The 576,716-nt window shown below is 30.3% G+C and overlaps 12 protein-coding genes and 2 non-coding genes across 28 annotated transcripts; 6 read left to right on the plus strand and 8 right to left on the minus strand.

The window, feature by feature from the left end:
* The first annotated feature begins 13,634 nt into the window (after positions 1–13,634).
* On the plus strand, positions 13,635–17,426 carry LOC135265278 (uncharacterized). The gene is made up of 4 exons (XM_064359744.1): positions 13,635–13,881; positions 13,915–14,369; positions 14,429–14,521; positions 16,339–17,426. The coding sequence occupies exons 1-4, from the start codon at positions 13,635–13,637 to the stop codon at positions 17,338–17,340; spliced, it is 1,797 nt and encodes a 598-aa protein (XP_064215814.1). The 3' UTR covers positions 17,341–17,426.
* Positions 17,427–35,156: 17,730 nt separating this feature from the next.
* On the plus strand, positions 35,157–284,105 carry Mp (Multiplexin). 11 transcript variants are annotated; one of them, XM_064355813.1, is made up of 21 exons: positions 35,157–35,464; positions 58,627–58,667; positions 102,120–102,149; positions 112,081–112,187; positions 181,001–181,545; positions 226,624–226,695; positions 226,812–226,856; positions 227,379–227,573; positions 227,622–227,699; positions 231,743–232,039; positions 232,120–232,149; positions 232,293–232,871; positions 235,265–235,381; positions 237,144–237,221; positions 237,557–237,809; positions 238,065–238,133; positions 248,313–248,512; positions 255,576–255,698; positions 264,272–264,286; positions 277,223–277,767; positions 283,506–284,105. In XM_064355813.1, the coding sequence occupies exons 2-21, from the start codon at positions 58,660–58,662 to the stop codon at positions 283,561–283,563; spliced, it is 3,444 nt and encodes a 1,147-aa protein (XP_064211883.1). In that variant the 5' UTR covers positions 35,157–35,464; positions 58,627–58,659; the 3' UTR covers positions 283,564–284,105. The 11 variants fall into 11 exon arrangements, with proteins under 11 accessions (XP_064211883.1, XP_064211902.1, XP_064211895.1 ...); XM_064355832.1 differs by lacking the exon at positions 58,627–58,667 and having other exon boundaries at positions 227,379–227,469; positions 227,530–227,573; XM_064355825.1 differs by lacking the exon at positions 102,120–102,149.
* Positions 284,106–290,666: 6,561 nt separating this feature from the next.
* LOC659307 (uncharacterized protein) lies at positions 290,667–315,277 on the plus strand. Its single transcript, XM_008193035.3, has 4 exons — positions 290,667–290,902; positions 307,345–307,435; positions 307,484–308,106; positions 312,794–315,277. Exons 1-4 carry the CDS (start codon positions 290,799–290,801, stop codon positions 312,996–312,998), a joined length of 1,023 nt encoding a protein of 340 aa, XP_008191257.1. The 5' UTR covers positions 290,667–290,798; the 3' UTR covers positions 312,999–315,277.
* Positions 302,410–303,616, minus strand: LOC135267925 (uncharacterized). Its single transcript, XM_064359873.1, has one exon. The coding sequence runs from the start codon at positions 303,596–303,598 to the stop codon at positions 302,423–302,425; it is 1,176 nt and encodes a 391-aa protein (XP_064215943.1). The 5' UTR covers positions 303,599–303,616; the 3' UTR covers positions 302,410–302,422.
* Positions 315,278–317,504: 2,227 nt separating the features above from the next.
* Positions 317,505–318,036, minus strand: Polr2L (RNA polymerase II, I and III subunit L). Of its 2 annotated transcripts, XM_015978222.2 has the most exons (2): positions 317,874–318,036; positions 317,505–317,815 (listed from the first exon to the last, which is right to left on the minus strand). In XM_015978222.2, the coding sequence occupies exon 2, from the start codon at positions 317,797–317,799 to the stop codon at positions 317,596–317,598; it is 204 nt and encodes a 67-aa protein (XP_015833708.1). In that variant the 5' UTR covers positions 317,800–317,815; positions 317,874–318,036; the 3' UTR covers positions 317,505–317,595.
* A 235-nt stretch (positions 318,037–318,271) lies between these two features.
* On the plus strand, positions 318,272–326,573 carry Sumo (Small ubiquitin like modifier). Its single transcript, XM_965688.4, has 3 exons — positions 318,272–318,477; positions 318,564–318,683; positions 326,159–326,573. The coding sequence occupies exons 1-3, from the start codon at positions 318,460–318,462 to the stop codon at positions 326,291–326,293; spliced, it is 273 nt and encodes a 90-aa protein (XP_970781.1). The 5' UTR covers positions 318,272–318,459; the 3' UTR covers positions 326,294–326,573.
* On the minus strand, positions 326,558–331,761 carry LOC659449 (uncharacterized). Its single transcript, XM_965753.4, has 6 exons — positions 331,605–331,761; positions 330,709–330,823; positions 330,385–330,552; positions 327,358–327,658; positions 326,926–327,307; positions 326,558–326,878 (listed from the first exon to the last, which is right to left on the minus strand). The coding sequence occupies exons 1-6, from the start codon at positions 331,662–331,664 to the stop codon at positions 326,591–326,593; spliced, it is 1,314 nt and encodes a 437-aa protein (XP_970846.2). The 5' UTR covers positions 331,665–331,761; the 3' UTR covers positions 326,558–326,590.
* A 2,358-nt stretch (positions 331,762–334,119) lies between these two features.
* Positions 334,120–342,318, minus strand: LOC659509 (uncharacterized protein). The gene is made up of 10 exons (XM_008193036.3): positions 342,177–342,318; positions 341,793–342,125; positions 341,606–341,745; positions 341,158–341,473; positions 340,766–341,028; positions 340,276–340,506; positions 337,272–337,403; positions 337,000–337,211; positions 336,687–336,943; positions 334,120–335,060 (listed from the first exon to the last, which is right to left on the minus strand). Exons 2-10 carry the CDS (start codon positions 341,995–341,997, stop codon positions 334,267–334,269), a joined length of 2,550 nt encoding a protein of 849 aa, XP_008191258.2. The 5' UTR covers positions 341,998–342,125; positions 342,177–342,318; the 3' UTR covers positions 334,120–334,266.
* A 1,358-nt stretch (positions 342,319–343,676) lies between these two features.
* LOC103312430 (transmembrane protein 258) lies at positions 343,677–344,176 on the plus strand. Its single transcript, XM_008193037.3, has 2 exons — positions 343,677–343,836; positions 343,882–344,176. The coding sequence occupies exons 1-2, from the start codon at positions 343,834–343,836 to the stop codon at positions 344,119–344,121; spliced, it is 243 nt and encodes an 80-aa protein (XP_008191259.1). The 5' UTR covers positions 343,677–343,833; the 3' UTR covers positions 344,122–344,176.
* Positions 344,177–360,408: 16,232 nt separating this feature from the next.
* On the plus strand, positions 360,409–387,572 carry LOC103312414 (transcription factor Sox-10). Its single transcript, XM_015978327.2, has 3 exons — positions 360,409–360,790; positions 371,824–371,970; positions 386,455–387,572. The coding sequence occupies exons 1-3, from the start codon at positions 360,576–360,578 to the stop codon at positions 387,248–387,250; spliced, it is 1,158 nt and encodes a 385-aa protein (XP_015833813.1). The 5' UTR covers positions 360,409–360,575; the 3' UTR covers positions 387,251–387,572.
* Positions 387,573–415,409: 27,837 nt separating this feature from the next.
* Positions 415,410–415,490, minus strand: bantam (microRNA bantam). Its single transcript, NR_036317.1, has one exon. It is a non-coding gene; the product is annotated as a microRNA bantam (primary transcript).
* A 26,170-nt stretch (positions 415,491–441,660) lies between these two features.
* Positions 441,661–490,094, minus strand: LOC103312431 (hypothetical protein). 2 transcript variants are annotated; one of them, XM_008193040.3, is made up of 3 exons: positions 476,804–477,025; positions 442,792–442,996; positions 441,667–442,717 (listed from the first exon to the last, which is right to left on the minus strand). In XM_008193040.3, exons 1-3 carry the CDS (start codon positions 476,860–476,862, stop codon positions 442,712–442,714), a joined length of 270 nt encoding a protein of 89 aa, XP_008191262.1. In that variant the 5' UTR covers positions 476,863–477,025; the 3' UTR covers positions 441,667–442,711. The 2 variants fall into 2 exon arrangements, 1 of the variants encoding a protein (XP_008191262.1); XR_010335508.1 differs by lacking the exon at positions 476,804–477,025 and adding an exon at positions 489,771–490,094 and having other exon boundaries at positions 441,661–442,996.
* Positions 490,095–513,720: 23,626 nt separating this feature from the next.
* On the minus strand, positions 513,721–572,102 carry Zip48C (Zinc/iron regulated transporter-related protein 48C). Of its 3 annotated transcripts, none has more exons than XM_965924.5 (7): positions 571,714–572,102; positions 571,426–571,660; positions 565,906–566,037; positions 565,631–565,847; positions 528,119–528,217; positions 516,255–516,413; positions 513,721–514,320 (listed from the first exon to the last, which is right to left on the minus strand). In XM_965924.5, the coding sequence occupies exons 1-7, from the start codon at positions 571,819–571,821 to the stop codon at positions 514,242–514,244; spliced, it is 1,029 nt and encodes a 342-aa protein (XP_971017.2). In that variant the 5' UTR covers positions 571,822–572,102; the 3' UTR covers positions 513,721–514,241. The 3 variants fall into 3 exon arrangements, with proteins under 3 accessions (XP_971017.2, XP_008191264.1, XP_008191263.1); XM_008193042.3 differs by having other exon boundaries at positions 565,631–565,797; positions 565,907–566,037; positions 571,714–572,101; XM_008193041.3 differs by having other exon boundaries at positions 565,631–565,850; positions 571,714–572,101.
* Mir3890 (microRNA mir-3890) lies at positions 535,666–535,803 on the minus strand. The gene has a single exon (NR_038747.1). It is a non-coding gene; the product is annotated as a microRNA mir-3890 (primary transcript).
* Positions 572,103–576,716: the final 4,614 nt, after the last annotated feature.

Genomic DNA, 576,716 nt, shown 5'->3' on the forward strand with positions numbered 1-576,716 from the left:
CGTTAAAGTTATTATTAGCTTAAAATTTAAATTTTTGACTACTAAAACATTAGTATTCAATTGTTATTGATTTTATTAATGTTTAAAGTTAAATATCTTTTGAGTAATCAGCAACAGACACTTAGCTGTTATTGTTTTTAGATAAACAATATGAAAGTCTTTTAGATGCAAAAATAAAAAATAGGGTGTTCCATTTAAAAATTTTAAGTTAATCAACTTTTAACAGACCTCTTAATTTTTTTTATTTTCTTGATTGCAGTGGCCAAAAAAATTTAAGCATTCTTATTTAAAGTGGTAAAAATTTCACTTTTCTAGGAATCTTAGTTTTTGAACGATAATTTTTTATAAAAAGAGCATGTTTTTATTAGCAAAATTAAAATATTTCAAAAACTAAGCAAAATCGACAAATAAAAAATTAGGTCAAAATCATTAGTTTTAAAAGCTACATTCAAAAATGCAAAATATATAGGGTGTTCATTAAAAAAAACATAAGTTTGTATTGTAACTCATTTTAGAAATATTCTGTATATTTGAAAATAATTTTAGGTGAGGCAGAAGTTTAGTATCTACGGCTTAGGAATTTTTTTTTACTTTTCTAATATTTAAAGGTGAATAATGGACTTTACCAACTCGCTGCGACACTCTGTATAACTTAAATTCTTTTCTGTAAATACGTTTAGTTTTTCCTGTAGTATTTGATACAATATAATTTGTTGATCAAATTTTGTCAATCTGTCTTCTACTCTTTTGACCTAGTTTAGATTTCTCTTTTATATTCCATTTCAGTTCATAGTAGAATTGCAGCAGCGCATTTGAATTTTTCAGAAAATGAAAAATAAAGCACAAATTGAGAGTTTCTGTAAGAGAAAAAAATTCTGTGGTAAAGTAAATCCCAGCGACACGTTTTGAGCTGAGAAAACCTACCAGAAATCCTCATTTTGTGCTCCATTTCACTAAAAAAAATTTAAATGCGCTGAGCAAAATTCTACTGTGAACTGATTTCTACTGTCTAGATGGGTTGTTTGTTTTACAATGCTACAACATTCAAAAGTAGACTATGGTCGACTTAGAAAGCTGTATTAAAATTTAATTCGTTGTTAAAAAAATGCAAAAAATTTGCTCCAAGTTGGTCACGTGATCAGTTAATCACGCATTTAATTGCGGATTAAATTAATAACGCTTCTGTAAACCGATTCTGAAAGGTCTTTAGCTTTAAATAAAAATTGACCTGCCACCAGATTACGCTGATTTTTTGTAGTTTGTTTTTAAAAAACAGCCCTGTATATCTCTTTTTAGATAAAAATATTTCAAATATTTACAATAACATTCGGTCAACAAAAATCTCCAATATTGTGAAAATTAAAGCAGCTGCCTTTTTAAAGGAACAACTACCTATAAGTACAGGGTGCTGCATTTTAGATATTCGAATACAGGACCTCCTAAATTAAGAGGTTTAGAGAAAAACCAGTGACCAGCGATGTTTTCAACCATTCGTTTAACTATAATAACATAAAGTAGTGTTTTTTTTTAATAGGAATCATAGTTGGCTGTGACATTTTCGAAAAGCTTATTTTTTCTGATCTGATATGTCTATTTGTGTAATACACTAATTTTAAATCTTAAAAAAAACAAAACATTTTGCTTTTTTTGTAGTAGGCCATGAAAAAATTTTGTATTTTTTATTAAAACTATGAAAATTGTCCTACCCAACAAGTATTTATAACTTAATGATTTTTAAACCCTAATTAATTCAAAAACAGCATAATAAATTTTTATTAGATCAAATTTTTGCAATTAATAATAGTTATTTATTTAATGAGTTTGAGTGTAAATCGGACGCTTTATTTCATGAGTGGATTTTTAAACCACGAGTGAAAACGAGTGGTTTATCATCCACGAGGCGAAATAAATAACCGATTTACACAAAAACGAGTTGAATACAACATTTTATTCTTCGAAATAGACTCAGCAAGGCTTAAAATTGCTTTAAATTTGTTAAAAATAATCTGACGTTTCGTACTGAGATGCCAAACAGTTGTCAAAACTTCCTTACACAGGAGAAAAACCGTAAATTTTGACAGTGTCGAAGAATAAAAATTATTTGTTTTTATATTTAAAATGGCAAGCTCACGTTGTCATTCTAATTGCCAATTTTAAACAAGAAATGTCGGAAAAGAAAAATCTTAATAATTGTATGATTGCGTGTCAATAAAATTTTATTTTACTAAAAAATATCAATCCAAACACTAAAATCAAATTCCATCTGCGGTAAAAAAATACACAACATTATCAACATCACCTCCATTGCACTTTACTAAATCATAAAAAAGTGGCATCAAATGGTAGTGACACATCGTTTGCAATTTTCTGCACATTTTTTATGTAATTAAAATCTGCGACGCTCGTATATTTGTTAATTTGAAAATAACTTTAACATAGCTTATTTTTATAATTTCACATTTTTTTTACTGTAACAACCGTTCACGAAATTTCTAGATGCGGTTTTGACCAAAATTATTTTCTCAATAAACGGACCCGAGAATGTGTCACTCGTTTTTCTCTAACCTCTTAGTTTTGGAGATTGCCTATTCGGACATCCCAAATGCCGCACCCTGTATATGTATTTATTATTGTTGTTGATAAATATTACATAACAAAATTCCAGTTGTCGTGATTAAATTTAACCATTATCAGTAACTCACAATATTTTTTTTTCATTAAATCACGTTTTCTCATAATAACCGCCGCAATAAAAATTAATCTGTTTAGCTGTTACTAATAAAAAGAACTTTATTGTAATTTCTTCAGCAAATCAGATGTTCAAGGAACTTTAAGACCTATACAAGAAAACTTTGAACACAAAGACAATGTCATAGTTCCTCGTTTTGGATTTACTTTAGCTTGCAAGAATTTTGCTTTTTTAATAACTACGTATTTCGTTTTCTCTTCCTCGTTTCAATTTTACTGGGTCGTGAATTAAATAAGTCTTTTAAGTTCAAGTAAGGCATTTTTGCTACAAAGTTTACGTAGTTCTGTGACAAAAATAGAAGATTGATTCTTGTTAATTATTTTAAGTCGGAATGTTTACATAAAATTTTGATGAAAAATATTGCTATAAACACATGGTATTTATATAAATAGCTAGACATTAATGCAGACTGTAGGACGTCGAACTTCAGCTTATGACTCTGGTTTAATTATAACCCGCCAGATTACAAATATTTCAGCGGCAGTGGGTTAGCAATGGACTGCAACCGTAAGTAGATTAGTAGTGCCAAATGTGGCTAATTTTGGCTTCAATTAAGCCTCGCAATCAAACTTTTAATAGACATGATACACCGGCACTAAAAATCTTTATTTGAAATGATGTTACGACCGGTAGAAATCAATAACAACGCCACTGTTTTTAACCCAGTTATTTGTTGTGTCAAAGATAAATTAAATTCAAAAATGTATTTGCGGCCAATTCATTTATTTGATTCGACTGTCAGTACTAATTAGCCACTAAAAATAACCATCCCACGCTCAATTTGAACCTATTACCACTGTTTATTTTTGAATTGTGACTCAAGTTACTCGGATTGTTTCTTTTATCCTCAACAATTAATAAGAAAGATCTACATAAAAATATAAACATCTGCTGCATTTGTCACTTATGACGGCTAACACAATTACTCAGCATTCCCTGCTTATTAGTCTTATGCTAACGAGTAGATTAAATTATCGCATCTTCTTCAAAGAGCAGCATTTCTTTTAATTTGTTGGTCAAGGTTTTAGATTGGAGATAAAGGCGGCCGAAGACGATCGCATTCACGAGATTCCAATCTCAAGAAGCCGTTCCTCAAAATGTTTTGCGCCCAAATTTTGGAAATTAAACAACTTACTTATACTTAAAAAATAAATAAATAAATAATTTAAATTTACATACATTTTATGGGCTAAAAGTGAAATTAAAATTTTGCATTAATACATTCTAATACAGAGTGGTTGAAGTACAGTGAAAGCTCTCGTAACGGACAGCTCTAATAAGCGGCCATGTATTTTATACTTCAATTTAATATACAGAGTCGCTAAAAAGTATGGATACAGTTAAAAGTGTTTAAATTCTATCATCTGAAAGCTTTTTCAAATTTTTATCGTCATTTATTTTGAAAATTCAAGGCTAACGTGTTTTTTTTAATGTCACGATTTAATTTAATTATTTTTAAAAGAGCATTTTTTTCTGAATTCAATGATGTAACGTGATACCCACCTTTACTTTCATTAAAATGTAAAAAAAATAAAATTCAAAATTTTTCTGGAATAGTAAAACTAAGTTAGCTTCGAAAATACTGTTATTAGCGATTTCCGTCACTTGTATATTAGCCAAAAATTAAACTTGGGTGCAATAATTAGTTACATAATAGTACATTTAAGTATAACTGAGCGAAAACAATTCTCATCTTGGTTCATTATGGGAACAGAAAGCTAAAAAATTAGTGGAAATCAGTTTGGACATTGTTTGTAGCATAAAAATCAAGTGTTCCCTGTTTAAAATCTCTTACTTAAAACGTGTTCTTTTTCAGTTAAAAGCGTTATTCACAATTATTTTTAACTTTTACTTATTTTTTAGTTAATAATGTAACGATAGATAAAGACAACGTTTCCAAGGCTAATAAAATTTTACATTTTTCAAAATTTTCGTTTTTTTTTTTTAAGTTTCGATGAAATTAAGGTATGCATGTGTTATACCATAGAACTCTTCTCAAAAACATTAAATTTGACTCTTGTTGCTATTAAAAAAAATCAAGTTAGCTTTGTATCCGAAGAACAAATGGAGATAGAAATTTAATAAACATCTGAAACGATACAATTTATATACTCTTAAGCATATACCAAATTTTAATAAGTTTTGATAAATAGTTTTTTATAATATTTGACTGTATCCATACTTTTAGCGACTCTGTATAGGGAAAAAATGGTTTCAAGAAATTTGGCCGTTTAAAGAAATGTCCGCTTATTAGAGCCCAATCTTGTAAGCGTTTGCTTTCGTAAACTGACACAGACACTATATTTCTACATATTATTATTTTAATCTCTCATAAGCGGACACTAAGCTTCAATAAATAGACTTGAAAATGAAATCATTCAATCGGCTATTCTCGCCGAACGAGTAATATGCTGTAAAAATGTGTATTTGTGAAAAAAATGGACCCCTCAAAAAAATGGAGATTGTAAAAACAGGTGTCTCAAAAAAAAGTTTTCTTAAAATCAAAAGTTCCAGCCTTGATAGATTGTGTTTTGAATAGTTTTGAATAGCTAAGAGTCAAAATATGCTTATGTCGGGGCCGTTAGTTAATGCAAAATTACGTCAAACTAGTATTTTGGACCTTTTTCAAGTGTCGAATAAATAATTATAATTGTATTAAATATGAAAATGTGTACAAATAGTATACATACATACTACCGTACATTAAGATTTTATTTTACATATTATACATTTTATTTTGCACTATAGGCAAGTATGTACATACGTCTGTACCAACTACATACACATACTTACACCAAATTCATCAGTTTCGTAATTTGAGCTTTTTTTAATATCAATCTAATGAACGGATATCTCCCATAAGTGGACAAAAATTTTGGTCGCGTAACTGTCCGCTTGTGGGAGCTCTTACTGTAATAGCATTTCATTAAACATTAAACACTCTGTATAATCAAAATATTTGCCTAAAATACGTCTTAGAGTATAAATAACGTCTACAGAATATCAATATCAATAAGGAATAGCTGAGCTACAGAAGACGGGAGCTGAACTGGACCATCCTGTATATGGTGCAAATAAAGCGAAAAAATATTGGAAGAATTACATTGTTATTATTTATTAAACAGTCTTTAGGCTCGGTATATAGAAAGCTTTATTAAATTTAATTTATTGTTAAAAGTTAACAACGCGAATAAACCAATGAAATTGGCTCAACTTGATCACGTGATCAGGTAATCACACATTTAATTGCACAATAAATAAATAAATTATCAATTATTAATTAATTAAAAATTATTAATTGTAATATTAATTATTTAATAATTAATTTCTTACGACTGGTTTATACAGGCTGTTCCGTTTTTATTGTTACAAATTTAAACAGGTAATAGAACATTCAATTCTAAGACAAAAGTTTTCTATAAACATGTATCGAAAAATATTTTCTAAGGGAGCTATACCCTCTGAAAGGGGTATGTCTTGTACAGGGTGCTCAAAAATTGGCGCACCAACTCAGTGGTACGTTGTTGAGAAGCATGTGTAGATCACGGGAAAAATCATGAAAAAATTCCTATAGTCATATTTTAAAAAATCTGGAGCTACAAACTTATTTTCTTAACTTCTTCAGTTTTCATTATTTTTTAATGTTTTTATGTTTCACACTAAGTAATCGTTCCCTAACACAACGATGAATAACTATTTTTAAATTTCCCATCAGACTTTAGCAGTTCTTTTAATTTAAAAAAATTAAAATTTATCAAAAAAATCACAGTTTGTAGATGTGCCAACGCTGGGAATTATTTCCTAGGAAACCGTTTCAAAAATAATTTATTTTTATTGTTGATCAAATTCTATCGCGATCACGACTGTTAGACAACGTTGCCACATATCATTTATTTAAAATTCGTTATTTATCAATAACTTTAATGCAAAGAATTTTTTTACTATTTTTACCGTTATATGTAAGCAATTCTTTACCACACTCCATTGAGTTGGTGCGCCGGTTTTTGAGCACCCGGTATAGTAGATTTTCTCTAATATTTCAGAAACCATGGTAGCTATATAAAATTACAAAATTTGGTACAGGTAATAATCTTTGAACGCCTAATCGAATTCGAAGACCAAATGTAAAATTTTTAACCAGGGTCGTCCCAAACTGGTGGGGGTGGAGGGTAAAAAATACCTCAACTATTTCGACTTCTGTTTTTTGACAAACTCAGCAACGAAACCTTAAATTTCATAGTTTTTTACATAAAAATGGTCTCCGTTCTTGAGTAAAATCGATTTAAAAAAAACAAAAACAAAATACTCTATATTTTTTAACCTACGCCCTCCTAGTTTGGGACGCTTCTGATTAAAAGTTACTACATTTGATCCTCGAATTTGATTAGGCGTATAAAGGTTATCAACTGTACCAAAATTTATAATTTTATATGAAATGGTTTCAAAATTATTGAGGAAAACCTTCTAAAAGAAGCACTCTTTTGAGAGGGTGTAGCTCACTTACGAAGTATTTTTCGATAAAAATTCATAGGAAACTTTGGTCTTAAAATTGAATGTTCTATCACCTGCTTAAATTTGTAACAATAAAAACCGAACAGCCTGTATAAACCGGTCATAAAGAATTAATTATATTATTAATTATTATTATAATTATTATTAGAATTAATAATTATAAATTAATAATTAATTAATTTAATCCGCTATTAAATGTGTGTTTAACTGATCACGTGACCAAGTTGTATCAATTTCATTGGTTTATTCGTGTTGTAAACTTTTAACAGTGAATTAATTTTAATTAATTTTAAGCTTTCTATAAACCTAAATGCTGTTTAATGACAATGTGATTCATCCAATATTTTTTTGGTTTATTTGCACTTTATACGGGATGGTCCAGCTGAGCTTACGTCTTCTGTAGCCCAGCTATTACTTATTAGTAAAGTTAAACTTTTGATATTTTGTAGACGTTATTTATACTCAAGGACGTATTTTAGGAAAATATATTTGATTATACAGTGTTTAATGTTTAATGAAATGCTATTACAGGGAAAGCTCCCACAAAGAGACAGTTACTCGACTAACATTTTTGTCCACTTATGGGAGATGTCCGTTCATTAGATTAATGTTAAAAAAAACTCAAATTACGAAACTGTTTGATTTGGAGTAAGTATGTGTATGTAGTTGGTACATGTATGTAGAAGCGTTATGCGTTATTAACTGATCACGTGATCAAATTCAATTAATTTGGTTGGTCTATTCGCGTTGTTATCTTTTAACAACGAATTAAATTTTAACGAAACTTGCTATAAACCGGATAACATTACGGTTGTTTTCAGCATTAAATATTAATAATTTGACCTAGTGGTCAAAAACAAGTATGTGGCTTGTGTTTTGAATGGGATACAAGGTGTGTGCTAATGATTTGATTAATTAGGCTCGTATTACTACCTTCATTCATAATAAACCTGTTGCGGTGGGTTAATAAGCAATTCATCCTTCTGCTCCGCGGTCTAGACAGACAATGATTATATGCTGAGAGTTAACACAAATGCATTGTTTCTGTGTGGTCGATATCAAGAGTCATCACCTCATTAAAATATAATCCGTCTCAAATAGCCTCCGCCACAACTTCGATAAATCACAAGTTTTGTACTCTACCAAGTAAGTATGGTTTTATCGGAATCATTATTCAAAGAAAGGGTTTAAAAGGACGTAAATATCTAGGAATGACATACAACTTGTCTAAATTAAAAGTCATTAAGTATTATCACAAATTATTTATTAAGTGTTAATCCGAGCATAATTTATGGAACGCTGTAAAATCTTCGGATGAGAAACTTTGTAACTGATATTTTACGACTGGGTGACAAAGAAGAGGAAGTTATGTTGATGTAACTTGGTGGGAGTTTTGATTTGTAGGGATTATGGGGGATTATGGACATATTTCGAATTTTATTTCTTCTCCATATATGCAACTACTTGAGTGCATGTTGTGATTATGCTACAGTGTAGTGCGAATTTTTATTTGGAACTTTATTGTACCCGGTCTGGATTTGCTGTTAATGAAAAAAGGACAAAAATTCTCAAATATTTGCTCTTATTGATTATTTGTGAAGCAAAATGTTACTGATATTTTATGTAAACGGTGGAAAATGTACGACAAAGTAGAGTATGTATTTGTTTACCAGAATTATTGCCCCGTAAAAGCAAAATGTTGTTTTTTATGCCCATTGCTTCGTAAACATTTTAATACATCAGAGCGTTTTATATTTATCACTGTTCCTATATTCTTTTTTAAGACATTTAAATTAAATTGTTATTTGAATTAAATTTTATTGTTATTTGCACATTATGTTTGAGGGAAAACATTAATACATGCAACCAAAATTATTATTATCTGAAATGTACGCATACGCTGAATTAGACCTGAGATTTTAAAGTGGGCTTTAACACTTTCTTTGTTTTACATTGTTTTGGTTTTTTTTTTTTATTTTATACAAATCGAAAGTAAAGAAATCCTCCTTTAATTTTTAAATACTTTTTAAGTGCAGCTACTGATCTCAGATAAACACATATTTTTGAATCGAGAAGAGTCTGGTCAACAGTTGTTTGAAAAGATTCACCGTCGCACGACCATCAGAATGCCCAAGGGTCTTATTCGAGCACGCTATAAAGAACGCCCACAAAGACTGCAACTGCCTGGTCTGGCATTACTTCAAACGCGTGGGGAGCTCATCATCCACCATAAAACACCTTGTTCTGTAAAAATCGATCGCTTTTTTACACATCTTGACACTTCACAGAAATGCCAACAGTTAAATAATTGTTTAATTTTTTTATTGATAAATTAATATCAAAAAGATGAATTAAGTTATTTTTGGTTTTATTTCCTATACCTACTACCTACACCTTTTCCAATTGTTGTACCAAGCGATTTTTAAAAATTTTGATCTAGTTGTCCATGATAGTTACGTCAGCAGTGAAACGTATTACGTAAATAACTTCAGCATGCATCGCTTTATCTGTCAATATGTCCAAAATTTTCACCGAAGAAAAAATTTATGTTGGAATCTTATTTCCTTAATGCACATCGGTTTAACGTAACTGTCATGGATAACTAGATCAAAATTTTAAAACATCGCACGGTATTTCAGAAAACGCCAGTTGTTTTTCAAAAACTATCATTTGTAATTCTGTTTATAAAAAACACTTACATATACAGAGTGTTTTTTAACGAGAAGATATCTTACACATCTCAGAAAACAAAGAAAAAATTTGAAAATTCTGAGACAGGCCAATTTTTTAGTATATTTTGTAATTGTAGCATTTAACTATTTTGCAATTTGCGGCTAGAGGTTTAAATGCAAAAAATGTCTGCCTTGATGATCACTATAAGGCCCTCAAGTTTGGTAACATCTTTTTGAAACACTCTGTATTTGTTAAACAAGTAAATAGCCAGTAGCTTTCTCAGTTTCAGTTAGAATTAAGTTTTATTTCGGTTTGGAGTTTTGACAATAATATTTTATAAAATAAAATAAAAAAATATAAAAATTTATGTTATATATATGTATGCAGGTTGGTCCGTAAGTCAAATAATATGCTGTAAATTGTACTTTTAAATAAGTTTTTATTTTCACGTGATACTAAATTAATTGAATATATCACTTTCAACCGTAAAAAAATTCACAGCACTTTGTACATGCTCATTTAACAATAACTAACTTGAAACTTTTTAGAAAAATACGAATATGTTAAGCATGTTTCAAATTGTTTAAATTAGCAAAAAAAAATTAAAAAAAAAATGATACATCCACGAACCACTAACTCTTTCAATTATTATTTTTTAATTTAATATCAATCCTTAACAAATTTTTGAATTAAAAAAATTAAAATTTATCAAAAAAACTAAATTTGTAAAGGTGTCAACACTGAGTATTATTTCGAAGGAAACTGTGGAAACCATTTTAAAAATAAGTATTTTTTATTGTTACTACCACATATCATTTATTTAAAATTTGTTACTATTTTATCAATAAGTTTAACACATATTTTTTTACTATTTTAACATTCATTTTTGAGAATGAATGTTAAATCTGCCATATTCCACTAAGTTGGTGTGCCAGTTTTTTAATATCTTGTGTGTTTTTAGCAAAATTTAAATCAAAATAATGAAAGCAAACCCTTTCATTTGGCAAATGCTATCATTTCCTCAGTTTATGCCATAAATTATAAGTTAAAATTCAGCCTGTATTTAAATCTCCAAATTAATCGGTTTGCTTGAACTAGGGAAGAGCGGGTACATTTGTAACAATTTTTGTTGACGATTTTTTATTCGAAGTATGTGTAATGAATTAATTACAAAAAAATACCCCGATGTAGACCAATTATTCAGCTTCAAAGAGAAATAATATTATTAGATGAATACAAGAAACAAGATTAGTGATGCACATTATATACAAAACCTAATACATATGTACTCGTTTAAATATTTGGATGAAAAAAAATATAAATACAGAATATGTATTTTATATTGTTACAAAAATATTTAAACAAAATATCTTTTTTTATAAGAAAAAAATATTCTAATTAAGAATTTAAGTTTAACTGCTTACAATAAAATCTTTGGTAATAAATGAAACACTAAGCACTTTCATTATTGTCGACCCTATATTTTAAACATGTTTCAATTGTACCCACCAGTCATCAGACATTTATACCCTAGCGTTACTTTTAAAATTTAGTTTTTTAAAAACAAAAAATAACATCAAAATACCAATAGGAGTTTATAAAGTCGTAGTTGCGCTGCGCATCAACTATAAATATCTATTAGCTGTTTCAAAATTATAAAATCGCAAACGTCGCATTTTCTCTCAAAATTAGCTGTTATAAATTATTCATGCACTTCAAAAAAGTAATAGTTAATGTAATTCACAGTTTCAATGAAAGATCTAATAACTATTTTACAATTTTATTTAAAAAAGTTATACGGTAAAATGCGACGTTGGCGTTTTTTATAGTTTTGAAACAGCTACTACTTTGCGATAAATGTAAACAAGAAAGCGCTATACCAAAAAGTCTAAAATAATTGAAATTTTACTCACGTGCTTATAAAATATTTAATTCTAAAATTTTTTGCACTCGCAGTTTTTAGATAAACAGACTTTTCCGCACTGGGGTGTTTTTTACTTTGCGACAATGGCTAGGGATATTTAATGGCTTGGTATCGTTGAAATGGAAACGATTATTTTTTTACGATACATGACAGTTCTTGTCAATTGTTTGATTGTATGACCTGCTACCAACCATTAACGAAAATAACGAAATTATAAAAAATATTAATTTTTAATTTTTTAGAAGAGATTTATTACAAAAAATATTGTACCCAACTTTGTTTGGAAATCAATTTCTCACATTTGCACAAACAAAGTGCTTTCCAAACTTGTTAGGTAATAGTTATTTACCACCCCAAACTAAAAAACGCATCGAACAATATTTTTTTTTTGACAGATGTTAGATACGCACTTATTTTCCCTTTCAAAAATTTTTCAAAAAGTAGTAAGTAAATTGCACTTTCCAAACTCGTTAGGTAAATAACTATTTTATCATAAAAGTTTTTAAAGCAATTGTTACATTTGTACCGCGTACCAATTGTAACCGCTCTCCCCTACTTAACTTTTTCAGAAAAATTGTAACTCAGTAGTGAATATAAAATCGACGACAAGCAGAAATCAAAAGACCGCAATGAAGCCATCATCAAAAATAGAAAAATCTTCGACCATTTATCCGATAGATGCCAAAACAATAGGTTACTAAATCAAAACAAAACATGTCATTTACTTATTTATAAAGCTTTCATAACTTGTATCGGTATAAAAATAAAATGCATCACATCACATAAATTTATTATTTCCACTCCTATTGAATTATACAGCGTGTTTTTGTTATTAGCATTGAGTTAGTTTATCTACTAAAATGCATAATTTGAAAGACGTAGGTATAAGCTGGAAATTACTTTCCAACATCTACAAAGTTCTAATTTATGTCACCAGGTCTGAATTATTTTTAACGTGACAAATCATTACAATCCAAATTATTTTAAATTAAGAAATGACATTTTTTCTCAAAATCAACTGAGAAGAATTATTTCAGTTACTTAACAATCCTCACTTTTTTGGTCGGAAAAATATTTTAAGCAAATGTTTTGAAAATCTAAAAATTTGTTTTTACGTAACCATTGTTTAATTTTTGGCGGCCGGTAAAACTTTTGCTATTAGATAACATGGTGAAACACTTGAATGAAAAAGAAGCCTAATTAAACTTCGCCCCGAAATAGCATTTACACACAAAAATGATGAAAGAAAATGATGAGTCTAAGATAAATTTATCTGTTTTGAGCTTTAATTGAGGCACAGTTGGCTACACATTGTAATTGTGCTACGGCTCCTCATCCTCTAATCACTGATTAGAACACTTGTAGTAACGCTTCCGCGGCTACATCACGCACGAATTTTTTAAAGAGAACCAAAAAGCGCGCCCTCTTTCTAGTTATCTCTCAGCCCTACAGTTGGTACCTTTGAATTCGCCATTACGTTTTTCGTGCGCTGCGATCACGCTTGTTACGGACCAAGTTTCTCGTAGAAATTTGGAAAATTCACGTTTGTATTAATTAATTTGTAACCTTTTTACCTCCTTTATAGGCTAGGTAATGGGGAAACATAAACGAAGCCATTCCCGTTCCTCGTCGCCACGGGACAAACACGTTTCTCGACGGGAGCTGATGAAGCGTCTGGAAACGTTGGAACGTTTGATGAGCCGGCGGTATTCAAGGTCGCGCTCAGGTTTTTCTGATAACAGATCTCGGTCGCCGCGTAGTCCTCAGGATACGCGAATGACGACTCCCTCAGGGAGTATTTTTCATGCTACTGATCGAGGCAGCCCGGCAAGGAGTGCTCTCGTTTCTCCTAGTAGCCCTAGTGCTCTTGTGATTCATAACGATGAGGAATTACCCGAGGAAATACTGGAGTGTTTGGGCGAAGACCCGTCAAAATTACCAGTAACTCATATCACAGTTCCTTCTAGTGTTGTAACACGCTGGACGCACGTGATGTTTAATGGTTTGCCAAAAGAGGACAAAGGTCAGTTATTAAAATTATATCAGCCTCCCGCAGACGGCGGTTTTAAGCCTCCACTTCTTAATACGGAAGTTGAAGCAATTTTACCAACAACCTCGGTTAAAAAAGACAGAGACCAAGTTGCTTCGCAAACACAGATGTTAGCGAGCTTAGGAGCCCACTCAGAGGCCTTAAAATTAATAGCTTCGTGTACCACTGAGTTACCCGAACCATTTAAAAAACAACTGGGTAAATTACTTTCCGATTCGGCAAATCTTATTTCGGACCTCGTTTTTACGACGTCTCAAACAAGGAGACATCTTTTGTTTCCTCTTCTTTCAAAACAGGTCAAGGAATTAACACTTAAAGTTCCGCCCAGGGAATTTCTCTTTGGAGCAAATATGGCAGACGAATTACGTACGGCAAAATCAGCAGAAAGGTTAGCAAAAGACCTGAAAGCTCCTTGCTCCACATCGCAAAACCAGCATAGGTTTTCAAAAAGTGAGGGGGGGGTAAAACAATCCCAACCCCAACGCACACAAGGATATCATAATAAAAACACAAGTCGTAGTGCTTTAAACCGAAGGAGCCCGACTCGTCCACAGAGAGTAGGACAGAAGTCAACAGGGCGCTACTCTCAGAAAACGTACAAAAAGTAGTCCAGGTAAGTTCTACAACGCAAGCAGGCAGACTTAAACATTTTGCTTCAAAATGGTGTGAAATCACAAATAATCAAGTTATCTTGAACTGGATTAAGGGATACACAATACCTTTTCAACATCAGCCACGACAAGCAAAACGCTTAGTCAACCAAAAATTTAGTAATACGGAATCAAAAACGATTACTGAATGTTTACAAGCTTTGATGACACAGGGAGCAGTCAAAAAATGCATCCCAACATCAAACCAATTTATTTCTCCATTTTTTCTGGTAAAGAAACCAAATGGGTCAGAACGCTTCATACTAAATCTAAAACACTTAAACAGGTTTTTAAAGCCTCCTCATTTCAAAATGGAGGATTCAAGAACTGTAACAAAGTTAATTGAAGAAAATATTTTTATGGCAACTATAGATTTAAAGGATGCATACTTTCTGTTGCCAATACGAAAGTCGGATAGGAAATTTATTCGTTTTAAATTCAGGGAACAGTTATACGAGTTCACTTGTATGCCGTTTGGATTATCAACGGCCCCTTATGCATTCACAAAGCTCATGAAACCAGTTACTAGTTTTCTACGAATCCACAATATAGTTTGCGTTGTTTATCTTGACGATTTCTTGATTTTTGGGAAATCAGAACAAAGTTGTCAAAATAATGTAAAGACCGTAATTACATTATTACAAAACCTCGGTTTTATTATAAATTTTGAAAAATCCAACTGTCAACCATCACAAAGATGTAAATTTTTGGGCTTTGTTTTTGATAGTGTTAAAATGAGAATATCATTACCCAGAGAAAAAGTAACGGATATTTTAAGATATATTTCTTATTTTAAAAGTAATAAAACATGCAAAATAAGATTTTTTGCTCAATTCATCGGAAAACTAGTTTCTATTTGTCCAGCGGTACAGTATGGCTGGTTATACACAAAACATTTTGAAACAGAAAAGTTTATTGCTCTACAAAACTCAGGTCTTAATTATAACGCGAAGATGACAATTTCAGAATCATTATTTAAAGATTTCCTCTGGTGGGAGGCCAACATAGGCAATGCTTACTGCCCGATCCGAAAAGACAATTACATCATGGAAATTTTTACGGATGCTTCAGCTTCTGGTTGGGGTGCCTATTCCAAGGGTCAGGGCACCCATGGGTTTTGGGACTCCTTAGATAAAAAAGAACATATTAATTTTCTCGAATTAAAGGCCGTCTTTTTTGGCCTCAGGTGTTTTGCAGCTGAAGCTGCTAGTTGCAATATACTTCTCCGAATTGATAATACGACAGCTGTAGCATACATAAATAGAATGGGGAGCATAAAATACCCCAAACTGGCCTCCTTATCACGAAAGATCTGGCAGTGGTGCGAGTCAAAAAATATTTGGGTATTTGCAAGTTACATTAACTCTAAAGACAATTTCTTAGCCGACAGGGAATCGCGAACCCAGTCAACTGAAACAGAATGGGAACTAAATAATCAGGACTACAATACAGTTGTGTATAATTTTGGTCAACCAGAGGTTGACTTATTTGCTTCAAAAATTAACGCCAAATGTAGGGATTATATTTCGTGGCATGGAGACCCTGATTCCATGGCAGTTGATGCATTCACAGTTTCATGGAGTTGTTTTTTCTTTTATGCTTTCCCACCATTCTCGTTAATATTACGAACAATTAACAAAATTATAACTGATGAAGCTAGGGGTATTCTTATTGTCCCAAAATGGACCTCTCAACCCTGGTATCCACTACTGTCTAAGATACTAGTGGATAGAGTAATTCAACTCGGACCCAATTATAACTTATTGTCATGCCCTTTCAGACAAACCCATCCACTGGCAGATTCCCTTACGTTGATGGCAGGGATTGTCTCCGGAAAGCGTATCAACAAAGAGGTCTCCCAGAAGAAGCAATAGATACGATGATTAGGTCGATATCTCACACAACACTCAGACAGTATCAAACCACATATAAACTTTGGTGGGACTACTGTACACAAACCAACACAGACTATTTCAATGCAACACCACATCAAGTTATCCAATTTTTACAACAGCTTTTAGTTACAAAGTCCCATAACTACGGAACTTTTAATTCGCATAGATCTGCCTTATCTTTATTGTTATCAGGAAACATAGGCAACGATAGTGATCTAAAACGATATCTTAAGGGAATAATGAGGTTAAGACCAACGAAGCCAAAATATTCAACAACCTGGGATCCTGCTCCAGTAGTAAAATATCTGCAGGCCTTATTTCCTTATGATAGATTGAGTTTAGAAACTCTTACATCCAAAGTAGTCACACTTTTAGCTCTCATTTCAGCCCATAGGGTCCAGACCTTAAGTCTCATTCAATTGTCCAATATACAAATATCAGAATCAGGCATCACTATCAAAATTACAGAACCCACAAAAACAAGTTTACGAACAGGAATTTATCCAGTTATGAAATATAAATACTTTACAGCTCAGCCCGAATCATGCATTGTTTTGGCGATCCAAGCCTATATCAATAGGACCGAAGAGTTACGCAACTCGGAGGATTTCCTATTTATTACAACGAAGAAGCCGTTTAAGAAAGCAAGCACAAACACTATTAGCAGATGGATAAAGAACACCCTGCATGAAGCGGGCGTTGACACTTCTGTTTTTAGTGGACACTCTACTCGTCATGCTGCAACCTCTGCAGCTGTCCGCAAGGGCATTTCAGTAGAGATCATTCGTCAAAATGTTGGTTGGACAGCAACGTCTCGTGTTTTTGAAACTTTCTACAATCGCCCCTTATCAACAGGGGACAACATTTGTAATGCTATCCTGTCCTGAGACATTCAGGCCAATAGCATCTTTTTCGATTTAATCGAATTTGTTCTTTACAATAATAAGCAATAAACAGCTTTAAACATCTACAAGTGTTCTAATCAGTGATTAGAGGATGAGGAGCCGTAGCACAATTGAAAGATCAAACTAACCTGTGAAGTTCGATCTTAATTGTGCGAGGCTCCTCATCCGAAGAATCACTCCCACCACACCCTGATATAAAACAATTCCCGGTACCGTTTATTTTGCTTATTATTGTTATAGGTAAGTCTTTAAACGTAATGGCGAATTCAAAGGTACCAACTGTAGGGCTGAGAGATAACTAGAAAGAGGGCGCGCTTTTTGGTTCTCTTTAAAAAATTCGTGCGTGATGTAGCCGCGGAAGCGTTACTACAAGTGTTCTAATCAGTGATTCTTCGGATGAGGAGCCTCGCACAATTAAGATCGAACTTCACAGGTTAGTTTGATCTTTCAATTTTAGCCTCAATGTGAAAACACATTTCAATTTTTACAAACAGTTTGCAAAAAATGCGACACAGGCCATGCCAGTTTACTAATTCAATACCCGCTAGATAGGTTTTATAAATACGTAACAATTAAATTCTGACGGGAAATATTATCGGAAACGTTTAACTAAATAATGGAGCGAAAACTACATAACGTACTTTGAATAAATTCAATGAAATTCTCTTTTATCGTCACCAGCGGTGCAATTATCACTTCATTATCAGACTTTTGTTAACTCCAATGACCAAACCACAGAATTTCACCACTGGGATATTTACACTGCAAACAGATGTTCGGAAAACTCCACTAATAAAGAAAAGACTCGGTTCCAAATTTAGCCAAACCAATAAGACTCACTGTGGTGTTATCACACCCCTATAGTAATAATAAGTTAATGGTTACAAGTAATTTATCATTTTATGTAAATTCGTCATGCTACCCATATATCATATACAAGTATTATTGTCTTTTTTTTCTGTCATAGGAATATAAAGGGTGTTCTATCTAAACCCCACATTAGAAGTATTGGGAGTTCTAATAATGATAGTCATCTGAAAATTTGTGTACAACCATATTCTTTTAGATCCTGCGCAATAAAAATATTTTCAAGATAGCAGCACTTCCGGTTATACCGGAAGTCGCTAACAACTTTCTTATTTTAACTTATTTTTTTAATGCGTTTTTAAATTATTAGAGTTATTTTAAGGTAGTTTTCATAAGCAGTCGCTATACCTAAATTTAGCCATTTACGAAATATTCATGATTTTTAATTTTTTTTTTGAATTTGCACCTTCCAGTTCAAAAATCGATAACTCTGCCATTTCTAAAAGTTTGGAAATATTTTTTAACTTACTTGAAAGAGGAAGCCTAGATCTTTCTTTTGTAGTTTTCAAATTTTTAAAAAAGAATAACAAACCCCAAATTTTTAAAGTTAAGTTTGCAGAACTTTAAGCACCCATAACTCATTTTTTTAAAATAAAATGCCAATAGTTGTATTTCACTAAATGGTAGAGAATTAAATTCTGCATCGATCTGTATTAACATTTCCTATACTTACGTTTAATAGTTTTCAAATTAAAATAACTTTTTGATGAAATTGAGAAATTCATTAGGCTTAGGTCTATTTTATACTTTGCCATAGAAACAAATGAAAAAATGTGAAAAATTAAAGTTTTTTTAAACCAACATTCAATAAATTTATTTACAATTTTGAACAGAGTTTATTGTTTAAGTTTAATCAGAGATATTTTTATGACAATCTATGCAAAAATAGTTATGGTTAGTAAGAATCTTCCTACAATGACAAAAAAACAACATAACTTAAAAATTATTACAGATAAGTATAGGGAATACTAATACAGTTCGATGCAGAACAAAATTCGCTTCCATCTAGTAAAATAAAAATTTGGCCATCCCATTTGAAAAAAATAAGTTATGGATACTTAAAATTGTCTAAACTTAACCTTAACATTTTTGGGTTTGTTAACTTCATTTTTAATTTCGAACACACTGAAAAACAGATATAAGCCTTCTTATTTAATTCTCTAAATATAATTACGAAATCTCTAAAACTAAGCGAGTTGTCGATTTTTTAAGTAACAAATGCAAATTAAAAAATATTCAAAAAATCTTAAATATCTCAAAAACGGTTAAGCTTAGGTATAGAGATAGCTGATAAAAACTCTCTTAAAACAACTCAACTAGTCCGGTATAACCGGAAGTGCTGCCATCTTGAAAATATTTTCATTGAGCAGAACTAAACGGATTTTGACTGAATACCAACTTTCAGATAAATATCTTTATAAGAACTTTTAATACTTCTAATGTGCACTGATAGAAAAAGTACTGTAGATTCTACACTAAATAACAGTGGTACCGAGTGACCACTCTTACATAGTGTAAATTGACACTTCTGCAGTTATGCTTGATTTGTTATGTAATTTTACAGTTTCCATCATTACTTTCACAATGTAAAATTGCATTACAATATGATTTCATAAAAAGTTAATTTACAGAATTAAAAGAGCAAGTTTACAATGTATACTTACTAATTGTATTGTATTATTGCAGTATACAAAGTAAATTTGCACTATGCAAATTGTGATAAATTTACACTTTGAATTGTAGGTAAGCAAAAAAATTAAATACAAATTTCATCTAGAAATTATATATTTAGAAAACTTCAAGAACAAAATACAAAAATATAACAAAACAAAAATAAAGTAATTTCTAAAAAAATTAATAATACGCAATACTACTGACGTTAAAATACTACTTAGTTTTGTAATACTATCAGGTTAATAACTTTTTTTTCGAGGAGATAAGCTTTTTTGACCTGGTGCCCCGATCAGGTTGAATTTTCAGATAATAGAACTGCAACTAACACCTTGTCTAACATGGTTATACATATGAACACAAAAAAATTGTATTGTTGAAAGTTAGCTAACAATTCTTTTCTTGACAATAAAAATTCTTTTTTTCGTCAAGCTGTGCCTTATGTACATGGTGATTTCTTTGCAAGTGTTTAAAAAACTACAATATGATCTGGAAAATATTATGTAGCATTAAAAACGTTACGATGATGTCTCATATGTAATTTATATCTTCGCAACGTGTTAAAACTGATTTTGCATATTTGACAACAAAACATTTTAGCATAGAGGCCTATCTAATAACAATTACCTATTCGTCAAAATATCTACTTACCTTATTAAATAGATTTTTTTCATGAACAGGCACTTGCTGCACGTTTTGAGTAACGAAGTGTTATTATGGCGCTGGTGTAGGGTGGTGTAATCACGTGATCAGATATCGCTTTTTCATTGGTTGGAGTTGTAATTTTACATTTTTTTATAATATTCACATAAATGTTGTAACGTTATATTTTTATAGGGTAATTTACTAATGCATACTTACATTTACATTGTACTTATCCTTTTATGATGTAAATGGTTACATTTCAGCCTGTAAAATTATAATATATAATGTACAAGCTACATTTATAACGTATATTTCATGGAAAACTATAATATATGTATTTTTGCCAAAATTTTTACGCTAATATTGCAGCGTCTTTTAGGGTAAATAGTATGTAAATAATTGTGAAATTACTGTTATTTTTTTCAGTGTAGGGTATAGACAGAACAACCTGTATATACAGGATGAGCCATTGATATAGGCGTACTCGACTGGACCTACTCTGTCAAAGATGTTGAATTAAAGAACCAAATGGCACTGCAAATGGGAAATCAAAGTGCACGTTCTAATATTATTTTGCCCTATTTGGTGTTTCATTTTTACAGTGCAGTTTTTAACATTGTATTCATAAATGGCATCTCCTGTATATTTGTAAATATTTAAATTTGCACTTTTTGAGGCTTTATAAACCATTTTAGTTTTTGCAATTTACTTTAACCGTTCACAAGTTGTTAATTTTCTTCTACGATTTAGTGCGTCTGCAGGTAATGATAAGAAAGTATTAAATAAAAATGGTAGAAATTTACAATGGAGAAATAACAAATCAACAGCGATAACATATTACTTGCAATTACAAAATTGTTTAAAATGACAGCTTTCTTAACCAATAAAGTATATTCGGTGCACTTCCATAAAAACCATTGTGGTGCAAATAGCGTACCCTTGGCATTAAATTTAATATGAGTTGTCATGGTAACAGCTTAGTCATTTGCACCACAGTGGTTTTTATCAAAGTGAACCGAAAATATTACTTTAGTCATTTCTTTTTAACAATTCAACTTTTCTAATGTAGCATGATCAATTCTACGAAGAGCTTTTATAAGTTTTTCTTGCACATTTTCTCTGGTAGTGCTGTTGTTTTTTTTTTTCATTTTTATATAATGATTACTTTTCAAAATTAAAGTTTATATCTCGATGAGATTTGTATGCATTTTACATGAAAAATTTATTTTCACAACAAAATCAAAACGTGACGTACAAAAAACAACAGTCTTGTTATGTCAAAAATTATTGTTTTCCATGGCACACTACGTTCGAATCCAAGAGATTTTATGTGCATTTTCAGAAAAACCAAGTTATCTCCTAAACTAGCAACTTTAGAAAAAAAATTAAGAGGTAAAAAAGATGTAAAATAAGATGCTAAAAAAGACTTAGCGATAAAATACAGAGGGTGCTATTTGAAAAAACAAAGTTATAGTCCGTCTAAGTTTACCAAAATGAATGTGTCACAGCATGGTAATGCTGCAATGCAAATAGACAGTTTTGTCGCCGAACGATACCCCCGACAGTTGTTTACACATAGATAAAATCCGAACTCAATATCTCAAAAAAAAGCGCACTGCGATTTTTTAATAATGTGCCTGCAGACGCACAAAATTGTAGAAAAAATTTAATAATTTCTAAACGGTTAAAGCAAATTGCAAAAATTAAACTGATTTATAAAGCCTAAAAAGTGCACATTTAACTGTGTATAAATATACTGAGAATGCCTGTTAAAAAAACTACGTTAAAAGCTGCACTGTAAAAATGGAACTCCCTGTATAGAACAAAATAAATTAGGAACTTGCACTTCCCTTTTGCAGTGCCATTTCATTTATTTCGATATCTTTAACGAGCACGCCAGTATCAATGACTCACCCTGTATATACCATATCATTACAAAATAGTCGAACAAATGTGTGTTCCTCAAACGATTCGTTTATTTTATCACTCTGCAATTATCTAATTTGAGCGACAGATCGAAACAGTGGAACCGAATTAAAAGTGTTCTTTTGTCGCTTAATTTAATTGGTGATTAGGCCACGCATAGGCCTTTTAATTGAGTTAGGACTGATTTTACATTCAATTGAATCAAAAAATTTGCCGAGCCATCGAAATGCATCAATTTTTCGATCGAAGAACGTGCCGTCTGAGTTGCCACGTGCTGTTACCTACCACAGGTGTTCTCAAAATTCGCTATCACCAAATTAAAAAATTGCAGAAATTCAAATACTCCTTACGCTTTTTTGTGTACCAATTATCACTCAAATCAGCTTCATAAAATTAAAACAGAATCTCTATTGACTAAAACAAAACAATACATACGTTTCGGGATAAAATACAGTGTCACAAATAATTTACATTATTATGCGTCCAACAGATTTTACTGCATTTGTGGTAATTTTATTATGAATCGGCATTAAAAACAATTAAAGCCGGTAACTAATTGCAACATGTCACAATATACAATTTTAATTTATAATTTAGTTTTGCCAATTTATTGTTTTGTTGAACTGTAATGTTATCTAAATTTATTGTCTTCCGTTTGGACAATAATAATGGATCATTGTCATTAGGTCGGTCAAGAGTTCAGAGATAAAATGTAAGAACGTTGGACCATTTATTGCCCGTTCTGATGTTTTCAATTTAGTGTAATGCAGGAAATTCGACGTCTGAGTAAACTTTGGCAATTGCATGAAAAACGTATTGGCTTTTTGAAGCAACATTATTTTCCGAAATTACGTCGCGGCGAAAAAAGTAATGTAATATGCTCGAATGGATAATGAGTATTTCTGCTTTAAATTACAGAATTAAATAACTGAAGCAGAACCTTTAAATTTTCCCCCTAGTCTCTTCCACCATTGTGATTAATTGTTAATTGGGATAAAAACCGAGCTGTTGCATTTTAAGTCAGGAAGCGGCAAATAAAATAGTTTAATTTGTAAATAAATTCATTCGACCCCTCTTGGTTAATTAAAATAATCAATAGAAAGGCTGAAAAACTGTTTCTTTTAATACATTTGACCAGAAGCTTCAGTGGCGTATCAGCCCATTTTGCCGCTAAAAAGCCCTAAATAAATTTTGCTCCGCTTGTTATTTTTTTTTCTATTCGGGGTGAGCCTGAAGAAATTATATTTACGATAGCAAAAAACTTACAGTCGCACCGAATTTTGCTATTAAATAACAAGTATTCAATAATTGTTCTGGTCGTGGTTTGCTGTGGTTTTCTCTTTCTAGCATGAACGCAGGTCGCATGATAAGTTCATATGGTTTGCTGTCAGCTGTTTAAATGTTGTCTTATTTTTGCATTTAGGATTTTTTGATAAAAATCACATTGCAAATCATGATAATTGTATGCAGACGTTCAAGAATTTACTCTGCAAGCTCAGTTGAACGTGTGAATTTTTGGCTGCATTTTTGGTCTGACACTGACAGCACTGACAGCTGTCATCTGTCATTGTTTTGTAATGTTAACCGAGACATATTATGTTTGCCACACATAGGCGATCTGACCAGAACAATTATTGAACACTTGTTACTTTAATATACATGCTGTTCCGTCTAAAGCCCACATTAGAAGTATAGTAGTTCTAATAATGATAGTTAGCTAAAAATTTGTATATAGCCATAATCTCTTAGGTCCTGCGCAATGAACTTCCTTATTTTAAATGGAAAACTGTATTTTTTATGCGTTTCTGGATTACCAGTGTTATTTTAAGGTAGTGTTTATAAGCTTTCACTATACCTAAATTTACCCGTAACTTTACCCATAACTCATTTTTTTAAAATAAAATGTTACAAGTTTTTTTTCATTAAATAGAAAATTTAATTCCACATTTCCTATACTAATGTTTAATAGTTTTCAAGATACATGAACTTTTTCTTGGAACTGAGAAATTTACTAACTGTAGGCCTTGTCTAAGGATATCTAAAATTAAGGACGTTTAAATAAAACGTCTCCGTCTTCGATAGTTCCGTTAATGTCGCTAGAGGCGCAGTTGTTCCATTACCGTCCAAGTTTTCAGAGCAATAAGTTTATAAAAATAGTTGTAATTAAATAATGGTTAGCACAAGGCAAATAAAAAAAATACAGGCAGGTAGAGCATCACATTCTCAATAACAAGCGATAAAAATAATGCAAAAATTTATATATATATATATATATATATATATATATATATATATATATATATATATATATATATATATATATATATAATATATATTATATAATATATAATATATATATATATATATATATATATATATATATCATCCTTCATATCCTTCATAAAAACTATATTTAAAAAATTTCAAACTTATCAATTTTTCAAAATGCTGCGAATACGGTTATAGATAGAAGAAAAAGTTAGGAAGAAAGTTGTGGAGAATTAAAATTCCGTTAAAAAAGTTTGCAACACCATATTCCTATCTTCAACCATTTGGGCCCCAAAATCATTCAAAGACGCTCAAGCGATGGACTTCCTTCATTTTGCCGGTGGCTGTCTGTCCATAAGTAATTTTTTTTAATCACCTAATGGTAATAACTTAACTAATATCAAATGATTTATTTGAATCTTTTATATATTTTTTTATAACTTTTATATTTTCAAGTGAGTTCTTCTATTTTCGACGTTTTGATTTCTGAGAACCCTAGGTGTGATTGATATGAAGGATGAGGCTATTAGAAATATATTTTTACGGTGTTTCTAACACTAACAATTGCACATAAGTCAGCATTTTCTATTAAAGAGAGGTATTCTTTTTCTCTCTATGCCTGATTTTTTTTCAGATTTTTTCTACAATTGCATAGAATTAATTTTTAATTTAAAAATATTTAATAAAAAATAAAATGAAATAAACGAGATTTTGGTGTTAACAAAAAAAAATGATTAGAATGATAGAAAAATTCTGAAAAAAATTCAAATACATAAAGAAAAACTTATGAATGTATTAAAAAATATATATACACCCGGTGTACCAGAAATAGCAAATCCAGTTTCAACAAGTTTTCAAAAAATGCAAGATATTTCTGAAAATTAAATTAAAAAACCTGAAAAAGTTCTTTATAGTGTCACCAAACGTGCACTAGAGTTTTAAGTATGTCCTCTACTTTTTAAATAATATTAAAAATATTGTTAAAAAATCAGCCTATATTTATTTAAAAAGTTTTTGCTTTTTCTATAATATTACATTGTTGTTGACTTTTTTCAAAGACATTTTACTGTATTGTTTACTTAGTAAGGCTTTCTCTACCATTACCATTATCCTGAATTTTCTATAATATGAATTGAAACTATTAAAAGTTTCTTAAAACTCATTAATCAAATAATTAAGAACTTAAGAAGTAAAAAATACGACAAAAACTAAATGTCGAAATAATTAATTTAAAAAAATGCAACTCGTCTATTTACTAAGTATCCTTTTTAAATCAAAATAAAGATAGTAATTCATCTGCAAATATGACACTGTTTTTTTTGCAAAATCATTTGCAACATAAGAACGTTTGAAACTGCCAGACTTGCGTCTGGCAACACTAAATATCTGACCAAAACATTTTTAGATTTTAGTGTTTGATATATCATTTGCTGCTTTTCATTTTTTTGGTAATTGTGATAATAGTAATAGTATCACAATGATTGTAAAATTATCCCTTAATAAACGCTTATTGTTTATTTATAGTAATTAGTAATAATACTACATACATAATAAAAAAAAATATAAGATGAACAAAAAAACTGTTGATGATCAAGATTTTTTCTGGCTTCTAAAATAATACTAAAATAAAATACGTGAATAATTTTGTCTAAACTGAGAGCATTAAACAATTTATTTTTGATGTACAAAATTTTTGTCATAGCACGTTTATTTAAAACGATTTTTTACCTATAAACCTAAATGTTTGCTGTATTAATATTTTTCAAGCTTCAATTTTTTTAGTAAGTCCAAGTGTCCATTAGGTGAAAGACCTATATACTTGATTTGAAGTAATTCGCCTTCCAACTTATGATCAAAATCTTTGTAAATTTGACCTGCGACCATAATTGTTAAGGAGCTTAAAAATTCCAATTCTTTATTAATTTCTAAATACAATAATGATCGTGAATTTTATTTGCTCCGACTAATACATTTCTTTAAAGAAAAAAACGTTTTTTTCTAAAATGTTGCGCCCCAAGCCCGGGCTTTTTAGGCTTCTGTTATAATACGCCACTGAAAAGCTTAGTTTTCCTTCTACCACAATGAAAAAGAGCTGAAAACAAATAGGTTATCACTTAAATAAAGCATGCATGCAAAGTGGTGTCATTAAATTTTTGTTGATTTTTTCTCCTCTTTGTGTGACCCCAATATTAATCTTTTAATGGATGATAATGCTGCTGCAGTCGCCTAATGTATAATTTAGATCTAAATTTGAAATCCGAATATACACCACAGTCGTATCTAAAATCTCAAATGGCTAGGAATTCCAGATTCACATTTAAAACCGGAATATTTGCTTCTTACGGTTATAAAAGCTTGTTAATGCTACTCTAAATATTTTTTCAAGATTCACTCAAACTAATAAATATTGATTTATTGCGTACTTTAGCGCAGGTATTTGGCTTAATGTACCGCAATCTAATCTATGCCGTAAAATAGAAATTTTTAAAATAATATCACTGCAATTAAAAGATTTTTTTATTTGAACTGGGAAGAGTCAATACTTACCACACCAAAGTTAATAATTCATGTCAGGCATTTTTAAATGAAGATATCATATCATTATGTTGAAAAAATGTATAACAAGATCCGCATCTACAGGGTTATAAATTATAACACGAAACCTGGTAGCTTCGTATAAAATATTATTTAATTACAATCAAGTTCCATTAATCTTTTAGACACAATCGTTAGAATAATTATTTTGAGAGCATTTCCATATACAGGTTGTACCAAAAATATCTGACCTCAAAAATTTATATAATAATGAATATAAAAACAAGAAAATTTTCAAGTTTTCAAGTTCTATTAATCTTTTAGACACAATCGTTAGAATAATTATTTTAAGAGCATTTCTATATACAAGCTGTACCGAAAATACCTGTCTTAAAGAATTCACATAATAATGAATATAGAAACAAAAAAGTTTCAAGTTTTTAAGTTCCGTTAATCTTTTAGACACAATCGTTAGAATAATTATTTTAAGAGCATTTCTATATACAAACTGTACCGAAAATACCTGTTTTAAAGAATTCACATAATAATGAATATAAAAACAAAAAAGTTTCAAGTTTTTAAGTTCCGTTAATCATTTAGACACAATCGTTAGAATAATTATCTTAAGAGCATTTCTATATACAAACTGTACCGAAAATACCTGTCTTCAAGAATTGACATAATAATGAATATAAAAACAAAAACGTTTCAAGTTTTTAAGTTCCATTAATCTTTTAGACACAATCGTTAGAATAATTATTTTGAGAGCATTTCCATATATAGGCTGTACCGAAAATACCTAATTTCAAGAATTCATATAATAGTGAATGTAAAAACAGAAAAGTTTTAAGTTCCATTAATCTTTTAGACACAGTCTTTAGAATAATTATATTGAGAGCATTTTCATATACAGGCTGTACTAAAAATACCTGACCCCAAGAATTGAAATAATAATGACAATAAAAACAGAAAAGTTTTCAAGTTCTCAAGTTAGTCACTATTAGTCTTTTAGACCCAATCGTTAGAATAATTATTTTGAGAGTATTTCCATATACAGGCTGTACCGAAAATACCCGACCTCAAGAACTGACGCAATAATGAATATAAAAACAAAAAAAATTAAGTTTTCAAGTTCTATTAATCTTTTAAATAGATACAACGGTTAGAATAATTATTTTGAGAGCATTTCCACATACAGGTGGTACCGAAAATACCTGACCCCAAAAATTAAAATAATAATGAATATAAAAACAGAAAAGTTTTCAAGATTTAAAGTTCCATTAATCTTTTAGATAATCGTTAGAATAATTATTTTGAGAGCATCTTCACATACAAGAGGGACCAAAAATACTTAACCCCAAAAATTGACATAATAATGAATATAAAAACAAAAAAGTTTTAAAGTTTTTAAGTTCCATTAATCTTTTAGAGACAATCTTTAGAATAATTATTTTGAGAGCATTTTCATATACAGGCTATATTGAAAATACCTGACCTCAAGAATTGACATAATAATGAATATAAAAACAGAAAACGTAAACATCATCTCTAGAAAATGAAATGATGAGAGATGAGGTGATATTTTTAATTTGATGACAAGTTTATGTTAATAAAAATACATTTCAAATAAAATTATAGTTTTTATGGTAAAATATTTGCATAATGCGATTATTTGTTTGATTTATGAACTTCTGGACCAGATACTGAACTGTTAACTGAATTAGACAAATACTAAATACTGGAACCACCACAAAGAGCAACAAAATCGTGTCATAAATTCTCGTCTAAGGTTCATTCCTCGAATATCTCCGGTGACTTTTATTGTTCAGGATGCATTAAAAGCAAATAAAACCAACATCTCTTGAAAATTAAGATAATAAATTTGAATTCATTGATTAGACCGCAATAAAACAGCGAAAAAGTGTATTAAGTATGTGATAGTGCTTTGTTCTCACCCCTGACTTTAAACAAGACTATTTAATCACCAAACCATGAATCAAGGTTTTAATAGTGCCAGAGTTCAACGTTATTTCGATAAATGAACTGACTCGAAAAATTCGTCGCTTGAATTTCCTGTAAATAAATGGAGCGCAATTTATATGTTAAGTAAATTCTTCTTGTGGCAAATTGCAAGTTGATAACTTACTTAGAGCTACCACATGTGAAGAAATCAAATAACTTCTCTCAAGTTGTGAGTAAAAAACATGTTAATCTATTTTTTACAATGACGTGTTGAGTCTATCTCAGGAATAATAAATGCATGTTTCTGCTGATGTTCACATCTCGACTTGTGTAATACGTCTATCTATACAATGTGACGAGTTGTATGCAGATCTGTGCCATTGTATATTGTATTTCCAGTCTTTGCGAAAAAATCCTTCAGATTCAAAGTAAAGCTGACAGAGAAGGCGCTTTGGCAGTGTCTCTTGCAAAACAAGAGTGATCATAGGCGTAGTCAAATGACTAAGTACAGGGTGCTGCATTTTAGATGTCCGAATTAGGAGATCTCCGAAACTAAAAGGTTTAGAAAAAAACTAGTGACACATTTTGGGCAAAACCGCATCCTGCTATCGTCTTTTGTTTTCGACTTATAAACAAAAGTTGACATTTTAGCCAAATCTGAAAAAAATTATATCTTTTTTTTATAAAGATACACATTTGAAACAAAGACATTATAATATAGGCACTTTCGTACAGAGAATTTAATAATGTTATCAACGATTTTTTTAACCATTCGTTTAGCTGTAATAACATAAAGTATAATTTTTTACATACGAATCATAGGCGGCTGTGATATTGTTTAAAAGCTTATTTTTTCTGATTTGGTATGTCTTTTTGTGTAATACATTATTTTTAAACATTTAAAAAAGCATAACTTTTCGCTTTTTATTTATAGTAGGCCATGAAAAAAATTGGATTTTAAAATAAAAATTTTAAAAATATATTGCCTAAGAAATATTTATAATTTATAGATTTTTTAAATACTAATGAATTAAAAAACTGCATAATAAGTTATTATTAGATTACATTTTTGCGATTAATTTTAGTATATTATTATAAGACGTTCTATTGTGGCACGAATAGTTTTGGAGCACGACGAATAAGGATTTGTTTTAGTCTCCTGAAACAAATCCTAAAAGCACGGGCGTCAATTTTGAGACATTCTGTAGACCTTAATACTAACAAGTGTTCAATAATTGTTCTGGTCAGATCGCCTATGTGTAGCAACTGTCACAAAAAACGTATGTCTGGGTTAACATTTCAAAACAATGACAGATGACAGCTGTCACTGCTGTCAGTGTCAGACCAAAAATGCGGACAAAAATTCACACGTTCAACTGAGCTTGCAGAGTAAATTCTTGAACGTCTGCATACAATTATAATGATTTGCAATGTGATTTTTATCAAAAACCCTTAAGTTCAAAAATAAGACAACATTTAAACAGTTGACTGCAAACCATATGAACTTATCACGCAACCTACGTTCATGCTAGAAAGAGAAACCACGACCAGAACAATTATTGAACACTTGTTATTTGTTTACACACTTCTGTCTTAATTTTTAGTCATCATAGAATGAATAAGCTCATCCCCACCCGCAATAATTTTGAAATACAAGCTGTTCGCGAAGTTGAGGCGTCTTTTAACACTTTAATTCGTCTTAATAAAATGTTTTTAATAATTTTTTTTAATAAAAATTTTTGACGGAAGAAATTGTTTTTGGTTGATTAGGACAGGGAGTAATAAAACTTTTTATTTTTAGCGACGTTTCTCTTTGTAGCCTGATGATGATTTAATTAAAATCGAAACGTCGCGAAAAATACAAAATTTAATTACTCCCTGCCCTAAACCATCAAAAACAATTTCTATCGTTTTTAATAACGGAGATAATTTTTATTTTAATTTTTGAATCTGGTCTTTTCTAACCGCCGTTTTAAGCGCTTCAAAATAACTTACTTCTTTATTTTTATACTCTAAGTACTCTCTGAACGCCGCAGCCGCATTCTAATGGCATTGCTCATACAATTGCATTAAATCTGTAAGATTGTTATCGTTACCATTGGAATAGTGAGCCTCACCGACTAAATAGATGACAATTGTAACAGTTTTTGTAAATTACCCAATGGTTCTTTGATTTTTTTGATCTGAACAGGGTCGGATTCCAGAATTAAAAAAAATAGTAATTGAAAACATCCCGGCGCTACAATGTTTAATTTGTTTAAGAAAACCATTAACTGATAAACTAGAATAAGCCACATAGTGGTTCTAAACAGGTGGGTAAATACATGGTATTGGGGAATTGTTTAACAATATTTCGCATGTGAATTTGTCATGATCAGACGAGTTAAATACCCTTATATTATTTTTTCAAAAAGTGCATATTTTTTCAAAAAAGTTGTTAACCCATCTGTTGAGAGCCATTGTGTGGTTTATGGTAGTTTATTATCCCATTATTTTTTTCTTTAAACAAAGTGAACATAGTTAAACATAGTTAACACAGTTAAATATAGACGTTTTGAAAATTTTTCAAAATTCTGTAGGAGGTTGGACCCCAGTTCTGGCATTAACTCCTTTTTGTTTTTTTTTGAAAAAATTGATAACAAAACATAAATTGAAATAACACAATTACGGCATAAACCAAGAAGTTAATTTAGCTCAGCGATTTCTAGATCAGCGGTTCTCAAAATTTGGGAATTTAATTTCAGATCGATTTTTGTTGGAAAACTATGCATTTTCGATTTACATATCTTTTACTTAATCGGTTTTTTTTGGAAAATTTGATAACAAAACATAAATTCAAATAGAGGAATTACGGCATAAACCAAGAAGTTAATTTAGCTCTGCGATTTCTAGTTCAGCGGTTCTCAAAATTTGGGACTTTAATTGCAGATTAATTTTTTGGACTATGCATTTTTGATTTTCATAACTTTTACTTAGTCGGTTCGTTTTGCTATTGTCTATATACGTTTAAATTGTTACTAAACCATTCTCTAATACGCTGTAAACATTTTTGAAAAAATTATGCACTTTTTGGAAAAATGATAAAAGGGTTTTTAACTCGTTTGGTCACGACATGATCTCATGACACATAAAAAATATGGTGAGCAGAAATAAGCTTACACGAAAAATGCGCACTGGGACAAAAGCCCACAAACATAAATGCTCACAAGAAAAAACATAGAATAAAACTCGTCAAAAAAACTAACTCGGAAAAAACTCATAAGGAAAGAATCCCACACCGAAAAGAGCCCACACCGGTAAGAACTCACATGGTGAAAAGCTCACATAGAAAAATACCCATTTAGCAAAAAACGCACATACAGAGAAAGAAACCCAGTATAAGCTGTGTTGATGTAGTAGTTATTTACCTAACGAGTTTGTAAATTGTTTAACAAACAAGTTAGGTACAATATTTTTTTAACGAATGTTAAAGAAAATATTTTTTTTGATAATTTTGTTCTTGTTGTTGATGGATTGATAACAGGTCAAACAATGATCAAATTGAGATGAACTGTCACCTATCATAAAAAAAGTATCGTTTCCATCTCAACGGTAGCAATAAATGACCCTAGCCATTGCTGCAAAGTAAACACACCGCAGTGCGAAAAGGTCCGTTTCCCACACGCTGGTGAGTGTGGGGAATAGCTATTAGTCCAGTCAAAATAGACATTTCAATTTGCAAAAATTCGCATAGAGCTGAAAATTGGTAGAGATCTTTAGGACACGATTACAAATAAAATACAAAGTCCCAATCGATCTCATGTGTGCAAAAAAATTCAAGGTTAAAGGATAAATATATCGGTTATTGCAATTTTTCTCGTAAACGGTAAATGTTACCATTAAAATAGGTCAGACAAAAGTTGTAGATTATGTAATTGTCTACAAAAAATGTTCTTATACTTTTTTCTCTACAACTCACTGTAACTGAGACATCGCGATTTTAAAAGTTAAATATGCACGTCTACGCTACCCATATTTGGGACTGTTGCTATTAGCTGTTTCAAAACTGTAATAACGCCAACTTCGCATTTTCTCTCAAAATTAGCTGTTATAAATTATTCATGCATTTCAAAAAAATATTAGCTAATGCAATTTATATTTTCAATGAGAGATCTAAATATTAATAACTATTTTACAATTTTATCAATCTTATTTAAAAAAATAATTTGGTAAAATGCGATGTTGCGTTTTTATAGTTTTGAACCAGCTAATAAATACACTATTTTAAACTATTTTAAACAATTTTTATAAAATTATGGTAGATGCAAAGTAGAATTTTGGAATATTATTTTCTTATAGACCGTAATGCTATGAGATTATTTGAATTTATAATTAAAGTAGGCGGTTTTGTGTCTTTGTGATTGAAAAACTTGTATTATGTAGAATTCCACTTCTTTAACTTTTAAAATAGCGATATGTCGGTAATGGTGACTCGTAGAAAAAAAAGTATAAAACCATTTTTTGTAGACAATTGTATTGCCTACAACTTTTGTCTAACCTATTTTATTGGTAACATTTACCGTTTACGAGAAAAATTGCAAAAACCGAAACTTTTGACCTTTAACCTTGAATATTTTTTTTGCACACATGGGATCGGTTAGGACTTTGATATGTTATTTGTAATGGTGTCTTAAAGACCTGTACAAATTGTCAGCTCTATGCGAAATTTTGCAAGCTTACCACAGTTTTGATGTCTATTTTGCATTACGTTTTTTCTCTAGTTTTTATTCGTTAGTAAACCATTTTTTTTTGTTTTTCTTTACCTCAAAGACATTATTTCCTGACAATTTACAGTTTACCAAAATCAATACCAATCTTCTAGCTTTTAAGTCAGTTCATAAAATTTAAAATGTAATTAACTTGTAAAATATGATGTAGGTCACTTTTTAACCTTTTTATTACCTATTGCTGTGGATGGTTTAATTAATTAAACCGAAACTAAACTAGTCCACATTTAAATTTTTACCGCGGTTGAATCGATTTATAAATAAAACAAAACTGACATTGTCTTAAAATTTTTTGCCACAAACCAAAAATTTTCGAAATATTTAACAGATCAGGGTGCATGGCGACTTGGAGGTGACAAGTTATAAGAATTTAACAAAAAAAAACAGTAGTTCTGTCTTTCAACTATTTTAAACCGCTTTTTATGTTTGGTATACTTTGTGAGATATTTAGGTAATCAGTTTTTTTCAATAAAGTGGATATTTACTTTCGGTTTATTCTTATGTATTTACATTATTACATAAAAAGGTCTCACCAAATTAAACTCATCCACGACCTTGCGGTTATTTTTTTGCCTATGAGTTAATTTTCTGCGAGCTTTTTTCCGGGGGCTTTTTCACGGTTGGGCTTTTATTAATGCGAGTTTTTTCTGAGTGGGCTATTTTCTAAATGGATTTTTTTTTAGTGTTTTTTTTCCTATGTGGACTTATTTCTGTGTGGGTATTCTTCCGTGTGAGTTTTTTTTCGGTGTGAGCTTTTTCTCGTGTGCGCATTTTTTGTGTGGGCTTATTTCATGTAATCAAAAAATATTGCTGTCATTCTCTGTTACCCTGTATTTTGTTTCTGAATTTTTTGTTTTAGTTGTTTCAATAGGTTGTATGGTAAATTATGTTTAGAAGAAAGAGCCGATCCCCTTTGTCCGCTGTTGAGCTCCGCCAATGTCCGCGTATGTGCTATCATCCATTGCGGCAATTTATTAAAAAAAGAAAGCAGGCCTGTTATTTATGTCTGAGATTAAAGACATTCGGTGCAGAGAAGAGATAAGAATCTAGTCCTATAATGCTTTGGCTAACAAGATCAGAGGAGGCGACGCAGGCGGCGGAAGCTGCAGTTAATTTGGATCAGTTCACGCACCCCGTTGTCGCAGGCGGCGGCGAGCCGCCCTCGCCTACCCTGACCACAACAATTAACTCGCAAACAATGGGGTAACAATGGGAATAAATCGTGTAGATCCCCTCCAGAAGAAGAAGAAGCAGCAGCGTCTTTTGTTTCCGAAGATGACCGATTGTAGACGCGAAGAGTGAGTTGAGATCTCGCGGCAGTTGTGTTTCATCCATCGGGCGGGGAGTCTGTTGCAGTTGGCGTCGCGAGCTTTTTACCACGTGTGCCGGGACCACGTGTTCTGTGGAGAGCATGTCGAGTGCGCATGAAAATGCCCTTTGATTGAATGCGACAAAATGATTTATAGGTGAGTTGTGGGGCGAGACACGGGCTCGCTTTTCCGATTCCGGAATGGTTTTCCTTATAATAAATCAAAACTTAACAACATCCCCGAAAAGCATTTTTTTCAACGATTTGTCACGGGGTAATGTGACACCTACATGTCTTATAAATATATATTTATCCAGGTTGACATCTTATTAAAGCGAAAGTCGGGGGTGTAGAAGCAGAGTAAGCCTTGTTAAACTCACAGTGAAACCGTTTTTTATTTTATTAAAATTAGTCAACGTATCACAAGGTACAATCTATAAAAGGTTATGGCTTGAGGGCACTGGAAAGTATTCAAATGCGCGAGGGATGTATACGAGGGTGGGTCCATAAATTCTTGTCTTTAGATAGGAAAGAAAGAAACAATACTAAACATTATTTTTGCGTTTCAACATTAATCTCCTTGTAATTCTACATTGTCTACACCCTTAGTCCTTAGTCCTTAAGCGTGGATGTTTTCGGATTTCTTCTTTTAAGACTTAATAGAGCATTTCTAAAATTGACTTACCTTTTATTTCAAATCTGTTTGCTGTATATACTAGAAGTCTGAAGTTGTCAAATAGCCAATAAATTGCGAATGATTTTTGATTAATTTTTGCTTTCAAAAATATGATTGGGTTAATTAGGAAAGAAACATAAGCACTACAGGGTGATTCAAAAGTATCGGACAATCTCTCGGGTGCCGATAAAGGATATCAAACTGAATTAAAAATTCCTATGACAAAAAATTGTTTGAGCCTTTTTTCACGAGATACTAGGTGGGCAATCTTATCGTGCACCTAAGAAAATCGCGATTTCTAAATAAATATAAGAAAATTGCATTTTACACGCCTGACTGTACGTTTGAAAGGGAACTTTCCTAATTTCTTGGTAATTTTTCACTTACTGATAAAGATAAGAATTAAAAAAAAAGTAATTTTCAACCAAATAGTCAAATTCTGAATTTCATACTAAACCACGCGTATTCACTTCAGATAATTGTCTACGAAATTAGCGAAGAAAATTACCAATCTAATCAGATTTTGAATTAAACGCACTTTTACATTTTAACTTAAAAAATTATTTTTATTTATGAGTTGCTACTTGTGGCGTCGTAAATTTAGGTGACAATGTGAACTGTAATCAGGGTAAGATTGTAAAAGATTTCGTTGGGATATTTCAATGCAGACATCAGTTTTATTGCAAGACTGTACATAAGGGACTTCAAAAAGGTCGGCTACTGGTAACTGATCCCTTTGTTGGCAAATTATACCATCTTCTAACAAATCACGCGTCTGGTTTGCGTCGAAATAAAAAAGACCGATTATTTCACCAACCAAGTAAAAATTTATAAATCTGATACCAGAGTTCGATGGGCTAGCAGGTAAGAATTCATTTAGTCCAAAAACTTTGTAGTTAAATTAACAGTTAGTGCCCAAGAACTCATAAAACTACTACGACTTTATTTATTAAAAAAAAATTTAATAAAAATCGAGATTGGTCCTTATCAATGTACAGGGTGGTGTGTAAAATTTCAGGATTTTTATTTCATTAGAAGTAGCGATTTTCTTGGGTGTCCGATAAGGTTGCCCCACCCAGTATAACTGTTTTTGGTGCTTCAGATCAATTTTTTTTACCTTTAGTTAGCGGAAACGACAGCTCTTGCAACATCAATCAGATACCTGTTGAAAAATAAACATTATTTAATGTTTTATGATTTACAAAACATTAAAAAACTTGCAAATTTGACAATAAATTAAATTCGACATCATAGGAACCGAAGAACAAAAATCGATACCGTTACTAAGGAAAACAAATTAAAAAATATGTCAAAGTTGCTTGAAAAAAATCTGACTTTTTGTGCTTAACTGTCTTTTATCTCTATACGAAAATTTGTCCGTCACTTTTGAATCACCCTGTATAAGGTACCCTCACACCAGGTGAGACACGATAGTGCCATTGAGGGAAAGTGTCCGTTTATGAGAAATGTATTACAAAATTGTTCAAAATATCTTATTAGGAAAAAAACGGTACACAAAGCTAACCTTCTACCGTGTGTGTGGGGGGAGGGAGGGGTCAGGGAGACACTTAGATTGAGGGCAGGTGTCCGTTTAAGAGAAATATAATAGAAAATAGCTTAAAATATTTTATCAGGAAAAAAAGTATATGATAATTAATGAAAGAAGAACAAAATAGAATACCTATTGTATACAAGGTATACAAGGTGTTTTACGTGATTCTACGAGGCCTGCGCCTGTAACTAAATTCAATGCATATTCCGATACAAACTCGATTACAACTTTTGAAAAATTATATAGTCTTGTCTAGTTTGTTCACCTCTTCAAAAAATTGCAACGTTTTTGTTAGTTGTTATTTAAGATAGATTAGGATCATATTCGTTTTCTATCCAGATAGAACACATGATAATTATTTCTGAAAAAAAAGTTTATGACTATTCAATTACGGAATTAAATGTATAGCTAGTGTCTTGTGGCTTTTATTTAGTTGGGTGTGTTACATTAGGCGCAGGTCTAGTAGAGTTGTGTGAAACACTCTGTATTATACAGGCTGATACAAAAGGGTCGGACAATCACTCAGGTGGTGATAAATAATATTACTAAATTAAAAGTTTCTATGGCAAAAAATTGTATAAGTCTTTTTTCACTAGATCAGATCTTATTTTTTTGTCTTTAGCGAGCGGAAATGACAACTTTTGCAAGATTAAGCAAATACCCGTTGAAAAATAAACATTATTTAATGTTTTATGATTTACAAAACATTTAAAAACTTGCAAATTCAACATGAAAATAATCTTGACATCATAGGAAACAAAAGAGCAACATTTGATACCATTGCTAAGGAAAACAAAATAAAAAATATATATCGGGTGGTTCAAAAAATGTGGCATAATTTTAACCACGAATACTTTTCTTCAAATGAGAATAGATGGCACATTATTTACTACTTTTGGATCCACGTCAAAATATAGAAACATAACAACTTTTCAAAAATTGGAAATATTTTTGTTTTCGTTTATGCGATTATTATGGAACTTGACATGTCAAGGTACAAAAGGGCACTCTTTGATATGGTGTAAACTAAAGTTTTGTAAACGCTAAACATTTCCGGTGACGATTGGACCCTTCCAGCTTTTGGGTCATAACTCTGTTTTTTACAATTGTATAGTAAGTGTAGAATAATTTGGAATAATAAAAAATATGCTGATACAAAAGAGCCTATTTGACAGTTATCAAATAAAACTGTTCTCTTCTGGCATTCTTCTTCTGGCAATAACGAACTCGTTGACGCCTCCACATTTTGGGTTTCTTCTCTTTCTTCAACTTCTGACGGCTCTGGAAAGCATATCCTATGCGTGTTCAATGGGCTTTATGTTTAGAAAAAAAGCAGATCAGGTCGGGTGATGCTAAAAGGTGCAATAAAAATAAAGGTCTCAAGAAAGATATTTACTCATTCTCATTTTTGCTCTTGAATATTATTTTATATTATTCAAAAATTAGGGGAATCTGGGGCGTAAGGGTACTTAATATTGGAGAGCGCTTATTTATTTATTAATTATAACAAGTGTTCAATAAATGTTTTGGTCAGATCGCCTGTGTGTGGCAATTGTCACAAAAAACGTATGTTTCGGTTAACATTACAAAACAATGACAGATGACAGCTGTCAGTGTCAGGCCAAAAATTTACCGTTCAACTGTGCTTGTAGAGTAAATTCTTGAATGTCTGCATACAATTATCATGATTTGCAATGTGATTTTTATCAAAAACTCCTAAATGCAAGAATAAGATAACATTTAAACAGTTGACAGCAAACCATATGAACTTATCACGCAACCTACGTTCATGCTAGAAAGAGAGGAAACTGAGGAATTTTCCGTTCCGTCTCACACGCCGGAGCAGAGTGTGATATTCAGACTATTCAAAAATGATTGTTCATTAGGTCAAGTATGGTATTTAAATTCAATGTGCCGCTTGGTCCAAATGACTATTGTAGTACTAAGTACTGTCATCTTTGTCAAATCTTTTGATTAGCTTTTTACACATTTTCTGCATTTTTCATTTAAGTTGTTTCAAGTTTGGTCTTGATTTGTGTCTTATATTTTCATGATATCTGTTTTGTATTTTGTCATTTTTTAGGTTCAAAACCTTTTTACATTAGAAGTCACTTACGACAGGATTCACAATTTAAATTAAGCGGGATATCACGTTTATTAATCTCATTGGTAATTTGATGAACAACTATTTCTGAACAGTGTGTATTTGTGTAACCAGTGGCGTATTTAGTCCACTACCGCCCCGGGCTAGTTAATTTTGGCTGCTCCTGCCTATGACATTTTTTTCAAAAAAAAAAAAACAAAAAACATTTTAGGTTTACAGAACAACTTTACATTTGACAATGCATTTTAAATGACAACTTAATTCGAATTAGTTTAATTTTGAATTACGTCTTAATTTCGCTTTCTGTAATCTTTATGTTTAATTTAAATAAATTTAAATAAAGAAAAATTTACAAACCTAGAAAAAAGGCAATTTCTGTTGACAGAGGGACATTTTTTGTCGAACTTTTTTTGTACACTTAACTCGTTTGTAATACAAATCACCCTTAAAAATTTTAAATGATACTTCTCCTGTGACACTTTAAACGAACCGGTAAACTGCATAAACTGCTCAAAAATGTTAGAGATACCGATGATTTAATATACACTGCTTTACAACAGTTATAGAATTCTAATTCTTCTAACATCAAAGAAATTCCATCAATTTTTGAGCATTGGAATCTGATAAAAACAAATCAGTAAATGTGTAACTGTAATATACCTAACTTTTGTTAATCAAAGTGAATTGAAGATCCATCATCCATGTGCAAGATATATTTTGAAAATCATAATGAAAATGTCTACTTGCACGTCTAAATCATATATTAAAATTCATCAAATATGTTTCGAGGACACATTTCTCGTCATCAATCTACAGAGAAGTACTAAAAAACTTACCAAATTATAATTGAACATTTGCAAAATGTTTTGTTAATCAGTTTATATGAATGAAATTAAACGGATTGTTCAAATAGCACCAAACATGCACTAGTTTTTTAAATATATCCTTTATTTTAGACATTTATTAAAAATTACCATGTATTTATATAAAGTTTTTCTTTTTTTCTGTACTACTCAGATTTTTTCTACCATTACTACCATTACTGTGAATTTTCTAAAGCATGAACTGAAACTACTAAAAATTATTAACCAAATAATTCCGAACTTAAGAAGTAAAAAATAACAAGTGTTCAATAATTGTTCTGGTCGTGGTTTGCTGTGGTTTCCTCTTTCTAGCATGAACGTAGGTTGCGTGATAAGTTCATATGGTTTGCTGTCAACTGTTTAAATGTCTTATTTTTGCATTTATAAGTTTTTGATAAAAATCACATTGAAAATTATGATAATTGTATGCAAACGTTCAAGAATTTACTCTGCAAGCTCAGTTGAACGTGTGAATTTTTGGCCTGACACTGACAGCTGTCATCTGTCATTGTTTTGTAATGTTAACCGAGACATACGTTTTTTGTGACAATTGCCACACATAGGCCATCTGACCAGAACAATTATTGAACACTTGTTATTTTTGTATTTTGTATGTATACATGCCACTGTGTTTAGTAATATTTTTTCAATTATTTAGTCTGTACTTTTTTATTGCTATACACTTTTTTGAGTAGAAGATGGTACGTTAGAAATCTTGAAACTTTTACATATTCCATTTCTCCTACATGATTCGTTGGAGTTTTTACAGTCTTTACCATATTTTACAGTAACTAACTTTACCAGTTAGTTTTCCATCTTTATTAATGCAATAACCCAACGAAACACCAAATAAATATTGTTCTTCCTTAAAACTTATATCTTGCGTTCTATAATAATGGGATTTATGGGATGGAATGGGATAGCATCCCATTTTTTTCCAACCTGTTCCCTTTCAAACTTAAGCTGACAAAACATTATTACATCTAATTTTTACTCAATTGAATTCTGATCAAAAAGTTCTAAATAACTGAAAAAAGAATTCTATACAGGGTGATTTTTTTAAAAACGAGCCACCCTAAATATCTCAGAAAATAAATAAAACATTAGAAAATCCTAAGAAAGGCTAATTTTTATTTTCAGGGGGACACATTTTATAGTGTACTTTTGATATTTGTAACACCAACCATTTTTCTAATACAAACAATCATTTAAAAATTTAAATGTCTTTTATGATCAAATCAAATCAAAGGTATTTTACCCGAAATTCAGCTGTTTATTTTTTTGAGTTTCAATATTTTTTTATAAAGTTACATGGTGCTCAGTTACCTAATAGTGTTATGTGATGTTCAGTAAAATAAAAACCTCAGTGTATACTGACTTAACTTAATCAAAGGTATTTTTTAAAACAAAAATACTAGCGCTTTGGGCAGATATAATGCCTGTAATACTAATAATTTATATACAACAGAATGTGAAAAATGTAAAAAAATGAAGAAAATGTCAATGGATTATTGCCATTTGTCGACTACAGTTTTTCCTGAGTTTTTCTTCGAGTATGTATTTTTGTGGACCTCCCTGGTACGTGTACAACGAGCCACTTGTAATACTGGAAACGAAAGCATTATTCAAGAGACTTCAACTCCATTTTTTTCAAACTGTCATCAGCTCCTCATGTCACCAGCTACACTAATCAATACCGTAAATTGTTAATTAAATTAAATCTATTGACCGTAGTACATGTATAGCTAGGTGTATTAATAATTGATATAACCAAATCGGTGCTGGTTTCTACTGTAGTGCAATTTATGCACGATTTCAATTCAGCCGTTGTGTAATTAAATCATAAATCCATAATGCATTATTTATGGACTTGTGTTTATTGAATTTTTTACTAACGTTTTCGCGCCATATAGGGACTTGTCGGGACGATAAAATTTCGGTTCAACTCTTTAATAAAAAACAGTTTCTAGAAACAGTTGCTGCGACTGTACTAACTGAAAGAAACGATACATTTTGTATGCTCCTGTGCTTTTACTACGAGATGCTATGAATAAAATACATGTAATCTGACGTTCGAGTGCTAATCTTTTCGTCTAAACACTGGTTATTTTTGATGTTGTGTGCTGTGATCTTGTAATCTCCCTTTCTATAAAAATTTGAAGGCCTCTTAAATCGCAATTTTGATTGATATTGGTTCAGCTGCCAGGACCGGACTGGCTAGCAGAAAATACAGTGAAACCTTCCTTAGTGGACACCTCCGAATAACGGACATCTTTTCACAACGGACATTTTTGTAGGAACGTATACCTATGCAGTGTGAAATTTTTAACTGAAATAAAATTTATAACTTGGAAATGGGCAATTTTTGTAAAAATTCCAGAAACAGGGCGCGGGCGCTTTTTGTTTTTTCTTGCCCATCATTTGGTGGATATGATTTTTGATTATCTGCTGTCAAAACTGCACAGCCAGCTCCAACTTTTTTTTCCAAATGTAACGGTGGTGTGACACTTCTTGTGAAAAAGCACTTTGAAAACAATACAACGCACTATTTGTTTGCTAAATATTGTCAACGCCTAAGGGATAAATATATTAAAGCAGTGTGGAATTATTGACTAAAATCAAATTTCTATATAAGCTGCATATAAGCGATTTTTGTAAAAAAAATCCTGAAACAGATTGTTTTTCTTTGCACATCATTCGGTGCATGCGTTTTTTGTTTATTTGTTTTTAAAAATGCACAGCCACCTCTAATTTTTTGTTTGAAATGTGACGGTATGTCAAGTGTCACCTTATATGAAAGAGCACTTTGCAAGGAATACAGCGCATTCTTTGTTTTCTAAATATTTTCAAAGCCTATGCGATAAAAAAATAAAAATCAATTTTTATAAGTTGAAATTAGGCAAATCACACTAGAAATGTTACAAAATCTTAGAAATTCATGCTAATATTGTTATGTTATTTTTCAGGAAAGGAACGGTGCCTATTTTGAACAATTGTTGTATTAAATATTGTTTAACGTATAAAATTGGTTTTTATTTTTTTTATCACGTAAGCTTTGAAGAAATTCAAAAACCAAATAGTGCGTTGTATTGCTTGCGAAGTGGGTTTTCATACAAGGTGTTACCTCACATACTATTACGTTTGAAAAAAAAGTTTAGAGGTGGCTGTGCATTTCTGATAACAGATAAATAAAAACCATGTGCACCAAATAGTAGACAAGGAAAAATAAAAATTGAACTGTTTCAGGAATTTTCAGCAAAATCCAGTTAAAAATTCCACGCTGTATAATAAATTTCCACCTCCCAATAGTGGACTCCTCTCCACAACGGACAATTTAAGATTCCCCATCGGTGTCCGTTGCTGAGAGGTTTTACTGTACATACAAAAATCAAAATGACCGTCTTCATAATTTAACTTTTTTAGATTCTTCATCTTTTTCGACTTTTGTCTTCATTTATCAAAAAACTTAAACCGCAATTAGTTGACTGGCTGTGTTCCCCTAATTGGTTTTTGACTTAATAATAGTCAGTTTATAGCAGTAATCAATAAAAATAGACGTGTGTGTAGTTTTATGACTAGAGATATGAATCTAACTGAAGAACTTAGGCATGTTTCGAATTAAGAGATGTGATTCCATGATGTTGGTAATAATAAAGTGTCATAAATTATACAATTATTGAAATCAACCGTTTCTCGGTAGGATTTACTGTAGGAGTCACGTCCTGCTCTCAAATTAGAAGTTTATTTTAATGAAATTGATGAAAGTATCAGATTTCGTTTGTATCTTTTTTTGTTATCACAGTTGTTCGAAATATTTGTATTAGTTTTTTATGATAGAAAATACGGATGTTTCTACTTTAAATAAAATAAAAATATTAAAGTCAAGTAGGTTGAAAAGTAGAGATACGTTCTTAAAACTGTAGTAAAAATAAAACGCAGCATCAACGGTAAAACAATTCTCGATAAAATCATTTTAAAGGTAAGAAGCAATTTTTTACGAGCGTGTTACGAGTTCTTTCGTTGATTTATTTTTGAGACACTGTATACATAATACAAGCAGTTCTGAATTTGAAAACAGAATAAAATATCTACTAAACTAAAAAGAAAACAGAAAAACAAATGAGATGTGGAACTTTACAATTACACTCGTTTTTGCAGTTGGGATGTTAAGGTAAAACATGTATACTGCTAGTTTTGTTGTCGGAGTGCCTCTAAATTCTTTTTGTTTTTTTTGTAATAAAATACCTTTTGTCTGTCTACCTTTGTAAGTTCAAGCATAGAATTTTTTCTTTTGTGAACCTTTTTGGTATGTAATTTAATCTATGATTTAATTACAAATGGCATCCGGAAGTCAGGTTTCATACGACAGTTTAAGAAAAGTTTTTTTTTATAAAATTTCAGATGAATACAAATAAAAGAATTGAAAATACTGGGTGTTCCATCTAAACCCTACACTAGAAGTATTGGTAGTTCTAATATCGATAGTCATCTGAAAATTTGTATACAACTATAATCTCTTAAGTCCTTCTTAATGAAAATATTTTCAAGATGGTTATACTGGAAGTTGCTATCAACTTCCTTATTTTAAATAGAAAGCTATATATTAAATGCGTTTTGAGATTACTAGGGTTATTTTAAGGTAGTTTTTATAAGCTTTATACGGCTAAAATTAGGTTTAGGAAAAGCTTATCCAAAACCTAATTTTAGCCGTTTACGAAATATTTAGGGGTTTTATTTATTTTTTTTTGATTTTTGTGTTAGCATTTCCTGTACTTATGTTTAATAGTTTTCAAGTAACAATAACTTTTTGTTGCGATTGAGAAATTCATTAGTCATAGGCCTTTTCTCATTGGTTGCCATAGAAACAAGAGAAAAAATGTGAGAAAGTAAAGTTTTTTAAACGAACATTCAATGAGTTTATTTTGTTTTCACAACACAGTTCTGAACAGAGTTTGTCGTTTGTTTAATCAAAAATGTTTTCATGGCAAACTATGCAAAAATAGCTGTGGTTAGTAAGAAATTTTCTATGTCAAAAAAACAACAACTTGGAAAGTATCACAGATAGGTATGTAGAGAATGCTAATACAGATAATGCAGAAAAAAATTCTCCTCCATTTAGTAAAATAAACATAGGGACATCTTATTGAAAAAAAAAGTTATGGGTACTTGAAGTTGTTCAAACTTAACCTTAAAATTTTTGGGTTTATTAACTTTTTCCAATTTTTAACACACCGGAGAACAGATATAGGATTTCTCTTTTAATTCTTCAAATATGATTTCGCAATCTCTAAAACTATGACAGTTACCGATTTTTTAACTGACAAGTGCGAATCCAAAAATTTTCAAAAAATCTTAAATATTTTGAAAACGTTTAAACTTAGGTAAAGGGATAAAGGGAAAGCTGGTAAAAAGGGCTGTAAAATAACTAATTCAAATACTCAATACAGCTTTTTTTTAATAAGATAAAGTTGATAGCGACTTCCGGTATAACTGGAAGTGTCGCCATCTTGATAATATTTTTATTGAGCAGAATTAAATGGATTATTATGACTGAGTACCAACTTCTAGATAAATATGTTTATTATTTTTATTATTTTAATACTTCTAATGTGGGATTTAGACGGAACAGGTTGTATTCTGGAATTTAAAAACTAGTGATAGACAGAGTTTAATTGACATTGTAAATTTCTGATAATCGAAACAGAGTTTAAATTTTTTTTAAATTTAGTTTTGTGTGAGTTTAAGTTCTTAAACGTAATAAGCACACAATTAGGAAATAAATAAATTAAAGAAATTCGTTAGTACGTAAGTATGAAAAATACAAGTCAAGAGGACATTTACTGGTTCCAGTTCCATAATTGATCAATATTTAATCAATAAATTATAGTAGATTATTCAACAAGTTTAAGTGTAAATCGGACGCTTTATTGCCGAGCGGATTTTTAAACGTCGAGTGATAACGAGTGGTTTATCATCCACGAGGTGAAGTAAATGAACCGATTTACACAAAAACGAGGTGAATACAACTTTTTACTCTTCGAATTAGACACATTTTGTTGAAGAATAAAGAATAATTTATTAAATTAAACTGGGTACTTATTATATCACTACAGAACAGAATTTGAAATAATTTTTTATTAAAAAGTACGAGTGGTTGTTTAGCGATAAAAAGGAACATTGTTTCAAGTCTCATTTGTTTTCTTCTCTTTACATACAATTTACAACAAGAACTGCCCTCTTTAAGACCTTTGTGTTTGATAAAATTCTATAGTGTTTACAAGACACAAAGGATGATTCAGCAACTTGGTTTATTCGTTTCGCCTCAGTTTGATTGATGTTTTAGGCGCCTACAGATTAAACAATTAAACTTTTTTGGTCAGTAAAATTTTATCGATTTATTATGCAGCATATTAAATTAGCAATCCTCATTATAAAAAATTACTTAAGTATTTACTACAAGTAGGAACCTATTTTTTATTTTCTTTGTTGTTATGATGATGCAGTGATTATATTTGACTGTTGAAATGTTTCCCCAATAATTTTTAATGAATTATGATTTCTAATTGGCGTCTTTGGATATTTTATTCAAGTTTTTACAGCCGTTCATTAGACGTCCACCATCGGTTTTATTCTTTAGTGAATGTTAATGAACTTTGAGTCAACAAATTGCACAATTGCCGGTTACTAAAGAAATGCCTCTATGCTAATTCCAGAGATGGGATTCTCTTAAAAATTAAACCAGTACTACATGAATCAATCAGTTTTCGCTCTCTAGTACTGTTATTAAAGTTCCAACAAGAAATTACATTTGTTCGAGTTCAAACGACCTGACACAAAATTATCATTAATTTTGTCAAAAAAATGAACCGTCACGGTTAAATTAAGATGATGCATTAAGTGTCTGGACGATGTTAGATCTTTGTTTAGAGATAATCACTCAAAAAGGTTATGCTTTTTCATTAAATTAGTTCTAGTCGCTTGATGTGGTTAAGTCTGTAAAACAATCTGGTATCTACTTGAGCAATGTAAATAAATACAGGGTGTCTCAGCTAAGACTTTCGAGCCTGATATCTCAGATATTTGTCAACGGATTTTTATGTTTAAAATGCAGATATTTAAGAAAATAAAGATTAAAATCCAGTTAATGTAACAACTCAAGTCTTAAAAATGTAATCTTTAGATGCTTTTTTAATATGTTAAGCCTTTTAAGACTTATAGTAAAAAAATTATTGTCAGTGAAAAATGCTGTCAGAAAAAAATCGTTCGTGGACATCTGTTTTGCGAGAAAAATGAAAAACAAACTGTTAAACGTGGGTGCAGATGCAAAAGCGTAGATCTCTATGAGACAAATGAGCAGTACCATTGAATTTTGGTCAACCCTACTCGCAGAAACGTAACTGTCGCGCAAGGGACATTTCACAATTATCTCTCAACCATACAAAGTTAAAAAACAATATTTTTGACTTACTTTTGGTACTGGATACTTTAATTTTTTCAAAAAGGATTAAAAGACTGAAAAACAACTGAAAAATTCTAGACACTTGAACATTCAGGACTTTGGAAATGTTTCGTACACTGCTGATTGGATTCTCTTCAAAAGCTTGAATTACAGCCCCAACTATTGCTTCGTTTCCAGTGACGTGTTTTGTCCTCACTCGATTTAGTTCAGGTACACTTCCTGTGTCTTCAAATTATTGACGATTCTTTGAACTTTAAATTTGATAAATAACATTTTACAAAAAGTCAAACGACACTTTCCATAGGCGAATATTGATTCCTTTTTCTACAACACAGAAATTTCAGCCACTGTTGTTGGTTTTTATAGTAATTTCACTAAATTAAAACAATTTTACTTTTCTGACAGCGCACACACTTTTGACAGTTTTTTTCAGTGGTGCACAAAATGCCGTATAGAAATCCTTCATCAATTGTTTCAAAAGGTGACTGCCAAATTACTATTAAAATTCGAATTAAGTTTTTAGCAACAACATTTAATTTTTTTCTTGGATCAGCCACACGATTTGGTTAATTTTTTGTGCGGCCATTTATTTTTCGGGGTTTAATGATCCAACGGTAATTTGGCTTAATTTTAAATAAAAGAAATGTGTTTTAAAATTTCATTTTTTTGCTCCTAATTGAAAGACTACCTCCTAAAATATGTGCATTGAAAATTTCATAACAATCCGTTGATAAATAACTGAGACATTAAGCTCGAAAGTCTTAGCTGAGACATCCTGTATTTTATCTTTTGGAAAATATAGCGTATTGTTATAAAACCAAATAAAATATGTAAATTATGGATGTTGCAATCATGCATTTAGTACTAAAGGTTCTGTTATCTGACCATTGGACTCCTGGGTCACCATACTTAAGAACATGTTAAACGTTCAAGAAGAGTTCAAATGGCAGGAAAGAATTATGCATCCTGCTGGTATATTTTATTTTTATATTCGCTTAATGTTGTAATAGTGTGTTAGCTTTAAACGAAATGGACGTGGAATGAAAGTTTAATTAATTTTTTATACGTTTACATAATTTCGAAAATTTAGTATCTAACTGTGCTAACAGGCATTTTCGTGCTTTACGTATCTATAGGTATATTTTGTTAAAGAAAATTTTGTTAAAAAAAATGAGTTCTATATTTTTCAGGAAAGTATAGCATAGATGTACTGTTGAATGCACTGTTTGTTTTTAATTAGTTCGTTAAAAAATAAAGGTTCAACTTCAAAACTTTTTAGAAAATGTATGAGCAGAAATATACAATTTCGTACGCGTTGTGCATGCTACTAAAGAAAATATAATCAAACGGTAAACACAGTGTACCAACGAAGTAAGGTGACTCATAAGTAAATATGTTTATTTTTAATTGGTTGGTTACAGAAACTGTAATGAAATTGCATAAAAATAAATGGACTTGGAATATGAAAGGAAATCAAAGAACTAAAATTTTTGGTTTTGGGTTCAAGTTCAAGATTGTCTAAGAAAATTTAGTACTAAAAATACAGGGTGTCCCGGCGATTGCAAAAGTCTATTATTGACATATAAATGACTCCCCCTGACTCACCTAAAATTATTTTCAAGTATACAGGCTGTTTCTGAAATTAGCTACAACACAAATTTCTGTTTTTTAAATGGATACACCTTTGTTTTTTTGCATATTTTGATGTGTTTTTTAATAGTGATGTTTTTAAGCTAAACTAATATTGGTCGATTTTGCTTTGTTTTTAAAATAATCATTTTCTACATTAAAACTAAGAGTCTCAGACAAGTAGAACTTTTACTACTTAAAGAGAAAAGTTTAAACTTATTGTTGTTATAGGATATATTATTTTTTCAGCTTACTGCAATTAAGAAGATAAAAAAGTAAGAGTTTCGTTGCAACTTGAATAACTTCAAAATACCAAATGGAACACTTAATGTTTTTTGCATCTAAAAGATCATTATATTCTTTTTCTAAAAAAAATAACAGTTAAGTGTCTTCTGTTGACTACTCAAATGATGTTAAACTTTAAACATTAAAAAAATTATTATTTATTATGTATTTCAATGAAGTTTTCAGCTAATAATAACTTTAATGTTACTTTAGGCCATTATTCGTCATTTATTACAGTTAACTAAGGACCTGTTTGTAGAAGCGTCATTAATTTAATCCGCAATTAAGTGTATAGTTAACTAATTTCGGGACCAAATTGAACTATTTGGTTGGTTTATTTGCGTTGTTAACTTTTAACAACGAATTAAATTTTAACTGAGCTTTCTAGAAACCGACCCTTTAATTTTAATATTTATGGTAAAGTTTTAAATTTCTTCCAACTCCAATAAATTAATGGTTTGTGGTGGAGTTGCTTTGGTTATGGTATGGTTTATTATGGTAACAATGCTTATGAATAGTGTGCATTGTTGCTGAAATTAACATTCAGTGTTTAGTGCTATCTTTTTAGTTATTATCTTTAGACATTTGACACTTTGTTTTAAGATAGACACTTTTATAATCTTTGAAAAGCAAAAACAAAAAATACGGTCTTATATTTTACTTTTTCAAGTTATTCAACTTTTAGCAAACTTCTTAATTTTTCTACATTTCTAATTGCAATGCACTAAACAATTTATTGGTACAGATTTAAGTTTGCAATTTGAAAATGGTGAATGTCTTAATTTTCTAGGATTCCTTATTTTTGTGTAGTAAATTTTTAAATAAAACGTGCTTTTTTCTAGAAAATTAAATTATTTTAGATTAAAGTTTAGATATTAAAGGCTACGTCTAAAAATGCAATAAAATGTTGGGTGTTTCATTTAAAAAAACAACTTTAGTGCTTTTTTAAATATTGGGACACCTTGTATATATACCGCAATATTTTAGATATACTTACGCAGCAGAAAATAACCTATAATCTAAAAAAAGAAAAAGTCAATATCTCTAATAATAAACAAGTTATGGAGTTTTTTCGGATCTTTGGGACAGTCTGTATATTGTCCTACTACTTGAGCTTACTTTTACTTATATTTACAGTTTAAATTCAAGTTTAAAAAAAATTAGTTGCATAGGGACCGGTTTATAGAAGCGTCATTAATTTAATTTGCAATTAAGTGCATGATTAACTGATTACGTGACCAAATTGAACCAATTTGATTGGTCTATTTGCGTTGTTAACTTTTAACAGCAAAATTGACTTTAATTAGCCGACTTTGTATCGTGGGAGGTGTTGTGTTTATTTTTAGAACTTTTTTAATGAAAATGTGGACCTAGTTCCAGTTCAAGATTTTTCAGGAAAATTTAGTACTTAACAGAAATATATATTGTTGTACACGATGTGCTAAGTTTTTAATTACACATTTTTATTAAAAAAAATCATCAAACTGTCAAACAAGCAAATAAGCAAAGTCTGAAAACTCAAATTTTTGGAATTCATTTCAAGATTTTACAGAATTTTTTTATGCTGTTTTCGAAAATTTTTGTATACTCGTACATAGATGAACAAGCTAAAGCTATGCTTTCTCTTGAGTTCTACGAGTGTTTACAATAATTAATGTACTTATTCCTATCTACAACTCCTTGATCAGTTGTAAATACAGCTGAAAAAATCAATTTAGTAAATTTGTGTCATACTCGATCATTTCAAATATTTATTACTTAGGAAGACAAGACATTGCAGTTTACAAACAGTAAATACTCGGTGACCTTTAGTTCCACCAGGATGCATCAAGAGTGTCAATATTTAAACAACGCTTTTCCAGGCAAGTGGATTAGCATACCTCTCGAAGAAATTCATTGATCATAAGTGCGCCGAATTTAACGCTCTTATTTTTTCTATTGACTTAACTAAAGCAAAGATTTTGTAATTGATTAGATCGTCGTAGTCTGTTTTTTTTAAATATGAATATCGAGTATTTTTTAAAAGAAAGTTTCTTATTTTTTATTTTACTGAAAAATCTCAAAGCAAAATTTTCAAACACTTTAGGTTTTCTGAGACTTTTTTCTAACGAAATCATAGGCAAAGTCTTTCAAATTGAAAAGTTGTTAATTATAATTTGTTTTCAAGTGAAGAAAAATATCGGAGGATTTAAAGTTTTGACTTGAAAAATTAAAAATCACAATAAAAAAAGACAAATTAGTAGTCACGTTTGAGTACATTTTTTAAGAAATTTCAGAACCAGTACCAGTTTTGTACCATTTTATTCCCATTATGCATTTCCACATGTTCTTAGATTGATAATTTCCTCACCGATTAAGTATAAATGATTTTTGTGTTTTTCTGATTTGAAAAAATTGACTTTAAAAGGATTTAAAAACCTTGTCAGTTTAAGGCAAACATTATTTAACCTAATTTTGCACAAAAACCGCCTCTTAATAAATAATTGACAAATAGGTAGCAGAATGACCTCAGTATTTACAAATCATTAACTAAGAGTTATTAGCACGTAATATGTATGTTCATAGCAAATTATTAAATGCCGCTTAATACAAAATTTATCGAGGTTGTCATAAAAATGAAGGATAATACATATATGGACATAGATATGTTGTTTGTAACTTTTTGCATTATCCTGCCTTTGAATCATTATTTTTATTTATTTCCAAATAAATTACAAACAAATAGTTTGGGCAGTTGCGTTAACGAATCAATGTATATTTCAAATTTAAAACAAATAATTTGTAATAAAATATTTGTTTGTTTTAAGAAGAGTACACAAATTTTAAAACTGGTTAATTATATGTAAACATGGAAATTTAAATTGTTGCACATATGCCATATTTTTAATTATTGTATTGTTTCTGCCTTTGCGGCTTTATCGTAGCTTGTTCACAGCTGAATAATAATTTAATCGATATCCTTATCTTGAACATCATCAATTGAACGCATTGTGCATTTACTTGCACAAGTGTCGATATTATTAAACTTTCTACAGTTTCAGGAACGCTAAATTGTTACTTATGAACATAGTTTCATGTAATATTAAAGTTTAATAACCAAAACAACCTGTAGAGACGTCAGTTATTAAGTTTAACACAGTTTGGAACCTTAGGATGCTTTTAAACAAATGGTAATAAGTAAAATAAATTTAAATTTGTGTTTAAAAATTTTTCTCAGTCAAATTATGCAGCTTTATACTTGAGGCAATGTAATAATAATTGCAGGTGATTTTCTTGATTGGCCCAACCTTTTTGTTTCGTAATACCGCTATTACAAGCAATATACATTCAAATTAATGAGATTAATCTGAGTCAATGTTTTTTCTTAATGCAGAAGACTTGTACATAATGCTGCAAAGATAGCATAAAACTGTTGTTATTTTTATAGACTTTGTCATCATTATTTTCTTTGATAAATTGGGAAAATATTCATTCATGCTTTAACAATTTCCAAACAGAGCAAATTGCTTGTACTTTGAAACGTTTCCTCGTTACAGACGAACATTTCCGTTTCTTCGTAATAATGGTCGTGTTAAGCTGATAAAGTAATGACAAGAAATACAAAGTCAATATATTTTTTCTAAATTGGATAGTGGCATCATCTTTCCACTAAAAAGGAAATCGTGGCTGTATCTGAGCGTTCCTATTAAATTTTATAACTTAATAAAGGTTTACGTGGATTACGGAACATTAATTGAGGCTAATGATGCTAATGGTGTACTTCTGGTTCGTTCAGAAGATAAGAGTAACTTGAAGTCGTCGAAAAACGCCGATTTAACCTAATGAAGTATTTTTATCAAAATGTTTGAAATAGTCAAAAATAGAAAACTAGTTCAGAGGAGTAAACGTAATACATTTTTATTGTTGATATTGGAGAAACTAGAAAATGATAATGTCGCTTCAAACACTGACTTCTGGAAATATCTTCTTGAGTAATTTGTGCAGATATCAGAACAGATTTTATTGCTTTCACATATGACCTTATACTGCTGATAAAGAAGGATGTTTTGAAAAAGATTAATTGTTGTAAAAAACATTATTTTACGCGAGATTGTTTTAATTGGCTGTCAATGCTGTGCCAATTTTTAGGTTCAAAAAAATCTTTAGAACTTTTAGAACTTTACAAGAGGAAAACGTCAAATCTATTGAGAGGCCGAAGTGACAATTTTTGGACTAATTTTGCTTAAAAATGAGGAAAAGTGAATAAAGAAGCCTTGTTTAGGCAAGATTTTTGAAATGATAAGTTTGTCAGTGAAAGATGTTCAAAATCTATTGAAACCTGCAAAATAACGCATTTTAGACTTATTGAAGCTTTCCGCTTATGTTTTGACGAAATTGGTGAGTTTCTTTAAATTTAGAAAAACTCGAAGATCTTTGATGTTCTACTTTGTTTTGAAGAAATTTCTTGTATTTTTTGAATTCTAAGCACCAATAATTAAGCAAAACAGATCAATCTAAACTGTTTTGTAGTACTAGATATACCATGTTTGGAGGAATCTTTCGAAATTAGTGTGGTTCTGAGTGAACATTTTTCTAATTTGCGTGAAATAGGCAAAATCTAAAAAGTGTTTATACTTAAATTTATGTTTTTCTGTTTTGTTTGTGTGAAATCTTTCAAATATTTAATGAGTTTTTCACTGAAAAATGTTCTAAATGGAGCCGAACATGCGAACATATGCGATTTTTTGTTTGGTTTTTGGCGAATTTTTTTTTTAAATAATAATACTTATAAATCAACTAAAACAATCCAAAACAGGCGTGTTATACAGACTGTTTCGCCAAAACAGCACATTAGAAATATTGAAAGTTTTGATAGTTAGTGATTTTTATCTGAAAATTGGTGATGCATAGCCATATCCCGTTAGGTTCTATTCATGAAGTCTTTTTTAAGTGGAAAAATATATTTTTTCTTGGATTGTTTGAGTTATTTCACAGAAATTTTCATTATAACTTTTCCTATGTTTTTTTGGATTGTTTGAGTGATTTTACAGAGATTTTCATTATAACTTTTCCTAAACCTAAATTTAGCCGTTTTCGAAATATTTCGAATTTTTTGAAATTTTGTAATTTTGAACTTTTTACTTTTAAAATCGATAATTCTGCCGGAAGAGAAAGCCCATATCTTTTTTTCAATCTGTTTAAAATTGGAAAGGAAGTTAATAAACTCAAAATTTTTAAGGTTAAGTTTGGACAATTTCAGTAGAAGTAGCCAGTAAGCAAGTCAATATTTTAAAATGGGATATCCCAATTTTTATTCTGCAACGATTTCTATTAGCATTCCCTATTATACCTATCTGTGATATTTTCAAGTTATGTTGTTATTTTTGTTTTCTAATACTGTTGGTATTCCTTGCTAGTTACAATTATTTCTGCAGAGTTATTTTTGTGACTAAGAAACATTTCTCACGGAAGTTCAGCTCAAAATGTTGCTATGCTCTTTATTAATAAAAATAAATTCATTGAATTTAGATTTAAATATTTTACTTAAGTTTTTACCTAAAATTTTGCGAAAAGTGCTATGGCTAATAAATTACTTAGTGGCAACAAAAAGTTTGTATAACTTGAGAACTACTAAACATAAGTCTTGGGACTTTTAGTAGAAATCGGTGCACAGTTAAATTCTTTACCATTTAGTAAAAAAAATTGTGCTATTTTAATTAATAATTTTGAATTTACTTGAATTTGTATTTGGAGTTTTACAAACTTAATATTACAAATTTTGGGTGTGGTAACTTTTTTTAGAAATATGAGAACACCATAGAAAAGATCTAAATATTTTCTTTTAAATAAGCTAAAAATAATCAATTCGTTATTTAAAATGGCCGAGTTGTCGAGGTTTAAAGTGAAAGATGCAAATCCAAAAAAATTCAAAAAAAGTCTAAATATTTCGAAAACGGCTAATTTAGGTGTAGAGAAAGCTGACAGAAACTCTTTTAAAGTAACTCAGTTAATCCAAAAAACATAGCTTTTCTGTATAAAAGAAGCACAACATCATTTCTTAGCTTCCATATCTTTTCTATTTAAAATTAGAAAGTTGATAGCGACTTTCTGTATAAGCGGAAATGTCCCCTTGCTGAAAATATATGAATTATTTATTCCAGAAAGGAACCAAGCAACATTTGTGGTCACTACTTGAGGTGACTACTTTTGTGTGCTCTAATTGCCGACCTATCGACCAATCACATTTTTCGACTCGTAATTGATTTTGCTCAGATTTCGTTTATTATAGAAAGGGACCAAGTAACATTAGATAGTTCCTTCCCGTTCTCTACCACATACAAATGTTTGTATATAATATCGTATGTAATTTCACTGATTTCTACTCTTAAATATTACTTCAAAAACCAATTAGTTTATTCAGATATATCTTTTGTTGTATCGTCAAAAATGAGGCGACTGGTCTTTTATAACTTCTGGATTTCATAAAAGGGAGTTTTTTTGGAATATTGTAATTTATAAGTTACTAGAGTGAAAAAACATACTTAAAACACATAAATCTCGTCTGTTTTTTTTCATAGAGAGTTCTAAACACATGAAAGAGCAGGTACGATATCGGGTACAAATAATCATATGGTAAATAAAAATTTGAACTTCCCTTTATAGAAACCTCGTTAAAATTCGAACATTGGTCGAGGAATTACTCTACACTTCGAGTTCACAGGACGGACAGTTATTAAAACAATAAAGAGTTAATCAAATCATTTTTGATTTGCGTTCCAGTGTTTATTTGGCATATGAGAACAAAAAAAAAATAAATCACTAGCCAAAATTCAATTTATTGCAGAATGTTTCTTTATAGAATTTCTAACAGACCGAAATTAAGTCATGATAACATATATTGGCACTTAGACATTTAGTTTATAATGAATAATGTCGTCAGTTACCTTTAAATTGGAAAATAAAATGATTTCCTCGGTTTACACAAAAACGTTTTTTTTTCACTGAACAGAATCTAACGGATTATAGTTGCATACAAATTTTCAGTCTAACATCATTATTAGAACTCCCAATACTTCTAATGCGGTGTTTATTCGGAACAGCCTGTATACCGGGTGCTCAAAAACTGGCGCACCAACTTAATGGTGTGTGGTAGAGAAGTGGTTACATAAAAAGGTAAAAATAGTAAAAAAATTCTTTGTATTAAAGTTACTGATAAATAACGGATTTTAGATAAATGATATGTGGCAACGTTGTGAACAGTCATGATCGCAATAGAATTTGAGCAACAATAAAAATAAATTATTTTTGAAACGGTTTCCTAGGAAATAATTCATCTACACATTGTGATTTTTTGATGAATTTTAATTTTTTTAAATTAAAAAAACTGCTAAAATCTAAAAATTTAAAAATAATTATTCATCGATTTGTTACGAAACGATTACCTGGAATGAAACATAAAAACATAAAAAAATAATGAAAACTAAAGAAGTTAACACAATAAGTTTGTAGCTTCAGATTTTTAATAATATAACTTTAGGAACTTTTTCAACATTTTTCACGTAATCTGCACTTGCTTCTCAATAACGTACCACTGAGTTGGTGCGCCAGTTTTTGAGCACCCTGTATAAGGTACATATAAAGGTAATAAGTTCCAGTGTTGGCTCATCTACAAACTGTGATTTTTTTGATGAATTTCAATGTTTTTGAAATTAAAAACTGATAAAATCTCATAAGAAATTTAAGAATAATTATTTATCGTTTAGTTGTGGAATGATTACTTAGTGCAAAACATAAAAACATTAAAAAATAATGAAAACTGAAGAAGTTAGCAAAATAAGTTTGTAGCTCCAGATTTTTTAAAATATGAATTTAGGAGTTTTTTCAAGAGTTTTCCAGTGGTCTACACATGCTTCTTAACAACGTATTTCTGATTTTTTTTGAGTATCCTGTACTTATTTTTGCGATGTTCTGCTTTGCTTTGGCGAAATAAAGGAACATAACTGATTTGTGATTTCAGACCTAGTTTTTGTACCTTTATATGACCAAATTTTTTAATATTTGTTTATAATTTTCTGTCTTGTTTTAGTGAAACTTTTGGGACTTTTAGTAAGTTTGTGTTTTTTTCGGCTAGGACCCAGTTTCTGTGCGATTAAACTTCAATTAAATATTACCTTTCTGCTAAATATGTCTCCAGAAACTGGGCCTTAAACACACAAAACTTAGGGTTTTCAAACCCTGTCTTATTTTTGTGAGATCTCTGAAATTTTGTGAGTTTTGTGAGTTTAAAAATCTTTCGAATTTTTTGAATTACTTGCTAAATCTAATAAAACAGGGGAAAATAAATTTGTTTTTGGCTGTTAGTTTTAGATGTTAGTGAGTTTTTTGATTAAAAAAGGCCAGAATAGCACATTTAGTATATAGGAAACGTTTTTTCTCTTGGATTCAAGGGAATTTTTAAAAATTAAACGGACTTTTGTTAAAAAATAAAAAGCTAAAACTGAGATTCCGTGCATTTATTATATAAACTGCAAATTATAGATTTAATTAGATTTAGTTTTTTTTTCGTTTGTGATCTCACAACTTACACCTTTATACTTTATAACTTTACTTTTTGAATGTCATTTTGTTCATTATTTGGTATGTAATATGCTGATTAAGATGGACCTGAAAGTAAAAGAGTGCTGCGCTAATGATTTAAATGTCTGGGGAAAACATTTTTAAAATACTTGAATAGTCCAGAATAATGTATTTAAATTTAAAACATTGTTCCAGCTATTTCAGTCCAGAGCCAGAGGAACACTAGGAATGGCAGGGTAAGAATTTCATTTCATTAAAATAGTCATTTCGTTGTTATTTTAACTAATTTTCACTTAATAATTACGATCTAAAAAGGAATGGTATAGAAACAATGAGATAAAACCCATTTAAAAAAAAAATTAAGTGAAACTCGTCTAATTAGTTCAGCCCTCAAAATACACATTAATCTCCATCGCACAAATTAATCATGAATGAAAAAGTTATTATTAGACGGCACAACAAATTTCCTATCTTATCGTCTGGTGTTTACCAAAGTTCCATTCATGTTCATACGCTACGTTGCACCAATTTTATTTAAGTAAGTGCCGTAATTTAATTTGAAATGAAAGACACTTGAAACTTTGGCCTCAAAATGTTGTGATAGTCTGGAAACTTTCTGTTAGGAAAGAATTCTAATACATTTCGTGACCTAGGAGCACACTCGTAATAGTTACCTATAAATTTATCGAACTTGAGAAGAGACGACTTTTATTTCTTTTTAAAAGTAATCAGTTATAGGTACTGCATTGTGGAGAACGTGAAGCCATCCGATACTTTTATCTGGCGGCTTGTTTCAAACAAAACCTTATACACTGATGAACTTGTCGCAAAATATGATAAGAGTATTTTGGGTACAAGATTGTTGTCCCGCTAATTAAAGATTGTGCAAACAGTAATTTTTAGAAAATAAACCCAGTTACAATTTTTCTACTAAGTATAACTTTTTACTTAGAAGTTTAAAAGTTTTCTAACACATAAAAAAATTATACAGTGGAGTCCGATTATAACGAACTCATTTCTGTTCGTTATATCACTTATATCTGAAGTTCGCTATAAGGGGGAAAATAAAAACAGTGTTTTTTAACAATTTTTTTAATTTACATATCGAAAGACGAAATAAATAAAAACACATTAATCTTTTGGGAAACAGTAATTTGTATACTGGGTGAATTTTATAGTTGTGTAAAGGTTGATAGTAGAGCTCAAAAGAAGTGAATATATCTCAACTTGCATTATTTGCAATTTCTGAAACACAGACTGGTCTAGCCCAGCTCTAGGGCGCATTTCAGGAAAATATTTCTGTCTCAAAAATTGCATGATGTCATAGTAATGATTTTTTTAATGGCATCTTATTATTTTTTTGTGCTTATTATGAAACCTTTTTAGCTTCTTACATGTTCCTAAAGTTATTTTTATTAATCGGATTAGGGATTACTGTTACAAAAGATAAAAACCAAAAATTGGTTTTACACCTTGAGTTTTAAAAATTAATAAAAAATATAAATAGTGTTTTTTGAAAAAATTATTACTACGTAAGTGTTAAACAATGTCTAACAGATATACTAAGTGACTTTAATTGATTTGAATTACTAGAGGGTGTTTACAATTTATTTTCGAATTTTTTTATTTTTAAAGCCTTTTAATGTGCTTATCTTATATGGCAGTGTTTTTATTTTTTATTAATTTTTAAAACTAAAGGTATTATAATGAGCACAAAAATAAGAGCTTGCCATTAAAAAGAGTTATGATTATGACACTTTTTTATGACACTCTGTATAGCAAAAAATATTTTCCTGAAATGTGTTCCAGAGTATAAATACCATCTACAAAATATCAAAACTCCAACTTTAATAAAATAATAAATAAATAATTAATAAAAAAAAATCACAATAAAAAATATTCTTCAAATAGTATATACTGTTTAAACGTCTTCTTCTTGAATTCAAAATATTTATAATAAATATAAATATGAATATAGTACAGTCACCGTACCAATAACACTTGAACTACTTGTATTAGTAATACTATTGCTAGTTGTAGTTAAAGATCTACTAGTTGTTGACTTCATATTATCTTGGAATAAAATCAAGCAGATGTGTACAATGTTTTCTGATTTACGTTTTTCAGCCATATTTCTAAATAAGAAAATATTTTTTAGAGCATCTTATCTTATAAAATGAAAAAATTGCTTTATATAATAAAACTCACATATAACAGTAAACTTTACAGGCTCAAGAATTTTTTACTCGAAAACATCACTTAAGTATCGTTGTTTTAGAATATAACACTCAAAATCATAAAATTTCGATTAATTAATACAGGGTGTATCAGAAATACGTGCCTTAATTTTAACAAAAACAACAAAAAACCAAATAAATCATTTATTCTATTTGTAATTTTTCAATCAAAAATTCGCAAATGTACTTAAAATTTGGAAAAGATAACATACTGGAACGTGTATATGGGTACAAAAATAAGAGAGCTGAACTATTTTCGGTGTGGTAGAAACGGACAATTTAAACCAACAATGAAAATTGTTGCTTTGAATACTAACTAATTATTAAACACTGACCGGCTCGTTTGCACAAAAGAAAGGAGTGAAAAAAGAAAAAAAGAAAAAAGAAAACAGTGAAAATTATAAATAAGAATTTTGCAAAGTGTTACATAAAAAAGTTGTTAAAATTAATACACGTATTTCTGATAAACTCTGTATACAGGATGTCTCAGCTAAGACTTTCGAGCCTGATATGTCAGATATTTGTCAACGGATTTTTATGAAATTGCAAACAGTGCCAACTGTTTTTTGCAAAATTCGCTAATGAGAAGGTTATCAAAACTTCGAGTCGATTGGATATTTTGTATTCCTGCTGAGGTGAAAAAAGAAGCGTCATAAATACACTATTTTGCATTTTTCATTCTTCTTATGACATAACGGAAGTTACTTATCTGTTCCAGCTATACTTCACATTATGCGACAAGTGTTAACAGACATTTATGAAGTGCTAAAAAGAAATATAAATACAAGTCATGTCCCCATGTTTCATAATGCATTCAATGTTCGCATTCCCTCATCTCATCGATCTGATTTTAAATCCTCTTCTGTGTACTAGTTTAAAATGAATATTTTCCACAAAACAATCCAACAAAATCGTGGTTTTTAGTGCTCCTACCGTGTAATAAAATTCTTTATTAAAAATTAAAGACTTTATCTACAACTTTTATCTTGCCTACATGGCCACATATTAGGTGCTCAAATATTTATTTCGTAACGCCCTTTACGGCGTCTTTTCAATTTAATTGCAACTAAGTTTGTACAAGTTATTCTCTAAGTATTGACACGAAGTATAACGGCCTTCATTTGCGTAATTTAAGTACGTGAAGAAGATTAGGTAGTAAGAATTTTCCTCATAGAGTGACAACGACACCCCAGGTGCGTGTTTTAGGTCAATGTACTGTGAAATAATCTTTCCTCATTACACGGCACCTCTCTCTTGGAGATATTTATTTACTTCTTCAGTACTGGTTACTTCCTGCACTTCCGACTCTTCGTGATGTTTGCACAGTTGCGGTCTTGCTATATCTATGTGTGTTTGAATTTCAAAGTATAATTTCTTCGAAGTGGACAATAAAATATCTATACAGCGTCTTAGCACTGCGTTTTCGCTTATAAATTGCTTTATTAACTATGCTAATGTCTCTTCTTATGTTCCTCACATAGAGGAGTCCGGATTTTCGGTATCCTCTGTTTAATTAAATTCGGCGAAAACTGGACTCATACAGGGTGACCCAGGGTTGTGTAATCGATCTATAACATTTGTATTATTTAAAATATGGCCATGCCGTTTTTACTATCCGATAGGTCGACTTAGGGCCGGTTTATAGAAAGGTCAATTAAAGTTAATTGCGATGTTAAAAGTTAACAACGCGAATGGACCAACCAAATTACTTCAATTTGATCACGTGATCACTTAATCACGCATTTAATGGCGAATTAAATTAATGACGCTTCTATAAACCGGTCCTTAAAGTCCACAAAATAAAAATATTTTTATTGTACACATGGTGTTGTACACAGGGTGGTGAACAAAGTAACATTTTTTTTAAATGGAACACCTTATATTTTTTTGCATAATTGGATTCTACGCAAAAAAATTATGTGACTTTACATAATCTATTACGTGCCTATCTCTTTTCGTTTCGGAATTATTCAACCTTTCGTTATAAAAAAGACCAATTTTTAAAAAATCACTGCGAAGTCGCCTATGAATATTTTCCGAAAAATTTACAACAAAAAACTCAGAATACCCTGAAGTTTTAGCAATAGTCGACTGTTACTTGAAACGTGCAAGATAATGTACAGGGTGTGCCAAAACGCAAAAAGTTGATTAACTCATTTTTTTCAAATGGAACACCATGGTTTATCTTTACTTGTATTGATAGCATTTTTCATAAGCTTTTTGTATAGCAAATTTTAAATATTTCTTAAAGCGTTCAACTTTTTTTTCTTTTTTTTATTTATTATATTGGTAATTCTTGATGCGCACAATTCCTTTACGTATCAAGTAATAATTAAATTACTAATGTAAATAGTCACATTAGTATATATCAAAAAAAAATTGACTCATCAAATTCTAGGATAACAAATTTTTTTGTAATATTTTTTTTTTAAATCTCAAAAAATATTTTAAATTTGTTATGCAAACCCCATACCGTTATTAAGCTTATCAAAAATACTATCGACACATGAAAAAAAATACAGGATGTTTCATTTGAAAAAAACTTTTTTCGTTTTGGCACACTCTGTATATTGTCTCCGTGCTTTAACTAAAAGTCGTCTATTTGCTAAAACTGCAAGGTATTCTGAATTTTGTTGTTGTAAATGCATCGGAAAATATTCATAGGCGACTTTGCAGTGATTTTCCAAAAATTGGTCTTTTTATAACGAAAAGTTGAATAATTCCAAAACGAAAAAAGATAGACCCATAATAGTTTATATAAAGTTACATTATTTTTTTGTGTGGATTCCAATTATGCAAAATTATATAAGGTGTTCCATTTAAAAAAATGTAACTTTGGTTCACCACCCTGTATACAACAGCCTGTGCATAATAAAAAAAAATTTTGTTTGTGGATTTTAAGTCGATCTATCGGATAATAAAAACAGCATAGAAATAATTCATTTACCAAAAAAGTTATAGACCGATTACTCATTCCTGGGTCACGCTGTATATGTAATGATTTTTTAACCTTCTCTGTTATAAGATTTGTTTACTTTTCTTTTTCCATTATTATAAATGATTCAGGTGGTAATGCTCAATTATTGATTTTAGATTTATGCCTGAAATGAATGGGCACTTGTGGCACTTGTAAATTTATTAGATCTAATAACAGTGATTTTTAAATAGGTGGATGCAACCGAAGAATTATTTCAGTAGTTTGAAACTTGTCTCGAAATTGCTACTTACATTATTACTGGCAAGTTGAATTGGAGTTGAAATCATCTATCAGACATATGAATTAGAGTTGTTTTAAAGAAATAATGACATGGTTGTTTATTTTGAAAATGTTTGTTTCTAGTTTTACTGAAGTTGTTGAATCATGTTTTTAATGTACGACCGAGTGCTTCCAATGTAAATGAGGTTTTAGTTTGTTAATTCTACCATTTTCGTTTACATTTATGGTGTGTCAAACACTTGTTGAATTTTGCATTTGAAAACTGCCAGGACGTGTTTAACGGAATGAAAAACATTGGCCACTTAGTATGGAATAGTTTAGAGTTTGCTTTAATTACCTACATTTGACAGCAAGCGAGTTTTTAAGCCAAATACACTGCTCAACAAGTGTCTCAAGGAGGTATACAGGGTTAGTCTATTAAGGGTATCTTTCACTATATTTCCAAAATTGACAATCTCATCGAATTCAGCGTTTGCTATTAAATACTTTTTTAAAGCTACATTTAATTAATTAAAGATATTAATATTAATTAATCAAAATTTTATGATTTCTAGTGTATTCTAAAACAGTGATTCTTAAATGATGGTTTCTAGCAATTTTTTTTATAAAAATAAGTAATAGTTATTTATTTAACGAGTTTGAGTGTAAATCGGACGTTTTATTTCACGAGTGGATTATCAAACCACGAGATGAAATAAATGAACCGATTTACACGAAAACGAGGCGAATACAACATTTTTTTCTGCGAATTAGATTCAACAAGGCTTAAAATTACTTTAAATCTGTTAAAAATAATCTAACGTTTTGTATTGGGAAATGACAAACAGTTGTCAAAAATATCTTACACAGGAGAAAAACAGAAAATTTTGACAGTGTCGAAGAATAAAAAAAGTTTCCAACACCAGAATACGTTTATCTGAATTTTTTAGGATTAATTATCTTTTGGGGCTAGCAACATTTTTTTACGGATTTTTATCACAAAACAACATTTAAGCAACGCTTGTTCTCAGATGACACAAAAAGAATAAAAGAATAATTTTTGCGGTTTCCTAATATTAATTAGTTAACCAGTTTTCTACCATCACTTATTTTGAAAATACAAGGCTAACTTAATTTTTTTAATAGCACGAAGGGTCAGATTTAATCATTTTTAAAATAGTATTTTTTTCTGAATTTCGTGATGTATTAGCTGTTTTAGAACTATAAAAACGCCAACGTTGCATTTTACGGAATTATTTTTTTAAAAAAGATTGATCTTTTCCTGAACGTGAAATGAATAATTGCATGAATAATTTATAACAGCTAATTTTGAGAGAAAATGCGACGTTGGCAATAGCATATACCAACCTTTATTTTTATTAAAAGGTAAAAAAAAATATTTTTTTATGGATTTCAGGATAAGTAATTCTATGTTAGCTTTAAAAGTACTGTTATACTTATAAGTGATCTGTCACTTGTGTACAGGGTGTTCTTTTATCTTTAACTAATTTTTTGGTTAAAGTTTAAGCGACAAAGTGTTAATGATATACATATAAAGAGAACATTTCCAAAGATATTAAAATTTTACATCTTTTAAAAATTTTTAGGTCGATATTTTTTCTATTTTCTTTAACTAAACATTTGTTTGATCTTAACCAAATTAAAATTTCAATAACGGAAAACGCCTTGAGTTTTTTACTAGCTCGGTATCGGAATTCTCATTTAAAAATAGAAGGAATTTTACTATAAGAAAACGATTACCATAATTTGAAAAGAAAAAAATAAAGTTTTTTTTTCATTTCACGCCCATACCATGAAAATTTGGGATAACATTTGGGATAACTCTATTGCTTGCAATATCTTTTTCCCTTTGGGCAACTGGAAGTATTTATTTTTTCACTGGAACTAAAACTTGAAACACCCTGTATAGAAGCAAAATATTCTGTATTTCGCGAGGGAGCCTTTTGATTAGATGCTTTCAAACGTTCCTATCTTCCAAACGCAGAAAGTTTAGAATTGTTTATACTATTGTGCAGCTTTTTGATGGGGAGCGGGTTACGGACCAGACTGTATAAGTAAAGGAAAACGATGTCTTATACTCGTAGTTTAAAATGATGTTTAATTGTTCTTATTTTATTTCAGTGTGTACCTATGTTTAATTTATGTTAATTTTTAATGCATCATAGTAATTATGTTAAATCTAATTAGTAATAATTGATTTATTTAAATCTTCTATATATTTTTTGAAACATTTTTTATAAGGATTTGTAAATAAATTCTGAAAAAATTTGCAGGTAGACAAAAATGCAAAGCATTTAATACATACAACACCCCCAATTCTGTGCGATTTGATTTTTTGAGATATATTAAAAATACACGTTTAGTTGACTCACCCTGTATAAGAGCGTCTGCAAAAGAGAACAAAGTAAAGCATGTTTAAACTTTTAAATATGTGTTAGCAACAAAGTTTAAGTTTAATACGATGCACCTCGTAGGTGGGTTTTTTTAATCTGAATATTGTTTTCCAAGCAAACATTAACTTGTTATCTAAAAGTATATTTTGTGTATTCTTGGAAATCAAATAAGTCTCAAAGCAGCGCATTTATTATGTGCCTCTTCACTTCTGAAGTTGATGTGGATTTATTTAACATCAAACAAGGATTTTACGGTTGTGTGTTCGGTATTTCTACACTGTTTTATATATATACAGTGGGTTTCAGAAATTACTGATCAGGTTGTTGTTACTTAACATTTAACCTTGGGCAGTGATAGAAAAGTTTAGTTTCTGGTTAAACTACAAGTGCATAAAGTTAATAAAAGATCTCCCAACACAATGTGATTTTTTTAATACATACTTATTTTTTATAGCAAATGTTGAACTATTTCTTAATCAATTGTTTTGGGTAGATAAAATAGCACTTTAACTGTAAGGGTAGATAAAATGTTTCACATTTATTTTATTAAATTAAATTTACATAATGCAGCATATTAATTTGAAGGATTCACAATAACTTTTTTCCTGCTATAGAAAAAAAATCTATATTATACAGGCCGATAAAAATTGTTGATCGACTCGTAAAATAAGTCCACTCGTGACCTCGTCACTTTTGAATTTAACAATCTATTTATTGTCTTGTATAATAAATAACTTCTATGTATTAAATTAAGTAAGCAAAATTTTTCTAAAGTAAAATTGTCTTTTTGAAGAAATGTATTTTTATATCTAAGTGGTTTATTTATAAATGGATTTGTTCACCCTGTATATTGTATAAACATGGTGGATATACTCAAAGTTTAGTTTGAGTTGCCTAATTTAATTTAATTAGTAATGAAGTAATGATTGTGATAAATCACTTACAATCAGGGTTGCAATTAGTTGGAGTTTTAACATTCATGATTGGAATCGGTAATAGTGTATTATTTTATTTGTTCGTCCGTTGGATGACTTTTACAAGTTGACAGCAAGCCGGAACGAACGGGAAATTGACTCGTGTAGTCAATTAAGTATTTAAAAAATTACGAAAAACAAATAGAAAGCAATGTGAATTGATTTCAATTCATTGATCCGTGTATTTTTTACTTTCAGTTCAAATAAAAATTTAATTACACGAACGTGAACATTTTTTAATTTTTTTACAGATTACTGTTTGATTTATTGCGATGGAATATAATCTCGTACCTTCAATAAGTTACAGTGTCGGATTGTTTATTTATTTCTTTCAGGAAATTAATTTATTGGATTTGGTCTTGACAGTGTTCAAACTTTTAATTATTAGTAGGAGCTAGGTCTCGTGGTCGGATATATCTTTACTATGCCTTTTTAAATGAGGCATTTGAAAATTAATTTTTCGTGCTGGTGGTCCACGGTCTCAAATGTAGAATTTCGCCGCAGGCTTAAATTAACACCGTCATTGAGACGATTGTGGTCGGCGGAGACTTTCCCTTCAGATTAACGGTGAATTAAATAGGTGGAAAACTTGTCGTCGGTCTAATGAATGATTTTACAGCCTGTTGAAATTTCAGGAGTGGAAAATTTGTAAACAATTAGCAAGATTCCTAAGACTTGCCAATTAGATACTTGTCTAGACAATTTAGGTGAATGGGTAAACTGGTAAACAATGTTACAGTTAGAAGATAGAATTATGCCGCTTGGATTATTGTATAATAATTAGTTTGTTTGCAGAAAAATTGTGTTACAATGATTGTAAAATAGTATACTAAAGTATAAGTGGATATTGAGGTCTTTAAAACACGCGCGATTTTTCGAGCACGATGGCGTAGCCGGAGTGCTCGAAATAGGGCAAGTGTTTTAAAGACCAGTTATTTACGAATTTTTTACGTAATTTTTTAATGAAGTCATAAATACTGATATTAATATTACAAAAATTGGAAATAATGTAATGTGAGGTCAGTATACCTTTTGTTGTTATGGAATTGATTGTAATAATAAAATATCATTAAAGTTGTCATTTATTTTCACGTTTCTTAGCATATTGATGTCATCATGGACACTTTAAAAAACGCGCGTTTTTGAAAGTTGGATTAATACACGTTGCTGCGTGCTCTAAATAAGCAATATAGATCACTAATAAAAAAATTATTTGTTTGTTTTTTTTGTCGACATTTTATTTAAAATTTGTTATCAACAAATAACGTCAAATCAATTTAGTTACTGACACTTTTAAAAATCTCAAAAAAAAATCTCAAACAGTCATCTTTTTTTTAAACTTTTTTGTGATTTTCTACAAATGTAAGATAGGAAGTGTTGAATATAATCTTACCAAAAATTTGGTTTTTATTATCATGCAAATTTTTTACTTGTCTTTATTTTATTCTATTTTTTAAAAGCTCTTTCAATTAGGTATTATAGAAACTTAGAAAATTTATAAATTTATACTATAGAGGGGGTTCCAGCAAAAATTGAAAAACAAAGCATATCCTTAATTCAAAATGTAATTATGTATAATATGGGCCGGTTTATAGAAGCGTTGTTAATTTAATTTGCAATTAAATGTAAACTTTAACTTAAATTTTAACATCGCAATTACCTTTAATTGAGCTTTCTATAAACTGATCCTAAGGGCCGGTTTATAAAAGCTTTGTTAAAATTTAACTCGTTGTTTAGTTGACAATGTGAATGGACCAATCACATTTGTTCAATTTGGTCACGTGATTAGTTAATCACGCATTTAATTGCGAATTAAATTAATGACGCTTCTGTAAGCCAATCCTTAGGACCGGTTTATAGAAGCGTCATTAATTTAATTCGCAATTAAAACCATGATTAACTGATCACGTGACTGAATTGAAACAATTTGATTGGTCTATTTGCGTTGTTAATTTTTAATAGCGAATTTAACTTTAATTGAGCTTTCTATAAACCGACCCTCAGAGTTCTGGCATTTTTGTACTAATTTTACGTAGGTACAGTTCCTCGTTCTGTGACATTAATTCCAAAAATAGAAAATTGATTTCTGTTAAAAAATGTCTTTGTACATTTAGGGCTAAAATAATAATAATTAATAATTATTACCTATGTTCCATTTCAAAAAAAAATATATCAATGCATTGTATAAATATTTTCATATGGTGACAATAATCTCAAGCTGTCAATTAAATCATGCAAGATTATTTATGATCTAATGAAAAATAAATTTTTATGAAATTTTTAATCATCTGGTAACAGATCTAGGCCAGGAATAATAATATTGATAACTGATAAATTATAAATATTTGAAATGACTTTAAATTGTCGCTTATTATTGGGAATTCAAATTAGATCAATGCTTTGATAGGTGTTTACGAATTGAACATAATGATTATGTTCAGAGTTAAAAAAATGTCTCTGTATAAAATTTTGATGAATGATATCTTTATAAACACATGGTATGTGCATACAGACAGCCTGAACCAATATAGAAACCCACAAAATTAACATTTTTATTATTGGTGATTTTTCAAAAAAGGCTTAATTTTTAAATAGGTGAATTTGTTTTTGTTAATAGTTTACGTCATGAGTTTTAGATAATGTGATTTTATTTTTTTTATGACAACCAACAATTTTGTTTCCTGGTTTTGATCGTACACGCCTTTATCTCTGATTAAAAAAAAATTAAAAAAATTAAGTAAAAGATAAAAAAAGTTATTAGTAATTATACACAAAAGACTACATCTTTCTGTTCTTATTTTTTGTTTGTTTTTTTGCATTTAAATTTCATATTATTTTCATCTATTCTGTTTTTATTTTATAGTTTTTTGTTTATTTTTTTGCATTTAGATTTTATATTAGGTAACCGTTTTAGTGATATTGTTAGATATAATAATTATATTATACGTAGATTATAAATAAAAAGAGCTTTTTATTTTATTTCTTTAATCTTTTACAAATTTTGTCACCTGTGATCTGTCAAATAGTAATCAGGTTTAAATTAAGACATTTTATCAAACTGGCAAAAATAGTAACCGGTTCCTCAAAATGAGCTTGTCATTCACAAATTTTGTTTTTTTTTAGATATGTTCACTTCTATTTGCATAATATTTTAGATGATCTCATTATAATTAACTGTGTTTTTGTTTTAACCACACTTAAGGGAAGTGGGAAGTATTTTTATCATTTTATTACTTAGAAAAAAAAATTAGATGATCGTTTTTTATCTAGTGGTTAGTTTTATCGCCCACTTCGTTGAAATTATTCAGATAAACCGCGTGTTTGTAAATTCTAAAAATTATAAGATTTGTCAACAGCCGAATTCAACCAGAAGAAGATTTTAATCATCAAATAACAAAAATTGTAATGGTTATGAATGAACATGTAATGCTGGTCCAAAAATATGTATGTAATGTAATTTTAGCTTTAGCTTATTATATTCATGGTTGGTTAATTTGAAAAAAAATTAGGGCGAATATAGATTTTTCAAATGGAAAGCTATTGTTTTTTCCTAAACAAGAAATTAATTATAAAAATGTTTTTCGTAAAACTTGCAGGAAAATCTAACGTTCTATGTTGGTACCTAATTGAATACAAGAGACAAAATGCTAATAGATAATACCAGATCATATATTAAAATGTGTAGGTATTGTATTAAAAAATAAAAATATGTATAATGTATGTATGTATGTAATGTATGTATGTATCTTTATATGAATGTTTTCTGACTTGTTGCAACTGCACGTGGATGCGTGTTTTATGTTTGAACAAGATAGTGAGAGTAGGTTTAATAGTCAAAATAATAAAACTTTATGAGGATACGGAGGAAGTACATTTAGTGGCTAATTACCCGCATGTGAAATAAAAATTGAGGAATTGTTAAAAATTGGTAAATGAATGCGAGAAAAATTTCAACATTACACAACATTGATAATACTGCTCCATTTCATACCTGACAATCAATCACAATAATAAAAATTAGTCTGAAGTATAAGATTACATGCTTGGAATAAGATCAAATAGGTTTGTTAAGTGGCCCCATCTGGAGACTGATAAATGATTTCAATTAGTATACGAGATCACAACTGCCAAGATAGCTAATAAAATATTAAAAGTTTGGCTTACTTTTATTTGTATTACACGGTTTACATTGGGAAGTTACATTATTTACATAAGACGGCTTTTTATGACGGGCTAAAATATTCAACGGATTTCTAAAAAAAATATTTGTTTTGATGGAGAAATATTTCTGGTAGTGCGCGAAGGAGGTTTCAAGAGAAATGCTAATACACTTTATACAGAAAATCATCGATTTAATTTATGTACTTGGTTTGTAATGAGCAATTAGTGTTAATGTTACGTAGTTATGAATGCATATTACCTGACATTTAACTCCAATGAATCGCTTTATTACTATTAATAAAAGCCATGTATTTTACATCTTTAACAAATTATCAACTATGTATGTTGCCATTTTGGTGTCGTCAAGAAATGAAAATATAAACTTTGCTTTTAATTACTCAAATAATAAAATAATAATAAAAATAATAATAAAAGATTTAAAATACCTACGATTTTTTTCAAAGAAATCAAAAAAAGACTGACGTTGTAGAGAAAAGCAGACATACATTATGAAAATGAAGTATATAAGAATAGCTGACGCTATTAGTTATTTCATTCGTTCTATTTCTATACAAAAAATGGTTACACCATATACAGAGTGTCCCAGCGAGTTGGAAGTCCATTATTTACCTTAAAAATTAATATTTTCTTACAAAACCTGTAGATACTGACCTCCTACATCACCTAAAATTATTTTCTACTATACAGGTTGTTTCCAAAATTAGTTATTAAAAAAAATGTAACGCTTTAATTTTTATTGCATTTTTAACACTAATGATTTTAATACAAACTTGTATTGGTCGATCCTGCTTATTTTTTTAAATAATTTGATATTTTTGACGAAAAAAATCTTTAACATATTATTAACATATTTATCTTTAACATATTATTTTGGAAAATAATTGTCTAAGGGGTAGTTTATGGAAAGCTCCATTACATTTTAATTTGTTGTTAACAGTTAACAACACAAATGGACCAATCAACACTTTCAATTGGGTCACGTGATCAGTTAATCACGCATTTAATTGCTGATTAAATTAATGAAGCTTCTATAAACCGGTTCTTATAAGGAGGGTAAATGGTTATTTTTGAAGTTATATGTATGAAAATTAGTACTTGGCCTTTTGTTAGAAAATGAAGAAATTCGTGTTAGGGTGTTGGGAAATTTTACCCCAAAGAGGGTTATAAATATAAAAGTCCATCATTTTTTAAGTTAACTTATTCATAAAAATTGGTATTTGAGCTTTAGGTTAAAAAATGTAAAGAAAGTTAACGTCGATTCTTTATTAATTCTCTTGGAGGTGGAATTTCCAAAAGTTCTTCCAAAAATATATAATATATTTTCAAAAATGACGAATTTTTATATTCAACCACCCTGGAGTACAATTTTTAAAATGCATGAATCACGTGTTTTATCATTTTTTACTGAAACTCTAAATATTATTTTTCATGAATATAACTTAAAAAAATTACAGATTTTTATTCAAATTTAAACCCTTTTTTAATCTCCTTGGGAATGGAATTTTAAAAAAACCTAAAACACGTATTTCTTCTTGTTTCATTGAAACCTCAAAAACCAATTTGGATAGTATAACTTTAAAGATGACAGATATTCATATTTACTAACATACAAGCACATGTAATTAAATACAAAGTAATCAGAATACATTGTAATTAAATAGTTAATTGTAATTATTAACTATTAACCGGATTACGTATTCTTCTACACTACCCTTAACTGTTAATGTTTTAATTAAAAGACTTTAAGGTGTTAAAATAAAAAAAATTGGTGTTCCATTTAAAATTTTTAAGTAATTAACTTGCAACAAACTTTTTAATTTTTTTAACTTCTTTAAAAATATATCTTTGAAGTTCTGTAAAGTGGTATAAAAGCTACTTTTCTAGGATTCTGAGTTATGTGTAATAAATTAAAAAACTAAGCAAAATTCTAACACATCAGTGTTAGATGTTACGTCAAAAAATGCAGAAAACTAAGGTGTTTCATTTTAAAAAACATAAATTTATTTATTGTAGCTAATTACGGAAACCTCCTGTATATTTAAAAGTATAGGCTGTTTTTTTGGGCCTACATTAAAAACTTTTAAACTTCTAGTACAGCTAGACCTTTAAAATTTTGTATAAGGTCTAAATCGACCATTCTGAGATCAAGTAAATTATTTTCAAAATGGTTCAGCTTCCAGAACTACAAAAAATTGGCGCCAAGTTTGAAATTTCAGATAGTAACCACACATTTTTATTGCATATTTAAATTCACCTTTTTAAGATAAGTAAAATTAATTGAAAGAATATTCTATCTCTTACAGTTTTTGAAAACAATCACAAAAAATTTTCGTTTGTAATTTTTATAGTTTATCAAGTAGACCTTGTAAAATAGTCAACAATAAATTTTCAAAATTTAATATTCTATTTAGTTTTTAGCTTATTATTTAGTTTGTTATCAAATAAGCAATAAAACAATAATATTTAGTTATGTTATATTATAACTTAGTGAATAATGAAAAGTAACTCAGTCAGTCTGGCATCGAATTTTGAACTTCTTGAATGAAAATGGTGAACAAATCGAATACTTCTTTTAATTAATAGGACAATTTTATCTCTTTTTTCGAAAGTTTATTTGATTAAGAATGAAAATAATGAGCTAAAATTCGTTTTTTTGCGATTATTTCAAAAACCGTAAGAGATAGATATAGATGATGTTAATAATAGACTGCATAAAAATTGATGTTTTTTGAATGACATTAAAAAAACAGGGTCATTCTATTTTAAATAACTGTTCTATAATCAATTTTTAATTGTCATTTTTAAAAAATCATAGTAGCCTTGCAATTTGACAGTTGAAAATCCTAAAGATTTGAGAAGACTCTTTGAACCTTTCGCTATCAAGTGCTAAAAGAATGATTCACTTATTGTAATGGGATCACGAGCTGTAACATTTTAAATAAACCTTTGCAAATGAAAATTGTATAAAAATTGACATACATCAAAAACTATGACAGATAAGTAAATGTACGAAAGAACATTTTATAGTTCTTTTTTTTAAACAATCAACTATCAGTGTCAAAATTGTGATAAAGACCAGACTCTATCACCCTAAAAGTTTATGTACAACCACTTTTTAAACGCCAGATTTGACATTAGAAAACATTAGAAAATTAGACGTTAGTGTTAATCGTTAATAATTCGTTAGTCTAAAGGTAATCTTAAACAACTAAATGTGTTGTTGTGCGTTTTTTAAATTGGAGACAACTTGAAAAATTTGGAAATTGAATTTGCCAGGTAAAAAATTACACCAACCTCAATTGAAAAAAATTACTATTTGTGATAATACCAACTTGACGGCTCTTAGACAGTTGATTATAAAAAAATCGACTATACTCAGTTTCAAGATGCAAACTCAAAACATAAATAAAAACGGGTGGTTACAATTTAAAATTTCAAAGTTGGTTCAAATTCCTTGTAGTTCCGGAAATTCAGCCATTTTGAAAATAATTTAGTTGAACTTAGAATGGTCGATTTAGATTATACAGGGTGTATCAGAAATACGTGTCTTAATTTTAACAGGTAGCAGAGCTCAACAAATAAAACATTTTTTCCATTTGTGATTTTTTTTTAAATTTTTGCAAATTTACTTAAAATTTGGAAAAGGATAACTTACTGTAACGTGTACCAGCCTATGAGTTTACAAATAAGAGAGCCGAAATATTTTTGTTGTGATAGAAAGGGACTATTTAAACAATTTAAAACAATAATGAAAATTGTTGCCATGAAATCAAACTAATTATTAAACACTGACCGGCTCGTTTGCACAAAGGATGAGTTTTATTACGTGGTAAAATTAACACACGTATTTCTGATACACTCTGTATACAAAATCTTAAAGCTCTAGCTATCGGAGAAGTCAAAAAGTTTCTAATGTAGGTCCTAGAAAAATCTGCCTATATTGTCAGTAAAAATCGAGTAAACAATGTTATTAATTTTATTATTATTAACTGTAACAGTATAAGGTTTCCATTTTTTACGAAAAAATTTAGATTTTCAAATTCTTAAAAAAAAAGAACTATGATAACTTACTTACCATACATTTTATGAAACTTTACTGTGAAAATATTGCTGGTTCTACGAAATAACATTCTTCTTCTCTGGTTTAATATGACTGCATCATCCGCGATGAGCCATAAATCAAAACTGTATTTAAAAAACATGTTGCTCAGCTAATGTCCCTAATGGCAAATCAAGTCATTTCATTTATTATTTCGTTTTATGAATATGTAAACTGGACACCTGGGACGCAATTTTTATCACTACATTTCATTTTAAAAACGACGCGATATTTACCAAATGGCGGGAAATAAAAGACCACATCCTGTATATCCAGTTATGTGTATCCACTGAATGTTTCATTTGTCAACGTTGTCGCTGTTTGGGTTAGAGGATATATTTGCAGAAGTGGGCATTTGTTCAAATATGCAGGACCTCTCGTTTTGTCACGTAAAGATCAGCGGCAGGCGTCCACCAAAATTAATAATAAAGTGGGCGGGGAGGAAATTTTTAATTAAGCATTTTATTGGATAAAATAATGTGGGTGTACTTGAAATTTATTTTATGAAATATGCATCGCTGGAGGTTGAGTGTGCAACTTATTAGCGTGAAAGGTTTTTTTGAGTCCGGCTACCATTGTTTGTAAAGAATGCAGTATTCATCAGCTAGAATATGTGAAATCAAAGGGGTAAGATAAAAAGCCACGTTCTTAACCGTTCAACCATGGTTATATTTTCAAATTAATTCAAGCGTACACTCGAGCTCTCGGCACGCTTTGAAAGAGACAAGTCCGTCACTTAACAACAAGGAATTGCATGAGATTCCTTACTTATTGTAAATCGAGAATCTACTCTCAGTCGAATGAGAAATTCTGAAACTTGTTATTAATAGAAATTATTTTTATAGCTTGGTTTGTAAGAAGTTTAATCCGTTGTCGCAGAGGGATTTTGATTTTTAACATGTGGAACCACCAATAAATCACTAGAAACACGAAGTTACCATCACTGGTTTTATAAATTTGAAACTGTTTTGTTAATATCATCTCAGAAAATAGTTTTTATTTGGTTTTTCCTCAACTTGAACTTGCTTTTGTTCTGCCATTCTTTCAGTTTTTTATGTTTTTTTTAACATTTCTCTGTTTGATAAATGAACATTTTATGTCTTGTTTTCAACTCTTTGTAAATATAAAATTGGCGTCTAAAAATTCTGAATAATCATAATTGGCGTTAAGTATTGTTTTTAACTTACTTTCTTGTTAATGTTGTGCAAAAGCACTGTTAACCAAAGCTTTATCAAATCCATTCAGGTAATTTTAGAAATGTATTTAATGTGAAAAATACATCTGTAAATGCTACATGTAGTTATAAAATAGATACCTACTCATAGAGACTGAATTTTTGGTTAAAAAAGTTTAACCTTAAATCTTAAAAACTGTAGGTGTCAGGAAAGATTACATACATATTGCACAAAAAAGCTATATAGAAGTTAATTAATCATTGAATTTAATATTGTTCTAAATTTGTTGCTTTAAAATTACTTCGTTTTTCTGTAAGAATGTATCGCAACCTAGAAAACGAACTCACTGTGTGGAAATACACACCTAGTGCTAAAATTTGGCACCTCTGTATTACCAATAATTTAAAATATAAATATAAATAATATAAAACCAGTACACTAATTATAGTCTGAAAAGCTAAGAAACTTAGAAACTGAAAAACTGAAAAAAAATTAGTGAGACTGAAATTATGTAGAACTAAGTGGGTGAGAAATGAAAAAACTATAGAACTATAAAACAAGACCATTAAGAAATTGGAAAATTGAAATATGAGATAAAGAAATCACGAAAAATTAAACAAAAAGTTGAACCAAAAAGCTGAAATATTGTTGCAACGTTTTATTTGTGCACCATAATGTTTTACAAAGATAATTGTGTTAAACATTAGAACTTATTTTTAGAGCAAAATCTTGCAGCAAAAAAATCGCCGTAGTAGAGTGCTATTTGGGATAAAAAAATTTTGAAAAGATATTTCTAAAAACATATTCTTAAAAAATGATTATATTTTTAAAACAATTGATGTACTAATTAGTTTTTTGTAACCTTACAAAACCTTACATATACCTATATGTATAGTTACGGCACAAAACGCTTGGTTTCATACTTTTGCTCAACGCTGTATATGAGAATGAGAGACTGAAAGCCTGTGTGAAAGAAAAGATCTCTAGATGTAAAATTAAAGAACTATTAAATTGAAAAATTTTGTGTATTGTTTTTTAAAACTAAATACTAACAGTATTTAGAACAGTAAAAGTCACTTTAGAAAATTAGAAAAAACAAAAATTTTATCAAAATTTACATTTTAAACAAAACAGATTTATATTAAGTTCCAAAAAAAGTTCTCAAAAATTGTGTCTTAGAGAAATTTTCTAAGATCCGGTCTCTACTCATAAGTAACTAAATTAACCTCACAAAACCAAATAACAAACTGTATTGTAAGATAGTATTTTTCAAACGAGCGTAGCGAGTAATACAAGAAAAACTAAAAAACATTACCTACTTCATAATTAAATCAAAATTCGAAAAAAATCTTTTCATTATTTAATAAATGCATTTTGTAAGTACATAGTAGGTATTTAGCATTCTGGTGAGTGGAAGAGAATCCAGCTTTTGGAATTTGCTTGGGCTCCTAATTTTACACTTAAAACGTTCAGTAAAACTTTAAGGTAGGTATTATTCAGAAAACGGATTTTATAATATTTTATATTTTTATATCCGGATTGACTGATCCCGACTGTTACCTACTTTATATTTTCGGTTACATGAAAATACCCAATTTTTTTTGGTATTTTTTTCTCGTTTTAGGTATTCTATATTTTAAAAAAATTACAAAAAAATTGAATTATTCTTCTTCTTGTTTTTTTAAAAGTGTTAGCATTGCAAGAGCCTAAAAATTACTTAAAAATTTTAGCGGGGTTCAAGATCTTAAAAAGTGATATACAGGGTGCCCGGAAAGTCTGCATAACCAGAAAAATGTAAAAAAAATCTAAGTCTTTGATTGATGAAGATATGATGAAGTAAAAATTAAAAATTCTTTGCCAAAAATGAAGGTGTTTGCACTACTTTCTCGAATCCAAATTCATTTGTGGTATAAATGACATTGCATAAAAAGACTTTTTGTTTTGTCTGTCAGAGGTAAATTTTTCAATTTCAAAATGTTTCAGTGAAGGATTAAAATGTTTTTCTACTATATGACTTGTGACTTGTGTTTGCTGTTTGCTGTTTGAATCATTCTTCCTCTTATTAAGGTCCGGTTTATAGAAAGCTTCATCAAATTTTAATTCGTTGCTAAAAGTTAACAACGCGAATAGACCAATCAAAATGGCTCAATTTCGTCACGTGAACAGTTAATCGCGCATTTAGAGCCGGTTTACAGAACATTTTAATTGCAATTAAATTTTAATCTCGATTAACTTGACATTTGTCAATGCATTTTAAATGGCAACTTAATTGGAATTAATTTAATTTTGAATTAAATCATAATTTCGCTTACTGTAAACCGACCCTTAATTGCGAATTAAATTACTGACGCTTCTATAAACCGGTCCTTAGTATTGTTAGTATTGCGAGAGCCTAAAAATTTCTAAAAATTCTACTGTGGCTTAAAATATTGCTCAGTTTTTTTACTTTTCTTTCAACTCATTTTGTATAAGATATTTGGTATAGATAACTCTGATTACCCACTTCAAGACGTTTTCCGATTTCTATTACATTAACATTTTACTTTGTTAGCCATAAATCCCGCTTTAAGGTGGCAGTTAGATGGATACTGGGCATTCGTTTTTTCTCGACTTTGTACAAAACAGCGAAGTTGGTCTTTCAACAATATTAAAAAAAAGATACACACTTTTCTGTACTTTATGAATGTCTAAACCTAGTTCACTTACTAGGTGAATTATAATCATTACAATTTTTTATTTTAACACAAACAGACATGTTCGCATAAAATTTCATTTTTGTTCGACTTTTCCATCCCACACATTTTTATTTTGCCACAAATGTAGTCAATCACAAAAAAGCGTTCCTTTCATAATATGATAATTACATTGTTACTTGTCATAATTGCTAGACGTGGTAATTATTGTTCATAACGTGTCATTTAATCAAAAGCCGCAAAGATGAAATTATTCAATAGACAAAGTGAGTTTCCGAGAATGCATGAGGTCGTAGGGCGACCCATGTAGACACTCCTCAGGGTCATTACATATGCATGCACTTTATAGTACCATGCTGGTTTACGATTTATACGTTCTTCCTACACACTTTTTAAGAAATTATCACTGAGTGTTAGATTATCGATTTATAATGTTTACACACCATTAGCACATTTAAATAATGCAAAAGGGGTGAAAAGCGAAAGTCTCTGTTCAAAACCGTTATTCTAACAAAGAATGAGTGATGGTTTGAAGAATGAAGACGCTTGAAGACTGCATAAGATAGCAATCTACGACTTAATGTCTGTTGTTACAGAGTGAATGTCTATCACATAATGATCAATTTTCTGAATCACAACAATTACTAATGATTCAATTGTTCCACTGTTATGGCCGTTTTTACCGATGTGGATGTTAGTAGTTTGTGACTCAAAAATGAATGACTAAATTACATAGTTGGGGCAATCATCTCACAATATTGTTTGTTTGGTATGCATGGGAAAAAGTCGGTTTAATTTAAATGCACCTAAAATGTGCAATCATTTCCTGTGCCGGCAAAACATTTAGAAAATCGGTTAATTCATCGATTAAAAACTTCCGGTCAATGCTTACGAATAAGTTATTCAAGTAGGTGTGAATGTGTGAATTGAAGGGGGTAGCATAATGGCTGCATTATCATCTATTCAATCATGGTAATTTTTCGATTTAATTCAAAAGTCTTTCATTCATATCCAAGTTTTCGACACGCTTTGAAAGACATGTTCATCGGTTCATTACATAAGCACGAACTTTGACAATAGATTTTCTTTTTGCTTTTAACAAACACCACATATTGATTGATGTCACCATATTGTATTTATTGTGTTTTCATATTAGACGGGCGTTTGTTCTCACGATATCAACAAAATCCAAAGTGTTAATTAAAGTCACACAACAAAAATAATTAAATTTTTGAAAAAATAATTTAATTAAACACTTAGGTAAGTTGTAAACAATTTCTAATTTGGGCGATTGCCCTGTGAATTTAACATACCTAATATGATATGTCAGTTATGGGTTAGTTCATGTAATGTTAGACAGTTTGAAAATTAGTCCACGAACATGCTTTGTTCTAAGAATTGACAACTGCCTTTTGAAAATTTATTAATATTTATTATTATTATTTATTATCATTATTACTTATTTTAAAAGAAAAAACCAATTTCAATTGATCATTAAAATAAAAAATCAAACGCTGTTTTTAAATGGTAAATGTAATAAGTAGATATTTTTGGTTGCACCTGAAAAAATTTTAGAAATACCTTACTATATAATTACCTCACTTACAGGGTGCTTAAAAATCAACAGAATAAGTTAATGGTATGTACGTACAGTCACGATCAAAAAGAATGACACTCCTAAAACCGCACCTACAAAACTTTTCGATGTGGTATGGTTAATGCGTATGTTTGGCTAATTTACAAACTAGCTGGGTATTGTGTAAACAAACTGCACAGTTTGTAAACTAACTTGTTTGTTGAAATTTATTACCTTAAATATTTTAGTCGGACTTTCGCTATTTCTACGCCGCCCGGTTGGTAGGGGTGTCATTCTTTTTGATTGTGACTGTACGTGATAACGAACTGCTTACTGCATAAAGTTATTATTATAAAGTTATTAAAGTTATTATTTCTAGGAAATAATTTCCAATGTAAGAATAATTACAAATTGTGATTTTTTTGATGAATTGTATTTTTTTTTTTTTAATTTAAAAATTGCTAAGGTCTGATAGTAAATTTAGAAATAATTATTTATGATTGCGTTAGGGAATGATTAGTTAGTGTGAAACATAAAATCATTAAAAATAATGAGAACTGAAGAAGTTAGCAACATAAGTTCGTAGGTCTAGATTTTTTAAAATATCATTTTAGGAACTTTTTTAAGATTTTTTCCGTAATCTACAAATACTTTTCAACAACGTACCACTGAGTTGGTGTGCTAGTTTTTGAGCTCCCTGTAGGTACCTAAGCATTTTGAAAGATTAACGGAATAAGAATTTTGAAGGAATCATCTACTAACTATAATACCTGTAGGATTTCAAAATTTTTAATGTGGCTGAGTTCAAATTTAATTTTTTTTAAAACTATAAATTTTTTAAAATTGGCAAAATCAGTTTGTATAGGGAAACTGGGTAAAACTCATTTAGAATAACTTGGGTATTATTAGAATATTAGAACTCCTAGTACTTTTAATCTTATGTTTATATTGAACTCTCTCTGTAGTTGTTCTATTTCTTTTTATTTTCTTTGCTCAGAAATCAGAGGGGGCTATAATATGTTCTACATAAGACTGTCAGTGGTTCTTGTCTTGACGAAACTTGAGATAGTGTTAGGTCAGGCTTCCAGTAATGAAAGATAAAAATGTAAGATTTATTTGATCTGAATTAAGAGAAGATCGATTTTTTCTGTTTTGGAGGTGCCGCTGATTCATTATGATTATAATATTTTTCCAAAAAGTGCGTACTTTTTTCAAAAATGTTTATTAATCTACCTATTGAGAGCCACTGTGTTGGCTTATGGCAGTTTATTAGCACTTAATTTTTTCATTAAACAAAATGGAGATGTGGCGAATAGGCGTTTTGAAAATTTTTCAAAATTGTGGCTAACGTGTTCATTTGTGTGGGAGGTCCTGGCAAAAAATTGTTTTTTGTAAAATTTACTAACACAACATAAGTTGAAATAAAAAAATTACGTAGTGGACCAAGAAGTTATTTTACCTCTGCTGTTTTGTCAATAATATAAAAAATTTACGCTAATTTTTATAATTCTAGTTCAGCGGTTCTCAAAATTTGGGAAAACTATACATTTTTGATTTCTATAAATTTGGCTTAATCGATTTGTTTTGTCATTCTCGATCTACCTTTAAATTTTTGCTAAGCCATTTCCTAACATGCTGCATACAGGCTGTTCCATCTAAAAACCACATTAGAAGTATTGGGAAGGTGTACTAATGACAGTCATCTGTAAATTTGTATGTATCCATAATCCGTTAAGTCCTGATTAATTAAAATATTTTTAACATATTATTTTAAATGTAAATTTGAGTGTAAATCTATCTTTTTTTTCATTTTTTGATTACTCGAGTTATTTTAAGGAAGTTTTTAATAGCTTTTTCTACACCGAAATTTAGTTGTTTTTGAAATAGTAAGGTTTTTTTTTTAATTTTTAATTTGCATCTTTGAATTCAAAAATCGATAACTTTGCCGTTTTTAAAAATGTTTAAATTTTTTTTGGCTTATTTGAAAGAGAATGTTTAAGTCTTTTCAACTTTCTACAAAAAGTTAGCATATCCCAAATTTTTGAAATTAAGTTTGCAGAACTTCAAACACCCATAACTCAAAATTTTCAAATGAAATGCCACCATTTTGGTTTTACTAAATGGTAGAGAATTTAATTCTACATCGTTCAGTATTCTCTATATTTATGTTTAACAATTCATAAGTTATACGAACTTTTGTTGGTATTGAAAAATTTATTAGCCATAGCTCTTTTCGCATAGGTTGCCATGGAAACGTAAGTAAAATATAAAAAAATCAAAGTTTTTCAAATCTACATTCTAAATTCAAATCTAATCTAAATGAATTTATTTTGTTTTAACCGAAAAAAGTAAAATTTTGAACAGAACTTACCGTTTACTCAATGAGATGTTTCTTTGTCAAACTGTGCAAAAATATCTGTGGCTAGTAAGGAATTTCCGTCATTGTCACAGAAAACCAACATAACTTGAAAATTATTACAGAGAAGTACAGGGATGGTAATATAGGACGATTTAAAATTAAATTTCGTTTTACTTAGTGAAATAAAAATTGGGAATTTCATTTGAAAAAAATGACTTATGAGTTGTAGAAGTTGTCCAAAAATAACGTTAAGATTTTGGAGTTCCTAAGCTTTTTTTAGAATTCAGAACACACTGAAGGAAAAATAGAGGCTTTTCTATTTTGTTTTCCATATATGATTTCTAAAACTCTAAAAATGGCAGAAATATCGGTTTTTGAAGTGAAAGGTGCAATTCCACAAATTTTAAAAAAATTCTGAATATTTCGAAAACGGCTAAATTTAGGTACAGGGGAAACTGATGAATATCCCCTTAAAATAAATCAAGAAAACCAAAAACGCAGTGAAAAACGTATCTTGTTATTTAAAATAAGAAAATTGACAGCGACTTCCGGTATAATCGTTATTTTCGTTCAACAGGGCCCAACGGTTTGGTGTACACAAATTTACAGATAAATATTATTAACAGAACTTTCAATACCTATTTCTTATGTTGGGTTTAGACGGAACAGCCTATATTAGGTAAGCCACAAAAGAACTAACACTTGGAATTTACAATCAACATGTAATAAATTTCTTCGGATTAACGCAAAATCTTAAAAATCTACTTCGAAAACTATTAATTCACTTTTGACGCTATGATTAATGATTATATGTTTAATAAAATAATTTCGTCCATACAAAAATGGGAACTTTATTTTCTATTGTCTGAAAATATACAATATTCACTTAAATGCACCTTTTATCTGCTTTGGTTCATACGAATAGAATAAGATTTTGTAGGTACATAATAGCTCGGGTCGGGTCGTGATTATGTATTTAAGATAGATTTGACTATGTAAACTTTTCGTGCGGCACATTTTAGAATTTTAAATCAAACAATAACATATCTGATCTTAGCTTTTATAGTATGAGGCAAAAACATCTTCGGGCTTGGATGAGATAGTCTTCAAGAAAATTTAATGCACTAATAATGTGTTATAATAACAAATGGTTGCCTCCAGCCGTGTACTTATAGTCTAACCACGACTTTACAAAACGTTACGTTGTCTATGATTACTCATGAAACATCCTTCACGTAATTGAATTATCTATTTCAAGAACTTAATTTGCGCGTCTGGAGTCTGGCCGAGGTGTGGTGGCATTATGCAAATAAATAGCAATTTTGTAGTCACTTTCGATTCTTTACATCCAGCTTTCATAAAAGGCGATTTAAAATGAGTATCATCGCATTTCTATTGCAACAAAATTAACTCAAACACTACCGCCGGTCAACTTGAATCCGCTCGAATTGGTTTCGTCACCTCATAATCTTGGAAAATCATTTTTCCTTGACCCTGAGGGTGGGGGGGAAGTTTTGACAGCCATAAATAATCTGAGCAACTCTGGAACCTGCGACATATTTGGCATTAATGCTAAAGTTATAAAATTAAGCAAAGACTTTTTAACATCTACAGGCAGTCCCAAAATTGGCGGAACAGATTAGCGGGCAGGTGTGGCCTATGGTCCAGAAACATCAAAAAAAATATTTAAAAAAATCCATCTTTCTTAGTTTTTAAGATATTCGCTCATTTTTAATAGAAAATTTGGCAATATTGCAGTTTTACCTTGATGATCTCGATAGGCATAAAGGTGACCTCTTAAGTTCGGGACGAGTCGAATTGGTTCCCAAATTCTGTAATCCTCTCTAATTATAGTCGAATTGGTTCCCGGAGATGGTCGAATTGATTCCCGTCGGTCAGGTAGGTCAGATAAACAGATTAAAGTATTATGATAACAGAAATGGCGTTTGCAAGTGTTTGAACAAATTTACAAGTTCCAAAACGTTCGAAAACAAATCGTATTTTAACAATTTAAAGGCTGTGGATAAATATTTCTTCGAGTATTCAAGTACTTCCAAAACGATGGAGAAGGCGCATAGTACTTAATGGGTACTATGTCGAAAAATGTTAAAATTATATTTGTAATTTGTCTCCATTTTGATGCTTTAATAGTATTAATAGACATATTAACGAACGCAACGTCATCATGTGAGATGTCTTAATAGTCATTACTTGACGAAACATTTTACGAAATTTACAGGAGAGCATTGGACTTAAAAAATTACATTCTCCTTTTTTTTAAATAACCAGTTAGCCATGAATAAATGAAATTTGTTGTTGGATTTTGTGCCAAGAAAATAATTATTTGAACATTTCTACCAGCTTTAAAACTAAAATATTAACATATATTTGGCTTAGTCCTTTTTACCTACCTGCTCATGCGGGAGCCAATTCGACCATCACCCGGGAACCAATTCGACCATCACCTTTTACAGAATTATACTTATAGAGATTATTGGGAACCAATTCGACCACGACCTTAAGTTCATGGAAACAAGATTTACGTGCCCCAACAATAATGCAATAATAAAAACTATGGAAACCATATAATAGCGACAATTCAGAAATAAAATTAACTAGACGCCCTCTGGTGATGACTTTTGAACTATGTCGAAAACAGTAAAGAAATTTTCGTAATTCCACATTTAAGTGACATTTAATGAATTGTTCAACAATTTTGAGTGTATAGTGTTAATTACTTACAATAGAAAGAATCACTTTAAAAGTACGTGGTGGTAAATACTAGCGTTGACTTTGGTTCTGTAGTTTTTCGTGGTATAAAGTGTTTATTGTTGGAACTTGAAAGTGGATAAAAAGTGAAAAATATTTAAATTTTGATTACAAAATGTTTTCAAACAGTTGTCTAATTAAAGATTAGGTAATTTTTTACTTTAACTACTTCTGGATTTTCAAGCTGAAACTTACGCCAAACGATTCCTCTAAGTGCCCTGATAACCGTACACTATGAATTTTCTTGTGCAAATTAAAAATAACATTAGAAAAATAATTTTTATTTTCACTCACTTTTCACTTGAATCGCCATTTTTGTTGATTTTAAGGGATACAACGTTTGCCACCAGGGTGTGCATGCGTTGCGTGTGCTTATTTCTGATTGGTTGTTATTGTTTAGCTTCAACAGGTAAGAATCGCACCTGCGTGTTTGTTATGATTATAACACCTTCGGGTATTCCCAGAATGAATTTAAATGACGTATTATATCTTTTTCATTAAAAAGTAGGTGTATTTTTTCATATTTTGCAATTTGAATTTATGTCTCTGTGCTCTGATTGGCTGATTGACGGAAGTGGGGATGCGTTGTTGCATTCCGGCATTTCCCTTCATGCAATTTACCAACAACACCACTCCATTTCTCCATTTTACTTACTAGTGGTGAACAAGGTATTTTTTTGTGAGTGCTACGTTCTCGAGGTTAATTTACCAATCGTGGTGTATATTTCCTTTTAGTTAGCTGGGGCGCAGCCCCAGCCTCCGACCACGAACTGTACGGCGCCCTAGCTCCATAAAAACACTATTCCACGTGTCGAGTTCCACGTTTTCGTGTTTAATTGGTCGTGGGGTATGTTTCCTGTTAGTTAACTGGGGCGAAGCCCCAGCCACGCGCAACATAGTTCCATAAAAACCACTATTCCACGTTTCGAGTTCAACATTTTCGAGTTTAATCGTCCGTGGGGTATGTTTATTTTTAGGTCGCTGGGGCGAAGCCCCAGCCTGCGGGCTATCATCTGTAGGCGCCTTGCCTCATTTATAGTTACATTTACGGTTAATATCATTTATTAGAATGTTAATAAAATTTAAAAAGTCTAGGTCAAGGTCATTCAAAGTCGAATTTTTCGAAAACGGGGCATTTGCACAAACTTTCATGGTCATATCTTTGATCTAGAGGCTTTTTAAAGCAAAATGCAAAAAAAAATTTTCAAAAATCCCGAAGTAGCTAAAGTAAAAATTTACCAAAGATTATAAGTAATAGATCACTGCAAACACAAAGTTTGGCTCAAGAAACCAATAAATTAGTGAAGTGTGTGAATTTTAGGTTAGAATTTTCCACTGAAAAAAATCATGAAATGCTGCGGTAAATCTACAAAACTACAATAAAGATTAACAACTGCTGATACATTTAAACGTAAATTATGCCAAAAGGTAGGCTTTTCAATGTCTTTGTAATAATTTTCCAATAAAGAAAGTGAACCAAACAGTCATTCGTTATTCGTGTTTTCCTCGTCATCTTTCATATGTCAACATAAGTTTCTTGCATCAAAGATACACTAATCATTTCGCATAGGCAATGCAATAATTGTGAAGCCCCAAAATTCGTACAACGCTCAAAATATCCGAATAAACATTTTCCCGTCATTTATGGTTACTGTTTTTGACCTAGCTCAGTGGCGCCCCCAACGGTAATTTTACTTCCGAATAAAAACTAGACTTCACAAGTCACAAAATCGTTTCAAAACGTCAATGTAAATATGACAGTTTAATGGTAAAACGAAAATCCGTCTTAATACAGCTCTGCCACAGTCCCACGACGCTTTTTGTTCTTGCAAATCATGCAACTTTGGCCTGGTACGGTAAGACCAGAGCAGACGGTTTTAAAAAGTGGTTTCTACATCCGGTTTGAATCTTTGGGTATTTATGCTGACAAAATAAAAAAAATAGCAAACATTTATGTTTACAGGCATCAACGCATTAACCGACTACAAACAAAAAGGTAAGGCACAACTCAAAACTCGGAATTTATTACTTAATTTTTGTGGAAAAGTTATTGGGAATAAGTTCATTGTCATAAGCATTGTTAGTGGCAATGGTAAAATGGTCAAAAAATAAATAGCTGTAAAAGCTACAGACAATACCGTAAAAAGCTGTAACTTGGAATATAACTTTTTTATTTATTTCTTTAACAAACCGCATTTAAAAAATACATGAAATTTTTGTAGGTACTGAACTAAGTGAGGTCAAATGTTCCAACTTGAAACCTCCATTACAACTTAAATAAAAGAGATAGAATTTTTTTAACATTTTTTCTATGATCTCTAAACAGTACCTATTAGTGTACCACATATCTGTTCCGCCAATTTTGGGACAGCCTGTATACTTACTTCACTGATTAATAACTGTTTCTCAACTGGCATTTTCCCTGAAATTTTTAAACGTACTAAAGTTATACCTATTTTTACAAAAGACAACACTGATAACCCACATAACTATCGACCAATCTCCATTGTTCCCATTTTTGGTAAGATAATTGAAATTGTCTTTAAGAACAAATTAGTGTATTACTTTGACTCGTTAAATGTGCTACATAAAGCTCACTTTGGATTCAGAAAAGACTGCTTCACCATCCAAGCAGTCAGCAACGTTGTTAATGAGATAATTCAGGTTATTGAGGAAGGTACACTCATGGCTGCAACATTGTTAGACCTTAGTACTACTGTTAATAGTGTGAATCACGACCTGCTTATCCAAAAACTAGAGATTTACGGAATTAGAGGCAAACCAAACAATTTTATTAAATCATATCTAAGTAACAGAAAACAGATGGTTACCATAGGTGTCAATAAATCAGATATGTGTATAAACCCTCACGGAGTACCTCAGGGTTCCGTACTTGGGCCTGTTTTATTTATAATATATTTAAATGACTTTTGTAATTATTTACTTCCTTTTAAAAGTCTTCTTTATGCTGATGACACAACCTTTATAGTATCAGGTAAAGATAAAACTTCCCTTCAACTAAGCAGGCAAACTTTGACAGACAAAGCAACGTCGTGGTTCGCATCGAACTTCTTGGTGGTAAATTCAGATAAGACACAGCACACTGACTTTTCTTTTAACAATAATAATATAACTGGCAACCATGTTACTTCTGGGTGTGGTTGTGGATGAAGCTCTAAAATGGAGTTCTCACATTGAAAGCCTATGCCAAAAACTATCTGGTCAAGTTTATCTCATCAGACAATTAAAGAAAGTTTTTCTACGTCCGTTATAAACTTTAGAATTTGTTTCATTCATATCTGTTCAAAAAGTATATCCTTCTTGAATAAATCAAAAGCTTGAAAAAAAGTGCCGTAACGTGTCATTTTTTAACGCGTAAATATTAATATAGTAGGGTGCTTTGGACGCGGCGCTGTCAGTAGACGCTGTCTTAGAGCTGTCACATAGAAAACATTTTCAAAGTTATTTGCTTGGTTTTCTCTACGAATCAATAACGCTCAAAGTTGCACTTTCCATATTTCAATTAATAAAGACATTTGAATTAATACTATTACTTTTTTATATTTTCATATTATGACGGACGTAGAAAAATATGTTGTATGCAATTCGTGTTGTATGCAACTCGTAGGAATTGCCAGGTCAACTGTTCCTGCTCGTTAAAAAAAGTGTTACTTTACTCACTTGTTACATAAATAACTATTTAAGTTTAGAATGCTTATTAACTGCATACCATTCAATTTTTCACTCGCATTTAACCTATGGAGTGACTTTTTGGGGTAATGCCTCTCACGGTAATAAAATCTTTAAAATTCAGAAAAGAGCAATTTGGGTCTTAGCTAACATTAGCCGCTATGATTCTTGTAGACCGTGGTTCATAAAATTTAACATAATGACACTTGGACACTTGCTTTCAAGCAAAAAGAATATATATATATATATATATATATATATATATATATATATATATATATATTCTTTTTGCTTGAAAGCAAGTGTCCAAGTATATATATATATATATATATATATATATATATATATATATATATATATATATATATATATATATATATATATATATATACTATATAATATATATATATATATTCTTTTTGCTTGAAATCCACCAATCATTCCATAATTTCAATAAACATGCAGACTTTCATAATCATTACACACGATCTGCACAACTACTTCTGCTACCCCGTTTCAAGAGTAGCAGTGCCGTTAGAAATACATTAAACCTCAATCTTTATAATAAGCTTAGTCAAAACACAAAGTCTCTTAAATTAAATGCTCTTAAAACCGTTATTAAAAGGTACCTTATAAGTGAATATTATTATAGTATAAATGAATTTTTATCTAGTTCTCCGCGATCTAGCTGTCTCTCTATTCGTAATTTATACCTTTTTTTATGTAATTTTTCTCCTTTTTGTTATCTGTTTAACTTGATATGTTTATATTTATATTTATTATTTTTAATTATATTATAATATCCTAATTAGTATCCATACTTGACGTGTTCAATTTCTGTGTATTCAGATAAGATGAACGAATGAATTATTATTATTATTGTTATTTGTTGGATTTTTGTAGTAAAAGCATCAACGTTGGGAAATATGGGCGCATTTATTTTTGACCAGAGGTTGGGCATTATGTATGCAATATCTCACTGCATAGGTGTTAAGCGGCAAAGCGGAACATCCCACAGCATCTGTTTCTGAAAAAGAACAATCACTCAACCGCTAAATCGAAAAGGTGGTCCTTATAAATTACCCAGCTTTTCTTTTTTGAATTCCTTTATTAGGCTTCGATATTTCGCGAGCGCATGCAGTTATTTATTCGGCAATATTTCAGCGAGGGGCCATTACGGGGTATAAAGTTAATTCAACGTGAAATTAATTATCTTGCATGAAAAATACAATTACAGGGACCTGTCGTGTTAGAGCACTTGCTTCATGTAATCATTAAATGAAAAAATAATTAATTTTATCTCACGCTTAATCTCTTTTTCAATGGGGACTTATCAAGACATCACTGTTGCCGGCTTGTTAATATTTTAAAAGAATTGCATTATTAATTGCCCTCGTAGGCGAGAATCGTGATTCCAGTTCTGGGTTTCTATTATTGAGCTGTAGGACATGCAAATATTGCGTAGGTATGATGGGGCAGAAGCTTTTATTTGCTTTGTTTCGCTTTATTGAAGAAGTTGGAAAATTACGAAACGCAATGAAATATCGATAATTCATCTACATATAAATTGCAATTTGTAGGAAGTTACATGCAGTTTAATGCTTTTCTTGCAAAAGCTGTAAATTAGCTCCTATATCTAGGTGCTGTCCTATACAGGGTGTGCCGTCTAAACCCCACATTAATAATGATAGTTATCTGAACATCTGTATACAACCATAATCTCTTAGGTCCTGCTCAGTGAAAATATTTCCAAGCTGGTGACACTTTCGGTTATATCACAAATCGCTATCAATTTCCTTATTTTAAATGGAAAGCTATACTTTTTAATGCATTTTTGAATTACTATAGTTATTTTGAAGTAGTTCGCACTTTTTTATATAAAAAATCGATAACTCTGCCATTTTTTAGAATTTGAAAATATTTTTGGCTCATTTGAAAAATGCAGCGTAGATCTTTCCTTTAGTGTTTTCAGATTTCTAAAAAAGAATAACAAGCCCCCAAATGTATAAAGTTAAGTTTTCAGAACTTTAAGCACTCATAACTCAATTTTTTCAAATGAAATGCCACAAGTTTTATTTCATTAAATCGTAGAGAATTTAATTCTCTATGCTTATGTTTAATAGTTTTCAAGTTACAATATTATAATTGTTGGGATTGAGAAATTTGTTACCTATACGCTCTTTCTACGGATATCTAAAACTAAAGATATGAAACGACGTACAAATAAAACGTCCCCGTCATTGAGAGGCGCAGTCGTTCCATTAGCGTCCAAGTCTTCAGAGCAATGAATTTATAAAAATAGTTGTAATTAAATAACGGTTAGCACAAGGCGAATAAAAAAATACAGACAAATAGAGCAGTAAATTCTCAATTGTAGGAGTTAAAAATAATGCAAAAACTATATCCTAAACTATATTTAAAAAATTTCAATCGTTTACCAATTTGCACTCTGTCCCATATTTTTCAAAACGCTGCGAATACGGTTATAGATACAAGAAAAATATTAAGAAGGAAGTTGTAGAGAATTAAATTTCCTTTAAAAAAGTCCGCGAGACAAATAACACAAATAACACGTAACTTGAAAATTATCACAGATAAGGTATAGGGAATACAGATAGATGAGTAAAATAAGAATTGAAGCATCTTATGTGACAAAAAATAAGTTATGGGTACTTGAAGTTGTACCCAACTTAATCTTAAAAGTTTTTTGTTTATTAACTTCTGTTCTAATTTTGAACACACTGGGGAACAGACATAGGCTTTCTCATTTAATTTTTCAAATATGATTTTGAAATCTTTAAAATTAAGAGAGTTATCGATTTTTTAAGTAAGAGGTGCAAATCCAAAAATTTTCGAAAAATCTTAAATATCTCGAAAACGGTTATACTTAGGTGTAGGAAACGCTGATAAAAACGGTCTTAAAATAACTCAACTCATCTAAAAACGTCGTGAAAAATATAGCTTTCTATTTAAAATAAGAAAGGTGATACTGACTTCCGGTGTAACCGGAAGTGCCGCCATCTGAAAATATTTTCATTGAGCAGAACACAACGGATTCTGGCTGAGTACCAACTTTCAAATATATATCCTTACTAGAACTTTCAATACTTCTAATGTGGGGTTTAGACGGAACAGACTGTATGAAGTGAAAATTTGATTTTTCTCCAGTATTGGAAGCCTTGAGCTAACACACTACCTACACTTCTGTTTACGCGTGGATATTTTTTATTATTACTTTACTACTGGTCATAATTTTAACGTTAAAGCAATGGAAAGGTGCAGAACGTGTTGTGACAATCGCACGTTACCAGTTTTAAAAATCCAATCCTTGCCATCAATTTCAGGAGCACATTTTTCGTAAGTTATGCGTTCGCCTGTTTGCATAGGGAATACCGTTTTACGCTTCTTCAATTTTCCGTGCATGTAAGCACAATTTACTCGAATATATGATAAGGAATTTCTCACAAAAATTTCCCTACAATAAATAAATGGTGCAATATGTGACTATAAGATTTTGAATAACGTAAGTCTGGCTGCAAGCGCATGAAAATCGTTTATTTTGAAACAGAAAATGTGCGCCTGTATTTCAATTTTCAATTTGTTTTTCTGTTTTGGGGTTTAGGAAATCGTAATCAAAATGTATTTTAGATTTAACTAGTCGTGGAAAAGTTATAACACTTTTTATTGCTCGGATGGAAACTGCTACTGTCTGTCTTAGTAGATAATAATACAGGGTGTATCAGAAATATTTCTCTTAATTTTAACAGGTAACAGAGCTCAACAAATAAAACATCTGTTCTAATTGTAATTTTTCAATAATAAAATCGCATATTTACTTAAAATGTGGAACATACTGAAACATGTACCCGCCCATGGGTACAAAAATAAAAGAACTGAACTATTTTCGTTGTGATAGAAAAAGACAATTTAAAACAACAATGAAAATTGTTGCTATGAATACAAACTAATTATTAAATACTGACCGACTCGTTTGCACATAAGACAGGAGGAAAACAGTAAAAATTATAAATAAAAATTTGGCAAAATGTTATATAGAAAAGTTGTTGTATTTGATGAGTTTTATTTATTATGCAGTAAAATTCTTGTTCTTTTGTTTTCGATGTTCGGCTTCATTTGTTGGTAAATTTGTTGTTTTGTTAAATAATTTTGTTTTAATGTAGCAAGATCTGCAGTTTTTCTTCCCTAACTAAATTAAAAAATAAATGATTACATCATGTCTGAAAATTGCAAAATGAAGTCTGAAATGTGTTGTTATCGTCTATTTAGCTTGATTGATTTAGACCATTTTTCACCAAGAAAACTGAAAAACACGTTTTTTGTGCCGGTTGTTTATACTTAGGTAAGAGGTTTTTTTTTACAAAATTGCAAAAATTAGGTCTGAATGTGTTAATTCTTTCTATTTTCATAGATTTACAACATTTTTCAAAATTTTTTTAAATGTCTAAATTTGAGAGGAAAAAAATAAATCATAAAATCATGTGAAACACATAATTTTTATCTGTTTGGATGCATTTGTATTATGTTATGTTCCATCGAACGCACTGAGTTCTGGAGCTTTCATTACAATAAAACTAACAATTGTAAAATTTTTACTGAAATTTAAAGGTTTTTCCTCTTGGGCTACACTCTAGAGCCTAAAATAAAGCAAATACGCGGTATATTATATCTGTTTTGATCGATTTACCTCCGGTTTCTAAATCACTTTATTTGTAAATAACACAAATCAAAGAAAAACACATCAAAGAGATAATAAAAAACTAGGACCATAAGTTATTTTGCTGTTTTGCAAAATAATAAGAGGGGTTTTATCAAAGGTTTTTGCTAAAACAAGGCAGCAGATTCAGACAATTAAGAATGGAATACTATTTTTGTCCATTTTTTAGATACTCGTATACATAAGTTTTTGCCAAAAATTTGAGAAATTTTGTCAAAACATGGAAGAAAAAATCTTTGTGTCCATTTTGATGCACTTGGGGCATGTTTCATCGCCGAACCACACCAAATGCGAGAGCATTTTGTTTTTGATAAACAAAGCGAGGCATAACATTATTGCAAAATTAGGACTGTTATTGTGTTATTTTCGCCTGTTTTGCTCGATTAAATTATTTTCACCTATGTTCTGTAGAGAATTGTAAAACTCATATATTCTAAGATTAAATTTTTTTATCAAGAAACTGCTAAATGAATTTAAAGAGCTTTCTGTTCACTTTTTTAAGATGGATAAACTTCAGGGTGTCTTAAAATTGGCGAATTCCGAGTTCAGAGCACTGCATGTGCTCTGTATCAGAAATACGTGTGTTAATTTTAACAGGTAACAGAGCTAATCAAATAAAACATTTTTCCTATTTGTAATTTTTCAATACAACTTAAAACTTAACTCGCCTATCGGTAGAATAAAAAAGCCGAACTATTTTCGTTGTAATAGAAACGGATAATTTAAACAATTTAAAACAACAATGAAAATAGTTGTTATGATTACAATCTGATTATTAAACATTGAGCGGCTCGTTTGAACAAAAGAAAGGAGGAAAACCGTGAAAATAATAATAATTAAGAATTTTGCAAAATGTTTTAAAGAAAAGTTGTACTTGATGAGTTTTATTACGTGGTAAAATTAACACACGTATTGATAGATGATTGTGAAAAATACAAATGTAAAACAATTTTTCAAAAAATTAGCTTTATCTTGAAATAAAAAAATCTTAAATTTTTGTAATTTGCCGTTTTATTTTTGAGATTTTTTTACTCCTAAATAAAGCAATTTTTTCGAAAAATTGTTTTACATTATTATTTTCCACAATTATCTACACTATAAATAACAATAACCATAAAAAAATATCTTTGTGGGGACGCTCTAATTTATTTTTTTCTATATTTGCACTACTGAAGTGATTTTGTATATATATATATGTTCTGAACTCGGAATTCGCCAGTTTTGAGGCACCTTGTATAAATAGGTTTTTTTTTATTGAGAAACTCACTAAATAAAAAAAAGATTGGATTTACAAGGTAACTATCGAAAAATGTTTGTTCATATTTCGTTATTTTTGACTGAGTTACATTGAAATAACGTTTGTAACCTGACACATCTTCGGTCAACTTTTGACGAAGGTTAAACTATGAAATAAATGTTTAACCTGAATTATATTGGTTTTACCGACAACTTAAATATGTGGCGTTAGAGCGTTTTTTACCTGCTTGTTCTGCGCAACTGAAATTAATTTACAGTATTTTTTATTACGAAAATAAATTTCTTCAAATCAAAGCAAAAATAAGGACTGAAACACACAGTTTTTAGAGCATGTTCTACAGGGAACCACACCGAATTTCTGAGTTATAATGTCTAAAATAGTTATTAAAATTAGTGGCCTTTTGGCAAATTTTTTGCAAAATTGTTTTTTTGTCCAAAAAACCTGGCGAGACTTCAAAAATGCATGATTTAAAAAAAAACATTTTTTATTTCAGGCCAGTATAGAAACAGTAAAAAAGGAAAAATTACAATGACTTTAACATGCACCTTTTGGTGAAAATCAAGCCAAAAGAGGAAAAGTAATGATATTTGACTTGATTTGTTTTTCTTTTAGCAGTTTAACAAAATCTGGGTCATACTTGTCCATATTTTTGCAAAATAATCGCTGTTCTGACCGAAAAAACCTCGCTAAAACCTTACCTAACCCAGTTTAGTGAAACCTGAGTCATTTTCATGAAAGATTACTGAAATTACATCATTGTTAATGGAAAACTATTATGTCCAAAATATCTTGATTTTTTTTGTATAATTACATTTGAAAGTAATAAAATAATAAAGTTAAGATTTGAGAACAACTCTCGGTATTAGTTGCATTTGATTACTTTAATCCTACACAGTATTACAGCATCTAAATCTAAAACTAACATAAAAACTTCAGTCAAACTTGTACGACTTACATCAATGGTTTGGTGTAAATTGAATAATCCCGAAAACGTTAAAAAGTCGTTTGATTCAAGTTTCATTCAACTAAGAATATCAAACAAGGAAAGTGAATTTTAAATGAACGGCTTATCTTTAATTTCAGATATTTATCTTCCAGAAAATCGTTTTCTTATGCAATTCGTATAAATTGTTTTCCGTTCGATCTATTAAAATGTTTAACAAACTGCTTAACTGTAAATTTTAGCAATTCTAATAAGAATCTAGAAAAAATATCTATTGGGTGTTGGAATGTTCATAAATTTACGACAGTTTCACACATGATGTGTACATAAGCTAATTCTGTTGTTATTCACACAAGCAAATGCAACTAAATGGAATGAAGTCAAAATACGTGTTTGCAGCATGATATAATTTATCTGACACTGCGTTCAGCATTAGGTTGGTAGACGTAATTATCATGTGACATAAATATGCAAGTACAATTTTTAGCATTTTCGTGATACGATTTATCATTTTGTACTAAACTTACAAGTGCGTGTAAATCGAATTTTTCGAAATGTGAAGCTTGCATAATTAGTTTAGCCCAGGGAGTTTCCCACTACACGGCACATAATAGAAAATAAATTTTTGTAATTAGCTAAACCAATTTACGAAGCTGGTTGGAATTCTCCTTTGAGTTTACAGAGTGCGTGTTTCTTTCATTAATTTGCACGCGAGAGTATTTCCTAGCACTTCTATCTATTCAACATAACTTTACAATTTTTTATTTCTTCTGCAATACTCAACACTTGGCAGTCACTGCACTTTATGCACGTGACAAACCATAAATTTCCAGTGAATGTCACCACAATAAATTTTATTTAATTAAAATATCTAAAGGTATGACTAACTCACCTGTAATAGGTATGTTTGAATTATGTGTTGGTCTTGATCAGTTGCCAAATTAGATAAAACTGCCTTCATTTGATTAAATATTTTTAACCAAATTTTAACAATTCACTACAATCTAACGATAGAATTTTTTGCTAGTATTCTATCTTGAGAAAAATGTGAAAAGGTGTCAATAATGGATATCAGATATAAATTTGTAATTTTTGTCATGGTTTAGTAAAATCTGTTAATAATTAGTTTCTATTAGGTGTTTCAAAACTAAGACTAAACTAAGAAAAAATGTAAAATAACTTATTAATGATTTAATCTCACATTGAAACTATAAATTACATTAACTATTAATTTTTTGAAGTGCATGAATAATACAATGTGTTTTTAAATGATTCTCATTGAGTCGTCTGTGAATTTCTCATGTAAAATCAGAAAATGCCGCTTCATAGGACTAGTGATAAGCATTTAGACATCGAATTTTACATCCTCCATTCATTAAGTCTCGAATCTGGAAATAATCTTCGATAGTAAAAATGTTTTCTTGTACAGTGTAATAATTTAGTTGCATTTTAACGAAAATTTTTAAAGAAATTTTGAATTTTTTAATTGACAGATTTGACATTTATTGACAGTAGATTCAACTGAACAGAGCTGCACAATTTTTTTATATACAGGGTGCTCAAAAACTGGCGCACCAACTCAGTGGTACGTTATTGAGAAGCAAATGCAAATTACGAGAAAAATGTTGAAAAAATTCCTAAAGTCATATTTTAAAAAATCTGGAGCTACAAACTTATTGTGTTAACTTCTTTAGTTTTCATTATTTTTTTATGTTTTTATGTTTCATACCAGGTAATCGTTTCGTAACAAAACGATGAATAATTATTTTTAAATTTACTATCAGATTTTAGCAGTTTTTTTAATTAAAAAAAATTAAAATTTATTCAAAAAATCACTATTTGTAGATGTGTCAACACTGGGAATTATTTCCTAGGAAACCTTTTCAAAAATAATTTATTTTTATTGTTGCTCAAAATCTAAAAAGTTAATGAAAGTACAGTTACTTTTATTAATTAGTTACTTTCATTAGTCAGTATATTAGGCGTAGTTTTGTCATTTCCTGTTTTCTTTTGATAAAATCTTTTCAATTATTCACGGAAAAAGGCATATTCCTAATAAGAGAAAGAATTCTGTCCTAATTTTGCGCTTTTTTGCATTGTTTTTCAAAACTCTTTTGAATTTAGTGTTTTTTTTTTGTTATTTTCTTGTTTTTTTTTGCTTTTTTTTAAGCTTGTTTCTAGAACGATTTATCGTTAAATAAATTTTATCGATTGGGTAGTTGCTAAGGTAGAAATGACCTAATTGGTGTTTTTAAAGAAATTATGGAACCGATAACATTTATCTAACAATAACTAATTCTAGAAACTAAGGGTAAATTGGACAGAAGATTTTTCGGCATTTCAGCTCGTTTTTTATCGTAAACGCAAAAATGTTTTTATTTTTGGTTTTTTAATTGTTGTATAGGCATGTTCAAAAAGAATCACACTCCTAGACTCCTACTAACCGAGTCGGATAGTAAAAGTCCGACTAATATTTTTAAGGCCATCAATTTCAACAAAGAAGGTAGTTTACTAACTGTCCATCCAGTGCGGTTTTAAGGGTGGCATTCTTTTTGATTATGACTGTACATACAGGGTGAATTATGTATGGGTTATTTCTGCTTTGTTCAGAGATCTAAAACGCAACCAAAAATACTTTATTTATTACCATTTGAATACTTCGTTTGATTTTTTAAACATTAACTTTACCAACATTGGTTTTTTATCTTTTAAACAATTTTAGTCCATAATGAAATTTTGGCAAAACTAGCAAGATAAACTCAGCAAGACAATACTCAGAACTGTGCAATCGTGGATGAATTTTGAAACTGGAATCAGCATTATTCTAGTATTATTGGCTGCATCTTGAAAAAAAAACAAAACTACAAATAACCCATAAATGACTCACTCTGTATTACTTACACAGGTAAGTCTGCTTCTTTCAAGAAATTATAATCACACACAAAATACGCGTTAAGGATTCAATACTTTGTGTTTTTCTCTGTTTCTTTGTACTTTTCAGAATATTTTAAAATTTCGCTTAATTAAAATTATTTATTAATTATTGATAATTAATTTGATAATTAGTGTTAAGTCACTACACAAAAACAATTATTATTTCTTATGTTATTCCAAAACAAAGGATGCTTTATGTTGTTTTTTGCGAATAAAACGAAGAAAATTTGTTGCTTACAGTCTTTTGGGGTTTGTGACAGTTTTGTTTACGTATTTGTGGCAGAAAACATGATTCAAAGCGCAGTTTACAGAAGAAATAAAGATAAAATCTAAAATTTTATTAATAATACTAATATTTTTAATTTATTAATATTTGTAAAAATTTTCATGCATAGACAAAACAATGAGGTATCTAATAGCAAAAACTAAATCTGTGTGTGATAATTAGTTTCTGAGATTTAGCAAAAAACACTTTTAGCAAACTTAAATTGAGAAGTACTTCTTACAAAATAATATAGTTTGGAATAAATTATAATTTCATAGGTTGAGGGTGACATGGCACGAACACGAACACTGAAAAAAAAAATAGAAAAAAGCAAGTGTTCATGCTATGTCACCTTAAAGCAAGACCTATAAATATTGCAGCTTGATGATGATTTAATTAAAATCGAAACGTCGCTAAAATATGAAGTTTATTTACATCTCTGCCCTTAACAACCAACAACAATTTCTTCCGTAAAATTTTTCAAGGGCAAAAATGTTATTTCAAAATTATAATTTAATATATTCTTTTTATGATATAACTTTTTTAAACTTGGTTTTCCCGGATCTGTTTATGGGCTTTTATAAAAATGTAGTTCAATGAAAAGTTTGATTAATAAATTTTGCGAAGCATTTTTTAAATAAAGAAGTGTTGTTTCATTATTTCTGATATTTAATGAGTAATTAATAACTTGTTCGAATTTTATGAAATTTGACGCGTGGATGTTACGAGTTACGAGTATGCCAGACATGCGGAATTAGAACTACTGTCCGTATATGCAATTTGTCATTTATGATAATAATAATAATTTATTGACAAACTTGAATGGTAGTTATTTGCTAATAGTTCAATGTAGGAAGAGTAAATTAATCCGTATCATTAACTACGTGATTAAAATAATTAATTCTGATTATACAGGTGCTCAGAAGCTAGCGCACTAATTCAGTGTACGTTGTTGAGAAACATGTATAGGTTAGGGGAAAAATATCGACATATTTAAAAAAAATTAGTTGCAAATTTATTTTTCCTAAAACCAAAGAGAACTTTTATGCAACTACTTTTGGTAAATTTTTAGAAGTTGTATTGGCAGTGCTGGGCTGGGTTTTATCAGTCATCCCTATACTTTAGTGTCGTCGGTTATTGATAAAGCCTGAATAATTAACAAAATTAAAAGGAAATGGTTTGAACAGATTTTGATAAAGTAAACTAATTAAACTAAACAACAAAAATAGAAAGTAGAAAAAATAGTATATTACACTCGTTTTATAAGAATCCATTGTGGCACTCGTTTTGTTGGAGCACTCCTTCGTCGTGCTCCAAAACCATTCGTGCCACACTAGAACGTCTTATAAAACTCGTATACTATTGTTTACTTCTTCAGTTTTTATTGGTTTTTAATTCTTTTATGTTTCACACTAAATAATCGTTCCTTAGCACAATGATGAATAATTATTTTAAAATATACTATCAGTCTTTAGCAGTTTGTTGAATAAAAAAAATAAAATTTACCAAAAAAAAATCTAAATTTGTAGATGTGCAAACACTGGGTATTATTTCCTAAAAACTGTTTTAAAAATTATTCATTTTTATTACTGAAAATATGTGTCTAGTTTTCAATAATTCTTCCCCAGTTTGATTAATTTTTAATGAACTTTGAATACTTTAACAAAAACGTTTGTGGTCATGGTCATTGGAAATTTATGAAAGTATTTGAAGAAGTATATAATATTTTTATGGGATTTTTCGGCAGCTTAATTGAATTTGTTCGTAAGCGTATGTACAAAGAAATCGGACTTAAGCCATCCCGAATGAATCAGTGTATAAAAATGGTGTATTCGGCGTTAGGTCCATAAATCATCATTTTAAACAACATGTGGGATCTACTCGTACTTTAAAATAAATCACAGAAAAATGAGTTTCATGTTGTGTGATTCTTTTTATTTGAATTATTGTGCTTTTAAACGGATATAATTTGACAAATTGACTGGAAAATCACGGGAAAAGTCCAATTTTTTATGAAACATTGGTGCACTTAGCGATGCGCTCCATCACATGGTCCGTCCATCTATAAATTTTATTTTTCACGTCAAAGTGCCATAAACACTGTAAATCAGCGTTGTTCTGTCAAGTATTATTCATATGCGTTATCTACTTATAACACGAACAAATCTCTTATATAATTTTTGTTTCAGAGATAGGGCGGCCCTAGCACTTCGTCTAAGGTAATAACAGTTAACAAATTACATTATTTCTAAGATTTTATTAGCAATAAATAGACGTAATAGTTCGCTTTCAGATATAAAAATTTATATTAACTCAAATTAAAAGTAAAGTATGTTGAGTATAACCTGCTGGTATGCCAGACGTCTGAATGGGAGTTAATTTTAATAAAATGCACTTGGCTGAAATACTTGTCAGCAGATAGACAGTAATTTGCTCAATTGCTGATCTTTGTAAAATATAAATTGTGAGCATGCAAAACAATTATTTGCATCAAAGGATGCATTTCAAAGTAATAAGTGTCACAGTTTAAATTAAAATGAGTTTTTTATTAAAAACAATACCAATCAATTATTATTAATTAATTGAATTATTTGTTAAATTTAATTGATTTTGTAAACAATTTTTAAATTAATATTTTGTCTGTTTTTACTAATTTTTTTTTAAATCAGGATTTACGCAAAAGGAAAGAATAGTTAGCAATAATACGAATAATAAGTTCGATGGCTCTCGTTATGCAACGAGCGAATGCGAGTTGCATACCAAGACACCCGAGAATTTTAGGCGTTTTCACATAAGTGTCATTAAATTATTTTTTGTTGAAACATTTTAATCTAAAACACGTTGCTATGGGAAGCGTGTTTTAAAATAGCGAAAACATTAACTTAAAACACGTTGCTACGGGAAGCGTGTTTTAAAATAGTGAAAACGCGTTGCTATCGGAAACGTGTTTTAAATTACTGTTTATAATATAGGATTTAGATTTAAAAAAAAGGCTGAAAATAAAAATGTTTGCACTAAACTGAGTTTTAATAATCCCAGTTTTTCTTTTAATAAAATTAAAATTTCAGACGATTTAGCTAATTGTAAGTAATGAAGTTTTAAAAATATAATATTTGAAACAAAATAAGTGCAAGTAAGATGATTTAAACTGTTCCCAGGAAAATTAATTGGTTTGTTTAGCTAATAAATAATAATCTATATAAGTCAACACTTTTTAACGAAACAAACGCCAATATAAGCTACTCGTAAGTAATTTATTTTTTTTTGTACGGGGAATCGGATAAAAATAACCTACTTAGGCGATTAGGCAAGTCTCTAAACAAGAAATCGCTGTAAATCAACCTATTTAAACTACTATTCAAATCTATAATGAGTCGAGTTTGGTTTCCAGACAACAGTACACTGTACAGGGTTATTCACTTACGACTCCGCGCCTAACCAGGTAAAAATGCAACATAAAATACAGTTTACAAAGCATCTGTTTAATTTTTATATTTAACAATCAAATCACAAATACAAGTATTAATGATGACATGTTTAGGCCAGTCAGGCGCGGAGTATTAGATGAATAACCCTGTATTATTAGAATCAAAAATTAGGTTTTATGAGCTATAGATTTCATCGAAACACATTTATCTATTTTTTTTCTCCGAATAATAAATAAATACTTGTGTGATTTTACATAAAGTACAGAAAGTGCATTTAAAGTATAAATTACATTAGCTATTATTTCCTTGAAGTGCAGGAATAATTTATAACAGCTAATTTTGAGAGAAACAAGCGTTTTTATAGTTTTGAAACAGCTAATAGTTATACTTTTATACATACATGATGACCTAGGGGTGCATAACTTTTTTAAGATGCAAGCTATCGATTTAATTTTTTTAAACGATAGGTTTTATAATAACGTACGAAAAATTCTAAATTTTGAAGGTTACGTTTAAAGTATTCTAATTATCCATAACAATTTTACAAGTTACTATTACAAGTTACTATTTTCCACTTTTTTATTGCTGGAAATGTATTACTAACCAGAGCTATTTTTGCTCATTAAGATATTTCAATTTGTTAAGCGACAAGTTCTATTCAAAATTTTTTTATGCTTTCGGCAGGTTTTCTTGTTTTCATTCTATAGGAATAAAAAGTTGGGATTTATTAAACATGGGTACAGATTACAGAAAATGTTAATGCAGATCGATGGAAAATTACATTCTTTTCTCATAATTATAATGAAATAAAAATTGTGACATTTTATTTGCAGATTTGCGTTATGAGAGATCTGCAATTTCTGCAAATGTATTCTTAAAAATTTTGGATTTAGTACTCTTATTCGAAATATGATAATATTTAATAATTTAATAATTTACATAATTACACGTTGAGGCATTTTCTCTTCCAAATGACCAAATCTGATGTGTTCAAAATGTTTAAAAATGAGCAACTTATCGATTCCTGAAGGGAAGAGTGCATACAGGCTGACTCAGGGGTGTGTAAATCGGTCTATAACTTTTTTGCTATTTTTTTTTGTTATTTAAAATATCGCCATGTATCATCATTATCCGATAGATTGACTTAAAGAACACAAACTAAAAATATTTTTATTACGCACAGGCTGTTCTATTTAGGGTGATGAACCAAAGCTACAGTTTTTTAAATGGAACAGCCTATATATTCTTGCACAACTAGATTTTACACAAAAAATAATGTAACTTTGTATAAATTGTTATACGTCTATCTCTTTTCGTTTCAGAATTTTATTCAACTTTTCGTAATAAAAAAGATCAATTTTTGAAAAGTCACCAATGAATATTTTTCGACAAATTTGCCACAGAAAAACTCATAATTTTTAGCAAATAGTCGTGTTTTACTTTAAACACGCAGATAATGTACAGGGTGTGTCAACCGCAAAAATTTGAATAATTCATTTTTTACAAATGGAACACAATGTTTTTTTTACACATACCGATAACATTTTGCATAAGCTTTTTAATGGTATAGGGTTTGCATATAAATTTAAAACATTTTTCGAGATTTTTCAAAAAAATATTTTATCTTGCAGGTGCAGTTTTTTAGGTATATTATACCATTGTTTTTGATGAGAGAAATCAAATTTTTCTCACAAAAGCGATAAAGCTGTCAGTTCTACTCACAAGTGAGTAATGCTGGTGAAAATTGGGGAAAACAATGACACTGTTTATTTCATAACTATAGCAACACAGGTCACTACGAAAACTGATACATAGAACTATGCTAATTTTACAGGTGGCTATTTACTTGAATTTTATTTTTTTTACAATGCACCTGTAAGATAAAATGTCGTATATCACACGTGATCGAAATGCCATTATAAAGCTCGTGCGCACTCGTCGGCCTAAATTCTTACTGGCATATAATGATGCATTCTATCACACCCTGTACACATTACCTGCGTGTTTCAAGTAATGTTAAAATTTCAAGATATTCTGAGTTTTTCTGTTGCAAATTTATTGGAAAATATTCATACGCGAATTCGTTGTGATTTTTCAAAAATTAGTCTTTTTTATAAGGAAAAATTGAATAATTCCGAAACGAAAAGAGATAATCCATAATAGTTTGAATAAAGATGCATTATTTTTTTGCCTAGAATCTAATTATGCAAAAATATATAGGGTGTTACATTAAAAAACATATCTTTGGTTCACCACCCTGTACACAACACCCTGTGTATGATAAAAATATTTGTGGTTTGTGGATTTTAAGTCGCTCCATCGTATAATAGCAAAGACATGGCAATATTTCAAGTATCGAAAAAGTTATAAAACCGTCATCCCTAGGTCACCCTGCAGAATTTTTTTAGAAAGTGCAAATATTTTGAAAACGGTTACAGAGTTGATCGACAACACTTTAAAATGATAATAATCGTAGAAAACTTAAGCATTAAAGGTTTTTACGATGATTTTTGTTCAAGTTTTGTTAAACAGTCAGAACATCCCTTAAGGAATAGCTGAGAAAAACTTGTTTAGAATAATTTGAGTAATTAAAAAATACAATAAAAAGCATTGCTTTCAATTTGACTTACAAGTTAATTGACACCTATTCTTTGTATAACCCAAAGTGCTATTTATTTTATGGCTGTGTACAAAATTTCCGGTAAATATTTTTATTAGACATCCAAATCACAAGTAGGAAATCTCTGAAAAAAGAAGCCAATTTGTCGATAACATAATATTACAAACTGGCAAATTTAAAACTAGTTGTTGTTCCTATTTCGTCGACATTGCACAAGCTGATAAAATAATGCATTTATAAAATAACAAGTGGAGGAGATAGATAAGTCAAGTGCAAACTATCACAACATTATGTTGTAAACAGATTAGATGACAATTACTTCTTGTGCATAATAATTTAATGGAGAATTTACCTAAGTTCGTGTATAATCTCTTGGAAGTTAATGTTGATCCGGTAACCGGATTGTTTCTAGGAAATTTAGCGTCCATACTAAACTATAACAATACGATCACCTCAGACCTTGATACATTTTCGCATAATTACGGTAGTAGTCTTTAATAAGATCCTAATTGTTGGTTATAAAGCAATAAATAAAACCGCAGTGTCATAAACATATTTCACATTGCAACAATTTCCAAGGAATTTCCTGATTTGGTCAAAAAATTTACAACCTTACAATATTTATTGTGATCAGAAATATGTACAAATGAGTCAAGTAACTTTGTTAATGTCTATTTCCAGCAATATCTGAAAGGAAATATTGGAGTAAAATGTAGAAAGCTCATAAAAAGATCTAACAGTGTTATCATGACCCGATACGGAACTTATCAAATAAAACTTTCTTAAACCGGTTGTTGAAGTTTCAAACTTTTATAAAAAATAACTTTTACAGAAAACATCTTGTTGGAATATTGACGTGCTTTAGACAAGAAACTGTCTCATTTTACTTTTTGTTAGTGCAATTATAACAAAACATCACATTCTGTCTACTTTTGCGAACTAATAAGGACTTAAATTAATACAAAATTAAAATTAAAAATTGACTTAAAAAACAAGTCAGGTTCAGCTATATTACATTTTAATGATGTCGCTTATTTGCAATTTACGGTTGGAATGCAATTGTGAATTTGAATGCAACTAAAGTTTCTAATAAATTAATTTGAACAGTTTTTTAATTTAAATTCTGCTTTTCAAGTGGACAACGAAAATACAGTAGGGCTAGTTATTGGAGCCGCAACTACCGAAGAGCATAATACTACATTAAGCTGTGGGTGGGCTAATTCTTATTCAGTCACAGATACGTAAGAATACTAAATTTCTGTCATGGTTTACAGATCGATTATAACAATAATAGCAGCATTAGGTATACACAACAAGTACAAGAATTGGTGTCACACACGTGCATTCTGATTCCAGGCCGTATCATCATCATGAATAGCTGCTTTAACGACGTATATTTTTGAAGAAGACACCTATCTGACAACTGTTGTTGTTCAAACTTCAAAAAGCGTTCGCCAGATGATAGTTTTCAGTATGAGTTTGAATTTTTTCCAAGTTTTAACTTTTAAGTGTGTTGGAAGGAAATACACAGTGAATTTTATAGTTCTGCAGAAATTTTAAGTGGTGGTAGGAGTTGAGGTTAATTGATGTCAAAGCAAATTAACTTGCTTTTGTCTTGGTTATTTTAGTTTGATGACATGAAATTTATAAATTTTATATCCGTTCGTTCGTTCAAAAGATTTTGTTTCAAATTATTGTGAAACATAAAAATATTAAAAAATAATGAAAACTAAAGAAGTTAACACAATAAGTTTGTAGCTCCAGATTTTTTAAAATATGACTTTAGGGATTTTTTCAACATTTTTCCCGTAATCTGCACTTGCTTCTCAATAACGTACCACTGAGTTGGTGCGCCAGTTTTTCAGCACCCTGTATATATTATCATATACAGGGTGATTTTTTCAGGCCAACATTAAAAAAAGTTGAAACAACTACCAAGCGATTATTAATTATCATAATCACCGCTTTTATCGAAATTAAAAAACTGACAAAGCCTACTTTAATTATAAATTTAAATGATTGCATGGTATTATTCTCTAAGAAAAAACTGAATTATAGTTTTTTTGATCATTATTTTCGAAAAATCATACTAGCTTTTACATTTGAGAGTTTAATCTTTAAAATTATTGCAGTTATTGAAAAATATTGACTGATGTCAAAAACTATGACAGATAACTATCAACAACTTGGCGAAATAAAAATTGGCGTCTACTTTTTAGAATTTTTAACTTAGCGCGAATTTCTAGCAGTTCCGAAAGCTCATCCATTTCGAAAATAATGGAGATGAATAAGAAGGTTGATTTTGATTTTGCATAAAGTCCTACAGACGTAGTTATTTTGGAAATTAAAAAGTTTCTAATGTAGGTCCGAAAAAAGTCATCCTGTTTACAGTACTTCTTTTGACAGAAATATTTATTACGACACTGAACGTGTGATTCATTATTTTAATACAATGTGTTTAAAAATGGTTGTTCATCGAATTAACTATAGAATTCAAATCAATGAGCCGCTTCGTCCAAATGACTAATGTTGTTTTTCTGTAAAATCTTTGAATTAGTTTTTTACCTCCTTTTTTTTGAATTTTTCGCCAAAGTTGTTGTTAAGTGTAGGGTTTGTTTTGATTTGTGTTTTTGATTTTCGCGTTTTTCGTTGTAAATTGTTTCTTTTTTGATTTCCGAAGTCTTTTTGCATTATTTTGACGGATCTGTCACTTTGACGGCATTCACAATTTAAATTAGGAGGCACATTATCAAATTTCATAAGTGACTTGATGAATAACTATTTTTAAACACATTGTATAATACCATAATTATTTTTGGAAATGATTTATAATATCTCTATCTGAGTTTACTTAGTTTTCCAAAAGAAAAAAATTATGTCGCAAACGATCATTTTTAATCTGATAAGTAATAAGTAACGGCAGTACAAATTTTTGTGAATCCAGCAATTACACGAGCTGTTTTCTTAATGGTTTTCTCAAACATTTATCTGATTTTAACCACATTAAAATTTCGCTTGTGCATATTATAGTAGTAGAAAAAAAATTATTAAGAAAAAACGATTGCAATAATTAAAAAAAATAATAAGTATGTAGTTTTTTGCATTTGACACTTGTACTATGATGATTTGGGATTATGTTAAGGGATCAAATTGAGTATGTTAGAAACACTATCGTCTGCAATATATTTTTTTCTTTTGGGCAATTAGAAGTATTTATTTTTTGACTCCACTAAAACTTGAAACACTCTATACAATAAAAGTTTAAATGATGTCAAGACATTTCAGCTTGTTTAGGTTTTTTCAAAATTTTTGAAAATCCTGGACTTGAACTTAAGACTAAATATTAATGAATTAATTAGATTCTTTAGTTGTTGAAAAGTGAAGCAAGTAGATCTATTTTTCCCTACACTCTCACATATGCATAACCTCCTAAATTGCTCAGAATAGGTTAAACACAATTATGTTCTAAAGCGACAAAGTTATTTTGGGATTCATAAGGAAGGAGACCTTTACTCAAGCAAAACAAATGATTTATTGTGTAACCGGTTTCGCTACTGAAACATTTTCAGATGGGGGTAATTTTTAAAAACATTACTTTATATCTTTTTTTCACTTTTTTATCGTTCTGGTAAATACAAGAAATTCAATAAAAAGACTACAAAAAATAAAAAAGCAGAAAACATAAAATAAGAAAAGTTAGAAAGTTGTTGATAATTTTATGTCATATGATTCGAAAGGAAATTGATAAGGGGAGTCCATGAATGATGAAACCATTAAAAACGTATGTCGCAGCTCTAGGCCATTTATCGCATCATTTTTGATTTTTTTATGAACAATTTTAATCAAAAAAACTTATCGGATCCCTTTCTTATAAAAAAGCTTTTATTTGTTTTCAATTTTTTATTGTTACCAGAAAGATAGATAAAGAAATATATTATAGTGTCAAAATTTTGCATTTACAAAAATAAAATCATCCTGCTCGAGGATTTTTTGAAAAATGACTTTCATATCTTTATTATACAATCTGTCTACAAATGAATGTAGGATTGTAGTAGGTATTAAAAGTTTGCCACTTCTTTCAACAAACAACGATGAATGTTAATTTATGAAAAAATTGGTTTTACTGATTGCCTGGATAGATAAAAATTGGTACTTTTCAGAAATTTCATAGAAATAAAATAATCAAATGGGGCAAATTTCAGTTCCAGAACCACCTGAGATCCTACACTCTTTTATAAACAGTCTGTATTATCGGTATTTTTATAAACAGTCTGTATTATCGGTATGCAAAAAAGTGTGGTTATCATTTAAAATAACAAAGGTGACGCCAAGTTTCGGAAGTTCAGCCATTTAGAAAATAATTTATTTGAACTCAGTTTGGGTTGAAAACAAAATTTCTAAGGTCTAGATACATTAGAAGTTAAAAAGTTTCTAATGTAGATTCTACAATGTGTTTGTAAATGATTCTCATCTATTTGTCTGAGAATTTCCCATGTAAATCAGAAAATTAATGACATTCATTTAGACACCGAATATTATCATTCCCCATTGATTAAGTCTCTCTCCATTTCAGAAATAAGCTTTGACAATAAAAGTGGTTTTTTGGATAGTGTAACAATTTTGTTGCATGTTAACGAAATTTTTAAAATTAATTAATTGACAATTTGTAAATTTTACAACTGACAATTTTGACATTTATTGACATTTACGTGTAAATCAATTTCAAAGTTAACTAGATGAAAATCATTCAAAAACACATTATATAAGATCAACCTGTATATTTGTCCAAAAATTCTGAAAGACAGTAAAGGAGGTCAATACACCTGGATCTTAATATTTTTAAAATTTTAAAAAGTTATTGATTGTTTAGGGGGGAATAATGTTTTTTAATTTGTTTCTTCAGATTTTACATAGATTTTCGAATTTGAATCCACTTAAAAATTTGCCCAAAACTTACTAATACAAAACAGAAAAATGCAGATTTTTTCTTTTTTCTTCTTTTGTCGTTCTGCTCGTTCATATTTCAAACTTCAAAAACTTCGTTCGTAAAACAGTCAGGATTGGCTCGTGTATTATAGACATAACTATGACTTATGTCAAATTCTAGGCTCCAAAGGGTATTATTACACCTCTGGAAAGTGGATGCAGTTATTTTATTTTGACCAAACAATTTATCTCAAAATGTGTGTCGATATTGCATCAAAACGGTTATAGTTTTTTTTGCATAAATTCAATTAAACTTCAGAATGCTGAAAAAAAAGAAAAGAAATACACATTTGTCCAGAAATTTCAGAGGTGATAGTTGAAGTTAAACACCTCAACTTGCCTTGGTCTATTCAAAATTCTAAAACATTATACAGGGTGCTCAAAAACTGGCGCACCAACTCAGTGGTGCCTTGTTGAGAAAAATTATTCCGAAGTCAAATTTAAAAAAATGGAGCTACAAACTTATTTTCTTAACTTCTTCAGTTTTCATTATCTTTTAATGTTTTTATGTTTCACACTAAGTAATGGTGAATTATAATTTTTAAATTTACTATCACTCCCTAGCAGTTTTCTTGAATTTAAAAAAATAAAAATTTATCAAATTCAAATTAAAATTTGTACATGTGCCAACACTGGGTATTATTATTTTTTTTACTATTTGTGCCTTTATAAGTAAGCATTTCTCTACCACACAAGTTGGTGCGCCGGTTTTTGAGCACCCTATATTTGGGATTTTGATTTTTTTATGCAAAAACTGACATTTTATAGCAGTTCATATTAAACTTCGACGAAAACTTAATTATGACTTAAAACTATAATTCTCGTAGTCATTTCACCAAAATTTTGCGATTTTTCGAAATTCTAATAAAAATTAGTTATAAATTATCTCATACTCTTAATGTTATGACTGTTATGAGTTATGATTTTTTTAAATTCCTTTATTCTCAGATTTACATCGGTATAATCATTCGAATTTTTAAATGAAGATTGATTGTTCTCATTTGTTCTCATTTAAAATGCTGTTTCTTTTGCAAAAGATTTCCATAAACAAACATTTTTAAGGCCAGTTTTATTGAAAAATTGTCACTGATGTTTTGTTCCTGTTTGCTGTTCCAGATTAACAACGTTTGCAGCAGTTTACGTCTATTCATTATTATCAACAGTATTCGGCGAGGATTCATTTGCTTTGCCCCCATCTTTTGCGCTTGGGAGTAATTTAGAAGGTGAGTTACAAGTAACGTTATAATTGCATAAAAACTTACATGCGGTACAACAAAGTTATACAAATGACCAATAAAATAGTTTTTCTTTTAAATAATAAAATTGTGAGTGAGAGAAATGCGAGTGGTGAATACATGATACAATATTATTACAGTGTCATCAAGACCATATAATATTAGTAGGGACGGTCGTTGAATATTATTATAGATAAAAGTGGGTAGTTTCTGCATTTCATTGCAAATGTGGATGACAGACTCGTACAAAACCATTTTCCATAATTTTAGTTTACTAATATAGTCACGTTATGATAAATGAAGTCAAATGTCATATGAATTATACATTTTCGCCAAAATAGTAAAACAGCGGTTACACCCTTCTTGATACGTCGTATGAAATAACTCTTGTGCATTAAATTAGGTGTGGTTTCACTATGACCATTTATCGTCGTCACTGGTGCATATTACCTATGCATAATAGAAGACAGGTAATCGCTTTGAAATTGTCGCTCACTTACCAAGATCATTATCTGTTTATTTCAATTATTGCATTTACATTAATGACTGGAAATTTTTTGCACGGTAATAACTTAATGTGGGCTTTGTGTCTGCGTTAAAGCACAGAATGTGCTATTAACACGTTTTTCACAAAGCAAGCGGACGGCTTTATTTCGTGTGTTGGGAGCTGACGTTTCGGTAGCCAACCTGCTGCCTTCCTCAGGCAACATTCTTCATATTAAAAAATAAAATAATACAAAGTGTCATAAAGATTGATACCTAAAAATATCGTAACTTAACATTACAAAATAAGATAGTATTTCTAGTATTCCATATACAGGTGTTCTGTCTAAACCCCACATTAACAGTATTGTAAGGTCTAATAATGATAGTCATATGAAAATCTGTCTACAACCATAATCTCTTAGGTCCCTGCTTAATAAAAATATTTTCCAGATGTTGATACTTTCGGTTATACCGGAAGTCACTATCAACTTCCTTATTTTAAAGGGAAAGTTATATTTTTTAATGCGTTTTTGGATTACTTGAGTTATTTTAAGGTAGTTTTCATAAGCTTTTCCTATACCTAAATTTAGCCGTTTACGAAATATTTAGTGTTTTTATTTTATTTAATTTTTTTGAATTTGCACCTTCCAGTTCATTCTTAAAAATTTGGAAATATTTTTTAGTTCACTTGAAAGTAAGCCTAGACCTTTCCTTTGGTGTTTTGAAATTTTTAAAAAAGAATAACAAACCCCAAATCTTTAAAGTTAAGTTTTCAGAACTTTAAACACCCATAACTCAATTTTTTCCATAGGTTGCCATGGAAACGAGAGAAAAAATGAGAATTTTAAGTTTTTTAAACTAACATTTAATGCATTTATTTTGTTTTCGGACTGACAACACTGTTCAATTTTGAACTGAGTTTGTCGTTTGTTTAACCGGAAATGTTTTTATGGCAAACTATGCAAAAATCTCGGCAAAAATAGAAATTTTTACAATGTCAAAAAGACCATCATAGCTTGAAAATTATCACATTGGGAAAGCTAATACAGACCGATGGAGACAAAAAATCTCCTCCATTTAGTAAAATAAAAATTGGAACATCCCATTTGAAAAAATTAAGTTACGGGTACTTAAAGTTGTTCAAACTTAACCTTAAAATTTTTTGGTTTATTTTCTTCTTTTTCAATTTTGAACACACTGGAGAACAGACATAGGCTTTTTCTTTTAATTTTTTAAATATGATTTCGAAATTTCTAAAACTAAGACTCGGTTTACAGAAAGCGAAATTAAGATTTAATTTAGAATTAAAATAATTCGAATTAAGTTGCCATTTAAAATGTATTGACAAATGTCCAGTTAATCGCGATTAAAATTTAATTGCAATTAAAATGTTCTGTAAACCGGCAATAAGAGAGTTACCGATTTTTTAAGTGACAGGTGCGAATCCAAAAAATTTTAAAAAATTATAAATATTGTAAAAACGCTTATACTTATAGGGAAAGTTGATAAAAACGACCTCAAAACAACTCAACTAATCCAAAAACGCAGTGAGAAACATAGCTTTCTATTTAAAACAAGAAACTTGGTAACGACTTCTGGTATAACCGGAAGTGCTGCCATTTTGAAAATATTTTTAATGTGCAGAATCTAAGAGAATATGGTTGTATACAAATTTTCAGAATTATTCAAACTTGTTTTATCCTAATGTTTATTATTTCTGAGATATAATATAGAGGGTGAAACCTTCACTTTAACGTCAAAATAGTGGGTGATATTTGAAAGAATTAAATTCGGTTGTATCGTTAACAAAACAAATTCATGCCAAATTTTAACATTTTTTATAATTTTTTTAATGTGAAGAGAGTTTTTTCGGTGACTGGTTTTGCAAATGTTAACACAATTTTTTTAAATGAATGTAATAATCATAATCTCAATGATCATATTTTTTACAATTTTGTTGGGAAAGTGTAAGGCTGCCTCGTAAATTAAAATTTATTCGCTGAATAAAAACCCTCCATATCTCTAAAACCAGCATTCGGATAATTTGACTTATTTTGACCTCAACCATTCTTTTAAAATACAATGTGTTCAATAATGGTTGTTCATCAAGTCGACTATGGAATTCAAATTCAATATGCCACTACGTTGAAGTGAGTATTGTAATTTTTGAGTACTCTCATGTCTGATTTAGCTTTTTATTTACTTCTTTTGCATTTTTCGGCAAAGTTGTTTCAAGTGTAGGGTGTGTTTAATTTGAGTTTTATATTTTCATAGTTCTTTTGTTTTTAAATTCAAAGCCTTTCTGCATTATTTTGATGGTTCTGTCACTTTGACGGCTTCCACAATTAAATTAAGTGGCACATTGCGTTCAAATTTAATATTTCATATGTGACTTGATGACCAATCATTTCTGAACAATGTGTATATGGAATACCACCAAATACACAGAACAATGTTTTTTTTTTGAAAAGTTATAAACATGCTACAATTATCAAATAATAAAAAGGACCTCTCTTAGTGTTTTCAGATTTTATTAAGTGACGATTGAAAGGTCTGAAACTACTGAAATTATTACTGCTACTCGTATTTTACCATAACATCACAGAGCCCTTTGTTTATCAGTTAACTATGAAAAGCCTTTTTCTTTCTTATTTGAAAAAAAATTAAGATGTAGTTTCTTAGCTTCGCGGAATATTTTTAGGTTTTAAGGAAAACTGAAAAATTTTAAGCGGAATTTGTGAGAGTTGCGATTGTCACCATGATGTTGCGGGCCTCGACCTTTATTGTCCAATACATTACAATAAAACCTATATAATTTCATTTTTAATTGTCCGTTGTTGAGAGGTGTCCACTAATGGGAGGTGGGAAATTTTAGTATAGGTTTTGTTACGTTCATACAAAAATGTCCGTTATGAAGAGGTGTCCATTATTAAGGCAGGTTTTAGTATTAGAATTTTTTGTGTTCCAACAAAATTTAAAAAACTAAGAGTTTGTAATTTTTTTTGAGGTATTGTTTGCAGAATATTTAATGTTTTTGAGGAAACTGAAACGAAACAGGATCTGAAAATAACTTTATTTTTTAAGACGACGTAACGTATTTATAATAGTGTTGTTTTTTTTTAGCAAGTTGTCAATGGCCTTTTTCATTGATATACAGACTGAACCAAAAGTAGGTAACGCAGAAAATTCATATCTTAGTTTAGGCTACTTTTTACAACAACCTTTGAATTGCTAAATTTCAAATTTCAAATTTCATCTGCTTCAAAAGTGTTTAAGCTATCCTTATACGCATTATTCTTTCACTAAAAAAATAAATCAGTTCGTTGTCAAGCCCTGGCTTTGTTTACCTTGTTGCTTAGAAGGGGTCCTAGTAGGACGTCTACAGGGTGTAGTGAAAAGATAAGGAGGAAAAAGATTCACTAGGGATTATCTAATACATTCATTTTTCTTTAATAACTTCTTAATGGATAACCGATTTTTTTAAACTTCCTACATGCAGTTTGTTTAGTTTGTAAACCAAATATGTTTTGTGGGGATATTTTCTATGTTTTTTTTGTAATTATAAAGTACTGTTTTTTTACATTACGAGTTTAGTAATGTAACTATTGCAATGCATTTTTTATAATTAAACATAAGGTTTATTATAATTATTACTAGTATTATATGTGCTATGTGGAATGTTCAGCGAAATAAAATTTTTACCACATAGAAAATGCCGGCTGTTTCAGTTTGGTAATCGCCTCCATGTCACTTTTTATTTTTCTAGTATAAGTATAAGTATAAGAAGTCATATAAATATTATTAAATGAATTGACAAAATGTTTTGGATAAAATTATCAATTTACATTTACGATAACGTACACTATGTTAAAATGGTAAGTGTCAACTTTTTTTTCAAATGGTACCCCGTATATTTTTTTGCACCATTTGACGGGTATTTAATTTCTAATTCAAAATATGTATTATACTTCGGGTTATCTTAACCATAATAATTTAGAAAATTTAAATGTGATTTTAATTTACGGAGAGTGCCAAAAAATAGTATTTTTGCTTAAATTTGGGGGTAAATAAAAGTGTAAATTATCTAATTGTTTTCGTTGTAACCCATTTTAATTTTTTGGTATTGTTTACTATTAGTGTCAAATTGTGACACATGTTGAATATTAGAAGTACCGAAATCTACCAAATGGTGCAAAAAATTATACAGAGTACGATTAAAAGTGAAACTTTTAATTGAAAAATTAAATTTAATTGAAAAAAATTATTAAAAACTGAAAGTTGATACACATAGATAGCCTCCGTTCTGACAAATGAATGTCTTCATAAATGCAAATTGATGATATTATCTAATACAGGGTGTATCAGAAATACGTGTGTTAATTTTAACACGTAATAAAAACCATCAAATACAACAACTTTTCTATATAACATTGTGCAAAATTCTTATTTATACCTTTCACTGTTTTCCTCCTATTTTTTTTGTTACAAACGAGCTGGTCAGTATTTAATAATTAGTTTGTATTCATAACAACAATTTTCATATTTGTTTTAAATTGTTTAAATTGTTCATTTCTGTCACAACGAAAGTAGTTCGGCTCTTTTATTTTTGTACCCATAGGCCTGTATCCTGTATATTTTGTCATTTCTTTCCGAAATACCTATATGGTTCTTATAGTAGTTTTTTTATAAAAGAAAGTTCCATGGGTACAAATACCAAACTGAAATGCCTGGTATAAGAACTCTGATAATGGACTGATATGTTTTTCTTTAAATTGAGCATAGTGTTAGATGTCAGTATTATTGTATTTTATTTTTTTTGTTGGTAACATTTTGAGCCTTTTTTTTAATATCTGAATCGTAGATTATAAACACTACTTTAAAACACACTTTCCACAGCACTTTTTATTTTTAAATTAAAATGTTCCCAACAAAAAATAGTATATTAAAGTTATAAGTAGATATTGAGGCCTTTGAAACAGGTGCGATTTTTCGGGCACGACTGCGCTGCCGGAGTGCTCGAAATAAAGCAAGTGCTTTAAAGACCAGTTATCTACGAATACTTTACGTAATTTTTGTTATTGGTACACTTTGAAACAGAAGTACTGATATCAAAATTAAAAAAACATTCGAAATAATACAATGTGAGATCAGTATACCTTTAGTTGTCATGGAATTGATTGTCATTATAACAAAAAATCATTAAAAAATGCCATTTATACTTCACGTTTCTTGGGTTATTAATGTTGCCATGAATACTTTAAAAAACGCGCGTTTTTGAAAGTTGGATTTAAAAACAACAGAAACAATAAAAAAATTGAATAAAACTGATACAAAAACCTTTAAAGTTCTCGCTGTCTAGGTATGCAACTCGCATACGCTCGTTGCGTAACCACAACCCTCGAATTTTAAGCTTGTGTTTTCGCACGTATTATTAATAACTATAAGTTTATCAACATTAAATTTGCGAATGATTACTCCATCGTCTACTTACGAGTATTTTCTATCACATGGCACCGTATTTACTTTAATAATTAGTGGTAAAACCGTAATGGTAGACAGTGTTCACAAGGAAGGAAGGAATTGGTAAGTCAGCATTCAGTATACAAATGCAACAGTCTTTGTACCAAGCGCATCGTAATTAATTAATGTTGCCATCTATTTTGCCAGATCTTTCGTATTACAATAAAATAGGGAAATGTACTCTGCTATTATAAGGATTCTATTTACTCCTATGTGGGAGCCAACACTGTCAGAATAACATAGTATCAAAGCTTGAGCTTGTTGCACTTAGCAAATTCACAAACTGTAATCGTGTTAATAAATTAAGTTTGTTTTGTATGCAGTTGTGAAACAAATTAGTTGACTACGAAAAAATAGAAAAGTCAGTCATTAAAGCGTGTATTTTAATTACTTTGCAGTCTTTGATTAAAAACACATTTGAGATTTTGTTTTTAGTATTGTAACAGCAGTAATAAGTTAGTTCACCTTCTGTTTGAAGGAACTCGCTGTGTTTCCGGGAGTTCCGTTCTCCTTTTACGATTTTAATTTTCTTTGAAACATCTACCCTTTCAACCAGAGTTAAATTATTCCGTTTGTAGCGCGTGCTAAGATTTTAAAGCTTGATTTATATAAGAAGCAACTATTCACTGTTTTAATTTACAGCAACTAAAATTTAGATAATTGAAATAAACTGGAAGGTAAATTGTTGAGAGCAGTGAAATGACTTTATGGGGCGCAGACATATAGGATGTAAAGGCCCAATTTGACGCTCCTAAGCTAAGCAGCATATTTAAGAAGTAATTCAGAACCGTCGAGTCTAAAAGATAAGTAGGGGTATGAATACCGCGGTAAGATTACAGCATCGTCGTCAAGGGAGCAGTTGCAGTCGTCTTGAATAGTATTACCACCGTTCCACGTTGCTCTCCTGCCAAAGATAAACACAAATTATGCGCCGAGGATAGATCTTTCAGGTTGCTGCGTTTAAACGGCGGGCAAAAAGTGTGATCGTCGCGCGAAAAAATGGAAATTTAACGGCCTTTCACGCAAATTGGGCGCGTTTTACCTTGCAGTTGAGAATAATTGAAATTAAGGAGACAAGCGTTGTGATCAACGCACAATACGCCAAGGATTTGCATTTATTGATTTGTTTACTGGTGCAGCAGAAGCATATCAAACACAAATGTTGTTTTTCGCGGATTTGTAATTGTGTGTGAAGGAAACAAACTGTGTTACTGACGGTTTTGTAGATTGAATGTAACAAATTACGGGTTTTAATCTGTAATAAATTAAAATTAAAATTAAAACGTGCTGGAATATGACGAAAATATTTTACTTGGGAGTGATACCTTCAGGAACTTCCACATTTTAAGCAAATTTATTGAAGCAGAACCTAAATACTAAATCTAGTGAGGTCGAATTTACACACATATCTTGTCTAATTCATTGAGGCTATAGATCGTAACCATTAGAACAAAAAATAATAATAGCCCTCGGAATAACCATCGAGTTATACAGGGTGTTTCGTCTAAACCCCACATTAGAAGTATTAGGAGTTCCAGTAATGATAGTCACCTGAAAATGTGTATACAACTATGTATAATCTCTTAGGTTCTGCTCAATGAAAATATTTTCAAGATGGAAGTCACTATTTCCTTAATTTGGATAGAATTTTTCGTTTTTTTTTTGCTGATCAAATATGTTTCTTTGGCAAACTATGTAAAAATAACTGAGATTAGCAAGGAATTTCTTATACAATATCGAAAAACCAACAACTTGAAAATTATGACAGATGGGTATAGGGAATCCTTATACAGATAAATGTAGATAAAAATCCTCCCCCACCTAGTAAAATAAAAATGAGGACATCTCATTTGAAAACATTAAGTTACTTGAAGGGTACTTGAAGTTGTCTAATTTTAACCTTAAAATTTTTGAGCTTATTAACTTTTTTGCAATGTTGAACACACTAGGGAACAGACATGGGCTTTCTCTTTTAATTCTCCAAATATGATTTCGGAATCTTTACAACTAAGCGAGTTACCGATTTTTTAGGTGACAGGTGCAAATCCAAAAATTTTTAAAAAATCCTAAATATTTCGAAAACGGATAAACTTAGGTGATAAGAACTCAATAACTCTACTAATCCAAAAATGCAGATAAAAATATAGCTTTCCATTAAGATAAGAAAGTTGCGGCTTTACTTTAATACTCCTAATGTGGGGTTTAAACGGAAAAGCCTGTATAAACAAAAGCTTTAAAATAAAAAAACAGCTATTTTTTCTCACTTAACCAAAACGAAAAATACCTAATGACATGAAATAATAGGATTACATAATGCACGGGTTATTAAATTAATAATAAACGGGTAAATGGTTTCTTAATTTGATTCTCCAGATTTTCTGTGAGATTTTTTAATCTTTTTTTGTTCTCAAAAATACAATACTTTATACCGGGTGTTCCAGCAAGTTCAAAAAAAACAGTAAAACCTCTCAACAACGGACACCGATGGGGAATCTTAAATTGTCCGTAGTGGAGAGGTGTTCGCTAATAGGAGGTGGAAATTTTAATATAGGTTTTGTTACGTTCTTACAAAAATGTCCGTTGTGAAAAGGTGTCCGTTATTCGGAGGTGTCCATTAAGGGAGGTCTCACTGTAAAAGATTATTAATAGTGTAAATGGGACGCTTTATTGCCGAAATGTCGAGTGATAACGAGAGGTTTATCATCCACGAGGTAAAATATATGAAACGATTTACTCAAAAACGAGGTGAATACAAAATTTTATTCATCGAATTAGACTCAACAAGGCTTAAAATTGCTTTAAATTTGTTAAAAATAATCTGACGTTTCGTATTGAAAAATGCCAAACAGTTGTCAAAACTTTCTTGCACCGGAAAAAAATCGTAAACTTTGACAGTGTTGAAAAATAAAATCAATTACTGGCTTTTTAATAATTGAAAAATTATTATTGTTTTACATAAGCCGTTGATACTATTTCCTGTATCATCTAAAATTATTTCCATATTTACAAGGTGTTTCAGAAATGAGCTACAATACAAACTTTTAAAAAAGCATTAAAATTTAAGGTTTTTTCATTTGGAAAAACATCACTTCTATATTTTTTTAATATATTTTTTAATAAGTGTTTTAGAAATAAGTTACAATACAAACTTATTATAAATATATTAAAAAAAACACTTAAGCCATGTTTTTCCAAATGAAACACCCTAAATTTTAATTTTTGGAAGTTGCTTTTAGTTCATATCGTTAGTTTAGGTCTTACTTGTATTGGTCGATTCTGCTTAGTTTTTGAAATAATTTGATTCTTTTGACGAAAACACGCTTTTCAAAAAAATCTTTACACAAAAACTAGAACACTAGAAAAGTAGGTATTTCACCACTTTAAAGGGAAAAGTTCTCACTCAGAAACAAGATAAGTCTAAAGCTAAACGTCAAAATACTTTAATTTCCAACCTTCATCTGTGATTTTCTGTACCTGGTTTTAGCCTTTCTTATGGAAGTTTTGCAGAAGATACAGTATTATTCAAAAGTGTGGGACAATTTTTCGAGTGGTGATAAAGGACACCAAACTGACAAAAAAATGAAGTAAGGAGATTAAAATTTATATGATTTTCACCTGTTTGAACGGATTTTTTTTAAACATAATTCGTGATTTTGACCTTAATACTGTTTTGTTTTGGGGAATTTTCGTCTACTACGGCGACAGATTTTTAATGAAGGACGAAAATGAGGTTATTTTAGTGTCCACACCATTAAATACAGGATGATTCAAAAGTGTTGGACCTACTTTTGAAAGATGATTAAAAACGATTATTTAAACATAAAAATGAATTCAAATTTATTTCTAAGCAATTGAATTTGCAATATTTTTCCAACAGGTATCCGTTAATGTTGCTTACTAAATTCAAGAAAAAATTACATGAAATTCCAAAAATGTAACCTTTGAAGAACAATTCGTATTTCTGGTGAAACAAGCTTCGAACAATTTTTTGTTTTAACAACTTTTACTCAGTTGGATGTTGGATCACCATGAGATTGTCCGAAACTTTTTAATCGCCCTGTATAAAGAGTAAAATTTAATTCGCAAATTCGAAAATAAATTAAATGCGATAAAATTGTAAACAAAGGTATAACAATTAACAATACGGTAGCTCAGGAAAAAAAAATACGTAGCAAGTTATGCTTAATACCTAAATGAATGTTTTTTATCATTAAATGGACAGAAACGTTAACACTGAAGATCAAAAGTAACATTACTTTTATTCAAAAAAATCACTAAAAAAATTAGGTGAACAGAGCGTTAGTATTAGATTTTCTTTGGTTCTGAGTAAGAAACTTAAGTATTTTGCGAAATTGTACTATAAGTAGTACCAAAATGTGCCGAAACAACTTTCTTTTGGTCTGTTTAAAGCTCAGGTTGAAATGAACGAGGAACACAATTTTTGTATTATTTTGTTAAAACATGTCAAGATATCACTTATTATACGTTAACAAATTTGTTATATTGTGTTCAAACTTACTAATTTTAGAGGATTTTGTCAAAAAATTGTCGGTAATTACAACGAAGAATTAATTAATTAATTAATTAATCATAGTAATATTTTTAGCACACCTGTGGTTCATTTGCTTTTTAATAAACCTTCACACAATTTAGGTTGTACGTACTTATGTACTCGTAAGATAAAAACAAAAACACGAAATTGATATGAACTTCCACTTGCTTGAGTAAATTTATTCTAAAAGTTAGTTTGGTCAAAAGTAGCTAAAATATTTATAAATTAGCATCAGGAAGTTTGCTCAAAATTGCGGTCAGTTCAACTTATATTACTGCAATTTCTAAATTTATATTATAAATGAAATAAATCTAATTTTAAAATAGAATCAAATTATTTGTTCAGGTACGTGTTTAAAACCACATTAATTTACTTTAACAATATTTGCTGTTTTCTATTTTTCATAAAAATGTTATGTCAAAATTTCAGTACCAAGTGCAACAAAGCAACGTTTCCACTATTCATGAATTATATTTTCTTGCATCTGTTAAATCATTGTGAAAGCGCGAATAGATTTATTGTGTTTAAAAAACCGACATGAAAGAGTTATTCATTGAAAATGATAACATTAAAAAAACCATTGATGAATTTTAATTAAATGTTCAAGACTGACGAATTAATTTCCGGTGTTTTAAAAAAAAAGCCAAAAATGTATTAACGTGAGAGTTCAGGAAGTGCTTCAGTTTCATTTAACAATGGAGATGAAACACACGTGGAGCCTGAGGTTTGTAAGCTTTACTTGATATATCAGAGTCAGCTTTTAATAAATTCATGGAACAACACATGTTGGAACAGAAACTCGGAAAACCCTCTGATTTGTAACTACATCCACGTGGCTACTGTCACACTATTCGACTCGTGAGCTTGCATAGTAATTGTTATTATCATTAAACGGATTCAGTTTTCGTGTATGCATCGTCTAGACAGACCTCAGACACTCATTTATTTATTACTAACAGGAGTAGAGAAACTGTGTTCTCCAGTCAACTTCAATAGATGTCAGTAGAGATCGTAGGTGGCTTCCAAAGTATTTACATGCTTCATGGTGCGCTTTAAATCTTAAATATTGTGTCAGATGTCAATTATTAAATATGTACACACTTTTATTTTCTGTCGTAAATTAATTTTGACACCACTGTTGTTCTAAGTTTAAAATACAAGAATGATTTATTAATGTACAGGGTTATTCTTATTTATGAGACAATAAATGAACCTCAAAATGGACTTATAAAATGATGTCAATTGAGATTATAACTCGTGTCCTATCGAAACTAATAAAAATTTTAAAGCCCTGGTAAGTAGGGGTATGGAAAGACGTTTTTGTGCCATAACTTTAGAACCATTTGACTAAATATTACGAAACTTGGTAGACTTACTAAAGAGAATATGCCTTTTATTCTAGTAATTATGAAAACCAGATACATCCACCCAGTTTCCGGTTGCAGCATTTCCGGGTCACAATTTTTGTTTTTTTCTAATTTTTTGCCCTCTTAACACTACTTTTTTATTGCTTAAATCGATAGAGTAATAATTGCGAATAAAAAAGGTATAACCTTCTACACCGCTAAAATTCACCATTTAATACTTATTTTAATATAAACAGAGGCTTGCACTTGATCAGTCTACATATAAGAAACTTTTTAACTTCTAATATAGCTAGAGCTTTAACATTTAGTATACAATCTAAATCGACCATTCTGAGTTCAACTAAATTATTTCCAAGATGGCTGATTAGAGAAATTGGCGCTAACTTTGAAATTTTAAATAGTAACAACCTATTTTTATTTGCAGGGGTTTATTTAAAATATTACAGCTTATGAACCCTTTACAATAAGTAAATAGTTCTTTTTGTGTTTGATAGCCAAAGGTTTATAGCCGAAGAGTCTTATCGAGTCTTTAGAGTTGTCAACTGTTAAATTGCATTTTTTTGAAAATAATAATTAAAAAATGATTATAAAACAGTTTTTTCAAATGGATTGACTCTCTTTTTTCGATGGCAATCCTTTTTATGCAAACTTTTATTAATATCTATTTCTATCTCTTATAGTTTTTGAATTAATCGCAAAAAAACTGAATTTTGTTTCATTATTTTCATTTTTAATCAAATAAACTTTTCAAAAATACGATAAAATTGTGTTATTAATTGAAAGAAATGTCTTATTTGTTCACCATTTTTATTCCAGAAGTTCAAAATTCGATGGCTGATTGACAGAATGATTTTACATAATTCACTATTATTCATAATTAAATATTATTCTTTTATTGCTTGTTCGATAATGTACCAACAAAAAACTAAATAAAATATTAAAGCTTGATAATTGTTATAAGGTCTACTTGATTAACTATAAAGATTACGGAGTAAAATCCGTTTTTTGTGTTTTTTTTTAAAACTGTAAGAGGTACAGGACGTATTGACAAAAATCACTATACATATCGATATTCTTTCGATTGCCGTTAAGAAAATAGGGTCGTTCTATTTGAAAAAAATGAGTTATGGCAGTGTTTTTAAAACCATTTTGAAAAAATCATACTAGCCATGAATTTTGACAGTTGACAATTTCGAAAATCCTAGAAAACTTTTCAAACCTTCGGTTATCGAATGCAAAAAAAATTACTCACTTATTGCAAAGAGTTCAGGGGCTGTGATATCTTAGATAAATCCTTGCAAATAAAAATTTTAACAAAAAATTGACATTTGTCAAAAACTATGACAGATAAGTACTAACAACTTGAGTAAATTTTACTTAGCTTGAGAAGGTGAATTTAGGTATACAATAAAAATGTCTGGTTGCTATTTAAGATTTCAAATTTGGCGCCAATTTTTTGTAGTGTCGGGAGCTCAGCTACAGGAGAAAATCAGCGAAGTGGCTGACATCTGGCGGGCATTATCTGAAATAATGAACTAGGGAAAACAAATTTATTTACATTTGAAACTGTACGCGGTTACAAGTCGAATTTGGTCGAATTATTGTTAAAAATAAACTAATGACAAGTACTTCTAAGCGTTATTGTTCCGTGCCACAGTGTAATACGTATGTGAGCAAAGATATTTCTTTGATTGTGTGTAAGAAATGGTCAGAAGTTTTGAAGATTGGAAAGTCAGTATCGAAGCATATGAATATCTGCAGTAAACACGTGTTTATTCCTTTTAAACTAATTCACATCGAGCAATGTTTTCCCGATTTCACTCTTATTTGACAGATTTTTGACAGTAAATAGCGCCATCTAGTGACCGCTGATTTTCTCCTATATAGAAAATAATTTAGTTGAACTCAGAGTGGTAGATTTGGATAGTATACAAAATTTTAAAGCTCTAGTAATACTAGAAGTTAAAAAGTTTCTAATATAGGTCATAAAAGAATCATTCTGTATAGTTGTACATATGTATAACTACTACATACTAAGTAGAACTCGTTTCAGTTTGCAACGATTTTGTTGCTTATTTGCTACAATTTATATTGTGGAGGGTAAATATCGAAGCCATTGTGACTAATATATAAATAAATGTGAAGTGAATGTGGCGAATTTGTCAAATTTATCGTCAGCACAACAAACAAAAAACCTAAATTACTTCCTTTCAGGTAAGAGGATCACTGAATATGGTCAGCTCGAGAACATTTGCCAGAGATCGTATTCTCACAGTGTGGGCTCATTTATTAGATTTCCTATTTTCTCTTATGTGTTTCTTGTAGAAAGGTTATCAGCGAAATAAGACTCTGATGAAACACCAAAAAGGAAAGATTTTTGTGTAAATTCAGTTTCTACTTGTAATAAAATGTAGAAAACATGTATGGGTTTACGTTCTTCTGTAAAAACTCTTATTTTATTTCGTAAAATACAACTTTATTGACATATTCGTACAGAACTGCAATGGTCTTTTATTTTTTACTATATTTTTTTTTATTATTTTATAATTTATTTAATAAGGTCGAGTGCTTGTCTAGAGCGAGCATTTCATTGGTAAGGATAGTGCATGCAGTATTCATTTTTATTTATTGTGTCCATTTTTAAGATAATAAAGTGTATTTGGTTTCAAAGGTAAAGTCCAGTTATATTTAAAGACATTTTGTACTTTTAAAGCTAAGTTTAACTCTTTTTCTCGTACTTCTGTACCATTTGTTCATTTTTTTATCTAAAAAATTTTGTTTTTATTTAAGAATATTCTGAAACATTCTGAATATTCGTGATTTTTTTACTCCTTATTATTTGGAAGTTTTTCATAGTAGCATGTATGTACGGTTGTCTTTTCTAAAGCTTTGCTTGAGGGCTTTCTTTAGAAATGCAAATGCAAATTCATAGAACGTACTGACTACAAAGAACAATTTAGGTCTTTAGAAACTTGGTATCGGTGATTTTTTAGTAAAAACAAATGCTTTTGCAAACACATTTTTGAAAACTGTAAAAAGAACCTAACTGGTTGTTCTTTCCCAGTCTATAAATACTAAGTTAACACAAAAAGATCTCAACATCTTTTAACTGACAATTTTCAGAAGTTTAGAACCAAATTTTAAAATAGTGATAAAATGTTCGGTTAAATTAAGATTTTTTCCAAGCATCTTAATTTTTAATTAATAGTTTCCTGTTTAATGTTAAAAATTCGAGAAAAAAATTACCTAAAGTGACAAAAATTTAACTGTTGGCTATAGGCTATTGGTATCTCGTAAAAAAATGCTCAAACAATTTTTTGTTATTATAGGAACTTTTAACTCTATGAATGAATGACTTCTGAATCAATCTGTACACTCATGGTACTCGTTCGTACATGATATAGAGTAAATTAAGTTTTATTTATAAAACTGTTGGCTGTCGAATGAAAATGGTCCTAAAATGTATGTTCAGAAAATATTATTCATGAGTAGCATTTTTTTTAGGTATTGGGTTTTTGGCTACTTATTTTTTTAATATTCAAACAATAATTCTTTTATGTAGATTACTCACAAAAGTTAATTAAAATAACGACAATTTGAGTGGGAAACGCTCAATCCTACATCAAAAACTACTATATTTGGGGCACGATTTTGTGATCTAAACAGAACATTTTTTTGAACCCAAATACGAATTCCGAAAACTGGATTTTTAGAAATAAAATTATTTGAAAAAAAAATTGTGCCGTTTCCAACTATTCGTATTTCAGATTTTTCGAAATAATTATTTATTGAAACACCTAAAACAAATAGACCTCTGATAAGATGGCTGCTCATTTTTTACTAAGAGTAGATCAAAATCTCGTCGTTTGAAAAGTTTCAATTTTTTTAAATAAAAATAAACAAACAGCGAATATGTCACTAAAGAAAGATGTTGATATTTCACCGGTTATGCAAAGCATTTTCTGTTTAATCCAGGACCAATAAGTGTTTGAGTTATACAGTGGTATTTAATAGACTCGGACTGGGACCTTTTTTTTTGGGTAATGCTAACTAACAAAAGACATCCAAATGAGTTCAAATTTCTTATGACAAAAAATAATTTGAGCCTTTTTTCTCAAGATACAATTCTACAAAAGATATTTAGTTTATTTTTTTGTCGTTTTACATCATGTGTTCTTGAATGTAATTAGCAGAAGTGGTAGATCTTAGCAACAGAAAAAGAATTTTTTTCTTCCTCTTTATTTCTACTTTTTTTAACTCTTCTAAATTGGGAGTCACCAACTTTTTCTTAAAAGTTGGAAAAAGTGTACATTACATAAGAATATCTTTACGACTAGATTTTGTGCAGTGGACGAATGGGGAAGATCGTTAAATGAAACACACGTATGAATGAATAGAGAAATTTATTTAGTAACAATAACTACTATAATAATGGTAACGACACAAAAGGTAATACAAACAAATTTTACAAACAATCCTAACTTGGATCTAGTAAACCCAAACCGAGAAAGGTCCTGGTCGAAAGAGGTCCGGAAGGAGAGGCCCTGGTGGAAAGTCCACATTTCCATGGAGACAAACACATTAGGGACTGTTTTTTTAGTAACTTTTTAGAGCGCACATTCCACTAGTCATATTTGGCCTGTTTTTTTTTAATATAACACAGGCACTTTTTCATTTATGCAAATAATACATACATGATAATTCTTTGCATTGCTTGAAAAATATGCTACACATACTTTTAATAACATACTCGAAAATTCGACAGTAAATTAAATCTGACAACATTGGAAACAAAAGAGCAACTAAGACCGAGCTAAGTTAGAAAAGGTTAAATTAAAAGTAGTTATTTTTAAAAATAATATATTATTGCTTAACTGAAAGTATTTTATCACCTAAAAATTGGTCCGACACTTTTCAGTTAATTTGTTTTTAAAGTTTTTTAGATTCTTTCAAAATTTTATTCCTAGGAAAAACGTGATTTTATATCTTTTTATGAATGCGAATAGACAAAACCAGCGGCATGCCTGAAGGAAGAGGATTCACATTTTTCATGAGTCTTTACTGTTTCTTATACAGACTGTCCCAACGATCCGAAACTCCATAACTTGTTTATTATTAGAGATGTAGACTTTTTTTGTAAATTTCAGAAGCGTTTTTGCTGCTTATTTCTCAATAATGTTTTTTTTTAGCTGTTTCAAAACTATAAAAACGCCAACATCGCATTTTTTCTCAAAATTAGCTGTTATAAATTCATCATGCACTTCAAAAAAATAACAGCTAATGTAATTTATAGTTTCAATGAGAGATCTAATTATTAATAACTATTTTAGAGTTTTTTTCAATTTTGTGTAAAAAAATAATTTGTTAAACGTGATTGGCATTTTTACAGTTTTAAAACACATAATATATACAGAGTGTCCCGTAGTAAAATTACCATAGTAAACCGTACCAAAGACCATTTGTTGGAGTTTATACGGGTATTTAAAAATTCGCTATAAATATTGAAATTTTAGTAATTCTACTTTAATAAATTACGAATAATGGCCTAAGAGTAACATTAAAACTGTTATAAGCTGATAATTTCACTTTGCGACTACTGAAACAATAGTTGTTAATTTGTTTTAATGTTTAAAGTTAAATATCTTTTGAGTAATCACTAATCAGCGAAAGACACTTAACTGTGAATGTTTTTTGGGAGACAATATAAAAGTTTTTTAGATGCAAAATAAAAAAAAGGGTTTTCCATTTAAAATTTTGAAGTCATTCAACTTACAACACTCTTTTTAATTTTTTATCTGTTTGATTGCAATAAGCTGAAAAAAGCATATTCATTAAGTTTAAACATTCTTCTTTAAAGTGGTGGAAGTGCTACTTTTCTGAGATTCCTAGTTTTTATGTAATGATTTTTTTAAAAGCGTGTTTTCGACTTACAATTAAATTATTTCAAAAGCAAAGCAAAACCCACAGAAACATCAGTGTCAAAAGCTACATTCAGAAATACAAAAAATATAGGTTGCTTTAGTTACAAAAGATATAACTTTGTGTTGCAACTGATTTCGGAAACACTCTGTACACTGGAAAATAATTATGAGACAGGGAGTAATACGGCTTTCGTAAAAAAAGATTAATTTTCTAATATTTAAAGGTCAATAATGGACTTTTTCACATCACTGGGGCACCTTGTATATTATATTTTTGCCTGTATTTTTATGTTTCATTTACATAGTTTACGTTTACATAGTTCGTTATAAAAAGATTTTGTAAATTGTGCGAGTCAAACAGATTAAACTGGATTTTTTTCTGTGATACGTAGTTTCCTCTAAATCTTATTAGATAAAAGACGTAATTCCATTTTTTAAATTAACTTCCAGATTAATGCCTTTGGTTTCCTGATATTCGAAAATGTAAATTACGTAGCAATTTTTTCCAGAGTAATTAAAAAAACTACCTCCTACTTATGGGTACTAAAATATTTGTAATATTGTTTTTCAGTTTTCTTCAGTTATAAAAAAGATCAATAGAAACAGTAGATGAAGATGAAGATGATGAAAGGTTCTCCATCAAAAAATTGATATAACAGTAAAAATTGCTTGTACAGCTTATACAGGATGTCTCAAAATTGACGCCCGTGCTTTAGGGTTTGCTTCAGAAGACTAAAACAAATCGAAGGTTAAGAGTGGAAAATTGTCCGGTTGTCCTTCGTTATCGAGTTATTGATAAGAAACTAAAATTTAAAATTTAAACATTAAATTTTATTAAAAGCGAATTTACCAAATCTGTGTTAAAAAAATACGTTACAATGCGATTTAGAAGCTTTTCCGCATATGCCCTAGCCTCTGTAGCAGCATTGCCATCGTACAGGCCAGTAACTTATAACCGAGCTTTTCACAATCGACAAAGTCTTGAATGTAATAATGTATTATTTTAAACATACAAAACCGAAGGAAATTAATAATACTTCTCACTAGACAGAGTGATTCAATGAATTTTAACATCGCTAGCATGAACTAATGAATTATGTTCCACAAATAATTGGAAAGACAGCATAAAGCTTATTATTTACATTTTTATCAATAACTCGAAAACTAAAGACAATTGGAAATTTTTCTACTCTTAACTTTCGATTTGTATTAACCTCCGGAGTCAAATTCCTAACGCACGGGCGTCAATTTTGAGACACCATGTATATAAGCAAGCACTCTGTATCGTCTAAAACGTGGAAAAAGGGGAGAATTTGTTAAAACATCAATGTTTGACAGGGAACAATTAAATTTTCTGCCGTGAAATAAACAGTTTGGTTGCAATTACATGGAATGTCGACAATGACGTAGACCCTCCCCGTTGCAATAAAAATTTGAAACAGTGAAGGAAACATCAATCATTTAGTAACGAGTTCTCGTGACAATACCTACATCGTATTGTATCCACGCATATAAGGGTACACGTCGTTTGAGATATCTTAATGAGCAACGTACGTGAATGAAATTCTGTAAAGTTGACATATTCATCAAAGCAATCCCAACAATTAGAGCTTTAGCAGTGAAAATCTGCTGGTGCGTATTTTGTTATAATCGTCTAGAAGCGGCACAATATTTTTCGGAGTTGTATCTCGCTCTAGCATTACGCCCGATTTAAAACTTTTTGTTTGTGTATCATCCGGTTATCTATATAAATTTAAACAACGGCTGGAGATGATAACTTATAGCCATCTAGACACGTTTGTTTATGTTAACAGATTATCCGCTGAGAGATGACCGCAGAATACATAATTCAGGCGGCTCATATGCTTTAGTAACTGAATTAAAAGTTCGCCCATTGCATACCTAAGTACGTGCACCAAAGCAAATTCATTGTGCTTTCGTATCCTCACGGCCGGATCTTCTAATCAAAACTTTCTCATTAATAACTTTGAATCTACCACATTTTTGCGATAACTGTTACTATAAGTTACTGAGGTCGGATAGAAATGATAGTGATGTAATTTTCCGCCTGATGCCTCTCAGTGCTTATTTCGAGTGACTTCAATAACACGGTTGGAAAACAAGGGTGCCAAATTTTAGCATTATCTGCTTAACAATAGGTAATTTATCTACTTTACTCGTTCGCTTCTGACGAAAACCTCTCAACGACGTGGATTTTTTTGCGACAAAATGAAATTTCGCCTCGTAAAGGAGTAAGTAAGTAAGTTATAATTACCTGTTTCCGAAATGATTTTTTTAATTTGCGTGCTGATTTCTGTTGCGTGAACATGTTATAAGACGATAAATGGCCGTGTTGTTTGCTCCGTATGCAGTTTAGTAACTTGTATGTGAGTTAAATACTAAATAGGGACACACTTAAAGCATCCCAGAGCGGACACTGAGCAGGGAATAAAGCTACCTAACTTAACAGAAACTTTGTAATCTTAAGTAAATTCATAAAGCGCGAATTTCCCTCGGGTCGGCTAACGATAACTTTCTTTAAATGGAATAAAAAATTGACTTACCTGGGACGGCAACTAATTCATTATTCGATTTTTCAATTAGTTGCGTATTTTATTATGAAAATTTTTGCGTAAGTCGGGGAACCAACTGTGAAAAATTCATATCCCTTAAAAATTGTGCACACCTACTTCGATTATGATTGAGTGTGAGGAAGATAACTAATCAACAATCAAGAAACAAATCTACAGTGTGTAGTAGAGAATTGCTTATATATAAAGGGAAAGATAGTAAAAAAATCTTTTTATTACAGTTATTCATAAATAACAATTTTTTAAATAAATGATATATGGCAATAGAATCTGATCAACAATAAAAATAAATTATTCTTGAAATGGTTTCCTAGGAAATAACTCCCAGTGTTGGCACATCTACAAACCGTGATTTTTCTGATGGATTTAAATTTTTTTATTTCAAAAAACTGCTAAAGTCTGATAGTAAATTTCCAAATAATTATTAATCATTGTGTTAGGGAACTATTACTTAGTGTGAAATATAAAAACATTAGAAAATAATGAAAACTAAAGAAGTTAATATAATAAGTTGTTAGCTCCATTTTTTTTAAATATGACTTTAATATTTTTTTAAGATTTCTTTCGTAATCTGCACATGCTTCTCAACAACGTACCAGTGAGTTGGTGAGCCAATTTTTGAGCACCCTGTAGAAAGCTTCATTAAATTTTAATTCGTTGTTAAAAGTTAACAACGCGTATGGACCAATGAAATTGGGTTAATTTGGTCACGTGATCAGTTAATCACGCATTTAATTGCTGATTAATTTAATGACGCTTCTATAAATCGGTCGTTAGTGTGTTATTGGATTATGTACGTTTGATTTATTTTGAGTAAAGTTTTTGACATTTTTGAATAATTGATTTGAATAAAATTTAACGTCTATAGGACCAACCTCCACAAAGATTTTAAATAAAACGACGAATTGCAACGTTTTGTTTATGTAACAATCATTATCAGGCTAATAATATACATACATAAAAATACAAAATTCACAATTAACTGAGTAAACTTATGGCTGCATGATTATTGATTAAACAAGATTATTTTGGTTCCAACTTAAGAATACAGGGTGTTTCCGTTTACAAACTAAGTCTGTCAAATAGTGACTGAATTAAAAGTACAGGACAAAATTCACATCTGTATCTCTGTTATTTTAAAATCTTATAAAAATCTTACAGCAAATCGATTTTATTATTTATATTTTTTTTTAATGACAATTAGCTTTTTTCTATCTTTCTGGTAAATATAAGCAAATTAAGATTAGTTGTAGAATTTTTTTTACGTCCCAATTTCAAAAATTAAAAATTTTTACCTGGTATTGATTTTTTTTTCTTTTAATGTAGGTATAGTAGGTATTTTTGGGCTATTTTGTATTTTAAATTGGGACCCACATTTTTTTCATAGTTTGGGACAAATGTAGGTATTAGTTTTTTTGGTACAAACATGTGTACTATGTTCAACGTTTTAAAAAAATATATTCAAAAAAATTAATTTAGTTGGAAAAAAATTAATAGTAAAATTTAATTTAAGTTACATGTAACTTTAAAATGGTGATTTTTATTATCTAAACGATATTTGGAAAGCATTTCTTTTTAATACCTGAATCGTAGATCATATTTTAAAACACGTTTCCTATAGTAACGTGTTTTCACAATTTTAAAACACGCTTCCCAGAGCAATGTGTTTTAAATTAATATGTTCCAACAAAAAAAAATGTGGTGATTGATTTTGTTTAGTTTTTGAAATAATTTGTTTTTTTTGCCAAAAAGACGCTCTTTTTAATTTATTAAGCTAAGAATTTTAGAAAGTATGATTTCCGCCATTTTAAAGGGAAAAGTTCAAACTTAAAATTGAATCAATTAGCTTGCTTGCTTATTGGGAACAAAAACAAATTAAGAAGTTTGTTAAAACTTAAAAAACTTAAATGGGAACACCCCATTTTTGTTATTGCTTATCAAAAATTATTAAATTATTTATCTAAAAACATAAGTTTGAAATGCCCAGAGTTAATAACTAAAATTTGACATTTGACCTTGAAAGTTAATTTTAGCACATTATTATTCATGCACTACATCATAATCATAATAACTTCACAAAAAATCATTTGTTGGAGTTTACTTGTACAATTAAATATTTGCTAAATTTCAAAATTCTAGTTATTTTACTGTAATAAATAACAAATAATGGCCTAAGAGTAACATTAACCTTATTATTAACTGAAAATTTTACTTTTCATCTACTGAGACAATAGTTAATAATTTTTTCATTGTTTAAATTTAAATATCATTAGTGTAATCAGAAGAGATACATAACTGTTAATGTTTTTAGAGAGTTTTAGTTCCATTTATTATTTTTATTTCTTCGACACTGTCAAAATTTCCAGTTTTTCTCCTCTGTGAGGCAGTTTTGACAATTGTTTGGCATTTCTCGATACGAAATGTCAGATTATTTTTAACAGATTTGAAGCAATTTTAAGCCTTGTTAAGTTAATTTAAGGAATAAAATATTGTATTCAACTCATTTTTGTGTAAATTAGTTCATTTATTTCACTTCGTGGATGATAAACCACTAATCCACTCGTGAAATAAAACGTCTGATTTACACTCATACTCTTTCTTAAATATGTGTGTCTCAAAATTGACGCCCGTGCGTAAGGAATTTGACTCAGGAGGTTAATACAAATCGAAAGTTAAAAGTAAAAAAAATTCCAATTGTCTTTACTTTTCGAGTTATTGATAAAAATGTAAATAATAAGCTTTATGCTGTCTTTCCAATTATTTGTAGAACATAATTCATTAGTTGATGTTAGCGATGTTAAAATTCTTTGGATCACTCTGTCTAGTAAGGAGTATTATTAATTTCCTTCAGTTTTGTATGTTTAATATGATACGATATTACTCTCTAATTACATTAGAGATTTTGTCGATTGTTAAAAGCTCGGTTATAAGTTAGAGGTGTTTATGATGGCAAAGCCGCTACAAAGGCTAGGCCATATGCGGAAAAGTTTCTAAATCGCATTGTAGCGTATTCGGTGAAAACAAATTTGGTAAAATCGCTTTTAATAAAATTTAATGTTTAAATTTTAAATTTTAGTTTGTTATCAATAACTCGATAACGAAGGACAATCTGTCAATTTTCCTCTCTTAACTTTCGATTTGTTTTAGTCTTCTGAAGCAAACCCTAAAAGCACGGGCGTCAATTTTGAGACACCCTATAACTATTAATTTATACAGCTTACAACAAACTTTTTAATTTTTTATCTTCTTGACTGCATTGAGCCAACAAAAATTATATCTTTAAAATTTGAATTTTTTTTTTAGATTGGTAAAAGTCCTACTTTTTAACTATTTTACAATTTTATCAATCTTATTTAAGAAAATAATTTGGTAAAATACGACGTTGGAGTTTTTATAGTTTTGAGATAGCTAAAGATTCAAAAATGGAAATAATTGGGTATTTTATTTAAAAAACATAAGTTTCTATTGTAGCTCATTTCTGAAACAGCCTGTACATTTGAAAGTAATTTTAGGAGATGCTCAGTTTGGCTGAAATCAAAAATAAAAAATGGCAACGCCCGTACAAGTACACCTATTTTATACGTTTAGAAAAATATCAACCAAAAGTGTTATCATGGTAACATTACTAAATGTTGCCAAATGTATATGCACTTTTAAACTGGTGTTTATTTTAAAAACCAAAGGAATTGATTTCCGACTTTTTTTTTTTGAATAATCAGATAATAAATCAAGTAAACATTAAAATGAATCATTAAAAAAGTCTGCTTTTTCTACAATTCCACCTTAAAGTATGCATTTTTACGAGCTGCTGGATCTTAAATAAAGAGCAATGATTTTTTTATTATTTTTTTAGTGGTCAATGGGCCCACTAGTATTCACTCTCAAGAACCTATTCGTGACTTTTGACACACCTGATATAAAATAGAACCAAAACAATTTGTTTAAATTGTATGTACGTAGAAAATCATTAGTGCAATTTGAAAGTCGATGAATATCTTTTTGAATCATACAAAAAATGGGTTTTGTTTTTATCAGCTCGTAGTCCGGAGCTATCACCACAAGAATTAATTGAGTTAAAGCCAAGACCAACCGTAGAATAGAGTCCTAATTCAAGTGCCTTCTAATTGCATGATTTATTAGTATTTTAGTAATCGTTAGACACCACATTTATTCAGACCATGAAAACACAACAAAGCGCCAGCTAAAAAAATCTTTTGATTACATAATCCATTAAATCGCTGTTCTGAGATGAAAGCGTACTCGTAGTTGCTCATCGAATGTAATCTGAAATAGAGTCGAATGATCGTAAAACTTTTCGGAACAATCATGTTCCGATAAATACGAAGTTGGTGATAGCTTTAACAATACGTGAAGCTCTATTTACTCCCTTGACGCTGGTCGATATCATTCACATATTATGAAAGTTCCGTATTCATTTTAGGAATTTAAGCCACAATCTCGTTACGGATTGTCTAAAGGCCAAACTTTGCAAACCAATAATAGTTTTTGCATTTATTTGAGGTTTACTAATAAAATGAAAGCGCCCTTTGTCCACTCAAATCCCATGTTAAAGGTCTTGTTGTTGGTGTTGCGTCGACAGATAATGTATATTTAATTAGACTTGGCGGTGAAAATGTCGGACAGGGATACGTTTATAGTTGAGCTAAATTAAGTTTTAATAATTTGTAAATGCACACTCGAAAAACGTAAAATTAGCGCCGCTCTAATTAATGCCCTTACAAATGTAACGTTCCATATTAGAAAGTTTAAACAGTTGAATCGCGTAATTTAATTGTCACTTCCAAATCAACACAAATTAACGAAATTTTTAATTAAAACACCCTTTGCTTTAGATTTGACATTTTTCACCATGGTATTTTATTTTTATTACAATAACAGGAGTGCCAGCATGACTTGTGTCCGTTGCGATGCACTTCCAAACCTGAAAAGTCTTTAAATAAGTTATAAGTTGTCTAGCTTTACCTTGTTGAGCGTTTCAATGCTATCGAAACTTTTTGTTTTATCTTCACTATATTTCTACAATGACTTATTATTATTAATGATAAAGTAGATGAAGAAAAGTAAACATTTTTTAATGTACATTTGAGTACACATCAATCTGACCCCAAAGCTACAGAAGCAACAATCAATCGGCGAAGTGTAGAAAGTAAACAAAATAAAATAAACAGAGGAAAAGATTCCAGTAATTTAAATCCAATATTGATTCTAGTAAAAAGTATTTGGTATTTGAAAATTTTGATTTATACATAAAGTAATATTATGCAAACAATTGGATACTTTGTGGTTTATTTTTTGGTTTAAATATTGAATGATCTTCAAGTGAGATTTATAGATAGTTAGTTATAACTTGGAACAAACTATACAGGGTGATTCTTTTAGTGCCTACATTAAAAAAATTCAACTTTTATAGCTAGAGCTTTAAGATTTCGTACACGATCTAAAAATGGCTGAATTGCGGGAACTACGAGAAATAAGCCCCCACTTTTACCAGATCTTAGTACTTACCTCTTACAGTTTTTGACGTATGTCATTTTTTTGTACAAATCTTTATTTGCAGGGGTTCATTTAAAATATTACAGCTCGTGAACCCTTTACAATAAGTGAAAAATTTTTGCAATTTATAGCCAAAGGCTCAGGGGGTCTTCTCAAGTGTTCAGGATTGTCAAGTGTCAAATGGCAAGGCTGCTATGATTTTTTTTAAATGATGATTACAAAATGAATACAAAACAGTTTTTTTTATAGAAAGACCATGTTTTTTTAATGGCAATCAAAAGAACAGCAATTTTTATGCAGACTTTTATTACATCTTCTGTATCTATCTTTTACAGTGTTTGAAATAATCGCAAAAAACTGAATTTTAGGTCATTATTTTAATCAAGTAAACTTTCAAAAAATATGATAAAATTGTGCTATTAATTTAAAAAAATGTCCTATTTGTTCATTATTGTCATTAAAGAAGTTCAAAATTCGTTGGCAGACTGACTGAGTTACTTTAAATAATTCACTAAGTTATAATAAACCATAATTAAATATTATTGTTTTGCTGCTTATTTGATAATGAGCCAGCTAAAAACTAAATAAAATATTGAAGTTTGACAATTGTTGACCATTTTGCAAGGTCTACTTGATTACCTATGAAAAGTAAAAAGTAAAATCAGTTTTTTGTGATTTTTTTCAAAAACTGTACGAGATAGGTATAGGACGTATTGATAAAAGACACCATAAATATCGATGTTCTCTCGATTGCCGTTAAGAAAAAACTGAGTTGTAGCAGTTTTTTGATAACCAGTTTGAAAGAAATCATGATAGCCATGAACTTTGACAGCTGACACTTTTGAAAATTCTGTAAGATTTTTTAAACTTTCGGTTATCGAATGCAAAAAAAATATTTACTTATTACAAAGGGTTCAAGGGCTGCGATATCTTAGATAAACTCTTGCAAATGAAAATTTTAACAAAAAAATTGACATATATGTTAGAAACTATAACAGATAAGTACTAACAATATGGATAAATTTACTATTCAAAATTTTAAACTTGGCACCAATTTTTTATAGGTCCGGAAGCTCAGCAATTTTGAAAAGAATTTAGTTGAACTCAGAATGGTCGGTTAGATCGTATACAAAATTTTAATGCTCTAGCTATATCAGAAGTTAAAAAGTTTCTAATTTAGGCTTTAAAAGAATCAGCCTATATGAATTAATTGTTGATTAGTTGTTTCAAAACTATAAAAACGCCAACGTCGCATTTTGCCGAATAATTTTTTAAATAACATTGATAAAATTGTGAAATAGTTATTTATGATTAGATCTCTTATTGAAAGTAACAAGTGTTCAATAATGGTTCTGGTCGTGGTTTGCTGTGGTTTTCTCTTTTTAGCATGAACGTAGGTTGCGTGATAAGTTTATATGGTATACATTGAAAATCATGATAATTGTATGCAGACGTTCAAAAATTTACTCTGCAAGCTCAGTTGAACGTGTGAATTTTTGGCCTGACACTAACAGCACTGACAGCTGTCATCTTTCATTGTTTTGTAATATTAACCGAGACATACGTTTTTTGTGACAATTGACACACATAGGCGATCTGACCAGAAAAATTATTGAACACTTGTTATAAATTACATCAGGGGTTATTTTTTTGAAGTGCATTAATAATTTGCAGCAGTTAATTTTGAGAGAAAATGCAACGTTGGTGTTTGTATAGTTTTGAAACAGCAAATAATGTAATTTCACCTCTAATATGGCATTTAATGTACAGTGATAATAAAAAAGAATGACACCCCTAACAACCGTGCCGTATAGCAAAAGTCCGACTAAACGTTTTCAGGTCATAAATTTTAACAATCTGGTTAGTCTACAAACTGTCCAGCTGGTTTACAAAATATCTAGCTGGTTTATAAATTAGTTAAACATACACATTAACCTTATCAAGGAAAAGATTAGTGGCTGTGATTTTAAGAGTGTCATTCTTTTTGATCGTGACTGTACTCTTAAGTACCTTTACGTCATCTTACATAAATCCTGTAACTGTCTACACAAATTGTTTTTAAATTAGTTAAACAAGTTTTTTTTATTCAATTAAATAATCTCGCATAAGAGTAAAAAATGGAACAAAATATAAATCAGTTGGTTTTAATAATTCTTTCTGTGAATACTTATTTTCCCGTCATTATGATGTTGACAATGGGAATAACTTTTAAAATTCAAAACCGAATAGCCAAATAATTTTGCGCTCGGTGTTACATATTTATAAAAGCAACCTATAATTTGAGTGGTTGTAATTTGTAAACAATTAAATTATAGGTAATTTAATAACGAACTGTTTGTAGTGACTTTATGTAATTCGATTTTGTGCTTACAGTAAAACTATTCTGTCATTTCTAATTTTAACAATCAATAACTTATTGGTGTATTGTGAAACATCTTAAATTAAATATAAAGGAAGCCATTTAATTACTTATTAAATTATCTTTTTATTGAATAAAAGCATAATTTGTTTCATCCATAAATTGTGTTTGTTTTTTAGTATTTTTGCTCATTACATGATTGTGTATCCACTACACCAGTTACTAAATAATTAGTCCAAATTTTGGTTAAATTTTTCATTTTTTATTAATACAGCGCCAGTGTTGCGACAAAAACCCATTTGTGCCAGTGATCTGAGTAAAAGATGGTGAATTGTGGTGAATAGATGGTGTCCAAATTTCTATCTGCATAGAAAGTGTTCTTAAAATCGATATCACTGAGTAGAAAAACGTGTTTAGTTCAAATTTTCATTTTTATAGGGATTAAATGTAGAAATGGGATTCCGCATTACTCTAAAAGCTCACATTTGTGTCACATCTTGTGTATTAATTTTACGATTACCCACCCACCTTATGACGTCCGTTTAATTCGAATTTAGCTCATTAGGTCGAAGTTTCCTTAAAGAGGGATAAGTTAAACGTGCTAATTTCCAAATGAGCCTGAGGCCTAGCCTCTTCTGCGTTTGGTCTAGGCGTAATTTATAACACATACAGTGTGTTCTAAAATATAACATGGCTTGTGTTTTCAAGATTATGTTGGCAACATTGAGTAATGTAAAGACAGATATATACTCCGTGATAATTACTGTTTTTAGGGTTTCTATGGTAAATTAGAGACCCCATACAGGGTGTCTTAGCGAATTGGAAACGTCCAATATTGACATTTAAATATTAGAAAATTAACTATTTGTTTCCAAAACCTGTAGATACTAACTCCTTGACCGAGTTACAAGTATTTTCAAGTATACAGGCTGTTTCCGAAATTAACTACAATACTGAAGTTTTAAACCACATCGTTATACCTTTTTTTATAAAATTTTAAAATTTTTATAAAAATTTATTATATTAAAACTAAGAATCTGTGTAAAGTAGAACTTCCACCACTTTAAAGAAGAAAGTTTAAACTTTAAGAGCCGGTTTACAGAACTTGACATTTGTCAATGCATTTTAAATGGCAACTTATTCGAATTAGTTTAATTTTGAATTAAAAGTCTTAAATTCGCTTTTTGTAAACCGACCGTAAGAATATTTTCTTTAGTTCTCTATAATGAAGAAGATAAAAAGTGTGTTGCCTGTTCAAAAACTTAAAAAAATTAAATGCAAATTTTGCATCTAAAAGGTTTTTAAATTGTTTTTCTAAAAACGTTGTTTAACATTATATAGGGTGTCCGTTTTTCGAGCCCTACTATGAGGATCACAGTTATTATAAGAGATACGAGGTCGGTTAAATTAGAGCAGAGTTGCGCATTTTTATGCTGAACAATTATCTGAATGAAAATTTAATGTCATTTTGAATTATTGGAATAAAATTGGAAATTTGTAACTTTTGTTTTTATTTTTCTAATCGAAAACAAAAAGAACTACAATTTTTTAAGTAGAATATTCATCAGGCGCTTTTTTACAGGGAATCTAAATTTGCCATTGTATTTTCCAAGGCGTTCTTGATGTTAGAGTTACAACACTCAACTTTGGTTTTTTCTTATGGAAGTCATATTCCTTTTTTGTATTCTTGAAAACTGTTTTTATTCCTAATTACAACGATGTGTCACATGATATGATCGAACATTACATGCTGATCAAAATGGAGAAAAAAGCATTTTTGCGAAGAGTCCTTTGGAAAAAACGCCAACAACAACTTTGTTTTTAAACAAACTAGATTTTAGAGGTTTAATTGAATTTGGATCTGAAAGATTCACATTTCCGCCCAGCTTACTTATTTAACCACTAATCGACATGATAAGCTACAATTTCATTCTTCGCAAAACAAAACAAGACAAAGTTATAAAAACTCTGCTCACATATTTAGTAGAACTGTCAAAATTTAGTTTGTTAAAGAACATTTTTGTCATTTTTTCCAAAGCACTCTTTGCATAAACGCTTTTTTCTTAATTTGAATCAGCATGTAAGATTCGATCCTATAATGTGATACAATATTGTTGTCAGGAACAAAAAGACTTTTCAAAAATACAAATGCCACACATGGCGTCCATAAGAAATAACAAAGTTGAGTGTTGTAACTTTGATATCAAGAACGCATTGGAAAAGGCAATGACAGATTTAGATTTTTTGTAAAAAAGTGTTTGAAGAATGTCCTACTTAAAAACATCTAGTTGTTTTGGTTTTCACATAAAAAAATAAAAACGAAAATTACAAAAATTTTATTTTTCTCAATAAATCAAAAACTAAAAATGACACATCAAATTTACTTTCAGATAATTGTTTAGCTTAAAAATGCGCAATTTTGCCCTAATTTAACCAACCTCGTATATAATAACTGAGATCTCCATGGTCGAGCTCCAAAAACAGCCACTCTGTATGTCTTTTCTAATTACTCTAAAGGTATTTAACTTTAAACATTAAAAGAACTATTAATTACTAATATTTCGACATACATACAGTGTTCCAACGATTTAAAAAAGTTCGTTATTGACCTTGAAAATCTTTTTTTTTACAAGAGCTGTAGAGATTAATCTCTTGACTCACCTAAAATTATTACAAATTGGCTACATTATACAAACTTGTGTGTTTTTAATAGAGCACCCTACATTGTTTGCAAAGCTAAATTCTTATTATTTATTTTGCTTAGTTTTTGAAATAATCATTTTTTGAGGAAAACACACTTTTAAAAAAATTATTACGTAAAAACTAAGAATTCTATGATTCTTACAGAAAGTGATTTTTTTAGCTTACTGAAATTAAGAAGATAAAAATAATTGCAAAAACATGAAAATTTTAAATGGAATTCCTATTTTTTATTTTTGCATCTAAAAGACCATTAAATTGTTTTTTCAAAAACACTACCATGTAAGTATCTCTTCTGGTTACTGAAAAGATGTTTTTTCAGTAAGTAGTTGAAAAAAATTTTGCAGCTAATAAGAAGTTTTTGTGTTTGTGACATTTTAAGCGTTTTTTTTTGATATTTTTATCCTAGATTATAGACACTATTTTGAAACACGCTTCCAATAGCAATGTGTTCTCACTATTTTAAAACACACGTGTTTCAATTAAAATTTTCCAACAAAAAAATTAATAACACTTTTGCGAAAACGCTTAAAGTGCTCGGGTGTCTAGGTATGCAACTCGCATACGCTCGTTGCATAACGACATCCTTCGAACTTTAAGCTTGTGTTTTCGCACTCGTATTATTAATAACTATTATGGAATTAAAATGTAAATTTTAATAATTGTGTAATAATTTTATAAAAAAGCTTGTTTTCTTCAAAGAAATCAAACTAGTATTTCAAAAACTAAGCAGAATCGATCAACGCTAGTTTAGATCAAATTTAATTAAAAGCTACGTCCAAAATTTAATCATATTAAGAGTTTTCTATTTAAAAAACAATGCGTTTGTATTCTAGCTTATTTTTGAAATACGTTGCATATTTCAAAATAATTATAGCTGATAAAGTTTTTAAACAAAATTGATTATTTTTCAATTATTTAATTTGTTTATTTGGAATCAAATTTAGGCAATAAACTATAAAATAAAATAAAATAAAATATTTTTTTAAATTCAGTCTTTTCTTAAGCGCTACTTTGCATTTTACTTATTTGCTGACATACCTATTGCAAAAAATAAGATGATTTAACAACCGTTTTGTATTTTCAAACGTTTGCAACTTTTAGGATAATTTTACGAAATGAAATTCTATTTGCAGTGAAATTCAAATATTAAACTAACATCCGAATACGTACACGCTTTGTCACCCTCAATTATTTATATTTGAAAAGATAAGGGTAACGTTCTTGAATTCCCCTTTGTCTTTTAGAACATTATTAAGTTAAAGTTAATCACTTTTAAACTTCACTTTTTTGAATTTTGAACATAAGACATTGCAGGCAGATTGAGCAACAGTTAACACTGATGTGACCAATAATATTTGCATTATCGATAAGTTAATTGCTCAGAACGTATGAATTCCGTAGGGTCTGAAAACCGTAATTGACCTTAATTAATTAGATTTCAGCATGCACCTTCAATCTCAGTTCCAAATGTCATTGGGTTACTTTGAAGTCAACATGGAATATCATTCTGGCAAGGATTCACATTAATGAACACTAATGTCCAGATGTCTATAGAAACAAGTTTGTTCGAAGTCTGGACTACGAAGGACTATAACTAGGAGACGAAACGAGATACAAAATCGCACGATATTCGGAAATAAAATTAACTAGACGCCCTCTGGTGATGACTTTTGAACTATGTCGAAAACAGTAAAGAAATTTTCGTAATGCCACATTTAGCTGACATTTAATGAATTGTTCAACAATTTTGCGTGTATAGTGTTAATTACTTACAATAGAAAGAATTACTTTAAAAGTACGTGGTGGTAAATACTAGCGTTGACTTTGGTTCTGTAGTTTTTCGTGGTATAAAGTGTTTATTGTTGGAACTTGAAAGTGGATAAAAAGTGAAAAATATTTAAATTTTGATTACAAAGTGTTATCAAACAGTTGTCTAATTAAAGATTATAAGTAATGGATCACAGCGAACACAAAGTTTGGCTCAAGAAATCAATAAATTAGTGAAGTGTTATGAATTTTAGGTTAAAATTTTACACTGAAAAAATCATGAAATGCTGCGGTAAATCTACAAAACTACAATAAAGATTAACAACTGCTGATACATTTAAACGTAAATTATGCCAAAAGGTAGGCTTTTCAATGTCTTTGTAATAATTTTCCAATAAAGAAAGTGAACCAAACAGTCATTCGTTATTCGTGTTTTCCTCGTCATCTCTCATTTGTCAACATAAGTTTCTTGCATCAAAGATGCAATAGTCATTCCGCATAGGCAATGTAATAATTGTGAAGCCCCAAAATTCGTACAACGCTCAAAATATCCGAATAAACATTTTCCCGCCATTTATGGTTACTGTTTTCGACCTAGCTCAGTGGCGCCCCCAACGGTAATTTTACTTCCGAATTCTGTACCCAAAAAAAATAGTACGGCAGAGTAAAATGAGGGCGCTTCGAACGTTATAACGTCTCGGTGACAAATCGTTTTAAATTAATTTAAATTCAACCAATTCACTATTTACTTCGAAAAAAATGCAGAAATGTTGAGCTTTGTATTTTCAACAAACTGAGAAAAGCAGACGATTAAAATTTTCATGAGAAACATGAGAAAAAATCTATTTAAAATTTAAAATTTGCGCTTCGTCCCGTATTTTTCAAAACGCTGCGATTACGGTTAAGAATACAAGAAAAATGTTCAGAAAAAAGTTGTAGAGAATTAAATTGCCTTTAAAAAAGTCAGCGAGACCATATCTTTATCTTTAATGGTTTAGGCCCTAAAAACGCTCATAGACGTTCAAGCGACGGATTTCCTTCAATTTGCCGGTGGTTAAGTATTGTGAAGTGAATTTATATCTAAACCGTTGAAAATAGAAATATGGTGTCGCCGACTTTTTTGTAGAGCATTTAATTCTCTATATCCTGATTCCTTACACTGTTTTATATCTTCAGCCGTATTCGCAGCGTTTTGATAAATAGGCGATAGTGCGCAAAAAATTATCACTTAAAATTATTAATTTGTGTTCCACCTGATATTTTTGCAAGCGCAGCAACTACGGTTAAAGATACAAAAAAGTGTAAGGAACGAGGTTGTAGAGAATTAAATTTTCTACAAAAAAGTCAGCGACACCATATTTCTATCTTTAGCGGTTTAGGTGTAAATTCAGTTTCCGATACTTGACCACCGGCAAAATGAAGGAAATCTGTCGCTTGAGCGTCTTTGAATGACTTTGGGGCCTAAATGGTTGAAGATGGGGATATGGTCTCGCGGACTTTTTTAAAGGAAATTTAATTCTCTACAACTTTCTTCTGAACATTTTTCTTGTATCAGTAACCGTATTCGCAGCGTTTTGAAAAACAGGGGCCAGAGTGCAAATTGGTAAACGTTTGAAATTTTTTAAAATATAGTTTAGGATATAATTTTTGCATTATTTTTATCTCTTACTATTGAAAATTTACTGCTCTATCTACCTGTATTTGTTTTATTTGTCGTGTGCTAACCGTTATTTAATTAGAACTATTTTACAAAGCGTTTGACAAATTCCATCATGGCATTTTAGTCAGTAAATTAAGAGACATTGGTTTTTCTGATGCTTTGATAAAACTTTTAGGACCGGTTTATAGAAGCGTCATTAATTTAATTCGCAATTAAATGCGTGATTAACTGATCACGTGACCAAATTGAAACAGTTTGGTTGGTCCATTCGCGTTGTTAACTTTTAACAACGCAATTAACTTTAACTTAGCTTTCTATAAACCGGCCCTTAGAGCCAGTTTACAGAAAATTTTAATTGCAATTAAATTTTAATCGCGATTAACTTGACATTTGTCAATGTATTTTAAATGGCAACCTAATTCGAATTAGTTTAATGTTGAATTAAATTTTAATTTCGCTTTCTGTAAACCGGCCCTTAGAGCCGATTTGCAGAACATTTTAATAGCAATTAAATTTTAATCGCGATTAACTTGACATTTATCAATGCATTTTAAATGGCAACTTAATTCGAATTAGTTTAATGTTGAATTAAATTTTAATTTCGCTTTCTGTAAACCGGCCCTTAGAGCCGATTTGCAGAACATTTTAATAGCAATTAAATTTTAATCGCGATTAATTTGACATTTATCAATGCATTTTAAATGGCAACTTAATTCGAATTAGCTTAATTTTTAAATTAAATCTTAATTTCACTTTTTGTAAACCGATCCTAAAAGTCATATTTACATAACTGACAATTTTTTGTGTCATACAATGGCTTCGCGTCTAAGAAGTGTAGTGTCCCGTCTGGTGTACCACAAGGGTCTAACTTGGGACCACTTCTTTTTTTTTTGTTTTTAAATGACCTACCGGAAAGTCTTATGCTGATGATGTTAAATTGTATTCTGAAATTAAAACACTACAGGAATGTCTCACTTTACAATCCAATATTTCAAAATTAGTTAACTGGTGTCATTTAAACAAACTTAAACTTAATATCTCTAAATGCAAAATTGTTACTTATTCTAAGAAAAAACATCCACTTAAGTATGACTATAGAGTAGATCAATCAGTTTTGGTGCAATCAGATACGGTAGTTGACCTTGGTAGCTTATTTGACACAGAGCTTGCTTTTATAAATAATATAAATTCGTTATCCTTTTCTTCTGCCAAAATCTTAGGTTTCGTATTACCAATTTAATAATATTGTAACTTTAAAAATCTGTCTATTTTACATTAATATGATCAAAACTTGAATATTGCGCTCTCATATGGAATCCTTTTTATGAATCCCATAAATTACATTTGGAAAATTTACAAAAAAAGTTTCTTAAATATCTATATATAAAACCAAGGGGAATTACCCTTATAGGGATTTTCCATATGAGACGCTTTTGCTAATGTTTAACTTGCTAGATATGCGAAGAAAACAACTTGCTTTAACTTTTTTATTTAAACTTATACACAATCAGATCAGATTGACTTCTATTCTAGGTAAATTAATTTTCTACACTCCAATACTGCATTTCATTTGCCAAATTCAAAATTAAACCTTTTAGCAAAATCTCCTGTGTCTGCCATGTATATGTGTTATAATCAAATTTGCTCAGAGTGTGATATTTTGTGTTGTTCTTTGTCTAACTTGCTGCGTCTTTGCTCTTAATATAATGTATTTTTTATAACTTTTTTTTCTTAGTATATAATATGTTTGTATTTTTCTTTCTTATAGTTTATATTTAATATTTTGTTTATACAGTTTTGTAATTATTTGGTAATTTCTATTATTGCGTTGTGTTATTTTTCTTATTGTAATTGTCCGTTATTGGAATTTTGTAACTCTGTTGGACAATAAAGCATATATTTATTTATTTATAAATTATTGCTCTGAAAACTTGAACGGGAACAACTGCGCCTCTGGTGTCAATAACGGAACTATCAAGGACGGGGACGTTTTATTTGTACGTCGTTTCACATCCCTAGTTTTAGATATCCGTAGTCTGGACCATAAATTCGGTGTGATCTAAGTGGTGTTTTTAATCGTAATCCCTGGCTCCCTCAGTTAATAAAAGTGAATAAATAATACGTTACACACGTTGATAAAACAAACTGTCGCTGTCTACTTCAGAATTTAAGTTTAACCAAACATAAATCGGAGAATCCTCTACGGATGTAATCTGATGGCACACGATTGCCATAAATAAATATTGTCTCAACTCGATTATAAGTTTGCTTTTTGTTTGTGGATTGAGTACACTCAATCAAGAATCTCATTTGACTTTTTTCTTGGGTTTTTTCCACCACACAAATGTACAATACTCGATTTATATTTCATAACATTACCTTTGCAATGCAACCGTCTTGGAGTTTACAAGTTTGTCATTGCATTTAGTGCCAAGAATAAAACTTTTCCGGAAGTGTTCCGCACCTCCAATGTTACTCTCGAGAGTAGTTGTACAGGAAAGTTAAAGGATCAGAGAAATCTAGAGGATGCGAGGTTTCCACAAAAACGTTATAACGTGCTGCTTATAACACCTTTATTAGACTTGAGACATTTAAATATGGATGCTCAGAGGAAGAAACACCGATTAATTTATATTTTATTGATATATCTTTCAACAATTATAGATTAAAAACGAACTGCTCCAACAAAGAGATTATGAAATACAAAACATACTGGTACGAGTACATGATTGGAAACCTACAATACTTTTGTATCGTTTTATGGTTTTTCGCTTTTATCTCAGAAATAGTAGGTACAGTCATTCACAATAAAAATGACGCGTCCATAAACGAACGCTTCGATTCCTTTACCAAAAGCACTCCCTGTCACAAATCTGACTGTTAACTAATTGTTAACTAACTGTTAACTAATTTTGAGAGAAGTTTGACATTTCAATCATCCTATATGACTCTACTGAGGCCTTTTGTTGAAAATATTTTTTATGACAAATCGACAAATAAATTTGTTAGTTTATTTGCAAATAATTATTTGGTTGATGCAAAATAGTTTTAATGTGCGATTAAAACTAAAACAAAAAAGCCATTTCGTGTTATTCAATTAAATTTTTCGACAATTTTTTGGATTATTCCAATTTGTACGAAATAATTACGTCTCTCCATTAAACACGTGTTAAATAAAAATTTAGGTAGATATTTAGGTAAGTATTGAAACAACAAAATTATTTAGGTGGTTTTTGAACTCGATTTATTTTTGATAAGAAACTCAAAAAACGGGTCTTAGATCTAAAAAACAGGAATAACTTTTTTGCGACCAAATTTTTTCATTTTTTAGTCTATTCTTATCGAAATTTTGGAGAAAAACAAAGTTTAGTGAAACAAGCACAGTAACAGTATTTTTTTTAATTTTGTAATTTTGGGGCATATTTCATAAGATGCAGGTTCAAAAATGAACCAAATTGACTGAATTCAGACAAAATTAATATCAATTTCGTTCAATTTTTTTTAGCTAGTTCTATGGAAAAATACATAGTGTGTTAACTAAAAAAAATACAAATTATGTCGGCTTAGTTGTGTGGATTGGCTTGAATAAAATTTTGCGAAGCTTTTTGTTTTTGTCGGAATAACATTCAAAAGCCAAAATTTATGTAATTTTTGACATAATTTTGTGGTTTTCCGGTTTGTTTTAGCAACCGTTTAAATTTTAAAGTTTTAACGCAAAAGCAGAATATGATTTTTCGACTTTTTTTGACGAAATGTTTCTCAAAAATGAATTACATCGAAAAAACTAACACTAGTTTCTAACACTATTTCTATACTATTTATTATACAATGTGTTTTTCAATGATTTCAATGAATGCATTTAGACAACACCAAATATTACCATTCTTCATTTATTAAGTCTATAATTTAGAAATAAGCTTCTACAGGATGCTCAAAAACTGGCGAACCAACTCAGTGGTACGTTATTGAGAAGCAAGTGCAGATTACGGGAAAAATGTAGAAAAAATTCCTAAAGTCATATTTTAAAAAATCTGGAGCTACAAGCTTATTGTGTTAACTTCTTTAGTTTTCATTATTTTTTATGTTTTTATGTTTCATACCAGGTAATCGTTCCGTAACAAAACGATGAATAATTATTTTTAAATTTACTTTCAGACTTTAACAGTTTTTTTAATTTAAAAAAATTAAAATTTATCCAAAAAATCACAATGTGTAGATGTGCCAACACTGGGAATTATTTCCTAGGAAACCATTTCAAAAATAATTTATTTTTATTGATCAAATTCTATTGCGATCATGACTGTTAGACAACGTTGCCACATATCATTAATCTAAAATCCGTTATTTATCAATAACGTTAATACAAAGAATTTTTTTACTATTATTACCTTTATATGTAACCAGTTCTCTACCACACACCATTGAGTTAGTGCGCCAGTTTTTTGAGCACGCTGTATAAAAGTGTTTTTTTGCACAGTGTAAATTGTTAAAATTAGTTAATTGACAATTTATGCATTTTAAAACTGACAGTTTTGACATTTATTGACAAAGATTTCAATTGAGCAGAACGGCTCAAATTTTTTTATATGTGAACCAGTTTCAAAGTTAATTAGATGAGAATCATTTGAAAACACCTTGTATTTTTATGTAATTTTTAGGTATGTTTTGACGACTTCGTGCATAATAAATTAGTTTTGACTAAAATAGATAAGATCAATTTTGATCTAAATGGGTGATTTTTCATCCAATTTTAATAAAACTTTTCGAAAAACTTTGTTTTTACATTAACAAGACTTAATGGAGTCGAAAATTAAACCTACTATATTATAATTGAGTTACTTTTCAGTCTGTTTTTAACGGCATTTTGCGAAATAGTGTCGTTTGTGACTGAAAAACAATAAAGGCTTCAAAAAAGGCAAAAATAAGATAATTTTATATTCAAATTTGATGATCTTTCGGGCATTTATAGCGACATCTTAAGAAAAAACTGAGGTTTTATTTCGAAAACGGTTTAATAAAATGCATAACGAAGGCAGAAATAACTTAATTTTGACCAAAATTTCTTGTTCTTGTCGAATAAAAAAATATCTGGTTAAAAGCTTGCTCGATATAATCTAGTTTTTATTTACTTTTAGCAATATTAAAAAAAACTGTCTATCTCAACAACGTGTTTGAGAATTCTAAAAAAATTGGGTTTGCATTTACAATATTTTGACAAATAATTTACGTGCAAACCTCGTCTTATCTTTTGGAAATGGAAAAACAGTGTGTTATTCGACTAACTTTAGTAATTGTTCAGTCTGTTTTTTACAAGAAACTGAGAGTATAGAAATAAAATAATACATTTTTCGACCACTCTTTATAGTTTTTTGACTTTTTTTCAGTTAACAATCTTTTGGTTTAAAAGCTGTGTTTTTAGATTTTTCGAGTTATTTTAAGGGGAATTATGGAAGCTTTCCCAATGTATCCGATTTCGAAATTTTTGGGGTGTTTTTTGAAAATTTTTGGATTTGCACCTTCCACTTCAAAAATCGATAATTTTCATTCAATTTTACATATGTATTTTGAAATGATATTTAGAATGTGAAAGAGAAACCTTAGTTCTTTCTTCGTTTCTTTCTAAGAATACGAAGAACGAAGAAGTATTTTCAAATTTCTAAAAATTTTTAGCAAACTTTAAATTGTTTGAAGGTTATGTTTGTGGAACCTCAAATGCTTATGTCTCTATTTTTATTTTTTTCAAGTCAAATTGATCTGCTCCATGTATTTACATACCAGCTGTTTCAAAACTATAAAAAAGCCAACGTCGTATTTTCTTTTAAAATTAGCTGTTATAAATTATTCATCCACTTCAAAAAAATAATAGCTAATGTAAATTGTACTTTCAATGAAAGATCTAATCATTAATAGCTGTGTTAATAGCTATTTTATAATTCAGTCAATCTTATTTAAAAAATAAATCGAGAAAATGCAACATTGGCGTTTCTATAGATTTGAAACAGCTAATAAGTATGTATTAAAGCAAAGTAGTAGTAATGTGTGTATTAAACATAAGTTTAATAGCACAGTTAATAGTTTTCAACTTAAAGTAATTTTTTGTTGACAATGAGAAATTCATAAATTTAATAGAGATAAAAAAAATCATGGAAAATGATCTCGTAAACTGATTGTTTATATTTTCACTCAAACTTTCCAAATTCGAATAGTCATCATCAATATTTGTCTAAAATCTTGTCTATTTTGTCATTTTAAAAAAAGTCGCTACAAAATGTTGACAGCTAGTTAGTTAGAAATGCTTTGTTATGTCTTAACAAACCCATTTTTTATTTCGCCATAATGAAGAAGCTTTTTACAGTTATTGTTTATTAGTTTATGAGAATGCATAAATACAAAACAATACATAAATCCGTGTTTTTCTGGATAAAAAGCGGACCATTCTCGTCCATCTCCCGCACAAAATGTGATCGTGCAACTTTCAACCGCAATTGGTTTATCTATGGTGATTTGTTTTAAAGGGCGCCCCTTAACATTCGTCTATAAATTTCACGGCAAGATTGAAACTTTCCCACGTATAAACAATTTGTACGTGAAGGAAGGAGGACACCAGAAAGGGAAGAATAAGCAAAACAAGCAATTGATATTCTTTCGTTCGAATGTTGGTAAAGGATGGCGGATAAAGCCCAGGATCATGCGATTTGCAAGCAAATGTAGATATATTTTATTGGACAGTTCGATCAGATTTGCCGGCATAAAACCGGGAATAATTTTTTCAATTAAATTTTGTATTAAACAAAACCGATGTAGGTCTGAGATCTGATCGAGTCGGTAGACTTGAGTGCTATTTAAACTAAATAAATCGGCGAATTTCCACGTAGGAAATTATAGGAATATCCTGGTAAGTTGAGCATTGCGGAAGTTCATCTCGGTTCCGGCGGAAGTGAGATTTTCAGATGGCATCAATAATTACAACACGGTCCCCAAGGACACGCTGTTTTATATACCTACCTACAATCTGCAATGATGAATTGTTGATAGAGAAACTGGAGTGGATGACGGGCGCCCAATCATACAATTCGTACTCCGTGAAATAACTTTATTTGGATTACATACGCAACTCTCCGGTGCTCTTGTCCAGACTGGAATTTTTATTAAAAAAAAAAACTGGCACATTCCTAATAAGTTTTGAACAGTAAACGTTCTCTCTTCTATCTACAGGCTGTCTCAGCTAAGACTTTTGGGATTAATACCTTAGTTATTTGTCAACCGATTGTTATGAAATTTAAAATGCACATATTTTAGGAGGTGGTCTTTCAATCAGGAACTCGCGTTAAAAAATGACATTTTGAAACACATTTCTTTTATTTAAAATTAAGCCAAATTACCGTTGGATCAATAAACCCCGAAAAATAAATGGCCACACAAAAAATTAACCTAATCGCTTGGCTGATCCAAGAAAAAAATTAAATTTTGTTAAAAATTTAATCCAAATTTTGATAGTAATTTGGACAGTTTTGAAACAATTGATGAAGCATTTCTATGCGGCATTTTGTGTACCACTGAAAAAACTGTCAAAAGTGTGCGCACTGTCAGAAAAGTAAAATTGTTTTAATTTAGTGAAATTACGTTAAAAACTAAAAAAGTGGCTGAAATTTCTGTGTTGTTGAAAAAGGAATCAATATTCGCCTATGGAAAGTGCGTTGGACTTTTTGTGAAATGTTATTTATGAAATTTAAAGTTCAAAGAATCGTCAATAATTTGAAGACACAGGAAGCGTACCTGAACTATACGTGTAAAAGTATTAACAATCCGGCGTACCATAGAAAATTTTTAGAACTTAGGCAAATTTATTTTAAGTCTTTAAAGTGTAGAAAGTACACATATATAGTTCGGGACATTTCTATATGAGATACGTCATAGCGCATACGTTGACGCGAGACTATATAGAGCACAAAAACTAGATAAGAGCTCAAATTTAGGGAACTTGGTTGTTTGATGTGTTTGACAGGTGACAAATGTAAACAATAATAAAAATTTAAATATTTCTTTGTAGTAAAGTACAGCAAAACGTATCAACTAGAACACTTAAAAACAAATGAAGAAACTTTCAAATGCTTTGAAGTACCGTTGGTGGATTACTGTTGAGGTTATGTTTGACCTTGGTATGACTGTCAGGTTTAAAGTTGAAATTTGCATTAAAAAGACCATAAAAGCCTCGAAGTGCCTTTTAGGGTAGTCATCGTCATGTTCCAATTGCATGCCCCCTCTCTGCCACATCAGTAAAATATGCCACAAAAGTTTTAAAAAACGACTTTAAACAACAAAAAGGCCCTATTTTCATTAACAATGAGACATATCTCGCTGCATGTGGCACGACATAGGCCTCATAGATCAATCTCATTGTGAATGGTTTTCGCTGAGATCACTTTGAGAGGGCTTCACTGAGACTGACGTTGGCGGAAGGCTGAAACCTGCCTCGCGACAAGTCTTTGCACCAACATTCGAAAACGCTGTCAATAGCTTAAAATGATAAACTGTGTCAGTTTTTTTGTGTCTTTTGGGATTAGTCTTTGAGTCCTGTCGCGCCGCATGTAGCGAAGCAGATCTCATTGTGAATGGGTTCTTTAAGAAACAGTTTCAATGTACACCACAAGACATACACTGAGACGGCCTCATGCCTCATATCATGGCTTGTAATTGACAGCGTTTTATAGAATGATTTGGAATCATAATGCAGAGATTGTTGCGAGACAGGCAGGCAGGTCTCAAGCCTACTGCAGAAGTCGCTCTCAGTGAGTCCATGCCTTAGAGATGCAAGACCAATTTAGACCATTTACAGTGAGCTTGGTGCCCGAGACCTATGTCATGCAGGAAGCCAAACTTCATCGTGAATGGACCCTTTTCAATGGGGCTGTGCTTTTTGAATAAATTTGAAATGGCCTTTTTGAAAAAAGCAGTTGTCTCTCTTTTATTCATCTATTCAACACGTTTGTATTCGATGCACTTACACCAATTTCATTATCAGTGTCTTGATTATCAGGCAAGGGCAAAGTGGAATTGGGGGCAACCCAGAAATAAAAACACTTTAATTTCCTTTATTAGTAGGCTATATTTTTTATACTTACTCTCAGACAGAGACGTACAAAAATGTACACAAGAGTAAAAGTTGGTTTTTCGCAATATTTCACACTATTCTTCCACACGTCCACAGTAAAATCAGAAAACGCTTCTTGTTATAAAGCCCTTATTATGTTTTTCGACGATGGCTGAGACTTTGTGACGTATTTGTTAAACGTAAGTTTTCAAATACATGCCATGCCAGTGCAAAGGAGTTATATTAACAATTTTATGGGATTATTTTTAACTTTACACCCATTCTGCTTGAAACAAGAGTGGCTACCAGGAAATAACAACGAAAAAAGTGGACCCAAAAGGCTTCAGCTGCAAATTATAAACACTATCTGTGATTTTTTAAATAAATTTTTTAATAATTAATAAAAAACATGACAAAATTAAGCTTTTCGATTTCGTTTAGTTTGAATTTTATATGAAAATAGAAAAGTTAACCCTCTACACCAGAAAAAACAAAAAGATAAAGAAAGTATCTGCAAATGTCGTGAACTTACTTTGAAGTAAACAGTGGGCTCCATCTACAACTCATAATTATTTGAACCGCAATTCCCATCATCAAAATGAGCAAAACTGCGATAAGTGAGGTTATGCAGTGATGCACTTTGTTTTCCAGTTTTTCACACAAAATATATCACAAATTGCACAAATCGTACAACCAGCGATAGTCAGTACTGTCAGTACGTCACAGCAGCTTTCTCCATCACAATCACTGACTGCAGTTCTGTGTTGTGCCATTCCCGTCTCATCATATAATCTAAGTAGTTGTTATATGACAAGTAATGTTTCTACCTTCAAAAATACTTGCGTAAATATGTTATTATCCCGTTAGTACACACTTTTAAAGCAGCCACTGGTTATATAGATTAAAATTATAACATTTCCTTTGTTATTGTGTTATTGTTTACATCAGTCAGCTGTTTACTGTCATTTTCTAATGCTACCAATTTAAAAAATGTCCCTGTTATTAAAGCTCAAGGACCATAGAATGAGAGAGAGAACAATTTTTTGTTCACATAGACGCTGAATACACGTATAAATATCAGAAAATTCAAATTTTTTATGTCCAAATAGAAATGTCCCGGACTGTAATGACAACCGATTGGCTAATTCAGATAACCTTGTGCGTGAAAGCTTGAATATAATTAACAGCCATCGAAAAAATTTTAAAACCAACAACATTGAATTAGTCGATAAAAACAATAAAGTGATCAGTGAACCGTTGGATGTCTGTAACTTCTTTAAAGATTATTTTGCTGATAGTGTCCAATATACCCAAAAAAGTGAGTCAGTTTTATCACAAAATTACTCCAAATCTACTTCAACTGTTGTAAAAAGTTTCTATTTGGCACCTTCATCACCGGAGGAAGTGATTACAATCATAAATAAAACATGTAACAAAAAACACCTGGCATTGATGAAATACCTGGGACCTTACTAATTGCTGTCAGAGATCTAATATCTTCCCCATTATCCCATTTAATCAATGAGTCCCTTTCAAAACGTGTTTTTCCTGAAGCTTTAAAAACTTCAAAAGTTGTCCCAATATATAAAAATAAAGGTTCCAAAAGTGAAGTCTCATGCTATAGACCAATTGCAGTCCAAAATCAATTTCATAAAAGCTTTGAAAGAATATTCTCTGATCGCTTGGTAAGGTTTTTGCAATGTACAAATTTGATCTCTTCTAGTCAGCATGGTTTTAGAAAAGGCAAATCTACAATAACTGCTATAAACGAAACAGTTTCTGCGTTATATGATTCATTAAATAATAAGCAACAAACAGTTGGGCTTTTTTATGATCTGATGAAAGCTTTTGACTCTGTGAATCACGGTATTTTGTTGGAAAAGCTGCACCATTGTGGTATTCGTGGAATTTCAAATAATTGGATTAAAACTTATTTACATAAAAGAAGACAAGTTCTTGCTCTGAATGATCATATGTCCGAACCAGCGTATGTTGAATTGGGTGTGCCGCAGGGATCGGTTTTGGGTCCCATTCTTTTTTAAATTTTTATTAATGATTTACCACCTTTGTTAGTTACAAATCCAAAATCTAATAAATTAATTATTTATGCAGATGACACAAATGCAATATTAACTAACAAGAATCATGAAGACTTGGTTGAATGTGGAAATTACGTGTCTACAACTATAAATAACTGGTGTTTGAAAAATGGGCTGGTATTAAATCTGAAGAAAACCCATTTGGTTAAATTTTTGCCTAAAAATGTGACGCTTGATTACAGTGTTCTAATTAAACTATGTGGAATGTCAATAAAAAATGTAAATGAAATTAATTTTCTTGGGATAACGTTGGACTCTAAATTAACATGGGAAAGTCATATAAATAAATTGTGTAATAAATTAATTTAAAGCCCACTGTGTCTGGTGACATTCTTAAAATGTTATATTTTGGGCTTGTCCAGTCTGTACTTACTTATGGAATTATTTTTTGGGGGTCCAGCAGCTTTTTGAATAATCTATTTGTAGTACAAAAACGTATTCTAAGATGTATGGATAGTTCGAAGGCAGTAGCTCACTGTCGTCCTATCTTTACGAAAACTTGGTATTATGACCCTCCCATCTTTATATATATTTCACTTACTTTTGTTTATTCGACAACATGTAAGCACTCTTAATAAACGAAGCGATATTCACGCGTACGATACAAGGACAAGAAACCACATTGAGCTGCCACATTCTAGGTTGGCTATTGGTCAACATGATCCTACATATGCTGGAATCAAATTGTACAACAACTTGGAACAAAAAATTAAGGAATCTAAGTCTTTTAATATATTTCGCAGTCGCCTGTCATTCTTCCTACAAGACAAAGCTTTCTATAGTATTGAGGAATACCTCAATTATTCCAAATTCCCTACAAATTTGTAGAATTTCATATATTGATGAGTCCGATAAGACGGTGCATGGCATGCTCCATGACTGACGACTTAGTGTTTTACGGGAAAAAGAAATCCTATTGGCGGATTTAAAATTTCAGATTATTGAAGAAAAACGTGGTACCGATGCGCGGCTGACAAGTAAAAATTTCACAAACGTCAGTAAAATTTGAGTTTATTTTTTATAATATCACGTTAATTTTCAAAGTTTTATTAAGATAGTGGTTCAAGGTGTCGTGGTTGGGTTAGACTATTGCCTACTATCGGTTAGAAACAACATGATCTCCAAAAATATAACGTAGTAATGAGCTCCACAAGGTTTTCGTAGATAGGTGCGTTTTTCCCAAAAGTGAGTTTTTTGAGACCAAACCGCAAGTGAGTCACACTGCGAGGAGACTCCCATAGACAAAAGTTGCAAACATAAGGTGCCAGTTTGGCTGATTGCAAGTATGTCTTTATCATCGATTCGGTGACGACTATTAGTTTTGTAAACTTTATGGATTTAATAAATATCTTTAATATTAAATGTGATCGTGTCATGTTGGGTAAAATTCTTCCATCTGTGCTGTCTGTGCATCCACCTTTTCAAATACAATTAGAAAATTTTCATAATAATTGTATTTGATAAGGTTTTTTAAAAAATACAAAGTCATCGGGATTATTTTAAATTCGCGCAATTTTTAGTACATGATGATGGGGCTAGATGGCTCCAGCTAGGAATTCAATGCCACCCATTATGTTCCGCTTCTATAAAAGTGTTATTCTAGGGATGCATCCCATCACATTAAAACATGAACGCTTTAAACATAAAAACTACAGCACATACAACTAAAAAATCACGAAAATAAACCACAAATCAAGAATTTTGATACAAAATTGCTAAAAATGCAAAAAGTGTGAAAATAACTAACCATAAAATTTACCAGAGATTCAATAGTCATTTGAACAAAGCGGTAGAATTTGAATTTTATAATCGCTTTATTGTTGAAGGCCCTTTGTTGTGGATCATCAAGTAACTGAGCACCATGTAACTTTACCTATAAAAATTATTTAAACTTAAGTTCCCCCATTGTAATTTTTTTTGTTTTAGGTTTTTTTTCTAAAAATGAATAGTTATTTATTTACCGAGTTTGAGTGTAAATCGGACGCTTTAGTGCCAAGTGGAGTCGAGTAATAACGGGAGGTTTATCATCCACGAGGTGGAATAAATGAACCAATTTACACGAAAACGAGGTAAATACAACATTTTAATCTTTGAATTAGACTTAATAAGGCTTGAAATTGCTTTAAATTTGTTAAAAATAATCTGACGTTTCTTAATGAGAAATGACAGTTGTCAAAACTTTCTTATATAGGAGAAAAACCGTAAATTTTGATAGTGTTAAAGAATAAAGTTTATTATATTTCGTCTATTTCGATGAGATTTGTAGGTAATACATTTTACGCAAAACAATCATTTTCTCAAAAAAAAACGTCACGTCCTATAGACGCCATTTTGACATTGTTATGTCAGACTTTCTTGTGTTTCATGGCACGCTTCGTTTGTATTTTGTGTGCCTTTTTCAGAAAAACAGATTTATCTTTTAAAAATATCATATTAATGGCTGCACTGTAAAAACGGAACAGTCTTCGGACGTTTGTTGTTCTATTAAAAAATAAACGTAAGTTCAAAATGCTTGAAAAGAATATGGTGACTTTGTGAGGACCTTAGCAACAATATACATAAATTTGAAAAAAATTGTTAGTGCCATTTAACAATAAAATGAAAAAACCTCAATTTTTAGCCATTTTATTTTTTCATTAAAAAATGGTACTGTGTTTTTTAATAATTATTTATAAAGATCTAGTATATGACATACTATATTTTTCATGGCATTTGAATTCTAGGTTTTTCCATAAAAACATTAAGATTATTACGCTGTTTACCCCGTTATAACTTGGTTACAAATATTTAAATCGAGATAAGAACTGATCTGTGAGGTAATAAGTGAACCTAGGAACATCATCCAATTGTAAAAAACGGTTTTGTTTATTATTTTTATTAAAAATTTGGGTTTCAAATTAGTGCATTCGTCGCACGCCCGCATGGACGGTGAGCCCAGTGTAGTTCAACCTTAAAACTGGTCTTATGAAACTTGTTTTTGAATATACTTCTTTTAATACTGTAAGCAAAATTATTCTCCCGTGATAGAAAATAGTTATTTATTTAACGAGTTTGAGTATAAATCGGACGCTTTATTGCTTAATGGATTTTTAAACGTCGAGTGAAAACTAGTGGTTTATCATCCACGAGGTAAAATAAATGAACCGATTTACGCGAAGCCGAGTTGAATACATCATTTTGTTCTTCGAATCAGACTCAACAAGGCTTAAAATTGCCTTGCAAAATTTTACTACGAACTAAAATGGGATATAACACCGTTTTTGATGACTTTTCTAATGTCATATTTTAACCATATCAAAATATTTTCATTCAAACTTTAACCTAAAATTCCAGCACTCTGTTTAACTCCGTTAGGGGATAATTAACTAAATAGAATGCATTGTCACGGATATTATGTGTGTATGCAAAATACCAGTTCGTTCGGATAACAGGAACCTTTTCAAGTTTGGCTCGGAAAATATGAAACAGACAGACAGTCAACAAAGTAAGTTAAAACACAGTTTTTAGTAGGCGATACAAATGCTAAATATTATAAGCAGTTATCAATTTGTGTTCCATGTTATACAGGCTGGTTCCCAAATAACCTGCCAAAAAAAAAATAAAACTTTTGGTTTTTGAAATAAGAAATCATTGAAAATTAGATCACATTTTGCTGTGTGCTATTGAATAAAAAGGTAAGTATGGTTGCTTAGATACTGTCATTCTTAGAAGCACTAACAATTAATTTCTGACTATGATTGTGATCACTGATCAGTGATCACTGATCAATTGCGTCAAATGTATGTAGATAGGGTTTAATTTATGTTCATTATTTTTTACCTAACTGTAAAAGTTGTTTCAGATTTGTTGAATCCTTCTAATGATCCAGAATTTTTTTGGCTAGTTATATCAGAACCACGGTTCATTTTTGAGTAGGTAGAGAATACGGTTGAAAATACAAAAAAAGTGTAAGAAACAAAGTTGTAGAGAATCAAATTTTCTACAAAAATTTCCGACACCATATTTTTATCTTTAACGTTTTAACTACCCATAAAATGAATCCGTTGCTTGAATGACTTTGAGACCTAAACGGTTAAAGATAGGATAGGCTGAAGATAAATTTGTTCTTAATGATTTTTTTCTAGAAAATTTGATTCTCTACGCTCCTAACATTTTTTAAAAATAGTTTTTTCTAATATGAGAAAGTGTGCAAATTGGTGAAAGTTTGAATTTTTTTTTAATACAGGGTGTATCAGAAATACGTGTGTTAATTTTAACACGTAATAAAACTCATCAAATACAACAACTTTTCTATACCTCAAAAATGTGCTCAAAAATCGGCGCACCAACTCAGTAGAGTGTGGTAGAGAATTGCTTACACATAAAGGTAAAAATAGTTGAAAAAATCTTCGTATTAAAATTATTGATAAATAACGAATTTTAAATAAATGATATGTGACAACGTTGTCTAACAGTCGTGATCTCAATAGAATTTGATCAACAATTCGGAAGTAAAGTTACCGTTGGGGGCGCCACTGAGCTAGGTCGAAAACAGTAACCATAAATGGCGGGAATATGTTTATTCGGATATTTTGAGCGTTTTACGAATTTTAAGGCTTCACAATTCAGTGGAAAAATTCTATCCTAAAATTCACAAACTTCACTAATTTATTGGTTTCTTGAGCCCAACTTTGTGTTCGCTGTGATCCATTACTTATATTCTTTAATTAGACAACTGTTTAATAACACTTTGTAATCAAAATTTAAATCGTTTTCACTTTTTATCCACTTTCAAATCCCAACAACAAACACTTTATACCACGAAAAACCGCAGAACCAAAATCGGAGCTAGTATTTACCACCACGTACTTTTAAACTGATTTTCTCCAATGTAAGCAATTAACACTATACACGCAAAATTGTTGAACAATTCAATAAATGTTGATGAAAAGTGGAATTACGAAAATTTCGTTACTGTTTTCGACATAGTTCAAAAGTCATCACCAGAGGGCGTCTAGTTAATTTTATTTTCGAATAAAAATAAATTATTCTTGAAACGGTTTCCTAGGAAATAATTCCCAGTGTTTGCACATCTACACATTGTGAATTTTTGGATGAAGTTTAATTTTTTTTTTCAAAAAACTGCTAAAGTTTGATAGTAAATTTCTAAATAATTATTCATCATTGTGTTAGGGAACTATTACTTAGTGTGAAATATAAAAACATTAAAAAATAATGAAAACTAAAGAAGTTAACAAAATAAGTTTATAGCACTATATTTTTTAAAATATGACTTTAGTATTTTTTTAAACATTTTTCTCGTAATCTACACATGCTTCTCAACAACGTACCAGTGAGTTGGTGCGTCAGTTTTTGAGCATAACATTTTGCAAAATTCTGATTTATAGTTTTCACTGTTTTCCTCATTTCTTTTGCAAACTAGCCACTCAGTGTTTAATAATTAATTTGTATTCATAGCAACAATTTTCATTGTTGTTTCAATTGTCCGTTTTTATCACAACAAAAATAGTTTGGCTCTCTTATTTTTGTACCCATAAGCCAGTACACGTTTCAGTATGTTATCTTTTAAAGTAAATTTGCGAATTTTTTATTAAAAAATTACAAATAGAAAAGATGTTTTATTTGTTGAGCTCTGGTACCTGTTAAAGTTAAGACACTTATTTCTGATACACCCTGCATACTACTTTACGATATAGGTAATTTTTGCATTATTTGTATCTTTTACTATTTAATGCTTTATCCACCTGTACTGTCTTGTACTAACCGTTATTTAAATACAAAGATAAGTGGTAATAAAACAATTGCGCCCTCTGGCGACATTATGTGCCATTTTTGGGCCACGCTGTATGTTCTTCATACTACCAGAAGCCTGTGACTACACGAACTGCAAATAAAGACCCCCACATATCATGTTCAAACAGATTGTGCCTGAAGAGGAGACTTTTTTCTTTGATTTGTCGCTATGGAATAAAATAAATTCCGCCATATTTTCAATTACAGGATAATGTTTATCTTTTCGTTCGTATTTACATAATCAAAGCAAGCATAAATAATTCCCATTTTAATAAAATTGTATTGACACAGACTAATATTAAAACAAAACTCGGTGTTGTTTCAGAGGTTTTAATTTCTTTAAGCTTTATGCCGGCTTTGCCTCTCGCATCATATTAAAACAAAAATCTATTCTTGTACTTGGGGCAATGTAACAAAGTTATATTTTATGCGAAAAAGCTGCTCGAAACCAATTTCACCGTTTTGTTAAATTAAAGAGACAACCGGTGGATTTTTTATATGCTGCATTCGTCGCTGAAGCAATTATCTTTTCTAAAGCCATCCATGCAAATTCCGGAATTTTATTACACGTTTCATATTTTGTGTTTTTAGCTGCGTTATTTACAGTGCGCGTTTACAGAAGTGATTATTTATTAATACCAACTTGCAATATTTATTTTAGTTTTATAAAAATGGATAAATAGCGGGTGTTTGCTCAATTCATTAAACTTGCAATTTTTGTTTGAACTGTTGCAACACATTTAAATTTAAACATGTGGGTGAGGTGAACAGTCCTAATAGAGACAATCAATTGCTAATGCGTATATTGGAGATTAAAGTTGAAACTTTGCTATCACAACGGAGGCACGTTCCATTATTATGTCGAACTTTTATCCTTTAATGCCGCATGTAATTTTCCTCCAAAGGATGGAACTTGTAAGACCTCTTATAACTGTAAATTATTTAATCGCTTTATCGAATAATCTTAATTTTACAAACTGTGCCACGGCATTTAATTTATTATTAATTTTAATAATCCTCTGTGATACTACACTTTTTTTTAAATGGAGATAAATTAATTTGAAACATAAGAAAACTTTAAGTGCATTATTAACTGTGATTTAGAAATTATGACAAGAAAATGTCTGAAAAATTGGAACAACAAGAGTGACGCATATTCGAAAGATTTACAAAGCTTGACACGTAAATAACTGTTACCTTCTGGCTACAGTACAGTAACTTGGTAACTTAGTTTTAGTGACACCTCGTTGGTAAATTTAAAGTTTCTTTCGTCTTGGTTGAAATAAATAATAAATCTGTGTGCATGGTTCTCCGTTTCAGTTTACTTAATAAATAACTAAAGAGAGTTTTTACTCCCATAAACGAATCACATACGCTTACCGTAAAGTCTTAAAGCTCCAACTCTTTTCAAATTCAAAATTCTCCAACTTCTTGACTTAAAGTTTCCATTAATGTAAAAGGAATTTCAAGTTTTCAGGTGAAAATTAGTGCATCAAAGAGATTTTTATTAGATTGGCTACATAATAATTTTTGTAATATCGAAGTCTATAATTTATAAACACTTCAATTTTCAAAACAAATTAGGAATTAAAGGTGTTTACAAAACAAGCTCTTGGGTTATAATTCTTATCGTACTTAATTACAAATAAGTGTAAAAAAGCAAAAATATTTCTGCAAAATCTACTAAATAGTTATTGTGGAATATTTTTAAAATAACTGGTACTTTTTATAATGAGCTCACCAGATATTTAACGAATTACCAGTTTCTCAAGAAAATTTTTCCATAATTATTACACAACTCAAGATTTTGTATCTCCCAACACTTCCAATTTAATAAAAAGTAAATAAATCACTGCAACGTAGTTAAGGAAAACACTGAGAACGCATTTTTTCATATTTTATCTTCTGAGATATTTTGCTACTAAAACTATAAAACTGGCAGCAGATATTAGTATCTGTAGATATTTTTTAGATATTAGTATTTTAGAATACTATAGCTTGAAAATGCTAGAGGGTAGTCGATATGCGTAATTCAATTTCAGCTTGTGGACTTATGGAAGAAATAAATCAGTGAATTGCATTTTGAATAATTTCGAATGAAGTTTTCTACAAAAATATTGTGCAAACATTTACAGTTATTTTGAGGTTTATTTTTTGTTTTTTTAAATAAAGGTTTTTATCGATTTATATGTGCGCCGGTATACAGGCTGATTTTTTCAGGGCTTACATTGGAAACTTTTTAACTTCTAATATAACTACAGTTTTAGGGTTTTGTATACAATCTAAATCGACCATTCTGAGTTCAACCGAATTATTTTCTAAATGGTTAAATTTCCGGAACTACGAGAAATTGGCGCGAACTTTGAAATTTTAAGTAGTAATTATTAATTTTTATTGCGTTTTTGAATGTAAAATGTTTTCTTGTTTCTTGTCATAGTTTATACGTATGTCAATTTTTTTATACACATTTTCATTTGGAGGGGTTCATTTAAAATATTACAGCTCGTGAACCCTTTATAATAAGTGAATCATTCTTTTTGCATTTGATAGCCAAAGATTCAATGGGTCTTCTCGAGTCTTTGGGATTGTCAACTGTTATATTGCAAGGCCACTATGATTTTTTGAAAATGATGATTAAAAAATGTTTATAAAACAGTATTTTCAAATGGAATGACCCTGTTTTTTTAATGGCAATCAAAAGAACATCAATATCTATGCAGAAATTAATTAATATCTCTTACGTCTATCTCTTATAGTTTTTGAAATAATCACAAAAACAGAATTTTAGCTCATTAATTGAATTTTTAATCAAGTAATCAAAAAGTACAATAAAACAGTCCTATTAATTGAAAAAATGTCTTACTGTTTACCATTTTCATTCAAGAAGTTCAAAATTCGATGGCAGACTGACTGAGTTACTTTACATAATTCAGTAGTTATAATTATAATTATAATTATAAATAAATATTATTGTTTTACTGCTTAGTCGGTAATAAACCAGCTAAAAACTAAATAAAATATTGAAGTTTGAGAATTGTTGACCGTTTTGCAAGGTCTACTTGATGAACTATGAAAATTACGAAGTAAAATCCGTTTTTTGTGATTTTTTCAAAAACTGTTAAAGATAGGTATAGCATGTATTGATAAAAGTCACCATAAATATCATTATTCTCTCGATTGCCGTTAAGAAAATACGGTCGTTCTATTTTCAAAAAATCATAATAGCCATAAATTTTGACAGTTGACAATTTCGAAAGTTCTAGAAAACTTTTCAAACTTTCGGTTGTCAAATGCAAAAAAAATATTCACTTATCACAAAAGGCTCAAAGGTTGCGATATTTTAGATTTTAACCAAAAAATTGACATATGTCAAAAACTATGACAGGTAAATACCAACAACTTGGGTAATTTTATTCAGCTTCAGGAGGTGAATTCAAATATGCAATTCAAACGTGTGGTTACTATTTAAAATTTTAAACTTAGCTTCAATTTCTCGTAGTTCCGAAAGCCTAACCATTTTAAAAATAATTCAATTGAACTCAGAATGGTCGATTTGGATCGTATACAAAATTTTAAAGCTCTAGCTACATTAGAAGTTAAAAAGTTTGTAATGTAGGCCTTAAATGAATCGCCCTGTTTTATCAATCATGTCATTTGTATTGTACGTTAACTTTTATTAAATTCGTAATACGAAGAAAAAAATTATGTATTATTAACACGACAATTATGCTGTTACTTTTGCCCACTTTGTTGCTAAATTAAAAAGAGTGAAACTTAAAACGAAGTTAACTGCGAAATGTTTAATGTGTTGTCTTCTCAAAAATTTTCAGGCGGGAACAGATAAAATGGGCGCCCTGTATATTATTAATTAAACAGTAAAGCAATTTGTAAAACGAAAAAGTACCCATTTCCTAGAAATACAAATAAAAAATGTTAATTAATTAATTAAATCAGTTAAATAAAATTTCTTTTTACAAAAGCCACAAAAATGACGAAGTTGATAAACAGAAGTCTGCAAAATATTACATTTCATTGCCATTTCTTGCATCACTTACGTGAAATGTCAAATTTAAATAAATAAACCAAAAAATTACTTTCTCATTTTGTAATGTATTATAATTTTTAGAACTAATAAATTTATAATGAAATACAAAAAAAGATCCATCAGCCAACCAAAAATTTAAGTACATATCCTTTTATAAACAAACACGTTGTAGGTATTCCGCAAAAGCAACTTACGGAAATAGAATGACCATAACTTTCATAACATTGCAAGTACCTTGTGAGAATTTGAATTTATAATTAAAGTAGGCTTTAATATTTTTTAACTTTTATGAAAGCGATGATCAAATAATAAAATTTTTAACGGTAATTTCTCCCTTAGTTTGCACTAGTTTAACAATTACAAAAAAAAACTTCTATTCTAATCACAATCATAATTTCAAATGATCGTTGGTTTTTGTGAAAAAAATTACGTGTGGTTTTTTAACACACAAAGAAATTTAAAAAGAGTGATAGAATTAGCAAAATTTCAGCTGTATTGAAAAAAAACGTACGAAATTTACCGAAGTAAGAGTAGAAAAAAATCTAAATAATTAGTTATCATTTTTTATCTAAATTTTCTTAGTATAAATAGTGAAGTAAATCAAGAACTGAAAGCATTAAAAATTAAGTATTTCCAGCACGGAATTTTACCTGCATGTATTCGCTTCTTTGCTTTCTTTCTTTGTCCTGGGCCATCTAAAATGTCACCGTTCAACTTGGTCGTGTATGTGGTTGAGTGACAAGCAGCGCGTGAGATTTGGTTAGGTTCGTTACCGCTCCTTAGTATCTTCCACTGATGTCTGAGTAAATATAAGACCCTATTCTACGTGTGGTAGGTACACATACGTTATACCTGCATGCCTGTGAGCAACATACATGATGCTGGGGCTTTCAACCCTTCGCGAGACGTGATTATTCACCCAATCTCGCCAACATAAAAATACAGAAGCTTCCTACCAAGAAATATACCGCCTAACAATGAAATTGCAACATCAACAAAAAATTGAAAAAGTGACATTATTGTGTATCAAGGACCAAAAATAAAGCTATTTGTCATTTGAGATACATACAAGATTTTTTCTCTTAAAAGTGTGTAATGATAATAAAAAATAAAATGTAAAAAATTGCGTCAAAAAAGAATAAATAATACAGTCTGTTCTGTCTAAACCCCACATTAGGAGTATTGAAAGTTCTAATAAAGATATTTATTCGAGAGTTCGTACTCAGCTACAATCCGTTGCTCAATGAAAATATTTTCAAGATGGCAGCACTTCCGGTTTTACCGGAAGTCGCTACCAACTTTCTTATCTTAAATGGAATGCTGTTTTTTACTGCGTTTTTGGATTATTTGAGTTATTTTAAGGGAGTTTTTATCAGCTTTCCCTATACCTAAGTTTAACCGTTTTCGAAATATTTAAAAAAATTTAAATTAAACGAGAAAGCCTATATTTGTTCTCCAATATGTTCAAAAGTGGAAAAGAAGTTAATAAATCCAAAAATTTTAAGGTTAAGTGTGAACAACTTTGTCCCAATTTTTAGTTTACTAGATGTAGGAGAATTTTTTTCTGCCACGATTTATATTAGCATTCCCTATACCTCTATGTGATAATTTTTAAGTTTTTTTGTTGACATTGTAGAAAATTCCTTACTAACCACAGATATTTTTGCATAGTTTGTCTTAAAAGCAACAAAGTCTGTTCAAAAGGTGCAAACCCAAAAAAAAATTAAAAACACTAAATATTTCGTGAACGGCTAAGTTTAGAGTAGCTTATGAGAACTACTTTAAAATAACTCTAGTAATACAAAAACGCAAAAAAATATAGGTTTCCATTTAAAATAAGGAAGTTGATAATGACTTCCGGTACAACCGGAAGTATCACCATGTTGAAAAAATTTTCATTGAGCAGGACCTGAAAGATTATAGTTGTATACAAATTTTCAGATGACTATTATTACTAGAACTATCAACACTTCTAATGTAAGGTTTAAACGGAACAGCCTGTATAGTGTTCAACATACCATGAACACTGACCTCTTTTAACCTAAAATTTTAAAATTTTATTAATTAACCGCCTTAGGGCGTAATTAACTACATTAAATTGCATTTTCTCGCAGACTACGTAAGTATGTAAAATTTCAATTAATTCGGATAACTGGAACCTTCTCAAATATGGCTCAGAAAATATGAAACAGACAAGAAAGCAAGTTAAATAAAAGTTAAAAAAAATATATCCCAACGTACGCCAAACATTTAGTTTCAAAGAGAAATAACATTATTTAGCTTAATCATTCCATAACCGTGAAAAAAATTATAGTGTGACAAGTTGGAATGTTACAAACAAACGTACTGAGGCATTTGTAATGAAGTTAAATGAAATTAAAAAAATTTTTTTTTCTAAAAACAAAATCAATAATGCATATTAGGTACAGAACATAATCATATGTACAAATATTTTGATGAAAATGAAGTAATACATAAGGAATAGCCATTTTTTGAATGTTACAAGAAATATCGAAACAAAATTTCTTTTCTTCTTTATTGGAATTCAGCATATCTTTGGTTTATTTAATTAAGAATTAAGGTCCATTAAATTTAGAAAAAGCAGTATTTTGATTTTTTAACTTAAAGTTACTAATAACACATAATTTAACAAATTCAATCTCTACTTATAATTTTTATATTAATAAACAAATGTCTTTAGAATTAAGTTTTTTATTTCATTTATCACTTGAATTATTTAATTAAGGAGTTAAACGAACTTTTAATTAAAAAATCAAAAATTTCTTTCTCCTTGCTGTTGCAATTTCAGTGATAGGCGGTATATATAATTTCGAAACGAATGCAAATTTGTATCTTCGGCAAACAAGGACAAAAAACTGCTTATACAGACTAGGTTAAATAATATTATCTATAGCTTGCGTTCTTAAAGTTTACCACCAGGTAATTAATTTAAATATCCAAACAATGTCTGGGTTTGCGAAACTTAGCCAGAAGGAATTTATGCTAGTAGTAATTTGAAATTGAGATTTTCTGCAAGTGAGGATATAGTTTTAAGAAGCACCTTATTTAGTTAAAAGCTTCTGTAATTGTAACACACAAGAAACGTTAATATTTCTGTCGCAACCCTTGAACGAGATGTTTAATGTTTCAAGCCCGAAGGTAGTTGCACAAAAGTCGCTTTCTCACTTTTTCCAAACAATGCTTTTCCAGTGCATAGGCGTCGACTAATCAGATAACAGTGACGATAAAAACGCTGCCGTGGATTTTCACAAACAAGTTACGTTCCCGGATATACAGGTGTTGTTTTTAGCAATGAAATAACACTAGTCCAAGTGCACATTCAATATTGTTCAGAAAGCATGAGTGGCTGGAGCGGTTTTCATATTGGGAAGTGTGACTGTCATTGGCAGCTGGCGATTCTCATAGAATTAAAAATGAAAGACAACATTCGAATTGCGGGGCAGTTTTACAAACATTTTTTCTTCCCAGTCCAATAAAATACTCACTTAACCTAATTTTTGAAATATCTCACGTCAGTCACCAGAAAATGGTTCTGTTTCATCTATAGGGTGATTCAAAAGTGTAGGACAAACTCTTGAGGTGATAAAAGACGTTAAGCACAAAAATAAAGTCAGATTTTTGTAAGCAAAAAAATTTTTATTTATTAATATACAGGGTGGCTTAGCAACATTTCGTATGGGAATTTGTCATGATCAGACAAGTTAAAAACCCTGACATCTTCTTTCCAAAAAGTGTGTACTTTCTTCAGAAATGTTTATTAACCCACCTATTGAGAACCACTGTGTGGCTTTTGGTAGTTTATTAGCAGTTAATTTTTTCATTAAACAAAATGGAGATAGAAGGGCATGGGCGTTTTGAAAATTTTTCAAAATTGTGGCTAACATGATCATTTGTGTGGGAGGTTCGAATCCCGGTCCTGGCAAAAAAAATGTTTTTTTTTTTTCGTGAAATTTAATAACAAAACACAAATTTGAAATAGAAGGATAACGTAGTGGACCAAGAAGTTAAATTACTTCTGCTGTTTTGTCATTGTATTAAAATTTACGCTAATTTTTATAATTCTAGTTTAGTGGTTCTCAAAATTTGGGACGATTTTTTGGGAAAACTATGCATTTTTGATTTACATAATTTTGCTCAATCGATTTGCCTTGCTGTTCTCTATCTACCTTTAAATTTTTGCTAAACCATTTCCTAAAAAGCTGTATTTTTGTAATTTATTTAACTAATTATTTAACTTGTTTTGTTGTCTGCCTGTCTGTTTCATATTTTTCGAGTCAAGTTTGAAAGGGTTCCTGTTGTCGGAATTAGCTGGAATTTTGCATACATACGTAATTTACTTAACATTGCAATCCCACTTAGCTAAAAGGGGGATAAATAAGATATTAGGGTTTTAGGTTAAAAAGGGATTTTTGCTTTGTACATACATACACCACATTTTTTACCAACATACACGGTATGTGTGCAAAAAGTGTACTGTTCACTCACTTATAAAAATATATTACTAAAACCTAATCATTTTCATTATATCTTATTACAAACAAATACACAGAATAGTGACTAAGATGTGCTGTCAAATGTTAACAGCTGTTTTCTACCACATACCGTTAAACAAGTTTGCAAAAATCAGCAAAATAATGGCGCTACAACGTAGAGAAAAATAAAATTTTTCTATTAGAAGAGAATATTTTTGCTTACAGGTTAGAATTCTAATAGTATATTATTATACGAGTTTTATAAAACCTGTTATTGTGGCACGAATGGTTTTGGAGCACGATGAAGGAGTGCCACAATGAAGTCTTATAAAACGAGTGTAATATACTATTTTTTCTACTTTCTATTTTTGTTGTTTGTCTTTGTTTAATTAACTTATCAAAATCTGTTCAAGTAATTTCCTCTTAATTTTGTCAATTATTCAGGCTTTATCATTAAACGATTTGACCCTGTTGACAGATTACACACAAAATTATAATGATAACTGATAACATCTAACCTAGCACTGCCAATACAACTCCTAAAATTTTAATAAAAGTAGTTGGCTAAAAGGGTTCTCTTTGTGAAACTACTTTCGGTTTCACAATGAACACTGTGTGAAACCAAAGTAGAAAAAAAATATGAAAGCCTGGAATAGATAATATAATATATAATATATAATATATAATATATAATATATAATATATAATATATAATATATAATATATAATATATAATATATAATATATAATATATAATATATAATATATAATATATAATATATAATATATAATATGTAATATATAATATATAATATATAATATACAGGGTGCTCAAAAACTGGCGCACCAACTCAGTGGTACGTTATTGAGAAGCAAGTGCAGATTACGGGAAAAATGGTGAAAAAAATCCTAAAGTCATATTTCAAAAAATCTGGAGCTACAAACTTATTGTGTTAACTTCTTTAGTTTTCATTAATTTTTTATGTTTTTATGCTTCACGCTAGGTAATCGTTCCGTAACAAAACGATGAATAATTATTTTTAAATTTACTATCAGATTTTAGCAGTTTTTTTAATTTAAAAAAATTACAATTCATCCAAAAAATCACAATGTGTAGATGTGCCAACACTGGGAATTATTTCCTAGGAAACCGTTTCAAAAATAATTTATTTTTATTGTTACTCAAATTCTATTGCGATCATGACTGTTAGACAACGTTGCCACATATCATTTATCTAAAATCCATTATTTATCAATAACTTTAATACATAGAATTTTTTTACTATTTTTACCTTCTTATGTAACCAGTTCTCTGCCACACACAGTTGAGTTGGTGCGCCAGTTTTTGAGCACGCTGTATAATATATAATATATAATATATAATATATAATATATAATATATAATATATAATATATAATATATAATATATAATATATAATATATAATATATAATATATAATATATAATATATAATATATAATATATAATATATAATATATAATATATAATATATAATATATGGCATTACAGAATTACTTTCTTTAATTAATCACTCCTAAAGCTTTCATGATTTGTAAACAATAATATTCTTTTCTAATAGAAAAATATGAATTTTTACTTTTTAGTGTATCTTTTAATAATTTTTTTAAACATTTTTTATATACTGTTTGTCGTTCCTATGATGACAAATTTGGTTAATTGTCGAAATTTTTTTTCGACAGATATCTGTTTAATGGTGCAAGAGTTGTTGTTTCCGCTAACTAAAATAAAAAAATATGGTCTGAAGCAGCAAAAACTTAACTTACAATTTTAACTTTGAAGAGCCATATCTCGTGAAAAATGGCTTAAACAATTTTTTGTCATAGAATCGTTTAATTCAGTTTGATATTATTTATCATCACCCGAGAGAATGTGCGACATTTGTGAATCACTCTGTATTTTGAATTAATCAATGGCGCTACAACCACTGAACATGTGTCAATTTGGTCGAGTCAGATGCAGAATTTAATTCACAATTTTTCAGATTATTATCATAAGTACTTAATTGTAGAATTTAAAAGTTGTTTAAAAATGAATTGCTAACTTACGTTGGCAGCAGCGTTCAGTTACCACCAAAAGCTTATAATCAAAGCAAGTAATCTGAACTAAATTGTGTTTTCTATTTAAATTAGCCTAAACTTGGGCCAATAATTGTTACCAACAACAACAATAACTACAACCAACTACGAATAATTAATTTTATCGGCGAAATGGCTATATTAGTTATTTCACTAAACTCTTTTGATGTTATTTTCTCATATTTTTACATTGAAAATATAACTTACTAATTATAATGTTTTGACTTGCAAATACGTATTTGCAGCTGCGTTAAAACTGCTGATAAATATTTATTATAATCATCCAGAAAACGAGCACAATTTTGTCGAGACGATGCAGCGAAAAAAGCTAATTAATTGCGAGATTCTATTACCCGAGTTTATAGTGACTAAGTAACTCAGGTTGTTGCAGCATTAATTAATTTAATAACTAACTGATTTACTGAGGCAGTGCAGTTCATAATAATTATAATATTTTACACGTTACAATAACTCAAGTAACACTAGCTTGTTGGGCTCGTATTTTTATAATCCGAATTAAAGAATATAATAATTATGATAATTTAAAAATTACTTTATTCAAGATAACTTTTGTAATAAATAAATGACAAATGTATGTAAATGTATAGAAAATATAATCGTGTCTATGATTTTTTCAAGAACATTCATAGTGAAACATTTGAAAAAAACATTTAAGATTCGGCTTTTTACTTTTTTAAAACTTCAACTGGGTATCAGAAAAACTGAAAAAAATACATGAAACTAAAGTTTGTGAGCGTGTACTGAGTGAGGGCATAGGAACAGCTAATTTGAAAATTGTATTGATTAATTATTATCGGGTACCTGAAGCTGAAACCAGAAAGTGCACTAATTGGAATTAAATTTTTACTTGACTGCAGAACTGTCGCCGGGTGGGTATTTCAATCATTTTTCGGCTGTGTTTAAATTAATGTCATGACTCACATTTTACAGCATATTTAATATGAATGTAAAAAGAATTATACCATTACTATCCTAATAAGTTAATCAAATACTTATGTTTAGAGTATTTTGTTATTTCTAGTACTTTGCTTAGCTCAGCAAAAAAATTTTTGATTATTTAGATTATTTAAGTTTTACGACAAAATGTATCTATATCACTATTTTGTATTGTATTATTTTTAAACTTAGAACAAAAATGGTGGATGCGCCGGGATAATTTATTATTTCATGAGTAGATGTGTATGTTTTTATTTTTAACATCTAAAAAAGTGAGGTGCTAGGTTACGAGAAGACAAAAAACTTTTTTAGACACAATTTAAAATTTAAAAATTTTGTATCACTAAAGTACTAATCGTCCTTTAGCAATCGTGAAGTCCATTAATTTTTTAAACAGATAATTGTCATTGCAAAATTTTCTTAAAGACTCTACCAACCTAAAACACTTGGTCTTGGAACACTTGTATCGAAAAATTCAAATTTATGGTTATGTTAAATATTAGAAAAATTAAAGATTGAGTTACATACGAGAATGGAAATTTTTTTATTCATTTTACATTGCCTACCGAATAATAATCATAGAACTAGTGGGTAATAGTGACTTATACTAACATGTCAACAACTTGACAATTGTTTTAAAGGGTAATCAGATAATTGTGACTAGAAGTCTATAAATAATAGTATATTAAATATCAAGAACGCTAAGGAGATTTTACCGATTAAAGGCAATTGTTATTGTCTGAGAACAGTACTTTTTAACGTTCGTGATGCTTATGGCGTTTTTTGCACAATCCTTACATGTTTTTTAAAGATTTATTTAGTAATGTAAAAATAATTGTCAAGACAGCAGGTTATGTTTACCTTGCTACGTACTGTCTTGGAAACAGGCGATAAACAATCAAATAGAGCTTAATCGTGTAAAAAAATATCTACTTTGCTTTAATTATTTTTTCGTTTTATAGAATATTTATTAAAAAAATGAGAATAATTTTATATAGATTTTATAACGTTTGTTCCCGAGCAAATTCATCCGGTGTTTTATTCTTTTAAATGATTAATTGAATATCAGAAAAACTAGAAATTATTAATTAAGTGAACAAATAAAACGTATATGCGCTTACTGTTAATAACTGTTGTCTACCTGAAGCAAATACCGGAAAGTAGACTAATTGGAATTACATATTTGTTAGATTGCACAACAATCGTCGAGGACAGAATTCGTTTAGTGATTTCAAACATTTTTCAATGGTCAGTTCGGTAGAATTTACAAAAAAATGCCTTTTTGACACAAAATAAATTATTTAGTATATCGAAAACGGTTCATTTATTGAAACGTTAATTTACACAATTTTTCAAATGGCTGAAATTTGAAATTATTTATTTTTTGAGTTTTTAAGCTTTACTGGAATGGCGCTTTCTAGTGATGGTTATAAGTTTTTTAACGTGTCCTTCTCAATAGAAATTTTCGGATTCATCCATTTTACAAGGCTCAATTTTTACCACACTTAGCTAACGCTTTGTGTGTCACATTACTCGTAAGTTACCACACCGCATAATTTAAATTTCAGTTTGACTGACAAAAATGGTGGATGCGCCGGGAGAATTATTTTATTTTTTTTATAATTCTATGAAATGATAGCATTTGAATAATCTTCGTGAAGAAAAAAGGTATATTTTCTTTTTTATTAAACAATGTTAATTGTTTCCAAATTGAGGAACTAGGTACATGTTTACCCAGGCGACGTTGGTTAACAAAACATTGATACTCTTGGAGTTATTTAAAACTTATTATTTAGTTTTAATAGTAATTTATTAGTTAATACCTCGATAACTACAACAATTTTACTATCATTTTTTTTCACTATTAGTTATTTAGAAAAAAATTACATTCCGTACGTTTAAGGCTGTTAGTTTAATATTTACTCTGCAATTGAGACTGTGGTAAAAACAAATAATTAGAATGCAGTTTCGGATGTTGTAACTTCATAAATACAAAAGCACCTGGCACTTTTTATTGAATTTGTGGTAAAAATGGTGGATGCGCCGGTATATTTCATATTTTTTTGTACCTACCTGTAATGTGTTTTATAGTTACACCATATTTTTTAATGAAGTCTTATGTCATTATATGATATATATGATATGTCATTCTTAAAAAGGACCGATTTGAAAAAAGTAACTTATGTCGAAATTGTTGTTTATGAAAAAAAAAATTCCGTGGCGGAACGTTTTAATATTTAAGTCAATTATTAATTGGTAAACCATACAAAAATAAAGCATATTTTTTATATAGGCTGATTCAAAAGAGTCGAAGCAGTTCTCCAATTGTGAAAATTGACGTTCAATTAAGCACTAAAATGAAGTAAGGCTTTTTTCGAAGCAACTTTATTTTTAGTCTTTAATATTTTTAAAATTGTTTTCGTTAGCAACCAGTTTAATTGTTATTCTTTTGTTTCCACTGATTTCAAATGTAATTTGTTGTCGAATTTGCGAGTTTACTCGCATTAAATGTAGGGTACACAATGTCACTCAATGGTGATCAATTTTCAAGAGGTATCTGTTTATTGTTTTAAGAAATGTGGTTTTCGCTAACTAAGTTTTAAACAAGTATGATCGAATGTAACAAACACTTAACCTAAAAACTTTATACATGTATCTCGCAAAAAAAGGCTCAAACAATTTTTTCTCATAGAAACTTTTAACCCAGTTGGATATCTTTTATCACGACCGAGACATGATCCGAGACTTTTTTTTAAATCATTATATTTTGGTAAATTAAGATGACACAAAAATCTGAATTCCACATTATTACTGTTAATTTTTTTTTGTTCTATCTGCCCTCTTAAATAATAATTTTTGCAAAATAATTAAACAGAAAAATTTAAACAAGACGTTTGCTTTTGAAGTACACAACATTTCTTGTTAGTATTCAGTTGTTTTGACACATTTTTATACTCGAACTTTTTACAGGGTGATTCTTAAATAGACCGACAAAATTTTATCACAGCTTTCTAGGGATATTTTTTTATTTCGTGGAACTCTTTTAATCCGTGTCACTTACGGCGCTTACGAATTTAACTTAATTTTATTAGAAAAATTATGCTCATTTTTGTCTTGAATAATACACAGCGATCATTGTTGCTGTGATCAAATACATTGTCATCAAATGAATGTAAAGATTGTTCTATATCTAGTGGCAATCTGACGGTGACATAAAAGACTCTGGAAATGCACCCATTTGCATTTTTTTCTCTAATTTATTTAGTTGTTGCTGTAACATCAAAATATATTGAGGACAAAGGTACATTGAAATATTACTATTATTAGTGTTATTAATCATTTGTTTATTATTGTTCATCTTAAATATCTTATAATATTTTTTAAGACTAACAGTGGATTTGGTTATTACGTCGCCTTGAGCATTTTTTTTTAATAGTAAACATATGTTTAGTGCCAAAATTCAGTCATTTTGACAATGTCATTTCGTCAGTTTTGGAATAAGCTCAATCATGCTGTGCTAACTCTACTTACGAACACACATCAGTGACGTACGCTTTATCTAGAACATAACATTTATTCAGAAAGTTTTTTTACTATTTTTCCCAACATGTACAGGGTGCTGCATTTTGAATGTCCGAATAGGAGATCTCCAAAACTAAGAGGTTTAGAGAAAAACGAGTGACACATTCTCGGGTCCGTTTTTTGAGAAAATAATTTTGGTAAAAACCGCATCCCGCTATCGTCTTTTGTTTTCGACTTATAAACAAAAATGGAATTTTAACGAAATATTAGAAAAACCATATCTTCCTTATTATAAGAGATACACATTTGAAACAAAAACATTATACAGGCAATTTTTTACAGATAATTTAATAATGTTATCAGCGATTTTTTTAACCTTTCGTTTAGCTGTAATAACATAAAATTTTATTTTTCTAAATATGAATCATAGGAGGTTGTGATATTTTGGAAAAAAATATTTTTTTCTGATTTGATATGTCTATTTGTATAATACATTCTTTTTAAATATTTTAAAAAATATAACATTTCGCTTTTTCTTTATAGTAGGCTATGAAAAAATTTTGGACTTTCAATTAAAACTATAAAAAATGTATTACTCAACAAGTATTTATAATTTAATGATTTTGTAAACAATAATTAATTCAAAAACAGCATAATAAATTATTATTACATTGTAAATTTTTGCGATTAATAAAAATTATTTGTTTTTTAAATTTAAAATGGCAAGTTTACATTGTCATTCCATTTTTTTTAATTAAACATGAAATGTCGGAAAAGAAAAATCTTCTAAATTGTATGATTGCCTGTCAATAAAATTTTAGTTTACAAAAAAATTCAATCCAAACACTAAAAGCAAATCCCATCTGCGGTAAAAAAAATACATAACATTATGAACGTCACCTCCATTGCACTTCATAAACCATAAAAAGTGTCATCAAATGCTAGTGACACATCGTTTTCAATTTTCTGCACATTTTTTAAGTCTGCGACGATCGTATTATTTGTTCAGTTGAAAATAACTTTAACAGCTTATTTTGATAATTTCACATTTTTTACTTTAATAACCGTTCACAAAATTTCTAAAATATTCACACCTTTTCTGTGAAATAATTTTCCCATTGCCAACTACTTTCAAATATTTTAAATATGTATATTTTTTATCATGTATTTATATTGTTTTCAGTTCAGAAAAAAATAAGCTTTTCGAAAATGTCATAGCCAACTATGATTCCTATTTCAAAAAAATCAACTTTATGTTATTATACCTAAACGAATGATTAGAAATAAACGCTGGTAACATTATTAAATTCTCTGTGAAAAAGTGCCTACATAATGTTTATTTAAAATTTTTATCTTTTATAATTAGGAAGATATTGAATTTGATGAAATTTCGCTAAAATGACAATTTTTGTTTATAAGTCGAAAACAAAAGACGATAGCGGGATGCGGTTTTGACCAAAATTATTCTCTCAAAAAACGTACCCGAGAATGTGTCACTCGTTGTTTCGGAGATGATCCCCTATTCGGACATCCAAAGTGTAGCACCCTGTACTCATTTGGTATTACCGTGGTTAAAATTTTGTCGACCTATTTAAGAATTACGCTGCATACTTTATTACATATCGATAAGGTTAGGATGACTTGTTTAAAAAAATACTCAGATTACAAAGTGTTACCGCAATTTGTTCAAATAATATTAGTAATTTTTATTCATAAACCATTTGTAAGATATTGCAACGAATACCAAGTATTTTTATCCATTTATATTATTAACACTATAGAGTGTCACTAAAAGTTAATTGTCATTTTTATATCTTCCTGTGCAATAAAATCATTTTATAACATGTACATTTTATGCATATTCATGACTTCTCATTGATTTATAGCATCATGAAGAGAATTTTTATTATTTACTTGTTCTGGTATTTTATAATTTACGCATCTTTTGGAATTAGTTTATTATTGTATAGACTTACACGTAATTTTATGTTTGCAGTTAAACTGTAAGTCTTCTATAATAAATAAATAAAACTGATGGATAGTAAAGATTGTTATAAATAAAGTACGGATTTTAGGTGTTTTTCCTTTTTTAAGTTTATGTGACCTAAAATCCGGACTTTAGTTACGAAGAAAATTTAGAGAATCCCTATGGAAAAGGAGAATTCTATTCGTTGTTAAGTTATGTAGGTATACATATTTTCAGCGGAAGGAAATGTGTCCAATACATTTTTGTTTTATTGCAGTATCAGAATACGATCTGCTTGCGGCTGTGAAAATTCCGTTCCAAGATCCGAAGACTCAGTACATCGACGAGGACGGCCATGACGGATTTCCCGCTCTCGGCTTCAAAGCCGGATCCGACGTGAAAATAGCTCACCGCCAGATATTGCCGGAAAAACTGCCGGCGGAATTTTCGATTTTAATTAGTGCGAAACCGCGATCCAGAAAGGGCGGATTTATATTTGCCGTAGTCAACCCATACGATACTGTTGTGGGATTGGGAGTAAGAATTGCTCCAGAGGGAACGAGTAATACCGTCATATCTTTATTTTACACGGACACTTCTCATATTGCCTCCCAGATTATCGCAAATTTTACTGTTAATAGATTCAACGGAAAATGGACGCGCTTCGCTTTCCGCTTATCCGTCGACAATGTCACATTATTTTTTAACTGTAACGAGACGGAAACCGTTCCCGTCAAGCGGGAACCATTAGAGTTAATTTTCGATTCCGCTTCCACGCTATATATTGCACAAGCCGGACCTGTCATCGGGGAGCCCTACGAGGTGAGTCTTCACTTTCTGATTTAATAATGAATGCATTGATTTATTCGACATTAATAAAACAGAGGCACCATCATCCATACGCGGCTCAATAAAATGCTGTGCTATTACCCATGAATATTCAAAGGCGTCTTAATAGCTTAAAGAAACTTTGCATCTTATTGAATATTTCATTTCCAAGTATTACACAATTTTTAATACGAAATCTCACAGTTATTAGTTTCTTAATGTCAGCAATGGTTTTGCTGTTTTATTAATTCTTGCCCTTTTCAACAGTCTTCGCTTACTAATGGAACATTCAAAAGCTGTTTTGAATTTATTGCAGGCCATTGTGGAATATTTTAGTAATGGCTACTTACCCTGATAAGATGCTAGAACCAAGGTGCTTACCCACATATCAGAAATAATGAACATATTTTTAAGTATTATTGTGCTTATTAGAGCAACACAAAAATGAATTTAGCGTCTTATAATTTATATTTCAGTTCTATAATTAGCCGTTTTTCAGTTTTCACCTTCCATTTTTTCTGGTTCTTAAACTTGTTTCATTATCTATTTTTAAAAACTTTTATTTAACTTGCTTTGTTGTCTGTCTGTCTGTTTGATATTTTTTGAGGCAAATTTCAAAGGGTTCCCGTTGTCCTAATGAATTGAAATTTTGCATACTTACTTAATCTGCGTGACAATGCAATCCTATGTAGTTAAATACCCCCTTAAAAGGGTTAAATGGGGTTTTGAAGTTTTAGGTTATGTTTACAAATGAGTTTTCGATGTGTACATACCGTAACTTATACCAACATTAACGGTATGTTGGTCACTGGGAAATATATTAATACCTAATCATTTTCATTACGTTTCGTTACAAACAAATGGTGCTATTTTTTTTAATTCATTAATCTTGGACGATAGTGTATAGATACAGAACAGAAGTTAGGACTAAGAGCTGTTTTCTACCACATACCACCAAACAAGTTTGCACAAATCAGGTGTTACAATGATACGGTGAAACTAAATTTTGGAGAAAAAGATGTTTAGAATAAGTAAAGACTAAAAAGCAATAAATAAAAAAATAAAAAGTTGTTTTTTTAGAAAAAAGCTTTTATTTAAAAGATGCACTAAAAAGTAAAAAATAATGTTTTTATATCAGAGGAGAATATTTTTGCTTACAAATTAGGCATTATAGACTTACTTTCTTAAATTCAACACTGTTCCCAAACCTTTTATAAATTTTAAAATCCTAATTTGTAAGCAAAAATATTCTTCTCTGATAGAAAAACATTATTCTTTACTTTTTAGTGCATCTTTTAAATAAAAGCTTTTTTCTAAAAAAAACATTTTTATAATTTGTTCAGTTTACTCTCTTTCATAATCATAACTTATAAACGACTTTTTTCTTGGTTACATTTTGTAATTGTGCACTGTTTTACCAAAATCAAAATCTTTTATATTTATCTTCAGTATTTAAAAAAAAGGAAAAACATACCTTTAATTTTCTCTAACGCAATAACGCATGTAAATATTTACTCTTTCTCACTAAACGTTTGGTTTCTTGTTTTCCTTGCATCTCAGTTTTTGCAATAATTTGCAATAATCACAATATTTTTGTTACAATTTGTCAGTGGTTTCTTCTTTTACGATAGGTTCAAATGTTTTTCTCTTTATTGGATTTTCTTTTTTTTTTAAATTCTGACAGTTTCATACAAGCTGTCTATTATAAGGTACCTTTCAGTTTTTCTAAATTTCAGATTCTAATATTTGCAGTTAAACACTACGCTTTGTACAATGTGTTAAAAAATGGTTGCTCATCAAGTTGGCAATGAAATTCAAACGCCATGTGTCGCTTTACCTAAACGACTCTTGTAGTAAGTACTGTCATGTTTGTCAAATCATTGAATTCCTTTTTTTTTCCCGTTAATTTTTTATTATTATTTTTTTTGCATTTTTTGCCACGGTTGTTTTAAGTGAAGGGATTGTCTTGATTTGTTTTTCTTATTTCCATGATTTTTGTTGTTATGTATTTTTTTCGTTTTTAGATACAAAACCTTTTGCCACCTATCACTTTGATGGTATTCGTAATATGAATACACTATGTTTTTTATAGGTGATTTTATAGGTGACTATATGAACAATCATTCTTGAACACATTGTGCAAAACTACAAGGTGTATTAAAATGATTTGCATCTAGTTAATTTTAAAATTGATTTTACATGTAACAAATTGGTGCAACTCTATTCAAATGAATCCGTTGCCAATAAATGTTAAAACTATCAATTGTAAAATTCTCAAATTGTCAAATAATTACCACTGGCAAATTTCGGTCGGTTAGTAGCAAAAAACTGATATACTGTCCAAGAAAACACGTTTATTCTTTGACACTGTCAAAATTTCCGACTTTTCTCCTGTGTAAGACAGTTTTCACAAATGTTTGGCCGTCCTCAGAACGAAACGTCATGTTATTTTTAAGCCTTGTTGAGTCTAATTCGAAGAACAAAATGTTGTATTCAACTTGTTTTCGTGTAAATCGGTTCATTTATTTCACCTCGTGGATGATAAACCAGTTTTTACCCGTGGTTTGATAATCCACGCGTGAAATAAAACACTCAAACTCGTTAAATAAATAACTATTATTATTTTATTATGGAAGTTTTTTTTCATATTCGAGACTTAATAAATGGATAATGAGAGTATTCGATGTCTATATGCCTGTCAGTATTTCTAAAAAGCGGCATTTCTAATTTTTCATGAGAAATTCACACGCGACGAATTGAGAATCATTTTAGCACACCTTGTATGTAATAAAAAGTGGTATCAAAAATAAACTGGAAAAAATATAAGTGTTATTTGCTCCTAAGCAAAATTTATAATTAAAATTAAAAAAAATTTAGTCAGACTTTTGCTATCCGGCCCGGTTTGTAAGGGTGACATTCTTTTTGATCGTGACTGTACTTACACGTACATGTAAAATATTTATTCAATTTACTCTTTATCATAAATTTGTAAAGTAGAAAACATAAATCGCGTGGTTAATTTACTTTCAATGAATACTTTTTTCAACTTCCACTGTCGTATTTTTTACCTTTCAATTCAGTCTGCTGAAAAAATACCAATTAATTTCTTATAATGAACATAATGCACTAAGTATTTAGCAGATTTACAAATTTAACAGTAATCGTAAATTAAATTCGACACATTGAAAACAAAAGGGTAGCAATTATCACCGTTGCTGTGGAGAACAAATTTAAAAAAAATATACAAAAAATAGAAAATTAAATTGCTTGGAATAAACTCGGACTTAATTTTTATACTTAATTAAATGTCTTTTGTTTTCATTTGAGAGTTTGCTCGAAACTTTTATTTCATCCTGTATATGCAAAGAATATTTGGCAAATATGCATATAGACAAGAGTAATTATTATTAATAAAAACTGTAAACTCAAGTATAATAATTTAAAGGTGCGCTTGTTAGTGTTTTTACTGTTTCTCAAACGGAGATGTCCATATTTTCTCATTTTAGTCTCTCATAACTGTAGAAACAATTTTTGTAGACTTACCAATAAACAGAATTTTTTTGTTAGAATTTACTTTCAACTCTTTTCACTCTTTTCTTGTCTTTTTATTTTCCACTTTCTTAAGTTTAATAACTAGCTAATTTTCTAATACCTTTCTTTTTTTTTATTGTTTCACGAAAAACTATAAATGTTTTTCTTCTTGTCTTGGTATTATGACGGATCGAAAGAAGATCAACACAAGAAACAGTGATCAAGAATCAAGATTTCTCGGTAAGAAAACTTAATATTTTTAGTCTTACTAGAAATCGTGAGCTGTGGTTAATCATCTCGTTTTTCGCTAACAAGGCTATTTTACAGAAAATACACTTTAACTCTCGTGGTATCAACTTGTCAGTTTCTTTTCTCCAAATATTCCCATCAGTAGCTCTACTTTTCTTATAGAAAGCATTTAGCTTTAAACTATCTTCATCTTCTTTATCGTCATCATTCTTAAATTTTTCTGTTTTTACATAAATTTAAAATAAACATTTTTATAGATTTTTACAAAATAACTAACTGCCATTTTCTTCATAGTTTTGACTCACTCAATTTATTAGCTTAAACGTTAGAGATTTATGCCAATAATTAACGAGACACAGTTAATCTTTTTAAAATTTCATCTCTTGCTGATTGTCGTTCATTCTTTTTTTCACGAAAACGAATCTGTCATTTTCTACATATTGTCTAAAAAAAATTGACTAAAACTAAATAGGTAGACAAAGTAAATACAGAAAAAAATACGCAAGACAAGGGAAAATCTTTTTTTGTCTTGGATTTCAAGGTAAGGCAAGAAACATTGGTCTTTCTTGACTTCCTTTATTTACAAATGTAATAAACAAAATATTGTGACCTGAACAAGTCAAAATGAAGGGTCGAAACGTCGCGACGTATTCAAAAAAATTGCATTATTTTGTGCTAACCCTCCGATTTCAAACACAAATCAACTATCATGTTGTCGAAATACTCCCTCAGTTTTTTTAGTTTTCACGTTCCAAAAGTTAACAATTTTTCACTCGTTTTTCCAGTATCAAATTTTTTTTCTTTTTCTCAAGAAAATTTTATTTGCTTCTAGAAAATAACACATATTTACAACGAATGCAGATATAAATAATTAAAATTTATGTGTGGTTGATGCAATCTTCAAATGCATTCTTGTCTCACAAAGAGCCAAAGCACTGTCATTATTATCATGCAAGAATCTGCATTAGAAACAACAGCGAGCTTTTTAATGCATAATCCTTAGATGCAATCGCGAACATTTTATTTGCTCTCCAAGTTAAAAGGCAAACATTTCTCACTCGATCGCTTTTTTGTCTTTATTTTTCGCAGACTGTTTTTCCAATCTAATTATAATAAATATTTCTACCTCCATGTTTACGTTCCATTTACCTCTAAATACGCAAAATATGTCAGCAGTAGAAGCACATCAGTTCGTAATGCTCTATAATTTAAATTTGTGTCCATTTGGAAACCAAATTTATTAACCGGTGAAAATTGAGTTTGGCCATAATGCAATTTTTCCCTCAAGGGGAGTTTTTAAAGACTCAACTGCACTTTCACGCCACTAATAAATTTAACTAGGTATTAAACGTAAAGTTCTGTATGATCTAATGAAACTTTATTTCAAGTTATAGTCTTGAAAGATCGTTAAGATTTTAATGAACAACCGAAAAAACTAATCACAAGTTTTGTGAAATGCAGTAACTGGATAAGTTTCGTTATGGAATCTATTTCACATACAAACGTAAGTACTAAACACAGCCAGAGTGGATTTATTGAAATTGGAAATCTGATTTGTTTATGTAACAGCTTATCTATACGACAGTTTGATGTTGTGGTTTGCCAAAGTGAAAAAGCAGACGGTAGTTTTTTAAAATTTAAATTTATTGGTAGATACATACGAAGCTTCTATTTTGATAGTGGATATTTTTATTTTCAAAGACAAGAAGTAATACTGTGCAAATACTTGTTATTCCCTCTGAAATTTAAACTAAAAATAATTATTAGTGACTTGTTGAAGAATGAACAAAAATTAAGAATTACGAAAATTAAGTCAACTTTTGCTGTTCTAAATATAGTGCTATAAGAGATATCCTTAATTACACAAGAATATTTTTTATGTTTGATTTTTTTTTTAATTTTGTTTGCTTTATTATTTTTTGATAAACTGTTTTATTTTACATTTGTCTGTGATGCACCTGCTTTATTTTATAATTTTTTAAATTTCTTTAGACTGAAATTTCCACTTTTTATTCTTCTTTTTTTCCATTTATTTCTTACATTTTTATGTAAAATATACAGGCTGCTCTAAAACCGGCGCACCAACTCAATGGTACGTTATTGAGAAGCAAGTGCAGATTACGTGAAAAATGTTGAAAAAATCCCTAAAGTCATATTTTAAAAAATCTGAAGCTACAAACTTATTGTGTTAACTTCTTTAGTTTTCATTATTTTTTTATGTTTTTATGTTTCTTACCAGGTAATCGTTCCGTAACAAAACGATGAATAATTATTTTTAAATTTATTATCAGATATTAGCAGTTTTTTTAATTTAAAAAAATTAAAATTCATCCAAAAAATCACAATGTGTTGATGTGCCAACACTGGAAATTATTTCCTAGGAAACCGTTTCAAAAATAATTTATTTTTATTGTTGCTCAAATTCTATTGCGATCATGACTGTTAGACAACGTTGCCACATATCATTTATTTAAAATCCATTTTTTATCAATAACTTTAATACAAAGAATTTTTTTACTATTTTTACCTTTATATGTAACCAGTTCTCTACCCCACACCATTGAGTTGGTGCGCCAGTTTTTGAGCACGCTGTACAGGTGTTCCGTCTAAACTCCGCATTAGAATTATTGAAAGTTCTACAATGTGTTCAAAAATGGTTGCTTATCAAGTTGGCTTTGGAATTCAAATTCAATGTGCCGCTTCGTCCAAATGACTGTTGTAGTTTCTCTGTCAAATCTTTGAATTAGCTTTTTACTCACTTTTTTGCATTTTTCGGTAAACTTGTTTCAAATGTATGGTTTGTCTTGATTTGTGTTTTATATTTCCATGATTTTTGTTCGTTTTTGAATTCGAAACTTTTTTGCATCATTATGACGGATCTGTCACTTTGACAGCAATCACAATTTAAATTAAGCGGCACATTACGTTCAAATTTCATAGGTGACTTGATGGACAAACATTTTTGAACACATTGTAATAAAGATGTTTATCTGAAAATTGGTACTCAGCCATAATCCGTTAAGTTCTGCTCAATGGAAATATTTTCAAGATGGCGATACTTCCAGTTATGCCGGAAGTCGCTATCAACTTTCTTATTTAAAATGAAAAGTAATGTTTTTCAGTGCGTTTTTGGTTTAGTTGAATTATTTTAAAGTTGTTTTTTTGCCTTTCTTATATCTAAGTTTAACCATTTTCGAAATATTTAAGATTTTTTTGAAAATTTTTGAATTTGCACCTGTCACTTAAAACATCGGTAATTCTTTTAGTTTTAGAGATTTCGAAATCATATTTCAAGAGTTAAAAGAAAAAACCCATATCTGTTTTCCAGTGTCTTCAAAATTGGAAAAGAAGTTAGTAAATCCAAAAATTTCAAGGTTATGTTTGGACAACTTCAAGTACCCATAACTTAATTTTTTCAAATGGAATGTCCCAATTTTTATTTTAGTAGATGGAGGAGAATTTTTTCCTGCATCGATCTATACTAACATTCTCTATAACTATCTGTGATAATTTTCAAGTTATGTTGGCTTTGTAATAGTTGACATTGTAGAAAATTTTGTTTTAACCACAGCTATTTTTGCATAGTTTGCCAAAAGAACATTTCTGATTAAACAAACGACAAACTCTGTTCAAAATTGTGTTTGTAAAAACAAAATAAATTCAATGAATGTCGATTTGAAAAAGTTTAATTACTCATTTTTTCTCTGGTTTCCATGACAACTATGGCTAATGAAATTCTCAATCTCAACAACAAGTTATTATAACTTGAGAACTATTAAACATAAGTATAGGAAATGTTCATACAGATCGATGCAGAATTGAATTCTCTACCATTTAGTGAAATAAAACTTGTTATGGGTGCTTAAAGTTCTGAAAACTTAACTTTAAACATTTGAAGTTTGTTATTTAGAAATTTGAAAACAATTAAAGATTTAGGCTTCGTTTTACAAATCAGCTAAAAATATTTCCAAATTTTAAAAAATGGCAGAGTTATCGATTTTTGAACTGGAAGGTGCAAATCTAAAAAAAAATTAAAAACCCTAAATATTTCGTAAACGGGTAAGTTTAGGTATAGGGACAGCTTATGAAAACTACCTTAAAATATATATAACATGTATATAATATATATAATATACATAACATATATAACCGGAAGTGTCACCATCTTGAAAATATTTTCATTGATTAGGACCTTAGAGATTATGATTGTATACAAATTTTCAGATGAAAATCATTATTAAAACTACCAATATTTCTAATGTGGAGTTGAAACAGAACACCCTGTATGAGTGTGTTCGCAACACTTAAGAAAAAATGTTTTTCCCAAACAATTTACTTGATTAAATTACGTCACGTCTTTCATTGTCCTCAGCTCGAGATTTGAGGTAACACATGTAACGTTCTCGAAATCACAAATTTCAGCTGCAAGTGGAAATGTGCATTACATATTTGACATTTTAAACTTTACTTTAAATTCAACAGCTAGCGGCACAAAATGCTTTTTATTATTCATTTATTCAAAAGCTTTTAAAAGTTACGAAATTATATTTCTAGTTTTTCAGATTTTGGGTATGGCTTCTAATTGATACAATTAGTGCTGAAAACTTGTTTTGTGAATTGATATTTCCACAATAAGAGCAGAAAAATTGTATTATTTGGCTGAAAAATCATTTGACCCATTTTTTGTCAATTATGTAACGATTGCTGGTATAATAGTAATAAAATATGAAGTGTTTTAAATTGTTTACGAGAATTAAAATTTAATTCCTTCCACATATTTCAACTTGAGTAAAATCAATAAAAACATAAATTTTGTGTTTACGTTTGAAGTCAAGTCACAAATCGAGCCGAAGCCATATACTATAACCCCAATAAATTATTGATTTGTAATTACCAATAAAAGGCAAATTTTTTTTTTTTGCTCATTTAGGTGTAAATAACATCTGGTAAACAAAATAAAACATGGAGCAATACTTGAAACTGACTGAACTTTTTTTAGTTCCCTCCTGACAATCACATTTCTGGTGAAACGTTTGTTGCCATCTAAAAGCTTTATCTCGAGTCATATTTTTTCAAGTTTACCTAATACATATTTTAAAGTGAAGCTTTTAATGTCTGTTCAAACCGTCGCCTCGCATCGACATTGTCTTTATTCTTTTTCCCCTAATTTTTTCTTTTGTGTGGCATTACCACATAATATGCCATGATGCGATCTCGTGTTTCTATTAAGAACTAGAAGCCAAGTGGAAATTATTATCGTTAACCTTAATAACTCGTTTTGTCTAATATTTATCTAAATTAAAATCAGCTCGAAGTTTAGTGTCCATTTCTTTTATTGCTAGTTGAAGTGCACATACCTATCAGGAGACAGTGGCGTAACTAGTGTTAGGTATACGGAAGGGAGACTCGTTCAGAGTCAAAACTAAAACTACAAACAAAAAAACTACTTTTAATCTGTTCTTTAAACTTAGAAACCGGAAACTGACAAAATAAATTAAATTTTAAACTAAAATTTAAATTTCTTTCCGTATAGTTGTGTTTAACAATTTTTGAATAAAATCGAATTATAGTTTGTAACCATTAAAATAGCAATTTTTATAAGCTATGCTTCACTATACACACAATAATGATTATTGCTAAATTACCACATACCGAAGATTTTGCTGTCAATACCTCCTCTGTTAGGTGTATTTATTGATCGAAATAATTCGTATTTAGAGCTCATGTGGGAGTGAATTAAACACAAAATCTATTTGAATGAAAAATTAATTTTAGCACGTCTGTCTTTTATGCTAAATTAATTGAACTAAGTATGACAATAAGGGTTTTCGTAAAAAGTAATTATTGTGAAAAATACAGCTTTGTTTTCAATGTCCTCAAAGTTAAAATTTCTTAATCCCAACTAATCTCATTATAATTTGGCATTTTAGAAAGCGAACAAAATCTATACTTACGTAAGGTACGAAGCAGTTTTTTTTAAACACATACTTTTAGTTTTAAAAAACAAATACCTGCTGTGCTAACCCTCTAGGTAATTTCGAAAAAAAACGCCAATTTTTTACAAAGTTGAAGGGTTTATGAAACAGAAGGTACATTAGTTAACTGTTATAGAAGTATTAATTATTAATAATAAATGCAAACTTTAAACGTTTTAATTTGGTGCTTGCGGTGTTTGTTTATCTGGTTTCAAAAATGCCCAGCCACCTCTAACTTTCTTTTTTCAAATGTAACGGTATGTCAAGTGTCATCTCACATGAAAGAGCACTTTGCAAGTAATACAACGCACTCTTATTTTCTGAATGTTTTCAAATCCTCCGCCATAAAAAAATGAAAACTAATTTTTATAAGTTGAAATTAGGAAAATCACCTTAGAAATGTTGCAAAATGTTAAAAATTTATGCTACTATCTTTACGTTATTTCCCAGGAGATGAACGGTGAACGGAACAACTGTTGCATTAAATAATTTTCAATTATAAAATTGGTTTTTATTTTTTATCACGTAGGCTTTGAAAAAAATCGAAAAATAAACAGTGTGTTGCAATATTTGCCAAAAAGGGCTTTCATACGAGGTGTCACTTGAAACACTATTACATTTGAAAAAAAAAGTTAGAGGTGGCTGTGTATTTCTGACAACAGGTTAACAAAAATTATATACATCAAGTAGTAGGCAAGGAAAAATAAAAATGAACTGTTTCGAGAATTTTCATTAAAATCACTTAACTCAAAAATTTCACGCTGTATAATGTCATCTTTTCTTTACGTGTATAATTCAACGTTTTCTCTTATATTAGATACATTAATCATTTTGGGATTAATTTTTTACCAGTAGAATAAAAAAATCACTAAATGACTATTTTCTTACATCGTGAAAGATAAAAAAACACTAAGGACCGGTTTATAGAAGCTTCATTAATTTAATTCGCAATTAAATGTGTGATTAACGGATCACGTGACGAAATTGAGCCAGTTTGATTGGTCTATTTGCGTTGTTAACTTTTAACAACGAATTAAAATCTGATGAAGCTTTCTATAAACCGGACCTAAGAGCCGGTTTATAGAAAGCTTTGTTAAAATTTAATTCGTTATTAAAAGTTAACAACGCCAATGGACCAATCACATTTATTCAATTTGGTCACGTGATCAGTTAATTACGCATTTAATTGCGAATTAAATTAATGACGCTTCTATAAACCGGTCCTAAGGGCCGATTTATAGAAAGCTAAATTAAGATTTAATTTAAAATTAAACTAACTCTAATTAAGATGCCATTTAAAATGCATTGACAAATGTCAAGTTAATCGCGATTAAAATGTAATTGCAATTAAAATGTCCTTAAACCGGCTCTAAAGGCCGGTTTATCGAAAGCTCAATTAAAGTTAATTGCGATATTGAAAGTTAACAACGCAAATGGACCAACCAAATTGCTTCATTTCGGTCACATGATCACTTAATGAAGCATTTATTTAATTGCAAATTAAATTAAAGACGCTTCTATAAACCGGTCCTAGATCCAATAATTATATTAAAATTCCTGAATTTGACTTTTGATTTCGATAAGATGTACATCTTCAGTGATTTAATAATATTAATTACAAATTAAAAAATACATATTATGGTAATTAAATTGTGAAAGAATGAAGAAAAATCTGCGGTGAACATCTAATAGGTATTTAATTGACGGGAAATAATTTTGAAAAATTAAGGAAAATCTTGAGGAAATCTGGGGAAATCAAAGGAAATCATGGGAAATTTTGGTGAAATTAGGGGGAATTCTGGGAAATTAAGAGAAATCAAAGTTAAAAGAGAAATCTGGTGTACAAAATTTGGGTTGCGGTTTACTAACGAAAAAAATAAGGAAAACTACTTAATGATACCTAATTGTTACAATATTAAACGACTTGAGCTTTCTGTGTACCAGAAACAACACTTTGAGTTGATGTATGTACCTTTGACAACCACATAAAAAACTAGAAATAATACCAAGTTTTGGGAAAATCTGTGGTCGGTTAAAATTTGCAGTATTTTTTAGGATTCAGTGGTTCCGCCACTGCTATTAGTTTATTTCTTTTTTTATATCGTCGGTGTGCAATAAACCAGCTCGGCTTGAATGTTCGTTCCATTTAGTAGTTTGAGGACGATACAAACATTCTGCAGCAAAGTGCAATCTAAATTTGGGAGTAAGCCATCATCATCAGTAAAGGGGCCGGTCGATCTTTCCGTAAAGATGAGTCTACATGCGGTTATCCAGATTCGGCCAAACTTTGATTAGAGATAAACGTAACCGTTTGTCGATCCTTCGACCGATATCTCGTCGGCCTTCTGCCTGGAAATGAGATCCTATAAAGCTCACGATAAGAGGACGCTCTCTGAACTTTTTACCGTCCGAACAATGTCTGAATCTTTTATTTTATTAGCAAACTTCGACGATGTAATTCTTTTTATCTGCATCTGGCCGAGTTGGGCACGCGTTGGCTCATTAAGCCCTATAATAACAGTGCAGTTTTTCCCCGGAATATAATTACTTAATTTATTTCGACGGTAAGCGTGTATCATTGCAGTGCGCAGACGGCGGAGCGTCTGGCGGCGGGCGTCCGGTGCGTCTTTGATACAGTAGCGGCGCGACGCTTAACGTCGTTAGTTCGGCCGGCGGTCACTGCGGCGCTGGCGGCTCTTTTCAAAGTTCGCCAACTTCTTCGTCCGATATGAAACTTCCGCTGCTGGAAGCACGCGTTGCCTCGAAAAGACACACTTGTGCGTTGGCCGATTTTCGGATATTTCGGCGGCCGAGTTGTGCGATGTGACTGTTGAACGATGGCGATGGTACTTTCGAGCCAGAGCCGACTCCTGGTGGCTCTGTGCTTCACGCTGCTGGTGCTTGCGGGCGCGCTCGCCGTGGGCTCGCTCACCGGATGGTTCCATCCTCCAGGTTCATCCGAACCCGTGCCAGCCAAGCTTCGACAGGTACAAGCTGCTCCACTTGAGACATTAAGTTAAAAATTGTTCATTTGCTCGCTGGAAGAATTACACGTTCGGGAGCTTTTCTCCTTTTACAATCTGGAGAAATCCAGAGAAATTTTTAAATAGTTTCATACTTTCGTTTGCTTGCAAAACCCCAGAGAGTGGATAAAAGCGGATACACATCTCATATCCTAATGTTCATTTTTAAAATTGAATGGAAACTAGGATTATTAAACCGAATGAATAAAAAATCTACTAAATTCGTTTTAAAATATTTGTGAGTTAGAACTTAAGTATTCTTGTGTGCTACGAGTTTAGATTCGCTACCTTAAGAATGCATTATAAAAAACGGGGCTTAAAGTACGCGCTTCAGAATACTTGCAGGCAAATAAACCAGAAACTTATCTAGCTTAACTATATTTTACACTGGAAAATGCATGCTCCTTGTTTCAGGCTTGATTTTTGCACTTTGTAAATTTGTTTAAAGGGATTTTTGTACAAAAAATTAAAGAAAAAGAGCACTTTAAAATTAGTGAGTAATTTGTTTTTGAAACATTTATTAGTTTATTACACATAATATACTTTGACAACGTGAACAATTTGTGTTAAACAATTTAAATATACAGGGTGTCCGATTTTCGAGCTCCACCATGGAGATTTCCGTTTTTATGAAAAATACGAGGTCGGTTAAATAAAAGCAAAGTTGCGCATTTTTAGACTGAACAATTATTTAAAAGAAAATTTGATGTGTTATTTTTAGTTTTTGAATTATTGTAAAAAAACGAAAATTTTTTTTGATTTTATTTTTTTAAACGAAAATCATAAGAACTACACGTTTTTAACTAGAACATTCTTGAGTTACTTTTTTACAAGGAATCTAAATCTGTCATCGTATTTTTCCAAGGCGTACTTGATAACAGAGTTACTACATTCAACTTTGATTTTTCTTATGGAAGCCATATATTCGCTTTTTGTATGTTAAAAAAGTGTTTTTATTCCTGATTACAACGATGTATCACATGATATGATCGAATCTTACATACTCGTCAAAATGAAGAAAAAAGTATTTTTGCGAAGAGTGCTTTGGAAAAAACGCCAACAATTGTGTTTTTATTTTGGAGGTTTATTTGATTTTTGATCTAAATAGAAGGTTCACATTTCTGCAAAGCCTATTTGTTTTATTTAAAGCCTAAACGACGTGAAAAGCTAGAAGTTTATTCTTCGTATCTCTTACAACAACTGAGATCCCCATGGTGGAGCTCGAAAATGTATTAGAAAAGAAAAAAACAAATAATTTTCTGCTTGTTTGCTTTTTTCACTGAGATACTGTATTCACACAGTATATGGTCTGCTAAAACTATTTTTGTGGTGTGACTCAAAAACTAACAATCATACAGAAATTACCGTTTACTACTAAGGACTTTATACAGCTGAACCAAAAGTAATGCACATAAATTATAAATATTTTTGTTGTGGGCTTTTTTCCAAAAAATACTTGAACAGGTCGATTTTGTATTTTAAACGCGACATTTTGACATCATTCATTTTTGAGATTTGATGTCATTTTTTATTTTTTTAAATGACAACCGGTATTTTTATTTCATGTTTTTGATAATACGTACACATCTTTATTTTATTGATTTTATTGACATTATTTATCTACGAGTGAAAAGGAACTTGTTTCACGAATAGATACATAATAGATAGATAATTTATCGTCACGTATAACAACATTTTTTCTGTACCAGCTAGGACTTTAAGATTAAAAAAAAGTTATTGTTAACCCTTCAAATGAATATATAAATTTAATTATATAAAATAAATGCAAAACATTTTATCTAGCGCTTAGAATGCTGATTTATCTACTTACCAGATTTGATAAAGAAATAGTTCAATATTCGCTATAGGAAAAAAAGCGAAATCATTTTTTTTAAATAAATAAAATAATATACAAAATTATTAACAATGATACAACAAAGGTATTAGCTTTTTGTTCTTGCCCTATTTTATAAAAGAGAACTGATTCCTATACCTATATTTGTTTTACTTTCATCCTTTAATTGATTCTTTAAATTTAAAGTTAGACTTATTGAAACTCATTAAGATAAAGATTTTATTATTAAGATATAGGCTCGTGACCAATGGGGATGCAGTGTCGCGACCACGAGAACAACTTCTGACCAATGAGAATATAATATGGCAGCTATTAGATTACCTACGGCGCTTGACAGTATTCTGACATTTAAAATAAAATATGATATTTTGAAAAAACAAATTATTTTAACTGATCGAATCGTAGAAAAACTGTCTATGCAGCTTGCTTTTTATGACTATTAAGACACGAGTTCGTAAATTATGACATGGGCCTTAACGAGTTGCATAAAATACTCTTAAACAATGGGTCGAAATACACTTAATATAAAACATAAACACAAAGAAAATAACTGTCACCCTAAAATAAAGCAAGAACAGAAAAATAAAGCTCGTTTGTATAACATTTACGACAATTTTTGAAACTTTTTGTAGTAAGAGTAAGTTAACAATCAAAATCAGCAAACAAAAAGTCGTTTTTTATTTAGAAAAATGAGAATGACATTAAAACTAAAAAATGAATGATGTTATAAATTTCGTAATGTTACAAGGTTGCATTTAAAAAAATTAAATCAATCCGTTCGAAGAATTTTTTTACTAATGAGTAATGACCCATAACAGAGATATGCATTTGTGCCTGACTTTTGGTTCAGCCTGTATATCTCAAAATCAAAAATTATACAAAAAACGCTTGGTTTCATAATTTTGCCCAACCCGGTAGGTATGTAAAAATAAAGCCCCGAATTTTTATTTATTTTCTATAATTTGAGTACTGAAGTGATTCTGAACAATGGTCTGAACGCGGAATTCGCCAATTTTGTGACACCCTGTATAAATACAGTAGAGTCTCGATTATCGGGGACGAGGCATGTTTCGGATGATCGAAATTTCGGTTAAACCGAAGGTAAAAACAAGAACAGTAAAAATGTTCTAAACGGAAAAAATGGTATGTAAATAAGTGAAAACATAACATACATATTCGGATAATCGGGAGTCTACTGGATGGTGTCTTTTGTAGGAAATTTCATTTTCTACAATTTTGTTTCTTGTACCAACTTTTTTGATAGTTTGATAGTTTATCCAATAACCTTACCACATTAATAATAAGTAATAACTTCTACGTTAAGATACATTTAACACCACTACCAGCTCAACTGTCAAGTAATGCCAAGCATCAGTTTGATCAGTTTTTATGGATTAGGGATAAAATAATTATCAGGTGTTACATTACTTGGAAATTTTAAAGATGTAAAATGTAAAAACCCTTATTACATTACTTATTTTATTGCTTACTTAAACACAATACAGCGTGGAATTTTTAACTGATTACGGCGATTTTGGTGAAAATTCCCGAAACAGGTCAATTTTTATTTTTCCTTGCCTACTATTTGGTGCATATGGTTTTTGTTTATCGCTTGTCAGAAATGCATAGCCGTCTCTAATTTCTTCTTTTTTAATGTAATGGTATGTCAAGTGACACCTCGTATGAAAGATTTTTTCGCAAGCAATACAACTCATTATTTGTTTTTTGAATTTTTTTAAAGCCTACGTGATAAAAAAATCAAAATCAATTTTATAAGTTCAACGTTATTTAATGCAACAATTGTTCAAAATGAGCACCGTTCTTCTCCTGGGAAATAACATAACGAGAGTGAGATGAATTTCTAACATCTTGCAACATTTCTAGTATGATTTGCCTAATTTCAACTTATCAAAAACTGATTTTAATTTTTTTTTCGGGTATGCTTTGAAAATATTCAGACAATTCGGAAATAAAATTAACTAGACGCCCTCTGGTGATGACTTTTGAACTATGTCGAAAACAGTAACGAAATTTTCGTTAATTCCACATTTAACTGACATTTAATGAATTGTTCAACAATTTTGCGTGTATAGTGTTAATTACTTACAATAGAAAGAATTACTTTAAAAGTACGTGGTGGTAAATACTAGCGTTTACTTTGGTTCTGTAGTTTTTCGTGGTATAAAGTGTTTATTGTTGGAACTTGAAAGTGGATAAAAAGTGAAAAATATTTAAATTTTGATTACAAAGTGTTATCAAACAGTTGTCTAATTAATGATTATAAGTAATGGATCACAGCGAACACAAAGTTTGGCTCAAGAAACCAATAAATTAGTGAAGTTTGTAAATTTTAGGTTAGAATTTTTCCACTGATAAAATCATGAAATACTTCGATAAATCAACAAAGCTACAATTAAGATTAACAACTGCTAATACACTTAAACGTAAATTATGCCAAAAGGTAGGCTTTTCAATGTCTTTGTAATAATTTTCCAATAAAGAAAGTGAACCAAACAGTCACTCGTTATTCGTGTTTTCCTCGTCATCTCTCATTTGTCAACATAAGTTTCTTGCATCAAAGATGCAATAATCATTCCGCATAGGCAATGTAATAATTGTGAAGCCCCAAACTTCGTACGACGCAATAAACATTTGAATAAACATTTTCCCGCCATTTATGGTTACTGTTTTCGACCTAGTTCAGTGGCGCCCCCAACGGTAATTTTACTTCCGAATAAATAGTGCGTTATATTCCTTGCAAAGTGGTCTTTCGCATGAGGTGACATTTGACAAACCGTTACATTTGAAAAAAAAAGTTCAAGGTGGCTGTACATTTTTGAAAACATATAAACAAACACCGCGTGCACCAAATGATGTGCAAAGAAAATAAAAATTCGACCTGTTTCAGGATTTTTTACAAAAATCGCTTCTATCCAAGTTACAAATTTATTTTAGTCAATAATTCCACACTGCTTTAATTTATCACTTGGGCGTGATAAAAATTGTTTATGTCCAAGTTGTGAATTTTATTCCAGTTTTAAAAATTCCACACTGTATGACAAAGCTTCCGAAATTTATTTGTATTAATGTTAGAAAATATATGTTTCCTTTTAGGGAAGCTTTTATAAATATTTGTATTGACTGGCAAACGCAATTTTAGATCTACTATAATAGGATATTTTGTATATTCTTATTGAGTGGGGATTGACTTGGTAGGTGTCTGAGAACCAAAGATAACGTGCTGCCGAACATCGTAACGTATTTAGATGCATTTTGAGGCAACATTATCCAATTATAAGTTTGCAAGAAGCGCAATACGATAAAAAAGTTTTTAATTCATTAATGACAAACATAGCTCGAAAATGTGCGGGTTGGCACATCCTGCTGTACCTACGTTATTTCTTGAAATGCATTAAATTTTAACAAAACATAAGCACGAATTTATTACGAAGTCTCAAGAAAACTTAGATGTACATCTCTCATGTTTTTATTTATTTACAACATGATCGAACTATTTGATCACGAATTTATTATTAATATTTATTTTGATGTTTTAAAATACAAACTTGACTGATAGTTCAAACCGGATGCAAGGTATTAGTCCATTAACAAAAACAATAACATTTCAGTAATGGATACTCACAAAAAATATCGATGCATATTTTGCATTTTAACCGATCATCAGTCCATTTTAATGCAAAATTATTATACGAGAAAATTTCACTAATTAGCACATATTTTTCCACCAGTTTGAATAAACAATTTTTGGTGTTTAATTATGAGTGATAAACATGTATGGATTTATACTGTTGATCCAAAAATATATCATCAAAGCACTTGTTCCTCCAACTGACTACAATTTGGTAATCGTGTGTTTATTTGTAAGGGGAACGTTTGAATTAAAAAGCCAACGGGTATTTGAATTTAATTTAAAACTTTTTCGTTTTTAAAAACTTAACGAAACTAAGCAAGAACCACCATAATTTTCGCGACAAAAAACGTAACTCGCTTTAGGGAATTAAAGAAAACTTGGTAGGGGAGTAGGTTTAAAAATTATATTTCTTCTTTTTAAAACTAAATTACGGGAGATAAAGATTGGAATTCTGCGTCACCACATACAGGGCGTTTAATATTCAAAAATTTGGCAGATTATCTTAAAACCGTCGATTAGTTGTTCAGATTATTGAATGCATTGTTATTAGAGACCACTGGAATTGAAAACTAATAAATTATGTGGTTGCTTGGGACCTAGATACAAGTTACAAACACAAATGGTATAAAATTAAACAGAGCTGGAACCATATTCGATTTTTATTCATTAAAATAGTTGACAAAACAAGTTAAAATATTTGTTTTCCAATTTACCATCGAATCATATACAAATACACAGGGGTTGCCATGTAAAATAAGCAAAATAAGAGTCTCTGAAGTTTGTAAATAAACTGTAAACACCCTGAAGTAATTCAAATAAAAGCACAAAAAATAGTAACATGCAATAAAAAAAAATTATTATGACGTCATACTTTTTTGGAAACTGTATAATCAAAAATATTTTCCTAAAATGTGTATTGAGTATAAGTAACATCTATAAAATATCAATACATCAACTTTAATAAAAACTAAGCTCTAAAAGATGGAAGCTGGACTGGACCACCCTGTAGAATCCTTTTGGAAAACAATAAAAAATATGAGTCAATTTAATTTTAATGCTCAATTCATGGTTAAAGTATTTGCACTACTTTGAGAGACATCCTGTATACTACATTTTGACAGCATATTGACATTTAAGAAGCCATTCGTTTTTGAGTTGTGACGTAATTTTTAATGTTTTTAATGACAACCGACGTAAATTAAAATAAAAAAAAATAATTACAATTAAACATAAAATGCTTTATCTTTTTGTTCTTGTCTTACGAGTATTTTATAAGCGCCAAGTGTTTTTTTATATATTTTTTATATAGGTAATTAACATGAAAATACTTAATGTGGCACCTAAACACAAAAAAATTAAAAAAAAATGTTTTTTTAGAAAAAAGCTTTAATTTAAAAAGATGCACTAAAAAGTAAAAATAATGTTTTTCTATCAAAGGGGAATATTTTTGCTTACAAATTAGGATTATAAAATTTATAAAAGTTTTGGGAACAGTGCTCAATTTAAGAAAGTGATTCTTTAATGCTGTATTATTATGACCGTTCCCAAAGCTTTTATAAATTTTAGAATCTTAATTTGTAAGCAAACATATTCTCTTCTGATAGAAAAACATTATTTTTTACTTTTTAGTGCATCTTTTAAATAAAAGCTTTTTTCTAAAAGCATTTTTTTATTTTTTTTATTTATTGCTTTTTAGTCATTACTAAATGACTAATACTATGTCTTTTTTCTTGAGATTTAGTTTCGCCGTATTATTGTAACACCATTATTTTGCTGATTTGTGCAAACTTGTTTAGTGGTACGTGATAGAAAAAAGCTGTTAGCATTAAAAGAACATCCTAACCTCTGTTCTATGTCTATTACTCTATCGTTCAAGATAAATGAATTTAAAAAAAATAGCGACATTTGTTTGTAACGAAACGTAATAAAAATGATTAGGTATAAATACAGCGTGCTCAAAAACTGGCGCACCAACTCAATGATGTGTGGTAGAAAACTGGTTACATATAAAGGTAAAAATAGTAAAAAAATTCTTTGGATTAAAGTTATTGATAAATAACGGATTTTAGATAAATGATATGTGGCAACTTTGTCTAACTGTCATGATCGTAATAGAATTTGATCAACAATAAAAATAAATTATTTTTGAAACGGTTTCCTAGCAAATAATTCCCAGTGTTGGCACATCTACACATTGTAATTTTTTGGATGAATTTTAATTTTTTTAAATTAAAAAAACTGATAAAAACTGATAATAAATTTAAAAATAATTATTCATCGTTTTGTTACGGAACGATTACCTTGTATGAAACACAAAAACATAAAAAAATAATGAAAACTAAAGAAGTTAACACAATAAGTTTGTGGCTCCAGATTTTTGTAAATATGATTTTAGGAATTTTTTCAACATTTTTCCTGTAATCTGCACTTGCTTCTCAATAACGTACCACTGAGTTGGTGCGCCAGTTTTTGAGGATCCCCTGTATATGTATTTCTCAATGACCAACATACCGTTAATGTTACGATATGTACACATCGAAAACTCATTTGTAAACATAACCTAAAACTTCAAAATTCTATTGTAGGGGGTATTTAATCACATAGGATTGCATTGTCACGAAGATAAAGTAAGTTTGCACAATTTCAATTCAAAATTTTTTAGGTCGTAAATTTCAGCTCCAGCTAGTTTACATAATATCCATATAGTTTATAAACTAGCCAAATATACTCATTAACCGTATAACGAAGAAATTTGTGCCTCCAGTTTTTGGGGTGTTATTTATTTTGATTGTGACTATACATGTATTTTAAGGGGTGATTGTACAGCTCAAAAGAAGTCAAAGTAAGTTAACATGCCTGTTAATATGTATGTTAATGGTTTCTATTTTTTCATTCTTTGTGCGTTTTTTTTTAATTTTGTATACTTACCAGAAATAAAAATGTGTAATAACTAAAACACCAATTAAATATGTCAGTTGTCATTTAAAAAATTTAAACCATGTCATTACTCAAAAACTTCATGTCACTATGGTGTCAAAGTGTCGCATTTAAAGAAAGCAAATCGAACCTTTTCGAGAATTTTTTTGAGAAATGAAAAATTTTGTGCGTTACTTTTTGATCGTGACTGTACATGTATTTTATGGGGTGATTGTACAGCTCAACAGAAGTCAAAATCAGTTAACGTGCCTGTTAATATGTTAATAGTTTCTATTTTTTTATTCTTTTTGCGTTTTTTTTTTAATTTTGTATACTTACCAGAAACAAAATGTATAATAACTAAAACACTAATTAAATATGTCAGTTGTCACTTAAAAAATTAAAAACCATGTCATTACTCAAAAACTTCATGTCACTATGGTACTAAAATGACGCATTTAAAAAAGCAAATCGACCTGTTCGAGAATTTTTTTGAGAAATGAAAAATTTTGTGCGTTACTTTTTGATCGTGATCGATTTTGATCGTATTTTAAGGGGTGATTGTATTCTATTTTTTGATTCTTTTTACTTTTTTTTTATTTTGTATACTTACTATAAACAAAAATGAGTAATAACTAAAACACCAAATAAAAATTAAAAAATTAAAAACCATGTCATTACTCAAAAACTTCAAATGTTAAAATGTCGCATTTAAAGAAAGCAAATCGACCTGTTCGAGGATTTTTTTGAGAAATGAGAAATTTTGTGCGTTACTTTTAGTTCAGTCTGTATAAAAACTTCTAGTTAATCATTGCCTGAAAAATTATCTTTAAAATACCAAAAATAAACACAAAAAAATTAATTATTCATTCTACGTTGTAGGAATCAAGGAAGACAACAATTTCTTCCTCTTTATGTAGATAGTTTTGCAAAATGAAGATTTTTATGTTACTAATATAATAACAAGTGTTCAATAATTGTTCTGGTCATGGTTTGCTGTGGTTTTCTCTTTCTGGCATGAACGTAGGTTGCATAAGTTTATATGGTTTGCTGTCAACTGTTTAAATATTGTCTTATTTTTATTTTAGAAGTTTTTGATAAAAATCACATTGCAAATCATGATAATTGTATGCAGACGTTCAAGAATTTACTCTGCAAGCTGAGTTGAACGTGTGAATTTTTGGCCTGACAGAACACTGACAGCTGTCATCTGTCATTGTTTTGTAATGTTAACCGAGACATACGTTTTTTGTGACAATTGCCACACATAGGCGATCTGACCAGAACAATTATTGAACACTTGTTATTTATTTGTACAAACAATTATGTGGATCGAAAAATTAGGCATAGATAATATAAATGTTTTTATACATCTGCTATAAAGAGTCTTAACATCATTGTTCAGAAATTTTAAGAGATTACAATATAGCTCAAAAGAAGCTAAAACAACTCAACTTACAATATCCAAATATTGATCGTTTTCTAGATATTAAGGGTTCAAGTCATCTCTTTAAAATTAGTTACATTGTTATTTTCAGACACAGTTTTGAAGCCATCTACAGTAAAAAGTTCTTTTGTAAAAAATGTGGGACAAAAAACTGACACACTTTTCATTTTGTATGGAAAATTAGCTTTATTAATGTAAAGCTCAAGCAAAAAATTGTTTCATAATACTCACCTACAGACTACACAAATATGTATACCAAAATACGTGCGCCATGCTTTCGGAGAATTAATTAATAATCTTGCGAAAAATAGTTGTTTCTCAAACTTTCTTCATTTTTATAGAATATGTATGTGGTATTTAGGAAACTACCTCAGTACCAAACATACGATAAAAACAGGGAAATGTAATGAGACATCTTGTTACGTGCAGTCTTCCGCAGCTAAGGACCATTCAGAGATATTTTTATACTTCTGTGTAATAATAAAATTTTAAGAAATAAATTTAATCGTGATTTAGGTCAACAGAAAAATTGATTTTAACACATTGCCAAAATTTACGCCACCTCCCCACGTTATACATTTTTTCCTGCGGGAAATGTTATCAACGGTGGTTTGTGTATAAACCAGAAATTCGCCGAGTGAGGCGGTCGCCCTGAGTTATGTTGATTAAAATATTTGAGTTACTTCACCTACAGAAACACTTTTCTGCTGCGTAAATTTAACAGTAGGCATAAAAGTTTCAGCTTATTCAGGAGGTTGATCGACACCACTGAACTCTATGTAAATTTGACTAATAAACTGGAAGGGAACTAATTTGTGTTTAGCAAAAGCAAAAAAAAACGGTAGTGACGAACGCAGAAGAGCACAAGTTCGCTTGTTACTCACTACTTAAAATATTTGCTCTGTCTTAATGAGCACTTGCGATGGAATTGTCGACTCCTAACGAAATTAATTGCTCAGCTGATTTGTAAAATAATTTATTAACAACGAATTTTGAAACAAATAGCTAATGAAACGCTATTTTGCTCCAGAAAGCTAGTCTTACACGAAATAATGAGTGGCACTATCAGATTAATTCACGTATCATGGCTGCGAGAGATCAGTCAACGGTGCTTTAATTTGATATTAGGAACAAGATCGAAAGCACTTCAAAGAAATAATTATCTCTATTATGAAACAAATAATACACTTATTTGCTATTTAGGCGATTTTACGTAAGATTAATTGAACTTATGTAATTAGGCGGTAATTAAGTTTTAATTACATTTTCGGTAAGAAGTTTAAAACCGACAAAAGGAAAAAATTGTTATTGTAAACACTGAAGGTGTTTCAGTACGCTGTGTTTTGCTCGCAAAATAAAAAAGGAAAAATTCTCTGCGGTAATTTTATTTAGGTAAAAAGACCGTACTATGGTTTTAGTTTATTTACTTCATTATGCTCTAATTATTATTCCAAACAAATTGTAATTCAATACCGTAGCAGGATGCAAATTAATTTAATCAATTATGTTGCATAAATCAAGCATAAAAATTACCTAACAGCTTGTTTTCACTTTTAATTATTTATTTTCTTTGAATGAGGATATGATGCAGAAAATAATCGTCGTTTATGATGTTAATTAGGGAAAAGAAAAACAATATTTTTTTTGCAGCAAAATGATAATGAAAATTGTGGTATTTATACTATTACCTACGGAAGTAAGGCAACAATCTGAATTTGAAAAATCATTACCACCTTCAGAATGAAGTCAATGTAGATATAGATAATTGCGCGATTCCAGACTAAAGATTGAGATACATACAAGATCCTTATTATTATACAATGTTATAAACTATTTTTTAATATTTTTATTTATTTAAGTACAAAAAATTGCAAGAAAAAAAAGTTATTGGACGCTTCGAAAAGCTTCGAAAAACATGTAAACCAGAATATATCATTACAAAGAAATACAACAGAAGGGACTAGTTTGCGCTTTAGATCAACATATGGGTTTAAAAGAGATTATTTATAAACTTCTAATGCCCCCTGTCACTGGCTAATTGTGCACTTTGCCCTAATTGAAATAATTAAAACTACCTATATTATTATACGAGTTTTATAAGACGTTCTATAGAGGCACAAATGTTTTTGAAGCACGACGAAGGAGTGTTCCAATAGAATAATTGCCACCATTAAGTCCACGAGTGTTTTTTCTACTTTCTATTTTTGTTGTTTATTTTAACTTTTCAAAATCTGTTCAAGCTATTTCCTCTTAATTTTGTTAATTATTCTTTATCAATAAACGACTTGAGGCTGTTGAGAGCTCACACACTAAATTGCAGTGATGCAGTTAAAAATTTACTAAAAAGAGTTGCACAAAAGTTCTCTTTGTGAAACTACAATGTGTTCAAAAATGGCTGTTCATCAAGTCACCTGTGAATATTTGAACGTAGTGTGCCGCTTAGTTTAAATTGTGAGTTGTGAATGCAAAAAGGCTCTAAATTTAAAAACGAAAGAATACACAACAAATGTCACAGAAATATAAAACACAAATCAAGACAAAGCCTACACTTGAAACAACTTTGCCGAAAAATGTAAAAAAAGTGAGTAGAAGGTTAATTCAAAAATTTGCTAGAGATGACGGTACTTAGAAAGTACAATTAGTATTATTTGTGTGTGGACAAAGCGGCACATTGAATTTGAATTCCATAGTCGACTTGATAAACAACCATTTTTGAACACATTGTAGTTTCGGTTTCACAATGAAAAATTTATGAAACCAAAGTAGAAAAAAATATTAAATTTTTTGAAAACCGGTATCCACGGTATATTAATAAAGAATGGATGCAGAATTAAATTCTCTTTTACTTAGTAATGAAAAAAAAATGGCAGTTTATTTGAAGGAACTAAGTTATAAGTCCCTGAAGTTTACAAAACGTAATATTAGAATTTTGGGGTTCGTTTTTTTTTTAAAATGCATACACAAATAACATTTCAAAATATCTAAACATTATTAAATGATCGATTTTTGAAGCGGAGAGTGCAAAAAAACTAAATATTAGGTACAGTACACAAAAATCACAGATTATCGAATGGGCTCGTCCCGCAAATCGTGGATTTTGTTTTTATACCTAATGAAACTTCAGAGGAAAACAACACTATTTCTACGAGATCTATGCCCAAAAATTTACAAGAATGCCTAAAATTTCAAGTTATCGTGACGTCACAGGTCGAGAACCGCCTACTAGCTTTTTGGTTGGTTCACTAACCTGACGTAACACAATAACCGCAAAAACAAGTGCAGATCAAAAGTTAGGTTATGTTCATCTTTATATAACGTTTAGCGTGCTTTTAGTGGTGTGTGTAAGCAGTTATGTGATGACAATAAGCACACAGCATAAACAACATAAAAAATATAAAAATTAACCTAAATCGGTTTGTACAAATCATGAAAACCAGCGCCCAAGCCTTCTTTAATCATTCAATTGTTGAAAAAGGTGGAAATTCGTTTAAATAGTCGTATGCGTTTACAGTCAATGCACATGCGCGCTATGAAGTGGGATAGCTCGGCCTACTACGTCAGGCGATCACAAATTGTTTTTTTGGCCTTAATACTGAAAATCTATTCAAATAAAAAAATAAGAGTAATCTAATTCTGAATTTTCTAAAAATGCAGTTAAAAAAAGGCATTTACTACAAGATACAAGCTAACTTTAGGTCAACATAGCCTAAATTATACAGGACGAGTCTGCTCTAAGTATATTTTTTATATATTTTTTTTCTATACGTATGTTAATTTTTCAGGAACTAATTAATTATTATTAATTTTATAAAACTCTCTTTTTTTACATAAATTATTAAAGTTGCATTCCAAGCTCATTACGAAGATTTTTCGAACTTGGCCGAAGTGATTGTATCCATGGATATTTATAATTGCAAAGACTTTGACAAAACAAATTACGAGTAATGGATTAAAAACATTCATAGATACAACCACTTCGGCCAAATTCGAAAAATCTTCGTACTGAGTTCGGACCGCAGTTTTATAATTTATTTTAACAAAACCACTGAATTAAAAAACAATATTATTGACTTCAATGTTATTCTTAGGGTATAATCTTTTCCCAAAAAAATCGCCATAGTAGGGTGCCATTTGAAAGAAATTTTTTTTTAATAACTCGAAAACTAAAAGGAATTTTGAAAAGAAATATTCTTGAAAAGTGATCACATTTTTAAAGTAGTTGACGTACTAATCAGTTTTTTTTGTAAGGTATATAGTTTAGGCACAAAACGCTTGGATCCATACTTAAGCGTTTTAGTCCCAAAACAAAAATTACCAACTTCAATGAAGTTACCATTTATTTACCTACCTGGAAAAGGTCAAATTAGTCATGAATGAGTATTTGATAAATTAAATATGATAACCACAAGAAATTATTTTTTTGAAAGAAAAATAAAAAACAAAACAAAAAAACGATAAATTTTAGAAAACTTAAAAATTATCTCCGTTATTAAAAACATTTCACTAAGACGATTTAGGCTAAAACTCTTAAAAAGAATACATAGTACCTCGTATTAAAAGTATCCTCATCTTTGCGAACAACCAGTATTTGTACAAAAATCATGATCATTGATGTATTTTTATTTATAGTATCTTTACCTGTAATATTTTCAGAGGTTTAAATTTTTAATTACTTCCCGACACCGTTTTTTAATTAATGAGAACTGTTCACGTCGAAATAATTATTTCGGTTCTCTTTTTACATGCATGTATACAAATAGATAACATAATAAAAACATATATGTACCCAGTTAAAAATAAAAAATGTTTGGACATGTTGTGTAAACATACACCACAAAAGAGAACATTTGATTACGATTATTAAATGAAACATTAATTACATTATTCTGATTAGTAGGTAAAGCAATCAATCGATCTTTCTGTCTTATTATTATTAGTAGTCATTTCAGAGTTTTAATAAGACTTAAACGAAAAAACTGCAAATAGATCTACTTATAGCTCCATAGCTACACACCTATAACTTTTTTATATTTTTTGATTACATTTTGAGTAAAAATTCCAATTATTTGGTTATTAATATTTGAGACATAACATTTAACCAACTAAACTGAAGGAATTTTCTTAGATCATTTAATAAATTACCGAAATCTCGACATGTAAAAATGAATGAGAATTTTTTCGCAAGTGGAATTTTTTACACAGTTTAGATAAATTGCATTTTTTAAATAAATATCCAGTGACCACAGTCGACAGAAATATCAACAAATGAAAATTGAGTTCTGCCACTGACGGTATAAATTGGACGATTTCAGAATTTGAAAGTTTTGTTTTAAATAATTATATTTGCTGCCAACATACAAATCCCATTGTGAGCGCCGATTCATTTGAAGTTGAAATAAATTTCGCATAATTAATGAATAAACGGTGATAATTAATTCACTTTTAAATCTGTGAAAGGAAATGTTTTAAACAAATTTCCACTGAAGTACTCTTCAGTGGTCTGAAATGGCTTTTTTACCGCTAAGCGATTTTATTAATTTTAATTAATTTCTGCTCACCATTACAACAGTATAACAACTTGACGAGGAATCTTTTTTTTGTTGGCGACATTTAAACAACTGATGCTTTAAAGCAATATTTATATTTCGTGTCGAACAGGAGTAGAAATATCGCTCCTGAAAAAATTCAATTAATACGACGAAATATTGAAAAAATAAATTAGGAAAGAGCTACGAGTTCTTTTTCGTGTCGGAAGTTAAAATAAAATGACGTTATTAAACTTTTTGAATTAATTTAACTTTTATTAAATCCTGAAGTACATTTTATGGGACCGTTGTAATTAAATTGTTACAAAGCGATTTAGGAGTGTTTTATTGAGTTTCTTTATTTAATATGAAATTTTCTTATACTCGTAGCTATCGAAACGTTTCACTCAAGCGAAACTAAATATTTTTTATGTTTCTAATCAGTCACTCGTTCTGACAACGCAATGTTGATTTAGTTGAATAAAAATAAATCTCACAGGATCTCACCACCTTGCTTTTTTATTAAACTGATGACAAATGTGTGATAAATTGATGGAAATTTGTCTTCAGTTTTGTTTAGTTTTTCAATTGGGATGTAAAAAGAAACCTCGGCTTTATTTAATAGCTTTACCTATTTTAGGACTTTAATGAGGGGGAAGGGGCATTAAAGTCATTCATAAAAACAAACGTTTTTACTCGAACAAACATCATTTTCCAAATAAATCTACTACGAATTTATAAAACCATAAAAAGCTGATTGGATTAGTTTAGAGTTCTGCAAATAGAACAAATAGTCCGTAACAGAAATGGTTAATACTATTTAAACAAACTTGGGTTTGTAACAAAATACCTAATATTTAAACATCAAACATAAGGTGAACTCTAATGCATATTTCAAAGGCCATTATTCGCAACTTCGCATTCACGTTTAACGTAGGTTTTCATGTAGTTCCAAAATAAAACGCGCTTTAACCAAAAGTTCTCCATAACATGAACAATTTTGTTCGGGTGAAGTGCAACAGAATTATGTTGAAAATTGGTTTATTATTTACCTTTTAATAAGAACTGTAAAGCTGAAATTTTGTCATGTCGTAAGCTAGCAAATACAATACCAAAAAGGACGCAATTATTGCTTTTTTGGCCGTTTTGTGTTGTAAAACGAAATAACACATTCTTCCATTAAATAAGACCCGGGCCGCAGTTGTATGTCCGCTTCGCAATTAATCACTAGGATGGAAGATTAAAAATGAAAGATAAAATGACTAGTAACTTGGACGTAATGAGCACAAAAATTAAAATTCTTTCCAAGCTGTTAGCCCTCGAAAATATTTGTTTTGTGTTACAATTTATATAACTGAGCTTTTAAATTTTGTATTTCTCTTGAAATCTAAATTTCTAAATTGCAGTTATCGACTCTAAAGTGTGCATACACCATGTATTATAAACACGGTCAAACACAATTAGGTTTATTAAACGTATTACAAACAACTTGTGGATTCGAATGTTTTAAGTGGTTTATACTGGGTGGAGCGAAAAAATTCAAACACAGCAAAAATATCACTCGAGAGTGATTTTTCATATATCTAATCCAATCACACAAGATAAAATGTTAATACAGGGTGTATCAGAAATACGTATTTTAATTTTAACACGTAATAAAACTCATCAAATACAATATAACATTTTGCAAAATTTTTATTTATAAATTTTCACTGTTTTCCTCCTTTCTTTTGTGCAAACAAGCCGATCAATGTTTAGTAATTAGTTTGTATTCATAGTAACAATTTTCATTCTTGTTTTAAATTGTTTAAATTGTTCGTTTCTATTAAACGACAATAGTTCGACTCTTTTATTTTTGTACCCATAGGCGGGTACATGTTTTAGTATGTTACCTTTTTCCAAATTTTAAGTAAATTTTCGAATTTTTTATTGAAAAATTACAAATAGAAAAAATGTTTTATTTGTTGAGCTGTTACCTGTTAAAATTAAGACACGTATTTCTGATTCATCCTGTATATATATACCTTATAGACACAACAGACGAATCTTGTTTGTATACAGGGTAAGTTTATTAATTATATCTTAAAATCTTAAAATCTAATAATCGCAAAGAATTCACCATTTTCTATTAAATACGTTATCTTATATTTTTCTTTATGTCTATGAATTTTTTCAGAATTTTTCTAGTAATTTTTATAACTAATATTAAATAATTAATGAATTTATTAATTACTACATTAATTAGCTGCAAAAAATTGTGGTTTTGTGATACAAATCCGAAAAAAATTTTTCACTGAAAGCAATTTTTTAAGCATCTTTGTTCTAAAATAATATAAGAAATAGTAAAATTTTGATAAATTAATATTATTATATTTAATTATTAGCCATGCAGTTTCTTAGTGTCCATTGTGGTGCAACTCTTGGCATTAACTTTTAAATAAGTTGTCACGGAAACGGCTTAGTCTTTTATACTACAGTGGTTTTTTAAATACAGGGTCGCTAAAAAGTATGGGTACAGTTAAATACTATAAAAACTGTTTATCAAAACTTATTGAAATTTAGTATATGTTTAAGAATAGATAATTTCTATCGTTTTAGATGTTTATCAAATTTCCATCTTCATTTGTTCTTAGGATACAAGGCTAGCTTGACTTTTTTTAAAAATGGCAACAAGGGTCGAATTTAATATTTTTAAGAAGAGAATTTGATCTGAGTTCTTTGGTGTAACACATGCATACCTTAATTTAATCGAAACTTGAAACAAAAAATTTTGGACTAATAAAATTTTGAAAAATGTAAAATTTTGTTAGCTTTGAAAATGTTGTCTTTATCTATCGTTAGCTTTTTGCTGCTTAAACATTGACCAAAAAATAAGTAAAAGTTAAATTCAATTGTTAAAATAACATTTTTAACGGAAAAAACACGTTTTAATTAAAAAAAAATTAAACGGGAAAACCATGATTTTTATGCTACAAGAGATGTTTAAAATGATTTCTACTATCTTCTTGGCTTTCGGTCGCCATGAGCAACCAACATGAGAATTTTTTTTGCTCAGTTTTATTTGAACGTACTGTTGTTAAACTAATTATCGCACCCAAGTTGATTTTTTGGCTAATATACAAGTGATAGATCGCTAATAACAGTATTTTCAAAACTAACTTATAAATTTTTGAATTGTTATTTTTTACCTCTTTATAAAAATATAGTAAAGTATTATGTTACATTACTGAATTCAGAAAAAATGCTCTTTTAAAATTAATTAAATTTGACCTGTCATGTCATTTAAAAAATCAAGTTAGCCTTGTTATCATCCTCACAACAAATGGAAATAGAAATTTGTCAGATGATAGAATTGAAACCCTTTTATCTGTTTTCTAAATTTCAAAGTTCTTTGTAAAACCGTTCTGAGAATATTTAACTGTATCTATACTTTTCAACGACCTGTATAAAAACAGGTATAATAAATTTTAATTACAACAAAGAGTTGAAAAATTCTGAAAAAATTCATAAATATAGCGAAAAATATCAGTTATTTTACAACAAACGCTGAATTCGGTGCGACTATTAGTTTTTGAGTTATACCTACTTTTAGGAGACTCACCCGGTATAGGTATAGTTACCCACGCATGTGTAATCAGACTATAACTTTTCTGGTATTTGCGATATTACCTTGCCGTTTTTATTTACTACCTAGATTTACTTCTAGCTCAAAAATTTAAAATAATTTTATTATACACAGGGTGTTGTATACAGGGTGGTGAACCAAAGTTCTTTGTGTTTTAATAAATTTTTATATAATTAGATTTTACGTAAAGAAGCAATAGAACTTTGTGTAAACTATTATAGGTTTATCAGTTTCCTTTTGGGAATTTTTCAACTTTTTGTTATGAAAAAACAACTTTTGAAAAATTATTGCAAAGCAAAAAATGCAAAATATTTTCCGACAAATTAGCTAAAGAAAAAGTTATAATACCGCAATTAGCATGCAGATAGTGTACTGTAGGCTGTGCCAAAACGCAAAAAGGTGAATAACTTATTTTTTTCAAATGGGACAAAAGTCGACTATTTGCCAAAGTATTCTAAGTTTTTAAGATAAGAGATAGACTATAACAGATTATACCATGAGATTGAAATTGTTTTTTATTACAGCAAGCTACGTTTGCGGAACTTTGGTCACAAATTAGCCATTTATTTACGGCTGCACTTTTGAGGTTATGTTGTCTTGTGCTGGATTTACACAGCACAAAAAGTGGCTAAAGTTACATTTCACTTTCAAGGCTTGCTCCAATTGAGTACATTTTCGATCTCATGGTACAGAGTCCCATTATTTTTTTCACATAGAATCTAATTACGCTAAAATGTATAACGTATTCCATTTTAAAAATGTTTTAGATGACAATGGGTTTACAACTGTGATTGCAACTCCAATAAACTTCTACCAGAATTCATTTTCTTTTTCAATTACTTAATAAATATTTCAAATTGGTTTTCATATAGGGGAGCATTCCATATTTTATAGAAAAAGGGAAATATGTAATGAGTATGTGATGCACCTGTTTAATCTAAACATTTAATAAATTAATGAACATTTTAAAAGTCTCACAATGCTTGTTTAAAATATTTTTTACTGTTTTAATGTCAGAACAGATTTTTCATTACAAATTAATCAAGATTGATTTATCAAATAACTACCTTAAAGAGTATCGAATCGTCATTAAATTTTAATACTTTAGGTTAAAAATAACCTCAGTTATCCAAATCTTATAGAAGTAGGTCTTTTTTTACATCCGTAAAAGCAATGACAAGTATAAGTGAAAGTTATACCAGACCATCATAGTAATAAGAATTTTTTGCTTATTCTTATGTGTATTAGCTTATGTGTATTTTATACAATTGTCTGAAGTTTAAGTTTAATTTGTAAAAAAATTGTACATTATTCTATTTTATTGCAATAGTAATACAATGTACATTGTACTACCTGTTGCTTTACATAAAAGACCAAACAATTCTAAATTAATTTTCCTACTCAAAAATACTATTTTTTTTTGGGTTGCAAGCTTGTATATGTATTACAGTTCGAAATTGTACTGAATTGGGACAATATAATTCATCATAATGTGACTAATTTTCCTTTAATACTTGTAGTATGGATATTAGCCAACTAAACTTCAGGCAATACAAACACTACACCTTCATTTCTTTGCCTTCTATTTAAATATTGATGCACCAACATTTATTATTTATGTTCTCAAATAATAGCTGTAATGATGATAATAACTCATTCTACTCTAGTTTTTAATAATTAATGCAGTTCACATCGCTTACATTTTATTAATCTCTCCTTGAATTTTGTCGTTGTTTCAAATCCATCACTTTAATCAACCCAAATAAAAAAACGACGGTTCTATGTAGGTGGCGTCGTTTTGTTCCCATTTGTCCACGTAATCTCGGCCAACTTCCTAGCTATTCAGCAATGCTAAACTTGTCTAATTTCATTATGCGGTCAGCGAAACTCAGGTTTGTTCAAATTCCGACGATCCAAGTCATAAAATTAATAACGATTAAACATTTCGATATAAACAACAGTATTCTGCATAATACTATATTTTATTACACTTGCAGTAGAAATAGTAATTAGCACATTTAATAAGCAAGTACGTAAAGTTATTAAAATAAAATTGTCATCTTACAAAGGTAAAGAGTCAGTTCAAAAACAAAATTAGACGAAAAGAACGTAACCTAAAGAATGTCTATATTGCGCTGCATTTTAGTAGACTGAGGAGGAAAACAAATTACTGTAATTAAATTAGTGTACACAGTAGGAGATATGAAGTTGTTGTAAATACCGAAAGCGAAGAGATGAATCCTGTCTTTAACTACGTATATTTATTGGCACTTAAATGTTTTAAACCTTTTTCTTTGCGTAATAATAATAATTTTAAAATTTATTTGTCACCTGACGATAAATAAAATGTTAAATTTTTAGTAATTAACTTTTTTTTACAATTGTTATGTTAAACACGTCTAGCTTACTGTACAATGTGTTTAAAAATGATTGTTCATCAAGTCACCTATAAAATTTGAACGTAATGTATCGCTTAATTTAAATTGTGATTGACGTCAAAGTGACAGATCCGACAAAATAAAGCAACAAACGAAAAATACACAAGAAAAAAACTCACGGAAATATAAAACACAATTAAGACAAACCTTACACCTGAAACAACTTAGCCGAAAAATGCAAAAGTGAGTAAAAAACTAATTCAAAGATTTCACAGTACAACTACAACAGTCATTTAGACGAAGCGGCACATTGAATTTGAATTTCATAGTCAACTTGATGAACAACCATTTTTGAACACATTGTACATGATTCTCATCTAGTTAACTTTGAAATTGGTTTACATGGAAAAAAATTTGTGCCGCTCTGCTCAGTTGAATCACCTGTCAATAAATGTCAGATCTGTCAGTTGAGAAATTCAATTAATTTCTTTTGAAATTTTCGTTAAAATGCAACTAAATTGTTACCGTGCAAGAAAACACTTTTATTATCGAATCTTATTTCCGGATTGGAGCTTTAATAAATGGAGAATGGTAATATTATATGTCTAAATGCCCATCATTAGGTGTATGAAGCGGCATTTTCTGATTTTACATGAGAAATTCAAAAACGACAAGATGAAAATCAATAAAAAACATATTGTATCTATGGTAAAAAGCATGGAACGTGTCTCACACTTTTTAAATTAGATTTGTTGATTTTTCTTTATTTCTTTATAAATTTCAGGTATTCTTTGAATAAAATCTTTAACAAAGATTTATTACATTCATGCAAATTGCTGCTATGTCATCAGATGTTTGAATGCATTTTTGCTTAAATACATTTATTTTCAAACATTTATCGTTTAAAGTTTTTGGATTTTTTAATTTGATTCCCTAAAATACATTGATTTTTGGCGATTTCTAGCTTTAAAACAAGGAAAAGAGCTTAGGGATACCGCAAATTGTCTTTGTGGTAAAATTAATAATAAGTTAATTTTTGACCAATTCCACCTGAAAAACCAGCAAATTACTGAAAAATTTGCTCAATTGGCGTTATTTTCGAAAACGACAATTTTCGTACTTTTTTTGCTGAAATAAGGTTGAGCGTCAACGATTTCTGGCTGAAAAACCAGCTTATCGCCTGGAAAATAGCTCAAATCGCCTTTTGTGACTTACAATGACGATTTTAGCACTTGCTTTGCTGAAATGCATTTATGTTCAACAATTTCTCACTTAAAAACCACCAAATCACTTGGGAATTGCTGAAATCGTCTTATTTCTCGCTTCAAACTACCAACTTATTAGTTTGGAGTAAGTCAAATCGACTTAGGTATTTTGACTGAAATTGACGATCTTCGCATTTGTTTCGCTCAAAATATGTTTATATTTAACAATTTCTAATTTACAAGCCATCAAATCACCTGGAAATGATTGAAATTGTTTAGTTTTGACTAAAAACAATGATTTTATCATTATAGATCACCAAATTAGCTGCGAATAGATAAAAAATTTTCTTTAAGCTGAAAACGATAATTTTCGCACTTGTTCTGCTGAAATACATTGATTTTCAACGAATTCTTGTTTATAAACATCCTAGACATCCAAGAACTTTAAGCGTTTTTGTATGAGTGTTATTCCATTTTTTTTTGTTGGAACATGTTAACTTAAAATACGTTGCTATGGGAAACGTGTTTTAAAATTGTGAAAACACGTTGCTATGAGAAAATAGGAGTGTGTTTACAAAATAGGATTCAGATATTAAATATTAAATATTTCTTTTCTTGTTTTGATTTGTTTTTGTTTATCACATTAATTTATTTTTTGTTGTTAAACATGATTATAATTATTTTATTTGCATGTATTTTCTTTTGTTTGGGTTAAGTTGGAGTAATTTCAGTTAGACTTCGCCCATAATAAAGACTATTATTATCTACTATATCTCGAAAACTAATAATCGTACAGAATTCAGCGTTTGCTCTAAGTACTTTACATTTATATACTTTATATTTGCTATATATTTTAAGTACTTTACTTATTATATGTTATTGTGTGATAAAAATTCGTCACTCGCTCCAAAAAAATAATTAAATAAGTAAGAATTAAAAATTCAAATTATAGTATATGTATTATGTACAATGTATAAAGTTTTATAAATAATGTCATTTTAGTAAGGAATTTTATTAATCACAACCGTATCATGTAAATAAAATGTGTGTTTATAAAACAAGTTTTCTAATATATACTTTTTCTACGACAAAAACAAATTGGAAATTAATTTATTTTTTGCCATTAAAAAAATTGATGAGCTCGGAACGTTATTTTAATAATTCATTTAAAAAACACTGGTTTAAAAACAATACTATTAGAAGTCAATTTTAGAGCAGATAATCTTTTACCAAAAGTGGGTTGCCATTAAAAAACTTGTTATTTTTATACTAAGTGTGCAAAACGAGAATTTTTTGAGCTTGAGAATGTTAGGTTTCTTATCGAAACTTTTAAGTAGAGATAAAGATTACTTTCGAAAGCACTAAAATTAGTATGAGTATAAATAGAATGAGTGCCACAATTAAGTCGTGTAAAACAAGTGTAACTTACTATTTTTTCCACTTTCTATTTTCGTTGTTTGTTTTTATTTGCTTAACTTATCAAAATCTGTTCAAACTATTTCCTTTTAATTTTTTCAATTATTCTGGCTTTATCAATAAACGACTTAGCACCTAGCCTAGCACTGCCAATACAACTCCTAAAAATGTACTAAAAGGAGTTGCACAAAAATGAGCTTTGTGAAACTACTTTAAGTTTCACAATGAACAATTTGTGAAACCAAAGCAGCAAAAATATTTTTTTAATAATTTAAAAACTAAAAGGAATTTAATATTTTTTTTTGAAAAAAGATCACATTTTCAAAGTACTTGATGATATCCTAATTGTTTTTTTTGTACAACACATAATTTTAAGCACAAAATCCAAACTTTTGCCTAAATCTGTATATGTAACACAGAATATTAGTTTTCACAAAAATCAAATATTGCAACCTACTTCAGTCTAAAAAATGCACTTACTCAAAAAACAATATGAAGGAAATAGGTAGCGAGTTGCATATTTTCAATGCAAACATTTAATAAATTACTGAACCTTGAAAGCTTGTTTACGAAACTTTTTTACGAATAAATGCACTTTTCTGTTATAATGTGAAAACAGATATCTTGCAAAAAAATCCAGTAAAGGGTAATGCTCTTCTTTTGAACGAATTAAAGTGTTTTTCTTTAGGTTTTTCTCTTTCCTATTTCATGTTTACTTCGCACTCTGTTTACTTGAGATAGGAAATACATAGTTTTGAGAAATTGTGAAATATAATTGACAAAAGTCGAAAACCAAAACAAAAACACTGTTTTCTCCTTGTTAATAAAACTAACGAAAACGTTTAATATACAGGCTGGTCCAACCCAGCTCCCGTCTTCTGTAGCTTAGTTATTATTAAAGTTGGAGTTTTGATATTTTGTAAATCTTATTTATACTCCAGGGCACATTTCAGGAAATTATTTTTGATTATACAGAGTGTCCAAGAAATGGTATCACGTCATAATGAATTTTTTAACGGCATGCTATTATTTTTTTGTGCTCATTATTATACCTTTTCAGCTTTTTACAGGTCCCTAAAGTTTTTTTAATCGCTTTAGGGATTACTGTTAAAAAATTTAAACCAAAAAAAAAATTGTTTTACACTTTTAGTCTTAAAAATTTATAAAAAATAAAAACAGTGCTCTTTTGAAGACATTATTACTACGTAAGTACTACAGGGTGTTTACAATTTATTTTCTTTTTTTATTTTTAAAGCCTCCTGTGTTCGATGCAGAATTAATAAACGAACACCTTATTTTATTACAATCTTAACATAAATCTTAACACATTCAGTTATTGGCCAACAACTTGTTTTGACAGCTATTTTATTGACAAGTTTAATGAATATGAATTATTTTTAATCATCCGATGCGGAATTAAAAAAACAATTTTTTTTAATTAAAGGTGTAAAATCGAATTTTTTTGGTTTTTATTTTTTAACAGTAATCCCTGAACCGATTTGAAAAAAAATAGGAACATGTAGGAAGCTAAAAATATATCATAATAATATATAAAAAATTATAGCTTGTCTTTAAAAAATATGATTATGAATTCATACATTTTAGGGACACTCTGTATAGTCAAAAATATTTTCCTGGAATGTGTCCTAGAATATAAATACCACCTACAAAAAACAAAACTCTAACTTTAAATAATAACTGAGCTACAGAAAACGGGAGCTGAGCTGGACCACTCTGTATTACTGTTGACTATTGTGTTGATTTATTAAACCAGAACTGGAAAAAAGTGTTTGCTAGAGTAACTCTAACCTTGCACACATTTTTTTAAGAAAGTTTGCGAGATATAAAGGATGCTAAACCACTCATTCTTTCATCAAGAATATCGCTGACCACGACCGAAGATAGAAGCACCAAGAGTTACAATTTATTACCCAGTTAAATCATTCAGTTCGGAACGTTTATATCTCACAGCTCTACAAGTCGACAAATCAATGACACTTAACGTTACTTTCCCCCTTCCCTTTTCCATTTTAATATTTGTTTCTCCCCCAGTAACAAGAAGCTAGATTTGGTTCAGTACAGATTATAGTAAAAGCCAACAATAAATCGTTTTTATTGACACATAAAAAAGATAGCAGTTTTATTTGCGAGAGTTCTTTTCTTTTAGTCGTTTCGGAATGACACCCATGTTGCTAATCGTAGCGAACTGCTCAGTCCCTAAACTTTCATAATATTGACGATAATAAACTCCTGAATTTTAAGCAGGGCCTGATGGCATTGCCACTTTACACAACAATGGCAGAGCATCTCTGTTATCTTAAAATAAATGTGAAATATTTGCACAAATATGAGGTGAAAAAGTTTATTGCACGAATTAAATTAGCTGTCAACGATGGCCACCGCAGTTCGAAATTACCATGCAAATTCACTTATTCGGCCACTGGAAGCCAAAGCATTTCATTTCCAATAGAGGAAATGTGCGTTATGCGTTTGCAGCAGCACTTTTGCCCAACACATGATGAAACAGAATAAAATTGCATTAACTTTCTTCTGTGAGAGCACTAGGCCACATTTATTAACAAGCTCACACCCTTTTTACGTTTAAAACATGCATATTGTGTACGATATTATTTAAAGTTTGGAAATTAATAATTTTCGAGTGTTAAATTACACTCAGCACGTTAGGAATGCGTTAATAAAATTATACGACATCATAAAAAAGTCGGCGTGTCTAGACTCACAAGTATTTTTATGAAATATTAAGAAGAAAGGTGCTGAATTATTAGGGATGGGGTATTAAAAATGTAATAAATTAGGGGCATAAAAGTGTAAAGACACTTACAATTTGATAATAACTAACCGTATTTTCGTGCAGTTTTTGCTACGTTTGCCAGTTCCGGATAATTAAATAAGTGGTTGTGCTATTAGAGGTAGCAAAAATTATGAACATGAAACATTAATTTTCGAATACTTTAGCTCTGCAAGCTTTAATTATAACCTGCTTATCATTTAATTACAAATTTGCGTTTTGTGCATGAATGTTCTAGCCCGGCGCATCCACCAAAACTGATTGCTCGAATAATAATTATAATTATTAAAATACGGGGTGCTCAAAAACTGGCGCACCAACTCAGTGGTACGTTATTGAGAAGCAAGTGCAGATTACGGGAAAAATGTTGAAAAAATCCATAAAGTCATATTTTAAAAAATCTGGAGCTACAAACTTATTGTGTTAACTTCTTTAGTTTTCATTATTTTTTAATGTTTTTATGTTTCACACTAGGTAATCGTTCCCTAACAAAACGATGAATAATTATTTTTAAATTTTCTATCAGACTTTAACAGTTTCTTTAATTTAAAAAATTAAAATTCATCAAAAAAATCACAGTGTGTAGATGAGCCAACACTGGGAATTATTTCCTAGGAAACCGTTTCAAAAATAATTTATTTTTATTGTTGATCAAATTCTATTACGATCGTGACAGTTAGACAACGTTGCCACATATCATTTATTTAAAATCCGTTATTTATCAATAACTTTAATACAAAGAATTTTTTTACTATTTTTACCTTTAAATGTAACCAGTTCTCTACCACACACCATTGAGTTGGTGCGTCAGTTTTTGAGCACGCTGCACTTGTTGGATGGCTTATTACGAAATTTTTATTGAGTGTTTTTATAGCAGCAAATGTAATAATAATAACACTAGTTTACAAAAAAATGTATTCTTTTACCAAAAGATAATTTATACTGATTTTGTTTTCTATCTATTCGCAGATAAAATAGTTATTTTAGTCACATTTGTCTATCACGTCTAGGTTTTTGATACATTTACTAAAAGCTCAAACAAGTTTTGTTTTGTTTGTGGTAATATTTTTGTAATAAAAGCTGGGAAACTTAGGCAAATGCTAAACGTTTTTTCATAAAGATTTAAAGACTTATAAAAGGAGGTAACCAACATTTTTGGAATAAAAATATGTTATTTGTTTAAAGATAAACTAACCTTGATAGTACATTTTTGATGTTGCAAAAATTGACAAATATTCAGACTTTATAATGAATATTTAAAAAACTTGACGACCTAATTTTTTCGACTTCTGTATCAGATCTAGGATTAATTATTCTACCGATTAACATTGGTTTTATCTGTTGAGTAAAAAACACTGTTAACTAGTGTAATAATAAACCGTTTTTATTTGACTTATGATAAGTACAACGTGGAAGGCGAAATAGCAATTGCTAGTGCTATTCAAAGTAAATAAATAAATAAATAATAAAATCAAAGAATTGTACGAAAATTGCACCCAACTAAAACTAAAAATAAGAAAAAACTATTTAAGAAAAAGAACGGAAAATAATACAACAATAAAATAACAAAAATCAAAAACAATGGTGCGAAAAATTATGAACTAGAAAAATATGACTATAGTTTATTGGCAAAATTGTTTATCGAAAATTTTTCTGTCAAGCGTTGTATAACTTTATTGTAATCACAGAAACTTAATGGCAACTTTTTCTTAAATAAAATAATTCACAAAGATAGGTTCTATTGAGTCGAAATGTTTAAAATACAAAATATTGTAATTGGAATATAGAATTTTTAATGCAATGAAAACCGCTTTACATTCAAATGACGTGTTAAATGTTAGAGGTAGTTATTTTTATATTACCAATTTTGAGATTCATTTTCGAGTTTTTTTTGTGGAAGTACAAACATTTGCTCGCATGTAAATTCAATCCAATGCGATTAGACAATGCAAAGGCATGATTATTTACATAATATACAGATATAATAACATGAGATCGAAAATACACTGAATTTGAGCAAACTGTGCCTGCGAAACTTTAGTCACATTTTAGACGCTTATTTATGGCCGCACTTCTGAGATTATGTTGGCTTATGCTGGTTTTCCACAGCATAAGATGTGGCTAAAACTACACTCACTTTCAAGGCTTGCCCTAATTGCATATATTTTCGATCTCATGTTATTTCTGCGCAAAAAAATAAAAATATAAGTGGTCCCAAAATTGTACCTTGTGGAACACCAATTGTAATATTACCTGTTCTTCATTGGGAAGGATCTTTAGTAACAATTTGTCAGATACGAATGAAAAAAAAAGTTACATTTGCGTGGAACCCATAAGAAGATAAGAATTATGCCCGTAGAAGTGACAAATGTACACAAATGTAACATTTATCTAGTGGCTGTTTAATCAAAAAAGTTCAAGTTAGCACCTAACTAAAATTTTCGACAAATTATACCATTTAAAATTGGAGTATGCTATTTCTGTTTCTACCTAATGTTTAAATAATTTTTAAATTAAAATTAATTTGACAAAAAAAGGTGTACGCTTCAATTTAAAGAAATGTATATTATTGTTGTCGTCTATATTCTTTCATAATTTTAAACCATTGTGGTGCAAATAGCGTACTCTTGGCATTAACTATTATATGAGTTGTCATGGTAACAGGTTAGTCATTTGCACAACAATGGTTTTTATGAAAGTGAACCGAAAGTAGAGAAATGAAGAAAAATATTGCCTTTTTGATTTATGGCTTTGGTATTGATTATTGTTTATAACATGAGATCGAAAATAAACTGAATTAGAGCAGGTCGTGCCTGTGGAATTGTAGCCAAATGTCAAAAATTGACAGATCAGGATTTTTCAAAAACTCATACCATAATACAGACTGATCCAGAAATACTGAGTCTGTTGGCAACACATTTGAAAGTATTTGTGCTCGTAATTTGCAACACTGTAACCGAATTCTATTTCTCTTGACAATTATTTAACGTACAACCCCACAAGAATGTTAAATTGTTGTTAACTGGATGAGTGCTCCATTGGTATCCTTAAAAATTTAAGTCCAGTGTTGCCAACAGACTCAGTATTTCTGGATCAGTCTGTATAATAATCATAAATTATTTCGAAATGGTGTTAACCACTCTACATTGCAAAATGCTAATCTAACAAGTGAAAAAAATGGGGAGTGGAAATATTCAATTATGTCTATCAGAATTTTAGGAGAAATTTCACTGAGAATCTTCTAAACGATTATTTGCTATCATAAAAACAGTATTTCTGGACATCTTCTTAGTCTTCTCTACTGTTTTTTTCAACACGATGTTTTGAAAAAAAAATGTGGCTTGCTTCAATTCAGTGCATTGTCGATCTCATGATAGTTACTTTAACAAACGGACACAGGGCTAATAAAAAAATATGTATTACGGGATTTTAAAAGGGGTCATTAACAAAATTACAGAGCGGATTTGTTTAAAAAAAAATCTTTAGGCTTAGTGTTCTAAGAGCCTACTTGTGATTTTTATAATAAAAGCAACTTCGTGATCTGACGAGTTCTCATTTGTAGTCCTATCTTATAAGTCTTTTTTCTCTTTGATATTTGGATTGTATGAAAGTTGAAAAGCATATACAGGGACGCTAAAAAGTATGGATACAGTTAAATATTACAAAAACTATTCATCAAAACTTATTGAAATTTGGTATATGCTTAAGAGTATATAAATTCTATTGTTTCAGATGTTTATTAAACTTCTATCTCCATTTGTTCTTCGGATACAAGGCTAACTTGATTTTTTTTAAATAGCAACAGGGTCAAATTTAATATATTTAATATAAAATTCTATGGTATAACACATGCATGCCTTAATTTAATTGAAACTTAAAAAAAATTTGAAAATTTCGAAAAATGTATTTTTTTTAGTTTTGGAAATGTTGTCTTTATCTATTGTGTGCTCTTTGTTGTTTAAACGTTGACCAAAAATAAGTAAATGTTAAAAATAATTGTTAAAATAACACTTTAACTGAAAAAGAACTCGTTTTAATAAAAAAAAATTAATCAAACACAAAATTCTTGCTACAAAAAATGTTCAAAATGATTTCCACTAGTTTTTTAGCTTTCTGTCCCCATGATAAAACAACTTTAGATTTTTTTTCGCTCAGTTTTACTTAAATGAACCATTATTAAACTTATTGTTGCACCCAAAATTAATTTTGGCTAATATACAAGTGACAGATATCGCTAATAACAGTATTTTCAAAGCTAACTTAGTTTTATTATTCCTGAAAATTTTTGAGTTTTAATTTTTCTACTTTTTAATATAAGTAAAGGTGGGTATTATTTTATATCATTGAATGCAGAAAAAAATTATTTTTTGAAAATGATTAAATTTGATCCGTCGTGCCATTAAAAAAAAATTAAGTTAGCCTTGTATTTTCAAAACAATTGACGATAAAAATTTGAAAAAGTTCTCAGATGATAGAATTTAAACACTTTTAACTGTTTCCCAAATTTTAAAGTTTTCTATTAATCCATCTTAAAAATATTTAACTGTATCCATACTTTTTAACGACCCTGTGTAAATAAAAGGTTGGTTCATATCTGGTAGCAAACTGACAGTGACATAAAAAGCTCTTGAAACGCACCCACTTGATTAAGATAATGAAATATTACATGAGCGTGCATTTTTTTTCGAAAATATACTTTGTTGTTATCGTGGTATTAATAATTTTTGAGAACAAAGATTCATAGAAATGTTAGTGTACTGTTAAAAATTATTTTTAAACGTTAATAAATTTCATCTTACGCATCTTATTATAATTATCAAAGCTAACTAACAGTGTTGAAAAATATTTTATTGCGACACCTATGAGCATTTTTTTTAAATAGTAAACATATGTTTAATGTCAAAATCCAGTCATTTTTGACAATGTCAGTTCGCCACCAGGTTTGAAACAATCTCTACCTATTATTATTTAGTTATTTAAACAATCTCAAAAAGGAAAAAAAATAAATTATTATTCCTCCATAATTATGTCGCCTACAAAGATCTAGAAATTAGAAATCTGCATTATGTTTAATTGTCAGTATTTTTTTATTTTATTGAAGTTTTTTTTTATTTTTTCTTCTTACCACAAAGATAAAGTTGTGTACTATTTAAACCAATAAACAAAAATGTCGGTTGTCATTTAAAAAAATTTAGAATGACGTCACAACTTGAAAACGAATGACGTCGTAAATGTCACTGTGATGTCAAAATAAAGCTTTAAAAAATAAAACCGACCTGTAGACTGTATAAACTAGGTTCTTAAACTCTGTTTAATAGAATAGAAGATACGTTTTTACTAAAAAATTATGATTTTTCATTCTTTCTGTAAAAAACTTAACAGCCAATTGTATAGATCGAACAATTACAGAGGATGATGGTTGCTTCTTAAAACTATGAACCCTTGCACTGATTAATTTTATTTAAGGGCGCCCTGGACCAAGTGAAAATATTCCGCGACCCTAACATGGCTGCAGATCAATGTAAAACAGATTTTCAGGTTTGTGTTTTAATTTCTATTAAAAGAATTAAATAGTATTCGGACTATGTGCTAGATTTCTTTTGAAACCTCATTATGTAGTTTTTAGTTCTTAATTTCTTTATTTTTTTAACCAGGGTTTTCAAAAGCTCAATCCCGAAAACGAAAACGAAATAGATGAAGTAAGTAATAGTGCGAAGTAACTCACTAACTGCATGCTGGAAACAAAACTAATTACTAACAATCTTATCATTAAGAGGAATAAGAAGATACGTAATTATTTACTGTCATAGTTATGGAATGATTAATTTTTTAATTACTTTGTGCGGAATATGTAGGAGTTGATTTAATTTAAAATGTAAGTCATTTCTACATTTAATTTAATCACAACTTTCAGGTAAATTAAAAGGCAGATCTACCTACCTGAAACGATATTTTTACCATTTGAAATTATTCTACTCGCAGTTAGATTTATTCCAGATCATTATACTTTATAAACTTGAATAAAAATAAACATATTTTGCAAACAAGCTCCAAGTTCGAGTCGAACTCCAGTTTCGTTAGAAGATTTCAGAGCTTTCATTTGTTGTTTTAGTATCGTAAATTATTCGTTGTGTTAATTAACCAATACACAGCGAATAAAACAACTGCTAAATATTTAAGTTTCTGCTTGAATATGCATAAAAAACTGACCTTTTCTTTAGGTCGAACGCAGCGACTACGACGGAACATTCAGAGAAGGAAGTGGATCCGAAGACTACGGTTTCATTCCACCTCCACCCCCACCCCCAAATGGTAAGCCTTGCATTTGTGATAACGACCATTGTTGCAACTATCTTTTCAATGACATCAAAGCTAGCCTAGGAAATAAGGGCGATAAAGGCGACAGAGGGCCAAGGGTAACACTGCGAGCAAAAAAAATTTTAAATTTTAAATTATTATTTTAGGGCCCTCCTGGCGAATCAATAAGGGGACCTCCGGGTCCTCCAGGCCCCCCTGGCTTGCCGGGACCTTCAGCTCCCGAGGTAAATTTACAATTTTTTTGTGAAAAAAGTGATTTTCTCTTATAGGTATTAAGAATGTTGTTGCTGATCTCTTAAATACTAGTAGAAGTAGTACATCTTTTTTCTACAAATGATATTATTTGATTTAGTTGTTTTTTCGTTGACCGTTTATTAATTTCGATATTAATAAATTATTTTATTAAAAAAAGATATATTAATAGACGCCATTAATACTGTCTTTTTCATTAAGTAACTGTTTTTGTAATTTTGCTGTTATGTGAATATTTTGATATAAGTAGCCCGTTATACTCATAAAAATAAAAACAATGACGACTAATATACGGAACAGGTTTAAAACATTTTGGATGTTTTCTAAATTGTGCGATGGAAAAGATGAAATTGGTTTTAATTTGCAATTAATTTCTAATTTTGTCACAAAAAATGCGTTCAAGGTCAACAAAAAAATATTGTAATAAACTCGTTTGTTAATGGGCGATTAATAAACTCAACTGTTAACTCGCTATCACTCGTTCGTGCTTTAAACAGTTTCGTTTATTAATCTCCTTTATTAACAAACTAATTTATTAAATAACTATTTTTATCTTACTCGACATAATTATGGTTATTTTCTGTTTTTTTTATTCTCTTGGTGAAAAAATTTGGAAAAAAAATATCAGTGCGCCTATAAGAGAAAATGTTGTATTATACACGTAAAGAAAAGTTGCCACTTTCGGGATTGCTTTCACACATCACTCAAAAATAATGAATAACTTTTCTTTACTTATTGCTACAGGGTGATTCTTTAAGGGCCTACAATAGTCTCTTCAACTTCTAGTGTAGCTAGAATTTTGAAATTTTGTCCATATCGACCATTCCTGTTTCAACTGAATTATTTTTAAAATGGTTGAACTTCCGAGAAATTGGCGGTAGCTTTGAAATTTTAAATGGTAACCACCTATTTTTATTGCATTTTTTAATTTGTCGTTTCAAACTAAGTCAAATGTATCATAGTGGTTAGTACTTCTTACCTGTCATAATTTTGTGATGTTTTGAATGCAAATAAAAATTTTTGGCAAAAAATTGACATATAGAATCTGTCCCGTTTAAACTGGACATTAGAAGTGTTGAAAGTTCTGTTACTATTATTTATCTGAAAAGTGGTGTACAGACATAGCCCGTTATTGGGACCTGTTGAATGAAAATATGTTCAACTTTTCGGAATTTTCGGTTAAACCGGAAGTTGTTATCAATTTTTGGATTACTCGAGTTATTCTAAGGGGTTTTATATCAGTTTACTCTTTCCTTAAATTTAGCTGTTTTTTTGGATTTTAAAATATTTAAAAACGGCAGAGTTATCGATGATATCGATGACAAAATTGCAAATCTAAAAGTTATCAAAAAACAAAAAAAAACTGATAAAAACTTCTTAAAATAACTGGATCAATCCAAAAATTCAGTACCAAACATAGCTTTTTAGTTAAAATAAAAAAGTTGATAACGACCTCTGGTGCCGCCATGTTGATTATATTATACATTACGGTTGTTTAGGGGTTTAGAGGGAACATCGGTTAAATTTAACTTTTTGCGAATAAGGTTATAAAAATTGTGACAAATACAAATGACATGTCAAAAATATTAAGTTAACGTTTTTGTTCAAAAAACTCCAACGGTTATCGTTACAATTCTGAGAATTTGTGACTTCAATGACAATTCAAACGTTTGATGCATAATGAGCAAATTTTGGATGTACCAATTTTTTATGTCCAACGATGGTACAAAACTAAACGCAGTTAGTCAACGTGGAAAGAAAATATTTTTTGACAAACTTATTTGACTTTTCTTAAATTTGAGCTGTACCTAAAACATGGTAACATCTCAATTATTGCTCCTTATTTAATATGCAGCAGCTTGTAAAAGTTGCAAAAAATGCTTACTTCAATGTGTAATTGTTGGAAAAGCTGACCTGCTTACTATGTTTTTAATGATTTATTTCAATGTTAATTTAATTTATTATCTAATTTTTTTAAAAAGCATTGTAGGAAAACATTTTCTCTGGTTTTTGAAATTTTTTGAGTCGAAACACCAGTTTAAAAGTGCAGCAACATTTAGTAATGTTACCATAGTAATACTTTTGGTTAATATTTTTCTATTAGCTGTTTCAAAACTATGAAGACGCCAACGTCGCATTTTCTCTCAAAATTAGCTGTTAAAAATTATTCTTGCACTTCAAAAAAATAACGACTAATGAAATACTTTCATTAAAAGATCTAGTCACTAATAACTGTTTTACAATTTTATCGATCTTATTACAAAAAATAATTCGGTAAAATGAATAAACGTACAAAAGTAGGTGTACTTATGTACGGCGTTGCCATTTTTTGCTTTGGATTTAGTCTTGTTTACAAAACAAATGGTTCCGTGAATTTTTTTATCGAAAATAAGTAGTAGTATTTTGTATAACTCTGTCTAGCTACTCTTAAAAGAACTTCGATGCAACTTTTGACACGCCCGATAGAAACACTTAGTACTATCAACTGGGGTACATTTTACTCAGTTTGAAGAGGCGAATTCAAAAATGCAATAAAAATACAGGATGTTTTACATAGTTTTACGCGGCCTGTGCCTGTAAAATGTCACCAACAATCATATTCCAATACAAACACGATTACAAAATTTGAAAAATTGGATAGTCTGCTCTAGTTTGTTCACCCCTTTGAAAAATTACAACGTTTTTAGTTAGTTAGTGACTAAGATAAATAGCTTACTTAGAATCATATTCATACCGTCTCTTAATTGAACACAAGATAATTGTTTGTAAAAAACATATATTTATAACTATGGTAGCGCTCAGCTCCGTTTGCGTGTGCGTCATCTGACATTTCTGTCACTACGTTTACATAGCATGGGCATAGCGGTGACAAACTATCAAATATTTTTTGAGGTTACGAAGTGTTTAAATTATGAGTTGTTACAAAAAATACATATTCACAAAACAAGAACTAACAAACGCAGAATCAAAAACCTAACGAAACACAAATCACAAAACACAATAAACGAACGGAAAATACTTGCGATTAACACCGATAACACTTTCGACAACCATGCGACGACGTCTATAATTTACTGACAATGTCAGGTTGACAAATTCGTGACACTTGACGGTGTTGTCGAAGTGCACATGTAAATTAATGTTCAAGGATACCACCCTTAGATACCCCTTAGTTGTTTAAATTTGCATTGTTTTTGATAATTTTTTTACAGCTTTGTGTTGGTAATGAAAAAATGAAATTGATGACGCACACGCAAATCGAGCTGACCGCCACTATATCAATGAAATAGTCATTAGTATGACAACTTCTCTCATGGGTTTCCAAAAATTAAATAATTAAATATGTATTTTTTGTATGTAGAATTTTGTGACTTTTGTATACAGGGTGTATCAGAACTCAGTCCCTACCGGAGAGGTGCTAGTGGTAACAGCAATAGAGATAGCAAAAATGCAAAAAAATGTAGGTCTTTTATTCTTAGTTTGCGAGATAAAGAGGTCTCAAAATGACCAATCCCAGAAGCTCTCTCCCAGGTGTACTGCATACAGTAGATGCGTTACTAAGAAATAAAAAATAATTCAAGTGCCCATTTTTATTGTCCGTTCTACCTATTTTTGTTTTCCTAGCAACGTGTTTTGTTCCCCTAATCCTCCCCAGAGCAAGGCCTTTTGTGATTAAGTATTTTCAAACATTCCTAACTCCCAAACGCAAAGAGTTAGAATTTTTAGAACTTTAGCTTCAGAATTGCCTAAACTATACGCACATTTCCGGTGGGGAGTGAGTTCTGATACGAGCTGTATTTGGGTGCGAACATTAGGTGCAAGCCTCGTAAAATTTTGTGAAACACCATTTAAAATCTTAAAGTTTTTCGTAGTCCAGCCATTTTGAATGGTCGATTTGAGTTGTGGACAAATTTCAAAATCTTACCTGCAGAATTTTAGAAGTTGAGAAGTTTCTAATACAGGCCCTAAAAGAATCACGCTCGGTAACAATTTAATAAACTACTATTGTTTTCAGGGGGTCTGCTCTTGTAACTTTACTAGTTTAATAAGTTCCTTGTCATCATCAAACTCATTGGGAGTCAGTGAGGGCAAACCTGGCCCTCCTGGTATGCCAGGCCAGCCAGGGCTTCCTGGCGATAAAGGTATCCCTGGTATTCCGGGTGATAAAGGTGAGAGGGGTGAGCGTGGTCCTCAAGGACCGATCGGATTGCAAGGACCTAAGGGTGAACCTGGCAAGGATGGACTACCTGGAAAACCAGGCGCTCCTGGCCCTCCGGGACCCCCTGGTCCAGTCGAATTCGAAAATGTTGACGTGAGTACCTCCACTTAATTAACTACATAACAAAAAATTAATTTGCTAATTTGCTACCACACTTTCACTTTCACAAGCAGCCGAGTTGGAAACCTAGAGGTCCGTTTAAGGTACAACACTTAGAACTTCTCCTTAAATGTAAACTTTTACTTAAAAGGGGAATCAACGTTGCCCTTTTTTCCAGCAAGTCTCCATTAGCACATTTCATCGAACCCTTTTATTTTTAGTGATTTATTTTGTTATTTCTCCTTAGGAAACAGTCCTTGGGGGCCCTCTGGTTCGTCCTGGCGTCCCGGGGCCTAAGGGCGAGCCCGGGAAACCCGGCCCTTCCGGCCCTCGAGGCGAAAAGGGTCCCACAGGAACAAAGGGATTGCGCGGTGATCCTGGCCCTAAAGGCGAACGCGGCGATCGAGGATTTCCTGGAGAACGAGGTCCCCCAGGAGTTAAGGGAGACACCGGAAGTCCGGGTTTGGACGGAATACCCGGAAATCCCGGAAAGCATGGCGATAAGGGCGAAAAGGGGGCTGTAGGACCGCCAGGCCCTCCCGGGATTGCGTATAATAGTGACATGACTGGGATTGTACCGGGATTGCCAGGCCCGAAGGGCGAACCGGGCGAGAAAGGGCCGAAGGGGGATAAGGGCGAAGAGGGGGAGGGTGGAATACCGGGTGTTCCGGGAATGAAAGGGGAACCTGGTGGGCCTGGACAGAAGGGGGAGCAGGGGGAAAGTGGGGCTATTGGGCCGGTGGGACCGCCAGGGTCCAAGGGGGAAAGGGGGCCGCCTGGGAGTATTATTATGCCGAATGGAAATGGAGAAATTGTAACAGTGAAGGTAAGTTTTTTTAATCTTATTTGAAATTATAAAACAGGATTTTTGTCGCGATTTGTTGTAGCATGTAGGTTTTATTTTTTATGTGAGTCACAACTTGTCGATAAAAATTCTTGAATTTATGGTTCGTAGAAGCCCTTTCAAAGATTTATGATTTTCATGATGCGTCAACAAATAAATTTACGAGTAGGACCACAACAAAACATTACGTTGTAGAAGGAAAATTAGTTTAAGCGTTTATCGAAAGCACCAATAATTACATGAAAAAAGTTTAAATGTTTGTGATTACTACTCATTACGACTTAATTTAATAAAAAATTAATCAACGTAATGAGAGTCTAGGCTCTAATTAGGAGTCTCCAGTAAAAAAAAAATATTTTGTACCTAAGCAATACACTGCAGTTAACAGAATTGTTGATTCTTAGTTAAAAAATAATGATTTTTTGGTGTTATTTTAACAGAAGAAATATAAATATACCCGTATAGGCAGCAGATATTTATACAGGTTTTTCGAGCTCCACCATGCACATTTTGCACATTTTTATGCTGAACAATTGTGGAAGAAAATGATGTGTCATTTTTAGTTTTTGAATTATTGGAAAAATACGAAAATTTGTTATTTTCGTTTTTACTTTTCCAAGCGAAAATTAAAAGAACTAGATGTTTTTATCTAGGACGTTCTTCAGGCACTTTTTTACAAGGAATCTAAATCTATCATCCTATTTTCCAAAGCGTCCTTGATGTCAGAGTTGCAACACTCCACTTTGGTTTTTCTTATGGAAGCCAAATTTGCTTTTTGGATTTTTGAAAAGTGTTTTTATTCCTGATCACAAAGATGTATTACATAATATGATTGAATCTTATATGCTGATCAAAATGGTGAAAAAAAGCATTTTTGTGAAGAGTGCTTTGAAAAAAACACCAACAATTTTGTTTTTAAACAAACTAAATTTTGGAGGTTTAATTGAATTTGACATACATGATTTGTCATTTTACTTTATAGGAAATGATATTTTTCTTCCAAATTTGAAGGTGCAAAGTAGGTATGTCTTTCCCTCTCATGGGAAGGGGAAGTAAAGTAGGTGCAAAGTATTTTTTTTCCTCCCACGGGAGATAAAATTAATTTACAAAAATTTACTAGGGAACGCTTATTTCAAAACTGCAAAACAGATTTTTTTGTGATATAGGTTACCCAAGTAAGTTTTTTTTTTTTTAAGATACAACATTTTGTCATTTACTGTTAATTTACTGCTGCCTCAGATTTTTTTGCTGTTGTTGGGTAACTGTTGGAGGCAGATGTTAAAACAGCCAACAGATTTTTCCAATCAGCTTTAGTTTTTAAGATATTGGTAACTCATGTTAGCATTTACCGCACTTTTCATAAGCTCTAAAATAGAAACTCGAGCTGATAGTCAAATTTCGACGTCAGATTTTAAATCTACAGTCTAAAAGAATATGAAGCAACTGTTAAATTTCCAGCAACAGACAAAAAGTAAAATTTTGTAAACCAGTCATGCTATTTGTCTGCAAAAGACATTTTTTTGACTTTCCAAACATACATTAAAAATGCAAAAATAGAACTTTTATTCTTTTAAGGAATGATTTCGTTAAAAAACTTTAATTCTTCATTTAAATTTTATGTGGTCTTTAACTTAAAGCTCTAATTCATAATCACTTTAAGGGTCAATTTACAAAAAGCAATCAAATTTAATTCAAAATTAAACTACGGACACAGTATTAGAGAATATAGACCTGTTCCATCCTCTGATATTACGGAACGGTAAGAATTGGGATATTCTGGTATTTAAGGGCTAAAAATTCTTCATATAATTCCTATATAAAATAAAATAAAGAGAATAGTTTGAGTTTTTGAGTTAGGTTGGGTTTATCGTGAATTCATGAAGCACCAAGAGTAGAAAGTCTTTATTTTCCTAGTTTCTCTTCTCCGACAAAGAGAATTTTTTAAAATAAAAGCGAAATTTCGGAATTTATTTTTCTGTAATAAACATTTTTTATTCTGTCTCAAAAAAAGACAAATACGTGATTTTCTAGGTTGTACTGTGGCAGCTTTTATTATCCAAATACCGGGTGACTATTAATGATTGTGATTTTTGTGGTCAAGTTGGTAACAAATTTGAAAACCAGATTTGGCCACCTTCACTATCAAATTTATTTGTCAAAACTTTATAATCAATTGTCATTCACTTCCGACCTACGATTGCTGACATGGCCGTCAGATCAAACAGCTCCAGACAACAAGTTAGCAGGGATGCTAAATAACTCAATTTTGCCAATAGATTTTTTGCCACAATCATTAAAGTCACCCGGTATAAAAAAAATTACAATATTTAGCGTTTATATGATAATACATTAAAATGAAAAATTTTGTTATCAAGGGCGATAAAGGGGATATGGGAAGACGAGGAAGAAGGGGCAAGCCCGGCCCACCAGGACCAGCAGGACCTCCCGGAAAATCAGGCCCTATGGGAGAAATTGGACTACCTGGATGGATGGTACGTCTTCTTTTAATTTTCATATAATGAAAACTATATCTTTTAAATTTTTTTGCCAACGTAGAATGGAAAGGTAAGAAAAACTGTTTTTTGATAAAAAAATTTTGAAAATTATAATTAAATTAATTTAAATAATTAGTAAGGGCAAGTTTTTTTTTCATACAAAATGGGTAATAAGGAGTTTTTTAATGATCTTCTCTTTTGGTATCTAGTATAAATAAATTATCCATTCAAAACTTATTTACAAGGTGACTCAGCTAAAACTTTCGAGCTTAATATCTCAGTTATTTGTGAACGAATTGCTATGAAATTTAGAATGCACATATTTTAGGAGGTGATCTTTCAATTAGGGGCAAAAATGACCTCAAGTTCAAAAATTAAATTTTAAAACACATTTCTTTTATTTTAAATAAAGCCAAATTACCGTTGGATCATTGAAGCTCGAAAAATAGATGGCCACACAAAAAATTCACCAAATCGCTCGGCTGATCCAAGAAAAAAATTAAATTTCGTTGTTAAAACTCAAACTAAATTTTGATAGTAATTTGGGCAGTCACCTTTTGAAACAATTGATGAAGCGTTTCTATACGGCCTTTTGTGTACCACTGAAAAAAACTGTCAAAAGTGTGCGCGCTGTCAGAAAAGTAAAATTGTTTTAATTTGGTGAAATTACTTTAAAAACCAACAACACTGGCTGAAATTTCTGTGTTGTTGAAAAAGGAATCAATATTCGCTAATGGAAAGTGTCGTTGGACTTTTTGTGAAATGTTATTTATGAAACTTAAAGTTCAAAGAATCGTCAATAATTTGAAGACACAGGAAGCGTACCTTAACTAAATCGAGTGAGGACAAAACACGTCACTGGAAACGAAGCAATAGTTGGAGCTGTAATTCAAGCTTTTGAAGAGAATCCAATCAGCAGTGTACGAAACATTTCCAAAGTCCTCAATGTTCAAGTGTCTAGAATTTTTCAGTTGTTGTTCAGTCTTTTAGTCCTTTTTGAAAGAATTAAAGCATCCAGTACCAAAAGTAAGTCAAAAATATTGATTTCCAACTTTGTATGGGTGAGAGATAATTGTGAAATGTCCCTTGCGTGACAGTTACGTTTCTGCGAGTAGGGATGACCAAAATTCAATGGTAGTGCTCATTTTTCTCATAGAGATCTACGCTTTTGCATCTGTACCCACGTTTAACAGTTTGTTTCTCATTTTTCTCGCGAAACAGACGTCTTCCACGAACGAGTTTTTTCTGACAGCTTTTTTCACTGACGATCAATTTTTTAATATAAGTCTTAAAAGGCTTAATATTTTAAAAAGGCATGTAAAAATTACGTTTTTAAGACTTGAGTTGTTGCATTAATTGGATTGTAATCTGTATCTTCTAAAATATCTGCATTTTAAATTTCATAAAAAAAACGTTGACAAATATCTGAGATATCAGGCTCGAAAGTCTTAGCTGAGACACCCTGTATAAATGAATGCGTAACAAATTGTAATAAACCCTGGAAGTTAAATAAGTTTCCCACGCATTTTTCCAAACTGGACTCAAACAAATCTTCCCGCCCCTACAGCCTAATGTAGTTTTTATCTCTGTTACACAAAAAGTTTGCTTTTGGTAGAAGCATTTAAAAATAATCCATTTTCAAGATTTGTGTTGCTTCGAATAAATTCCCTTTTAGATGTAGAAAATTGTTTCGGGGATGCTTTTTACGTAATCTAAACTGTTAGTGTGATACCGATCTTGCAGTTTATTTTTATATTAGGGTCGACCGGGAGCTTCAGGATTACCGGGAATTTCGGGGCCAAAGGGTGAAAAAGGCGACCCAGGCGCTTACGGAGGGGTGAGTTGTTTCACACTTAATTTTAATCCAATTAAAAAAATGACATGAAAGGATGAAGCAAAATTGTTCGGTTTTGTGTGCCATTTGGTTATCAGCAAGAAACGCTTTATTTCGGCAAATCTATTATCCAAAAGAGACAATTTGATAAATGAGGACATTATTTAATGATGAATTTGCGTGCGTTTAATAAAGCACTATTATTACTGTTGTTGCCGATTTGCTACATTAATAATGGAGCTGATAATCTAACCAAATATTTCGTATAGACATTTTCATTATTAAAAGTAGCTATTATCTGGATGAAACGACACAATATAACGGATGTTATCAAACAGCCTAAAGGTGATAAGGGCGACAAAGGTGATAGAGGCCAAGATGGAATTCCTGGAAGAGATGGGAGAGACGGCAGTCCGGGTCCTCCGGGTTTACCTGGAGCGGCTTCTTCAGACGAAACAATCAGATATGTGCCAGTGCCGGGCCCGCCGGGGCCACCTGGACCGCCCGGAATTCCCGGAGTTTCGGTAACAGGACCAAAAGGAGAACCTGGCGGTCCGCCGTATGGAGAACCGACATACAACTTACGACCAGGTAACGTGTTACACTTTACCTCAATAGTAACTCAATTTCGTCAATAATTTAACTACAAGGCAAAATTGGTGAAGGCTATATATAAACTATCGATTATCGATAAATGAATAACGAAAACAAATATAATGATTATTTAAAGATACTAACTTAGTTCAATACAGTAATAAGTATCACAACTCACACATGTTTGCACATATTTTTTCCATGCTGCAACAATGTCTTATTATGGAATTTTTTTTCTGCTTGCACATCAAGGAACAAGAAGTAGTCTGGAAGAATTGAAGGCTCTCAGAGAACTGAAGGATTTGAAATCAGGTAGTGATGGTAATTAAATAATATTTAATAAATTGTTACTTTTTTTATCCAAAATGTGATTTTAATTTTTTTTTATTAAAATATTATTTTGATTAATGTGCAATACTGTCGTGGTTTACGTGCAATAATTATTTTTTATATAGGTTGTTCCGTCTAAACCGCACATTAAAATTATTGAAAGTTCATATTATGATAATTATTTGAAAATTGGTTCACAGCCGTAATCCACTAAGTCCTGTTTATTGAAAATATTTTCTACAAGACAGCACTTACGGTTATATTTCAAGGGGATTTTCGTCAGCTTTCCTTATACCTATCCAATTAAAGTCGGTTGAATTTTTTGTTTAAATTTTCGATTTGTATCTTTCACTTCAAAAGATGATAATTCTGCCATTTTTAGATTATAAGTGTGTTCAAAATTGGAAAAAAGTTTAGAAATTCCAAAATCTTAAGGTTAAGTTTGGATAAATTCCCCAAGCTATAAGTAATTTTTTTCAAATGGAATGCCCCAATTTTTATTTAACTAAATAGAATAAAAAACAGGTTTCATGAGACCAGCACGAATTTGATTTCAAATAACACTTTATTACCACGAAAAATCGCATAAACAAAGCCAAAGCTATTTACCACCACATACTTTTAAAAAGATTTTCTTTATCTAATGTAAGAACTTAACACGCAAAATATTTAAATACAAGTTACATAAAAATGTTTTTTTTTCAAGCTTTTGTGTGCAACTGTTAAAAAACGGCACTTTTTTTCTTGATTTTGAGTCGTGAGATAGCACATTTGTTTATAGTAAAATAAAGACTTGACAACGTTAAAGACTTTTTTACCGGCCGACTTTGATCTTGAATGAAATTAGCTTTGATAGATGATTCGAACGTTATTTATTAATATGTGATAATGATAACAAATATTAGAGAATTTGCGCACTTTCACTTCTCATTTTCCTTAAAAATCACAAAAAACAGCACTACTTTCAATTAAATGGGAATGACAATCCTAGATGACAATAATATACAGCAACTGCGCAAGCCCTAGTTACACCGATTTTATGTAAAGATTCGATCGAAACTTTAATTTTGGTAATTTTTCAGTTGCATACAAAATTTTGTATGCCACATGGCCGTGAACTAACTTTTCTTATTCGAATGATTATTTAATATTGTTATTTAATTTTTAATTAATTTTTAATTTTTATTTAATTATTATTTAATAATATTTATTCTCATAAAAAAGTCTTAGTTCACGGCCTTGTAACATAAATAAATGTTATTTAAAAGATGCAGTAAAAGGTAAAAAATAATTTATTTTTTTGTAACATTAAACACTATTTTAAAACACGTTTCCGATAGCAATGTGTTTTCACTATTTTAAAACACACTTCCTGTAGCAACGTATTTTAAATAAAAATATTCCAACAAAAAAAATTTGAATAACACTTATGCGAAAACGCTTAAAGTTCTCGGGTGTCTAGGTATGCAACTCGCGTACGCTCGTTGCATATAACGACAGCCCTCGAACTATAAACTTGCGTTTTCGCACTCGCATTATTAATAACTATTTTCTATCAGAGAAGATTTTTGCTTACAAATTACGATTCTAAAATTTATAAAAGCTTTGGAAAAGATCATAAATCATAACAATACGGCATTACAGAATATTTGTTTTGAATTGAGCACTGTTTCCAAAGCTTTTATAAAGTTTAGAATCCTAACTTGTAAGCAAAAATTCTCCTGCTAAAAAAACATTATTTTTTTCGTCTTAGTGCATCTTTTAAATATGGTAGCGCTCAGCTACGTTTGCGTGTGCGTCATCTGACATTTCTGTCACTACGTTTACATAGAGGGTCATAGCGGTGACAAACTATCAAATATTTTTTGAGGTTACGAAGTGTTTAAATTATGAGTTGTTACAAAAAATACAGATTCACAAAACAAGAACTAATAAACGCAGAATCAAAAACCTAACGAAACGCAAATCACAAAACACAATAAACGAACGGAAAATACTTGCGATTAACACCGATAACACTTTCATCAACCATGCGACGACGTCTATAATTTACTGTCAATGTCAGGTTGACAAATTCGTGACACTTGACGGTGTTGTCGAAGTGCACATGTAAATTAATGTTCAAGGATACCACCCTTAGATACCCCTTAGTTGTTTAGATTTGCATTGTTTTTGATAATTTTTTTACAGCTTTGTGTTGGTAATGAAAAAATGAAATTGATGACGCACACGCAAATCGAGCTGACCGCCACTATAATAGTGTTTTATTTAGCGAGTTTACGTGTAAAATCGGACGCTTTATTTCAGGAGGGGAATATCAAACGAGTGAAAACGAGTGGTTTATCATCCACGAGGTGAAATAAATGATCTGATTTATTTACACAAAAACGAATTGAATACAACATTTTATTTTTATATAACGAGGCTTAAAATTGCTTTAAATCTGTTGAAAATAATCTGACGTTTCGCATTGAAAAATGCCAATTTCTTTTTTTTTTAATATTCTATTATTTCTCTTATTAAATAAGCGACAAGTTATGTTCAAAATTTGGCTAAGCTTTCCGCTAAATCAAAATAAATTCATCAAACTTGGGTTTGAAAAGCTTTAATTTGTTATATTTTACTCACGTTCTTAATGCCAACAGAAAGTAGTATAACTAAAAAACTATTAAAGATAGGTACAGGGAATGTTAACACAGATCGGTGCAGAATTATATTCTCTACCATTTAGAGCCGGTTTATAGAACATTTTAATTGCAATTAAATTTTAATCGCAATTAACTTGACATTTGTCAATGCATTTTAAATAGCAACTTAATTCAAATTAGTTTAATTTTGAATTAAACTTTAATTTCGATTTCTGTAAAAAATTGTGCCTTTTATTTTGAAAATATTGAGTTATGGACGTTTGAAGTTCTGCAAACTTAACCTTAAAAATGATGGGTTTGCAATCTTTTTTTTAAATTTGAAAACATCAAGGAAAACACCAAATTTTTTTCTTTCTAGTAAGCGAAAACGATTTCAAAATTTTTAAAAATTGCAAACTTTCGGATTTTTAAAGTGTAAGGTTCAAATGTAAAAATCTTCAAATATTTGTAAATCATTTTTTTAAGTATGGGGAAAACTGATAAAAATTCTCTTAAAATAACTCGAGTAATTGAAAAATGCAACTTCCTAATACCTAAATCTAATGTGGAGTTTAGCTGGAACAACTTTATTTTTCTATCAATAAATGAGCATTTGTTCGGTTATTGGTATTAATATTTCGATAATAATAGATAACGTTCAAGCTTGCGGTTTACTTGATTTTACTAAAAATAACGTAGGTAGGTTCGAACATGTGAATTTGAAGTTACGAATATGCAAACATATCATTAGGAGAAAAGTAAATGTCAAATCAACAGTTACATTTCGGTATTGATTTTATAGTAAAAATGTTATAATTAATTCATCAAATTTGAATAATTACTGTTTCCCTAGTTTGGGTGTTAAATGTTCGTCAAACTTAACAAATACAGGTTGTATCTACCAGCGAGTTGGAAAAGTTGGAAAAGTCGATTGTTGATCTTCAAATGCTGGAAAATTAATTATTTTTGTTCCAAAATCCGTTGATCCTGCTTCATCTAAAATTATTTTTAAATATACAGGGTGATTCGGAAACAAGTTACCATACAAACATGTTTTTTTAATGGGAGACCCCATATTTTTTTGCATTTTTGTATGTAGCTTTTAAAGTTGATGCTTTTGACCTAAACTTTTATTGGTCGATTTTGCTTAGTTTTTAAATTATCTTAATTTTTTTTAACAAAAACATGTTCTTTTTAAAAATTTATTACTCAAAAACTAAGACCTGTAGAACAGACAGATTTTTACCACATTAAAGGGAACAACCTGTATAGTACAAATATTTTTTAAGATTTTGCAGAAAAACTACAACTACTTTTGAAAAAAAAATACAAAATAAGATTTAAAAAAATGATTTTTTAGAAAAAAGCTTTTATTTAAAAGATGCACTAAAAAGTAAAAAGTACTGTTTCTCTATCAGAGGAGAATATTTTTGCGTTCAAATTAGGATTTTAAAATTTATAAAAGCTTTGGGAACATTGCCCAATTTATGAAAGTAATTCTGTAATGTTATGAATTATGACCGTTCCCAAAGCTTTTATAATTAAATTTTAAAATCCGAATTTGTAAGCAAAAATATTTTCCTCTGATAGAAAAATATTATTTTTTACTTTTTAGTGCATCTTTTAAATAAAAGCTTTTTTCCGAGTTTTTTTTCTAAAAAAAAACATTTTTTTATTTATTGCTATTTAGTCTTTTTTTATTCTAAACGTTTTTTTTCTCTGAGATTTAGTTTCGCCTTATTATTGTAACACCATTATTTTGCTGATTTGTGCAAACTTGTTATGTGGCATGTGATGTGAAAACATCTGTTAGCATTGAAAGCACATCCTGTGTTCTGTATCTATACTCTATCGTCTAAGATGAATGAATTTAAAAAAATAGCGACATTTGTTTGTAACGAAATGTAATGAAAATGATTAGATATTAATATATTTCCCAATGACCAACATACCGTTAACGTTGGTATAAGTTACGGTATGTACACATCGAAAACCCATTTGTAAACATAACCTAAAACTTCAAAACCCCATTTAACCCCTTTAGGGGGTATGTAACCACGTAGGATTGCACTGTCACGCAGATTACGTATGTATGCAAAATTTCATACATTGGGACAACGGAAACCCTTTCAAATTTGGCTCCAAAAATATGAAACAGACACACAGACAACAAAGCAAGTTAAATAAAAGCTTTTAAAAATACTTTTTAAGATTTTGCAGAATAAACTTGAATACAAAAATAGCATTAGAGAACGATTTAAGAAAACTATATTGTAGAAAAGTATTGTGAAAAATAGCAGGCTGCAGGGTTTCAACTTTTGTAGAATAAAAATAAAAACTCATTGTAAGGCATCCTTAAATATAGACTGCCTCAAAAACGCTCGATTATTTTTAATTTCTTTATTTTCACTTGATATTTTTCTCGTCTTTTTATTTACTGCATCGGATTTATAAAGAAATGATTACTTTTATTCCGTGGGTTACCCTAGATTTAATCCCCGGAAGGGATCGCCCACTCAAAGTCGGGTCGTTTTATGATTTGCGTGGGATTGTAAATTTATTTCTGGATATGTACTCATCTTTTTTTAAAAAACTATACGAGTAGGTGGACACACTTCAAGTGTATTTATTGAATATTTTTCACTACTGTTAGCATCAATTTTCGGAAACAAAATACACCTGCTTCATTTCAGAATTTCTCTCAACTTATCTTTCACAATTTTTCCAATGTGTTGCAAGCAGGTTACCTCCCGTTTATTTGGTTTACCAACGAGTTGGTTATTAGTTATCTGCGCCAAATAAACAAGACGGCGGTTTGGAAACTTGGATTCTGTTTTAAATATTGAATTTGACCAGTGCTTGTTTATTCTGTTTTAAATTGTACAGAAACGACCAATATTTATCTGTCTCTTGCAGTGTCGATCCGAATATGATATAAATTATGTTACTGTTGCCAGATCAATGCAATTCATGCAGCTTTTGATGTGAAATAGTCACATAATTATTAGTAGACACATTTAATGCTTCTCTTTTATTTCTCATATAATGTTTATTACCACTAATAATTCCACAAATATGGGAATACGTACAAATAGTGAAGCTAATTAGCCTCCTAATTAGTAGACATACAAGATGTTTCAATAAAGCGAGTGCTGTTTTTCGAAAAAGTTTGCACATCTTATGAAACTTTTATTAAAAAGTTATAAAGTGGTATAAAAACTGTAAGCGCTGTCACAAAGCGTTTCAGATATGCTACCCGCTAATATTTAATTTTATTTATTTGTAGAACATAAAATTAACACTTGTTTACAACGTTTTTTACCAATAGATGACACCAATGCGTATCTGTAGAATAATTTAGAAGTCGAAAAACATTAGGACGTCTAGTTTTTTAAATATTCATTATAAACTATGAGCATTTGACAATTTTTGCAACATCAAAAATATTGCAGACTGCTTATTCTTTTATACTATCAGGGTCAGTTTATCTTAATGTAGACTAGTAGTTAAGGAATAACATATTTATCCCCAAAAGGTTAATACTTCTCTTCATAAAACTTTAAATTTTGATGGAAACATTCACCATGTTCATCGCTTAAGCTTCCCAGGTTTTCTTAGAATAATTTAAACACAAACATAGAAAAAGTTGTTTGGGCTTAATTTACAATCACCTGATGATATTTTAAAGCAAATAAATTATTTAGCAATTTGTTAATCACGTCAATAACGAATGTTAAAGCCGTCACAAAAAGATTGATACAAAACTTTTGAAAAATCAAAAATAGCACAGATTGTTTTTTTTTGCACGGATTAGTATCAGTTACTTTTATTGTAACCAGCAGTAATCGGCTAAGGTATTTTTATCCCAAAACCTTGCTATACCTTTTTTAATAAGACTTTAAATCCTTAATGAAAAGTTTCCCAGGTTTTTATTAGGATGATTTTACCACAAACAAAATAAAAGTTATTTGGGCTTAATCTACATTCAGTTGATAATATTTTAACACAAATAAGATGTTTAACAATTATTTTATCACAGAAACAACGAATGCTAAACTAAATACCAGAAACAAATTTTCAAAACTTTTAGTGAACATACAGGGTGACCCAGGGGTGTGTAATAATATCGGTCTATAACTTTTTGCAATTTAAAATATTGCTATGCCGTTTTCATTAAACGATATATCGAAGTCCTCAAACTAAACATATTTTTATTATACACAGGGTGGTGAACCAAAGTTATATTTTTTAAATGGAACACCTTATACAGGCTGTCTCAGCTAAGACTTTCGAGCCTGATATCTCAGATATTTGTCAACGGATTTTTATGAAATTTAAAATGCAGATATTTTAGAACATAAAGATTAAAATCCAATTAATGCAACAACTCATGTCTTAAAATCGTAATTTTTACATGCTTTTTTAAAATGTTAAGCCTTTTAAGACTTATATTAAAACATTGATCGTCAGTGAAAAATGGTGTCAGAAAAAACTCGTTCGTGGAAGACATCTGTTTCGCGAGAAAAGTGCGAAACAAACTGTTAAACGTGGGTACAGATGCAAAAGCGTATATCTCTATGAGACAAATGAGCACTACCATTGAATTTTGGTCAACCCTACTCGCAGAAACGTAGCTGTCACGCAAGGGACATTTCACAATTATCTCTCAGCCATACAAAGTTAAAAAACAATATTTTTGACTTACTTTTGGTACTGGATGCTTTAATTCTTTCAAAAAGGACTAAAAGACAGAACAACAACTGAAAAATTCTAGACACTTGAACATTCAGGACTTTGGAAATGTTTCGTACACTGCTGATTGGATTCTCTTCAAAAGCTTGAATTACAGCTCCAACTATTGCTTCGTCTCTAGTGACGGGTTTTGCCCTCACTCAATTTAGTTCAGGCACGCTTCCTGTGTCTTCAAATTATTGACGATTCTTTAAACTTTAAATTTCATAAATAACATTTCACAAAAAGTCCAACGCCACTTTCCATAGGCGAATATTGATTCCTTTTTCAACAACACAAAAATTTCAGTCACTGTTGTTGGTTTTTAAAGTAATTTCACCAAATTAAAACAATTTGACTTTTCTGACAGCGCGCACACTTTTGACAGTTTTTTTAGTGGTACACAAAATGCCGCATAGAAATGCTTTATCAATTGTTTCAAAAGGTAACTGCCTAAATTACTATCAAAATTTTGATTAGGTTTTTAACAACAAAATTTAATTTTTTTCTTGGATCTGCCGAGGGATTTGGTAGATTTTTTTTTGTGGTTGTTTATTTTTCGGGGTTTAATGATCCAACGGTAATTTGGCTTAATTTTAAATAAAAGAAATGTGTTTTAAAATTTCATTTTTTAACTTGAGGTTATTTTTTGCCCCTAATTGAAAGACCACCTTCTAAAATATGTGCATTCTAAATTTCAGAACAATCCGTTGACAAATAACGGAGATATTAAGCTCAAAAGTCTTAGCTAAGACACCTTGTATATTTTTCCATAATTCTGCATAAAAAATAATGTAACCCCATATAAACTATTGTGGGTCTATCTCTTTTCGTTTCGGAATTATTCAACTTTTCGTTAAAAAAGACCAATTTTTGAAAACTTCTGCGAAGTCGCCAATGAATATTTTCCGACAAATTAGCAACAAGAAAATTTAAAACACGATGTAGTTCTAGTAAATAGCCGACTTTTAGTTGAAACACAGAAATAATGTACAGAGTGTGTCAAAACACAAAAAGTTGAGAACAATTTTTTTAATGAAACACCATGTAATTTTTTATAGAATTTCTAATGATATGCGGTTCGTATAGCAAAAAAATAATTTTTTATTTATTTTATTAATAATTCTTGGTGAGTGAAATTACTAATGTAATTAGTCACATTATTACATATAAAAAAACTAATTACCATGTGACTATCAGATTCTAGGCAAGCAAATTTTCTTGTAATAAAAAATATTTTTATTGAAAAATCTCAAACCCCATATCATTAGAAAATTTATCAAAAATGCTATCGGTATATAAAAAAAATCATGGTGTTCCATTTGAAAAAAAATGGGTTTTTTATTTTTTTGCGTTTTGGCACTCCCTGTATATTATCTGCGTGCTTTAACTAAAAATCGACTATTTGCTAAAACTCCAAGGTATTCTAAGTTTTTCTGTTGCAAATTTATCGAAAAACATTTATAAACGACTTTGCAGTGATTTTTCAAATGTTGTTTTTTTATAACAAAAAGTTGAATATTTCCGAGACAAAAAGAGATAAACCCATTATAGTTTATATAAAAGTTACATTATTTTTTGCGTAAAATCTAATTATGCAAAAATATATCGGGTGTTATATTTAAAAATACACAGGATGTCTCAAAATTGATGCCCGTGCTTTTAGGGTTTGCTTCAGAAGTCTAAAACAAATCGAAAGTTAAGAGTGGAAAATTGTCCGATTGCCCTTCATTATCGAGTTATTGATACGAAACTAAAATTTAAAATTTAAACATTAAATTTTATTAAAAGCGAATTTATCAAATTTGTCATCACAAAATACGCTACAATGCGATTTAGAAACTTCTCCGCATATGCCCTAGCCTCTGTAGCGGCATTGCCATCATCCACACATCTAACTTATTACCGAGCTTTTAACAATCGACAAAATCTCGATGTAATTATGTAGTAATATCGTATCATTTTAAACATACAAAAAGGAAAGGTCACTAGACCGAGTGATTCAAAGAATTTTAACATCGCTAGCATGAACTAATGAATTATGTTCCACAAATAATTGGAAAGACGGCATAAAGCTTATTATTTACATTTTTATCAACAACTCGAAAACTAAAGACAATTGGAAAATTTTTTACTCTTAACTTTCGATTTGTATTAACCTACGGAGTCACATTCTTTACGCACGGGCGTCAATTTTGAGACACCCTGTATAACTTTGGTATAATAAAAATATTTTTAGTTTGTGGACTTTAAGTCAATCTATCGGATAATGAAAACGTAATGGTACTATTTTAATTAACAAAAATGTTGTAGATCGATTTCGCACCCCTGGGTTACCTGTATTAAAAAAACTAGACATGGTAAACAAATGTGGTATACCTATATTTAAGTTGTCAACGAGTAAAGCAGAAAACAAAATTAGTATAAATTATCTTTTTGTAAAAGCAATTTTTTTGTAAACTAGTGATATTTGAGTTTTTGTTCCTTCATTCAGGCCTCCCTGAAACTTTATGACATGATCTATTCATATGAATTTGTTTCGCTAAGTTAATTTATGTTCTCTTAGATATTTCGATTTTTTTCTTGCTTTAAGGATGAAACCGCCTTGAAAGTTACATTATATTCCAAATAGTTTTGGTTCACACTCTCGACTTAACCCAATGCCTTTCAATGGCCACATTCTTGGGCCAGTCCACCGTATCTGAGCGCAACCCAGACGCTTATTATTAAGTTACTAGTGATTAAAGTTTGATTGTATAACATGTGTGGCAGACTGTTGAAAATAGTGTTCATTATTTGCAATCCCTTTTAGGCAGATCCACAGCAAGTCCACCTATATTCACGGTTTCTGAGCAAGAAGTTGCGGCTCGCATTGTGCCCGGAGCTGTAACTTTCCAGGACCATGACGCCATGATAAAGATGTCGTCCGTCAGTCCCGTGGGAACTTTGGCCTATGTTATTGAAGAAGAAGCGCTTCTTGTGCGAGTTAATAACGGCTGGCAATACATTGCGGTAAGTTCAATAATAATTTACAAAGCTGTCCTTGACTCTGCAGGGTGAATAAAAAGTGTGCCAAATGGCCCAAATTAGACTTTCTCAAATAATGCTAATTTGAATTTTGGATTTAATAACGACTGGAAAGACGAGGAGTTTTATGAACTGAAAAGGACAGTAACATTTTTAGCAGAAATATGTTCTATTAATCCAAATTGTCGAAATCAATACAAACATTACAAACAATTGTATTCACAAATGATACTTGAAAAAAAAGAAGTACTATGACAATCTAATAAAAAAATCTGAAATAAAACAAAAACCAGTTGGAAAATCGTTAATTCACACAGCAAAAATTTAAATCATGACAATATTAAGAAAATTTAGTCGTCCAATAACATAATAGAAAGTCCTAAAGCAATAGCAACAGAATTTAATAAATATTTTAATTCTGTAAGTGATGAAATACATAGTAATACTAATAGCAGCAAAACTAGCAGATCACACAACAACAACACGGTTCTAAATTCTATTCTAATTCTACAAGTTACAGAGCAAGAAGTGGTATCCATAATTCTTAACTTAAAAAGTAAATATACAGTTGGTGCTGACAACATATCAAATGTATTGGTAAAGAAAATATATCCGTTTATAATAACTCCACTTACATATTTGATAAATGAGGCTTTAATGAAAGGGATCTTCCCATTTAAATTAAAAATGTCATTGATTAAACCCGTTTTTAAAAAAGGTGACTCCCTAATAATGACTATGGACCAATTAGTATATTATCAAGTTTTTCAAAAGTTATTGAAAAGGTTTTCTATAAAAAAGTAATTTCTTTTCTAGATGCAAATAAGTTTTTTTCAAAACAGCAGCATGGTTTCAGAGCAAGGCACTCTACATCTACTGCTGTTTTTAAGTATGTTTCCGAAATATATGATAACATTGCCAAAGGAAACATTCAGAAAGTCATCATTATAAAGGACCATATAAAATTTGTTTCATCTGGTCTACAAATTAAATCAGGTGTTCCACAGGGCAGCATACTTGGATCACTCTTATTCCTTATTTACATTAACGACATGTTGCACATGTTTGATAATCGCTTTGTCAATATTATTAATTATGTCGATGATACGAGTTTACTGATTACAGGCAATAATCTTACTGATATTCTTACAGAGCAATTTTATAGACATTCAATCATGGAGTCAAAACAACTCACTAAAATTAAATTTGGAAAAAACTAACTGTATATTATTTCAACATCCTCTCAATAAAAATAATTATCCTGAAATATAGCTGTCCCCTTAATACCTGATACCGCCTTCCTAGGATTATTAATTGACAGAAACCTAAATTGGAAAACCCACATAAATAAAATTAGTGCGAAATTAGCTTCTTGTTGTTACTTATTAAAAGAGCTAAAAAAACTTTTAAATCAAGAGACATTGCTGGATGTTAACCTACTTTTATTCAATTATTAAATATGGAATCATTTTTTGGGGTAAAGCAAAAACAGAAGATATTTTCATTTTACAAAAAAGGGCTGTTAGGGCGATAACAAGTAAAAGATCAAGAGAAACGTGCCGGAATGTTTTTAATCAACTTGGTATTCTTACTGTACCAAGTCTTTATATATATGAATGTCTTTGTTTTATCCATAAATACCAGTCATACTTTAATACTCATTTAATAGACCATCCACATGATATTAGACGAAATAAAATTTTTAATTATTCTTATCACAAAGCTGTGTTTTTGAAGCGAAGCTGTACTTACCAATGTTTGAAATTTTACAATAGCATTCCCAGTCATATTAAACAACTAAATTTTTTCAAAAAAATAGTTAAACAAAAATTAGTCAATGCGGAACTATATTTGACTTTGGTATCAATATATTTTTGTAATTCAAATTTGTATACTTTTTGACTTGTATCACACATTAATGCACATATGTCACTGATATAAAAATAAATTATTATTATTATTAAAAAAACATAATTTCACATTTTTCTAGCGAATGTTTATCGAAATTGCGTTAAAAAGTAACCAATTTTTTTCTTAGACTGTTTAAGCACGTTTTAAGAAAGAAAAAAAAATAACTCCTTTCGCCAAACGGAGTTGAAAAATTACAAAATGTGGTCTCTAACGAAATTATTTTCATGATAGTAATATTTTTCGTTTCTCGAGCGTTCATACACATTTTTTAGCTTTTATAAGAATCCCAAACCTTTCGGAAAATTTCGTCAAAAAATCGCTGATTTGAACCGAAAATGAGATGAGTTTTGTCTTTTTTGAGCGTTTTTTACGTTTTTTGAATTAAAAACTCTGTCCTTTTACGAAGTGTTACAAAATCAAGCTACACATTTTCTAAATTTGATCCAAAACAAAATTATTTTACCGGTTTTGAGACTAATTGTATTTTTGCATTTATACATACAATTAATCCGCTCAATTTCGTCAAAAATATGCCAAAAAAAATCACCAAATTAGATATAAGATCGTGTTTTCAGTGCATTGTACGAGCATTTATTTTGCAAAAATTGACCAAAAACCGCTGACTTAGATCATGCTTTTTTCGATAACTTACGCACGTTTTTAAATAGAAACTCATTTTTTTCAAAAACAAACGGAAAATTCACTAAATTCAAATTCAAATTAAGTAGTTGACAAAATCGAATCAGAAGATTATTTAGTATGTTATTTTTGAGTTTTTTAAGCTTTTATGCATCTTTTTGATGTAGAAACCTAATAATTTCCGCACAATTGCGTAGAACATTGTCAAATGGTGCAAATGATACTTAACTTTATCAAATAATGCTGATTTGAACAAAATCCCTATAAATTGTTTATTGAAATTTCGTAAAAAAAAGTAATCAATTTTTGCATTTTCAACCGTTCGAGCACGTTTTTGAGATAAAAATTCACTCCATTCGCTAAAGGTTTATAAACGCACTTTTTATATTCATTTAGAAAAGCAACTATTTACGAAAATTTGTCAAAAATAAGTTAAAACTTGCCAAACTTTATTCTAAGTGGTGTAATTTTTTATTTCTCGAGCGTTTATTGACTCTTTTGATCTAGAAACCCAAATTTTCGTCAGAAATTCTGCAAAAGTCGCTAAATCGCATTGAAGATGGGATGATTATTTCTTTATTTAAGCGCAAATGCACTTTTTTGAGGAAAAAAACTCGTTTTTTTTTGCGAAAATTTGCAAACTTGTGCTAAAAATTCACTATAAAGAAATTATTTTACTGCGTCTAATTGACAAATTTTGAACTTAAAAGTCACCGAACTGAATTTTTCAGTTCGAAAACCCAAATTTTTCCTAAACTTTGGTTAAAAGTAAGCCATATAAGACCCGTTGATTTAGATGGAAAATTATTTTTACATTTTTTTTACATTAAGCACGTTTTTTGAAAAAACAACTCAGTTCCTTTACGAAATAATGTTTTAAAACCAAGCTAAACATTTACTAAATTTGATCCAAATTGTAATTATTTTGCCGCTTTTGTGTTTTTTTTTTTCAGACACGCAATTAATTTGCACAATTTCGTCAAAAATAAACCAAAACTTCGATTTATTGAACATAGATTCGTGTTTTCTGTGCGTTTTTGGAGTTTATGTTTTAAAAACTTTTGTCTAAAATGTCTAAAAATTGTTGACTTAATCGAAAATGGACTCTTTTCTTTTTCGAACCCTTTAAAAAAAACTGTTCTTTCGTGTAAAGTTGCTAAATCCATCTCAAAATTTACTAAATTTCTTACCTAAAAATCAGCGAACTGGGTTTCCAAAGTTTAATTTTTGCCTTGCCAGTGCGTTTATAAGTATATATTGTTCAAATTCAAATATTTTTAATATGTAGTCAAAAATGGTCCAAAAAAATTGTTGATTTGGATCGAAAGTGGGGTAAGTTTTACTTTTTTTGAACGCTGAAGCACGTTTTTGAGATAAAAATTCAGTTTTTTTCGAAATGTTGCAAAACCAAAAACTAAATTCAATAAATCGATCCAAAACGAAATTATTGTGTCATTATAGCGACTATTTAATTTTTTTATTTAGACACACACAATTTCGTCATAAATAAACCAAGAACATCTTCAAATTTAGTCTAAAATCTTGTTTTTGTGCATTTTTCAAACGTATATTTTGTGAAGATTTATCACAAATTGCTCAAAGATCATTGACTTGGATAAAAAAAACGTAAAAATTTTTTGCCTTTTTCGAACGCTTAGGGACGTTTTTGAGATAAAAAGTCTGTTATTTTTGCAAAATGTTACTAAATCAAGCTGAAAATTCACTAAACCCAAAACTAAATTATTTTTCCGTTGTATTTTTTCATGCAGAAACGCGAAAGTTCCTCACAAATAAGTGCTTTAAAAATTGCAGGAAAGAGTTTAAATTTGTTACTTTCGCGTTTTTAAGTGTTTATGTGTATTTTTGATTTAGAAACCCAATAATTTGGGACGATTTAGTAAATAACTGTCCAAACATAGCTGATTTAAATTTGGAATGTGTCTTTTTCGAGCGCTTAAGAACGTTGCTGAAATGAAAACTTAGTCCTTTTGCAAAATGTTCTTAAATCATATTAAAAATTTTCTAAATTTAATTCAAAATAAATTTTACGTTTAATTATATCTTTTTTTATAAACGCTATTGTTTCGCAAAAGTGTGTCGCAAATTGCCCTAAAAATTGTTGACGTTAATCGAAAATGGGATGGTTTCAGTCTTTAACAAGCGCCTAAGCATGTTTTGAAAAAAAGCTTTGTTTTTTGCAAAGTGTTACGGAGCCAAGCTGAAAATTATTTTGAAGCTTACAATTAATTAATTTTTTCCATACAGAAATACGAGTATTTTGCGAAAATTCGCCAAAAAAAGATACAAAACACCGAACTGAGTCTAGATGTGTAATTTTTGCGTTTTTTTTTAACGTTTATGCTTATATTTGAGCTACAAATCCAGTTATTTCGCAAAATTTTGTCATAAAAAGGCCAAAAAATCTCAGGTTTGGATCGGAAACGGGTGTCTTTTGAGTTTTTCGAGCACTTATATATTTATATACAGCGTGCTCGAAAGCTGGCGCATCAACTCAATGGTGTGTGGTAGAGAACTGGTTACATATAAAGGTAAAAATAGTAAAAAAATTCTTTGTATTAAAGTTATTGATAAATAACGGATTTTAGTTAAATGATATGTGGCAACGTTGTCTAACAGTCGTGATCGCAATTCGGAAGTAAAATTACCGTTGGGGGCGCCACTGAGCTAGGTCGAAAACAGTAACCATAAATGGCGGGAAAATGTTTATTCGGATATTTTGAGCGTTGTACGAATTTTGGGGCTTCACAATTATTACATTGCCTATGCGGAATGATTATTGCATCTTTGATGCAAGAAACTTATGTTGACAAATGAGAGATGACGAGGAAAACACGAATAACGAATGACTATTTGGTTCACTTTCTTTATTGGGAAATTTTTACAAAGACATTGAAAAACCTACCTTTTGGCATAATTTACGTTTAAATGTATCAGCAGTTGTTAATCTTTATTGTAGTTTTGCAGATTTACCGCAGCATTTCATGATTTTTTCAGTGGAAAATTCTAACCTAAAATTCATAACACTTCACTAATTTATTGGTTTCTTGAGCCAAACTTTGTGTTCGCTGTGATCCATTACTTATAATCTTTAATTAGACAACTGTTTGATAACACTTTGTAATCAAAATTTAAATATTTTTCACTTTTTATCCACTTTCAAGTTCCAACAATAAACACATTATACCATGAAAAACTACAGAACCAAAGTCAACGCTAGTATTTACCACCACGTACTTTTAAAGTAATTCTTTCTATTGTAAGTAATTAACACTATACACGCAAAATTGTTGAACAATTCATTAAATGTCAGTTAAATGTGGCACAATGTGGCATTACGAAAATTTCTTCACTGTTTTCGACATAGTTCAAAAGTCATCACCAGAGGGCGTCTAGTTAATTTTATTTCCGAATAGAACTTGAACAACAACAAAAATAAATTATTTTTGAAACGGTTTCCTAGGAAATAATTCCCAGTGTTGGCACATCTACACATTGTGATTTGTTGGATGAATTTTAATTTTTTTAAATTAAAAAAACTGCTAAAATCTGATAGTAAATTTAAAAATAATTATTCATCGTTTTGTTACGGAACGATTACCTGGTATGAAACATAAAAACATAAAAAAATAATGAAAACTAAAGAAGTTAACACAACAAGTTTGTAGCTTCAGATTTTTTAAAATATGACTTTTGGAACTTTTTCAACATTTTTCCGTAATCTGCACTTGCTTCTCAATAACGTACCATTGAGTTGGTGCGCCAGTTTTTGAGCAGCCTGTATAAGCACTTATATTGAGATAAAAACTTATATTGAGATTAAAATAAAACTTATATGGTATATAATTTTGCATTCATTCAAAAACGCAAATTCGCAAAATATTTTCAAAAATAACGCTAAAAATTGCCGAACCAAGTTCAAAATACTGATATTTTTTTCTTGGGCAAGTTTTTAATCTACAATCTAATTATTTCGAAAGTTTTCATTAAAAAGTGACCAAAAAATGAAGAATTGTAACAAAAATGAAGGGATTTTCAAATTTTTTGAGCGGTTAAGCAGACTGTTGAGATGAAAACTCTGTCTTCGCGCGAATTATGTTGCACAACCGAGCTGAAAATTCACGATATTCGATTCAAAAGTATTAAAATTTTCTGACTTTTGCGCTAGTGTTTGTCAGAAACGCAATTATTTCACAAATATCGTAAAAAGTCGCCGAACTTGAACCTAAAATGAAATTATTTTTGCTTTTCGTTAAAATTCGTAAAGAGGTACCCAAAAAATCGCTGGTGTTTAGACTGAGAACTCAATTTTTGGGAGAATCTGAATTTCGTCAAAAACTCAACAATATTTGGAAAAAATTTATTCTGGAAAAACTTTATTTTTACATTAGATTATAATGCACTAATTAATTTTTTTAAATAGTAGAAAGTTTACATGAAAATTATTAAATTTGGTTCCAATTTTAATTTTTATTTTCAGCTGGGATCTGTTCTGCCTGTGACCACCCCCTCGCCACCCACCACAACCAGCCCACAACTGAGGCCGCCTTTCGAAGCCAGTAATCTCATTAATCACATATCGAAACCAGCTGATGTTCCCAATGTGAGTATTCTTGGTGTTTTCTTTGCAATCTGACTTCGACACAGACTTGCATTCAACATTTATCTGGCCGTAACACGGATTTATTCTCTTTGTAAATTCTTAAAAAATCATAAATTTGGTCGTAACTATGTATTTAAAAATTTATTCACCACAAATGCATAATTTAAGCCAAAATCCTATTAATAATCAATGATTTGATGTACGACTAATTGCTTTAAACATGGAGAATCCATTTAGGAGTATCATACAAGGCTCAACTAGCTTGAGATGCTAAAGTGTCGTCGAAATAAAAAGCGACAGTGATCGAAGAATCACCGACGGATTTGTCTTGAAACGAAATCAATCGCAATCCTGAAATTGTAACTCATAGAAATTGCTTTCTGCAAATCTCTCGATTGCTTGTAAGCTCTTAATTTTTAAATCAAATTGAACTAGAAAAACTTCTAACCAAAGTAATTTTTAAATTAAGTTGGCAACTTTAATAACATAAGATTTAAAAGATTTTTATTTTTCTGTTCAGGTTAGCAACAAATTTGAAACCATGATTGAGCACCTATGACCTACAAATACAGAACCGGATTTAGATGTAATTTTGCATGATATGCCGATTTGACCTTTAATTGTTTTAATTTAAATAAAATGTTTAAAAATAGTTGTTTGACAAACAATTTTTCATTTCTTGGCAGGGAACTATAGTGCCATTTTTTAAGTCATTACTTCATCAGTGATAAATGCCAGAAATTAGTGTTTTTTTCTCAAACAAAATCAGTTTGAGCTAACATATCACAATTTTGCTGAAAATTTTTAATATTACTGAATTGGTGAATCAAAACTGACATCAGTTTTATTTAATTTTTATTTTATTTAGGGGTCTTTTTTACCTTTTTAAAAAGCAATAGAAACTTTGCAAAATTTGCCGAAAATTCAGGCATTTAGGTTCAAAATAGCGAATTTTTTTTCTTTTTTAAGTGTTTAGGCATATAATAAATTTCCCAAAAATTGACCAAAAAATTATTAAATTAGGTCAAAAATGCCAAATGTTTTTGCACCTTCTGGGGATTTTCCCACGTTATTCACCCAAAAACGCAATTATTAGAATTATTAGATTTCACAAAAATATGTCGAAAAATAAGTAAATTTGTTATTTTTAGCACAATTTTCAATTTATCTAGACACAAGTTCGGTAAACATGCTTTTTTGGCTAAAAAAGTGTTAAAAAGTACTGAAAAGGCAAAAAAAAATCTCTCCAATTATGTAATTTTTCGATTGGCTTTAGAAAGGCTTGGCGAAACACCTGTAGGTAAAACCTGGTTTTACTTCTAGGAAATAACAAATTTACTTATTTTTTGACGTATTTTTTAATTTAGCAAAATAATAGCGTTTCTGGGAAAATAGCTTAGGAAAATCACCAAGAAAGGCAAAAATAACACCATTTTCGACCTAATTAAGTCATTTTTTGGTCCATTTTACAGAAATAATTATCTAAAAAAAACTCAAAATTCTCCAAAATAGATCAAAAAAATCTAATCTGAGAGAAACTTTTGGTCAATTATTTTATAAAAGTTCGTTAACATACCTCAAAAAACTATTACACTAAGTCGAAAAGTGCGTTATTTTTGTCATTTTCAAGCGTTTAACTTTTTTCTTTTTCTTATTTAATATTTTCTTTCAATTGCTCTGATCACTTTAGACATGTGTCTCTCTCACTTTATTCTTGATCTGACTTTATACAAATATCACATTTTTATATACAAAAACATATATAACTCATTGGCAAACCTATTGCCAATAAGAAAATACCACAATGATTTACCGACACCCAATACGTGGTTGTATTTTCTTATTAATAGTCTTTCGACAAATTAACCTGTGTAGATAAGTGGTTGTTCTAGAAAAAGCAGGGTATTCCAAGTAAAAATTTTTTCTCCACCCAAAAACGCAATTGTTAGAATTAAAATTATTAGAATTATTAGATTTGTCAAAAGTGTGTCGAAAAATAAGTAAATTTGTTATTTTTAACACAATTTTCGATTTATCTTTACAAAACTTCACAAAACATGTTTTTGACTGAAAATGTGTTAAAAAGTACTGAAACGGAAAAATAAAATTCTATCCAATTAAATGATTTTTCGATAAGTTTTAGAGAAGCTTGGCGTAAAACCTGAGTTGTACACTTAAAAATATGTTTTTAATTCTTAGAAGTCATAAATTTATCTATTTTTTGACGTATTTTTGACAAATCTAGCAATATAATAGCGTTTCTGGGCAAATAACTTGGAAAAATTACCAAGAAAGGTCAAAATAACATCATTCCGACCTAATTTGGTCATTTTTCGGACCATTTTAGAGAAATAGTTATCTCAAGAAACTCAATAATACCTAATGAAAAAAGCTGTAAGACAATTATTTCGTCAAAATTTTCCAAAATAGATTAAAAAATACTAAATTGAGAGCACTTTTCAGTCAATTATTTTGCAAAAGTTCTCTAACATAGGTCAAAAAACTGTTAAATTAAGTCGAAAATTGCGTTATTTTAGTCATTTTCAAGCGTTTAATTTTTTCTTTTTTTTTAATATCTTCTATCAATTGGGTGCCTTTTTGCTCTGATCACCTTAGGCATGTGTCTTTCTTAATTAATTTTTCATCTGGCTTTATAGAAATGTCGCACATTTATATACAAAAACAAATATCATTATTCACCGACACCTTAATCGTAGTTGTATTTTTTTATTAATAGTCTTTCTACAAATTAATCTGAGTAGATAAATCGTTGTTCGTTCTAGAGAAAACAGGTTATTCCAAGTAAATTTTTTTTATTTACCCAGAAACGCAATTATTTTAATTAAAATTATTAGAATTATTAGATTTATCAAAAAATTTGTCAAAAAATAAGCAAATTTGTCATTTTTAACTCAATTTTCGATTTATTTTGACAAAATTTCCGTAAACATGCTTTTTTGGCTGAAAAAGTGTTAAAAAGCACTGAAAAGACACAAAAAATCTATTCATTTTTGTAATTTTGCGATACCCTTTAGAGAGGCCTGGCGTAAACCTGAATTTTACGCTTAAAAATATGTTTTTACTTTCAGAAATGACAAATTTACTTATTTTTTGATGTATTTTTGACAAATTTTAGCGAAATAATAGCGTTTCTGGGCAAATAACTTGGGAAAATCAGCAAGAGAGGCAAAAACAACACCATTTTCGATCTAATATAGTCATTTTTCGGCCCATTTTAAAGAAATAGTTATCTCAAAAAACTCAAAAATACCTAATGAAAAAACCTGTAAAACAATTATTTCGTCAAAATTCTCCAAAATAGATTTAAAAAATACCAAATTGAGAGAACTTCTCAGTCAATTATTTTAGAAAAGTTCTTTAACATAGGTCAAAAAATTATTAAATTAAGTCGAAAATTCCGTTATGTTTGTCATTTTCAAGCGTTTAACTTTTTTCTTTTTCTTTTTAAATATTGTATATCAATTGGGGGCCCTTTGCTCTGGTCACCTCACGCATGTGTCTCTTTAACTCCATTTTTGATCTGGCTTTATAGAAATATTTACAAAAACAAAGATCATTCATTTGCAAACCTATTGACAATAAAAAAAAATACCACAATAATTATTCACCGACACCCAATACGTGGTTGTATTTTCTTATTAATAGTCTTTCGACAAATTAACCTGTGTAGATAAGTGGTTGTTCTAGAAAAAGCAGGGTATTCCAAGTAAAAATTTTTTCTCCACCCAAAAACGCAATTGTTAGAATTAAAATTATTACAATTATTAGATTTGTCAAAAGTATGTCGAAAAATAAGTAAATTTGTTATTTTTGACACAATTTTCGATTTATCTTTACAAAACTTCACAAAACATGTTTTTGACTGAAAATGTGTTAAAAAGTACTGAAACGGAAAAATAAAATTCTATCCAATTAAATAATTTTTCGATAAGTTTTAGAGAAGCCTGGCGTAAAATCTGAGTTTTACACTTAAAAATATGTTTTTAATTCTTAGAAGTCATAAATTTATCTATTTTTTGACGTATTTTTGACAAATCTAGCAATATAATAGCGTTTCTGGGCAAATAACTTGGAAAAATTACCAAGAAAGGTCAAAATAACATCATTCCGACCTAATTTGGTCATTTTTCGGACCATTTTAGAGAAATAGTTATCTCAAGAAACTCAAATATACCTAATGAAAAAAGCTGTAAGACAATTATTTCGTCAAAATTTTCCAAAATAGATTAAAAAATACTAAATTGAGAGCACTTTTCAGTCAATTATTTTGCAAAAGTTCTCTAACATAGGTCAAAAAACTGTTAAATTAAGTCGAAAATTGCGTTATTTTAGTCATTTTCAAGCGTTTAATTTTTTCTTTTTTTTTTAATATCTTCTATCAATTGGGTGCCTTTTTGCTCTGATCACCTTAGGCATGTGTCTCTCTTAATTAATTTTTCATCTGGCTTTATAGAAATGTCGCACATTTATATACAAAAACAAATATCATTATTCACCGACACCTTAATCGTAGTTGTATTTTTTTATTAATAGTCTTTCTACAAATTAATCTGAGTAGATAAATCGTTGTTCGTTCTAGAGAAAACAGGTTATTCCAAGTAAATTTTTTTTATTTACCCAGAAACGCAATTATTTTAATTAAAATTATTAGAATTATTAGATTTATCAAAAAAATTGTCAAAAAATAAGCAAATTTGTCATTTTTAACTCAATTTTCGATTTATTTTGACAAAATTTCCGTAAACATGCTTTTTTGTCTGAAAAAGTGTTAAAAAGCACTGAAAAGACACAAAAAATCTATTCATTTTTGTAATTTTGCGATACCCTTTAGAGAGGCCTGGCGTAAACCTGAATTTTACGCTTAAAAATATGTTTTTACTTTCAGAAATGACAAATTTACTTATTTTTTGATGTATTTTTGACAAATTTTAGCGAAATAATAGCGTTTCTGGGCAAATAACTTGGGAAAATCAGCAAGAGAGGCAAAATAACACCATTTTCGATCTAATATAGTCATTTTTCGGCCCATTTTAAAGAAATAGTTATCTCAAAAAACTCAAAAATACCTAATGAAAAAACCTGTAAAACAATTATTTCGTCAAAATTCTCCAAAATAGATTTAAAAAATACCAAATTGAGAGAACTTCTCAGTCAATTATTTTACAAAAGTTCTTTAACATAGGTCAAAAAATTATTAAATTAAGTCGAAAATTCCGTTATGTTTGTCATTTTCAAGCGTTTAACTTTTTTCTTTTTCTTTTTAAATATTGTATATCAATTGGGGGCCCTTTGCTCTGATCACCTCACGCATGTGTCTCTTTAACTCCATTTTTGATCTGGCTTTATAGAAATATTTACAAAAACAAATATCATTCATTTGCAAACCTATTGACAATAAAAAAAATACCACAATAATTATTCACCGACACCCAATACGTAGTTGTATTTTTTTATTAACAAGCTTTCTACAAACTAACCTGTGTAGATAAGTGGTTGTTCTAGAGAAAACAGGATATTCCAAGTAATATTTTTTATTCACCCAGAAACGCAATTATTAGAATTAAAATTATTAGAATTATTAGATTTGTTAAAAAATATGTCGAAAAATAAGCAAATTTGTCATTTTTAACTCAATTTTCGATTTATCTTGACAAAATTTCGGTAAACATTCTTTTTTGGCTGAAAAAGTGTTAAAAAGTACAGAAAAGACAAAAAAATTCTGTCCAATTATGTAATTTTTTTTATATGCTTTAGAGAGGCTTGGCGTAAAGCTAAGTTTTACGCTTGAAATGACAAATTTACTTATTTTTTAATGTATTTTTTACTTTAGCAAAATATTAGCGTTTCTGGACAAATAACTTGGGAAAATCACCAAGAAAGGCAAAAGTAACACCATTTTCCACTTAATTTAATCATTTTTTGACCCATTTTAAAGAAATAGTTATTTCAAAAAACTCAAAAATGAAAAAACTTGTAAGTCAATTCTCCAAAATAGATTTCAAAAAATACTAAATTGAACTTCTCAGTGAATTATTTTATAAAAGTTCTTTAACATGGGTCAAAAAACTATTAAATTAAGTCGAAAATTGCGTTATTTGTGTCATTTTCAAGCGTTTAACTTTTTTCTTTTTTTTATTATTTCCTAACAATTGGGTACCCTTTTGTTCTGTCACCTTAGTCATTTTCATTTTTGATCTGACTTTATATAAATGTTACATTTTTATATACAAAAACAAATATCATTTATTGGCAAACCTATTGCCAAAAAAATATCACAATTATTTACAGACACCCAGTACAAATAGTTGTATTTTTAATAGTCTTTCAGTCTTTCTACACATTAATCTATGTAGATAAGTGGTTGTTCTAGAGCAACCAACCGGTGGTTCGCGGACCCCCGGGGATTCGCAATGTGTGTGAAAAGGGTTCGCAAAAAAAAGTATTGTAATGGCGGAATTTTTTAAAATGGCTGACGTAAAAATACAAAATTATTAATTTATATAAATTTAGCAGACAAAATTGGCAGCAGGTTATTGTCTCTGTGGGCCATAAATTGTTTTTGTTTAGTACTTTTGTCCCAAAAAATTTTTTTTTAAAAATTAATTATGTTTTCATGTTCAAGATTCATCACAATCAGCTTTTCGTACAAAAATGTTAATGAAAAAGGACGCTTCTACCGAAAAAAGACTTATTTGTCAAAGGAAACAATAATTATATGAAGATTGGCTGTTAGTTTTCTGAAATGGGCTTGAAGTTAAAACAAGTTCTAAATTCGCCTTCAGACTTAGTTTAAAAATAAAATTGGCACTTTTTTTCTTGTTTCCTGTCTGTTCTCTATTTTGCATTTTCGTTACTTTCTTGTTAAAATTTAGAATTTGCAGTATTAATTAAGCACTTTTTGTCTTCACATTTACATCTAAAATTATTATCTAATACAGAATTTGACCCTGTTTGTTAGTTTTCGTATCTACATTTTCATCTAGGATTTTTTTACATTTTTTCAAAATAAATAAACACTGGACCTAATTTCTTTTACCAAAATTCTTCCGAATGAATTGACAATGGTGCCACGTTAAAACTATTTATTTAACATGTTTGTTTAATGAACATGCCTAACAAAAGTATTTAATGTAATATAAAAAATAGGTATTAAATTATTCGTTTTTTTTTAATTCGTATTAATTAACATTCATTCAGTTCAAAATGTACAACAAACAAAATAAATGTCCTATCAAATTTTATTGTGTTTTTTTAAACTGTACAAGGGGTTCGCCAATTTCTGTTGGATGTTAGAAGATCATTTTCGTATGTATTTTTTAAATGTAGGAATGTCTTGTTAAACACACATGTAGATTAAAATGTGTAGACTATTTTCTAGGTTATAAAATTTTTGTGTTAATTTGTGTTAATCAATTAGTCGCCACATTAATTACAAGAAATCTCAATTATTTACAATCATTTGATATCATATTTATTATACTAAGGATCGGTTTATAGAAGCGTCATTAAGTTAATCTGCAATTAAATGCGTAATTAACTGATCACATGACCAAATTGGACAAATTCGATTGGTCCATTCGTGTTGTTAACTTTTAACAACGAATTAAATTTTAACAAAGCTTTCTATAAACCGGACCTAAATGTTGTATTTAATTATTGTATTGAATTTTGCCACGACTATTCTTTTTACATCCGTTGAAAAAAATTATACCTGGTTGTCAACAGAATTAAGACCTTCGCCGGTTCGGTTGGTTGCAACACTCCTGCAATTGGATAAATTTTTGCTCTAACTGTATTTCAATCACAATCCTTGTTTTCGCTTAAATCGCATTCGTGAAATTGCACTTTTAATCCCTCTCGACGTACAAAATTATCCACATTGCAACAAAAAGAACGAGTGGATTCATTTAAAGGTCTGAGATAAACAACGAATTACCCCTATATTTTACGCCAGGAATATTAATCTTATCAAACCCTGTATTTTTTAAACATTAAGCTCCGACTGGTTGAAATACATTTTTAGCCTTTCTAAATTTCTACACATACACAACGTTATAATTATAATCGTAATATATCAAAACATTTTCATCTTGTTTTTATCGTTAGGTACACGAAACAGGCACATAAAAAATTAATATAAAGCCATATGAGAAAAATATGCGATTTATGACCCCCACAGTTGTTTTCCTCATTTCTGTTTCCTTTGCTTGCACTTTACTTAATACTTTTAGAGGCAAAAACGGCTAGTTGTTATTTATTTTACATTTATATGGATGGGATTTTATTTTAGTAAAGCACTCCACATTTGTTTACTTAGTAGATTTCTTTATACAAATTGTTATCGATTCTACTCCCAAGTGACTCGTTCACCTGATGGAATTTTTAACAAATTTTACTTTTTACAAAGTCAACTTTTTAACGCTAAAGATTACATCACACCGAAGGGCGGGCGAATGCGACGAAGTTTGGAGATTAACAAATTAAAAAAGTTTAAATCTGTTCTACTTGTTTATTGTTTTGTATCTAATTAAATTACTGTCTTTTTGTTTCAGTGGTATCCGAAAATGGTAAGTTGTTTTTATTTTCTATTTAGGATTTAAGTACGTGCTGAGTGTCAGAATTAAAGCTCTGAGAAATGATGACCAAGGACTCATTACGAAATAAATCCTTATAATACACCAACAAATTTCGAGGTATAATGAGCTAAGGCATTGTGTGGACTGAAACGTCCTTCAAACGGCTTCTTTTCATTTCTTTTGAGAGAATGTAACGTTTTCCTGCATGACAACAGTTTTCACCTCTGGATTGGACCAAACACGTCCAACTTATTTTTTAACTTTTCAATTTTTTTTCAAATGGTATTCGACAAATAATTTCCAGTTTCTTGTTCAATAAAACCAAGCCAATTTTTCTAACTTACTTTTATTAATCAAGACAGAATTTAAGCTATTTTATCGTTGGAAACCTTTCATTAATATTAATACGGGGTGACCCTGGGGTGCATAACTTTTTAGTTACTTGAAATATTGCCATGCCAGTTTCATTATCCGATAAATCGACTTAAATAAGTCCACAAACTAAAGCTATTTTTATTATACACAGGGTGGTGAACCAAAGTTATATTTTTTAAATGGAACACCTTATATATTTTTGCATAATTGGATTCTACGTAAAAAAATAATGTAACTTTTTATAAGCTATTATGAGTCTATCTCTTTTCTTTTCGGAATTATTCTACATTTCGTTATAAAAATGACCATTTTTTGAAAAATCGCTGCGAAATGGTCTATGAATATTTTCCGAAAAATTTGCAATAGAAAAACTCAGAATATCCTATAGTTCTAGCAATAGTCGACTTTTATTTAGTTGAAACATGCAAATAATGTACAGGGTGTGTCAAAACGCAAAAAGTTGAATAACTTATTTTTTTCAAATGTAATACCATGTATTTGTTAAGCGTGTCGATAACATTTTTTATAAGCTTTCTAACAATATGCGGTCTGCATAGCAAATTAGAAATATTTTTTAAAATTATCTTTTTTTATTTATTTTATTATTAATTCTTGATGAGTATCATTCATTTATGTATAAAGTAATAATTCAATTACTAATGTAATTAGTCACATTAGTACATACCAAAAAATAAATTACCCTTTGACTTATCATATACTAGGATAACAAATTTTATTGTAGTAATAATTTTTTTTTTTTGAAAAATCTCGAAAGACGTTTTAAATTTCTTATGCAAGCCCTATACTATTAGAAACCTTATGCAAATTCTGCTATCGATACGTGCAAAAAAATACATGGTGTTCCATTTGAAAAAAATGAGTTATTCAACCTTTCGCGTTTTGACACATCCTGTACAGGGTGCTGCATTTGGATGTCCGAATAGGGCATCTCAAAAACTATGAGGTTTAGAGAAAAACGAGTGACACATTCTTTGGTCCGTTTTTTGAGGAAATAATTTTGGTCAAAACCGCGTTTCGCTATCGTCTTTTGTTTTCGACTGATAAACAAAAGTTGACATTTTAGCAAAATCTTAAAAAGTTCATAACTTCCTTATTATAAAAGATACACATCTAAAACAAAGACATTATAGACACTTTTCTACAGAGAATCTAATAATGTTATCAGCGATTTTTTTTCGAACATTCGTTTAACTGTAATAATATAAAGTTGTATTTTTTAAATAGGAATCATGGTTGACTATGACATTTTCGAAAAGCTTATTTTTTTCTAAAAGAAAAACAATATAAATACAATTTGAATATACTTTTGATAAAAAAATATATTGAAAGTGTTTGAAAGAATTTGTACATTCAAAATTATTTCACATAAAAGGTGTGAATAATCTAGAAATTTTGTGAACGGTACTGAAGTAAAAAATGTGAAATTATAAAAATAAGCTATGTTAAAGTTATTTTCAATTGAACAAATATACGAGCGTTGCAGATTTTAATTACATCAAAAATGTGCAGAAAATTGAAAACGATGTGTCACTACCATATCATAACACTTTTTTATGATCTAGTAAAGAAGAGGTGACGTTGATAATGTTTTTTTTTTGGATTGAGATTTTTTTACAAAATTAAATTTATTTATTGACAAGCAATCATACAATTAATAAGATTTTTCTTTTTCCGACATTTCATTTTTAATTAGAAAATAGAATGGCAATGTAAGCTTGACATTTTAAATCTAAAAACAAATAATTTTTATTAATCGAAAAAATTTGATTTAATAATAATTTATTATTCTGTTATTGAAGTGTTTAAAAAATCAATAAATTATAATTAATATAATAACATTTTTTCATAGCCTACTATAATGAAAAACAAAATATTAGTTTTTTTTTTAATTATTTAAAAATAATGTATTACACAAAGCTCTTCAAAAATATCACAGCCGCCTATGATTCCTATTTAAAAAAAAAAAAATTATGTTATTACAGTTAAACGAATAGTTGAAAACAATCGCTGATAATATTGTTAAATTCTCTGTAAAAAAAAACGTTATAATGTCTCAAATGTGTATCTTTTATAATAAAAAAGATATGATTTTTTAAGCTTTCACTTAAATGTGAACTTTTGCTTATAAGTCGAAAACAAAAGACGATAGCAGGATGCGATTTTGACCAAAATTATTTTCTCAAATAACGGACCCGAGAGTGTCACTCGTTTTTCTCTAAACCTCTTAGTTTCGGAGATCCTCTATTTGCACATCCAAAATGCAGCACTCTGTACATTATCTGCGTGTTTCCAGTAAAATAGTCGACAATTTGCTAAATCAGCAAGGTAATCTGTGGTTTTTCTGTGGCAGATTTGTCGGAAAATATTCAATGGCGACTTCGTAGAGATTTTTCAAAAATTGTTTTGTTTATAACGGAAAGTTGAATAATCCTGAAAAGAGATAGACCCATCATAGTTTATATAAAGTTATTAATTTTTTGCGTAGAATCTAATTATGCAAAAATATATGTGGTGCTTTATTAAAAAAATACAACTTTGGTTCACCACCCTGTATACAACACTCTGTGTATAATAAGAATACTTTTAGTTTGTGTTCGATGTATCGTATAATGAAAACGGCATGACAATATTTTAAATAGCAAAAAAATATAGACCGATTACACATCCCTGGGTCACGCTATATATCTGAAACAACAATACCAGCGATAAATTTGCAAAATAACAATATTTACTATTATTCTTTAATCTACTGCGAAAGGGTTAAAGTTGAAATATCGCCACCGTAAACAGAGTGAACAAAACAAACCTGTTAACAACCTTTTGTTCTATTTGTATTTCAACTCAAGTCATTTAATTAATAATACAAATACACAATTAGGTAATTTACGTTTTTACCATAATTTCGCTACATTTCCCAAGGTACTTCCGTAAATTCCGGAACAATACATGTTTTCATTGTTGGATACACAGCAAAACTCCTCATTTGTTTCTCTCAAATAAATTCGCTCAGATCGTGAGATTTTTCCTATCACCTGCCGAACTGTAAACAAAACGAAACCCATTTTGTTTAAAACTTTCCCTTGTCTCATAATATTATTTCTCTAAAAGCTCGAAAATGAGAATAATAAAGCTGGAGTTCAGATAATGAGTCGATAAAAGAAAACAACTTTCTCGGATGAAATCCCACTTTGGCCCGTTTAATTTTGCTAGTTGGTGGCTGTTCCTTTTTTCGGCGGAAAGCTTTGTTTATTTAATCGAGGTCTGTCATTTCTCCAGCTATCTGAGATTACCTTTCACTTAGGATCAGTCTCGGCATCTAATTACGGTGATAAAAAGCATTCGCTTAAAGTGTTGTTCCACGTAACATCGATCAACAGTTTTACTTATTTTTAAATGTGTTTTTTCTTTCAAAGTAAGGATTATGTCTTTCAACGCACATTTTAAGCAGCTATCATTAAAAATGTGTTTAATTCCGTACTTTCCAAACTTTCATAAGATTTATATACTGGGTGCTCAAAAACTGTGTAGATCACGGGATAAATCTTGGAAACATTTCTAAAGTCATACTATTTTTAAAAATCTGGAGATACAAACTCATTTTGTTAACTTCTTCAGTTTTCATTATTTTTTAATGTTTTTATGTTTCACACTAAGTAATCGTGCCCTAATACAATAACTAATAAATATTTTTAAATTTAGTATCAGACTTTAGCAGTTTTTTTATTAAAAAAAAATAAATTTCATCAAAAAAATCACAGTTTGTAGATGTGCCAGAATTGCAAATTATTTCCTAGGAAATCGTTTCACAAATAATTTATTTTTATTGTTGATCAAATTCTATTGCGATCACGACTGTTAGACAACGTTGTAACATATCATTTATTTAAAATTCGTTATTTATCAAGAATTTTAATACAAAGAATTTTTTTACTAATTTTACTTTTATATGTAAGCAATTCTCTACCACACTCGATTGAGTTGGAGCGCCTGTTTTTGAGCACCCGGTAAAAGTGCAAATATGTGATTTATTTATAAAAAATAAGTAGAGGAGTGTAAAAAACCAAAGTCGAACCCACAAGTTTTTAATGTAATGCCAAAATTACATATACAGGGTGAGTCATTGATGTGGGCTTGCTCGATTGCACATACACTGTCAAAGATATTGAAATAAATCAAATGGCACTGCAAATGGGAAGTCACAGTGGACATCTTAATATTATTTTGCTCTATACAGGGTGTTTTATTTTTACAGTGCAGCCTTTAAAATATTTTTTTAAATGGCACCCCCTGCATATTAGTTTATATTTAAATTTGCACTTTTTTAGGCTTTATAGATCAGTTTAGTTTTTGCAATTTAATTTAACCTTTAACCTTAGTGCGTCTGCAGGCACATTATTAAAAAATCGCAGAGCGGTTGGTTTTTGGGATATCAAATTGAGGCTGCACACAAAATCTCTTGGGCACTAATGTAGCGTGTTAGCTATGTAAAACAAAACATTCTGACATACTAATGTTAAAATGACATTTATAATACGTCACGTTTTGATTTTCTTGTAAAAATGAATTTTTCGCGTAAAATGCATACCTACAAATCTCATCAAGATATAAATTTTAATAAAATTTGGAAATGAATTGTTAAATAAAAATAATAAAAATTTACAATGGCGAAATAAAGAAATAATAAGACCTGCGGTATAACAAATCAACGATAACATTTGACTTGAAATTACAAAACTGTTTAAAATGACGGCTTTCTTAAGTAATAAAGTAATATATTAGTCAATTCTTTTTCAAAATGCACCGCTTCTAATGTGGCATGATTCTTTCCTCCACATTTTCTTTGGTAGTGCCGTAGTTTTTTATTTTTATTTAATGATTTCTTATCAAAATTAAAGTTTACATATCGATGAGATTTGTATGCATGTTGCATGAAAAATTCATTTTCACAACAAAATCAAAACGTGGCGTACAAAAAACGCCAGTCCTGTGTTGTTATGTCAGAATTTATTGTTTTACATGGCACATTACGTTGGTATCCAAGAGATTTTATGTGCATTTTTCAGAATGACCGAGTTATCTCCTAAACTATCAACTTTTGGAAAAAAAAATTAAGAGGTTAAAATGATGTAAAATGAGGTGCTGAGTAATACTCAATAATAAAATACAGAGTGTGCTATTTGAAAAAATTAAGTTATGGTCCCACAAAATTTAGCAACATGAACATCACAGCATGGTAATGCTACAATGCAAATGGACCAAAAGATACCCCCGACAGTTGTTTACACAGACAAAATCCCAACCCAATATCTCGAAAACCAAGCGCTCTGTGATTTTTTAATAATGTGCCTGCAGACGCACGAAATTGTAGGAAAAATTAAATAACTTCTGAACGGTTAAAGCAAATTACAAAAACTAAACAGATTTATAAAACCTAAAAAAGTGTACATTTAAATATGTTCAAAGATACAGGCGGTGCCATTTAAAAAATCTATGTTAAAGGCTGCACTGTAAAAAAGGAACAACCTGTATAGGGCAAAATGATTTTGGAACGTACACTTTGACTTTGACACATTTGCAGTGTCATTTGATTTACTTCGATATCTTTGACAATGTAGGTGCAATCGAGCACGCCCATATCAATGACTCACCCTGTATGAAGGAGCAGAAAGTTTTCGAGACTGCGTGTGTCTCATCATCAGTCCCTGTTAACAAGAGTTTAAAAAGACAATCAGCTTCAGAGATGTAAAATGGAAAAATCTTACCTAGTCTTTTGTCAGCGAAGAAGAAATTAAATTTAGAAGATTTGTAAAACTATAATCTGTGCCGAAACTAGGTACTAATTGACTATAGAGTTTTGAGTTTGCCGCCCTTATTTTCTTAATACTAGGTTGCTACTATTTTAATTTCTGTTGGAGACATCTCTTAGAGAGATATAAAAAAACAAAAAATATTAGACTAATAAAACCTGAAAAAAAAAGAAAATGGTCCCGGTCCCAATTAATTAAAGGCATACTTAAAATTATTTAAACAATAGGTACACATTTAATTTCCTATTTGAGATTTAGTCAAAGTGCATATAGCTGAATATAAAGACATAAATAATAGAAAAAATAAGTTTCTATGTAACAATTCAATAATAATAATGTAGGAATCCGCTAAATTTAATCCAAATATTGAAATTTTTAAAGAAACCTTCCTCACATTCACCTGGCAAACTTATTTATTGTTTTTCATCATAATTTTAATTTAACTTTTGTTTATAATGCTTAAACCTGACAGACGTCTTCGTGCCATTCTTATTTTAATTTTTAAGCATCAGTTTTATAAATGGTGAAATTTTTTTTTCGCAAGATGCACTTAAGTACCGAAACAAAAATAAAACTCACCTATATAGTCTTTTTCACACTCGTCTTGAACAAAATTTTGTAAAAACCTGGCACCGCTAGTTCGCTCTAATTGTCTGCTTTCAGGAATTTTTTTTGGAAAACGGCCCTGACGGTTTTTTATTTAGTCTCTTTGACATTTTTAAGCCAATTTTTCTGATTCATTGGAAACTCAAATTTAACACAAACACTAAAGTCTCAGTGACACGACTCACGAGACCGAAAACTATTTTGCCGATGAAATGCAAACTGAACTAATTCTTGTAGTATACCAGTAGCTTAACCAGCAAAAACTACTTAATCTCTTATGGAATAATTATCAGAACTGAAAATAATTAAGAACTAAACAAAGAAAGTCACGTACGTTTACAAGATATGACTTTACAAAATGAGTTTTCCAAAACAAACGCTTCTGCAAAATCATTATTTATAAGGTTGCACAAATTTTTGTTTAATTGGAATTTGGAAAACAAAACTATACTTACTTTGGAGCCACTTGAGGCTGCATCCCTAGGCAAGTGCCTACTCCGCCTATACCTAGTTTCGGTACTGACTATAATACTAAAACTATTGAATACTATAAAGCATTATTCAGTAGAAGTTTTGTGCACAAAATGGTAGTTAATTGACAAAAACGGTTAAATTTAAAAAAACGACCTCTTTTCATCCGTTTTTATTTATTTATTTTTTGTCAATTATCGACCATTTTGAGCAGAATAATGCTTTATACTGGATGGGCAACCTTATCGCGCACCCAAGAAAATCGCGACTTCTAATGAAGTAAAAATCCTGAAATTTTACACACCAGCCTATACATTGATAAGGACCATTCTCGATTTTTATTAATTTTTTTTGTTAATAAATAAAGTCGTAACAGTTTTGTTAATTTTTGGACACTAACTATTAATTTGACTACAAAGTTTTTAGACCAAATGAATCCTTACCTGCTAGCCTGGTATCAGAATTATAGATTTTTACTTGGTTGGTGAAATAATCGGTCTTTTTTATTTAGACGCGTGATTTATGAGAAGATGGTATAATTTGCCAACAAGGGTTCAGTTACCAGAAGCCGACCTTTTCGAAGCGCCTTCTTTACAGTCTTGCAATAAAACTGATGCGTGCATTCAAATATCGCAAGGAAATTTTTTACAATCTTACCCCAATTACAGTTCACATTGTCACCTAAATTTACAACGCAATTTAGCAACTCATAAATAAAAATAATTTTTTAAGTTAAAATGTAAAAGAGCGTTTCATTCAGAATCTGATTGGTATTTTTCTTCGCTAATTTCCTAAACAATTATCTCAAGTGAATACGCGTCGTTTAGTATGAAATTTAGAATTTGACTTTTTAGTCGAAAATTACTTTTTTTTTAATTATTATTTTTATCTGCAAGTGAAAAATTACCAAAAAATTAGGGAAGATACCTTTCGAACGAACAGTCAGGCGTGTAAAATGCAGTTTTTTTTTTCATTTAATTAGAAATTGCGATTTTCTTAGGTGCATGATAAGGTTCCCACCTGGTATTATTCAATAGTTTTAATATTAGTTTTCCAAATTTTCTAAACTTAATTTCTACTTCTCTATTGTACTGACAAAAGACTAGGTAAGATTTTTCCATTTTACATTTCTGTAGCTCATTTCCTTTTTAAACTCTTGTAACAGACACTGATGATGAGACACACTAAGTCTCAAAGAGCGCTCTGTCCCTTCATGTATGTTATTTTGGATTTACATTAAAAATTTGTGGGTTCGACTTCGATTTTTTACACTTCTACACTTATTAAAGAAATTAGCCCACTTTGTGGTAAAAGGATGCTTCCTCCAAATTATTTATACAAGTTGCACTTCTTTTGTAACATAAATCTGAAGTATTTTATTTAAAATACCGATGAGAAAGAATGCGACTTTGTCTAGTTATCCCACACCGGATTATCTCTTACAAGCATAAAAGTTAAACTCTCTACAATCCTGAAAGCTAGTGGCCAGTGCTACAAAGAAATTTTGTTAGTTTGTTACTTTAGTCAGACGAACCGGAAGTCAATTTGAAGTTTTTTTTTAACAAAGATTTTTCTTTTTTTACAATTTTTACAAATACAAATTGCTACATCTATCGATCCTTTCCTATTTTTCCTCCAATTCCATTTGATAAATTGTGGCGTTAATAATAAAAAATCTCTCTGAACTCTTCGGATTCCAATGAAATTATTAATGACCCATTTAGTCGAGTCAAATTGCACCAAGCTCTCAAAAAGTCGATGACAAGATAATAGCCTGTTAATTATTGCGTTTAGCTACTTTTGCACTAAAACGGTTAAAAGTAAATTATAGAAGAAGATTATTTTTACTGTGAACTAACTGTTAGTTATTTCGCTAACAATGTAAAGCCACTTCAATAATTTTAAATCATTTCAATATAATAGGTAGCTGTAGATAATCTTTTGTATTCCACCGAATTATTGTAACTCTTGCCGTTTTGAAAGATATTATTGATCACAATCTATAATTAACCGCTGGATAATTCAAGAACTAATCACAAGAATTTCATAAGTTATAATGTAAGGACATAATAATTAATTCATTGAACATTTTTAGAAAAAACTTTACTTTTTTTACACTATATTGCAGTAAATGTAATAATATTTAAGTTAAAAATGTGCACGATTTTTCATTTATTAAATGAACGTCTACTAGTTCTTTATTTCGTCTAAAATTTAATATTGAATTTTGCACATTTATACAGGTTTCGGTATCGTTGTATAAGTAATGCAGAATACATTCAGAAAGATTTTATTAAATTATGTTTTCATAAATCATAAATTTTCATATACCGGGTGCTCAAAAACTGACACACCAACTCAATGGTGTGTGGTAGAGAATTACTTACATATAAAGGTAAAAATAATAAAAAAATTCTTTGTATTAAAGTTATTGATAAATAACGAATTGTAAAAAAATATTTGGCAACGTTGTCTAACAGTCGTGATCGAAATAGAATTTGATCAACAATAAAAATAAATTATTTTTGTAACAATTTCCTAGGAAATAATTCCCAGTGTTGGCACATCTACAAACTGTGATTTTTGTGATGAATTTTAATTTTTTTAAATTAAAAAAACTATTCATCGTTTTGTTAGGGTACGATTACTCAGTGTGAAACATAAAAACACTAAAAAATAATGAAAACTGAAGAAGTTAACAAAATAAGTTTTTTCAAGATTTTTCCCGTAATCCACACATGCTTTTCAACAACATACCACTGAGTTGGTGCGCCAGTTTTTAAGCACTCTGTAGAAATAAGAACCTAATTTTTTTAAAAGATGGAGGAGGATTGTTTTTTGCATCTATCTGTATTAGCATTCCCTATACCTATCTGTGATCATTTTCAAGTTATCTTTTTTTTGACATTATATAAGAAATTCCTTACTAACCACAATTATTCTTGCATAGTTTACCAAAGAAACAATTGACCAACTCTGTTCAAAATTGTGTTGTCCGTACTGTGAAAACAATAGTATATTATATTATAAGTGATAGAAATCCAATATTACATGCGAGTGAGAATTTTGACCCAAGAATGCGCTTGCGCACGAGTGGGACACTTCTCACGAGCTTTATAATGGTATTTCGATCGCGTGTGATATACGACGTTTTATCTTACAGGTGCATTGTAAAAAAAAACGAGAAATTCAAGTAAATATCCGCCTGTAACATTAGCATAGTTCTATGTATCAGTTTTCGTAGTGACCTGTGTTACTTTAGTTATGAAATAAACAATCTCATTGTTTTCCCCAATTTTCCTCAAATTTACTCACTTGTGAGTAGAACTGACAGTTTTATCTCTTATGAAAGAAATTCGATTTTTTCGATTTTTTCTCACCGAAAACAATGGTATAATGTACCTAAAAAACTGCACCTGTAAGATAAAATAAATTCATTAAATGAATGTTGGTTTGAAAAACTTTAATTTGTCACTTTTTTTTAGTCGTTTCCATAGCAACGAATGAGATAGACCTATGGCTAATATTTTTCTATCCCAACAAAAAGTTATTATCACTTGAAAACTATTAAACATAAGAATAGAAAATACAGACCGATGCAGAATTAAATTCTCTACCATTTAGTGAAATAAAACTTGTAGCATTTCATTTGAAGAAACGAGTTATGAATGGTTAAAGTACTACAAACTTAACTTTAAAAATTTGGGGTACGTAATCTTTTTTTAGAAATTTGAAAGCATCAAAGAAAGATCTAGGCTTCCTCTTCTAAATGAGCTGAAAAATATTTTTAATTTTTTTATAAATGGCAGAATTATCGATTTTGAACTAGAAAGTGCAGATCCAAAAAAAAATTCAAACCCTAAATATTTCGTAAACGGCTAAATTTAGGTATAGGAAAGCTTATGAAGACTACCTTAAAATAACTGTAGTAATACAAAAACGCTTAAAAAACATAGCTTTTCATTTAAAATAAGGAAGGTGATAGCGACTACCGACATAACAGGAAGTGTCGTCATCTTGAAAATATTTTCATTGAGCAGGACCTAAGAGATTATAGTCGTGCACAAATTTTCAGATGACTATCTTAATTAGAACTACCAATATTTCTAATGTAGGGTTTAGACGAAACAGCCTGTATTTTCACCCCCCTTTGTCATAGTCAGCCAACTCATTTGAAATACCAGGTAATGGTCAAAATTAGGAAAAACATCCAGTCGTAAAGAAACCCTTTTGTTTACAAATTTTTAATATAATTTTAAATTTTTTTATTTGAACCCTCGTTTGACACCCTCTATAGTTCAGCTACAAGAAAGTACGAGGTTGGGATGATTAATTCCTGGCTTCACATAGAAAATAATAGTTTAGCCAAACAATTTTTGTTTTACTTTTCACTGTAACCTCCTTCTAGTTATATGCACTTGATCAATCAGAGTTCCGATGTTTTTATCCCATCCTTGTGGGTCGATTGTACGAGTAGTAACTCTTCAAAAAAGCTGTATTTTTTTCTTGAATTGGAGAATAGGCTAAAGCCCAGCAGTTGTTCTAAATTGACGCATAAAAACCGTTGGATTGCGCTAAAACAACTCTAAACATTGCTCAGATCTCGTTTTTCTGGTGAGCTTTTGTCGTACGACACCCATTTTTTCAACTTTTTCTTATACCCAAAAGTTGATTAAAGATATGATGTGTTTACTTTTTTAAAATTCTGAATGTTTGAGCTATGTCAGACAACTTTCATTTGTAATCTTCCAATATCGTCCCCTGACTTGGCCATTTCTGCAAGAGCAGCATTTTTCGCCTTTTCTGGACGTGGTGCACCTTTAGGCCCCATTAATTAATGTACCAAAATACAGTTTTATTCATACTAGGCGATGAAGGACATGTACCTAATGTAGAATCTGACCAAAGTACGCCAAAATAGCTCCAAACATTGCTTCAGTAAAAATTTAACGTTACACTACGAAAGGATGAAAACATAAAAAATAATGAAAAAAACAATACCTTCTATACAGGGTGAGTCATTGATTTGGGCGAACTCGATTACACTTAAAGATATATAGTTCATGTTTTTTAAATAAACAAATGTCAGTGTCAAAATTCTGTTAAAGACCAGACTGTATCACCCTAAAAGTTCATCTCCAACTACTTTTGAAACTGGCTGTATTCTGTATTTGACATTTTGACCACCAAATTTGACATTTTTGAAAATTGGACGTTTGGTCTACAATAACTAGATGTGTTGTTGTACGTGTTTTAAACTGGAGACAACTTGAAAAATTTGGAAATTGAATTTTCCAGGTAAAGAATTACACCAACCTTAATTCAAAAAAATTACTATTTATGATAATGCCAACGTGACGGCTCTTAGACAGTTGATTATAAAAAAAATCGACTATACATGCGATGATTTCATATTTTTTGATCATTATAATTTTTCTCGTTTCGTGAATTCTAACGATCCACATTTAAAAAATAATGAAAAGAGTGTGTTTGCAAGGACGCTTAGCACGTTTCTCCATATAATACGTGAGTCTCGATTTGAAGGCATAAATAAATGTCGTCCCGACCTTAGCTGTGAATGAGTAGTTGACATAGTCGAGATTATATCCTTGGCATCAAGTCTCATATGTGTTGACATAATTTTCAGTTGCGTATGGCGGCACTGAACGAAGCATACACCGGAGACGTTCACGGCGTTCGCGGCGCAGATTACTCCTGTTATCGCGAAGCTCGACGTGCGGGCTTGCGAGGAACTTTCCGAGCTTTTCTATCCTCTCGCGTTCAAAACGTCGATTCCATTGTGCGACTAGCGGATCGCAAGCTGCCTGTATCTAATCTCCGAGGTGAAGTACTTTTCAACTCCTGGTCGGAGATGTTCAAAGGGGACGGCGCGCCATTCCCGCATCCGCCGCGCATTTACTCTTTTAATGGCAAGAACGTATTAACTGATCTTTCGTGGCCGCACAAAGCCGTATGGCATGGGGCGCTGGTGAATGGCGAAAGGGCTCTGGACACGTCATGTGACGCCTGGCACTCGGCCTCCAGAGACAAAGTGGGCCTTGCTGGATCGCTCAAAGGGCCCACACTTCTAGAGCAAACGCCCTACACTTGCGACAAGAAACTCATCTTGCTTTGCATTGAGGCCACCAGTGAACTGTTCGTCCAAAGGAAACGGAGGGATTTAGATAGCAGGTAAGAGATCTGGAGTGGACTCAAATTAACCCATTTCTAATTTCTATTAAATGATAAGCATCTAAAAACAATCAGCTAGAAGCATTCAACATATTTTTAGTGCAAAGTGGCTGGAAACTAGGTCAAGTTTCAACTAAATTTTGTTGCAGTTTTATGACGAAACGAAAAAAATACGGGGTGAATTTGTTAATGTCGTAGGCTAATAGTAAAATCAAGCGTAGTCATATTGTAAAATACCTATGTTCATTTACAATACGACTGAAACGAACCCAAGGGCGGATCCAGGAGGAAAGGTGTCCGGAGACCTGACTCCCCCTCCTCAACTACAATTTTAATTTTTTAATAAGTAATATAAAATCCCAATGAACAAAAGTTTTTTAAATAATAACCTTTCTAATGCACATTTGTTAATAAACTAGCAGTTGCCCACGGCTTCGCACGCATGTTCACAACCAGTTTGAAACACAAAAAACTTATGGTGCTATTCTCTAACTTCTGTTACTATGTTATTACTCTATTACTGTAAAAATTACAGCTGTTATTTAAATTAGAGTTCCTTTTTTGGGATAGATGGGACACTGAACGTCAAACGGAGCCAATTTTGTATTATGTGTGTATTATAAAGTATATGTTTCTATCCTTTTTCATTAAAATTTTTGTTAGTAACTTATGTCAGAGGTTTATGTCGAATATAATTTCAAAGTTATAATTTTTGTCAAATGCATAAAATGACATAATTTTACGGCAAATTTAACCAGGAACGTAGAAAATGTAGGAATTTTGGGATTACTATTTTAAAAAAATAATTGAATACCTACAAATATTAATGTTCACATTTCTAAAAATTTTTGATATTTATTTGAATATTAAATACATAACTTAAAACACTTCAACGGTAAAAATGCATTTCTTTTAGTCACAATTTTTAGTTAAACATCTTGTCCCAAAAATTGGTCATCAAAAACCCTTCTCATTTGCCCAGTCGTCTTTTTAAATTTTCCAAAAAATTATACTGAAGGTCTATTCGTGTGAAAAACGTAACAAAATCGTGAATTCCACTAACTTTATAATTTGAAACAGATTCTAAAGTTCACATAGAATCTAAAGGCGGCCAAGCAGCGACAGGTTCAACTTTCCTAAAAATTAGACCCAATATTGAGTTCAAGTACCTACGTATTTTGTAAATGGATAGACAAATTCCCAAAATCTCATAGATTTTGTACATAACATTATTTAGACAATCCACTTTTCCAAATGCCTGTTAATAATAATAAACGTAAAACTTGACAGAAAAGGTTCAATTTCTCTTTCTTTCATCGATGATTACCATTTCTTAAAGTTAAGGGAAAAATGTTTATGATAAAGAGTTTAGACGTAAAATTATTGTACTTAGAAAGAAATCTTTTTTAAAATTTGGAATTCATATCAAGAAAAACAGTGAATCGACGACGACTGTCAGTCTAATCCATTTGTAAACGCAGTTAGTCGACGAAAAATGGAAACATTTTTTGACAAATTTATTTGACTTTTCGCCAAATTTGAAGTGTAACACCACTGATTTCTGTCCTAATTTGTCTTTTTACACATTCCAACGGACGTATATGAAACAAAATTTCGAAAATTGACATTCATTGTCCTAACTCTCCCATTATTCGGAGGTAAAGTTACCGTTGGGGGCGCCACTGAGCTAGGTCGAAAACAGTAAACATAAATGGCGGGAAAATGTTTATTCGGATATTTTGAGCGTTGTACGAATTTTGAGCCTTCACAATTATTGTATTGCCTATGCGGAATGACTATTGTATCTTTGATGGAAGAAACGAATGTTGACAAATTAGAGATGACGAGGAAAACACGAATAACGAGTGACTGTTTGGTTCATTTTCTTTATTGGAAAATTATTACAAAGACCTTTTGGAATAATTTATGCTTAAATGTTTCAGCAGTTAATTTCAATTGTAGTTTTGTAGATTTACCAATGTATTTCATGATTTTATCAGTGGAAAAATTCTAACCTAAAATCCACAAACTTCACTAATTTATTGGTTTCTTGAGCCCAAGTTTATGTTCGCTGTGATCCATTACTTATAGTCTTTAATCAGACAACTGTTTGATAACACTTTGTAATGAAAATTTTAACTTTTTATCCACTTTCAAATTCCAACAATAAACACTTTATACCACTTAAAACCACAGAACCAAAGTCAACGCTAGTATTTACCACCACGTACCTTTAAAGTAATTCTTTCTATTGTAAGTAATTAACACTATACACGCAAAATTGTTGAACAATTCATTAAATGTCAGTTAAATGTGGCATTACGAAAATTTCTTTACTGTTTTCGACATAGTTCAAAAGTCATCACCAGAGGGCGTCTAGTTAATTTTATTTCCGAATAGGAACTCTAATTTAAATCCGTATTCCGTAAACTATGTTACCCTCTGTTAGCAACATTTCTACAGTAACATTCTCTGTTAAATAACATCGGCAAAAATCTCGCCATAAACTAACAATGACAGGTTTTGGTTTTTGAAGTAGTGGAAAACGAAGAAAAAGGATAAGATTGATCTTAGAAAAAACTCAACTGATATAATTATCCATAATGTTGCAAACGTAATCTTTGGCAATGAACACAACTTCAAATTCGTCAGGAACCAAAATTTGTATAAATAAAAACTTTAACGCTATGTACTCTTCAGTTTGGAAACATTATACGGTGAAAATAAAACATTGATTTTTTAATTTGTATTATTTATTTCAATTTACACTTTTTGTCTTTCAATAGTTATTTCGTTTCTTTCAAATTCTGTTTCTCCTTTTTATTTTGAGTATAAGTTTTATAAGGCACAGAATAAAATAATTTGATGTCAATTTTTTTTTCTACCTAATCCCACACGAGATCCCACAGAAATTATCTCAAAACAAAAAATGTGATTTTTTTAGTAAACAAGGGTATTCTTTGCCTTGATCTGCACTCGTCTTTTGCATTTATTTTTTTTAACATATTAGTGGAACTTTTTGCAATACCAAATTCGAAATGATAATTTTATGAAAACTTCTTAACATTTTTGAATAAAATATTTGAATCAAAAAGTAGGCCATACGCCAAAATCGACTTCCATTATCTCTAAAATTACATTTTCGAACAAATGGGAACTCTATTACCCTTATTTTACCAGAGACAGGTAGAGAATCGCAAATTTGACAGCTCTGTTAGGCTAGAGTTCCTATATCCTATATCTAATTCACTGTTTTCGATATGAAGTCCAAATTTTAAGAGTATTCTTTGTAAGTGCAAGAATTTTATGTCTAAACTCTTCATCATAACATCTTTTCCCTTAACTTTAAGAAATGGTAATGATCGATGAAAGGGTGAGAAATATTGAACCTTTCCTGCCAAGTTTTACGTTTATTAATGGTGGATTGTTTAAATAATGTTATTTTAAAATTTCAAACGGCACCCCCTACTTTTTCAAACATTTTTAGAAAGGGAAAAAATTTACGTATCTAACTGTCAAAGAAATAAAATTTTTTACCGATTCGTTTTTTAGTTAAGGGTGGTTATATTTTTGAAATTTTTAATCGTAGTGAGCCATGATTTGAAGCCTATTTAATTTAATTTTTTTTATTGCTTATTTTAAAAAATTACAATATCAATAATATGAACTTTATGCGTTTGTTTAAACTTACTCTGTATGTCCAAAGATGCACAAAATATAGGGTGTTTTACTTAAAAAATATATAAATTTGCATTGTAGCATTAGTTGGAGATTTTTTTTTACACATTTATTGAAAACAAACGATTAAATGCTTTGTAAAAAAATATGTAAAAAATGTCGCTAGCCCTAAAATTACGTTATGCTAGAATTTTTAATTTTTATTTCAATAATTATTTTTTAAGCTAAGGCCAATTTTTTCATACAACGTGGAATAAAATTCATAACTTTGATTTAGGCGATTTTGGTGAAAATTCCCGAATCAGATCAATTTTTATTTTTCCTTGCCTACTATTTGTTGCATATGGTTTTTGTTTATCTGTTGTCAGAAATGCACAGCCACCTCCAACTTTGTTTTTTCAAATGTAATGGTATTCAAGTGACACCTCGTATGAAAGCCCTTTTCGGAAACATTTCAACGCAATATTTGTTTCTTGAATTTTTTCAAAGCCTACGTGATAAAAAAATAAAAACCAATTTTCTAAGTTGAACATTATTTAATGCAACAATTGTTCAAAGTGGACACCGTTCCTCTCCTGGGAAATAACATAACTATAGTAGCATGAATTTCTAACATTTTGCAACATTTCTAGTGTGATTTGCTGAATTTCATCTTATAAAAATTTGTTTTAATTTTTTTATCATCTAGGCTTTGAAAATATTCAGAAAACAAAGAGTGCGTTGTATTCCTTGCAAAGTGCTCTTTAACATGAGGTGACACTTGACATACTGTTACATTTGAAAAAAAAGTTAAGAGGTGGCTGGGCATTTTTGAAAACAGATAAACAAAAACCGCATGCACCAAATGATGTGCAAAGGAAATCAAAAATCGACTGTTTCAGATTTTTTTACAAAAATCGCTTATATCCAAGTTACAAATTTTATTTTAGTCAATATTTCCACACTGCTTTAATTTTTTCATCACTTGTGCATTGACAATATTTAGAAAACAAGTACTGTTTTCGAAGTGCTTTTTTACATGAAGTGTCACACGACATAACGTTATATTTGAAAAAAAAGATGGAGGTGGCTCTACAGTTTTGACAGCAGATAAATAAAAACTACATCCACCACTGTATATTTTTTGCACAAAACAACTTTCAACATCGTCTGTTTTACAATTACAAAAGAAATTACATTTTTTGGGCAGCGACTTAATACTAATTGATTAGTCCTAATTAATTAATTAATATTAAAGGCATTACCACCATACGCATATTTATATTTTTTTAATTAATATTGACTATAAGGGATTGTAAATAAATTTTGAAAAAAATATACAGGAAAAAATGTAAAGTATGCTTCTACAAACAAACTATGATTTCTTTCTACTTAATTATAATTATGTATGAGTTTTTGAGATACAGAAAAAAGTCACTGAATGATATAATGTTCAAATATTCTTAAAAAATGTTGTTTCAAAAACTAACTTTAGATTCAAAAAAAAAAGTTGTGTAGCTCACATTAGTTTTATTTAAATTCTATTCTAAATGGCGATTAATTTGACCGTTGCCAATTAAATTAAATTTAATTCGAACTAGCAATTAATTAATTTTTTGTCTCCAATTAAATGTAGTTAGCATTTATTTGCAAAAGTCAAATTAATCGCGAATTACAATTTGATTATAATTAAATGTGTGTTTAAGAAATTGGGCTACACAACGCATAAATTTTTGCGCTAGTGACATTTTTATACAAAGTATCATTTAAATTTCATTTAAATTGTAGAAAAATTTTAAAAAACTCTATCAGTTTATGGGGTTATATTTAGCTACCTCATCCTAAAAATGTCAGAAACTAATACAATAAACGTTCGGATAATGCAAGTTGAGTTATTTTGACTTCTTTTGAGTTTCACTGTCATCCCTTAAAATATTTGAACTATTAAATTCACCCTGTATATACAGTTCTTTCCTACCAAGTAACAAATCACAATGTTTCCTCTTCGATGGCTATTTGGGATCATTAAACTAACAATAAATCGAATACTTGCGCCAATTAAAATCGGAATTTTGTTTCAGTAACGACGAAATACTGAACGAGGACGATTATCACACTCTACTAAGTCTCATCAATTGAAGAAAAATTTTGTGATTGGTCAACGACCGTTCCATCCATAGTCAGACATCGATAATTCCGTCATCTCTAGTACACATGTCCAACAATTTAACTTTAAGCTTAAATACATAATTATCTATAAGATACGAAACCTACGTAATAATACAAAATTAATGTACCCAAATAGTTGTATTCCGTTGTCTTTAGAGAATTTATATAGTTTTTATAATCATTTCATTGTTTAAAGCAAACACAAGGAAATTAAAAGGAAACAACGTTAAATAAATTCCTTTTAAGTTCCGAAACTCGTAAATGTACTTATCGTTTTCGCGCGTATGCCGTTCTTTAGCTTTCTCTAAATGTATAAATATTGTTTTTATATCTGACTACATATCAGATTTAAATTAAGTTATGTTATGACAATGTGTGTATGTTAAAGTTGTGTTCAATGGACTGATTGTAAATACTTGTGAGTTGCAAAATGTTTTGGTGTAAATGTTACTAAATAGTATTGAATGCCATGTATTTGTAATAAATTATTTATAAATGTCCTACATATCAAACTAGTGTGTTTTTTTTTAAATTAGGTGCATGATCCATTTTATTAGCTTACTCGGCCAAACTAATTTCCTGAACATTCGTTTCAGTCTTCTGTGGGAGAAATGGAAAAATCCGGTTCCGTTTCTATTAAATCGTGCCAGTTACGGTGAAGTGTTCAAAGAAGGGTCATCTGACCCTTTATTATGAAAATGCTAAGTAGGCTCAAACATATGTTTATTTGCCAGTTATATTTCACGGGTAGAAAACAGCATTCATGCATCTTTGATTACGGATGAGATAATATATGCTAATTTAAAACCTAGTGTAAGCTGTTCGGTTCAGAAAACAATAATTTCAACACGATGCGAACAATCCTTTGGCGTAATGACGATTTTTGTTTATTTTGCGTCCGTCTATTTAATTAATAGTTATTTAATAAACTAGTTTCTTAATGGTAACAAAACTGTTTACAGCACGAACGAGCGATAGCGAGTGAGTGCCTTTAATAGTTGAGTTTATTAATCGCACATTAACAAACGAGTTTATTATAATAGTTTTTCGTTAACCGTAAACTCTTTTTTTATGACAAAATTAGAAATTAATGATGAGATTTTATAAAATACCTTCATTTTTTATTTGTCCTCGAGGTAGATCATTTTTAATTTTCTCAACACTTTCCATTCTCTTTTCCACAAAGACTATCAAAAGAAAATAACGTCAACTCCATACATTTTCAATTTTACGTAAAAATCACGTTTGCGACAAATAAATAACATAGTTACCATTGAAATGTATGATGTTTTTTATTTGTGTGAGTATTTGGAAGTAAAACTACCGTTGGGGGCGCCCCTGAGCTAGGTCGTAAACAGTAACTATAAATGGCGGGAAAATGTTTATTCGAATATTTTGAGCGTTGTACAAATTTTGAAACTTCACAATTATTTCATTGTCTATGCGGGATGACTATTGTATTTTTGGTGCAAGAACCAAATGTTGACAAGTTAAGAGATGACGAGAAAAACACGAATAACGAGTGACTGTTTGGTTCATTTTCTTTATTGGAAAATTATTACAAAGACCTTTTGGAATAATTTATGCTTAAATGTTTCAGCAGTTGTTAATTTCAATTGTAGTTTTGTAGATTTACCAATGTATTTCATGATTTTTTCAGTGGAAAAATTCTAACTTAAAATTCAGACACTTCACTAATTTATTGGTTTCTTGAGCCCAACAGTGTTTGCTGTGATCCAATACTTATAGTCTTTAATTACACAACTGTTTAATAACACTTTGTAATCAAAATTTAAATCTTTTTCACTTTTTATCCACTTTCAAATTCCAGCTGTAAACACTTTATACCACGAAAAATCGTAGAACCAAAGTCAAAGCTAGTATTTACCATCACATAAATACTTTTAAAGTGATTGTCTTTACTGTAAGTAATTAACATTACAAAATAAAATATACACGCAAAATTGTTGAACAATTCATTAAATATCAATTAAATATGGAATTAACGAAAATTTCGTTACTGTTTTCGACATAGTTCAAGAGTCATCACCAGAGGGCGTCTAGTTAATTTTATTTTCGACTAACTGGTTGTTAATATCAAAATATCATCAAAACGTCAAAATCCCAAAAGCAGTTACTTATGAAAAAGAATGTATTAATGACGTCTACTAATACATCCTTTTTTAAATAAAATAATTCATTAACATCGAAATTAATAAACGGTCAACGAAAAACTAATTAGAACACAGCTACTACAAGTATAAAGTTTAATGAAGGTCACAAAGTATACGTTGGCAATGACTATATCTGGATTTGAAACTCAAGTCATAATCAAGAAAATGACAAAATACATCATTGTCAGATGTAATAATGTCTTTATTTATTTACCATATTTAGTTTTCTTAGAAGTATTCTTTGTTTAAAGGAACAAAAAATCAGTCTCTAAGAGCTCCTGTCTTATCACGTAATAGTGAAATGCAAACGACTATGATTTTAATTTACCGATAAGGGAAAATGAGGAGCTTAATCAAGTGGGGCTAAAATCTTTCAATCTATTGGCTTCCGGTAGATTGTGATTCGAAATATAGTTCCGTACATTCGTAAATGTTGTAGTGACATATAATTGTCATAAACCACTAGCGATATTCAACAATCTTTTATTTAAGTTCTTGTTCAAACGAGTGATTTTTGAATAAGATAAAGAGCTGGCAATTTTCTTGAATGTGTTTTCACGAGTGATTTTTAGGCGATACCTTTTTGTTGCTAACGATTGTTAGGAGGTTTAGCAAAATCTTGCAAAAAAAACAGTTTAAATTTAAAAACATGCCAAACTTAGAAAGGCAAAAATTACACTGTAATGTTTAGTGATTCTTATCTTAAAAAAATCGAAAAATAACACCATTTTCAACCAAAAACAGTAAAATAATATGATCTTCGACCCAATTTTTGCATTTTATTCTTCATTTTTTATTCATTTTTGTTAAAAATTCCTTAAATAATTGCGTTCCTGAATCTAAAACATTCAAAACATTCTTTAACCCAACTTAATGTTTTACGTAATTTTTCTGAGGATTTTGTGGTCCTTATCAACGGTACCTTGTGACAAACGACGTTTTTACGTTTAAACATACGTACTATTGTATATACTCAAGAATGCAAAATTTATTCCATTTGGTGGAATTTGGTGATTTTATGTATAATTAAAAAAAATGCAATTCACAAAATAATTAGGGGTTTGTGGTTTCAAAAACGTTCGAGAATGACTAAAGGAGATCAAGGAGATAGCGCCCTTGCTAATTCTCGATCCAATTTAGTGATGACTTTTTGGTGCAGTTTAGTAAAATCTCGCAAAACGTTATTAAACTGTCAAAGTTAGACTTTTTCATCAAATTTAATTTAATTTTCAGCTTATTTTTATATTTAGTGAAATTATAGTTACAATGTTTTTAAATTTTTAGCTTAAAACAAATTTCCGATAAGAGCAAAACTAAAACTTGTTTTTTGGCACAATTCGGCAATTTTTTGGGTAGTTTTTAACAAAACTTCGTGATTGATAACCTGGCTGAAGAACGTGTTTCAATGTTCTAACGAAAAAGACAAAACATGTCACCGTTTTTGACCTAATTCGGCGATTTCTTGGCGTTCCTGGATAAAAATCGATAATAAAATGTAGGATCGACCAAATAAATACTCAAAACTAATTTCTCAGCCAAAATTTACGAAAATAATTGGATTTTTACAAGTGAAACGTTGGAAAAAAGCAGCTTTCTGAGTTTTTCGACCAAATTTAGTAATTTTTTTCAGGACTTTCAGTCCGGTTTAGCGGAATCTCGCAAAAATATTAGTAAATTTATAAACTGTCTAAAAGACACATTATACCTACCGTTATTACTGAGAAATTTTGCGTTTCTGATGCCGTTTTCTAAATGAAAAGTTATTATCACGCCAAAATAATATCATTTTCGAAAACATTTTCTAGTTCTTCAGTTTATTTTTTAAAAGACTTTCGTGCAATCATCAGCCACAGCGGTCACCGATGTCCGCCAAATACTTTGCCTTTTTATACCAAGTATACACATATTCTTTCCTAATATTACACACTAATGTCGGCTGTGAATCACATCTTAACTATAGTTTGGCGCTGCAGCTCTTCTTTGCTTGTAAAATCAAGTGACCGCTTGGATTGTTCGCTTTGGCGTGTTAATATGTCAATGCATAATTGATATAATGTACTTTTTTACTTCGCCAAGCGGTCACAATATTACATACACAAAAAACACATGTGTCCGCTGCATTAGATGTGTCCGTTTTGGCATCTTTACAAAGAAAAAGTGACCGCTGTGAGTGACTGCCATGGCGTGATATATTAAAAAAACAGTGCCATCCATGCTACAGAGGACACCAGTGACCGCTTGAGTTTTTTGGCTCTAGAAAATTCAAAATGTCCTAAAAGATACTTAAACTTATATCCACCATCGAAAAATAGTTATACAAAAGTAAAATAAGCATTGGCGTGAAAAAATGTGTTAAAACTTTTTTTTAACACCATTTTCGAGGTGCTAATAAAATGTAAAAACAGGAAAATATTCTCATTAAAGTTTCGACTCAATTTGTAGTGATTTTTAATTTTTTAGAAACATTTCGCAAAAAATACATTTTTGTCTTAACTTTTTTGGCAAAACTTGGCACAACAGACAATGTTAATTTAAATACAGTTAAGTAATAGAAATTTCTCGGCGTAAAAACAACTTCTAAGCAACTTTGATGTTTTACTTTTCGAGAATCTTCCTACGGGTGTCTCAGCTAAGACTTTCGAACCTGATAGTGATATCTCAGATATTTGTCAACGAATTTTTATGAAATTTAAAATGTAGATATTTTAGAAGGTAAAGATTAAAATCCAAGTAATGCAACAACTCAAATCTTAAAAACGTAATTTTTACATGCCTTTTTAAAATGTTAAGCCTTTTAAAACTTATATTAAGAAATTTATCGTCAGTGAAAAATGCTGACAGAAGAAACTCGTTCGTGGAAGACGTCTGTTTCGCGAGAAAAATGAGAAACAAACTGTTAAACGTGGGTACAGATGCAAAAGCGTAGATCTCTCGCCCATACAAAGTTAAAAAACAATATTTTTGACTTAGTTTTGGTACTAGATGCTTTAATTCTTTCAAAAAGGACTAAAAGTCTGAACAACAACTGAAAAATTCTAGACACTTGAATATTCAGGACTTTGGAAATGTTTCGTACGTAGGATAGGATTCTCTTCAAAAGCTTGAATTACAGCCCCAACTATTGCTTCGTTTCCAGTGACGTGTTTTGTCCTCACTCGATTTAGTTCAGGTACTTTTTCTGTGTCTTCAAATTATTGACGATTCTTTGAACTTTAAATTTCATAAATAACATTTCACAAAAAGTCCAACAACACTTTCTATAGGCGAATATTGATTCCTTTTTCAACAACACAGAAATTTCAGCCACTGTTGTTGGTTTTTAAAGTAATTTCACCAAATTAAAATAATTTTACTTTTCTGACAGCGCGCACACTTTTGACAGTTTTTTTCAGTGGTACACAAAATGCCGCATAGAAATGCTTCATCAATAGCTTTAAAAGGTGACTGCCCAAATACTATCAAAATTTAGATTAAGTTTTTAACAACAAAATTTAATTTTTTTCTTGGATCAGCCGAGCGATTTGGTTAATTTTTGTGTGACCATTTATTTTTCGGGGTTCAATGATCCAACGATATTTTGGCCTAATTTTAAATAAAAGAAATGTGTTTTAAAATTTAATTTTTTAACTTGAGGTAATTTTTTGCCCCTAATTGAAAGACCACCTCCTAAAATATGTGCATTCTAAATTTCATAACAATCCGTTGACAAATAACTGAGATATTAAGCTCGAAAGTCATAGCTGAAACACCCTGTATATTTTATTAAATGACAATAATTTATTTTCATTATAAAGAAACGTATGTCGTTTTTTTTGGACTATGACACAAAAGAACACTATTTTCTGGAAACGTTTCGATTTTAATGTAAACTTCTTCAAGCCGTCAATTGTTTTTTATGAAAGGGTTGAACAATATTCAATTAAAATTAAAACGTTGCCAAAAAATTGTATTCTTTTTTAGAAACTAAACAAAAAGAGCAGAAACACAATAGAAATAAATAATTTATTTATTGACTTATTTATAAATGTGCATTAAAAAAAGTCTTTTATTCGTCAACATTCTCAAAATTTAGAGTTTTTCTCCTGATTAAGGCAGTTTTGACAACTTTTTGGCATTTGTTACGTCTTAAATGGCTTAATACTTATGCTTTTTTCCAAGTATTAAGTAAATTGTTTTAAATTAATTTAAATCCAAACAATGGCGCCGAAACGGTATAACACTCGAAGCGCCCTCATTTTTACTTAGCCTAACTATTTTTTTGCATCCAAAAAATCCTGTAATTTTTTATCTCATTTTGTCTCCTAAGTTATAGTCCTCCGTAATAATGCCATTCTTTGTTTGTTGAAAACTTAAATAATTTCATTTCAAAATACTCCTAATTGAAGTAACAAGCATGCGCTCTTTTATTACGCGATAATAAAGCGGATTACTCAGGTTAAATCATTTTTACTTTCTACTCGTTATGTCAAAGAGCTAATTACTCAATAAAAGTGAAAACTGAATCTGGGCGCTGTAAAGATTCTCTCTTCTGTTATAATTACAATAGTTTTTGCATTAAGCAGGAAACATCAAATAACTAGAAACTTTACAAATACCATCTTGTTTCAGTTCACTGCCTTCATAACCACGTTATTAAATTTAGGGTAAAACACTCCAAAGTCGTTTATGTAAGTGTTTAGCATATCCTAGGTTATTATTAAATTTGAAGACGCAGTGAGTGTTCCTTCCACCTACTTCACTTGAAGAGAAAGGTGAACGAACTACGCTAAAAGTAAATGTTTAATGACTAAAACCATGATTCGTCCAATCAACTCAGCTCGCCATCACAAAAACACATGGTTCAATTTGGAACTGCTGGAGAAGACATTCATCTCAGGCAGCAGGAAACGACCATGCGCACACTCCTGCAGCCTGCTGTAGAATCAGCTGATTGCGCAGAAAACCAGAATCGCGTTTCCATAATCAAACGAGCGACTGTCAAAGTGTTGTGTATATTTACATCAGCTGTTTGGCTGAACCGTTTAAAAAATAATGCCTTTTATATCGAAGGATTGGCGGTCACCGGGGGAAGCCTGGGTCAAAACACAGGAAGGATGGGAGAAGAAAAAAGTGCTGGAAAACTGCAAAGCCATCAAGTAAGTTGGTTAAATTTGTTGCACACCGATCGATCCATTTCTGCAATGTTGTTTCTTTGTTCTCTCGCTTTCGCCACTTTCTCAACACTATTGCCAATGTCAATATTATGTTCCCTGGAATTTCGCTTTTTTTATATGATACAACATACAAGTGCCATCGATGAAGCACATTTTGCATTTATGGATAAATCGTAAAACTTTAACAATAACTAACTACGTAGCATATTATTGTTATCGTTCAGGTCGCCAGGTAAGTAACACAACAAACAGACTTAAAAGTTTACAACAAAACTCGAGCATAATTTACTTTATTTCAGTGGAAAAAAATATAATTAAAATTTATAATTTTTAACTACGTATGCAGGAACAAAATCGAGATTTTTGGGCTTTTTTAATATGTAAACTTAAACATTATCATAAAACAAATTACAAAAATTCTTACTTTAAATTGATTTTCGTATCGGTTTAATGAATTAATTAATTAATTGTAATTTATTATTGTCTTACAAATATAAATATTGTAATTGACTCAAAATGTAGGAATTTTTATTTTATCAAAATTCACATTTTTGGTCCTGAATACGTTCTGAATCAGTGAAAAAATTGACAATTTCTTTTTTTTTAAATAGTCATCAAAGTAAATAAATATACAAACAATATTTAATTTCTTTGTGAGTTTATGTTTGTATTTTTTATTTTAATCGAAAGTAATCCTCAATACTCGTAAAAATTTATCTCACTTATTACTAAATCCACGTAAATGTAAAATTAATTTAGTGATAGGAGACCAGTTACAACAAAAATTTTTACACCTACTTGCATTTCAATTTCCGCTAATTTTCATGTTTTGTAGAACTTGATAAGACAGAGACAAATACTTATTCATATATGGAAACGTTTTTATCACACCATTGTTATATTATACAGCGTGCTCAAAAACTGGCGCACCAACTCAATGGTGTGTGGTAGAGAACTGGTTACATATAAAGGTAAAAATAGTAAAAAAATTCTTTGTATTAAAGTTATTGATAAATAACGGATTTTGGATAAATGATATGTGGCAACGTTGTCTAATAGTCATGATCGCAATAGAATTTGAGCAACAATGAAAATAAATTATTTTTGAAACGGTTTCCTAGGAAATAATTCCCAGTGTTGGCACATCTACACATTGCGATTTTTTGGATGAATTTTAATTTTTTTAAATTAAAAAAACTGCTAAAATCTGATAGTAAATTTGAAAATAATTATTCATCGTTTTGTTACGAAACGATTACTTGGTATGAAACATAAATACTTAAAAAAATAATGAAAACTAAAGAAGTTAACACAATAAGTTTGTAGCTCCAGATTTTTCAAAATATGACTTTAGGAATTTTTTAAACATTTTTCCCGTAATCTGCACTTGCTTCTCAATAACGTACCACTGAGTTGGTGCGCCAGTTTTTGAGCACCCTGTATAAAAAAAGTTTTTGAAATTAAGTATATCATAATTATTCTATTTAACAAGCCGTGTGTGCTATGTGTCATGCCGTTACGTTTAATTTTGCAACAGCTACATAATCTCCATTTCTCAATAATGTTATAAAGTAATAAAATAAACATAGAATGTCGAGAAAGGCATTCTCCTTTTATTCATTTAACAATAAATTCTCTAATGCGAGGGTAAGTTAATGTTTGTCTATACTTTTTTTTATTTATTTTTGAGAAGTCGTTGTATATTTTGGCAGCCTGAAATCTAGATTATTTAAGTTATTTTGCCTATACAGGGTGATTTTTTAGGGCCTGCATCAGAAACTTACTTGCATATTAATATAACTTCAAATACAGCTAGAGCTTTAAAATTTTATATACGAACCATTTTTGAAGAAAATTTAAATAGTAACTACCACTTTTTTTGAAATTTTGAATTGTGAGGAAACAAGTTGTTGGTACTTAGCTGTCATAGTTTTTGACATATGGCAATTTTTTTGTTAATTTTTTTATTTAAAGGGGTTTATTTAAAATACCATAGTCGGTGAACTCTTTGCATTTCGATAACCGAGGGTCGAAAAGCCTTCTAGAATTTTTAAAATTGTCAACTGTCAAAATTCAAGGCTAGCATGATTGTTTCAAAATGGTTTTCAAAAAACGCCTATAACTCCGTTTTTCAAATGCAACGACCTTATTTATTAACTACATTCAAAATAATATCGACATTTATGGTGATTTTTATTAACACGTCCTATACTATCTCTTACAGTTTTTGAAATAATCACCAAAAAACGGATTTTACTTCGTAATTTTTATCGTTAATCGAGTAGGCCTTGCAAAATGATCAACAATTTTCAAACTTCAACATTTTAAGTTTTTGGCTGATTCATTATCGAATAAGCAGTAAAACAATAATATTTAATTATAGTTTATTATAACTTAGTGAATTATGTAAAGTAACTCAGTCAGTCTGCTATCGAATTTTGAACTTCTTAAATAAGAATGGTAGATAAACCGAACATTTCTTTTAATAAATAGCACATCTTTATTGTATTTAAAAAAATTACTCAATTAAACATTAAAATAATGAGCTAAAATTTCGGTTTGCGATTATTTAAAAAACTGTAAGAGATAGATATAGGAAGATGTTTATAAAACTCAAAAATAGATGCTCTTTTAATTGCTATCGAAAAAATAGGGCGATTCAATTAAAAAAACCATTTTGTGATCATTTTTTAATTATTATTTTCAAAAAATTATAGTAACCTTGGAATTTGACAATTGGCAATCCTGAAAATTTTGGAAGACCCTTTGAACATTTGGTTAGCAAATGTAAAAAGAATTATTGACTTATTTTAAATGGCTCAAAAGTTGTGATATTTTGAATGAACCCTTACAAATGAAAATTTACATTTTACTCAGCTTCAAAAGCCGAATTCAAGAATGCAATTAAAATAGGCAGTTGCTGTTTAAAATTTCAAAGTTGGCGCTAATTTTTCATCGTTCCGGAAGAGCAGCCATTTTGAAAATAATTTAGTTGATCGCTTTGCATCGTATGCAAGATTATAAAATTTTAGCTCTGTGTTGTTTCAAATTATTCCTCAATGTAAATGAAGTTTAAACTTGAGCGCTCCTCTAACTACTTGCACTAAAAAAAACAGCCCAAAATATTGGATTTTAATTGTTTGAACGCATTTCGAGTGTTAAAATCAACAAAAAATCTTATAGCAAGTGGATTTTATGGTCCAAGTTTGAGCGACTATCCGTCTACCTCTACTGTGATAGTGACGGTAAATTAATGTTTACTACATTTTGGGACCTTAAAAAAAACAAATATCAGATATCAGAATTTTTTTTATGTTTGTTCTTTATAACGAATTAATTTTTTTTTGCCCTTTTTTTTAGTACCTACTTTTTAGGCACTACTGAGTTTCACGAAATTTTGGTAAAAAAAATGATGAAAAGGGGTGAAAGTAATAACTTCGATCAAAATAACTAATATATTTCTCCTGTTATAAAGGATTTTAGACGTTGTTCAGCAGGAAACACCATTATTTTAGGGAATTACTTCAAAAAACAAGCTCAAAAGTCACGAATTTGTTTATTGCCTCATTCATACAAAGCAGTTAGTCTTTTTATAAACTGAAAAGTTCTTACAGTTGTAAATTTGTGCTCTCAAGATAAATTGCATTATTTCAATTTAACATCACGTTGTTAATTGAGTTTTATTTTTTTTTACTACTAAGTTTTTTTTTACTTTCTTTTTATCAATTTAATTTATTCAAACCTTTTGGCCTGTCAAATTAAAACTCACTGTAAAGTGGCATTTTATGAATAAATATACAACCTATAGTCGATTTTTTTATAATCAACTGTCTAAAAGCCGTTGGCATTACAATAAATAGTATTTTTTTAATTAAGGTTTTTTATGTTTTACCTTGCAAAATTAGATTTCAAAATTTTCAAGTTGTTTTCAACTTACAAGGTGTATAAGTACACATCGAATTACGAATTAACGAATAACACTAACGTCCGATTGTCAAAAATGTCAAATTTTGTGACTTTCTCATGTAAAATCAGAAATGGCGCTTTACAGAACTAAGGACAGGCGTTTAGACACCGAATATTATCATTGTCCATTTATTAAGTCTCGAATGCGGAAATAAGCTTCTACAATAAAAGTATTTTCTTGCACACAGTCACAATTTAGTTGCATTGTAACGAAATTTTTAAAATTAATTAATTGCCAATTTGTGAGTTTCACAACTGACAGTTTTGACAATTTATTGACAGAGAATTCAATTGAGCAGGGCGTCACAATTTTTTTTACATGTAAAATGATTTCAAAGTCAACTAGATAAGAATCATTTAAAAACACATTGTAGAAAGTACATTAAAACAAAAACACTTTAAAAAACTGGCATTGTTATGGTCAATAATGTTTTGATTTTAACTTTATGTTCACGCTTACTGATAGTGATAACATACTAGCGCAAAGACAGTAAAAAGAAGAAATACATAGAATCTTACTTTGCGTCTTTTAAAAGTTTTTAATTTAATAATTAATCCCAACATATAACACAATTTTATTGGGCAAACCAAATCATAAAACATCACGAACACAGGGTGTTAGGGAATGGCTTAACAATATTTCGTCTGTGAATTTGTCATATTCAGACGATTAAAAACCCTTATATAATTTTTCCAATAAGTACGTACTTTCTCCAGAAATTTTTATTACCCCACCTGTTGGGAGCCACTGAGTGGCTTATGGTAGTTTATTAGCAGTTAACTTTTTCATTAAAGAAAATGGAGATGGTGGCGCATGGGCGTTTTGAGAATTTTTCAAAATTATTGGCTAACATGCTGTCAAAAATATTTGGTTTTTTTTCGTAAAATTTAATAAAAAAACAAAATAAAATAGAAGAATAACGTAATGGACCAAGAAGTTAATTTACCCCTGCTGTTTTGTCAATATTATTAAAATTTACGCCAATTTTCATAATTCTAGTTCAGTGGTTCTTAAAATTTGGGACTTTAATTTCAGAACATTTTCTTACTTAATCGATTTATTTTGCCATTCTGTACCTATCTTCAAATTTTTGCTAAATCATTCCCTAACACTCTGTATACATCATTTAAGCACTCTTACCTTGGCCTTGCAGTGCATCCTCATAAAAATTATTTCAAAAGTAGTCCACTTGAAACTATTTTTTTTAATGAGCTTACGAATTTTTTCTGGGTTCCAACTACTCGTATCATTAATTGGATTATTATAAATATGAACTGTAGACATATGCAGCACAAATAAAAGATTTATATTTTCACAAATGACTTGACAAGTACGCGTCTTATACTTGAACCGACATTATTATAATACAATTCGTAGTCATGGAAATGACTATTTTCAGAGGTTTAGAATTTTATGATAAAGTTTTACACTCAGGCACTTTAAACCTCTTAGAAGAGAGAAAAAAAAACTTTTTTTCTATTAATTTATTTGTCCAATAAAACAGAAATAAAAAACATTTGACCAAACAATTACATTTGCTGTTTTTTACAACAATTGATCGAGAATGCGAAATAAAATTATTCTGCAAAAATTTGACTTGAAAAAAATCGTTAGATTTTGATTAAAAGCCATTTTTATATTATTTATCCGGAATTTTAGTCTAATTTATGAGGGACAAGATAAGTACATAGTAATAAATTTCCGCTACAAAAGGATCCACTACCTACCCCAATAACTGTAATAACTGCAGAAATTGGCACGGTCCCATCCAGCGGTTTTAAAGTCAGGACCGGAATAAGCCCACTAACGTGTTAAAAATGTTTTTATTAAAAAATTACATCAGATGTTCAAACTGATGACTATTTTGGTCTAAGCACAAACAAATTCTTCGTTTACAATTCACAAGAACCCTTGCCGCAAGATTTAAAGATTAACATTCCATTTGCAATAAACAGATAAAATAAATGGGAATCCGGGCCTGAAAAATTCTTACCAGCTGCCTCAACCTTCAGACCCAACAATGATCGCGTGCACATTTTACGACAAATGCAATAAATTTTTGAAAACCACCATCTTGATAGAGACCTTTTATGGAAGTGATCTACAATTCTACCAAAATTCATGGGAAAAAGCTGCCCCAATATCAAAACGCACATTAAAAATCAACGACATATTTTTTCGAAAATTTAATTAGGCACTTTGATGCACTACCTCAAAATACACCTATTGACATTAGACTATAGTAAACTAAGCGAAAGTGAAAAAACACACCCTACAAGTAAACATTTTAAAATTGTTCAAAACGTTCTTCTATACAATAAAATCACGTACTATTTTTTTTAGAATACTAGGTACATTATAAAGAGGTATAAAGTGCCTGAGTGTAAAACTTGCCTCACCCGGTATATAACATACAAAGTCTTATTTGTAAGTCTGATGTACTTATGCACTGCTATGAATACAACACAACAAAATATACCCGTTCCGAAGTTTTGTTGCAGTTATTTCATACACAAAAAATAAAATAGCCGCCGTGAGTCCAATTCCTAAAATAATAAAAGCAGACTGCACATCATGCAGCGAAAAAGGTTTCAAAACACTATCATCCCCCGTATACCGAAATTTAAAACTTGTCATAATACTTGCAGCAATATCATTGTACCACTTCTCAACCAATCCACTTTCAAAGAAACCCATAATCAAAAAATTAAACTGGGGAAGATAAGGCGACCCTTGAGGTACCATAAACGACAAGTAATATGAAATTACAGCCTCCCGCGATATGTGCAAGAGCGGATTACCCTCAGCATCGACGTAAAGCAGTGTCAACAGCTTTGCGTCTTTCCCTCGCTCTAGAGCTGCGACATTTTTTCCAAAAGCCGCTTGCTTCATCGAGACGCGATATTTATTTGTGACTTTGCCGTGCAAATTTTTGATCAATGTTGAGTTGCCATAATTGTGAAAAACAGGCAACGATGTTGAAATGCCAAGTCCAGATTTGTCCAGTTCTTTCAAACTGTTGATATCGGAGTAATAAGACTTTGTGCTAAAATAAGTCACTAAATTGCCTTGCAGTGTGAAAATTACGATGCTGTTAAAGAGTAAACAAGATGCTAGGAATAGGTTTTTATCCTTGACTTTGTGAATTTTGTCTGAGTCAAAAACCAGGAGCAGAAACGTGTCAACTAGTGTGTTTTTGACTCTTCTTTTTGTCACAACCAGGAAACAAAATAGCAAAGAGACGCCACATGTAAATATGAAACTTATCCAAGTTTGCCACTGAAAACATTTAAATATAGCCAGCCATTGAGGAATTCTTGCAGCTTTTGGCGCTACTACGGATATTTTATCGTGGAAATAAACACAAGTGTACTCAAAATTTACATTTTTGTGGTCGGTTACAAACATTCCGTTTGCAACTAAATCAACCAGATCGTACACAACGTAACCTAACGACCCCGTCAGCCAACCTTTTGTCACAGTTTTGCCAAAATTTCTCTGCTTTTTGTTAATCAGCATTACGCTGAAATTCATTTGTTTGGCCATTTCGCCCAAAACGTTGCCATCAACGCCTGAAAAACCACTGTATTTGTACAATTCAGTGTGAATGGGGTCGTTTTTCATATTTTCAGGAATTCCATTCAGTGCAGTGGGGAATCTAAACAGTGCCTTAACTCTTAGTGGGTACCCTTCTAAGTTTTTTAAAGCGTTTAGAAAAATTCTTTCTTTTCTGATTTTGTACACGTTGATGACACCCCACGACCGTAGGGTTTTTCGAAACGGTCTATAAATGTACAAATTTTCTGAAAAATATAACACTGCGTTAAGGACATGAAACTTGGTCCACAACTTCACAAGTAATTGTCTCACAAAATCTTGCCCAAACTGGTCTTTTAGTACAAAAATCGAATACAAGACTCGTTTTTCTGCACACATATTGTACGATCCGTTGAAAAACGTTACAAGTTGGACAAAAGACCCAGAAATGATGACACAACCGTTGTTTAAGCCGGGATGAGTTTGCAAATTTTTGTGTTTTTCTCGGATAATTTGCGGGTTAGCGTCCAGTGTGAAATTGTAATCCAAGACGAAAGTTTCGTTTAGGTAGTTTTCGAATTCAGGGTCTGGTTTGACGTCACAGTTATTTAAATTTTTGGTTCTCACTCTTCTGGCAATGTTGGAAGCCAGGATTTTTTCGATGAATTTGTTACAGAAAGTGTCAAGATGTGGGTTTGGTGTTCCATTTGTTACCAGTATGAGATCAGCTGATTTTATTTCTGTAAAGTATTTCGAGTAAAATGCAACAAAATTCGGTGTAAAGTGTTTAGTTTCTTCGTTTTTAATTAGTAACGATTGTGCTTTTAGAAATGCAAGGAACGTGACAAACTTAAACAGATTATGTTTCATTTTTGACGAAAAATAGTATTATGGGAATTTTGTTCGAGGTGTAGTACTCTTTACTGGACAATTTTATACATAATTCAGTTTTCTGGCACATGTTTGCATACAAATTCACAGAAAGAGGATGTCAAAGCTAAAACTGATAATAATTGCTTGGTACATAAAGACTTCACTCTTATATGTCTTTTCTTATGTCAGGTTTGTTATATTTTCTTTGTATTATAATTTTTCTAGAATTCCTATATTTAATAAAATCAAATAAAATGCGTATACAGGCTGTTTCATCTAAACCACACATTTGAAGTATGAAAATATTTTCAAGATGACAGTACTTCCGGTTATACCGGAAATCGCTATCAACTTTATTATTTTAAATGGAAAGCTATATGTTTTAATGCGTTTTTGAATTACTAGAGTGATTTTAAGAGAGTTTTTATAAGCCTTCCCTATACCTATATCCAGCCGTTAATAATTTTTAATTTTTTTGGATTTGCACCTTCCAGTTCAAAAATCGATAATTCTGCCATTTTTCTAAAATTGGAAATATTTGTAGCTCATTTCAAAAAGAAAGCCTAGATCTTTCCTTTGGTGTTTTCAAATTTGTAAAAAAGAATAACGAACTCAAAATTTTTAAAGTTAAATTTGCAGAACTTTAAGCATTCATATCTAATTTTGTTTAAATGAAATGCCAAAAGTTTTATTTCACTAAATGGTAGATCTGCATTGATATGTATTAACATTCCCTATACGAAATTTATTCTCATACTTTGCCATGGAAACGAGTGAAAAAATGTGAGAAATGATTTTTTTTTTAAACAAACATTCAATGAATTTATTTTGTTTTTATGAGATGGATAACACAATTTTGAACATAGTTTATCATTTAAGTTTAATCAGAAATATTTTTATGACAAACTATGCAAAATAGCTGCGTGGTTAGTAAGAAATTTCCTACAATGACAAAAAAACAAGATAGCTTGAAAATTATCACAAATAGGTATAGGGAATACTTATACAGATCGATGCAGAACAAAATTCTCCTCCATGTAGTAAAATAACAATTGGGACATCCCATTTGAAAAAATTAAATTATAGGTACTTAAAATTGTCCAAACTTAAACTTAAAATTTTTGGGTGTATTAACTTCATTTTCAATTTTGAACACACTGAAATAATAAAAATATTTTTAGTTTGTGTATTTTGTCGATCTATCGTGTAATGAAAACGGCAATATTTTAAACAGCAAAAAAGTTACAGACCGGTTACACACCCCTGGGTCACCTTGTAGAGTTACGTCTACACCCACTTTAGGAGAATATAAGCTTCAATAATCATATTTATTTATCTGAAAGTTTATGCATAAGTATAAACCGAAAAAATATTTTCAAGATGGCGTCATTTCCGGGTACACCGGAAGTTGAAATCAACTTTGTTATGTTAAATGGAGAGCTAACTATTTTATTGTTATTTTGGGTGATTCGAGTTATTCTAAAGGAGATGTCATCATTTCACACAGTACCTATGTTTATCGAAATATTATTTAGGTATTTTTTAATTTTTTTAGTTCTTTCCTTCCAAAAATTCATGTTATCATTTTCAAATATTTTGAAATCGTATTTGGACATTTTAAAGACAAAGTTTAGATCTTTTCTCCGTCATTTGTAAGTTTAAAAAAATAGTTCAAAAAACCCTAAATTTTCAAGGTTACATTTGGAGAACTTTAATAAGTCTTGTAACTAAATTTTTCATCTTTTTATTCGATTTTTTAGCGTGGGAACGACGAATGAAACACAATTTAACACCCAACACACCACACTTTTAGTTTTAACACATGTTCCTGCCACACTGTGGTCATCTTAAGGTTGAACTATACTGAGAATGTCCGAAGAGTTCTCTTTAAAATTTTATTATATTTTCGGAGAATCAAATCAAATTCATAACATTCAGGTCTGCAAAACTTCTCATACATATTTCTTTCATGGTTTCATGACAAAGTGGATCGTTTTTTGAATTTATAATTAGAGTAGGCGATTTTTTTCCTTTGTGATTGATAAATTAGTGCAAATTGAGACAAAAATTGTATTATAGTAGTATATTATGATACGAGTTTTATAAGACGCATTTTGTCGCACGCACGAATTTAGAGTAACTAAATATGATATATAGAGTATATAGAGTAACTAAATGAGATATCATACAGTATTTTTCCACTTCGCACTTAATTGGACATTTAGGGAATTTTGTGGCAGTTGACAACATTTGCGCACATACAAATATATTCTGAAGGTGTCCAAGACGTTTTGCAATGTATTCTTTAACAAATACGAGCTTTTGTGGCAAATACGTGGAACTTGAAAATTGACCGAAGGATTACGTACTTGCATTGGCTTTTGAAGTTATGTTTGTACATTACTCGAAAGGGCCACATGTCAGGTCTGGTACAAAAGCATCAGGTACATATTTGATTAATTTGATTAAATTATGCACTTGAAACAGGTGACGATTGACATTGACAGTTCTCTCAGATAATTGTCGAAAAACTAGGTTGTCAACATTATCCAACTAAATTACCCTAGTTTTTAGTGTAATTATAGCACTCCGTTGGATATTACGATACGCAAATCTACCTCAATACGAAAGCGAAGTAGAAAAATTTTATTATTTGACCCTTCAGCTTGATTAATTGTGATAATCAGCGTTTTCATACAAAAATGTTAAAGTCTACTATAATTATTAATTCAAATTTAAAAAAAACGGTTAAACTTAAGTTTCTTGTTGGATTTCGTGAGTATGGAATTGAACACAATTGCAAACTGAAGTTTAAGTGATGACCACTTTGTGGTTGAAACGCGTAGTGTTTCCAAAGAAAAATTGATTAAAACTTGAGTATAGGTAAATCGAATAAAGACACAATAACACAATACGTATGTTCAAATAACAAAGTTGATACCAACTCCCGTATAACCGGAAAATTATGGTTCTTACAGCATTTCAGATAAATATCTGTATTAGCAATCTCAATACTTCCTAATGTGTGATTTATTGGACGGAACATTTTTAACTAACTCCTAATGCATTGATGATTTATAATTAAAGAAACGGAGTTAAAAATAACAGCACAGTTGACGTAACCTTTACTGTACGATTTCATACACAATTAAATATTTTCTATAACAATAAAGCCCACGTTCGCCAACAAAAACAACAATAGAGCACATCAAACCTAAAACCAGTGTTAAAAACACCAACTGCATGTCGTACAACGAAAACGCCTTCACTTTTCGATTTTCCTTGACTTTTTGACCAAACCTCATTTTGATTATAATTTTTTGAGACATGTCACTGTACCACTTTTGTGTTAAACCACACTCGAACATTCTTCTCACTAACTGATTTACTCGGGGCAAATACGGCGACCCTTCAGTCACAATAAACCCAAGATGGTACGAAATGGGACATTCTTGAACAAGATGGATCAAGGAAGTACCATCTGAAGAAACATAAACAGACTTGAACAAATTGGCATCGTTTTTGCGCTCTAAAGCGACAATATCTTTGCAATAAGCGACTCGTTCGATGGCGGACTGGTTTCTATCAACCACTTTGCCTTGCAAGTGTTTGAACAATTCTGACTCGTTATTATTGAAAACTCCGAGCGAAGTTAGAATTTTCAGTCCTGAGTGGTCCAGCTGTTCTAAAGTGTTGATGTCAGGGTAGTAGGACACGGCACTGAACGTCTTGATGAGATTCCCTTGAAAGATCCCATTTATTATCACCAGAAATTGCAAAAGGAACGTCAAATAGATTTTTCTTTCCCAGTTTAAGGACAGTTTCACTGGAACGTTTATGAAAATACTGCACATTTCTATCCAGACTTTTCCCCAACTTCTCTCAAACGCACACCAAATCAGCAGCGACATTATTATGACCAGGAAAATCAACAACCAAACTCTCAGTCTAAAACTGTGGAAAATCTCCGCCCAGTGTGGAATTCGTCCAGATTTTGGGGCAACCACGCAAATTTTATCGTTACTGTAAGCCACAGTAAACTCCACACAGTCATATTCCTGTCCGACTATAAATCTCCCGTTCATTGCTAAATCAACAACCCCTTTGGCCACAGCCCCCAAAGTTCCTGTGACACTACCATTTCGGAGCGTTTGCCCATAGAACGGAAACTCCGATGAAATATCGGCAACAAAATCCATACTTTGCGACAATTGGGCCAAAACGTTTCCATCAACTCCGCTAAAAGCAGCGCTCGATTTATTTGCATTTAGTTTTACTGCAGTCGGATTTCGGGCAAACATCGATATTTTTAGGACGTGGCCGTTTAGTTTCATTATCGGATTATTTGTAAAGTTGCGATGCAGAAATGCGGACAAAGAGAGCGACTGAAATGGTCTAAATGGATGGTAGATGTGCACGTAATTGCAGGATGTAACGAAAATCATGTTTGCAACTTGAAACTTCGTCCATAAAAGAGTCATCTGTGCTTTTATTCGGGCAAAAAAATGATCGATCATGACATAGAAAACGTAGTTCGCTCTGTTATTTGGGATTATATCGAAAGGCATGTCATTTAAGAATCGCTCTAAAATATTACCTTCTCGCACGATAATTATATGATCGTCGTAATAATATGGTGATTGAAGTCTCTGCTTATGTCTATAAATAGAAACATAACTGCGACTCGTCTTAGTTATTTTATTAAGAGCGTAATTTCTGACTTTTATGGTAACGTCTCTCCGGTGAAAATAAATGTCTCTGATCAGTTCGGTCATTAGTGAGTTATCCGTGTCCAGGTTTTTGCTTAATTGAGTCACTGATATTTTGGTATTTTGTGTGAAATACCGCGAGTACACTTTTAAAATTTTGTGGTCTTCCATCGTCAAAGATTTGCAAAAGTGGAAACACACGATTACTTCTAAAATTCTCATCTTGGTTTCGAAGTTCGGAATTTAATCATCATTTCGTTGCAACTTTTTGATTAAAATTGGAACAACGTAATTATGCAATTAACGACAACTCCTTCATCAAAGAGGACAAGTCTTGAGTGTTTACAATCCTTCAATTTTGTTTCGTAATTAAAATGTTTGTTTAAAACGTACATAATTTCCTTGAAGCCGCTTGTATTTCCTGAATCAAAAATTGGGGAATATAGTTTTTGTTTTTTTACTTGCTTTTTACTTGCCTCTCTGTTACAAAAAAATTCATGGTGTCACTGTTGCTACTTTTTATTAGATTATACTTACTTATTTTATGGCTTTAAATAGATGAGATTTCATTAATTCATATTAATAATTTCCGTGCTGTGAATAATTTATCACTGTTACATTTTCTAACATTGGCAGTCAGACCAAAAATCGTTTGTGTAATAAATATCTAATTGGAAGATCTAATCTGAATCTGATACTAAACTTTGTAATTGTTAATTACATGTCGCTGATCATCAAGCACGTAACATAAGATATTAGTAACCCTATGTTCAGTTAAAAGAAATTCATGCGAATACTGGCTGATTCTTTTAAGGCTTACATTAGAAACTTTTTAACTTTTAATATAGCTAGAGCATTAAGACGATCTAAATCGACCATTCTGAGTTTAACTAAATTATTTTCAAAATGGCTGAATATCCGGAACTACGTGAAATTTTAAATACTAGATCTTAGTACTTATCCGTCATAATTTTTAATTTTCTAATACAAATTTTTATTTACAGGGGTTCATTTAAAATGCTGAAACTTTGAACCATTTACAATAAGTGAATATTTCTTTTTGCATTTCATAGCCAAAGGTTCAAAGAGTCTTCTCAAGTTTTCAGGATTGTCAACTGTCAAATTGCAAGGCTACTATGATTTTCTTTAATAATAAGTAAAAAATGATTATAAAACAGTCTTTTAAATAGAATGACACTGTTTTTTCAATGGCAATCAAAATAACACCAATTTTTATGCATTTATTAACATCTTCTTTATCTATCTCTTACAGTTTTTAGAAATAATCGCAAAAAAATGAATTTTATCTCATTATTTTAATTTTTATAATAGAGTAAACTTTCGAAAAATACGATAAAATTGTGCTATTAATTACAAAAAAATTTGTTCACCATTTTTGTTCAAGAAGTGAAAAATTCGATGGCAGATTGACTGAGTTACTTTACATAATTTACTAAATTATAATAAACTATAATTAAATATTATTTTACTGCTTATTCGATAATAAACAAGCTAAAAACTAAATAAAATATTAAAGTTTGACTATGGTTGACCATTTTACAAGGTCTACTTGATTAACTATGAAAGTAAAATTTGTTTTTTGTGATTTTTTTCAAAAACTGTAGAAGATAGGTATAGGACGTATTAATAAAAGTCATCATAAATATCGATATTCTTTCGATTGCCGTTAAGAAAATAGAGTCGTTCTATTTGAAAAATCTGAGTTATAGCAGTTTTTTGAAAACCATTTTGAAAAAGTTATACCAGCCATGAATTTTGACAGTTGACAATTTCGAAGATTCTAGAAAACTCTTCAAACCTTCGGTGATCGAATGCAAAAAAATTATTCACTTATTGCAAATGGTTCAAGGGCTGTGATATCTTAGATTAACTCTTGCAAACGAAAATTTTAGCCAAAAAATTGATATAATGTTAAAAACTTTGACAGATAAGTACCAACAACTTGGGTAAATTTTACTCAGTTTGAAAAGGTGAATTCAAATATGCAATAGAAATGTATGGTTACTATTTAAAATTTCAAACTTGGCGCCAATTTTTTGTAGTTCTCGAGGCTCAGCCATTTTGAAAATAATTTAGTTGAACTGACAATAGTCGATTTGGATCGTATACAAAATTTTAAAGCTTTATCTATATTAGAAGTTAAAAAGTTTTTAATGTAGACCATAAAAGAATTACTCTGTATACTACATGCAATTGCTTGACTTTAAAAAAGTTTTTATTGTAGTTTTTTTCTTAATATACGAGTTATAATTAAATTTTTATTGGAGATTATATTGATTTTAATTGTAAATTTTCAAAAAAAGTCCTTTCACTTTACAAACTTTGTATGATATGATCCCCGATTTCCAATAAAACATATTCATATCTTTATCTTTAAGATTTCAAAGAAAATTTTAAATAACGTATTGCAATGTGCTGATGAACGGAATCAATTCATTATTTTGTAAATTGTTGACTTATGTAAAAAATCCTGAAACAGGCAAACAGGTCAATGTTTGTTTTTTCTTGCTCACCATTTGGTGTTTGTTTTATCTGCTGTCAAAAATGCACAGCCACATTTATTTTTTTTCGAATGAAATGGTATATCAAGTGGCACCTCATTTGTTTTGTGAATATTTTCAAAGCCTACGCGATAAAAAAAGAAAAACCAGGTTTGTAAGTTAAAATTGGGCAAATGACACCAGAATTGTTACAAAACTTAAGAAATTCATGTTGTTATCGTTATGCTATTTGCCAGGAAAAAACATTTAAAATTTTTAAGGTTTGTTGCGTTAAATACTGTTCAACTTATAAAATTGGTTTTCATTTTTTTATCACGTTAGCTTTGAAAATGTAAAAAATAGTGCGTTGAATCTCAACTATTAAAGGCACTCACTCGCTATCGCTCGTTTGTGCTTTAAATAGTTTCGTTTATTAATTTTCAAACCGCTACACTGGGACACCTTGTAGATAAATTATTGTGTGTATAAACAAACATGCTGCTGCTACCTTCTTTTTTGTTATCTTTATGAATAAATCCATAAAAGTTTATAACTTTTTTATTTCAGTAAACTTTTACAACGATATTAAAAATCCACATATCAGCGTTTAAACCCAGATCTCGTTTCCAGATATTCAATCAAGCGATATTTTGTGTTTACAAAGTAATTGTAGGTATATTTTTCCTTTCAAATTTAATTGAACTTCGTGACTGATAAAAGTTTAAATGTCCCTAATTTTTTGAGAATGGCTGTTTGTGGTGTTTTCAAAAAAAGTAAACGAATTTTAAAATCATTTAAAATGCATATTCTCATAAAAAGTACTGCTTTTTTTTCCAGACAAAGTGGCGCAGAAGAACCTTCTACGTACGGTAACACCGAAACTGCCATCCAACCCCATTGCCACATAACAATAAAATCCACAAAAGAAGTAACCACTCCTAATAAAAATTTCTTAAATTCTTTGTTCATCTTTTAGATAGCTGGATTTAACGAACTAAACGAGGCTGTAAAAAAACTGGACTTCATGAGCGCTGTGAGAGACGTCCGCCGCTTCAACTACATTTGCGCTTTACTAGGCTTACTCATCGGTCAACAAATGACCGCACTGTCGGGCTGCGCCCAAAAAGTGCTTTTAGCCATGTTGGAAGAGGTCGCAAGCCAGGCGGTAGCAAGTCAACACAATCCCCGAAATTTCAGACAACTGCTCAAAAATTTAAGATCGTTGAGTGAGGCCGAACGCTCCTCCTGCTGGGGCGGCCTCCTCGGCTCCCAAGTGCTGTGGAGCGAACACACGGCGAAAATTGAACGCATCCTCAAAATGGCAGCTAATATGCAAATCTGCGAACTCAGCCCGGAGTCGAGGCCGCAATTGTTGCAGCTGCCGGAGGAGTGCATCCGGGAGATTATTCTAAGATTGTCAGATCATAGAGACTTGACAGCTAGTGCCCAAACGTGCGAGCAAATGGCCACAATTGTGGGCGAGCAGCGCGTCTGGAGAGAGTTAACCAAGTTCCACTTTACACCTCATCAAATAGAGCTAGTTTTACCAAAAAACGGTGAGAAAGTTGACTGGAAGGATGTTTATCACTCACTCAAAAAGTAAGTTTGGTCAAAGCAGGGTAGTCTAGTTTGAACATAAAAAAAATATTTTCTCTGTTTCTTTGAACATTTATTTAATAATTTAGCTTCACACCACTTCTAGGGCTCCTAAGTATGTGGAAAATAATTTTTATTCAATTTGAACTATAGTGGCGGTCAGCTCGATTTGCGTGTGCGTCATCAATTTCATTTTTTCATTACCAACACAAAGCTATAAAAAAATTATCAAAAACAATGCAAATTTAAACAACTAAGGGCTATCTAAGGGTGGTATCCTCAAACATTAGTTTACATGTGCACTTCGACAACACCGTCAAGTGTCACGAATTTGTCAACCTGACATTGACAGTAAATTATAGACGTCGCATGGTTGTCGAAAGTGTTATCGGTGTTAATCGCAAGTATTTTCCGTTCGTTTATTGTGTTTTGTGATATGCGTTTCGTTAGGTTTTTGATTCTGCGTTTATTAGTTCTTGTTTTGTGAATCTGTATTTTTTGTAACAACTCATAATTTAAACACTTCGTAACCTCAAAAAATATTTGATAGTTTGTCACCGCTATGACCCTACTATGTAAACGTAGTGACAGAAATGTCAGATGACGCACACGCAAATGGAGCTGAGCGCTACCATAACAAGTGTTCAATAATTGTTCTGGTCAGATCGCCTATGTGTGGCAATTGTCACAAAAAACGTATGTCTTGGTTAACATTACAAAACAATGACAGATGACGGCTGTCAGTGTCAGTCCAAAAATGCGACTAAAATTCTCACATTCAACTGAGCTTGCAAAGTAAATTCTTGAACGTCTGCATACAATTATCATAATTTTCAATGTGATTTTTATCAAAAACTCCTAAATGCAAAAATAAGACAACATTTAGACAGTTGACAGCAAACCATATGAACTTATCACGCAATCTACGTTCATGCAAGAAAGAGAAAACTACAGCAAACCAAGACCAGAACAATTATTGAACACTTGTTCTCAAAACTAACTAAAAAAAGCATCAGTATTTTGGGTGCCAGGAAATAAATCGTCTGGATAATTTATGTACAATCGCTGGCCATGGAAAAATTATTTCATATAAAAGGTGTAAAAAATCTAGATATTTTGTAAACGGTTATTAAAGCAAAAAATGTGAAATTATAAAAATAAGCTATGTTAAATTTATTTTCAATTGAACAAATATACGATCGTCGCGCAACTTTTAATTACGTAAACAACGTGCAGAAAATTGATAAACGATGTGTCACTAGCATTTGATGAGACTTCTTTATGATTTAGTGAAGTGCAGTAGAGGTGACGTTGATAATGTTATGTATTTTTTTACCGCAGATGGGACTTAATTTTGGTGTTTGGATTGATATTTTTTTGTAAAATAAAATTTTATTGACAAGCAATCATACAATTAATAAGATTTTTCTTTTTACGACATTTCATTTTTAATTAGAAAATAGATATTTATTAATCGAAAAAAAATTATATAATAATTTATTATGCGGTTTTTAAATTAATTAGTGGTTAAAAATTATTAAATTATAAATACTTGTTAGGCAATGTATTTTTCATAGTTTTAATTGAAAATCCAAAATTTTTTCATAAAAAAAATTTAAAAAAATAAAGAAAAAGCGAAATGTTAGTTTTTTTTTTATTTAAAAATAATGTATTACACAAATAGGCATATCAAAACAGAAAAAATTAAGTTTTTCAAAAATATCACAGCCGCCTATGATTCCTATTTAATAAAATACAACTTTATGTTATTACAGTAAACGAATGGTTAAAAAAAAATCGGTGAGAACATTAGTAGATTCTCTGTAAAAAAGTGTCTTATAATGTCTTTGTTTCAAATGTGTATCTTTTATAATAAAAAAGATTTCGCTAAAATGTCAACTTTTGTTTATAAATCGAAAACAAAACTATCGTCTTTTGTTTTCGATTTATAAAAGATGCGGTTATGACCAAAATTATTTTTTCAAAAAACGGATCCGAGAATCATTTTTCTCTAAAGCTCTTAGTTTCGGAGTTAGTTTTAAAAATTAATAAAAAATAGAAACAGTGCTTTTTTGAAGACATAGCTACTACATGAGTGTTATACAAGGTCTAACAGACATATTAAGTGACTTTGATTGATTTGAACTACTGCAGGGTGTTTACAATTTATTTCAATTTTTTATTTTATTTTTAAAGCCTTTTATTTTGCTTATTTTAAATGGTAACCCCTGTTTATTTTTAAACCAGTCCATTCAGAGTTAAAAATCGAACATTGTTTCTTATTACAACCTTAACGTAGATTCTAACATATTCGGAGATATTTGCCAGAAACTTTTGTCAGCTATTTTATTGACAAATTTAATGAATAAAAGTCGAAGATGTTTTATTTGTTGAGCTCTGTTATCTGTTAAAATTAAGGCACGTATTTCTGATACACTCTGTATACCTCTTTAATTTGGTGTTGTTTATCGTTTTTTTAAATTAAAAAATTAAATTAAAAACAAGGCATTTTGTTAGTTTTTTAGGGCGTTCTTGTAATAATTTTGCATTACTTTGGGAGATTTCAACATTTTTTTTCATGTGCCCAATTTTTGTTTGTCTACAGATATTTGGGTACTTTTAATGCTTTTTGATGGGTTTTAGGCTTTTTTCGGTTGTTGACTAAACAGCTAAATTTGTAAGATTCTGCCTTGATTTTTAAGACGCCAAATGTCAAATGTCCTGGTCTAGAAGTAACATTTTATGCACTACTATTGATAGTTCAAGATAGCTACCGCGAACAAAGCTAGTAAAGTAAAAATAATCCATAAGAAAGATATGAATTTTAAGCGTTGCTTTTGGTTCAGTCTATAAACTCAAAAAAAGTATAAGATAACTTACGAGTGAGTACATTTAAAGTCCATAACTCGAAATTAATTCTTCAACTTTCAAGCGGAAATTACAGGAATTACAGGAAGTTGAGCAGAAAATTAAACACTGCACATTTGAAAGTTTTTGAAATGGCTTTGGCATGAAGTTAATGAAAAAAAACTGTCGTAAAACAAGTTAGGTAAATTTTTATCAGTATTGCAAAATTCAATGTTTTGGAATTTGAAGTAGATATATGACGTTCTGGCAAATCGATTGATGCCAAGAAAACCGAAAAATTCCTGTCTGTATTGTTGTGTCTTATTTAAAACAGGAAACCGTGGAGTTTTTCTGTGGTAGAATTGTCGGAAAATATTCATAGGCGACTTCGCAGTGATTTTTCAAAAAGTGGTCTTTTTTATAACGAAAAGTTGAATAATTCCGAAACGAAAAGAGAAAGACCCCTTATAGTTTACACAAAGTTACATTATTTTTTACGTAGAATCTAATTATGAAAAAATATATAAGATGTATACAACACCTGTGCATAATAAAAATATTATTAGTTTGTGGACTTTAAGTCAATCTATCGGATAATGAAAACAGCATCGCAATATTTCAAATAGCAAAAAAGTTATAGACCGATTACACACCCCGGGGTCAACCTGTATTTTTTAAATATTAATTTTAATTTTCCGGCTCATTTCTAATTAAACGTGAAATGTCGGAAAAAGTAAAATCTTATTAATTGTATGATTGCCTGTCAATAAAATTTTTTGTTTTACAAAAAAATGTCTATCCAAACACTAAAATCAAATCCCAATTACGTTAAAAAATACATCACATTATCAATGTCACCTTCATGATAACACTTCACTAAATCATAAAAATGTGTTATCAAATGGTAATGGCACATTCTTTTTCAGTTTTTTTGCACATTTTTTATTTAACTAAAATCTGCGACGATCGCATATTTGCTCAATTGAAAATAACTTTAACATAGCTTATTTTTAAAATTTCTCACTTTTTATTTTAATAAACGTTCACAAAATTTCTAGATTATTTTCACCTTTTATGTGAAATAATTTTTACATGGCCAACTTCTTTCAAATATTTTAAATTTATTTATATTGCTTTCAGTTCAGAAAAAAATAAGCTTTTCAAAATATAGTCAACTATGATTTCTACTTAAAAAAATACAACTTTATGTTATTAACTTATTAGTATTACAGATAAATGAATTATAACATTATTAAATTCTCTGTAAAAAAGTGCATGTATAATATCTATGTCTGTGAATGTCATTCAAATGTGTATCTTTTATAATAACGAAGATATGATTTTTTTTTTAATATTTCTCTAAAATGTTTACATTTGTTTATTAGTCGAAAACAAGAGACGATAGCGAGATGCGGTTTTGACCAATATTATTTTCTCAAAAAACGGCTACGTGTATGTGTCACTCGTTTTTCTCTAAACCTCTAGTTTCGGAGATCCCCTCTATTCGGACATTCAAAATACCGCACCCTGTACACAAGGTCCGGCTAAAGTATGAAACCATGCTCAAAAAATTACTTCCAATTCAAAAATGATAATAATACCTAGTATTATTTTTAAACCATTATGTTTTTTTTTTTCAAAAAAATCAGCACGGAGTTTGGAAAAAACTGGTAACTTCAAAATTGAATTAAATGCATTTTCGCACTCCTCCAAGTCGTAACACTACCTAATTTTTGACTCTTTTTTAATTTAAAACGGTGGAAAAGTTTGTAAAATTTGTAACAAAAAATTGAGAAAATAGTTTTTTTGCGGGCAATAAATAGTTAAGTGTTCTTGTTTGCAGGTCCTTCGGATTAAGCGAAGACCGTCAGTACGCAGAAATGCTGTCGTTGTGTAGATACTGTCGATGTCTGTTTTGGCGGTCTTCCGGCCATCCGTGCATAGCCGATCAGTGCCCGGAATTCCGGGCGAGACTTCAAGAAGCGGGAGGAATTACTCCGCCCAGTCCTGTTCCTCCTTCGGCCTTTCTGAAGTTTTTCTCCTTGTAGTTGCCTTCGTCCAATTAATTTATTATGCTTCTGTTGCATTGTGATACATAACTGTGTATTTTTAGGGGCCGCTATCTCATGTAGATATATCGAATTTACAAATTCATATTTTTACGTACCTACTCTATAGTGTGTAATTTTACAAGATATCAAATATCGGTAAGGATATATTTTTCATTGGGAAAATAGCTTGAGTGATAAGTGGCTGATATTTTGCTTTAAAGAAACGAAGTCTGAAGTGATTATTTTTTCAAATAGATGTAACTCTCAGTGACGATGTTTGTTCGCCAACAAACAGCAAACGGTGTGACTTTATAGTGATATACAGGCTGTCTCAGCTAACACTTTCGAACTTAATATCTCAGTTATTTATCAACGAATTGTTATGAAATTTAGAATGCACATATTTTAGGAGGTGGTCTTTCAATTAGGGGCAAAAATGACCTCAAGTTAAAAAATGAAATTTTAAAACACATTTCTTTTATTTAAAATTAAGCCAAATTACCGTTGGATCATTAAACCCCGAAAAATAAATGGCTACCAAAAAAATTAACCAAATCGCTCGGCTGATCCAAGAAAAAAATTAAATTTTGTTGGTAAAAACTTAATCCAAATTTTGATAATAATTTGGGCAGTCACCGTTTGAAACAATTGATGAAGCGTTTCTATGCGGCATTTTGTGTACCACTGAAAAAAACTGTCAAAAGTGTGGCGCTGTCAGAAAAGTAAAATTGTTTTAATTTGGTAAAATTACTTTAAAAACCAACAACAGTGGCTGAAATTTCTGTGTTGTTGAAAAAGAAATCAGTATTCGCCTATGAAAAGTGTCGTTGGCCTTTTTGTGAAATGTTATTTATGAAACTTAAAGTTCAAAGAATCGTCAATAATTTGAAGACACAGGAAGCGAACCTGAACTAAATCGAGTGAGGACAAAACAGGTCACTGGAAACGAAGCAATAGTTGGGGCTGTAATTCAAGCTTTTGAAGAGAATCCAATCAGCAGTGTACGAAACATTTCCAAAGTCCTGAATGTTCAAGTGTCTAAAATTTTTCAGTTGTTGTTCAGTCTTTTAGTCTTTTTTAAAAGAATTAAAGCATCCAGTACCAAAAGTAAGTCACAAATATTGTTTTTTTAACTTTGTATGGGTGAGAGATAATTGTGAAATGTCCCTTGCGTGACAGTTACGTTTCTGCGAGTAGGATTGACCAAAATTCATTTGTTTCATAGAGATCTAGGCTTTTGCATTTGTTTAACAGTTTGTTTCTCATTTTTCACGCGAAACAGATGTCTTTCACGAACGAGTTTTTTCTGACAGCATTTTTCACTGACGATATTTTTTTTAATATAAGTCTTACAAGGCTTGATATTTTAAAAAGGCATGTAAAAATTACGTTTTTAAGACTTGAGTTGTTGTATTAATTGGATTTTAATCTTTATCTTCTAAAATATCTGCATTTTAAATTTCATAAAAATCCGTTGACAAATATCTGAGATATCAGGCTCGAAAGTCTTAGCTGAGACACCCTGTACTTTTGTCTTGCTTTAACAGTTAAGTCCGTATTCCCACTTGATTTCTCAAAAATTTACATTTTTTGTAATAAAACAGGATTCACTAGTCAACTTACTCTGATCGTTCTATTTAAAAAAGTAACAGCTTAGTTCTCTTATATCTCTTACGATATAATACTACTTTTTTTTTGTAAAATTAATTATTTCGTAAGGACTAATCTGGCGTCAAAAGAGTCAAGATTAATTTAAGTGTATTGTTCTCGGACCACTAATAAATAATAATAATAACAATAATAGTACTATGTGTCCAGTGATATTAAATCTAAAAGTTTACTTAAAATCCCATGTGACATAAGATTTATTTTATCTTATTAACTTTAAATTTGTTGCTTTCTCATGGTTAATAATTAGTCAAACTAGAGTTTAACAAGTAGTCATGAAATAACTGTATTTTGTATTAATGTTCTAGTGATGTATAACACACTTGTTGATTATACACACTATGCACTGAAAAAAATCGGCATTTAAAAATTACGATTAGATCATAAGACTAATATCATCGAAACTAATAAATAAATATTTGTCTGACAAAGGAGTCTATTTTAATCGCACGTCCGTACGTAAGAATCACGACTCAATTTGATCTGATTTTCTCTGTTTGAATCAGTTTCCAAATGATTTTACGTTACATCACACTTACAGTGCTGTCCATTATGAAATTTGTTCTGTACAGGTTTATTGTTTGAATAATAAATAAATACAAAAATTATCATTTTTGTTTCTTTTAACACAAATAACCGCACTCGAACCTCAAGGAAGGATAGTTAGTTTGTGCTTCACAGTTTACAATTAACTCAGCTGTCACAAGCTAAATCACAGTATCTTCTTTTTATTTAATTTTTAACTAGACCCAAAATTAACTTATTTAACCAGCCTCTTTGAATGACTTACTCATAGTTATTGCTGTTATTAGTTTAGAGAGTGTATGCTGTTTTTCCATTTAAACCGTTATTCTTACACCAATCTAATTTTACAATGGCAATCAATTGGATTTTCAAGCGTGAAATTTTTCTAAGTAAATTTGTCTTTCATTCAAAACGTTACTATTTCGCAAAAAATTAACCAAATTAAAGGTAAAAGTTTAAAATTGAATACAGGATGATCCAGCCCAGTTCCCGTCTCCTGTAGCTCAGTTATTATTAAAGTTGGAGTTTTGATATTTTGTAGATATTACTTATTTATACTCTAGGACACATTTCAGGAAAATATATTAACTATATAGTGTCCTCAAAAAGTATGACATCATAATAATAATTTTTTTATGGCATCCTATTATTTTTTGTGCTCATTATGATATTTTTTTAGCTTCTTACATGTCTCTATTTTTTTCAAATCGGTTAGGAGATTACTGTTAAAAAAATACAAATTAAAAAAACACGGTTTTACACCTTTAGTTTTAAAAATCATTAAAAAATAGAAACAACTTTAATAGTAACTGAGCTGCAGAAGACGGGTGCTGGGCTGGACCACCCCTGTATATCTTAAAAAATCAAAACCTAGAAAAATATGAAGCTGGAAATCTTGAAAAACTATAACTAAAAATGAAATTTATACATATTATCCAATTTATGATGATAGTAAGATTTTTTGGTTTTGGTTAGAAAAATTATTGTCTTTACACACACGAGTTTCTAAAATTTCGTGATTTTGAAGTGGATGGTTTTTAATTTTTCAGTTATTTATACAATCTTTTTTATTCCACAGATTTTTTTACAGTTTCAGCAAATAGTCGACTTTTACGTGAAACACGCAAACCATGTACAGGGTGTGCCAAAACGCAAAAAGTTGAATAACTCTTTTTTTTCAAATGGAAGGATTTGCATAGCAAATTTAAAACGTTTTTCGAGATTTTTCAAAAAAATATTTTATTACAAGGAAATTTGTTATTCTACAATGTGATAAGTCAAATTGTAATTTATTTTTTGACATGTACCAATGTGACTATTTACATTAATAATTTAATTATTACTTGAAACATAAATGAAATGAAGAAAAAAAATAAGAGATATTTCTAATTTGTTGTACAAATCGCATATCATTGGATAGTGTAAAGAAATAGATAGTGTTCCATTTGAAAAAAAAAATGTTATTCAACTTTTTGCGTTCTGGCACACCATGTACATTACCTGCGTGTTTCAAGTAAAAGTCGACTATTATTAAAATTACGGGATATTCTGACTTATTCTGTTGCAAATTTATCGGAAAATATTCATAAGCGACTTCGCAGTGATTTTTCTAAAGATGGTCTTTTTCATAACGAGAAGTTGAATAATTTTAAAACGAAAAGAGATAAACCCATAATAGTTTATTTAAAGTTACATTACTTTTTGCATAGAATATAATTATGTGAAAATGTATGGGGTGTTTCATTTCAAAAAATATAACTCTAGTAAACCAGGATGTATACAACACCCTGTGTATAATAAAAAAAAGATAGTTTGTGGACTTTAAGTCTATCTATAGAATAATGAAAACGAAAACATGGCAAAATTTCAAGTAACAAAAAAGTTACAGACCGCACCCCTGAGTCACCCTGTATCTTTTAAAAAAATCACCAACAATTATTGTCTTATGGTGTTACAAACACTTAAATTAGCAAATTATACAATAAATAATTTAATATTAATCATATTAATATTATTAATCACTGGAAACAAAACAACAATTAAAATGGTTGCTAAAGAAAACAAATACAAGAATGATAAAAAAATCAAGTTGCTTGGGAAAAGATCTGACTTCATTTCTAAACTTTACTGGACATCCCTTATCACCATATCGACACTTTCTTGACCCTCTAGACATGGTTGAATTAACAAAGATAATGCAATTTTTTTGAATAACTTTATAAAAATAAACAAAAAAGTTACCGTGAACTCGTGAAGTAGGAAAAACTAAATAGGATGTTGCAAAAATGCTGGTTTATGAAAGACAAGGCATAATAGTAAAATTTATTCAAAAACGCGCCTTTTTACATGCCATAAAATTAAACTTACACCTACACTTACTTAACAGACTTACTACTACAGATTACTTCTCTAAAGGAGCATAATTCAATAACTTTTCAATAAGATCGACGTGTCCAAGAAGCATTCTTCTGCAACAGTACCTCTTCAAACCCAAAGCATCCAAAGCATCTCCTTCCGTATATTCAGCTTGCAAAAGCCCAAGATAAGCCTCCCATTTATTTCCAATAACTTTCCCACAAGTAAAACAACGAACCGGTATAATCATCTTGTCTCGACAAAACCTGAAAAAATATAACCTAATTTTTCACTGACACATCAAAAATTAACCAAATTCTGTACCTCACACTCTCGCTTAATCAAAATTTGTTGCGTTGGTATTTAGACTTTAAATTAGATTACTTTCAAAAAGCTTTAACTGCGCTTTTCTAGAAGCTTTTTGATTTCTAATTTCGTGAATTTCTGGGTTCTTCACTTCTGGAATATTGGTGCTCCTGATCAATTGAAGCTTGTGGCCTGCCATCTGTCGACGGCAATAACAAATAAGGATTAATTTCTTGATTAAATTATTAAAAAATCGCAGAAAACATGTGAAAGTTATATTGAAAACAAAGCCTAATTTTTTGTATTAATTTACCGCGTTGTTTCAAGCACGTTTTGTCAACGTGAAGTGGTAAATTTCTACAAATGTTTCAAGCGGAAGTGTGAAGTTTGAACAGCTAAAGCCGACTTTGACTAACCGCGTAGTCACTTCCGGCGAGCAGTTACCGCTACTTTGCAAGCAAGCCGGCCATTATTTGTTAGCGGCAAGCTGCGTGTCTGTTGATAAAACGGTTAAAAGTGCACCAAATTCCACTAAAACCGTTTACATTTGTGCATCAACTTCGGCCCCAGACCCTCCTACAAGCCACAACCAAATTTGCCAAATATGGGTGACGAAAAGAAGGTAAACATGACTTTTCTTTCCTAACCATAAACGAGGTTTTTTTCCCGTAATTTTGAACTGATACTCACGTTTTTGGGACTTTGCAGAGCAATGAAACGGAACATATCAACTTGAAAGTACTGGGACAAGATAATGCTGTCGTCCAGTTCAAGATCAAAAAGCACACCCCTCTCAGGAAGCTGATGGGGGCTTATTGTGAAAGAGCGGTAAGTGTTACACTTTATCTCAGATTCTTTAGTTTATTACTGGGACAAATGAGTAAGAACATGGATTGTGATTCATACTTGTGTTTACTAAAATGTATCAAAAGCCGCATCCTTTCTCCAAGTCTTTAATGTGCCATGATTTGCATTTTTTTCATGTTTGGACGTCTGAAACCGCCACATTTGTTGCAACTCAACTTCTTAAATGTCTAAACCAGGATTTGTTAATGTTTGTTCACTCCTGTGCGTAGTGATTGGTTGTATTCGGAAATAAAATTAACTAGACGCCCTCTGGTGACGACTTTTGAACTATGTCGAAAACAGTAACGAAATTTTCGTAATTCAATATTTAATTTAATTTTTTAATTTAACAATTTTGCGTGTGTAGTGTTAATTACTTACAGTAGAGAGAATCACTTTAAGGTAGTTGGGGCCTTACAATCGGAGCAAAAAGTTAGGCCAAAAGAATATATGGTGCCACAGTGTATAGTATCCACAGTAACCAACCCAAAAATTTTTACTGTGAATGTACTGCCCTGGCCAGTCATAACTCATTTGTGGAATGTGACAACACTGTCGGAGTTTCGATTGAAAATGTCAAATGTGTCAAATAATTACATCACAAAGGAAGAATTATTAGGCTAAAACCATCGATAAACGATGAAAAGCTACAGCGGTTTTACTGTAAACGCGTCCTATTTTCGAAATTTAACCGAAAAAAACCGTAATTACATCTTCTAGGTGGCCCCTGTGGCACGCTCACCTCGTAGGAACAGCCATTTTTAATCTATTTACTTCCTAACTATCCCGAACATAGCTCCAAAGTCAAAAATTCTGTGTCGGGATATTTGTTTTGTTTGTTAACTGATTCAAAATTCATTTTTAGCGGTTTTACAGATGCGCTGTGTTGCCAGTTCTATTTTAGTGTAACCCTTTTACTACAAATTTCTTATCGTTTATTAATTAATATCTCCAAAATTTGGACGGTGACCCCCAGTTTTTTTCCCCTTAAAATACTTATTTGATGTTGCTGAATGATGATTTAGTTTTTAAAAAAAATCTTAAGAAGGGTTTGATAGCTATACCAAAAAACGTACAAAAAAATTTTGATTCACCATATGCCGCAATGTAAAAGAGTCAAAAACTCAATTTTCAAAATTCAATGTCTCCGAAACTAGACGGTCAATCTTTTTCATTTTTGCACCATCGATATGGAATTCTTTGAACAATAATCTGTTAAAATTTAAAAGAAATCTTAAGAATGTTAATTTAGGCACCAACTACCTTAAAAGTACGTGGTGGTAAATACTAGCTTTGACTTTGGTTCTGCGGTTTTTCGTGGTATAAAGTGTTTATTCTTGGAATTTGAAAGTGGATAAAAAGTGAAAAAGATTTAAATTTTGATTACAAATTAAAGTTGTCAAATTAAAGACCATAAGTAATGGATACAGCGAACACAAAGTTGGGCTCAGGAAACCAATAAATTAGTGAAGTGTGTGAATTTTAGATTAGAATTTTTCCACAGGAAAAATCATGAAATACATTGGTAAATTTACAAAACTACAATTAAGATTAAAAACTGCTGAGACATTTAAATGTAAATTATGTCAAAAGGTAGGCTTTTCGATGCCTTTGTAATAATTTTCCAATAAAAAAGTGAACCAAGCAGTCATTCGTTATTCGTGTTTTCCTCATCATCTCTAATTTGTCAACATTCGTTTCTTGCACCAAAGATACAATAGTCATCCCGTATAGACAATGAAATAATTGTGAAGTTTCAAAATTCGTACAACGCTCAAAATATTCGAATAAAAAATTTCCCGCCATTTATGGTTAATGCTTTCGACCTAGCTCAGTGGCACCCCCAACGGTAATTTTACTTCCGAATAACTAGAGTAAGTTAAGTAACGCATAAAATTCATATTTTTGTTGGGAGTCATTTTCAAACAAAATTTCAAAAAACATCCTCGAACATGTCGATTTTATATTTGTAAATGTTACATCATAGTCACATTTGTGACATCACTGGTTTCTGAGTAATGACGTCATTTTTAATTATTTTAAATGGAAATCGACATTTTTGTTCATTGTTTTCAATAGTTTTAGCTGTTTCAAAACTATAATAACGCCAACGTTACATTTTCCTGAATTATTTTTTTTAAATAAGATTGATAAAATTGTGAAATAGTTATTAATGATTAGATCTCTCATTGAAAATATAAATCACATTAGCTATTATTTTTTTGAAGTACATGAATATTTTATAACTGCTAATTTTGAAAGAAAGTGCGATGTTGGCGTTTTTATAGAACGTGTATCAGAACTCACTCCCCAGAGAAAAGGGGGACGTGGCGTAGACAATTAGGTGTCTGTAAATGTTGACAAAAAAAATCCATGTTGAACGTTGTTCGAATAATAGGACTATGAAATCCACCAATCCCAGAAGCTGAACCTCAGTAATTATTTTGAATCAAAATAGGTTGCCAGGCATTAAAAATAAATATATAAATAATAATGTAATAAATAAATATTACAGTAATTCTTTGGTAAACTGCAAAAAACTGTCATATTGACAAAATCTAAACGACGTTTTGACAGAATTTATAATACAGAGTGGATTATTATTTCTGAAATGATCTTAGATGCAACCAAAAATACCAATTCAAGCATTCACTAGATCTCTGACTTTTAACAAAGCAATTGGCTCAGCCTGTATAACAACACCATTCAAAATTTTTCATTCACGTTTTAAATAAATACAAAAGAAAACCTATTAAACTAAGGACTACTATTTAACTAATTAATATTATATTCCTTAATCTTTCTGATAAGAATTCGAAAATAAAATTAACTAGACGCTCTCCGGTGGCATTACTTGTCGAAGTGTAACGAAATTTCCGTAATTCTTCATTTAATGAATTATTTAACCATTTTGTGGGTATGTTGTTAATTTTTTACATTGGAGAGAGTCAGTTTAAAAGAATGTGGTGGTCGTGGAGGGAGAAACTTCTAGAGAGAAGGTGCCCTATACCGCCAATATTAGGTTCTTAGCGATCTACAAACACCTTTTATGGCCTATTCTGAATTTCCCGCTTAAGTGTGCAACCAGTGCGCAGGTCTGAAGCTGTTGCTACAAATCAGCTGATACCAGATAGGCGTCTCATGAATTCTATGCTGTTCTTTTTTTTTTTTTTTTTGTTTTTTTTTCGTTTTAAACAAATTTTTTCATACTTTCTGATAGTTTTAGCTAATAGCACGTAATAGTGTTAATTGTTAGTTTTAGCAGTTAGTGGTTTCAAGGCAGCCCCCGAGAACTGTCAAAATCAGATTGTCAAATCAAAAAAATGTGTTTTTACTATTTTTTACTTTTATACATATCTCAAAATCGACAACAATTTTCAACCGGCAACCATTGTGGCCTCTCCAACTGGCAAATACATTTTAAAAGCGGTAATTAAAAAAAATCTCATTCTCAAAAATTTTTTTCTAAAAGTTTTTTCCTCGCTATTGCTTGTATTGGGTTCAGTTTTTGCATGCATATTTACAATGATGTTGTGCATGAATGGGTGTATTTTTTCCGATCCTTAAATGGATTCAATACTACATAAAAAATGTGTAGTTTTGTGGGGAATTAATTTCTAATTATTCTGCTTTTTGTTTGGTTCTGCTCCGTGGTCTATTTTTTGAGATATGTATAAATGTATGACCACATCATTTTGAGAGTTCTCGGGAGCCGCCTTAATGAAGTAAATTTTGACAATGGTAAGTTGCAAGTGTCCCCAAAATTAAAATGTGCCTAGTGCACCACTGGTTTGAAATTTCTTGTGGGGAAGAATGTTAGCGCGCGCACTTTACAAAGAGTCATAAAAGGTGTTTGTGCAAGAACCACGGTTTCTTGCTTATGTTCCCTCCAGAAGTTTCCCCCTCTACGGGGGTGGTAAATACTAACTTGGCCTTTAGTTATGCGATTTTTAAAATGTATTTTTTTGGAATTTGAAAGTGGATAAAAAGTGAAAAAGATTTAATTTTTGATTACAAAAAGTTATTAAAACAATTACGTAATCAACTAATCAAAGACGCGAATTCTTACTAGAAAAATAAAATGGTGTATTAGCTTTTCCAAAATTATAAAATTATAAATTATTCATGGACTTCAAAAAAATAATAGCTAATGTAATTTATATTTTCAATGAGAAATCTAATTATTAATTACTATTTTACCAGTATTAGATCGTAGCAAAGACATGTTGGGCTCAAAAAACCACAATAAATTAGTGAAAGGTGTGAATTTTAGGTTAAACTTTTTCCACTCAAAAAAATCATGTAATACTTCTGCAATTAAAATTAACAACTGCTGATACATTAGGCATAAATTGTTTCGAAAGGTAGGCTTTTCGATATCTTTTTAATAATGTTACAATAATGTAAAACAGTCGGTTCGTTACTGGTGTTTTTCTCGTCATGTCTATTTTGTCAACATTCGTTTCTTCCACCAAAGATATAGGTATAGGTAATAAGGTAATGCAATAATTGTGAAGCCTTCATACAACGCTTTAAATATCCGAATAAACATTTCCCACCATTTATGGTTACTGTTTTCGACGTAGCACTGCGGCGGCCTCACTTCCAAATATCAATTTTTTATATAAAAATAAGAGACTACGTTTTGTTCTTATATTATGTTTTTTTTTTCCGATAATTACTCATAACAAATATGAATTCTATGCATTACTTTAAACTTAAAATTTACTTAAACCATATACAGGGCTTTCATTTCAAAAGAAGCCAGTCTTAATAACTTTTGACATTGAGCAAATCTATTTTCAAGCCAAAACAGGTCGATTAGTATCGCGAGGGGGAAGTTCAAAACCAACATTAGTTATATTTTAGGTTTCATCCCTTTATGGCTAGCCACTCCTACTTTAAAATTTAAAATTGCTCCCCCTACTTCTTTAAACATTTTCGGAAAGGGGAAAAATTTGCGTATCTAACTGTTAAAGAAAAAAAATTTGTCGATTTGTCTTTTAGATAAGGGTGGTTATATTTTTGAAATTTAATTTTAATAAAAAATTGTTAATTAGGGATGCAATGCAATGCAATGAAAGAGAAAACCAACATTAGTAACATTTTAACTTTCATCCCCTCGTCGCTAACCACCCTTTAAAATTTTTAATTGCACTCCCAACATTTTAAAACATTTTATGTTGGTTTTGAACTCAAAAACAAATCGAAATCGAAAAAAATACTTTTACGGTTAAATAAGCCTTTATCCCCTCTCCAAATATTACAAAATGTTGGGGGTGCTATTTAAAATTTTAAACTAAGGGGTGTTTAAAACTAAGTGATGAAATTTGAAACTTACTTTATTTATTAATGACGTCATTCTACCATCTTTTGTTTTTGACTTTTAAACAAAAGTCGAGATTTTATCGAAATCTTAAAAAATTCGTATCTTTATTAAGTTATTTTGAATGATACAAACAAACAAAGATAAGGCAAAGACATTAAACATATTTTTATACTTTTTTACGAATAACTTAACGATTTTTTTTCAACTACTCGGACACCTTTCACATTTCATTGACAAAAGTGTGATTCCCTATCATTTTTGAGAATGATGTGTCGAAAGTGCCCTAAATTTGTTCCACACCATTGTATAATAAAATAACTTGTATTTTTTTAAAATATAAACAATAGGGGTTGTGACATTGGAAACGCTATTTTTTTCTGATTTCATATACCGGGTGCATGTATCTATTTGTATGGTACACAATTTTTAAATATTAAATATCTTTAGAACACATATTTCTCTTTGTAGTTGGTCATCAAAAAATTTTGAATCTTCATTTAGAACTAGTAGTATCGGGTACTATTTATACAGGGTGCTCAAAAACTGGCGCACCAACTCAGTGGTACGTTGTTGAGAAGCATGTGTAGATAACGGGAAAAATATTGCAAAAATTCCTAGTCATATTTAAAAAAATCTGGAGCTACAAACTTTTTTTGTTAACTTCTTCAGTTTTCATTATTTTTTAATGTTTTTATGTTTCGCACTAAGTAATCATTCCCTAACAAAACGATGAATAATTATTTTTAAATTTCCTACGACTTTAGCACTTTTTTTTAAAAATAATATTTATTAAAAAAAATAAAATTCAAAAAAAATCACAGTTAGTAGATGTGCCAACACTGGGAATTATTTCCATATCCACATATCATTTATCTAAAATCCGTTATTTATCAATAACTTTAATACAAAGAATTTTTTTACTATTTATACCTTTATATGTAACCAATTCTCTTCCACACTCCATTGAGTTGGTGCGCCAGTTTTTGAGCACCCGGTAGTTTCACGATTTTTTAATCATTTAATTTTAATAAAACTATGAGGCGGTTGTGTATTTGTTCGATTAATAACATTAACATACTATATAATTTCACATTTTTTACTACAATAATCGTTCACCTTTTACGTGAAATACTTTTCCCATAGCCAACTACTATTAAACATTCATTATGTTTTTTATCAAAAGTACTATGTAAAAATATCGAATTGCATTTATATCTTTTTCAGAAAAAAATAAACTTTTCTTAAATGTCACAGTCAACTATAATTTCTGTTTAAAAAAATACATCTTATGTTATTATTATAGATAAGTGAATGAATGGTTAAAATAATCGTCAACAACATTATTGAATTTTTCTAATTTTTCGTCTATGTATCTTTTATAATAAGGAAGATACGTTTTTTTTTATAATTTCCCTAAAATGTCAACTTGTTTGTAACTCAAAATCATAAGACGATTGCAGGATGCAGTTTTGACCAAAAGTATTTTCTTAAAAACGTTCTCGAGAATGTTTCACTCGTTTTTCTAAACCTCTTAGTTTCAGGGGTGCCCTATTCGGACTTCCAAAATTACCCCCTTTTATTCTTCTGTTAATTAAAAATAAAAAATAACTTGAAATTTAAATAGGAAATAAAATAAAAACAAATTACTGATAATTACAAAGAAAAAGCTTCATTTTATTGTTCTTGCATTATTATAAAGGAGGTGTTGTTTTTTGCATATTTTTTCAATAATTAAACATAAACCCTAACATAAAAATAAAATAAAAAATAATGTTATTACTCAAAAAGTCAACAACCAATGATGTCATAAATGTTACTATGGTGTAGCATTTACAGAAATAAAATCGACCTGTTTGAGGATTCTTTAAAAATTACAGATAACCTATGATTATTAACCAGAGTTGTTGTTTTTTTTTTTATAAATTATTAAAATTGCGTTCCGAGCTCATCACGAAGAAAAGGTCTCTTTTAAGTGATTTAACATTTTTATTGTACACTAGAGAGTGTTTGGGGTTTGGTTTGAGTCTATGGTGACAGTGACTGGCTGAATCTTTAGTGTAGTATTTATTACAAAAATGAATAGTTTGAGTTGTGCTGCAGTTGCAAAGTTTTGCTTTTTTAATTGCAGGGCTTGAGCATGCAGGTCGTGAGGTTCCGATTTGATGGAACCCCAATCAACGAGACGGACACTCCAACATCCCTCGGGATGGAAGAGGGGGACACGATCGAAGTGTACCAGCAACAAACTGGCGGATATTGTTAAAATTAATTTTATAACGCGGCTTACCTTGTAATTACCGCTAGCATTGAGAATCTCCCAGTGTTCGTGGTCAATTTGAGGTAGTTTATGTATAGATTTAAGCTAGTTTCTAATATAATTTTTAAGGTTAATCGAAAACAATACTACTTAAATGAGCACTTTTTGTCGCGTTTTCAATGTCTAAATTCCTGTACCGCAATGATTTTGTTTTCAGTTTTAGTGAAACTTCAGTTGTGTATTTCTTATTCTTAAATTAAAATAATACAATTCTTTTGATAACTTAGGGGATTTTTTATTGCCTTAATGTTTTTTCGATTTTTTCGTTTTTACAGTTTTTTCGGTTTGGCTCTTGTGAGTGAACACTTGATCACCACTTGACCTGAAATGTAGATTTCCATATACAGTGGCGCCCAACAAACATATTAGGCTAATTATGGCAATTGTCTCTACCCTGTTTGGTAGAGGGACACCACAGGCTGTGTACCAATAGGAGCCTTCGGACGGGGGCTTGCCTCCAGGTAAACAATGCCAATCGAAATATTTCTCATCGTAATCTGTTGCGCACAAATATCTTCGTTTTTGTAACGTCTGAAAATTATTATTTATTGATTTATTTCACTTAAGAAATATCTCACCATTCCGAATGCGGTTTGAATTGGCACATATTCGTCACAAGGTCCGATTGGTTCTTTAACACCCATCGCAATTTCATCCTCGGGGTTGAAAAATATAGGAATAATCAAAAAACTGATATAGTGTATGAATAAATGGGCGATCAATAACCAAGTACTCCAGTATGTAGTGTGTTGATTATTTTTCGCCTCAACTGTATCTTTCGGAGTGCGATCAGCCGACCATATAATCAAAAGGAAAATCACAAACAGTATGAAAAAAGTGACTTCAGAGTGAATTTTGTAAATGTCGTGTAAAGGGTGGTAAATCGGGATAAACATGAGAATCCCTCCCGGTGTGCCTAAAATTCCAGCAATGGTCGAACATAAAATCTCCTTGATGGGACTGAAATTTTCAGTTATGTTTTTGGGTGAATATAATTATGTGATTAGTACTTTTTATCAGCGATCCATTTTCCTTCGCTTTTGCAAATCAATTTTCTCGTAAAGTGGAACCAAAACGTAAAACTTGCGGCAAAAGTTGCGTGGAAATAGTAGGAATTCCACGGGACCCAGTAGTGTCTGTCTGCGATATTTGGGTCAGTGTCGTGCCAAGTCCAGTGCAGAAAATTTACGCTTACAATGTCGTACGGAATGTCCACTAGCACGGAACCTAGGCCCACGGCGAATGGTTCAGCCCAAAGTGGGAGACGCATTTTGGCAACGCCGATTGAAGAATTGTAGATAAAACAGGGATCTGTAATGTGGTTTTGTGTTCTTTTCTATAAACTTTTAAAAATTAAGTATGTAAACTGGTGAAGCTATATTATTTACTGATTAAGTTGGACAATAGTATAAATAAAGTCAAATTTTATGCGTTATTATTTTTTTATTTTTAGTTTTATTTGACCTTAACAGTAGAATAATACAGGCTGTTCCGTCTAAACCTCACAGTAGAAGTATTGTGAGTTCTAATAATGATAGTCATCTGAAAATTTGTGTACAATCATAATCTTTTAGGACTTGCTCAATGAAAATATTTTCAAGATGGCAGCACTTCCGGCTATACCGGAAGTCGCTATCAACTTCCTTATTTTAAAAAGCTATATTTTGAATGCGTTTTTGATTTACTAGAGTTACTTTAAGGTAGTTTTCATAAGCCTTCCCTATACCTAAATTTAGCCGTTTACGAAATATTTGTTTTTTTTTTGGATTTGCACCTTCCAGTTCAAAAATCGATAACGCTGCCATTTAAAAAAAATGAAATATTTTTCAGTGTCATTCAGTTTAAAGGTAAATAATGGACTTTTTCACATCGCTAGGACATCTCCTGTATGTAAAAAAATCATTTCGAAAAATTAGGCAATAGAAATAATCCTAATGGAACCAAACAACCTAAAGTAACATTTTGCATGAATTTTACAAAATGTTAAAATGATTAGTTAATAATTTGTTTAAAAGCTACAGAAGTATTGTCATCCATTTTCCGTTGAAATTTTGATTTGCTGACTTGAAAAATAAATTACGTGCCACTTCGTCTTGATTAATGAAGTCAGAGATGCATTATTACTTTTGCGCCAAGTCATCAATAGTTATTTGTATGCGTATACAGGGCTGTTTTATTGTTACAAATTTAAACCAGTGATTGAGCATTCAATGAGGAAGTTTCCATTTTTTTGAAATTAATACCATTAATAGTCTACATAATTGTAAAACTAATGGTACTTTTCATTTTTTTATATTCGCAAAAATAAAAAAGTTATGAGACCTCAAAGTTCGAAATTTGACAGATCGCGCACTTTACTGGTCTCGCTAGGTGTGACGTCACGCGGCACAATTGACTCAGCTGCCCACTGTCGCGTGTGGAAAATTCGATTCTTTGAGGGGCTGTAACTGGTTAAAATTAATATGTTTCCAAAATTACTTCGCTGTTCCTTAATTTTTTTCCATTTAGCTATTGCACTCCTATATCTTTTGTGTTTTATGAACTATTAGCCCCAAATAAAATTTAGAAATCTCACGTTATAAAACCGTTTGATATCAAATAATGAGAACAAAACAACTTAAAAAAAAACAAGAAAATCGTAATTTTATATCTTTGAAAACTCTAGGTTTGTAATTATACACCACATCTACTTATTCATCGAACGTATCTTTAAAAGCATTGACAAATAAAGAAATTGTATTTCTGTTTATGCAAGAGTCGATATCTTTAATAAGAAGTCGTTTGTAGAACACGTTTGTTCGCTTGTTCTAGAAATCATAAAAATTTCCATTAGTTAATATTTTTATTTTTTTAACAAAATAATATTTTATTAATATAAATATTTCTCATGAATTATTATTTATAACAATTTGTAGAAAAAATCTGAAAAAATTCAAAGGCATACAGAAAGAAATAAAGCAAAAAAATCGCAAACGCTGATTTTTGTGTGATTATTAAAATAGGTTATTATTAGTTATTAGTGATTTATTACAGTATCTACTTAAACAAATTACTTCAATCATCACAAATAACACTTTCTTTCAATATTTATTTCTTTTAAGTCAATAAAATTATCCAGAGATCTCAATACAATGCCGAAAGGAACAGTAGTGTGTAAATCGCCGCTACCTTGTGAACAGTTTATGCCGCGTGACGTCATCAGGCTCAAAGCGGGACCGCTTTCAAACCGGCAGACAAAAAGCTTATATTTTTGTTATTTTTAAAGCTATCGAATTAATTTTTTTGCATTCAGTTTCTTGATTTGAGTACTATTATGTTGAAAATAAGTAATAACATTTTGAAAAATTGGAAACTTCCTCATTTCAAGACAAAAGTTTCCTATAACATGTTATAGTTAACAAGTTAACAAGAATTTAAAAAATACGCCAACTATTATGACCTTACTTTTTTGACATTTTAAGCAACGAAATCTTAAATTCCGTAGATTTTTACACAAAAAAAGTCTTTTGTGTTGTTTCGATGCAACTCACCGTTTTTGCGTTAACTCGATTTAAAATTTATGTAACAGACCACAAACAGCATGAAAATCAGGAAGGACGACAAGAACCAAATTTGATCGCATGTAATTGTAAGAAAATGTCGACTTTTCGCCCGTTCTTCTAAGGGGCATCTTCAGGACAGGTTCATCCTGATTTTCATGCTGTAACTGAATTTTCATCAATTTTCATGAGGTATGTTATAAAAAAATGCGGTAACGTAGAAATGTACGAATTTTGCAATTTGTCAAAGATTTCCATTTTATATTGATTAAGTGCTTATCTAAAATTTGATAATTCCTTAGATTGTTGACCTATACATATATGTGTGCACAGGTGGCTGATTTTCAAATAGAATATAGAAAAAAAATTACTATATCTATAAAAATTGCAAAATTGCTGAACTTTTTGGTGTTTTTTGGGAGAAAACTGTAGATGTATCCATTGCCAAGGATTTAAATATATACTTACTCTTTTTTCACATTACTTTGTTTAACTTACATAAGAACATGATGTGCAACGGGAGTCTTCGTCCTAAAAATATTATCGGAGTTTGCGAATGCCAAAAATTGTCGATATCCGGAAGTATGTAACACATACATTCTACAACTATTCCATGAATCAAAATCCCCAACCATAGATAGGGTAATCTGCCTCCTCGAATTAAAGCTAAAATTCGTTTGAGATCTACGTTAGGTAGGTGCTTTTATTTAGTAATTTTTTTGTTAAATGTAATTTTTACGAAATATTACTTTTATTTTATTTAAAAATAAAACTACTTGCAATTTCCCAAAAAAATAATACGTGAAACTATTCCCAACTTACCATGAAGTAATGTTGCTATACCACCAAATATAAAGGCAAATTGAGAAATCAGGTAAGTGGGTTCGTATTTTAAGTGAATACTCAGGTCAGACACTCTAACAAACCAATCCCAAAACTGAAAAAAGAGTTGCAAACTGTTTAATTTCCTGAATAAAAATATTGTTGTGTTGTTATTCATTTAGAAGCTAATTTCTTAATGAGAAATACCGAAACGATCTAAAAAGTGTTTTTAAATTAAAATTGAGTTAAAGCTAAAAACTTTAAAAAATTCACGCATTTCAAAATCGGTACAAATTAAATGCACAGTGTTTTATTTAAACGACAAGTATTTATGATCAGTAAAAATAATAAATGCACAGTAAAATAATAAACGCACAGTAAAAATAATAAATGCACAGTAAAATAATAAATGCACAGTAAAAATAATAAATGCACAGTAAATAGCAATAGCATCTCAAAACTAGAGAGTGTAGAATTCCACATTTCAGGTTTTACGTTTTCGAATTTAATCGTTCGAGGAATATGTTGCAAGCTAGCTACTGACCGTTTTTTATTTAAACTGTGCAAACTGAAACTAACTGCATAGACGATTTTTTACTGGGCAAATTTTAATACAATACTGTGCGTGGTTTACTTGTTTAAATTTTTTACTGTGCAAAAATGAATTAAATACTGATCATTTATTATTTTTTATTGATCATAATCAAATTTATAACCGGACGCTTTATTACTACTAAAACATCTTTGAAAACAAAGAAGAGTCTTTCATATTTGAAAGTTGTCATTTTGAGAGGGCTGAGCCGAAGACCAAACTCCCCTATTTTTATAATTAATAATAATAATAATTCATAAAATCATCCTAATATAGTAGTTATTCAACAAATGTTAGCACTCACCCCGTCATACTGCAATTCCTTAAATTCAGCACCCACGACATACAAGTCTTTATTATCCATTTTTGAGTACTGAGCATTCGCAGCTGTTGCTGAGGTCTGAACACAAATAAATAAACCCAACCTGATAAATTTAATAAGTACTTGACCTTAGTAAATAAGATAAAAATATGTGAAAATATGAACAACTGTCTACCGATTACAAAGTGTCTCTACGCACCTTACCCATCAGTCATTAACTCATCATCCTGTAATTTGATCCCATTTCACTTTTTCAAGTAAAATACAGAGTGACCCAAAGGTGTGATGCCGGTCTATAATTTTTTTGCTATTTAAAATAGTCATTCCGTTTTCATTATACGATAAATACTTAAAGTATACAAACTGAAAATATTTTTATTATACATAGGGTGTTGAACCAAAGATATATTTTTTTAAATGGAACAATCTATATATCTTTGCATAATTAGATTCCATGGAAAAAAATAATGTAACTTTATACCGGCTGCTCAAAAATCGGCGCACCAACTCAATGGTGTGTGGTAGAGAATTGCTTACCTATAAAAGTATAAATAGTAAAAAAATTCTTTGTATTAAAATTATTGATAATAACGAATTTTGAATAAATGAAATGTAGCAACGTTGTCTAATAGTGATCTCAATAGAATTTGATCAACAATAAAAATAAATTATTTTTGAATTGGTTTCCTAGGAAATAATTTCCAGTGTTGGCACATCTACAAATTGTGATTTTTTTGATGAATTTTATTTTTTTTTTAATTTAAAAAACTGCTAAAGTCTGATAGTAGATTTAAAAATAAATATTCATCGTTTTATTAGGGAACGATTACTTGGTGTGAAACATAAAAATATTAAGGAATAATAAAAACTGTAGAAGTTAACAAAATAATTTTATGGCTACAGATTTTTTAAAATACGACTTTAGGAATTTTTTCAAGAATTTTCCCGTAATCTACGCATGCTTCTCAACAACGTAACACTGAGTTGGTGCGCCAGTTTTTGAGCATCCTGTATAAACTATTATGGGACAATCTCTTAATTGTTTCGGAATTATTTAATTTTTCCGTATAAAAAAGACCAATTTTTGAAAAATCACTGTGAAATCGCCTATGAATATTTTTTGATAAATTTGGAGCGTACATATCCTGTAGTTTTACAATCGTCGGATAACCATAGATCATTTGTAGGAGTTTATACGGGGATTCAAAGATTCGCCATAAATATTAAAATTTCACTGTAGAAAAAGTCGAATAATGGCCTAAGGGTTGCATTAAAGTTATTATTAGGTTAAAATTTCAATTTTTGACTACTGAAACGTTGGTTAATAATTTTTAGTTATTTTATTAATGTTTAAAGTTAAATATCTTTTGTATCTGAGTACTCAGCAACAGACATTTAACTGTTATTATTTTTGGATAGACAATTTAAAAAGAAAATTTAAAAATAAAAATAAAAAATAGGGTGTTTCATGTAAAAATTTTAAGTTATTCAACTTTTAACAAACCTTTTAATTTTTTCATTTTCTGATTATATATATATATATATATATATATATATATATATATATATATATATATATATATATATATACATACTTAAGGTTTGAACATTCTTCTTTAAAGTGATAAAAGTCCCACTTTTCTAGGAATCTCAGTTTTTGAGTAATACATTTGAGAGCGTGTTTTTGTTAGAAAAATTAAGATATTTCATAAACTAAGCTATATCGACCAATTAAAGTTGAGGTCAAAATCATTAATTTTAAAAGGTATATCCAAAAATGTGAAAAATACCTATATTTTCCATTTAAAAAACCTAAGTTTGTATTTTTACACATTCCACAAACACCCTGTCATTTCAAATATGAAAATAATTTTAGGTGAGGCAAGGGGTTAGTATCTATGGTTGAAGGAAAAAAAATACTTTTCTAACATTTAAAGGTGAATAATAACGGACTTTAGCAACTCGCTGGGACACCCTGTATGTTGCAATTTCGATATTAAAAAAATCAGTATCTCAAACACAAACTGAAAAGCTCATACTATCATAAAATTAAATTGAAAAGAAAAAAACAAACACAGATTTTTTTTATTTTAAAACTACATTTCAAAATGCGATTTTAGTAATCACATGTATCTTTCACTACATGTCAAAAACTAATAGTTGCACCGAATTCAGCATTTGCTGTTAAATACTTAATATTTTTCTCTATATATATGGAGTGTATCAGAAATACGTGTTTTAATTTTAACAGGTAAGAGAAATCAACAAATAAAACATCTTTTCTATTTATAATTTTTCAATAAAAATTTCGCATATTTACTTAAATTTAAAAAAGATAACATACTGAAATAGGAGAACAACAGTGTAAATTATAAAAAAAATGCAAAACATTATATTCAAAAGTTGTTTTATTACGTGGTAACATTAACACAGGTGTTTCTGATACACCCATTTTGTTGATTGAACTTCTCAATAGGTTTTTTAATAAAAACCAAAATTTGTGAAAATTCTTTATTTCTTATTGAACATAGTAATAAATTAAAATGCCTAAAAGAACAAGCACGCAAACCCATCAAGTGTGTTCTAATAATTTGTAGTGATTTATTTACGATACAAACTAACAACAAAATTCATCCTATAAAAATTACTTAAGTATAAAAAACACCACTGCAGATAAAACAACTGCCGTGAATGTCGTTATCAAAAACCAATATTTTTTAATAAAAGTGACTTCTTCCTCCTCTTCGTACGCCCGTCGATCTCTCGTCCTCTTCTTACTCTCAAATATTTTCTTATACTTTGCCAATTCCCTCTCATTCTTCAACTCCTCCTCTTTACGTTTCTGTTCATTGATCAATTCTTGCTGCTTCCTGTCTTCCTCTTTCTTCCGGTTACAAATCTCATCACATTCAACTTTCGCCGCATTGTTCCGAACAGTCTCACACGAGAACTCCTTCTTCAACCTCTTACATTTACAAGTCAGTTTGACTTTTCTGCGACAAAGCTCCGGATTTGGACAGGGGCCCGAATGGCAATTTGCGCGACATCTGTGCCCACAATCGAAATTCTTCGGACATTGATTGCCGCAACTTTGGATTTCTTCGCGTTTTTCGGGACTCAACCAATCGTTGCAAGACACGTAGGGTTGATTAAGTCCGCAATGGCATCTGATACGGAGCATTTGTTTGCACGGCGGACAAGGGCCGGGGTGACATGGTTTAGGGCAGTCGTGTTGGCAACCTTCAGGGCGGGGTTTGGAGCACGGATTTTCGCATATTTCGCAATTCTGGCCGGCACTGATCTTGTTAGGGGAGTTGTCAACCACGTGGCATGGAAGGGTGCAAGTGTGGTTTTCACAGGTAAGTTGGCGTCCACATGGACGATGACAACTTGAAGGAACGGCTTTGTAGCAAGGCCAGTCGCAGGTTTCATGCTCACCTGAGACAAAATAGTAAATTATGAGACATTCTACAAGGTGTCTCAGCTAAGACTTTCGAGCTTAATATCTCAGTTATTTGTCAACGGATTGTTATGAAATTTAGAATGCACATATTTTAGGAGGTTGTCTTTCAATTGGGAAAATTCTAAATTAGGGCAAGAATTTTCCATGAAAGTTGTCGCAACGGTTAAGTAACCCATGCGAGCATTTCCGCGGCATCAGCGAATGTCAGCAAAATGACTTAAGTGGGTCACTTGACCAGCGACAACTAAACAATAACAGTAATATTTTTAGAATTTAAAAGGACAAATTACTATTAGAAGGAACATTGCTTTAGTTAAACTGTTTTAGTTTGTAAGTAAATTTTGTATATATTCGAATTATTTTTGTAATAAAATCAGTATGAACTTATCCCCGAGATCTACTCATTCAGGGACAAAAAAATTACCTCAAGTTAAAAAATGAAATTTTAAAACACATTTCTTTTATTTAAAATTAAGCCAAATTACCGTTGGATCATTAAACCCCGAAAAAATAATGACCACACAAAAAATTAACCAAATCGCTCGGCTGATCCAAGAAAAAAATTAAATTTTGTTGTTAAAAACTTAATCCAAGTTTTGAAAGTAATTTGGGCAGTCACCTTTCGAAGCAATTGATAAAGCGTTTCTATGCGGAATTTTGTCTACCACTGAAAAAAACTGTCAAAAGTGTGTGCGCTGACAGAAAAGTAAAATTGTTTTAATTTGGTGAAATTACTTTAAAAACCAACAACAGTGGCTGAAATTTCTGTGTTGTTGAAAAAGGAATCAATATTCGCCTATGGAAAGTATCGTTGGACTTTTTGTGAAATGTTATTTATGAAATTTAAAGTTCAAAGAATCGTCAATAATTTGAAGACACAGGAAGCGTACCTGAACTAAATCGAGTGAGGACAAAACACGTCACTGGAAACGAAGCAATAGTTGGGGCTGTAATTCAAGCTTTTGAAGGGAATAATCAGCAGTGTACGAAACATTTCCAAAGTCCTGAATGTTCAAGTGTCTAGAATTTTTCAGTTGTTGTTCAGTCTTTTAGTCCTTTTTGAAAGAATTAAAGCATTCAGTACCAAAAATAAGTCAAAAAAATTGTTTTTTAACTTTGTATGGGTGAAAGATAATTGTGAAATGTCCCTTCGTGACAGTTACGTTTCTGCGAGTAGGGCTGACCAAAATTCAATGGTAGTGCTCATTTGTCTCATAGAGATCTACGCTTTTGCATCTGTACCCACGTTTAACAGTTTATTTCTCATTTTTCTCACAAAACAGACGTCTTCCACGAACGAGTTTTTTCTGACAGCATTTTTCACTTGCGATAATTTTTTTAATATAAGTCCTAAAAGACTTAACATTTTAAAAAGGCATGTAAAAATTACGTTTTTAAGACTTGAGTTGTTGCAATAATTTGATTTTAATCTTTATCTTCTAAAATATCTGCATTTTAAATTTCGTAAAAATCCATTGACAAATATAGAGAAATCAGGCTTGAAAGTCTTAGCTGAGACATTCTATATATCAGCCGACTTGATTGACAGTGTTGCCAACATATTTTTACAAAGGCCACTTTGAAGTTAAAAGTTAACATACCTAAACAAGTGACTGAAACCGGGACTTCACAGTCTGGACAAGCCAAAGCCTTGCGTTCCAGTTGTGGTTTGGTTTGTTCCCACGGCATTGATGCCTTCTTACTTTCAATTTTCACAACGACGGCAGAATGACAGGAAGCACTGCATAAATGAGGGCACTTGGATCGGGGTTTATTGCAGATTTGTTTACAGGGTGGACAATCACCAAAGTGGCATTTGTGTGGTTCCCTCTTTTCATGGTGGCAGTCAGGAGGAATTCTGAAAATTACATACTTAATAATTTTCTCTAATGATTTTATGACTGTTAAGCTTACAAACACAATTTGCTACACTTTGGTGGTCTAGTTTTATGCTTTCTTCCACAAGGTACAGTCAATTTGGTTTGACCACAACGACAGGTCACAACATCGGTTTGGTTGCAAGGGTAACAGAGACCTCTGTGACAAACTGAATTGCATTTGTGATTGCCACAGTTGAGTGTACGGCCACAGGGTTTTTCACATGGAGGACAACTGCCATCACAACACTAAAATTAATTAGACAAAAAACTTGTTAGGTAAGAAATTAATTTTTCGCAAATACAAACCTTTTTATTGCACGGGTGTTTGTTGCAATCCCGCATTCGTTTACATTTGGTTTCACAGAAATATGGTTTAGAACAATGAACTTCTTTTGAATGTAGGCCACATTTGCACGATTTTTCAACAATTTCAAGGCACTGAAACCAATAATAAATCCACTGATATACCGGGTGAACTGTTTCTAAGGTAACGAATATTAAGCATATTTAAAGTCAAGGAAATCGTACTCCATACAGAGTGGAATTTTTAACTGGAGTAAAATTCATAACGTGCATAGGTGTAGGCGATTTTTGTAAAAATTCCAGAAACAAGACGATTTTTATTTTTCCTTGCCTATCTTTTGATGTATATGATTTTTGTAAATCTGTCAAAAATGCACAGCCACCTCTAACTTTTTTAAAAAGTACTTCGAAAGGAAGTACTGGGTGCGCACCCAAGAAAATCGCCACTTTTAATGAAATAAAAATCCTGAAATTTTACACACCAGCCTGTACATTGATAAGGACCATTCTCGATTTTTATTAATTTTGTGAGTTTTTGGGCACTAACTGTTAATTTAACTACAAAATTTTTAGACCAAATGAATCCTTACCTGCTAGCCCATCAAACCCTGGTATCAGAATTATAAATTTTTACATGGTTGGTGAAATAATCGGTCTTTTTTATTTAGAGACAAACCAGACGCGTGATTTATTAGAAGATGATATAATTTGCCAACAAAGGGATCAGTTACCAGTAGCCGACCTTTTTGAAGTCCCTTATGTACAGTCTTGCAATAAAACTGATACTTGCATTGAAATATCCCAACGAAATCTTTTACAATCTTACCCCAATTACAGTTCACATTGTCACCTAAATTTATGACGCCACAAGTAGCAACTCATAAATAAAAATAATTTTTAAAGTTAAAATGTAAAAATGCGTTTAATTCAAAATCTGTTTGGTATTTTTCTTCGCTAATTTTGTAAACAAGTATCTGAAGTGAATACGCGTGGTTTAGTATAAAATTTAGAATTTGACTTTTTGGTCGAAAATTACTTTTTTTTAATTATTTTCATCTGCAAGTGAAAAATTACCAAAAAAATAGGGGAGATACCTTTCGAACGTACAGTCAGGCGTGTAACATGCAATATTTTTTTATTAAATTAGAAATCGCGATTTTCTTAGGTGCGCGATAAGGTTGCCCACCTAGTACAACGCACTATTTGTTTTCGAAAAAATTACCAAAGCCTTCGCCATAAACAAATAAAAACCAATTTTTATTAGTTAAAATTAGGCAAATCACACTCGAAATGCTGCCAAAATGTTAGGAATTCATGTCAAACGGTGTTTGTTAATTTTGAACATTTATTGCATCAACTTATAAAATTCGTTTTTATTTTTTTATCACCTTTCACACGTGTCACTTGACATACCGTTAGGTTTGAAAAAAAAGTTAGAGGTGGCTGTGGTGTTTGAGATTGAAACTGAGCACTCAGTATAGGTTTACTTGTACTGAAACGTTTTCTAATTTTTTTCGAGAAAAAAATCATGGAATGAGCGGAAATAAAATAAAATATACAAAATTAACAGCAAAAGGCGAAAAAATAATACAAATTTTGAAGTCAAATTTGATAATAATAGCATATTAGAAAACAAGTGTTACAAACTGAGACAAGTATCTACTAATTTGTGAGACAAGCCTCTCAGTAGCAAGTGTTGCAATTTTTATTTTTATTTTTACACTATTTTTTCTATTGAGCGAAAATTAATTATAAATTACCGGTAAATACAGAGTGTATACAAAATAGCGCATAAGCTCCATTGTAGATACATATGTTTCAAGAAACCTCCAAAAAATGTAATAAAAAATTCATCGTCAGTATTTAAATCTTCTTGGCCTATACCTCAATTTTTATTGTGGAGTAGTTGCAGTTTGCAGTTGTAACTATGTTTTTTTACTATATTGCATCTAAAAATCGCAACTTTTAAAATTTATTAATGTTGATAATTATTATAAAAAATTCCAGTTTCATTCCACTGAAAGAGTAGCGGAACTTGGTATTTTTCTTGGTTATATTTTTGAGAAGATGAAAACTAGACCAGAACAATTTTCATTTTGGTTATTAATGGTTAGATGGATCAAAATCCATTTAAGAAAAATACTTTTCAACGAGGTATTATCTCAAAGCCACGTACACCTGTCTTCACGTTTTTAAATTTTTTTGTTCCTACCTTGAATGCTTCTTGCTTTTAATGGTTTAGATAGGTATTTACTCTAACAAATTATCAAATTATACTGACTATTCACTCCTGTTTGTAATTTTTCTGACGAAGATTGATTGTCAGTCTAAAATGTCAATTGAAAATTTAAATTTTCACGGATTGTGATTGGTCACATTTTTTCTTGGTTTTGTTTTTGTTTGTATTTTTCCCAACAGACAGAGCTAGCTAAGGAGAAAATTTTTAGGTTAGGAGAATCAATCAATCCTTAATGGAGCGCAGCGACATTTGATGTAAGTTGGCGATGGTTTACACAAAAGAAAGGATGAAATCAGTGTAAATTATAAATAAGAATCTTCCAACATTAATCAAATATCTGTTAAAAAAAACAATAATTAATGTCTTATGATGTACAAAACAATTAAAAAACATGCAAATTCGAAATTAAATTAAATTCCACATCATAGGAAACAAAAGAGCAAAAATCGAGACCGTTGCTAAGGAAAACGAATTAAAATATATATATCAAAATTAAGTTAGTTAAACAGTTGAAAAAAATATCTGACTTCATTTTTGTGCTTAACTGAACGTGTTTTATTATCACCATATAAAAAAAACATACGTCACTTTTGAATCATCCTGTATTTGGGGAAGCCCTCGTAAAGTTGTGGTACAACAGGATATATTTTATAAATGTGTGTACTCTTTGTCGCAGGAACAATTATTGTAAAAACGTTATTTAGATGGTAATTGGATGTTTAGAAATTAATAAACAAAATATAAAATTTTGACTTTTTGTGTACTTACCGCACCGCAAGCGTCTTTGTGACACCGTTGATTACATCTATGAAGACCGCAGGTTAATAATTTATCACAAGTATCTTGACAGGTAGGTGTTTCTTCAGTACAAGGCAACTGATATTTGCTTTTGCCACAAGGACAAGTTCTTTGTTTAGTCAAAGGGCAAGAATCACAAATGCCTTCATGGCAAACAATTGAGCAAGAATGATTTCCACACTGAAGCGGCTTATTACACACCTACAAATTTAATTTATTAATTTCCAGTTCTACCGTATTATCAAATAAAAATGTCATCAAAGTCGACTTGTATTGTCACCAAAACAAATTCTAGTCTGTCAATTTGAAGGCAACCAAAGTCATCTTTAAAAAGACAGTTGAAGTTTATTTTTTTTTAAAACATGACAGTTCAATTAAACAAATGCTTGATTTCTTTTATCAGAACCGACTGCGATGTCATATTTATTTAACCATACGATAACAAACTAAAAACTTATACCCTATCACACTGCCATATGGGCGTAGCACAGTCACGCAACTTCTGACTAGTTTTGCACAAACATTTCTGGAGACTTTTCTTTGGGCATGGCTTACAATCACCAGGATGACAAACCTCAGAACAACTGTGTTTCTGACAAGTCAAAAGCTTGCCACAGGGGCCTCCACAGGACCACTTCTTGTCACTGCATCTTCGTGTAGCTGGTTGTTTTTTGCCACAGTAACACGTTACACTAACTGTTACAGGGCAAGGTGGACAAGGACCTAAATTTTTATTAATAAATGTAATGAATCTAAATAACAACACGACCAAGAGTGTTGTGTTAATTTTATGGTTTGACAGATAACTGACAAAATTTTCAGGGCACTCTTGACCTAAAGATATTTATTTACCTGGATGACACAATAACAAGCATCTGTGACCACAAAGTGGCACCAAATCCTTTCCACAAATGTCGCCACAAGAATGTGGTACCAAAAACGGCTGAAGCTCAGGATTGGTGGTTTTACCACAAAAACAGTAATACTTGTCTGGTATATCTTCCAGTTGGTAATTGTGTCTACATTTGGGACAACCCCACGTTAAAGTAACTTTCTGAACTTGAATTGGACCTTCTTGTATTTGTTTTTGTTGAAAAATACTGTCCTTGGACCATCTTTGAATACAAGTTAGGTGGAAGACACAGTAGCATTCATTGCAATTCCATATCTGTAATACGACAAATTTCTGATCAAAGTGACCTGTGATTTTATTGGTGACATTTGAATTTGACATATTACAACGCCAACTTTAAAAAATGCATTTCACAGCCTTCTAAAGAATAAATTGATATATACGTACTGAAGAGTCCCTTTTTATTCTGGATATGCAAATCAGACACGTGACAGTCCCTGATAAAAACGAATCCTGAAGGAAGGTTTTAGTTCTCCCTAAGTACTCATCTTTCGCTCCTGTTTTAGTGTAATTTTTAATAATTTCGCCTGGGGAACAATAAATTATTTTAATTTTGACTTGTTTGAGCACAAACCTATTATATTGTCAGATTCTAACTCGTCTTCAGAGGAAGACGATTCATAGTCTTGCACATATTTCTGCACTGCCGCTTGAAGTTTTCCATGTGCTTCCTTAAATTTCAATTCTGCAGGTGTCGGGGAATTCACTAAAGTGTTACCACCTCGGTTATGATTAGTATTTTTCTTCCAAACGGTGCTTTCTTTTTTACGTGCAGCCATTGCGTTTATTTTATGAACATTTCCACGTGGCGAGAGTGTTGATAACCCGTGTTTTTGAAATCAGACCTCAATGATGTGTTTGCTTCGTTCACCATTTGACACATGAATTGTAACATAACCTCAAAGTGCTAAAAGAAAATAAAATGTAACTTGCTGTAATCAAATAAAGTGGTACACACTTCCTAATTTGAGTAAAAAACATAGTTTAAGCCATTAACACACGTATGCAACTATTATAACCATAGATTATAGATATTTATAATGGCTGTGGATTGGCAACTTTGCCGTCCCCACCACAAATTGTAGATTCTAGTTACTGGTAACGTCATGTAAGCGCTAATATCGCTTGGAGGGAAATTCAAACCCATCCGGTATTAGACAATTCTAATATTAAATATATTTGATGAACAAAAACACAGTTTTATACCCGACACACGAAACTTTAAGTTTTACATGTCGCATTTCAACCTGAGGATTTCCACAAGGTGATCAGCTCAGTTTGAAAATGATCTTGTAAAACTCGATGTTTGGTGTGTCAGCTGTAAAAATGCGCGGCACGTGTTAAACAGACAAAAATTCTGCGCCTGAAGATAAAGTGTCGAAGAGTCGCCACAAATTTAATAGTTTCATTGATTCTGTGTCCCATCACAACCAGACACACCATTTTGACAGTACCCAAGCAAGGAGGTTAGATGGGTTTTTATATTTTATTTATTATTTTTAACATTCTGTATATAACGTCCTTGAGACAAACCAATAGAAAATACTGGAATGAGCAAGAAGATAAATAAAATGAATCAAATAAAATATTATTTTTTTTTTACTTATAACGAATAAGTAATGGCAATAGCAGTATGAATAAAGTGTTGCTATAAACATTTTATTCAATCTCCAAATAGATAATTCCATTCATTATTTATTTTTATCAATGAAACGGAAATGAGATTTTCAAAACGTAATTCTTCGAAACTGTGATTCACAGGTAAAAGTGCAGAGGGTGGTCTGTATTTCAAGAACAATTAATATTCGGCTTCTCCTTTGCAGGATTTAATTACTTTGTTCGTTTATTATTACTTTTATTATTGCAACACTTTATTCACATTCCTACTGCCGCCAACACGAGTAAAATAATAGATACTGCTTTGAAAATATTATTATTTTGGAGTTGAGTTGAGTAGTCTGCGGCTAGACTTCGCCCCACAGAATTTGAATATTTTATTTTATTTATTTTTTCTTCAATAAAGGATTATTATTATTATTATTATTTTTCATTTGATTCATACTTTTTATTAAACTATTGGTTTAATTTACAGAACATTTTAATTGTAATGAAATGTTAATCGCGATTAATTTATCATTTGTTAATGCATTTTAAATGACAACTAAATGTCAACTCACCTCATTAAGACAAGTAAAGCGCGCAATCTGTCACATTTTGAACTTTGAGGTCTCATAACTTTTTTTATTGTTGCGAATATAATAAATAAAAAGTACCATTAGTTAAACCTAACAAAGGTATTAATTTTTGCATGTTTCTACATTTGACAATTGTGCCAGTGAATGTTTCTAGAGATGAACTGTTCTGTCACGATATATTCTGATATTAAGATAATTAAAACGTCCCCAATCAGACAAACGTGTAACGTTTAAGTAATAACAACGCAACCGCAAGTGATTAAAACACGTCTGGTCCGATTTTGGAAATCAAATTCAAAAGATGCGCGCTTGACACTGTCATTTTCATTCTTATAACCTCTAAAAAAACATACGTCAAAAAGTTGTCAACTTTTACCGGTGCTTTTGGCAGGTTTGTGAAATTCGGGCCGCTTGCACACAATGGTACGTATCGGAGTCACGTTTGGCCCATTTCGCACGCATTTTTAGGTCGAGGCGGTCACAATGATGCGCTACGTGTCCCCAGTGAACCCGGCTGTCTTTCCGTCCCTAACTTTGGTTCTTTTGGGGATTGGGGTTTTCTTCACGGCTTGGTTTTTTGTCTATGAAGTGACAAGCACGAAACAAACCCGAGATTTGAAAAAGGAATTATTAGTGTCACTTGTCGCATCAATATTTTCCGGGTTTGGAATCCTCTTTCTGTTACTATCAGTTGGCATTTACGTTTGATAATAATTATTGTTACGAAATGTTGTATTTTGATTCAATAAAATTTAGGATAATTGAGGCAGTTTCCTAAATCATCCCGCCGTTACCATGGTTACGATATAAATAACAACAAAACGACAGGCATTGCAATTGTAATATCTCCAGACAGTGCTTGAAGCACGGGTAAAGTTGTTTAATTTTGGTCAATTTGTTGATTTTTAGTGCGTACTTAGTAATGTTTGCCCATGTCCAAAGGAAGCATTTGAAGAAATCCAACTCTCTAACAATTTTTTACACCGATCGCCTTATTTTTGTCTAATTTGACTGGACTACTAACCCTAGGGGGTTAGTTGTAAAAAATATTAATTTTACAGTTAGTATTTAAATGTCAATAATATAAAGAGCTATTTATACTTAACTTTTTCTTTCAAACGTTGCCCTTGGACGATAGACAGTTTGTACGAGAGAGAGTTGTTTGCAACCAGGCATAGCATAACAGAGAGAGGCCTGTGACTGAAATTAAGTTGGCGATACTGAAGTAGTGGTTGATAGGCAGTGTGCCCAAAAAACGCAAAAATAGCACTATTTTCCACATAATTTGGTGAATTTTTCAACTATGAAATTATTATTTTACAAGTAATTAATGATTTTTTATCCTTTTCAAACGAAATCTTCTGAATAATGTGAGGATTTACTTAATAAATATGCAAAAACAAAATTGAAAAAAACACAATTTTTCGACCTGAAAAAAGTGATATTTCGGTCATGGAGTTTCACCTCAAAAACGTGATATCGAAAAAAATAAACATTTCACCGATTGTCGATCTTTTGTCTTAGAATTTTCGTGGAACAAATTTTATTTTTAGAAATAATAGAAAAGGTAAAAAATGCATTATTTCTCGGATAACGTTTTTTAACGTTTGCGAATCAAAAACTGTTATTAAAATTAATTAAAGTCATATTTAGGTGGAAAAGAAAATGACGTTATTTTCCAATTTTTTAATAACTGAAACAAATTTTTGCGGTAGAAATTAAAATTTAAGAAAAAAGACATTATTTAAAAAATTTTTTGAAAGTTGTAGCACGTTTTGAATTCGAAGTTAAACGAAATGTCCTTTAAATGATCAAAAAACTACTTAAATGACCTTTATTTTTGTCTTTAACAAACGTTTTACAATTAAACACTGACCTTTTTTGAGAGATATTAGTAAAAATAAGTAAAAAAGTACATAATTTAACAAAGAATTTGTTTGAGGTTTTATACATATTTTTAGCCTAAAAACTATTTTTTTATATTCTACTATCATTTAAGTAGTAAAAATTCAAACATTTTGCAAAAATGATGTTATTTTTATAATTTGAAATAAATGTTTAAACTTTCAAAAAATGAAAAATTTCCATTTGCAACCGCTTGCAAATAATAAAAATCTGTCAAAATGAGTTTTCAAAATTAAAAAACAATAATGAATTGGTTTTAGTGCTCAAAAACCTGATAATACGCATAAAACTTGCGAAAATAACATCATTTTCGATGTGTTTGATATTTTTTTTTAGTTGTTTTCAACTAATTGACTGAAATACTTTCTTCTGCAACTAAACAAGAGATTCAAACCTCAAAAAAGCAAGAATATTGCTATTTCAGGCCAAAAAAATCCTCATAAAATGCTTAAAAGAGGTAAAAATGTTTTCTAGCCCTGTTTTTAGATAAATTTGGTGAAGAAATTTTTTCGTTCACAAACAATTTAAAAAAATACATTAATTTCTTAGTCACTTCTAACCAAACCTCTTAAATTACCTAAGTGAGTTTTTCACTTAAAGTCAAAAAAGATTTGTTAATATTTAAAAAAATGCAAAAATATTATCATTTGTAACAAAAAAACATATTTGTTCTACTGATTCTTATTAGACATTTAGCAAAAAATTAGTAGTTTGTTGCAGCAAAAATAATTAAAACTTCAAAAAAAACAAATTATGTTAGCCAAAAAAGTGCTAAAATGATTTCTTGGCCTATTTTTAGTTAAATATGACGAAAAGTGAATTAATCGTTGTTTATTATACAAGACGATTTATCTTTGAGAGCGCTTCAGAAGATAATGGTGAATTTTAACAAGTGTTGATTTAAAAAAACTCAAGAGTTCTTTGAAATTAAAAAATAATTGTTTACTATGTCTGTGATTAATCCGTTCTCTAATAACAGTAATAACCTTATTTTTTGAAAATTAAAAGAAAACAGCTTTTGATCAAAATATTTATTTATTAAACTGTTGGAAATGTCTTCCTTGTTGTTCAACACACATAACACATAACAATCTTTGGCTATGAAGTCTGATGAGCTAGTTTCGTAGGCAACCAACAATACAATGATAAAAATTGATTTACGAAATCCGAATTTTTTTTTAATAATGAACACCTAATATTTTCAAAGATATTCAGGGTGGCTCGTTTTTAAAAAAGCACCCTGTATAAATATATAATGCAGATTATTTTGCCAAACATCACAAAACACACTGATAAGTGATAACATAGCATATAATAGTACCTAATAGTTGTTTCAAAACTATAAAAAAAATTTGCTCACTTTCAGTGAGACACCAAATCATTAATAACTATTTTACAATTTTATAAATCCTATTTATATGAAAAAATAATTTGGTAAAATACGACGTTGGCATTTTTAGTTTTAAAACAGCTAATACATTCTTTTATTAATCCTATGTTGAATTAAAATCATACCATACTGCATTATCAAGCATTTACATGGAAACGCCAGTCTTTAACAAAATAAAATCTTTATTGTTGAAATACAGTATACATACTTGGTTACTTTGCTATCATGTTGTTAGTGAAAAAAAAAACACTAGAAACTTTGGATACTTTTCTGATCGTCAAAAACACTTTGGATGTTTTTACATTGTGAATAATTTAATTTTTGTTTTAGAGATTTTTACAGTGTACATAAATCAGATTGTTCATTTTATTTCGGTCAAAATTATTTCCAACATTTTTTTTTATATAAAATAGGGCTTTTTCAATAATATCTCGAAACTATTATTGTACAAGTTGAGTTTTTTTTTGTTGTAATGCAAATATAGAATTTATTCGTCAAAGCAATTTATAGACGAGGAGAATAATAATGAGTGTGTGTGTAAAAAACAACTTTACTGTTGAGGTGTTCATTATTACATTTTCTCTCTAATCATAATTTCTTAATCCATTTTTTTTATTTGAAATGCTTTGCAACCGACATTTGACACGTGTACACTTCGTGGAACTTACTGTTTTATTTATTAAATTTGCAAATATACCAATATAACTAACCCATCAAAAGTATTCTTTTTTTAATTTATCTTAATGGTAGACCTTTTATTACTCTAAAAAAAAGTTGCTTTACTTGTGTCGCGCTAACAAAGTTTTAATGTTTTAAACTAATTTATATGGCATTAAAAATTAATGTCATATCGCTTATGACAACAGCCTATTAAATTATGGAGTTTTAAAATAAATGATTCTAAATTCCATGATTACTATTGGGATTTTAGATCCTAAAATATTTAATTTTAAATCAAAAGCTGATTTACTCCAGTCCGATAGCGTATTTAGGAACTAAAAATCAAAATAAAAAATTAATTTTATAGTTATGATTTACGATTTTTCAAAATAATCTTCGTTCCTTTTTTTATACAAAACTATGCTAAAGTTGTATAGGTAATGCGTTCGATTAATCAAAAATTTTGTTAATTTACCAAATTTTTGAGACTGAACTAAGTCTAGGTTTAAGTTTAGGTAACTTCAGCCTATAAACGAATTAGGTACCTTGAAAGTTTTTATGATTTTACAGTTGAAGTGCTTATCCACATTTATTAATTTATTATTCGACGCTGAAGGTCGCTGAAAGTGTTTTCACTAATGCGCTGAAAAAGTAAAAAATCGGGAGCAGTTGGTTAATTAGGCAAGACATGTAAATATAATAAATTATAAGAAAAAATTAATAACCCAGACATCATAATTAACGTTAAAGTCTCACTCATAATTAATTTAAGGCAATGTTTTGGCACTCAGATGCCATAGATCACTGGGTACGCTCTGATTATGTTTGATCATAGAATTGATAAGAAGATTTCTATTTATATGGTCATTAGTGACAGATTCAGGTAGATAGCGGATCGACGACATGCGTCACGGCGCGCGTTACGCCCCATAGATGACACATGCGGCGGCTCAACTGATCCCTTCCATTTATTTCATCTAGTACATTTATCTCGGGAAGAGGGCGAGATGCCGTGTGACTACCAAACGGCGACTACAAAATGCATGAGATTTTTTCTAATAACTAATAGCTAATAACAGGTTTAATTCAAATGTGAATTTTAGAAAATTCCCTTTTCAACAATAAGCCAGATCACTAAGGGTGTTTCACATAATTTTATGATGCCTGCGCCTCTACCGGGTGCTCAAAAATCGGCGCATTAACTCAATGGAGTGTGGTAGAGAATAGCTTATACATAAAGGTAAAAATAATAAAAAATTCTTTGTTTTAAAGTTATTGATAAATAACGTATTTTAAATAAATGATATGTGGCAACGTTGCCTAACAGTCGTGATTGCAATAGAATTTGATCAACAATAAAAATAAATTATTTTTTAGAGGGTTTCCTAGGAAATAGTTCCCAGTGTTGGCACATCTAGAAACTGTGATTTTTTTGGTGAATTTAATTTTTTTAAATTAAAAAAACTGCTAAAATCTAATAGTAAATTTAAAAATAATTATTCATCGTTTTGTTAGGGAACGATTACTTAGAGCGAAACATAAAAACATTAAAAAATACTAAAAATTGAGGAAGTTAGCAAAACAAGTTTGAAGTTCCAGATTTTTTAAAATATAACATTAGAAATTTTTTCAAGATTTTTCCCGTGATCTATACATGCTTCTCAACAACGTACCACTGAGTTTTTGAGCACCCTGTATAATGCCACCAACAATACATATTCCGATACAAACTCAATTACAAATTTCTCTAGTTTGTTCACCCCTGCAAAAAATTACAAGGTTTTTTGTTAGTTAAGGGGTCATTCACGAAACTTATCTGCAAATCGTTACTATAACTGCAACTTGCAATTTCCGATGCTTATCGAGATATTTGCAACCTAATTCACAAAAAAAATTGCAAGTTATCGGCATCTTACCGAGGAGTTAACGAATTCCCCATGACAACGCAAGTTGATTTGCAAAACTAAATGTCACTTGTCGAATTTTCAAAACGAAAATTAAATTTATTATTAAAATGTGATAAAAGTAATGGTGTAAACTTTAAAAGGCCAAAGAGAATCCAAGGGTATTGACTGGAAAAATAGCAAGAAGCTGTTTGTAACTATTTTTTATCTAGTTTAAGGAACGTAACGTACTCAGGTCATGAAAGGCCGTTTGTATTTCACAGGTGTTGAAACGTATAACGTATGGTCAGTGGTGTCTCCTTTTGGAAGTTTCGCAATTACATCGATAGAAAAGATTATAATATTATACAGGGTCAGGCAACCTTATCGCGCACCCAAGAAAATCGCGACTTCTAATGAAATAAAAATCTTGAAATTTTACAGACCGGTCTGTACATTGATAAAGACCATTCTCGATTTTTATTAAATTTTTTTGTTAATAAATAAAGTCGTAGCAATTTTGTGAGTTTTTGGGCACTAACTACTAATTTAACTACAAAGTTTTTAGACAAAAGGAATCCTTACCTGCTAGTCCATCGAACGCTGGTATCAAAATTATAAATTTTTACTTGGTTGGCGAAATAATCGGTCTTTTTTATTTAGACTCAAACTAAACGCGTTATTTATTAAAAGATGGTATAATTTGCCAACAAAGGGATTAGTTACCAGTAGCCGACCTTTTTAAAGCCACTTATTTACAGTTTTACAATAAAACTGATGCCTGCATTCAAATATCCCAACGAAATCTTTTACACTCTTACCCCAATTACACTTCACATTGTCACCTAAATTTACGACGCCACAAGTAGCAACTCATAAATAAAAATAATTTTTAAAGTTAAAATGTAAAAGTGCGTTTAATTCAAAATCTGATTGGTATTTTTCTTCGCTAATTTCGTAAACAAGTATCTGAAGTGAATACGCGTGGTTTAGTATAAAATTTAGAATTTGACTTTTTGGTCGAAAATTACTTTTTTTTGATTATTATTTTTATCTGCAAGTGAAAAATTACCAAAAAATTAGGGGAGATACCTTTCAAACGTACATTCAGGCGTGTAAAATGCAATATTTTTTTATTTAATTAGAAATCGCGATTTTCTTGAGTGCGCGATAAGGTTGCCTGACTCTGTATTGGTGGTTGTGAATGTAATGAAAATAAAATGAACGAGAGAACCAGTTACCTATCTGTTTTTAAGAAATAATTTAAACTACCACCGTATATAATGTGTTTAAATTTTGAATAAAATATGCATACTCGTAACAAAATTTTGATTTTACGTTATTATTCAATTAATTAAAGAAAGTACTAGAGCAAAAAGCATTAACCATTTTTTTTGTAATTACTGACCGAGTTCGTGAAACTGTTGTAGCATTTTTCATCAAACATTGACGAAACCACCTATCAGTCCAAATTTAAAATAAAAGCTACTATAAAAAATAGCACCGTAAAATTTCAGCAAGAAATTTAGTTAAAACCAATATTTCATTAAAAATTAAGGTAGTAGATTTATTTTCGAGTTCCTTTTACTTGAAATCAAGTAAAAAGTTGATAAAAAATTCAACTTGCAATTACTTTGCGGCAGGGAACAAGGTACCGCAAAATACAAATGCTTATCTGACATTTGCAAGTGTTTGCAAGTTTTGATGAATCACTTTAACGAGTGCTAACGGTTGCTAGGGATAGTAATTTGCAACTTTTTCGTGAATTACTTTAACGACGATTGCAAGTTATCTGACACTACCGAGCGTTATCGACTTTCGTGAATGACCCCCTTAGTAATTAAGATAGATTAGAACTCTATCCATGCCGTCTTTTAATAGAACACATGACAATTGTTTGCGAAAAACAGAAATTTATGACTATTAATGAAAGTCATTAACTGTCATGAGTTTCCAAAAAATTAAATAATTAAGTTATATTTTTTGTATCTACTATTTTATGATTTTTGTATATTTAAGCGGGTATACAGGGTGTCAGCTAAGACTTTAATTTAAAATGCAAATATTTTAGAAGATAAAGATTAAAATCCAATTAATGCACAACTCAAGTCTTAAAAACATAATTTTTACATGCCTTTTTAAAATGTTAAGCTTTTTAAGACATATTAAAAAATTATCGTAAGTGAAAAATGCTGTCAGAAAAAACTCGTTCGTGAAAGACGTCTGTTTCTCGTGAAAAATGAGAAACAAACTGTTAAACGTGGGTACAGATGCAAAAGCGTAGATCTCTATGAGACAAATGAGCACTACCATTGAATTTTGGTCAATCCTACTCGCAGAAACGTAACTGTCACGCAAGGGACATTTCACAATTACCTCTCACCCATACAAAGTTAAAAAACAATATTTTTGACTTACTTTTGGTACTGGAGAAACAATTTTACTTTTCTGACAGCGCGCACACTTTTGACAGTTTTTTTCAGTGGTACACAAAATCAATTGTTTCAAAGGGTGACTGCGCAAATTACTATCAAAATTTGGATTGAGTTTTTAACAACAAAATTTAATTTTTTTCTTGGATCAGCCGAGCGATTTTATTATTTTTTTGTGTGGCCATTTATTTTTCCAACAATAATTTGACTTAATTTTAAATAAAAGAAATGTGTTTTAAAATTTCATTTTTTAACTTGAGGTAATTTTTTGCCCCTAATTGAAAGACCACCTCCTAAAATACATTCTAAATTTCGTAACAATCCGTTGACAAATAGCTGAGATATAAAGCTCGAAAGTCTTTGCTGAGACACTCTGTATTAGGCGCAGGCCTCGTAAAGTTATGAAAAACAACCTGTTCATTTTTGAACTTCACCTTGGGGATCTCAGTTATTATAGGAGATATGAGGTCGGTTAAATTAGAGCAAAGTTAAGCATTTTTATACTAAATTTCATTTTAGTATTTAAATATTGAAAAAAAAAATATATTTTATGAATTTTAGTTTTTATTTTTTTAAGCGAAAACCAAAATAACTACTGGATGCTAAGTAGAACATCAAGAAAATCTTATTTTTTGATATAAAAACGTGTCTAACTCCCCAGAACTTATAATTTTTGACATAATTCTGTGATTTATAAGTTTACTTTTTAAGAAATTTTGCGCAATAAATTGTATAAACGCATAGATAAAATAAATTTTTGGTCATTGTCGACCAAGTTTGGCGATTTTTTTGTTGTGACTTTATAAACACATGAAGAAAAACTTAATTTTTGGTCTAACGAAAATTTTTGGCAAATATGGTCTTTGAGCTTAGTTTTCCAAATCTGTTACATCGAGTTAAAATTAGCAAAAAAAACATAGAAAGAGAAGTCTCCCCATAAAAATGTAAAAATTTTGCATCGATTTTTTTGGCGAAATGCGAAAATACCAAGAAATATTATTTCCTTTTTATTTATTTTTATTTTATTTCACGTCCCACGGACGCAAACCTAATTGATATTGCGTTTTCGATTTTTTTGGTGAATTAGACGGTAAAATTACGCCCTCAAAAAGGAGGAAAAAACATTCGGATAAAGCAAGTTGATTTATTATTTTGTCTACTTTTGAGCTCTATTATAAAATATTTGCACAACTATCAAATTCACACTGAACTTAATTGTGTTTAAAAAAGGCACGTTTTTATTGTGCTTGAACTCAACCACCACCCCAGAGGACTTTTTTTCTATTAAGAAGCAAATATCACGAAGTAAGGTCAAGACTAATATTTTTTGAATGGACTTTTTAGAACTTTGTAAAATATGTACAATATTTACGCCCTTAGAAGCTTTTTCTGATTGGTTGTTCCTTCATGTTAGAAACGGTTTGCACGTAATTTTGATTTTGAGACAACTTATTATTCCTCACCACATTTTAAACTTGGCTGAATTAGGTAATTCAGAGGAAGATAATAATGATTATGTCATAGTCTACAGAACTTTTTATGAATGAATTTCAGAAACACTTTTACCCTTCTTCAAATAGAAGTAATCAAAGTCCTCCTGATTCATCTTTAGAATATTAAATATTGTTGAGTGTTAGGTATCTGCTCGAAACCTCCGCACACAAGTCCAATATTATACGAAAAATTGTATTAAATAATATTGTATAAAGTGTATAAAGTTGTAAACAATAATTTTTATCCACTCTATTCCTACCTTCAAAGATAAAAATAGGTACATGTAGGTATTTATTTACTACTGTAAATTAGAAAAGCATACATTTGGTAAGGGCAAGTCATTTATCTTTGTCAAAAGTTGTGTTAAGAATTCTTAAATATGCGAATATCCGAATGGTGCTAAATCATCGACTGGGAACTCACAAGATGATGAATATTTGACGCTTGCAGGCGGTTCTTGTCTTTGTCGGTACTAGTCCAGGTGTAAACACTCAGGCACGGGTCATCATCAGGAAACCCACAAATGATGATGCTGTCAATTTGAGGATAACATATTGACAACATGAAAAAGATACAATGCGGAACAAAGCCGCTAATAACTATTAGAGGTGTTCTATAATGAGCCAAAAGCAAAAATGAGAACCCTTAGTGGAGGCGTTGTACCTTTTATAATTATTAATAATACAAGTGCGAAAACAGAAGCTTAAAGTTCGAGGGCTGTCGTTATGCAACGAGCATATGCGAGTTGCATATCTAGACACCCGAGATAACTTTAAAAGCGTTTTCGCGTGTTATTATTTTTTTTTGTTGGAACATTTTCATTTAAAACATGTTGCTGTGCGAAGCGTGTTTTAAAATAATGAAAACACGTTGCTATAGGAAACGAGTTTTAAAATAGTGTATAATCAAGGATTCAGCTATTAAAAAGAAGAATTAAAAACCAAGTGGTGATGTATTAGTATCAAAAATTATTGAGATTTTGTTTTGTTATTATACAGGGTGTCTCAGCTAAGACTTTCGAGCTTAATATCTTAGTTATTTGTCAACATATTTTAGGAGGTGGTCATTCAATTAGGGGCAAAAAAATGACCTTAAATTAAAAAATTAAATTTATTTAAAATTAAGCCAAATTACCGTTGGTTCATTAAACCCCGAAAAATTAATGGCCACACAAAAAATTTACCAAATCGCTTGGCTGATCCAAGAAAAAAATTAAATTTCGTTGTTAAAAACTTAATCCAAATTTTGATAGTAATTTGGACAGTTACCTTTTAAAACAATTGATAAAGCGTTTCTATGCGGCATTTTGTGTACCACTGAAAAAAACTGTCAAAAGTGTGTGCGCTGTCAGAAAAGTAAAATTGTTTTAATTTGGTGAAATTTCTGTAAAAACCAACAGCAGTGGCTGAAATTTCTGTGTTGTTGAAAAAGGAATCAATATTCGCCTTTGGAAAGTCTCGTTGGACTTTTTGTGAACTGTTATTTATGAAATTTAAAGTTCAAAGAATCATAATTTGAAGACACAGGAAGCGTACCTGAACTAAATCGAGTGAAGACAAAACACGTCACTGGAAACGAAGCAATAGTTGGGGCTGTAATTCAAGCTTTTGAAGAGAATCCAATCAGCAGTGTACGAAACATTTCCAAAGACCTGAATGTTCAAGTGTCTACAATTTTTCAGTTGTTGTTCAGTCTTTTAGTCCTTTTTGAAAGAATTAAAGCATTCAGTACCAAAAGTAAGTCAAAAATATTGTTTTTTAACTTTGTATCGGTGAGAGATAATTGTGAAATGTCCGTTCCGTGACAGTTACGTTTCTGCGAGTAGGATTGACCAAAATTCAATGGTAGTCCTCATTTGTCTCATAGAGATCTACGCTTTTGCATCTGTACCCACGTTTTACAGTTTGTTTCTCATTTTTCTCGCAAAACAGACGTCTTCCACGAACGAGTTTTTTCTGATAGCATTATTCACTGACGATAATTTTTTTTAATATAACTCTTAAAAGGCCTAACATTTTAAAAAGGCATGTAAAAATTACGTTTTTAAGACTTGAGTTGTTGCATTAATTGGATTTTAATCTTTATCTTCTAACTTATCTGCATTTTAAATTTCATAAAAATTCGTTGACAAATATCTGAGATATCAGGCTCGAAACTCTTAGCTGAGACACCCTGTATATACATGAATTTTTTATTTATCAATTTTAGAGTTGACAACGACTATCGATTAAGAAATAAGTTAATTTGAATTAATAACAGCATGTCAAATGTCTTTCTTTTGCTGCAACCAAAATACCTACTAATTTCAGTTGACACTTTGCTGCGTTTGATTTTTTAATAATACTTAATTGAACCATCATTAATTGTTTTTTATTTTTCAAATAATAATAATAAGTCATAGAATGAAATTTTAGCAAAACTGTCTCGATAAAGTAGATAATTTTCCGAGTAATTTTTTAACAATTACACATTTAGACAGATTATTATTGGTTGAAAAAAATTCAGAAATACATAAGTGAAATAACTTTGGAAATAGCCCATAACTGATTCACCTTGTATTATAAACTTGAACTTTGGCAAACGTTGGTAACTTATTTGCAATTTTTGGGTTCAAATGAACTTTTGATAAAAAATAATTCTGTGTTTCACCGGGAACCTAGTGACACAAGTGCCAAGAAAACCCATCCATTAAAATGAGAAAATTACATAGTTATGAAAAGTGAAAAGTGCCAGCTTTAATGCTATTGAACTTGAAAGAGAATGCTATACGAGTACGTAAGTACAAATATCGTAAATGTGTTACATGTGCTAGAAGTATTAAGTAAATAGTTAAGTAAATCGTGAAGATTATACGAACGACAACCCTTTGACACTCGTGGTTCACCGGAAATCATAAAGGAAGTGATGTCATCAATCATACGAGTAAATCGATTGCGACAGTTGCTCTCATTGTTATATTGAAATAAAATTGAAATTAAATCTACCTGTTTTATTTATAAAATCAAAATATTTTACAAAAATAGATACATACTCGTAATCGTGCATATTTCTGCAAAAATTTTCGCTATCATTAGTCCGTACATTTTTCCCGAGCTTTTCCATACAGAAATTATTGAAAAAAAAAATAAAAGCACGTGCAATAATACTAAATGATGATATGAAAAAAATATTTAAAATTTAGGATTGTAACGGTTTGTATTTTGTAAGTAATTATTATACACGGTGGGGCAAAAGAAATGTCATAGTTTGAATGTGCCATATTTTTTACAAATGGCGTTAAATTTCATTATGCTTTAATACTTATGTTGCTAAAAGAACAGAAGCAATACACTATCGATCGTGGCCGACGAAAATGACATTTCGCTTCACTCATGTGGCCGTTTCACTGGACATTAAATTCGGATTCGGATCAGAAGGCCTTGAAGCGGCCGGCATGTAGAGCCCTCTACAGGACAAAATAGCAGAATGAAGCCGCGAAATTCGAAAAATTCCACCATTACTTAGTTACTTTACTGTTAAATAACATACATTTGAAGGGGCATTGTTATGACTGTTCAGGTCTTGACACTTTCTAGGCACTTTTCCTAATTTAATAATTTCGCTCTGAGTTGTTTTCTTCGTTGTTTCTTGTAATTGTGTTTTTCCTTACAATTTTATTCATTATTATTTATAACCCGAATAAATCTTTATTTAAAATCTCAAGCAACTATGCACAATACTGTGGTATTCTTATAGTTAGATTATAACCTAGTAGAAACAACCAATATACGAGGAGAGTTTAAATATAAACCGGAATTTGTTTATAATTTTTTATTGAAACAAAATTTTCACAAAACTTTTTAAACTACTTTTCCACGAACTCTTCCTCTACATCTGTACACATACGCCATTTCCTTGATAGTTTCACAAAGCCTTCTTTACAGCAGTTTTTTAGCCAAGTACATAAGTACGGCGTATGCGCAAAATTTTGAAGCTCATCGTCATTGTGGAATTTAAAACGTTACCTAATGCCCCAGTGCCTTTTTATGTGGTTCAATAAAAATTAAAGTCACAAGGTGACAGTATGCGGTAGGGCCTTTTCTTGCAACAAAATCACACCTCTTGCTGAAAGAATCCGTCTTTTTGATCAAAATGAAGACTTAATTTCTCTATTAAAAGTAATAAGGGGTATTCATTTGGGCGTTTGGTTTCCAAAAAATCCATGTATTTAACGCCATAGGTCTTATAAAATTAAGAAACTATGTTTTTTCCATCTGAAACCACAACTTTGATTTATCGGCTTTAGAAAAATATGGGTAGTCACTTTTTTAAATTGGATTAGATTATTTGAATTCTGGAGTAAAATGACGAATTCAGGTTTTATCGTACGTAATATTCAATTAAAAAAGTTCCTTTTAAAGTGTTTAAATCCACTGAGAACCTAAGAACCTCTTCTACATAACTAGCAACGCACTAGGCCAAAAAACTTTTATAAAAAAGGTATAAAACTACCAAAGGAATGGCGTATGTGCATAGAGGTAGAGGTAGAATACGTGAAAAAGTTGTTTGAAATTAAAATTCCAGTTTATATTTGAACTCCCTAGGTATTTTTCAATGTATTTTTTCTTTTAATCAAAAGCTTAAAAGATTAGGTATAATACTAAACTTTGCGTAAACCATTTTCACAGCAAATTATTGACTACTTATGTCTTTTTTTCTGTTTTACTCCTTGCAGTAAGTGTTGTACGTACTTAGTACTTACTCTTCCAAATATTAGGCCATCACATCAGTCACTGGAAAAGCTCATTATTATTATTACAGATAATATAACAGATAACATTTGGTATGACGGCGAAATGACAAGGCTTGACATCTAAAATTTTAAACTCAAACGACGGTAGAGGTCGTGATCTACCATGCAATTGGAAATGTCAAATAGAATCAATTTCAACAATGGAAACTAGGCTCAGTGGAACGACTACATGAGTGAAGTGAAATATAATTTTCGTCGGCCACGCACGCAACTAGGCATTTTACTCAGTTGTTTCAACAACAAAAACAAGCAAAAAATAATATACAGGGTGTCTCAGCTAAGACTTTCAAGCCCGATATCTCAGATATTTGTCAACGGATTATTATGAAATTTAAAATACAGATAATTTACAAGATAAAAATTAAAATCCAATTAATGCAAAAACTCAAGTCTTAAAAACGTAATTTTTACATATCATTTTACAATATTAAGCCTTTTAAGACTTATATTAAAAACAATATCGTCAGTGAAAAATGCTATCAGAAAAAACTCGTTCGTGAAAGACGTCTGTTTTGCGAGAAAAATGAGAAACAAACTGTAAAACGTGGATACAGATGCAAAAGCGTAGATCTCTATGAGACAAATGAGGACTACCATTGAATTTTGGTCAATCCTACTCGCAGAAACGTAACTGTCACGGAACGGACATTTCACAATTATCTCTCACCCATACAAAGTTAAAAAACAATATTTTTGACTTACTTTTGGTACTGGATGCTTTAATTCTTTCAAAAAGGACTAAAAGACTGAACAACAACTGAAAAATTCTAGACACTTGAACACTCAGGAGTTTGGAAATGTTTCGTACACTGCTGAATGGATTTTCTTCAAAAGCTTGAATTACAGGCCCAACTATTGCTTCGTTTCCAGTGACGTGTTTTGGTCTCACTCGATTTGGTTCAGGTACGCTTCCTGTGTCTTCAAATTCTTGACGATTTTTTGAACTTTAAATCTCCTAAATAACATTTCACAAAAAGTCCAACGACACTTTCCATAGGCAAATCTTGATTCCTTTTTCAACAATACAGAAATTTCAGCCACTGTTGTTGGTTTTTAAAGTAATTTCACCAAATTAAAACAATTTTACTTTTCTGACAGCACACACACTTTTGACAGTTTTTTTCAGTGGTACTCAAAATACCGCATAGAAATGCTTCATCAATTGTTTCAAAGGGTGACTGTCCAAATTACTATCAAAATTTGGATTAAGTTTTTAACAACAAAATTTAATTTTTTTCTTGGATCAGCCGAGCGATTTGGTTAATTCTTTGTGTGGCCATTTATTTTTCGGGGTTTAATGATCCAACGGCAATTTGGCTTAATTTTAAATAAAAGAAATGTGTTTTAAAATTTAATTTTTAAAATTTAATTTTTTAACTTGAGGTCATTTTTTGCCCCTAATTGTAAAACCACCTCCTAAAATATGTGCATTCTAAATTTCATAACAGTCCGTTGACAAATAACTGAGATATTAAGCTCGAAAGTCTTAGCTGACACACCCTGTATTACATTACTTACTATAAACTAGTATAATAATAATAATCCAATCCTTATTCATTGTACCTAATTTCTTATCAATTTATTACTTTAAAACCAATTTTTACATAAATATGCGTAATTAAAATATTGTGATGAGAAGAAAAAAAATCATATTACACCCATTTATAAGAAATTTTGATTTAAAAATTTTAATAAATTTTTCAATAATCCAAAGGTATCCGCCAATCAAACTTCCACAATCAAAGTTCTACCGTGAGTTTTGTAATTTTCATTAACGAAAAAATAAAAATTGCTACAACTGGGCATTTTACTCAGTTGTTTCAACAACACAAACAAGCAAATAATAATTAATATTGAAAAAGCATTTGGCTGCAAATGATTTAATTTACCAACATTACAACAACAATAAGTACCTACCCCTTATTAGACAGCCAGTCACCAGATTAGATGCGTTTGGTTTATAAAATCAGCAAATTTTCCACTTGTGAAGCAAAAGATAAACGTAAGTACAGATATTTTAAATGGGAGCAAATTAGTGTTGATTAAGTTCTTTCCATGGAACATTTTTGCCGACAGTGACTTTTATTTTGATTTTATCTTTGAGCCAAATCAAAAAAATTCCAATAAATACCTTCTTGAAATAAAAATGGAACAAACGCTAACACAATCCGGTCAACTGCCTACTTCTCCCAACTCACCATTCTGGTTAGTCTCACATCGCACCTATCCAAAATTTAAATGCAAATTGAATAAAAAGTAAAAATCCAATCGACCAATCGCCTTCCATAGGCGTACTTCCCGGCCTCCCATTGGCTGAGCCCGGAGTTAGCAACGTCTTAAGCCACGATTGACTCAGCCATCTCGTCCTTCTTTACCCTACAAACGGAAAAGAGACAACCTCTACACACTCGCTCACATCTGCAGCAAGTGCGTGGTTTAAAGAAACAGCTCTCAGATTTTCAAAGCACTCTTTGATTGGTGTCGTAGAAGGTGCTAGTGCATGCAATTCGAACAGGACTTTATTGTTTTCTAATTGTTTGCCGTCAGGTGGTTGAGATTCATTCATAAATTTCGCGTGCGTAGATCAGTGACTGATTATTTTTGAAATGTTATCGACGAATTCGATGTCGGTTGCCATCAACGCCTCGACGGCGACGAGCGTCGCGGCGGCCGCCGTTTCGGTTCTCCAAGATAACAATTCTTCACAGACAATCAACGGTGGCTCGGCCAACTCACAACAACTCGATAAAAGTGAGATTAATGATGCGGTTACTAAAGTTTTGCAAGGGTATGACTGGACGCTAGTGCCCATCGCATCCAAGTAAGTACGCTTGATTTTGTTCAAAATTAAAAAAAATTCAAGTGATAACTTTATTTGCAAGTGCTGGGATTTATTGACAGTAAATACATTCTTAAAAAAATCGTTAAACTATCATCGATTCTAAAAGCGCAATTATTTGTTTGCTCTGAATGTTTGATTTATTTTGAATGATACTAAAGTTTTGTTGATTATTGGCTAATAAAAATAACAGCGATCTTCAAAAAAAAAAGCGGTGAGATAAGTAACAGAGTGACTTACCTCATTTTTTCCCGCGAAAAATTTTACTATTCTATATCTAATAGCAAAACTAAAAGTATTAGGTAATTTTGGTTTAATTTATTACCTGTACATTTTTTATTAAGTTTAATTTTGGGCTTTTTTGCATGTAACGTTATAAAACAAAATAAAACTAGAAAACATTTTTGTTTTCCGAAAAGACGATTAACTATATTTGATATTTTTTTTGGTCACAACAACTCTCCAGCAATCGCTGTTTTATTATCTGGGAGTATAATTTATTTGAAAAGTAAGCAATTTGACCGACGGGAGAAAACACTGAATCTTAGATTTAATTTTGTAATAATGCCTTTGAAGAATATTTGAGAACATCTCAACCATATACTTCCGACTAAAAAAAAATTAAAACAAAAAATATGAAAATTAATTTTCTTCTTTAACCGCACTTCACACATAATTCGAGTTCGCTACAGTAAAACCTCGAATTTTGATATTTGTTAGTTAAAAAATTCCGAGACTTGTTAGGAGTTTAATGTAATTTTGTTTTTCACAAATTTTGTTAAAATTTTAAGAAGAGCAAGAATTTTCGCAAAAAGATATGATCATAATTTTTTATTCGTGAAGATGCTCTCTGTGTGTAGGTAATTTGAATATTCCATCCCAAACGATAAAATAATATTTCATCTACTCTTTCCTTCATGGTAAAATGAAATTTTATCGTTTAGAGAAACATGTTTCACAACCTTTTTTGTTCAATTGTTCAATTTTTCGACGTTAATAATTGTCAATGCAAATAACTCAGTAATTCAATCGAAATATTTAATAATTTTGTTTTGTATACGAGGATAAAATTCATCATTATCTTCTCAACCGCTCTCGAAGATAAAATAAAATAAAAATCTTCTTATAATAAATAATGAACAAAATTGGTCTAATATTTAAAATTCATGGAAACACTGAATAATTTACTATGTTTATTTTAGAAACAAAAGGAAACTGCTACTCACGATAACTACAAGTTGGTTACAAGAAATGGCTCCTGATTTCTAAATAGAAACGTGTCTACATTAAAATGACTTTTTGTCCTAGGGAGATTACTAAGAAATGTTTAAACAATAAAACGAAATCTGAAACTTTTTTATTGCTTGTTTTGAGTTGTACTGCTACATTACGTATTTTTATCTTTCTTTTCTTTAGTTCTTAGTTCAGGTTCTCAGTTCAGATTAAATCTAGTTTGGTAACAAGCAGTGTTTAATTTTTGTGTAATTAGCTCATTCAAAAAAACTTACAAATGTCTTATTTTTATAAAACAAAAAGAAAGGGTGACATCTGAAAAGAAGAAAAATGTCAAAAATTAATAATTGATTAAAATTTCTTCTGAAAAAATTTTCAATCTGTGTTGACTGATTCACAATATTTTTATGAAATACTCGTACAATACAATAGAGGTTTTTCCGATTTTTATTGCACATAAATTTCAGCATCCCGTTTTACTGTCTTTATTAAAATGAGGCCAAAATACGGTTTTATTAACTGTTAAAATTGTTAAATTAACAAAATTTTCTGTTTTGCACTGATTTCCAAGCCCCAAAACCCTGGAATTCTTCTGATTCTGGAATTTTTAAAAAATGTGTCTATTATAATTAAAATTAATAAATTACTATTAAGTACTCGTAGGTGCAAAAATTGTTATTTATTGTCTCGTCTGTGAAAAAGACGTTTAAATGTTGTTGTGTATATGTAAAAAAAGCCGTAAAAAAATTTCGCTAGCCCCAAAAATGTAAATTAAACATTTAAATTGAAATGAACGTAGGTAATTTTGGTACTAGTAAAATTTTTATTAAGAATTGTTGTTAAGGAATAATCCTTTTAATTTTATTGCTGTTAATATTCCTAATTAATTAATTTTAATTATAAGTAAATACTAAACAAATCACATCATAATATACAGGGTGCTTAAAAACTGGCGCACCAACTCAGTGGTACGCAGCTGAGAAGCATTTGTAAATTATGGGAAAAATCTTGAAAAAATTCCTAAAGTCATATTTTAAAAAATCTGAAGCTGCAAACAGCTGCAAACTTAATTTGTTATTTTCATTATTTTTTAATGTTTTTATGTTTCACACTAAGTAATCATTCCCTAATAAAACGATGAATAATTATTTTTAAATTTACTATCAGATTTAAGCAGTTTATTTTAATTTAAAAAAATTAAAATTCATCAAAAAATCTCAATTTGAATAGATGTACCAGCACTGGGAATTATTTCCTAGGAAACCGTTTCAAAAATATTTTATTTTTATTGTTGATCAAATTCAATTGCTATCACGACCGGTAGACAACGTTGCCACATATCACTTATTTAAAATTAATTATTTATCAATAACTTAAACAGAATTATTTTTTTACTATTTTTACTTTTACATGTAATCTATTTTCTACCACACATCATTGAGTTGGTGCGCCAGTTTTTGAGCACCCGGTATAGCGAAAAACATTACGTATTTAATAGCAAATCTAACATTCGGCGTAACTATTAGTTTTTGAGATACATTTAACAGACTCCTTACAAAAACTGTGGTTACTAAAAACGTATTTTGAAATGTAGTTTTAAAATAAAAAAAATCTGTGGTTATTCTTTTTTTTTCAATTTATTTTTAAGCCTTTCAATTTGTGTTTGAGATGCAGAAATCTTTAATTTTTTAATATTCAAGTTGCAACATATAAGAAAAAAGGTGTACCTAAGTACGGGTGAAACGTTTGTACAAAGAACAGCATTAAATGTAAATCTCATTTTTGTTTTTTCTATTCCCTAAATAACTATAAAATTTTTGATAAATTGTAGATCCTAGAACAGCATATGAATAAATAATAGCGCAAAATAAACAACTATTTATCTTCCCTAATACGGTTTCATGGTTATCCATATTCTTTCTCGGTAGATAAGATTGTAGAAATAATTTTGGAGATTCAAATCCCAAAATTTATCAAGTAATTTCAACCTTCCACCTACTAGTCGGTCTGAGCCGACTGACTTATTCACAAAAAAACCATAAAACGTAATGATGTTGTGAGACAATTTTGGCAAAATTGTCATTATATAAATCTATCTTTCGTAAAAAGATTATCAGTTTATTTTTGACAAATTTTAATGTGCCCTTGTAGACCACCTCTTTCCAACTAAGTTAAAATATGTGTACCCTTTTTTGTAAATTTTGGACATACAAGTTGACACACAAGTTTCAAAAGATATTTTTTATTTAATTACCCATCGTAATATACATTTTTTTTAATACAAAAAGCAGTTTAACTTTTTTGGATATTTTTCGATAGGTAAACTGGACAAAATTAGGGATATCTCTTGATCCGTCGACAAGAAGTCTGAACATGGAACTTTTTCAATAAATGAATCCATTCACAGAAATTTTAACAAATTCGTTTAAAAAAACTTGAAAATTGTAATAACTATGTTATTTAAGGGAGCAGAAGCCAACAAAATATTAACAGGCAGGTCCCGATATAACCTGCCAAATAAAATCCATAGGTGACTATGAGTAGAAGCACTTACAATTAATTTTTGATTATGACTACGATCAGTAGCGTCGAATGAGTGTGTATAGGGGTTAATTTATCTTCATTATTTGTAACCTACCAATGATTTATTTTATTTAATTTATTTATAATATATATATATATTTTTTTTGGCAAGTAATATCGGAACCACGCTGTATTTTAATGCACCTTTTTGCATCCAACCTAATAAATAATAAGAAATTATCTTTTAATACTTTACTAAGGTACAATAGCGAGCAAAAAATGTCAGACATTTTTGTCATTTTTTTATATAATCAACTGTCAGTGTCAAAATTTTGATAAAGATCATACTATATCACCCTAAAAGTTCATGTCCAACCACTTTTGAAACTGGCTGTATTCTGTATTTGACATTTTGAACACCAGATTTGACATTTTTGAAAATTGGACGTTTGTGTTAATCGTTAATTCGTTAGCCTAAAGGTGGTCTAAAATAACTAAACGTGTTGTTGTACGTGTTTTAAATTGGAGACAACTTGAAAAATTTGGAAATTGAATTTGCCAGGAAAAAAATTATACCAATCTTAATTAAAAAAAAATATACTATTTATGATAATGCCAACCCGACGGCTCTTTGACAGTTGATTATAAAAAAAATCGACTGTGTCTGTGATATGTCAAAGGTGTCCGAAATTTTTTGCTCGTCATTGTAAGTTCCATATATCTCATTTCAGTTCATAGGAGAATTGCAACAGCGCATTTAAATTTTTGGAGTAAAAAATAAAGCACAAATTCAGAGTTTCTGTATAAGAAAAGAATTCTGTGTTAACTTAAATCCCAGCAACACGTTTTGAGCTAGGAAAATCCACCAGAAATCTCAATTTGTGCTCCATTTCACTCCAAAAAATTCAAATGTGCTATGAACTGAAATGGAATGTACATATTAGCTGTTTCAAAACTATAAAAACGCTAAACCGTCGCATTATCCCGATTTTTTTAATAAGATTGATAAAGTTCTAAATTAGTTATTAATAATGAAGGTATAAATTACATTAGCTAGTAACAAGTGTTCAATAATTGTTCTGGTCGTAGTTTGCTGTTGTTTTCTCTTGCTATCATGAACGTAGGTTGCGTGATAAGTTCATATGGTTTGCTGTCAACTCTTTAAATGTTGTCTTATTTTTGCATTTAGGAGTTTTTGATAAAAATTACATTGAAAATCATAATAATTGTATGCAGACATTCAAGACTTTACTCTGCAAGCTCAGTTGAATGTGTAAATTTTTGGCCTGACACTGACAGCACTGACAGCTGTCATCTGTCATTGTGACAATTGCCACACATAGGCGATCTGACCAGAACAATTATTGATCACTTGTTATAGCAGCTAATTTTAAGAGAAAATTCATTTGTTTCATTTAAAATCCACATTGAGTCAAAGTTTTACTGGAAACAAATTTGCGAGGATTTTTATATCAAACTGTGGATAGTTTGGATGAATCCTTTTATTACTAAGTAGTATTTGTTATTACTCTCTCTATTCGAAAATATCGTTTACAATTGAATTTTATTCGCAATTGTCTTTAATAATAATTAAAGTAAATTGTAAATCTATATACCTTATTTTCGAACGGAGGGAGCATACAGGCTGTATCAGAAATACGTTAATTTTGACACGTGATTAAATATACAACAACTTTTCTAAATAACATTTTGCAAAATTCTTATTTATAATTTTCACTGTTTTCCTCCTTACTTTTGTGCAAACGAGCCGATCAGTCTTTAATAATTAGTTTGTATTCATAGGAACAATTTTCATTGTTTTTTTAAAATGTTTAAATTGTCCGTTTCTATAACAACAAAAATAGTTCGGGTCTCTTATTTTTGTATCCTTGAGACGGGTACACGTTTCAGTATGTTATCTTTTTCCAAATTTTAAGTACATATGCGAATTTTTCATTGAAAAATCACAAATGGAATGGATGTTTTATTTGTTGAGCTCACTTAACTGTTAAAATTATGACAGGTATTTCAGATATACACTGTGTGTTTTGGAGTAGGTATAAGTACAAGTAGTTTTTATTTCAACTAATACCAAAATTTTTGCATTAGATTTGCTTTCCGATTTCTATAGAAAGAAAACCTTTTGTTCACGTTTTTATAAGAAAATTATTTCAAGAAAACTGGATGGGTTATTTATAATTTTTTTCTGTGGCTTCAATTATTTTTAAATGAAATAACTTGAACTGTTGCTGATTTTCAAATTCTTTGGCAGTCATTTATCAGTTACCCAATAAATAGTTCTAGCAATAGTTTGGATTTTTTGTATTACTTTTAAGCTGCTTGTCACCAAAACCACAATTAAATATTACCTAGGTGTAGTCGGAATTTTTTAATTTAATTTACTCAACAGCAAATCGAAAATAAATCTCCAATTATAAACTATTTTCTTGTATGTCTTAATATAAAGTTTGTTCGTCGCGTGTTTACATCTATTTGTACCACTATTGTTTATTTTAAACGATTAAGATTAATAGAGGTGTACATTTGAACAAATATTTATAGAAAAGTCAGTTTCTAACACTAAATAAATAACTACCTGGATAGATGCAGGTAAAATTTTATTTCGTACAATTTGAGAAGAAAATAAAATGTTTAGATTTCACATAACATATGTTTGCTCATGGTGTCGGTTTAAACACTTTGAAGAAAATTATCTGAAACAGACTTCTCTGACACCTTGTGCTTCCTTTTGCCACAACGTTTGGTTTATCACATATTTGGACTTATTTCTCATTTTTATTTAACCCCCAAAAAATTAAATTTAAACTTAGCAAGAACGATGGGACGTTTAAATTAACTTATGCACAGTCTGCAGTTTCGTGGTAACAGTTTTAAAAGTGTTTGAAAGTTCCGCCGCAAACAAAAAGATTTTAAAGGCGGTTAATTAAGGTACAGATGTTAATGAGGCTTAACCGACGGTACCTTTTATCTTTTCTAAAGTGTATTAACAGATTTTATGTAATTGCAAACATGATGTGGTTTTGTTCGTTAGAACCAATTCTTTGAAATAGATTTGTTTTAATTTTGGTGGCTATTTCGTCAACGTGTCTGAATTTTTTACTTTCTGTTACCTTATTAACAAACAATTTACATAATGATCTCCACAATGTTATGGTCGTGTTTGCATTTTTAAAATTCAAATTGGGAAATATTTACCTTCCACTAAATAAAACTTGTTTGGACAACGTCTGAAATAAATTTTACAAAATCTCATTTTTTCGCCTGCTTAATATGGCGATGCACTTTTAGAAAAAGTCGCAACAAGTGGAATATCCACCTCTTCGTGAAGGTGTGAATTAGCATTCACACTCGGCAAAGTACAGTCGTAAAATTTAATGAAATTAAAGTTAAGTGGATGTATAGCGCAAACGCTTAACCACATAAATTAACAGTAACTGTGTTTTAATTAGTGGTACACTTACGTGATTCAAAAAGTAAACACGTTTTTGTTTCAAAAATTTGTAGCAATTTAACTCCAATGTGGTAAAATTTCTTATTTAAAAATCTAATTGGATGAGAGTAAGTCAACAGGTTTGTCCTGTCTTAATCTTAGACAATGATTGGTTTTTCAAATATCTTCCATCTAATGTGATAAGTTTTTTAATTGGCAAGTCAATGAAATGACACCACATTGGACAATTTTCAGAATTCATAACAAATTAGGTTTTTACAAGTATTTAAAATTTTATCATACGGGGTGGCCCATGGGTCTGTAATTGGTTTCGACCTAAAATATCCAAATTGAAAATATTTTTTATACACAGAGTTTGTATACGAGGTTTATGAACCAAAGTTATGTTTTTTTTAATGGAACACCCTATATATTTTTGCATAATTTGATTCTACACAAAAAAATAATGTAACTTTGTATAAATTATTATAGGCTTATCTCTTTTCGTTTCGAAATTATTCAACTTTTCGTTATAAAAAAGACCAATTTTTGAAAAATCACTACGAAGTCACCAATGAATATTTTCCGACAAATTTGCCACAGAAAAACTCAGAATACCTCGCAGTTTTAGCAAATGGTAGAATTTTAGTTGAAACTCACAGATAATGTACAGGGTGTGCAGAAACGCAAAAATTGAATAACTCATTTTTTTTAATGAAACACCATGTATTTTTTTGCACGTATCGATAGTATTTTGTATTTTTCGGATAGTTCGTTTTTTAATTCACAAATTTTCTTTGGAGGTTAGAAACTCTATTTAGATGTTAAAAAGGATTGTAAAATCATAAATTAGGATAATTTAGGTTACACTTTTTATTAAGTTCTACAGCAGTAAAAATAAAAACTTAATTTTTAGTAAATAAATTCCATTATAAAAACTAACAAAACGAATTTCGTCTTGTAATATACTTCAAATTCTCTATTGCACAGAACAAAAGCTATAAAGAAGTTAATTAATCGTTGAACTTAAATATTGTTCTACATTTGCTGTTGTAAAATTAGTTCGTTTGTCTGTAAGAATTCATCTGAACTTATATAGAAACTAGACTTCTGTTTGAAGTCCTAGCAATAAAATTGGCCACATTTTTTGGTTCAATTAATATTTTTTTGAGATTTTTATATTAATTTTATATTAATTTTAATTAATATAAAATTAATTAATTAATTTTAAATTAATAAATTAATTAATTTTATATTAATTTTAATTTAATTTTAAAAAGTGATGTCATTTTCTAAAGTGGCTAGACCAAAATAATGCTATAAAATAATTTCACAAGGACTCGTGAATCTTCAGAAATAAAAATTGTACAACATTAAAAAATAACTTAACGTAGGTTTAATTAGAGTATTTCCAATTGAGAAATTCTATGTAAATAACTTTAACGCTGAGAAACCAAAAAGTTGGAACACAAAAAAATAAAAATTAACGTGACTAAAATTCTGAAGAACTAAGTGATTGAAAAACTAAGAAACTGAAAAAACTAAGTATACCTAGAGCCCCAGTTCTAATGTTTTTTAAGTTTTTCAATTTTGCAGTCACTTAGTTCTTCAAAATTTTTAAAAGGAAAACACCAATAAAGACTAGGACTCGACTTATAAAAAGCTCAATAAAAGATAATTGATCTGTTAAAAGTTAACAATGCGATTGCACCAACCAAATTGGTTCAATTTGGTCACGTGATCACCTAACCAGGCATTCAATTGCGGTTTAAACTAATGACGCTTTTGTAAACCGACCCTAAGAGAACAGTTTAATAGCAATCCAATTTTAATTCGAGATTAACTTGATATTTGTCAATGGCAACTTAATTTTGAATTAGTTTATTTCTGAATTAAATTTTGATTTTGCTTTCTTTAAACCGACCTTTAGTAACTTGGAAGTGAAAAATCAAGAAAAATATATATCTTAACTAAAGATAATAAGAAATTGAAAAACTGGAATTATAAAATTGTGAACCATAAAAACTAAAAAATTTTGGAAATGAATGTACTCGTAAAATATAGAAATTATCTAAGAAACTAAAAGCTGAAATATTGACAAATATTGTTACTGAACCACTAAGCAATTACGAGAAAGTCTAAAGGCCTGAGAAAAATAACAAAAACAAAAAACGTAAAATTTTTAAAAAAGTAGTAAACTGTATTTATTTTTAATTGATTTACATTTCTTTATATTTATATTTACATTTTTAAAAAAAGCCCTCAAAAATTGCGTTAGGGTTATTTTCTAGAATCCGGTCTCGAATTACTATTACATTGTTATTGTGATGTCAATTTTAATTAATATACAAGCCTAATAAACAAATGTTTTTTAAACAATAACATAAGAAGTTTCTTTAATGCACATATGTTGTATTTTTTTATTTTTAAAAAGAGTTGTTTTTATCAATAAGATCCGATTATTATTTCAAAAATTTAGCAAAATTTACTAGAAAAAAACATGCTTAACAACTACGAGTATGTCGTATATGTATTTATATCTATATTTAAAAATGCACAAAACATAGGGTGTTATTTATACGAGTAAAATGCGAGTATATGTACGGACTGTTTATAAAAAAATGTAGGATTGCAGGTGGTTCTGGAATTTGAATTTGCCGGATTTAATTATTTTATTTTTATAAAATTTCTGAAAAGTACCAATTTTTATCTACTCACACAACCAGTAAAACCAAATTTTTCCTATACAGCGTGCTCAAAAACTGACGCACCAACTCACTGGTGTGTGGTAGAGAACTGGTTACATATAAAGGTAAAAATAGTAAAAAAATCCTTTGTATTAAAGTTATTGATAAATAACGGATTTTAGATAAATGATATGTGGCAACGTTGTCTTAAGAGTCATGATCGCAATAGAATTTGATCAACAATAAAAATAAATTATTTTTGAAACGGTTTCCTAGGAAACAATTCCCAGTGTTGGCACATCTACACATTGTGATTTTTTGGACGAATTTTAATTTTTTTAAATTAAAAAAACTGTTAAAGTCTGATGTGAAATTTAAAAATAGTTATAATCGTTGTGTTAGGGAACGATTACTTAATGTAAAACATAAAAACATAAAAAAATAATGAAAACTAAAGAAGTTAACACAATAAGTTTGTAGCTCTAGATTTTTTAAAATATGACTCTAGGAATTTTTTCAACATTTTTCCCGTAATCTGCACTTGCTTCTCAATAACGTACCACTGAGTTGGTGCGGCAGTTTTTGAGCATCCTGTATACTAACATTGTTCCTTTTTTCTGGAAAGAAGCGACAAATTTTTAATACCTACTACGATCCTACTTTTATTTATAGACAGATTGTATGTAACATTTTTTTGGTTAAAAATTTTCTGGGCTTAAATTTTATACTTTATTTAAATATTTTAATTTACCGACACTTGAAGATTCATTCAATAGTTTGACTTTGACCATTCTAATAACTTTTGGAAGCCTTCCCCTCAAATTAATTTCTCGATCCGCCCCTGTGTGACGTAGCGGGAGGAGTCGTTTTGAGAATACTATCACTATTAAGATTATTTAAATAGAATTTAATTTTGTTTTTGCTGAAATAAAAAATTAGGTCACATCGTATAGTCTCTTAAAATTCTATAAGAGTTTAAAAAAATACCAGAAATGCTCCTAATTCTCGTTTTGTAGAGACATTTCTGTAAATTTTTCAAATTATACTCTTCCTTGTTTTATTGTCTTTATTTTGTATTTTCTTTATTATTTTTTTAAATTTATTTTATATTTTTTTTCCAGGGCTGCTTCCGACAAGCGAAAACTGCACGTGAAACGCCCAATGAACGCTTTTATGGTGTGGGCCCAAGCCGCCAGACGGAAATTAGCTGATCAGTATCCACAACTCCACAATGCGGAACTGTCAAAAACACTTGGCAAGTTATGGAGGTGGGTTATATTTGTAAAGTTATTCTATTAATACAAACTCACATTGTTTTTTCCATCAACTACCAAGAACTTTGTCTTGACTTAAAACATCATGCTCACAAAAACCCGCATTAACAATAATGTACTCCACTCCATTAAGTCCTTAAGAGTGTGACTCAAAAAAGTGCGAAAATACATGTGTCACATTTAAAAAATGTTCATTAAATCGAAACGGAAATTCTTGATGGTTTTCGTTTCTAATTCGATTTTTTTTTTAAATAAAAAGTTGTCAATTTTCATATCTAGAAAGGTCAAGTTATAGTTACCCTGGCCAGATGCGTCCTGTTTGACGGTCAATGATCGACTCTGCTGACTTTCTGTTGGCTTATCTCATACAATATCCTCTGCCTTATTGCGATAACAATTCATTCATGTTATCGCGTTTATTTCATGAATGAAACGTTACGCACTAGACACTCGCGTGTGATTTTTCCAGAGAATTTAGCCACACTGTATATTTGCTTTTCTGTTCAAATATGTGAAAAAAAATATTAGTGACGTCAGTAGATTCTTTTGTGATTTGAACTACAGATTACTCCATTTATAATTCCAGTGATAAACAAAACATAAATCTGAAAAGATTTTTCTTTAAGGATTTAACAATGCCACATATCTCTTATGCCCCTGCTTTATTTATAGATATCTACATTAAAGTTTTATATTTGATTGTATAATCGCATAACAATAACAAGAAAAACAATTCGGTTTGTGAAATATGACTGTTAATTTATTAACAGACACCAGACTTCTAATAATTTGAGACTAAAAAATTATCGTTACGGTTGTGGCTGTGGACATCTTTTTTCATCTTTTTTTTAAACAAACACATAATTAAATTAATGTGAAGCTTGTCTGAAGATCCATCTGTTGTCGAGATTATACCTATTTGATATCTGTCTAGTAAAGGAATAGTCGTAATTGAAACCTAATGCGCTCCAGATCCATAATTAAATTAGATTCATTTCTGCAATTCTTAGAAATGTTTGCTTACTTCATATTTGCAAACACATGAAAAGATAAACAAACCAAGTGACTAATAATAATTATATTTTATGGCCAAAAGGGGCAAAGATCAGGGGCAGATAATGGGGAGTTTTTCAGCCTAAACAAATTCAAATATGAGAAATTTTATTTGGTAAAATACAACCAAATCAATGTAATTTGGACTCAACGATAAAATTTTGATTGGTTTTATCCTGATTTTATATGGATTTTAATTTCGTAATCGTAGCAATGTTTATTATTATTTAGTATACAGGGTGAGTTAATTATGGCTTATTTCTTAGATACAAGTAATAAGAGTAGTTCCACCTGTCCACCTTACAAAATTAATCCACTATTGCATTGTTCTGAGTATTGTCACCATTGCTTTTACAGTTTTGTGAAAATTTCGTTATGAATTATTATTATATAAAAAATAAAAAACAGTCGGGATTCAATTCATTGTTTTTAAAAACCAAACGCACTATCAACTGGTAAGTCTTATTAGTTTTTTGGTTCCATGAACAAATATCTAAAGCTAAGGTTATGAAACGACGTACAAATAAAACGTCCCCGTCCTTGATAGTTCCGTTATTGTCACCAGAGGCGCAGTTGTTCCATTACCTTTCAAGTTTTCAGAGCAGTGAATTTATAAAATAGTTGTAATTAAATAACGGTTAGCACAAGGCTAATTTTTGTATCTTCAACCGTATTCGCTGCGCTTGCAAAAATATCAGGTGGAATACAAATTGAAAATTATAAGCGATAATTTTTTGCGCACTATCGCCTATTTATCAAAACGCTGCGAATACGGCTGAAGATATAAAAAAGTGTAGGGAATGAGGTTATAGAGAATTAAATGCTCTACAAAAAAGTCCGCGACACCATATTTCTGTCTTCATCGGTTTAGATATAAATTCACTTTCCAATACTTGACCATCGGCAAAATGAAGGAAATCCGTCACTTGAGCGTCTTTAGAGCCTAAACAGTTGAAGATAACGATATGGTCCTGACTTTTTTAAAGGAAATTTAACCCTACAACTTTCTTCTGAACATTTTTCTTCTTTAACCGTATTCGCAGCGTTTTGAAAAAAACGGGACAAGCGCAAATTTTAAATTTTAAATAATTTTTTTTCTCATGTTTCTCATGAAAATTTTAGTCTGCAGCTTTTCTCAGTTTGTTGTGAATGCAAAGTTCAACATTGCTGCATTTTTTCCAAGTAATTGGAAATAACGTTCGAAGCGCCCTCATTTTACTCTGCCGTACTATTTTTTTTGGGTACAGAATATCGTGCGATTTTGTGTCTCGTTTCGTCTCCTCGTAGCCCTTCGTAGTTCCATTACCATTACCTTTTATTAATTATTATTGAATTATACCATGCGATTTTTAAAATTTTGATCTAGTTATCCACGACAGTTTCGTCAGCAATGAAACGAATTGCATAAATAACTTCAGCATCGCTTTATCTGTCAATATGTCCAAAATGTTCACCGAAGAACATAAAAAGTATGTTGGAATTAAGAATGATATTTATTTATTATTATATTATTATTTAATTATTTGAATTTTAAATTTTAAATAATTTAAAATTTAATATGTATCCAAGTTGTATTTTCTAAATTGATACGTTCTTTTTGTATTTGTAAATGGCTTATATCTTATATGAATAAATATTTTTCAGGTCATCTCTGAAGTTTATTTATAACACTGGCCAATTATCGGTTATTATTATTCTGGATGATATCCGCAACTGTAAATTTGATAACGTGACCACAAAATGTACGAGATTCATCGCTAAAACATCGGCAGACCATAAAAGATTCATCCTTGTAGCAGAATGATAAAAGATCAATCAATGATTTCTCATTTCCGGTCATGTAATATATTATCTGTATTTGTCTAACTGTATTTATAAAGTTGAATGATAAATATGTACTCGTATTATCTAAGCTCCAAGAAAACTAAGCAAATTTCCTGAAATGTTATGGCAGGTGTGCTAAAATTTTATTTCTGCTTAATTTTAATATACAAGGTGTCTCAGCTAAGATTTTCGAGCCTGATATCTCAGATATTTGTCAACGGATTTTTATGAAATTTAAAATGCAGATATTTTAGAAGATAAAGATTAAAATCCAATTAATGCCACAACTCAAGTCTTAAAACGTAATTTTTACATGCCTTTTTAAAATGTTAAGCCTTTTAAGACTTATATTAAAAAATTTATCGTCAGTGAAAAAAGCTGTCGGAAAAAACTCGTTCGTGGAAGATGTCTGTTTCGCGAGAAAAATGAGAAACAAACTGTTAAACGTGGGTACAGATGCAAAAGCGTAGATCTCTATGAGACAAATGAGCACTACCATTGAATTTTGGTCAACCCTACTCGCAGAAACGTAACTGTCACGCAAGGGACATTTCACAATTATCTTTCACCCATACAAAGTTAAACAACAATATTTTTGACTTACTTTTGGTACTGGATGCTTTAATTTTTTTAAAAAGGACTAAAAGTCTGAACAACAACTGAAAAATTCTAGACACTTGAACATTCAGGACTTTGGAAATGTTTCGTACACTGCTGATTGGATTTTCTTCGAAAACTTGAATTACAGTCCCAAGTATTGCTTCGTTTCCAGTGACGTGTTTTGTCCTCACTCGATTTAGTTCAGGTACGCTTCCTGTGTCTTCAAATTATTGACGATTCTTTGAACTTTAAATTTCATAAATAACATTTCACAAAAAGTCCAACGACACTTTCCATAGGCGAATATTGATTCCTTTTTCAACAACACAGAAATTTCAGCAACTGTTGTTGGTTTTTAAAGAAATTTCACCAAATTAAAACAATTTTACTTTTCTGACAGCGCGCACACTTTTGACAGTTTTTTTCAGTGGTACACAAAATGCCGCATAGAAATGCTTCATCAATTGTTTCAAAAGGTGACTGTCCAAATTACTATCAAAATTTTGATTAAGTTTTTAACAACAAAATTTAATTTTTTTCTTGGATCAGTCGAGCGATTTGGTTAATTTGTTGTGTGGCCATCTATTTTTCGGGTTTAATGATCCAATGTTAATTTGGCTTAATTTTAAATAAAAAAAATGTGTTTCAAAATTACATTTTTTAATCTAAGGTCATTTTTGCCGCTAATTGAAAGACCACCTCCTAAAAGATGTGCATTTTAAATTTCATAACAATCGGTTGACAAATAACTGAGATATTAAGCTCAAAAGTCTTAGCTGAGACACCCTGCATAACTAAAAATATATTGATGGTGGCTAATACGTACACAGCTGCTTCCAAGAAATGCTTTCCTTACTGCCCCGACCATGACAGAATAAAAGATTTTACACAATTCGCGTTTTGATACCTTTCCTGTTATAGAATTTTAAAAACAAAAATTCGTCGCCCTACCTTCGTCTTAAAAAAAATATATAAAAATTTTAATTTTTTTTTTCCAAAATAATTTAAAAAATAAAAAAGTGTTACAGTGCCTCAAATTTAATGAAAATTCTATGTTCAAAACTTTTTTTAGTTTCCGAAAAAAGTGAATAGTTAAAAAAATAATAGAAAAATAAATTCTGTGCTATCTTGCGGCTTAGAGACACACTAAAACATGTTCCCCATTAACCTTAAATTTTTGAATCAAGTTTTTGGTGCTTTAGATCATATATGGGTGCTCAAAAACTGGCGCACCAACTCAGAGGTACGTTATTGAGAAGCAAGTGCAGATTACGGGAAAAATGTTGAAAAAATTCTCTTTCAAAAAATTTGGAGCTACAACCTTATTGTGTTAACTTCTTAAGTTTTCATTATTTTTTAATGTTTTTATGTTTCACACTAGGTAATCGTTTCCTAACAAAACGATGAATAATTATTTTTAAATTATTTTTTATTATTTTTCTATCAGACTTTAGCAGTTTTTTTAATTAAAAAAAATGAATTCATCAAGAAAAATCACAATCTGTAGATGTGCCAAGACTGGGATTTATTTCCTAGGAAACCGTTTCAAAAATAATTTATTTTTATTATTGATCATATTCTATTGCGATCACGACAACATTGCCACATATCATTTATTTAAAATCCGTCATTTATCAATAACTTTAATATAAAGAATTTTTTTACTATTCTTAGCTTTATATGTAACCAGTTCTCTACCACACACCACTGAGTTGGTGCGCCAGTTTTTGAGCACGCTGTATTTTGACTGTAGTTAGCGGAAACGACAGCTGTTGGATCATTAAACAAAAACCTGTTGAAAAAATTCAACAATTAATGTCTTATGAATTTATGATGTACAAAACAACTAAAAAATTTGGAAATTTGACAATAAATTAAATTCGACATCACCAAAGAGCAAAAATCGATACCGTTGCTAAGGAAAACAAATTTAAAAATGTAGCAAAATTAAGTTTCTTGAAAAAAATCTGACTCCATTTTTGTGCTTAACTGAACGTCTTTTATCACAATACGAGAGTTTGTCCGGTTCTTTTGAATCTTCCTGTATTTAAATTAATTATTAAGACAAGACACAAGACAACAGAACAGTTTTCATAAAAATATGAAAAAATTGAAATAAATGTAGAAGAAAGAAGAAAACTTTCCGAAAGTTTTCTCTGGTAGTATTTCTGGTATCTTGCGCTGGAACTCGCCAAGTTCCCATCGAGCCAGAATCTAAGTGAAATCGTCGAAGATTGTATGACAAACCCCTGGGTGGAGCGTGTCGTTGTGACGGCGTGTGTGAGCGCAATCAGCGCAACCAAACTCTACGGGTGGTACTCTCAAAGTCGCCGCCGATGCTGTGTAATGTGCCACGGATATTAATTTGGTCGATCGTCAAAGATAGACAGACGCATACTGCTTCAAATCATTACAAACCATGACTGGAACGATGAACTATAATACAACTTCCCAAATGCTTACCAACTCGGCTTCGATTTGCACCGAAATTGCACAACTGACCAATTTCCTAGACAACTTTATTAAGGATTGAAACGTTCACAACTGACATAACTGATTCAGAGTAACTGCTGTTGCTGTTACTTAACTTTTGCAATTGAATTTCAAAGGGCAAGCGAAATTTTGCAAGCGTTTTTTGTTATTCCATTTATTTTTTGCTTTTATTTTAAATTCTTTTTAAATGTGTAATTTCTCAAATAAAAAAATTGTGTGCTAGATATTTTTGTACTAATTTCGAATACAAATGAAAAAATCACGCATTTGCGTCGTTTACCAGAGAACAGCCTGTATATTATATGAAAAATATTTACACGACATACATTAAAAACTAGGCTCGCGGAGACGCAATTCTTCCGATATGACCCATTTTACCAGGTGAAATAATAGTCCAAGTTTACTTTACAACACACAAACAAAGATTAAGGAATATGTAAGGGGATAGCTTGGTAAATAGAGGGTAGCAGCTTTTATAAAATTTCGACCGTATCAGTTTAAAAACAGATAAGTTGTAATGTCGGATATCCTGTTAGTTACGTAGGTAAAATATTTGTTTAACTCAACTCCAAAAAGTATTGATTTTTTCTTGTAAACACCCAAACCAAAATTGTCTAAATAAAACGTTCAAAACAAATTAAATGATTTATACGTAAACCTAAAGGTGTAATACCTAGTTACGACTTCATACTTCATAATTACTTGAATTTAGGGACCTTATATTGTTAACAATTAGAACAGTTTATCTTCGAAACAAACTTGAAAAATGAAGCAACAAAAATTTTGGCATCTCTCTGACCAAATTAAATTATTTAGTAACTAAAAATTGAAACATTTGTTGTTCACTGAAGGCACTGGAATTTTAAATTATTTGAAATTTCGCTAATATAGTATAATTAACTTTAATGCTGAAAATGAGACAGAAAATGTCAACAATTTGGTTTATTCAAATAATCACCGGGTGGATAAAATGAAAGAATTTTTTTCTAATGTATGTTAGATTGACTTCCAATGTCATTTAAAAAAATCCAAAAGGAGAATGTCGTAAATCTGTAAAAGTTTTATTTCAAACATTGCAAGAAATAAAAATAATAATTATTCCAAATGAACTTTTTTTGGTATGGATTTAGTGCAGCATATGTACAGACTGTTTATTAAAGAGTGTAGGATCTCAGGTGGTTCGGCAATATGGAATTTCTGAAAAGTACCAACCAGTGAAATCAAATTTTTCATATACTAACATCGTTCGTTTTTTTCTTGAAAGAAGCGACAAACTTTTAATACCTACTACGATCCTACATTCATTTATAGACAGATTGTACATGAATAATACAGTATAATAAATTTTTTTATAGTAAAATTATATATATTATATTTAGTTTTGACAAAAATGCCCGAATTTCTTTTAAAAAACATACACAATTTAATTTAAAATCTTACCCTGTATTGCGAGTAATAAGGCATCGACATTTTTTCAACTTTTGTTACATAACGAATAATAGTTATTTATTCTTCGACACTGCCAAAATTTCCGGTTTTTCTCCTGTGTAAGGAAGTTTTTATAACTATTTAACTATTTGGCATTTCTGAATATGAAACGTCAGATTATTTTTAACAGATGTGATGCAATTTTAAGCCTTTTTGAGCCTAATTCGAAAAATAAAATGTTGTATTCAACTCGTTTTCGTGAAAATCGGTTCATTTAATTCACCTCGTGGATGACTAACCACTCGTGGTTTAATACTCCACTCGTGAAATAAAGCGTCCGATTTACATTCAAACTCTTTAAATAAATAACTAATATTTACCGAGTTTGGCTGTAAATTGGACGCTTTATTGTCGAGTGGATTTTTCGACGTCGATAACGAGAGATGCAATAAATGAACCGATTTACACGAAAACGAGATCAATACAACATTTTATTCTTCGAATTAGACTCAACAAGGCCTGAAATTGTTTTAAATTTGTACAAAATATTCTGATGTTTCGTATTCGGAAATAAAATTAACTAGACGCCCTCTGGTGATGACTTTTGAACTATGTCGAAAACAGTAAAGAAATTTTCGTAATGCCACATTTAACTGACATTTAATGAATTGTTCAACAATTTTGCGTGTATAGTGTTAATTACTTACAATAGAAAGAAATACTTTAAAAGTACGTGGTGGTAAATACTAGCGTTGACTTTGGTTCTGTAGTTTTTCGTGGTATAAAGTGTTTATTGTTGGAACTTGAAAGTGGATAAAAAGTGAAAAATATTTAAATTTTGATTACAAAGTGTTATCAAACAGTTGTCTAATTAAAGATTATAAGTAATGGATCACAGCGAACACAAAGTTTGGCTCAAGAAACCAATAAATTAGTGAAGTGTTATGAATTTTAGGTTAGAATTTTCCACTGAAAAAATCATGAAATGCTGCGGTAAATCTACAAAACTACAATAAAGATTAACAACTGCTGATACATTTAAACGTAAATTATGCCAAAAGGTAGGCTTTTCAATGTCTTTGTAATAATTTTCCAATAAAGAAAGTGAACCAAACAGTCATTCGTTATTCGTGTTTTCCTCGTCATCTCTCATTTGTCAACATAAGTTTCTTGCATCAAAGATGCAATAATCATTCCGCATAGGCAATGTAATAATTGTGAAGCCTCAAAATTCGTACAACGCTCAAAATATCCGAATAAACATTTTCCCGCCATTTATGGTTACTGTTTTCGACCTAGCTCAGTGGCGCCCCCAACGGTAATTTTATTTCCGAATTGAATAATGCCAAACAGTTGTCAAAACTTGTTCAAACTTAACCTTAAAATTTTTGGGTTTATTAAGTTCTTTTCTAGTTTTGCACATACTGGAGAACAGATATAGCTTTTCTCTATTAGTTCTCCAAATAGATTTCGAGAGTTACCGATTTGACAGATTCAAATTTAAATATTTTCAAAAAATCTAAAATATTTCGAAAACGGTTAAACATGGGTATAAGGAAAGCTGATAAAAACTACCTTAAAATAACTCAACTAATCCAAAAACAGTGAAAAACATAGCTTCCCATTTAAAATGAGAAAGTTGATAGCGACTTCCGGTATAACCAAAAGTGCCGCCATCTTGAAAATATTTTCATTGAGCAGAACTCGACGGATTATGGCTGTGTACCAACTTTCAAATAAATATCTTTATTACAATTTTCAGTACTTCTAATGTGGGATTTAGATGGAACACGCTTTAACATAATGTATTTAAAAATTGCAAACTTTATTTATCTTGGATTTTTTTGACGAAGTTTCCGACGCTAAAGTTGCTCAAAAACTGTAAACATTCGGGATAAGGCAAGTTGAGTTTTTTCACTTTTTTTGTACCTTGTATCACTTCTTAAATTGTATGCATAATTATCAAATTTACCCCGTATTTTGGTACTATTGCTATGAAGACAGTCAAAAGACCTATTGAAATATCTCAAGGAAATCCATTAAAAAAAGATTGATCACTTCAGGCCTCAAAAATCAAAAATGTATTGTGGTTTTAATAATTTATTTCATAATTTTGAGTTTAATGTTGAAATGGAATAAAAAAAATATTACTGTTTTAGTAAAAACTTAGAAACACTTATTGCAAAAATTTTAATCTTTGATCTTCTTTCCATTTGTCGGTAGAAAAATTTCCAAATCTCAAATACTTTTTGCAGCTATGGTCAGTTTAATTTTAGTAGAAACAGAATTCCGTAGAAACGGAATTAAAATTCACAAACCTCATTTTGTTTATTTAACTAAGGATCTTATAGTATATTAAGTATCAAGAACGGTAAGGAAATTTTACCAATCGAAGACAATTGTTGTCTGAGACTGACAATTCTTAACGTTCGTGATGCTTATGACGTTTTTTGCACGATTCTTATTTTTTTTTTTTTAAATTAATAAATAATGTCAAAATAATTGTCAAGACAGCAGATTACATATACTGGTTGCTACGTCCAAGGCGTCGACAAAATTACTTACCGACCCCTAATTTATTTACTGTCGCCTTTCGACGTAGCAACTAGTAAACACCACATACTGTCTTGGAAACAGGCCTAGTAAACAACCTAATGGAGCTCAGTCGTGCAAAAAAAGAATTTTCGAATAGTCATAAAGTTATACACTAGTGGTGCTATTCTCTAACTATCTCTGTTATACTGTTACGTTTATAGAATAACAGTGCTCTGACTCTCTCTGTTAAAATAAGGGTAACAGAGTTCCCATTTGTTCGAAAATGTAATTTTAGAGATAATGGAAGCCGATTTTGACGTATGGCTTCCTACTTGATTCAAATATTTTATTCGAAAATGTCAAGAAGTTTTCATAAAATTATCATTTCGAATTTGGTATATAAAAAAGTTTCACTAAAATGTAAAAAAAAGTGAATGCAGAAGACGAGTGCAGATCAAGACAAAAAATATCCTTGTTTATTGAAAAAATATCACACTTTTTGTTTTGAGATCATTTCTGTGGGATCTCGTGTCGGATTAGGTAATCAAATTTAAATCGAATTGTTTTATTCTATGCTGTATAAAACGCAAAATAAATAAAAAGGAGAAACAGAATTTGGAAGAAACGAAATAACTATTGAAAGACAAAAAATTTAATTTGAAATAAATAATACAAATTAAAAATTCTATGTTTTATTTTCACGGAATAATGTTTCTAAAATGAAGAGTACAGTGTTAAATTTCTTATTCATACAAATTTTGGTTCCTGACAAATTTTAAGTTGTATTCATTGCCATTTAGGATTGGCAAAGATTACCTTTGCAACATTATGGATAATTGTTATACCAGTTGATTTTTTTCTAAGACAAATCTTCACCCCTTTCTTCGTTTCCTATACTTAAAAAACCAAAGATCGAATTGTTTGCGTGATTCTAAGCATCTAGTTTTATCCACTTATCACATTTTTAATGCAATTTTTTGTTAATTTGGTGAAACATCGTAAAAATTCACGATCTGTCACTGGCACTGTTAGTTTATGGAGATATTTTTGCCGCTGTTGTTTAAGAGTAATTTATTACTTTTACTTTATTTTTACTTAAATTAGGCCATCGAATTGCCAACTAATTTGTTGGAAAAAGATGTTATTTTTGGATCTTTTGACCTTCTTGTATGTTTTTTAGGTAGAAACTCAAAAAGCAAAAATTTACTAAAAAAAAGAGACAATAAACCAAGAAAATACCTTATCTAAAAACTGTGTTATATCATTTTGTAGAAGACTGCTCTAAACCAAGCCTTAAGAAACTATATGGATTGAAAATAACAAAAATTACAGCAAGAATTGTTATTAGAGCAAGTTTAAAAAAATATATAAAAAAAACAACAAAGGGTTTGAATCAGAAACTCATTTTCAAATTTTACCATAAACTGGCATATTTTATAATTACAGTAAAATCTCCCAACAACGGTCACCGGTGAAGAATGTTAATTATCCGTTGTGGAGAGGTACATGTGAGAGGTGGGCAATTTTAAATAAATAATTTTAAGCATCATTCCATAAACTGTCCATCATATTTAAAACAGCTGCAAAAATATATTTTACCAATGTTTTACTCGTACGTGGAATTTTCTTATTAGATTTTTTAATCTTAGGTATACTATAACTAAAAATTTTAGGAACCGTGTTTTTCATCATAATTTTTTACATGACACGAAATTGTAGATATTTTTTGACAGGTTCAAAGTATTTAGAGAGCATGAGTTTACTGTGGTTCTAAAGCAAGTTTTCTTTTTATTACAATTGTCTTCACAATCTTTTATCACGTTTCTCTCAAAAAAACTTCATACACGTAGCGATATTTATTGATTGAATTGCCTAAACTATACGCACCTTTCTAGTCGGGAGCGAGTTCTGATACAGTAGGCTGTATTGTACCACTTTTTTTTAACAAATTCTGAAAAAAGTACTTGATATAGCATAAATCAAAAAAAAATGTGCTGTGCTGGGTTAATATGTTTAATAACTTAGTTAATTTTTTCTTTAATTTTAAGAAACGATTTCTTCAAAATAATCCATAATTTGAAACGCTTTCGGTAGGTACAATTTTGGTACCGGTTGCTTAAACAATACTATCGTTTGGATTAACGAGTATAAATAAATTATTGTAAAATGCTTAAGATATGCAGAACAACTTTTAACAGGAAATATTTTGTCAAAATAACTTAAAATTAGGTGTGCAGTTAATGCAAATAATAATGATAAAAAAATAACTCTAAAACTTTTTTGAACAATACAAGTCTTGGAATGTTATAAATAACAACATTACGCACTTTTGCATTGATCGCCATAGTATATAACAATCGGACAATTTGGGAAACCAAGCGGTGGTACCTTTTTGGAAACAGTAAACAAATAAACAAAAATGAGATTGTAACTGATAGATCAATAACATGCAGTATACATTATTTGAAAAAACAGCGCAAAAACTCTTACGAAAAATTGGAGCAAATTGAAGTCCAAAAGTTAAACTTAAAGATGAAATAGCAAATTATAAAAATTAATAGCAGAGAATGTTAGTGTAGAAATGTTACTAACAGAGGGTAACAGAGTTTACGGAATACGAATTTAAATAACAGCTGTAATTTTTACAGTAATAGTAACATAGTAACAGAAGTTAGAGAAACCTAGAGTTTCTTTATTGGGAGAGTTGGGACACTGAACGTCAAACCGAGCCAATTTTGTATTATGTGGATAAGGTAATTATTTCTATACTTTTTTATTAAAAATTTTGTTAGTAACTTATGTCATAGGTTTATGTCGAAAATAATTTCAAGGTTATAATTTTTGTCAAATGCATAAAATGACATAATTTTACGTCAAATTGAACCAGGAACGTAGGAATTGTAGGAATTTTGGGATTACTATTTAAAAAAAGAAAATAATTGAATACCCCCCAATATTAATGTTCACATTTCTGAAATTTTTCAATATTTATTTTAATATTAAATACATAACTTAAAACATACTTCAATGCTAAAAATGCTTTTCTTTCAGTTACGATTTTTAGTTAAACATCTCGTCCCAAAAATTTTCTAAAAAATGATATTGAAAGTGTTCTCGTATGAAAAACGTAACAAAATCGTGAATTCTCAATAACTTTATAATTTGAAACAGAATCTAAAGTTCACGTAGATGCTAAAGGCGGCCAAGCAGCGACAGGTTCAATTTTGGGTTCAAGTACCTACGTATTTTATAAATGCATAGAGAAATTTCCAAAATCTCATAGATTTTGTACATAATATTATTTAGACAATTCACTTTTCCAAGTGCTTGTTAATAATAAACGTAAAACTTGACAGGAAAGGTTCAATTTCTCTCTCTTTCATCGATGATTACCATTTCTTAAAGTTAAGGAAAAAATGTTTATGATGAAGAGTTTAGACGTAAAATTCTTGTAGTTACAAAGAAATCTCTTTTAAAATTTGGAGTTCATATCAAGAAAGACAGTGAATTGACGACGACTGCTAGTCTAAACCATTTCTAAACGCAGTTAGTCGACGAAAAAGGAAACATTTTTTGACAAATTTATTTGACTTTTCGCCAAATTTCAAGTGTAACACCACTGATTTCTATCCCAATTTGTTTTTTTTACACATTCCAACCGACGTATTCGGAAATAAAATTAACTAGACGCCCTCTGGTGATAACTTTTGAACTATGTCGAAAACAGTAAAGAAATTTTCGTAATGCCACGTTTAACTGACATTTAGTGAATTGTTCAACAATTTTGCGTGTATAGTGTTAATTACTTACAATAGAAAGAATTACTTTAAAAGTACGTGGTAGTAAATACTAGCGTTGACTTTGGTTCTGTAGTTTTTCGTGGTATAAAGTATTTATTGTTGGAACTTGAAAGTGGATAAAAAGTAAAAAATATTTAAATTTTGATTACAAAGTGTTATCAAACAGTTGTCTAATTAAAGATTATAAGTAATGGATCACAGCGAACACAAAGTTTGGCCCAAGAAACCTATAAATTAGTGAAGTGTTATGAATTTTAGGTTAGAATTTTCCACTGAAAAAATCATGAAATGCTGCGGTAAATCTACAAAACTACAATAAAGATTAACAACTGCTGATATATTTAAACGTAAATTATGCCAAAAGGTAGGCTTTTCAATGTCTTTGTAATAATTTTCCAATAAAGAAAGTGAACCAAACAGTCATTCGTTATTCGTGTTTTCCTCGTCATCTCTCATTTGTCAACATAAGTTTCTTGCATCAAAGATGCAATAATCATTCCGCATATGCAATGTAATAATTATGAAGCACCAAAATTCGCACAACGCTCAAAATATGCGAATACATTTTCCCGCCATTTGTGGTTACTGTTTTCGACCTAGCTCAGTGGCGCCCCCAACGGTAATTTTACTTAACTTAACTCTACTACTAACCATGCACTTGTCATTCATGTTGACATTTCCCGCGAGATTTGAATTTAAAAGTTTGAAAAACCGAGTCATCACAAAACATGAAATTTAATTCCAGACTACTGAGCGACGTGGACAAGAAACCCTTCATCGAAGAAGCCGAACGCCTCCGTGTGATCCACAAGCGCGAACACCCCGACTACAAATACCAACCTCGCCGAAGAAAACAGAACAAAAGTCCCGGCGACTCCATGCTCCAACTCCCCCACGGCCAAAACGTCACCTTCTCCCGCTCCCTCAAACAGGAAGACTCCCCTTGCAGTCCCCGCAGCCACAGCTCCACCTCTCCCTCCACTTGTTCCTCGCAACCTCACAGTCCCGCCATCCAACCCCAAACCCTCCGCTCCTGTCTGGAGCAACACAACCTGGACTTCAACCGACTCTCCGAAATAGACAATAGTTACATATCGGAGGATTGTATCGACAACAGCGACCTGGACCAGTACTTCCCCTCAGAGACCAGCCAGTCCTACCAACCCAGTTACCCCCAGAACTACGCCAAACACCCAACGGAGGAAGAGACCAACAATAACTACAAGAGCAAGAGGTTGTGCACGGAGAACATCGCGCACCAGGAGGCGTACGAAGAAACTGCGTCGTCTGCTGGGAGGTACCATGAGCTGCAGCCGAGCTCTGTGGTCAAAGCTGAAAGATTTGTTCCACCTAATGCTTCGGTAATGTACAGTTACCAGTCGGGAGCGCCCATTGGTTCGACTTCCGCTTATTACACGAGTAGTGGCCATCAGTATTTACCTTCGTACCAGTATTTGCCCCAAAGGCCCGTTTTTGGAAACTCCTCCCTGACTTACAACGGTGAGAGTAATCCTGAACCGTGGGGACATTACACGCTGTAGTCTGACTGAAACTTGTTGCAAAACGTGATATTTAAGTTGCTTTGTATTTTATTTGATGTAAGTACTTACAATATTTTATTACTTTATTATTGTAGACAAAAATGTTTCTCTTGAAGCCAAAGAAATCATTTAATCACAACCAAGAGAAACGTTTGTTAAGTTATTCTAAGCGTCTAGGTAGGTCTTGTTTTCTATGATACCATGCTCTGTTTTAAGTGCATGTTTGTACTTATAAAATAAGTGCCTTAGGTCCGAATATTTTTATATAAAATTAGCTAATTACATAGAGTCCTTTATATCCAAATAAACGTGTCGAATATAACTACAGTTTTTTATTTGTTTTTGTCTCTGTGGGGAAATACAGTAAGGTAAGTATACTCTACTTCTTGTAATATAGTAAATAGAGGGTGAAGGGTCATGCAGCTTTTTTCCCACATTGTGTACAAAGAAGGGAACAGAAAAATCTTTCAGTGTAAACAAAATTTATTGCATTATTCTTATCTCAAATATAAATTTTCTGAAGCAATCGGTCGAAGGGTGAATGTTATGTAATCTCAGGCTTGCCATGATCATTGTAAAAAAACCTTTAAAAAATGCTATCTGTAGAATACGGGTTTGGAGTTGAAAATTGATCTCGTATTACAAAATTGTTCAATAATTTAAAAATAAGAACAATACAGGGGGTGTATCAGAAATACGTGTGTTAATTTTAAGAAGTAGCAAAATATTTTTTTTCTATTTGTAATTTTTCAATAAAAGTTCCGAAAATATACATAAAATTTGGAAAAGATAACATACTGAAATGCCCATGGGTACAAAAATAAAAGAGCCGAACTATTTTTGTTGTGATAGAAACAATTTAAAACAACAATGAAAGTCGTTGCTATGAATACAAACTAACTAAACAATGACCTGCTCTTTTGCACAAAAGAAAGGAGGAAAACGGTGATAAAGATAAATAAGAATTTTGAAAAATGTTATTTACAAAAGTTGTTGTACTTGATGGAAATTATTACGTGGCAAAATTACCACATGTATTTCTGATACACCCTGTATATTTCTTGTTTTTTCTTTAACACAGATTTTTTTTTACAGAAACTTTCAATTTGTTCTTTATTCCAAAAAATTCCAACGCGCTGTTGCAATGTTCTACTATGGACAGAAATGGGATAACAATATTTTTCCTGTCTTAACTTTTGGAAAAAAAAATAATAATAAAATCTGCCAAGGCATCACATCACGGGAGCTTAATTTAAAACTGAAAAAAAGATCCTTGAACAAAAAATTCAGTTAATTATATTTCAAGTTCAAAATATTTTCTAAACGTTGCCAAAAAATTTATCGTTTTATTTCATTCCACACCCTAAACAACGGAGTGTCATTTACAACAAAAAATGAAAGAAAAAAAAACATTGGCGTTATATTATTGGAACGATTAATTTTTTTCAGTCAGGGTCAGGTTGTTTAGAAAATTCAACGTTAGTTTGTGATTCTGTGATTTTTTAATCGGCAGACACATACCAACTCAGGAGTACGTTCTTGAGGAACATGTGCAGATTACGGGAAAAATCCTGAAAAAATCCCTAGTCATATTTTAAAAAATCTGGAGCCACGAACTTATTTTGTTAACTTCTTCAGTTTTCATTTTTTGTTAATGTTTTTATGTTTCACACTAAGTAATCGTTCCCTAACACAATGACGAATAATTATTTTTAAATTTAGTATCAGACTTTAGCAGTTTTTTAATTTGAAAAAATTAAAATTCATCAAATTCCACAATTTGTAGATGTTTCCACACAGGGAATTATGTCCTAGAAAACCGTTTCAAAATTTATTTACGTCGCCAAATATTATTTATTTAAAATTCGTTTTTTATTAATAACTAATGAAAAGAATTTTTTACTATTTTTATCTTTGTATACTATTGAGTTGGTGCGCCGGTTTTTGAACACTCGGTATTTGAACATTACTGTGCAAGAATACATATCAGCCTACAAACTGTTTCACCTACGACGGACAAGCGAAGTAAAGAGTGCGACAATGGAGTGTTTTACTCGAAAGTAAAAGTTTTTGGAAATTGCAAATTCTGAAAGTAGAGACAAAATCGTGTCTAGCAATATCGGTCTGAGTTTTTTTAAATCGGTACTTTTTTAGTAATAATAGAAAATTCGCGCTGTGACGTAAGCAATGTCTCGACTAATGATTCGTCAGTTTTTCGCTGCATACAATTAACGCTACGACATACGTTTGGTCTGGTAAACGTCAAATACAAACACAAAGCCGTGCGTTGTCGATTGTGACTGTGTTGTGTGCTAATATTTTGCAGGAGTTTGTGTTTTGGCAAAATGACTGCTCTGCAGCACATCTGAAGTCGTATGTAAAACAACAGAAGCAGAAATCAAGAACAAACGTACGTCTTTCAAGCTATCTTTATTGGCAAGTTTTCTATCTCAAGTTCTGTGACTGGCTGATTCAAAAAGGAACATTGCTGACGTCAGGCCAGGAATTTTCACCTTTTCAATTATTTTTCTCAAAAACGGTTGAGCTTTGGTTAAAATAAAAAAATATGGGTCGCCTATTTTGTTGTTGGCTATCCACATAAAAATTTTCATTTTTTAGTATAACACTCCATTACATCATAAAAAAGCATCATCAACATACACAGGTACTATTTTTTCTTCTGAACAACTGAACATAGAACATAACATTGTGTTCAAAAATATAATTCAAGATAACTTTTAAAAATAATATCCCAAGAGTACTGGAATATTTTAAAAATTACTTGATCAAACACTTCAAAAACATGTTGACAGGCAATTTGAAGTTGCCAATATATGATAAAATGATAAAAATTCTGAAATAGTATTTTACGTATCAAGTCCGGAAAGTGAGGTCATTAACAATGTTAAAAACACGACTGCATTTGTAATACCTCATTCTTCATGTCGCATTGCTACACATAATTGTACATTTAATATTTACAATAAATAAATCCCTAAACTTCTAACTTCATCGTCTCGTTTTTACCGGACTAGTCCGGGAAAAATTATCCAGCAGGCTAGTCCGATAAAATGGTACTTTCCGGCATGAATATAATGCAAGTAAAATGGTCATTACTACTCATTACGGTACGGTTGAAAAAAAAATCTAATTTATTCTCACACTTCTGGGGTATCGACTATTTTCGACAATTATTTTTTCGAATTTTTGATTACTTACTTTGCTATAATATAGCGGTTTTGTTCCACGGTCGTCATATTAGAAGAAAATTGTTTGTTTAATGAAATCTATAAAGCCCTTGATTCCTTGATGAATGGGTTCATAGGTCTGCAAAAGTATTCCCTTACATGCAAGCTGACGCAAAAAAGAAGAAAAAGAGCCAAGAAAAAATACAACAGAATACAGAGTGTATCAGAAATACGCTTGTTAATTTGAACATGTAACAGAACTCAACAAATAAAACATTCAGTCTATTTGTAATTTTTCAAAAAAAAAACGCAAAATTACTTATAATTTGAAAAAGATAACGTATTGAAATGTCTATGGGTACATAAATAAAAGTGCCGATCTATTTGATCGAAACGGACAATTTAAACAATTTAAAACAGCAATGAAAATTGTTACTATGGTTACAAATTAATTATTAACCACATTCCAGCTTGTTTGCACAAAAGAAAATTTTGTATTTTTTTGGAGTTCTTGAAGTAACCTTATTTGCAAAAACTTTTAATGGTGTATTTTTAGTTTTATTTTATTTGTTTTCTTTTAGTACTTATTTGCTTTGTCCAGCATGTTAACTTTTATAATTTAAGTTAAGTGAAAAGATGGTTTTTTGCTCATTTCAAATACCGTCACAGTAGAAAAATTCTAATACCCATGGTATGGTGGGTCACAAATGACCCCAGCACTAGTATAACCAAAAACTATATACAATGTGTTCAAAAATTTTGTAAAAAGGCTTCGAATCAAAAATTAAGAGAATACACAACAACAACAATCACGGAAATAAAAAACACAAATCAAAACAAACCCTACAGTTGAAACAACTTTGCCTAAAAATGCAAAAAAAATAGTAAAAAAGTTAATTCAATGATTTGACAGAGATGACAGTACTGAAACTACAATAATCATTTGAACAAAGCGGCACATTGAATTTAAATTCCATAGTCGACTTGATAAACGACCATTTTTGAACACATTATTATAATCAGCTGTCTATGAGCCGTCAGGTTGGCATTATCATAAATAGTTTTTTTTTTGAATTAAGGTTGGTGTAATTTTTTACCTGGCAAATTCAGTTTTAAAATTTTTAAAGTTTTCTCCGATTCAAAATACGTACAACAACACATGTAGTTATTTTAGACCAATTTTATACAAACGAATTAACGATTAACACAAACGTCCAATTTTCAAAAATGACAAATCTGGTGTTCAAAATGTCAAATACAGAATACAGCCAGTATTCTGTGGTTGGACATGAACTTTTAGGATGATATAGTCTTTATCAGAATTTTGACACTGACTGTTGATTATACAGGCTGTCTCGGCTAAGACTTTCGAGCTTAATATTTCAGTTATTTGTCAACGGATTGTTATGAAATTTAGAATGCACATATTTTAGGAGGTGGTCTTTCAATTAGGGGCAAAAAATGACCTCAAGTTAAAAAATAAAATTTTAAAACACACTTCGTTTATTTAAAATGAAGCCAAATTACCGTTGGATCATTAAACCCCGAAAAATAAATGGCCACACAAAAAATTAACCAAATCGCTCGGCTGATCCAAGAAAAAAATTAAATTTTGTTTTTAAAAACTTAATCCAAATTTTGATAGTAATTTGCGCAGTCACCTTTTCAAACAATTGATGAAGCATTTCTATGCGGCATTTTGTGTTCCACTAAAAAAACTGTCAAAAGTTGCGCGCTGTCAGAAAAGTAAAATTGTTTTAATTTGGTAAAATTACTTTAAAAACCAACAACAGTGGCTGAAATTTCTGTGTTATTGAAAAAGAAATCAGTATTCGCCTATGGAAAGTGTCGTTGGCCTTTTTGTGAAATGTTATTTATGAAATTTAAAGTTCAAAGAATCGTCAATAATTTGAAGACACAGGAAGCGTACCTGAACTAAATCGAGTGAAAACAAAACACGTCACTGGAAACGAAGCAATAGTTGGGGCTATAATTCAAGCTTTTGAAGAGAATCCAATCAGCAGTGTACGAAACATTTCCAAAGTCTAGAATGTTCAAGTGTCTAGAATTTTTCAGTTGTTGTTCAGTTTTTTAGTCCTTTTCGAAAGAATTAAAGCATCCAGTACTAAAAGTAAGTCAAAAATATTGTTTTTAACTTTTTATGGGTGAGAGATAATTGTGAAATGTCCCTTGCGAGACAGTTACGTTTCTGCGAGTAGGGTTGACCAAAATTCAATGGTAGTGCTCATTTGTCTCATAGAGATCTACGCTTTTGCATCTGTACCCACAGTTAACAGTTTGTTTCTCATTTTTCTCGCGAAACAGACGTCTTCCACGAACGAGTTTTTTCTGACAACATTTTTCACTGATGATAATTTTTGTAAAATAAGTCTTAAAAGGCTTAACATTTAAAAAAGGCATGTAAAAATTACGTTTTCAAGACTTGAGTTGTTGCATTAATTGTATTTTAATCTTTATCTTCTAAAATATCTGCATTTTAAATTTCATAAAAATCCGTTGACAAATATCTGAGATATCAGGCTCGAAAGTCTTAGCTGAGACACCTTGTATATAAAAAATGAACTATACGTAATTATAACAACATATCTGAAGTGTAAAACTACCTAAAAAGTTGTTAAACTTCCTAAAAAGACGCACTGTAACGGCGCTAAGAACTTGTAGTAACATTGGAAATTATTCAATTTGATCTTGCAAAGTTGTGAACGCATTTTTTCTAAATTCAAGATCACTTAAGATCAAACATAGTTCAGGAAATACATTTAAGTTTGACAATCGAATCTGAAATTGCCACAAAACTTAATGACGAAGAAATTATAGAAAAGTTTGCAGAAATAAAAGCAAAAAAAGTAAAATTTTAGTTTTGATGAAAATTAATATGTAATTATTATATCGTTCGCTGTAAACAGATGTAAGAGGTATCACTCAGGTTCAGCAACATTTTATCCTCGTCTTTTCTATGATTATGCATTGTCTGTATTAGTAAGTGTATTATTAAGGATCAAGAACGGTCGGAAGTACCGACGATTTTTTTTTGGGTGGCAACGAATAAAATTAATAAACTTAGGTACTAGACGTGGTAAACAATCGAATAAAGCTCAATCGTGTAAAAATTGCTTTATTTTTGAATGAAATGTGGTTTATAACGAGTTCAAAATAAAACCAGCAAAAGCTGGTTTTTGGATGATGTGACCATTGTTAGTTTAGCATCTGTTACAGCCACTGAGTGGCGTCAAAATGTCATAATTTTCAAGGGTCGTAACATAAAGCCGAAGCGAATTCGATCCAGTTTCAGAGAAAATAAGTCCGGTCACCTTAGTGTGAGTAAGAGCAGCAACCCACCCATTTAAATAAAAGCTCGTATATCATTTTAAACAGGTGGCGTGGTGTATTTTCGTCGAGCAAATTGTGCCTCTCGTCTCCACTGATTAATAATATTGGCCAAAGTTCTTGACATGGGACGTGTTGCCGTGCGCAACAACTAATTTAAAAGCATTTAACAGTAGCACTTGATAATTACGTAATTATTTGTTGCTCCAGCGCCGGTTTAATATCCCTATTAACATGACTTTTGTTATTTATACCATAAAAATGTCGTTAACAAGTTTGACAAGTAATTGCCGTATCTGGAATCCACATTAAAGGGCAGCACTTAGGAAAGTTTAGAAAAACCCTTAAAATCGTAAAGCTTCCAACTATAAAACCGAAAGCTCATGTGCGTAAAAGTGACGACAGATAATCTTAATAAAAATACACAACACAATGCGAGGAAATATCAGCAATGACAAATTTGTTTAAAGCTGAGCAAAGCATTTTGACTTTGATAATTTTGTTTACTGTTCACACACGTGCGACGATCACCTGCACCGAAACTCAAACAAGAAGAAAACAGAAATGAAGTTTCCGAGGAATGATTTACTGTTCCAGAAGTCATAAAATTCTGGAGCATCGATAAATTTGCTTTTACAAATTGGGTCGGCCTATTAACGTCAGGTTTAACATTTCATTTGTAAATAAGGCCAAAAGGTTTTTGCCACTAGCGACTATAACAATAATCAGAGGGGTTGGACAGGATTTCAAAAAATAAGAAAAAAGGTGAGGTTTTCGGTTTATTTTTGCCTTAATTTCACTAAACAATCCGATTCTTATCTGAAAAATGAACTAACATTTTTTACCAATAGATAAGCCTGACTCTGAAGTTGAAAAAATACGTCAAGTTTTTTAATATTCGTTATATTTTTTGCAACATGAGAAATGTTAGACTGCTTCTTCTTTTGTACTATCAGGGTCAGTGAATGTATAACATATTTTTATCCCAAAAACCTTAATCACTCTCTTTATAAAACTTTAATTTTGATGGAAACATTCATTATGTACAGTCATTCAAAATGAAAATGACGCGTCCATAAACAACCGTCTATCGTGCATTTTTGGATCATTTATTCTACAAGATTTGATCAAAAAACGTCTAAAATCTACAAAGTAAGTCGAAGTTTCGTTTCGTTTTGGACGACGTAATTGGCTCAAAACTCAAAAATAACACTTTTCATTTTTATTTTTATTGTGGGTGACTATACATCGCTAAACACATTTAACACAAACAGAAAAAGTTGTTTGGGTTTAATTTGTATTCACCTGATGAAATTTGAAGCAAATAATATATTTAACAATTTATTGTTAAACCGTAATACCTCTCTTCATAAAACATTAATCTTGATGGAAACATTCATTATGTACAGTTACCCAAAATGAAAATGACGCGTCCATAAACAAACTATCGTGCATTTTTGGATCATTTATTTTACAAGGTTTGATCAAAAAACGTCTGAAATCTACAAAATAAGTCGAAGTTAGTGGTTTTGCCAAAACACGTCTCAAAATTAGGAAAATAAAATGAAACTGAAAATGTTACTTTGTGTATTTCATTCGATTTCGTTTAGTTTTGGACGAAATTTCGTCATGACTGGGATGACAAATGACAAGGTCGGAAAGGGTGTTATTTCTATGTTTTTCAACACGTTTTTGAGTTTTTTACCTAAATAAACCGAGCTGAAAAGTCACCTAATTGACTCAAAACTCAAAAATAACACTTTTCAATCTTTACGTTTTATTATCACGTTTTTAACGCAGAGACGTAATAATTTCGCCAAAATTGTCGGAATAATCGAAATAAAATAAGAATCTGTCTTTTGCTGTGTTTATTTGTTATACGACGAATTGATAACTAAATTTGCAATGCCAAATTTGAGAAGACTTTTAATTGTCATTTGTCCCAACCAACCATTCCCAAAAAAAATCCTTAGTTTATTTTTTGAAATAAATGACATCGCTTAACACAAACAGAAATAGTCGTTTGGGCTTAATTTACCTGATGATATTTCAAAACAAATATAATATTTAACAATTTGTTAATCACGTCAATAACGAATCCCAAAGACACCACAAAAAAGATTGATTCCAAATTTATGAAAAATTTAAAATGACAGATTATTTCTTTGATTTTTTGATTAGTGTCAGTTCCTCTTATGGTAACCAGCAGTAAACGACTAACACATTTTTATCCCAAAAATGTTGATATACCTTTTTTCATAAGACTTAGGATAATTTTACAATAAACAAAACAAAAGTTGTTTGGGCTTAATCTAGTACATTCACTTGTGAATATTTTAAAGCAAATAAAATGTTTAACAATTAGTTTATCACAGAAACAACGAATGCCAAACTAGACATCAGAAACAAAATTTCAGAACTTTTAGTGAATATACAGCGTGTCCGTTTTTCGAGCTCCACCATAGGGCTCTCCTGTTATTATACGAGTTACGAGGTCGGTTATTCAACCTAATTTTAGAGCAAAGTTGCACATTTTTAAGCTGAACAATTATCTGAATGTAAATTTGATGTGTCATTTTTAGTTTCTTAATTATTGAGAAAAATCAAAAATTTGTAATTTTTGTTTTTATTTCTTTTAGCGAAAACTAAAAGAACTAGATGTGTTTAAGTTGAATATTCTTGGGGTACTTTTTTGCAAGAAATCTAAATCTGTCATCGCCTCTTCCAAGACGGAAATGAAAACCTTCCAGATCAAAATTTAATTAAACTTCCAAAATCTAGTTTGTTTAAAAAGAAAATTGTTAGAACTCTTCGCAAAAATGCTTTTTTCTCCATTTTAATCTGTATGCAAAATTCGATCGTATCATGTGATACATCGTTGTAATCAGGAATAAAACCACTTTTCAACAATACAAAAGGAAATATGGCTTTCATAAGAAAAACCAAAGTTGAATGTTGCAACTCTGAAATTAATAACATAAATAACGTCAAAAACGTCTAGTACTTTTGGTTTTTGCTTGGGAAAAAAATAAAAGAAAAATTACAAATTTTAGTTTTTTTTTCTACTAATAAACTAAAAATGACGTTAAATTTTCTTTCAGACAATTGTTCAGCATAACAATGCTCATCTTTGCCCTAATTTACCGATCTCGTATTTCTTATAGTAACTGAGATCCCCATGGTGGAGCTCGAAAAACGAACACCCTGCATTAAAAAACTAGACGTTATAGACAAACGTGACAAGTACAGAGTCTTCCGTTTAAACCCCACATTAAAGTATTGGTAGTTCTAACAATGATAGTCATCTGAAAATTTGCATCTTCTAGTACAGTTGATTACCTTTAGAAACGAATAATATCAACATGCAAATAATACCTTAGAATATCCCTTTTTTCGTCCAGTTTACTTCAAGGTAAGGTTAGAAGTTTCAGAGGGGAAGAAGGAAGTAAAGGAGAAAAACGAAAAACGAGCAGAAGAACAGCTGGACATCATAGACGTGAAAAGTAGAAAGAGAACGGAACGAACACTGACGAAGATTTTAACGAACAAGGTACAGATGGAGAAGAAAAAATGAAAACGAAAGAGGCAGAGATAACTCTAAAAGAGAAAAAAAGAAGTACAACCCAACAATGGAAAACTGCACAAACTGAAATAAAGCACATACACAAATGAGAATGCAGAAAAGGAGGAATGGAGGACATTTACATAAATGGCATACATATAAAGAATATAAGTTTAAGGAGTTAAGACCAGAACAGGTTTTTACAAAATCTATCGGGAAATTTTAAAAAACAAAAAGGGGAAAAAAGAAACGAAATATAAACTGAAAAAAGTAAAGAAAACAAAAGTGCTACTGAAAACAACAAAAAGAAAAGTTACCGAGCTAGCAGAGCTCTACTATTTAGAAAACGCAGGCGAAAGTTATAGGCGAAAAACTGAACAAATTAAAATGTATAGTAAATTGATTCTGTTTCTGCGACAGAAGAACCCCAGAAACAAAAGCACTAAAATACGGGTCTACAAGGAGCAATAAATTACGACTTTGAGGAAAAAAGAAAAAGAAAAAAAAACAAACTATAAAAAAGTAATTTAATCAATAAACAATAAACATGTTGTTAACTTAACGTATAAAAAACAAGAAGAGTTCTTGCCTGCAATTGCAAACAGAAAATGAATCAGGATATAGTATGAGAGTCAATAATAATTATTATTAGGCAGAGTTTTGTCCCAGTTATCTATCACCTATGTGATATCTAGGAGCAAATCCTACAGTAAGTCTCTCCGACAGGATAATACGCTAATTAGAGTTCGTGGTCCTACCTTTATACATATCTTATTATTAAATGTAAATGCATTTCTACAGGCTGTTCCGTCTAAACCCCACATTAGAAGTATTTAGTCATTTGAAAATTAAATTTGCATACAACTATAATCTCTTAGGTCCTACTCAATGAAAATATTTTCAAGATGGTGACATTTCCGGTAATTTTTTTAATGCGTTTTTGGATTACTTAGAGTTATTTTAAGGTAGTTTTTGGGTTCTTATTTTTTTAATTTACACCTTCCAATTCAAAAATTGATAACTCTGCCATTTTTAAAAATTTGGATTTTTTTTAGATCAATTGAAAGAGGAAGCCTAGATCTTTCCTTTGGTGTTTTCAAATTTCTAAAAAAGAAGAACAATCCCCAAATGCTTAAAGTTAAGTTTTCAGAACTTTATGCACCCATAACTCATTTTTTTCAAATGAAATGCTACAAGTTTTATTTCATTAAATCGTAGAGAATTTAATTTTGAAGCAAGCTGTAATAAGAAATTTTCTACAATGTCAAAAAAAACAACATAACTTGAAAATTATCACAGATAGGTATAGGGAATGCTAATACAGATTATAGATCGATACAGAAAAAAATTTTCATCCATCTAGTAAAAAAAAAATTGGGAATTAAGGTATGGGAATTAAGTTGTTCAAACTTAACCTTAAAATTTTTGAGTTTATTAACTTTCCAATTTTGAATACACTGGAGAAGAGACTTTTTCTTTTAATTCCACAAATATGATATCGAAAACTCTAAAACTAAGCGTGTTACCGATTGAACTTAGGTATAGGGAAAGCTGATAAAAACGACTTTTAAATAACTTACTAATCCAAAGACTCGGTGAAGAACATGCCTTTCCATTTAAAGTAAGAAAGTTGATAGCGACTTCCGGTATAACCGGAAGTGCCGCCATCTTGAAAATATTTTTATGGAGCAGAACTCAACGAATTATAGCTATGTACCAACTCTCAAATAATAGTATATTATGACACTTGTTTTATAAGACGCATTTTGTCGCACGCACGAATTTAGGGCACGACAAGCGCAATGCCTTATAAACGAGATATCATACAGTATTTTTTCTACTTTGCACTTTTTGTACCAAAAAAATTAATTTCGAAATTTAGGGATTTTTGTGGCAGTTGACATTTGCGCGCAGGCCATGAAATGAAAATAATAATTTGGAAATTATCCAAGACGTTTTGCAATGTATCCCTTAATAAATACGGGCTTTTGTGACAAATACGTGGAATTTGAAAATTGACCGAAGGATAATGAGATATCAAATTACTTACTTGCACTGGCTTTTTAAGTTATGTTTTACATTATTCGAAAGGGCCACATATTAGGGCCGATACAAAAGCCTCTAGTTCGTATTTGATTAATTTGATTAAATTATGCACTTGAAACAGGTGCCGATTGACAATGACAGTTCTCTCAGATAATTGTCAAAAAACTAGGTTGGCAACATTATCCAATTAAATTACCCTGGCTTTTAGTGTAATTATTATAGCACTCCGTTGGATATTACGATACGCAAATAGCGTATCGTAATGACCTCAATACGAAACCGAAGTAGAAAAATATCTTTTTGGTACACGGTCTCTAAAACTCTATTTTACGGATTTGTACATAAATAACTATTATTAGAACTTTCAATACTTCTAACGTGGGGTTTAGATGGAACAAGCTGTATTATAATTAAAAGTAGGTACGCAGAAAACAAAATAACTATAAATTATCTCTTGTTGAAAAAAAAATTTTTTTAGTGAACTAGTTAATTGATAGAAATTATTTTGGAATAATTTTTGGTTTACGAATTTTTTTATTGAAACGTGGATCGGTTTTATATGATGAAACTCGAGTCGGGTTCAAATCTGAAAGTCATTTCAACTCTTCCAACTTCGCATCAGTCAAAACACCGCCGTGTAAACAATCCAGGAACTCGCCTGTATTCGAGTGAACTCACACTCTTGACCCTATAGCTTTCATGTCACTTCATCAAGTCATTTTTTACATTTATGAGTGTTGAATACTTAATCAAAGATTGGGGTGGCCAAATTCCTGGAATTCCTTTCGAAAATTTATTCAATAAACAAAATATGTGTGCTTGTTTGATATCTTTGCATAATTGCCCCAATTCGAGTAGCGCGATATTTATTTAAATTGACTGCGGACGGCCATAAATCAGCGGTTATTTCACATTGCGGAAAACATGGGAGCAAAAACAGTTTACAAATCAACGCAGAGCAATTAGCTTTTAGTGAGTTATCATCAAAGAAGTGCAATTTGTACGGAGCATTGCTTACGAACAAGCGAGCTCTGTCCGAACGGGTAGGACGTTGATGCGGATGCTTTCCAGTGCCTTCACCGTCTCTACTTTTTTTATTTTTCTTGGACAGATTTTTCTCAAAATTCGAAACAGCTTAATTGGTGCACTTGCACCTGAAATATCGGGTTTCAGTGCAGGATAAAGTCCTTATCTTCATTAATAGCTAGATAAAGCAAGTCATAATTATTATTTCAGGAAGCTGCCAACTTTGTGATAAAAAAAATAAAAATTGAATGTGTACTTATTTTTTGTGGTCAGAGAGAAAAATTAGGTACGTAATTGACTATGGGTAGTAATAAATTCGATTTTGATCAGTAAATAAATGATCAGTACTTAATTAATTTTTGCACTGGAAAAAAATAATAAATGTTTAGTATTTAATTCATTTTTGCACAGTAAAAATATACACATACCCCTCGTAAATGTAAAACTCGAAATGTGGAATTCTACACTCTCTAGTTTTGAGATGCTATTATTTATGTGCATTTATTATTCTTACTTTGCATCTCTAATTTTTACTGTGCATTTATACTTTTTACTGCGCATTTATTATTTTTACTGCGCATTTATTATGTTTGCTGTGCATTTATTATTTTCCTGTGCATAATATTTTTACCGTGCATCTATTATTTTTACTGATCAAAAATACTTGTCGTTTAAATAAAACACAGTGCATTTCATTTGTACCGAATGACTATGTTCAGTGGTATATTACATATGGACTAATACAGAGTGACCCAGGGGTGCCTGCTTGTTCCATAATTTTTTTTTCTATGCAAGCTATCAATTTAACAATTTTTAAACGATAGGTATTACAATAAAGCACTTTCTAAAAATATTTTAAACTTTGTACAGAGTACCCTAAAATAAAATACCCAAATAACTTCTGTTTTTTTTTTAATAAAACCCACAATTTTTTGTTACATGTTTGACGTCGTCGTTTCACCCGGTTTCATATACTTATATGTCATAGTTTTTAACTTATGTCAATTTATGTGTGAAAATAGCTTTGTGTGAAATGCATAGCCCCATTTAAATGAATTTAATTTAAATTAATAATTTAAGGGCCGGTTTAATTGTAGAAAGCTTTGCTAAAATTTAATTCGTTGTTAAAACATAACAACGCGAATGGACCAATCACATTTGTACTATTTGGTCACGTGATCAGTTACTCATGCATTTAATTGCGAATCAAATTAATGACGCTTCTGTAAACGGGTCTTCAGAGTCAGTTTACAGTACATTTTAATTGCAATTAAATTTTAATCACGATTAACTTGACATTTGTCAATGCATTTTAAATGGCAACTTAATTCGAAGTAGTTTAATTCTGAATTAAATCGTAATTTCGCTTTCTGTAAATATATATTTAATATTTAATATTTAGTATCTTTTAACCATATTTTTTATTTCGCAAAAATCTTACAAATTCTACATATAAGACCCCACAAACCTTACATAGACTAAAAGCTCATTACAAATGCCATTCAATGATGCAATAAAATATAGGGAGTTGTATTTGAAAAAATCGAGTTATTACCATTTGTAATTTGTCATTTACATTAATTCATCCTTTTATATCTCAAGAACTGTAAACATTCTAATAAGGCAAGTTGTTAGGTATTTTCACTTATTTTGAGTTTTACTATCACTGCTATCATCCTCTGAATTACCTATTTGCACAACTATCAATTCACCCTGTAGTATTTTGATTTTGAGGTTATTTTTTTATACCTGTTGGTTATCACCGGAAAATTTTTGTAGTTATTGATAATACAATGTATACAATGTGTTTTTAAATGATTCTCATCTAGTTGTCTGTAAATTTCCCATGTAAAATCAGAAATGCCGCTTTATAGACTTAATGACAGGCATTTAGTCACCGAATATTACCATTCTCTATTTATTAATAAGTCTTTAATTCGGAAATAAGCTTCGATACTAAAAGTGTTTTCTTGCGCAGTGTAATAATTTAGTTGCATTTTAACGAAATTTTAAAAAATAATTAATTGACAATTTGTAAAATTCACAACTGACAGTTTTAACATTTATTGACAGAGGATTGAATTGAGTAGAGCGGCACAAATGAGAATCATTTAAAAATACATTTTACAACCCATTATTATTGAAGATATAGCCTTCTGTGTCTTTCAACATTTTAAAACGATAATTTATAATACAAGGTGATTCTGCTAAGATAATGAACCTGACTTTTTGGGAATGCAACCCAAAAAACAAATTTCATTTACGTTTTGATATAATTTTAATTACGATTTGCATTTGCAATCCAGTGCTTTACAAGCTTTGACATCAATGCTAGTTATTACTGTCACATTATATTAAGCATTATTGTTGCTGCAATGAATTTGTTTGCCGGATTAGATATGACTTCTAAACGTGTTGAAAGAAAACTTAGAAGAAATTGGCCTCGTCTTAAAAGTACACGCACTGTTACTCCTTTAGAAAATAAAGGCCGCGTAATAGCTTACACGGTACAGAACCAACAGGCGTTAGCCTGACTTCAGTTTGTCGTATTCTGAGGAAAATAAAATTCATCCCTATCGTGTGCAACTAGTACAAGAGTCTAGGGTAACCTATTTTGAACGCAGATTAGATTTTTATCTGAATTCAAATGCAAGGTGACAATAACTTTATTCGGAAAATCTTATTCACTAACCATGGTAGTGATTAACAAGCCTAACTACCCTTGCTATGCCCCGAAAAATTCACTGCGAAGCACATTTCCAACGCATTGGTTTGGAGAATGTTTTGTGTGATACCTTCGGGGATTGCATAATAAGACCTATCTTCCAAGAAAAACAAGCTAGAGGTCAACATTTTGAAAACCTTTTTTGTTTAAAATCATTTTTTGTCTACTTGTTTATTGTTGCAATTTATGATTTAGAATAGAAAAAAAACTGTTTGCCTACCTTTAATGTTTCATTCTATCAGATACCGAAAAAACTTTCTCTACTCTCTTTTTACTCATTTTCACGATCAATTCGATACTGATCCTTCTCTGCGCTGAAATAAGATGATGATAACTTGAATTCACTTTACAAATCCTAATTTAAATTGGATCAAAGGCGTAAATGAAATATGTTTTTTGTGTTGCATCGCCAGATCGTCAGGCCCATTATCTTATCTGAATCACCCCGTATAAATTTAATGTTCAAAATATAAATTTCAATAGTGCTGACTTGCGCATTATAATACGCCTAAATAATGCAGGTTCGGTTCAGTCGTATTGTAAAATAACCATAGGTATTTTAAAATAAGATGAAAACTGGTGAGGCGTTTTATAATACGACTAAAATTTTCACTCGCATTATAAAAAATTCATTCATTTACAATTTACCCAGTCATTTACAATGTGACTAGACTTTTTATAATACGCCTAATTTTACTATTAGCTTACGACATATCGATTCCGAGCTCGCTTTCATTGCAAAAGATGCGCTAAAACTTAAGGAATCGAGTGGAAAAAAGTTGGCTAAGTTATCTTAATTGAATAGTTCTGAAGTTAAAAATTTTTTTAACGTCTTTGCAAGACGCTATTTTCACACATAAATTAACATAGGTCAAAAACTATGACAGATAAGTCTATGAAACTGGGTACTTTATATCGGCAATTTAGTCACGATTTTAAAAATGTAACAACAATTTGGGGTTTCCATTCCTAAAGGGACACTCTGTATATTTAAAAATATTTTCATAAAATAAGTTCTAAAGTATAAATAACATCTTCAAAATATAAATAATATCTTCAAATATCAGCATTCGCAGATTTTAAAGAACTTGTGCTAGAATTAGATTTGCAATTTCATTTAACTTGTTTAACTGATTTAACAAAAAAAAGTTAAATTTTTAAGTTGTATAGAAAATTAATTGATAAAAAGAAAGAAAGTCAAAACAGATACATTTTTTCTGATTTTTTTAATCAGATTCCCATGCTCAAAAATTTATAGAATTTGTTTGATTTGTCATTTGACTTTTTTAACTGGTGTGAAGCAGTATATAATAAAATGTCAATATTTCTAACATTTTTGCAGTTTAGCAGTTCATTTAAGTCATAATAAGAGGGATGGTATGTACAGAGGTGAACAAAAATTTTCGGGTACTTTTGTCACTTCGTTGTCAAATGATATGGAGTATTCCATAAATGTTTACTTCAACTTTTTGCGTTTTGTCACATCCTGTACATTATTACATTATATGCGTGTTTTAACTAAAGGTCAACTATTTGCTAAAACTACACGATAATCTAAGCTTTTCTGTTGCAAAATATTTATAGACGTCTGCGCAGTGATTTCTCAAAAGTTGATCTTTTTATAAGGAAAGCTTGAATAATTTCAAAACAGGAAGAGATAGACCTCTAATAGCTTATACAAAGTGATATTATTTGTTTAAGTGGAAAACAATTAATACATTATACAAAAATATACAGGGTGATTTTTTAAAAACGAGCCACCCTGACTATCTCCGAAAATAAGCAATGAGTTTTGAGTATTGTTATTTGTATTATTATTGTAGAACAAGATTTAGCAGAATAGCAGAACAAATAATTGTAAAAGTCACCTATGAATTTTAAATGTGATGTGCCGCTAAATTGAAATTGTGAATTCTGTCAGAGGTGATGAATCCGTCAAAAAAAAAAGAAAAAACAACTAATCAAAAATTTTACAGCGATGACATTTCTCAGTAACTACAGTAGTTATTTAAACGAGGCGGCACATTGAATTTAAATTCCGTAGTAGATTTTTTGATAAAGAACCATTTTTGAACAGTGAATTATCAAGTAATTGAGTACTATGTAACTTTATAAAAAATGATTGTTCTTAAAAAAATATACACAACCAAAATTTCTGGTCAAAATACCATTCATTAAAGGTATCATAAAGGAGGTCATGCCATTTAAAATTTTAAAGGGGTTGTTTGTATTACAAAGGGAGTTGATGTTACAACTTTCAAAAGTACACTAAAACGTTTCCCCCTGAAAATAAAATAAAAATCGACCTGACTCAGGATTTTCGAATTTTTTCTTTATTTTCTGAGATAATTAGGGTGGCTCACTTTTAAAAAATCACCCTGTATAGGGTGTTCCATTAAAAAAAAATTAACTTTCACAATTTGACAATTAATTTTGAGAAAATTCTGGAAAACAATGAGAGAGTTTATTTCATAACTATAGCAACCATAGGTCACTACGAAAATTGATGCATAGATCCATGTTAATGTTACAGACGGATATTTATTAAGATTCTTGGATTTTTTTAACAATGCACCTGTAAGATAAAATGTCGTATACCACACGTGATGGAAATTATTTTGTGAACTTCAAATAGATCTATCGGATAATGAAAACTGCATGGCAATATTTTAAATAGCAAAAAAATTTATACACCGTGGGGTCAGTCTGTATATGTATTTAATACAAAAATGAAATAGAAACATAAAAAATTAGAGAAAATAATGCACAGGAAAACAGTCTTCGATGAGAAAAATCACTATGATTAATTTTAAAACGTGTTTGAAAAAAAATGCTTGATTTTGTAAAGTTTAAAAGAATCCTGGATTATTTAGTATCTCATGCAATTAAATAATCGTTGGAAGTATGTAATGAGTAATGCACCCACGGTGATAAAGACTCGCTGATATAATGCAATTATTAAAGATAAACGTTTAATAAGTGCCGAGGATGGTATGTAAATATTATTATAAGGCAACAAAATGTTTTGAATTAATGAGTCTGGAGAAATGTGATCTGAACCGAGATGGTCAGCAAATTTAAACTTTTTCTGACCGGAAGTTCGTCAGATAAGATATTCTCTGAACTTGCGCCGCACATCATTCCATATAGAATTGCAGTCGCAGATGCACTTGCTCCATTGCCATTTTTAATAACCGTAATCAAATAAAAAATCACGGAATGATTTCAATTAAGCGCGATCATTTTGGCATAAATCCTCGACATTTTTTGCTTTGGTTTTGTTTTCTGTTTGAACGAACGGGAAACATAATGAATTAGAAACACCAAATGTTCGATCACCACGAAGCAATTTGTGACAGAATTCTTCAACGATATAGATAAAAAACGATCATGGGTGGCAAGACCTCTTGAAATTTAACTGGAGTCTAAGTGTTGTAATAAAGTTTGTTGTGTTTGTCTACTCTTTAGTAGCAGTAATAAAAATAATCTCTGTAATATAAATACAAGCTGGAGCTCCAGGTGATCATTAAGTTTTAACATTAGTAATAAACAAACAAAAAAAAGTTATGCACTAGTCATGTTACACTTGACGTTATTAATTTTATTGTAAACACTGGAATAAATCGGTTTTACTTTACATGTGCAGCAATATTATTTTATAACCAATTTAAAATGTTTCCAAGCGTATGTTAACATTCAATAATTAATTTTGAGTTTTCTAAACTGAAAACACCACAAATAAAAAATAAATATTCAACATAATTATTATTGTTGCATTTTTTTCAATATACAGGGTGAGTCATTGATATGGGCGTGCTCGATTGCACTGTCAAAGATATCGAAATAAATCAAATGGCACTGCAAATATAAAGTCAAAGTGTACGTTCTAAAATTATTTTGGTTTCTACAGGGTGTTTCATGTGTACAGTGCATAATTTAACATAGTTTTTTAATGCCATCCCCTGTATATTTGAACATATTTAAATTTGCACTTTTTAGGCTTTATAAATCAGTTTAGTTTTTGCAATTTAATTTAACCGTTCAGAAGTTATTTTATTTTTTCTACAATTTTGTGCGTCTGCAGGCACATTATTAAAAAATCACAGAGCGCTTGGTTTTTGGAATATCAAGTTGGATGGGTAAACAAATGTCTAGGGTATCTTTCGGTGACAAGACCATACATTTACATTGTAGCATCATCTTGTCGTGACACATTTATTTTTATAAATTTTGAAGGAACATAACTTGATTTTTTTAAATAGCACCCTCTGTATTTTATTACTAATTATTATTCATCTTTTTTACCTCGTAAGTTTTTTTCTAAAAGTTTATAGTTAAGGAGATAATTCGGTTTTTCTAAAAAATGCACATGAAATTTCTTGACTATACTAATGTAGCGTGCTATGAAAAACAATACAATCTGACATACTAATGTCAAAATGACATTTATAGTACGTCACGTTTTGATTTTCTTGTGAAAATGAATTTTTCGCGTAAAATGGATACCTACAAATCTTAAGACATAGATTTTAATAGAATTTTGACATGAAATTATCAAATAAAAATAATAGAAATTTACAATGGAGAAATAAAGAAGTAAAAAAATGAGGTATAACAAATCAACAGAGAAACATATTAACTTGCAATTACAAAACGTTTTAAAATGACTGCTTTCTTAAGCAATAAAGTAATACATTGACCAATTCTTCTTAAAAATATACAGCTTCTAATGTGGCATAATCAATTCTACGAAAAGCTTGTATAATTCTTTCTTGCATATTTTCTGTGGTAGTGCCGTAGTTTTTTTCATTTTTATTTAATGATTTCTTATCAAAATTAAAGTTTATATCTATGAGCTTTGAATGTATTTTACATGAAAAATTCATTTTGACAACAAAATCAATACGTGAATTACAAAAAACGCCAGTTTGATGTTGTTATGTCAGAATTTATTGTTTTACATAGCACACTACGTTGGGTATTCAAGAGATTTTATGTTCATCTTTCAGAAAAAGCGAGTTATCTCCTAAACTATCAAGTTTTGGAAAAAATTAAGAAGTAAAAAATATGTGAAAGATGTTAAAAAATACTTAGTAATAATTTACAGAGGGTGCTATTTAAAAAAATCAAGTTATGGTCCTTCAAAATTAACCAAAATAAATGTGTCACAGCATGGTAATGCTACAATATACAAGTGGACAGTCTTGTCACCTAAAGTTACCCCCAACAGTTGTTAACACACAGACAAAATCCCAACTTAATATCTCAAAAACAAAGCACACTGCGATTTTTTAATAATGTGTCTGCAGACGCACAAAATTGTAGACAAAATTAAAATAACTTCTATACGGTTCAAACAAGTTGCAAAAACTAAACTAATTTAAAAAGCCTAAAAAAGCGCACATTTAAATATGTACAAATATACAGAGAGTGCTAATTAAGCCTGCACTGTAAAAATGGAACACCCTGTATAGGGCAAAATAATTTTGGAACGTGCACTTTGACTTGTCAGTTGCAGTGCCATTTGATTTATTTCGATATCTTTGACAGTGTAGATGCAATCGAGCACGCCCATATCAATGACTCACCCTGTATTTTCTTAAAGTTCCAACACTCTTCCACGTGTTTCTTATCTCCGAGTGCTTACCCTTGGTCAGAATACGAATATTCCCTTAGTAATTTCAACACAATTGATATATTTGTTATCACCCTTTGTGTAAAGACATTTTTAAGATTAGATTCAATTCCTTGCCACATTTTTTTTTCAACTTACTATTCTGGAACTTGTACTCCAAACAATATGAAGGCGAAATTATGTCAAAATATAAAAATAAACAGTTCGAGAACTAGACATTAAGTTACATTAAAATGATAATCGAATTTAAAAGCTCTTACTTTGTATGTTGATTGTGAAAAAATAACAAACCGTGTTTTTGGAACACAATTACGTATAAAAGGCGAGGATATTTTATGATGATGATACGGGCGTTTATTGGTGATTGTCCACGTGCACAAACGAAATCAATCCTCTTCAACACCTTTCACAAAAGCAGGTGTAGAGTTTAAAGATGAATCATTAGCTACATTGTTCAGTAAATCATCCCATAATTAATATGATGTGTGGACACGTTAAAGTTTGACAAATTACTGTAACCTATACTTTTTTGTAGCTAATTCTCCCCGCCATCAAATATAATTAAATAATAATGATTTCGAAAAACCCAATTATATCTAAAATTTGCATAAAGTGATATTTTTTTCAAATATGTTTAGAAAATAATAATAATAATAATAATTAATAATAATAATAATTTATTAGTCTAAAGTGGTCAAGTAACAATACAATATACCAAAAAAGAACAAAATTGAGAAAATTAAATTATACAAAATATTATAAATTACGAAGAAAAATATTCTAGAAAAAGAAAATTGTGTTGATTAATAAATTATTTTGGTTAAATAACCAAAAATAAGGGTGAGTGAAAAAAATTATTTCATGTGGGCAGCAGTTTTACAGAACCAGAGAACATAAAAAAATTTAAGCTTTTAAAATCTTTATGAAAATTAAAATTTTTGTTCAATTTCCTTATTTAAAAACTATGTTATTGCTTTCAAACCTGTTCAAGTGCTTGCGGTTCCTTTCTCGTCTAACTGAATTAGACCAATTTGCATAAATGTTGCGTTTAAATGAAGCCTCTGTGAGTGTCCACGATTGATTTTTCTTAATAGTTTCAAGTCACAAATTAACAAACCTCTGTTAATTACCACAGTTGAACCGATACATTTTTTAAATGTTTCATAACTGCAGAAAAAAATGCGAAAATTGATTTTATTTAATACGTTTTGAAAACAAACATTTCAAAAGACTGTGACACAGTTCGAGTCATAAAATTCCAAGCGTTTCCCTTTCAATCATCAATGGAAGCAACAAGAGGGCATAAAACACGGAGAGGCGACACTTGTCAAGTTAATTCGTTTTATGGCTAGGATTTACGTACTTGACTTCCTTCGATTGCTACATTAAACGTGCACTGTAAACATTTAGCATGAGGCCAACTGTTATGAATGAGCAGGCGTTGCATCACAATACAAAATTTTCTAATAAAAAATGATTCGAAAATTTTTGGTTTGTATTTTCATACTAATTTAATTTTACTTTGGCTGCGCCTGATGAATACTGTTGTTGATTCTTATTTCTCTGATGTCTCTAGCTTATCAAACCTATTACATACAGACTGAACCAAAAGTAACGCACAAAACTCGTATCTTTGTTGTGGGCCATTTTATAAAAAAATCCTCAAACTGGTAGCTTCTATTTTTTTAAACGCTACATTGTGACACCATAGTGACTTATGACGTCATTCCGTTTTGCGTTTTGACGTCATCATTTTTTTTTGAAATTACAATCGTCACTTTTATTTACTATGTATTTTCGATAGTGTTCTGGTAAATTAAAAAAAAAACAATAAAATAAATAAAATGGCCAATTACACGCAAAAGGCTTTATTTTTCTTTTTGTCTTATTTTATGAAATACAAAAAAAATTACGTATTTTCTTAAATAATTAGTATAAAAAACTTATCAGGAAACCTAAACACAACAAAATAAACAAAAAACAATCACCCTACAAAGTAAAGTAGAAACAGAAAAATAAAGCCCTTTCTAAAAATTATCAATAACTTTATTATTTTTTTGTTTTTTGTTTTATTTTCTTAAATTTAATATTAAATTAGGTGAATTTCCCTGTTTGAAAGGAACCCCATTTTATTGACGTTTTTTTTAATGGAATTTCGACAGATCGTTCAGTTTTTAAAATGTCAGTATTGAAATATTAAAAAAAATTAAAATGTAAAAAGGTAAGTTTAAATACTCACAAAAATATGTATAAAATTTATTAGTTTGCCAAAAGATCACAGAAAAAAATTCAAACAAAATACTTTGGTTATAAGTATTTTTCTGTAGCACAACAATTGTATTGTATTGTATATTATTTTTTATTTTAAATATACTTACCACAAAATATAATAGGTTTGAAAAATATTAGTCACATTATTACGAAGAATTCTTGGACTGTACCAAGAAATGTAGGATAATGTTCATAGCCAAAAGGCTGCTGAATGACACTTTGAAATTTTATTTAATAGCCGTCTCTAAACTATCAAAACGCCAACGTTGAATTTTGCCGAATTATTTTTTTTTAATGAGATTGATAAAATTATAAAATATTTATTAATGATTATTAGATCTCTCATTAAAAGTATAAATTACATTGTGCATTGTGCAAATGCATGAACAATTTATTACAGGCAATTTTGAGAGAAAATGCGACGTTGGCGTTTTTATAGTTTTGAGATAGCTAATAGTTTGGCAAATGAGAAATTGTGGAAATTACGTGTATGAGTTTCCGAAAACTTTATTATGTAACATTGAGATACATGTTTGGGTATTTCCATTTCAGCAATAATGATTTATCGAAATGACTAAAAAAATGGGGTTTCCAATAAAACAAAATGTTGATGAAATCATTCGATACACCATTACTAAAAAATAAAATTTTGAATCAAGTTTTTAATTGTTGAGCATTTCCGCCAAAATAAAAAAATATTTTTCAATTTTAATAATTCTCTAACTTTTTCGCAGAATTAAATATGTTGTTAAGAAAACAAAAATAGGTAATTGAAACAGAATAATGCATAAAAGTGGGCACATTTTTTTTTATAACTTAGTTGTAGACTAGAACCAATGGGATTGGTCACTTTGAATTGTGAAGCTTCCATTATTCACTAAAAAATCTACTAAAAAAAGATTGAAAGGTCTATTTTTCTTTGCATTTTTGGCGTCACACTACTGTTGCTATTAGCACATTTAATAAAAATTTTAAAACCTAAAACACACAACCAAAAATAACCCGCAAAATTCATATCTTTATATCATAGGTTATTTTTCAAAAAAATCCTTGAACAGGTCGATCATATTCTTGTACATACTACATTTTTACAGTATAGCAACATTTATGACGTCACTGATTTTTGAGTAATAAAAACTTTTTAAATAACAACCGATAATGGGTTTACTTTTTTTTATAAAACAATCTCTTATTTCTTTGGTAATAACTAATAACACAAAATAAGAAGAAATTAATTTTAATACATTATAAAAAAATTATAAAATAAAATACATTCTCTTGTAATAATAAATACATTTTATAAATAATAAATACAAACATACATACAATAAAATATATACATAATATACATAAATATTCATAAATACAATAAAGTACATTTAACCTCAGTTAAATTTATTAAAAGAATAAATCCACAGAAACGATTGTTTTTAACTGTTCATTAAATTTAACCAACGTTGATGAAACCAACCCTGAGAGCAGTGAGAGCCGGTTTACAGAACATTTTAATTGCAATCATACATATTTTAATTCCAAATTAATTTGACATTTGTCAATGCATTTTGAATGGAAACTTAATTCAAATTAGTTTAATTTTGGATTAAATCTTAATTTCGCTTTCTGTAAACCGGCTCTTAGTGTCATAAATATATTTTTTGTTATATTCAACTTTGTTATTTACTTATTTTATATTGGTATCTATTTTTTTTTCATAACTTTATTAGAAGATAGTAGTTGTCAAAAAATAGTAGTGTTCTCAAAAAATTACTGAAGTTGAAAAAAAATACAAATAGAATCTAGTTGCGTGGTGTCAATAAAAAATATTGAGCATAAAAATAATCTTCTTACAAGTAAGAAGTTTCTAATGTTTTTAATTACTTAACCGAAATGTTGCAAGTACTTGCTACTGCAAAACTAAAGAAAAAAATTGAGTCCAATAGGTCACAAATAAATTATTTTGACAAATTTATTGCCAAGAAAACCAACTAATTAAAAGAGAAAAACAATTGTGAAAAGTGACAGTTACAGCTACAAAATTTCGACTAAGCCAATGCTTAAAATTGGTTTAACTAAGCGGTCGATCTTGGCCGCTTAAGTATTGGCTTATCGCTAAACATTTTTAATTTTAACGTTATTAATATTCATAACTTTATAATTTCTTTGAAATCGTTAACAGATGAATAAAAGAAACCGAAGTAGCAATTTTAAGCGCAAAGAAAAAACTTTGGTCAATTTTGTTTGTAAAAAAAACTTGATCAAGTTCGATGAAAAAAATTGAGCATGGGCTACAATTGCACTAAGATTTAATGCAATAGCAGAGAGGCTGCAACATTACGATAAATATGTAACAATTAAAAAAACATAAAAAATGCAGACCAACAATGTTAAAAAAACGCAGACTGCTGAAGGGCCATCTAGCCCTATATACTACTTACTTTCACAGATATGGAAAAAAATTGCTTTTAATGATAATTAGTGATAAAGTACTAATAAATTACCGAATTCAATAGTGAATTTGCTGACAATGAATAGAAACAGCTTTTTTAAATAAATTTCAGTTCAGTTTGAGTTAAACTTATGATAAACAAATAAACTCGAACAATAGCAGTAATGGGTAGAAGGCCATGGCAACAACATTTAAGTTAGTATATTAAAAAAAACTATAAAAAGTATAATGATAATAATTTACTTAATCTTATTTTAGTATACCTATTAAACATTCAAAGCTCATTTGAACGTGTGAATTTTTGGCCTGACACTGACAGCTGTCATCTGTCATTGTTTTATAATGTTAACCGAGACATACGTTTTTTGTGACAATTGCCACACATAGGCGTTCTGACCAGAACAATTATTGAACACTTGTTATTATGTGATTTTAATTATAGCACAAATTTTCAAAAAGTAAAATTATTTATATAAAACTGTTATGCTTTAAAAGTGAAGACGCCCAAGTCTTCAAATGCACAAAAGCCACAAATAAACTGTGCAAATCAGTTTATTGAAGTGTTTTGAAAGAAACTCAATCTGTTTTGAGATTTTTTAAGCGATCAGTAATAAATCCGATTTTGATCAGTAAAAAATAATAAATGATCAGTGTTTAATTATTTTTTTCACAGTAAAAAACTAGAAGTGAGCGGTATAATATATTTGGCACAGTAAAAAATTAAATCACAAGTAATCCACGCACAGTATTTTATTACAATTTGTTCACAATAAAGTGCCCAGTAAAAAAATCGTATTGCAAAAAATGAAAAAACCGGGGCAAATAAGCGTTAGCATTTGAAACGAACCAAAGAATGTTTTAATAATTCCGCAGATATCACCATTAAATATCAACGTCCTATTCAAGTCAGAATTAATTGCATAGATGGATGAGATCGAGCATCATGTTTCATTCAATGAGTAGTGACATAATAAATTATTATAAAAATGCTTTGCCGTAGGAATCGATTCTTGACATTCTCTTGTTAATGTAAAAGAAATAAATGATCATTTTATAAAAAAAATAATACAATTTAAATTTCACACTATCCAAATTGTTTCTGGTGTTAATCTCACGGATTGTCGGAGTGCTACACACAGCAAAGAATGTCAAGAGGCGTTAATTCAACTTGTAATTAAGATTCAATCCATAAGGTGCTCTTACGATAAGATTACTCTCAACAGTGCGCTGACACATTGACTCCAGGTCAAGAAAAAATCAAAATTTCCGACTACTGTGTAACAAAAACCTTACCTAAAATCTTCAGCGAGCTTCAGACAGAAAAAATGCAAAAAACTAATGAAACCCAGCTCTGCTGAGTTACGTAAGTAGCAGCTGTACATTGTCATTTTAACCAAATTGTCAGTCATATTTCAAAAGGCTTATCCGTATCTTGTTACAAAGTGCCGCGATATTATGATTATATTGATCCCAAAACCCCGGCCGGAGTTTTTTCCTCACGCAAAGTTCCCCATTAAAAATTCTAATTACAAATGACAAGTTGTGTCCTTCTAAAGTGCAATTAATGAAAGTCGGAATATGTAATCGTAAAGGAATCAAATACCAAAACGAATTGATTACGCCTAATGAAATATGACATTACAATTTTCAATTAAATGACTTGCATTTTTCAGACTCAAAATTCGGTTTTAATTCGAAATTTTATTTGCGTCCACCTACTTAATCGCCTGGGCGTTATTTTAATTATTGCACTGACAAATAAATGTTACATCATAAATCAATCCGCAAAACGGGCGTCAAATTCCAAACGCCCCTTCAATAGAAAATTAACGCTCTTGACGACTTTTTACCTCAATCCTCTGGTGGCGAAGTCCGTGCGTTCTAAGGGGTGCTGCCTGCGATCGATGATTAATGAACAAAATCAGCTTTCACAATGATCTCAGAATCAAATATATCTGTCAAATCACTGTGAAAACCAGTTTCGTCTCGCTGACGTCGCCGTGACGAGGTGAATTCCTCACAGGACCTGGAGGTCTTCTCCTCAAGTGGTTTCCTGAAAAGTTCCAAGCTGGTGTGGCCGCGAGGTGCTGGCGAATGCAGGAAATACATTTATCTTGCGTATTTCAAAACTTATCTTAAATAATGTCAAATAATACACCAGATAAGAAATTGGGAACTACCAAGTCGGTGTCAAACGCTTTCAACGTTGGTATTCCTAGCAAATTCATTCGGAATGATTTTAACAAAAAGACTCAACAGTTTAAATTTTTTATATGAAATCACCGCCTTTGAGGAAGGCATTGAATAAAGGATTATTAGTCTGAGAATATAGCAAAATTTGTAATTGCACAAGGAAGGAAATTGATTTTTCCTCCTCGTTTTATAGAAAATAAAAAAACTCCAAAGTCACGGGAAGTAAAATAAAAAAAATTTCCTACGGAGGTAGACATACCTACTTTGCTTCCTCAAATTAAATACATACAGGGTGTATCAGAAATATATGTGTGTAATTATTTATAATTTTTACTGTTTTTCTCCTTTCTTTTGTGCAAACGAGCCAGTCAGTGTTTAATAATTAGTTTGTATACATAGCAACAATTTTAATTGTTGTCTTAAATTGTTAAATTTTCCGTTTCTATCACAATGAAGATAGTTCGGCTCTTTTATTTTTGTACCCATGGGCGGGTACAAGTTTCAGTATGTTATCTTTTCCAAAATTTAAATAAGTTGGCGATTTTTTTATTGAAAAATTATAAATAGAAGCATTGTTTGATTGGTTAAGTTCTGTTACCTATTAAAATTAAGACACTAGAAATACACCCTGTATACTATTTTCTACACAGGGTGGCTAAAAAGTGAGGATACAGCTAAATATTTTTAGAACGGTTTAACAAAGCATCTTACAATTTGGGAAACAGTTAAGTGTTTAAATTTTATCACCTGAAATATATTTCAATTTTCCATCACTAATTTTGAAAATACAAGACTACCTTGTTTTCTCTAAATGGCACGAAGGGTTAAATTTAATTATTTTTAAAGGTACATTTTTTTCTGAATTAAGTAATGTAACATATACCCATCTTTATTTAGTATAAAAAAACGTATTTCGTATTTAGGCTTTTTTTCAAAATTTCATTAGTAAGTTTTGACTAAAATAAGGTATACATGTGTTACACCATAGAACTCAGTTGTGAATTTTGCTCTCAATCTTCCAAAAACTAACTTTTTGCTATATAGAGTATTCCAGCGAGTTGTTAAAGTACATTATTGGCCATTAAATAATACAATATTTAAACAAATTTTTATAAAGTTTATATGAGGTGATTCTGTTAAAAAATCTTTCACTATGGGCTATAATAGAAAGCCCAATTAAAATTTAACACTTTTTTAAAAGTTCACAATGCGAATGAACCAATCGAATTGGTTCAATTTGATCTCGTGATTAGTTAAACACGTATTTAATTGCCGATTAAAATAATAACACTTGTATAAACCGACCATTATCTTAAACACTAATAGTCGCACGAAATTTAGCGCTTACTGTTTAAACACCTAGGAACCAGTTTATAGAAGCATCATTAATTTAATTTGTAGTTAAATGTGTGATTAACTGATCACGTGACCAAACTGAGACAATTTGTTTACTCTATTCGCGTTGTTAACTTTTAACAACGAATTAAAATTGAAGCGTCATTAATTTAATTGGCAATTAAATGCGTGGTTAACTGATCACGTGACTAAATTAAACAAACGTGATTGGTCCATTCGCGTTGTTAACTTTTTAACGAATTAAATTTTAACAAAACTTCCTTTAGTGCATAATCTGTAGGTATTTGAGTTTTTTCCAAATTTTTCAATCCTTCCGTATTATTAAAATTAATTAATAAAAAATATTAATATCAATAAACTTTTAAATATGAAAATATTTTTTCTAGTGTCATTTTAAAACAACGATGCTTAAAACTTGTCGAGCAATAGATTCTTATAAAGAATTTTGTTAGCACCAAAATTACGATTATTTGAATTTTTAATTTTTACTGGACTGAAATTTGGGGCTGGCAACATTTTTTAGGTATTTTTATCACAAAGCAACATTTAAGCATCGCCTGTCCTATGATAACACAAGAAATCACAAGTTTTTGCAGTTACTTAACATTAATCAATTAATAAATTTTAATAAAAAACATTGTAAAATTGTTTTGATAAACAAAAACAAAAAAAAATAAAGTATTTAATAGCTAACGCAAAATTATGTGCGATTATTGTGTTTAAGAAATCGAAAAAATATACAATGTGTTCAAATGTGGTTGTTCGTCAAGTCGACTATGAAATTCAAAGTCAATATTCATCCGCTTCGTCAAAATGATTATTGAAAATTCTGAGTCATACCTGCAAATATTTGAATTAGCACTTTACTCATTTTCGACAAAGTTTTTTCAAGTGTAGGGTTTGTCCTGATTTGAGTTTCATATTTCCGTGATTTATTCTTTCGTTTTTAGATTCAAAGCCTTTTTTTATTTTATTATTTTGAAAATTTAAAGAATTTAAATTAAGAGGCACATTACATTCAAATTTAGTAGGTGACTTGATAATATCATTTCTGAACAGTGTGTACTTTTAGTAGACTCACCCTCTGTAGATTAAACCTTCTGCATCACTAAAAATTTTCAAGCACTGATACATTTTGTTTAAAAAAAGATGCAATGCGAAATTATGTTTGTGCTTTAAAGAAGCTAATTTTTTGCATTTTTGCCTGATAAAATTTTTAATACAGCTAAACTTCTGTTGGTCGAATGTGCTTAATTTTTGAAATAATTCGTTTACTTTGACGTCAACAACTCTTCTCAAAAATGTGTTATATCTGAGCTAAAATTAATTTAAAAAAATTAAAGCAATTCAGCTTAAAATAATAAAATATTAGGTTTGCTACTCGACATTTGCGCCGAGAAAAAAATTGAAGTCTCTTATAACTTAATTTTTTTAAATAAATCACCAATTTTAATGTTCGTATCCAAAAGATTTTCAAAATATTAAAACAATTACCTACTGAGTACCAAAAAGATATTAGAGTCTATGCATACTTACGTACACTCTTGTTTCTAAAATGTTTCTATCAATAGCACTAAAGTGAGACGTGACAGAATTGCATCCAAAACCTAAAAAGAAAAATTTTGACACGAAAACAAGCGTAAAAGCGGAATTCTAAAAACTAATAACAAAAAACCGAGAAAAATTGTGATAATGGTGATAAGATGGTCGCAAAATTCTCACTAGAATTTTGACCACTCACTAAAAAAAGAACTTTGGGTGATCGGAAACACAATTTAGTCCAGAGTGGACAAAGTCCACTTTGTGGATTATGTACTTTGAGAGCATAAAAGTGTGGTAACAAACAAATTGATTGCATAACATCGTATTTTGAAATTTTTACCTGTTTCCAGGAACAAACCACCAAAAATCATCCCGGCACCAATTACTCAACTCATGAATAAGCAAGTGAACTATGAATGAAACAGTTCTTTTATCAACATATTATCCAAAATTAAAATTACTATCATTTCTTGAAGTCATCATGCTATTTTCGTTGCAAGAGCCGGATCACGTTTCAGAGCGATGATAAAAATTTACAAAATATGTGAGAACCGTCGGACGAAATAATTATGGCGACTTCGGTTTCTCATCAAACGCATTTTAAATGATTTAAAACAAACACTTGTCAATCAAGCGTCACTAATACGAAGCAGACTGCAGACATCCTTTTACCGTCAGGAAGTGGGCTGGGCGCTCCAAAGACCCATCTCCGTCTCAATACCGTAATTACTTCACGCATTATTTTTGATAAAATCGAATTGAATCAATTTTTGGTTAATTAAACGCCGACTCGAAACAGTATCAGGTTTCGACACCGACACATGTTATTGCAAACTTTGCTTGTCAAACATAAAAAATTAAATGGAACGCAAAGGAAGAAACGAAACGACAGGAAGTATCTGATAAAGTGATAACCTTTAGCTCCGTTACTTAATAAAAATATCCCCTGTCCCCTGAAATGTTGTCAATTCAGAAAAAAATCATTATCAAACCTCACAATAACAGGAAACAAGACATGATTTATAAATCAAATTTAGACATTATTCTTATCTAAATTTCATTGTTATTAATAATAATAAGTTCAATTACTTACGTTCACGCGAACTCGCTTCAGCAAGCGTTAAAATAAGAAAATAGGCGAAAAAGTTGCATTCAATCAAAAAAGTTTTGATAAAAGGTGGAAGAAATTCAAATTTGGCGCTTGTCGCGACCTCTGTGGGAACAAAAGCGCATCGCTGGTGTGCGCCCTCTATGCCCGGAGCCCCTAAGCATGAGTCAAGCTTTAGCGTCCGCCGTCCGCCGTAGAGATGGCGCCACGCGGCTCGAAATGGCGTTTTTGCCACATTGTGTATTTTTCTGTCGATTCGAAGAAATGTTGTAAAAATTCGGTTAAGGTGGAGGTACGAAATAATTGTTTGACAGGAAGTGGCGTTATGTAATGACAAAGCAATGCAGGAGGTACCACCTTATACAATGCGCAAGCATTCGTGAGAAAGTTCGAATGCGGTCATAGGAATGTAAACAAGCGGCCACCAATGCATTCTTGCTCTTGACCTTACCGCTTATTACAGGGTATGACGTAAGATCTGCATTGCTCCTCGGTGCTGCAATTCTTTGAATTGTTTTCGCTGTTTTTTCCATTCGTCATCTTGCATTTTAAAAAAATATATATTTAAATTGAAATTCTTCCAGTAATAGATCGATGTGTCAGACGCGAAAAACTATAAATAGAAAATGGATTGCCAAGAAATTTTTATTGAACTTTAAACGATCAATCAGAACGGATTTTCCTAACCGAATTTATTAGTTTAGCGAAAAATATCAACAATTTAAATTTTAAACGTTGATAGGTGATAGCTGATAACGTGTACAGAGCCGGATATAGACCCAATTTCACCTAAAGCAAAAAAGGTAACTGGTAACAGACCCTTGAAAACAAAATACAACTCTTTAATTTTTTTCCGTTTTATAAAAAATTATTATTTTTGCAAAACTAAAAATAATATTAAAATGGGTAGAAAATGCCTTTAATTTAGCTAATTTTCGAGCGTTTTAATACATTTTTAACTACATTGTATAAACGCAGTACTTTCGCAAAATTTTACAAACATAAACCGAAAACCAAAAATTGTGTTTTTTTGTTAGTAGCATGCTAAGCCTTGATTTTATTATGTAACAATATTTTAAAACACGCTTCCTATTTATAGCAACATGTTTTAATTAAGATGTTCCAACAAAAAAATTTTGAATAACACGCGAAAACGCAAAAAGTTCTTGGGTGTCTAAATATGCAACTCGCATACGCTTGTTGCATAACTTTAAGCTTGCGTTTTCGCACTCGTATTTAAAATAAAAACTATAAGTTTTTCGCTAGATTTCGCTAAAGCGAACAGTAAAATCACAAAAATGTGATAGAAAAATGTATATTTAGTTGCCTTTTAAGCATTTTAGTAAATTTTTCATCCAGAAACGCTAAATAAGTTAAAAACACTTCCAAACCACCTGAGAAATAAAACAAAAGCAATTATACATATACATACAATAAGAAGAAAGATCGCTGGATAAAGTCGAAAAAATGTTATTTTGAATTTTTGAGCAAATTTTTAGAGAGATAAGATTTTGTCACAAATTATGCAACATTATGAGAATTTACTAAGAACTAGTCCTTTTTTTTCCTTCTTTGAAGCTTAAATTCACTTTTGAGTTTTAAACGCTTTTTTTTAATTTTTGAATTGTCGGAGAATTGTTCTAATCTCGCAAAATTGTATTGAAATAAACCAAAAAGTCACTGCAAATGTCGGCAATTGTGAAACTTTTACCTTTTCAGCGAGTTCTAACGACGTTTTTAAGTTTGAAACCCAGTTTTTCGGTAGATTTCGCTAAACCTGACAAAAAATCACAAAATTGGGTCGAAAATACTACATGTATGAGAAGCCACTGTTTGTCAGATTTCGCTTAAAGTAAACCGAAAAATCGCCGTAATGAGCTTTTTAAGTGTAGTTTTGAGGCTGAAACTCAATTATTTCGCAATAATTCGTAAAATATCCAAAAAAATTTCAGAATTGATTAGAAAGGGTGTTTTCGAAGACTTACACGTTTGTAACTCAGTTTTTTGAGACACTTTGTTAAACCGCGCCAAAAATTGTTTTTATGTTCAATCTCCATTCAAAAATAAATAATTGGATTAGTATCAAAATAAGATATAGAAGGAGTATTACTTACTTATTATTAAACCTCGTCTTACTGTAATTATTTTTTAAATTTTAAAATATTCTTGTCAACAGTAGCTTTTAATTACGAGCAAACTTCACTCTGTTAAGTTTTTTTAAGTGTAACATTTTTAATTCATGCAATTTATGTCAAAAAAAGAATAGAAAAGCGTCATGCAGAAAGTTCTTTTTTCTGTTGTAGAGAATTATACAATATGTTTTTAAATAATTCTCATCTAGTCGTCTGTGAATTTTTCATGTAAAATCAAAAATGCCGCTTCATATAACTAATGAAACGCGTTTAGACATCGAATATTACCATTCTCCATGTATTAAGTCTCCAATTCGGAAATAAGCTTCGATAATAAAAGTGTTTTCTTGTAGGTGTCACAATTTAGTTGCATTGTAACAAAATTTTTAAAAGAAATTAATTAAATTCCTTAATGACAGATTTGACATTTATTGACTCAATTGAGCAGAGCGGCACAGTCTTTTTTACATGAAAACCAATTTCAAAGTTAATTAGATGACAATCATTTGAAAACACATTGTATTTCATATAAAAGTCCGCTAAACAAATTTCTGTTTTTAGGGGTTAGTATGATTTAAAGTTTAAACGTAAGTGGTTGAAATAGATGGTCCTCAAGGCATTTTTTGAAAAAAAAATTCTCCACAACTTTTCCCCTTACACCTGTATAAATAATATCGTTAACCACAGTCGGTGTTTTGAAGTGTAATTAATTAAAAAATAAAAAAAACCTTTTCTCTCCTCGTAACATTTGTACTTTATTAATTATTAATAATAATTATGTAATAGGTATTAAATACCTCGTATGTAGTTTGTCTTCAGAAAAAACTGTAAAATTTGACAAACAATACTGAATTTTAGTTTTAACCGGTTCCATTAAAATAATACAAAAACACAATCTGCAGTCTAGTTCAAATAATATCTGTTATAACTTATAAGACCAATAGGGTTGCAGTGTTGCACAGACAAAAAAAAATAACAACTCAAACAGTCAAACATCGTCACACAATATTTTTATATCAATAAGAAAGTGTAAATACACAAAAAATTGAAAAAAATTAATTATATTTAACTACATAATTACTTTTGTCCTTTTTCATTAATAAAATTATTGAATCAATAAATTGAATGAAAATGATGTATGAACGACCAACCTATAATTTTTTCCCATATTATTACTTGTTTCAGTGGCTGTTTTATACTTTCATACTTTTATTTAATAATAAATCTTCAACCTTCTGAAAATCAAAAATTGCTATAAAGATAAAAAATAAACTATAACCTTTTTTTAAACTATGAAATTATTAGTCAACTGAAATTCGTTATCATTTATCGTTTCAGAATTGATCAAAAACCAAAATAATGAATGGAATCTACAAAGTATAAGTTTCCTCGTTCCCACGTTTTTCTTGAACTTTTCCCAATTAGTTTAAAAAACTAGCCAATTTTTCAAATTTTAATTTAGTTTGCTGCAATCAGAGCATAAAAGTCACATATTGTAGCACACATTCATGAAATTTTTTGCCGTTTTGATTCATTTTCTGTTTCTTTCTTGATTGAAACGGTGAAAGGCAAGCACGTCAAGTATTCGCAAGCAAGATTCCGTTGTAATAAAACATTAATTGTAACACAGTCCTCAATCAGACTGAAATTAAATTTTGTAATTGAGTAAAGTGGTTTAGACTAGAAATTCTCCAAAACAAATACGAGGAAGGTATTTAACTCTTATTACATAACAATTATCAAAGTTTGAGATTATAGGAAAACTTGTTTTGTCTACTAAGCGGAAGAATTTCTGGAATGTTCACACAAATATTTACCTTACAGCAATGTTCAAATACTAAACAGGAAATACTTTATATTTTCTACTTCTGACCACGTGTCAAAGTATTTTCATATGAATTGTGCAAGAACAAGTGTCACAAAAGCTTCACGGCTAAATGTCTATATTTCCGACGCGTTTCCAGCGATAAAATCGAGACAAAATTACGACAATTTCCTCAAACTACCATATTAAAATAATGAATGGTTTGAGTGATAAGTTCAATAATGAATTATTGCTCGATAAGGAAATATTACGATTATTATCTACAAAGTACACTGTAGGCTGCTATCAAGCAGTCGCCTTATTATTCAGGTATCGAGTTAGCAACAAATTGGAACTCCACTTATCAGCATAATTCAGCAGATAGTCGGAAAGGTATTTTTAGACCGAAAGTAATTGCTCAAATTTTCGTGATTGTTGACCGGACTTGATGAAAATGTAACAATTTGCGTTTCTGTGATTTGGCAAGACGCATGCTCGAGTCATAAAACGTTTATTTAGGAACCGTTCGCGTTAATAATTCGCTCAATTTTGACGTTTAATAGGTTTGGGTGGACCCTCATGAACATACTCCTATTTCCGCCGACTGCGCCATTAAATTTAAATTTCGGGGTTTTTCAGTTTCTTCAAATTTTTTATTTTAAAGCTAAAATAAACGTAAGAAATTTGCGAATGTGTGTGGAGTGGCTAATATGTAAATATTGTGAATTATTTTATTAATATTAACATTTGTTGAAACAAATTAAAATTAAATTCGTAAAATCATCAACCTACAGAAAAATAGAAGTTGCTAAGATCTATAACAGCTCGTAATAAGCGAACTATAAAAAAACAGTACTCAATAATTTTTGTTTTACTTAAAGGGTAATAAAGAGTGGTAATTAACTTCTGACGTCTCTAAAATCCAATAGAAACTTTCAGTTTCATTCATTTGTCACTTTTAGCTAAGCAAATCAAAATCACTCGTACTTTTTGCAGTAAGTTTATTGTTAGAGCTCGGAAACTCTGTGAACGACCACTATTCGGAAGTAAAATTACCATTGGGGGCGCCACTGAGCTAGGTCGAAAACAGTAACCATAAATGGCGGGAAAATGTTTATTCGGATATTTTGAGCGTTGTACGAATTTTGGGGCTTCACAATTATTGTTCACTTTCTTTATTGGAAAATTATTACAAAGACATTGAAAAGCCTACCTTTTGGCATAATTTACGTTTAAATGTATCAGCAGATGATAATCTTTATTGTAGTTTTGTAGATTTACCGCAGCATTTCATGATTTTTTCAGTGGAAAATTCTAACTTAAAATTCAGACACTTCACTAATTTATTGGTTTCTTGAGCCAAACTTTGTGTTCGCTGCGATCCATTACTTATAATATTTAATTAGACAACTGTTTGATAACACCTTGTAATCAAAATTTAAATATTTTTCACTTTTTATCCACTTTCAAGTTTCAACAATAAACACTATACCACGAAAAACTACAAAACCAAAGTCAACGCTAGTATTTACCACCACGTACTTTTAAAGTGATTCTTTCTATTGTAAGTAATTAACACTATACACGCAAAATTGTTGAACAATTCATTAAATGTCAGTTAAATGTGGAATTACGAAAATTTTTTTACTGTTTCTTTACATCACCAGAGGGCGTCTAGTTAATTTTATTTCTGAATAGGCGGAGCCAATGCGTACTATCGAGTGGGGAGATTGAGCAGTGGCGTAGCAAAAAACTATTCTATGATCAAGAAGGGTTTGGGATTTATAAGTTGCATAATTTCATACAGTTGTATAAAATCATATCTAATGCTAATTATACACGTTGATTTTCTAGAAATACAAAGCAGAGAAGTCGAATAAATAAAAATAATGAGTAACGAGTAAAAACGCGTTTATTGCAAAAAAATTTTCTACTGGTATCTTTACTATAACTGTTAATGTTGAAATGTTAAACTTTAAGACAAAATCCCTACACATGAAATACACGCCACTGCTTCATGCTAACACCCCTAATTTAAAGATTGGACTCGTCCGTGACGAGCTTTCGTCTCTGCGCACTCCTACCACCGTGGACGATCTGTCATTTTGGGGACTTTATTACTGATTTTTTTCTAATATGTATGCAGGGTGATCAAAACTGCTGGACCAACTCTCCTATGGCGCTAAGAGACGTTCAGAGAAGCTTCAAAATAAGGTTAGACTTTTTCACGCAACTTTATTTTTCATTTTTATTTTCTTCTTCTTTCTTTTTGTATGGATAGACAACAATAAAATAGGAAAGGTGAAAATTTCAAGAATGACGTCAGTAATGTTTCTCTTTGAATCAGCCAGTCACAGCACTAGAGACAGACAAATAGAAAATTTTACAACTTAAACCAAAAATCTAACTTTGAAGAACTATATCTCGTGAAAAAAAGCTCAAACAATTCTTTTCCGAGACTTTTGAATCCCTCTATAAAATAAAATGGCCAAGTGACTGTAAAATAGAATATTTAAGTATGTACGATAAATTTCCAAAAAATTCTAAAAAAAACGTGTAAAAAAAATCGAAAAATAGACTGAATTCCAATTTACTGAATTCTCGTGTAAGATTTGTAACTTTTTTTTTGGAATATTCTACTAAATTTGTCATGGTAAGTATAGGCTATAATACCTAATTGATATAATTTGGCATCAAACAAAAAAAAGTTACTCAAAAAAAACTTGCAGCAAAAATTATCGGTAACAAATTAAGTAGAAAATTTCGACGATGAGATTGATTTATTTGTTTAAGAGCGAGTCACAATAATGAAATTAAAAATTTAAATAATCCATAAAATATCACATGAGAGTTTGAAAAAATAGAAAATTATTTTCTAGAATATTTTAAAACTATTCAAACTTGTTACCATTATTGCGAATTCTTTTCTTACCAGAAATTGTCAATAATCACAGCCTATCAGTAAGCTCTTTAGTTTTTTTTGGGTTTAAGTTCGTTATAATAGTTTCGCTTTAAATTACCTAAACGTTGGTTATAAACGGAAAAAATTAAAAATTAAAGCTTTTTTGAAAAAAGGCGTCACTGTTATATATTACCAATATGTTATTTATTGTGAAATCTCATATTATAAAAAAGGAAGGTGTAATGGTGAAAATCAGTTAGTTGTGCCCTTGTGACATCAATTCACGTCACCAAAATTTTTGATATATATATATATATATATATATATATATATCAAAAAAAGGGTGTTTCATAATAGACACTTAACCCAACTTTTCAGTCTGAATTCTTATAAGTAAGTAGATATTAGGACTGTACTTTAAAATTGCCTGAAAGCCCAATCACAGAACAATCGGTACAAAAATAAACGAAGTTTTATTTACCGAAAACAGTGTAAACCGATATGGGTTAATAATTGGGTTTTAGCCAGGGCCACAAAAATATACTCGAAAATAAACGAGTTGGATTTTTTAAATCAAATAATCAAATTTTTAGTTGTCTATTTTTTTACTTTTTAAAAGTTTTTAATTATTGATTCGCATAGAATTTATAGAAGATTTAGTTAAGAATTAAATATTTATTTAAAAAAAGTGCAAAAAAAATAAAAATCAAAAACTTTTTAAATAAATACGAGATGATTTTTAACAGATATTCCAAAAATGGAGATATCTGAAAATTTAGTGCATGTTTGATGACATTGTTTCAGGTTTTTCAATTCAATTTTCAGACAATTACAGACGACTTGTACTAGAACTTGCCTTGCTGTTTAATTAAAATATCACTATGTAAGCACTGGAACCTGACAAAAAGAATGAAAAAGGTAGATAAATGTAGGTACAGTAGAATGGGGTGATAAAGTACTATTTTTCAAGCATCGAAAATCTCTACATAACCTCAATGTATATTTTTACCGGGTATAGCGAACAAGCGAACTCGCTTATGACAAACTTCCGGATGTAACGAACTAAATATGACTTAAAAAGTGTTAACTGATGAACAGATTATTGAGTTACTAACTAAAAACATTTTAATCAATAAAAACTTTTTTTAAATATAATTATAGAATGAATTTGGTAGTTGTGCAAAGGAAGTCAAAATAAACTAACTTGCTTTATCCTAAATTTTACTACAATCTGTCTATAAATGATTGTTAGATCGTAGTAGGTATGAAAAGTTTGCCGTTTCTTTCCCGACAAAAAGGAATATTGTTAGTATATGAAAAATTTATTTTACTGGTTGTCTGAGTAGATAGAAATTGGTACTTTTCAGAAATTTTATAAAAATAAAATAATTAAATCCGGCAAATTCAAATTCCAGAATCACCTGAGTTATTATACTCTTTTATAAGAAGTCTGTACTTCTACTGTTTTTTTGAGATATAGAGGGTGCAACCTCCATTTCTTCCATTTCAGTAGTACCTTCGCCAAAAAATTGGTGCAAAATTTTTAGGCTTTTTTATGGATTGTTTTACTTTTACTATTTTTGTTAAATTTAACTCAATGTTAATAGATTTTGTAGAACTAAGCTCAGAGACCAGATTTTGAAAGGTAAGTAAGTGCAACAAATTCCCGAAGTACTACAACAAAAAATCCTGGCAAACATTGACCTATTTCGAGATTTGTAAATTTTACCTTATTTTGCAAATTACCCAATAAATGTCTTTTTTAAGAAATGGTGTTATGCAGATATGTGTTTAATTTAACATTAAAAGAAAATCAAAACTATTTTTAAATCTTTTAGGATGAAATAATCGGAACTGACAGATTAGTATAGTTCAGTAAGATCAGCTTTTTACAAGTTCGCTCAATTTTGACATTTATAGGTTTGGGTGCACCCTCCTGATCATATTCACAGTTCCGCCTACTGCGCCATGAAATATTTACCCAGTTTCTTGGAATTTTTCATTTCAGAGGTAAAACAAATTTGGGAAATTTGCGAGCGCGCGTGGGGTGGTTGTAATAAGAGCAAGGTAAATTATTCAATTCTCATATGAATTATATTGATGAGATCCGGTTTTCGTGCGATTTGTTCTCACCGTAGTCTGTGTGTGAACGGTGTGTGCGGTAGATCAGAGGCGCACCGCGGGGTCGGGGACTTAGGGGGATGCCACCTACTGATGCACCGCATTCTTGCTCCACTCCACAGTGGAGTGGAGTGGAGGAGTCGTCCGTCGTCGGCGCGTTTATCAGAGTTCAGCTCCTGATGAGAATGGAAACAGAGCGCTAACTAGGTAGACGGACGGACGAGACCCCAAATAGCTGGCACACGCCCGCTCTCTCACCGACTGCAGGAAATTCCTCCGGTCTAGGACAATGACTGCTGTCGATTGTTAATCAGCTTGAGCTCATCACGAGGATGGCGGACCGGCGGGCGGACGGACGGACTCCTTATTACTTCCTCGCTTTGACGCAACAACGGTACGCAGGTTTTACTCGAGGATAATTAAAGGTTTTGCTTGCACTCTCATTACCTGCCTATGAGTTCTTTAACTGCAACGTATTTATTTGCCCACGAATACGTGTAATTAAATATTAATAAAGAAAGGCCTGTAATTAAAGGAAGGTGTGGATTTCTGGTAGGTTTATTGCCTGTTATGTCTAGCTTTAATTAGACTAAGCTTTAAGTGTAGGAAAATTTGTGAAAGAAAGCGTTTTGTAACGAGTTATGCGGAACACCTACGAGCTACGCGTTACCACGATTTTTTTCAGGTCTCGTGTTTCGTATTATTTTACAAAAGTCTCATCACTGCACACTCTGTTTGAGTGGTTTATCGAGTTCAAATTTTGGCGTACATTACTTAGATCTCTTATGGCAGTGCATTTAATGATTTTTCACAAAAGACTTGGTCTGAGGAGAACTACTTCTCGAGGAGTTGTTAATAAATAAAATTGTAGTAGTTTTGTGAGTTTTTGGGCACTAACTTTTAATTTACCTACAAAGTTTTTAGACAAGTGAATCCTTACCTGCTAGCCTATTGAACCCTGGTATCAGAATTATAAATTTTTACTTGGCTGATTAAATAATCGGTCTTTTTTATTTAAACGTAAACCAGACGTGTGATTTACTAGAAGATGGTATAATTTGCCAACAACGGGATAGCCCCTTATTTACAGTCTTGCAATAAAATTGACAAAAACCAGTGCCAGCATTTAAATATCCCTACGAAAACTTTTACAATCTTACCCCAATTACAATTCACATTGTCACCTAAATTTATGACGCCACAAGTAGATAGCAACTCATAAATAAAAATAACAAGTGTTCAATAATTGTTCTGGTCAAATCGCCTATGTGTGGCAATTGTCACAAAAAAACGTACGTCTCGGTTAACATTACAAAACAAAGACAGATGACAGCTGTCAGTGTCAGGCCAAAAATTCACACGTTCAACTGAGCTTGCAGAGTAAATTCTTGAACGTCTGCATACAAATATCATGATTTTTAATGTGATTATCAAAAACTCCTAAATGCCAAAAAAGACAATACTTAAACAGTTGACAGCAAACCATATGAACAGCCTATTGCAGCCTACGTTCATGCAAGAAAGAGAAAACCACAGCAAACCAGGACGAGAACAATTATTGAACACGTTATTTTTTAAAGTTAATATGCAAAAGTGCGTCTAATTCAAAATCTAATTGTTTTTTTTTTCGCTAATTTCGGGCGCAATTATCTGAAGTGTATACGCGAATAGTTTAGTATAAAATTCATAATTTGACTTTTTGGTCGAATTTTTTTTTATTTATCTGTAAGTGAAAAATTACCAACAAATTAGGGGAGATACCGAACTATACCGAATGTATAGAAACACGTAAAATGGAATTAATTTTTTTATTTAATTAGAAATCGCCATTTTCTTAGGTGCGCGATAAGGTTGCCTCACCTGGTACATTGGTGTTAAGAAACGCTTACAAAATTTGAACATTTTGGGTCACTCTGTCTGTGGCTCCATGCGACTTTTTTGCGCCTTTTTGTCTTTTCTGGGACAAAAAAAAACTTGGTTGGACATCGTTTTCCATGTTTTATATATATATATATATATATATATATATATATATATATATATATATATATATATATATATATATATATATATCATATTTTATATCAATTTATTTTGTGTTTTATTATCCTTAGTTTTATAACAATTATTAAATTGCATGATTTTTTAAATGAAATGAAGATCACGACAAAAATGCCGAGTTACGATTTCTACAAATCATTTATCACAGAAATTAATACAAAGTGTCATAATGGTCTGTTTCCGATGTATTTAAAAGATTGATCAGATTTACAAAACAAACTATAGTTGTAGTTCACAGATTTAAACCTGAAAGATTTTTAACGAACTGTAACAACGAAGTTCAAAATATTAATTAGCTAATCCAGTAAATTCAAAAATTTTGAATTTTCCTTAATAAAAAAAACATAAAAATTTTATAACTTCGGAGAATCCAAATGAATGTGAATTCCAGAGCACGAAAGCCGCGAAATCCTAATAGTATTTATTATTCGATAACTCAAAAAAAATGTCGAACCCTTTTGATAAATCTTGGACCGAAACTTGCCTTTCTAAAGCAAACTTTATCTACCACCATTCATACTTTGTGTCTAGTGCACAACATAAGCATCGAAAAAATAAAAAATATTTTTGCAGCGTACTTAGTACATAACGTCAAATAGTCAACATTACTTTGTTCATGCAAAACATTATTTTCCGAATACTGATTATTAAAACATATTCTAGTATCTCATTATACATTTGAATTCAAACCTTAAGTATCTTTTTTCTTTAGTACTTTAAAAAGTTAATTGGGTACAGTGAAATCACTTGATTGCATTTTAGTAGTTATTTCTGTTTCCAAAAATTCGTTGTTTTTAACCCAAGCAAGTAAAAAAAACTTTTTTTTAAACATTATAAATTAGGTCTCTACTTAGTACCTACTAAATAACAAGTTAATAACATGAGATCGAAAATGAACTGAATAAACTGAGCTTGTCGTTCGAAAAAAACTGGGGAGTGGAAATATTCTATTGGTAAATGATGCCCTGCAGAATTTCGGGAGAAATTTCTCCAAGAATTTTTTAACATAGAAACAGTATCTCTAAACATCTTAATCTCCTCTATTGTCTTTTACAACACGATGTTTAAAAAAAAAAATGTGGCTAAAGTTACACTTTCCTTTCAAGGCTTGTTTTAGTTCAGTACATTTTGAATCTCATAGTATTATTCTGAAAAAATATTCTAAAGCAGAGATTCGCACAATCATTCTTCCACGTGAAATATTATTTAAAAAAGACAAACTCAGCAGCCTACTAAAACTACAGAAAAATTTAAAAACTGAAAGAGTTAAGGTCTACATGGCATATGACTAAATTATCACTAAGAAGTTATAGAACTATTTTGTGGCGCTGAAAATACAAGACTAAGGATAATCAGTACATGAATAAATAAATTCTGACTGGAAACAGATATGTGTTTAACTTTGAACATTAAAAAAATTAAGAATTTTAATTCTTTTATCTAATAGGAAAGAACGGAAGGACCAAGATTCAGATCTTAGTTGGGTAGTTTAGTAAATTACATTTTTACAAACTGAGTTATGTGGCTCTGCATTAAAAAAAAATATAAATTAACTTCAAAGAAGTTTTATTGAACGAATTTATAGAAAAATAATTCTGTTATAGTATTTTTAAAATATAGCTTCATAGATATGAGAATAGGTACAGGGGAACAAGGAACGTCATTTCTTCAAGAATTTCACTTAAACATCTAAACATCCAGGGAACATTGAAAACTATTGACTGCTGTCCATTTAACAGAACAAAAGCGGACATGAATCATTGTTACATTTCTCGTTTTTGATCATTTTCTTTTCTTTTGCAAAAGAAATAGTTTTTTCAGTTATTTTTTAATGAAAACAACTTCAATATCTATTTTTCTACTCTATGATTATCTAAAATCGAAAGAAAGCATCCTTCGTAAACTTTGGGAACCCAAATTCTTGTATAAAAATTGAATCATTTTAACACAAAATTAAAGCAAAACATAGTATCTGTAACTATACTACAGGAACTAAAGTTAAAAACAGTTTGTACCTTGCAAATCAGCAATGGCAATGATTTGGGTTTGAATTAAAAAAACAGATGAAAAATTAGAATAGAGACTAGTTTGGATAAAAAATGCACGAAAGTCTGAGCAAACTCATACAGTCATAAATATTCTACTCACATATAAAAATATACTATTCATCTCTCATAATTGAGGTTTTTAAAACGTAACAATTAATTTGTACGAACTACTTGCAAATTTTTATCTGTTCCGATCTACTGGAAAATTATTGGATCCATCAAAAGCAATCCTTCAAGTGGTTTTAATGGCCATAATTGCTTACTAGAATATGATTTAGATGTTATTTTTATGAAATACCTAGAAGTGTTTAATTGGTATTGAAACCATAAAATATAAATTTCTTCAAGCTTTTTAATTAACCTATAATAATAATTACATATAATACGTGTTTTATGGAATTAATGTGACAGCAATTAAGGCCTATTTAAATCACAGCACAAACTACGTGCATAAACAAAGATTTACTCGCACTAACAAGAAAATAAATTAGACATATCGTAGCTCAGAGGCAGCACTTTTCTGGCAAAAAGATACAGGAAGTACATTCTTCGATAATTAGTCAAGCTCTTAAAGAATTATAGTGTGATGACTTCATATAAAACCTGCGAAAATTTGCTAAAAATGTGTGAAATACTCGAGATATTTTCGCCGAATTTCAATGGACGTCACTAATTTTACCGAGTAAAAATGCTGGTGGGTTCGTTGGAAATGTAGTTAAAAAGCTGCGTGTCAGGTGAATGGGACAGGAACCTATAATATGCACAATTTATTTATTCACATGTCACTCACTTAGCATGTTATGCAAATAGCATAATATTAACAATCGATAGAAAATAATGTCGCCAAGTATAATGGATAATTGAGAGAAATATTTAAAATGCCTGTGTGTGAGGAGCGATAATTTATTAGAAAATATCCGATGTTTGAGCATCGGAAATATTTGTGCGCCTCCAGGACCGGAGCTAGAGAAAGCAGCAACATTTCATTAATGTTAATTTTGTTAATTTAAGATAAAATCGGAATTTACGGTATTCCGAATCGACCGGCAACACGTAAGTGGTCCATCAAGGATTTCGTGTTAAAAACGTAGTGCTAGCAAGTGCAATGATCCGAAGAACGGCCTGCGAAGAATGCAGTCACCTAAAGAATGCAAAATCAACAGAAAGATAACTAAGACCTGTAGGAGCCAAGTCAGCACGTACGTGCCGGGAATTTGTCATTAATAAAGCATAGAGAATGTTGAACGTAGGTCTCAGCCTCGAGACCTTTGCAGAGGATGCGATGGTAGGATTGCAGCCAGATTTAGAGTGTGGAATCCGAACTAAATATGGGGTTAAGATAACGTTAATTCTTTTCAAGGAAACTCGGCTGACACATTTTTTCACATTATGGATCGACATTGTGCGAGAAAGACATTTTAATGACCTAATAAAGGAATCTGATAATGCGGAAACGCTTTTTTCTATTTCCGACTCAAATTATATCATCCACACAACCAGCTGAAGCTGTTGCATCCACAAATAACACATATTTTTACAATACTTTCTTAATTAGGGAAAACTGCCGAAACTAGACCACCTCAAAGCACTTACTCATCAATCAAAAGTCAATACACATAGCTTAGACCAAAACAAAAAAAATCACCAACAGTCACAAAATAGCAGCTCTTTAATAAAAACGTACATAAATTGTAAGTTTTGGTAAAAAATGCAAAAAAGGGATTCCGTCTTCTTCCAATACTCATCTTTCTTTAGATCAGTTTATTAATCTTAAATGAATGACGCAAACATACTGTCTTTGTTTTTGTAACATTAAAAATTACTAATTAAGCTTTTCTTCTAAAACATTGTAAAAGGATCACAATAACAGAGGACTTTTAGATTTTAATAGTTCTTTTATTATACTATCTAAAAACTATTGTCAAAACAATTTATTAGAAGACATTTTTTTTATTTAATTATCAGGGAGAATTTTGTTGGCTTTTCAAAAAGAAAAAAAACATTCACATCTCATCAGATATTTTAACGTTTTTCGTATCAATTTCCAAATGCTTAGTGTAAATAATGAGTACTGACAAAAAGAAGTCTATAGAATCAATCTTTTTATTTCCACTTTATTATGGAACCAAAAAACAATTCATGGGATAAAAGTAATAAGAAAATCAAAGCTTAAAAGACAATTAAGTTAGTAAATTTAATTAACAGTTGTAAAGTATCTAGTCAAAAAGTGCGTAAGTGCTTAGAACCCCCGTATCACTTACCATACGTTACTCAAAATTGGAAGAGTTCTCTGTGGAGGAAATTTCGAAAATGGAAGAAAAAAAACTGATCAAAAAAAGTTAGAAACATTACTAAATTATGAATAAAGAAAATCTGTAAAAGCATGAAAATGATGAAGGTATGAAGCTTTTTATTTTACCGTTTCAAGTTGTACTGGTTTTGTACCGTCTAGTGTAAATTATCATCTTTAGAAACTAATAATTTCAAAACGCAAAGCAAAGTTAGAAGTTCTGAAGTAAATAAAGGAAAGAAGAAAAACGTCAAAAATGCGCAGAAAGTTGCAATACTACCGAAGAAGTGCTGGAAAACAAGGAAGAGGATGGAACGAAGAAAAATACAGAGTTAACTAAAAGAGGAAAAAAAGATAATACAAATTGCAATAGGGTGCCCGTTTTTCGAGCTCCACCATGGAGATATATCAGTTACTATAAGTGATACGAAGTAGGTTAAATTGAAGCAAAGTTGCGCATTTTTATGCTGAACAATTATCTGCAAGAAAATTTTGTCATTTTTAGTTTTAGAATTATCAAGAAAAATAAAATTTTTGATTTGCGTTTTTATTTTTTTAAGCAAAAACTAAAGGAACTTGACGTTTTTAAGAAATACATTCTCTTTTTTAAAATAAATCTAAATCCGTCATTGCCTTTTCCAAGGCGTTCTTGATGTCAAAACACTCAACTTTGGAACGCAATATCTAATACTTGTTTTTCTGAAAAGTATTTTTGTTCCTGATACAACGATGTATCACATGATACAATGTATTTAAGAATGGTTGTTCATCAAGCTGACTATGGAATTCAAATTCAGTTTGCCGCTTCGTCCAAATGGCTATTGTAATTTCTCTGTTAAATCTTTGAATTAGCGTTTTATTCACATTTTTATATTTTTGGCAAAGTTGTTTCAAATGTAGAGTTTGTTTTAATTTGTGTTATATATTTCTGTGACTTTTGTTGTGTTGTTTTTCGATTTGAAGTCTTTGCATTATTTAGACTAATCTGTCATTATGACGGCTCTCACAATTTAAATTAAGCGGCACATTACCTTCAAATTTCATAGGTGACTTAATGAACAACCATTTTTGAACACATTGTATATTCAAAACTTACATGCTGATTAAAATGAAGAATAAGACGTTTTTGCAAAGAGCTTTGGAAAAAACGCCAATGTTAAACAAACTAGATATGCGAACAGAATTTTTATAACTTTGTCTTCATTTGTTTTGCGAAGCATAAACTAGCTTATCATGACATTTAATTTTTAAATAAGTATGGTTGGCGGAAAAAGTGAACCTTCCAGATCAAAATTCACTTAAACCTCCAAAATCTAGTTTGTCTAAAAATTGTTGGCGTTTTTTCCAAAGCACTCTTCGCAAAAATGATTTTTTCTCCATTTTGATCAGCATGATGTAAGATTCAATCATATCATGTGATACATCGTTGTAATCAGGTATAGAAACATTCAAAAATACAAAAAGCGAAAATGGTTTTCATTAGAAAACCAAAGTTGAGCGTTGTAACTCTGACATCAAGAACGCTTTGGAAAATACAATGACAGATTTAGATTCCTTGTAAAAAAATACCTGAAGAACGCCAAGTTAAAAACGTCCAGCTCTTTTGGTTTTCGCTTAGAAAAATAAAAATGAAAATTACAAATTTCGTTTTTTTTTACAATAATTCAAAAACTAAAAATGACATCTAATTTTTTTTGCAGATAATAGTTCAGAATAAAAATGCACAACTTTTCCCTAATTGAATCGACTTCGTATCTCTTATAACAACTAAGATACCCATGGTGGAGCTCGAAAAACAGACACTCTGTGTAACCTGCCAAAAATAGGAACAGCGAATAAACCTGTAGATTAAGAAGGACATAACAGATTGATACAAAAATTATCGAAGAAATTCAATAAACAAAAAGAGAAAAGAAGGGAAAAGAAGAAGTGAAATAAAAACTGGTGAATATAAAAAAGTGCTAAGGAAGATAAGAAGAAAGAAGAAATTAGTTTAAAAAACGCAGACGAAAGTTATAGCGCAAGAATTGGGCGAACCGCAAAAACTAAATCACCAAAGTATTACAAGGAGTAATAAGATTATGATTAATAGAAAAAAAAAGAAAACTGAAAAAGAACCAAAACAAGCAAAAAAAAGTTCTAGTCTGGAAATGTAAACAGAAACCGAATACAGGATACAGCTACCGGTGTCCTGTTGATCATACATTTGTGAATGATCTATCTTAAATGTAAATGCAATTTCACAAACCTTATATATATATATAATTATAAGAGGTAGAGATACCTTAAAAAAATTTGTTAATAAATCGCAAATAAGACAATAACAGAAAAGGTAAGAAATAATAAATTGTTAACAATCATGTTTCACGTCAAAATTCATGCGCTAATGTGTTTGGCATTTGGAGGAATCAAAAGTTCAAGAAAGCGTATTGTGTAATCCGTTATAGTGGCTATTTCTTTCCGAGTTATATTTAGTAAGACATTTCCTTTAATTAATCCTTCAATTACACGAATTATGTGTAGCTATATTTAGCGAAATAGTTTCTTTAATTAGAGCAATAATTGCTTAAATTATATCCAAGTGCTAATTATTTCGGAGCCGATTGGTTAGGGTGCAGTAAAGTGTCCAAGCTGCCCCTTTAATTAAAATATTCGGTATCTAATTTGGTCCTCTGTAATTAGTCTAAACGTGCAATAACACTGTATTGTAAATATGCCGCTATTAATTTCCCTCCGATCCGAGATATTGTAACTTGTTATTCATGGAGTGTTGGCAATTACAAGCATTAGACAGTCCATTAGTCGTTGCTAAAGACGCTCACATTCGTCTTCCACTGTCCTATTCATTAAAGTTCCTTGTCTTGTCAGCATCAAGGCATATTATGGATACAATGCTAACTTGGACGCACACTACACATGTAAAACCAAGCAACTGTAAAATGTCTCCGTTGAACACGAATTTGATAAAAGTTTCAGAATTATCGTCTGGAAATCGTTCAACTGCTGCCTGATAACCTCATGACCAAGAAATCCGGATGTGGGATATCAAAACGGCTTAATTTAGTTGGATTTATGATCAGCTTACGAGACCACTATATCACTATTTCATAAGATTTCTCCTCGGGCAGATGTGGGTGACTAAAATTTTAATTGATTCATTTTTAATCTAATCAAATCATAAATTAAACAGTTGTGCTCATTAATCAGAAAAACGAACAATCTGAATCAGCTTCTTGGGTGACCGATGGACATTACCAATTTTGAGCACACACCACGTGTTTTTCTTTGCATTGTTTTACTTCCAAAGAACAATCCATTGAACTCTGTTTTCTTTACAATAATAGAAAATTCCCCACATGTAGGTACGGTAGCGCTGCTTCAGCGTAATGAGTTAATTTAATCTTTAAATTACGGAAGGAATTTATTAAAATAAAACGCGGATGTACCAACTGCCAAGTTTTTGATTTTGTTCACACCCATCAACATGGACCTTTTTTTTATAGAAATTCCACTAAATCACGTTACGATTTTTTGAGTCAGACCAGTCTGGCGCGGTTTCTTTGCCAAGTCCATTTATTTCGGTTGTAAAATATCTATGTCGTAAGAGAACTCGCAAAAATGAGTCTTCGAAAATGGGAAATACGACCATGTCTGCAGAAAAATTAACTGCAGACTTAGTGACAAACTGTTAACAGAAGTAAGGGTCGGTTTAGAATAAAATTTAATCTAGGCTTAAATGATTCAACATAAAATTCCATGTAACATGCATTGATAAAAATGACAATTGCGAATTGAAATTTGATTCAGTTCCTAATTCTGCCGTAATTCTTATAATTTTATTGAACTATTCATTACCATACAAAAATTTTTGTCTAAAAAATAATAGTTAATAATCGAGAAAATATGTAAAATTGTAAAGCTTCGGATACGAGTACACTGTACGCATGCATTTTTAGAGCCAAAGAAACACGGAATAGGTATGTATTTGTCAACTTTTAAAAAATAATAGAATATTATGATACAAGATTCACAAGACGCATTTTGTCGCACGCATAAACCTCGTATACCTAAATTATTAATTTGTTTCAAATCAAGTTGGCATTATCATAAATGCTTAGTAATTTTTTCGAATTAAGGTTGGTGTAATTTTTTACCAATGGTGTGTTCAAAATGTCAAACTTTAAAAAGTAGTTGGACATGAAATTTTGACACTGACATAAATAAATAAAATAAAAAATAAAATAAAATAAAATAAATAAACATTAACATCGTTTCAAAAACGAACTGACTGAAATATGAAGATATTAATGTCAATTTCGATCAAATTTGGAGGCTTTTCAGACAAATTAACAAAGTTTTTTGAAAAAAAAAAAACTAGTGTTAAGCATTCGAAAAGGACAAAAATCTATTTTGTTGATTTTTCGGTTTAGTTCAACAAAATTGTAAATACATACATGTTTCTTATTTTCGACTAGATTTTTGTTAGCAATATTTCTTAAACTTAAAATTTACGTTCAAAAACATCATTTTCGACCAAATGTTGTGATTTTCCGACTTATTTTTGATGAAATTTCGCTCAAAAACGAGCCCCAAAACGAGAGCAACAGTTCAAATAAAGCCATGGCATACTCTTGCGGGAGAAGAATTAAAATAAAATCGAAATTTTGCGAGATAATTCAACAAAAAATCCTCAATCTTTTCAAACGAAATGCGGAATTTAATAAATAATTTAGGGCAAGGGTTGATTGCGGTCAAGTGAACGCAACTGCATACTAGGTATTCGTTTCGAATGAAACATTTCCATTTTGATTGACTGTAGAACCATTTGCTATTTAAATGGTTACAAATTTGTATTTATTTAAAAGTTACCATATTTGTTTATCTATTTTCTGTTTCAATAGAGGTCTAACTTACGTACGATGAAAGTTGAGGTGTTTATTAAGTAAGTTATTTTAAAAATAAACTTACTATTTTTTGCATTTCAACCTTGAAAAAAATTAAAACTCAGGTGCTAAAGTAAAGTTTTAAAGTTTCTTAATTTTTAGGCGATCTAGACTAACACGGTTCCTAATTAGTCCATTTTCTTACCATAAACAGTGAATACAAATATTACAATGTGTTCAAAAATGATTGTTCATCAAGTTAACTATGAAATTCAAATTCAACGAGTTGCTCTTCCTTTTTTTCTGAGTATTGTCATCTCTGTCAAATTTTTGAATTTGCTGTTTACTTTTTCGGTAAAGTTGTTTCAAGTGTAGGGTTTGTCTTAATTTGTGTTTTATATTTTTTTGATTTTTGCTGTTATGTATTTCGTTTTTAGATTCGAAGCTTTTTTGCATTATTTTGACGAATCGTTCGTTCACTTTGACGACAGTCAAGTTTAAATTAAGCGGCATATTACGTCCAAATTTCATAGGTGACTTGATAAACAACAATTTCTGAATGTGTGTATAATAAAACATATTCGTAAAAAAACACTTTTTCAATACTAGTTGTCAATACTACTTTTTCCATTGCACACGCATTTTAGCTTTATTCATAAACATTTTGGTGACTTTATTTTCATGGTTAGTGCTTGTGGTATATGAACTTGGTTGAGGTTACGCACCGAAAGCCTGGAAATTGAAATTAAACGAAAATATTTATTATATAGGATGTTTTACGTAATTTTACGAGACCTGCGCCTGTAAAATGCAATCAACAATACATATTCCAATACGAATTTGACTACAAATTTTGAAAAATTGGATAGTCTCCTCTAGTTTGTCCACCCCTTACAAAAATTGCAACGTTTTTAGTTAGTTACCGTTTGAGTGAGAGGCTAGAATCATATTCAATTCCATCTCTTGGTAAAACACATGAAAATTTTTTTCTAAAAACAGCAATTTATGATGATTAATGTTCATGTTTTGGGTTTCCAAAAACTGAATATATAAATGTGTATTATTTGTATCTAGTGTTTTGTCATTTTTGCATATTTGGGTGCGTACATTAGGCGCAGGACTCGTAAAATTGTGTGAAACACCCTGTATTTATGTACAGTTCATTCACATAACACTATTATTGATAGTATTAGTATTAAATCCAATGTTCAATTGAAAAAAAATATGACAATGCGTTATAACAAGCTGTTCCATGGGTTAAACGTCAATGTTCAGCAAAACAAAATCTTTACCGTATTTTTGGGTAAACTAAATACCTGGCAGCCCAGAAAAAAGGCGAATAGGAGAGCTTGTGAATTTTACTGAATAGATTTCCAAACTTTTCCCTTTTTTTCAATTTTAATTCAGTTTTACATTTGTTCGATAATGTGTTTATTCTGATAATGCCACAGGATCTTAGCCCCAGGCAATTCGATAAGGTTCCACTGTATTCTCTAGAGTTTCTAAAATTCATGTAAGACAGCGCCTAACCTCAAGAAATTTTGTTGAATGAGGCAATAAATCTACAACTGTCTGTTTGCTTTAAACAATCTGGCACTGAAGATTTTATTATACCATAGATACAGTAAGCAGAATCAATATACCCTACAATAACATTATTACTAGAAGTTCTTCAAATTAAAATAAGAAAAGAGAGTTGTATTTACTTTTCGGTTTATTATGTTCGGACTGTAACTCGATGCGCTTGTTTTTCGGGTTACACGAGGTTCTGATGGCATGGTCGGAGTTAAAAGGTTTCACTGTATTAATCGAAGAGCTAACAAATAAAACAGAACATTTATGTCTCATATTTGCTTATTTGATCCTATACAGCTCTTTTTTTAGTAAAAAAACTTCGGCAAATTTGATTCGTTAACTTGGTTAAAAAAAATCTCGCATGTGTTAAGAGATTTAAGTAAACAGTCTGAATTTAATAATTGTTTTTATTCAAGATCAGAAAAAAAATTGTATTTACTTTTCTTTCGGTTTAATATGTTTGGACTTTAACTCTATGCACTTGTTTTCAGGTTACACGATGTTCGGATGAGGCATGGTCGGAGTAAAAGGTTTCACTGTATTAATTCAAAAGTTAACAAATCAGGTCATTTATGTATTATTTTTGCCTGTTTGATCCTATTCCGCTCATTTATTAACAAAAGAAATCTTTAGGCAAATTTGATTCCTCAACTTTGTTTAAATTTTAATCTCGCGAGTGTTAAGACAATTAAATAAACAGTCTGAAAGTGATACTTCCGATTGTTTCACTTGGTTTGATTTTCCTTCTATGTTTTAATGTTGAAGTTTTAATATTTTGACTTTTTAATCATTTTTTTATATTGTCAAATGTTAACTACCAACTCAGCCCCACAAGTTTGGAAAAAGCTCGTATTTTTTTCTCATGGGGCATTTATAGCGATTACGGTGTGCAAACCTTGTCTCTGGCGGCTCTTCCCAAATCGGCATCCAATAATAGATGGGAATTGGGTCCCGTTTTGAGCGTTTGTGTTTGTGTTGCCCCGGTATCTGTGTAGATATTTGGTGGTATTACGCTTGCGCAAAGACCGTGCGACTTTTTCACGGGCGCCTGTCCCACGGTCAGCTGCTGGTTTCACATCTCGCAATTTCTTCGTTTGCAAATTGCAATCACTCCAATTGCGCCGGCCGCCGCCGCCGCCACGTGGGGGCGGCGTCCGGCCGCGAGAATCAGCGGCGGCGGCGTTACAATTCGTGTCAAATCAGCACTAAACAATTTTGTGACAAGGTGGCGGAAATAAAAATAAGAAGCCGTAGGTTGTTGGAATGCTGATCTACTCACCACAGCGGCCCATTGAAGTTGCGAGGAGCTTTCGACGGCACAAAACACCACGTTCACCGGAAGAATTCGTTTGCGCAACTGCAGAGAGATGCCGTAATCAGATGCTATGCTATATTGAATCCCACTGCGACACACCACAGCACCACACATCGAGACGAAGGTCCACTTGGTATATACGTAGTGTAGTGTACATTCAGTCGCCTTTCTGTAACCAAATCGATTCATAAATATTTCCGCCCACTCGCGAATAAAAAACTACACTACATAGTCAACGGAACAGTTATTTTTACGCCGAGTTTTGTCCCCAGACATACTATTAAACGCATTCCGGACCACGAGCCGAGGATGATTCCACGAGCGCTTTTTAGGGGTCACTCACAAACGCAAAAATCAAACAAATTTTTTGACATTATTGCTGTGTTTGTGTCTCAAATACCAACTTTTATGTCTTGGAATTCCTTACAAGGACAAGCTTTCTGGTGAAATCTTCAAGATACCTAATGTGCGTCTCAGGAACAATCCAAGCTCTTATTAATGATACAGTACTTCAAAACAAGTGGAAGTAAACAATTTAAGCAAAAAACGTGATACGAACATCCAAGATCGTTCTCTTCTAATTCAAAGTGGAAACGAAGTAGAATTTTGAATAAGTGCAGGAGTACCTGTTTCTCCCAAAACCCAATGAATAAAAAAAATGCTACAACTGGGCCTTATTGACGAATTTGGAAACAAGAGACTCCACAACTCACTCTCACGAGAATAAATATGAAGTGATAGAAAGTCACAAGATGTGAACTCCCTGAATTTACTAACTGTTGAATGAATCTTTATGAACCAAATTATTTGTAAAGCACAAGATGATTTATTAATCAACATTAAAACAGAAGAAAGTTTACTGAAAACCGAAAACACCGACGCCAAGAAAAGTTAAGAAAAGGTTTTGTTTTATTTTGCTGTCGTTTGTAAAAACACAGATTATACAGTAAGGGACATACCTACTTGAACACAAAAAAATGAGCTTTATACGCCTATACGAACTAAATGTCCCTGAGATTTTAAAACAGGGTTTAATTTGATAGCATGACAAAATGGCAGTAAACAGCTAACTGATGTAAACAGTAACAGTAACAAAGCAAATGTTATAATTTTAACCCTTTTAAGTGTTATAGTTGATAAATTTTGCCCTACCTACTTTACTACAATAAAGAAGTACTTCAATGTTTATTATTGTTTACATCTGTCATATTTCAAACAAACATTCAACATCCAAGTTTCCCAAATTTGAGCTTTTATGCAGTTTTGCTGCCATATATAGTACATGACAACGTATGCAGTTCAAATAGGTTTGTCTACTACTGTAACTCCTGAACCACCATATCATATTTAGAAACATTTTTTAGGTAAGTGAATCTAATTATTAATCTAAAATACAATGAGTTTTTAAATGCCGTTTTATAGAATTAATAACAGGGATTTAAACACCGAATTTTACAATTTTCCATCTGTTAAGTCTCCAATTCAGAAATAAACTTCAATAATAAAAGTGTTTTCTTGCATACAGTGTAACAATTTAGTTGCATTTAATTGAAAATTTATAAATTTCACTACTGACAGTTTTGACATTTATTGACAGAGAATTCCATTGAGCAGAGCGGCACACATTTTTTCATATGTAAACCAATTTCAAAGTTAACTAGATGAGAATTATCCAAAAACACATGGTATAATTATTAATAATTATTAATGTAAGTAGGTACAAGCATAATTCTTTTAACAGAACATGTCCACAAATTTTGACACAGTAGGTAGGTTACCTGCTTTCGGAAGAGTTACTGTTTGTAAGAGCTACAAAACAAAGTGAAAATTAAAAGCTTAATCTTTTACTGCCGGTTCTGAAAACTAATGTTTTATCTTGTTATTCAGCAATACCTTAAAAACTCAAACTTAAATTCATTTCAGAAAATACATCACGTCATACATCAACAGACGTAAATCCCTAAAAGCCATATAATGCGACCTAGAATGGGCTTTTGTTTTTTATTTATTGTATAATATTAATAAAAAAATGAAATAGGTACAAAAATAATGGTTAAAAGCTCCCAACTGTGTTTTCCTCAAAATAGCATTTTAAATTTTTTTTGGTTTATATAAAAATACACTCCGAATTAAACAAAATTAGATTTTTTTATTAACCAGAAAGCGCATCAGACTTATTCTTTAATATGAATGGTTTTCATTTATTTTTGAAATTTTTGAAATAAAGAAAATTTTCATTGTGCTTCTTGCCAAAATTTCCTGTAATTTATACTTTTTTAAACTAGATACTGTTTTGTATTAGTCACATAGCTCTAGAAATACAGTTTGTTAAAGTAATAGTTATTTATTGGACAAGATGATAAAGAAATTGTTTATCTACGAGTGAAAAGGTTAAAATCAAAAGTGGCGAAGCTACGAGTGGACTTATTTCACAAGTAGATAGATAAAGAATCTTTATCATCGTGTATAATGAATGATATAATAAAACTTTTTTCTATTTTTTTTTCTATTCAATTTACTCAAGAGTTCATCAAACAATAGTTTAACACCTGTTATATAGAAAAAAATATAAAATAGTTCCATGACCCTTCTTAAACTAACAATTTTAACTTTTTCTGTCTTGGTGTAGGTACCCCTACATGGGGTAACTTACGTAGATTAACTCAAGTCATATTTGTTTTTAGGAAAAGTGCCGATATTGTAAAACTGACGCGTTTTAAAATGCTGTAAGAGTATAATATAGGGTGAGTCAATAGTGGGTTATTTCTGAATTTCTATAAATATGCAACCAATAATACTGATTCCAGCTGACCAGATCGTTAATTGTAAAAAATTAATCCGCGATTACATTGTTCTGGGTAGAATAGCTTTGCTAAAATTTCATTATGGATTATTATTGTTTAAAAAATAAAAAACCACTGTTAATTCAATTAGTCAATGAAGTAACCAAGTGGTAAGTGCAATTAGTGTTTTTGGTTGCATCTTAGGACATGTCAAAAATAACCTACTATTGGGTTATATATCATGTAAGTAACTCTGTTCCTGTGTATCTGAATTTTTTTTCTCCACAATATACTTGTTTTCCTCTTCACACATAAAAAATGAAAATTGATGTGTGGACATACTATCGATATTTTCTTCAGGAAGGATTACCCATCAAAAAATTTACTTGTGTTGTATAACTGGGGAAAATGTTATTGGAAAAAAAAAAAGTTAAAAGAAGAACACCGACTGATTTGAACAAAACAAGTTCAATGTTTTAAGTTTTAAGACAAGAAACTAGGATTACAAATAGGCAATTTACTCATGAGAAGGATTCTGCCAACGATCTAATCCCAACCATAGCAAAAACTAGAGTGAAATTCGTCAGCAAAGCACAGAGGAAAAAATGGACAAATATTAATCGCTTGAGTAGAGAAGTATATAATAGAGAGAAGGGTGGTTTGCATAAATATTACATAAACCCTCAAACCCAGTTTTTCTTTGCTAAAACTTCCTGGTAGCACTTGAAGGCATTCGAAGAAAGAACAGACATGGGTGGTGTTTGCACGTGGACAAACCAACGACCAGAACGAGAAATTAAGAATGCAAAACGAATACCGCGGACAGGAAGGTGCGTTATTATCGTGTTTACAGTATCGCCAATTCGACGAGATCAAAATTACTGACCGAAAACTAGCTTCGAAATATCGCCCTTAACGAGTCAATTAGCAAAAAACAACCAAAATAATTAAAACACGTTTCCGGTTATGGCGTTTCCGGTCAACATTTGTTCTTCTATGCATACCTGTCCAACGTCCCCAGACAATCCAGTTTATGGGAATTAAAATACAAGACCCATTTTCCAATGACCAGTGAAAGCTGGATTACATTGTCATAAATTACGTTTGAAACAAACGTTCCAAAAATTATTTATTAAAAGCTTTTATTTAACTTGCTTTGTTATGTGTCTGTCTGTTTCATATTTTTGGAGCTAAATTTGAAAGGGTTTCCGTTGTCCCAATAAATTGAAATTTTGCATACTTACTTAATCTGCGTCACAATGCAATTCTATGTGGTTAAAAACCCCTTAAAGGGGTTATTAAATGGGGTTTTGAAGTTTTAGGTTATGTTTACAAATGGGTTTTCGATGTGTACATACCGTAACTTATACCAACATTAACGGTATATTGGTCATTGGGAAATATATTAATACCTAATCATTTTCATTACGTTTTGTTACAAACAAATGTCGCTATTTTTTTAATTCATTTATCTTGGACAATAGAGCATAGACACAGAACAGAGGTTAGGATGTTCTTTTAATGCTAACAGCTATTTTCTATCATATACCAATAAATAAGTATGCATAATTCAGCAAAATAATGGTATTACAATAATACGGCGAAACTGAATCTCAAAGAAAAAGATGTCTAGAATAAGTAGAGACTGAAAAGTAATAAATAAAAAAATTTAAAAAATGTTTTTTAGAAAAAAGTGTTTACTTAAAAGATGCTCTAAAAAGTAAAAAATAATGTTTTTCTATCATAGGAGAATATTTTTGCTTACAAATTAGGATTTTAAACGTTATAAAAACTTTGGGAACGGTCATAAAACCATACGGCATTATAGAATTACTTTCTTAAGCACTGTTCCCAAATCTTTAAAAAAATTTAAAATCCTAATTTGTAAGCAAAAATATTCTCCACTGATCGAAAAACATTACTTTTTACTTTTTAATGCACCTTTTAAATAAAAGCTTTTTTCTGAGAAAAAAAAAATATTAAAAATATATTATTAAAATTAAAAATATATTATATTAAAAATAGTTGTGTACAAAAAATTCACAGCAATATTCAGTTTTAATTGGAAAATTACGGGTCTCAAGATCTTAATTCAGAACGTGAATGATTGAGAATATCTTATAAAACTTCCTGAGCTTTACGTCGATTAATAGCAGGAAGGAAGCTGCTCGCTCTCGTGCTGAATAATAAGTAGCTCCTGACAGCTTCGTTATTTAAAAATTAAAGACTCTATAGATGCAATCGAGAAAGCAAACTAAGAAACTCATTTAGTTGCTAAATAATAAATTATGGAAGCGTCAACAGCGACGCCCAACTTTGAGGAACGATGAGCCAAAACGAAACAATTTTCAAACAAGTTCCCACATTGCAAATTATACACAGAAAGTTGCGAATAATTAGCAATTACTCAATGTTGATGTAGGTAGTAAGGTTGCAACGTTATCACCTACAATTTGTATTTATAGCTCTAGTATAAAAATTTATGTAAATCGTGATAAATAAAACGTGGAATTTGAAGCAAACTCAGTTGGTGGATTATTTACTTAATAAAAAGGCGACAGATTTGTACTACACCGGAAATGTGACGACAAAGTCCAAAATGTATCAATAAATACAAACATTCCTATCAGAAAGTTTACTTACTCGTTGAAAATATTAATGACACAATATCCAACTTCCTGACAATCATTTCGTTCGAGTGCTATTATTAAACACCGATGGAAATGCGGGTGCTGCATATACAAAATTGCACAAAACGCAGCTGAAACTCGCATAATTCGGCAAAAATCTTCCCAAACTGCGCAATTTTGGAGTTCGGTCAGGAACAAGAATAAAGGGACAGGTGACAGCCCAACAGCTGCACATGAAGAAAGAGTTCGCGGTTTTAAAGGTAGAAACAAGCGCGCAAAGGACAAATCTGCAGTCGTAATTGAATTATAATTATTCTGTGTTGACCATTAGTCTAATTGGATTAATTAACGTGTTAGCTAATTAGCGGTTCAAGCCGTTTTTGATTCGACAATTACACAATAAATTCTGCATGTAATGAAAAATGTGCACTTTGCTCGAAAGATGTTTTCAAATAAATGTTTTGCACAACACAAACCTGTTATCATAAAATGTTGTCATTGGTTGGAGTAATTATTTTAACGTTGTTTTTATGACTCGGCCGTTAAAAGAGTTGTATTTCTCCAACTTGCACTTTTGAAATAAAGCAATATTGGAATGGATTTATTTTCCAAAGTCATGCCATCTTGCAGTGTAATATTCGATTACCACGCATGTAATAACAGAATAATTAAAAAATGAAGAAATTACCGTTTATGTGCAAACATTTTACTTTGCCTTTTTCGCAAACCTGATACTTGGATAATGTGTTATTTGCATAAATTTATGCTATTATTACAGTCGCTGGTGCAACAATTCAGTGTTTGGATTTAATAAGGAAATGCATTCTCGGTTAGCTCGAAACCATAAAGTGAATTTACTTAGCGTTTGGTTGGAAAAATGCTAAAAATCTCATTGTGTTCGTGCATTTCTTGTAAAACAGGTGATAAAAATATACCGCAAGCAATCAAAGCCTTTTAATCCGTTACTAATCAAGGAGGCAAGGTGCAACTGTGAAGAAGAATACACGCGCGCACTAGACAGATGTTTCAGGGCAGGTGTTTTATCTCCTCTTTTGCCACCTTGGCTCGAAACTTCTTTTTGGACAACTGGTAGAGAATAGCTTTTGTGACTACTGGCTAACAACCACCTTTAAAACGGTGGAAATGGACTAATTTGAAGGGTGTTTGCCAGGAGATGTGCAGGGCGTGATTTTCTAACACAGAAAGTTAATTGAAATCATGATACTAAACATAACAGCATTTATTTCTGAAGCTAAATCTATATCAATTCTTTAGTTTATTCTACATTGTGTTTTTTGTGATAAAAGTAGTTTGCCTACAGGTTGCAATTCTGATCAATAAACTTTTTAACTTCTAATATAGTTAGAGCTTTAAGATTTTGGATACAATCTAAATTGGCTATTCCGAGTTCAACTAAATTATTTTCAAAATGGTTCAATTTCTGGAATTATGAGAAATTAGCGCCAACTTTGAAATTTTAAATAGTAACCACATACTTTTATTGCATTTTTGAATTTGCCTCTTGAAACTGAGTAAAATGTACCCTAGTTAGTACTTATCTATCATAGTTTTTGATGTACGTCAATTTTATTATACAAATTTTCATTTAAAATATGACAACTCGTAAAACCTTTACAATAAATGAATAATTCTTTTTGAATTTGATAGCCAAAGGTTCGAAAGGTCTTCTAAAATATTCTGTATTATCAATTGTCAAATTGCAAGGAGACTATGAATTTTTTGAAAATGATTATAAAACAATTTTTTCAAATGGAATGACCCTGTTTTTTAAATGGCAATCAAAAGAACATCAACTTTTATGCAGACTTTTATTAACATCTTCTATATCTATCTCTTACAGTTTTTGAAATAATCGCAAAAGTCAGAATTTTAGCTCAATATTTTCAATTTTAATCCAGTAAACGTTGAAAAAATACGATAAAATTGTGCTACTAATTAAGAGAACTGTTCGATTTGTTCACCATTTTCATTCAAGAAGTTCAAAATTCGATGGCAAACTAACCGAGTTATTTACATAATTCACTAGGTTAGCATAAACCATAATTAAATATAATTTTATTGATTTACTTGTTATTCGATAATGAACTAGTTAAAAACTAAATAAAATGTTGAAGTTTGACAATTCTTGACTATTTTGCAAGGTCTACTTGATTAACTATGAAAGTTACGAAGTAAAATCTGTTTTTTGTGATTTCTTTCAAAAACTGTAAGAGAGAGGTATAGAGCATATTGATAAAAATCATCATAAATATCTATGTCCTTTTGATTGTCGTCAAGAAAATAGGGTCGTTCCATTTGAAAAAAAAAACGAGTTATAGTAGTTTTCTAACAACCATTTTTAAAAAAAATCATATTAGCCATGAATTTTGACAGTTGACAATTTTGAAAATTCTAGAAGACTTCAAACCTTCAATTATCGATTGCAAAAAATTATTCATTTATCGCAAAGGGTTCAAGGGCTGTGATGTCTTAGATGAAACCTTGCAAATGAAAATTTTAACAAAAAAATCGACACACGTCAAAAATTATACTGATAAGTACCAATAACTTAGGTAAACTTTACTCAGCTTGAGAAGGTGAATTCAAATATGCAATAAAAATGTATGGTTACTATTTAAAATTTCAAACTTGGGGCCAATTTTTTGTAGTTTCGGAAACTCAGCCATTTTAAAAATAATTTTGTTGAACTCAAAGTGGTCAATTTGAATTTAGCTCTAACTATATTACAAGAAGTTAAAAAAGTTTCAAATGTAGGCCTAAAAGAATCACCCTGTATACGTTATTATTAGGTATGGTTTTTAAACTACGAGAGGATTTGAAGGCACGGATGCCGCCAGGCAAATATTCCTTTTTTTCGAGCAATGTAACAGAAAATGATAAAGTAAGTAATAAAGAAAAACATATTTGACATCTTAACATCAAGAGCAAAAGAACTTAGAAACTGATAATATCTTCTTGATGTTAAATGAATAAAAAACTCATAGTTGTCTATCCAAAGACATCAAACCTTGTTTTTAATTTATTTTATAATAATACTTATAGTCTGGCAACTTTTCATAAAAATTCTGTCACTTTTTCTCACTTTTTTTTTCTCTCTTCCAAACTGTGAAGACTCTCAGTTTTAAAGTCAATAGGATCCACTTGTCCAGTTATGCAGTATGCTGACTTTAAAAAGTCAAGAGATACTTCCTTTTTTTTAATTATTATGAAAACCAGCAAAACTTTCATAGAAAATTCAGAAGAATGCAATGGTTAAGATGTTTACAACCTAATCTCACCTCTCAATTCAACACCAGAAAGCTCGAACTGTTAAATTTTCTTTTTTCTTCTAACTAGTACGTTTATTTTCATGAGTATATGTGTTCGGAATGAAAATGGTTACATGTAAGTTTTTGCAAATTAGATCCGAATATTGACTAAAGCCACAATAAGGCTAATAGAGAAAATAATAAAGAATGTGAGGGTTTACGACACTTCCGAGTTATGCCAAACGTCTGCGGGAACTTCACAAGACACAAGACCTTTTCCCATTTTACCTGCTTTTATTATAACAGGCACGCTTCTTTGCTGTTTATTAGCTTTATTGTATGAATAAGTTATGGCTATTCGGATCTAATTTGCGAGAACTATGTCTTCTGAATGGGGTTTGATTCTGATTTGATGTACTGATTGTCTCAATTCTCAAGCTTTCTTGGTCAACAAAATTAATAACTAAGGGAAACTATGCAACAAAACTTCTTTTCACAGTACGAGAGATGTTTCTTATTGCTAAAGTTTAGATCTTAAAATTAGCTATTTCTCTTCTTTAATTGAAAAATGGAAAAAGGTAATATCTACTACACTCGATCATGACCAAACTCTGAAATAATCACCTACAACATTATGATGTAGACTCTTTCATTGCTATAGTTATAAAGATCCAACTGTGATTAGATTTAGACGAAATTCGGAGAAGTTTTTTGTTTTTCTTACCTCAATGATGTTTTGAGTCAAGGAAAGAACTTCAGATAAGTTCCCGGTTCATAGATATTAGATATTTTAAGGATAGATAGATATTATACTAAATGAAATTTGTTCTTTTATTTATTTTTAATCATGATTTCCAAAATTTTGTCCGTTTTTATTTTTTCAAGCGAAAACTAAGAGAACTAGACCTTTTTAAGGCATTTTTTCACAAGAAATCTAAATCTGTCACGGTATTTTCCAAGACGTTCTTGAGCTCAGAGTACAACACTCAACTTTGTTTTTTTTATGGAAGCCGTATTCGCTTTATCTATTTTATAAAAAGTGTTTTTATTCCTGATTACAACGATGTTCACATGATATGATCGAATCTTACATGCTGATCAAAATGAAGAAAAAAGCATTTTAGCGAAGAGTGTTTTGGAAAAAACGCCAACAATTTTGTTTTTAAACAGACTAGATTTAGAGGTCTAATTGAATTTGGATCTGGACGGTTCACATTTCCGCCAATTTAAAAACCAAACAACATGATAAGCTAGAATTTTATTCTTCGAAAAACAAAACAAGACAAAGGTATAAACACTCTGCTCGCATATTTAATAGAACTGTCAAAATTTAGTTTGTCAAACAAATTATTTTGGCGTTTCTTTCCAAAGCACTCTTTGTAAAAACGCTTTTTTCTTAATTTTAATCATCATGTAAGAATTGATCATATCATGTCATACATCACTGTAATCAGGAACAAAAAGGCTTTTCAAAAATACAAGTATCAAATATGGCGCCCATAAGAAAAACCAAAGTTGAGTGTTGTATCTCTGACATCAAGAACGCCTTGGAAAAGGCAATGACAATTTGCCTGGATGTAATGTACTGAACAAATCTCAAATGTGCGAAGTTGCTGAAGCCACGAATTTGTTCGGTTTTCAATCGTAAATTTGTAGTAACATGGAATAGTAAAGTGAAAACAATGTAACTGAAGCCTTTTAAACTTCTTCGTGGTCTTGTTTAAAAAAAAATCTTATTAAAAACTAAGCCGATTTTGGAGATCGAATTACCACTAGGCCACAGTGTATACAATTCGTTATTTTTTAAAAGTGTCACATTTGGTACACGTGCCAGAAAAGACTAATAAGAATTTGAAATGTTTTGATAGGCCCTAGAGCGGAAGCGGTTTAAACTTGAAGGCATTTAAATAAATTTGTATTCCCCTCGCTTATTACCGGTTTGATTCCCATTTTATTGCAAAGTCATAAAGCAACAAATACGTTTCCGGATGTAAAGGCTAGTCGAATCTAACAAAGGCTACTTGACTTAGAGCGGATAGGAAGTGACGTTTGGTTCCAGGATGTCACGAGAACAACAGTGAAGAATAGAATGTTCTAAATTGGATAATGCTTCGAAGTTGCATCGTTCATTATTGTACGTCTTGTCCGACATGCGATATTCCGTGGTAATTGCATTCTTTCCTAATTCATTTCAGTAAAATCAGCTAGACGCTCGTAATGGGAAAAATTGAAGAAAACTGTGTCAGTATTACAATGCCTGCGTCTGGCGACACTCAGTTCCTTCCCGCAGCTCTCTCTCGATATTAGACATTTTTGCGTGAATATTGCGAAGAATAGGAACACCGCTTGTCATGTTTCTTTGTTCCGCGAAATGCACCGCAGACTAAAGAATGCTATTGAGCGAAAACCTAAAAATCTGAAACTTTTAGCGGAAGTGCAGAAGTCTGTACACGGGGTCATTGAAAGTTATTCCCCTTTGTAGAGCGTCGAATCGCTTAGAATAGACCGGCGCGCCGTTGCGTCACAAGCCGTCAAATACGTAATAGCTATTTTATTGCTTCCTAACTACTCTGAAGAATGCAATACGAGGAACAAAACTTGGGCTTCTAATTCTGGCCTCCGCAAGTATTTTTACCCATCTTCCGCCAATCATAAATGCAGCGAGGCCCAACGAGTCATTTATAAATGTTAATATACTATTTCAAAATTTTTATACAATCCATCGGCCTACCTAAGTTGGAAAAATAAGTAAAGTGTTAACAAATCTGAAACAAATTACTTTTTTTGGCAGATTTCGTTCGATTTAAAGAAAATTCGTTTAATAAATGCAGATTTTTTAATAGAGTTAGTTATACTTTAATTATTGACCTTTTGTCAGTTGATTGAGGTCCACGTATGTTGGTGCAAATTTGTATTTTTCAACATGGTTCATCATTTGAATAAACTTATTCTTTAGAGAAAAAAAAGTTGAATTTATGCAGAAACGAGTTATTTTGGCTTGTTTCGTGCAATCTAGTTTTTGGAAAAATTGTTTTCCATTATTCTGTTGAATATGTACCAAAATTCGCAATAATAAAACTCCTTATTTTTTACTGGTACAGAAAGTTGCAGAAAATGTTCGAATTTAATTTTTCAGATTATTTTGTTAATTTAACTTATTTTGCAATGAGAATCGGTTTTATAATATCTACTCAAAAAAAGTTTGTCATTTTTACAACAACCTTGTTTTTTTAATTATTCTGTAAAATTATGGTCATTAACTAGGTCAGTTTGTTAGAAAAAAAATTTTTATTTCAAAGAAATAATGTTTCAAAACAAGGTCTAATTTTGTAATTTTCAGTCATTTATTATAATATGTAGTTTCTTTAACTCATCTTATTTTTTTAACAAGGATTGCTACCCTTAATAAAGAATTAGCTTTTTTTATAAATTTTTATAATTTCCTTGAACTAACCTAAAATTCCTATTACATTATTTTCAATGGGTGCATATGCCCTGATACACCCATGGTGTCGGCGCCCATGATACAAATGGACAAATTTTGTATACAGGGTGACCCAAGGGTGTGGAATCGGTCTATAATTTTTTAATATTTAAAATGTTGCTATGCCGTTTTCATTATAAGGTAGATCGACTTAAAATACGCAAACTGAAACTAGTTTTATTATACACAGGGTGTTGTATACAGGGTGGTGAACCAAAGTTATATTTTTTAAATAGTACACCCTCTATATATTTTTGCATAACTAGATTCCTCACAAAAAATAATGTAACTTTGAATAAATTCTTACAGGTCTATCACTCTTCGTTTCGGAATTCTTAAACTTTTCGTTATAAAAAAGCCAATTTTTGAAAAATCACTACAAAGTTACCAATAAATATTTTTCGACAAATTTGACACAGAAAAACTGCGAATGCCTTGCAATTTTACCACATAGTCGACTTTTACTTGAAACACTCTGACTATGTACAGGGCTGTCCAAAAATGTAAAAAAAATTAATAACTCATTATTTTCATATGGAACACACAATGTATTTTTTTACACGCTTCCATAGCATTTCGCATAAACTTTCTAAGTGTATAGTGTTTGCATGCAAATTTAAAACATTTTTCAAGATTTAAACATAAATATATTTTATTACAAGAAAATTTGTTATTCTAGAATCTGATAAGTCAAATGACAATTTATTCTTTAGTATGTATTAATGTGACTAATTGTATTAGTAATTTAATTGTTACTTAATATATAAATGAATTTTACTAATCAAGAATTAATTAATAATAAAATAAATAAAAAAAAAATAAATAAAAAGTAAAAAAAGAAAAAAATAACACTTTAATTTACTGTACAAACTGCATATAGTTAGAAAGCTTATGAAAAATGCTATCGATAGGTCTAAAAAAATACATGGTGTTTCATTTGAAAAAAATGGGTTATTCAACTTTGTGCGTTTTGGGACACCTGTACGTTACCTGCGTTTTTTAAGTGAAAGTGGACTAATGCTAAAACTACAGGATGTTCTGAGTTTTTCTGTTGCAAATTCATCGAAAAATATTCATAGGCGACCTCCCAGTGATTTTTCAAAAATTGATGTTTTTTATAACGAAAATTTGAATAATTTCGAAAAGAAAAGAGATAGGCTCATAATAGTTTGTAAAAAGTTCCATTATCTTTATACGTATAGACGTTTTTTTTTTATAATCAACTGTCTAAGAGCCATCAGGTTGGCATTGTCATAAATAGTAATTTTTTGAATTAAGGTTGGTGTAATGTTTTACCTGGAAAATTCAATTTCCAAATTTTTCAAGTTATCTGCAGTTTAAAACAAGTACAACAGCACATTTAGTTATTTTAGACCACCTTTACACTAACGGATTAACGATTAACACTAACGTCCAATTTTCAAAAATGTCAAATCTGGTGGTCAAAATGTCAAATTTTCAAAAATGTCAAATCTGGTGGTCAAAATGTCAAATACAAAACAAATACAGCCACTTTCAAAAGTAGTTGGACATGAACTTTTAGGGTGATACAGTCTGGTCTTTAACAGAATTTTGACACTGACAGTTGATTATTTAAAAAAATGAACTATAACATCTAATTATGTAAAAATATATAGGCTGTTGACCACCCTGTATATAATAAAAATGGTTTTAGTTTGTGGACTTTGAGTCGGTCTATCGGATAATAAAAACGGCATGGCAATATTTCAAGTAACAAAAAAGTTATAGACCGATTACGCACCCCTGGGACACCCTGTATAGTAATGTAGCCTTCCATTTTCTCCGATTATTATCATTACCCAATCGGCCTGTTTATTATCATGTCTGGCGGCTCTTGGCAAATCGATTGTATTGAATGAACGAGCACCTATGGAATTCCGAGGAAATCATATGCTCGACACTACAAACAAAAATAGGCCGGATGGAAGTCAGACAGCTGTTGTGATGAACGATAAACACTGATTCTACTTGAATTATTCTCTTGCAAAATCTTCGGCGGCAGTCTTACCGTTGCGATCAAGTTGCGACTTTTCGCTATTATCGACTATGACTAACGTTCTAGTTATTTGCAATTTGAGCGGTAAATGGCGGCCCCCGGAGCTTTTCTGCTACATCACGACATTCCTGACATACTAGCGAATTTTCTTCGTTTTGTGCTTAATAAATATGGATGCATGAGAACCGTTTATCATATCTCCGCAGATCTAGAAATTAATACTTTCAACGGTTTCCTATTTTTTGCCCCACTGGAGGCAGGCTAGAGATCCGAGTTTTTGATGCCATTTGAGTTGAGAGGCATGCGTTGGGGAAAGGTGGAAAATTAGATTTTGTCAATTTGTTTTAGATTGACTCAGAAATCCCAGAAGAATGGTATAGGTACTTAAATATGCAACCAAATAACATACCTAAATAAATTATGGTCCAAATTCTTGTGAGAAAATCGCTTACTACACAAAAAATCCGATTCTTGCGTCTTCTATCCAAAAATTTAATAAAGTACGTTATAATATTGACACCTGTTTAGTTCAAATAAGTTTATTTTCAAGGATTTTTAGCTTAAAACTGAACTAAATCGGCTGAGAATACCTCAGATACTCTAGTCTTAGATTTTCGTTGAATCCTTGTTTAAAAAAATCGCCGAGGAATACCTCAAGTCGCCTTTTTAGACACTTATTTAGATTAAAAACAAGGCAAATCTCCTTACGGTCCCTCAAATAGTTGTGTTTTGCCATTTGTTTCGTTGAAATACGTTGTTTTCCATGAATCTTTAATTAAAAACCACATAAATCGTCTAGGAATACTTAAAATCCCATTATTTACGCAGCTATTTCTATAAAATTTCTATAAATTGGACGATTCCTCGCTTAAAATAAGATAAATCGCTCGATAATGTTATCACAGATAGTCTTATTTTGGCACTTGTTTCGTTTAAATAAATATGTTAATATTTTCTTAGAGTCCCTCCTTGAAAACAAGACAAATCTTCATGGAATACCTCAACTGGCTAAAATTCTTTGCTTAAAAAATCGCCTGAGAGTCCCTTAAATTGCCTTCTTATTTTGGCATTCGTTTCGTTATTAAGATACATTTAATTCACTTTCATAAAAACCATTGTGGTGCAAATGACTAAGCTGTTACCATGACAACTCATATAAAAGTTAATGCCAAGAGTACGCTATTTGCACCACAATGGTTTTTATGAAAGTGAACTTAAAGTGGGTACGTTAATTTTTTGGCATCTTTTCTTAAAAAAAGCTAAATCACCAGAGAATACCTAAGGAATCTTCCTTATTTATTTATTTTTAAACACAACAAATAATCGCGTAGGAATCCTCACATCGTCTTATTTAAGCACTATTTTAGATTAAATGAGATGATTTTCAGCGATTCTTCGTTAAAAAAAACAAATCAATTGGAAATACCTCAGATAATCTTATTTTAGCATTAGTTTCTCATTGAAATACGTTGATTTGCTTCAAATCATTTGAAAACAAATCACATTGCCTGGGAATACCTCAAATCGCCTTATTTAAACACTTGTTTCTTTACAGAAGTTGATTTTCAAAAATTCCTCGATTAAAAACGAACCATATCGCCTTCTGAGTACTTCAAATATAATTGCTTTAGAACTCGTTTCATTGAAATACTTTAAATTCTTTCAAAACCAAGTCGCTTGAAAATATCAAATCGCCTGATTTTGGCACTTGTTTCGTTTGTTCCGTTGATTTTAAATTATTTTTCGCTTCTGACCAGTTTTTAATAATTAAATGTAAAGAATAAAGTATTTAACAGTAAGTACTCGTAGCTCAAGTCCTATTTCTAGTGATATTTTCTTTCAGAATCACTATTTCAATTTGAATATGCGATTCCTAATCTTTAAATTTTAGAGATCGGGAAATTCATCATTGTTTCCCTTGGTCATTTATCACGTCATTACATCTCTTAGCTGGTAATCAACAGCATGCATTCATTTTCTTTTAAAATTCAATTTAATAGAAAAATGAAACTGGTTGCTAAATTTTTATGAGAAAAAAAGCAATTTATTGGCAAAGTAGGGTAAGGTGGGGTAGCTTCGGACGAATTTTTTGGAACCCTTCAAAAGAGTTTGAAATTGTATTTGCATTTTAAACGACTGCACTGTTGATGAGATTATACTTGTACAATTGACTACATTTTTAAAAAAATTCGACCACTATACTCAAGTAATTTTGAAGCAGAGGTTTAAATAATAATCCACTACGGGTAGGCACACAGACGCGTAAGCAAATTCAAAAAAAGATATTTGTAAGAAAAAAACACATCGAAAAAAGTTAATATTCTATTGAATTTGATATTAAAAAAATTACGTCAAACTTTTAAAAAAAGCATAATCGCGATGATCTGCTCATTTTGGAAGGTTTGGGTAATTTTGCAACATCAGCTGGCAGGACAGTAGAAATATCGTCTTTTTCAGAAAAATAAAACCGATTTCTACATCACCTCATAAATTTCACGACATATTCATCATAATGGTACACTTTTGATCAATACAAAAGTCTCCACTTTCGGGCGTCTGAAGGTACCCCATAACTATTGTCCGAACCTACCCTAGTCTGGTAGCAATTACAAAATGGTGTGCAGTTTTAACGTGCAAGCTTTATAGGTTACAATTAAACCACCTAACAAACTGATGCAAATAATAACAAATCTAAATGACATCCAAATATCGTTAATCTACATTTAAAACACAAACTAGTCGCTTCAGTAAGCTTTTACCATTAGCCCAAGTTTAGGAAAAGACGACAATTTTAAAATTTCCGGAGCTGCCCCATGGCCAATACTGCCCTTCCCTACCCTACGTTGACAATTTACAAAAAATGTTGCAGCAATTATTGTAGACGAAATTTCATCAATTAACCAAATTAAAAAACAAAGATTTTCATGTCCAAGTGGTTTGAAAATTCATTTTAATAGAAGAAACAAGCACACTATTGGCTCAATAATAAAAACATAACTCTTAAATTGGTTATGGAATAAGAGCAGTATTTAAAAAAATGAATGTTGACTGTTAATTGTAAAAAATATTTCGTATGCCCAATACTGCCCCACCCTACCCTACTTTAAAAGAAACAGACATTTTACAAAATTATTGCAGCAATAATTATTGTAGACGACATTTAATCAATTCACCAAAATAAAAAAAAGTTTGTCATGTCCAAGTGATTGGGAAAAAAAATCAAAAAAAAGGACACTCGATTACAAAAACATAATTAATAAATTGGTAATAGGATATGGATAGATAGTATTCAGAAAAATGAATGTTGACTGTTGATTGTAAAAAATATTTCTTATCATCAAGTCGCGTCGCCGCCAAGAAATGTGTAATCGGCTTCAGTTCGTGCCGTCGCCGCTTTATCGGCGCGGTAATGCTAGAAATCGAAAAGATATGAATGGAATAGTGTGTCGAAAGCCCCACTCGCTGGAATGAAGTAGGTTATTTCAGGGTGGGAAAAGTTTATCGTGCAAAAAATCCAACCACAATAAGAGCACTACACATGTTGTTTACGAGACAAATTAAGAAAGAGCTTCCGGTGTAGCAAATTACATTAAAAAAATGCGCACATTACTTATCAGATCTCATAATCCAATTATTCGACTCGGACAAAAACGGATAATAACTAAATTTTCCTCACCATGAATGAAATCTACACGTGTTTATCCAATAATGGGTCATTCAACTCACCGTCCACAACGACATTACGCTCTTTTTAAGGTTTAGGAAAATGAACATAATGCAGTGAGTTCTCGATGCATAATTTAGGAGGCCTCTAATGACGACGACATTCTCATGCTCATCAAACGTACCCACGAAAGGGTGACGAAATTAGAAAAGGGTGGTCCCGAAAAACCTCATTAAATACACTGCACGAGCAAAGTATCAACAACCTCAATAATTTTATGATTATGTATTACTCGCCAATAAGAAAATTACATACAAACAATAACATACTTAGAAATGCTTCAATGACTTCCGTGTTTTTCAAACAACAGTTTTCATTATTAGCGGGATTTCCTTCGAAATATTGGCTCTACGTGACTTACACAATTATGAAACAGAAAAACGCCAAACACTTAAAAGTTGATTTTTTGTTATTCCAGCGAACACCAGTTTTGATTTGAAGCCACCAAATAATTAAATACGTTCTCAAACTGATAGATCTGTCACTAATTCTTAACACCACCAAACCAGTCATTAATTTACAATGTCTTCAAAAATAGTTGTTCGTTCATCAAGTCACCTATGAAATTTAAACGTATGTGCCGCTTAATTTAAATTGTGATTGCCGTCAAAGTGACAGATCCGTACAAATTATTCAAAAGGACTTCGGAAAAACAAAAATCACGGAAAAATAAAACACAAATCAAGACAAACAACTTTGCCGAAAAATTAAAAAGTGTGTAAAAAGCTAATTCAAAGATTTGACAGAAAAACTACAAAGGTCATTTAAACGAAGCGGAACATTGAATTTGAATTTCATAGTCAACAATGAACAACCATTTTTGAACTCTTATTCTTATCAGCTTAACATCAAAACGATCATCTATAAATTTATGAAGAGTTTTAGATAAGAAAAGAAAAACTTAAAAAAATCTTGTTATACCAAAAAAACTGTAGGTGTAAAATTATTATTATTCTATATTTTTTTAATAAAATAAACATTTAATAACAAATAAAATAAATCAATAATGTTTTCTCAATAAGATCATGTTTCGGGTTCGCTTTAAGGAGGTTCCACTGTACTTGTTGTAGTTCTGATTTCACTGGACTAGAACGCTCTTCCTTAAGACAAAATTACTATAAATATGACGACTTTCTTAATCGTGCTGAATCTTAAGCTGCTATTATTTTTTTTTGCTATCATGTATAAGATGTTTTTTAAGAATTTTCTAAATTTTCAAAACTTGATACTTCCTGTGTTTTGTTATTGCACTCTCGCTACTTTAATCTATTTGTATCCTAACCGTACGTACAGTTGAACAAAGTAAAAATGGCGCCTCAAAAATTTAATCCAGAATTAAACTATTTCAAATTATTAAGTTGCCAGTTATTTTGCATTGACAAACGCCAAGTTAATTAAATCATAATGTTGCGTTTTTTCAACAAAAATTTATGAAACCATTTCTTAAAAAAAATTATGCATTAAAAAACACGAAAATATTGACTTTTTTTAACTTTTTAATTTTTGAAAGAAATAGACTATTTGAAACTTGATTTTATGTAAAATAACAAATAACTTAAATAAACCATTGTTGATTTGCGAGAAGAAGGTTTAATTCCACGTGTGCGTGTACCGGGAGTGGCTTAATTCTTTGAGCGAAATTAAAATTTACTTCAGAATTAAACTAAATCGAATTAAGTTGCCATTTACTCTGCAATGACAAATGACAAATTAATTGAGAATTAAAATTTAGTTGCTATAACACGTTCTGTAAGCCGGCCCTATGTTTTCTATTAGTTTTGTAGTTGGCACTGAAAACAAATCAAAATTATTTGTTCAGTTTAACCAGATAAAAAACGCAAAATTATTTAAAATTTTATAGTTCTGATACAATGTTAATTTTTTGGTAATTGTAATATTTTTAAATTAAATAAAAATGTTTTGTTTTTTAAAGTGTTAATAATTGAACAAAACCATTTCTTAAAGAAAATTATGCATATTATTATATGCTTATTATTATAAGATGAAACTGACACAAATTATTATTATCAACGTAATACGTTTTTTTGATAAACTGTTTTCCAAAATTTTTTTAAGTAACCCAATTTATGTACGAAATAAGCTTTCTTTATTTTAAACTTGGTTTTATGTAAAACAATAATATTTTAAATGATATATAAAAATTAATAACTTACCAATTTTTTTTATTATCTGAAATTTATAAAATGCAATATTTTATGATTGACATTAAAACAAATTAGATTTGAATCAGCTTTTATGTTAGTTTCGTCAAACTATAATGTAGCAATTAAAATTTTCAAACGTTGATGAATAAAAATAAACAAAAAACTGGTGCTTTTGCTTGATTGTTAAATTTTTCATTAAAAAGTTTAGATTTTAATTTCACTTCCTGCAAAATGGTTCCTAAAGAAATTTATGTTGAAACTATGTCTAGTTCGCTATCTGATAATTTAAACACTGCCTGCTTGCGGTTAGAAGGGTCGGCACTCACAGCAAGGACTGGTTTATTGTGGCATCATTTTCACTTTGTTCGGTTGTACATACAAAATCGATTTGAATTTATAGGAAAATAAAAAAGCTGGTCTTCTTATAACATAACATGCGACATATCCTTTTAAAAATTATTATTTTTTGACTCTCACTTGAATTTCTTTACCGAAAATCCTGGCACATATTAGCTGTTTCAAAACTGTAAAAACGCCAACGTCGCATTTACTCTCAAAATTAGCTGTTATGCACTTCAAAAAAATAATAGCTAATGTAATTTATACTTCCAATGAGAGATCTAATCACTAATAACTATTTTACAAGTTTATAAATCTTATTTAAAAACATAATTCGGAAAAATGCGACGTTTGCGTTTTTATAGTTTTGAAACAGATAATACACAATAAAAGTCGAAACGACGGGAAATAGAAGATCGTCAGAAGCAATGATAGCAGGTTTTTGTTGGCTGAAATTTCAATAAAAACTGTGAAAAGGAAAAAATGTTATTAGTATCCAAGTAGTAGTACTAGTAGTTAAATTTTTTAATGATTTGTAATGTTTCATAACAAATTATACCTTTTATTGTAAATAATTATTAAATAGAAATTTTTTATTATTATTTTCTTTAATTTATTCGCCAGTTTTTGAAACCTAATTTTAAATTTGTGTAGCTAGGGTACAGTTATTTTTTTAATTTTTCGCGGTGATTTCCTCAACATTCGCCAGTCGGAAGAAGCACAAAAGGTCCACATGTTCACAAAATGCAACAATCGATGCGAAATGTAGTCGAACTAGTCGGCTACGTGTGTGTGTATAGAATGAACCCTAATTCTGAGAAGGCACAATGTTCCTAAGGGAACCTGCAGCCGGTGAGAAAAAAACCGTGGGAAGCCGACACCATACTCGGTCAATTTAAACAGATCATCTACGTAACCAGATAGTTTTGCTTGTGAACAGCGGAATTTTATAAGAAACCATAGCGTAACAACATTTACCAAAGGAAATTGTTCAAAAGATACCGCAATTTCAGTCTGCAATCGTCTTATCGGAGTGATTTCTGGGTCAATGTCACGCAACGCGAAGTGCGTTTGTTTCACTTCCGGTCGGCTTGTGGAGTGGAGACTATAATCGGCGTCCCTCCGTGATATTTTTTAAATGCCAACGAATTAAATTTTTACTACAATTATAGGATATCTCTCTTTTTAAATAACAATGAGAACTCGTGCGCACAGTTCATTTATAATTTTACAACTTCCTGTACTTTAATTAATTTGCTGCATAATTCAGTTTACAAATCCGTAAGGACACTAAAACCAAGTTGTTTACTCGGCCAAAGAAAACATTTTTGAAGTTTTCGAATTCTGAAAGCTCTTTTTGTGAATTCTTGTGAGATAAGAGTGTTGCTATCCAGCGAGTCATGAAAGTTGCACAACTGTGTGTCACATATTAAAATATTTCTTGGATAGATACGAGCAGATAATATCACGTTTCTTTATTTGAATAAATAAAATCGAATAAAATACTGCAACTAAAAATAAAACCGTCCAAGATCAATCGGCGATTAACCCGAGAACTCACTCGTACACGTGATACATGGAGATTTGATAAAATGAATGGAAAATATATGAATGAACCTGACTCATTAAGTAACAATGTTATGAGACACAATTATAAAGGACGAATTTTTTTTTAGCAACGACACTCATCGACATTTCTGAGAATATGAATAATACTCCATTCATTCAATAATAATTTTTCATCATAACCCAAGTTATAAGCTATAATTCACTCTGACTGGGAGTAAAACGTAAAATTATGTATTCCGCACTTAACAGTTCGCAGAAAATCACAGATTCATCCGACTAGTTTCATACTCCGTGGGTGAATAATAACATTCCGTAGCAATTCAAGAAGTGTAGCTGAATAAAAGTTTGAATCAACATAGCTTAGCATTAGCCTTGATGTGACATTTCGATGAAAAAGTTTAGCCTTTTTGAGCTTAGGAAGTTAAAAAGTTGTTTATTCAAGTAGTTAAACTACAAATTTTAACAACGATACACAACGCCATAAAGCTTTCAGCAAAAGTTCGCCCAATTTTTGTAAATATTCATGAATAAAATACACCAAATTGTGAAAATCTGGAAACGAGATCAGTCACATAATTGAAGTGTTACAGTTTTTGGTTTGATCTTTTAAAACAAGGATAAATGGAGACGAACACTTGTACTTTGATTGCGTTAAGTCACTGTTATCAGTGTTAGAATAGCAAACGATGTGTGATGGTGAAGAGTTTGAAATCTGTTTCTGATAAGTTATTCATTCACCAATTCTCTAAAACACATTTGAATTAGTCTTTTTTAGCACAAAAAGCTAATAAAAAGACATAGAAATTAAATTATGTGTACCCCCTTCAAGGATTCCATTTGTAATAAAAATGACCCACAACTTAACTGACAAAAAGTAAAATAAAATATTAGTTTTACAACAAATAAAAAAATTTCCCTGTTAAATTTTCAGTGAGGTCCATCTCTCCTATGCCTTCTATAAAAGAACTGAGTGATAATTTCGATGTCGTTGATTTCTTTTTACAAATTTCTTTAAAAAAACTTAGTTAAACTCAAACCAGCACTGTCCACTTTTTCTTATTTATTTCTTTGCTGGACTATGAACAAATTAACTTTTCTCAAAAAATTTCCAGAGATTTAATTGTTTTTGCACCAAAAACTCATTTCTTTAACAAGAAGAAGGTATAAAAAATCACCAGGTATTTTGAGTCAAAACTCACTTATCTCAGGAATATGTTCTTGAAAAAAGTAAAAAAAATGCAGTTGCAAACACAAATATGCCTCATAAGCTAAGGGTAAATTCGAAAAAGCTGTCCTCTATAAAAACGCTTGCTAGGAGTACTAGGAGTACATATTTAAATAAGTAGTTTTTTGGATTATTGATTTTTTTTCCAGCATCATATCCACCAAAAGCCTCTCAAAATGGACAACAGTAGATATACCTAACTTCTTGAAAGCTCCAACTTTAAAAATTTATTATCGACTCAACCATGAAGCTATTTATAGGTATATTTGCTGGTATAGTACTTAGTATTTGACTTTTGTGCATGCTTCAAAACAAAAAAATCAAAAATAAAGTCTTTTTTACCTCGCTAGACAGCAACAGTATCACAAATTTTATCAAAACTGTCTTTGCAATTACTGCAAACAACCATAACTTTTTACTAGCTTCCGAAAGCAAATTAATATTTATCATTACAATCAACAAAAACTTACAATTACAAATCTAAAAATTTTTGTTTGTGGTTTCAACACTAAATTCACAAAACAAGTTCTTCTCTTTTTTAGAAAATGATAAATTAATGTTATATTTTCAAGCCTAAATACCAACATATTTAAGTTATCAAGACGCATATGATGCATATATATAGCAAGCAATTTACTATTTGGATTAGAAGAGTATAAATACGGACGTAAAGGCGAAAACAATAGTTAAAAAAAAGGCGAAGAAACATCTGTAGAAGTACAATGTGTTATTAAATGATTCTCATCTAGTCTTCTGTGAATTTCCCATGTAAAATCAGAAATGCCGCTTTATAGAATTAATGACAGGCATTTAGACACCGAATATTACAATTCTCCATTTATTAAGTCTCCAATTTGGAAATAAGCTTCGACTGTAAAAGTGTTTTCTTTTGCCCTATGTAACAATTTAATTGCGTTTTAACGAAATTTTAAAAATTAATTCAGACAATTTGTGAATTTCACAACTGACAGTTTTGACATTTATTGAGCACAGCGGCACACATCTTTTTTCATGTAAACCAATTTCAAAGTTAACTAGATGAGAATCATTTAAAAACACACCGTATATCGCAAACTACCAAATTTTTATCTAAATAAAAACTTGGTAATTTTGCGAAATCGATTTCTAACACAGTAAATTAATTTAAATTTTCACAAATATAAGGTCAAAATACGTATTTTTAATCAATATTTTGGGAAAACTAATAGGAAATGGTGAAAATTTACGTAGCTAATTATGTCAAAATTACTACATTTAGCAAAATTTTGCTCAAACAGATCCAAAAATTATTTTTGAATGTTGGAAATTACGTAATTTTCGCAGTTTTCGAACGTTGAATATACATTTTTCGGTTAAAAACGCTTTTAATTCACATAAATTCCCTTGAATAGACCAAAAAATCACAAACAAAAGTGAGAAATAAAATTATTTTCTTGAGAGTTATTTCAACTTATTTTTCGAAACTAAATCCACTAAAGTAGATCGAAAATGCCTGTAATAGACGTTTCACGTGAAATTTTGCTGAAATTGATCAAAAAGTTACAAGTGAAATTCAAAAATCGCATTATTATTATTGTATTTTCAAGTACATTAGTTATAACGTTTTCCAACTAGAAGTACGTTATATTAAAATTTCTGATTTCTGGACTTATTTTTCCTCGAGACCCAAGAATATTCGAATTTTCGAGAAATTCCAAGAATTTTTAAAAATCAGAAAAATTGGTAGTCAAATGCAAAATAAAATAACACTTATTACATAATAATAATAATTAATAGATATTAACAATTATTATTTATTCCATTTTATTAATTAAAATTTGAATCACTTTTAGATATGTCTGTAACAAAACCAATAATAAGAAAATTATTTGAACGTTCGGCACATAATTAAAAAGATGAATAAAAGTAGTAGAGATTAAGAGAAATCAAAATAATCCATATTATTCAATTCGATATTATTCGAATATTTCTGAGATGAAAAATCGTGAAAAAATTGCAACACAAATATATTTGTGGCTTTGAAACGCTTTATTCTTACAAAGTCATGACATTTGAGGAAATGATATTCGATGGTATTATCCTCGACAAAAAAAAATTGATGCATTTTTTTTATCATGTTTTCAATGTGAGGAAGTTTTTTCTGTGATTGTTTTTGTTTTTCATTCAATTTCTTTACAACTTTTCAGGGCGAAGTTTAACACAGTGCCAGCGCTCTGAATTTATAAATTTATTTGCCAAAACCCTGTAGTATATCTCAGAAATTATAAACATTCAAATAAAACAATTTTTTGGGGTTTAATATCACAGTATCATAAAATATTTCCACAATTACCAAAGTCACCCTGTAGAAGTAGTTATAGGCTCAATTTCTCGAAATTCGCGACTTTTTTTCGTTTCGAATAAAAGCTGATTTCTCGAGAATTCTCTAGCAGAAACCCTAGTTTTATTATAATCACAATTTACGCTACTTTTGCCCTTTTCCTTTATCTTGTTTGAAATAACAAACTCAATTACTTTGCAAAATTTCATCTAAAGTGACCAAATTAGATAAAAATTAAGGTACTTTTAGTTTATTTAATGGTCTTTAGCGCGCGTCATGTGCCAGAAACTCCATTTTTTCGCAAAATTTCGACAAATCTCTTCATTACCACGAAAATTACCTGTTTTAATTACTATTATTCATTAAAAAAACTGATTAGTAAATTTCTGTAGAAATGCTACAAAAATCCGCGAATATACAGGGTGTCTCAAAATTGACGCCCGTGCTTTTAGGGTTTGCTTCACAAGTCTAAAACAAATCGAAAGTTAAGAGTGGAAAATTGTCCGATTGTCCTTCATTATCGAGTTATTGATACGAAACTAAAATTTAAAATTTAAACATTAAATTTTATTAAAAGCGAATTTACCAAATTTGTTATCACAAAAACACCTCTAACTTATAACCGAGCTTTTAACAATCGACATAATCTCAAATACACTAATGCAGTGGTATCGTATCGTTTTAAACATACAAAACCAAAGGAAATTAATAATACTCCTCACGAGACAAAGTGATCCAAAGAATTTTACATCGCTAACATCAACTAATGAATTATGTTCCACAAATAATTGGAAAGACAGCATAAAGCTTATTATTTACATTTTTATCAATAACTCGAAAACTAAGACAATTGGAAATTTTGTTACTCTTAACTTTCGATTTGTATTAACCTCCTGAGTCAAATTCCTAACGCACGGGCGTCAATTTTGAGACACCCTGTATTTGTAACTTTTAGCACGCTCTTTTGGCAAACGGCGTGTGGCCTATAATTTAGAAAAAGGCGTTGAATTTGGTCGTTTTCCCCCGACCCAAGCGATTATCACACAATAAATTCGGGCCTCGTTCCCTCGTATTTCTCGAGTTGTTTGTTGGCGGAAGGTATTTGGAGGCATCTGACCGGTAATGGTTTGCACTTCTTGGAAAAAAGGCCTCCACCTTTGGCTGGTTGAATATAATACGGTGAGATAAAGCAGCAAGTGAGAGTGTGGAGTTATATAGCGCCGGGCTCGGTGGCGCTAGGCCTTATAAGGCCGACTTCATGGTGATTCAGTCTCTGCGGCAGTCTTTTTAAGCCGAGGAGACTATGCAACGCGCACCCACAGGTCGCATTCCAGAGTTAGCTAGCTGCTAACCTACATAAACGACCGATGACACAATCTACTGGTGTGGGATGCACCTCATACGAGGAGAATAATGAATGCATTGCTTACTAAGGTCTATGTTAAAAGCGCGCGATTATTTCTGCGATGATTTTGGACACATTTTTTGCCGGAAATTAAATGTCAAGATTGTATAATTATTGGCAACCAGACTGTAGACTAGGCGCCGTAATACAAACAACATGGTTCTTTTGTAATATAATTTGGCACTCCTTTACGATGGGCTGCAAAAATATACTTTTGTTGTGTCTGTTGTTGGTTGGAATTTGGTCTAGCGAGAAATTCCGACTGTCAAAATCACAAAGTCACTTGATTCAACTACCAATCGATTTGGATTTTTGAAACACCCTCTATTTGTACAGCGATAGTGTGAGTAGGTTCAAACAGATGTTATTAAAAACCCTCAGATTATTCAAATTTACCTGTGGGTAGGTTATTCCAGGTATAGCAATATTCCATGGTTTAAAAGCCCACAATTACGTAAAGTTGCCCACCAAAAAATTTTAATTACCTTCAGACCATCATACAGGGCGTTACGTAAATAGAAAACAGTTTAAATCTATAGGTTTCTAAAGCATTTATAAGAGAGGTACTGTAAAATAATGATTATGCTTTATTAATAAATGAAATTAATACGCCAAGACAAAGTTATATTTTAAAAAGTCTCGTCGAAATCTTGTGATTTTTGAATACATTGAATACATATTTTTTGCCCCTCAAATGCAAAGTGAAACAGAAATCGGTTGAATGACCCTGTGCTGCAAAGTCCAATGTTTAATTATGAGAGATATTATCTAAGAAATATGTAGTGTATTTTTTTTAATCTTCTTTGACCAAATTGGTATATAGACTTAAAGATTTTTTAACTTTTTTCAATATTTTCCGTCTTAAAAATGTTACGTGTAACAGAAATCGTATCTGAAGTATAGGTACTTCAAAAAAAATTGTTTCGGCAAATTTACTTCATGTACAGTCACGGTCAAAAAGAATGACAGCCAGCCATAAAACCACATGCACAAATCTTTTCAATGTAATACATACTACGTTTTCATGAAGATTTGAAAACTGTTCTGGTATCTGATTTCAAACGTGTTTTCATGGAAAGTTTTAAATCAGGATTTGAAATTTTAACAATTTTATTTGTCACTTGTACTGGAAGTACAACTTAAATTCGACTGTGAACACTTTCTGGAAGAAATGTTTTAAGGATTGACAATGAATTTAACCCATTCCGTAGTTCGGTTATTGATAGCACCAGGTTTAGTGTCCAACAAGCAAAAATTCTCCGTTTTCATGAATAAAGGTTCAATTCGATCTCCATATACGATCTCAAAATTTGGTGAATCGACCTTGGAATCAAGTCGAACTCAATACGTTAAGATAAAGAGTTTTCATGAGTTGGATCGGTATTCAAATCGATTTGAATCCTCCTGAAAACGTAGTAATTGTCTAAACATCTAGACAGTTTGTAAACTAACCTGTTTGTTGAAATTTATAACCTAAAAGATTTTAGTCGAACTTTTGCTATCCAGCCTGTTTAGTAAGGGTGTCATACTTTTCGGCTGTGACTGTACATACCATCCCTCTTCTACCCTTCCTTTCCTGTTGAAATTTATGATCTCAAAATTTTTAGTCGAACTTTTGCTTTCCAGCCTGCTTAGTAGGAGTGTCATACTTTTCGATTGTGACTGTACATACCATCCCTCTTTTACCCTACCTTTCCTAAGTTTTAATATGGTGAACCAAAAGAAATTTTTAATTTAGAAATAATAGCAAAAATGTTTTGTACTTCCATTTTTTATTATTTGGTAATTTTAAAGTTGAAAATGTTGATTTGGGATTTAAAAAAACGGTAATTTTTTGGCAACGTTTCGAAATTTTATTACCTCTTCTCTAGCCCTTAAAAATTCTTAAACATTAATGAAAAACTTCTCTCTTAATTTTTTCGAAATCATTGAGTTTGAAACAATTGGGAAAATTGTCAATACCGAAAAAATCCATTAAATAAGCTACAGAAGCTACTTTTTCAGTATTTGCGTTATTTAATTACAGTTTTTTTCATAATTTTATATTGATCTATCATTATTGCATTATCGCGACAATTATAAAACAAAGACGACAAGTTTTTGCTGTTACTAAATGGACAAGAGTGGTTTAACTTTGAACGCAACACGCTATTATAATTATTTTTACAGAATAATAATAACAACATTCCTTACCACACATTTACAAGACTTTACCTGAAAATATCTTACCCAATAATGGACACAAACAGAATTTTTCAATTATATTTTAACCACAAAAATCAAAATGATCTTGGTAATATTTGGTATAAAACCAAACCTTAATCTTTGCAGAATTTTACAAATAATTCAGATAGTGTATGCTTTGAAACTCGACTTAGGGAAGTTTCACTGTACTTGCACTTTATGAAAACAGTCTGCTGCATTTTAAGACCCTTCCGTCATAAAAACACGTAATAAAGTCCACTAAAGGTTACACTTATTGATTATTTCCAATAAAATACTCCATTATTGAAGTAACTTTGTCCATAAAATGAATAACTTATGTATCTTTCCATGTAATAAGGTCAAAATTTACAACAAGTCTTTATTTTCTACGCACCAGAAGATGAGAAGTTATAGAAACTGATCTTTACGGCTTGTATGTTTTGGAGCATATTTAATGTGCTGCAACTATTTTCATTTTGTTTTATGTTAATTTATTTATTTATTTTTTAAGCCTTCTTTTTAATATCTGAATCCTAGCAATCTTAGTAATGTGTTTTCACTATTCCATGACAACATATTTTAAATTAATGATTTCACTATTTTAAAACACGCTTCCCACGGCAACGTGTTTTAAATTAAAATGTCCAAACAAAAAAAATTTTGAATAATACTTATTTGAAAACGCTTAAAGATATGTCGGGTGACAAGGTATGTATATAACGACAGCCCTCGAACTTTAAGCTTTTATTTTCGCACTCGTATTATTAATAACTATAAAAAATTGAATTTTTCAGATAAAACGAAAGTCGCCAAAAACTTTGTTTTTTCGTAGTTTCTTTAATAAAAAAATTGAGAAAAAAAGTAAATTTTGAAAAGCAGGACCTGCTTTTTAATTACATACTGTATGGATTTGTATGATTTTTGAAAGTGTTGTTGCTTTTTCTTGCATGAATTAAAAATTGCAAATGATTAAAAAAACAGGTGCAAAGTTAATAAAGTTAGCGAAAAGTGTGGCACGTAAGTTTCCACGAATACAATTTGTCGGTAGCTTACGCAAAAAGTGGACAAAGTGCACATTGAACATGCATGTAAATAACACAGACAAACTGTTGCACGGCAGTGCCATAACTTACGAACGTTATCAAGTGCACCGGTAATAAACAACTTCAAAAGTAGATTAGTGAAAAAACAGCGTTTTTATTTATAAATTTTGCACACAATGCCAATAAACCATTAGCCGCGTCCACCTGCATACTCCGCAGATGTTCCATTCTTGTAATTTAACAGTTAATGAGCACTTTATATCGCGAGATTGATTAAATTAGCGTTGACAGGCAGATACTGATAACACACTTCTCAAAATTATTCCTCGAGGAAAAATGATTATTAAAGTGGAAATCGCAGTCGTGTAATTGGAAACATTAAAAGTACATTAATAAATTCAATCAACCTTAGGAGTACACGGCAATTAGCTTTACTGTTAAGTGTACTTTACACGTAATGGTAGCCCAAATTAATAATGAAATGGCGCGTCAGAAGTGTAAACAGTGAACTATGGACATTTAAAATTTAAAAGTCCCCAGACCGCACTATTGATTAATATGGATTGTGTCGCTAACCCAAATTGTTGTTCCGTTTGGAAAGCAATTAGACTCATTTTCATAATTTGACGGTCCTAGATTTCACGAATTTTCGAAAAAAAAAAACACCAAAAATCACACATAAACAATAGTTCAATGAACCTATTGAGTCACACACATTACTCTCATTATTGTACCATGAAGGTAACAAAGTATCTATCAATTTGCCTAATCGAAACACAATTCATTTTTTATTATTTGCGTGTGAATCAACCAATAATCCGAAAGACGTAATTATTTGTCTCTTTTCAACATGTTGCTCGCTCGCTACGTATTTACCAAAAGTCAGTGCCAAAAACTAAATACTGCATTGCAGGTGGTTTTACACCTTTAGGGTCTGACGATTTGCATGTTTAAAAAGAGTGATGGTTGTTTCAGACAAAGCCCAATAAACAACTGTTTAGAGATAGGAAACTCAAAAAGCAAATAGATTTTTAGTTTAGTTGTGCTCGAAACTATAATATTCTTTAAAGCCTTTGTAACACTGTGACATTTCCAATAGGAGACAAACAAGCATAATTCAAGCCCTAAACGATTGTACAATTATAAGAACAAAAAATCGAGTTCAGACTAAAAACTCATTATTAATTGCTAACAGTTATCACAGAAAAAAAGCTAAATCATACTCCTTTTCTATTTGCTTTATGAGTTTTGAACAAAAGTACAAAGTCTGTAAAATACAGTATGTATACCTACAAAATAGCGTATACAGTTTGTTAGGGACTGGCTTAACAATATTTCGTTTGTGAATTTGTCATAATGAAACGAGTTAAAAATCCTTAAATCATTTTTACAAAAAGTGCGTACTTTCTTCAAAAATTTATTTATTTTACCTGTTTATTTACCTGTTGAGAGCCACTGTGTGTCTTATAGGAGTTTATTAGCAGTTAATTATTTCATGAAACAAAATGCAGATGGTGGCGCGTGGGCATTTTTAAATTTTTCACAAATGTGGCTAACATGTTCAATTGTGTGGGAGGTTCGAATCCCGGTCGTGTCAAAAAAATTTTTTTCGTAAGATTTAATAACAAAACAAATTGAAATAGAAGAATAACGTAGTGGGCCAAGAAGTTAATTTACCTCTGCTGTTTTGTCAATATTATTAAAATTTACGCTAATTTTTGTAATACTAGTTCAGTAGTTCTCAAAACTTGGGAATGATTTTTTGGGAAAACAATGCATTTTTGCTTGATTTGTCTTGCCATTCTCTATCTACCTTTAAATTTATACTAAACCATTCCCTATCATGCTGAATAAACTCTCTTTTTTATAACTTATAAGACGACACGTTTCAGAAAACCTCAAAAAATATAATAAAAAAGCCATTGTCATTTTTAACAAATTTTTCAACACAAAACAGTAAAATTGGCAGCATCGTCAGTATTTTTGTGTTATTGTCGTACCTCTCTATCTCAACTATTGTAAAATAGTTAACAGTTGTAACTATCGACATTTTTTTCACTATATATTAATTATCAAAGCAATTTTTTAGCTTTCTGGACACTATAACTGTACAACATTTTTCAATTTAATGTTGATTATAATAATAAATTTAGTTTTGTTGACGTGAAAGGGAGGGTATAGAAAGTTTGTCTCTTTCTTGGTTATAGGTATATCAACGATTACAGATACAAATATTTTAAGAAATTAAGAAAAAAAATCTTCACTTTACTTACTTTTCTTAATACTGCTAAGAATAATTGAGAGAGAATTTTTTATTATTCTTCTAGGTATTGTTTGAACATGATTTTCGTCAGGAACACCTAATTTGCGTCTTTACTTACAAGCAACCCCTGACCATTTGTTTTCTCCTAATTAACTGGAAAATGTAATTAAATTAAAAAACAATTCATTTCTAAGATACCAATTAATAGCAACAGTAAAAAGTACTTTTCAGTGTAAAATAGACTATGATCTAGTTGAGTTAGGTACCAGAGTTTTAACAGTTTTTAGTCTCGAAATTTAATTAAATTATTGGTCCAAATTCTTTTTAAAATTTTCAACAAAGTTGTGTCGACACCATTGATTTACCTGTTATCGTGTATAATTTAGGTACTTTTTGATTTTAGAAAAATGTAGGTACTGAATAATCACCAACACCAAAATATAGCAAGTAGGTAATTAAATGATTAATTCATAAACCATTACCCATAGTCATAGTTGCACCAATATTGCAACATTATGGGCAAATTAGTCTCTCACCATATTTTGTTATCTTATAAAATTTTTTGAGATATTTATATTTAAGCATAAAGATTAAACAATTAAATTGAATGCAGCACTATTTTGCAAAATTTCTTACTTTACTTGTTTTGATACGTTTGTAAGGATTGATAATTTTTACTGGAGGATGTAAAACCAACCAGCCCAGGAAAACTCTAAACGATAAAAAAACTTCATAGAAAAACATAAGTAATGTTATTTTGATTGCTTTTATTGCTATTTTCTCGAAAATTCAATAATATCCCCAACTTTTTATAAACTGAGCAAAATGGTTCAGATTTTGTGCCACTGCCAGGATTGGAAGTTTGTCGAAACAAATTCCAACTACCCTTTAAGCGAATAATAAATGAAAAGTGTGCGAATTGTGCGATTAGCGTTTGCTTAAAATTTTTGCGATTCCTGCGCCTTGTCGAAAAAGAGGCCTGCGTTGGGAGGACGGCTCATTAGGGAAATATTTAGGTCAGGTCAGTTTAGGTCAAGCATTGCAAAAATTCGTGTAGGGCTCGCGTTTCCGGGTATTCCCGGAGCGGTCGGCCAGCCTGCCTTGATTATGTAACAATCCGTCTGGTTAAAGCGATGAATGGAGCGTTTTCGTCCAGAATCGGATGGTTTAGTGAACCGCTAGCAACAAAAAATTGGCGAATGACTTTGTAATTCGGCGGCAGTCTGACTGCTCCTAAAGGGAGCCTCAAACTGGCTAGACAGTCGTCCCCCACATCTATTACAATTATAATCCACAGTTCCTAGACCTCAACTGAAGGAGTGATCGAATTTTGGGTCGAGCGCCAGACGGGAGAAGCCCTACGACCACCGTCTGAGCGCTGCGAGACACCGCGGCCTCCCGGAGTCGCCCGGAGTGACCCACATCGCAATAATCCGGGCGAAACCGACGAAAATCTTCCCGGAGTTTGACGCGAGAAACGGTGCGAAAAACGCACAAATCCGGTGGTTACCGCCGAAAGGGCAAAAACTACTCACCGGAAAAATCGTGTATGCGCCCCTTGGGTGGGGGCGAAAGCACACTTGAGCACTGGCATATGTGACGAGCAGTTTATTGCAACTACTTATTTTCTAGTAAGGAGTCTCGCATAGCAACCAACCGACAAACGTCCTATTCACCGACTATACAAACGCAATGCTCCGGAGTGAGACCGCAATACACACGTCATTCAGGCAGGCGCACACCGACTTCGCAAACTTCCCGAGTGGGGATTGGCCGATTTCTGCACTTTTCACCCCCGGGATTCCCCCGACGGGACTTTTTCCACGCCGAAGGCAACCCCCGAATACCCTGCGAAAAACCCACACCGAAAAAGTGCGCATTTTTTCCACCCAAGTGCGCAAAAATCGCCTCCGAAACAGCCAAAGTCGGAGTGGAAGGACGAATTAGCGCAAAATGGTTGCTATCGCCAACTTCGCTAATCAAGTGCGCATATTGGCCTTTGAAATTCTTTTCCCGAACCGATTTTGTGAGCGATTTTCGCGGATTCGGGCACGGGGTGGTGTGAGGAATATTTTGCGCTTTTAAAAAATCACAGGACATGCACCCACTTGCTGGTAACGAATTTTAGGTTTAAGGGGTGATTGGGGGCGAAGCAGGGACAAAAAGTCGACTTTTATGATTGGGGACGATTTTTTGCACTTTTTGCTACGTTTTGAGGCGATAAAAACTCAGCCGACGGCTTTCGGCGCGCCGTGAAAAATTAATACGCACTTGTTTTGCAGATAACCACGGGAATGAGGAAATTCGGGGAAAAAGGACGATTTGGAAATTATTTTGGGCAAAATTGTGGACATTTTTCACTGTTTCATCTTCAGAATGTTACGATTCGTCGAGAAAAATTATAAAAAATCACTTCAGATGGGGTCAAGTGTGCAAAAAGCGAAGAAAACAACCCCTTTTACGCTCGGTGTCGGCGAAAAACATTTCGTTAAATATTAGAATAAAACACCAAATATTTTTCCATTGACGACACCCGCGGGCGTTAGAATCGTAATATCAATAATAAAAAATTCACAAGGTGGTGAAAAACATCCCCTACATAATAATTTACACATTTCTGTTATTACAAAATGTAAGATACGCTCCAGTTTCCCCAAAAATCGTGGTAAATGTGCAAAGTTAAACTACAGATTTCAATCACAAGTTTTCACCCTCATTTATAATCATTTACTAAATTAACACTTTCCTGAAGTTCCGTAGTCAATCAAAGGGATGCTTCTGTCGTCTAATAAATAAAAATTGGTTTACTATAGTAATATTATAAAGTAGAAAATTGAATGTCTAGTTATTAAAACATACTACATAGTATAAGAAAACACACCCCTTGTTAGCTTGTCAACTAGTGTACTACTCATAATGAGGAGGGTAGATCTACCTAGTTATTTAAGACATTTTGTTCCATCTACCTGACGCAAAGGTGTCTTGTTGGGGTATTTGAACCTTGCTAGGGTTTAACAGTCGCTTCTCTAAGGGCCTATTAAAAATAAATCCAACATTTTATGGTGAATTATAGTATTGATTGGAACAGTGATTTTATAGCAAACCCCTTAGATCTTTACGACTACTTTTTTTGTAAAAAGCTACAGTTTGTAAAATTACCCTGTATAGGTAGGTACTATGTAGATCTTAAAATAGGCTCTTAAAAACGAAAGCTTTTTTATTTTAATATTACATCAAAACTTGTTATTCATTCACAATAGGATTGATAAAAAACTTTTCACATTAATTTTTAGTTTTAGTTTTTTTTTCTATAAGATATTTGAAACTTACTTGAACCAAAGGGTGAACAGTTTGAATGGAAAAAAGAATATTAGGATAACTACCTGTACTAATCTAAGTATTTTTTTTAATATTGTTCCATTTATTTTATACTTAATCCTATACATCAAAACCATACCGCCCTCTAAAATCATCACCCTTAATAGGAATTATTAAGATTAATCTCATAAGGGTGGAAATTGAAAATCATCAAAAAATCAAGTGATTAATGACCCGTTTATCCTGATGATATTTCTATCAGATAACAACGCTAAAAGATCAGTTGGTAGTAGATTAAAGAATAACATCTGATGTATGTCAACAGCGGATTCCCAAACTTCAATTTTAACTTTATTTATATAAATAATATAAAAGTCTAAGGAACAAATGGTTTTCAAATACCTAATATCATTAGAAGTCTTTTTGATGCACATTTGTTAATGAATTAATAAAGGAATAATTATTACTTAATAAAATATTATACAAAGAAAGATACTCGTCGAAATATAAAAGAAGGAAATTCTATTTTACGTCCAGAAATTTTTATTATTTAAACTGTACACTAACATTCCCTTTTGTATTTTAGTTTTTTATATACGTATTTTAAATAGTATATTAAAGTATAAGTGGAGACTGAAGTCTTTAAAACACGTGCGATTTTTAGAGCACGACTGCATAGTCGGAGTGCTCGCAATAGAGCAAGTGTTCTAAAGACCAGTTAACCACGAATACCTTAGGTATTTTTTTATTGGTACATTTTGAAATCATAAATACTAATATTAATATTACAAAAATTGCAAATAATGTAATTTGAGATCAATATATTTTTTGTAGGTCATGGAATTGATTGTCGTTATAATAAAAAATCATTAAAAAGTTGTAATTTATACTTCACGTTTCTTAGGTTATTGATGTTGCCATGGGCACTTTAAAAAACGCGCGTTTTTGAAAGTTGGATTTACACACGCTGCTGCGTGCTTTAAATAAGCAAAATAGATTACCAATTAAAAAAAAGTATTGTTTTTGTCCATTGGGATGTAATTATTTCCAAAACTTAGCAAAATCTACTTACAAAAAGACATAATTAAAACCATATATAGATGCACGAAATAGAGGTGCATTTTATTTAATAAGAAAATTTCTGAATGTAAATGTTTTTCAAATTGAAATAAATTGAGATAAACAATTCAACATTCTGACATGACAAAAATTTTATTCAATATCTGAACCTTCACAATTTTTGGGAAGCCCCCCCCAAAAGTAATTTCCGCCCCTGATGTAAAGATCTCTATGAATTTTTGGAGAAACGTAAACTGTTTGATTTCAAATAATCAAGAACTAATTTTGCGTTCCGGGTAAAGCTCTTCAACACCACTCATCATTCTAATTCTTGCAATCGCACCGCAAAATATTCCCGTTTAAATTTCTACACAGTAAACGAAAAGCTGAATTTCCATACATCATTAAAAGTTCATGCAAGAGTGGATGACTTGCAACATTGTAGGGCGCATTATCTCGAACATGACCTTGGTACAATATACTGTTTCAAGGTTCGACTAAGAGTGCGTACCTAGAAAGATAATTTGAAAAAAAAATTACAATTTACATTAGTTTTAATGTACAATAAAATTCATCTGCATAGATAAATAATTTTCTTTATGCTGAATGAATGGTTAGCAAGAACGAACACCAGGTATAGTGTTCTTTTGTCAACCAATTAACACCCCAAAAGTAAAATAAATTAATCTTTTTTTTCAAAACATATCAACTCGAAACTTTAATAGTCTAATCAGTCTGTCTCACCACTTAGGAGTAAATGTTAATACTTTTCCGTTAGAAGTCAATTAAATAGTGCCGTTTGTCAAATTATGGATGAGTAAATCGGTTTGGCCATAATTGCGTCGTCTACACGTATAACGTTTTAGAATTTTCATTAACAGCTTCGAAGTAGGCTTATAACAAGATGTAATAACTCTCCATGGTAATAACAGTGAGAACATTCTCTAGGGGCAGTTTACGAAGGCAAATTAAAAGTTACTTTAAAAGTTTGTTAAATGTTGTAATTCCTGATAACCCCGCGAATCTGAACATTGAATTGGTCCAACTTTTATAAAACACAATCATTTAGCTACCAAACACCAATGACTAATATAGTTATTGATAATACGTGTGCGAAAACACAAGCTTAAAGTTCGAGGGCTGTCGTTATGCACCGAGCATATGCGAGATGCATACACACCCGAGAACTTTAGGCGTTTTCCCATGAGTGTTATTCACAATTTTTTTGTTGGAATTAAAAACACGTTGCTATGGAGAGCGTGTTTTAAAATAGTGAAAACACGTTGCTATGAGGGAAGTGTTTTAAAATAATGTTTATAATCCAGGATTCAAATATTAAAAAAAAAATTTAAAATGTTACCAACAAAAGATACGTTAACTGTAATGAGGAAAAGGCATTACCAAAAAGAATGGTGAGCAAATTTTTTAATTTAAACTTTTTTTTAAAACTGTTTTTTTCTAACTATTAAGTTTTTCTGTTGGGTAATATTTATTAGTTTTTTTTAAATGTTTTTGAGTTTCTTAACTAGATTTTTTAAACTGTCTACTTTAAATAAGACATAATTTTAATGTATTATGCAAAAAAGCCACAGAAAACGGTGCGCCCACAAATGAAGTGGATTATTAGTAAAAATATTGTTCTGATTTATTAAGCTTGCGAATGCAGCAAAGATTTATGTAATGTGTGATTTTTACTTATTACTTAGATATAGTACCTATTTTTTTAATAATTCGTTTGTTAGTGCAACTATTATTCTCTTAGGTGCCTATAGGTATTAAGTATGTAATAATAATGTTGTTTATTCCTTAGATACGTAATGAAGTGCAGCAGATTAAGAATGCTGCAGGTAATTTGGAAGTAAATGTCTTTTGATTTTTTTTTGTCATAAACATAATTTCACATGACATATACGAAGTCACTGTTTTTATTGGGACCAAAAAACAGGCTTAACATGTCTGTTTATGTCTAGACGGGAAAAACGTCTATTTTAAAAAAAATTAACAATCATTTACTGTTATATACGTACAGTCACGATCAAAAGAAATGACACCCTTAAAACCGCAGCCAGAAATCAATATTTCGATATGTTACGGTTCACTATCCGACCCAGTTGGTAGATGTATCATTCTTTTTGATCGTGACTGTACCTAAGTGGATAAACTATGAAGTGATCTTATTAGTTTATGATTTTGTGAAAATTTCTAGAAATAAAAATGTGACAAAATTTTATTAGATAAGGCAAGGTAAACATATTGCTATAATTTGAAATACTAAGAGTACCTATTGGAGGCTATTTTGTTAAACAAAATTAAATTTAAGTTATAGGTACATAAAGAAAGATTACCTAAATAAAGACCCTAAAACTGTAGATTCATTAGTTTAAAAAAAGATAAGCAATGTTCGAAGAACAAAAAAGTGCATATAATTGGAGTTCTATATACCTATATTCCAAATTATTTTTAATTTGATAGAAAATTTGAGAAGATTTCTAATTTATGTTTTTGTATTATTTGTATTTGTTAAAGATAAGTAATTTTTCCATAATTTAAGGCATTTATTATTGAGCTAACCCGTTTCCTTTCCTACTTATTCCCAAAAAACAAACTGATATTCCAAATGTGCTGCACTTTCGCTACGAACAGACCGAAGTACATATCGTAAAACTTTATACTAGAAGTGGTCACTACGACACTACCTATTTTATATTTGATTTAGTTTTGTTTTTTACTTACTCGACATACTAAGAAATGGTCAACTGGTGATTTTTTTATCATACTATTGATGAAAAATTTAAAATAGTACAACACTGTAGTATACGTTAACAATATCATATTTTATAGTGTAAAAATAAATAGCACATGGAAAGGACTTTTCTGTACTTTTATAATAAACTACTAATATTGTAGGTAGGTTCCTGAGTGGGCTCCCTTTTTTTTTATTTTTATTTTTTTATTTATGTAAGCTTCAATTTTACAATTTATATATTTTTTCCGTTCGTACTTAAATTATTTAAGTTTGTATTTTTATACTTAGAAGTATTTTTTCAGTTTTTTCGATGACAATAACAAATCAATTTATATTCTCACCTGAGGATTACCACTTTGTGGTTGAAACGCGTCGTGTTTAAAGTTTAAAAAAATGTGTGTTTTTGTTCGACAAATCAATTACTCACAAACTATGAATAAAAATTTAAGTTTTGTTAGAAAAATTCTGATCGACTTCAATTATGACGCCTTTAAGGCAGATGATGCGTTGTTTTTTTTTCACAATTAATTATTTGAAAAAATACATGCATTCTTTAAGTGTTCTGTAAGTGGTACATAAGACACCTGTTTAAAAATAAGTATCACAAACGCCCTCATTGCGCTACAAGTGTGGCCAGTGTTAAAATGAGGACTATGATAATAAGAGGTGGTTCTCAATATTGCTTTAAGATCGAATATAGAGCACAAATTATTTGGAGAAATGTAAAACGTGGAATATTTCTAGGAACGCCACAATTATGAAGAAACATCATTTTGTAATTTTGTTCATGTTGTTTTGCTGAATAAATTTATTAGAACCTATTTTTTTTGTAATTTTATTAGCAGTAATGTGATCCATTATTATAATTCGCCAAAGATTACGAGATTCTTCAATAATCATAATAAAATTGTAAAGGAAAAAGGCCAAAGTAACACCAACTTGAGAACATTTTTTCTTTATTTTTCAGGAAAAAACAAGATTATTTTGTTATGAATTGTTACATTATCCTGAAATCATTGCGAAGTAAAAAAGTAAACCAGTTTCTATTATACCCAATAAAATGCCAAATTAATTTCGTATCAAACCCGCTCTAGTAAAAACTTCTTTGAAACCACTCTATCCGTTTAATATTTTAATAAAAGGACAAGGAAATACGAGTCGAGACCCCACTAGTTGTAAGCACTGAACCAGTTCCTGCCTTGTGGTTTCAAACAAAAATAACGTATGACATTGTTATGACTCGTAAAAAGTCGAAATGAAGGGAATAAAAATACAAGAAAATGCTGTAAAAATATTTTCCCGTTTCGTCGAAGTGTTTACAGCAACCTGATTCCCAGCCAACAACCCCCTTTCTCTACTTCCGAAACACTACCTACTTCACGCATAAAAAACCAGCTCACAATGCTACAAGTTGGGATGACCCAGAGGAAGAAGATGAATGAATGAATGCCAACCCTTTCATTCAATTCCTAGTAAAATACAGCTAATAGGCACGTTGTGTACCACAAGCAAGAGCAAACTTCGAGGCATATAATTATTGCATTTCTAAATGTATAGCAGGCCAATTAATTAGGAACCGCTTCTTGAAGATGATGGCCGGAATCCGACTTGGTATCAGACATACGGCACGGATGGGCGCTCAAGCGCTCTTTGCCGCCACGTTAACGACCCCGACACGACACCAGTATTCCGTCCGTCTTGCTATACTGGATCAATAGCCGTTTCTATACGTAATAGATATGTCTCACACTCGAAACACTAATTTTAGAAGAAAAATTACAACAAGATAATAATTCTAATAATAACCGCAAGAGCAGTTAAACAAGATTGAGCTTCTACGTAGCTACAGGGTGATTCAAAAGTGTCGGACAAACTTGGAGGTGGTGGTGAAGAACATCAAAGTTCCCATAACAAAATTTTGTTGAACACTCACAAGACATAGCTCTGCGAATTTAATTTTTTAACGTAAGTTTTTGGCACTTTAGATCATATTTTTTTGACTTTATAGGTAGTGGAAATGGCACACAGATCTCTATTAAAAAAAACACCAATTAATGCCTTATGATGTACAGTTAGATCAAAAAGAATGACACTCCTACTAACCGAGCCGAGCAAATGGCTGATTAAAATCTTATCATTTAACAAGCTTACGCAAATTTGGCATCATTGGAATCAAAAGCGCAACAACTGATACCGTTGCTAAAGAAAACAAATATTAACAAATTTACAGAACATTTTCATTTTGCTTTCTGTAAACCGACTCTAACTTAAAAATTAAGTTACTTGAAAAAAATCTGACTTCATTTTTGTGTCTAACTGAACGTCTTTTACATAAGAGCAGTTAAACAGAATTGAGTTTTAACTACAGGGTAATTCAAATGTGTCGGACAAACTTAGGGATGGTGATAAAGAACATCAGAGTGAATTAAAAGTCCCCATAACAAAAATAAAATTTTTTGAACACTCTCAAGACATAGCGCGAATTAATTTTTTTAACATAAGTTTTTGGCAATTTTGACAATATTTTTTTGATTTTATAGCTAGTGGAAATGGCACACAGATCCCTATTGGAAAAAAGCACCAATTAATGCCCTATGATATACAGTTACGATCAAAAAGAATGGGACCCCTACCAACCGAGCCGGATAGCAAATGGTTGATTAAAATCTTTTATGTCATAAATTTCAACAAATCCTTCAGTTTACAAACTGTCCAGCTAGTTTATCAATTAGCCAAACATTTGTGGCTGCGGTTTTAAGAGTATCATTCTTTTTGATTGTGAATGTACAAAACATTTAACAAGCTTACGCAGATATGGTATCATTGAAAACAAAAGCGCAACAACTGATACCGTTGCTATAAGAAAAAGAAATATTAAGGGCCGGTTTACAGAACATTATAATCTTGCTTTCTGTGAACCGACCCTATAACTTAAAAATTAAGTTGCTTGAAAAAATCTGAATTCATTATTGTACGTAACTGAATGTTTTTTACACATGTCTTCATTCGAGAGTTTGTTCGACACTTTTGAATCAACATGTATAGGGTGACACTAGTTGCACCGTCATATTCAACTTATTTCAAGACACTTTTAATTTAAGCTGGCAGTATTTAAAATGCAGAAACCTAATGTGTTAAGATACGAAAATAAGTAATAACGTATAATATTTAAAAAAAAACGTTGAGTCTCAAACTATTTCTGATGCCAATACGACTACTTGGAAATGAAGGATTCAGTGTCCAATCAAAAACAATGATTTCTATATCTGAAAGAATTGTGAAAGAAACTCATAAAACATAGGCACGGGTTGTTCCAGCTAGAAAGAACAAAAAATTCACCTCAGAGGAAAAACATTCTTTATAAAAAACAGGTAATAAGATATTTAATTCCAAGACAAACGTTTCCTATAACGAATATTTAATTTTAATACAAAAGTTTCCTATAAACATGTATCGAAAAATATTTCCACTCACGCTGTTTATGATTTGTAACATAAAGTTTAAATTAATTTTACTAAAAAACTGTGAGTTGGATCAAAACAACAGAATAGACCATTTTTATGTAAAAAAACAATGAAATTTACGATTGTGTTGTTGAAAGTGTCAAAAAGCTAAAACCAAAATAATTGGGTATTTCTTACCTTACATCCACCCAGTTTGGGACACCCCTGATTAAAACTTTCTACATTTGATCCCCGAATTCGATTAGGCATCTAAATGTTATCAACTGAACCACATTTTCTAATTTTATCTCTAATGGTTTTTGAATTATTGAGAAAAACCTACTAAAAGAAGCACCCTTTTGAGGGAGTAACTATTTTTCGATGCATGTTTATAGGAAACTTTTCACTTAAAACTGAATGTTCTATCACTGATCAAATTTGTAACAAAAACAGAACACTCTGTATGTTATAAAAGTGATTTAATAAGGCACGTATTATGTTTTTCTTAAACTTTTTCAACTTCTAACGAGTTCTAATGATTGAAAAATGTAATTACTGACTCGACAATACAGTGAATTCACATTTTTTCCCATTTCGGTAAATATTTCAAGACCTTTTTAGAAATTTAGAAATTTTAATAGTATTTACAGGAACAGAGGGATAAAAACACCATAAAGCAATACTATTGATAGCAGCACAGATTCTTGTATTCTTCTTTACCTATTTCAAAGCAGTGAAAATCTTATAGACTTTTGTTGTGACTACTATTTTTTATTGGTCTTTATTTGATTGAAAATTTTCCAACCTCGAACGCGTTTTCCATAATAAAAAACACACACTTGTTAATTTTCAGTTCATAAGTACAATAATAAAACTGCTATTACCGACAGTTCAGTAGATAGAGGTACCTGTTTTCAGCATATTGCAAAACCATTATGTAAATTTGAAAACACTAGGCCATCAGTGAACTATAAAGTTATCTCAGAAAACCTAATTTTTAAAAAACATTTTTCTCACTCCCACGTTGGTAAATTAACCTCACATTGTCAAAAAAAGCAACAAAAATGGAAAGTAAAACATTCGAACAGCTTGAAACTCTTTGAAACTACCGCGTAAGGTAGCTCATATCGAATCCGCGATTTTTATCATGGGATAAAGAGGGATGTTTAGTAATGACTTAAATTTCAGAGATATCTTCAATTTTTTTTGACCACTCATTGCAAAAAATAAAAAAGTCTGTTGAGCTTCATCTTTCAAGCACCATAGTAACAATATCATCCTCACTATGGATTTAAAGAAAAAAATTTTTTTTGATTAATATTAGCATTATTAGTTAATTTCTTTCTTGTGGTAGTGAGAAAAACGTAATAAAAAATCTCTTACCGCCATTTGGAGCTCAAATAATTACATATTACCTAACGTTTACTATTTTTTATCGAGCATTGAATTCGCTTTATAATGTTGTTTAGATGTTTTATAGAAAACAAACATTTTATTTTTTCTTTGTCACAACTTGGTAATTTTGTAAATATTGTTTCTTCCTTGTGGTCACACCCTCCCCACAAAAACTACTTCTCGTTTGATCACCCCTTAGTTTGGTTGCGTCTTGTGTCGTTGTAACCCCTTCATGTATCTCAAATTACCAATTACCTGTCACACCATCAGACTTGGTAAGTAAATAAGAAATTGGAGGTTGCCTGGTTACATCGTAATTAATTTTCACGTAATAAAATACTACTGAAAAATTTAACCCACTATAGATTATTTATACAAATCTGCGAATATTTTCAACACATTTCGACACATTTTTACAAATTTAGGATGATTATAAATTTAAGAAAAATTTCAGCTTTTAATTTTTAGAGGAAGAGAGAGGTGCTAATATATGTAGGCAATTTACAAAATAACATTTTTTATTTCAAGTCATATTTTTTCTACATTGTTTTTTGGTGTTCACAGGATTTAACATGACAATTTGTGACAAGAAAAAATTCTTTTCTAAAGGTGGAAAAAGGCGTTTAGCATTTTAAGAAATTATTTCATTCTGAATAGATATCTAAGTTCATTTTAAGATAGACAATTTCAAGCGAATTATTGTCTATTCGCATGATATAATATATACAGTCAGTCCAGCTTTTCCAAAAAAATTATAGGTGTATCAAAGTTTCATCTGAATTAACCAAACAAATTACTATAGTGTTAATAAAACTAGTTTTTTCTACTTTGGTTTCACAAAATGTTCATTGTGAAACTGAAAGTAGTTTCACAAAAAGAACCCTTTTAGCCAACTCTTTTTAGTAAATTTTTAGGAGTTGTACATCATTCATTACTGTCATCTAGTGTGTGATCTGTCAGCAGCGTCAAGTCGTCTATTGATAAAGCCCGAGTAATTAACAAAATTAAGAGGAAATAGTTAAACAGATTCTGAAAAGTAAAATAAACAAAAACAAACAACAAAAATAAAAAGCTGAAAAAATTGCATATTACACTCGTTTTATAAGACTGTGGCACTCATTCTGTTGGAGCACTCCTGCGTCGTGCTCCAAAACCATTCGTGCCACAATAGAACGTCTTATAAAACTCGTATATTAATATACTATTAGAAGAGTATGTTTTAAGTATTATTATTTTATAAATTTATTTATTTTATTTTATAAACTTTATTTATTTTATAACATTTTATAAAAGTTTCGAGATCTTGATAGAATTCTTCAGTATTATAAGTTACTCAAACTGCACTGACAAATTGTTCATCAAAGAATATTTTTTTCAGTTCATTTGAGAGCTTTCGACATTTCTTCCAAATTTAAAGGCCTTATTAAGGTTTTAAAAGTTTCACTTTAGTGTTTTAGATATTTAAGTTTGGTAGTTGGAAATTTATGGCCAAATTCTGCACATTTAAACGTTCTCCTAGATTTTAAGACTAAAGTTCTATAGCATCTTCCATCCCATGCTGAAATAACCACCACCAAAATGCAGTGACTTGTATAAAAAATAAAATAATAGTAAAGTGGGTTCAAAACTATAAAATTCTGTAACATTTACCTACATTATAGCTATCCCCTCAAAATGGGATCATCGCAGTGTGATTTCGGTGCAGAATTCGTCTTACACCCGGACATGTGGAGTTACTATCAGAAAAATAATGAAAATGTCAAATTTTATAAAACTTATCCACTGTTCTTCAAAAAATCCGGACTATTTTCAGCATTTGTGAATTCTCAACAAGAGTTTACAAATTCTTTTTGGTGTTTTAGATATTTAAGTTTGCGAATACTTTGACAATTTATGGCCACTAGATTCTACCATCCCATGCTGAAATATCCACCACCAAAGTGCAAAACTGAAGCAAATATGTTAAGTGCAAGTTGTAAAAGGCAACGTCATCGTGGCAATTTGTCTACGTAAGCATCTTAGTGACTTGGTAAGGTATTTTTAGGTGTTGTGTTAAATTTAGCCAAGTATCACTAAAATTTGGGATCACTCGGCACTCGAGTTCCTCTATAATAAATATAATACGGTTCGGTGTAGTTATTTTGAAATATTCCAGACGTTCGATGAATTCCGGATGACTGTTCAAAGGGAAATGTGTTGACGAAAGTGTGAATTTAAAATTTAGCACTGGCGCCGGCGTCCAGTCTTGGACAATGCACTCTCATAAATCACGTAGAGGAGTAATTACATTCATAAATATAATTAAAGTTGGAGAATTTAAATAAACAAATATAGAACAGCTGTAACAGGTCAAAAACAAAAGAATACATTATACGTCAAATTTACACACAATTTTCGAGCCTTTTAATTTTTAAATATCTCTCTTGTGAAAAAACAATGTTACATAAATACACAAATATTTACAAAACAATATGAAGCACAGCGACTAATAGAGTACAATCTTATCAAAGTGGAGCGGAATTAAGTTATAAAAAAACTTACCAAATCGTCAATCAAGAGTAAGTCGCTCCAATTAAAAGAAATGCTGCACACTCACACCGCACAGTTGGCCCGCACAGAATGGTGATCCCGACGTGGCATACCAGGGCAAGATTTACGAATACCAGGAAAATTAGAAAGCAATGCAGTATTTACAACAAATCGCCCAATTAACGGCAAAGCGAGGGTTTGTCCATGAAATATTAATTCAAAGCACAGAATGAATGTCAACCGATAAGCCATCGACATGTGTGATTATGACTGCTGTAATAATGGTAGAGTAATCTGGAAGAAAGCACTACTACCTTGCCCATCGCCACTGCACGACTGCTGCGGTCGATGCCGGAGTATACCGTAGGCCCATTGAAGAATGCAGACTGTGGAGTCAGTCACTCACTTGCAGTGTGGAGAGGGAAGCCGAAGAGAAAGAGCAAAATTCGGTTATTTCCATTCATAAACAAGCTCACCGTTTTATTATTTGTGTAACGCTGTGGGATAAAATAGTGTTCACTCAAGTCACAAGCTTTTTTACTTCTTTCAGCGTTCTCAAGATATGCTCTGGATAATTTCCTAGTATTTTTGTTAAATTCCTGTGTGCACTCTATCCTGACCTCTAATCTGAATTGAAATGCCTTTCTACAAGCTACGTCACCCTGTGGAGAAGGAAGGTTCCGAGCTTCACACTGTCGTCATGTGCAGTTTTGCAAAAACCGAAAAAAATTATTGCAAATTAACTTTCTATTATATATTTTTGTTTATGTGGACTTTATGCTCGTCAAATTTAATAAATTTATCGATTCACAAGAGAAGGGTGAATACCTATTGAAGAAAAATACAGTGTGACCCAGGGGTGCGTAACAGGTCTATACATTTTTTGCTATTTGAAATATTACCATGCCGTTTTCATTATGCGATAGATCGGCTTAAAGTCCACAAACTAAAACTATTTTTATTACACACAGGGTGTTGTATACAGGGTGGTACACCAATATTTTTTAAATGGAAGACTATATTTTTGCATAATTTGATTATACGCAAAAAACATAATGTAACTTTATGCAGAGTGTTAGGGAATGGCTTAGCAATATTTTGTGTGTGAATTTGTCATGATCAGACAAGTTAAAGACCCTTATATCATTTTTCTAAAAAGTGCGTATTTTCTTCAGGAATTTTTATTAACCCACCTATTGAGAGCCACTGTGTGTCTTCTGGTAGTTTATTAGTAGTTTATTAAGTGTAATTTTTTTTATTAAACAAAGAGGAGATGGTGGCGCATGGACGTTTTGATGTTTTCAAATTTGTAGATAACATGTTCCCGGTCCTGGAAAAACATTTTTGATTTTTTTTTATAAAATCTAATAAAACACAAATGGCAATAATAACGTAGAATAACGTAGTGGAATAAAAAGTTTTTACCTCTGTTGTTTTGTGAAAAATATTAAAATTTACACTAACTTTTATAATTCTAGCTCAGCGGTTCTCAAAATTTGGGACTTTAATTTCAGAAAGATTTTTTGGAAAAACTATGCATTTTTGATTTACATAAATTTTGTAAATTTTGCATCATCGATTTGTCTTGCCATTCCCTACCTACCTTTAAAGTTTTGCTAAGCCATTCCTTAACACCCTGTATAACCCTGTATAAAGTATTATGTATAAACTCTTTTCATTTCGGAATTATTCAACTTTTCGTTAAAAAAAGACCAATTTCTGAACAATCATTGTGAAGTCGCCTATTAATATTTTCCGACAAATTTGCAACAAAAAAACTCAGAATACGTTGTAATTTTAGCAGATAGTCGACTTTTAGTTAAAGCGCGCAGATAATATACAAAGTGTGCCAAAACGCATGAAGTTGAATAACTATTTTTTTATCAAATGGACATTTTTCATAAGCTTTCAAATAATATGCGGTATGTATAATAAAAATCTTCTTTATTTATTTTTTAATAATTCTTGATGAGTGAATTTTATTTATGTATCAAATAATAATTAGATACTAATGTAATTACACACATTAGTGCATATCAAAAAATAAATTACCATTTGACTTATCAGAATCTTGGCTAACAATTTTTGTTTAATAAAAAAACATTTTTGGAACATCTCGAAAAAAATTTTAAATTTGATATGCATTATACCATTAGAAATCTTATCAAAACTGCCGTCGATACATGGAAAAAAATACAGTCATTCAACTTTTTGCGTTAACTAAAAGCCGACTATTTGCTAAAACAACAAAGGATTCTAAGTTTTTATGTTGCAAATTTATCGGAAAATATTCATAAGCGACTTTGCAGTGATTTTCAAAATGTTGGTCTTTTTATAACGAAAAGTTGAATAATTCCAAAACGAAGAGAGATAGACCTATAAAGTTACATCATTTTTTCGCGCAGAATACAATGATGCAAAAATATACAGGTGTTCCATTTAAAAAAATATAACTTTGGTTCCCCACCCTGTATACAACACTCTGTGTAAAATAAAAATATGTATTTTTAGTTTGTAGACTTTAAGTGGATGTATTAAATAATAAATAATAATAAATTACACACCCTTAGGTTACGCTGTCGAAAGGAAGTGTGGCAAGGCACGAATTTTAGGACACTACAGGGTGTCTCAAAATTGGCAAATTCCGAGTTCAGAGCATTGTAGAGAATCGCTTCAGTCCAAACATAGAAGAAAATAAAGATTCGGAGCTTCCCCACAAAGATACAGTGGTTTGAAGTTCACTCTTTAAACTGCGTTTTCTTTAAATGGAGGATAAAAGTAGTGTTTATTCTTATTTATGATGAAGATGGTTTTGGAAAATAATAATGAAAATAAATGATCAAAAAATAGTTTTATTCTAGAATAAAAAAAATCTAAAATTTTTATAATTTACTATTTCATCTTTAAGTTTAACTTTTGGACTTCAATTTGCTCCTATTTTTCGTAAGAGTTTTTGCGCTGTTTTTCAAATAATATATACTGCATGTTATTTTTGTTTATTTGTTTACTGTTTCCAAAAAGGTACCACCGCTTGGTTTCCCAAATTGTCCGATTGTTATATACTACGGCGATCAATGCAAAAGTGCGTAATGTTATTATTTATAAAATTCCAGGTCTTGTTTTGTTTAAAAAAGTTTTAGTGTTATTTTTTTATCATTATTATTTGCATTAACTGCACACCTAATTTCAAGTTATTTTAACAAAATATTTCCTGTTAAAAGTTGCACTGCATGTCTTAAGCATTTTATAAAAATTTATTTATACTCGTTCATCCAAACGATAGTATAGTTTAAGCAACCGGTTGTCAAAATTGTATCTACCGAAAGCCTTTCAAATTATGGATTTTATGAAGAAATCGTTTCTTAAAATTAACGAAAAAATTAACTAAGTTATTAAATAAATCAATCCAACACAGCACATTTTTTTCTTGATTTATGCTATATCAAGTACTTTTTTCAGAATTTGTTAAAAAAAAGTGGTACAATACAGCCTACTGTATTAGAACTCGCTCCCCTCCGGAAAGGTGCGTATAGTTTAGGCAATTCAATCAATAAATATCGCTAAGTGTATGAATTTTTTATGAGAGAAACGTAATAAAAGATTGTGAAGACAATTGTGATAAAAGGAAAACTTGCCTTAGAACCACAGTAAACTCATGCTCTCTAAATATTTTGAACCTGTTAAAAGTAGCTGAAATTATGTGTCATGTAAAAAATTATTATAAAAATCACGGCTCCTAAAAACAATAAACAAACATTGAAGATTTTAAGTAAAAAATAAGTTTCATTTTTTAATGATGTTAATTTTATTTTAAAAAGATTTTTAGTTATAGTATACCTAAGATTAAAAAATCTAATAACAAAATTCCACGTACGAGTGAAACATTGGTAAAATATATTTTTGCAGCTGTTTTAAATATGATGGTCAGTTTATGGAATGATGCTTAAAATTATTTATTTAAAATTGCCCACCTCTCATATGTACCTCTCCACAACGGATAGTTAACATTCTTCACCGGTGTCCGTTGTTGGGAGATTTTACTGTAATTATAAAATATGCCAGTTTATGAAAAAATTTGAAAATGAGTTTCTGATTCTGATTTTTATATATTTCTTCAAACTTGCTCTAATAGCGGTTCTTGCAGTATTTTTTTGTCATTTTCGATCCATATAGTTTCTTAAGGCTTGGTTTAGAGCAGTCTCCTACAAAATGATATAACACAGTTTTTAGCTACGGTATTTTCTTGGTTTATTGTATATTTTTTTAGGAAAATTTTTCTTTTTGAGTTTCTACCTAAAAAACATACAAGAAGCTCAAAAGATCCAAAAATAACATCTTTTTCCAACAAATTACTTGGCAATTCGTTGGCCTAATTTAGCATTTGCTATTTATTATATCAGTAATAAATTACTAATAATAATTGGAAATCCAGTTTACACAGTAGAAAGAGCCAATTTTTTTGCAAAACTTGACAACACAGATTGAATATAATTTGAGACGACTTTTAAGTTAAGTACAATGTTACTGTTATCCCCACGTCTCTACAAATTTCATATTTCACTTAAAATATTTTATTCCAAAACAGGAAATAAAACTAATGATTACCTAAAAAAAACTCATGTTGCCTTTATCAAGCTTTAGCAGGCTAAAAGTAGAAAAAAATAAAAGAATACAAAATAAACCAAAATTTCACTTTAAATCGCACTGACTTAAACATATTTCTTAAACACATTAGAAAACTAGAAGTAACTGTTTTACACAACAGATATACCAACTGATTAAATAACACTTTTTGTGCTCTACATGAAATGAATTTTTAAATTAGGAAGCTTGAAAACATAATAAATTTATGTTGCTATAAAGCAAGAATGAATGAATTATAGTAAAACCTTGACATAAGTATAAAATAAATTATAACTAGACTTCACTGGTCCTTGTTTCCTGATAATGTCTATTTTAAAACAGACTGTTCTATTTAAAAAAGTCTTTGTTTTTTTGGCACCATTTATTGACTGATTTATCAAAATCTAAAACGAAAGAATTCGACAAATGTAAAACCATTTACTTTAAAAATAGTTTTTTAAAAGCTTTCATTCATTCTCCCCACCCTGTAAAAGTGAATTGTAATAAAACAGTTATTCAAACACTTAATTTTAATCTATTAAATAAAAATAAAACGATTTTAATTTAATGTTCATTAAGAAACAGATTAACACCATTCCTAATGAGTGTTTTAACAAGGTAGGATGAGTGATTTACTTAATATATATAGATTTAAAACAGAAATATTTTTATAGAGGTTTACTATGATTTTATACATAATTATGTAATTAAGTTTGTTTTCATAATTAAAGCATATAATGCAGAACAATTGTAATAAACACCTGAATAAAGACCATAATCACAAAAGTGTGAAAGAATAACAACGGAAGTGTGGTTGTAAATGGACAAGAATAAAGTGTAGAGTTAGGTATGGTTTGAAGACAAAACAAGTAAAAACACTATTTCAAACTTTTTACAAATGGGAATCATTAATCTCTTTCAACTTTAATCCAATGCATAGTTTAATGTGATTTTTTATCAAAAAAGTAACTCGTTCATTTATGGAAATCGTGAGAATTGAAAAAAAAAACATTTGAATTATTGGCGGCTTTCACGTCAAGATTTCATTCATCTTTAATTTTTTTTAATTTATAGTAAAAGTGCTCAATTTTTTCGGCATTTAAGTTGTAAAAACCTCATTTTGCCCACACATATTGCATAATGCATGGGTTTATAGTGCATTCTAGTCATTCATATCAAAACGTTCTCACACAACAGCCTCAAGATAATTACTTTATGATATTGTGTTGTGGAATTTAATGAAATACAGTGCCATAAATGCTGTGTACTACATTGGCATAAAATCACAGATTGCGTTTGGTACACGTGATAAAAATCTGATTTTTAATTAGAAAATTATTGTTCAAGTAATATTTGCCTAATTTCAAAACGATTAAGCAGTGATTAAAAAAGCCAGGAAAGACGTTCTACTAAAAACTATTGTTAAACCGGTAAAAATGTAGACTTGATTATGCAAAAGGTCGTTCCTATTTGTGTGAACTAAATTTAGGAGCACGGCGCCGAGGTGCTCCTTGACAAAACTTCCGTCTTTTCTCTCTTTCTTTCTAACAATATTTGTTTTTATTTTTAAAACAAAACAATGATAATTTATTACACTCCTGCAAGTCGAAGTTTCTACGAGATGATAACAATTGTTCAAGTAGAAGCACATCTAAAAATAACCAAGTTCATCACGAGATTAAACTGAATGCTGAAGATTGAATTACGTAAAGACGTTTGCTCTTTGCAGCTTTTGCTATAATATTATGAATTAATCTGCAACTGTCGAGCTAAAAGCATGGACTCAATGTTCTGTTTAATGTGGACATCTGCTGTTGCAGAATTTTTATCAAAAAACATCTTAAGCATTACAACCATTTAATAAAAACGATGTAAGATTTTTTTTCAGTGTTTTTTGTGTCAAATTTTTAAAACAAAAAATTGTATTGTTGGCATTTAAATGTAAAAAATACGTTTGAACAATTTTTACATTTTTTTGGTCAAAATAGTTTGAGAAAAACCTGGGTTTAGAAATAGATCGCTAGAGTTGGTTATGTAATCGCTGTGTTCCATTTTTTATTATCTTAATGACGATTGGAATAGATTTTGACCTTTTCAGAAGATTTTGAGCTGAGATGATGTAAACTGTATTTAAAATATAGCTTTGTTTTTATTGAAAATCTGACTTGTTATTGTAGTGTCTTGAAAAAAATGCCATTCGGTTTTCAAAAGTTTAAATAATTTGGGAAATAAAGAATGAAACATACAGGGTGTCTCAACTAAAATTTGCACCCTCTGAAATCTCCTATCTCGTACAAGATTGGAAAAAATGCTGAAACGGATCAATTTTATTTTAGTTTCAAAGTTATTTGTGCATCCCTCTTGAGCTCAAAGCAACCCCTTCAAAAAATTTAAATGGCAAGAAAGATCTAGTGACCCATCATTTTGAAGCTGCTTTCTTTGTCTATACAACCATGTACTTTTTTTCAATTTTGAATGATTTGTTGTTGAGAATTTTGAAGTTTGAGTCTTATTAAAATTTTCAAAATTGTCAGTCTAAAATGCTCTCGATTAGATTTTGGAGAAGTTTTTTGGTATGGGTACACTTAGAAATGCTATCTTATCTGAACCATTGTTTTAAAATCAATTGTACAATTTTTTGGAAACTGAGGGTGGTATTTTACCAATACATTAATTAAAATGATTTGTTTTCTCATAACTATTTTTATTTCTCTGAAAGAAATCGTTTAAAATTGAAAAAAAAATCATATTATTTGCTATTTAAATTTGTTAAAGAGGTAGGTTTGTTACTTTAAAGTAACAACATTAGCACAAATATTATTTCTGAATACGTTTATGGCAAAAAACGTTCAAAATTTGAACGAGAGGGCTCAAAATTAACGATTTTCAAAATATCAGTGATTATAAATAAATTTCGTGATTCTCGACAATAAATCTGTCAAAATTAAAAAAAAAATGGTTCCATAAACAATGAAAAACCAGCTTCAAAATAATGTCATTCGATCTATTTTGCCATTTAAATTTTGAAGGGGTAGCGCTGGACGCCAGAGGGATGCAAAAAAAACTTTGAAACTAAGAAAAAATTTGGTACCCCTTTAAACTAAAATTAACTTGTTTCAGCTTTTTCTCCAAAATTTGTACGCGATTGGAGATTTCAGGGGGTGCAAATTTTAGTTGGGACACCCTGTATTATACTTAATTATTGTCTTACTTACGTTCACGACTTGATTTTTTTTTACAGATTTTGAATGATTTAGTAGAATTAGACTCTGAACTCAGAAACTGAAAAAAAAATTAGTGACCAGAACCACCAACTTGTTTTCTTATACTCTTTCTTAGATTCTTGAATATTAATGTGTTCTTGTAACACAGATTTTTTCCAAACGCTTTTATTGCCTCAATTTTGATAATGATTTTTTCAGTTTAAAATCGGCGTTTGAGCTGAAAATCAAAATTAAAATACATTGGCAGAAATAATTTCACATTATGTTTATTTAGGAAGAGTTTCATTATGTTCTTCGCATGTAGGATTAATTCCATAAACAAAGAAACCATTATTATTAATAATGTGTAACAAGTTTATCGTTCGTTCAAAGGAAGCACGTTTAATCCTGGAAATTCCATATACACATAGATACTCCTGTTGTTTACTAAACAGAAAGTGCGTCAGGTCTCCACCTTTCTGATTAAATGGAACGCGAATCCTAGCCTCGCCTACGATTATTTGTATTTGTTCAACATAACTACATAACAATTACATTATTCAAATTGAGAGCTTACACGAAATAACTGAAATTTTATTGCCGGATTTACTTATAAATGCGTGCTAATTTTAATGTTATTTTAGAAACTTACTTTGCAGATACCTGCCTGTAATTATGCCTTTGCCCTGCCTTGTTTTGTTTTGTTTTGTAATATCTAATTTACAGCCTGTTCCGTCTAAACCCCACATTAAAAGTTTTAAAAGTTCTTATAAAGATATTTATTTGAAAATTGATACTCAGCCATAACCCGTTGAGTTCTGCTCAATGAAAATATTTTCAATATGGCGGCACTTCCGATTATATCGGAAGTCGCTATCAAGTTTTTTATTTTAAATGGAAAGCTATGTTTTTCACTCCGTTTTTTAGATTAGCTGAGTTATTTTAAGGCCGTTTTTATCAGCTTTCCCCATACCTAAGTTTAACCGTTTTAAGATTTTTTGAAAATTTTTGGATTTGCACCTGTCACTTAAAAAATCGGTAACTCGCTTAGTTTTAGAGATTTCGAAACCATATTTGGAGAATTCAAAGAAAAAGCCTATATCTTTTCTCCAGTATGTTCATAATTGGAAAAGAAGTTTATAAACCCAAAAATTTTTAAGTTAAGTTTGAACAACTTCATGTACTCAAAACGTAATTTTTTCAAATGGGATGTCCCAATTTTTATTTTACTAGATGGAAAAGAATTTTTTTTGCATCGGTCTGTATTAGCATTTCCTACACCTATCTGTTATAATTTTCAAGATATCTTGACTTTTTTTGAGATTGTGAAAATTTTTTACTAACCACAACTATGTTTGCATAGTTTGCCATAAAAACATTTTTTATTAAACAAACGACAAACTCTGCTTAAAATTGTGTTGTCTGTTCTGTGAAAACAAAATAAATTCATTGAATGTTGGTTTAAAAAACTTTAATTTCTCACATTTTTTTCTCTCGTTTCCATGGCAACCCATGAAAAAAGTCTTATGGCTAATGAATTTTTCAATCCCAACAAAAAGTTATTGTAACTTGAAAACAATTTTTTTAGAAAGTTGAAAATCCCAAAGAAAAGACATAAGCTTCCTCTTTCAAATGAGTTAAAAGATATTTTCAATTTTTGAAAAATGGGAGGGTTATCGATTTTTGAACTGGAAGATGCAAATCCAAAAAAAAATAAAAACCCCTAAATATGTCGTAAACGCCTAAATTTAGGTAAAAAGAAAGCTTATGAAAACAAACTTAAAATAACTCTAGTAATCCAGAAACGCTTTAGAAAATATAAGTTTCCATTTAAAATAAGGAAGTTGATAACGACTTCCGGTATAACCGAAAGTGTCACCATGTTGAAAATATTTTCATTGAGCAGGACCTAAGAGATTACGGTTGTATATAAATTTTCAGATGACATACTAATTAATTTCATAATTTAAAAAACACCAAAAGACCAAAAACAATAAAAATTGCTGTTTCTGGAAGAGCTTTTAAGAGATTATCCTCTGATAACCATCCCTACAAAAACTATATGTATAATTTATTATTATTATTATATTCATTACTCCTAATTCCATCTTTATCTGTCATTACAAAAACACGAACATTGCAAATGTTTAAAATTGAAATTTTGGCAACTATTTTTTAAATAACAATAACACTGTTAGCTTTGAGCTTAAAAAAAAACACAACTATGGCTGGAAAAGTAGGTATTATTTATGGTAGGTATTATTATTTCATTTGGTTGTTAGTCTCTGTAAATGCTGAAATAATAACAATAAAAGTCATCATTTCATTTTTTGTTCTAAACCCCGTACTCGTATATTGTATAATCTACAACAATAATTATTGTTGCAGATTATGGTGCTCCTAATTAAAAGCATTAAAAAAACACAAATTATTTAGGAACCATCATCATTCACATCCACTATCTGTGTACCCACAAGTTGTTTTCTAAATCAGAAAATTATTTTCTGACCAAAATTTGCAAATTCAGTAGATAAAAGCTAAAATCAAAAAATTAAAACATATTTTTTTCATAACTGTATAACCAACAGTGTTTTCTGAGTTTTCATGTAATTATTGTGTATAACATTTAAGCTAAATTTCATGCACTTTTTTAGCAAAATATCCCACGAGTATTGTTGTTTTGGGATGTACACGTCACGGTAGGCTGGTGTAGATTCTTATTTAAATTCAAATGGTCATTTCTTTACAGTTTAAAACACTCCAAGGTCGCTCAGTATACGTATTCCATGCATTTAAAATCATTTATAAATAGTTTTTTAAATTATTTAAATAAAAATAAAGAATTATACAGAGTGTCCCAGTGAGTTGGTAAAGTCCATTAGACTCCTCTAAATGTTAGATAAGTAATAACTTTTTCTTTCAAAGCTTTAGATACTAATCCCCTGCCTCACCTAAAATTATTTTTAAATATACAGGTTGTTTCGGAAATTAGCTACAATACAAACTTACGTTTTTTTTTTAAATAAAACACCGTACATTTTTGCATTTTTAGATATAGATTTTAAAACTAATGATTCGACCTAAACTTTTATTGGTTGATTTTGATTAGTTATTCAAATTTTTAATGTTTTTAACAAAAACAAGCTCTTTTTACAAATGTGTAACACAGAAACTAAGACTCCTAGAAAAGTCAGGCTTTCACCACTTTAATCCCGTATCAATTGGTTGGCGCATTGCAATGAGGAACGTAAATAATTTAGGAAATTTGTGAAAAATCGAACTTGAACTTGAAAAAATTAAATGGAACGACCTATTTTTTGTGTTTGCTTCTCAAAGATTATTAAACTGTCTATCTAAAAACATAAAGTTTCAAATGCTTAAAGTTAATAACTTAAACGATATTTGACTTTAAAAGTTAATTTCAGCAACAACGCAGATTATTCATGAGCATTGTCGTTGCCATACCATAACCATAGGAATTCCACCGCGAAACGTATGATAGAGTTTATACAGGGATTTAAAAATTCGCCATAAGTATTAAAATTTTCATTATTTCTCTTTAAAAAGTGACTACTGAAACAATACTGAATAATTTTTATTGATTTTTTTAATGTTTAAAGTTAACGATCTTTAATAAAGTAATCAGCAAAAGGTTTTTTAGCTGCAAAAATAAAAAATAGGGTGTTCCATTTAAAATTATTAAGTTATTTAACTTTTAGCAAAACTCTCAATTTTTTTTATTTTCTTAATCGGAGTGACCTAAGAAAAAATACAATCTTAAAGTTTGAACATTCTACTTTAAAGTGGTAAAGACCCCACTTTTCTAGAAGTTTTAGTTTTTGAGTAATAATTTCTCAAAATGAACGTATTTTCGTTAAAAAAATTAAAATACTTCAAAAACCATACAAAATCGACCAATAAAAGTTTAAGTCACAATCATTAGCTTTAAAAGCTATATCAAAAATGCAAAAAATATAGGGTGTTCCATCTAAAAAAACATAAGTTTGTATTATAGCTCATTTCAGAAACAACCTCTATATTTGAAATTAATTTAAGGTAAGGCAGAGAGTTAGTACCTATGGCATAGGAAAATAAAATTATTACTTTTCCAATATTTAGAAGTAAATAATGAACTTTTTTTGGTCCAAAAACCCTAAAAATTTATATTCTGCTTTCTGGGTGTTGCCATCCATTTAATGGTCCAATTATATTATTTGTTTATTCCATTATCTTACAAATTTTCACTTTGTTCTTCCTCCTTTTGGTGAGAAATTGCCTATTTGATGTTTTAGGGTTTTTTGTTATTTGTCTTTTACTCTTTTACTAAGCAATAAATAGTACACCAAAAGTAGGTGGCTCTATCCTTCATAAAAGATCCAGTTATGCCTCTATTGTCCTTATTTTCTTACCTTTATCACTTTTTTTCAAGTACGATATTACGAAAATTTGGATTTGCCCCACCTAGTCTTGTGCTGGGGCTATAAGAAAAATTTTATTATAATAAATACTACTTACAAATTATTATTTTCCATTGTGTGAAGACGAAATTTTGGTTGGAATGTGAAAATTTTGAAGTAAAAATTATTTAATATATGAAGTCAGTATTTTATTAATAATGTGTTATAGGTATAACTACATTAGATTTTGAAGTAATTGTATTTACGGTAAAATAAATTTTGCAAACTTTTAGTACATATGGGTATGTTAGATAATGATGTAAAAAATAAAAGCTGGTAAAATAGTTCCTGACGTAAAAACTTGGTTTTACAAAAAAAATTAACAAAAAAAAAAAGGTTTTTTTGAATTTTGCAGCAAGAAAATACTACAAACCTCCTACTAGTATTTTTGACCTTTTTCCTAAATCAGAAAATTCCAAAAAATCAGAAAAATACTTTCAAAAGTTCGTTTTGCGATTTTGGCAAAAACCTCAAATCCAGTTTCGAATTCGCATTCAATAAGCTCTTCCACCACCAAAATAAAACACAATTTCCTTCGTCTAAATGAAAATCGTATTCACTTATGTATATTATTCTCTTTAAGGTGTTTTTTTAGTTCTTACGAGTTCACACTAATATCAGGATTACTTGAATAATAAAAACCGTTAAAAGAAAACAAAGTTTCAGAATTGCTTTAAAAATAGTTTCCTGAAAAAATGTTTTTTTTTTTTGTAGACATGGCCTGGTTGGTTTTGGTCTGATTTGGAAAAAACAAGAGAAATAGAAAGAATAATGTAATGTAACAAATTCTTCATATGGGTTACAATTAAGTAAATGAAAATTTTTCATTTTTGTAAATGAAAGGCTTTTTCGTGCTGTTTGTAAAATTTTGCGATCGACTAAGTTCTGGTTATTCGAATTGCAATTTCAAGTAGTTTTTTCATTTTGGGTACATCTCTAAACTTCCACAGTTAACATAATTTTCGAAAATTAAAATTATAGAGGAAGAGTCATTTATAGTTACCAATTTCTGAATTTTTTATGCAACCAATGATCCCAAGTTTAGCTGCCCAAAACTGAAATTGTTATTAGCTGTTTCTAAATTAAAGAAATGCTAACATCACATTTTCTCTAAAAATTAGCTGGTATAACTTACGCATACACTTCAAAAAATTAATAGCTAATGTATTTGATAATTTTAATGAGAGATCTAATAATTAATAACAATTTTACGTTTTAATGAACTTTATTTAAAAAATTAATTCAGTAAAATGCGACGTTGGCATTTCTACAACTCTAAAACAGATATTAGAAACCTACTATTAAAAATTAATTTACAATAGCATTGTTCCGATTAGGTCAATATATTGATAAAAAAACTTTTTTTTTCAATTTAGTCAGACCAGTGTAATTAGTATTTTTGGTTGATCTAAGGAAATTTCGTAATTAACTCGTCCTGTATTATATACAACGACAATATAACCTCTGGGTGCTATATCTTCAGTTTCACTATGAAGTGATTGCCTGATTTCCTGATTTTTGAAGACATTTCTTTTTAATTTGTAGTATTTGTATACCTCACTTTTTTTTAAATAAATTGTCAATGTCAAAAATTTTGAAATTATGTTGGAACCCTGTGACAGTGCCATAGGAACGAAGCCTGGACGACTAATTTTAAATGGAGTTGCCAACGTTGAAACAATTTGGCAATTGATTTTAATTCTGAATGGACTTTACACTGTACAACTTTTTAGAATTGTACAGTGCACTAGGGTTAGGGTTATCAACAAATAAGCCATTGTTAGCTCAAACACTTTTGGATTACAAAATCATACCTAATTTTTTTTTCATAAATTACCACATGTAATAGGAATGTACTATTTTTTTATTTTCAGTCAACATTATTTTCACTCAGAATTTTGACAGCTCAAGGAGAGATTTTTATATCTAACCTTCGATTTAGTCCAGGTCCGGAGCAAAGACACAATTGTTTTTGCAAATTAAGGAAAATATAATTATACAGGGTGGTGATTCATTTAGGGCCTACAATCCTAAATAATTATCCATAATTGAATTCACCTTCTCAAGCTGAGTAAAATTTACCCAAGTTATTAGTACTTACCTGTCATACTTTTTGACATATGTCAATTTTTTTAGATATCACAGCCCTCGATAACCGAAGTTTTTTAGAATTTTTGAAATTGTCACTAGTCAAAATTCATGGCTAGTATAACTTTTTTAAAATGGTTTTAAAAAAACTGCTATAACTCAGTTTTTTCAAATGGACCAACACCAACCCTATTTTCTTAACGGCAATCGAAAGAATATCGATGTTTACGGTGACTTTTATCAATACGCTCTATACCTACCCCTTACAGTTTAAAAAAAATTACAAAAAACGGATTTTACTTCGTAATTTTCATAATTAATCAAGTAAATCTTGTAAAATGGTCAAGAATTGTCAAACTTTAATATTTTATTTAGTTTTTTGCTAGTTCATTATCGAATAAGCAGCAAAACAATAATATTTATTTATGGTTTATTATAACTTAGTGAATTATGTAAAGTAACTCTGCCATCGAATTTTGAACTTTTTGAATAAAAATGGTGGACAAAGAGAATATTTCTTTTAATTTATAGCACAATTTTATCGTATTTTTCAAAAGTTTACTTGAATAAAAATAAAAATAATGACCTAAACTACTGTTTTAGGGATTATTTCAAAGACTGTAAGAGATAGGTATGGAAGATGTGTATAAAAAGTTTATAAAAACTGATGTTCTTTCAATTACCATTGACAAAACAGAGTCATTTAATTTGAAAAAACCGTTTTATAATTATTTTTTAATCATCATTTTCAAAAAATCATAGTAGCTTTGCAATTTGACAGTTGAAAATTCTAAAGACTTGAGAAGACTCTTTGAACCGTTGGCTATCAAATACAACAAGAATTATTCACTTGTTGCAAAGGGTTCAGAAGCTATAATATTTTAAATGAACCAAGCTTCTAGTGTAGGCCCTAAAAGAATCACCCTGTATAATTTCTGAAGTTGTACACAATCTTTATTTTTTCTTTGCTTTGTTTTCAAATAAAAAAGTACCTTCCATACTATTTTTTAATAAATGTGACAAAATTCTTGTTTTCCAATTTATTAGAGCTCGATCAATGGATTTCCCACTTTCTTCCTTCCTCACCTTACCATACACACCAAGCTTTAAAGCTCATTGCAGTTACGCAAAGACAATTATTGCAAGTAAACACATCTGTGTATAAGTAAATTACAAAATGTAAATTATGACTGAATAAACGGCGTCTGGTATGTCTAAATTATAGATAAACCTTGTTGGTAAAGTCGTAAAGGTGCAAAATTTATTTTTCACTATAATTTACTACATTTTTATTGCACCACAACGAAATTAGCAGCGCTATAAAAATTCTTCTATTTGCTAGATATTTACATAATTTTGCTTTCAGGCAAGTCATTTTTTGAATAAAAGTGCATTCGTACTGTTGGCGAATCATTTTAATTTGTTTATAGCTGTAGCGGATGATGTTTCCTATCACCAATGTACCAGTAACAAACAGGTGCATGAATCAGTGGGATAAAGGAAATGACTTAATCAAGAGTAATAAAATTAGTGGAACAAGAGAGAATACTAAAATGACTTTTAACTTTGTAAACAATTAAGGTGATGTTTTAGAATGCTGTTCTTGTAATCCTTTGACCTTTAATTTATTTTTTGCCATTCGTAAATTTAAAACATTACGTTTGCGTTGGAAAGAAGACTAACACAATGCTGTTTCTTTTGTGTGTTCCATTGCTCTAGTGCATTCCTCAACACAATAGAAGATCATGTGGGAAGATTGTGCGATTATCTGTGGCCCAAAATAAGCTGCACGATAAAATTTTCGAAGGAAATTTCTCACATTTATTTGCATCCATTTAATTGCAATAGTAGTCGGGCAAGCTCTTCAATATGGCGTAAATTAGTGCTTGATAAGCTATCGCCACATTTGATAGGAAATTTTGTTACATGCAGTTCGTGTCGACTGCGTAATCGGAGTTGGGGTTCCGGTTCCGGTGTGACGTACTTCCGTGGAATTTCCGGGTACCAATGCCGTGTTCATTCATGCTGAATACAATGGCTCTATTCGCTTTTTGCAATATTCTGTAATGCCATTTCCTAACACTCTTACACGAGAGTGGTACTTAAATACTCCAATGCAGCTACAATCCATTCATGTTTAATAAAGTGGATGACATTGATTTTTGTTGTGAATGGAATACATTCCAACATGACTTATGCAATTCGCGTGTTATTTTTATCCATTTTTCCTTCTAGGAAAAGTGATTCTTTCGTCGCACAGGGTCGTTTAAGGCTGTTCTCTCTGTGACTAATTGAATTATTGTTTAATCTATGTATTTCGTAATAATTCTGTGCAATTGTTGAAATACATGTATTTACCTACACCTTGTCGTGACTATGTAAGCGTGATGGAATTCGCAACTTAGGAATTACCAGATTTTATCTAGCGCAAACAGAGCACTTTGTGCTACAGTCCTAGCCAGTTTTTAACTTTTTACCCTCATAGTATATGAGTAACTACTTCCGAATTAATTTTTGTTCTCGCCGCTTCCCAGTACTACTTTTTTTGAAAATACTGGTCGGAATTTTCTTAGCCTGAAAACCCTCTGGATTTTTAAACCTTTGAAAACATTAAACGTGGGAAAATCGAAATTTGGAAATCATTTCATATTATTGGTCCCCCTTTAACATACAGGGTAACCCAGGGATGTGTAATCGGTCTATAATTTTTTTGTTATTAAAAATATTGCCATGCTGTGTTCTTTATACGATAGATCGACTTTAAAGTACACATACGAAAAATATTTTTATTATACAGGGTGTACAAAAACTTCGCACCAACTCACTGGTACGTCGTTGAGAAGCATGTGTAGATCATGGGAAAACTCTTGGAAAAATTCCTAAACTCATATTTAAAAAAATCTAGAACTACTTATTTTGAAGAACTTATTATGAAACTTATATATATATATATATATATATATATATATATATATATATATATATATATATATATATATATACTTATAGAACTTATTTTGTTAACTTCTTCAGTTTTAATGATTTTTTAATGTTATGTTTCACACTAAGTAATTGTTTCCTAATAAAACGATGAATAATTATTTTTAAATTTACTTTTAGATTTTAGCAGTTTTTTTAATTTAAAAAAAATTAAATTCAGCAAAAAATCACAACTTGTAGATGTGCCAACACTGGGAATTATTTCCTAGGAAACCGTTTCAAAAATAATTTATTTTTATTGTTGATCAAATTCTATTGCGATCACGACTATTTGACAACGCCACATATCATTTATTTAAAATTCGTTCTCTACCAATAACTTTAATACAAATATTTTTTTTACTATTGTTACCTTTAAATGGAAGCAATGGAGTGTTATACTAAAAAATAAAAATTTTTATGTGGATAGCCAACAACAAAATAGACGACCCATATTTTTTTATTTTAACCAAAGCTCTATTTGAGAAAAAAAAATGAAAAGGTGAAAATTCCTGGCCTGACGTCAGCAATGTTCCTTTTTGAATCAGCCAGTCACAGAACTTGAGAGAGAAAACTTGCCAACAAAGATAGCTTGAAAGACGTAAGTTTTTTCTTAATTTCTGTCTCTGTTGTTTTACATACGACTTCACCAGCCCAAACGTAGGTCATAGCGTTAAATATATGCAGCGAAAGACTGACGAATCATTAGTCGAGACATTGCTTATGCCACAGCGCAAATTTTCTATTATTACTAAAAAAGTAACGATTTAAAAAAACTCAGACCGATATTACTAGACATCATTTTGTGTCTACTTTCAGAATATACAATTTCCAAAAACTTTTACTTTCGAGTATAACACTCCATTCCTTACCACACTCCATTGAGTTGGTGCGCCGTTTTTTGAGCCCCCGGTACACATGGTGTTATATACAGGCTGGTGAACCAGAGTTATATTTTTTTAATGGAACATCCTATGTTTTTTGCATAATTAGATTCTATACAAAAAAAATAATGTAACTTTGTATTAACTATTATATTTCTATCTTTTTTTGTTTCGAAATTATTTAACTTTTTGTTATATAAAAAAACAATTTTTGAAAAAATCACTAGGAAGTCTTCAATGAATATTATCCGACAAATTTGCCACAGAAAAACTCAAAATACCTTACAGTTTTAGCAAATAGTCGACTTAAAAGTCGTGTTTTAAGAAAACTTAAAACACGCAGATAATGTGCAGGATGTGCCAAAACACAAAAAGTTGAATAACTATTTTTTTCTAATGAAACACCATGTATTTTTTACACGTATCGATAGCATTTTGCATAAGCTTTCTAATGGTATAAAGTTTGCATAGCAAATTTAAAACATTTTTCGAGATTTTTCAAAAAAATATTTTATTACTAGGAAATTTGTTATCCTAGAATCTGCTAAGTCAAATGGTAATATATTTTTTAATATGTACCAATGTGATTAATTATATTAGTAATTCAATTATAACGTGATACATAAATGAATTTTACTCATCAAGAATTAATAATAAAATAAATAAAAAAAGAAAAAAAATTGAACACTTTAAGTAATATTTCTAATTTGCTATACAAATCACATATCGTTAGAGAGCTTATAGAAAATGCTATCGATACGTGTAAAGAAATATATGGTGTTTCATTTAAAAAAAAATTGTTTTTGCGTTTTGGCACACCCTGTACCTGCGTGTTTCAAGTAAAAGTCGACTATTGCTAAAACTACAGAATAATCTAAGATTTTCTGTTGCAAATTTATCGAAAAATATTGATAGGCGACTTCGCAGTGATTTTTCAAAAAGGTTGAATAATTCCGAAACGAAAGAGACTCATAATAGTTTATATAAAGTTAGATATTTTTTTTTGCAAAGAATTTAGTTATGCAAAAATATATATGGTGTTCCATTAAAAAAATATAACATTGGTTTACCACCGTGTTACATAACAAGACAATATTTCAAGCAACAAAAAAGTTATAGACCGATTACGCACCCCTGTCGTATACTAGTGACTCTTTTAGGTACCAAATTACGAAAACTTAGTCTGTCACGAGCTCTTCTATTCTGAGAAAAGTTATGTCACATAACGCATATTTACAAATTTTGTGGGACCAGAAGAACAAATTCGGGTATAATTATTTATTAGGGAATGCAGAGAAGCTTATTTTTTGGTATATGATTTACATCGACGTTTTGCCACCCTTTTTGGGGCTTCTTCAGAATTTATTCTCTAATTAATATTACGAGAAAATACTTTGAAAATTTTATGACAAATTTATCAAAATCCCTCCAATAAAAATTCGCACTCAGCATTATAGAAACGTATCTAAAGAGCATTTCCTTTCCATGAAAAAAAATTTGGTGTCCAGGGCAGGGGAATGTTATCCTCTGATGATTTTCTGTTTGTACTTTCATCTTAAAAATTGCAATTTGTTGTGAAGATAAAGTAATATAAAAAATCAGCGAAATGCCAACAATAATGGCTAATTTGTACTGCGACACTATTCGAAAGATGTCAATTTCACTTCACACAATTTAGAAGATCCGAAAGTTACAATTTCATAGATGTGTCAAAAACCCGTGCGTTATTATGTTGTTCTAAAGTAATTGTTTGCTTTTATCAAGTATGTTGCTATACTGCTTATCTGTAAGGAGAGTTTAGAAGCAAGACAGCTGATAGGTGTGAACAAACGTAACAAACTTTGCAGCTTCCTTAGACAAATAGCCATTTAATTAAATCTTAGAAATCCAGAACTTAATACACGGGACACTGTCTTCGGTAGTCCACCGACATCACAACTCTTAAGAGCTGTCGCGAAGAATATACTAATGAAACAGTTACCATGCAATGCAAATAGCAGATAAAATTTTAAATGAGGTTTTAAATCTTCTTTTAATAAATGGCATTTCTTCTGTGTCGTAGGAAAAATAGTGTACAAAACTCGCTGGAAAGTGTATATCGTTTGCTCGTGAGCTCAAGATTCTCACTCGCACGATATCACTCACTTTCCACACTAGTTATGTAATATACCATTAAAAAGACATTTCGTCACCACGCTTTTAGGACCTATCAAATTGATATCAACCAGAGGTAAGACAAATAATTTCTAAAAAAACGTCTTACCCTGAATGTGTTTACTAGATCTTTTAAACTAGTGCTGATAATGTTGCAGTTCAATAGCACAAACATTTCCTGGCTTTATTAAGTTTCGATAGGTACAACCTATTTGTAGTGTCTGAACAATAATAAAAAATGACGACAAAAAAAAGTTACTACAATCGCTGGCTTTAACTCTACTTATCTAATATTTTGTAAAAAGAAATATGTATATAGATTTTTTTGTACATACTATGTATTATAATTATATAATTATTATTAAGAATTATTAAATTCTTAGAGATAATTTTTTTTCCACCTTTTCCATCTACGAGTATGTTTTTTTCTTTCTTTTACTTCCATCGTGGTAATTTTAAAAAATTATAAACGTTTATTTTTTAAACTCTTTTAGAATCCAAGGACATAAATTTGCAGTAAATTTACTTTTTGTTTAAAATTTCTAATACCGTAACTGTGTAGAGTATGTTTAGGGTTCTTTGTACAAAAAAAAGTTGTACAAAGGTGAGTCAGTATTTACCGGCTTTTTTGTTTAATTCGTTTTTGAGTTTTTTTTGGCCACATATCTAATTTCACAATCGAAATAAAAGGAACTTTAAAATTAATATTGATTTCAGAACGTGAAAATTTTGTCAACAAATCCGTAGTAATCAGCACATTATAATCAACATATTAAATTAATAAAAATTTTTTTTCTTATACTTTTGGTATAGCTGTATTCAGTGGGTTAGGTATGAATAAAAATGCCTATTTCATTATCAGTTTTCCATAATAATTTAAAATACACTGCACAATCTCTACCACATTAATTTAATTTCAACTAGTCAATTTTCTCGGCAATTAACAAAAAAAATTTAACAAAAAGACTTGCAAAAAATATATATGTCATAGTTTTTGACTTATGTCAATTTATGTGTGTCGATCAAAGACCCACAAAAAATTTATAACTTCAGAACCATTCAAGATAACTTAACAACTATTTTCCACTCGATTCCCTAAGCTTTGGCGCATCTATTGAATTCGATATTCCAGCGCTTACCTACTACGATTTTCTGAAAATGATAAACTATAATAGTGGCAATAACTCGATTATTTTTTTCAAATGCAACACCCTGCGTTTTATTGCGTCATGAAATGGATTTTTTTTATGAGATTTTTGTCGATATAAAATTTGTGGAGATTTGTAAAATAAGAAATATTGATTGTTTCTTCGAAAAAATCAAAAAAGAATCCAGTAGGCCGTTGTCGTAAAATGTAAGACTGTTTCTCTGTGGCTCTTTTGCAACTTTTAACTCATTTTCATTAAATCACTATAATGGATTATGAAGAATTAACGTCGGAGATTATGCCTATTAGTTTCCATTTTTTGTTGGTAAAATTTGAATTTATTCCACAAGAAAACGATCAGCATCTAAAACAAACTGAGTTATTTTGGCTACTTTTGAGATTTTTATCATATATTTGATAACAGATAAGCTTTGGAGTTTGGAGCTTTGTTCATTTACAAGTACAAAATCAAGCTTTCGCGTTCCATATTATTTTGAAATAAACTTCATAATTCTTCCGAAGTTTATACTTGTACAAACGTCTTCTTTAAATCGTAGAATCGTCAGAAAAAAGCATACTTACCTTTTTCACATCATTCTTTCAGCCATTAGTAAATATGAGCTTTTCTTGAATGTCTCCCGTTTTCAAAAATAGCTTTTCGTTTAAAATAGAAAAAGACAAAAAATTATGTTGCCAAAATTATTACAATTAGTTATTATTTTCCATTTCATTATACAGAGTCGCCAAAAAGTATGGATACAGTTAAAAATTTTTAGAACGATATAACAAAGACTCTTGAAATTTGGTAAACTGTTAAAAGTGTTTAAATTCTATCATCTGAGAGCTTTTTCAAATTTATATCGTCATTTATTTTGAAAATACAAGGCTAACATAATTTTTTATGTGGCACGAAGGGTCAAATGTAATCATTTTTAAAACAGCATTTTTTTCTGAATTCAGTGATGTTTCATAATATCCACCTTTACTTTTATTGAAAGGTGAAAAAATTAAAGTCAAAAAATTTTCTGGGATAGTAAAACAAAGTTAGCTTTGAAAATACTGTTGTTAGCGATATCTGTCACTCGTATATTATCCAAAAATTAAACTTGGGTGCAATAATTAGTTTAATAATGGTACATTTTAGTAAAACTGAGCGAAAAAACTTGTTGATCATCTTTTATAGCATAAAAATCAAGTATTTGATTTTCGTGTTTATTTTTTTAATTAAAACGTGTTCTTTTTCAGTTTCAATTTTTAAGGCTAACAAAATTTTACATTTTTCAAAATTTTTAAGTTTCGATTAAATTAATGCATGTGTTAGTTATACCATGAGAACTCAAAAATGCTCTTCTCAAAAATATTATATTTAAACCTTGGTGCTATTAAAAAAAATCAAGTTAGTCTTGTATTCGAAGAATGGAGATAGAAATTTAATAAACATTTGAAACGATAGAATTAATATACCCTTTAGCATACACCAAATTTCAATAAGTTTTGATGAATACTTTTTATAATATTTAACTGTATCCATACTTTTTAGCGACCCTGTATGTCATGGTATATCAGATCAAGGTTTCTTATTTTTTTCGAATTTTTTTTAATACGAGCTCTTTTTCAAAAAAGGGTGTAAACTTTTTGGACTTAATTTATTGTGAATAAGAATCAAATTTAAAGCTCACGATCGACAGATTTTTTCCACAAAAGTACGTTGTTTCATCGTTTAGCAGTTGAAGTAATTTATGCTTTATTCCGGCTTTCCAATTGTTCCTATCAACACTTTTATCCCCATTTTACAAACGTTTTAAATTAGCTAATATATTGTAACCGCAGATTAAGTATTTTTTACAAATGGAAAACCCAAGTCCTATAAATAGCGCGATGACTGTTTGCAGATTAAATCCAAGAGAGTAATTTAAAACTAAAGATTAGCTATTGTCACTTTATCAGCCAAATACATCTCTGATCAGAATACCGCTTGAAATATTTATTTTTACCAATTTGAAGGCTAAAGCCATAAAAACATTATTCTTGAAATGAGTTTTTAAGCATGGTGGGCGTTATCGTATTACATATAACGGCAATTTTGCAAAACACCACCTGTAGATTTTGGCGATTTCCGACTCTCTTTAGTAGTGCTAACGGCAGGAGTGCAGGTGCATGTTAAATGTCACAGCGCATGCAAATGTTGCAATATTTCTTAAGTGTTGTATGTTGTTACCTGAATTTTATTACCTTGTAATCTAATCATGAAGCTTATTGTCTGACACTCTGTTACAGCAATTGCCTGAAAAATGGCACAATTACCAACAGTTACAACACATTAAAAAAACTGTTGGCATATTTTTATGGCATAATAAGAATAAGAAGGGAATATTGATGAAACAGGAGGAGAGGAGAGGTGTAGAGATGGTCAAAATAAAGTTAATCTTCTTGTTGAATTGATTTATATTTGAAGAACTTTAATAGTAGGACACTTTTAGTTTACAAATAGTCTTATATTTGATAATTTTAGTTAATTTATTAACTAACAAAAATATGTGCATGGGCAGTTTCGTACATAAATTGGTATAAAGATTGAATTGAATAAATCCAAATAAACTAATAAATGCTAAGTCAAACTAAAGAAGAAATTGTGTAATACCTTAAAATACTTGTACGAACTTATTTGTCCGTTTATTGACAATTATAGATCTTATGTTTACTATCACAGCAGTAGTTGTTATATTGGCTTTAGTACGAAAATATATTTTTGTAATACAATTCCGTAAGTACAGAAGGAAAAGGGAAATAAGTAGATTAAATTTCCAAAATAAACAGAGTAAGTACAACTACCAAACTGTAAAGTTAAAAGAATAAAACAAAAAATCTTAGTACAATAAAACGTAGACAACAGAAACATAGTAATAAAATTTAACTACAGTTTAAAATTGTCATTTAAAAATAATTCACTATCCTAGACCGACGTCTAGAGTCATCATAACTAGAAATCCTAAAATTGCACCCCAGGTTGCAAGTTTCCCGTTGCCGCTAGAAACAACAATATGTAAAAATTAAATATTGGAAGTTAACTCTTTTTCATATTAATATTAATGTGCATCATGTCGGTTGTGGAAATCTAAATGCACCTTTAGTTTAATGTCCGATTTACACAAAAACTGTTAATAATGTCATTCGTAATAAATTAAATGACATTAATAATGCCACATTATACAGGGTGATTCTTTTAGGGCCAATATTAGACAATTTTTAGCTTCTAATATAGTTATATTAATTTCAAAATCGATCATTCTGAGTTTAACTAAATTATTTTCAAAACTACAAAAAATTGGCGCCAAGTATGAAATTTTACATTGTAACCAAACATTTTTATTGCATATTTAAATTCGCTTTTTCAAGCTGAGTAAAATTTACCCAAGCTGTTACTTATCTGTTATAGTTTTTGACATATGTCATTTTTGTTGTCAAAATTTTTATTTGCAAAGGATTATTTAAGATTTCATAGCCCTTGAACCTTTTGCGATAAGTGAATCTGAAATCTGGAATTTTCAAAATTGTCAACTGTCAAAAGTCATGGCTAGTATGATTTTTTCAAGATAGTTATCAAAAAACTGCTATAACTCAGTTTTTTCAAATAGAACGACCCCATTTTCTTAACGCCAATCGAAAGAACATCGATATTTATGATAACTTGTATCAATAGATCCTATACCTATCTCTTACAGTTTTTGAAAAAATTACAAAAAACGGATTTTACTTCGTAATTTTCATAGTTCATGAAGTAGACCTTGCAAAATGATCATCAATTGTCATACTTCAATATTTTATTTAGTTTTTAGATGGTTCATTATGGAATAAACATTACAACAATAATATTTAATTATGGTTTATTATTACTTAGTGAATTATGTAACAGTCAGTCTGCCATCGGAATTTTGAACTTCTTGGACGAAAATGGTGAACAAATCGATCATTTCTTATATTTAATAGTACAATTTTATCGTATTTTTCGAAAGTTTTCTTGATTAAAAATGAAAATAATGAACAAAAATTCTGTTTTTGCAATATTTATATAATTATTTATATTAATTTATATATTAATATAATATAACATAATATAATATAATAATAATTTATACAATTATATATATTTATATAATTATTTATATAATATAATTTGAGTTTGCAAAAAAATTGATAAAAAGTTTCTAATGTAGGCCCTAAAAGAATCAGCCTGTATTAACAGCGTTTGTTAATTGTAATAAATTTTTTGCTACTTGAATTCTAAATAATCCTATTTGAAAGAACAATTTTAAGGGAATATTGAGGTAAAATATATTGAATTTTCACATGACTGCCACTTTAAAATGATACTTTTCAACGCCTACTTCGATGCACATTAATATGAAAAAGAGCATACTGGATTTTTACACACCCTAAATTACTAAGCGACCAAATAATCGCTGCTTTTAGAAAATGAATCATAAAATTGAACTCTGATGATAAAATAATATATCACGCGCTTATTTCATGCGGCCTGAATCATATTTCAGGAAGAATGTTTAATAAAATCTGATTAAAATAAATAAAAACACGTCTGGGACTCTCCTCTACTGTTCTCTGACAAAGCATGATGTGCAGTTTCTTTAAACTACATATTTTTATGGTGATATTTCTGCGCTGCCCGTCCACTTTCAACGAATAAATTACCAGCTCCTAGGAGGCCTCCTTCAATGTCAAACCCGTGTCTTTGCTTCGGAGCTATTAATAATGAACATTTAGTTGAAAGCTTTCGGTCTAGTTTGTTCTGTCCGAAGGGTCTTTTACGAACAAATACTACGAAGATCATTAAAGTCCTGCTTTGAACGACCGCGTTCGGTTATTTATTAACCTTCCTTTGATATTTTGAAATTGGTGTGTAAAAAGTTTCTCGATTACGCGCGAAATTAATTAGTTGAACTTACTTTGTATTGGCTTCGGGAATAATATCGTCTACCACAACATAGATCATGGCACCTGCAGCAAAGGATAAAGCGTAGGGTAATGCAGGTTGGGCCAAAGCTACAGCAACGGCTCCTAGAACTCCGAATATTGGTTCCACCATTCCGCTAAGTTGGCCATACCTGAAAAGAACATACATTTGTATAAAATATATGCAGCACAATATGCAAGACGTTTTTGAAAATTATTGATTAAAAAACACAAATTACATCATAATAAAAAATCAAGTGAAATCCTATGCAATGCAATCCTAAAACAATTTGGTATTAATAAAAGCTCTCCGAAATTTCCTTACAATAGTATATCATTATATGAGTTTTATAAGACGTTCTATTGAGACACGAATGGTTTTGGAGCACGACGAAGGAGAACGAGTGTAATATACTATTTTTTTACTTTCTATATTTGTAGTTTGTTTTTGTTTAATTTAACTTATCAAAATTTGTTAATTTTGTTAATTATTCGAGTTTTATTAATAAACGACTTGACGCTGTTGACAGATCACACACTAAATTACAGTGATATCTGATGACACCCAGCCCAGCACTGCCAATACAACTCCTAAAAATTTACTAAAAAGAGTTGCAAAAAAGTTTTCTTTGTGAAAGTACTTTCAGTTTCACAAAGAATTTGTGAAACCAAAGTAGAAAAAAATGTTTGCTTCCTATCGAAAGACAACATCGACATAAAATATTTGTGCATTTTCAAGAATCATGGACAATTTTCTTATACAAAACCTTATCAATTTTTTCAAAGTTAAATAACCCCTCGTTTTCCTTACCTTTCCACGTGAATGAATGTTTTGTGCTCTTAACTTTCTCATTTATAGATAGCAAATCAGTCCTATCACATTTCTACGAGTATGCCAGCAGATAATGAAAAGAAACATTCCTTGCTTTCCATTTGAACTTGAAAAAAAATCTATAATATGATTCCATAAATGTAATTTTTTGAGGCAATTCTACTGATGACATTAGTTTCGCAATGCGAGTATATACCGAGTGACTTTTAATGATTAAGGCAAAAAAATCTATTGGGAACATTGAGTTGGTGGCCCTCCTGCAAGCTTGTTGTATAGAGCTGTTTCGTCTGACGACCATGTCAGCGATCATAGGTCGGAAGTGAATGACAATTGAGTAAAAAATTTTGATCAATAAATTTGTTAGTCGAAGTTGCAACATTTAGTTTTCAAATTTGTTACCAACTTGACCACAAAAATATAAATTATTAATAGACACCCGGTAGCTTTTGAAGTTGATGATTTTGCCTCAAACTTTAATTAGTTTATTTTGTATAGATTTTAAAATGTTTTAATTTTCTTAAAGAAAACATGGTCTTTTTAAAAATTCATTACTCAAAAACTAAGACTTATAAAAAAGTGGAACATTCACAAAATTGAGAAGTTCTTTAAAAGTTGAATAATTTAAAAAAGTTAAATAGAAAACCCAACTTTTGCTTCTGCTTCTCAAAGATTATTAAATTGTCTATCTAAAAACATCGACTTCTAAATGCCTAAAGTTAATAACTAAAACGATATTTTACTTTAAAAGTTAATTTCAGGAACAATGTACACTATCTATCTATTCATGAGCATTGTCGTTACCATAGTAAATCTAACCAAAATCATAGCAACTCCACCACGAATCATTCAAAAATATTATACAATTGTAACATTAAAATTATTAATAGCTGAAAGTTTCACGTTTCGAGGATTAAAACAACAGTTAATAATTTTTAACATTTTTTTTATGTTTTTTAAAGTAAAATATCTTCTGAGTAATCACTAATCAGCACTTAAAAGTTATTATTTTTAGATAGCCAATTTAAAGGTCTTTTATAGTATATTTGAAAATAATTTTAATGAGACAAGGGTTTAGTCTCTAGAGGTTATTAATGTTTAAGCGTCAATAATAGATTTTCTCAACTCGCTGAAATACTCTTTATGTATTTGAATATATGCGAAAAGTACTAAAAATATGCCCTTTGCTAATTTCTACATACGTATAGCAATGAATTTACTCGAATTCACTTTTGAATCGTTTTACCACATTACAATGTACGATCTATTCATTTTAAATCAAAACAAAAACTTGCAAGTCTATTTTTTAATGAAATATGGTTTTGTAGCACCTAACGCTAAAATGCATAAAAGAAAAAATTAAACGCTAGGTTATTTCATAACACACTAAGTACACTTCCCAAATATGAATACGCTAGGTAACATAATAAACGTTATATGAAAATAATAAATTGGAGGTGAAAATAATAAACTCTCGGTAAAAAATAGTACATGCCAGGAAAAAATAATAATCGCTAGGTAAAAATTGTCAACGCTATGTGAAAGCAGTAAGTACCAATCGTGGAGGGAGAAACTTGTGGAGAGAAGGTGCCCTATACCGCCAATGTTAGGTGTTTCGCAAGTGCCCCCAAAATTAATACGTACACTTCACCACGGATTTAAAATTTCTGTTGGGGAAGAAAGTTTGCGCGTATTTTGAATAGAGTCATAAAAGGTGTTTGCGCAAGAGCCACGATTTCTCGCTTATGCTCCCTCCATAAATTTCTTCCTTCAAGGTACCACTAAAGATTATCTATATTTAAGAAAAAAAATTACTGCAAATCACTTTATTTAATAAAATAGAAGAAAGTAACTGGTTACGTCCCCCCACTAAATCCGCCACTGGGTTACTCCAATTCACCTCTTTAAAAAAACATTTTTAAGAGATGAATTATGAATTATAGTTTATAACCGAATGTTCATGTCAAAAATTGTTTTTAGTGATATCTAGAGTATCAAATATTTAGCTCAACAAGTAGGTGATAAATACTAAGAACCTAGGTATAATATTTTATAAGTAGCATCTGTTTTTAGCAAATTTTATTTAAGTACCAAGCACAGTACCAAGCATTTTTACTTAGCATTTATAATATTCTACTTAGCAATATTATTCATCTAGCAGTTTATTAGTATGCAATAGATAATATAGAATAGTAGATATATTTTTACATTTAACAAAGGTATTTTTCAAAATAAAAATTAGTTCCAACTTTTCAGGAAATAAAGAACAAGTAGGGATTTAAACTCTGCATTTTTAAACTCAAATTTACATTTTTCTAAAACTCAGACTTTTTAGATTAATTTCGTACACAGAGAAAAAGTCAACTTGTCTAACAAGAGAAGAAAGTAATTTTTTCTTCGCACCTACAACGTTTGTAAAAATTATAAAATACAAAACAAAATGTTTGGTTTAAATATGTGCTCATTTTTCCAAGAATGAGAGTTAAGTAAGGCTTCTAATCTTCAATAGTCAATGTTTTCCACGACATAACAATTTTTGTGTCAGCCATAACAGAAATTTTTATTTTATTATATTAGACTTCTAAAATAACCGTCGCAAAATTAAGTTAAATTGTGGTAAAATAAAGCAAGAAGAAAATATTTCTGTTATTTCCGGTTAATTATTTAATTTATCTTAAAGTAACAGTACTATGTATTTCATATTTAATATTCACTTAATATGATGTTAACTGAAACTAAAAATGAAAAAGAAAAAGTTCACTTAACTTCGAACATATCAGACAACGTTACATAATAATTACAGCACCAGATTTCCGATTCCTTCAATATTATAATCATTAAGATGTATATGACCGCAAGAACACTGCATACCATTCGCGACCCTGCAAGGTCGTTTCTTGTTGACTAGAGGCCCCTTTTCGTTGCGTAAGCAGCTCTTAAATCAGTCGCTATAATATCGAGACAGATTTACCAATATAATATTTTTATTATTGTTGATATTAAAGTGTTTGATAAAAAAATAGAAATTTAATGGATATTGACTAGTCACCAAAAATAAATAAATAAATAAATAAATAAAATAAATATAGAACAGAACATCGTGTACATTGTAGTATACAACGTGTCTCAGCTAAGACTTTCGAGGTTAATATCTCCGTTATTTGTTCAACGGATTGTTATGAAATTTAGAATGCACATATTTCAGGAGGTGGTGTTTCAATTAGGGACAAAAAATGACCTCAAGTTAAAAAATGGTAATTTTAAAACACATTTCTTTTATTTAAAATAAAGCCAAATTACCGTTGGATCACTAAACCCTGAAAAATAAATGGCCACACAAAAAATTAACCAAATCGCTCGGCTCATCCAAGAAAAAAATTAAATTTTTTGTTAAAAACTTAATCCAAATTTTGATAGTAATTTGGGTTTGAAACAATTGATGAAGCATTTCTATGCGGCATTTTGTGTACCACTGAAAAAAACTGTCAAAAGTGTGCGCTCTGTTAGAAAAGTAAAATTGTTTTAATTTGGTGAAATTACTTACTTTAAAAACCAACAACAGTGGCTGAAATTTTTGTGTTGTTGAAAAAGAAATCTATATTCGCCTTTGGAAAGTGTCGTTGGACTTTTTGTGAAATGTTATTTATTAAATTTAAAGTTCAAAGAATCGTCAATAATTTGAAGACACAGGAAGCGTACCTGAACTAAATCGAGTGAGAACAAAATACGTCACTGGAAACGAAGCAATAGTTGGGTCTGTAATTCAAGCTTTTGAAGAGAATCCAATCAACAGTGTATGAAACATTTCCAAAGTCCTGAATGTTCAAGTGTCTAGAATTTTTCAGTTGTTGTTCAGTCTTTTAGTCCTTTATGAAAGAATTAAAGCATCCAGTACCAAAAGTAAGCCAAAAATATTGTTTTTTTAACTTTGTATGGGTGAGAGATAATTGTGAAATGTCCCTTGCGTGACAGTTACGTTTCTGCGAGTAGGGTTGACCAAAATTCAATGGTAGTGCTCATTTGTCTCATAGTGATCTACGCTTTTGCATCTGTATCCACGTTTAACAGTTTGTTTCTCATTTTTCACGCGAAACAGACGTCTTCCGCGAACGAGTTTTTTCTGACAGCATATTTTACTTACAATAAATTTTTTAATATGTCTTAAAAGGCTTAACATTTTAAAAAGGCATGTAAAAATTACGTTTTTAAGACTTGAGTTGTTGCATTAATTGGATTTTAATTTTTATCTTCTAAAATATCTGCACTTTAAATGTCATAAAAATCCGTTGAAAAATATCTGAGATATCAGGCTCGAAAATTTTAGCTGAGACACCTTGTATACATTTCAAGAGGTTGTATAGAACAACTAAACTTCTAAATTTATACAACTCACAAATTAGGTATTTTCTCGTTCACAAAATCAGCAAAGAAATAAAAAGCTCGACAAAATTTCTTTATGCATTTTTAAATTTTGAATGTATCTAATAATAATTGTAACAAATTTGCAGTTTGGGAGTTTTTTGTGTTCACGTTAATTAACCTGTAGATATGATATGCACACCGTATGCTAATTATTCATTATCTCAAATTATTTTTCTTAGAAGCTATAACTAAGCACGTTATATTGGCGTCAATTTTATGATTATGCATAATAATAATATATGGTTTGACATAGCAAAAGTCGTGCTTCATTATGTTTACATTACGGACTGCAAGCACAAAGTCCTAATTTAAATGTTATTGAGTGTTTATGACTTAAGTAGGAGTGAACCATTGCCTTGCAATTAGCATTGCTGCAGTGACCAATCCTCAGAAATCAACAGTATGTTTAGTCAAAATTACCTTCTTTGACTGTAAACTATTTTTTTTCATGTCGTATTAAAATTTTATAATGAAAGTAATTCTTCGTACTTACTTGTTTTAGGTGTACGAAGCAGTCCATAACGTCTCAATTATTATTTTTTCACTGTGACAGTGACTTCTGACAGGTTAATGGTCACTGTTGAAATGTATTGTTTAGGTGCAGTAGGTTCACTAAGTATTATTTAAACAATAACAGGATTGGCCGTCAGATTTGATGAAATACACAAGAGCAATAAATTGACATCTAGTAAATCACATACAGCATTAGGCAAAAGTATGGAACCAAGAGTTTTGTGCCTAAACTATGTTCCTTACGAAAAAACTAATTAGTACATCATTAACTTCTTTAAAAATGTGATCATTTTTCAAAAAATTTTTTTTCGAAATTTTCTTTAGTTTTCAGTTATTAATTTTTTTTTAAATGGCACCCTACTACGGCAATTTTTTTGGTAAAAGATTATGCTTTAAAAATTACTTCTAATTTAATAGTTTTGTTTTTGAACCACTGATTTTTTTAATAAAATGAAGTTGCGTTCCGAGCTCATTACGACGGTTTTCCGAATTTGGCTGAAGAAGTGGATGTTTTTGTTCGAGTAATTTGATTCGTTAAATTTTTCGCAAATATGAACATCGATGGATACAAGGTTTAACGAGCTCGGAATGCAACTTTAATAATTTATTTTCAGAGAATTACCGGTTTAAATGCAATATTATTAAATTAGAAGTAATTTCTAGAGCATGGTCTTTTACCAAAAAAAAAAAAAAAAAAAAACAAAATCGCTGTGGGGTGCCTTTTGAAAAAAAAAAAAAATGAATAACTCGAGAACTAAAAAGAATTTCGAAAAATTTTATTCTTAAAAAAATGATCACATTTTTAAAGTACTTCATGATGTACTAATTGTTTTTTTTTATAAGGTACATAGTTTAGGTACAAAAGGCTTGGTTCCATAGTTTTGAACAACGCTGTATAACCAAAAAGAAGACCCACCGTGGTAATAAATTAAGATGGTTTCGAGTAACAAAGAAAATAATAAGAAATGTGTTTTTTCGAAAAAACATTTGGAAGCTTTTAATAACCAATTCTAATGGGTTTACTCCTGCTTAAAAATTACCATAAATAAAAAAAAACACTTTCTCGCACATTATTTTCTGAATATCGACTTTACTTATCTAAAAAATTTAATATAATTATTGTTTAAATTGGTTCATACAAGTAAACAGTGAGTGTAGAGATGATGCTGTTTTATTAAATAAAACGTTAAAATCATGAAAGCCATAAAATAATATATAATTTAGTAGTTGTTCGATTTTAAAGTTGAAATCGTCTTCCTTTCGTTGTGTTCCGTTTATATTTCAATCATCCTAAAAAAGTTAGACATTTTAAAGCAATAAATGCAACTTATCGATGTTTTACAAGTGATGTATTTTACTGGAATGTATTTTCGTGCTTTACATTGCCTTAAAATATGTATTTGAAAGGCGTGGCTTTCGGGAAACAGCCAAAATATAAATTTTGCAAGAAATGGAACACAATGATTGTCTAGTATGGCTATCAAAAGTGACAGTTTGCATTTTATTCCTGCAATTTTTCTTGTTTAATCTCTTAAAAACAACTTGTTCTCCAGTTTTTTACTCAAAAAATTCAAGGAATAAATTGAGAATTTCTTTTTTTATTTAAAAAACGCGTAACTTTATCGTAATTTCTTTAAGAATCTGGTGTAACTTTTAAGCGGACAATCAAATATGTTTCCAATTTTCTGTTTGACTTTTAGTACATACACAGGGATTTTTTTATTAGTATACAGGGAGTTTCAAATAAATGTTGCAAAACTTGAGAAGTGTTATGTTATAAGTGTTATAACAGAAAATTGTTGCATATACCAACCTAGCTAAACTCTGGTTCAAAAAACGAAGGTGTTCTTGTTTATACCAAAAAGTATTTAAAAAAATAGCCCCAGAGACAAAATGGCTCATTTTCAAATAGGGGGTTAAATGTAAAAATTTTCCACCGCAATAACCGCTATGACCCTGTAAAGTTTGGCAGGATCTTTTTGAAACATTCAATATTTCAAGGTAGTAGATATTACAAAAAATAAAAGTAGATATTATTTGTGTCAAATTGATTTGTTTAGAGTTATACAGGTTGCTTCAAAAGTGTCGGACAGTCGTTCGGGAGGTGAAAAAAGACATCAAACTAAATTAAGCGTTTCTATGTCAAAAAATTGTTTGAGCCTTCTTTCACGAGATATAGCTCTTTAAAGTTAAATTTTAAGTTAAGTTTCTAGTGCGTTACATTATATTTTTTTACTTTAGCTAGCGGAAGAAACGACAGCTCTGGCAATATTAAACAGATATATGGTGAAAAAAAATCACCAATTTAAAATGAAACATTTAAAAAACATGCAAATTTAACAATACAGTAAATTCGACATTATAGGAAACAAAAGAGCAACAATCGACTTCGTTGCAAAAGAAAACAAGTTAAAAAATATACAAAAATTAAGTTGCTTGAAAAAAAAAATGCCTGGATTGGAAGGTTGGAAGTCCAAAGAAGACATTCTGAGCAGATGCCTTGTGTAGTTAATATTTTTCATTTTTTGTTGTGTTATTTAATTAGATTTATTCTTAAAACAGTCTAATAGAAGTATATTTGGACTATATCTATCTCAAAAACTAATAATCTCACAGAATCAGCGTTTACTATTAAATACCCTGTATTTTCCTAATTTTTTTTCAGAATTTTTGTACTAATCAAAATTAATTAATTACCAAAGGGTGGAGAAATTCTGAAAAAATCACATACCTAGAGAAAAACAATCAATCAAATTATTTGATAGAAAACGATGAATTCGGTGCGAGTATTACTTTCTAGAATATAGTGAAAGGTACTTTTCACAGACCCACCCTGTGCATAGGGCTAGGTAAATTAATAAAAAAATTCCTGTATACGTTCTGAACAGTTAGCTCAGTGTCATTTGAATTTATTATCATTACAATACAACTTGCATGAAAATGTTGATTATAACAATTAATCAAGCTGAAGAATTAAATAATACTATTTCGAATAGTAACATTTAATTAGAATACATTTTTCCCTTCAGTTTTCACCGCCTACTCCAAATATACATTCAAATGATCGCATGGTATTATGGCTTGTAAATATGGTATTACGTGCAAAACATGATACCATTTAAATTTTGCAAAATTTTTTGCAAAAAATATCATAACAAATTTCATTGTTTGCCTATTACCAGACTGCGTATAAAATCCATTAAATGAACAACACGGTTTTACAAATTTATTTATTTATTTATAACATTCAAAATAATAAAACGATAATTGTTCAAAACTGACGATCGGATGGTAATTCGATGTTTTATGAAAAGTAGGTTTAACGAAGAAGATTAACAAAGACTTCTAATTTTTCATGAAGTTATTAGTGTTTTAAAAATATATCGTAATTATTACTAATTATTCAAAAATGTATACTCATGAACAGTTTGTTATAAAAAATCACCGCGGCAGTTAATGTTTGATGTTAACAAAATTGTTGAAGGAAAGGAGCTAGAGAAACACTATGTAATATAAAAAAGCATAAAAATGCACAATGACCCAGAAAGATATGTGTCCCACATTCCTTCGAAATAAATTTTGCATTTGATTGCAGATACTTCAAACGCTAAACAATTATAGGTATGTAATGTAATTATCATAATAATTATACGCATATGTTAAGTGTCTTTTCCCTATTTGATGTAAATAAAATTCTACTTGTATTTATTGTTAAATGAAACAAATTTGTTGTTAAATAATTGTGTCAGTTAATAATATCAAAAAATGATACACGGAAATCCATTTATCAGTCTTGTGTAAGAATTAAAAAAAAACTCTTAAAATCTATGCATCTTCATAATCGTTTTTTCAAAATAAATTTGTATGTAGTAGGCTCCAGAATGGTGTCTTACATTCGTAAAGATAATTTTCAAGTCGACTAGACAACCAGTTATAACAACATCGTGAAGAAAAGCCATGAATGAAACCGTTTGTGAATGAAAACTTTCTTCCTCTATTGAATAAAAAAGAAAGCGGAAGTAGATAATGACCAGTCTTTCACATACATCACACTAATTTTGAATCGCCAGATAAGCAGCGGACTGACGGTGAAGAGTGAATGTAGTAACTATGTCATGAATTAAACAGTAGATAAGATCAAATAGACACTTTTAATTTTGTTTTCTTTTAAAGCGGATGACATTCTACATAAATGTGTGTCGTCGCTTAGATGTTAAGTTCTCTAAATTTCAAATTCAAATAAAGATGAAATTAAATTTAGACCACAGCTTCATACCACCAGATTAACTATAAAACAAACAAAGACATTGACCTAAATTTCGAGGTCACATACCAGTGACGTCACTTATCACTTTGATAACACACGTGTTAAGCCACGATTAAATTATATTATTCCCGGTTTAATAACCCACACATATGCACAATAAAGTGCAAATTCTCAATTTGTAACGCTGCGATAATGTATTTTCCGTCAGGTATTGTGCTGGAAGAAGCTGCGATTCCCCAAAGTGGGCTAAGTTATTTTTTGTAAATTTGCAATAGCACAGGGTTTTTTAACACATTTCCAACATCATATTATATTTGTGGAATTAAATTCAATGGATCAATGCTTTCTCCTTAGCAACTCACAGGAAGTTTTTAAAATTTTTAATAACTAATTTCCTAAAAAATTATACTTTTCTGTCTAAGTTCTAGGATAACATAGCACAACGTAAAATAAGAGATACACTTGTTTTACTCTTAATATTCAAGAAATTGTAGATACGAGCAACAAAAGTAAAATATTTTTTTTAGAATTTTTAGAATTCAGCATTACAGATGGCGTGATTATTAATTGATATTTTTTCAAATGTCTATATTACATAAATGTTAAAATACGAATCGATCTTGTCATTTATTTTCCAACTAAATAGATTATTCAACGAGTTTGAGTGTAAATCGGACGCTTAACTGCCGAGTGGATTTTTAAACGTCGAGTTATCCACGAGGTGAAATAAATGAACCGATTCACACAAAAACGAGGTGAATACAACATTTTATTCTTCAAATTAGACTCAACAAAGCTAAAAATTGCTTTAGATTTGTTAAAAATAATCTGACGTTTCGTATTGAAAAATGCCAAAACTTGTAAAAACTTTCTAACAGACACTTGTCAGTATCTTGATATACCAAAGCAGTTTGAATAACTTTGAGTCAAACAACACCATATTTTTTAAATTTTTATGACACAGGGTTTAAATATTTTAATGTGTTGTTTGGTTATTAATAATCTCCATTAATAAACACCTCCGAATAACGGACATTTTTGTAAGAACGTAACAAAACCTATATTAAAATTTACACTTCCCATTAGTGGACACCACTCCACAACGAACAATTAAAAATTCTCTATCGGTGTCCGTTGTTTAGAGGTTTTACTGTATACAGGGTCGCTAACAAGTATGGATACCTACAGTTAAATACTTTTTTTATTAAAATGTGTTCTCTCTTAGTTAAAAATGTTATTTTAACAATTATTATTAACTTTTACTTTTTTTTTGGTCAAAGTTTAGGCAGCAAAAAGCTTGTTAGATGAAGACAACATTTCCAAAGCTACCAAAATTGTATTAGGTTTGAACGTAAGGAGCCGCTTAATTTAAATAATGCCGTCAAAATAATGAAAAACGGCTTCGAATCCAAAAACGAAAGAATACACAACAAAAAAAATCACAGAATTAGAAAACACAAATCAAAATAAACCCAACATGTAAAACAACTTTGTTAAAAAATGCAGAAAAAAGAGTAAAAAGCTAATTCGAAAATTTGACAGAGAAACTACAAGTCATGTGAACGAGGCGGCACAGTGAATTCCATAGTCAACTTGATGAACAACCATTTTTAAACACATTGTATTTAACTGTATCCATACTTTTTAGCGACCTTGTGTCTGTTACTAATATCTTTATTATGACAATTAGGAATTAATAAAATTTGTATTAATTTGATTTATTTTGTTTGATCTGAAGATCTGAAATATTTTATTTCAAGATCAACTACTTATGTTAAAAACATAAAAACAATTAAAAATAGAGGAATAATCGATAAAAAGCTTACCAAAAACTTCTCCATGTCGAAAATCCAGCTGCTTGAAGAGGTAAACTTACAGCTAGCCCTTCAGGAAAATTCTGAATTCCGATACCAATTGCAAGATTTCTGTAACAAAAGAAAATGACTGTGAAAGACTATCATAAAGTTATTATTGCACAAAAAGTGTTTTTTTTTCTCAAATAAGAAGAGTACAATTTTGTTAGAACTAGGTATTTACTCGTACTTTGTTTATAATTTTAGTTATGATTAATAAATTATAATATGTGGCCTTTAGGATTAATTTACAGTCAATTTGCTATATCAATCTATCTCTCATGAAAAATTTATAGATCAAGGTAGAGAGTGTAGTGATAGTTGAAAGAATTCTATGCTTCTCATGTAACAGCAGTCAAGAGTCAAGTTATTAATAAACTATGAGAAAACGATCTCACAGTTAAAAAAAATAATAAAAATGAAGGTATGAACCTTAGCAATTTCTAACTCGACAAAATCAAAAGAAGTCGTTAAAAATTACACTAACAATTTTGCGTTTTTTTTCGTTTTACTGTGTAAGAGGGTAAAAGCAATTTTTGCAAAAAATAACACTGTAATAATAACACAGTGACATTGACACAGTAAATAATTAGAAAGAACAACTCATTGTTAAAATTTAGTAAAGCTGTAGGAAGAATATCTGCGTGGGGTCCCAGTCAATGAGGAAGAACACTTCCCCAGGAAGCTAATATTAACTTCAGCATCCTTTACTTTCCGTCCATGCGTTACCACTTGATTTATGATAATTCAAAATTATTACATTATGTGATGATAAGAACTATAAAATAGGTAAGTAGTATATTAAATGACTTATAACAACTGAGGGTTAAATTGTATGGAATAAACACAATTTACCTTTCGGTATAAGTATATGGATATTAAAAATTCTCCACTGACATTATTTATAAACACGTTTATTTGTACATGACTCTGATTTATAAAATAGGTACAAACGTTTTTTGTATTATTATTTATCATCAACGTTAGTGTGTCTTGATCGATCCCTTTTTAAATGTATTTATTTAACTTGCTTTGTTGTCTGTCTGTCTGTTTCATATTTTTGTAGCCAAATTTGAAAGGGTTCCCGTTGTCCCAATGAACTGAAATTCTGCAAATTTATTAATTCACGTGACAGTGCAATTCTATGTGGTTTAAAATCCCTTAAAGGGGTTAAATAGAGTTTTGAAGTTTTAGGTTATCTTTACTAATGGGTCTTCGATGTGTACATACCGTAACTTATACCAACATTAACGGTATGTTGGTTATTGGGAAATATATTAATACCTAATCATTTTCATTACGTTTCGTTACAAACAAATTTCGCTATTTTTTTAATTTATTTATTTTGGACGCTAGAGTATAGACAATGAACAGAGGTTAGAATGTTCTTTTTATGCTAACAGCTGTTTTCTATCACATACCACTAAACAAGTTTGCACAAATCAGCAAAATAATGATGTTACAAATAATACGGTAAAACTAAATCTCAGAGAAAAAGACGTTTAGAATAAGTAAAGACTAGAAAGTAATAAATAAAAAATAAAAAAATGTTTTTTTTAGAAAAAAGATGCACTAAAAAGTAAGAAATTATGTTTTTCTATCAGAGGAGAATATTTTTGCTTACAAATTAGGATTTTAAAATTTATAAAAGTTTTGGGAACGGTCATAAGTCATAACAATACGATTACAGAATTACTTTCTTAAATTGAACAGTTTCCAAAGCTTTTATAAATTTTAAAATCCTAATTTGTAAGCAAAAATATTGTCCTATGATAGAAAAACATAATTTTTTACTTTTTGATGCATCTTTTAAATAAAAGCTCTTTTCTAAAAAAACATTTTTTTTAATTTTTTATTACGTACACAATTTGCATTACTTTTAAGAAAAACACTGTACGTCAATAATGTCTAATTTTTTTCGTCCAATCCAGAATTAGGTAAGTTCAATGCCTGAATAGGTCTATTCATTTTACCGTAAATTCTAGGAACATTTTAAAACTACCGTACACACCTTGTTATAATAGTGACTTCGGTAATATGAATATGTCTCGTCCAAGAATAGTGTGTGAAAATATGCAACAGGATGTTGCAGTGGTATATTTACATAAACGTATTGTTTGTCTCCTTTAAAGCAACAACGAACACCTCAACATTTTTAAGAATTTGAACAATTGGTGAGCAATTTCTATTGCTGATTTAAAGTAGCAAATTGGTCACGTATTTGAGCGTAAAAAGGAATATCTCTATTATTTTAACTATTACTATTACAGGTAATGTAAGAATATTAATAAGATTAGATTGCTACTAAATGTAACCAAAATTGGTGGAACTAAGTTTTTTCTTGAGAGATATTTATTACTCATCTTTAACGAAGTAGCTAACGTAAAGCTTAAACAAAGATAAATAATTTAGTTGCTTCATCTTCATTTGATCATCTAAAAATAATCTGAAGCATGACGTAAATAATATAAAATATTATTTAATTAGTTAAAAAATAGACATTGAAAAATAATATTGTCCTTCAGACAAATTATATAAGAGCAAGTGGAAATAGTTACTTACTAAACGGAACTGTTTAAAGCACGAATGAGCGATGGCGAGTGAGTGCCTTCAAAAGTTAAGTTTATTAATCTACCATTAACAAATGAGTTTATTACAATATTTTTTCGTTTCGACAAAATTTAAAATTAGTTACAAATCGAAACCAATTTCATCTTTTTTATCGCATCGATAGAAATGAGAGAGCTTGTAAAATACCTTCTTCCTTTATTTGTCCTCGAGGTAGACATTTTAAAATTTTTTAACGCTTTTCATTCACTTTTCCAGAAAGACTGTCAGAAAAGAATAACGTCAACTCCATACATTTTTAATTTCACGTAAAACATACGTTTGCTACGAAAACATAGTTACCATTGAATAATGAGACATGCGAATTATAACAAAAAAAAATCGCCATTGTGAAAAAGTAATAAATTGTAATTAATTAATATCATGAAAACTTCAAAATCTCGAAAACACTTACTTAATAAAAAATAGTGTATAAATGACGTCTATTAATACATCCTTTTTTAAATAAAATAATTCATTTTGTGTGAACAGGTCCTATTTAAGACTATTTTTTATGAGATTTTTTTTTTTGGAAATTTGACATCATTGTGTCAACGCCGCTTATTAGAAATATTAAAGTCACAAAGAATAATATACAAAAATGCTATCGCTCCAAGAACTAAGACCTAAAGTTCAAAAGTAAAATTAAAAAACATATAAAGTAGTAAAATAATTAAAATAATAAAAACTAAAATCATCAATATAAGTTTTTAATTCCAAGAAACAATAATGTTAGAAATCTTTTGAGTTGTTGAAGAAACGAATTTATAAAAATTTTGGTAATGTTCTTTCTGTATCTAAAACAAAAATTGTTTTAGAGAAAATTTGTTAATAGCAGGTGAAGAAATTTGTCATTACATTGTTTAATAGAGACTTTGATTTTGATGCAATGAAGTGAAAAGATTTACCTTTGTAATTTTGTAAACACAATTAAGAAAATCTAGGTTCAAAACCCGATATGTTCAAACAAAATAATTTTTGAAATCGCCGAAATTTGAATTTTACTTGCAATAAAGTAAAAAGCTCAATTCAGTTTGAACGAGTTTCAAAACCATATCTGGTTTTTCGATCTTATTCTTTGTCGTTGATTTTCAGTTAAATATATATTAAGAAGCTGAAATCTTAAGCATATTGGGTGCAAAATATAAATTACAAGATAAAAAATAAAATTAATCAACATAATTAATTTAATTAAAAGAAATAATTGTAACCATACAATAATGACTACAAAGCTAACAAAAACTGCTTGGGTTAGTTGGGAAATTTTGTTTATACTTTTTGATGTAAAACAATAAATATAAATATAAAAGTCTAATTCGGGTTTACACTGGAAGTAGAAATTTTGAAACTATCATCAGTACACAGCACAGCAGTTAATTTCATTACATATTTGGGTAACAATAAGGGTTGGTTTATAAAAGCGTCATTAATTTAACCCGCAATTAAATGCGTGATTAACTGATCACATGACCAAATTGAACCAACTTGACTGGTCCATTGGCGGTGTTAACTTTTAACAGCGCAATTAACTTTAATTGAGCTTTCTATAAACCGATCACTAATGTTGTATTTTCTACTAATGGTTTATCCAGAGGATCCCAGTGAGTTGGTGAAGTAAATTAAATGTTAAAATATTTAAAAAACAAACACATAATAATACAAAATTATGCATCATCTAAAATTATTTTCAAGTGTACAGGATGTTTTAAAAAAGAGTTACAATACTAACCTATGTTCTGCTTATAAAATGAAACCCCCTATACTTTACTGCATTATCAGACGTAACTTTTTATGCTGATAAATTTGACCTCAACTTTTACTAATACGTTTTTGTTTTTCTCCTTATTTGAGATTGGTTGTTCTGTTAGGAATTAAAAACTCATCCAAATTATATTTTTATGGAAAAAAGGGTTACTGGCTAAAGCAATAAACTCTTACTTTCCTATTTTCAATTGACTTAATTCAATTTTTTACTATTCCTGATAGTTTTGGTGTAATGAATTTGTTAAAATAGTGTACTTTAATTTCAAAAACTAAGTAAAATCGACCAATAAAAGTTTACCTTGAAAGTATTGAAAACTACATTTAGAAATGCAAAAATGAAGGTGTTTCATTGAAAAAAAAAGGTTGTATTGTAGCCCATTTCTGAATCACCCTGTATTTACTTCAAAATAATTTTATATAATGCAGGGAGTTTATGTTATATTTTGAGCAAATTTATTTAAATAGTTTAACATTCTAATGATGAATAATGATTTTTCCCAACTCCTTGAGACTCCCTGTATAAGTTAGTTGGAAAACAATAGATAAAGAAACACCTGTTTAATAAATATGAAGCTCCGTTTCGTTCCAAATATGTAGTACACCCAATTATGTAATGTTATATTAAATAATTTTCAACAGAAATACCTGAACCAATTTTTGAAGAAATCGAGTGATTTGAATGATCTAGTAAGGAATGAAAATTGCTTTTTAGAAACATTTAAGTTGAAATAATCTCAATTCTTTGTCATAAATATTGTTACTAGTATTAGCTGTTTCAAAACTATAAAAACGCCAACGTCGCATTTCACGAAATTAAACTGATAAAATTCTAAAATAGTTATTAATAATTAGATCTCTCATTGAAAGTATGAATTAAATTAATAATTTTTGTTGAAATGCATGAATAATTTATAACAGCTAATTTTGAGAAAAAATGCGACGTTGGCGTTTTTATAATTTTGAAACAGCTATTAAGTATAAATAAGTTCTGCTATTGTCTAATAATTTAACCCACAGTGCGTATCAGGTAGGGATAGTTTGAAGTGTGATTTTTTAATAAGTGCGTTGAAATGCAGCACTTGCGTTAAAAATAGTAGTAATTTCCGTCTTATGCACATCAGTGTATGATAATTTCCTAATTGAAGTGATTACAGACAGTACATAAGTCGGTATTACGTGAAATTAATATTTCTCTCGTATAATTAGTGTTAATTGGTTTAAAATGATTCGGTTTATCATAAAAAACACGTTTATGCAACGATATCCCGTAACAAAAACCGAGTGATGTACTTAATGAACATTAATTTCAGGCCTAAAAAATTCAGCCAATACCGCAGCTAACCGGAACTCATGCCGCACCAAGCAAAAACTAAACTAATTATAGAGCAGTTCCCACACTAATATGCAATTGTCGTATTCATTGAGGAATTTCTGGCGGTGGCGGCGGCGGCTGCGGCTTTTGAACCCGACCCATAAGCAGATCCACCTGCGATATGAAAGCTGGACTTGGCGGCGGATATGGGCCGTCAGACTATGATAATGATAACGTTAAAATAGAAAACATATGCACGTAATATGTGTAAGTTTCATTATTTGTGTGACCCAATGACGCGGCAGCGACATGAATGCGAAGAATGTGCCGGTACGAGGTGTGGGGTTCGATTCCAAGAAGCGACGGTGTAGATTCGCGGACAGTTAGAATGACATGTGCCGGTCGACGACCTCTTGCAGGACCCTGCTAATACTATCTGCTGCTGCTGCAGACTTCAGAGCGCTGAAAAAGACGACTCGCGAACGCATTATCCTTGCTGTTCTGACGAGCTTTTTCAGCAGGCGGAGAGCTTTCGGCGGTTTTGATGCCTCTATTGCAACGTGGAGCGGAGAAAAAACAACAATCTCTTTAATTTTTGCAAATAACTAACAGTTTTTTTATTTGAAAATTTTCTATAAAGTGGGCTTGTACTGAAAACGTACAAACTGTTTTTAATGTTAGATTAAAAATGGTGTAATTCTTGCCATTTTGCCAAACTAGCCTAAATCCCCAAAAATTCTAAAATTGGACTGAAAAATTACAGATTTCGTCACAAATGGCATTACTTTCCCATCTAAGAGTGTTTTAGCACATTTTCATTTAAAAACAGTAATTATTCCCACCATTTCACAAAAATATAAGCCGAAAAATCACTAAATATACCGGAAATCATATAATTTTGAGTTTGAACTATTAGAGACATTTTTGAGCTAAAACGTCAGTTTATTTTGTAAAGTTTTGTTAAACATGGTAAGAATTAAGGTTTATTTCAATAAGACAAATAATTAGTTCGGAAAAACTCAGTAAAAATAAGCCTTAAAATCAGTAAATCATGTGATAATGGTGTTACTTTTTTGTATTTAAATTATGTAATGTTTTTAAAACTCAAGCACTTAAAGTTCAGTTTTTTTGTATGAATCCAGTCGAAAAAAAATTAAGATGCAAAATCACGTTATTTTTTTCGTTTTTTAAGCGATCTACTCTCCATAGTTTTCCTTCAATGAGAAACGCTGTAGATTTGAACTAAACGCTTACTAGTTGCTTTTGCTTGGTTATAATAACATGAGATCGAAAATATAGCCAATTAGAGCCCTAAAAGTGAAGTGTATCGGGTGGGTCAAAAGTCGCGGATACGCTTTTGAGAGTGGATAATAGTGGCCTTACTGGCTGCTAAAGAAATAATAAAAAAATCATTGCTTCTTACTTAAGATACAGCAGCTCGTAAAAGTTGCAAAAGATGCACACTTTAATTGTAGGAAAAGTAGACCTGTTAACTTTGTTTTTAATGATTTATTTGAATGTTTATTTGATTTATTATCTAATTTTGCAAAAAGAACTGCATTTCCTTTGGTTTTTAAAATGAGTTAAAAACGCCATTTTAAAAGTGCAGCAACATTTGGCGACATTTAGTAATGTTACCATGGTTATATTTTTTTAAATATTAAAATTATTTTAATATTTGTACCTGTGTACCTGTATGGCGTTGCCATTTTTTGTTTTTGATTTCAGCCCAATGAAAGGTTTTGGTGATTTTTTTTTATCGAAAATAATGTACTAGCTGTTCTTAAAAGCTTATCTGCGACTTTTGACACACCCGATATAACTTTAGCTATATCATATGTGTGTAAAACCAACATAAGACAACATAACTTTAAAAGTGCAGCCGTACATAACCGGCTAAAATGTAACTAAAGTTCCGCAGATACAGCTGCTCTAATTCAGTATATTTTCGATCCCATGTTATAACTACAGGGTGTCTCAAAATTGGCCAATTCCTAGTTTAAATCATTGCAAAGAATTAGTTCAGTAGTCCAGATACAGGGCCACAAGTAATAAAGAGCTTGAATTGTTTTTTAAAGCAACCAACATTACCTTTCAAAGATAACGTGGATATTAAAATATTTGGTATCAATTCATTAAACATAGTGATCGTATTTTCATTTTTGACAAATTTGTATTAGTTATATTGACATAATTTTTTTAAGGCAAACGTAAATAAACTGATTTAACTTAATTTAAAAGGTATTCACAGAGCTGACCACAGTTTTCATCACATACATCAGTTCTTCTAAAGAATAACCGTCTTGCACTAGCAAGTGTTCTAGGCGCCATATTCTCCGACAATTCGGTTTTCTATATGTTTCCGATCAACAATAGGAGCACTATAAAACCATTTCTTATAAGCACTCCCCACAAGAAATAATCAAAAAGCGTCAATATCAAAACTTCTAGAGAGCCAAGAATACACAGAACTCCATCCTATCCATCAATTTCATCAATAACTGCAACAATTTCCGTTTCATTGCTGTGCCTACTATTCTTTTATTTGTTTTAATTAGAGACCATCTTTTCCCACCGTTCACTCACTGCCCATTTGTTTTGATATAATACGTGTATTAGCTGTTTCAAAACTATAAAAACGCTAACAACGCATTTTCTCTCAAAATTAGCTGCTATAAATTATTCATGCACTTCAACAAAATTGTAGCTAATGTAATTTATATTTTCAATGATAGATTTTACAATTTAATAATTTTTAAAATAATAATTCGGTAAAATGCGTCCTTGGCGTTTTTATAGTTTTGTAATAGCTAATATAAACGTGCAGTCTACGAAGCATTTTTTCAAACATTCTCCGTAAATAAGAACCAAAAGTCACTGCTAAATATTTTAGTACATAAGTCGCACTAAATTCAATTACAAACTCAACAAGGTTTGACTTTAATAAACTTTGTTAATAAATTTATTTATTTATTACAATCAAGTATTTTACTATCCACGATGATTACTTACAAAAATAAAATCAACCTGTTTGAAATTATTTTTTTAATGTACTGTAACAAAAATACGAATTACACCACCCTACCTATCCACGCTATTTATGAAATCTAATGTTGGTAGCTTCAAAAAATTTTTAGGCTTACTATTACACGTGAACCAGCCTGTACTTATATAAAAAAATAATATTCGGGGCTTCGCCTTAAAGATAGATTGGTTTGAAGATCACTCTTTGATTTAAATGTAGGTTGAAAGTTTCAGTGCTCATTGTAATTTATGGTGTAGATGATTGAGGAAAATAATGATGTGAGTGAAACAATTTTTCGAAAAATTAGCATTATTTTGGAGAATAAAATTTTGGTATTGGCCGTTTCAGTTTTAAGAAAAATTACAAATTTTAGCCTGAATTTCAAGAAAACACAGCTGAAATGCACTTTCAAACGAAGGTAATTTTAGAAGAACCACCTTTTTTCACATTTGGACTAATGAAGTGATTCTCTACAATGCTCTGAACTCATAATTAGCCAATTTTGATATCAGCTTTTAATCTAGCCTGATGGTCACAAAATTGTTTACAAAAAGTTCATTATATTATTGCAGAAAATATTTCTGGAAATAAAAGCGTTCGAAGATAACAGTTGCTTTGCTTTGCCATGAGCAAGAGAAATAATAAAATTCTGCAATTTACGCAGGAATTTCAATTTTTCGTCGAGATGAGATTGGAAAATAGAACACATGAATACAAATGTTTACTTGAATGGTTTGAGTTAACTTGGCCCCACAAGAAACAGGATAATGTTGTAGCTACAGAGTGTCCCAACTAGGACTGGACGATTATGATTTTGAATAATCGATTAATCGAGTACAAAAAATAATCAATTAGATATTTCGATTATCGATTATTCTGATTAACCGATTACTCAGCTAATTGAGTAATCGATTAATCAACATTGTAATCGTTTCATCGACAGTTAAAAAACACAATTACTTGCAAAATATTTATCTACTTTTCACACCTGATTAAAACTGGCAACAAAACAAAATAATATGCGATATAGGTTATTTAATATTTTATTAATCGATTAATCAATTGATATTTATGTGATTAATCCATTCTTGCCCAACCCAAGTCCCAACGATTTAAAGAAGTCCATTACTGGTCTTTAACTGTTAAAGAACTTATCTTTTTTACAAAAGCCGTAAATTTTAATCTCCTGCATCACCTAAAATGATTTTCCAATATACAATACAACACACTAAACTGTTGGTACAGAATTATAAATTTAAGCATGAATTTTCTCCTTTAAAATGTTAAAAGTCCCACTTTTCTAGGATCGTTAGTTTTTGTGTAATATATTTTTAATTAATAAAACGTGTTTAGGTCAAAAAAAAACTTATTTCACAAATTAAGCAGAATCGACCAATACGTAAAAGTATAGACCAAAATCTTCAGTACTAAAAATTACGTCCAGAAAAACATAAGTTTGTAGCTACTGTAGCTCATTTGAAGATAATTTTAAGTGATTAAATTAGTATACAGCTTTTGTAAAAAAATAATTATTTTCTACCATTTCTATATAATTTCTTGCTTATTTTTATTTATAAAGGTTTGGGTCTCTTTCTTTAGCAAAATTTTGTAAAATCAGGCTTTGACCTAGCACTTTTAATATTATCGTATTTGTATCGTTGTGCACTGGTAAACAGAGCTTTGCTCCATTGTTTGATATGATTTTAATGTCCTTTTGTTATACAGAATTTTATCAATTTCCGCTACAAACACTAGGTAATAATAATATGTAAAATTTTTCTGAATAAAAATACTGTTTAGTTAGTTAATGAAAGATTTACTAAGTGGGGTAACAATGAAATGTAACTTCAAGTTAACAGAACTTTTACAATTTTATAAAACGTCAATTCTTAACAAAGTTGGAAACTTTTCCAATAACATAAACCTTGTACAACTGTGGATCTTAGAGAATCAAACACCTTCGAGTGAAGCTGAAACCTTTCAAACATCTCTGATGCTGTATTTTCAGACTTGAAATAGTCATGTCTTTCGAATTTTTCTTAAAATGTTCTACATTAAAAAAATTACATTGTGATAAAAACTTTAGCTTAAAAACTTGCAAGACTACTTGAGGTTAAACAGTAATAACGACAAATGCACAACTGAGCTCAAGAGTCATCTAATGAACCTAAAAACTTTTCTGAAAAAAATTAGTAACAAATAAGAAGTGTGATTTTAAATGAAAAAATATTCAAAACTCCAATAAAATCTAATATCCACATAGGTACAAACTTTTATAAATGAACTAGATAAATTAGACTTGGAAACAAGAAATGAATATTTAAGAGTAAAGTGCATTTGACATCAATTAATATTGTAACAGAACATCGTTTTTTGACCCACATGAATTATTTGCAATGGCAGAAATTAGCATTAAGCAAAAACGATTAACAAATTAATATGTAAACAAAAACATACGTCTGCTGCTTATTATTAATAACACCAATAAATTATTCATAACAATCAAATAAATCAAAAATAAAGTACCAGTATTCTATATACATCTACAGGGTTATTCACAAATTCAACAAAAAATACACTTTACTACGCATACTTTCTGATTTTATGTTTAAAAATCAAATCTCAAATCTATAAAGTATACAGGGTGTTAGGGGATGGCCTCCCAAGAATTTCAGAGTGCGTTTATAAAGCAAAATGTGGTCACTATTCCCTAACACGCTGTATACAGCGCTAGGCAAAAGTATGGAACCAAGTGTTTTGTGCCTAAACTATGTACCTTACAAAAAAAAAACAATTAGTACATCATGAAGTACTTTAAAAATGTGATCATTTTTTCAAGAATAAAATACCTTACGAAAAAACTAATAAGTACCTACATAATCAATAATGTGATAATTTATCAAGAATATATTTTTTCGAAATTCCTTTTAGTTTTCGAGTTATTCAAAAACTTTTTTTTCAAATAGCACTCTACTATGGCGATTTTTTTGCTAAAGGATTATGCCCTAAAAATTACTTCTAAGTCAACAATGTTGTTTTTGAACTAATGTTTATTTTTTAAATAAATTATTACAATTGCAGTCCGAACTCAATACAAAGTTCGAAAAACCTACGTAATGAGCTCGGAATGCAATTTTAATAATTTATTTAAAAAAAATGAATAGTTTAAAATTAAATTTATTAAAGTAGAAGTTGTTTTTAGAGCATAATCTTTTACCAAAAAAATCGCCAAAGTAGAGTGCCATTCGAAAAACACAATTTTTGTAATAACTCGAAAACCAAAATAATTTCGAAAAAATATTCTTGAAAAATGATCACATTTTTAAAGTAGTTAATCACGTACAGTCAGGATCAAAAAGAATGACACTTCTAAAGCCGCAGCCACAAGTCTTTTCGATATGATACGGTTGTGTGCATTTGGCTAGTTTATAAATTAGCTCGATATTGTGTCAACTAGATGGACAGTTTGTAAACAAACCTGTTTGTTGAAATTTATGACCCAAAAAAATTTTAGTCGGACTTTGTTATCCGGCCCGGTTAGTAGAAGTGTCATTTTTTTTATCGTGACTGTACGAATTAGTTTTTTCGTAAGGCACAAAATGCTTGGTTCGATACTTTTGTCCAACGCTGTACATATTTGTCATATTTGACATTTAGATATGCATGATATTAATTTGTAGAGAATGTCGAGAAAATGTTAGCACAGCAACGAAGTTATGACATGATTGTTATTCTCATCAAAAAGGTGATAATAAAATATTTGAAAAAAATTGTGAGAAAATTGGTCAGTTTTCAAATGAGTGAAAAATAGAATTACTACATGCAAAGAACTTAAAGTAGCAGGTTACTGTAGTAGTTACAAAAAATTTTCGTAACAGCCAACATTCCGTAGCAAGACAAAGTAGGATCAGTCAGTCATCAATTTTTAGAACATTAAAGAGGGATAAATCTCTATCACCTACACTGGTGCAGAAAGTAAAACCAAATTTAATGAAAATCCAAAAATCCATCACTTTTGTAATTTTTTTGCTACGTAATAATTTTGCTTTATAAAACGAATCGTGTGATACAACTTTTACTTGGTCAGTCTTTTAAGTGAATAACCCTGTATTTTGGTGTTGTTTAATAGTTTTAATACACACATATCATAATAATCTAAGGAACAAGCGCCAAATTTTCTGTACACAATAATTATACAATGTGTTCAAAAATGGTTGTTCATCAAGTCACATATGAAGTTTAAACGTAATGTGGCGCTTAATTTAAATTGTGAAGGCCGTCAAAGTGACAGATCCGTCATGATAATGTAAAAGTGCTTCAAATCTAAAAACGAAAGATTATGCAACAACAAAAATTACGGAAATATAAAACACAAATAAAAAAAGACAAACCCAACACTTGAAACAACTTCGCCAAAAAATTCAAAAATGTGAGTAAAAAGCTAATTCAAAGATTTGATAGAGATGACAATACTAACAATTACAATAGTCATTTGAACGAAGCGGCACATTCAATTTGAGTTCCATAGGCGACTTGATGAACAACCATTTTTAAACACATTGTACATTGCCGCCTTTATGAATATTCCAACCTGCGCATTTCGTAAAAAATGCATCGAATGTGTTAATTTGGATTTTCGTTAGAGACTTAGAATAAACAAAAACTCAACTAATAGAAGAAAATTGGAAAAAAGGGTAAAAAACAAGATATATAAGGAAAAGTTGAGCTTTTTAAGGTATTTTTGAGAAATTTGGAGATTTTTGGCCTCAGAAACTGAATGTTTTACAAAATTTGACTAAATTCAATTGCTAACGGGAATCACTTGAGCATAATAAAAGTCCAGGCGAAAAAAGTATTATTCTACTCGAATAATTTCAGGTATTTCTTCATCATCAGTATCAGTCCATTCTTTTCGAAATTGTTCACACAGTTTGTAACTTACACAGTCTCAAGGGTTAATGCACACTTGAAATCAAGGTGATAAAATAACGTTTCATGTTTTTGTTAAGACACTTTTGGGAAAATTTGATTAATGAAATAAAAGTTCACAACAACTATTTTAAAAACAAAATTCGTAAATCGATTTTAATTAGCAATTTGGTACTTTGATGACCAAGATTATTGTTTTTAAACACACAACTGAAGGAAACTGTTGGCCCATTAAAACGTGCTTATTGATCCCACCATGTAAGTATTTTAACAAATAACTTTTATGTAATATTAGAAAAACGGATAATACGTAGGTGCAGAAGTTTTATTTAGACTTTTTTCTAGAAATTCTCCATAATGAGTATGGAAAAGCTCCTGTAATGCACGGTTATGTTTGAGTCAAAAATAGAGCACGAGGAAATAAGTGTAAAAAGGGAACATCCGGAATGACATCCTCATTCACTCTTTTCTAAAACATTTATTGCAATTTATATTAATTAACACGGCAGCATAAGAAAATCATTTGAAAGACACCGATTTAGCTATGAAAAAGCAGTTGCAACTGCATTCCATAAATGAAGTCTCTAAACTAACCTACTGCCATAAGAAGAAAACTGTTTGGCTATGGACAGGATCTAATTATTTAAAGTTCAGAGTTAAATACCTAAGTCCTCGTGAAGAGCTTCTGTTTGATTAAGTAATAATCAGGTGTGCTGTGGTTGTTGACAGAATAGCGCGGCAACTGTAATTAGCACCCCGAACGTGCAGAGCCCGCTCTTTAAACTTTTAAATGACCACACGCGCACGTGCTTCTACTTCACGCTCGTGCTATTGCTCTTCTAATGCCCAATGCTCAACTACAATAATAATCCAAATGAAAATTACCATAAAGTCAATAGCTCGACTTATTATTACTGTATAGTAGACTTCAAAACCATCACTGTCTCACCCACGACAAGAAAACATTTTTTTTATTGTTTAAAGTCATTTTTACGCCAGTTGGTTAGTTAGATGTAAAAAGTGAGATTTCAGGAATAACAGGAGAAGGGCGTTAACGACTGCTAAATACACATAAATGAATAGTTAATTAGTTAAGTGAATTTAAAAAGCTCGGGCGGAGAAGTAGAGACAACAATGCTTTAGAGTAATTATATGGTGGGTAGGTAGATCATAAATTTATTGCTTTCTCTTTGGGTACAAAAACAATTGCAAGAAAAATCATTCAAGAAGAATACCAGCAACAACCGACAATCCAATTACGAGTCAAAAATTATAACGGAAATGACTGTTCTTGAAGTCAGACGAGCAAGAATGCTGCAACCCACCTGATGTAACGTTGTGTTAAGTAGAGCTTGATTTATTTCAGTAGTCATGCATACTTTGAAATAATTGATATTGCATTTGCACATAAACGAAAAATTGTTCCCATCATCAAATAGTTTGTCATTTTTTTATTAAATGAAATACAAATAAAATGAACGCGTTAACAACGCTACAGTTAGGTTTATCCAGGGTGTGTTAAGTTAGAGTACTCCACCAATTTGTACATTTTCTTGCTGAGTAATGCTAAATTACTAGCTAGGTAAGTATTAAAAAGTAAAAATAAGAAAAACAAGACCACTGCAAAGTGTTTGAAATACAGTAGAGCCCGGTTATAACGAACCCGCTTATAACGAACTTCCAGATGCAATGTACTATTTTTTCAAGTAGCGAAAATCTTTTCATAAGCTTAACGTAATTTTTACCGGTTATAACACACTAGATTTGACTTAAAATGTTTATAACGAATTTTGAAAAATATGTCAGGGTTGATAGTAACATTAATAACAAAGTAGCAAGAGAAGTGTTAATTGATAAACAGATAATGAAACTACTAACTGAAAACATTTTTAATCGGTGAAAACGTGTATTTTCAAACCTAATTACAGTGTGACTTTGAAAGTTGTGCAAATATTTTATGAGAGTAGAGCTCAAAAAAGTAAAAATTTGCTTTATTCGAACCTTTGGTACTTCATCGCCTAAAAATTTGTCAAAAAATGCAATATCAACTAAGTTTCCGTCTCTTGAATACTTTTTTTTTTAAGTTTACATGACTAATAGACGGTGATTTAAGGAAATAAAATTGCGGTGGTAATTTTGCCAAGAAAATCGAAGTAAAATTTTTACTTTTTTATAATTTTTTTAATGGCAGGACTTGTTTTTGTGTAGCTGTTTTTGTTAATTTAAACTTAATGTAAATAGAATTTAAAGAACTAGGCTCAGGGATCAGATTTGTTTAAAATTTTTAATGGTGCTAAAGTTATTCGCCGACCAAAAATCTCTATACTCAGAAACTAAATAAACAAGTTGAGTTATCTTTCGTTACTTTCACTTTTGAGCTATACTATCATCATCCCTTAACAATATTTGTACAACTATTACTGTTTGAAAACATCTGTTTTAAAACTATAAAAACACTAAATTATTTTATTAATAAGATTGAAAAAATTCTAAAATAGTTATTAGTAATTAGATCTCTCACTAAAACTATAAATTATAAAAAATAATTTTGAGAGAAAATGCGACGTTGGCGTTTTTATAATTTTGAAACAGCTAATATACAGACTGTTTATGAAAGAGTGTAGGATCTCAGGTGGTTCTAGAATTTGAATTTATTTTCTGAAAAGTACCAATTTTTACCTACCCAGGCAACCATAAAACCAACTTTTTCATATACTAACATTGTTTGTTTTTTCTTGAAAGAAGCAGCAAACTTTTAATACCTACTACGATCCCACATTCATTTATAGACACTTTGTACAATTTATATAGTATACATATTATTGTTTTGCAAAGGTTAATGTTTTTTTTATAATAGGTACTTAGTATTTATTTCCTCTTATTTCATATATAAACTTAAAACAACTGCTAAAAAAACACTATTTTTAATTTACCGCTTATAGAGAACCTCAGATATAACGAACTGATTTTGATCCATTTTGTGAGTTCGCTTTAAGCGGACACTACTGTATTATTAGAACCAATGAAAAATTAATAAGTTCTGCAGAATTACATTTGTAAACACAACAAATAAGAAGTAGATCATCGGAAGCAATATGGCTTAGACATTCTACATAGACGGTAGGAACGTTGTGAAATTTTTGCCTGTTACTTAGTTTAGAATTCGCACTGACATTAGATGTTTTGAAAATTTGTATATATCTTTGATATTATAGGTTTAAAAAGCGTGTAAGTCGGAAAAAATACCCCCAGAGATCCTTAAAACAAGCACAAATCCAGAGAAATCTGGATGGGTGATATGAGAATAGGTGATGAAATGGTATAACAAAATTGATGTAATCAATTATTTTTTATAAATAAAGTACTGTTTTACAATTTTTGGAAAACTGTTTTTTACAGTTTTTTTTAATGGGCACCTAATGTGACTTTTTCAATCGAGAATTGAATTCTTTTTAAATCCCTGCAAGTCTCAAATCATAGTCTCAGTCAAAAATAACAGAATTTTTTGTACAAAACAACATTTATACATGTTTCTTTCAGAATGTCAATAGAAATAATAAAAAGAAAAAAAATTTCAGTGACTTAAGTTTAATTATGTGAAACTGTAGAATAATTATAAAAAAACACGTGAAAACCGCTTATTTTTATTAATTAAATAATTAGTATTTGAGATACAGTAAAAATATATTACTTTTAGTAGATTCACCTTTTTGGAAAACTAAACCTCGGGAAAAAGTCAAACACTTTAGACCCCCAGTGAACGTTAAGATCTTTCTTCAAAAACGATCAATCAAATTATAATTAGCATTTATCTTGATATTTTAGTTTTGATTTAATTTCTGAATAAACAACTCCATACGTCTTAAAATAATCATTCTGTTGAATATTTTTTGTGCATGTCGGCTTCATCAAGTGTTCAGGTAGTGTTGACAGTATTCAATACTCTTAACTCAATAATGAAAACATTTTTGATCATTCAGTATACAGAGTGTCCGTTTTTCGAGCTCCACCATAGAGATTTCAGTTATTATAAGAGATACGAGGTCGGTTAAATTAGGACACACAAGTTGTGCACTGTTATGCTGAACAATTATCTGAAAGAAATTTTGATGTGACTTTTTATTTTTGAAATATAGAGAAAAATAAAAAAATGTCATATTCGTTTTTATTGTTTTAAGTAAAATCGAAAAAATGTAGACGTTTTTAAGTAGAACATTCTTCAGGATGGACGCCATATTTGACAATTGTATTTTGAAAGTCTTCCTGATTACGATGATCACATGATATGATCGAATCTTACGATGTCGTATCTCTTACTGAGCTCGAGCTCGAAAAACGGACATCCTGAATAGGAATTGAAATGTGGTCTGTTTTTCAAGCTCAATAATTCTTTTTTTAAATAATACAAATTATTATTATCATTATTACTACTGCCTTATGATAAGAGCAGAGCTGTAAAGCTATTGAGCTCTGAAATAATTATTAGAACTTTTTTTCAGTGACTGAGATTTTAAAGGTTTAAATTTACTTAAATTTAAAGTATTCATAAATTTTATTATTAAATATTATAATAATAACTGATGACGAGTTTGCTACTTCATTCAGCCTCGGAGCCCTTCATTTTTCTTCTTTTTTCGAGATTTTGAAGCAAGAAGATTAAGTTTTGCTACTCTGCTTTTAATAAAGCTTGAGGTTCTCAAAACACAAAAATAAAGCTGTCAAAAAAATTGTAAAACTTGAAATGTTTGAGTAAATTCAAAATTCTAAATTATACCTTCGGCGCATACAGTTCTACACTAAATACAATGTTTCTTAAAGTTAACAGAGCTTCAAGATGTACCTACAATACAGGCGCCAGCAAAAAATTTTATTTCTTGGGTTTTAACGGTCCGTTAACATAGAAAATAATGCTTTATTATTCATGGTTCAACTGGTGTAACTGCGTTTAAAGTAAAGTAGTTTAAAGCAAACTAAATAGCAAATATAAAACAACATCAAATTTGCGTCAAATGCAAATGTGATAAATGTAATCGATTATGGCTTTCTACAGTGCACTATTAAAAAAATAGTATGTTACAAGCGATGTGGTAAATATTACATTCCACCGAAGTTTGTGTAATAAAATTTTTGTTAACGTTTATTAACGTCTTGAGCTTACGTACGTCACCGGACGATAAAATTATGTTAGAACTTGAATATTACTCTCTATTAATTAAATAAATTTTCCTGAATGTAACAACTCATTAAGCAAAATATTGTGAATTACTTGACAATTTGAAAAAAATTGTAATACAAGCTGTCACATCTAAGACTTTTGGGTTTAATATCTCAGTTATTTGTCAACCGATTGTTATGAAATTTAAAATGCACATATTTTAGGAGGTGGTCTTTCAATTAAGGGCAAAAAAATTACCTCAAGTTAAAAAATGAAATTTTGAAACACATTTATTTTATTTAAAATTAAGCCAAATTAACGTTGGATCATCAAACCCCGAAAAATAAATGGCCACACAAAAAATTAAGCCAATCGCTCGGCTGATCGAAGAAAAAAATTAAAATTTGTTAATTAAAATTTTGATAGCAATTTGGGCCAAAATTGAGTCACCTTTTGAAACAATTGATGAAGTATTTCTATGCGGCATTTTGTGTACCACTGAAAAAAACTGTCACAAGTGTGCGCGCTGTCAGAAAAGTAAAATTGTTTTCATTGGGTGAAATTACTTTAAAAAGCAATAACACAGGCTGAAATTTCTGTGTTGTTGAAAAAGGAATACGCCTATGGAAAGTGTCGTTGGACTTTTTGTGAAATATTATTTATGAAAATTAAAGTTCAAAGAATCGTCAATAATTTGAAGACATAGGAAGCGTACCTGAACTAAATCGAGTGAGGACAAAACACGTCACTGGAAACGAAGCAATAGTTGGGGCTGTAATTCAAGCTTTTGAAGAGAATCCAATCAGCAGTGTACGAAACATTTCCAAAGTCCTGAATGTTCAAGTGTCTAAGATTTTTCAGTTGTTGTTCAGTTTTTTAAGCGTTTTGGAAAGAATTAAAGCATCCAGTACCAAAAGTAGATCAAAAATATTGTTTTTTAACTTTGTATGGGTGAGAGATATTTGTGAAATGTCCCTTGCGTGACAGTTACGTTTCTACGAGTAGGATTGGCCAAAATTCAATGGTAGTGCTCATTTGTCTCATAGAGATCTACGCTTTTGCATCTGGACCCACGTTTAACACTTTGTTTCACATTTTTCTCGCGAAAACAGACGTCTTCCACGAACGAGTTTTTTCTAACAGCATTTTTCACTGACGAACAATTTTTTAATATAAATCTTAAAAGGCTTAACATTTTAAAAAGGCATGTAAAAATTACGTTTTTAAGACTTGAGTTGTTGCATTAATTGGATTTTAATCTGTATCTTCTAAAATATCTGCATTTTAAATTTCATAAAAATCTGTTGACAAATATCTGAGATATCAGGCTCTAAGCTGAGACACCCTGTATATTCATATTACAACCCCAGGAAAATGAAATATTATTAATGACCGTGGGATTTAATGATGTGTTTAGTAATAGTGGTTGTGAATAAACTTATTTATAAAAAATTTATAATACATATAGGTACTACAGTTTTGAAATCCATAACTTTAAAGTTCAGCAGGAATAATAAATGATAAGCCTCCTACGCGAGCATAGTTAAGTAGTTACACGATAATTATCAACAAATTAACAAATGAGCTTGGCATTAGTTTTCCGAATAATACTACACATTAAATAATTCCTGCAAAAATTTATTTAAATTCTCAAAAGTTCGTAATAAGAGTCATGGAGAGAATCAGCAGGATCCTTGCTCGTTTAATCATGAATTCCTGATACATGTTGCTGTCAAACTCATGGAAAGCAAACCATTTAATAAAAGTTACTTAAATAAAAGGGCTCATGCAAGCAAAATTTCATCATTTTACCATCTTAAACTTAAATGTCTTAAATGCTTAACCGCTTGATTGATCATAATTATACACATTTCATAAAAGCGATCTCTAATGAGCGTATTGATAAATTGGCAAACGTTTAACCATCACATTATTAATTAAAAGCAATTGGAGCAACGTTGCTTGATTAGAGGGAAACCAAGATGTGGTACAGCTAAGGCAGAATTCGATCCGGAGTTTTGAAAGAGGAAAAAACAGAAGGTACTTTCCGTTGAGTGTGATAGGAGGGGACTAGGCAAAATATTTGTTTAATAGTGTCCTGCATTACCGGAAAAAGGTCAACAAGCGTACAGAGATCGTGGAGAAGAGGGGTCTCTTCTGCAGGTGCGAGAGTGGAGAGCGCATTCCTGAGCGGTGTGCGATCACGACCGTCTGGTCAAGGTAGGCCTGGCCACATTCCACAAGCGACTTGACCCTTTTACTTCACAAGATCCGCTCGAGCTCCTGCTGCTGCTTCCAGCTAATGGTATAACTTCTTACAAGATAGCTCTAATTTAGTTTCGGAATATGCCAAACAAAACAATGAACCATTGTTCTGGTTCTGATCACGTTTGGAGGAGAACCCATTATTACCATTATTATTTATGTCACACAACCCTATACGCGCATAATACGCATAATGAATGAGAGCTCTAGATAGTTGCATTGGCTTTTTCCTGCTTCGGTCAAAATTTTTGGAAGAGAGCGAGTGCTTTTGGAAGAATGCGAAGCGAGAGAAGCATCATTTATCACCACAAATCGCCGGCAAGCAGCAGGCCGATCACCCTATTTTATAACCTCTCACTTTCAAATTATTTACTCCACACTTGCGGGATCCTTTGTGTCTCGAGCCGGTGCGACCACTGGCGCCTGTTTCTTCGGCCTCTCCCATATTCGGCCAGTTAGCCCTGACAGGGTGCCAGCATTCATAAACTTCAGCACTTCAACACTTTAGGCACGAATAGTTGGCTACAGGTAGGGCGAAGTTTGCAGACTCTTCGTTAGCATAAAGCATTCGCCTCGAATTATCAAGCAGAGAATCGGAGATTTCAGATCGTTCTTCACAAACACTATCATTATCACAACGTTTTTGAACCCATTATATGCGTACAAATGTTTAAGTATTTATGTTCCTTCTCGTACTACAAAAATGGAAACGTCTATGTTCTAGTATATTAGGACTTATATAAATTGAAATTCATAACGTTAATAAAGCATCTGCAGGAAGTGCACTAAATAAAAACATTTTTCTTTTTTTCTTCTTAAGAACAACGCAGATTCAAATTTCATGTTTTCTAGTGACTTCTAAGAAAAAAACTCTATTTAAAACAGTTTCAACAAAAAGGATTTTATGTAAAAATGTTGAAAATTTTCCTTCAAAATAACAATTTTGAGTATTTTCAATTTGAGATTCTAGTTTCGGCATCTACTGGATACTTTCCTTAAAAAATCAATGAATTTCACTTTTAGTTACCCTAAGACAATACCATGAAATGAAAATTCAAAAAATCAGGGAAATTTAAATACACAAAGACAAACGACATGTAAGCTTTCTGAATAATAGAAGAAAAATGTAAATGTTTCAATACCAATGGAAAACAAATCCTGAAAAACTGAAATGTTTTTGTCTTCAAAACTTGAGTAATAGATGAATATTTAGTAACCTGTAGTCAAAACGTTTTTGTTGAGACATTCAAATATATTTTCAAATTTTCTCAAAAGTTCTCTGAAGAAAATCAACTGTATCTACAAAAGTTATTTCCAAAAATAAGAAAAATTCCAGGATTTTACTTAGAAACTAAACTATTCCAGTAGAACAAAATCGATCAGTAAAATAGTACTACTAATCTAGGTATATTTAAATACTCAAAGACAAGTGAAAGATAAGGTTTTCGGATAAACAGAAAAATGATGTAAATGTATCACAAGAAACATATTTCTCGACTTTTCGACGAGTAGTTTTTCAAGAAATTCAGATTAATTTTGTTTTAGAAAAAAGCTTAAAAGTTAAAAGATGCACTAAAATGTAAAATTAATTTTTAAAATGCTAATTTGTAAGCAAAAATATTCTCCTCTGATACAAAAACTTTATTTTCAACTTTTTAGTGCATCTTTTAAATAAAAGCTTTTTTCTAAAAAAAACATATTCTAAACTTATTACTTATTCTAGACGTCTTCTTCGGAAAATTTTCAAATTTGGCTCCAAAAATATGAAACACACAGACAGACAACAAAGCAAGTTAAATAAAAGCTTTTAAAAACTGAAATATTTTTGTCTTGAAAACTTAAGTAATGGATGAATCTTTAGTAATCTGTAGTCCAATCGTCCTTGTTGAGACATTCAAATACATTTACGAATTTTCTAAAGAGTTCTCTGAAGAAAAAAAACTGTATTCAAGTTTTTTCCAAAAAAAAAGAAAAAAAATTCGAGGATTTCATTAGAGACCAAACTAATCCAGTACAATGAAATGGAACAGTAAAACAGTAATACTAATTAATCTAGGTAGTATATTTAAATACTCAAAGACAAGTGAAAGATGAGCTTTTCGGAAAAACAAAAAAATGATGTAAATGTACCTATTTCAAGAAACATATTTCTCAAATTTCAGACTAATAATTTTTAATGTCTTAAAACACCCAACTGTTCATGCAATACATAAAAAATTAAAACATTCTTTAAAGAAATTCAGATTAAATTCTGAAAATTCCAGAGAGAAATGATGAATAAAAAATAAAGAAAACTGCTACTTTTTGTTAATAAGAAAGAAAAAAAATTCGAGAATTTTCATTTAGAACAATACAAAATACAATACAATAAAGTACAAAATTCATCAACAAAATACACACTTTTGCAACACCTCGAATAAAAAAAGGACCAAAAGCCTGAGGACTTTTTGTGTAGAAAACAGAAAAAACAATTGGCAACCATGACCATCAAATTTAATTGTCCAAATTTTATATTCATCTCCAAGATGCCATCTCTGGGAAAGCCGTCACATGAAAAGGCTTCAAAAAACAAACTGGCAGGACCAGGAACGACAATAGCTCAGAATAGTCAATATATTTTTTGACACAATTTTTCGACCCAAAATATTCCTTGTATAATGTTTTTTTTATAAACAAACAAAAGTGCTAGTCAGTGAATTTTTTGTACAATTGAGAAAAATTGGAAGTGTCCATTTAATGAAAGGATAAATTTGAGGAGTTTTACTTAGGCGTCTCACGGTTCCATTACACATTGTAAGTAATTTTAAAAAATAAAATTGATACAGAGTGTTTCACATAATTTTACGAGACCTGCATTTATAAATTATAAAATTTTAAAAATATAAAATGAACTTAATTACAAATCTTGAAAAATTGGCTAGTCTTCTTTAGTTTGTTCACCCCTTTAAAAACTTGCAACATTTTTAGTTAGTTAATTAAAATAGATAGTTTAGAATCACATTCATTCCATCTCTTGGTAGAACACATGATAATTGTTTCTAAAAAATGGACTTTTATGACTACTAATAAAACAGTGTTTAGTTTGACAACTGTTAAAGATTTCCAAAAATTATGTTAAATAATACCTAAATCCCATTTCAGTTCATAGTAAAATTTTTCAACAATGCATTTGCATTTTGTGGAGTGAAATGGAGCACAAATTACGAGTTACTTGTGAGTTTTCTTGGATCCAAATTTGTCACTGTTGCAAAATTCCACAATGAACTGAAATAGGCTATAAATGTGTATTTTTTGTATCTAGTGTTTTGTGACTTTTGTATATTTGAGTGCAGGCCTCGTAAAATTGTGTGAAACACCCTGTATAAACAATGACAGGAAAAATAAGCAAAAGATACATTGAGGACATGTTATGTCTATGTAGTGTATATTGCAACAAGAAAATATAAATTTTTCAACACTTCGATTAATAAAAAAATAAGGACTTACTTAGACAGACTAAATTAACATAAGACGAATCATGGTTAATCGAGAAAATAATAAGACCTGAAAAACTGAATAATTTAGTTTTTGGTAGTAGTATTCAACAGAATTGTCCCGAGTGTTCTTAGACAGACCATTTGTTATGTTTCTAATTTCCGAATGAAAATAAGAAATCACCATTCATTCTTAGTTTATTTTATATTTCCCTGCCATTGTGAATTTCCCTTTCAGCTTTATCTAAAATTATCCAATTTGTTTTCTATCGTTTATTGTCATAATTTTTCAATAGTTAGTTGCATTTGACTATGTTTCAGACGTTAAACGATGTGCATAATTTACACATTGGTTAATCAGTAGTTCAATTTATTATAATTGATACCATTCACTAATTGGAATATTTTTTAATAATACTTCTGCCAAGACATTAATGACGCTATTCCATTATATGAACATTAGTTTTATTGATTACTTTGAAGAAGCTCTCTGCCATGAGCAGCAAGACGGATCAATAACAAAATTCCTGCTGGAAACTCCTGCTATCCTGTTAGAGCACTTCCTGTCTTGCTCCAGGTAAACGTAATATTGCCCCAAATTAATTGCTAGGGTCCTTTTTTTATGCGAATAAAAGCTCATTTAGGAAATTTCTATCATAAATTAAGTTCAGGTAATAGCCTAAAATTTCTGCTAAACAGCGTAAAAGCAAAATTTCCAGGAAATTTGTAGCAGGAGAATAGTAAGAGAAGGTAGTGGAAATGTAGTCGGAAAGCTCCGGTGGTTGAGAATTTTCCGGAAAATGAAATGTAAGCGGAAAGCAGAGGAATTGAGAGCTTGTGATTTCCCTGCTCTGTCGATAATGCAAGAATATTTGGACAGAACATTTCTCACTCTGCAGTTACTATTTATAGGATTCGTTAATTCTATATAAAAATTGTTTTTTTGTAAACTAAACATTTTCTGTAACACTTTTCAATATTATTCAATTAGAGGAACAAGTTGTATCCGAAAAAATTTAAGAATTTTCGATATTTTTCCAATAAAAAATTACTAAATTTCTTGCTGTGCTAAGTCTAATAGTTATTAGATTTATTATTCCACAGTGATTTGCACGAGGAGGCAATAATTGGATTCACAATTTCAACAGAACGCAAGTAAATAAATGTTTGTTTGAATACAACAAATATTTTTCAAAATGATCTAAATTTGAGTTATTGATAATAATGCAGCCATCGGAATGACGTGCAGAAAGGGAAAGGGAGGCTACATAGTCTGTTGACCGTCTCCGACCCACCCAATTCCAGGAACTCCAAACACTGGCTCAGATATGCACCAACATCTGAACGTTACGTAACTCAGTGGTCTTCTTTCTTTAACATACAGCCACATATAGCGGCAGAGATAAACAGAGGATGTATTTTACTAACACAATTTAATTCTAGAATGACCACTTAAGCGCTCTTAACTTAACAAGGGTTAAAATGTAGACAGGGTTTTTGCATAATTCATATTAGCTTTGCTCTACCAAATTCGAATCTATTATTTCAGTCTTACATGAGACGACATTCCTGCAGCAGTTGCTAGTTTATGCCACCTTCTGAAAAGTGCCAATAAAGCAATTAAAAAATTAGAAAGATTTCTGGGTAAAAACGTAAATGAATATCAAAATCGACAAAAAACTGTAATTATAATCACAATGACATAATTTTCATATTCAAAAATTCCTGCAGAGCCAACGTTCTCTTAGCGTTACTATGATGATGAAAAGTATTTGTTTTATTAGAATTTAAAAAACTACTAAATCACGTGCTCGGTTAAATAATAAAATTATACAGTAAAAGACGGAGAAGATTCTGACCGAGCTTAGAATAGGTACACAAAATTTTGAAATCATGTTTAAAAAAATACCATAGATTTATTTTTCCAATTATTCAATGTAAAGAGTGGGTATATTTTTCATCCATCACTGACTACCATATCACGAATCGCAATTAAAATAATATTTCTCGTAAAACTGAAGAAAACAAAAAACAAAAACAAAACAACACAAAAATTATTTTTTAAATAAATTTGATAAAATCTAAAATAGTTATTAATGATAGATTTCTCAATGAAACTACAAATTACATTAGCTATTAGATTTTTGAAGTGCATAAATAATTTATAACAACTTTTAAGAGAAAATGCAACGTTGGCGTTTACATAATTTTGAAACAGCTAATACCTAATTTTTTAGTAAATTACCTTTCATTTGACATATCTCCAAAAGGGCTTGCTTTTATTACAAAAGATTAGGTCGATATACTATTAGCTGTTTCAAAACTATAAAAACGCCAACGTTGCATTTTTTCTCTCAAAATTAGATGTTATAAATTATTCATTCACTTCAAGAAAATAATAGCTAATGTTAATTTATACTTTCAATGAGAGATCTAATAACTATTTTACATTTTTATCAAGCTTATTTTAAAAAATAATTTGATAAAATGCGATGTTGGCGTTTTTATAGTTTTGAAACAGCTAATATACATTTTTTAAAAGTATACGAAAATGTTAAATGTACTGAAAACAACTGTTTGAAACTGTCTTAAAAAACAATTTTCTCCTGAAACTAATTTACTTCTTACCTGCTGTGAGAATAATAAATTAAACCAAATCCCAACAAAAACGTTTTGTTAACCCATCTGTACGTTTTACTAGACTAATCAATTGTCCTGATTATGTTAATTTTAAAATACGAGTATAGTAATATCAGGTGCTTAAAAACCGGCGCACCAACTGGTGTGTGGTAAAGAAATGCTTACAGACAAAGATAAAAATAGTAAAAAATTCTATGTATTAAATTTACAGACAAATAGCGAATTTTAAATAAATAATATATGGCAACGTTGATCATTTTTGAAACGGTTAGTTAGGAAATAGTACACAGTGTTGACATATCTAAAAATTTAAATTTTTTGATAAATTTTATATTTTTTTAATAAAAAAACTGCCAGAGACTGATAGTAAATTAAAATAAATCATCATTGTATTAGGCAGTGGCGGCGCCAGCATATTTTATCGATTGGGCGCAACCCCGCAAAAAAGTTTTAAGAATGGACGAGGTGAACACTATTATAAAAACATTTTTTCATTTGTTATTTATCGTTTCCAAAAACTCATATTTTGTAAAATAAATGATTTCCTGCTATGTAGGCTAATGACTGTTGTTTTACTACTTTTCTAGAACTGTCATGTAATCATAGAATTTTTGGTTGTTGACTGTTGTCGTGTTGTTTGAATCTGGCAGTTGTTTCTGAAGCTCTTTTACAGTTTTTGAAATCTTCAGCAATAAAATTTCTGGATCTATCTTTGAAAAAAAAAACGGTAATAAAGATAACAGAATAGAGCATTTTCCAAAATAATATACTTATTCACTCTTCTGGGTCAGCCTTTTTGTTATCACCACTGTTGGTAGATTCGTGACTTGGAATATTATGCTCTAGTTCTAGTTCATCCAGGTTTATTTTTTTTTGAGGTGCTGCCTAAGGCACCTTCAATGTTGTCACTTATCAACTCACTAAATTCTGAGCTAGGTGTTTTCTTTGCCTTCTTAGTTTGCTGAACTTTAAGAAAATCAGTGATAGTAAGTTTGTCACTCTATAGTTATAATTGATCAACAAAAACCAAAAATATCAAATTTGAACTTCTTAAATGTTACCAACAGTGTAATAGGACTTCGTAAATAAATGAGGTTTGTCTAACGTCTAACCTAACAATTAGATTCGTAAAATTCTTGAAGCAAATATAAACAAGATGGGCAGTGGCTTGAGCAAGGAGTATTTTGGTTGGGCGTTTGGCCACCCCTAGCGCCGCTACTGGTATTAGGGAACGATTAATTAGCGTGAAACATAAAAACATTAAAAAATAATAAAAAGTTACAGGCTTTAGTTTTTTTTAATTTTATTATTCTAAAGTTTCTAGCAAAACAAATTAAAAAACTAACAATATAACCTCTTTTTATACTGCAAATTTGTAGGTGCTAGATTTAAGTTGCGTATTAATTTTCTTTTTCTTTCTGAAATACTACAGACAGTTAACATCTGAGGTCTTAAATAGTTGCTAAAGTTCTAAAGGACGGTTTATGGGATATTTAAACACAATATTTTTCTTATTTCTCTGTTTCTGTAATTCTATCAACGTCACAGCTTATTGTATATTTTAACATTTTGTTTCTTAACAGACACTGTTTTAATTCTAGCAAAAATAGACATCTTACATAAACGAATACGTAATACACACATGGTTCACAGAATATTTAATTGTAATTCGTGATTAATTGACTTAATTTAAATCTGAATTAATTTAATTCGCTTTTTGTGAACTGACTTGGAAATCTGGCAAATTAAGGACCGGTTTATAGAAAGCTTTGTTAAAAGTTAACAACGCAAATAGACCAAACAAATTGGTTGAATCTGATCACGGAATTTTATTTTTTAAAATGATCCAAAAATTGTGCAAATATTCACAATATGACATTTAATAATACTCGGTGGTTACATTATTAAACTTCACAGGTACAAAATTCAAAAAATCTTATCTAAAAAGCAATTTTTGAAATAGATTATTATTGTTTGTGGCTTTTTTCCGCGTTTTTTTAATTAAAAGTTGACATTTTGTTTTATTCATTATCTCCTTATTTTTATAAAGATCCTTTCGTTTGTGAAAATGTGAAAATAAGAAAATCATATCCATACATTTGCTTATTATGCTCTACCAGTTCGAGAAAGGTTGGAATGCAGCAATCCATTTAGGCGAAAGAACAATCAACAAAAGTTAAGCTGGAAAAGGGTATAAGAAGTTCAAACCGGAAGATACAAACTTCGGAGATAAGAAAGAACCTTCGGCTGCGAAACCGGAAAAAAAGACGGAAGCTTGATATTTGTTGAAAGACTTAAATGTGAACAAAAAGCTCGGCAAAGTATGGAAATTGAACTAAAAAAAATATTATCATTGACTGAAATATCTAAACTTAGTAGATTATAACACAAATCTACAATGCGTCTGCTTTACACCCTGACAAATGACCGTGAGAATTTATTCTTTTTGAGAAAAAGCTTTGCATTAAGAAGGAAAATTCCCACGCTAAAAAGCGATAAATTTCAGCCATTTTCGGCGTTGTTTTACATCCGATGTAAGTGACGTTTTTAAATGTTATTTACAAGATACATTTTTCTACTACGGCTGTAAGGAAGAAAGTGTTTTAAAATGTTATCAGTGCATTAATTTAATTTTAATTCAGAAAACAATCCTAAAAACATTATTTTCCTTTAACAGTAAGTGTTAAAGAGAAAATGAAATACTTTTGGCCCTGTAGTGGACTCTTAGAGTTAAAGTGACTTTTGTTTTAACTTAAAATTGTCAATTCTTCTATTGCGCGCTCGCTTCAATTTAGTGCCGCACATACCTCAAAAACGGACTCGTTTACTGAACATTTAGACTTAAGCAACATCTTCATAACTTCCGTCTGGATAAAGCTAGAAACTTTATTTTTTTCAAAAGATTTTAGAATAAACGTCTTTCTCATAATAAGACAATTTCAAACAAAAAATCGAACTTCAGATTCAAAACCAGCAGAATATTTTGCATAAAAATCAGTTTAAAAAAAGTGTATCAAATAAATTATTAATTATTGCGTGTTACTCGGATGAACCTAGCCAGTTGACATAGAGTATATAAAATATGGATTTATTCCCTTAAGATTCTCTGTGATTAAAAAAAAGTTTGTTTTGTACTATTTTTTTTAAATGTTTATTATTATTGTGATCAGTTTTACAGTTTTACATCTTTACATGTTGATTTCCTCTTTAAATAATTTTTGCCCCTCATTAGCATTATCGCAACAATTTACATTTTCAATTTATTTGATTATATTTTAAATGAAAAATTACGGTTTAATTCCGCAACTTTATGCGTGTAAATTAATAACGAGTATTTAGTTTAATTATTAAAAGTAGGATAACTTATTTAGAACTGTCAGTACTGTCACAGTGAATTATCATCTATAAAAAAGAAACTTCCTGTTGGGCAACGTGAAATTATCGTTAAATAATAAAATTAAGCCACACATCAATTATAAAAATCAAATTAGCCTTAAATGGTGTATTTTATAACATCGACAATTTCGCGAAAATCGTTCAACAACCCGAGAAATTAAAAAACAAAATTATCACCATAAAGTGTATCAACAAGCCAGTTAAAAATTTAATAAAAGATAAACACGACCCGAGTTTGAAGTCCTCGATTTCCTTGATAATTTGTTCCCGTTATATATTATTTTTTATTTTGTTGAATTAAATTAGGCATTCTTGAAATAATTTCTCGTATTTAATTTATCACCAAGTCGTACTTTAATGGCGACTGGTATACAAACCAGAATATAAACGTCGGCGAAATTTTTTGATATACAAATTATAGAGGTTGTTAGATGAAGCTGTAACAATTTTGCATTCTAATAAAACAGTCAATTAACATTTCAAAAGAAAAATATGCAAGTATCACAGCTAATAACCCACATTTGTCTAAACTGCGATCTTAGGAATGTCGGTACGTATTATTACGAGATAAAAAATCTGTCTGCATTTTCGGTGGTGATGGTAAGCAAAACGAGTCTTTGGAAAGCTAGTTTATAAAGCACGTGTTGTATTATTGAAAACAAGGTCGGTATTCAGGTCGCAAAATGATGCAGGAACCAGCTAGACTGCGAGGCTCCTCACCAACACTACTTCTTCCAAGTGAATGAAGCAAACAAACCCACAGTAATTAAAACATATTAGCGATAGACGAGTTCCCATTTTTTGCTCCGAGAAGCGAATTCCAGACCACAATGCTGAGATCCTCCTCCATCCACATAACATCGAAATAAATAAACGGTGTTTGAAGGAATTGCACCCAAATGAAGACATAAATTTGACTTTCAATTAAAGTTGAAAATTTGAGTTCGAGTGTAAAAAAATGTGTTGTGCAAAAATGGGCCAAGCATTAACCATAAAATATGCTCTACAACAGCTGTAAGGCTGAACATTGTGGACGTGGAGCAGAGGGGGCGGTGTGAGGTCAGACGTCTTGCGCGGAGGAATGTTCGGCGCCTCGGGCGTAGAATTGAATTCCTGGCCCCCCTGTCGAGCCCCCGCCGGGCTGGTTCATTCATTCACAAGAGTAGACCTCCTACTAGGATAACTCCACATTGATGGTTCATGATTGCACTGCTACCGACATCTAGCAACCGGGGACCGAACTTGCACAATCAATGAAAATTACCAACAAATGCAGGAAACTTTTTTTAAAATTAAATAAACTAAGGAAGTGAAATAATTTCAAAATTTGTACGAAAATTTAAGTATAAATGCTAAATATGCGTTACTAGTTTCATATTTCTATATAAAAAAACAAGACAGGTTTTAAATTCAAGAAATTAAGGATATTTTTTTTAAAAGTAGTTTCTGCTAATTCCTTAAAATTTCAGGATTCTAGCTTAAACCATTTTAGCAGCATAAAGCCGGTGTAATACATAATAGCTCCCTCTGTATAATAGTAAACAATCAATTTACAAACTAATTTGGGTACAGAAAACCGTAAAACTTGTTTGAAAATTATGTAATTTTTCCAACTTTGAGCTTGTAATCGTTTGAGACTTCTAAAGCAAAAAATGACATTATTTCTGTATTTTTCGATGAATTCACATGTCCGTTAGCCAGCAACTAAATCAATCAATAACTAATTAATCATTATACAGTGGCATACACAAAATTTTAGACACTTCTGTCATTTCGTTGTCAAAATGTATAGAGTATTCCATACGTTTATGTCAACAAAAAAATTCCGTGTCCGCCACTATATAAAATTTCTTAAAAAATAAATGGAAAAAAGAAAGGTTTCACAAAGTCAGACCGAAAAACCTAATGAATTGTGTCGAAACTGATACTGTTTTTTCGTGGTGTTTCAGAACGTTTGTCAACTAGAAACGCAATTATTTCCCAAAATTTCTGTAAAAACATTATGAAAAAATGTTGGTAAATTTTTCTTTCTTTAAACTGATTGATATAAAGACTATATTTTGTTTTTCAAAAAATTTCGCTGAAGTGAGTAAAAAATCAACATATACAGGGTGATATGCCCTATATTAAATGACTGAGCTTCTGAAACTACGAGAAACTGGTGCCAACTTTGAAATTTTAAATAATAACCACACATTTAAAGATACATTTTTTTGTTAAAATTTTCATTTGCAGGTGTTTATTTAAAATATAACAGCCTTTGAAATCTTTGCGATAAGTAAATATTTTCTTGCATTCGATAACCAAAGGTTCGAAAAGCTTTCCAGAGTTTTAAAAATTGTCCACAGTCAAAATTTGAAAATGGATATGAAAAACCGACTATAACTCAGTTTGTTCAAATGCTATGACCCTATTTTCTTAACGGCAATCGCAAAAACATCGACATTTGTAGTGACTTTTGTCAATACGTCCTTTAACTATCTCACAGTTTTTGGAATAATCACAAAAACTGGACTTTTCATCGTTAATCATGTAGGCCTTGCAAAATGGTCAACAATTGGCAATCTTTAACATTTGATTTAGTTTTTAGCTGTTCATTGTCGAATAAGCAGTAAAACAATAATAAACAATAAAAATAAAAATAATGAGCTAAATTTCGTTTTTTGGGATTATTTCAAAAACTGTAAGAGATAGATATAAAAGATGTTGATATTCTGTTGACTGCCATTGAAAAAATAAAGTCATTTCATTTGAAAAAACTGTTAAAATTATTTTTTGACCATCATTTTTCAAAAAAAACATGGTAGCTTTACTACTAGATAGTTGACAATCCTGAAGATTTTAGAAGACTCTTTGAACCTTGATTATCAAATGCAAATATTATTATTCACTTATTGTAAAGAGTGAAAAAAAAAAAAAAATTTAAAACTTGCATAAAAAATTAAAAAACAAGTACCAATACAAGCACTAACAACTAGAGTACACTTTAGTCAGTTTCAAAACGTAAATTCAAAAATGCGATGAAAATAGGTAGTTACTATTTAAAATTTCAAAGTTGGCGTCAATTTCTCATTATTCCGAAAATTTAGCCATTTTGAAAATAATTTAGATGAATTTAGAAAGATTTAAATTATATACAAAATTTTAAAGCTCCAGGTATATTAAAAGTTAATAAGTTTCTATTGTAGGCCCTTAAGGAATAAGCTTGTACGATTGATGTGAATTTAGACTGTTACTCTTGATTCAGTTATTGTTTGAACAAGAAATACATTTATTTTGCAAACTGCAAAACCCAACTGGAATTGAAAAACAATTCGGAACTGATGATATTTTTCATAAATAAGTTCGTGCAACGTTTGTGAAATAACATTTCAAAAAAATTAAACATGTACTTGCCCGAAAATCATAACATTTGAGCGAAATTGATGTTATTTTAACTTGCTTCACTTGTTTTGGTTTGCACGATAAACTAATTTTTTGTGAGATCGAAATAATACAACAAAAATAAACGAAAATTCATAGTGTTTGTTCGTTTCATTCGGTTTACTAGGTTTTTAAGTCTTCAGAAACATTTTTGAGCAAAAAACTATAGTTTTTCCCTAGAATTTAATAAAAAATTATTAAATTGTTATTCCCAATCGAAAATAATTTTATCCAAATCCACGGCTCTAAACTCTAAGTTTACAAAAAAAAAACGTAAATCATTTCCCCTTTTGCTATTATTAGAATGATTTCAATCAAATTAGTATTAGACGTTTAGAAAAATCAAGCTCAGATTTCAATTTAATTCAGTATTGATCATTCTTATACTACATTATTTTCTGTTTTGCCACAGAACCTATAAAATAACCCTACTATCTGCAAAAACTAGAAAAATGTCTAAAAACAGGAAGCAAAAAACGAAAATTATGAAAAGAATCCATACCTACTTAACCTCAGTTATGTATGTCATGGAAACAGTGACTTCATAACTTTTAAAAAATAGTTTCGCGTGATAAGTGAAATAAAAATTTGATGAAAAAAGAACCTTCATTCGTTATTGATGCAAACGTGTTAATATTTATGTTAAAAAAAAAGAAAAAATATGAAAATAAAATCTACATGTTTTGCAAACCTAGCCATTTAAATGGTAATAAATGAGACACATGTTTTTGTGGTGAGACTTATTAACGCCGGTTTAGATGCACAAAACAAAAATAATTACGAAAAGGTCATTTCGCTTAATGGCATTAAAACCAGTTTAGCTTTTTTGAAAACAAAGTGAATCGCGTACCTGCACATGAGAACACGTCTATTAAAAAAACTGATTACAGACCAAACCATATATTTACATTTTTGTTCGTTTCTTAGTTCGTGAATATTTTGCAGAAACTTCTGATTAAATGACCTAAATCGATCTAAACTTGTAGTATTTAATATGTCGGTTTACAGAAAAGAAATTAAATTACATTTGAAGTAAGGTCTTTTGTGGAATATCAAATTATTTAATAACAATTTAATGTTCTATAATACGGTCCTCACTCAGCTGTTAGATTATTAATAATTCGGTTATGTTCGGCAAACCAGGCACTTGCACTTTTATTAACAATTAATAGAAAAAAAGAAATGAAACAACATAAGCAACTTAATCTTAGTTAAAACTTATTTAGCACAATTTATTTAACTTATTATTAGCAAACTATTCTCAGAACCTTCTGACTCATTTCCAGGTAATTGGCAAATTTTTCGAATTACAAGTAGTTTAAAAAATCCCCAGAATTTGTTACCAACACAAAACAGTAAATTACTCATAAAGTGATCATACAGTACCACCAATAAAAAAATTGTTTTAATATTCCCTTTCTTTTAAGAATAACGTTCCCTACATTTTTTTCTCAGAACCAACATTAATTTATTAATATTAGTTGTTTCAAAACTATAGAAACGCAAATTAGAATTGCTGTTATAAATTAATCATGCATTTAATAATATTAGCTAATGTAATTTATACATTCAATGAGAGATCTAATCATTAATAACTATTTACAATCTAATCAATCTTATTTAAAAAATATTTCGGTAAAATGCGACGTTGGCGTTTTTATAGTTTTGAAACAGCTAATAAAAAACAACAATATTATGTAATTTTTTAAAAGAATATATGTGGCTGCGAAAGCCAAATATGCTGATAATAAAAGTATGCCAGCCAAACTCAATATAGGGTAATTCACAGAACATAATAACAGAATTCATGTAGCATTTATAAAAAATTAGAATAAAAATAATAGGTATAGGGTACCATGGTTTTCTGTTAAAAAAAATTTTAAAAACTAATGGTAGTTTCATCGAGAATTTGATCAGGCTAATTATTTCACGTAAAGACTTCAAGCTTTTTCAAAATTACGGATACAGTCACAATAAAAAAAAATGACACCCGTAAAACCGCAGCCACAAATCTTTTTGATACAATACGGTTAATGTGAACGCTTGACTAGTGTATAAACTAACTAGATATTGTATAAACTCGCTGGACGATTTGTAAACTAACCCGTTTGTCGAAATTTGTGACCTAAAAATTTTTAGTCGCATTTTTGCTGTCGGGTCGGGTTGGAAGGGGTGTCATTGTTTTAGATCGTGACTGTACATCAGTTGGAGAAATTGTTTATAAACTGATTATACAAATATGAAAATAGTCGCAGGCCCTCATTATTAGAAACTGCAAATTTTCAATAACAAAATAATTTAAAAAAAATGTTTAGGTTTAAAAATTGAGATTTAGAAATTAGACACCGAGAATTAATTACTTGGAGGCAAAACAAAATAAAATAACTCAGTTTTTTATAGGTACCCAAAAATTTGATACGGTGGAATAAAAATGAAGACGCTTCTAGACCCCAAACTCTTTCAGATTAGTAAGTTAAATTCAACTAGTTCACTAATTGCCGAAAAAAGGGCAAACCCGTTGAGCATCAAATTCTTAATAAAATCACAGAAACGGAGGACTAAAATTATCACAACAAATTTTAAAAAAAATAAGAAATTAAAAATGACATTAATACGCCCCGAATACGGTTAAAAAACAAGAACAGTATAGGAAGGAAAGTGCTAGAGAACTAAATCTCCTACAGAAAAGGCCATATCTCTATCTTTAACGCCAAAAGTTTTTTTAATGTAGCAGGAAATATATTATCTGTTTCAAAACTATAAAAACGTCAACGTCGCATTTTACCAAACTCTTTTCTTAAATAAGGTTGATAAAAATGTAAAATAGATCTCTCATTGAAACTATAAATTACTGTAGCTATTATTTTTTGAAGTGCATGAATAATTTTTAACAGCTCATTTTGAGAAACGGTGGTGTTTTTATAGTTTCGAAACAGCTAATAGTTTTATATAAAATTTGTACAATTTATCTCTTACTACTGACAATTTAATTCTGTCTGCCCGTAATTTTTTGTTTGACTGTTTGACTTGTACACAGTACACATCATTATTTAAATAATAACAGTTATTTATTTCTATTAAGACGGTCTAGGAACAACAACGCTCTCTGTTAAAACTACAACAGCTTCTAATGTATGCTACTAAAAATCTTCTTGAAATCACAATTTGTTAGAAGTTTTCAAAAATACCTACTATCGCATGATAATAGTTAGTGTTTATTCACACGTTGCTTACTTTTGTATTTTTGCATTGGTGTAAAAAATCAGTAAGTGGTTTTCCTAATTTTAAAGGTTTGTCAAAAATGTCTTATGTTTGAAAAAAATGTCCAAGCCAAATCTCTGTTTTTAATTATACCTGTTACCTTTCTCTTTACGACAAAATATGAAAGAAAATATTATTAATAAAATGTTATTAAAAAAATATTAGCCATTTCATGTTAAAATAAAAGGATATTAATATTATCAGCACTCCAAAAATTAACACAAAAATTACTAACCTGGCACTTTCGAAGGTCGCCGATGTGGAGCTTCCTATCGCCCCAAACCCAACCCCCACAGCCAGTCCTTCAGGAACATTATGGACCGTGATTGCAATAACTAAAAGCATGATTCGTTTCCAATGTCCATGTTGGATTTCTTCAATGTTGGAAACGTCTTCAAAACTCTGTGTACGAACTATTTCTTCACTTTGCCCATTCATTTTATCAGATTTACCTACTACAAGGTCAATATTACATTAAAACCCAGAAAAAAAAACAGAAACAGAACAAACCCCTTCTGCGTTGATGGACTGTGCCTCCAATGTCAGAAAAACCGTCAATTGCAGTTGAATCTGGCGATGAGATATGCGAGTTTGGTCTGGAGACCTCGCGCCTGTCTTTCCGAGTGCTTGTAGCATGCAGTGCTGCCAACAACAAATTTAATCTATTAATGATTTTTATTCATAATCAAAATTTTGTGATAGTTATTAAAATAGTGTGTAAACCTCGGTGCTAATATGTTACTGCCGCTCAGGCTTCGTCCTCAGAACTGCGCTAGATTCTTTACAACGCCTACGTGAAAAAAATGTTTCTGTTTAATTTTTGTTCAAGTAAACAACATATCATGGCACGAATTGTTTTAATATTGATTGTTCCCATAAGCTGATTCACGTAAGATATCAAGACTTATATAAGCTTTTTCAAAACTAAACAGAGTGATTCTTAAAAAGACCGACAAACTTCTACCCATGGTAGTATCAAATGAGTTCATGCTGGAAAAGATAGTAAAAAAATTCTTAGAATCACAATTTTCGAACTAAAAATATTTAAATTTATGTTGGAGATCAAGCGTACGCCACTGATATGCTCTTATGTAGTATTAGCACAGTTAGTAGAAAGCATGATATTCATTTGATGACAATGTACTTGATCAATGCAACAATGATCGCTGTGTATTACCGATATTCATGATGAAAACGAGCACATTTTGTTCTAATACAACTAATTTAAACTCATGAGCGCCGTAAGTGGGATGGATAAAAGAGACTTCTACCCCTACGAAATAAAAGCGTAAATGTGCTGCAACTCGTCTCAACTTGTCCTTGGAAAGCTGTGATAAAATTGTTTCGGTCTATTTAAGAATCACCCTGTAGAAATGCTAACGTCGCATTTTCTCTAAAAATTCGTTGAAATAAATTATTCATGCATTTCAAAAAATGAATAGCTAATGTAATTTATAGTTTCAACGACATATCAATCATTAATAACTATTAATTTATTATTTTATTATTATTTATTTTATTATTTATTATTATTATTATTTTACATTTTTATCAACCTTATTTAAAAAAATAATACGGTTAAATGCGACGTTGGTATTTCTATACTTTTGAAACAGCTAATAAAAACTTACAAAAATACAGTGTGGTTCTTAAATAGACCGACAAATTTTACCTATGGTGGTCTCAAAAAAATTATATATGATAGAAAAAATATGTAGTAAATAAAAACTCTGTATATTTTTTTAAAGTTATAGGCATTCGAAATTAAGGGTACAGTACACCTCTGATGTGCTCTAATGTGCTCGTAAGTAATCATTTTAGTTGCAATCAAATTATAAATCAAAATTTAATTAATTTTAAATGGCAATTTCATGTGGATTAGTGTAATTCTAAAATAAATTTTAATTTCGCTTTCTACAAACCGACCCTAAAAATTCCAGAAAAGAAGATATAATATGAAGAAGTTACTAGTATATTAAAAAACAAGGTTCATAAGACCAGTCATGAAGCACGAATTTAGTTTCAAAAAGTAGTGGCGTCAGTCACGAATTTTGTGAAAGAATGAGTGTTTCAAGATCTTGAAAAACTAGTTTTTTTTAATTTTTTTTGGTATTTTTTTGTAATTTGCTTCCTTTTTGCCGTTTTTAAACAAAAATTGTTATTTTAGTCGATTTAGGGATTTTGGTGAGACGGTTGGTAATGTCTCAGTTTTGAAAGTAAAAAATTGATTTAAAGTTTTGCTTTATCAAAATTTTGGCAAAAAAAACAAGAGTATGGACGCTAATAGAGGTAATCTTGCAAAAACGTCGAACGTCCCCAGAAATTTGTCAAATTAGCAAAAATACGGTCCCGAATTTACTTCTTACCAACCTCAAAATTTTTGTAAAATGCTCCGTCAAATAATAAATATAATGACGTTGCGTGCTTTAATATGCGTATTAAAGCATCAAAATGGCGGCAAATTACAAATAACTTAAAAATTTCAAATGGAACAGCCTATTTTTCACTCGATTTTTCATTTTTGCATATAAAAGACTTCTAAACTATTAAGTGTCACTAAAAAGATTATTACCTATTGTTTCAGTGGTCGAAAAATGAAATTTTCAGCAAATAATAACTATAATGTGACGCTTAAGCCATTATTTGTAATTTATTACAGAAAAATAACTCAAATTTTAACACATATTTATGGCGTATATTTAATTTCTGTATAAACTGCAACAAATTTCCAAAATAAAACGAAAAGTTCAAGTATAAGTTAGTACTGCCTTTATCTGTCGTTTTATCTTGTTTTTCAGAGTTGCAATTATTTCGCAAAATTTCTCAAAGATCAGCCATAAACTCACGAAATTTGATCAAAACTGTTTTGTTTTTTCGGGTGTTTTAGCACATTTTCAGTCCGAAACGATGTTCGTAGTGAGATTTCATCAAAAATTTACCGAAAGTTAGTTCAAAATTGAGCAAGTTTGTGAATTTTTCGAGCATTGAAAATCAATAAGACTGAAAATCAATAAATTGGATCAAAAATGATACTACACACACCAAAAAGTGTGTATTAGTAACTTTCTGATTAATGATGCAATAATCGTGTATTACGTACTGTAAACTGTAAGTGCATTTTTTTGGTCGACAATGCGATATTGGGAAACCGAGGGTACCGAGCGTTCGAGACCAAAAAAAAGAGAACTTATAGTTTGAGGTTAGTAAGCTATTTTTTACAATACCTGCACAGATAAGAAAAAGTAAAACATAAAGTAACACAATAAACCTCAGATTGTTGTCAAATTAAAAATTTGTGTGGCGTATGTTTCGTGTTAGGGATACAAAACAAAAAAAAAACATCTCTTCAAATGGCATACGTTAAGTAATACTTACAGCCCACGGACTGTACGTAAAATATTATTGGGGGGTAACTATGTAAACTTGCCAGTGACTAAAAAGTGTCGCTTATTATGAATGATATTTGTTAGTGAGTGATGACTTACAGGTTTTGCTAAAATGAAATTTTTTGCATTTTTTAAACGAATTGTTATTCATTAGCGTATATTAAAAAAAAAGTCACAAAATCAAGATAAAAACAACAGTTTTTATTTTTGTTTTTTTCATTTATTGGTAATTTGTAAACAAACTCATTTTCATGGAATCTCTGAAATTTACGCTAATAAATGACAATTCATTTTAAAAAATGCCAAAAAGTCATTTTTACGACATCATTATTCAGAAAAATTATTAATATCTCTAGACTTTTCTGGTGTGTGTATTTTTGCGTTATCTTGTGCCGTTTTTAATCCAAGAACGTAAAATTCCAACAAACATTTTACACAACATCTCCGAATTACTTCAAAAATTGTAATTTTTTCCTTTTAAACATTCAGTTTGTGCAAAGATTAAAAAATCAAAACAATGAATCAAAAGTAGCCTTATTTCGAGCAGTTTCTCGTCCAAAAACGAAATAATTTTGCAAATTTTCAATAAAAATAAAGCAAAAAATCGCCAAATTGAACCGAAAACGTTGTTAATTAAAAGCTTGTATTTAACTTGCTCTGTTGTCTGTCTGTCTGTTTTCAAGTAATAAGTGAAATGGTTGAATTTGAATAGATTTGAAACCGTTTGGAACCAAAACAGTGTAAGTAATGCGCTTTGATTTTTATTCTAATTTTTTTGATACAAACAATATTGAGTTATTTTGTTTCTCATTTCGCATTCTAATATTTGGTTCTTTATAACCAGATTTTACATAAAGACGGATCATTAATTTTTAAAACTTCGTCTAAATTTTAATTCTGATGTAACTAAGGTTGCAATTTTTTTCATAATTTTAATGGAAAATAAATAAAATTTTAGAAGTACAAGTACTAATTGAAAAGAATTGGAAAAATTAATCATAGCTTAATCAAAAATTTTCTTGGTGTTTTTTTACATTTTTTATTATTATTATTATTATTTTAACTTGCTTTGTTTCTGTCTGTCTGTTATATTTTTGGAGCCAAATTTGAAAGGGTCTCCGTTGTCCCAATGAAATGAGATTTTGCATACTTATTTAATCTGCGTAACAATGCAATCCTATGTGGTTAAATACCTCCTAAAGGAGATAAATGGGGTTTTAAACTTTAAGGTTATGTTTACAAATGAGTTTTCGATGTGTACATACTGTAACTTATACCAACATTAACAGTATGTTGGTCATTAGGAAATACATTAATACCTAATCATTTTCTTTACGTTTTGTTACAAACAAATGTTAACAGCTGTTTTCTATCACATACCACTAAACAAGTTTGCACAAATCAGCAAAATAATGGTAATAATACGGCGAAATTAAATCTCAGAGAAAATGACGATTAGAATAAATAAAGACTAGAAAGCAATAAATAAAAAAATAATGTTTTTTTTTTGGAAAAAAGCTTTTATGTAAAAGATGCACTAAAAAGTAAAAAATAATGTTTTTCTATAAAAAGACAATATTTTTGCTTACAAATTAGATTTTAAAATTTATAAAAGCTTTGGGGAACGGTCATAAGCTCATAAGTCATAACAATACGACATTACAGAATTACTTTCTTAAATTGAACACTGTTCCCAAAGCTTTTATAAATTTTAAAATCCTGATTTGTATGCAAAAATACTCTCCTCTGATAGAAAAACATTATTTTTCATTTTATGAGCGAGGCTATTTTTTCGGACAAACATTCGATTAATTTACGAAATTTTCTCAAAAAATACAATCTATAAATTAATCGTAGTAGGTATTAAAAGTTTGCCGCTTCTTTTCAGGAAAAACGAACAATGTTAGTATTTGAAAAATTTGGTTTTACTGGTTGCTTGAGTAGATAAAAATTGGTACTTTTCAGAAATTTCATAAATTACAAATGAATTCCAGAACCACCTGAGATCCTACACTCTTTTATAAACAGTCCGTATAATTACCTATTGCCTAAACACCCATTCCAAACAAAAACAAAGTTTTTGCGAAATTTTATTAAACAGAGATTAGAACTGTGAAGTCAGTGAATTACGAAAAAATTAACATTTTTTTTCTCACCTTTGAGCACCTTATCAAGTCAGAAAGGTAATTAAGTTACCTACTATTTAAAAATTAATTAGATTAAATTTCATTTTTTCTATTAACTGTTTCTCTTCATGAGTTTGGAAGCCTTCACCACACCGTGACATTTTCTTTCAATTTTCTCCTCTCGGATTCGGAGGAGTCATGATTTTTAACAATTTTTTTGGGTACGTAATAATTATCTAAATCAGAAAAGTTCCTAAGGGCTCATAAGCTCAACTTTTGTACGTTGTCGAACGAAAAAAGTAATTCGATACTACTTTCAAAATTAATTGTATTAATTTTTTTCTTTTTATTTATTATTTTTCATGACTTTAGAAGCCTTCTCCCCATTGAGCTTTACTTATGTTCCGCTTTAAAACTTGTAATATTTTTGATAAAACTTTTATGGCGCCTCCTTGATTCGCAGCCCTTGTTATCAACAAGCATACTGAGCACCTCAATTGTAATACAGTTGTTATTACCAAGCATCATGTTCGGCGAGTGTACCCCCAGGACTGATATGAGCACGTCAGCCCCGTAGACAAACAGGGCTCCTAGGAGAAACCCCAAGGCCACCGGTGCGAAAGCATACTCCCCATTTTCGCCATAAATTTTCGATTGCTCTGCCATTTCGATAGCTGGAGACAGCAGAGACCAGTAGGAGGCCGCTGTCATGACCCCTGCAGCGAACCCCAAACTGGCATCCAGGAGCTTCCGCTACAAGTTGTGTATTTAGGTTTGTTGTTTTGCTTTTGAGGTTATGTTCTAACCTGCGAGCCTCTGATGATGATGACGAGGGCAGCCCCCGCTGCTGTAAGGCCCCATGTGAACAACGTGCCCAGAAAGGCTTGCATAACCGGTCCATGGCCCTGTATCATTTTGGCGGTTTTAACACTTGCATGCTCATAAACACAACATTTCGCGGACGGACACGGACTACCACAAGGCTGTCTCGGGTAGTTCCAATAACACAACTTCTTGAAGATTACAATCTCCCAAACTATTTGCTTGCACAGGCGCTGTGTCGATGGGTTTGTTTTTATCGGGTTAATGGGTAGGTAAATCGACTTATTTTTCTAATTGCTTTGCTAGAAATACTAAACAGGACAACAGGTGCAATACAATACGTGTCGGAGTAAAAACACACTTAACAATAAGTGCCAGGTTTGCGCAAGGTCTGATAGTGTTATCATTTTATTTTAATTAATTTGTAATTGCTTCAGTATACTTCGATAAAAAATTGTTCCTTCAGCTTCATATTATTTCGTTTTTTTTTTAATTTGGTTCTGAATCAGTGTGAATTAAATTGTTACATCATGACCTTAACATGAAAAAAAAACCTCTATGATCATTGATCATTGATTATTGATCAGTCAGATCAGAATCAGCAGTACTGATGGTGTTTAAAAAATGTGCTAAAACTCTTAAAAAATTTAAAATAAGATCATTTTCTACCCAGATTATCGATTTTTCGTTTTATTTTTTATTTCGCTTCTGGTTAAAAAATCATGTTCAAAAACAAAAATATTTTTTTTGACCATAGTCAGTAATATTTTGGTTCAGTTTATGAAATTTTCGCAAAAAAACACGGGGTGTTTAACCCGAAAATGTGCTATTAAACCCCGAAAAATGAAAAAAAGTACCTACTTTACAGCCTGTTCCATCTAAACCCCACATGAAAGTTCTAATAACGATATCTAATTTGAAAGTTGGTACCCAGTTATAATCCGTTGAGTTCTGCTAAATGAAAATATTTTCAAGATGGCACTTCCGGTTATACCGGAAACTATTAATATTCTTATTTTAAATGGAACGCTATGTTTTTCACTGCGTTTTTGGATTAGTTGACTTATTTTAAGGGAGTTTTTATCAGCTTTCCTTATACCTAAGTTTAATCGTTTTTGAGATATTTAGGATTTTTAAAAAATTTTTGCATTTGCATCTGTCATTTAAAATATCGGTAACTCTTTTAGTTTTAGAGATTTCGAAATTATATTTCAAGAATTAAAAAAGAAGGCCTATATCTATTGTTGAGTGTCTTCAAAATTGAAAATGAAGTTAATAAACCCAAAAATTTTATGATTAAGTTTGGACAATTTCAAGTACCCATAACTTAATTTTTTCAAATGGGATGTTTCATTTTTTTTATTTTACTAGATGTAGGAGAATTTTGTTCTGCATCGATCTGTATAAAAATTACATACATATACCTATCTGTGATACTTTTCAAGTTATGTTGTTTTTTTTTCATTGTAGGAAATTTCTTAGTAACCACAGCTATTTTTGCATAGTTTGTCATAAAAATATTTGATTAAACTTAAACGACAAACTCTATTCAAAATTGTGTTATCCATACCCTAAAAACAAAATAAATTCATTGAATGTTGGTTTAAAAAACTTTAATTTCACACATTTTTTCATTCGTTTCCATGGCAAAGTATGAGAATAGACCTATGGCTAATGAATTTCTCAATGCCAACAAAAAGTTATTGTAACTTGAAAAGTACTTATTAAACTTATTAAACATAAGTATCGGGAGTATTAATACAGATCGATGCAGAATTAAATTCTCTACCATTTAGTTTTAGTGAAATAAAACTTTTGGCCTTTCATTTGAAAAAAAAAAATAGTTATGGATGCTAAAAGTTCTGCACACTTAACTTTAAAAATTTGGAGTTTGTTATTCTTTTTTTAGAAATCTGAAAACACCAAAGGAAAGATCTAGGCTTCCTCTTTCAAATGAGCTGAAAAATATTTTAATTTTTTTTAAATGTCAGAGTTATCAAATCCAAAAAAAAAATAATTAAAAACTATAAATATTTCGTAAACAGCTAAGTTTAGGTATAGAAAAAGCTTATGAAAACTACCTTAAAATAACTCCAGTAATTCAAAAACGCATTAAAACATTTAACTTTCCATTTAAAATAAGAAAGTTGATAGCGAATTGGAAGTGCTACCACCTTGAAATATTTTCATTGAGCAGGACCTAAATGATTATGGTTGTACACAAATTTTCAGATGCCTATCGTTACTAGAACTCTCAATACTTCTATGTGGGGTTTAGAGGGAACAGCCTGTAGGTATATGTGGATTTTACGCTTATTTTTGAGGAAATGTTTCTTATTGTAAACGAATCAAGTGATTTTTTAGTAAGTTTAACAAGGTTTTAAACAACGTTTTATAAAAAACTGACATAGTTTTTGCTTTTTGGACTGTTTTGACAGATTTGCTGCTTGTTTTTGTTAAAATTTTTATAAATATCTAATTTAAAGAAAATAGTGTTTTCCGTTAAAAACGAGCTAGAACACTTGACAATGACATTAATAACTAGTAATCAATTTAATTTAGCAATTTGGCAGTTTCTTTTAGTGTTACAGAGCAAAATATTGTAAAAAATTCTCTGCTTTTTAACCATATATTCTACCAAGTTTTCTATTTTTTTGGTTTATTTTTAATAAACATTCGCGCAATGATCTAGTCCAATGTAACAGGCAAAATAATATCAATGTACCTTTCTTGTTTTCATTTTCAGGCTTGATTTTTCAAAATTTTGTAGAATAAGTACAAGTTTGTGGTTCAAAAGCTTTGAAAACTGCTAAAATATAACCACATTGTGGGGCTTATTTAACAAAATTTTAGACTTATATACAAAACTTTGCGAGAAACTTTAAATGGCCGCATAACAAAAATTAATCTTTTTCTCGACCTAGTTTTCGGTCTTATATTTGATGATTTTTCGGTCCTGTTTGATACACTCTCTCGCAGAAAACTGTGTCTTAATTCGAAACCAACGGAAACTCTTAACCAATTCCAACGGAATTCAGCGTTTTGTCGGTTTAGTTTTGACAACATTTTGCAAAATAATTTCATGATATGTAAAATATTTCTGTAAGAAATAAGAATAAAAAATTAAAAAAATTCGGTAAAATGTGACGTTGGTGTTTTTATAGTTTTGAAACAGCAAATAATTTCAATAAAATCGTATTCTGTGATTTTTAATCAGATCTTGCAAAATTTTGGCTTGAAACGGCTTTAAAAATAACCCTATTTGCGCTAAAAATTTTATTTGTAAATTAAATTTTTACTCGAAAAAAAACCTCACAATACTCCATTCGCATTTTAAAGGTAAATCGAGCATGACATTTTTTTGGAATGGAGGAAGTTTGAGTTTTGCTATATCTCGTAAAATAAATGAGTCTGTAGACTTTTTGGTTTAAGAATTAAGTACATATTGTGAAGTAATTATATCTACACAAATCCTATTTAATTTCATAGTAGAGTTTATTGACAGCGCATTTGAATTTTTTGGAGTGAAATAATGCACAAATTGAGAGTTTCTGTATAAAAGCAGAATTCTGTGTTAAGGTAAATCCCAGCGACAAATTTTGAGACAAGAAAATCCACCAAAAACTCCAAAAAATGCAAAAAATGCAAATGCAAATTCTACAATGACCTGAAATGGAATATAAAATTAGCACAAAATTATTAATTTCCATGTACCTAATTGGTGAATTTGAATCACTTTCAGAATTTTTTTTTGTAATAAGCACGGACAAATTTTGGTTTTTATTGAAAAAACTTGCTCTTTGGTCTTACTTGATGTAAATTTTCAGATGAAATTTTTTAAATACCTGGGTAGGTGTGTCTTTAGTTGAGAAGGAGCTAGAACAATGGAAAAATGCAAAAAAGGCATTTTTCTGGTTTGGAAAAAACAATACGTTACTTTTGGGGTGAGACTAGTGAAATAGTAGCAATTGGAACCTACAAATGTTCCGGAAAATACTTGATCTTTCTTTAAAAAAAATATTCAGTAACAGTTTGATGTAACCGCCGAAACTGTCAGTTCTAAAATTCACAAGAGTCATTATCATTACTCATTTGTTCTACCAAGCAATTATTTAAAACGTATTGCGTAAATAACAGCATCGTTTTATCTGTCAATATTTTCAAAATGTTAATTTATGTTGAAATCTTATTTCCGTAGTAGACATCGGGTTAACGTAACTGTCATGGATAACTAGATAAAAATTTTAGATTTTTTTTAGTATTTATAGAAATTCTTAGAAAATCGCACGGTATAAAGCGGCATTTTTGATTTTAGATGACCAGATGAAAATCATTAAAACACAGCTTGTATAATGTTTACAAAACAAGTTTTGTATCTTTAGTGCATTACCTAGGTAGATACTATGTGTTTTTAAATAATTTTTATCTAGTCGTCTGTGAATTTCCCATGTAAAATTAGAAATGCCGCTTTATGCGTTTAGACACCGAATATCACCATTCTCCATTTATTAAGTCTCCAATTCGAAAATAAGTTTCGACAATAAAAGTGTTTTCTTGCACAGTGTAACAATTCAGTTGCATTTTAACGAAATTTAAAAAGATAATGAAATGACAATTTGTGAATTTCACAATTGACATTTATTGACAGAGAATTCAATTGAGCAGAGCGGCACAAATTGTTTTACATGTAAACCAATTTCAAAGTCAACTAGATGAGAATCATTTAAAAACACATTGTACTTTTAGATAAAAAGCAATGTTTCATCTTTTATTAATTTAATTATGACAACAAATTATAAGATTTTTGGGTAAAATCTAAGAGAATTAATTATTGCTGAGTTTCCTATTTTTGTAACTTGTTAATTTGAAGTAAAGCAGATGAATTAAGTTATACATTTTATGCCTTTTGCAAAATTCTGTTTAAACATCGATCAACTCTTGTAAGTTTTGCTCATGTAGTTTATATCAAGCGTTCATTTAAAAAAAA

This window comes from Tribolium castaneum, chromosome 1 (assembly GCF_031307605.1).
Source record: "Tribolium castaneum strain GA2 chromosome 1, icTriCast1.1, whole genome shotgun sequence".
NCBI classification, from domain to species: domain Eukaryota; kingdom Metazoa; phylum Arthropoda; class Insecta; order Coleoptera; family Tenebrionidae; genus Tribolium; species Tribolium castaneum.

Bases quoted from the DNA above. Each gene is read 5' to 3' on its own strand.
- LOC659449 (XM_965753.4), bottom strand. From the start codon at position 331,664: ATGGATAATAAAGACTTGTATGTCGTGGGTGCTGAATTTAAGGAATTG. The intron at 330,553-330,708 runs GTAAGTTGGGAA...AACGAATTTTAG, and splicing joins TATAGCAACATTACTTCATG to CTTTAATTCGAGGAGGCAGA. The intron at 327,659-330,384 runs GTAAGTTAAACA...ACCACATTACAG, and splicing joins GTTGCACATCATGTTCTTAT to ATCCCTGTTTTATCTACAAT.
- Sumo (XM_965688.4), top strand. The intron at 318,684-326,158 runs GTAAGTGTTACA...TTTTAATTGCAG, and splicing joins GGGCTTATTGTGAAAGAGCG to GGCTTGAGCATGCAGGTCGT.
- LOC659307 (XM_008193035.3), top strand. From the start codon at position 290,799: ATGCCTTTTATATCGAAGGATTGGCGGTCACCGGGGGAAGCCTGGGTC. The intron at 290,903-307,344 runs GTAAGTTGGTTA...TTTTTTTTCCAG, and splicing joins GAAAACTGCAAAGCCATCAA to ACAAAGTGGCGCAGAAGAAC. The intron at 308,107-312,793 runs GTAAGTTTGGTC...TCTTGTTTGCAG, and splicing joins GTTTATCACTCACTCAAAAA to GTCCTTCGGATTAAGCGAAG.
- LOC135265278 (XM_064359744.1), top strand. From the start codon at position 13,635: ATGACGACTCCCTCAGGGAGTATTTTTCATGCTACTGATCGAGGCAGC. The intron at 14,370-14,428 runs GTAAAACAATCC...CACAAGTCGTAG, and splicing joins TTTCAAAAAGTGAGGGGGGG to TGCTTTAAACCGAAGGAGCC. The intron at 14,522-16,338 runs GTAAGTTCTACA...ATGCCCTTTCAG, and splicing joins ACGTACAAAAAGTAGTCCAG to ACAAACCCATCCACTGGCAG.
- LOC659509 (XM_008193036.3), bottom strand. From the start codon at position 341,997: ATGGCTGCACGTAAAAAAGAAAGCACCGTTTGGAAGAAAAATACTAAT. The intron at 341,029-341,157 runs GTAAATAAATAT...ATAAAAATTTAG, and splicing joins CTTGTTATTGTGTCATCCAG to GTCCTTGTCCACCTTGCCCT. The intron at 335,061-336,686 runs GTATGTTAACTT...ATTTTGTCTCAG, and splicing joins GGTTTCAGTCACTTGTTTAG to GTGAGCATGAAACCTGCGAC.
- Polr2L (XM_015978222.2), bottom strand. From the start codon at position 317,799: ATGATTATACCGGTTCGTTGTTTTACTTGTGGGAAAGTTATTGGAAAT.
- LOC103312414 (XM_015978327.2), top strand. From the start codon at position 360,576: ATGTTATCGACGAATTCGATGTCGGTTGCCATCAACGCCTCGACGGCG. The intron at 360,791-371,823 runs GTAAGTACGCTT...TTTTTTTTCCAG, and splicing joins CTAGTGCCCATCGCATCCAA to GGCTGCTTCCGACAAGCGAA. The intron at 371,971-386,454 runs GTGGGTTATATT...ATTTAATTCCAG, and splicing joins ACACTTGGCAAGTTATGGAG to ACTACTGAGCGACGTGGACA.
- LOC135267925 (XM_064359873.1), bottom strand. From the start codon at position 303,598: ATGTTTGCCCGAAATCCGACTGCAGTAAAACTAAATGCAAATAAATCG.
- Zip48C (XM_008193041.3), bottom strand. From the start codon at position 571,821: ATGATACAGGGCCATGGACCGGTTATGCAAGCCTTTCTGGGCACGTTG. The intron at 528,218-565,630 runs GTTAGTAATTTT...CTTTTGTTACAG, and splicing joins GCGACCTTCGAAAGTGCCAG to AAATCTTGCAATTGGTATCG. The intron at 516,414-528,118 runs GTAAGCTTTTTA...TGTTCTTTTCAG, and splicing joins TCGACATGGAGAAGTTTTTG to GTATGGCCAACTTAGCGGAA.
- LOC103312431 (XM_008193040.3), bottom strand. From the start codon at position 476,862: ATGCCAGTGCTCAAGTGTGCTTTCGCCCCCACCCAAGGGGCGCATACA. The intron at 442,997-476,803 runs GTGAGTAGTTTT...ATTTGGTTACAG, and splicing joins GCGCATACACGATTTTTCCG to AAAGGCGACTGAATGTACAC.
- Mp (XM_064355811.1), top strand. The intron at 226,857-227,378 runs GTAAGTAATAGT...CCTTTTCTTTAG, and splicing joins ACGAAAACGAAATAGATGAA to GTCGAACGCAGCGACTACGA. The intron at 237,222-237,556 runs GTGAGTTGTTTC...GTTATCAAACAG, and splicing joins ACCCAGGCGCTTACGGAGGG to CCTAAAGGTGATAAGGGCGA.